The sequence below is a fragment of the Calliphora vicina genome, chromosome 3 (assembly GCF_958450345.1).
Source record: "Calliphora vicina chromosome 3, idCalVici1.1, whole genome shotgun sequence".
Classification (NCBI taxonomy): Eukaryota; Metazoa; Arthropoda; class Insecta; order Diptera; family Calliphoridae; genus Calliphora; species Calliphora vicina.
Genome location: NC_088782.1, coordinates 79303807 through 79802553, shown reverse-complemented (window position 1 = coordinate 79802553; position 498747 = coordinate 79303807). Strand labels below are relative to the sequence as shown.

The window sequence follows — 498747 nt, the reverse complement described above, 5'->3', positions numbered from 1 at the left end:
AGGTTGTCAGATTTATTTCACATGTTTTCCACAATAAAAACAGAGTACTGCTTTTGCGAAATTATTTCGCATATATTTCATTCCAAATATTTTATATGTAGTTTGACAGCATTTCGCACGAAATTTTGAACAGAATACCTAGCTTAACGGTCTGTAACTATTGCTTGCAACATTAATCATGTTTATAAACATATCCATCAGTAGAAAGAAGTTTATATTTATAAACTTATCGGCAATGTTGATAACACGCAGTTATTGGCATTGTTTGTAATAAAGGCCTGCACAAGACAACATTTTGTAGAAAAATGTCTTACTTCAAAATTTGATGCTTTGTTTTGTTGTGTCGACGCGCACATCATGTTGTTCAATGTCATCGCGCCGCAAAAACCATGTTGTACCATGTCTTCGCGCCGCGAAAACCGTGTTGTGCCATGTCATGTCTATAACTATTGATGATGCTGTTGTTATGTGTGGTAGCTTGAATTGAATTGATGTTAACAAGTGTCGCATTGTTAGGCAGAATAAAATTGCATAGCAGAATGAAATTGTACATAACTGCTGAACTGTGAAAATTTGAGAACTATTATTATTTAGCATTATATATTTTTTTTTAAATATTTAGAACAAATAATATAAGGATTTTTAAAAATATAAATAATAAAGTGTAACACAGGAAAAATAAATTCATAATTGGAATGAATTTTTTAATAAATATTATTAATCGAACATGAATTTTTTCCAAACTTTTTTCATTCAGAATAAGAACATGTTCATAAATATTATTAATTTGTACATGAAGGAAATTTTTAATTTTTTTACACAAATTTGTTGCTATTTTATAATAAATTGCATTATGTAGTTCAAATATTTTTGTATAATATCCCAATATTGGCCAATATTTCTAAATGTATAGAAAAGTCTGAAACGTATACATATTTTCTCATTGTATAGCTGAAAATCATAAAAAAATTAAATATTTTCCAAGAAAAATTTCAAACATTTTTGAATAACATAAAAATATACTAGAAAATTTAAATAATTTTGTTCAAGCCTTCTAGATTTTATTTGAAAACAAAAAATAGGGAAAAAAATTCTGTGAAGTTACGCAATAAATGCCCTACACTTTTTCTTCAAATCGTTGGGCAGTTGCTTTTGTTCCATTGGATCATTTTCGTAGATTTATATTTTTGTAGCAATTATGCCGCGAACGATTCAGAGACACTTCATTAAATTTAAACATTAAATATATTATAAACTTCACCGTTAATGATTTATACATTAATTTAATTTTCTTTAATTAAACACCGTCTAATAGGCCAATTGGCTTTGTTCATGAAGTTTTATTTTATTTAGCAATGTAATTATTAAATGTCCCGTTAATAATATTCGAGCGGTTGTACCTAAGTCAGGTAGTATTTAAAATATGTATGTGAAACACATTACATTTTTAATTCCATGAAAATTATTGGCATTTTATGGCTTATATTCCACGTATTCCTTTTAAAGTAATAATATAACAGGTAATATTACTAAATATTGTAAAATTTTCCAAAACAACATTGAAAAACCCATTGGTGTACTTTAGTATTTTTATTTTGACCTACTATATAATATAAATATAAATTTCAGTTGTATTTTTATAGTCAACTAGCTTGACTCGGTGCGCTTCGCTAGCCCTGTCGTAGTAAAAAAATATATAGCCTATTGACGCTTCCCAGTAAGGATCTATCTACGTTCCAAATTTCAATAAAATCGGTTCAGCCGTTTAGGCATGATGCTCAAACAAATAAACAAACCAACAAACTTACAAAGACATTTATATATTAATATAGATTTTTTCTTATTGCACACAATAAATACTACAAGTGAATTGAAATCATATCATACAAAAAAGGCCTCATACATGATTTAAATGACTTGAAATTATTTTCCATGTCATCCATGCATCTGTTAATTTTTTTAATGTTGTGTGTGTTATGATGTTGTTAAAATGATGCTGCGTTTGTTTTTTGTTTTGATATACATTGCCTTTGCGTGTTGCTGTTAAGTAGGTAAAAGAACATAACATGACATGACAAAAGCATCATGTGGCAATTGTCTTCGTGTTAAACAATGCAGCTTGTGCAGGTCTTTAGTTTGTAAGCATGGTAACATTGAATCTGTTAAAGGCTCTAGAAATAGAACATTCTAGTTTTGTCCGTCAACGGCATTACCAGTGTATTCTTGTACATTATAAAGTGAGTGTATTTAAATAAAGTGAATATTTAAATTGTTGGGTAAATTTGAATAAATAAAGAGTTGTTACAATTTTTAAACTACTAAACTGCTTTTATTTGCATTCAATAGCATTAAGTTTAATTACAATAGTTTTTTTAGTTTGTCGAGTTATTTTTTTCAAAATCAATCTGGTATCTCATACTACGTATTGTATTTCTCCTATGCAGAACTGAAATTTTTGTGTCGATTATGGACGTCAACCGAACGTCAGTTAAGTTGCCAGAGGGCAACCACAAATTTATGTTTGCCAACTTGTCGACAAAGGCCAATTATCTTTTTAACCTTAAGCCGTAATTGGTGATGGCGTTATCCTATTTATGAGAAAACTTAAACAAATCAAAGGCGTTAAAATTAATGTAACCTGGATTTGTTTAATGTAAAACCATTAATTGTTCTAGAGTCTATAACATTTAATTGTTCTAGAGTCTATAACATCTAGAGATTTAAATTGTTTGTGTGTATTAGAGGCAGCGTTGCCGCTTTGGTCCAATTGGACCAAAATTGGTAGTTTCAAGTTAACAAATTAACTTTTGGTAGTTTGGTTGGTTTGTTCCGATATTTGTCATATTTTGGTAGGCTACGATATTTCTGAATACATAAGTATTTTTAAGAACAAAATAATTAAAATAATAACGAAAAAACTACTTATATTAAGCCAAAATAATAAAACTACATATTTGCAAAATATGAAGATATCATTTTCTTAACTATTTAGTTTAGTCAGGTAAATGTGTATTTATTTAGTAGTGTTGAGTTCAAAAAATGACAAAGGGCTCTCAAAACTTTTATTTTCTAATAATATGTGTTAAACTCTGCTTCAATATTTCAGTTTCATCTGACACTTTAAATATCCAATTATGGAAATTAGGACGCGTAATTTATTTCTATATGAAACTTATTTGTGTTGAATTTTTTCGGGATACCAACACTTTTAGGAGTTTTATGCTCGTTTAAGTAATTTTCGGAAGAGGACCTTATAAGGGAGCTATGGTCAATTATGAATTGAATTTTTAGGTGTAATTTATTTGTAAAAATGTTATTTAATATCTATATAAATCAAGCATTTATGACGGATAATGTCTTAAATATCGAAAACTGAACGATTTTAACATATATATGATTGTAGTGTTATTAAATAACTTTCTTCCTCTGGGTAATTTTATAGCAGCAATAATATAATTTTTAGTTAACTATTAATTTTGAAACGAATCAATATAGCATTTCTCAAATATTTTAAATTTGGTAGGTTTTTTTTTTTAATTAGAAATTTGGTAGGAAAAATATTTTATGAGTGGCAACGCTGATTAGAGGGCTGCACAAGCACATTCATTTTGTCGTCTTCACTGAATGACCTGCTTCACTTCACTCGACAATACCGTAAAATTCCTACGCTTGTACTCTATACCATACACACATTGAAAAGTGAATAGCGGTATTCACTGTTAAGTGCGAATGGTCTAGCATCATTGCAAATGTAAAATTTTTCCGTAATCCAATAACAATTGCAATGATGCAATACCATTCGCACTTAACAGTGAATAGCGCTAATGAGTATTGTGCGCAACAAAAATAAAACGAATGTGAGTTTGTTATGTATACGATCGTATGCTACAATGCCCTGACGGGTATATGTTTTACATTTCCAATGCTATGATCAAAATTTATTCGAATCATTCAAATTATTTTTATTTTCATGAATGAATTTTTCTATGTATGCATTTCAATGTGTGTGAATGTGTTCGGCCTAACGTGGGTTTTTTCGCTGTTTTTTGGAAGTTGTACGTTTTTTTTATTTTGTAAAACAATAAAATCTTATTCCTAGAATCTAGAAATTCCTATACACAGGAACATTTAATAATAAAAAAACACTCGGTGTGCACTGCTTCATTGTGACCTGAAATCACATACCATTATTTTGTTGTATATTTACTCTTATTGTCGTATACTGTCTCTCATTCTATACTCTGTTGTTTTGTTCTGTCGTTGGTTGTTATTGTTCCTCATTCACACTCATTCGTTTTGTAAATAAATACCCAACGATCTGAAGTAACATATGAATGTGCTTGTGCAGCCCTTTAGTGTGTATACATATATCATATTATATGTCAGCCATTACTAAACTACTTTTAAGTAATGTATTGTCATTATAAAGTAAGTTGGCAAGTTTTTTCTGGGTATATTAAAAAAAATATTAAAATCAGTAAAACAACAATAGTAAAAAATATTGTATAAACAACGAACAATCTTATTATTAACAAATATTCAATAAATGTATTGGATACGGTATTTTCATAACATATTTGCATTGTTTAAGTTTTTTAGTTTCCTTCTTTAAGCAATTGGAACCAGTTCCTCCTTGAATGAGCTTTAGCGTATTTTTCCACATATACTTCACATTTCTTTTCTGTAAAATAAAACAAATATAAAATATTATTTACTCGTTATAGCAAAATGCTTCATTCATTATTATTTGTCGCTTATCAACATTTTTTGTTAATGCGACCACTACCTACACTGAATCAATTAAGTCTCCGTACAGATATACTCATAATATAAACTAGATATTTATGGTCACTTTTCAATTCATATTTAAACCTTTTATTAATTCATTTTATAAAAAATCTTACAAACTAGAAATCAACATAAAAAACTACAAACATTTTCATTAAAAACATAAAAATTTACATAAATTCAATAATTGTACGAAAAGTATCACCAAAAAAGTCTCCGTACAGTTAACCATTTTAAGGCAAGGAATCCCAATATTAATTTTAATTGAATTTAATATGTGGTAGGTCCTCCTTTCTGAGCAATTGCAGCATTATTGGCTGTGCATGGAATGGACCAGCTTTGTTGTTGTCATAGAATCTATTTTATACCACTCTTCCATTATAACGGCTTTTAGCTGAGCTTTTCTCCTTATATTGTGCTGCCGAACCTTTCTTTCCAAGTGATCCCATAGATGCTCAATCGGGTTGAGATCAGGTGACTGAGCTGTGCGATTTAAGTGTTTAAGAACATTATAAATAAGATGTTCCTTTACTAATCTAGAGGTGTGATTAGGATCGTTGTCTTATTGGAAGCAATACAAACGTCCCAAGCGTAATTTTCCAGAACTTTGTTTTAAGTTTACTTTTAATATATTAAAGTATGCATATTTATCCATAGTGTTTTCAACAAAAATAAGATTTCCCACCCCAGATGAAGCCATGCAACCCCAAACAATAACGTTACCTCCTCCATGCTTTACGGTTAGCGTCAAATGCTTCGGATTCATTTCAGTATTTGGCTTTCTCCATAACATTTCTCTTCCATAAGAACCAAAAACATTAAATTTACTTTCATCGCTAAAAATAACTCGATCCCAAAATAAAAAATCTTTATCAATATGCTCGATAGCGTAATCCAATCTCTTTTTCATGTTCACTTTTCGAACAAGGGGCTTCTTACGGGTTACTCGACCATTGTATCCATTTAGTTTAAGAGCGTTTCTTACAGTTTGGGGGTTTACCGTTAATTCATCACTAGTTTTCAAGTTTCCCGCAATTAAACATGCGTTAATTTTTGGATTACCTTCTACAAATCGTACAATTCTTCTCTATAAGTGGTGGTCTATTTTTCTTGGATGGTCAGTTCTTTGTTTATTTGCCATTGTTCCGGTTTTTTTTGAACTGTTGAATAACGTACTGAATGGAAGAGCGTGGTATTTTTACAATATCCTTGATTTCGGTTAGATTTTTTCCTTCATTTTCCAAGTTAATAATAATTTTCTTTCTATCCATTAAAATTTGCTTATTTTTGGATTCCCTGACAACAAAAAAGCTGGTCCATTCCATGCACAGCCATTAAAATGAAGCAATTGCTTAGAAAGGAGGACCTACCACATATTAAATGTAGTTTAATATTGGGATTCCTAGCCTTAAAACGGTTAACTGTATGGAGACTTTTTTGGTGATACTTTTCGTACAATTATTGAATTTATGTAAATTTTTATGTTTTTAAGGAAAACGTTTGTATTTTTTTTATATTGATTTCTAGTTTATAAGATTTTTTATAAAATGAATTAAAAAAAGTTTTAAATATGTATTGAAAAGTGACCATAAATTGCTAGTTTATATTATGAGTATGTCTGTACGGAGACTTAATTGATTCAGTGTATATAAATACATAAAAAATATAACTTTTTCTGTATTTTTTGAAATTATGAAAATATTTAATAAATAAAATTGTCTGTCCAAGGTATACCAGGGGCATATTTCACTAAGCTACAAGTTCACAATTACAAGTGTTTTGCCTGTGAAATTGTGAATAATTGTGTTTCATCAAAATACAATAGCGGTATTCACTGTTAAGTGCGAATGGTCTAGCATCATTGAAATGCAAAATTTTACCGTAATCCAAAAACAAAATACACACAAAAACCTTTACAATTTTGCATTTGCAATGATGCAATACCATTCGCACTTAACAGTGAATACCGCTACTTACAAGTAGCGGTATGCTAAAAGTGCATTTTACAAGACACAAGGCTACAAGTCATACTTCTACAAGTGGTTTTGTTTCACAAAACCACTTGCAAACTTGTAGAATTGTAGAAAAAAGCTTAGGGTCGACGGAGACCCTCAGAAAAATGTTTACAAGTTACAAGTGAATGATAAATTGATATAAAATTTGATTTTTAACTATTTTTTAATAAAAATTAGTTAAAATAAAAAGGGGCCGTAACAATTATGAGATCTATATACTATATAAAAATGAAATGGTCCATGTACGTAATGGCATCACGTGAGAACGGCTGGAGCGATTTGGCTGATTTTTTTTTTATTCGATTCGAAATTTTCAAAAGATGGTTTGTAAAGAAAAATAAAAATCAAAAATTCCGGGTAAAACTCGGATTTTTTTTTTGAGTCCAGTCCACTGTAATAAAATAAATAAGAACAGGCAGGTGAAGAACTAACATTAGGTCAACTAGTTTATAATAAAAGTCACAACATAATTGTTATTTTCTGATTTTTATTTTTTTTTTTGTCAAAAATAATTGTTATTTTTGATTTTTATTTTTTTTGTCAGAAATATTTGTCAGACTTTGATTTTTATTTTTTGTTTGTCAGAAATAATTGTTATTTTTTTGTCAGACTATGATTTTTATTATTTTGGCAGATATAAGAATTAATTTTTTAGTTTTTTTTTACATATATGTATGTAAATAATATGTAAATAAAACTCAAAAATTAATTCTTAAATCTGCCAAAATAATAAAAATCATAGTATGACAAAAAATAACAATTATTTCTGACAAAAAAAATGAAAATAAAAAAATAACAATTATTTTTGACAAAAAAATCAGGAATTTCAATAGCATGTTATTTTATGAAAATATAGTTGAAGACAATCCAAATGGTATGCTTGACATGACTCTCCGATATTTTCTTGTGATTGCTTTGAAATTTCAAGAATAATTAATATTTTCGGTCCCTGAAAATAAACAAAATCAAAAAATGTTAATATTAATTTAAATTAATATATAAAGGACCTAACTCGTTTTTTTTTTGTAAGTCGAGTTTTTTTTGCTAACTATGATATACTAGCTGACCCGGTGCGCTTCGCCACCCCAATTAGAAGAAAGAAATAGTACTATCAAGTCTCACTTTGTGAATCTAATTGTAAATGTCTAATTTCATATTTCTGGGTCCATTATTATAGAAAATGCAAAATGTGTTCCTAATTTTAAATTTTTATGTTTATTATTATAAAATATTCAAAAAGTACCATTGCAATAAGGAAATAGTACCATTGATTATCACTTTTAAATTCGCATTCACTAAACCATAACCCGTCAAGCTTGAATTTTAGATTTGTATATCATTTCCTATATTATCAACTAATTTTTTTCTATAATACTTAAGATTTAATAAATTATCACAAAACCGAAACCGATCGGTTTTTAATTTTTTAAAACCGAAACCGCGGTTTTGAAATTCTTCGATTTTTTGGAAAGTCTAGGTCCATTATTATAGGAAATTTAATAAAAGTACCATTAGAATATATAAAAAGTACCAAAAATCCACCACTTGTGGTTTCCCACTCACTCGGGTCCATATAAGCTTAATTTCATGGCTTTAGGTTCATTGGTGTAGAAATTACAAAAAGTACCATTCGAATAAAGAAAAAGTACCAAAAAGTCTCCCCTAGAATTCTAACTCACTTAGGACCATGTATGCTTAATTTCATGTTTTTAAGTCCATTGCTATAGAAAATTAAAAAAAAGTACCATTCGAATAAACAAAAGGTACCATGAGGTATCCGCTTGAATTTTCAATCACTTAGGACCATATACGCTTAATTTCATATTTCTAGGTCCATTATGTTATAGAAAATTCAAAAAGTACCATTAGAATATAGAAAAAGTACCAAAAAGCACCCACTTGTAGTTGCTCACCCACTCGGGTCCGTATAACCTTTATTTAATGTTTCTAGGTTCATTGGTGAAGAAATTACAAAAAGTACCATTTGAATAAAGAATAAGTACCAAAAAGTCTCCCCCTAGACTTCTCACTCTCTTAGGACCATATATGTTCAATTTCGTGTTTCTAAGTCCATTGTTATAGAAAATTCAAAAAAGTACCATTATAATATAGAAAAAGTACTAAAAAGTATACACTTGTGGTTTTCCAGTCACTCGGGTTCATATAAGCTTTATTTCATGATTCTAGGTTCATTGGTGAAGAAATTACAAAAAGTACCATTCGAATAAAGAAAAAGTACCAAAAAGTCTCCCCTTAGAATTCTCACTCACTTAGGACCATATATGTTTAATTTCATGTTTATAAGTCCATTGTTATAGAAAATTCAAAAAAGTACCATTAGAATATAGAAAAAGTACCAAAAAGCAGCCACGGATTCCCACTCACTCTGGTCCATATAACCTTTATTTTATATTTCAAGGTTCATTGGTGAAGAAATTACAAAAAGTACCATTCGAATAAAGAAAAAGTACCAAAAAGTCTCCCCTAGAATTCTAACTCACTTAGGACCATGTATGCTTAAATCCATGTTTTTAAGTCCATTGCTATAGAAAATTAAAAAAAGTACCATTAGAATAAACAAAAGGTACCATGAGGTATCCGCTTGAATTTTCAATCACTTAGGACCATATTTATATTTAGGTCCATTATATTATAGAAAATTCAAAAAGTACCATTAGAATATAGAAAAAGTACCAAAAAGCACCCACTTGTAGTTTCCCACTCACTCCGTTCCATATAAGCTTTATTTCATGTTTCTAGGTTCATTGGTGAAGAAATTACAAAAAGTACCAATCGAATAAAGAAAAAGTACCACAAAGTCTCCCCATAGAATTCTCACTTACTTAGGACCATATATGCTTAATTTCATGTTTCTAAGTTCATTGTTATAGAAAATTCAAAAAAGTACTATTAGAATAAACAAAAAGTACCAGAAAGTCTCCCCCTAGAATTCTCACTCACTTAGGACCATATATGCTTAACTTCATATTTCTATGTCCATTATTACAGAAAATTCAAAAAGTACCATTCGAATATAGAAAAAGTACCAAAAAGCAGTCACTTGTAGATTCCCACTCACTCCGGTCTTAATTTCATGTTTTTAGGTTCATTGGTGAAGAAATTACAAAAAGTACCATTCGAATAAAGAAAAAGTACCAAAAAGTCTCCCCCTAGAATTCTCACTCACTTAGGACCATATATGCTTAATTTCATGTCTCTAAGTCCATTGTTATAGAAAATTCAAAAAAGTACCATTAGAATATAGAAAAAGCACCAAAAAGCCCACACTTGTGGTTTCCCACTCACTCGGTTCCATATATGCTTTATTTAATGTTTCTAGGTTCATTGGTGAAGAAATTACAAAAAGTACCAATCGAATAAAGAAAAAGTACCAAAAAGTCTCCCCCTAGAATTATCACTTACTTAGGACCATATATGCTTAATTTCATGTTTCTAAGTCCATTATTATAGAAATTTCAAAAAAGTACCATTAGATGAACAAAAAAGTACCTATAGTTCAGTTCACACATTTTGGTACCTAAATATTATCCCCTATTCCTAACACTAACTTCACTCAAATAAATATCAGCTAACTTTAATGTCGATAACTGAAATAATTTAAAATTTTAAAAAAGTACCATTAGGAGAAAAGTACCAATTTCCCTTTTCTTACTTGAACACCCCTCAAGTTTGAAATTTAAAAATATTCCATTTTGCCAAAATTGTTTATGCTATAGGCATGTATCAAAATATTAAAATCTGTGTTAATGTGCCCAAGAATAAATATGTTTTAAAAAAAGTACCAAACTGTTTACCCGGATTTGGCCAATATACACCTTGGTACTCGAGTTCCAAATAACACGCTGTTAGTTAATTTTTGTATGAATCCAGGAACCAACGTTAAAAAAATTATCAAAATTGGCTTAATAATTTCAAATATTTCCCGATTTTATCCCCTTTTTGGTACCTTTTTTATCCCCATTGAGGTGGTACAATTTCATTCAAATAAATTTCTGTAACGTAGTGGGAGCTCATAATAAAATATTCGTATGTCTATGTCAAATTATAGAAAAACATATTTTATGAAAAAGTACCAAAAATTAACACAATTTTTATCCCTTAAAGGTTCGAATTTCCAAAAAGTACCAAACTTATATTTTTTATTTTTTGTTAATTAAAGAATACGATTTAAAATTTGTTTCTATGTTTATTGGTTTAAAAGATACATAGGGTGCAAAAAAAGTACCAAAATACAGTTTTTACCCGTTTTCTCCCCTAAAAGTTTCGAATTTCCAAAAAGTACGAAACACCTGTCAGCTTATTTTTTAAATGGAGTAACATGCTATTTTAAGTTTTTTTGTATCTTTATTAGTTTTGAAGATATAAGGTTACCGAATTTACCCGTTTTTACCCTTTTTTACCCCCTAAACGTTCGAATTTCCAAAAATCCCTTCTTATCGGATCGTTTTGGAGAGGGAGGAACCCACAGTTAAAATTTCGTGATTCTAGCTTCAGCCGTTTGGGCTGTGCGATGATGAATCAGTCAGTCAGTCAGTCAGTAACGTTACTCTTTTATATATATAGATGTTTACATTTATCGAAAATTTCTATGTTAAAGTAACGATTTATTTATTTTGTTTATTTTTAAATAGGTTTCATATATATAGAAGTCATGCCACCTAATTTTAAGGCGATTGATGTATGGTATCATATGGTCGGACTTGACCGACTATACTATCTTACTTTTTATTTTGCTTTTGGGAATAGCCACTTTGGAAATCTAAACATATATAGACAATTCTAAATTAGTACCCATAATTGCAAAAGTATTTATTTTTATCAGTCAAAAACTACATTTTCCGATAGACTGGGTCTAAAAAATAAGAAATATTATTGAAATATGTTATATTGCGTTTTCATAGGATATTTTAGCATTTTGAGTAATAATAAATAAGAATTGTAAAATTAATATCACAATATATATCGCACACCCAGTTCAAAAGTGACACAACTAAAAATTTTAATTTTTCAGAAATCGAAAAAAAATATATTGGACATTTCATGTCAAGTGAACCAACTTTTGAAATCGATGTCTTCCGATCGGGATTTGCAGCAAGGTTAGTTCTATTGGATAGTAATTCAGACAAAATTTTTCAACAAGATCGGTCGAGAACTCTCCGAGTTAGAGGGGGTCAAAGTTTGACATTTTGGTCAAGCAGGTGTTTTTTCTTATCCGAAATCAAAAACTTTTTTGACTTTTTTTTTAAAATGGGCTTTTTTTCTTAAAATAAAGCTTAGATATTTTCCTTGAGCACCTATTTGGTTGCTTAGTGGGATGCGAGTGGGATATATATCAAAATAAATATTTTTTAACTCAAGACTTACAATTTTTGACTTTTTTTTGCAAATACGATTTTTTTTCAAAATGGGCCCTTTTTAAAATTTTTTTTTTTTTCAAAAGAAAGCTCAGGTCCATTCCTTTAAGATATTTTTGGTCGCTTAGTGGGATGCGAGTGGCATATCTATCAAAATAAATATTTTGTAACTCAAGACATACAATTTTTATTGTATGTCTTGTACTCGGTCGAGAACTCTCCGAGTTAGAGGAGGTCAAAGTTTGACATTTTGGTCAAGCAGGTGTTTTTTCTTATCCATGTAACTTATTACCTATTGTTCTTAGCAAAATGTGTCCTAAATAGTTTAGATAGCTCTTTCTTCAATCTTTCGAAAAAAAATATTTAAAAAAAAATATAAAATTTTTAATATTTTTTTTCCGAAATCAAAAACTTTTTTGACTTTTTTTAAAATGGGCTTTTTTTTCTTAAAATAAAGCTTAGATATTTTCCTTGAGCACCTATTTGGTCGCTTAGTGGGATGCGAGTGTTATATCTATCAAAATAAATATTTTGTAACTCAAAACATAAATTTGTTGACTTTTTTTGAAAAATCAAAAACTTTGTTGACTTTTTTTTTCAAAATGGACCCTTTTTAAATTTTTTTTAGCTCAAACAAAAGCTTAGATATTTTCCTTGAAGACCCTTTTGGTCGCTTAGTTGGATGCGAGTGGGATATATATCAAAATAAATATTTTTTAACTCAAGACTTACAATTTTTGACTTTTTTTTGCAAATACGATTTTTTTTCAAAATGGGCCCTTTTTTTTTTTTAGTAAAAGAAAGCTCAGGTCCATTCCTTTAAGATATTTTTGGTCGCTTAGTGGGACGCGAGTGTTATATCTATCAAAATAAATATTTTGTAACTCAAAACATAAAATTTTTGACTTTTTTTGAAAAATCAAAAACTTTGTTGACTTTTTTTTTTCAAAATGGACCCTTTTTTAATTTTTTTTAGCTCAAACAAAAGCTTAGATATTTTCCTTGAAGACCCTTTTGGTCGCTTAGTTGGATGCGAGTGGGATATCTATCAAAATAAATATTTTTTAACTCAAGACTTACAATTTTTGACTTTTTTTTGCAAATTCGATTTTTTTTTTCAAAATGGGCCCTTTTTTAAAATTTTTTTTTTAGTCAAAAGAAAGCTCAAGTCCATTCCTTTAAGATATTTTTGGTCGCTTAGTGCGATGCGAGTGGCATATCTATCAAAATAAATATTTTGTAACTCAAGACATACAATTTTTGACTTTTTTTTTGCAAAATCGAATTTTTTCCAATATGGGCCTTTTTTAAAATTTTTTTTTTTGCTCAAAAGAAAGCCTAGGTCTTTACCTTTAAGACCTATTTGGTAGCATAGTGGGATGCGAGTGGGATATCTATCAAAATAAATTTTTTAACACAAAAATTGTATGTCTTGAGTTACAAAATATTTATTTTGTTAGATATCCCACTCGTATCCCCCTAAGCGACCTAAAATATCTTAAAGGAATGGACCTAAGCTTTCTTTTGAGCAAAAAAAAAATTTTAAAAAGGGCCCGTATTGGAAAAAAAATTCGATTTTGCAAAAAAAAGTAAAAAATGTTATGTTTTGAGTTACAAAATATTTATGTTGATAGATATCCCACTCGCATCCCACTAAGCGACCAAATAGGTGTTCAAGGAAAATATGTAAGCTTTATTTGAAGAAAGAAAAGGGCCCATTTAAAAAAAATCAAAAAAGTTTTTGATTTTGGAAAAAAAATATTGAAAATTTTTTATTTTTTTTAAATATTTTTTTTCGAAAAATTGAAGAAAGAGCTATCTAAACTATTTGGGACACATTTTGCTAAGAACAATAGCTAATAAGTTACACGGTTACCTGCTTTTTTAGTCAAAAGAAAGCTCAGGTCCATTCCTTTAAGATATTTTTGGTCGCTTAGTGGGATGCGAGTGTTATATCTATCAAAATAAATATTTTGTAACTCAAAACAAAATTTTTGACTTTTTTTGAAAAATCAAAAACTTTGTTGACTTTTTTTTTTAAAAATGGACCCTTTTTTAATTTTCTTTAGCTCAAACAAAAGCTTAGATATTTTCCTTGAAGACCCTTTTGGTCGCTTAGTTGGATGCGAGTGGGATATCTATCAAAATAAATATTTTTTAACTCAAGACTTACAATTTTTGACTTTTTTTTGCAAATTCGATTTTTTTTTCAAAATGGGCCCTTTTTTAAAATTTTTTTTTTAGTCAAAAGAAAGCTCAAGTCCATTCCTTTAAGATATTTTTGGTCGCTTAGTGGGATGCGAGTGGCATATCTATCAAAATAAATATTTTGTAACTCAAGACATACAATTTTTGACTTTTTTTTTGCAAAATCGAATTTTTTCCAATATGGGCCTTTTTTAAAATTTTTTTTTTTGCTCAAAAGAAAGCCTAGGTCTTTACCTTTAAGACCTCTTTGGTAGCATAGTGGGATGCGAGTGGGATATCTATCAAAATAAATGTTTTAACACAAAAATTGTATGTCTTGAGTTACAAAATATTTATTTTGTTAGATATCCCACTCGTATCCCCCTAAGCGACCTAAAATATCTTAAAGGAATGGACATAAGCTTTCTTTTGAGCAAAAAAAAAAATTTTAAAAAGGGCCCATATTGGAAAAAAATTCGATTTTGCAAAAAAAAGTAAAAAATTTTATGTTTTGAGTTACAAAATATTTATGTTGATAGATATCCCACTCGCATCCCACTAAGCGACCAAATAGGTGTTCAAGGAAAATATGTAAGCTTTATTTGAAGAAAGAAAAGGGCCCATTTAAAAAAAATCAAAAAAGTTTTTGATTTTGGAAAAAAAAATATTGAAAATTTTTTATTTTTTTTTAAATATTTTTTTTTGAAAGATTGAAGAAAGAGCTATCTAAACTATTTGGGAAACATTTTGCTAAGAACAATAGCTAATAAGTTACATGGTTACCTGCTTGACCAAAATGTCAAACTTTGACCCCCTCTAACTTGGAGAGTTCTCGACCGAATTACTATCCAATAGAACTAACCTTGGTGCAAATTTCATCCCAATCGGAAGACATCGATTTCAAAAGTTGGTTCACTTGACATGAAGTGCCCCATATGTATACCAATTGAAACATAATGAAACCCATTAGTATTTTTTTTAACCACAGTTAACAACAACCGAATACACTGATATCTTTTGTATAGATAAACAAGTATATTGTGCATAGCATAAGCGTAAAATTCATTTTTCGGGTTTATATTACCCGACAAATCAATATTGTTTTGTGTCACTTTTGAACTGGGTGTGCGATAAGTACAGGAACTTGTAATTGTAGAAATTGTAGTGTACAAGTGCAAAAAGCTACAATTGTTGTGAAAATTTTAATGAAACACAATTCATCAGCACTTGAAAGAATTAGACTTGTAATTATAATTTGTAAACTTGTAGAATTGTAGTTTAGTGAAATAGGCCCCTGGGGCTACAAGTTCACTATTACAAGTGTTTTTGCCTGTAAAATTGTGAACTTGTGAATAATTGTGTTTCATCAAAATACAATTACAAGTTTGTAGCTACAAGTGAATTTTACAAGTCACAAGTCTACAAGTAGACTTGCCACCTTTTGAAATTTCCAAAACGGGACACCAATAAAAGATCAGATAAACAAATTCGTTTATAATTATTATCCTATTTTATTTATTAAAACAAAACATTAATTTAAATTATGTAAAATCTAGACTCATGTGAACCAACTTTTGAAATCTATGACACAATTTTTCAGCAAAATTGGTCAAGAACTTTCTGATTTAGAGGCGGAAATAATTTGACATTTTGGTCAAACAGGTGTTTTTTTCATCCATATACCTTATTAATATTGTTCTTAGCTAAATTTGTCCCAAATGGTTCAGTTAGCTATTTCTTCAAACTGTTGAAAAAAAAAATAATTAAAATAAAAAATTTTTGACATTTTTTTTCCAAACAGCTTATTACAACCAGCGCACAATGGGTTCGATGGTACCCAAAGTGGCGATTAATTCATAGAAGCCGTAGTTTTAAAATATTGTATTTTTTTATTCATCAGTTATTATAAGCACATAAAAACATAGCATTTTAAAAAAAATAAGATTAAAAAATTGTTTTTTAACCCTTTAAGCGCATTATTGGTTTTTTGGAAAAACAATACCTTTGTTCACAATTTATGCTGTAACTTCGGAATCGAAAGCGATAAATCTATATATATAAAAATGAAATGGTCCATGTATGTAATATCATAACGTGAGAACGGCTGGAGCGATTTGGCTGATTTTTTTTATTCGATTAGAAATTTTCAGGAGATGGTTTGTAAAGAAAAAAAAAAATTTAAATTACGGCTAAAACCGGTTTTTTTGAGTCCTGTCAACTGTAATAAAAAAGCCCCTAAAGTATGCAGTACAAATTTAGATATTTTATTTGCAAATAAATAAGAACATGCAGGGTTGGAAAAACGAACTAACATTATAAAATGCTACCGGGCGAAGCCGGGGGCGGTCAACTAGTTAATGAATAAAATTGGAAATTAAAGCATACTTAAGTGCTATTAAAAATTCAAATAATAAATTCAAAAAATAAATATTTATTAGTATAAATTTTAAATCCAATTTTTGTTTTACACATAATTGTATAAATTTATAATTTTTTTCAAAAAAGCCACAAAAGAGAATATTATAAATTTTTAGTAATGAATAATCATAAATCCATAAAAACACAGCACTTTGGAAAAAAAATTTAAAACGATTTTTTTTTTTGTTTTTCACAAAATTTTATAAATTTAAAATTTTTTTTTCAAAAAACTTACAAAAGAGAATATTATAAATGTTTGTAATGAATATACATAAATACATAAAAACACAGCTTTAAACAAATGGAAAAAAATGTTTAACCTGTGTGTTTTGTGTTTCGGAAAAATATAATTTTCGCTGTAACTTTGAAATCAAAATAAATTTAAAGAATAAGTTAATATGTATTCCTATTAGTATAGATTTGTATGCAGTTTTTCTTTCACTAAATTCAGTAAATGTAAAAATTTAAAAGTTTTGGGGGAATTTTTGGTTTCGTTTTACCTTCTTAATAAAAAATATATTAAAATATTTGTATTATTCTGCATTCTCAAATTCACCACAAATATCCCAATTATCATAAGCTTCATTATAATCATTATCTTCATCATCATTATTATAATCTTCTTCATCATTATCATCATCACTATCTTCATCGTTGTTATCATTTACTGGTCTTGTTAAATAAATGACAACCAGAGTTTTTACACAAAAATTGAAATATAAGCTGATATCCTATACTATTCTAAAATCTATAAAACTAATTTCAAAAATTACTAACATAATACTTGTGGATCATTAAATGCGGAAATTATCTCAATTTTGGAGCTTTTTTAAAAAAATTATTAAAAGTATATACACATAACTTTTTATAAAAAAAAAATTTTACTAGTTTCATTAAAATCGGCCCAAAATATATAACATTTTGCTATATTTTCATTAGAAATTCCAAATATTGAAAAATTTGACCTTTGACCTTCACGATTTAAAGGTTAACGTTATCCGATTTTAGTAAAACTTTCAGACTATATTTAAAATTACCAGGCCTATAATATTATGAATAGATTTTACTTAAAATGTATGGACAAAAAAATAGTTTTTCTTGAAAATCGCAAAATTTAAATCGCTGGTACGGAAAAAGTGTAACAGGTATTGACATATTTTTTTCATATTTTTATTTTTATAGAAAAATTCTGAAATTTGTTTAACAAAATTTTTAAAAATTTAAAAATGGAGATTCGAAACAGCCGTTAAAAAAATATTTTTTTTGCTATACCTGCGAATATGTTAACGGTATCCTATGAAGACAAAAACTCATACACAAGTAAATACGGATATATTTTAAATAAAAATTAGCTTTTATTTTAATTTTTCTCGAAATATTTTAATTTTTTTCCTAAATTTCTTGTTCAAGTGGCCTGAGACACGTTAATGATCTGGCGAAATTGTAATAACTTTACCATTTTTTAACCAAATTTTGTCAATTATATCTCATTACAACGACAATGACGTACACATTTCGATTCTTTTGCACTCAATTGCAAAAGTATTTATTTAGTAGCAAGATTTTTACAAAAACTTAAAAATTTGCATTTTTTTTTCCGAATTTTGGCGATAATACAGTTTTTGAGTCATTTTGACCCAAAAGATATACAGGGTTAATTTCAAAAAAAATTTGTTTAATGTAATATTCATTAATATAAATAAATCTACATATTTCTAGAAAACAATACAGAAAGTTATCGAGTTTCACCTATTTATTCCATATAAATAGTAAAATTTAGCATATATCTGAAATTTGACCTCCAAAGTGGCTATTCCCAGAAGCAAAAAAAGCAATTAAGAAAGTATAGTCGGTGAAGCCCGACCATATGATACCCTACACCAATCGCCTTAAAATTAGGTGTCATGACTTCTGTATATATGAAACCTATTTAAAAATTAACAAAATAAATAATCGTTACTTTAATACATCTAGAAAGGCCCTAACTCGTGTTTTTTATAAGCCCAGATTTTCGATAAATGGTCCACTCATACATATATCATATTTAGCAAAAAATCTCTACTTTATATATAGGGTATTTCTATATTAAGGTAACCAAATGCTAATAAATATTAAAATTTTCGGATTTTGTGTTTATTTTAACAAATTTGTATTAAAAAATAGTTAAAAATCAAATTTTATATTGAGGGTCTCCGTCGACCCTAAGCATTTTTTCTACAAGTTTACAAGTGTCGACTTGTGACTTGTAAAATTCACTTGTAGCTACAAACATAGAGCGGAAACTAGAAAAAACTTTAAAAAAAATTACTCAAAATAATCACACATACGAGTGTTGTTTTTGTTTTCACATAGTTTTTTCTACTAATACATTCTCACCACTTAGGTTTTTGACAACTGAGTTAGGTCTTTGATAGGAGAGTTTCCGCTCTATGTCTATTCTCTATGTCTACAAACTTGTAATTGTATTTTGATGAAACACAATTATTCACAATTTTACAGGCAAAAACACTTGTAATTGTGAACTTGTAGCTTAGTGAAATAGACCCCAGGATTATAAACATTCATTCAAATTCTTATCGTTTAAAAAAACGCATAAAAAATGTACTTTATAATTTTGTTTTTAACAAAACGTACTTTTTTTACTTTATTTTTTAACAAAAGGTTCTTTTTCCGATATAAAAGTGGTTTTTTATCAAACATCCTTAACATTTAATGTGGTGACTTATGTTACCATTTCCAGTAGCTCGTTTCTGTATTTCTCGCATCGGAATACTCCTCACATGAAGTGTGAATCAAAAAATTCCATCGTTTCTCGATGTGCGAGAAAAAAGTGTTTCTATATTTGAATGCGAAAACAGACAACACAGATTCTGTTCTTACTGGAATATTTCCAGTAATTAAGTGTCAAATGCAAGACAAACGTCAACGAAAGAAAGAAATTATAATAAAACCAAAACAGTGAAAGGCTAAAAATATTTAAAATGCCAAAATATAACAATTGTGTTTAATTGATTGATTGTCATCATTTAAATATAAAACAAAAAGTAAAGTGTGGCGCTTAAAACTGCTGAATTTAAAAAAATTATTTATAAACACATTTTTGTGTACTTACACGTGTATATATAATTATTTTATTCAAACTCTGTGCTACTTACATTATCGGCTGATTTGGGTTCCATATTTATATGTACATACGAAGTTAAAAATATCTACATATATTTTTTAAAATTTAGTTTTTCTCACACCAATTTCAAATGTGACGTGGAAAATTATTTAAATGACAGATAATTTTCGCAAACTCAAGATACAGAAACACTTGTGCGAGAAAAAACCTATTTTGTTTAATTTTACACTGTTTTTGTTGCAATTCAATTGTTTCATGAGGAACGTTTTTCGATTCGAGAAATACAGAAACGGGCTACAGGTTCATGCAGTTTTTTTAATAATACTCAATTTTCCAAAAATTTTAAATGAGCAAAAAAGTACCTTTTGTTCTGCGGCTTCTCAAATGTGAAACCATCAAAGGGGAATTGCTTGTGTACTTAGGAGCATAGAAACATGAAACTGAAGATATATGATCCAGAATAAAATGAGAACCGACAAAAATGGTCTTATTGGTTCATTTATTATGGAGTATTAATCGAAAATTGTCCAAATCGTGCTTTAGCAAAAATGCTAGTTATAAGTATAGTTAATTGAGAATACGTTAGTTTGTATTTACTTACTAATAACAATCCATGTCGTGAGCAATTTCTTCTGTTATAGTTAAAACGAATTGGCTTCTTTCTACTGGAGGCTTTATCTAAGTTTGATCGAATTGTACTGGCATTTGTTGGAGTTTCAAGACGTGCAACCTGCAATAAAAATCATGTTATGTATTATAGAAATAAGGCAAGCTTTCAAGCTTTTAGCTATAAAACTGGTAATAAACCTTTGTTAGGCAAAATTGCATTCATAAACGTTTAAAGCATTTGCTTAATATTTTATCGTCAATATAGGCAATTTTAAGGATAAAATCTAAAACATTTTGAATAATAAACGATATTATTGCAATTGATAAAGGCAATTTGTACTCATATATAATAATTAGGGGACGGACTTTCATGCATTTATTATTGAAAAATAAGCTACAAACAAATTTCAAAATATGACCTGGAAATTAATAAAATATGCATTTATTTTTTTGGTGTAGAAACATAAAGCAATTAGTTATTCGCAGATGTCTCTCTCTTTAAATTTTACTATCAATTAAACAGCTAACATTTAAAATTATAATTGTTCTTTGATCTAGTATCTTGGGATTAATACTCGACTAAGGTCATAATTATGCGATTCTAATTTTAAAATCATCAAAATATTGATCATGCTGTAAAGTTCTCGTAGCATCCAATCATGATTTTCATCTTTTAATAAATGACTGCGGATGTTTTTTGAAGCAACATATGTCGAAAAGTTTTGAAAAATCCCAAAACTATGATTTTTAAGGTTTGTGGTTATTTTTGTCCGACTTAACCCTCTAACCGGCAAGGCTGCCTTTAGTCGGGGTATGTTAAATATATGTAATGCTGCTTTATTTGGTTATTTTTCCCGTTATAACGGTAAATATGTGTAAAGAGACAAAAAATTTACTTATTGTGATAAACATGAACGTGCAGTTGTCTTTTGTTTGACTGTTTTTATTCCAACGTATTTCTTTTTTTTTTCAAACAATAAGCTAGTATATTATTTTACCTCGATATAAAATTGGCCGGTTAGAGGGTTAAGGTAGGGTCACACATGACAAATATTTGAAGAAAAAGACGTAACCACTTTATTTGGCACACATTTGTTCGACGTTGTTTACTCTTACAAGTATTCTGTAAAATCAAACAGCATCAAATAAATTTTTTATTTCCATTTTCATTTATTTATTGTATCTTGATTATTTAATGAACTAACAATAAGTGGTACAAATCTTATATCTAATAATTATTATTTAATAAGTCCAGCCAGTGCCGGACGAAAAATTTTGTATTCATGGTTGTTTTGGTTAAACTGGCATTCTTCCTTCTAGATTAGGTCTGCTGTGTCCCTCCTTCTTAATCGAGTGTGGCCACGGTTTATTAATATGTTGCGGGCCAATGTGTTTGGGTGAATTTCAAGCTTTTTTAAATATATTTCTGCATTCTTCGTGATCTCAGTTTTTACAAGCGGCACGTTTAGATCTTTGTGTATATTCGCATTTTTTATATACCAGGGGCAACTGTGATCATTCTTAGAAACTTGTTTTGGCGTCTTTGGATCTTTTCTACATTTGACGCTGAGGTCGTGCCCCATAACTGTATGCCATAACACCATATCGGTTTTATGATCATGTTATAAAGTAGAAGTTTACAATCTAAACTAAGCGTAGAGTTTCTGCCAATAAGCCAATTAATTTGAATTGATTTCAATTTCATTTGAGTCAACTTTGCATCTAATGACTTTTCCATGTAAGGCGACGATCGAGATGTATTCAGAGGTATTTCACTTCCGATTGTTGAATTATTGTTTGGTTATTGATATGAATAGGGGGCATGATTCTCTACGCAATGTAAATGTTATGTGTAGGGGGCGGATTTATATGCAAATGCATGTTTTTTCTCGAACGTCCAAATACAATGTAGACTAATTATCTATCCGAATAGCACATTTTGCTGCAAAATGGCATCGATTTGTTAGTGCATATTTTTGCATATTTTATTGATAATGCATATTTTGTTATATTCTACTTCAAAATGCATATTTATATGCATATTATGCCAATTTTTAATAAAAATATAATTTTTTATCGTTAATGGGCAATACATTGTTTCGACAAACATTTTTTTGTCGAATTTGTTATAGAAATAGCAGTAAATTTGATCGACTAACTTCGTTCGACATCGAAAAACTACTGAAAAAAGTTTAGTTTAACCGCTCCTGACAGTCATTTCCAAGCCGTTCTACGAGACTGTCGTAAACTAGTGATTTTGGATAACTTAGAGACAAATGCACTACACAATTAACGTTTAAAGTCCCTACACTATAGATTACATAGACACTTAAGTGACAGTTGTCTTTATGCTAGATTACATGCGATGTATAAAGTAACCAATTGACTTCTCTCTGCATTACAAATAGCTCGTCAAATGACCCAAAATATATAAATAGTAGTCAGCCAAGTGATCAGACATTATTAACAATTTCCGTCTATAAGGGATACATTTACTAATTGCTTAATTTCTGGGTTATTACAAGATAAAAATTAAGGTTGGATGCTACTTTACAGCACGATCAAAATATTGATGATTTGGAAAAGGAAAGTCACAATATATAACCTCTATGGCTTTAAACAAGTATTCATACCAAGATATTACATCGTTTTTTCATAAGAAAAGTTATGTTAAAAATAGTTTTAGAACTTTAACTGTTTAATTCCTGGTATAATTTAAAGAGTTCTAACTGCTGGCACAAAAATATAAGTGCATATTTTTTAAAATTTTAGGTCATATTTTGATTTTTTTGAAGCATATTTTAGGCGCATATTTTCCAATAATAAATGCATTAAAATCCGCCCCCTAGTTATGTGTGTACATTTTTGCTCGTTGACTTTAATTTTCCATTTTTCTAATTCAAATATGTGATTTTGTAAGTAACGAGACGCTTCTTGAGGGTTTTCAGGAATGCTTAGAATAGCAGTATCATCAGCAAATGTTGATGTATGAGTGCGATTGTTAGTTGGCATATCAGACGAATATATATAAATCAAATATAAAAAAGGTCCCAGGATATTGCCTTGAGGGACTCCAGCTTCAATGGGTTGTGCAGTACTTAAAAAGTTTCCCTCTTTAACCTTTGCGGGTAAATTTTGACTCAATTTGTATATTAATCCAGCATGCCATACCTTATCAAACGCTTGAGAGATGTCGAGAGTGCGGAACAGTATTTCATTCCTTTAAATGCTTTTCTCACAATATTTACAATCAAATGGGCACTACCAATTACATTTTGTAATTAATTACAGAACCAATTACCAATTACGTGTAATTGGTAATTGGCAATAACCAATTACCAATTACAGTAGTTTTGACTTACCTGCCTTTCACTTAAGAGCATTATGCATATAAGTGCACAAAACTTGTGTTTTGTATATTTATTTATCAAACTCCATACAAATTCGTTAATTTAAGTGCATTGTTTATACCTGCACATTTAAGATAAGTGCATAATACTTTTGGAAGCTATAACTGGTTTTCATGAAAAAAATTTCATTTAGCTGCTTAATTATAAAGTTAAATCAAAACAAAATAAGAAAAATACGATTTTGAATAAAAAATTGTGTTGTAAACTTCTTAATAATTTTAAAACTAGCTAAAATACCAAATTTGTCGTTATTTTGAAAGGGAAACATCACAAAACTTCATGTAAATTATTTGTCCTTAGCTGCTTTTTTGGGCAGTAAACTTAAATGCACTTACCAGCATCAATGAGCAGGTAAGTTAACTGATGTTAACTGCACTTTTAACTTAACTGCACAAAATATCGTGCAAATTTGGTTGTGCAGGTAAGTCAAAAATACTGTATAAGTAATTTGTAATTGGCAAATGCCAAAGTTTTATTACCAACAATGTAATTATTAAAAAATAAAAAAATTAATAGAAACCAAATATGTTATTACTAGGGGGCGGATTAACATGTTGTTCATGTCTGAATGGATGGTATTGGTTTGCCCATCTCTGTCCTGTTGGGGGATGATGTTGCCATCAACAATTTGAATTGACTGCCAACTGTAAAGCGCTGCTATGATATACAGTGGTGGGCACCAATTTAAGACAAATACTTGAATTTTTTTCATCAACTGAATTTTAAGTGCGATAGAGCCAAAATAAAAGAACCTCTAAGTGTATGAAATTTATTATTAATGTTTCTAGTTTCTGAAAAATGTTTGGAAAAATCGGTAAAACATATATGGACAAAGATATGTGGAAATACGTTGACCCACCTCAGCGAACATCCGCTGTTAATAACATGATATGAGCGAAACTAATGGAACTAAAAATACGAAATTTGGTCCGAATATTTTATAATAATAAAAATATAATGATATAAATGTGAGAAAATATGTTTTTTTGGTCAAGTTGTAGAAAAATGTTATGTGTTCGTGGTGAATATGTATGAATTGATACAGTCGAATAAAACACATTTGTGTGTTAAAACAGTCCTCATGCATACATATTTGTGGAAATATTTGAAAAAGTAATTGACAATCACGTGGAATTTAGCAAACAAATTTTGTTTTAAATTCCTGGCCACCACTGTATATTTAGCTTTAAGTTAATTTTTTCTTTAAGTCTTACTTTAACTTTTTATTTAGTTTTTGCGAGCCAATCGTTGCTTGGCCTTTAAAAAAGTAAAGTTGATTTTTGATAATTCTTTTGGTTTTGTATCGAGCCCTTTTTAATTCGCTTTTTAATAAAACAACCATTTTGTACAACCAACAATAGTTGAAAAAAATCAAAGGAAAGAGTTTTCATTTTTCAATAAAACAAAACAAAATTGCTTTGTATAAAACAACCCCCTTTCTTTTTATTTAAATAAACCAAGTTGTTTGGAAACTTGGTGGAGAAATTTGCAGGTCCCACAAAACTTGTACACACTTGGTGGATTAACATTTGGTCCTTCGAACCGGATTTTTGTGTTCCACTCATCAAACCAGAATTACGAATGTCGAACACTGTTTCCAAAGATTGAAATCGGGATGATATAAAAGTGTCCATTTCTCGCCATTTCGGTATCTCTTTCTTATTTGTCACACTCTGTTCCCACAATGACAAAGTGAGGACTGGTAATTTAATGGAACACAGATATACAAAAATAGGGTCCCATGTAGAGATATCTATATCATGTAAATTCAAGACCGAAATGCAATTATTGATGTCCCTTTGAAGCCTTTTTATATCTTTAGCCGATTCAGTTTTAACCGGTGAAAGGTTGAATAAAATCTTAAGTTGGCTGTTGACCAAAATGTTATTTTCATAAGCTTCGCTTAGATTATCCAGGCATTTTGAAATCCTTGATTTGTCAAAGGCGAATCCTTAACAATTTCCAAAGCATCGTTAGATGTGAATTGTCTTAAATAAAACAATTTCTCAACTCCCGACAAGTCAAGGAAAAATCAAATAAGACAGTTTCAAAGACTGAATGGCACGGACATGCAATACATTCTCATGAATTAGGTTTTTGACAACAGACTTAGGTTTTTGGCTCTCAGTTACCTATCTAGTTGTTGTCTATGCTTATAGTGCTGTTTATTTTAGTAAACAATATTCGTCATTCGAACACGTTAAGAAATTTGTGAAAGATTTTTATTTTGGAAAAAACATTTTTTTATTCTTTTTATACAAAATTGCTGCGATCAAAATATTATTTCAATTTTAACATTCTTCAGTTTATCAATTAATTCGTAATTTATGGGAATCGGGGGTTAAAAGTTTTAAACACCATTTTCGTAGAATTGCCGGAGGTTTGAAATACACATTTGAGGAATTTTCTACATTGTTAGCGCGAATAGAACCTTGTTTGAATTCGAGACCTTTATGACCATTATCGGAAATTGTTGACTGTTTAGATTGTTTAACGCCAGGCCATTTTCTTACTGGTGGCCCACTATTAGCACCTCCTGAAGTTGAAGTTTTGGAAGCTCCAATATCTATTCTAAATCGTTGGCAGAGAGTTAAAGCCTTGAATCAACGTTTGTGTGCTAGATGGAAGGATGAATATTTGAAGGATTTGCAAAAACGTAATAAATGGAAATATGTGCGGAAAGACATGCAGATCGGTGATATGGTAGTCATTCGGGAAGATAACTTGCCTACAAACGAATGGCGTTTAGGTCGCGTAGAAAAGCTGAATATTCGTAAGGATGGCCACGTTAGAGTTGTTGAGTTAAGGACAGCACGTGGCTCAATAGTAAGACCAGTTGTGAAGTTAGTGGTACTTCCAACTGACTAGTCGTTTTTAATTTTTTTCCTACAGACATTTTTCAGAAACAATATGTTAAATCCTCGCAATAATGCTGAAGGTCGTCAAACCTCAAAAAAGATAATTTGACGGATTTGCCTCAAAAATCATCCCTTAAAATCCTGCCACAAATTTTTGCAAGTAGACTATGAAGAGAGAATGCGACTGGTCTCCATTTATCGCTATTGCGCGGGCTGTTTGGCTCACGACCATACTTGGCGTACTTGTGAAAGTACGGGCCGATGCGGACGATTTGGTGACATGCACCACACATTGCTTCATAAGGAAGGAAGAGGTCTTTGTCCACGCACAGAAGAAACCAGCGTCATCGTCGAGGAACTAATTCGTCCGATCGCCGAGAGTCAACCGAACCCAGTTCGTCGAGAAGCTCTACCAGGGATCGTCGGTTAACAAATGGTCATGAGAGCGAGAGTCCTAGCACGTCTCAAGCCCTTGTTTTAAGGAAGAACAAGGACCCTAACGCCCGCCGCAGACGTAACCGTAGGACAAAAAATGCGTTTAAAAGGAGCACCGTCGCAGGAACCGTGATGGGACCACCAATAATGAGGTTTATTGAGGTTTATGCCGAAATCGAGCGGAATCTGAACATGATGGCACCACCGAGATCAGTCGATGGTAGTGTTTTAATCGAATTTCCAGGGCTGCAATTGGCAGATCCGCATTTTAATTCATCGAGTGCAGTAAATCTTTTATTGGGTGGTGACGTCTATAGCCGAATTATAAGAAATGCCGTGTATGGAGGGTCCTTCGGCAAACCACTTGCACAATACACAATTTTTGGCTATATCATTTCTGGATTGTGTTCATCTTAGAGTTTGTATGGAATTACATTCTTCGTTATTTTTTAAATTGTTTAAATAATGAACAAGAATTAAATTTTTGTATTTTATTCTTTTTTAGTTTTCTTATTTTTTGGTCTTTGGATAGCTTCACAAACTTGGATTACTATGGGATGGAATCATCACATTTAAATATTTATTACTTTGTTTTGAAATAAATGGAATTTTGAAGTCTTTTGAATTTTTTGAAGTTTTTCGTTTGCTCTTTTTTCTATTTTTATTAGCTTTAGGTTTTCTACAATTGGTTTTTGAGTTGCTGTACAGCAAGGGCGCCGGAATGTTCATGTCTGAATGGATGGTATTGGTTTGCCCATCTATGTCCTGTTGGGGGATGATGTTGCCATCAACAATTTGAATTGACTGCCAACTATAAAGCGCTGCTATGATATATATTTAGCTTTAAGTTAATTTTTTCGTTAAGTCTTACTTTAACTTTATATTTAGTTTTTGCGAGCCAATCGTTGCTTGGCCTTTAAAAAAGTAAAGTTGATTTTTGATAATTCTTTTGGTTTTGTATCGAGCCCTTTTTAATTCGCTTTTTAATAAAACAACCATTTTGTACAACAAACATTAGTTGAAAAAATCAAAGGAAAGAGTTTTCATTTTTCAATAAAACAAAACAAAATTGCCCCCCCAACCCCCTTTCTTTTTATTTAAATAAACCAAGTTGTTTGGAAACTTGGTGGAGAAATTTGCAGGTTCCACAAAACTCGTATACACTTGGTGGATTAACAAATGCATGTTTTTTCTCGAACGTCCAAATAAAATGTAGACTAATTATCTATTAGAATCGCACATTTTGCTGTAAAATTGCATTAATTTGGTAGTGCATATTTTATTAATAATGCATATTTAGTTATATTTAAGTTCAAAATGCATATTTATGTGCATTTTATTCAAGTTTTTAATAAAAATAGAATTTTTTGTCGTCAATGGGCAACATATTTGTCGAATTTGTTATAGAAATAGCTCCAAATGTTGTCGACTAACTTCTTCATTTCTATGAGCAATTAAAAATTATCATTTCAAAAAATTTCGCTTCAAAAAAGTTCAGAGTTATGTTGTTTCATTATAATATGCAATTTCAATTTTTAAGAGATTTCGTTATCGAACGATTTTGTAACTTCATATAGATACAAAGTTTTACCGCAGTCATTTCCCAGCAGTTATATGAGAGTAGTGATTTTACCTATAATAGGGTGACAGCAAGTTACGTAACTAGCTACGTGGCTAGTTATTTTAACACGTGAATGTCCCAAGCAGAGGGTCAATTGATCCTTTGTATTACTTAGAGACGAATGCATTACTTAGATTACTTAGAGGCACTTAAGTGACAATTGTCTTTACGCTAGATTACATGGGATGCATAAAGTAACTAAATGACCCAAAATATATCAATTGGAGTCAGTCAAGTCATCAAACATTAGTCTATAAGGGATAGATTTACTACTTTCTTTACTGCTGGGTTATTACTTTATAGCTCGATCAAAATATTGATGATTTTAAAAGACAATTTTCTGAAAATAAGTGAATTCACTTAATTGAGGCTTTGCGATAAAGCAATAAATCTGAACAATTTCTGCCGTTTTCGATTTTTTTTAAAACAAAAAAATTTGGTCAATTTGTAATTTTAACTTCGAAACTACTGAGCCCATTATAACGCAATAAATAGCGGATTAAAGGTTATGTAACTTTAAACTTTTCTAAGTTTATTTTTGTAATATCGGAATAACCCTTTTTGAGTTATCATAACTTATGTGGAGAAACGTCTAAAAAATTAACGATTTTACAAAAAAAAAATGTTTAAAAAAACTTTTGCATAGAATTTAAAAATTTGGACAATAACTACTGGAACCACAATACATCAAAATTGTGTATTGGTTTAGAAAGCCTCTAAATTTTTTTCGATTTTGTTGCCTGTGCTATTGTTGAATTTGAAAAATTACGCAAATAAAATATACATTTTATGAAAGCTTAATTCTTTGCCTCTAGGTACTAAAGTACTAGGATCTAACCTAAACAGTTTTTTTAAAAATAACTCAAAGTTTTGAGGGGGTTTCAAAATCTTTTAAAACGGTTTTAGTATGTCCTCACCTAGGCCTACAACCCCCATTAGGCCGATTTTCAAGTACTGATAAAAAGTGTTATTTTGTAGCAGAGTGTTATTATTTAATGTTGTTTAGAAATTTAGAAAAAAAATTATCAATTACTTGCAATTACTTTACCAATTACCAATTATATGTAATTGGTAATTACCATATACTAATTACAGTAATTGGTAATTGATAAAAGCCAATTACCAATTACTTATAATTGTAATTGGTATTTGTTGGTTGCCAATTACAAAATGTAATTGGATTTGTAATTGGCAAATTTCAATTACAAATTGCTAGTAATTGGTATTTTTCATGTTGAGCAGCCAGTTTGAGATTTTTATCGAAATTGATAAGAGAGTGATCGATGTTTTCTGGTGTTCTTAGCGGTATGTTTTCCGAGCAATGTGTACTGAGGTATTTTTTATATTTGAGCCAATTTATTCTTGTGCCTGCCATCGCTAAAATACCAGTCGGGGATACAATTTCTAGGAGGCTCAATAAAGTAACAAAAGTGGGTGAGTGATCTGAAGATAGTTCCAGCGAGGATTCAATTTGAATCATTTCTCTAGGAATATTTTTCATCACACTAAAATCAATTAACATCCGGTATTTTTCGTGGGTCAGTAGGCCAGTAAGTAGGTTGGCTGCTCGAAAGCACATTCAAATCCATTTTAGAAATTGTATCGAACAAAACACGACCTTTAGGGGTAATCAGTCATGATCCCCAGAATGTGTGCTTAGCATTATAATCGCCAGCAACCAGGAAACGGGGGTCTAGTGATTTAAAAAATCTATTATATTGACTTTCTGTAATTGAAAATCTAGGGGGTGAGTATATCGATGAAATCACTAAGTTTCGATGAAAATCTTCAAGACAGATTGTAGTAGCTTGAAGATAATCTTCCCAAAAATCACACATTAAGTAGTGTTTGATTCGAGCTTTTATTAAAATTGCCGAGCCTCCGCATGCTTTACCTCTCGGATCTTTGGTGTCATATATTACGTATCCATTTATTCGAAATGAACTTCTGGATCAAATAAAACTAAGGCCCTAATTTTGTAAATCACGTCACCAAAGTGATATTTAAGTGCAAAGCAAAAACAACAATTCACACATTTCAAAAATTTGTTTTTGTTTTATGTACAAATTGTGAACCAAACAAACGCACAAAAATTCAAGCGTTGATTTTCCTTTCATAATTTGAAAATTGTGTACACAAAACAAAAACAAATTTTTAAAATGTGTGAAATGTTGTTTTTGCTTTGCACATAAACATCACTTTGGTGACGTGATTTACAAAATTAGGGCCTAAATTATAAACTCTATTGAGTAGAGTGGCGAGAGGGGTGTTGAGTTAAAATAAAGGCCAATCTACAATAGAGATTATAATTATAATTACTTGCCGTAATTATAATTATAGGGTTGAGATAAATGAAAAGAGTGGGTTAATTGTTCTTTTCAATATTTAAATGGTGTAGCTCGCCAGTTTTATTTATTGTTGATGATTCGGTTTACAATTGTAGGTTTTAAGGAATACGATTTTAGGTAATTTAAGTTTTTAATTTATATAAATTACAAATTTATATTTCACAGGTTTTAAAGGTTTTAAATGCAAGTTATAAAATGAGGGTTTAAGCTTTGAATGCTAAAAATTGAAGTTTGAACTTGAACCGCGGTTTCGGTTCAATCACTTAGTTCAGTCAAACACCGCAGAATAAAAATGAACAACTGAACAAAAAGAACAAACTTGTTCATTTATTTGTAATGAATAAAAATGAACGATCAGTAAAAAGAACGTTATGCTCAACTCTAGTTTATTTCCTTTAAATAAACCGGATATTATTGATTGCAATAAAAGCTGTTTAGTAGTTTAAAATTTGTAACGAATCTTTATTTATTTAAAATGTACAACAACAACAGTTCAAATAGTCACTCAGTGTTTTTAATAAAAACTTTTTATACACGTTTATCAATTCGCAGAAATACACAGTGTGTATACTTATAAAGTGTGTGTGTATTACACACACACTTTATAACAGTGATGTTCAAAAATAAAAATGAAGATATTTGGTGAGAGAGCTACCCAGCAAACATAATGTCAAACACTTAAAATAATAACAAAATGAAAGTTTAAATTTAGAATTTTTGTCAAATAAAACCAATTTATTAAATGAATATAATTTAAATTTTAAGGAAATGAAAGAATATACATTATACGGCCGAAATACTCTCAAATTTTTTATTTATTTTTAACTTTGTTTTTTTTGTGTTCAATTGTAATTGAAACGCGTGTGTTTGCTATGCTCCATCCAAAAACCAACCAACAACAATGCTTATTGAATTTCTGAAAAAATGAGACATTTATTACGCTCTTTATAAGAGCGTAACAAATGTGTTTAAATTTTTTAAACAATTGTTGTATGGGATGAACATCACTGCTTTATAAGTATACACCAGTGATGTTCACGCCATACAACAATTGTTTGAAAAATTTACACACATTTGTTATGCTCTTTTAAAAACTCTTGTTCATTCATCGCTGAGAATGCGAAGAAACCACATGTGACGGACTATCGCAAATTTTTTCAGAAATTTATTAAGCATTGTTGTTGGTTGTTTTTGTTTGAAGCATAGCAAACACAAGCGTTTCAATTGCAATTGAACACAAAATAACAAAGTCAAAATAAATAAAAAATTAAATAGAATTTAGGCCGTATAATGCATATTTTTTCTTTTCCTTAAAATTTAAATTACATTCATTAAATAAATTGGTTATATGTGACAAAAATTCTAAATCTAAACTTTCATTATTTTGTTCTTATTTTAAATGTTTGACATTATGTTTGCTGGGTAGCTCTCTCACCAATACATCTTCATTTTTATTTTTGAACATCACTGGTATACACTCCCTGTAGTTCATTGCACTAGTTCCGCTACGTCGAATTCGTTGGCCACTAAGAACTACTACTAGTGAATTTTCAACCCACTCGCAACATTATTGACTGGTGAATTTAACACGGGGATGTTATTGCAAGTGGCCGATTGGCACACTCTGCATAACACTTCACTATTAAATTCAATAGTGAAAAAAAGAAAAAATAAATTTTTCTGAGAGCGGGGTTGAACACATAACCTCTCATTTTTTAGTCAAATGCTCTAACCACTAAACCACAGAGCACTTATTTGTACTGCTCTCTAATTGTTATTAAGAATAACATGTGAATCTACTCTCTATTTTTGCATTTTCTTCATCATCACTGAGAATGAAAACACAAACGGCCACATTCAGCATTACATGTGGCCATCGAAGTGGTATATTTTCGAAGATTTTATTTTTCTTGAATTTATTTTCAAAAACTTAGGACAAATAGCTGACTATTGCTTATTACTGAATATGCTGGTGAAATTTAGTGCAAGAGACTGCTGGGACTGTAAAGACCTGCACAAGCTGCATTGTTAAACATGAAGACAATTGCCACATGATGCTTTTGTCATGTCATGTTAAGTTTTCCCTAATTAGTTTGCCACGTAAAAAACATAAGGTAAACATGTTATATATCAATGGATAGAGGATTTTGTCTACTTTTTAATAATGTATATAACTTTTGACAATTAAAAAATTCATGGAATACTTTTTTGAAAAATATGACAAAAAATGCTTTTTATTGAGTTTTTGCATAGATACAAATTTTTTAAATTATAATAACATTTTTATTTATGAATATTTTTTAATGAAATTTTACACTTGTATAGATTTTTTTATTGAAAATAAGAACAAAGTTTGAAATTTGTAATCACGAATCCCGCAATTCCCAAAAAAGGATTGAAAAATTCCAAAAATAGTATATTTTCGTTTTTTGGCTATAATATACACACCAGGGGCTGGGTTATCGGAACACTTTACAAAATAATTATGAACATATTGGGCCATCTAAAATGGGTTACTATATTTTGATATCGACTATGCGATTTGAGAATTTTTGCCATAAAGTTGAATTTTACATAAAAAATAGGCGTTTTTTAATGGACTTGGTCCCCTTGGTATCAAAAATTATAATTTTTTTCATTTAAAATATTTGTCGTTAATTTAGCTTTTCAAAGAGTATAAATTCATTATACATCCTCTTAGAAATTTTTTAGATAACTGAAAAAGAATAAAAGTACTTTTTTCGCAAAAAAATAACGAAAATCGCGTTTTTAAATTTTTTTAAATTAAAATGCATGTAACTTTGGACTCAGTCATGATTTTTAAGAAATTCTTCCTTTATTTGATATATACAAATAATTGTTAATATGTTGTTAATCCTATAAAAGAAAAATGGAGAAAATCGGTAAATATTTGGATCCGCGGTCATCAAAAACTGGAGTAGGGTGGGTAAAAATGTTGAAAATTTAATTTTCAAATGCGGATATCTTCTAAGCTATAAGAGATAATTGATAACTACGACAAGGTTTTATGTAGTGCTCAATGAGAAGATTCTATATATGTAATCGGAACACAAATGAAGAAATAGTATCATTTTTAAAATTGACCATACCCGAGGTGTCCTACTTTGGGGACCCTTGGCCCAGCTCCTGGTGGGCTCATGAGGCCAACACTTCCCCTTTGAGCATGTGAAATTTCATTCAAATCGAAGTAAGGGTTTAGAAGTTACAGATTTTTTTCCCTGTTTTTTTTCTCATACCACTGTGCGGTGTTTAATTAAAGCAAATGAAATTAAAGTTTTATACTTTAATTTCATTTGCTTTAATTTCGTTAATCGTTAACTGTGTTTTCACTACAGTGAAGAGGCATTTATGGAGTGAAGTTTTTAACATATTTAATGATATTAAAGACAACGATGAAGTTATTAAAAACTTCGTTTATTATACTCGTTGTAAAAACGTGTTTAAATTTAATGAAGTGTCTCTGAATCTTTCGCGGCATAATTGCTACAAAAATTATAAATCATCGAAAATGTTCCAATGGAACAAATTCAACTGCCTAACGATCTGAAGAAGAAGTGTAGGTCATTTATTAATGCTTTTATTGTGTAGCTTCACAGAAAAAAAGTTTTATAGTTCTTTATGTTATTCAAAAATGTTTATAATTTTTCTTGGAAAATATTTATGTAGGTACATAATTTTTTATATTTTTCAGCTAGACATTGAGAAAATATGACGAAAGATAATGTTATTATGTTGCTCTAATGTTATTGGATTAATTGAATTCTTTACGTTTCGACTTTTCGATACATTTAGAAATATTGGCCAATATTGGGATATTATATAAAAATATTTGAACTACATAAATCATTGGTTCATGTACAATTTTATAATATTTAAGAACATGTTCTTATTCTGAATGAAAAAAGTTTGGAAAAAAAATTCATATTCGATTAATGATTAATAATATTTATTAAAAAGTTCATTTTAATTATGAATTTCTTTTTTCTGTGTTACACTTTATTATTTACATATATTTTTTAAAAATCCTTATATTATTTGTTCTAAATATTACAAAAACAAGTAAGAGTGCTATATTCGGCTATGCCGAATCTTATATACCCTTCACCTTTGTTGTGGATGCATTATTATTTTTTATAATTAGTATATATGTATGTACAATGTACATATGTATGTATGTACAATGTACATACATATATACTAATTATAAAAAATAATAATGCATCCACAACAAAGGTGAAGGGTATATAAGATTCGGCATAGCCGAATATAGCACTCTTACTTGTTTTTTACTAGCCTAATGGCTTAAGTCACCAGAATTGTATTATATTTATTAACCATGGAAATTATTGAATATATTTTTTTATACCCTTCATATATAAGTTTGTCATTCCGTTTGTAATTTCCATTTTCCAATTTTGCAGGGTTTAGATGTCAATGAACAATTTCCAAATGGTGACGATGATTTTAATGAAATTTTTGAAGGCCATTTAAGCTCAAAACATGGATCATTAAAAAATTCCGTTCCGACACGATGGAATTCATTATTAACAAGTAAGAGTGCTATATTCGGCTATGCCGAATCTTATATACCCTTCACCTTTGTTGTGGATGCATCATTATTTTTTATAATTAGTATATAGGTATGTATGTACATTGCCCACTTTCAGCTTACAGCATCCTAAATTTATCAAGAACACAAAAAACAACAACAACGCCAAACGAAACAGAACACCAAAAGAAAAAACAAAAACAAAATACGCAAGGCAATGAAACCAACACACATCCAAACATACGTTTAATTGTATAAAAAACAACAACAACGCCAAAAGAAACAAAACACAAAAGAAAAACAAAATACGCAAAGCATGCACATTCAAACATACGATTTGTTGATTTTTTGTCAAAAAAAACAACACACAACCAAACAAAAGCAAAGTAAATTAATAAAGTAGCGACAGTACTACAACAAATAAAACATTTACAAAAACCACAAGCAATTTTGTTTTTGGTTTAAGGTCTGAGCTGTCAAAGTTGCCTGTTGTTGTTTTTGCTTTTGGGCTTGTTGTATTTTTCGCCACAACAACCACAAGTGAATTGACAGTTCAGACCAAAGTAAAAAAAATAGTCAGCTGTTCTACTGAGTCTACTTTATTAATTTACTTTGAACAAAAGTTTAGTTGTATAAAAAACAACAACAACGCCAAAAGAAACAAAACACAAAAAAAAAACAAAATACGCAAAGCTTGCACATCCAAACATACGTTTTGTTGTTTTTTTGTCAAAAAAACCAACACACAACCAAACAAACGTTTAGTTGTATAAAAAACAACAACAACGCCAAAAGAAACAAAACACAAAAAAAAACAAAATACGCAAATCTTGCACATCCAACCATACGTTTTGTTGCTTTTTTGTCAAAGCATGCAATACATTGTGTTTTTTGATGAAATTTTCAGAGGTTGTCTCGGATTTTTGCTCATATCTCCGTTATTTATGGACGGATTTTGCTGATTTTAAATAGCAAAATTCTCGAAAGTATGTCTGACAGAATTGTTGAAGATTTGGATCCCGGAGATATCTGGGGCCTTCAGAAAATTGAATTCAACAGACAGACAGACGGACAGACAAACAGACGGACATGGCTTAATCGACTCCGCTATCTATAAGGATCCAGAATATATATACTTTATAGGGTCGGAAATGAAAAATGTAGAAATTACAAACGGAATGACAAACTTATATATACCCTTCTCACGAAGCTGAAGGGTATAAAAAAATATAATTCTAAATAATATTTCTCAGATTTTCACTGTTCAGCAGTTGTGTACAATTTCATTCTGCTTTGCAATTTTATTTTGCCTAACAATGCGACACTTGTTAACATCAATTCAACTCAAGCTACCACACATAATAACAGCAACATCAATAGTTATACACGGTACAACACGGTTTTCGTGGCGATGACATGACAACATGGTTTTCGCGGCGCGATGATATTGAACAACATGATGTGCGCGTCGACACAACAAAACAAAGCATCAAATTTTGAAGTAAGACATTTTTCTACAAAATGTTGTCTTGTGCAGGCCTTTAGTATGCTACACATTTGCTCCTTTTCACGATTTTGTTTCCCTAATTTTAACAAATTGACCATGTAAGTGGTGCGAAGCGATGACCATTTCACTTTTGCCTCATTTACATCCACACCATCAATTCCTAGCTCATCTACGACACTTCGCCATCCGTCTACTTTCGTTAGTTTACAATCTGGTGAAGCGAAATCCCAGAGCCCATTATGCTGATTTTCTTTGTCGACGAGACTACAAATTGTTGGAATCAGTGTCGTCGACAATAATAATATCCTCGATCATAATTTTACTAAACAAATTAAACGAATGCCAAACAAATTTATTCAATACAAAACAAACAATAAAAACTCAAATGTCGATAACTACATGCGGTCGCAAATGTTATATACAAAATTCTAGCTTTTACATATTTTGTGACACCTACATGCGCATGTAAAAATATTTTAAATGTAAAAATTCACATATTTGACCATTTATAGTTTAAAATATTCAGCCCCTGAGCCTTCGTAATTTCATTAGCAGTTTAATTTTTCACTATCAATATGACATAATAAGGGTTCTCATGTAAACGCTTATAAGCCTCGCAAACTGTGCAATTTGTGCATTTTTACACTCTCGCAAATGAAATGTCAAAAAATGTATGGAAATTCGTTTGCACAACTCCGATAAGTTTGCGCGACAATTTAGACTCGCAAACTTGAATTTATTGTGCATTTGATGAATCAGCTGCTTTTGTTTACTTTTATTTATAAGAAATAAAAATCAAATAAAATATAAAAATTTTGTGCATGTGAAAATTGTGTAACTTTGGAACAGAATGATTGTATTAAATGACATTGTGTATGAAAACATTAACCAACAGCTAGAACATAAACAAAGTCCTCCAAACTATGTATACCACCGTTTGTTCCAAAGATTTAACTTTCATTCAACATTTTAAAATTAAAATTTATACAATTTGAAAAAAAATTATTAAAGCTTTTGTTGAATTTATGTATTTTTATTTGACAAATATAAATGTTCTGTATAAACTTGCACAAAATTGAAAAGGTGGGTTCATGAAACATGTCGCGCAAATTTGCCCATTTGCACAAATGGGAAACTTAAGCGTTTAAATGAGTACCCTTAATATATTTTTTTGGTTTTTCTATTTAAAATATCGATTTTGCAAAGAATTTTCATTACTTTGTTGCAATTGCTCAATTAGTTTAATTTGCCGTATTATTTTTTCATAACCTTCACTAATTAAACCGTTCTTTATTTTATCTCTCATTCTTCAAACTTGTATGAAAAATGTGGCGAAAACATTAAACAATTTTCAATTGGGGACGATAATGGATCAAATTCCTTGCATTGTATTACAATTTCAAAACAAAAAATATGTAGAAGAAGTTTTAAATCAGAAAACAGCTTTGTTGGATCAGCTGAATTGCTTACAAATGATTTATTTACTTTTTGTACTTTGTGCAATACTGGTTTCAAAAAACGCCAAATTACAATCATTATATTAATTAAACCTCTGCATGAATGGATTTGTAGTTAAGTAGTACATGTGTACTTGTAAAGTATGTGCTCTTACTCGAACTATATTTAAAAATAATGTTCATATTTTTGGGAACAACTAAATTATCGAATATGTATTTGTTGTTACTCGCCTTTATGTTTACTAGTTAATTACAGGTTTGTTTTACACTCGCACTCTCCACATACAAGAAGAGAACATATCGAGTATCAAGCTACAACCAAACTTCTCGAGGTACTTGCAGTACTACGTGAAGTTTGGCAAATACAATTTAAATTTCATATTTTTTTATTTTTACTTTATCAAGAATAAAATATGTATTTATCTGATGATTTTAATGAAATTTGGCTTGTTTTATTTCTAATGCACAATATACAAATGTAAATGCCGTTAATTACATTAATACATTACTATAATCTCTACCAAGGCGAATTTATACAAGGTGGAGTCAGTCAAACAGCTGATAATTTTTTTTTTCGCTTTTTGGTTTTAACAGTTGTCAAAGCTTGTTTTTATATTTAAATATCTACATATTCTAATCGTATTAACAAACTATTTATTTTTTACATAAATAAGTAAAGCTCTCACTATACAATTATCTACACTACATTAAGTTTTAATACATATTTGTTTATTTTTTCATTTTTGTTTTTTTGACATTTGTTAAGACCAATTGTTGTATTTGTAGAACTGATAGCACCTTGTATAAATTCGCCTTGATCTCTACTGTATAATACACAAAAATACTTGCAGTACCACATGAAGAGAACATGAATTTTAAGGTACTTCTTTTTTTGTTGTTCACATATCATTTGTTCTTTTTTTTCGGTACTCTATTAACTTCGGCTACTTACTTATTCGTATTTAATAAGCAAACATTCTCTTCACTTCCCTACTTGTGCTCTGAGTAAGAGTACAAATAAATACTACATTCGACGGCGAGTTTCACACATGAAGAAAAAAACTTACTCGCTGCAGATGTCTAATATTAATCACTTAAATGCTTGGCTTTGTAGCATTGCTGGCAAGGCGAATCTATAGAAGGTGACGACAGAAGAACAGCTGATTATTTTTTTTATTCAGTTGTTTAGACAAGTGAACTGTCAATTCACTTGTGTTTGTTGTGGCGAAAAATACAACAAACCCAAAAGCAAAAACAACCACAGGCAACTTTGACAGTTCACTTATCTTTTTACAAAAACAAAGTACCTGTTGTTTTTGTACATGTTGTATTTGTTGTAGTTCTGTCTTCACCTTCTATAGATTCGCCTTGATTGCTGGTTTGACGAAATTGACAACCATCGAGTATCACAAGCCTTCAAGAGTTGGTGGGGCTCCTTTTTTAATTTCAAAATAGCCATTTTTGAAACCAAAATTTCGAGGCTATAGAGTAAATAAAAAGGCTAAACTGCCAACAATAGTGTACGACTTGGTAAAGTAATTTTTTGCTAGGAGAAAATACAATTTATAGGTATATAACAAATTATATAGAACAAATTAGTACGAAGATAAATGAGTTCTTACCAGACTTTCCACATTTGGAATATACTTCTTAACATCTTCATCATCAATCACTTTTATATTTTGGTGGTCTGTATTAAAATCTTGGGATTTAACTTGTTTTGATTTCAATATTTTACTGCCTTCAGCTTTGCCAAATAATCCTCTTTTTTCAGCAGTTTGTATAAGATATTTCGCATTTAATCGAGTTATGTCTTTTCGCTGCAACAGCGAAAGAAAACAACCGTTATCTTGGGTTCGAAGACAATTATCTTGATTTTTACAAAGATCAGGCAAATCTACACATATAAATTCATCAATATCGGGAAGTTTTACTTCCTCGTCATTATCGATGCCACAATTTTGGTCCACTGTTACCATTATGCACTCAGATTTTGCATTTTGGTGGGGCTTATTTTCAACTGAAGTTTTTTGCTTTCTGGGCGAATTTGCGTTCATTGCAGCCGAAGGTATATTTGCAGCTTCTGCCTCTTCTAATGCTTCCAGTCGCTTTTTTTCTAAAAAAGCATCACGATGTTTCTTCAATGCTGTCTTGTTAATGATGTTCATGGTTTGTTCTACCATTTTTTGGTTTTCACTATTTACGACCGAATGCGTTTGATAGAGCAGAAATTGGATTTGAGGACGAGACATCGCCATACGTAAGGTAAGGAGCTGTTCCTCCAAAATTAGGGAGACTCGTTGCTTTCCATCATCACTTATAGAAGATTCTGTTAATATTTCGAGCATCCCTAAATCTCCTCCTCGGGAGCATATTAAATCAATTGGATCTGATATGGCACTAAATGAATTTGGTGGATTCGCAAAGATGCCGACAACAGTCCGAAATCTGTTCGACTCTAAAGGAAACGATGTAAACGATTCCCCAAATAGTCGAATATTATTAATGCATAGATCTTCCATATATTTCCTGAACCGTTTAAGATTTGATCCTGAGCCGTAAACATAAAAATTATTAACTTGATTCACGGAATAAAACAATGCAGCTAAATAAGCTGTTGATCGAGGTGAATCTATATGTGTTTGTAAGATATCGCCGTTCAAATCAAAAAAGCTAAGTAATCTTGCCATTACTGCTGGTCCTAAAGAGAAAGTTCGATCCTAGAAAAGTAATAAAATAAAATATGATATTATTTTCTGATAAGGTACATAAACAATAACAGTAGTATATTTTAAGAAATTTCCTAAAAATAACGTATAATTTAAATCTATGGTTGAGTGAAAAAAATGATGGATCTATAGTGTATTGTTTCAATGGTACGTTGTAATGCAGTTTAATTATCCAGCTGAGGTATGACTCTATCTGCCTAGGTTCGATTCAGAGGTCTGTTTCCTTTGAAATAAAAACACGTACTATATTTTTAGGTGGTATATAAAAATATTAAAAATTTAAATTTACTACTTATTAAATACTTAAATCTACGAAGTTATTCAGTAATTTAAATGCGTTGAAACGATGAAACGTTGTAGCGGCGGGACGGTAGAAACTTATACGATATTGAAACAGCGGAGTTGGGACACAAGGTGAGTGGTGAAGCGATGATGGAAAAACGGTTGATCCTCGGCTTAGTGAAAAGAAAAAACAAACGAGAGTTTGTAGTGAAATATTACAAAAAGTTCGGGTTGTTTAGCAGACTAATATCTACAGTCGCCTAAACTACAATTATTTCAAGAAGAATTCTTGAATTCGGATACGAATGCAAAAATACGATTGTAAGAAAAATTCGGGAGTTCTTACGATCGGCAAACTACAAGAGCAGGTATTGGGTTAGCTTTGGGCTTACTTCGGAAGTGCAGCACGAAGGCAATAACAGCTCTCCCGTTTATCATAAAACTCTGACTATGTAATCATATTTTTATTATTAGAACATAATCAGACGAAATTTGGCGTTTTTAATTCCACCTGTTTCGGCCATATCTTGTAATTAACAGCGGATGTTCGCTGAGGCGGGTGAACGTATTTCCACATATCTTTGTCCATATATGTTGTACCGATTTTTCCAAAAATTTTTGAGCAACTAAAAATAGCAATACAGTAATTTTGACTTACCTGCACAACCAACTTTGCACGATATTTTGTGCAGGTAAGTTAAAAATGCAGTTAACCTTAATGCACTTACCTGCTCATTGATGCTGGTAAGTGAATTTACAGTTTACTGCCCAAAAAAGCAGCTAACGACAAATAATTTATGTGAAGCTTTGTGATTTGTCCGTCTAAAAATAACGTCAAATTGCTATTTTAGCTACTTTTAAAATTATTAAGAAGTTTACAACATATCTTTTTATTCAAAATCCTTTTTTCTTATTTTGTTTTGATTTAATTTTGTATTAGGCCGCTAAATGACTTTTTTTTCATGAAAATCAGCTATATATTCCAAAAGTATTATGCACTTATCTTAAATGTGCAGGTATGAATAATGCACTTAAATTAACTAATTTATATGGAGTTTGGTAAATAAATATACAAAACACAAGTTTTGTGCACTTATATGCAAAATGCTCTTAAGTGAAAGGCAGGTAAGTCAAAACTACTGTACTAAATTTCTTTTGTTTTGGCACTATAGCACTTAAAAAATGCATATATTTGTTCCTAAATAGCTGGCCGACACTGTATATACATTATACAGTAGTTTTGACTTACCTGCCTTTCACTTAAGTGCACAAAACTTGTGTTTTGTATATTTATTTATAAAACTCCATACAAATTCGTTAATTAAAGTGCATTGTTCATACCTGCACATTTAAGATAAGTGCATAATACTTTTGGAAGCTATAACTGGTTTTCATGAAAAAATTTCATTTAGCTGCTTAATATAAAATTAAATCAAAACAAAATAAGATAAATACGATTTTGAATAAAAAATTGTGTTGTAAACTTCTTAATAATTTTAAAAGTAGCTAAAATACCAAATTTGTCGTTATTTTTAAAGGGAAACATCACAAAACTTCATGTAAATTATTTGCCTTTGGACAGTATACTTAAGCGCACAAAACTTGTGTTTTGTATATTTATTTATAAAACTCCATACAAATTCGTTAATTTAAGTGCATTGTTCATACCTGCACATTTAAGATAAGTGCATAATACTTTTGGAAGCTATAACTGGTAACTTTTGGAAGCTATAAGATAAGTGCATAATACTTTTGGAAGCTATAACTGGTTTTCATGAAAAAATTTCATTTAGCTGCTTAATATAAAATTAAATCAAATCAAAACAAAATAAGAAAAATACGATTTTGAATAAAAAATTGTGTTGTAAACTTCTTAATAATTTTAAAGTAGCTAAAATACCAAATTTGTCGTTATTTTACAAAACTTCATGTAAATTATTTGCCTTTGGGCAGTAAACTTAAATGCACTTACCAGCATCAATGAGCAGGTAAGTTAACTGATGTAACTTAACTGCACTTTTAACTTACCTGCACAAAATATCGTGCAAAGTTGGTTGTGCAGGTAAGTCAAAATTACTGTATAATGTATAATTATATTATAATTTTTAATAATAAATTCATTATTTAAAGATTTATAGACTTTTTGATAATAAATAATATCTTTATCCAGACCCTCTGTAGCAACATTCCTCCACCATGGACATCTTATATAATGTACTTCATACATAGAATTTATTATCTCATCTCTTTTATTCATTATTAAAACGGTTTCTATCACTTTTTAATGATCAGCAAAAATGTCATCAAAATTTTTTTTACATTACGCGTTTGACTCAACATTTTTCCTTATTAACCACAAGTGAAGAAACAGAGTATAAAAAAAGTACACAAATATATTTAGAATTTTCCGGAAATGAGTCTTATATAGGAACTATACATAATTATGAACCCATAAACTGAGGGAAAAACGACGTTGCAAAATTGACAACGGTTGGTGTCATTTTGACGGTGTCACTTTTTTCCGACACCGTACGTTTACAATTTGCAAACAAACGGGTACGAATCGACAACGCAATGTTGTTAAATTATTCGCCCACATCTCAACGTGAGTTGCTCTGCTTTATTTTTATAAGAGATTTCTAATTTTATTTACATTAAAAAAAATTTAATAAATATAATGGATAAAAGTGAAGTAAATAAATGGTTTAAAAACCAAAATATAAAAGAAAGCGTAATTGTGTTTAACAGCGAATTTATGTTGATGCAGATCCAGGCAGTGGGAAGATCACCAAATCCAGCGACGACATCCTCCGAAAATTCCTGGAAACAATAAATATGCCTTCAGGTTTTGTACATTTAAAAGGAAAGAAGTCGCTGTTAATTATATATACATACATATCTGTGGACATTTGACAAGACGGCTTCTTTCTAAAACGTCAACTTTTCAGGAGAGCGAAAAAACTGTAAAAACTACTAACAAAAGTTCTTGTGTAGAAAATTAAAGAAATGTTATATATAAACATTATAGACAAATATCCAATAAACAATTAGCGCTTTTTCTTTTGTTTGAAAGAGCAATAGTTTTCTTTAAAACAGCAACAACAAATTTTAAGCTTTTTTGTCAAATGTATTTTTAGCAAACAAATTAGCTTGTATCATATAAGTCGTTTTGTCAAAATTGTTTTAATTAAATTAGAGTCGCCTTATGTAAAAACAAGTTGTTTTGTGAAATGGAAATATAAAAAAAAGTCGAAAGAAGTTGATTTGACAAACATATTTCGGTATTATTAAAAAAAAATTACTCAACTTTTTCGTTACAATAGCCACATAATTAATCAAATATAAAAATGTTTCTTTAAAAACAGTAAATATTTGATCAGGTTGAATTTTAATATAAAAATTAACTTTTAAATAAAATAATACTATTATCTTATTATAAGAAGAAAACAGTAAAAAATCATATTTTGCGATTTACTGTGTGAAACTTTATTGAGTTTCTTCTTCGTCAAGATCCAGATAGATTTTAAACGATCTTTATGCTTTAAAAAATGTGTAGATGGGTATTTATCAGTGGCAGCATATCCATCAAGACGACGAGAGTTGATGTCTAGCAGCTTAAAAGCCTATCATGGGTCTAGTGATGATTTGTACTGCAAAACTCCAGATTTACTTTACTTGTACTGCATCCATCGAACCTATTTTCATTCAAATTTTTTACCTGAAAAAGATATACAGTGAATGTCACTTAAAATCGTACACCATCGTAGTAAAATTTTATTCATTAGTTTTAGAAAGTTGATGTTTTGGAAATATTTTAAAATGCTATTTTTATATTGTGTGTGATATTACATGAATTTTTCTTTATTTTTTTCAATTTGCTCATGCACTGTATCAAACTCAAGATGAAACACAACTAGAAATGTATGGTCAATCCATTCACATCATCGAAATTTTTAGCAATCAAAGTATTTTCATCACTTGAACCATATATTTAGCCAACGATTTTTCTAGTTTATGGTCTTTGGTCGAAAACAAAGACATATTTATGTTCTTTTTTTCACATTATTGGCCATAGCCTCAAGTTTTTTACTTCATTCATTTATAGGAATTTTAATTTGTTATACCCTTCAACTTCGTGAGAAGGGTATATATAAGTTTGTCATTCCGTTTGTAATTTCCACAATATAATTTTCCGACCCTATAAAGTATATATATTCTGGATCCTTATAGATAGCGGAGTCGATTAAGCCATGTCCGTCTGTCTGTCCGTCTGTCTGTCTGTCTGTTGAAATCAATTTTCTGAAGACCCCAGATATCTCCGTGATCCAAATCTCCAACAATTCTGTCAGACATACTTTCGAGAATTTTGCTATTTAAAATCAGCAAAATCCGTCCATAAATAACGGAGATATGAGCAAAAATCCGAGACAACCTCTGAAAATTTCATCAAAAACACAATGTATTGCATGCTTTGACAAAAAAGCAACAAAACGTATGTTTGGATGTGCATGCTTTGCGTATTTAGTTTTTTGGGTGTTTTGTTTCTTTTGGCGTTGTTGTTGTTTTTTATACAACTAAACGTATGTTTGGTTGTGTGTTGGTTTTTTTGCTTTGCGTATGTGGTTTTGTTTTGACAAAAAAGCAACAAAACGTATGTTTGGATGTGCATGCTTTGCGTATTTTGTTTTCCTTTTGTGTTTTGTTTCTTTTGGCGTTGTTGTTGTTTTTTTATACAATTAAACGTATGTTTGGATGTGTGTTGGTTTCATAGCCTTGCGTATTTTGTTTTTGTTTTTTTTTTTGTGTTGTTTCGTTTGGCGTTGTTGTTGTTTTTGTGTTCTTGATAAATTTAGGATGCTGTACGCTGAAAGTGGGCAATGTACATACATATATACTAATTATAAAAAATAATAATGCATCCACAACAAAGGTGAAGGGATAAGATTCGGCATAGCCGAATATAGCACTCTTGTTTTTATTTATTCTAGTATTAAGTAGCAAAACAGCTTCTTTTCTTCTGTTTTCCATTTTTAAAAGCACTTATGTTAAGATAAGACTTAACTTTTTTAAATTTTCGTTTTTGTAAAAGAACCTCTGTCGATACAAGACGTTTTGTCAAAACGAAAATTCGCGATCAACTGATTTAAAAATCTACTTGTCTCAGACAAGTGGTAGGTTTTTCAATCTTTGCTTTCGACAAAACGACTTCTTTCGAAAGAAGCTGTTTTATCAAAAAATAATTGTTAAAAATGTGCTAAAAATAAATAGAGATAGGCTGTTTTGTCAAAAGGCAGTTACTAGTTTTTTTAAAATGATTTGAATTCTATGAGAGAAGTTGTTTTGTCAAATTGAAATTGGGGAAAACCTGAAAGAGGTCGTTTTTTCGATTGCGTATCTTATGTTTTAAAATTCATAGAAATACGGCGATAAGACCAAAAGAAGCGCATGCAAATTTTATATTTACTACAAAAATCCTGTAAAATTGTCTTATCTCGAGAGAAGTCGTTTTGTCAAATGTCCACAGATATATGTAGTTATGTATATATAACTAACAGCGATATAGAATATAATAAGTATTTGTATTTTTTTTTAGAAAGAGGACATAATGGAAGCAGTACCACCATTAGGGATGCTATTTGAAATTTCACATACAGGAACTCCGACAATGTTTTGCCACATTTAAACATGGAATTTTGGCGAAATTTTTGGCATACCACCACGTGATGGCCAATGTTGTATAAGTAATGAAATTCATTTTTTAGGTCATTTGGAATCAAAAACATCACTCACCAACACCAATTTCTAAAATAAACCAAACTTTTTTTTCTGAAAAATTATATACAGTGCCGGACTTAAATATTCACACAGCATACAGATTTATCTTTAATCGTCCATATTTTTTAAAAGAAGGCCCCAACATTCGTGCGGATTTCAACAAAAATATTTATTTACATATAACTTATTGAAATATATGGAAAAACTAAACATAAGGTGGCACATTTCAGAAAAATAATTATCTAATGTTTCGAAGTTCGATTTTAAGGGGGACAAAAATATTCACACAGTTTCTAATTTTAATAGGAAAATAGTTTTTTTAAATAGTTTAATATTTTGTGGAGTAGTCTATCTTTTTAATGACTTCTTTTAATCGTCTTGGGATTGAATCGACCAATTTTTGGTGACGTCAGCTCCAATATTTTGCCATTTTTGTAACAGGACTTCTTTAAGTTAAGTCTTACTAATAATATGGTACTTTCCTACACGTTCCGCCAATTCATCCCACAAATGTTCTATGGAATTCATGTCAGGTGATTGCGGAGGAGTCGGGAGAATGTGGGGAACATGATGCACTATTCATATTCGGACGTCATGGGCAGTGTGTTTGGGGTCATTTTACTGTTTATAACAGAAATATTCCCAAGCTTTAACTTTAGAGCGCATTGTAGTAGGTTTTCTTTTAAAATATTAAGGTACACTGTTTTGTCCATTGAACCGTCGATGAAAACTAAGTTTCCTACACCAGATGCAGCCATACAACCCCACAACATGACCCCTTATCCACCATGTTTGACAGTGTTTACTACATTGTACTTTTCCAATTCAGTGTTTGGTCTTCTCCAAACTGTTACTCTGCTGTGCGGTATCAAATTAAAAACGGTCTGGTGTCAAATCGTACACGTACGGTGACAAATTGTCTACGGTCTGTTTTAAAATCGTACACCAACGGTGTCAAATCGATAACAGATTGTGTCAATTCTGCAACGGAATGGTGTAATTTTTTCGTTGTCAAATTGACACCGTTCGTACATTTGTACACATAAGGAGTTGATACACTATTGACACCGAATGGTGTCAAATCGTACACGGATGTATTAATTTTTTCGCTGGGTGTAGTCACATAATAAAGCAGTAACATTTCTGTCTACTTGAAACTAATTTTTGTTGAATATTTTATCGTGTGTCTTATATGGGAGCTATGATTTTTTGGTATTTTTATAATATTTGGGTTGAAATCTTCTAAAAAAAATCAATTCATCAATTCCTGATATATGGGAGCTGTGTCCAATTATGGACCGATGTTATACAAATTATTGATCTCTGATGGAAGCTATGACCTATTATTGGACTGTCGCCATATAATATTCTAACGTGATTTCTAAGTATTTGAGGGATACTTTTGTAGAATTTCATTTAAAAACGCTATTAACAAGAGTCGACCTTATGGGAGCTATGGCGAATTAGGGGCCGATATTTAAAAAATCATGTATACAAATTACTGATCGGTGTTAAGTGGTTTTTATATATTGAAATTCGATTAAAAAATTGCAATGAATGAACTTATATACAGTGGCTCTTTGTTGATAAAAGCTAATTTAATCTTGCTTTTAAGTTGCAACTCAAAAATCTACGTGGCTCTGTAAACACGATGGAGGCCATGTCTAGAGCACGAAGTCGATCGGCTAAAAGTCAGTTATTAGCCGCCGCCTACGTATATTGCAATACTAAGCCGCCGCCGAAGTAGGCGGCTAACCAGCTAAGCTGATTTACATCAGCTACGTGGCTCTGTAAACACGAAGTCGATCGGCTAAAAGTCAGTTATTAGCCGCCGCCGACGTATATTGCAATACTAAGCCGCCGCCGAAGTAGGCGGCTAACCAGCTAAGCTGATTTACATCAGCTAAGCTATTTTATTTTACATTTGTATAAAAATAATACGTATTTTTTAAGTAAATAATAAAATTAAATATAATTTATATTCCGTTTATTTCATGATACAATAATTGTAGAAAGTAGAATTACTAGGGAGAGTTTTTAATATTTACTCCTATAACGTCAAACTTTGATTTTCATATTTTCTTTTGTTTGAAGTTACAAGAATTGTATAATTGAGAATTTATTTTCTAATAAGTGTAAATTATATTGTTGTGTCATGGTTTATTTTATTTTTTCGATAAATTGTAATAAAAATTAAAAACTATTTAGGTATGCATATCTATGGTTTTATCTATGATTGTATGTACGACAGGTTGCATTTAAATATTTTAAAAATAAGGCAGCTTAAAAATTGTGAATTCCTCTCTGTGGCATCCTAGAAAAAGTTAGCGTCTACAAAATGTTCCCGTTATATTATATTCTTACAAGAATTTTAAATTGTCGAAATGTCTCAGTCGAATATAACAAGTTTTTTTCCAATAAGCCAAAATAGTGCTTCAAATATTGATTCAGAAGAGTCTGAATCGGAAAATTATAACAGATATATTTTGCCTTCAGCGGATATAAAATATTATTGTTAAATTCCAAAAATTTGTTAAATTCCTGAACCCAAAGACCACATTACCATCAGATAGGACAGTGGCAGGTACTGCTCTAAATGATGTTTGTAATGTATATTTTAATCATGTAAAGACACATTTGCAAAAATGTCCTAAAAATGTTACATTATTAACAGATATGTGGTCTGACAATTATAAACGTCTTTCTTACATAAATATTAAAATACATTATTGTATAGAGTTTGAGATTAAAATAGTTACCTTAAAAACAGAAATTTTTCCAAGACCACATACTGCATTAGCAGTATCAGAAAAAATGTATGATGCTTTGGTGAAATTTAATTTGCAGCAAAAAGATATATGTGCGGTAACAGATGGAGGAAGCAATATCGTGGCGGCTTTAAAATTAAAAAATATCAACCGCTTTGGTTGCACAGCCCACATATTGCACCGATTTTTAAGCCACGACTTGCTTCACCATGAGAGGTTTTCTCATATAAACAAAATTATTTCAAAACTCAAACAAATTTACCGGAGCCTTATGTACAGCTCTGAAGAAATACTTCGGCTTCAGAATTTGGAGGAACATGCTAATTTAGCGAACATTATTTTGGATTTTTTTTCCAGTATCTTTTTTCTTTATTGAATCTTTCTTTTTAGAAATTTACAAATAAGTATTCAAATCTTAACCTAAACTAAAACTAAAGTTGTTATTGCCGCTGCAATATCCAACATGAGTGCTCGTTAAATTATTATCTTGCCAGATCCAGTGTTTCCAATCGCCTCAGTCGTCTATGACCCTCAAATGACAGCAACTCCCTGGCGAGGGGGTTTGGATGATCCATTAGTTTTGAAATGTATTTTAGACTGGAGAGTTTGATCTCCTCGCGTATTATGGGGACATTGAGATCCCTATGGATATTACTATTGCGAATGTACCATGGGGCACCTGTTATTGTCCTTAACAGTGCTGACTGCTTTCATTGCAATTTTTCAACGTTAGATGAGGAGAGGCTGTTCCCCATAGCTGAATGCCGTATAGCCATATCGATTTTATAATTGTTTTGTACAAAAGCACTTTGTCTAGAGCAGACCGTGGGCCAATTAACCAGTACAGTTGGACTGACTTTAATTTTATTTGCGTAACTTTGGCTTCAATATGGTGGGACCATGTTAAACGGCGATCAAGATGGATACCGAGATATCGCACATGGCTCTGTTCTGGGATTTTGATATTATTTATCTGTATGGAAGGGCAACTTTCTCGTCTTAAAGTAAATGTAACGTGAATACATTTTGTTGCATTGACCTTAATTTTCCATTTGTCCAGCCATTTTTCCAAATCGCCGATGTGAGACTGGAGTTGTTCAGAAGCTATTACGGGGTTTTCATGTGTACTTAAAAAAGCGGTATCATCCGCAAATGTAGATGTGTGAGTCAGTGCGCTCGTGGGCATATCTGCAGTATATAAAATATATAGGAACGGCTCTAGAATACTTCCCTGTGGTACACCAGCGGATATTTTTCGACGTGTTGAGATCACATCCTTTGATCTGATTTGGAAAGATCTTTCTTGTATGTAATTTTTAAGCAGTTTATGTACGTTCACAGGTAGTAATCTAGTAATTTTGTGTATTAGTCCATCGTGCCAGACTTTATCGAAGGCTTGAGATATGTCAATAAATAATGCGGAACAATACTGCTTGCTCTCTAAGGTTTTCCGAATAAGTGTAGTTATCCGATGTACCTGTTCGATAGTACTATGTTTCCTTCTGAAACCAAATTGATGGTCAGGAATAATGCAATTTTCGTCAAGGTGCACTATAAGTCTCTCAAGTAACAACTTTTCAAAAAGTTTTGAGAATATTGACAATAGGCTAATGGGACGGTATGATGTCACTTGAGTGACATCTTTTCCCGGTTTCGGTGTCATAACTATATCAGATATTTTCCATGAGGATGGGAAATATCCAATACGTAGTATTGAGTTAAATATGAACAAAATAATTCTCAGTGCTGAGTTGGGCAGATTACTTATCATCGTGGTAGTAATTTTATCTATACCAGGTGATTTTCCAGCCTTAAGACCTTTGACCTTCGTCCTCACGGCAGAGAACCAGAATTTTAGTGGGGCTGGCACCACATTATTTATGACATTATCTCTAATATATGAATTTGTATCATTTGGGATAAATACATTCTCCAAGTGATTGGCAAGTGCTTCGATTTTTTCTGAAGTATTTTTTGCCCATTCTCCGTTCTGAAGGCGTATGGGCGACTCATATACAATAGGGCATTGCATATTTTTCACAGCTTTCCAGAGATTATATTCTGTGTTCTTAGTAGGGTCTAAGTTTCTAAGATAATTTCTCAAGTTAGATTCTTCATTAATCTTTAAGGCGACGTGAAGTCTTCTTTGGCACTGATTAAGTTTAGCCTTTACGTTCGGAGATCGCGATTGTTGCCATTGACGTCTGAGTTTTCTCTTTTCTTTGATAAGAGACTCAATGTTTTTAGGACATTTTGAATGTCTGTAATTCCCAGGGTGACTGGGGGCGTGGACACCTCAACGGCGTTTGTTAAAATGTCTGTAAATATATAGACAGCGGATTGTATCTCATACTCATTTTTCAATGAGATGTTTTGTGGCAAGTGTGAGCTAACATACATTTTATACTTTAACCAGTTCGTTTTCTTGTTAGGGAAACAAGAGTAAGAGTTTTCCAATTTACTTCGAACTGCTAATAACGTTAAAACTGTAGGCGAGTGGTCTGACGAGAGGTCCAGCGAAGGGATCACTGAAATAAATTCTCGTTTTATATTCTTGATTACAGCGAAGTCAATTAGATCGGGAATCTTATTGAGGTCTGTAGGCCAATAAGTAGGTTGGCCACTAGTTATGGCATCTAGTCTGTTAGACGATATTGCTTCTAACAGTTGCCTCCCTCTAGGAGTAATAAGGCGAGAGTCCCAAAATGTATGTTTTGCATTGTAATCACCAGCTGCTATAAATCTTGGACCTAGAGTCCTAAAATATTCGAGAAACTGCTCTCGATTAATATTATACCTAGGAGGACAATATATTGAAGATATTGTAACTCTACCATCAGGTATATTTATAGATGTGGCCTGGATGTGATCCGTTTTATATTCTGGCAATGGGAAATGCCCAATATCCTATAAATCTTGGACCTAGAGTCCTAAAATATTCGAGAAACTGCTCTCGATTAATATTATACCTAGGAGGACAATATATTGAAGATATTGTAACTCTACCATCAGGTATATTTATAGATGTGGCCTGGATGTGATCCGTTTTATATTCTGGCAATGGGAAATGCCCAATATCCTTTCTCACTAATATAGCTGTTCCACCACAAGCTCTACCACTTGGATGTTTTGTATCATAAGTATAGTATCCGTTAATTCTGAAACAGTTCTTTATGGTAAAGTGTGTTTCAGAAACGAGTAGTACATCAATTTCCTGAAGGTGGAGAAATTGTTGTACTTCATTCTTATGTTGGCTAAGGCCGTTAGCATTCCAAAAACAAATTCTTAGAGAATTCATTTTTTATTTAGCAGGATCTGCATGAGCATGCTTTGAAACATATTTTGCATGTTCGTCATGAAACTGTTCATGGTTTGAATTAGATTCTCAATAGAGCTTTGAGAGTTAGTGCATATGAAAATAATGGGGTATTATTTCCATTGCTTCTTTTCATTTGGGTAACTGAACCCTCATTTGTCGTATTGGCATACGATTTGTTTTGATAATTATCATTTATGATGCCTCTATATTGAGCACTAGAAGCACCAGTGTTTGTTTTCATTTGGGTAACTGAACCCTCATTTGTCGTATGGACATACGATTTGTTTTGATTATTGTTTTTTATGATACTTCTATATTGAGCACTAGAAGCATCAGGAAGGCTTGGAAAGTTAGAAGCCGTATATTGAGCATATAAAGGTCTTCTTGCCTTCGTTGATTCCTGTATGCGTAGGAATACTGGGCATCCACGGTAGTTTGCGGTGTGATTTTGACCACAGTTACTACATTTTCTTATATTATCTGTTTTTGAGTGGGGGCATTCTTGACTTTTATGAATATCTCCACATCTTACACATACAGAAGGTAATTTGCAGAATGTTCGGGTGTGACCAAACTCTTGGCAATTAAGGCACTGAGGTGGACCTTTGCGCTTAATTGGTTCTTCTACAATTATTTTACGATTAAGAAGATATCTTAAACCGTATATTGGATGAGTGTCACCCTTTTTCTTTAATTGAGAAGAGTTGAAAGTGATTTCAACTCTAAAAATTGGTTGAGGAATTTTATTCTTATTTATTATGTTGTGAATGGACTTCACTTCAAAGCCTTCAGACTCTAGCGCCTTTTATAGGGGAGGTGGCTTATAGTCTTTTACAGGTTTTTCTTTACTTTCTTGATTGTCAAGAATTGCAAAACGATTTTGACTTACCGGATTTTTCTTCGCCTGTTTTGGATTTGGTTCCAATTTTGATGTCCTAGGACTGGACTTGCGTTTAGTTATAGTGATGTAACGGTCCATTCCTGTTAGAATTTTTGCCGTATTTTTCACTATACTTCGAGTATTTTTTGGTATGGCACCAGTATTTTTTAATGTAAAACTCGATTGATTTTACTTATCATCACCGGTTTTTATAGAGTAAATATTTTCATTACTACTATTTGTGACATTGATCACAGTAGCATTACTATTTTCAGCAACCATTTGAGTTGTTGTTTGTTTTTCTATAATTTCTTTTATGTTGTCTTCAGTGTTGCCAACAATTTAAAACCATATCCCACCAGATTGCACTTAAAATAACGCCAGATACCACTAAATCTTTAAATAAAACCACTGATTAAAACCGCTAAATTTTTATTGAACGAGTTATCAAGCAAAACTGTTTTAAAAACAAAAATAATTAAATTTTAAATTAAAATGTGGGCCAAAAATGTTATATATTAAAATTAGAAATTATCATTTTGAGTATATTTCTGAGGTACCAACCAAATTTAGAAACTTTCATGAGATTTCAATCGTAGCAGCACTTTTCATGGCGACGAAGGCAATTTTTAATAAAAATTAATTTTATTAAATTAAAATACATATACTTTACTGTCAAAATTCCATTAACCATCTCAGATTGCAAACAAGTTCTTAAGTTTGATTTTGCAATATTAAGCTCACTAAAAACTCGCTCCACTTCCACATTTGACCATGGCATACAAATAATTTGCAAAGTAAAATCAGCTAGTTCTTTGAAAATATTATTTTGCTCGGAATTCTGATACTGTAAAAGCTTAAACCAAAAAAAATAATGTAGATGTTACAGAAAATTGTCTGGACAACATCCAAATTGTTCCAAATATGAAATAACATAATTTTTTATTGAAATACATTATTAAAAAACTATCTATTTTTGACAAAATGTCTCGATTTTTAGAAGTAAAAAGTAAAAAATTACCTTGGAATCAATTACTTCAACAGCGATATACAAAAATGTACAACACTTATTTCTGATTATTTTTCAGATATATTTCCATTGCATTTGTATTTTAGTATTTCAGTTTCAAACTGATAACTTAAATAACTATAAACATTCGACTAGGAACTGTCTTTATGTTAAGTCATTATATGGTGCTTAGATTTTTTTTAGATATGTGCAAAACACCATTTATCGATAAACCATAAAAACAACATAAAGAAAAATCGCATAAGTCGGCATACACTTAAATAATGTTTGTAAAATTTTATTATTTAAGTTTGGCTTAAGTAAATACCAGATATAAAAAAAAGCTAAAAACCACCAACTGAAAATATTTTGCAGCTAGAAAAACCACTTAGCGGTTTTTTCCGAAAAATACCCACTAATAACGAAAAAATACCTCCAGATCTAGCTGAAAAACCGCCGTTTTGGCAACACTGGTTGTCTTCTACAAAATTGTTTTGTTTTGGCGCACTAGAGAGTGGAGATCTCTAGTTTGTTGTTGTTCTTACACTCAAGATGTATTAACAAGGTGGTAGCGTAATTACAACAATACAAGAACAATAATCATTTTTGTTTATGTAAAACCGTGTAAACTGTCAAAAAAAAATTCACAAAAACACACTTTTATAAATGAAATAGTTTTTTTTAACACATTTAAATATTTTATGCACTTAAAGCGATGACAAATGCTCACTTTTTTAAATATAAAATAATCGTTTGAATCTTATAACAAATTTAAAAATGTTTGTAAACAAGTTTTTGACATTTCACAAGGCAAATCATGAGTAGAGCAAAAAATAGTCAGCTGGCGTTACGCTGCCATCTGGTTAAATATGCCTTGCTTACACTTAAATAATTTTTGTGATCTTTTGGATCATATGTATTATTATTGTTGTATGGAGAGCTCACAACAATGTATGCATTATTTACATTGCTGCTGAGCCTCCTTTCACTTGTTGGAGTGTAAGAGAAACTCATACACAAACACTACACTCTTTATTTAGGGTTTTATTTATGTTGTTGTTTTTTTTTATTACTTTTGCTTTGTTTTTATACCCTTCACCTTCGTGAGAAGGGTATATATAAGTATGTCATTCCGTTTGTAATTTCTACATTTTTCATTTCCGACCCTATAAAGTATATATATTCTGGATCCTTATAGATAGCGGAGTCGATTAAGCCATGTCCGTCTATCTGTCTGTCTGTCTGTCTGTTGAAATCAGTTTTCTGAAGACCCCAGATATCTTCGGGATCCAAATCTTCAATAATTCTGTCAGACATGCTTTCGAGAATTTTGCTATTTAAAATCAGCAAAATCGGTCCACAAATGGCTGAGATATGAGGAAAAACCAAGACAACCTCGATTTTTGACCTATTTTTTACCTATATCTGGATTACTAAGACATTAATATAGACAATATGGATATCTAATGATAGATATTTCAAAGACATTTGCAACGACGTATATAAGACCATAGTAAGTTGGACCTACAATGGGTCAAAATCGGGAAAAAAATTTTGAACCCGAATTTTTTTAAAAAAAAAAAAAAAATTGAAAAAACAAAAAAAAAAAATTTAAAATTTAAAAAAAAAAAAAATTTTAATTTAAAAAAAATAAAAATTTTAAAATTTTAAATTCGGGTTAAAAATTTTTTCCCGATTTTGACCCATTGTAGGTCAAACTTACTATGGTCTCATATACGTCGTTGCAAATGTCTTTGAAATATCTATCATTAGATATCCATATTGTCTATATTAATGTCTTAATAATCCAGATATAGGTAAAAAATAGGTCAAAAATCGAGGTTGTCTTGGTTTTTTCCTCATATCTCAGCCATTTGTGGACCGATTTTGCTGATTTTAAATAGCAAAATTCTCGAAAGCATATCTGACAGAATTATTGAAGATTTGGATCCCGAAGATATCTGGGGTCTTCAGAAAACTGATTTCAACAGACAGACAGACAGACAGACAGACAGACAGACAGACAGACAGACAGACGGACATGGCTTAATCGACTCCGCTATCTATAAGGATCCAGAATATATATACTTTATAGGGTCGGAAATGAAAAATGTAGAAATTACAAACGGAATGACAAACTTATATATACCCTTCTCACGAAGGTGAAGGGTATAAAAATTTAAAATAACAATCGAAAATTTTTTTTTTCCAAAAAATTCAAAAAACAACTGGAAAAAAAATTAAATTTTGTTTACCTAAAAATATTTAAAATTTTGAAGTATAATTTGGTGAAGGGTATTTAAGATTCGGCACAGCCGAATGTAGCACTCTTACTTGTTTTTGAATCGAATTTTTTTTAGCGATGAAAGTAAATTTAATATTTTTGGTTCTAATGGAAGAAAAATGGTATGGAAAAACCCAAATACTGAAATGGATCCGAAGCATTTAACGCTAACCGCAAAGCATGGAGGAGGTAACGTAATTGGTTGGAGTTGCATGGCTTCATCTGGGGTGGGAAATCTTATTTTTATTGAAAAGACGATGGATAAATATGCATACCTCAATATATTAAAAGAAAACTTAAAACAAAGTGATGCAAAAATTATGGTTGGGACGTTTGTATTGCTTCCAATAAGACAACGATCCCAAACACACCTCTGGATTAGTAAAGGAATGTCTTATTTATAATGTTCCTAAGCAATTAAATCGCCCAGCTGAGTCACCTGATCTCAACCCGATTGAGCATCTATGGAATCACTTGGAAATAAATATTCGGCAGCACAATATATCGAGTAAAGATCAGCTAAAGGCGTTATAATGGAAGAGTGGTATAAAATAGATTTCCTAACAACAACAAAAAGCTGGTCCATTCCATGCACTGCCATTTAAATGCTGCAATTGCTCAGAAAGGAGGACCTACCACATATTAAATGCAATTAATTTTAATATTGGGGTTCCTTGCCTTAAAACGGTCAACTGTACGGAGACCTTTTTGGTGATACTTTTAGTACAATTATTGAATTTATGTAAATTTTTATGTTTTTAATGAAAATGTTTGTATTTTTATACCCTTCACCTTCGTGAGAAGGGTATATATAAGTTTGTCATTCCGTTTGTAATTTCTACATTTTTCATTTCCGACCCTATAAAGTATATATATTCTGGATCCTTATAGATAGCGGAGTCGATTAAGCCATGTCCGTCTGTCTGTTGAAATCAGTTTTCTGAAGACCCTAGATATCTTCGGGATCCAAATCTTCAATAATTCTGTCAGACATGCTTTCGAGAATTTTGCTATTTAAAATCAGCAAAATCGGTCCACAAATGGCTGAGATATGAGGAAAAAACCAAGACAACCTCGATTTTTGACCTATTTTTTTACCTATATCTGGATAACTAAGACATTAAAATAGACAATATGGATATCTAATTATAGATATTTCAAAGACATTTGCAACGACGTATATAAGACCATAGTAAGTTGGACCTACAATGGGTCAAAATCGGGAAAAAAATTTTTTAACCCGAATTTTTTTTTAAAAAATTTTAAAAACAAAAAACAAAAAATTAAAAAAAATTTTAAATTTAAAAAAAAAAATTTAAATTTAAAATAACAATCGCAAAATTTGTGACACCATTTTTAAAGTGCAATGTTTATAAAGAAACGTTTTGTGTTTTTTTAAACAATATTTATTAAGGATATTTTAGGACTAAATAAATAAAATATTTCCTTAATTATACTCCAGTAATCTAAAAAAAATAACTGCAACCCATTTACACACTTTTGGCGCAGATTACTAAAGTAACTTTTTTAGTACTTCGAATAACCTGCTTTCGCGTCAATGACAGCCTGAATTCTGGAGGGCATACTCTTCACCAGTTTGCGACACTCTTCTTGCATTATAGATGCCTAGTTATCATGGGAGCGCACCTAGAGCTGAGTTGTGTTTCTAAATGCATTTTGATAATTATAAACGCGACATTTTAGAATTCGCACCAAATTCTCAATCGGATTTAAATTCTGAGATTGTGGGAGTCAATCTAGCAATGTAATTTTGGCGGTTTTTAAAAAATCTTTTTAGACTTATGTTTGTTGTCGTTATCTTGTAGTATCACAGTGTTTTCAATTTGTCCACGCCAATCATTCAGACTATCCACATCTGTTGTCTTGATAATGTCTATATACATTTCTGCATTCATATTACTACCAATTTTATGAAGTTTTCCTACACCTTTCGCAGAAAAACAACCACAAAATGGCAATATTCCACCACCATATTTCATAGTCGTCATAAAATCACGGTCTTTTAATGGCGCATTTCGTTTTTGGTAGTCATATTTTGGTCCATCAGTTCTAAAATGGTTAATTTTCGATTCATCTGTACAGATAACTTTTTCCCAATCATCAAAGGTCCATTTCTTAAAAAAATTTACAAATGTTAGTCGAAGAGACTTGTGTCTTTCAGTTAAACGAGGTTTTTTAACAATCTTTATTGCATAAAAACTACATTTTTTGATTTCTCTAAGAGATGCACGTTTTGAAATCTTAATTTGGTAGCATGAAGATAGTTTTGGTTGTACCTCACGGGGACTATTTTCTTCTCCTGATGCAACTAGACGTTATACAGTGAGACCATCTTTTAACAATAGAATTGAATTCCGTCCACAAATTGGTGCTGGAAAAGCCAAACCACATATATTCGCTATGTTCTCAACAGATTAAAAGAAATATTGAATTTGGTGGATATTTTTCGATGGGAGATACCATTTTTCAGCTGCTCGGTAACAGAATTTGCAACTTCGGTGATAATCTTCTTCATATTCAATATTCCTTAAAGAATTGTAAATTGTTAACTAGTAACATGTTTTAACTGTCATTAATGAAATTGATTAAAATTGTTCTTTTTCTAAATAATAATAACAAGTTTATTTAACTTTAAAGAAAATGCGACAAAATTGTGTAATTCAGTTTTTAACTTTTTGATATCCTGGTATTTAAATGCCATTACTTGAAATTAATTTTTTTGTATTGCTATACTTCACTAATCATGATCTTCATATTGTGTAAAAAATATTGTCAGATTGGTAAATGTTGAGCATAAAAATTCAAATTATAGATATTTCCAAATTTATTTACACATTTGTGTCTCGTGCTGTATAATTTGGTGAAGGGTATATAAGATTCGGCACAGCCGAATATAGCACTCTTACTTGTTATACCCTTCAGCTTCGTGAGAAGGGTATATATAAGTTTGTCATTCCGTTTGTAATTTCTACATTTTTCATTTCCGACCCTATAAAGTATATATATTCTGGATCCTTATAGATAGCGGAGTCGATTAAGCCATGTCCGTCTGTCTGTCTGTCTGTCTGTCCGTCTGTCCGTCTGTCCGTCTGTCTGTCTGTTGAAATCAATTTTCTGAAGGCCCCAAATATCTCCGGGATCCAAATCTTCAACAATTCTGTCAGACATACTTTCGAGAATTTTGCTATTTAAAATCAGCAAAATCCGTCCATAAATAACGGAGATATGAGCAAAAATCCGAGACAACCTCTGAAAATTTCATCAAAAAACACAATGTATTGCATGCTTTGACAAAAAAACAACAAAACGTATGGTTGGATGTGCAAGCTTTGCGTATTTTTTTTTTTTTTTGTGTTTTGTTTCTTTTGGCGTTGTTGTTGTTTTTTATACAACTAAACTTTTGTTTGGTTGTGTGTTGGTTTTTTTGACAAAAAATCAACAAATCATATGTTTGAATGTGCATGCTTTGCGTATTTTGTTTTTCTTTTGTGTTTTGTTTCTTTTGGCGTTGTTGTTGTTTTTTATACAATTAAACGTATGTTTGGATGTGTGTTGGTTTCATTGACTTGCGTATTTTGTTTTTTCTTTTGGTGTTCAGTTTCGTTTGGCGTTGTTGTTGTTTTTTGTGTTCTTGATAAATTTAGGATGCTGTACGCTGAAAGTGGGCAATGTACATACATACCTATATACTAATTATAAAAAATAATAATGCATCCACAACAAAGGTGAAGGGTATATAAGATTCGGCATAGCCGAATATAGCACTCTTACTTGTTTTTTTTTCTGATTGTTAATATTTGCATTAACAAACAGTTTTTTTATTTTTTTTGGCTGTTTAATCAATATTTAAATTTATTTATAAGTATTTAATAAGCGTCCATTCGCTGTTACTTATCTTTGTATATATTTTTTTTGTATTTATCTTCACAATTATTTTATTTATTTATTTGTGAGAGCGATGTAAAACACGTCTATCCACTGTAAACGGCAGAGAAACGATTGGATGCCGAAAATATTTTGCAGGGTTTAGATGTCAATGAACAATTTCCAAATGGTGACGATGATTTTAATGAAATTTTTGAAGGCCATTTAAGCTCAAAACATGGATCGTTAAAAAATCCCGTTCCGACACGATGGAATTCATTATTAACAAGTAAGAGTGCTATATTCGGCTATGCCGAATCTTATATACCCTTCACCTTTGTTGTGGATGCATCATTATTTTTTATAATTAGTATATAGGTATGAATGTACATTGCCCACTTTCAGCTTACAGCATCCTAAATTTATCAAGAACACAAAAAACAACAACAACGCCAAACGAAACAGAACACCAAAAGAAAAAACAAAAACAAAATACGCAAGGCAATGAAACCAACACACATCCAAACATACGTTTAATTGTATAAAAAACAACAACAACGCCAAAAGAAACAAAACACAAAGGAAAAACAAAATACGCAAAGCATGCACATTCAAACAAACGATTTGTTGATTTTTTGTCAAAAAAACCAACACACAACCAAACAAACGTTTAGTTGTTAAAAAACAACAACAACGCCAAAAGAAACAAAACACAAAAAAAAAACAAAATACGCAAAGCTTGCACATCCAACCATACGTTTTGTTGTTTTTTTGTCAAAGCATGCAATACGTTGAGTTTTTTGATGAAATTTTCAGAGGTTGTCTCGGATTTTTGCTCATATCTCCGTTATTTATGGACGGATTTTGCTGATTTTAAATAGCAAAATTCTCGAAAGTATGTCTGACAGAATTGTTGAAGATTTGGATCCCGGAGATATCTGGGGCCTTCAGAAAATTGATTTCAACAGACAGACAGACGGACAGACAGACAGACAGACAGACGGACATGGCTTAATCGACTCCGCTATCTATAAGGATCCAGAATATATATACTTTATAGGGTCGGAAATGAAAAATGTAGAAATTACAAACTTATATATACCCTTCTCACGAAGCTGAAGGGTATAAAAATGATAGAGAGTTTTGTGAAAAATATTAATATTATTAATATAGCTCTATTAAAAGCAAAACAGAATCCTCTTCTAATTCCAGAAATGGAAAAAGGAGGAATTAATTTTAGATGAAATTAAAAAAATGTTAACTGACGAAAATGACCAATTATTGTCTAGTCACCCATCAACAAGCAAAGCAACAGAACCACGAAATAAGAAATAGGTAAATTTTTTAACATTTGTGGTACACCCAGCGAAAAAATGAACACATCCGTGTACAATTTGACACCATTCGGTGTCAATAGTGTATCAACCCCGTATGTGTACAAATTGTAAACGAACGGTGTCAATTTGACAACGAAAAAATTACACCATTCCGTAGCCGATTTGACACCATCCGTTGTCGATTTGACAACGTTCGTGTACGATTTTATAACAGACCGTTGACAATTTGCCACCGTTTGTGTACGATTTGACACCAGACCGTTGTCAATTTGACACCAAAAATTATCGACTTGATACCGTTTGTGTACGATTTGACACCTGACAATTTTTCCTTTCTATTTTTTTTGGTTATTAATATAAATAACAATTTCTTTATTTTTTACATTTTTTAATACAATACATAAAACATAAATATAAAAACTATAAATTTCCATTTGGAGTTGTATGTCGTCACTGGATTTGGTGGTCTTCTCTGCCTGGATCTCCACTGACTTCACTGCCTGGATCTTCATCTGCATCAACACAAATTCGCAATCAAACATAATTACACTTTCTTTTATATTTTGGTTCTTAAACCATTTATTTGCATCACTATTACCCTTTATAATTTATTAAAATATTTTAAATTTTTTAATGTAAATAAAATTAAAACACACTTATGAAAAGCAACTTACGTTGAAATGCGTCGCAAATAATTTAACAACATTGCGTTGTCGATTCGTACCCGTTTGTTTACAAATTGTAAACGTATGATGTCGAAAAAAGTGACACCGTATGGTGTCAAAATGACACCAACCGTTGTCGATTTTGCAACGTCGTTTTTCCCTCAGTGTATTTACATACATATATACATATATATGACTGTATAATTTGTTAACAGAAAATATCAAGTGGTCGCCAAAAAATACTCGAAGCTCTAGGAAGTACTTCAAATTTAACCAATAGTTTGGAAGAGGAAGTCAAAAAATATTTGGTGAAAGACGCTTTGGAAACAGAATCTCTCGACTGGTGGCAACAACACAAAAATGTGAGAGGAAGTTTCTACATTTTAAACTTAATATTCATACATTTCATTTCAGATTTATCCCAACGTAGCTAAATTAGCGAATTATTGCTTTGGTATACCAGCGACTTCCGCATCCTCAGAACAAGCTTTTTCCGTTGCTGGAAATTGCATAAATGCCAAAAGAAGCCGTCTACACCCAGCAACAATAAAGAAGCAGTTGTTCGTACATGACAACAGGGCTATAGTAGAGCCCTTCTTATCAAATTGAGTTGCATTCATCGATATTTATTGAAATATTGAATTTAATTTTTTATTTTATTAACTTTTTTATTTTTTTTTAAATTTAATAAAAAAATACATTTTATGAAAAATTCGCTAATTTAATTTTTGTTATTGTCAGTTACCGGCTTTTTTATTAGCCGCCGCCGCCGAAAATTGCTCGACTTTAGTCGACTATTAGCCGCCGCCGTATAAATTTGAAATTAGCCGCCGCCGGCGTTAATTACATATCGGCTTCGTTCTCTGGCCATATCATGGTGTGGAGATGCATGTCGTCAACTGGGGTCAGGAATTTAGTATTTATCAATGACACTATGGACAAAAATGTATATTTTAACTTATTGAAAAATAATTTATTGCAAAGTGCTGAGAAATTGGGTATATGAGACGATTTTATTCGAACAGACAAGCAGTACAACACACAGAGGGATTTTGGTGTCAAAAAGTCAATTTTTCAAACACTTAATTTCAAAATTCAAATGATGCAGTTTTGTAGAGAAATGTTTAAAGATGAAATGTACACTGATAGTTTTAAGAAATTTTTTTTTTTTTAAATTGAAGTAAAGTACATGCAAGGGTGTTAAGCAAAAATTTACTTATATTTTCACGCAATTCAGTGGTTTATTAATTTATTTATTGAACCTAATATCAGAAGACTTAACCAATGTAAACATTGACTCAATTTTTGTAAAGGCTATCTCCATTTTAAATAATGCTTATAGAAAAATTCCTGTGGGTAATAATAGAGATTGGAAAAATAATATTTCTGACCTAACGATAAACTTAATTAGACAACGAAAGAAATATCAACGTAAATTACAACGGTGTTCTGATTATGGTAGAAGGCAAACATTAGTAAAAAATTCTAAAAAGGCAAAGCACCGATCCTCGAAAAAGTTCCGTATTTGTATAACCTTATATGTTGTTTAAATACTTAGAAAGTTGTTTTACTATCACACGGTAAATAGCGTCACAGTAGGCACTTTTCTAAAAAAACTCAGTTTTTGGAACACATTTTCCCCTTTTTAGGAATTTCGGTATTTGAAAATAAAAAATGTCAAAAATTATAATGTCATTAATTTAAGGACATTTGGATCTAAATTAGTTCCCATCGTTAAAATTTTACATTAAATCAAATTTTTTATTTTTATTCATGGAAAATCACCATATGAAAGTTTTTTTAGTTTTTAAGGTAAATGAAGTCCCAAAATTTTATAAAATTATTTAATTTTACTAAAATATCAATCCTCAGGTCATAATGTTTTCAACAGTATCAAATACTTATATAAAAAGCCTTTATTTACCTTGCCCGCTTTGACAAATTTGTACATTTTTTCATATGACCTGACATTATGACCTGAGGATTGATATTTTAGTAAAATTAAATAATTTTATAAAATTTCGGAACTTTTTCGAGGATCGGTGCTTTGCCTTTTTAGAATTTTTTACTGAAACCTAAATATTTTTTTTAAAATTGTCCAAGTTTGGATAGGTCTGGGGGATACTGTGTCCGCTTAAGTGAGCCCAATTTTACTTTACATGCGTTTGCATTAAGTTTTCTTTCCGGAACATATACAAATTGTATATAGTCCCAAAGAAAATTTGTTTCTACAAAAGAAAAAATATAGGGACTTTTTTAGGAAAAATCGTAAAAAATTAGGCCCATTTTACATGTTCCAACTTTGGATGCGTGTAACTTTTTACACGGACGAGATAACTGTTACCAAGTTTTTTTTATTTTATTTATAATATTTTGATATTTTGAAAAAAAAATAAACCTAAATATCTCTTCAACTGAAGGAGATAACCTACACGTGTAAGCTATTTTTTGTAGATCTTCTCAAGGACTATTTATATTTTAAATTTCAGCTCATTCGGATCATAAATTTTTGGGGATTTTTTTAAAAATTTTGATACCGGAGGTGACCAACTTTGAGGGGGTACAAACTGGCCCGTATTACCCCTAGGAAGCTGAACAAATGTAATTCAACTCAAAAACACCTCAGCTTTAACCATGTGAAATTTTGTAATAATATCTCCAATAGTTCCCGAGATATCGAATTATTTCCAAAAAAAGTTTCTAAACCACTGTGCAACAATAAACAGTGAGTTTATCTCAGGCTTGCCAGATTTGAAATTGTCAAAAAACGTACATCGAATTTAAAAAAGCAGTACAATTGAGTAAAAAGAAGTACAATTGTTTATTTTCAAAATTTATTTAATTCAATAAAAAAAACTAACAAACAATAGTTCACAACAGTAACAATGAAGAACATAAAAAAGGAGATCATAACTACATATTTCTATTTAATATAAAAAAATTAACTTTAAATTTAATTTAAATCAGTTTTTGTGATTTTAAATCTATTGAATTTATATATATTTCAGACTAGACTAAAAACAATTTATATTATGATAGTATTATTGGTTTCTTAATTTAAATGAATAAAAACTCAAAAACAAATTTTCATTTTTAATACTTCAAAATTAATTTAAAAAGTATAATTTTAATGGTATACTTTGATATAAGTACATACATATATACATTTTTAATTTTTGAAAATTATTGACTTTAAAATTTACTGATTTAAATAAATTATAAATATTTTTCTCTTTTTTGTATTTGTTGTACAAATTCATTTTTACCTTTTTCGGTTTTTAAAAAATTGAAAAACTCAGTACAACTGTATTCAAAGATAGTTTTTATTATTTACTCGCTTTCCAAATTTTCTATTAAAAGTTTATTTCGTCCCTTCCTCCAAAAATTATACATTAAACTAAAAATTCGTTCACTGGCTGCATTAGAATGAGGAATTGAAAAGACGAAGCAACAAATCTTTTCAAAATTAGGAAATGATCTACTATTTAAGAATTCTTTCCATTTTTCTTCTGCAGATTTTTCTTTTTCAATGTTTTTAGCAAATGTTTTTAATGATATATGTAATTTCGTCAAAAATTTCTAAATCAATATTTTTGATTGAAAATAATGTAATTATTTCCACAAATTCATGAAAAGAAATGTTTGAATTAAGATGGAAAATTTAAAGTTTTTCAAACTTATTATTTTTTAAATTGAAACGACCTTTTATATAAGTATTTATATTCGATAAAAACTCTGCTGAACGATTTTTAAAAAGACAAATCTCTTGCTGATTATTGCAACTAAAAACCCATAGCAATTTTCATCCTGTTGTTGTTCAAATTTGTCGTTTAAGTGACATGTTTACCTCTATAAAATTATGGTGAAAGTACAAAAAAGGTAAAAAAAAAGTACAAAAAGAAGTACAGATACTAAAAAGAAGTACATTTGCGTACTTCTTTAGGGGTTATGCCAAGGCGAATTTATACAAGGTGGTGGTAGTTTTACAAAAACAACAAATGGTCTTAACAAATGTCAAAAAACAGAAATTAAAAATTAAACAAATATGTATTAAAACTAAATATAGTGTAGATAATTTAATAGTGAGGGCTTTACTTATTTATGCAAAATGTAAATATTTTGTTAATTAGCTTTGAATATATAGAAGTATAAAAGTATAAAAACAATCTTTGACAGATGTTAGAACCAAACAAGCGAAAAAAGAGTAATCAGCTGATTGACTGACTCCACCTTGTACAAATTCGCCTTGGGTTATGCAGTTAAAAGTACAAAAACTAAAAAAAAGTACGCGTACTGCTGAAAACAGTACGTCTGGCAAGCCTAGTTTATCTTTTCTTACATTCCAAGGCGAATTTATACAAGGTGCTATCAGTTCTACAAATACAACAATTGGTCTTAACAAATGTCAAAAAACAAAAATGAAAAAATAAACAAATATGTATTAAAACTTAATGTGTAGATAATTGTATAGTGAGGGCTAATACGATTAGAATATGTAGATATTTAAATATAAAAACAAGCTTTGACAACTGTTAAAACCAAAAAGCGAAAAAAAAAATTATCAGCTGTTTGACTGACTCCACCTTGTATAAATTCGCCTTGTTACATTCCCTACTACAATTGGTTGGTTTCTTTTCAAACTGTAGTTTGTAAGTGGGTAAAGAAAAAACAAAACAAAAATAAAACAACTTGCTTTAAGTGCCCTGGAGACGATCAAATAAACACATCAATCACATAGTTGTGTGCGTGCAGTCGTTCTTTTTCGGCTACACGTACGAGTTGTCGGCAATGATTGATGAAAATCAAAAAGTTTTGATTTTTTCATTTGATGGCTGATTATTTGATCGTCTCCTGTTCTGATTGACAATCAAATTTCATTTGCTTTGTGTTTGCCGTTCACGTATGAAATAAAATATTCATATTATGTGTTTTTCGTCTCTGATTAACTAAAAAAAACTTCAGTTTCTTCGAGGTTTTTGGTAATAATGGAATAGTGCGTCCAATTACAAATGGTGATTGACGTATTTATTTGTACGTCTCCTTTAAAGCTTCAAGCATACGACACTCAGACATATGCACTGATTGACGGGTTTATTTGATCGTCTCCAGGGCACTTAATTGTTTTCGCAAGAAAATCAAAATAAAGAGAGTTGTCAGTTTTTAGTCTTGATGCACGGGCACCTGCTGCAAATTTATCAAAAAGTTGTTATACGGGAATATAAAATTATTTTTTTTGTTAAGAATTAGTGTGCTGAATTCCCAATAATTGATAAATTCACTGAAATTTATTGTTGGGGGATAAGCTAGTTCCTATGCGCATTTCACTGGTTGCTTAGGTCTAATCATCAAGAAAAACTAAAGATATTATACAAATAAAACACTAGAGTGAATGAGAATTACAGACACTCAAGCTTTATTTGTAAAAATATCAAAGCTTAAACAAAACACCAACAATAAACAGTGAGTTTGCGAATGCATATGTAGTAGGGTGACAATAAGTTGTATGGAAAAAAAATTTTGTTAAAATTTTGAAGAGTGCCGGGTGGAATATTGTGACACTAGGCCTAAATGTTAAGTGCTGAAAATTTGAGCCAAATCGGGCAACGATTTCTGGACGCGCATCGAGGTCAAAGTTCAGATATATGCAAAATTTTACTGTTAATATGGAATAAATAGGTGAAACTCGTTAACTTTCTGCATTGTTTTCTAGAAAAATGTAGATTTATTTATATTAATGAATATTACACTAAAAAAAAAATTTTGGAAATTAACCCTGTATCTCCTTTGGTTCAAAATGACCCAAGAACTGTATTATCGCCAAAATTAGAGAAAAATGCAAATTTTTCAGTTTTTGAAAAAATTTTGCTACTAAATAAATACCTTTGCAATTGAATGCAAAAGAGTCGAAATATGTACGTAATTTTCGTTGTAATGAGATATAAATGACAAAATTCGATTAAAAAATTTTGAAGTTATTACAAATTCGCCAGACCATTAACGTGTTTCAGGCCACTTGAACAAACAATTTAGGAAAAAAATTAAGATATTTCGAGAAAAATTAAATAAAAGCTCATTTTTACTTAAAATATGTCCATATTTACTTGTATATGAGTTTTTGTCTTCGTAGGATACCGTTAACCTATTCGCAGCTATGGCCAAAAAAAATATTTTTTTTATCGGCTGTTTCAAAACTCCAATTTCAAATTTTTAAAAATTTTGTTAAACAAATTTCAGATTTTTTCGATCATCACATTGGGGTTTATTGAGATCAAAATAGGGAATAAAAATATGAAAAAATTATGTCAATACCTCTTAAAGTTTTTCCGTACCTGCGATTTAAATTTTGCGTTTTTCAAGAAAAACTAATTTTTCTGGTTTTTCTTGAAAATCGCAAAATTTAAATCGCAGGTACGGAAAAACTGTAAGAGGTATTGACATAATTTTTTCATATTTTTATTCCATATTTTGATCTCAATAAACCCCAATGTGATGATCGAAAAAATCTGAAATTTAACAAAATTTTTAAAAATTTGAAAATGGAGTTTTGAAACAGCCGTTAAAAAAAATATTTTTTTTTGGCCATACCTGCGAATAGGTTAACGGTATCCTACGAAGGCAAAAACTCATATACAAGTAAATATGGTTATATTTTAAGTAAAAATGAGCTTTTATTTTAATTTTTCTCGAAATATCTTAATTTTTTTCCTAAATTGTTTGTTCAAGTGTCCTGAAACACGTTAATGGTCTGGCGAATTTGTAATAACTTTAAAATTTTTTAATCAAATTTTGTCATTATATCTCATTACAACGAAAATTACGTACATATTTCGATTCTTTTGCATTCAATTGCAAATATATTTATTTAGTAGCAAAATTTTTCAAAAACTGAAAAATTTGCATTTTTCTCTAATTTTGGCGATAATACAGTTTTTGGGTCATTTTGAACCAAAGGAGATACAGGGTTAATTTCCAAAATTTTTTTTTAGTGTAATATTCATTAATATAAATAAATCTACATATTTCTAGAAAACAATGCAGAAAGTTAACGAGTTTCACCTATTTATTTCATATTAACAGTAAAATTTTGCATATATCTGAACTTTGACCTCGATGCGCGTCCAGAAATCGTTGCCCGATTTGGCTCAAATTTTCAGCACTTAACATTTAGGCCTAGTGTCACAATATTCCACCCGGCACTCTTTGAAATCTAAAAAAAAAAATCGGCTGTCACTCTAATATGTACATATACAACGTATGTGACAAACTATAATGTACTTAACCCTTTCAGGGCCAAAAATAATTTAGGCGAGCTAAAAGTATGAATATTTATATTTATACTAATTTGAATACGCTGAATCTGGGAAAAATAAAGTTTTTGTATTTGGTTGCTCCCAAGTCTGTCTGTCTTTTATTTAAAACAAAAAAATTAAAACTAACTGTATTTTATTATACCAAAAAGCGCATAGAAACAGAGTATGTTATAATATATTCGACAAAACCACTGAAAGGGTTAATGGAGTTTCGTCAAATTTTATTTGCTTAAGCAAGGAGCGAATTTGGTACGGAATCAGCTGTTTGTTTATTTGATACAAAGAAAATAAATGAAAAGGATGAAGAAAATTTATTTATTTTGATAAAATAATACGAAATACGCATTTCTTTTAATTGCATGTTGCACATAAATGTGCAAATGTGGCTAAATTGTTTTGAATGCACGTAAGTTTCTTCGGATTTCCTCAAGCATTTGACAGACTTTTCGTTCGGTTTTTACATTACCTTAAGCTAGCTTATGCATATTATAGTTAGGCCTTTAAAGTGAAAACAAATTCAAATGAGAGTATTGAGAAATTCAATGCAAGATTAGCAATTAAAGGCATATACTACGTTTATACATAGCCTATTCGCAAATAAAAATTATTTGCAATTAACTAACTCACTGTTTATATGTCACATTGGTTACGGAAAATTCTTGTTTTTATGAGATGCCGGATGGTAAAATTTAATTATTTGGTAGCTCTTTTATTGAATAGAATGATACATTTTTTATTTTTTTAAATGTAAAAATTATAGAATCAAAAATTCTTGTCCGTCTTGCAATCCAAGTAATTCAAAAACGCAATAAAATATTTAAAAAACGTCTTAATAAACTAAAAGCGTTAAAACATATGGCAATGCTTAAAATCTTTTTTGCAAATAGTGTCGTTAATCTGGAATTGTTTTCGTGAGTTAGCTATTCGCAAATAAAAAATTAATTCACTGTTTATGCGGCATTTTTTTCTAATTGCAATATTTTTATTTGCGAATAAGCCGTGCGAATAAACGTAGTAATAGACTATAATAAAACCTTCAGTCCAGTTTTAACATTAGGAACAATTAGAACAATATTATGTGTTGCTGCAAGTAAAAGTCGAAGTCTTTATAGCCAACTTGAAGAGATTATCTACATGAAAGAGACTTAAGGATTTAATGATGGTATTAAGAGAGTCTGTAAGTATTAAGTTTGACTTATAGTATATGTTTGTGTTGTAATGATTATTTATTTATTAATTCTGTGTCGTGAAGTCCAATTTTTTTTTTAATTATAAGTTAATTAACAAACAATGGAAACAATAGAATTTCAATTCAACAATAAAAGGAAACCCCTGAAGAAGTTTGAAACAAACGAAACGTTGGGTAAAGAATACAAATTACAATATTTAGATTTTTATTTGTGCATTTGGTAACAAATGATTGGCCATAAATAGCCCGTAAGATTGAAATCTTAAAAACTAAAATTGTCAACATCATTGGTCATAAATGAAATCTAGAAAAATTATATAATTTATTTTATTTGATTTTAACAAATTTGGTACGTTTTTGAATATTTTACAGTAATGAAATTACATTTAATTCCGACTTTTCATTACTAAACTAATATTAACAAAAACAAAAATTTTAAATACATTGCATAACATTTAAATTAAAGCACAGTTTTTTAATCAATTTATTTTGCCACATGAATTTGGTATTCTTAGTAACAGATTTAATCAAACTCGTAGCATCTGGTGTAAGTAATACTGCTGAAAATTTCTACAATTTTCATCAAAATTTTGTATAAGGAATTTATACATTTTGAAAAGCTAACTAAAATATTTTAAATGAAAAAATATTTGAAAAATTTGTATGTAAAATTCAAGTTTAGGTCAAATATTCGCATAGTCGGTTCCGATAACCCCGGGTTTTTGACAAAATATCAAAACGCCTAGAAATAAGAATAAAAAAAGTTTTATTTATTAAAATAATAGTTATTTAAACAAAAGCAGTTCATGGGAAAACATAACAAAACAAAAAAGGGATCATATAATTATGATAAAGAAAAATTATAATAACAAAAAATAAGCATTTTTAAAACACTTAAATACTTTTTAATTCTAATTTTGATTACTTCTTATAACCTACACAAGGTCTTCAGATAAAATTTGACACATTTTGAAATTAAAATTTATTTTTTTCTAAAAGTGAGTGGATGATATTTTATGAATTTTATTTAATTTCAAATATCAACACCTACGTTAGGTGTTTAAAAAACAAATTGGAAAAAAATATCTATAAAATTTTGCGCACTTAATGTCTTTGGGTCATATTTGACTTGGAGCAAACATCTTGAATTATTGTTACGTTACGCTTTGGTAGCACTAATATAAATGTATCTGCCTCTTTTCATCATACTTGCTGAACATTATAAAGGGTAGGCCATTTACAATTTTAAATTTGAATCGGCTATGGAAACTGATTATTTTTTAAAATTTCTGGTTTTATTGGAAAGGTTGAAAGGAAAGGTCATTTAAGAATGGAACACAATATCATTCATATGATGTTTTCAAGCTTTCGAGATCGCTTGTGACATTTATCTAAATATAAATGTCTTCTAAAATAGTTGAAGTATTGTTTTAAAAAAGTTGTTCGGATTTTGAATATCTTTTAAAGTTTTTAATACACTAAAACTATTAAAAACACACTTTTAGAAAAAACCGGCTATTCGAGGAGAAAAACCCGGTTTATTCGATATTCGAAATGTGAAAAATGAAACTCACCCAATATATTCAAACCCAAATTTAGCAATTGACAAGAGTTTCGACCTTTTTTCTTAATCACAAGAGAGAAATGACTCAGTAGGAAATATGCAGGGTTTCGATATTCAGCTCTAGCAACATATTTCTTACATTTGACTATGCAGTAAATATGAAATTATCTCATTTCATCACAATCAGCTAATATAAATATTCATACTGTTCGTTCGTATTACTATTAAAATTGCAATGCTAGTCTGCAATTTTTAGTAGCAAACACAATCCATTGCATATCCACCAAAATATATGTTCGTGCTTTAGTACCACACACAGTTTTTCTGTCGTGCTAATATTGCACTCCATTCGTTTTATTTTGTTGTGCTGGCAAACTTTTCTAGCAAAAATACACACTTCTGTAGTTGTGCTATAGCACAATTGACATTTCTGCAATTGATGCTATCAGTTGCTGTTCTTGATAAGTGCATAACAACATATCAGTAAACACACCCAATGTACAGTTGGGCAGAATCAAAATTTTTTTGAAATATATCTGGCATTTCTAAACGGCTGATCTGATCAGGATAAAATTTGACGCGGGCATAGCCAAGGAGTATTCGAGTTTAAATTATTGAAATGGGACCTACAAATGCCTCAGGGGCGGCGCTATGGGGGCTCAGAATAGGGTACCTTCGTCATGCAAAATTTTTAAACACGTGCCATTTTTTTGTTTCCCATTCGATTTCAAAGAGTTTTATATGTTTAGAAAGCGCTCGCCTATGTCTTGAAAAAATATGCTTGTGTGTGCTATTTATCTCTTATACTTTTCGAGTTATAGGCATTTCAAAATTGAAATTTTAAAATTTTGCCATACCTTGGTCCGCTTTTTTAAAAATATAGGTCGTACTTTTGTACCGAACGGGCTCGATTTTTTTTTGTTAGTTAGACAACTAAATTATCAGTAATATACAAAATATTTCAGAGTAATATCGATTATAGATCCAAAAATAAACGATTTTCAATTTAAGAATTCAAAAAATAGTAGATTTTTGCTGTTTTTTGGATGAAAAGGTGACTTAAATCTTTTTTATTAAAAAAAAACTTTCTTTAAGAACATATAACAATTTTATGTTTTTCTGTAAGGTAGCTTTACAGAGAACATTTTGATATAAAAAACATGTCCTATTTTTTGAACATGTTGCCCTTTCGTCCTTCGGAATTTGACCTATTTTTTGATAAAAATTTCAACTTTGGGCCACATGTTCTAAAATCCCAAAGTTGGGATCAAAAAACGGAAAGCAGCTTTAGAAACCTTGATTTGTTCCCTGTTTATCCCCAAAGTATTTTCCCAGCCCCGAAGGAAATGTAGACCATATGGTTAAAATTGTAAAAAATAAAATTTTCGGGATTTTCGCTTAAATTTTTAGGAATTGTGGGATTCCTTTTAACCTTTTGAAAAGTTTTTTTACACTTTGTAATTTGGAATGACAAATTTAAAAAACGTTGAAAATTTCATTGAGTTTTGCTAATAAATAAAGATTTTATTACATATTACATATTTATTGAGTTTCTAAAACTAAAATTTTTATCAAAATTTTAATAGGATTGCAAATACATATTAGGAACAATTTGATCCACATTTATTCCGAACATTTTTTTTCTTGTTTAGATATTTTAATTTTTGGTCTTACAAAAAAAATGCAAGTCAATATCTCAGTTAGATTCAAAAATATTTACACTAATGAATAATCGTTATTTCGTATTACATACTTGACAATAAAATAACTAGCAGCATCCAAATAGCCAAAAAACAAGAAATATCAATGCAACCATAGCAAAGCAACCAAAGAAATGTAAATTGCTGCCAGAGAAAATTGATAGCACAACAAAACAAAAACGAATGCTGACGCGCAATATTAGTTCGGCAAAAAAGTGTGTATGCTGCTATAGCACGAACATATATTTTGGTTGTTGTGCTACAATAACGAGTTGTCAACTGGTTGTATCTGCTACTAGAAATTGCAAACTAACTTTGCAATTTGTATAGTAATATATACAAAATTATAATAGTAACTATATTTTTAGTATGCAGATTGATAAAAATGTATATTTACTGCAATTGACGGCTAATATAGTAGCAATTGTAAACCCTGGAAATATGTCAACTGTGGTGGTTTATAAGCAGTGGTGTTATGAGTGACGATTTTACGTCATTTTGACGATTTTTTAGGGTAAATTTAGTGATTTGACGTGATTTTTTTTGGGAAAATTACTAAAAAGCCGACGATTTCTAAATTTAAATTTTGTTATAGAAATTAAAATAAATATATAAAAAAGTGAGGAAGTTTTTCTTGAAATTAATATTGAAATAATATTGGGTATTTAGAGAATAGTATGAAAATTACTCCTTAATATTGTATTATTTGTATTTATAAATACATACCCGATACATATGAAACTAAAAAGTTTTTGAATTATTTTAAAAAATGTTTGAATACCGATCGTAAACCAAAAAAAATAACTTTTATTATTTGAAATACAATTTTTGTTTATACCATGATACAACAATATAAGGAACACGCAGTAGAAAATAAATTCTCAATTATACAATTCTTGTAACGTCAAACAAAAGAAAATATAATAAAAATATGAAAAAAATCAAAATCAAAATTTGACATTATAGGGCTAAATATTGAAAACTCTCTCTAGTGATTCTACCTTCTACAATTATTGTATCATGGTTTAGACGATGTAATTTTATTATGATACCTACGTTTTGGACAAATATTAATACACATTATTGTCGTCTGTAAATACCTTAATTTGGTTCATAAAAACATATTTTACCCTACACTGATTAACCTTCGCTTTACCAATACCCACCCGGGTGACCACTCGGTTTTTTTTAGCTTAATAGTATTTTTCATTTTGTTTCGATTTAAATAAAATTTAGACTCAATGCACAAATTTTAGAGTTCTATAATATTTAATAAAAACATTTTAAACTTTTTATAAGGCTTTTTCGATTTTTTAAAATTTTGTTCGTCGGATATATGTATAGAAGTGCAGTATCACCCGGGTGGGTATTGGTAAACCACGTACATAAAAAACCTTTGGTAAAGCGAAGGTTAAATGAGCAAAAACATTGTTCTTTTAAAATTTCAATAATTTATTTTCGTGAGAGATTTTCGGAAGTGAGCCTTATATGGGAGCTATGACTAATTATGAACCGATCGTCACAAAATTTGGCGACATGATTTGCGTTGAATTTTATTTGGATACCAACATATTTCAGAGATTTATGCTCATTAATGAAATTTTCGATAGTGGTCCTCATTTGGTAGTGTGAGTTCGGTTTATATAAATCTTATTTATGCTGAATTTAATTTGGATATCTCTATAATTAAGATATTTAAGAGAACTTAACTATTTTCAGATAAGGCAGTTGTATAGGGGCAAGGAGAAATAATCAACTGATTCTAACCAAATTCAGTAGAATACAACATGGGGCAATAGAATAGTCTGTGCCAAATTTTTTCGTATTAGCTTTGAAATTGCGATTAAGGTGGGTGTTGGGATAATATTGGTGCACGTTTCAAACATCAGGTGGTGTAGGGTATCAGATTTATTTAATGTGAATATTATTAAATATTTAGTAACGAAAAAAACTGTAATTAATTGTATTAATGTTCTTCACGAATACTGTTAATTTATCTTTATTAAATTCGATGTTTTAAATGTTTTATTGATTAAAGGCTGCTGAATTGTTTCTTTCCTTTTAAATAAATAATATTTTTATAAATAAAAAATTGAATTGAATGAATGAATACAACATGATTTTAAGCCGTGACGATTTTATGACGATTTTGTAAACTTTTTGTGACGATTTGACGATTTTTTTCTTAATATTGACGATTTTTTCCAAAAAATCCTAACAGCCTAATAAGGAATATAATTCTAATCCAGTCAATTCTATAGGACCGTTTCTGAACGAAAATAAATTTTTTTTTTTATCATCATTTATTTATTGTATCTTCATTATTTAATGAACTAACAATAAGTGGTTCAAATCTTATATCTAATAATTATTATTTAATTAGTCCAGCCAGTGCCGGACGAAAAAATTTTGTATTCATGGTTGTTTTGGTTAAATTGGCATTCTTCCTTATAGATTAGGTCTGCTGTGTCCCTCCTTCTTAATCGAGTGTGGCCACTGTTATCTAATATGTTGCGGGCCAGCGGGTTTGGGTGAACTTCAATTTTTTTTTAAATATTTTTGTACATTTTTCGAGATTTCAGTTTTTACAATGGGCACGTTTAGATCTTTGATATACCAGGGGGCAACTGTGATCATTCTTAGAAACGATCGAGATGTATTCCGAGGTATTTCACGAGGTAAAGATTTATCACAATCAAATTCTAAACGCATTCAAATAAATCAGGCAGCATGGCTAAACCTGGAATTGGTTATTATGGTAATGTTTTGAAAACGGATTACCAACATAGTGTACCCCAAAGTATGTGAGGGTTGGAAGCTCTTACGCAAGCACTACCTCTCTTAATCCAAATATGGCAAATATTATGTCATCCAGCGCAGAATCCAATGATACACATCCTCCTAATGAGATAATGAGTTACTTGAGAACAAGTTTGTGGAAAGCAAACGGTTTATAGTATATAGTTTATATATAGTATAAACTTTATACCAACACCAATCAGAAGTATCGCATAGCAGCATCGACCAATATATAAACTTTAATATTTCAGGATATTAATTTTACTGCACTAATCATCCATATGCACTAGGGTGGCCCTTAATAAACGAAAGTTGGATTTTGGCCATTCTCACCCTCCAGTTTGGTGAACATTAGCAAAAAAATCATCCTGAAAAAATTTTAGGTAAATCGGTTGGGGTTAAGACGTGCCGCAAGCCCTCTGAAGTTTTGAGATGCATTTACAAGGGGAAAAAATTCATTTTTTTCAGTTTTTGTAAAAATTTTGCCATTAAAAAATTACTTTTGTAATTTAATTTAAAAGAATCGAAATGTGTACGTAATTGCCGTTCTAATGAGACATAAAAAACAGAAATCGGTCAAAAAATGTTAAAGTTATTAAAAATTCGCCAGGCCATTAACGTGTCTCAGGCCACTAGAACATGAAATGTAGGAACAAAATTAACATATTTTGAGAAATATTAAAATAAAAGCTCATTTTTACTTAAAATATGTCCATATTTACTTGTATATGAGTTTTTGTCTTCGTAGGATACCGTTAACCTATTCTTAGGTATGAACAAAAAAATTTTATTTTTTTAACGGCAGTTTCAAAACTCCATTTTCAAATTTTTAAAAATTTTGTTAAACAAATTTCAGAATTTTTTGATCATCTCATTGGGATTTATTAAGAGTATAATAGGGAATTAAATCGTGAAAAAATTATGAAAATATCTCTTATAGTTTTTCCGTACCTGCGATTTAAATTTTGAAATTTTCGAGAAAAACCAATTATTTGGCAATTTTTAGGCCAATGAGCTCTATTTCCTTACTCTTATGAATTTTAAGTAAAACCTATTCAGAATATTATAGTCCAGATAATTCAAAATATACTCTGAAACTTCTACTAAAATCGGAAGACGTTAACCCTTAAATCGTGAAGGTCAAAAGTAAAATTTTTCAATATTTGGAATTTCTCTTGGAAAGATTTCGAAATGATCGAAATGTTGTATATTTTTGGGCCGATTTTGATGAAATTTAACAAAAATATAACATAAACTCTAGGGTTTATAATAACAGCACAAGAATGGAAATTAACGCTTAATGACACTTGGGGTTAAAATGACACCAAACTTTTAAAATCATAATTTTTTATGGTTTTAGAAGTTTGGGGTCATTTTAACACCAAGTGCTATATAGGGTTAATTTTAATTTTTCTGCTGCTTTTGTAAATACTAGGCTTTGTGTTATATTTTTGTTAAATTTCATCAAAATCGGCCCAAAAATATACAACATTTCGAACATTTCAAAATCTTTCCAAGAGAAATTCCAAATATTGAAAAATTTGACCTTTGACCTTCACGATTTAAGGGTTAACGTTTTTTGATTTTAGTAAAAGTTTCAGAGTATATTTAGAATTATCTGGACTATAATATTCTAATTAAGTTTTGCTTAAAATTCATAAGAGTAAGAAAATAGAGCTCATTGGCCTAAAAATTGCCAAATAATTGGTTTTTCTCGAAAATTTCAAAATTTAAATCGCAGGTACGGAAAAACTATAAGAGATATTTTCATAATTTTTTCACGATTTAATTCCCTATTATACTCTTAATAAATCCCAATGAGATGATCAAAAAATTCTGAAATTTGTTTAACAAAATTTTTAAAAATTTGAAAATGGAGTTTTGAAACTGCCGTTAAAAAAATAAAATTTTTTTGTTCATACCTAAGAATAGGTTAACGGTATCCTACGAAGACAAAAACTCATATACAAGTAAATATGGACATATTTTAAGTAAAAATGAGCTTTTATTTTAATATTTCTCAAAATATGTTAATTTTGTTCCAACATTTCTTGTTCTAGTGGCCTGAGACACGTTAATGGCCTGGCGAATTTTTAATAACTTTAAAATTTTTTAACCGATTTCTGTTTTTTATGTCTCATTAGAACGACAATTACGTACACATTTCGATTCTTTTAAATTGAATTACAAAAGTAATTTTTTAATAGCAAAATTTTTACAAAAACTGAAAAAAATGAATTTTTTCCCCTTGTAAATGCATCTCAAAACTTCAGAGGGCTTGCGGCACGTCTTAACCCCAACCGATTTACCTAAAATTTTTTCAGGATGATTTTTTTACTAATGTTCACCAAACTGGGGGGTGAGAATGGCCAAAATCCAACTTTCGTTTATTAAGGGCCACCCTAATATGCACAGTAGTTACTTTGACCTACTTATTAGGCCATAATTAATTTCAGCCAAAGTTTTAGGCCGATATGACTGAAATTTGGAATTGAGATGTTTTTCATGAGCACGTATGTACATTTTTGTAATAGTCATAGCTGTAACTTGTGAATAAAATACAAAATATAAATATTTTTTATATTATTTTAGTTTTTGTTCCAATTATAAATATTTATTTTCCAAATTATTTATTAGTTAAATAAAGTATTTGTCTAATTTATTAATAATATTTACAGTTATATTTATGCATATTTATATCTTTTAAAACCAAATAAATTATAAATAAAATCATTTTATATTAGTTTAATTAAATTATATTGATATTTTTTTAGAAAATATTAAAATTTTATATATTCAAATAAAATAAAGTTGAATAAAATTTAGATTTATTTCATTTAGATAAAAACAAAATCAACTAATTTATTTAGAATATTTATCAAACAAAATACAAAAAACTAAAATTATTCAAACAAAAAATTATTGAATAGAAATAATTCTAATAAAACTTTAGAAATATTTTTATTTCTCACAAATTTGAAACAAATAAATTTATTTTTCCAAAAATTACTGAAGAGAAATAATTCTAATAAATATTACGGAATATTTTTATTTTATAATAATACTGATGTAAATTGTCTTCTGATTGCATTCTGAGTTGAAAAAGTTATTTTCGAAACGAATTAAAATTTTTTTCATATTTAACCTGTTTTTTTCTTAGTTTGGGAATGGAAAAATTCCGGGAAATTCGGAAATTCTATTTTTAGAAACTACTACTTAATCATTGATTATCACTAGAATATGAAAACAGATTTATGGTTTCAATTGGAGGTTTATTATTAATTTAAATTGTGAAGAAAATACATGAATTATTTTTAAAAACTGTTTTTAAAGTAACTACTTGTTGTTAAAAATGATCCTCTGACATGTCATTCCTCCTAGGGCTATTTAATAACCCGCAAGTGAATATATACGTTCAAAATATGGTTGAATTATTTTTGAGCATTGTTTTTGTTTTTCCATAGCAAACGAAGGATCTTTTTCATAATCATCGGAAGAAAAATCTTCGTCCGAGCTCATTTTCACACACAAAAATATTTTTCTATAAAATTGTTCAAAAATTTGTTGTTAAATATTTGACTTTATTTTCATAAATAAAATTATTCAAAGAAAATTTCTATGAATAAAAGTATTCAAAAATTTTTTGTTGAATATTTAAATATGTTTGTTTTTGTGGAGAAATAAAATTATTCAAAGAATATTGCTTTGAATAAAATCTATCAACAAATTTTCGAATAAGCGAAATAATATTTTATTCATAACTAGTTGAATAAACTAAATTAATATTTAATTTTTACTATAAAAATAAAATTTGAAAATAATTACATTTTTTCATATTGATTAGAATATTTTAAAATCTATTTATTACATAATAAATAAAATACAACTTATTGTTACTAAAATACAAATACTATTAGTATACTTTTATAAATGTTTATTCAAAACTTTTAAGTATAATTTATTTAATATCGTATTCTATTGAAATCGAATAATATTTAATGCTTTATATTCTAAATAGATATATGTTAATTTGTATCCTATTTTGAAAAATATAGAATGATATCAATATAAATTTATTTTTTCAAATATAACTAAAATTCAAAAATAATTAAGTTTTGAATATTTTTAGGGTTGCCACCATATGAAAAAAAATAAAAAAAATTGAATATCTCGAAAACAAACTCAAATTTTTTTTAAATTCGGCAGGATGAAAATATGCAAACAATGGCGTATAAGCCATTCAGACAAAATCTTTCTTGAAAAAGTCGTTAATTTTCCGTGAGCCTTATGCAACCTTAACGATCAATTTTTACAAAAAGTTTGTATATGTTGCTTTAACGATGCTAAATAAATCTTGTTTTGAAAAATTATTTCAATAAATTTCATTGATAATAAAATTGTAAACAGCATAGATTTTTTTTATTATTTTTTCACATAAGAAAGTTCGCTATATTTTAAGCTGAGGCTGTCTGAAAGAAACTAACAAAATACAGTGGTGGCCACCAATTTACAAATACTTGAATTTTTTTCATCAACTGAATTTTAAGTGCGATAGATCCAAAATAAAAGGACCTCTAGGGTATAAAATTTATTATTAATGTTTCTAGTTTCTGAAAAATGTTTCGAAAAATCGGTAAAACATATATGGACAAAGATATGTGGAAATACGTTGACCCACCTCAGCGAACATCCGCTGTTATAACATGATATGAGCGAAACTAATGGAACTAAAAATACGAAATTTGGTCCGAATATTTTATAATAATATAAATGTGAGAAAATATGTTTATTTAAAAAAATTTTTTTTTGGTCAAGTTGTAGAAAAATTTTATATGTTCGTGGTGAATATGTATGAATTGACACAGTCGAATAAAACACACTTGTGTGTTAAAGCAGTCCTCAGCATACATATTTGTGGAAATATTTTAAAAAATAATTGACAATCACGTGGAATTTAGCAAACAATTTTTGTCTTAAATTCCTGGCCACCACTGTAAAAATTCAGAATTCTTTTATTAACACTTTTCATCAATGAAAAACACGGCTTTCCACGGCCAACATTATCAAGAGCTTATGCGATGTTTATATTTATGGAAAAAGTCATTAAATTGAGGTTAAGTTATAATTATACGTTTTGTGATAACGTCCACCAAAATACTTTTTTTAATTACTTTCAATTAATTACATACTGTATGAAACTGGTATTTTAATTAAAATACATTATACCCTAGATGAATTCTCAAAATACTATTTGCAGGCAATATCCATGTTTTCTAGATGGTAATTCAGTGTTATAAATAGTGGCAGAGGTTGCAGTCGTGAGTGAGTTTATCAGAGACGCTTTTCGAATAAACATCAACTAAGTGCCTTAAAGTGTGTTGTGTTTTTCAAGTAAATTCGTGTACATTATAAATTGTGTCTGTATTTCTGAGAATTTATAAACGTGTATAAAAAACATTGAGTGACTATTTAATTCTGTGGTTGTTGTACATTTTAAATAAATAAAGAGTTGTTACAATTTTCAAACTACTAAACGGCTTTTATTTGCAATCAAAAGTATTCGGTTTATTTAAAGGAAATAAACCAAACGTTTTGAAAAGGTTAAAACGTAACAATATTGCTACGAAATTGTACTTGAATTCAAATATAACGATTTTAACGGCTGATTTAAAAGTAGCATAATGATTTCAATATGCTGTAAAACTGTAACATATCTGTGGGCATTGTTAAATAAAAGCTTTCAGTTGATTTGATTGTAAGTTGGCAACGCTGTATTCGAGTTCGAATAATCAGTTAAAGAACATTGTAGAAAGTACACCACAGATGGCGTATGATCTAGAATATTCGAACTTTGACAGTTAAAGAGCTTTCTAGATGGTAATGCAGTGTTATAAATAGTGGCAGAGGTTGCAGTCGTGAGTGAGTTGATCAGAGACGCTTTTCGAAGAAACATCATCTAATAATAATGCTTTCAAACAGTGATGCCAGGAGATTTTTTCAGAAATCCCTACGCTTATGAAAAAAAATCCCTTTTTTCCCCTACACTGACTTTTGATTTTCCCTACATTTTTCCCTACACTACTTTTTTCTTTTTTGAACAGCTAAGTTGTGTTCAATCAAAAAAAGGCTTAATCGGATTTTGAAATTGACACCATCATTGTTTTTTCCAGGATTTGCTTGCCAAAAAGAGAATACATTGTTCGGGTTTTTGTTTTTGAAAGATTTTTTGGTGCATTTGGGTATTAGCACACAATCCTTGTATCTGCATTTAAAGTCATCTTTGACCGGCTCCAGCCATCCCATTAGCTTCTCGTTTCTCAACCAACTTGAGCAGTATTTCTTTACTTTGTTTCCATCATTATCAGAAGACGAATGGCAAATTTTTTCTAAAATTTGTTGTTTTAATTTATAATGACATTTATTTCTTCAAAACTTACTTATTAAAATCGATGAGACCTGCGAAGATGGAGTACGTATGTATGTAAAAAAATGCACAAAACCAAACATGTGGTTACTTCAAAAGAAAATTTATTTGTAGAATCTACTCTTGTAGCTAGTTCTTTAAGGAAATGTCTAATACCATAAAAAGGAGAATCCAAGGCGTATTAACAAGGTGAGTGCGTGAGTGACTTAATACGCCTTGAGATAATCACTATATATGTATGTAGTTTGAAAGCGGTGATGATATTATGCCAGATTTACGAATTTCTAATGCTTAAACAAATTTTATGTTTTTTTAATTTTATATTTGGAAAATATGTACATAATATGTAGTTTTAAATTGCCATTGCAAAAAATCCCTACAATTCGACAAAAGTAAAAAATCTTTCCCTTTTTCCCTACATGTGAAATTTTGGGGAAAAATCCCTACAAAAAGGGAAAATTCCCTACACTTGGCATCACTGCTTTCAAATAACAGCGCTGTAATAGCAAACTGTAACATAACTGTGGGCATTATTAAATAAAAGCTTTCAGTTGATTTGATCGTAAGTTGGCAACGCTGAATATTCGAATTCGAATATTCAGTTCAGAACATTGTAGATAGTACACCACAGATGGCGTATGTATTAGTAAGATCTAGAATATTCGAACTTTGACAGTTAAAGAGCAATCTAGAGCGCAGATTGTATAAAAAACATTGAGTGGCTATTTAATTCTGTGGTTGTTGTACATTTTGAATAAATAAAGAGTTGTTACAATTTTTAAACTACTAAACGGCTTTTATTTGCAATCAAAAGTATCCGGTTTATTTAAAAGAAATAAACCAACGTTTTGAAAAGGTTAAAATGTAACAATTGGTGTCAGAAGTGGGATTGCAAATTAATAAGCATGAAGTTTGAGGAACTAAAAGTCGAACAACTCAAGAAAGAATTGAGTAAGTTGGAGCTACCAACAGCAGGTAACAAAGCAGAATTGCAGAAGAGGCTCATAGATGAATTCAAGCGGCGTGATATTGCCATCGGTGCTTTCGAATTTGAGTATAAAGAAGAAATGGAAGTTTCTACCCGTGAAACAACAAACAGCATGGATTTAAGCACTATGTTTGCTGCTATGATGGAAAAATTCAAAGAAACAAATGAGAAATTAGCTGAAGTCAAAGAAGAATTTCAAGAAACTTCTAGAGCCAACAACGAGAAACTGTTGACTGAAATGGAAGCGAAATTTAAAGAAAATTCTAAAGCTACAGACGAGAAACTTCAAGAAATTTCGGTGGTTATAAACAGCAGAGTGGATTGCATTGACAAAAAGGTGTCTGACTTAGAGAGCTGCTTAGATATACAAGCCAAAGTGGTTGATAAAGTTGATAAAATGCTGTCCGATTTAGGGAATGAAATAGCCAAGGACGTTGATAACAAACTACACGATCTGGAAACAAAGATTAATAATCTTCAATGCCAAGATGGACCGGTACGAATTATTCCAGAATCCTCTAGTAGAATAAAGGCCCCTAGTTTTGATGGCACCACACCATTTAATGTGTTCAAGTTCCAGTTTGATACGGTTGACATTAGAAACATGTGGAAAGACGAAGGAAAAGCTATGAAATTGATTTTGGCCTTAAAAGGAAATGCAGCGGTAGTTCTTGAAAGCGTGCCAGTGAGCAACAGAAATTGTTATGATGACATAATGGAGGCGCTACAACGTAAGTACGGTGGCGAACATAAAAAAGAATTATACCGAATGGAATTGCGTGGTAGAGTGCAGAAACCCAATGAGACGCTACAAGATTTTGCGTTAGAAATCGAGCGTTTGCTACAGCTCTCTTATCCAGGGGAAAACAATCCATTTTTGGACCATATCAAGATAGAGGCATTCGTCAATGGCATTCGCGATCCTGAAATAAAACATGCGGTTTGTGCTACACCTAAACCATCATTTGCAGAAACAGTCTCATTTGCACTGGCGCAAGAAACGGCGAAAATAATTTCAAAGCCGCAAATATGCAAGATGCGCAATATTGTTGCTGAAGATGAGAGAATTATAGTCGACGAATTAAAAAACGTCTTGGAGGCGTTTAATGATAAGCATAGCAAAGCCAGAGTAAAATTTTATAATTGCGGTAAATCTGGTCATATTTAGCGAAACTGCAAAGCACCGAGAAAACGAACCAGATCTGTTTCGCCTCCAAGAAACAACCAGCCGTCAAATCATCAATCGTCACAAGAATCACCTTTAAACTAAAACGAGGTAGTGCTATGGGGCAAGAGCTAGCTCCCACATCTGAGGGCCCCACAATCTCCATATCAGTAATGCAGCAGAAAAATAGCAATCTTACGGCTAGTGGATACATCAACGGTCAGAAGCACATTTTTACTATAGACACAGGGGCGTCGCAGTCCATCGTCAGGGCCGATTTAGTCAAAAACACAATTGAACCATTACGTGGGGTAAGTCTGCGCACAGCTACTGGGGAGCCAGCCACTGTCTATGGTAAAGTAAATGTGAAAGTAACCATTGCCAATGTTAGCGTCAATCATGTATTTATTGTTGCCGATATTGTGGACAAAGTAATCATTGGTGCTGATTTCATGATTACTCACAGCATTACTTTGGATATGGGACAAAAAGTTATGATTTGGCGAAATGTGGAAATACGCCTTGACGTCGGATATGAAAATAAGACTCAAGTGAGAAGGCTAGTTACCGTCGATCATCAGAAACTGCCACCACAGTCAGAAACTTTAGTGTGGGCTCGTATGGAGGGAGATTGTGAGGACAACAGTTTGTGGGTGGTAGAACCAATGGAAATAAAATGCGATCTTATAACAGCAAAAGCCTTCGTTAAGCCCTGCAACAACAGAATAGTTCCGGTAAGAGTGCTTAACCTGTCTAGCTCTGAAAAAGTCGTTAAGCCAAATTCCGAAATAGGTCGATGCACTTCAGCAGAGGCAGTAATCAATTGCGAGAAAAACCCGGAACCTGCCAATAAATCCATCCATCTTCAAGTCCTTGGAGCTCGCCTGTTGTGTTAGTTAAAAAGAAAGACGGCAGCACTAGGTTTTGCGTCGATTATAGAAAGCTGAACGACGTTACCAAAAAAGACAGCTACCCGCTACCAAGAATTGACGACACCCTGGACACATTAGCTGGAACAAAATGGTTCTCCACATTGGACTTGCAAAGTGGTTATTGGCAGGTAGAGATTGCAGAAAAAGACAAAGAGAAAACTGCGTTTAGTGCTAGTGATGGATTATGGCAGTTTAATGTGATGCCCTTTGGACTCCGCAATGCTCAAGCCACATTCGAGCGTTTAATGGAACATGTATTGAAAGGACTTCACTGGAAGATATGCTTGGTGTACCTCGATGACATAATTGTCATGGGGAAGTCTTTCGATGAACACCTGAAAAACATTGAATAAGTCCTTAAACGAATAGCTGCGGCTGGACTAAAACTTAGCGTAAAGAAATGTGCATTGTTCCAGAAAGAAGTTAAGTATTTAGGGCATCGCGTAACAGCAGACGGCATATCAACAGATGAAGATAAAATACGAGCCGTAAAGGACTGGCCTCGTCCGAAAAATTTTCACGAATTACGCAGTTTTCTAGGCCTTTGCACGTACTACCGTCGATTTGTACCGAATTTTGCCAGAGTTGCAGCAAGCTTACATGAGCTAACGCAGAAGTCGAACAGGCATTCCTTCAGTTAAAGGAATTGTTGTGTACAGCACCAATTTTGGCATATCCCATCCCAGGGGCGAAGTTTGTGCTAGACAGCGATGCGAGTGGATACGGAATAGGCGGTGTGCTTTCGCAGGTGATCAACGAGACGGAAAAGGTCATAGGCTACTACAGCCGAATACTTTCCAAGCCTGAGAGAAATTACTGCGTAACGCGACGTGAACTCCTGGCAGTATTAGAGTGTGTGAAGCATTTTCACAAGTATTTGTATGGTCAGCACTTCCAACTGAGAACCGATCATTCTGCCCTCAGGTGGTTGTTGCATTGAGCGGCTTCAGAGCTATGACCTTAGCATCGAACACCGGAAGGGTATGAAACACGGCAATGCGGACGCGCTCTCAAGACGGCCATGCAACGTGGAATGCAAGCATTGCGCAAAAGCCGAGGAAAAGGAATGTTTCATTGACGTTCGACTAATGCATATAGAGTACAGTGCAGATAGGTCTGTATTGCAGAGAAATGACCCCATACTATCAAAAATAATATCGGCAAAAGAAGAAGGCAGAAGGCCAGCCCGCAGTGAAATATCGGCCGAAAGTCCACTGATGAAATCATATTGGGCCCTATGGAATAGTCTACAATTGTTAAATGGCTGCTTATACCGCATATGGGAAAGCGCCGACGGTAAAACAGTGACAAATTTAATTGTTGTACCATCCTCTAAAATAAACGAAGTAATGAAAGAGTTTCATGACGGTACCAGTGGTGGTCATCTTGGTGTGACAAAAACCTTAGAGAAGCTAAAACAACGTTTTTATTGGGTGGGTTGTCAGCAAGCAGTAGCCGATTGGATAGCCAATTGTCCACAATGCATAGCAGCGAAGGGCCCAGTAAGAAGAAGTCGTGGACAACTTCAGCAGTATAACTCAGGTGCGCCATTCTAGCGGATTGCGATGGATATAGCAGGCCCTTTCCCTATCAGTGATGCTGGAAACCGTTACGTTCTAGTGGTTATGGATTATTTCAGCAAATGGCCAGAGGTATATGCAATACCCAATCAAGTAGCTAAAACGGTTATAAGCGTATTTGTGAACAACTGGGTGTGTCGATATGGTGTTCCACTGGAGTTGCACTCGGATCAGGGTAGAAATTTTGAATCCGCCGTATTCAAGGAAATGTGCGAGTTATACGGAATAAGAAAAACCAGAACAACGCCACTGCATCCTCAATCTGATGGCATGGTCGAAAGATTCAATCGCACCCTGGAGGAATATTTAAGAAAAGTGGTCAGTGCACACCAGAAGGACTGGGATGAACACATACCACAATTTCTATTGGCATACAGTTCAGCTGTTCATGACTCGACCTCTCGAACACCTGCAAAAATTGTTTTCGGGACAGAACTCAAGTTGCCTGGTGATTTAGAATTCGGTATTAAGCCCTCATCAAATAATGAAAACACTTCCCAAGAGCAAGATGACCAGATAAAAATGACCAGCGACAAAATGAAAGCCAGATACGATCGAGCAGCGAATTCTGAGGGATTTAATGAAGGCCAACTTGTACTGCTGTATAACCCACAACGCAAGAAAGGACTGTCTCCCAAACTACAAACCCATTGGGATGGACCATACAAGGTGATTAAGAAATTAAACGACGTGGTGTACAGAATACAGAAAGAAAAGAGCCTGAGATCTAAAATGAAGGTCGTACATCTAGAACGACTAGCTGCATATGGGAGAAGTGAATCTATGCCTATTCGGGACGAACATGCTTAAGCGGGGGGCAGTGTTACGAAATTGTACTTGAATTCAAATATAACGATTTTAACGGCTGATTTAAAAGCAGCATAATGCTTTCATGTAACAGTGCTGTAAAACTGTAACATATCTGTGGGCATTGTTAAATAAAAGCTTTCAGTTGATTTGATTGTAAGTTGGCAACGCTGTATTCGAGTTCGAATAATCAGTTAAAGAACATTGTAGAAAGTACACCACAGATGGCGTATGATCTAGAATATTCGAACTTTGACAGTTAAAGAGCTTTCTAGATGGTAATGCAGTGTTATAAATAGTGGCAGAGGTTGCAGTCGTGAGTGAGTTGATCAGAGACGCTTTTCGAAGAAACATCATCTAAGTGCCTTAAAGTGTGTTGTGTTTTTTTCAAGTAAATTCGTGTACATTATAAATTGTGTCTGTAATTCTGAGAATTTATAAACCTGTATAAAAAACATTGAGTGGCTATTTAATTCTGTGGTTGTTGTACATTTTAAATAAATAAAGAGTTGTTACAATTTTTAAACTACTAAACGGCTTTTATTTGCAATCAAAAGTATCCGGTTTATTTAAAGGAAATTTTGAAAAGGTTAAAACGTAATAATATGTAAGACCAAAGTTGATATAATTTTAAGCATGTATTATAATATCATTGCGTTTTTTTAAATACATAAATATGTAAATATAATACATTAAATATAAATACAAATATAATACATTTATTTCGACATTCTAATTCAATTTGTTCAATATTAATTATTAAGATTACATTCTTAACAATTTAAGAATACAATCTTAAATTAAGATTTTTAACAAGACTATGTTCCTAAAACCCATCTCAAATCAAGAACTTCGTTAAGATTACATTCTTAAATTTTGCAAAATGTATTCTTAATTTAAGATTGTAAATAAGAACACAATCTTAAATACGATCTTAAAATAAGCAATCGTAAAAAAATAAGATTTTATTCTTGAATTAAGAATTTTCACATTTAACAGACTATTAAGATTGAAATGCTTTGATTTTGGACGTAAAATCTTGATTTTAGCACGTTTTTTCCCTTAGTGTAGGAACTCAATATCTACAGAAATATCATTTATCTTCTTCTGACCACTACACTGTAATAATATCTTATTATGGGAGAACTAACTTTCCAAAATTTCATACTGAAACATTTTATTTTAGAACTAATTTGCTAAAATATAAAAAAATATTAGCAATCATATCTAAACAGATCGTTATATTCAGTGTGAGGAAGATATGGATAAATTCGTTAATGTAATCACGTCAAATATCTTCTAAAACTAATACTAATCTTTTCGAAATCGAAAGCTCAGAAGACAGTATCAACAAAATGTTTATATTTTCTGCTGCAAAACAGAGGCTGTCTACTGCTAGTAAAATGCTAAAAAAGACCTTCAGTTCGAAGATGATCGCAGAAATAGAAATTACATTTAAAGTTGCTCAAATACCAAACACAAATATTTTCCCATTGGAGGGTAACGGAATGCCACCGGTAGACACAAAGCCCTTTAAGGAAAGCTGGCGGTATTTGGGCACGCTGCTCACAGTATAAAACCGAAATATATACAGACAACTTAAGTAAAGTATTTCAACCAAACTTCCCACCAAATGATTTTGAATTTAAGGAGCCAATAATTCCTACATTATCTACTGTGGATATAAAAGTTATAAAGAATATAATTTAGAAAAAATATAGAGGAAATGATTCACTGACACCAGTAATGATTAAAAACCTACCGAATGTGGCATGAATTATCTACATTATTTAATGCGATATTTAATCTAGGAGTTTTCCAGACAAATTTTAAAAGCAGATAATAACGATACCAAAGTCTGGTAAACATCTGACAGTGCCAACCTCCAATAGACCTATTAGTAGGATATTCGAATTATTCGATTTTTCTCTTGTTCGAATAAAACGAATAATTCGAATAAGAGATTTTAACTTGTTCGAATAATTCGATCACAAGTTTAAAATTAATCGAATTATTCGAATAATTAAAATTTTTTTGTAAAAAAAGAAAAGAATGAAGTTTTGATTTCAGTTTTTTTTTTATATTTTATTGTTAAAGAAAAACAAAAAATAACGTTACAGTTAACAATTCAAGTATTGATAATGTTAAAAAACATTCGAAAACAAAGTCCATCATTAAATTTTCATCAGAAATATTCTGATCAGATTCCCTCCCGAACAATCAACAAAACAATTGACTAGCAAACCCTTTAGTTTCCCTTTTGTAGCTATGCTTTAACAAATTTGAGCTAGTTGGACATGATCCTGAATTCAAATACAATATACATAGTCGCGTTTATACTGTGAACAAGTGCAGACGTCATTACTGCAGTATACATTGTGCAAAGAAAAAACAATAAATAATTTTGAAAAATAAAAACAACTAACATATCAAAAATATTTTTAATATTTTAAAATAAAAACAAAAACATTAAAGAATTTATAACAACAATTACTGTACACTAGTGCTTGTATGTTAACCAAGCATGAGTGTAGGTAGCGAGAATTGTGAAGAAAGCAGTGTTAGTGATACCAGTGTTATGAACTGGCAAGTTATGAACTCAAGCAAACGTAAAAAGCCCCAATAAATACAAATATTAACAAAAAAAAACAAAAATTATTGATAAAACAACCACGTCAAGCAACAACAAATTTGCATCCCTTAGTACTGATGCTAATGATGACGATAAACAACCAGAAGAATTGGGAGAAGGAACCCCAAGCCACCTAATATTTTCATTCCTTGTGTGACTGAAATTAATAAAATGATTCTTAGTTTTTCGAGTGTTATTCCAAGTTCTGATTTTCATTATAAATCGTTAAGAGATGGACAAGTTAAACTATTTATTAAGACAATTTATTCTTATAGAAAACTTATTAAATACTTAGATACCAAAAACATAAATTTCCATACATATCAAAAACGAGCGTTCATATAGGGTAGTACTCAAAGGTATTCACTATACAACTCCAGTTGAGGATATAAAGGCAGAACTCATTCTACTAGGACACAAAGTTAGGAATGTTGTAAATGTTATAAGTAGGGTTACGAAACAACCATTATCCATGTTTTATATTGATTTGGATCCGACTCCAAATAATAAGGAAATTTATGAGTTACGATACTTGAATAACGCCGTAGTCAAGGTTGAACCGCCACGTAACAATATGGTCATACTAAATCGTATTGTAAAAAACCATTTGTGTGTGTTAAGTGTGGACTAGATCACCCAACAGCCGAATGTTCGAAAAACGCTGAGCAACCTCCTCGATGCATTCATTGTCTACAAAATCACACGGCAAATTATAAAGGTTGCCAAGTCTATCAATCTATTCTTCAAAAAAGAACATCTTTTCATTCAAATCAAGTTCGAACTCAATTTCGAAATAACCCCAATAATCAAAATGGATATCCGAAATTAATTCGTCTCAACAAAATCGTGACTGCAGTTCAAATAATTTATGATCAAAAATATCATACTCTGAAATCCTTAAACAAAATTCAAATAATGAGAGTAATTTTATGAAAAGCTTGGAAATAATGTTAGATAAACATATGGAAAGATTAACATCAACTCTAATGAGTATGATGTCATTACTTATTGACAAACTATGCAAATAAACCTAAGAATTGCTGTATGGAATGCCAATGGTTTGGCTAGTAAGCAAAATGAAATTGAAATATTTATGAAATTAGAGCATATAGATGTATTTTTATTATCAGAAACCCACCTTAACAATCGATAATTTTTTAAAATAATTGGATACAACTTAATCACTGCAAATCATCACGACGAAAGATCACATGCTGGCTCTGCAATACTAATTAAATCAACAATTGATTTTCATGTTTTAGACGCAATACGTAAACCTTTCATTCAAGCTGCAGGTATTAAAGTTAAATGTAATAATAATTATGTATGTATATACTCAATTTATTGCCCCCCAAGACATCATGTAACATGCCAAGAGTATGAAAACTTCTTTTTGAATCTCGGACCTCGTTTTATAGTAGCAGGAGATTACAACGCTAAACACCAATGGTGGGGATCAAGGTTAGCAAATCCAAAAGGTCGTGAATTATATAAATGCATTACCAAGCATAATTATCGCACCTTATCAGGAGGCAGTCCTACATACTGGCCAACCGATGTTAACAAAATACCCGACCTTTAAGATTTTGCAGTATACAGTGGTATAGCAAACAACAAGTTAGATATAATGAATGTTGATGATTTAAGCTCTGATCACTCTCCCAAAAATTTTTACGAATAAAACCGATGTTAATTCATTTGCTTATTGGATTGAGAAAAACATTGACTTAAAACTGTCAATAAAAGATATTGAATTGGGAAATGCTGTGGAAATGTTTACTAACCTAATTCATGAGTCGGCGGTATTGTCTACACCCCCACAACGTAGAACTTTGTCTGGTAATCATGTTCAAATATCTGCAGAAATTAGAGAGCTCATTAGAAATAAAAGAAGGCTACGTAGAATATGGCACCAAAGTAGAAATCCTCTTGATAAAACTAATCTAAATCGGGCTACCTCAATACTCAAACAACGTATTTCTGAATATAAAAATGATCAATTTGGCAATTATTTGCGCAATTTAAGTGCAGATAATACCAAAACCGAACATAGTATTTGGAAAGCAACTAAATATTTGAAAAGACCAGCAAAAAGAAACATTCCCATCAAAAACGCGAATGGATTATGGTGTAAATCAGGCGAACAAAAAGCTTTTGCATTTGCAAATCATTTAGAGCAAAAATTCCAACCGCACACGATTACAACGGATGATTCTGCAATATTACATTTTCTGGACACTGCTTGCCAAATGGATCTACCAATTCGGCATATTTCTCCTACTGAAGTTCGTTCCGAAATTAAAATTCTTAATAATTACAAATCCCCTGGATATGACCAGATAAACTCTGTAATCTTAAAGCATTTGCCTCATAAAGGAATTATATTCTTAACTCTAATTTATAATTCAATGCTAAGACTGCAACAGTTTCCAACACAATGGAAGTGCGCAGAAGTTATAATGGTACCTAAGCCAAACAAACCTGAAAACTGTATTTCATCATATAGGCCTATTAGCTTATTAGTAACATTCTCAAAGGTATTTGAACGGATTTTTCTTCGCAGAATGCTTCCAATACTGGAAAACAATAACATTATTCCAGATTACCAGTTCGGATTTCGACATAATCATGGAACTCCAGAGCAAATACATCGAATTGTCAATGTAATTACTGATACATTTGAACACAAAAAATACTGTTCTGCAGTATTTTTAGATATTCAGCAAGCGTTTGACAAAGTCTGGCACAAAGGCCTTTTGTATAAACTTAAAACTATTCTTCCTGCACCCTACTACCTTTTGCTGAAGTCATACCTAGAAAAGCGCACTTTTTATGTGAAAATTGGTTCAAAATTATCAAATATATGCAATATTAACACTGGAATACCCCAAGGTAGCGTCCTTGGGCCGGTCTTGTACACTATATTTACTTCAGATATGCCAACATCAAATGAAGTCACAATTGCAACGTACGCAGACGATACGTATTTAGCATCGAGCGAATTACCAGCAGAAGCATCTTATTTAATACAACAACAACTTGATATTTTACAAAATTGGCTAAATTCGTGGAACATTACGGTGAATCCTCAAAAGTCATCTCATATAACTTTTACTTTGAGACGTGGGCAATGCCCAGATGTAATCTTAAATAATATAATTATTCCTCATAATGATTCTAAAACTACCTCGGTTTACATCTTGACAAACGATTAACATGGAAAAATCATATAAAAAAAAGGAGAAAACAACTCGAAATAAAATTTAAAAAAATGTACTGGCTAATTGGTCCAAAATCACAACTGTCATTTGAAAACAAAATCATCTTGTATAAAACCATCCTAAAACCAATTTGGACTTATGGTATTCAACTTTGGGGTACAACGAGTAACTCCAATGTTGAAATCCTTCAAAGATTTCAGTCAAAGACGCTTAGGGCTATCACAAACGCTCCTTGATTTGTTACCAACAAATCATTGCATAAAGATTTAAAAATTACTTATATTAAAGAAGAAATTAACCACTTTAGTGAGAGATATGTTCAAAGACTAAGTAATCATATAAATCCTTTGGCAATTAGTTTACTTGATGAAACAGATGAAATTAGAAGACTGAAAAGACATCATGTTTTAGATCTACCGTTTAGGCAATAGTTAAGAAAAAAAAAAATACATAATTGTTATATTAACTTAATTAATGTATTGAATCTTTCGTATATATTATATTTTTAATATCATTTTGTTTAAAAAGTTATGTATTTAGTAATTTATCTGTACTATTTCATATATATAGTTATTTTTCCTATTGTGGATTTATAACTTCTGTTATTTTTAACTTATTATTAAATTTGCTTAATATTTTAAAATAGATTGCAAATAAAAATTGAATTATATAAAAAAAAATAAAAAATACAATATAAACGTATTAAGAACTTTTTTATGTCGTTCATTAATTCGGGGTTTAAATTGAGTAACTAATTCTTTAGTAAATTAATTATTCACTATTTCTAAATTATTTATAACAAATTGTATTACACATCAAGCTCTATCAACGTTGCCGAATCTTTGATCTGATCTGGTTGATACAGGCAAACATTTTTTAATCACCCCAAATTTTAAGCTAGTTTTTGATAAAATAATATTTTTACTGCAATTTTTTTGTATTACTCTTTTAAATACATTGCATTTAATATTGTTTTTATGTTTTCGAAATAAAAAGTGAAGAGATTATTTTCAAACGCGTCTTTTTTATAGATATCAATTTGATACATTGCGACTAGTCTCTGGAAAATGATTGCGACTAAGGGAGGGTTAATAAAGTGGTCTTGGGGAATTACACAATAAAGGGAATCTGTACAAAGTTTGATATCATTGTCAGTGAACGTGGCTAATTTGAAGTCAGGGAGTGCATGATTGACGCATTTACAAATACGCAAAAAGTTTATTACCATGTTAGAAAATGAAGTTCAACGATGATCAAAATCATGTATAAGACGAACTCCATGCTTTTCTTGCAAAAAAAACGTTAGTTTGCAATATTTGTGTTTATCATTCGATTTATTAAATATTTTGCAACACTTACGTACGCGGTTAATAACATCACTTATATACAGTGGGAAGCAAAACTGTCCAGATGTTTTGCATTAAAAATGTAAGGTAATGAAAGTAATACAAATATAGGTGTATTATCAAATATATATATTTTTTACTATTATTGAATATTATTCTAAATTATAAAGAACAAAAACTTATATAAATTTCTTCAAAAATATAAAAAAAATGCAAAAAAAAAAAAATTCACTATTTGGACACTTTTGCACTGTTTGCGGGGTTTGTTGAAAATCATTTATAGTTTCCAATTTAATATTTCGTCCAAAGGCCTTTATTTTTAATTACGCTTTTAATACGTTTTGGCATACTCTCCACCAACTTTTTGATGATATCACGGTCAAGAGCTCGCCATTCATGTTGTATTCTCTCCCAAAGCTCGTCAACATTTTTTGGTGGGTTTTCATATGCTATCAGCTTTCTTTTAACAATAGCCCATAAATTTTCTATTGGATTCAGGTCTGGGCTTTGTGCAGGCCAGTCCATTGTCCCAAAAGTTTGGTTTTGTAGCCAACTTTTAACTATTTTGGCAGTGTGCTTCGGATCCCCGTCTTGCTGAAAAACTACTTGTTCAGCTGGATAAGCACTCTCGTCAACAAAATCTGGTAAATTTGTGTGTAAAATATTCAAATAATCCTCCTTTTTCATTATACCTTGGATTCTCACCAAAGGTCCAATGTTCCACCAAGTAAAACATCCCCACACCATAATACTGCCGCCACCATGTTTCATCGTTTCCTTCACTTGGTGTTTTTGGATGCGATCATGAGGCCTATGCCAAAAATATTATTTTCCATCAGACTGGTATCGGTTGACTTTCGTTTCATCACTCCAAATAACCCGCTTCCAATCATATACTGTCCAATTTTTGTGGGTTTTACAGAAATGAAGGCGCCTTTTCACATTTCTATCGGAAAGTGCTGGCTTTTTCTTTTTCACACTGGCTACTAAACCAATTCTGTTTAATGCGCGCCTGACCGTCCAGGAACTGACATCCTTGCCAATACTTTTTGCAGCATTTTTGGGTGTTTTGGTGGCCTTATGATGTAACAAACGTTCAATCTGCCGGGCATCACCATCAGAAAGCAGTCTTGGTCGACCCCCTTTGTTATTATTGCAAGCTACATTACGTCGGTTTTTTATGTTATTTACCGTGGATTTGCTTAAATTTAATCTTTCAGCAATTTTACGGCATGAGTAATTATTTTGCAACAAATTTATCACGTTGTTTTCAATGTCAGATGGCGTTTTTCTCATTTTGAAAGATCTTTTATTTTTTAATTAAAATTCACAAAATTACACTTCACAGGTCAATCAATAATGCGTAAATTGAGCAACAAAATTTTGACAAAGAGAAATCAACAAACAAAAAAAAACTAACGGGTCAAATACCGTTATCTTTTAAGAAAGCAATACAGTGATAATGTTTATTACTCGTACAGTGCAAAAGTGTCCAAATAGTGAATTTTTTGTTTTTTGCATTTTTTTATTTTTTTTGAAGAAATTTATATAAGTTTTTGTTCTTTATAATTTAGAATAATGTTCAATAAAATAAAAAAAATACATATATTTGATAATACACCTATATTTGTATTACTTTTATTACCTTACATTTTTAATGCAAAACATCTGGACAGTTTTGCTTCCCACTGTACATATATTTTAAGATAATGGCCATCATCTATTTCAATGTAATCATTATAAAAGTCATCCACAATATCACTTTCGGCGACCGTTTCAAAATCACATTCTCCATTACATTCAACTCCATTTTAATCTAAGTAAAAATGTTGGTTATTAATTGCGATTCTTCTAATATTTCGCCAGCTAAATAACAAATATTTTATTCCGTACCTTTTATTTTCATTGGTTCAAGTCCTAAGTTAATTTTGAAAGATTTGTTGTTAGAATTGTAACTTCTTGCAGTATTATTTATATATTTATAGAAGGAGCTATTGGAACACTAATCTACAGTGATCGAACGTCCCTTTGTCTTTAGCTATTTTTCGAATTTCAGAAACAATACAATTTTTGTGAGTCATTATTACTTATTTAAATTTTAAATTATGAAAAATTTTTAACAAATTTAATAATTTTAAATATATATGAGCACTTATTCGTTTTATTCGATTATTCTACATAAAATTGTTCGAATTATTCGTTATTCGAAAATGGTCATTTTTAAATTGTTCGAATAATTATTCGTAAGAAATTATTCGATTAATCGAACGATCATTAGTCGAATGAATACCCTACCTATTAGCTTACTTCCATGTCTGTTGAAACAAAAAAAAATATTCAAACAAAAATCGTACCTACCATTTTTAAATGAGAAAAATATCCCAGTTCATCAATTTGATTTCCGCGAACGCCACGGTACAATTTATAACTGAAGAGATAAGAAAATCTTTTGAATTAAAACAAGTAAGAGAACTATATTCGACTGTGCCGATTATTATTCTTCAAAATATGTTAATTTTGTTTCTACATTTCTTGTTCTAGTTGGCTGAGACACGTTAATGGCCTGGCGAATTTTTAATAACTTTAAATTTTTTGACCAATTTCTGTTTTTTATGGCACATTAGAACAATTACAATGCATTTTTCCCCTTGTGCATCTCAAAACTTCAGAGGGCTTAACCCCAACCGATTTACCTAAAATTTTTCAGTATGATTTTTTTACTAATGTTCAAAATGGCCAAAATCCAACTTTCGTTTATTAAGGGCCACCCTAATGATTCATACATCAATATATCGGGAACCAGGACAACTTCGATTTTTTACCTATTGTTGATATATATCTGGATTACTGAGGCCAGGTATCTTATAAAAATTTTAAACATAGTTTAGGCTTAATCAAAGATACAATTGTTTAATTTGTATGAAAAAATATTTTTAAGCATTGATTAAGCCTTAACTATGTTTAAAATATTTATAAGTTACCCGGCCTTAGTAATCCAGATATATATGTATATCAACAATAGGTAAAAAATCGAAGTTGTCCTGGTTCCCGACATATTGATGTATGAATCATGGATGTAAGTTATTCGGGGGCTACGGAAAGTTGATTTCAACATACAGACGGACATGGCTATATCGACTTCGCTATTTATAACGATCCAGAATATATATACTTTGTGGGCCGCAAATGAAAAATGCAGAAATTTCAAACGGAATGACAAACTTATATACCCTTGCCACTCATGGTGAAGGATATACAAAGATTGTTCGGAAATATTTTTAGAAGTTGCCCAAGTCTTCAAAAGTATGGCACTTATTACTACTATTGTAGATACCCACCATTCGCACGAAAATCCATACATGTTATCTGAACAACTGGATGACTACCCGATATTTGTGCAGAAATGGTTGAAAAGCGGTTGAATATTTAAGTTAAAAAGTAAACATGTTACGTTCGCGCTAAGGTGGGAAAATTGTCCATCTGTCACACTTAACAACGTTAATATACCTAAGTCCGATTATGTTACATATAGTTCTCACACACGCCCATTTGTCCACAATACTCTTGGTAGAGATCAATTAATGTTAAATTTAGTTATAAGGTTTAAATACATATTGTTAGGCCTCATAAAATAAGGCAGATTCAATAAATAAACAAAATAAAAAAAAATATATATTGAAGCTTGGCTTTAACTAAGCGGATCTTTTTTATACTTGAGAGATCAAGAAGGTGTGAATTTAATACTTGCTTTATATGTAGCTGATGAGTTCTCAATTTCCATATAGACAAGCTGTAGGAACCACCATGTATATAATGTAGGGAACAAGGCCAGATTTCTGACGAGAACGTTTGAGATTCCTTCGAATGATGATGTTATCTGTGTCAAAAGAGTTTTTCGCTATATTTCTAGAAAAAAGCTATGTGATGCAGACTTTTGTGATTGCAAAGGAAAACTATGGTAGCTACATCGGTAGCCTGCTGTCTTCAATGTGTTTAATGCATCATGCATTAAACACATTCAAGACAGCAGGCTACCAACTTCAATCTGACAAAAATAAAATACACACATTATTAAGCGTGTTTGCGTACTTTCCAGTAAAAATTATCCAGTAACTTTAATTTAGAGCGTAAAATACATTTACTCTCAATCTAAAAAAATATCCAAAAAGTACGCGAACAACAATTTGTAAAAATAAGTTGTATTTTATTATAAATCAATTTAAAACTTTTGTTTTGTGTTATTTTACTTCTTTTCTTTGCAAGACTTGTAAATTGTGTTAATTTTCAACTTTTTTGTTTTGTTTACATTTGCAACAATTTGTTTTAAACATATTTTTCATGTTGATATTTTTTACTGGACAAAAAATGTCCATTAAAAAATATCATGTTCTCTATCTACGAACTGTCACTTTTAACACTCTCTTGCTCTCTCGTTACAAGTTTTTAAAAGTAAACAAACGGAATCCCGTAACTTCCAGTGATAATTTGTACAAATTATCAAGTACGCGAACACAACTTATATGAAGACGATTATTTTGACGACAGCATATCTACAGGGCCACACGACTACTCATGCCGATGTAGCCGAATTAGGATAATTTCTATTTTTGTCAACTACAAAACAGAAATAGTGTTGCTAATATAATAAAACATGTAAATCAAATTAGTGCTTAAAAAAATACATTTTTTTTACTTACGGCCATTTTCACAATGTACGATTAAAAGTTAACGTGAACTTTAACCGCATGTTAGGCTAATATGAATTTCACAATGTACGATTAATTCTTAACTGACACTATTTAACAACAAAGTTGCTGTTAAATATAACCGAATAAATTTCGCCGGTTAGCATCTTAATTGTGAGAAATATAATAAAAGAACATGGAAAAACATTTATATTTTTGTAATATTTATAATTTTTAAAAGTGTAAAGCGAAGAAAAGTAAATTTTGCACGGGGTGATCCATATACCACCCGGATATTGCACTTACAAACCAAACAACAAACAAAGAGAAGTTTCTGATAACCATATTGAAATAAATTAATAACTTTACAAAAACACAAACAGATAAAAACTATGAACAGCAGTCAGCTGATTGAATTTATCTGTACGATAAATAAATAATTGGCAGATGAGGTCGGGTTAGCTTTGCGACAGAATATAAGCAAATGAGACATTAAGAAACCAAATTTCTTTAATCTGCAGTTTTTCGTTGGGAAAAAGATCACCTAATGAGAAAACGGCCCTCAATTAAGTCTCCGTACAGAAATACTTGTAATATAAACAAGCAATTTATGTGTCACTTTTCAATACATATTTAAACATTTTTTTAATTAATTTTATAAAAAATTTTATAAACTAGAAATCAATATAAAAAAATACAAACATTTTCATTAAAAACATAAAAATTTACATAAATTCAATAATTGTACTAAAAGTATCACCAAAAAAGTCTCCGTACAGTTGACCGTTTTAAGGCAAGGAACCCCAATATTAAAATTAATTGCATTTAATATGTGGTAGGGCCTCCTTTCTGAGCAATTGCAGCATTTAAATGGCAGTGCATGGAATGGACCAGCTTTGTTGTTGTTAGGAAATCTATTTTATACCACTCTTCCATTATAACGCCTTTAGCTGATCTTTACTCGATATATTGTGCTGCCGAATATTTATTTCCAAGTGATTCCATAGATGCTCAGTCGGGTTGAGATCAGGTGACTCAGCTGGGCGATTTAATTGCTTAGGAACATTATAAATAAGACATTCCTTTACTAATCCAGAGGTGTGTTTGGGATCGTTGTCTTATTGGAAGCAATACAAACGTCCCAACCATAATTTTTGCATCACTTTGTTTTAAGTTTTCTTCTAATATATTGAGGTATGCATATTTATCCATCGTCTTTTCAATAAAAATAAGATTTCCCACCCCAGATGAAGCCATGCAACTCCAACCAATTACGTTACCTCCTCCATGATTTACGGTTAGCGTTAAATGCTTCGGATCCATTTCAGTATTTGGGTTTTTCCATACCATTTTTCTTCCATTAGAACCAAAAATATTAAATTTACTTTCATCGCTAAAAAAAAAATTCGATTCAAAAAAAATGTTTTATCGATATGCTCAATAGCGTAATCCAATCTCTTTCTCATGTTCACTTTTCGAACAAGCGGCTTCTTACGGCTTACCCGACCATTGTATACATTTAGTTTAAGAGCGTTTCTTACAGTGTAGGGGGTTTACCGTTAATTCATCACTGGTTTTCAAGTTTCCCGCAATTATACATGCGCTAATTTTTGGATTACCTTCTACAAATCGTACAATTCTTCTCTCTAAGTGGTGGTCTAGTTTTCTTGGACGGTGATTTCTTGGTTTATTTGCCATTGTTCCGGTTTTTTGCACTGTTGAATAACGTACTGAATGGAAGAGCGTGGTCTTTTTACAATATCCTTGATTTCAGTTAGACTTTTTCCTTAATTTTGCAGGTAAATAATAATTTTATTTCTATCCATTGAAATTTGCTAATTTTTGCAACCCTGACAACAACAAAGCTGGTCCATTCCATTTAAATGCTGCAATTGCTCAGCAAGGAGGGCCTACCACATATTAAATGCAATTAATTTTCATATTGGGGTTCCTTGCCTTAAAACGGTCAACTGTACGACGACTTTTTTGGTGATACTTTTAGTACAATTATTGAATTTATATAATTTTTTATGATTTTAATGAAAATGTTTGTATTTTTTTTATGTTGATTTCTGGTTTATAAAATTTTTAATCAAATTAATTAAAAAAATTTTTAAATATGTATTGAAAAGTGACCATAAATTGCTAGTTTATATTAAAAGTGTTTCTGTACGGAGACTTAATTTATTCAGTGTATATTAAAAACACAAATATGTTCAGCATAAATATCTCATAACGTTAATGAGAGAACCCAGCAATAATAAATTATTAGAGTTCACGATTATTATTTTTTTACATCAAAATATTATTAAATTAACTAACCTGCATTATAAAATAATGTTTCACAACCAGATCTGACTTTGTAAAATCGCTGCGGTCAACAGGAATACACGACAAAAAGAGAGGGCATATGTTGTCCCATTTAAATTCTGCAGTCTGTAATCCGCTTTCACTCTCACTCGGCACAAAGCCATATTTTAATAAAAGGCATTCAGCTGCTTCTTTATCTCTGAAAACGTATGAACATTAATATTTCTGATCAAGTTATTTTTGGGTATACAAAATTTATTTTTTAATAAGATTTAGTTTTTATGTGCCAAATTCTCAATATAATTAATGAAAATTTCAATTAAATTTATGGTTGTGGGATAAGCTAGTTCCTATGCGCATTTCACCAAAAGGATTTAGAAAAGCTAAACATATTATACAAATAAAGCTATTGAGTGAATGAGAATAACAGCTACATAAGCTTTATTTGAAAAAATATCAAAGCTTAAACCAAAGACTATAAACATACATATATATATTTATAGTCTTTGCTTAAACAAAACACCAACAATAAAAAGTGATTTTATCTTTTCTTACATTCCGTACCAGTGTTGTCACAACTTCAAAATATTTGTAAAATATAGTTGATAAAACATATATGGGACATTTCAATTTCAAAACTATCTTCAGTTTTAAGATGCTGTCAAAATGCTGTCCAACTACATGTAAAATATTTGGAACGAAATCGATCAATAAATCTCATGTTTTGGTGCATTTTTATACCCTTCAGCTTCGTGAGAAGGGTATATATAAGTTTGTCATTCCGTTTGTAATTTCTACATTTTTCATTTCCGACCCTATAAAGTATATATATTCTGGATCCTTATAGATAGCGGAGTCGATTAAGCCATGTCCGTCTGTCTGTCTGTCTGTCTGTCTGTCTGTTGAAATCAATTTTCTGAAGGCCCCAGATATCTCCGGGATCCAAATCTTCAACAATTCTGTCAGACATACTTTCGAGAATTTTGCTATTTAAAATCAGCAAAATCCGTCCATAAATAACGGAGATATGAGCAAAAATCCGAGACAACCTCTGAAAATTTCATCAAAAAACACAATGTATTGCATGCTTTGACAAAAAAACAACAAAACGTATGCATGGATGTGCAAGCTTTGTGTATTTGGTTTTTTTTTGTGTTTTGTTTCTTTTGGCGTTGTTGTTGTTTTTTATACAACTAAAGTTTAGTTTGGTTGTGTGTTGGTTTTTTTGACAAAAAAACAACAAATCGTATGTTTGGGTGTGCATGCTTTGCGTTTTTTTGTTTTTTTTGTGTTTTGTTTCTTTTGGCGTTGTGGTTGTTTTTTATACAATTAAACGTATGTTTGGATGTGTGTTGGTTTCATTGCCTTGCGTATTTTGTTTTTGTTTTTTCTTTTGGTGTTCTGTTTCGTTTGGCGTTGTTGTTGTTTTTTGTGTTCTTGATAAATTTAGGATGCTGTACGCTGAAAGTGGGCAATGTAGATACATACATATGTATATACTAATTATAAAAAATAAGAATGCATCCACAACAAAGGTGAAGGGTATATAAGATTCGGCATAGCCGAATATAGCACTCTTACTTGTTTATATTCATTTTTATTTTATTAATCATTTCGTTAGCTTAGTGAACAAAGTTCCTTTTCAGAAATAAAAAGTCTAAAATCCATGATTTGAAATATTTTTGAAACCTGATAATGGAGTTTTATTAATTATTAGATAAGATTTATAATGACAAATAATCACAGTTAAGAAGAAGTGCGTTTGCATCTTATATGTCCTATTTTGGGACTTGGAACTTTTTTTCTTTCATATAAGAAGGTCGAGGTGATAATAAATTTTTAAAATTATTAAGTATTTAATTAAAAAAATTGTGATTTACATATTTTGGTTGAAATTTAATGAAGAAACAAGTAATTAATACAAGTATTATATATTATGTATTATATTATATTCATACTCAATTCCATTTGAATGAGATAATAATTTTGAAATTTTTACAAAATAAAATGGACTTAGCACTTTTGCATATTTATAGTTATATAATATTAACATTCCCGACTACTAAAAACCAAAAATTGTAAAGCTGTGTATACTTTATTAGACATTTTATGTTTTCTACACATATATGTCGGTTAACCGGTTTTTTCGAAGTCGGTTAACCGAAAAACCGGGTTTCTAAAAAAGGACAATTTTCAGTTAACCGACAAACCGGATTTTTAAAAATTCGGGTTTTTATAAACACTACATATAATGTAATTTAATGTATTTTAAATGACTGATAAAATAATTAGAATTTTTTTTTTTTTTTATTCAGTTCTTTTTTATTTACAATCTATCCAAAGATATTAAGTAAATTTTATAAAATAAATAATAATATTCATTGCTGAACTCCTCTGAGAACAGCAATATACCATACAAAATATAAATCTATGTAGTTATATTAAGTTGTTAGTTAAATAACACTGCGGAACAGAGATTTTGGTGCCCGAGATTTGAACTACCTTTTGTACACGTTGATGAACCCTCATTACTATGTTATACTTGTTTTTTTCCAGTCAGCTCGCGTTTTCGAAATATCGCGGTTTTTATATTTTCATTGAATACCCTATTTTTTTGTGTTTTTCTTCAAAATTTTGGGTAATGCAATTAAGAATGTGCAATATTTTTTAGCATGAGACTGGTCCACATAAACATATGCTTCTTTTTAGTATAATAATTGTAATGGATATATTTTGGCATATTTGTCTGATCTTTCGGGAAAGTTGAAATTTGACTTTTTTAGCTTTATCCTTAATAAAATTGTGCATTATGAAAATTTTAAATAAAAATTTATCACTGCACATTCAAGGCATTATAGCGAATATAGTTTTTAATTAAAATGAAAAATTAGTAAAAAATTTAATGAAATATTTAGATAATATCCCGAAATTTTACATCCTAAAAAACAATTTTTTTTATAAATAAATTTTTAGGTAGTCTTTAGTCTTATTTTTTAATACACATTTAAATCTAACTACAGCAATGTATATACTTCATGTGACGTTTTTAAAATATTGCGAATTTTGTATTTACGTGATTTACAGCGTTTTTGGTGAAAATATCTTAATTTTTTTTTTTTAAAAACTAGTATTTTACAGAAAAAAATAATTTTTTACAAACGTATAGATTTATTTCTACATTATATATCCAGGAATTGTCTATGTTGCGAATTTAAATACCAAAGTAAACAAAATACAATTGGAGAACAGTATTGTAATTGATTTTCGCTGATCTTTTAACATATTTTCGTCACAAATGTAACAAAACATATTAGGATTTTTAACACAGCATCTCATCTTACTAGCCATAATGAAATAATATAACAAGAGAAATTATATTTATAAAAAAACAGGTGTAAAACATTCAAGTTACGAACATTTATATAGTTTTTTTAATATGAAATACATATGAAAAATACTGTAAAACTTTGAGTTATTTGCCAAATAGTTTAGTATATTTTCAGCGAATTTTCAATATTTGTATATAAATTATACAATATATCCTGCAACTTAGATAAACAAAATTGATGTCAAAGAAAAGATAATTTTGTGTAGAATACCAATACAAAGATGCGTTTTTAATTTTAGTCTCCATTTATGAAATAACCCAACAAAAAGAGAAAAAAATACAGAATAACCAAAAAAATTAAAACCGCGATATCTTAAAAACAAGAGCTCCTCAAAAAAAACTAAATATAGTTTTGACTATGTAATGTCCCATACATGTATTATCAAAAACATTTTCCGCGGCACCAAACCAAAATGTCAATTTTGTTCCTCTGTGTAATATATGTACTTAATTTTATAAATATTTACAGATATTTTATTATAAATACATAGTTAGTTACGAAATGGCAAATCCAATATGTGATTTCTTTTAAGTCTTCGAACTTCGTTGGTGTCATCTAGCAGCATTGTGGCCAATGGATTACAGTGATTACTCAATCTATCTAAATAATGTTCGCTATATTTCCTAATTTCGTCCTTAACCATCTCGATTGATAAATCATGATGAATTGCTTTGTTTGTTATGAACCATGGGGCATTGGCAATAGACCTCAATGTTTTAGATTGAAACCTTTGTAGTATTTCAATGTTGAAATTACTTGCTGTTCCCCAAAGTTGTATACCGTAAGGGTTTAGCATTGCCTTGTATATAATTATTTTGTTTTCAAGACTAAGTTTCGATCTTGGTCCCAGTAACCAAAATAAGGGTTTAATTTTCAAATTTAAATGTTGTCTTTTAGCTTTTATATGATTTTTCCATGTTAGTGTACGATCAATGTGCAGTCCTAAATATTTTACCGTGTCATTTTGAGGAATATGACAATTATTAAGGAATACATGTGCAAATTTTTCAGTGTTGACTTTTATTTTCCATTTAGTTAACCAATATCCTATTTCATCAAGTATATTTTGAAGCTGTATTGAGGCATCGATGGGATCTGCGCTACCGGATAATACTGCAGTATCATCAGCGTATGTTGCAACTAAAATATTATCTATTACAGGCATGTCTGAAGTAAAGATTGTGTATAAGATTGGTTCCAATACACTACCCTGAGGGACACCACAGGTAACATTCTTCTCAGAAATACTTTTTCGAATATTTTGGAGAATGTGACCAGCAAACTTATTGGGCGATATGATGTTACAGCATTTTCAGGCTTTCCTGGCTTAGGTACCATTATTACTTCCGCACATTTCCATTGCGAAGGAAAATGATTTAGTCTTAGAATGGAATTAAAAATAAGGGTAAGAAATACAACAGCTTTCTTTGGCAAGGCTTTAACAACTTTTCCATCAATACAGTCGTATCCTGGAGATTTTTTGCAATTTAATTTTGTTATTTCGATTTCGGCAGTAACATTGTGATTTTCAGAAAATGGTGTTGATAAAAACCCCGCTTCATGAATCAAACTGCTAAAAGATTCAGACACATCATCTAATTCCGTTGCTGATTTTATTGGTACGTTGAGGTTTATGTTTCTTTCTAACCAGGTACTAAATGAAATTAAGTCAGTCCTATTATTAAGAATTTTATATCCTGACAATGTAGAAACGTATTGAAGTAAATTACAAGTGGAGAATGGTCAGAGCTTAGATCATTACAATCAGTTCTTTGAAGGAGGTTACTAGGTATACCAGAATATACAGCAAAATCCAGCAAATCTGGTATTTTCAAAGGATCTCTAGGCCAATATGTTGGACTGCCAGTAGATAAAACTGAAAAGTTATTGCTGCTGATACATTTGTACAGATCTCTGCCTTTTGGATTTATTAATCTCGAACCCCACCAATGATGTTTAGCGTTAAAATCACCTCCGACTATAAATCTTGGTCCAAGAAATCTTGAAATTCTTGACTTTTAACTGAAAATCATGGTGGAAAATAAATAGAGCCTATAGAAATGAAAGTTGAGTCACAAGCTATTTTTACACATGCAGCTTGAAGCCATGGTGTTCTTATTTCATTACTTAATTTGTAATTAATTGACGATTTTATTAATATTGTTTCTCCGCCATGTGCTCTATCATTTGGGTGATTAGCTTTTATTATATCATAATCTTTTATTTTGAAGAATGATCTGCTGGTAAAATGCGTCTCTGAGACTAGAAGAATTTCAATGAAATTAGTTTTAAGAAATATTTCTATCTCTTGGGCATGGTTGGAAAGCCCATTGGCATTCCATACTACAATCCTAAGATTTAGCTGCATAATTTTGTAATTAAAATAGACATCATATTTATGAGCTTATTTGTTTGCTCTATTTGGCTTTGAATTAGCATTTCGATTTTTTTCAAAAGGATTGTTTATTTGGTTTTGTTGTTGTGTATTTTGTAAAACTTCAAAATAAGAAAACGTACTGTTTTGGTTTGTATTAGAATTTATATTTTGGTATTGAAAATATATTGGTTATTTCTATCTGTCCTGTATGTATTATTGTTTTGCAATCTTCTTTTTAACATTTCTTTGTATACAATACAACCTTTATAATTTGCTGGATGGTTTTGCAAACAGTTAACACAACGTGGGGGTGTTTCAATGTTTTTGGTACATTCAATTGTTAGGTGACCTAAACCACATTTTACACAATTTACCTGTTTACGGCAGTAAGTTTTGGTATGCCCAAACTCTTGGCACCTGTGACATTGCACAAGATCATTAGTTTTTCTTGGAGGTTCAATACTGACGATAGCGTTGTTTATGTTTTTGATATTATAGATGCTTTTGTTATTTACATCAGGTTCCAAATCAATATAAAACATTGGTAGTCGTTTTTTGGTAACTTTACTACGAACATTCGTAATGTTTCTAACTTTATGACCATTTTTTTCAATGTCATATTTAATATCGGTTGTGGGCGTTGAATGGTGTAAATTTTTTATGACGACTCTATACGCTTTTTCTTGCTTTAATTGGTAAGTGTGAAATTTAATTTTTTTGTCATTTAAGTGAGTGACAATTATTCTATATGATTTTATATTTTTAATTATTAGTCTAATTTGGCTATCTTTTAGTGACTTATATTGAAATTCAGAGGAAGGAATTATTTTAGAGAAGGAGTTAATCATAGCGCTAATATCAGCAACAAATGGAATAAATATTGGCGGTGGTTTTGGTTCGTTATTATTGTTGTTTTCATTATGCTCATCATCTTCAGAGTCATTTTCAATATCTTCATTATCAAGAGTACTAAAACGATTCATATTTAATAACTTGGGAGCTAGAAGTGTTTGTAATGTTTGTTTTATTTAAAAATGTCTTTGCTTGTTTCGATGTAGAGTCATCGTTGTTGTTTATGTTTGGAATGCAAAAATTGCGACTTGCATTCAGTGATGCACTTGCATTGTTATTGTTGGCATTAGTTAATGCAGTTGTGTTGTTTTTTTTCAAGATTTTGTCTTTTGTTTTTAAATACATATGTTAGGTGATTTAATTTGGCGACGTTTTTTTTGTTGTTGGCGAAGTAACTACTTGTCAGCTTATGTCGTTATCTTCATTACTATTAGCGCTTTTTTTTTTAGAATATTTATTGTTCTTGTAACAAGACAATTTTATTTTTATACAATATGAATATTTTATAATTTTGTTTTTGTATGTTATTTTTAAATTCTTAAATTTTACACTTTTTAAGCAAGAATTTTGTACAACCGTAAGCGATCACAGTCAAAAGAAGACTATAATTAGAAAAATTAAAAAAAAAAATCCATTGTTTTTATTTTTTTATTTCAGTATTTTTCACTTTACACGTTGTGTAAAATTAAATTTTGACCACAGATTTTTCAAACGGAAAAATATTGTTTTTATACCTGATTTTTGCTTTAATAACGTATTTAATATTTTACTAGCTGACCCGGTGCGCTTCGCCACCCCAATTAGAAGAAAGAAATAGTACTATCAAGTCTCACTTTGTGAATCTAATTGTAAATGCCTAATTTCATATTTCTGGGTCCATTATTATAGAATATGCAAAATGTGTTCCTAATTTTAAATTTTTATGTTTATTATTATAAAATATTCAAAAAGTACCATTGCAATAAGGAAATAGTACCATTGATTATCACTTTTTAATTCGCATTCACTAAACCATAACCCATCAAGCTTGAATTTTAGATTTGTATATCATTTCCTATATTATCAACTAATTTTGTTTCTATAATACTTAAGATTTAATAAATTATCACAAAACCGAAACCGATCGGTTTTTAATTTTTTAAAACCGAAACCGCGGTTTTGAAATTCTTCGATTTTTTGGAAAGTCTAGGTCCATTATTATAGGAAATTCAAAAAAAGTACCATTAGAATATATAAAAAGTACCAGAAATCCCCCACTTGTGGTTTCCCACTCACTCACTCACCATATAAGCTTTATTTCATGTTTCTACCATTCGAATAAAGAAAAAGTACCAAAAAGTCTCCCCCTAGAATTATCACTTACTTAGGACCATATATGCTTAATTTCATGTTTCTAAGTCCATAGTTGTAGAAAATTCAAAAAAGTACCATTAGAATATAGAAAAAGTACCAAAAAACCCACACTTGTGTTTTTCCACTCACTCGGTTTATATATAAGCTTTATTTCATGTTTCTAGGTTCATTGGTGAAGAAATTACAAAAAGTACCATTCCAATAAAGAAAAAGTACCAAAAAGTCTCCCGCTAGAATTCTCACTCACTTAGGACCATATATGTTTAATTTCATGTTTCTAAGTCCATTATTATAGAAATTTCAAAAAAGTACCATTAGATGAACAAAAAAGTACCTATAGTACAGTTCACACATTTTGGTACCTAAATATTATCCCCTATTCCTAACACTAACTTCACTCAAATAAATATCAGCTAACTTTAATGTCGATAACTGAAATAATTTAAAATTTTAAAAAAGTACCATTAGGAGAAAAGTACCAATTTCCCTTTTCTTACTTGAACACCCCTCAAGTTTGAAATTTAAAAATATTCCATTTTGCCAAAATTGGATTTGGCCCAATATACACCTTGGTACTCGAGTTCCAAATAACACGCTGTCAGTTAATTTTTGTATGAATCCAGGAACCAACGTTAAAAAAATTATCAAAATTGGCTTAATAATTTCAAATATAATGTATTTTCCCGATTTTATCCCCTTTTTGGTATCTTTTTTATCCCCATTGAGGTGGTACAATTTCATTCAAATAAATTTCTGTAACGTGGTGGGAGCTCATAATAAAATATTCGTGCAAAAAAAGTACCAAAATACAGTTTTTACCCGTTTTCTCCCCTAAAAGTTTCGAATTTCCAAAAAGTACGAAACACCTGTCAGCTTATTTTTTAAATGGAGTATCATGCTATTTTAAGTTTTTTTGTATCTTTATTAGTTTTGAAGATATAAGGTTACCGAATTTACCCGTTTTTACCCCCTAAACGTTCGAATTTCCAAAAATCCCTTCTTATCGGATCGTTTTGGGGAGGGGGGAACCCACAGTTAAAATTTCGTGATTCTAGCTTCAGCCGTTTGGGCTGTGCGATGATGAATCAGTCAGTCAGTCGGTCAGTCAGTCAGTAACGTTAGTCTTTTATATATAGAGTAACTTCGGGTATTGTGGACTATGCGTCTAATGTGGACCAGTGTCTTTTTTCAGAAACTATTGAAGATATGATAAAACTGATTTGTCGTACATTTTACAATTTGTTTGAAACGACAATTGCACATTTGCTTTCATGAGTTATTGATATGTTGACTTTTTATTCTTGTATTGAAATTAATGCGCCTGCTCAACATTTTTTTCGGCTCAAGTAAGAAACAAAATTTGGTACAGTTACTTGGTAGAATTTAATGTTTGGTTGTTTTATATAGTTAAAGTGCACACGTAGTTTTACATATATTTGGTAAGAATTTAAGCACATTTAGATAATTAGGTAAAAATAACTTTTTACCACTGCAACTCAAGTTCGTGTAATGTGGACCACTTAAATTACTTGATTATGTACTACTGGTCCATATTACCCGACAATAACTATGTACTTTGTAAGCAATCTATCTAAGCCAAGAACACGACTTTTTAGTTTGTATTAATAAAAATATATTGAAATTAAATTTTTTAATCATTCATGATTAGCTGGTTCATGAATTTTATGTATTAAATACTAGTCCACATTACCCTCATATAGTGGTCCATATTACCCTCCAATTTTTTTAATGCTGATTTTTGGGTTCCTTACAATATTTTCACATAAATTTTTTATCCTTTAACGGAAAAAATTTTCAACTGCAAAAACCATTAGAGAATACATTAGCTAATTTATTGCTTCACAACTCTTTTAATATCCATATATATTGTGGCCAAAATTTAGAAAAATCAAAACGGTAGTCCACATTACCCGAAGTTACTCTATAGATTGAGGATTTTTGAATAATAAAATTGATTTTAACCCTTTAGTGTACTTTTGATTTATTAGATTTAAAAAATAACTCGAATGATTCAGTTTATTTAATTCTGAAAAACATCAAAGTTAGCACCATCCATATTGAAGGGTGTGAAGTTAAATTCGTGAGTTAAATACGTCCCACATATATGTTAACTACTTAACATAGCACTGTTAAATAAAGTAAATTTGAAAAACTTAGTTTTTTTTTGGCAAAAACACAATAAAATTAATTATTTTTATTCACCAATTAAAGAAAATACTTTAAATTTAAACTTTTAGTTAAAAAATAAAAAAACGTCTTCATATTAAGATTAAAATTACAGTATGAATAAGTAATATTCAAGTTCATTGGCGGGCCACTTAGGACAGACCTGAATGAGGTTTCGACATACTGGGTGAAAGCTTGGAGGGAGTAGATATCAAAACTGTATAGGGTATATCCAGTATCCACTGTATAGGGTATATCCAGACCTGAATGGGGTTTTGAGATACCGGGTGAAAGCAGGGAGAGAGTAGATGTCAAAATTATATAGGGCATATCCAGTTGTTTCTCAGGAAGGGCGCTACGAGGAGTGGAATTTGTTCCCAAATTGTTTTAACATTTATGTTCATAGTGTTATAGGGGCCATTTAGAACAGACCTGAATAGGGTTTGGACATGGCGGGTGAAAGCTGGAAGGGAGTACATGACAAAACTATATAGGGTATATGCAGTTGTTTCTCTGGGAGGGCGCTACGAGGGGTGAAATTTGGTCCAAAATGGTTTTAACATTAATGTTCAAAGTGTTATAGGGGCCAATTTGGACAGACCTGAATGGGGTTTGGACATGGTGGGTGAAAGCTGGGAGGGAGTAGATATCAAAACTATATAGGGTATATGCAGTTGTTTCTCAGGGAGGGCGCTACGAGGGACTGAATTTTCTCAATTACTTTGTTAACATTAATGTTCAAAGAGTTATAGGGGCCATTTAGAACAGACCTGAATGAGGTTTCAATATGGTGGGTGAAGGCCGGGAGGGAGTAGATGTCAAAACTATATAGGGTATATCTACCTGTTTCTCAGGGAGGGCGCTACGAGGGACTGAATTTGCTCAATTACTTTGTTAACATTAATGTTCAAAGCGTTATAGGGGACACTTTAGGACAGACCTGAATGAGGTTTGGACATGGTGGGTGAAAGCTGAGAGGGAGTAGATATCAAAACTATATAGGGTATATCCAGTTGTTTCTCAGGGAGGGCGCTACGGGGGATTGACTTTGCTCCAAAATTGTTTTAACATTAATGTTCAAAGTGTTATAGGGGTATTTAGGACAGACCTTAATGGGGTTTGGACATAGTGGGTGAAAGATGGGAGGGAGTAGATCTCAAAACTATATAGGGTATACCCATTTGTTTCTCAGGGAGGGCGCTACTAGGGGTGGATTTTGTTCAATTACTTTTTTATCATTAATGTTCAAAGTGTTATAGGGGTATTTAGGACAGACCTGAATGGGGTTTGGACATGGTGGGTGAAAGATGGGAGGGAGTAGATGTCTTTGGACATGGTGGGTGAAAGATGGGAGGGAGTAGATCTCAAAACTATATAGGGTAAACCCATTTGTTTCTCAGGGAGGGCGCTACTAGGGGTGGATATTGTTCAATTACTTTTTTAACATTAATGTTCAAAGTGTTATAGGGGCCATTTAGGACAGACCTGAACGGGGTTTGGACATGGTGGGTGAAAGCTGGAAAGGAGTAGATATCAAAGCTATATACGGCATACCCAGTTGTTTCTCAGGGTGAACGCAATATTCCAAAAAAAACCTACCGTTTTAAAAGTTTTACAAAAATACCTGAGAATAATATAAATTTCTTGTATGTTAACGGCAAATACTTTGTAAATTAATACTTTGTAAACTAAAACTGATGGGTACTGCATTCTTGTTTACAACAACATACTAGTTATAAGAATACAAGTAAGAAAAAATATCCAAAGCTAACGGTTGATTAACAAAACAAGTTAAGTGGATACTGAGTGCAGAATTAATAACAAATTACAAAGGTAATAGCGAAACAAAATGAATTCATTTAAAAACTCTTAACCTTTAACTTATGATGTGGTAGTAAATTTTACACTCTATTTTTTATTTTTCTAATAAATTCTCTTTGTTTCATTCTCTTAAGCTGATATTGCAAGTACCCTCATATTTTACCATACTTTTATTGACAGAATCGTTTTGTTTTTAGAATCTTACAGTAACGCTGAGATTTATATGTGTAGGTGTTAAATTTACTACACGTCGTCGTATGCGAAAGTTTTTAACAGATAATATTTTACTACCACGTAGTTGTTTGTGTGATTTTTTTATAGTAAATATTTTACTACACGTCTAAGCTAGCGTTAGAAGTCCATATAAAAAAAAATACTACTTTTCAGAAAAGTTTTTAAATCTTTTGAAACTAACATACATGCTAAGAGTGTAATAAACCAATATGTATGGGCTGTAGCAATCGTCTATGTATTAATTGTACTAAGTCTGAATTTGACGAATGATAATTTTATCTCAAAAAACTGATTGTTATTTTTTTATATATATAATATATTGAAATGTTCCTTTTTATTTTAATAAGTATATAACTTAGGCTGTTGAAAATCCCATTTAATTTTTTAGTTTTTTATTTTCTTAATGAACAAGTAAATGATATACCTATTTTTTTTGTTTGTGTAAAAGAGGCTTGTGAAATAAAGTAATTTTTTTTAATAAATTTGAAGTTGTTTCCTTGTTTTCGTTAATAATTATTTTAGAAGCAATCAAACTTGAATAATAATAAAAATGATATTATTATAATACATACTCATTCAAAATTATATGTAAAATAAATCTGGTGTAAAATTTACACCACATCTTCATATACGTTAAAAAATTTCACGTCATAAGTTAAAGGTTAAAATAAAAACTTGCTACACTGATGGATTCTCTCTCTTATCCTACTGTTTAAATTTTAGTGTGATTATATTTTAAACAGCATTCTGATTTAAGTTAAATTATAAGATCGCACATAATGATGAAGTTTATAAAATAAAATTTTTATAAATATATCTTTTAATTGTGAGTTTAAAGAGGTCCTTATTGTGATTTAAAAGCTCCCATCTTTCACCCAGTATGTCAAAACCTCATTCAGGTTTGTCCTAAATAACCCCTATAACACTTTGAACAATATCCACCCCTCGTAGCGCCCTCTCTGAGAAACAAGTGGGTATACCCTATATAGTTTTGAGATCTACTCCCTCCCAGCTTTCACTCACCATGTCCAAACCCCATTCAGGTCTGTCCTAAATGGCCCATATAACACTTTGAACATTAATGTTAAAAAAGTAATTGAACAAAATCCACCCCTAGTAGCGCCCTCCCTGAGAAACAACTGGGTATACCCTATATAGTTTTGAGATCTACTCCCTCTATGGTCCTAAGTGAGTGAGAATTCTAGTGATAGACTTTTTGGTACTTTTTCTTTATTCGAATGGTACTTTTTGTAATTTCTTCACCAATTAACCTAAAACCATGAAATTAAGCTTATATGGGAGTGAGTGGGAAACCACAAGTGGGGGCATTTTGGTACTTTGTATATATTATAATGGTACTTTTTGAATTTTCTGTAATAATGGACATAGAAATATGAAATTAGGCGTTTATGGGGTAATGTAAGGTGACAGGGTCGTCATGTAATATAAATTGAAATATTAAATCTTGTTTTGTAACCGGCAGTGTTTGCCGTTGGTTACGCTAATGCTTTTGCCGATCTTACCTTGATAAGGGCAAAAGGAGATTTTGAAATAAAATTCAAGTCAATGTAGTTGCCGATTTGAGTCTTAGTCTTAATCTGATTTATTCAAGGCCAAGAGCCTCTTTTTATACATAAATTTTAAATACATTCTAACTTATTCTATTTAAAGTTTTGCTTTACTTACTCCTATTCTATACATGTACTTACTCCAACTTTTCAGTCGCAGCGGGAAGAGCTGACCAATCATATCAGTCTTCAATTGGGGTTGAGTAACTTTTTGTATTTCACTCAAACTCCAATATTGATTATATTGCATAATTATTTTGTGTGTGGCTCGTGCTGTATGTGACATGTATGTGTGTGTATGTGTTTGATCACATTACAGCATTGTGTAATGAAAGAACACACTACAATGGTCCCAAGTGAGTGAAAATTCAAGGCCATACTTCTTGGTACTTTTTCTTTGTTCTCATATGTACTTTTGTGAATTTACTATAATAATGGACCTAGCGTTTCCAAAAATCCGAAGAATTTCAAAACCGCGTTTTCGTTTTTTTTGGGTTTTGTGATAATTTTTAAATATTAATTGTTATAGAAAAAAAATTAGTTGATAATATAGGAAAGGCTATACAAATTTAAAATTCAAACTTGACGGGTTATGGTTTAGTGAATGCGAATTCAAAAGTGATAATCAATGGTACTATTTGTTTATTGCAATGGTACTTTTTGAATATTTTATAATAATAAACCTAAAAATTTAAAATTAGGCACTGTCAGTGCCCAGAATATCAACGCTTCATTTAAAATCGTAAAGGCACTAAAAAATAGCAAATGATACCCTACAAAGTATTAGGATTATTTAATATTAACATTTTTTTTAATTTTTAAAGTTTTAATTATTATTTAATATAAGTGTACGAATTTAATTGAAATATGAATTTTGTGATGTTCTTTAATTTTCATCAATATTTTTTTAAGGAATTAAGGTTTTGTTAACTTTTCTGTTGAAATACATATTTTTTCTTTCAATTAATAAAATGACTTTTAATTTTTTATATAATCTCCTATTATTGCCTGTATAATTTCATAATATTTTAAAAAAAATATGTTGTACGATTTTGAGTGACACTCACTGTATAAATTTCGAAATAATCAAAAAAAACCTTCTCCTGTAAAAATTGTGTTTTGCCGCTTGCGATAATTTGGCGCTAAGGGGTCGATATTATCAACTAATTTTGTTTCTATAATACTTAATATTTAATAAATTATCACAAAACCGAAACCGATCGGTTTTTAATTTTTTTAAACCGAAACCGCGGTTTTGAAATTCTTTGATTTTTTGGAAACTCTAGGTCCATTATTATAGGAAATTCAAAAAAGTACCATTAGAATATATAAAAAGTACCAAAAATCCCCCACTTGTGGTTTTCCACTCACTCGGGTACATATAAGCTTAATTTCATGGCTTTAGGTTCATTGGTGAAGAAATTACAAAAAGTACCATTAGAATAAAGAAAAAGTACCAAAAAGTCTCCCCCTAGAATTCTAACTCACTTAGGACCATGTATGCTTAATTTCATGTTTTTAAGTCCATTGCTATATAAAATTAAAAAAAGTACCATTACAATAAACAAAAAGTACCATGAGGTATCCGCTTGACGATTCAAGCACTTAGGACCATATACGCTTAATTTTATATTTCTAGGTCCATTATATTATAGAAAATTCAAAAAGTACCATTAGAATATAGAAAAAGTACCAAAAAGCACCCACTTGTAGTTGCCCACCCACTCGGGTCCATATAAACTTTATTTCATGTTTCTATGTTCATTGGTGAAGAAATTACAAAAAGTAAAATTTGAATAAAGAAAAAGTACCAAAAAGTCTCCCCCTAGACTTCTCACTCACTTAGGACCATATATGTTTAATTTCGTGTTTCTAAGTCCATTGTTATAGAAAATTCAAAAAAGTACAATTAGAATATAGAAAAAGTACTAAAAAGTATACACTTGTGGTTTTCCAGTCACTCGGGTTCATATAAGCTTTATTTCATGATTATAGGTTCATTGGTGAAGAAATTACAAAAAGTACCATTCGAATAAAGAAAAAGTACCTGTTAATGCCAAAAAGCCTTATCTGGCTATGGCATTAATACTTGTGATGGTCAACGTTTTACCTGTCATTACTTTATATACAGAAGCTGAATGTTGTTAATAATAGGCTAACTCTTTCTCACACAATGCCTAAAATAATCTATCAACTTGGTCAAAATGTGCCAAATGTTGTTTCCGTTGGTTTCCTAATGAATTCTGATCTTTCTTGTCTTTTCTGCATCCACACCAAAAGGTACAATTTTACAAACAATCAAATAAAGGTTCCTAGTAGTCCTAAAATCCTAATAATTGTCTTTTATTTTCTTATTTTTTTCGCTACATTTCCTATTGGGATTTTTCTGAGAAAAACGCAAAATACATAAATGTTTTGGTTTTTCAAAAGTCTCAGAGATTGATTTGTTTCCAAATTCATCCAGAGTTCCATCATCCATTTCTCACCCCAACATTTGGTCCAGTACGAACCGGATTAACATTGGAAGATTCATCTTATTCTCTGAGATTTCACTCAGTTCTTGTGGATTTCCTACCAACAAATAGTTTTTCATCAGTTCTCTTCGACAATAAATACACAGGTTAGTTTGTTTGAACATCGACATTGTTTCACACTACATAAATTTAACGAGAGTTTTTACTTCATTTGTAGTACGGAACAAATATACCGACAATTGTTCCTTTTCTAGTGACCCTTCGTAGGGTATTTCTCTCGTTTTTGTCATGTATATTTGCTCCATTTCATTTCTTTTGGCTCCAATATATTTATTTGATAAATATTCCATTTCAACTCCGAGTAATCTCTTACAGCTCAATTCTCTTTTAAATTGTACGTGGTTCAATTGCATTTCAATTCCTGTATGCTTTTTGGTTAATTTATTTTCCACACACTTCATATTTCTTTACTCCTTTCTCTTAACAATTTGTTTTGTTTCTTTCCAAACAATATTAATATTGTACAGTTATTAATCCTATAATTTACATACGTTTGTTCGTTTGTATATCACACTAACAAGAGTGCGTATGTACATCAACAGAACTCAGTTTCTTTCTATTTTCCTTTTCTCTTTATTCTTGCAATACGCAACTGATCATCATTAACCCTTGTATGACCGGTGGGTGCATACAATTTTTTAAATTCTTTTCAAAATTTTTTAATGATTTTATTTATGTTTGAAATTAATTATTTAAATTAATTGATATAATTCTTGAAAATATTTACTGTTCTTGTACAATAAATTTATTAATTTAATAAATTTGTACATATAATAATTATTTCCATAAATAATTTATTCCACTAATTTTTGTATACAACAAATAAATTTAAATTTATTTGTCGTTCCTTGTTCCATGATCCTATAAATAAGCAATATTCCTGCATATACATAGATAATATCAATTTAAATTTATTTAATTAATTTTTCTGAACTCCAAAGGGTTAAGAATTACAATTGTAAACAAATTCTAGTTGCATTGTTGTTGTTTTAAATTAAATTCTATATTCTGAGCGCTTCAATGAGATAAAACGACAAAGTTTGTGTCTCAATTGTTTCTCGAAAACCCATTCAGCCCGAAACTGTTATAGCCAAAATAGTTGCATCCATTGTAGCAAAAGGCATAACACCTTACTGCATAAAGATTCCGACACATCCATACAACAATCTGCCCCCAGTTCTAGTTCCAATTCAAATCTTAATATTGATTCAGATCCCTTTCAACTAAATTCAAACAATATAGAGTCCACTTGTAGTTCCGGAGCTAAGATGGTCCTATCTCGTTTTTCCATAAATTATAAAGAGGTATTACTGGCGACAGCAAGAGTAGAAATATAATCTTTAATTTCTGAAAGGCTATATTTGAGGACTGCTCAAAGTAATTTAAATATCCGAAATATACTTTCTCATCCCATTAAGGATGTTAATCCCGAGGAATCTCCAAATAGATTGTCAAAATGTCTAGAAAATAAAAGTTTTAAATTCCTTATTCCGGATTTCCTAACCATTTACAAAAGTCTAGTTGTGAAATATATTGATTCTATTCATGTGTTCAAAACGTGTCCGCAGGACATTTTAGCCATATATTCCCAACTACGCGCTACTGGTACTGAGTCATTTATACCTCCTAATGTTTAAGTTCTCATGATATCCTTCATGCTATTCCGATTCTACAAACTGGCTTAAATCTATTAATTCTAAATGACCGTTTCTCTAAGTATGCAGATGTTCAAAAAATGTATCGACAAATCCTAGTCGATCCGAAGCATACACAAATCCAAATAATCCTATTCCATAATAGTCTAAACGTGATTGTCCAAAATTACGAATCAACAGTGACTTTCGTTGCTAATTCCTCGCCTTACCTAGCTATTCGGACTTTACTCCAAGGGGCTACTTATCCAAAAGTTAGTCATATTCTCCATAAATGTATATATGCCGATGCTGTCTCTATCCAAGAAGCAAAATACGAGTTCATTCCTGATGGATTTCCTATTAGAAATTGGATGGAAAATGATAAACAACCTCTTTCAAAAATTCATCCTGAAGTTTATTGGAAGAAATCTTCATCAACAAATCTAACAAAAATCCTGCTGCAGACGATCTGGAATGAAGGCAAGCCGCTTTCACCGAAAAACTACATTCCTATTGAGATTCGAATTCCAACACAAAGACTATTCCTAATGTAAAAATCCACTTTGCATATTTTCCAAAATTAAATATTTCTGATTTGAATTTCTATTTTCTCCGTGAAATTCGTACTATATTTCATATTTTTCGATTCCTTTATCCCATTCACTTAATATTGCGTTTTAATTTTCTATTTAACGAAACTCATAATATTTACCGAAAATCACGACACAAAGCACTCTGATTTAGTTTTTCAATTCCAACGCACTTTAAAATAACAATAAGCAAAATGAAAACAAACTAACTTGAATTTAACCTTAAATAATAACAATTTAATTTTATAATATTGTATTTATTTTGTAATATGAATTGTAATCCTAATTTTCATATCTTGAATTACTAATATTAATTTCTAAGTTTTCCTCATAGCAAAAACAAGTATTTACGACTATGTATTCCATTTTCTTCCTACCTGTATACTGCAAGGCGGGCGGAATGTTTACGCCAAAACCAACACTTAGCGATTTTCCCCACTTCCCTGCAATTCCTATTTTCCTATAAATGCAGAATGTAATATGTTGCAGTATACTTCCATTTGTCATTAAGTACTAAATTAATCGTAGAGTCGTAAATACTTCTTTTTGGGAGAGATACAAATCTAACTCTGAACTGTGTACATCGATATCCTAATCCTATTGTTCCTTATGGTAAGAATGCACCTTCCAAATAATTTAATAAATAATTAGAAAAATTCCTAATCCTTTGGTTTTATTCATTTCTTTCGTTTCATATTGTTTGTTAAATTATTCTGAGTACAAAATCTAAACGATTTTGTTTCGGCTCAGAGAGTTTGAACAACCTTCCAATTCATCCAGCCCTTTCCCCCTTCAACCAACTTTTCAGCTTAACAGTACCAAAAAGTCTCCCCTTAGAATTCTCACTCACTTAGGACCATATATGTTTAATTTCATGTTTCTAAGTCCATTGTTAAAGAAATTTCAAAAAAGTACCATTAGAAGAACAAAACAGTACCTATAGTTCAGTTCACACATTTTGGTACCTACCCAGCGGGAAAAAATTATAGGACTTCAGTTTTTAGGCCTTCTAAAAGGCATACTTATACATTCTAAAAGATGCGATACTAATTCCTAACTGCCTGCTCTTAGAAGGTGTTCAAGAAGGCCTATAAATCCCCTTCTAATAACAAGTGGTTAAATAAAAATAGTCTACATCAAAAAATAAAATACTCTGCATCTCTTTGATTAACTCTCTTTACAAAATTTACAACAATAAATTGCTTGATGTCGCTTCTTATTTATTTTTGTTGCTTTTTAAGTATGTAATCAGAAATTATCATGTTTCAAAAAATTAAACAAACAACTTCATTTTAGTTCTTATTCTTATTATAGATCTTCTAATAAGACTTTAAATAGGTCTTCCATGGTAGACGTTCTATAAAACTTTAAAATGCATGACTTTTCATAGGCCGTCCTTTGATGCCTAATTTCTAATGCTTTTTTTCTCTTTTAGACACTTTATTATGCCTTCTCATGTAGCTCTTCCATAAGACTTTGCAGTAGTCCTACCTTTCTAGGCATTCCATATGTCATTCCTCTACAGGCCTTTCATTAGAGCAGTAATAACAGGTTTTTGTACAGGCATAAGACCATATAGCAGCCCTACAAATAGCCCTTCCAAAGTAGGCCTTCTAATAGCCCTTCCAAAGTAGACCTTCTAATAGCTCTTCCCAATTAGACCTTCTAGAAGCCCTTTCAAAGTAGGCCTTCTAGTAGCCCTTCCTAAGTAGGCCTTCTCTCAGCCCTCTAACAGCAGCGAGTGTGCAAGGCCTTGGCTCGCAATGACACGCCGTGTAAAATTTAAATGATTTTGCAATGCGGCTAGAAGTCCTTGTGTCTGCAAAAGAAGGCCTCTTTACTGCATCTTTTTCCCGCTGGGTAAATATTATCCCCTATTCCTAACACTAACTTCACTCAGATACATATCAGCTAACTTTAATGTCGATAACTGAATTAATTTAAAATGTTAAAAAAGTACCATTAGGAGAAAAGTACCAATTTCCCTTTTCTTCCTTGAAAATTTAAAAATATTCCATTTTGCCAAAATTGTTTATGCTACAGGCATGTCTCAAAATATTAAAATCTGTGTTAATGTGCCCAAGGATAAATATGTTTTAAAAAAAGTACCAAACTGTTTACCCGGATTTGGCCCAATATACACCTTGGTACTCGAGTTCCAAATAACACCCTGTTAGTTAATTTTTGTATGAATCCAGGAACCAACGTTAAAAAAATTATCAAAATTGGCTTAATAATTTCAAATATAATGTATTTTCCCGATTTTATCCCCTTTTTGGTACCTTTTTTATCCCCATTGAGGTGGTACAATTTTATTCAAATAAATTTCTGTAACGTGGTGGGAGCTCATAATAAAATATTCGTATGTCTATGTCAAATTATAGAAAAACATATTTTATGAAAAAGTACCAAAAATAAAAACAATTTTTATCCCTTAAGGTTTCGAATTTCCAAAAAGTACCAAACTTATATTTTTTATTTTTTGATAAGTAAAGAATACGATTTAAAATTTGATTCTATGTTTATTGGTTTAAAAGATACATAGGGTACCAAAAAAGTACCAAAATACAGTTTTTACCCGTTTTCTCCCCTAAAAGTTTCGAATTTCGAAAAAGTACGAAACACCTGTCAGCTTATTTTTTGAATGGAGTAACGTGCTATTTTAAGTTTTTTTTGTATCTTTATTAGTTTTGAAGATATAAGGCTACCGAATTTAACCGTTTTTACCCTTTTTACCCCCTAAACGCTCGAATTTCCAAAAATCCCTTCTTATCGGATGGTTTTGGGGAGGGAGGAACCCACAGTTAAAATTTCATGATTCTAGCTTCAGTCGTTTGGGCTGTGCGATGATGAATCAGTCAGTGAGTCAGTAACGTTACTCTTTTATATATATAGATATCTATGGTCACAAGCAATAACCGCCTAATTCAAAAACACATGTTTTTGAGAAAAAGCTATTTATATTTATAAAAGCGTTTCTGAAAAAAATAAAAGAAAAAGTATAATGCAGAATCAAAGATTCTTACCGCAATGCTAAAATAAAAAATTATAACAAAAGATTTATTTATTAGAGAAATCTATCTATATATATAAAATACAAAAAATGTTTCTACCTATGTCCGTTATAGACTCTGAGACCATCCAACCGATTAGCTCCAAACTGGTATCATTGGAAAGGAAATTTTCTGAATATGGTTTTGGGCACCTAAAATACTACATTAGGTCCATTGAGTTATAGGAGGTCAAAATTTGACATTTTGGCCAAACAGGTGTTTTTTTTATCCATATAACTTATTACCTATTGTTCTTAGCAAAATGTGTCCCAAATAGTTTAGATAGCTATTTATGCAATCTTTCGAAAAAAAAAATTAAAAAAATTTAATAAAATATTTTTGATTTTTTTTTTAAATCAAAAATATTTTTGACTTTTTTTTGCAAAATGGGCCCTTTTTATTTATTTTTTTTATTTTTTTTAAGAAAGCTTAGGTCTTTTCCTAAGCGACCTATATGGTCGCTTAGTGGGATGCGAGTGGGATATCTATCAAAAAAAATATTTTGTAACTCAAGATTTAAAATTTTTGAATTTTTTTGCAAAATCAAAAACTTTGTTGACTTTTTTTAAAAAAATGGACCCATTTTTTAATTTTTTTTTTTGCTCAGAAGAAAGCTTATGTGTTTTCCTTTAACACCCTTTTTGTCGCTTAGTGGGATGCGAGTGGGATATCTATAAAAAAAATGTTTTGTAACTCAAGACATACAATTTTTTACTTTTTTTTGAAAAATCAAAAACCTTTTTGACTTTTTTTTTCCAAAATGGACTCTTTTTTTATTAATTTATTTATTTTTGGTCGCTTAGTGGGATATCTATCAAAATAAATGTTTGTTAATTCAAGACAAATGTTTTTAAATTGATTTTTTTTCATATTTGTGTGTAAGTGTTTCTAAAACCTTAAAAATAAAAACCACAACAACTGACCGATAATAGCCACTGGAGGGGTGCAATATGAGGCCGACCGCTATTAATTTTCCACCCCCAAAATTTGTCTGAGTTTTGTATCTTGCGGCTTTTTTAGTCAATCCTAGAGGTAGTTTTCAGCGCACGTGATTTTCATTGTTAAAATATCAGGTGCCCCAGAAACAAATTTTTGGAATCAAGTGGAAATATTTTATGGCCCTTCTCCGAAGTACCAGTTTATTTATTATTTTATGACATTTGACTTTAAGAAGTGGGTGGAGAGGTAGAAGTTGACAGGAAGGTTATTTATATGGTGGTTTATTTTTATTATTATTTGTAACATTTGGTTAAACTAGGTACTTTAGTATGTAAGCCCTTCTTGACCCTAATAAAAGATTTTAGACTCATTCATTAAAACGTACTACCTATATGATCTTAAAAAACTATTTATTGTCATTCTGAAGACATACGGAAATCAGTTTTTTAGAAACAGCGTTAAAGTTAAGACGTGTGTTATTTACATAAATACTTACAAAATTCAAAATGTCTTCTAAAAAGGCTAAGGTTGAAAATGAAATTTATTCGTCTTTTTGTTTTAATCCCTTTAACAAAATGAAGCACAGATCATCAGATGTGTTTGTATTTACCATGAAAATGTTAAATTGATGTTGAAGGAAATCAACTTAAATTACTTAAAAGATGATTCATCAGATGATTTACACCATTACCGCGATTGCCTTAAATTGACTATGTGCCCTAATGCTACAACTTCTTGCCACTTAGGTGAATGTTCGAATTGCCCGGAAACCACATCCATCAAAGAAAATTTAATCAACTATTTTGATCGAGAATGTATTGAGGAGTTAAAATCTGAATCTTGGCTTCAGACTGAAAGATGCACACTGAAAACCATAATTTTAAATGTGGAAGAACTGTGTAGAGGATTGCTAAATTTGAGAACCCATGACTTTTTAGTCAAAGAGCAGTGGTCATTCTTCAAGGACTTGAAAACACATTTGAAGTCTGGTGAATTTATTATTTCATTTGATTTCGCAGAGAACTATAAATATATACAAGCATTCCACTTCAATAACGACCAAGCAACTATATTCACAGTAGTTATTTACTACACGAAAGAAGAAAACCTGGAACACAAAAGTATGGCAATCATATCCGACGATTTAAAACATGACACCGTTGCAGTTTATGAGTACCAGAAGATAATACTAAATTATCTAAAATCAAAATTTACAGTAGAAAAGGTATACTACGTTTTGGACGGAGCTCGTCAACATTTTCAAAACAAAAGTAGCTTCGCAAATCTTACAGCTCATGAAAAAGATTTTGGAGTCCAAAAATGGGTCCATTTTTTAAAAAAAAAGTCAACAAAGTTTTTGATTTTGCAAAAAAATTCAAAAATTTTAAATCTTGAGTTACAAAATATTTTTTTGATAGATATCCCACTCGCATCCCACTAAGCGACCATATAGGTCGCTTAGGAAAAGACCTAAGCTTTCTTAAAAAAAATAAAAAAAAAATAAAAAGGGCCCATTTTGAAAAAAAAAAGTCAAAAATATTTTTGATTTAAAAAAAAAAAATCAAAAATATTTTATTAAATTTTTTTTTCGAAAGATTGCATAAATAGCTATCTAAACTATTTGGGACACATTTTGCTAAGAACAATAGGTAATAAGTTATATGGATAAAAAAAACACCTGTTTGGCCAAAATGTCAAATTTTGACCTCCTATAACTCAGAGAGTTCTTGACCGATCTTGTTGAAAAATGGTGTCCGAATTACTATCCAATAGAACTAACATTGGTGCAAATTTCATCGCGATCGGAAGACATCGATTTCAAAAGTTGGTTCACTTGACGTGAAATGCCCCATATATAAAAATGGATGTATGTTCCGAATTAACTCAAAAAAGGCTGGACCGATTTTAATGAAATTTTCAGGGAATCTTCAGAATAGCCTAGCGGATAACACTCTAAAGTTAGATTTTTGATTTTCGGTTTGTGGGCGGAGGGGTGTTGCAAAATCTATTTTTTATATTACACCGCAAATGCCATCTATACATATATATAAAAAACCGCTGGATCGATTTTGATGGAATTTTCAGGGAATCTTCAGAATAGCCCAGCGGGTAACACTGTATAGTCAGATATTTAATATTTGGTCTGTGGGCGGAGGGGCGTGTAAAAATCCAATTTTTACATTATACCGCTAGTGCCATATATGTCATAAAAATGAATGTGTGTATGTATGTTCCGTATGGACTCAAAAATGGCTGGACCGATTTTGATAAAATTTTCACGGAATCTTCAGAAAAGCCTTTTGGGTAACAGTGTATAGTCAGATTTTTGATTTTCGGTCTGTGATAAACAATTTTGTTTACTCTTGCATATTAGGTGCATGAATAAGAAATTTCCATATGAAATCTACTTTTAATCAAAAAATTATGATGTTAACAAGCTCGATGACCAAATACAATTGAAAGTGTCTGGCGAAACAATAAAATCGATTGACACAGTAATATCTTTGTCCATATATGTTTTACCGATTTTTCCAAACATTTTTCAGAAATTAGAAACATTAATAATAAATTTTATACCCATAGAGGTCCTATTATTTTGGCTCTATCGCAATTAAAATTCAGTTGATGAAAAAAATTCAAGTATTTGTCTTAAATTGGTGGACACTGTATTATAATTATAAATTACCAATCATATGGGCCTATTCCCAGTCACCGAAACGCTGTGGTGGTCTAATCGTACGACCACTCTTAGTCACATATGGCGTTGCAGTGACTGTTGGCTGAAATGGTTGACTTATACTACTCTCAACAAAATCATTACCCTGCTCAACACCCAAGCCCTCTCGATCAGAATCAAGTTCCACAGGTGGCTGTGTATGGTCCTGTTCTGATCGGTCAGCACCAGAGCAGGATACATGGTCATAACTGCTCAACGGTTCGCCTTTGTGCCCTATAGCACCCGCTTCATCAACACAGGCGCTTGAGAGCTCCTCATATAAAATCTCACTGGTGTCAATCTCACTATTTCTAGTACCAACTATCAAGCGCCTGTTACGACAAAACACGTTACCAAACTGATCCCTAATTAGATATGACCTACTGTTAATTCTACCATAATGTCATTCCCTACCACTTTTCCTAAACATGATCAAATCACCCTCATTCAAGGTCGGTAGTTGCTTTGCATTCCTATCATAATACATCTTTTGCGTTTCACATTTCCTTTCAATTCTCCCCCGTATCACCGATTCATTGATCTCTGTTCTATGTAATAGACTATCAATTGGAAGCTATGTCTTCACCTGTCTTCCGAAAAATAGTTGAGAAGGAGACATTTTCATGGCCACAACAGGCGTTGCGTTATATTCCAAAATGTGGTAATTAAATTCAGACACCGTGTCCTCTTCATAACATCGTTTAAGAATGTTCTTTGCTATCACAACTGCTTTTTCCGCTAGCCCGTTAATCTGCGGATAACGAGGACTTGAAAATTTAAAGACGATGTTAGTATCATTTGCAAACCGCTCAAATTCACGGGAACCAAATGGACTGTTATCCGCACGAATTTCAGTTGGAAAACCATATCTACAAAATATGTCATTTAATACACCTATGATATGACCAGATGTTTTGTTCTCTAAATGTTCTGAACACAAATATCCAGAATATGAATCGATCATTGCAACAGAATCCTGACCCGCGTATTCAAATAGATCGATTGAAACCTTTTGCCACGGGTATTCTGGTTTTGAATCCTGTATTAGTGTTTCCATTTGGTTATTTCGTTTAAATTTTTCACAAATTCGCATGCCTGTACCAGCTGCGAAATATCCTTTGTCATTCCAGGCCAGTAAGATTGCGATCGCGCGCGTGATAACGTTTTTTCCACTCCTAGATGAGGTAGATGAACCCATTTGCATATTGTAGGTTGGAATGACCAATTTGTGATCCTTAAATAACAACTCATTCTCATAGTGAAGTTCATTCCCGATCTTGTGAAATACCTAACCGAAATCATCAAGTTGATGATATACAGGCCAACCATTAGCCATATAATCATAGTTGTCGTTACATAAGCAGGCTCGTCGGGTCAGACATGTATCATACCGGTAAGTTCCTTGTACTCCGAATTCGGTTCATCAATTGCTACCCGTGACAAACAATCAGCGACTAACATGTTTTTGCCAGGCGTGTATATTATCGACATACCTGGATATTTCAATAATTGCATGAACATCATTTGCAATCGTGCGGTAACATCATCAATCTCACGTTTAAACAAGTTTTCGAGTGGTTTGTGATCTGAATGTACGACAAACTCACGACCATACAGAAAATGATGAAACCGAGCGCAGGCGAAAACAATGGCTAGCAATTCCTTCTCAATTTGAGCCCACCTTTGCTCACTGGCTGTACGGCTGCGTGACGCATATGCGACTGGTTGTCCATCCTGTAAAAGAACACTACCCAATTCGTCCTTGGAACTATCCGTTTGAATTACCAAATTCTTCTTCGGGTCAAATGTAGCGAGTATTGGGGTAACACTGATAGACGAAGTTAAGTCACTGAGCTCCTTCTCATTTGACCATCTCCACTCCGCATTGTTCCTAGTTAGTTCTCGAAGGTTAGCTGATCTTTGCGAGAGATTTGGTATAAAACGTGAAAGATATTTGAATAAACCTAGCAATCGCATTACCTCTGACTTGTTAGACGGTTTCCTCATATCAGTAATAGCCTTTATATACTTTTCACCGGGTTTAATTCGACCCTCCGAATTAAACCCGACCCTCCGAATTTTGCCAAATTAAATTCTCTCGCACGTTGTACTACTTTCGAAAGGGTTTCATCGTGTGAAGATTCATCCTTAGCACCAACATATATATCGTCGAAATAAACTTCTACACCCGGAATATCACCAAATATTTGCACCATTTTCTTCTGGAACAACTCCGGAGCATTATTTAACCCGGACGGGACTCGGTTCCACCGATAACAGCCAAATGGAGTCATAGAGGTAGTAAGATCAGCGCTCCTTTCATCTAACTCCATTTACCAAAACAGTCAAGAACAGTAAAAACCTTCTGACCCGACATTCGACTCATGATATCCTCCGCAGTTGGAATCAAATAGTGCTCCCGTTTTATACAGTTATTCAATGGTTTTGGATCCAAGCAGATACGCAAAGCTATATTAGGTTTCTCCACAATCTGAAGGTTATTTACCCAATCAGTTGGATAGTCTACAGGCGACAATATCCCCTGATTCACCATAACATCGATCTCCTCCCTCAGTTTCCCAACAAGACTACCAGGAATACGTTTCCTATATCGTAGTACCGGTATTGAATTCTCCTTCAATGTAATATAACATTTTCCAGGCAGTTTACCTAAACCTGTAAATAAATCCAAGTTCTGTTCCACAAACTGATCGCTATTAATAGAATGTAATGCGATCTCTCATTACATTCACCCTTTTAACCAAACCGAATGAAACGCATTCCGCGAAACCCAATATCGGTTCATATTTGTCATCAACAACATGAAACAGTGCCTCATGTTCAGTATCCCTTTCGAAATCAAAACAACGCAAATTCATTATCCCATAAAGCTTTACTTTATTATGATTAAATTCAGTCAGACATTCGTCCGTGGTTCCAATATTCAGTTCATTTGTAATGGCCCTTATAAAACTAATTGGTACGCAACTCACATCCGCGCCCGTATCTAATTTAAAAGTGATTTCCCTCCCTTGAATGAGGTATGATTTGAACCAACTATTTTTTCCACGTATTTCCTTACTGCTAGTATTGTCTATGCTACAAAGGACAAAATTGTTAATAGAATAAATTGTACGTGTATTATTAACTAATGCTAAATCTATTTCTAAATTATAACCCAAATCAGTCCAATTTACCGCCTGAATAGACTTATTCTGCTTTGGGTTCGGTTTGTACTCCTGTGGATTATCACGTTCAACGGACTTCTTTTTTAAGGAACGGCAGAATTTGGCAAAATGTTCCCGTTTTCCGCATGAATTGCATGATGCGTTTATAGCCGGGCAGTAGCGGCTACGACTTCCGTTATAAGCTTACCCACAGTTCAAACATAACAGTTTCCGTTTAATTATATCAGCTGACAACGGCTTCGACGCTATTTACTTTTAATTCGGGTTTCACAGAGCTAACTTTGTCCAACATACGCTTATGTGCCTCAGCTGCTTCGAAAATTTTGCAGGTATCAATTATCTTTGACACTGGGTTATCACAACCATCCAACAGTTTTTTGTCTTGGACACCGACAATTATTCGATCACGCAGCATTCTGTCCGCATACGACGCCTTGCATGTTACACATTCGAATTCACAGTACTGTAGCTGTGTACGTAATTCGGTTTCGAATTCCCCGAAAAGTTTTTCCTTTTGAACGATGGTGTGAAATTTAAAGGATTCTATTGCCAAATTATTTTTTGGCAAACAATACTCATCAAATGCTTTTAATACATTTTTAAGATCTGTTAAAGCGCCTTGCACTTGATTGGCAACACCAGCAGCCAGAATATTATTATTACCAGCAACTACATTTTCTTGTTGTAATTGAACATTTTGTCCAAACATGGTCTCCATGTCTCCATTATTTGGAAACAACGTGTTGTATATCTCCAATCCTCGGTCACCAATTAGCCAAAGAAATGTTGCTATTTTGGCTTCTTCATCATCATTCATTCGATTATTTGCTCGAAGATAAATTAAAAATTGCTGCTTCCATTTAGGCCACTCTTTGGCAAGATTTGCAAAAACTATCATAATGTTCAACCATTAATTTAATCTTATTTATTAACAGTTATGAATATGCAAAAAACTAGTTAAATATCTTTATTTTGAATAAAAATTCTAGTTTTTGACTTGAGGGTTTTTAATTTCCCGACCTTTTTTGATTCCCGGGAATCGGGAATTTTTTTCTACGTTCCCGGGTACCCGGCTATTCCCGAAATATATAATGATACTGTATATTAGGAATATTATAGCCAAATTTCATATAAAAACTTAGTGTTATAATTACACTATGCAACAAATGAAGACTTTTGGAAAAACACAAGATCATGACAGTATACGTTCGACTCTACTACCAAAGGCTGGTAAAACCCTATCCTCAGTTTGTCCATTTTGGTGACCGATTTTTTTGTATGGGCCCCCAAAGTTTCTGAAAATCAGTGCGGCCTCTAAAAAAGGTGTCATCAGTTTTTGGTTAACAGCCAATTCAGACTTTGTGATACGGCTTAACTTTATATGGCAATAATATAGCTAAGAGTCCGCCAAATAAATTTTGTTAAAATTGTTTTCCAAAAAATAGCTTTTTCGTGCACTTGTGTTGAAAAAATATAGGAAGAAAATTTTTTTTTTACTTTTTTTAGAATAACTTCCAGGGACTCCTAATTTTTACTAACAATATTTAGCAAAGTTGTAGCTACGGTAAAGTATCAATGCATTCTGAACTTGTCTAGTCACTCTAAATGGCACATAAAGATCATTTTGTACCTTAACAATTTTCGTTTTTACTATTTTTTGATGCTAAAACAAAGATTTTTTGTTAAAATAGTATGATCAAGTCCACACTTCTATGTTGTGCTGTATTATTTACTCGGCTGAGGTGTTCGGAATGGGGATCAGTGAGTGGACCCTCAATGTCACACATTTAAAACAAAATCGCCAAAAAGCCATAGAACTATTTTTTTAAAAAAATTAAGTTTTCAAAATGCATTCAGTAAGACATTTGACGATTTCTTTTTTTAGTGGCAAAGTTTCCAGACACCGAGAAAACTCTTTCACTTTAAACAGGTGGTGGTTTTATCGTTAATAAAGCATTATAAAGAAATTTACATAAGTCTGCTGTTATATTGTTTATTAAGTTTACATTTTATTGCAAGAACCATTTTTTGAGAAATCGTAGAATTTTTTGTTCATAAAGAGTGTTCATCATAGCAAAATGTCGGCTTAATGCTTCTACTGTATCCTTAATGGGATTTAAAACATCCACTAATATTTGAAAATATCTTTCCGTACACATTCTGTAAAAGCTGAACAATGCCTTAAGGCGCTTTTCTCACAGAATCTTGACGAGCAACGTTCTCCCAGTTGTCTGTCAATGACAAACTCCTCTCTTAGATGCAGTAGCATATTCTTTACCTTTCTTTCGATTTGTTTTAGTGATATTTTGCTGCCACTCTGATTTGTTTGCTTTATTCTTCCTTTTTGAAGTGCATTCATCAGTCATAATTTCGATGCTAATAAAATTATACTTAGTCGTGCGATGCAATTGTGTAATGAATCTTTTCACAAAAATAAACACTAAATGAGTCACGTAATATAAAACACATATTTTTAAAAATTAAATAAATTCAACGCCTACTATGTATGAGTATGAGCCACTACTTAGCATTGAGCAAGCAGTGAGGGCTTAGGCAGAGTTAGGGCTTTTTTTAAAAAAAAAATTACTAAAATGATTTATGGATTTTTGTAACTGCTTGTATTTTTGTAATTTTCGGTCGGAGTACTCTAATTTTTGTATCAATGGTGTATTAGGGGATTATCTATCGAAGTATGCAAAATAATCAATTTTGGAAAAAAACGAGTTAGGGCCTTTCTATATTAAGGTAACGAAATGATCATTAATGCGTATCGTTTTCATAAAAAATACAAATTTCATAAGTTTTAATAACTAAAATTGTTAACACTAAAGTGCCGTGGAGTCGATCAAATAAACACATCAATCACATATCGATAAAAATAAAACAATATTTACCAGTGAACACACATAAGCTTCTAGAAAGTTATTTAAGTCATCGAAAGTTCGTTCTTAAAGAGGGAGACTTCATAAGTTCACCACAGCCTACCCCAAGGAAGTATACTGGGTCCCTTCCTATATTTGCTATATACTTGTGATATGCCATCTAACAGTCGAACCCACATATCAACATTTGCTGATGACACAGCAATACTAGCCATTTATGAAAACCCCCAAGAAACATATGTACTTTTACAAGACCATATACTCGACATAGAAAGGTGGTTAAAACAATCTATATATGGGGCATTTCACGTCAAGTGAACCAACTTTGAAATCGAAATATTAAAAAAATTTAATAAAATATTTTTGATTTTTTTTTTTAAATCAAAAATATTTTTGACTTTTTTTTTCAAAATGGGCCCCTTTAATTTTTTTTTTTATTTTTTTTAAGAAAGCTTAGGTCTTTTCCTAAGCGACTCTTAGTGGGATGCGAGTGGGATATCTATCAAAAAAAATATTTTGTAACTCAAGATTTTAAATTTTTGAATTTTTTTGCAAAATCAAAAACTTTGTTGACTTTTTTTAAAAAAATGGACCCATTTTTTAATTTTTTTTTTTTTGCTCAGAAGAAAGCTTATGTGTTTTCCTTTAACACCCTTTTTGTCGCTTAGTGGGATGCGAGTGGGATATCTATAAAAAAAATGTTTTGTAACTCAAGACATACAATTTTTTACTTTTTTTTGAAAAATCAAAAACCTTTTTGACTTTTTTTTTTCCAAAATGGACTCTTTTTTTATTAATTTTTTTTTCTCAAAAGAAAGCTTAGGTCTTTTCCTTTAAAACCTTTTTGGTCGCTTAGTGGGATGCGAGTGGGATATCTATCAAAATAAATGTTTTGTAACTCAAGACAAAGGTTTTTAAATTTGCACTATTTTAATTTTTTTCATATTTGTGTGTAAACCTTAAAAATTAAACTTACGCAGAGAAACTAGACACATTAGCCTTTCCGATGGTATGTAACATACCCAACTAAAATTTCATAGCCTCGATACTGTAATACCCATAATATGTTAACCTCAGGAATAAAAATCACTTTTTTTCTATGGAAATGTTGAATAATTTAATTTTGTTATTTATTTGTAATAATAATTAATTTAATATATAAAAATAATAATAATAATAAAAAGATGAATAATTTGTAATAATAATTAATTTAATATATAAAAATAATAATAAAAAGATGAATAATTTAGTAAAATTTAATCTTAATCACAATAGATCAATTTATATAATAACTATTTTTACACTTAATTTATGAAGTTTTTAAATTTTCAAATATCCATACTTTTATCCTCCTTATTTGTCACCTTTATTAGCTGCTTTTTTTGTCAATCCTTTCTTGGCGTTATTAGATTCAGCTACTGATTTCGCTGCTGGCTTCTTTTTTGGCTTTGGAAAGAAATCGCATTGAGTAGATGCAGAAAACTTTTTTAATTTGAGTCTTCCATCGACAAGCGGTATGAAAGCATGGTATTGAGCAGTGCCATCGATTGTTACCGAAGCATCGAATCTGCTCTTTAGTGTTTTCAATGTTTCCTCATGATCCTCTTTGCTACTAAAAACTATTTTAGTTTCTTTACAATAATTCTTTGCCCAATGGAATAAAGCAGTCGCATCTAAGATGCGATCTTGATGAGAGCACTGGAGGCTATACTTCGCTGTATTTCTTTTGAGGTTTGCTCCAATACCATCACATGCTCCTTTACCATGAGCAGTAGGATGAAAATGCCACTCAACTGGCATTCCAAAATCTTTTTCATGAGCTGTAAGATTTGCGAAGCTACTTTTGTTTTTAAAATGTTGACGAGCTCCGTCCGAAACGTAGTATACCTTTTCTACTGTAAATTTTGATTTTAGATAATTTAGTATTATCTTCTGGTACTCATAAACTGCAACGGTGTCATGTTTTAAATCGTCGGATATGATTGCCATACTTTTGTGTTCCAGTTGCTTGGTCGTTATTGAAGTGGAATGCTTGTATGGAATCCTGAAGAACATATTTATAGTTCTCTGCGAAATCAAATGAAATAATGAATTCACCAGACTTCAAATGTGTTTTCAAGTCCTTGAAGAATGACCACTGCTCTTTGACTAAAAAGTCATGGGTTCTCAAATTTAGCAATCCTCTACACAGTTCTTCCACAAAATCATCCACATTTAAAATTATGGTTTTCAGTGTGCATCTTTCAGTCTGAAGCCAAGATTCAAATTTTAACTCCTCAATACATTCTCGATCAAAAGAGTTGATTAAATTTTCTTTGATGGATGTGGTTTCCGGGCAATTCGAACATTCACCTAAGTGGCAAGAAGTTGTAGCATTAGGGCACATAGTCAATTTAAGGCAATCGCGGTAATGGTGTAAATCTTCTGATGAATCATCTTTTAAGTAATTTAAGTTGATTTCCTTCAACATCAATTTAACATTTTCATGGTAAATACAAACACATACTGTGTGAGTTCCGCTGCTTCCTGCCAAAACGCAATGTTTTGGCCTCAGTTGTGTAAATTTTGTGAATCCAATTTTGACATCCTCGTATTCAGATTGAAATGTTGCGAATAATTCATTCAGGTTACAGAGAACCATTCTCTTCTGCATTTGAACTTTCTTGCCATCGATTCGTACAGACATCCAGTCTTTCATCCCTGGCATCAGGCGACTCATATCATCTCGCTGATAAAACTGAGTTATTAGAGATTTAGTATCGCACTCCAGAGTTTTTCCCTTCTTTTTGTTTGGTAGTGTGAGAATCCCATGCTCAGCAACCAATTGTTTAGCAATTCTTGCTTTTCGTTGAGACGTTCCAAACTCAGTCATTGGTTTTGCAGAACTCCATGTTCTTGGAGCAAGCGTGAGAAGTTGAATTCTTTCAGCTTCACTCTGTGACGTTTTGTATTTCTCTTTTATTTGTTCAAGAACTTCTACTGCATCCTTATGGTATTGGTTTCGACACTCATTCGTTGAATTTGAAAAGTTAGAATAACCATCATCATCAACAGTTCTGTCTTCATTCTCGGAATTACTTTTGTCTTCATCTGGAATAACTTCAACGCAAGGCTCATTACTATTCAAATTCGGTAATTCGTTCAACTTTCCGAGCTCTTTCCTGCATGATCCACAAATTTTCAATCGTTTTGAAAGTGTAGGGAATTTTTTTAATAAGCCGTCGGAAATATTCCGCATATCTGATGATCTGTGCTTCATTTTGTTAAAGGGATTAAAACAAAAAGACGAATAAATTTCATTTTCAACCTTAGCCTTTTTAGAAGTCGTAGACATTTTGAATTTTGTAAGTATTTATGTAAATAACACACGTCTTAACTTTAACGCTGTTTCTAAAAAACTGATTTCCGTATGTCTTCAGAATGACAATAAATAGTTTTTTAAGATCATATAGGTAGTACGTTTTAATGAATGAGTCTAAAATCTTTTATTAGGGTCAAGAAGGGCTTACATACTAAAGTACCTAGTTTAACCAAATGTTACAAATAATAATAAAAATAAACCACCATATAAATAACCTTCCTGTCAACTTCTACCTCTCCACCCACTTCTTAAAGTCAAATGTCATAAAATAATAAATAAACTGGTACTTCGGAGAAGGGCCATAAAATATTTCCACTTGATTCCAAAAATTTGTTTCTGGGGCACCTGATATTTTAACAATGAAAATCACTTGCGCTGAAAACTACCTCTAGGATTGACTAAAAAAGCCGCAAGATACAAAACTCAGACAAATTTTGGGGGTGGAAAATTAATAGCGGTCGGCCTAATATTGCACCCCTCCAGTGGCTATTATCGGTCAGTTGTTGTGGTTTTTTTAAGGTTTTAGAAACACTTACACACAAATATGAAAAAAATCAATTTAAAAACATTTGTCTTGAGTTACAAAACATTTATTTTGATAGATATCCCACTCGCATCCCACTAAGCGACCAAAAAGGTTTTAAAGGAAAAGACCTAAGCTTTCTTTTGAGAAAAAAAATTAATAAAAAAAGAGTCCATTTTGGAAAAAAAAAGTCAAAAAGGTTTTTGATTTTTCAAAAAAAAGTAAAAAATTGTATGTCTTGAGTTACAAAACATTTTTTTTATAGATATCCCACTCGCATCCCACTAAGCGACAAAAAGGGTGTTAAAGGAAAACACATAAGCTTTCTTCTGAGCAAAAAAAAAAAAAAATTAAAAAATGGGTCCATTTTTTTAAAAAAAGTCAACAAAGTTTTTGATTTTGCAAAAAAATTCAAAAATTTTAAATCTTGAGTTACAAAATATTTTTTTTGATAGATATCCCACTCGCATCCCACTAAGCGACCATATATGTCGCTTAGGAAAAGACCTAAGCTTTCTTAAAAAATATAAAAAAAAAAATAAAAAGGGCCCATTTTGAAAAAAAAGTCAAAAATATTTTTGATTTAAAAAAAAAAATCAAAAATATTTTATTAAATTTTTTTAATTTTTTTTTTCGAAAGATTGCATAAATAGCTATCTAAACTATTTGGGACACATTTTGCTAAGAACAATAGGTAATAAGTTATATGGATAAAAAAAACACCTGTTTGGCCAAAATGTCAAATTTTGACCTCCTATAACTCAGAGAGTTCTTGACCGATCTTGTTGAAATGGTGTCCGAATTACTATCCAATAGAACTAACATTGGTGCAAATTTCATCGCGATCGGAAGACATCGATTTCAAAAGTTGGTTCACTTGACGTGAAATGCCCCATATATAAAAATGAAATGGTCCATGTATGTAATGTCAATACGTGAGAACGGCTGGAGCGATTTGGCTGATTTTTTTTTATTCGATTCGAAATTTTCAGGAGATGGTTTGTAAAGAAAAAAAAATTCCGGGTAAAACTCGGAAATTCTTTTTTTTGTGAGTCCAGTCAACTGTAATAATAAAGCTCCCTAAAGTATGCAGTACAAATTTAGATATTTTATTTGCAAATAAATAACAACAGGCTGGTATGCGTGGGTTGGAGAAACTTGAAGAACTAACATTAGTAAATGCTACCGGTCGAAGCCGGGGCGATTAACTAGTGGAGAATAAAAGTAAACGAGCAAAAATGTATGCATCTTACATTCACATTGCGTAGAGAATCGTGCCCTCCAATCCTAATAAATAATAATATAATACCTCAACAAACTGAAGTTAAATATCTAGGTCTGCATCTAGACCGACGTCTTACCTGGAAAAAGCATATAGATACGAAATTGACTCAAATGAAGTTAAAATTACTAAAAATTTACTGGCTAATTGGTAAAAACTCGAGATTGAGTTTAGATTGCTTTTGCTGTACAGTTCAATAATAAAACCCATGTGGTGCTATGGAATTCAATTATGGGGCACGGCCTCAGCTTCTAATATTGAAAAAATTCAAAGATTCCAAAATAAAATATTAAGAATGATTACAGCAGCGCCTTGGTATGTGAGAAATATTAATATTCATAAGGACCTAGGTGTCTCCCTGGTGAAAAATGAAATAAAAAAACAAGCGGAGTCATATTTGAAAAAGTTAGAAGTTCACCCTAACCCACTTGCACGAACATTAATGAGAAGTAATGGCTACATCCGACTAAGAAGAAGGAATCCAACAGACCTGCGCTGATGATAGGATCTATAAATTAAACATAATTTTTCGTCCAACTGTGCACAGCTGTGGTGGGACGTAAATAAAAATTAATATTTAGATTTAATATTTGAACAAATTATTGATAGTTCACATTATTTTGTGAAGATACAATAAATAAAATATGAAAAAAAAAATCACATAGTGGTGTGCGTGCAGTCGTTCTTTTTCGGCTACACGTACACGTTGTCGCCAATGATTGATGAAAATCAAAAAGTTTTGAATTTGACGACTGATTATTTGATCGTCCCCTGTTGTGATTGACAATCAAATTTCATTTTCTTTGCGTTTGCCGTGCACGGATGAACAAAAATATTCATATTTGTGCTGTTTTTCTATAGCGAACGAGTACTTTGAGTGGAAATTTAACATGTGTTTTGTTATTGTAACAAAAACAAAATACATGTAAAACGTCCACTCAAAGCACACGTTCGCTATAGAAAAACAGCACAATTATGTATTTTACGTCTCTGATTAACAAAAAAAAAAACTCAGTTACTTCGAGATTTTTGGTAATAATGGAATAGTGCGTCCAAATACAAATGGGGATTGACGTATTTATTTGTACGTCTCCTTTAAAGCTTCAAGCATACGACACTCACACTCACACATATGCACTGATTGACGGGTTTATTTGATTATGGTAACACTTTATTGTAATTAATAAGACTAATAAATTTTGGTTTTAAGACCCAAATGGACTTAAAATAACAAATACTGATATTGATAGGGTAATTTGTAATTTAATAACATTCATAAAGTTCTAAATTTCTAGCTAATAATTAAATTATATTTCATTATATTCCAATATCATGGAATTGAACTTATGGTTTTAAAATTTTAAGAAGTTAAGTTTACATTCTATGATTATTTCAGAATTCTGTTAGGAAGTGGAATAAAACAGTTTGCTAGTTTAATAACTTTAGTTTTTACAACAGCAATTGTTTTTGTTAATATAAAGTAATAGTTCGAATTATAATTTTTATTAAAATATTTGCATTTTTCATGAAATTTTTCAAAAAGTTTACGAAATGTTGTTTATTAGAAAATACTAAAAATCACAGATGATTGATACAAACAATTTTAAAAAGCACGAAAAATAGTGCTAAAAGTGAGTTGACAACACTGAGAATAAAAACCACATTTTAGAACATTGAATTGCAAATTCAATTTATATAAGGTGTAGTCAGTCAAACAGCTGATAACTTTTTTTTGCTTTAGAGTTCTAACAATTGTCAAAGCTTGTTTTTATATTTAAATATAGTAGTTTTGACTTACCTGCCTTTCACTTAAGAGCATTTTGCATATAAGTGCACAAAACTTGTGTTTTGTATATTTATTTATCAAACTCCATACAAATTCGTTAATTTAAGTGCATTCTTCATACCTGCACATTTAAGATAAGTGCATAATACTTTTGGAAGCTATAACTGGTTTTCATGAAAAAAAATTCATTTAGCTGCTTAATATAAAATTAAATCAAAACAAAATAAGAAAAATGCGATTTTGAATAAAAAATTGTGTTGTAAACTTCTTAATAATTATAAAAGTAGCTAAAATACCAAATTTGTCGTTATTTTTAAAGGGAAACATCACAAAATTTCATGTAAATTATTTGCCGTTAGCTGTTTTTTTGGGCAGTAAACTTAAATGCACTTACCAGCATCAATGAGCAGGTAAGTTAACTGATGTTAACTGCACTTTTAACTTACCTGCACAAAATATCGTGCAAAGTTGGTTGTGCAGGTAAGTCAAAATTACTGTATCTACATATTCTAAGATTATTAACAAAATATTTATTGTTTACATAAATATATAAAGCCCTCACTATTCAATTATCTACACTATATTAAGTTTTAATACTTATTTGTTTAATTTTTCATTTTTGACTAATTTAACCGCAATTTTTTCTTATAGCGTTTATGTACAAAAATACCATAAATAGTTCTATTTTTTTTATATACATATAATTAATTCGATTTATTTATTAAGAAAAACCATAAACATTTAAAAATAAAAACCTTCAGTTCTTAGATTAGCCTTTATTTCTATGTCATTTATAGACCACTTGTCTTCTATATCAAGATAAGAACCTGGCTTCTTCTTTGAAAAGCTGACGTTATGAATGTGCCATCTTTCTCAGTTATTTTGCCAACAAATCCCAACATTTTTACATTGTTTTTATTGAAGCACTCCACTAATATATAGTCTCCTGGATTTAATTGGTCGTAGCTAGGGTTTGGGGTCCGTGAATTCCCGCCCGGGATTCTCGTAAAATTATTGTCGGGAATTCCCGGGAAAAACGGGAAATTTAAAATTAATTAAAAATACTTTAATATATATAAATATGACATCTCTGTTTCATGAATGGCTCTTTCCAAATATTAGTGGAGGTTTTAAACACCATTAAAGATACAGTAGATTCTAGATTTCTCAAAAAACGGTTCATTCAATTAAATTAAAACTTCAACATTATTAGATAAATTAAAATATAAAAACACAATGTTAAAAATTTATGGACAGCAAATGTATGAACGTCTAGTTGACCACAATGTTCCCTCATCTGTTCAAAGCGTTGATGATGAGGTTTCCGAAATACAAGTGGAGCAACATTTTAAAAACCAATTAGAATATTCAATCAATATTGAAAAGGAAAGCTCTAAAGAATACATTTTGATTGTCTTTATAATGCTTTAATAACGATAAAGCCAACACATGTTTAAAGCGAAAGATTTTCCTCGTCGAATGACTCATTAGTAATTTTGAAAAATCAATTTTAAAAAAAAAATAGTTCTATGACGGACATATAACATTATTTCTATGATATAATAGCGGTATTCACAATGTAGAGTACTTTCTATAGCGAAGTCAGTGGTGTTAGGTGTGACGATTTTACGTCGTTTTGACGATTTTTTTGAGTAAATTTAGTGATTTGACGTTTGACGATTTCTTTTGTAAATTCGCTAACATGTCGACGATTTTTCCACTTAAATTTTATTTTATAAATTAAAATAAATATATAAAAAAGAGAGGAAGTTTTTCTTGAAATTTATGTAAAACTAAAGATTTCTCGATGTACAATTTTTTTTTTAAATAATATTAAAAAATCTTAAATAATATTAAAATTCCTTGTAAAAACTGTGTTGATACGTCTCAAGTTAAGTTGCATGACTATTGGATCTATTGTGTTTCCCGGGAAATTGAAGTGATCGGTCTTTTACAACTTGTTTTTTGGATAAACATTATTTTAAAATATTTTATTTCAATACAAATTTAGAAAATCTTAAATAAAATCACTCAAATGATGTAAAAGAGACAACTATTAGTAAAAGAAAACAATAACAAAAAACAGTAACCTGAAATTGTAAACAACACCAGCTGTTTCACTTATGCAAATACTGGTTATTTAAAAAAGTGCTGCCTAGTTAAACCACAGTTTAAAAGTCACTGAAGTAAATGTGATCGTATGGTATTGTCTTAAATACAATTCCGTTATTTTTAAAATATATTTTTTCCGAAATAACCAAGCGAACATTTCAAAGACACAATAAAATTCATAAAAAAACTAAATAAATCTTTATAATTGGAATTAAAACGTAAACAAAAACCAATTAAAAAACCAATAAAAAACACAATAATTCACAATGGATATAACCGCTATCAGTACATCATACAGTCAATCACCATCATCGAAAAGGCCCAGAGGCCCAACCACTGACTCCCCCATTGAGCATGGTACAAAAGCACCTCGCTTATCTAGCGGAGATAAAAGCTTTCTTGTTGCTCTAATTCGTGAAAGTGAAACTTTAACAGCCCAAATAATAAAAAATTCTATAAAAGATAGTGAGAAACAACACTTTGACTATATAAAGGATCTTATAACAGAAAGTGAACAAAGAATCCGTTCAATAGTTGAAACTGAGTTTCAAAGTTTCAAGGAAATATTAAACAACGTTACTGAGAGAGTTAATAATCTCCCAAATCGAATATATGAATACTGAAATTTCTAATTTGAGGAAAAAGATACTAACGCATGAAAATTCTGTAGTAGCTAGTAGTATTAGAATTGTTGGTGTACCTCAAATGGAAGATGAAAACCTCATGGATATATTCGGTAATATTTGTCACAAATTAGAAATTCGTTCTCCGAGGGTTGAAAATATATATAGACTTCAGAAAATCTACAAGAACAATAAACCATATACTCCCAGTGATGAAGTAATAGTTGCAAAATTGCACTCTCCTCTTTATAAAAATTTCTTACTGAAGTCAATAGCAAAATATAGACGTGATAATAAAACAACACTGACTTTGAACCATGTGGGCATGCAAAGTGATCATCCTATATATGTAAATGAAAATTTAACACCGCATAATCACAAGATATTTATGGCTGCATTGTCCATGAAAAAGGAACGGAAAATTCAAGCTACATATACGCTCAGAGGACTTGTGTACATTAGAAAATTCAATGCTGATGACCCAATCTTAATAGAGTTTATGGAGGAATTAGACCAGCTTTTTCGAGATTAAGAATCTGACATATCATTTCATATATCTTTTGTTTTTTCTTTTAAAACTTTTTTTAATTTCTATAATTATAATTTTTATATTAGTTAATCTAAAATATTACTTTAAATTTAATTGCGTTGCATTAGTGAACGAAAATGACAAATTTATTAATTGACCATTTTGGTTCCAGAGATGGTAACTATAACATGATTAGAATATTAGCGAAACAACATTCAGCTTTTAACATCTGTCATATAAACGCTCAAAGTTTATATCGCAAAATTGATGAATTTCGCTATCTTTTTGAAGATTCTGACATAGATGCCATATGTGTTTCAGAAACATGGTTTACTGATGCACATAACGATAAACTAGTCGACTTACGTGGGTATCATATTTTCCGATGTGATCGTGATGGTAATGCAGGTGGAGTTGCAATTTACATAAAGTGTAACATATTAAGTAAAATTGTTCGAACATTTAAAGCAGAGAATGATGTTGAATACGTTTTTATAGAACTAAACGCAAATTATGAAAAATTACTACTTGGATGTGTATACAGACCAAATAAAAATATTAAATTGGATTCGCTTATTACTGCTCTAGAATTGCTTTCTGTTTCTTATTCTAATATTATTATATCAGGTGATTTTAATGGCAACTTATTAACACATTCTGGGTCTAATCTTTGTTCTGTCATGACTTCATTCAATTTATTTGCTGTAAATAGCTCTAGACCTACACACTATACCACATCTAATAATACCCTACTGGATCTCTTTTTTGTAGATAAAACATCTAACATAATGCATTATGAGCAATTAGCAGTACCAGTTTTCTCTAACCATGAGAATACATACTAATTTTTATGTCCTACAATTTCAATTAATTTTATAAAAAAATTAATAAAATATAAACATGACATCACTTCAAGAAGACCTTAACAATACCTCGTGGAATTATATTTACTATATACCAACTGTCAGTGATCAAGTTAACTTCCTTAATAATAGTGTTCTCCATATATTTAATAAACATGTTCCTCTTAAAACCAAAAAAGTGAAATGCGGAGTTAGGCCATAATTTTCTACTGAAATAAAAGTACTAATAGAACGTCGTGATAACTTGTATCATAGATGGAAACGCTACAGAACCAGTGCCTTACTCCAAGATTTTCGTATAGATAGAAAGACAGTTGTTGCCAAAATTAGAGATGAAAAACGAATATACTATGGTAATAAATTTAACACGGCAATTGATACTAAGCAAACATGGAAGAAAATTAGGGACATTGGAATTATTGGAAAGCAGATTCGTAGCAATGATGTGGATGTTAATGAATTGAACAAGAAATTTGTTAATATTTTACAACCTCCGGTGCAAACCAACTTTTATGACCAGTATTCTTTTGTTGACTCTTTAAATCCTTCTAATTTATTTTATTTCCAGTGTTTCAGTTTATCTGACATAATTGAGGGTTTCCAAGCTGTTAAATCTAACGCAGTTGGTCTAGATGACATACATCCCCGTTTTATAAAACTAATATTACCATGGATAGTTCGTCACGTTAATCACCTGTTTAATACAATCGTTACCACAATGCACATTCCCAGCTGAATGGAAGTATGCCAAAGTTATCCCAGTACCTAAAGCTGATAAAGAATATCGACCTATTTCTATCCTTCCTTACCTCTCTAAGGTTTTTGAGCGTCTTTTACATAAACAAATCACTAAATACATTTATGAAAATAAACTATTAACTGATAGACAGTCTGGTTTTAGATCACAACATAGTTGAACAACAGCTCTAACTGAAGTAGTTGAGAACATACGCAGAAATTTAGATGATAGTCAAGTAACTTTTCTGGTTTTGTTGGATCATTCAAAGGCTTTTGACACCGTTGAACACCGAACACTGATAATGAAACTAACAAAAATGTTTTTCTTTTCTTTAACGGCATCAAAGTTAATATCATCATACCTGTCCAACAGACTTCAATCGGTTGCAAACAATGGAACTGTTTTCAGTCCTCTGATACTATCAAGAGGTGTCCCGCAAGGCTCAATACTTGGTCCACTTTTATACTCATTATATGCTAATGATTTACCCCAACAAATTCAGAACACTCGTATACAGATGTACGCAGACGATGTTCAACTATATCTTAGTTGCTTAAAAACATCAATTCGGCATAAATTCAATGAACTTAACTATGATTTAGGTAAAATATTTAATTGGGCATCAGCCAATGGTTTACGACTTAATCCTTAGAAGTCTAAATGTTTAATAATTTGCAAAAAAAACTGTTGTGATCAGCGAGGAAACAAATATATATCTTGGAGACTCTAAAATCGAATTGGTTAAATCTGTCAGGAATTTAGGAATTATATTTAATAGCTCGCTCACATGGACTGATCATATTAATCAAGCTTGTGGAAGAACATATAGTATGCTCAGAAGTTTATGGTCTAGTCATCATTCTACGCCACTAAAGATAAGAATGCTGTTAGCTAAAACATATTTAATTCCCACGCTCCTTTATTCATCCGAAATTTTTGCTAGCTGCAGTAGTAATGACAAGAGGAAAATTAACACAACATTTAATAACATAACTCGTTATATATTTGGTTTAACAAGATTTGAAAGTGTATCACTGTACTCTAAAAGTATATTTGGAATCTCTCTTGATGAATATTTGAAGCTAAAGAATCTTGTTTTTCTGCACAAAATTATTACAACTAAAGAACCCAACTACTTATATGAAAAGATAACATTTACTTCATCACCAAGAAATAATTCCATTAGGACCTTTAGGTATCGACTACAGCATCTTCTCATCAATTTTTCATTTTTACTATTTATCTCTGGAACCATCTTCCCACGAATATACAATTCACTAGCAACGCAATAAAATTTAAAAAATTACTAATGAATTATTACCAGTAAAATTTTGTTATTTAAGAGTTCAAAATTCTGTATATTTATATTCCATATAATTTTTTGTTTGTTTATTTCTTTATGTATTTATTAAACTAGCAATGTTAAAATTATAATTATTAATGTTCAATTTGTTTTATCTATTTATTATATTTATGTTTAATTTATATTAAGTGAAAATTTTACTCTAATTTAATAACTTATCGGATTCTAATGCTGTAATTTATAAGATATTGTATCTTGTTGTATTAGAAAGGCACTTAATAAATACAAATACAAATTGAAATTTAAAATCAATTTGTTATAGATACAAATAAGAATGAACTATTTCCTGGTACGTGTTGTCGAATACAATAAAAAAATGTTTTTGCTTGAGAAATACATTAAGATTTCTCAAGGTAACTTAAATAACATATATACCATTCGATAGGCCTCAGTTCATTCTTTCTAAATCCGCTGAGAAACTAAGCTACTGGCTTATAAGCAGGTCACCGCATTCTTGAGCTATCGTATCGAAAAATAATTTCTATATTGAAATTCTTGCTCGATATCGAATGCGGTAATTTGGCCCCTGAGCTTCGAATGAATTCACTGTGAAAGCTCACAGTGAATTAATTCGCTTCTTTCAAAGGCTTTTATTTAAATAGTATTCTTTAATCGTTAAATTAATTCATAATGTAATTAACTTGTAAAAAATAATCATAAAATTTGTGTTAATTCAAATATAATCAAAATCTAATTGAAGAAAAATGTAATCATTCAAAACATGTTTAAAGCTATTTTGTAATGGATTTGAATTAAGGAATATTTTAATGATTCCACAAGGAATTGATTCTCATAGGAATGAATTCAATACATTTGAAGAACAAATGAATTAAGTCTATGAAATAATTCACAATGAATTAATTACCGGAATGGTTAAGATATATATGTAGTTTAATTTGATTTCAAAAATGGAATTAAGAATTAATTCTATGTAGTCTTTTCTTATAAGTGCAAGTTCTTTCGATTTTAATATTTTCTGGAAAAAGGTCAAATCAAACAACAACAAAAACCCTTGAAGAATTTTTATTTTTAAAATAGTATTTCAAAAATAGTTTTATGTGAATATTATATATATAATATTAAAAAGTTAGTAACAAAAACACTGTATTGAATAATATTAATGTACTTAAACAAATACTGTTAATTTATCTTTGTTAAATTCGATGTTTTTAGTGTTTTATTGATGGTTTTTATTTAAAGAAATACAATTTTTATAAAAAAAAATTTAATTGAATGAATACAACATGATTTTAAGTATTGACGATTTGATGACGATTTTTTTTTAATTTTTGTGACGAATTTGACGATTTTTTTTCATAATTTTGAAGATTTTTCCAAAAAAAAACCTAACAGCACTGAGCGAAGTAGCAAAAGAGCAGTTTAGCCGAAAACAAAATACATTAGAACTACTTTTTTACTGCTTTACTCTTTTTAAACTATATGAGGTAATTTTGAATTTCATATTTTTGTTTTGAAATGAATTTTATTTTAAAATATGTATACATATTTTATATAAAAAAAATATAACAGAAAAATCAAAAGAAATAATCTAAAAAGTGCATTAAAAATCCCATTATCATATTAATCGACATCGAATTATAAAGATACGTTCACAATTTATAAAATTTTGTGACACTTAATTGCTCTTTTACTTTACTATATCTTGAATACCGCTAATATTTAATTTTATAGTAACAAGTAATCTCCAAATATTTTAACAAACTTTTTTTGTTTTATGTGGATACAATTGAATTGTAATGTATTGTTTTTCTTTTTTTTTTTAATAAAATGACACAATTTTATAAAATATTTTTTTTTACTTATTTTTCAACTAGAAAAATAAAATTTTTTATTCCCGTTTCCCGGGAAATTAAATTATCCGGGAAACCCCAAACCCTAGTCTTAGCTCAAATCGATGTATTCTTCTTCATGCCACTCTACAGCAATTTGATCTTCAGATGAATCATCAGCAAAGTAGAAATCGAGATCCAGATCATCATTCACCGAAAACAAGCTTTCATTAGAGTCCGAACTTTTGCATTTTTTTTACATTGAGACATTTATTGAAAGAGCTTTTAGCTGGTTTCTTAACATGCCTTGGACGTTAGATGGAGTAATCCTCTGATTGTATATAAAGTTCAAATGCATCTACACACCGTTACAAAAGTATACATACGATCGACTTATTGGGTTTTTTTTAAACAATAAGTCGATCGTATGTATACTTTTCTAACGGTGTGTACATCTACGAAAGGACTTTACTTGCACAAGTAATTATAATGGGTATTTTATGCCAAATAAAAGAAATAAACAAAGGGAGAATTAGTTTGAGTTCTAATGTTTGTTTAATTGGGTTGAGTATAATGCTCACCTTTTAATAATAACTTTCAATTTCAGGTTACAAATATAAAATAACTTTAGGTTGACTTCATAGAAGTATGTATGTATAAAAAAATGTGTTCACGCAAGTAAGTGCACCAAGGTAAGTGTTTTAAAAAGTTAAAATATAATTACATGAAACCTCGGTGTGTTCAACAACCTGAGGCTGAATTTAACCGACAATTCACGAATCTATAGCGAGTACTAAATTCAATAGATTAATCTTTTACAATACAAAAATATTATTGTTATACAAATGCATTAGCAAAATTCAGTTACAATTCAATGGTTAATTATAAGTGCATTTAGAAAATATATAATATAAATTAATAAAAATCAATAAAAATACAACATTTATAAATTATTCTATAATTTATAATAAAGTGTTCAAATGTAGTTTGGACACATATCTATTTTATATCCAAAGAACATGAAATAAAGATCACTTGTTGGCAATTTATTGATAATAATAAAAAAAAACTCAACCTAATTACTTTATCCTCATAAAATATCCAAGATATTTTATAAATCATTCGCAATCAAAATCTCCATATTTGGGGACTAATCCCCAAGACTGGTAAGCATGCTTGCGAACACAATATTTATTCGAAATTAAAGTGGAAATTCTCATATATTAAATTACCTTATCAGAAAGGGATTTATCCAGCCAGTTACAATGGGATTAATGGCAGCTATAGCTACTTTTTCATTCTGTAAATGTAGAGGAAGCAGTTGTGAAAGTTGATGTGCGCCATATTTAATTCTCATCCTTGAAATAGACGCAGCCAGCTTTGTTCGAAATGTCCACAAGAAATCAGCTAAATCTTCAATTAGAACAAAAATTATGAGTTGTATAAATTGGAAAAGAGCAAAAGAAAAAGCTAATTTTTTATTTGCCTTAAATTTCGCTAACCTATTATAGGAGATAAATATTAATAAAGTATGTAAAATTGTGGTTGTAATAGTTTATTATATAGCGATAATAGAAATGTAATTAAAAATGAAACGAAAATACTAAAATTGTTTAAATGTTGTGAAAGTCTGGTTCTCTGGAAGCTGTTATTGTTCCTAACAGTTTACACTCATAGCTGGTAATTTGTTTACAATTAATATATTAATTTACTAGAATTATCAGAATTGTTAGTATAAAGAAAAAACTGCAATTGACAATATTCCTAGTACAAATTGGAGCTTACATGTAAGTAGGTTTGTAGGGGAGAGAAGCTACATTACCCCTTACAAACCTGCTTACAGAAGATATGAACTTAAAGAACTTAAAATATTAAGTTCTTTTTGTAGGTTCTTACTTTATTCAGATCGACTTGTAATCACTTTCCGTCCGTCTGGCTGGCTGTCTGTCCATGTAAACCTTGTGCCCAACGTACAGGTCGCAATTTTGAAGATATTTCGATAAAATTTGGTACATATCGGCCCAAGGACACAGCCTATTGAAACTGGCTGAAATCGGGTCATTATTTCACCTAGCCTCCATACAAATGTCCTCCCGAAATTGGACTTTATCGGTCATAAATGTTTAATTTATATAGGTATCTACACAAATTTCGCTCCAAATAAGTCTTATATATACAGAATTCATTTCACCAAATGTTATTGTGATCGGCCCATAATTAGTTATAGCTCCCGCTATGACCCGCTTTCGAAAATCACCTTAACGTGCATAAATCTCTTAAAAATATTGATATACACACAAATTTTTTTGCACGATCATACTTTGTTACTTGTTACAGAAATTTACTTTTTCACTCAATCAGGACTATATAAGGACGTCCATAATAACACAATAATTTCACTTTCAATAAGTTCATACAATTTTGACTGAATCCAATTCTACACATTTTAAAAACCATAACAAAAATCAATAATTTTATTGAAATTTAATACCAAACTAGCATAACTCGGTGCACTTTGCTACCCCTACCCTAGTAAAATTAAAAAAATATGAATGGAAATACGAAAATAACACAAACAAAATTTGAGAATCTCTCAATTACAGTTCACTTGATATTCGAAAATAACTAACTAATTTTGTATGGGAGATACCACTCCACTGCTCTGATCCCACCCATTTTTAAACCTTTTATGTAATTATCAAGCTTTACTTTAAGTTTCCTTTATAAGGGAGGGGTCATTCCTACTAAGTCGATCATGCTTAGCTAAACTTCGAACAGGGATCAGGAATAAATTCGTTTTTAGCTAACCTCATTAGAATGGTAATAAATTGATTGATACAGAGTTTAAATTCTCTTAGAATTATAGCTCTCCAGATATTCAAAATTAATTATTTACTTTTCGCCATAACCACTAATGCAATCCCGACCATTTTCAGCCAATCTGTGTAAAATGGTAAGAGAGTTATGCGGACAAAGTTTGAAGAACCATGCAATTATTACTTTGTATGGGAGGTGACTTACATCCTTTTCCGACCTCTCCCATTTTGGGTGCTATGCCCTCTAATCTAATTCCGTCTATATTCAACTAAACTCCGCACAGTAATAAGAAATTAATTCGCTAAAAGTTTAAACACTTTTACAATTATAGTTCTACAGATATTCGAAATTAATTATATACTTTGTATATGGTGTGCAACGCCCACTATTCCAATCCCGAACAATTTCAGCGAAACTATGAAAATTTATAAAAGAGCCATTTAGACTAAGTTTGAGGAATCTTGCAATTATAGCTCACAAAATATTTAGAAATAACTACTTATTTAAATTGTATGGGAGGCGACTCACCATTTTTTCCGATCAGTTCCATTTTTCATTAAACCTCATGCAGTGATAAACCGTTGAAAATCGTCACAATTATAAAATAACTATTTACTTATCTACAATTACATATTTACCCCCATATGCATAAGCAGTTTTTTAAATTTGTCAAAGGTTTATAAAACAAATTTTGAATGGAAATTTTGTTTTATAAACCTTTGATAAATTTAAAAATTGTTTATGCATATGGGAGTTAGAAAATAAAAAAACACCTGCAAAATATGTATATTTATTAAAGCGAATTTAAATTACTAAAGTCTTCTTCTTTGTTTTCTATACAACTCTCACTTAAAACAGAGCGAAATCAATACTGTTTAATTGTTTCTCTTATTTACGCATTGCTTTGTTTACTTTTTAGCTTAAGGTTCACATGTACACGTTTTTGCATATGTGTTAGTAACATCTTTAAACGCTTATAACTCCTAAAAAACTGAACCGATTTCAATAAAATATATATTCTGCACTTCTGTGAATAAATCCCTTTAAAATGGTATATTTCTTGCCCAAATTAAATGTATAATGTGATAGTAAAAGGGGTCTAAAGAAATCGACTTGCCTATTAATATTATGATGATGATGATGATGATGATACCAAATAAATTTATTCGATTATCCAAAAAATTATTGAGTTTTGTTTTGGGCCCTCTCCTATATGCTTAACAGTGATGGGATTTATGGCACAATTGTGCCATTTTTGGCACTATTACATTTTGAGTGGCACAATGGCACACTCGATACTATTTTGGCACTTTCTATACTTTTCAAAATAAAAATAGTTTTTTTGAATTAATTTCGGAAATAGCTATTAAACATTTTCAACTTATATTTTTTTATTTTAAAAATAACGAAGCTTTGACCGATACCAGCACTTTTTGCAATACAAAATAGAATTTAAAAAGAACTGTTAGAACCACAGTTCTTTTTAAATTCTATTTTGTATTATTGAAAAAAATTATTCTTCTTCAAATCGAGCCATTAAACTAAACATCTGTACTAAAGTTCGATTATTATTAAATAATTGCCTGAAAAAGTAAAATATATCAGATTTAGTTAGACATGTTATATTTTCAGTAAAAATTTATGAATGTCACAAAATATACAAAAAGGTTGTGTGGTTATTTACTAATTATTTTTAAGACGATTTGAGTGAAATTTATTTAAAATGGAAAATTTTTATAAATAAACAAAATAATGTAGAAATGATTAAGAATATTTCAAATTTTATTTCGTATAGCTATTGGCTCATAATCATTGTCAAACACTAAAAAATGTAAACAATAGAAGTAACCGGAATCTGAAGAAAAAACATTTTTCTTTTTGCCGAACTTTTTTACTAGGCGAAGAACAGCTGATGCTCTTGTTAAACGAGTTAAAAAGCTAGTTTTATATTTAGAGTCGACTTCAATGTCAGAAGTATACTTTAACTTGTCTATGATAGACCTAAAGCCCACTCTTAAGTAAAGTCGAGTTTAATTCTCTTAACATATACTGAATTTTTGCCTCTTTCATTGTCCGAAGACGATGTCTGTGGTGGTATGTATATCGGAATTTGTATTTCTCTTAGGGACTTTTTTCACCACACGTTTCGTAATTTATTTATAATAAAATTTGCTAAAGTTAACTTAAACTAATTGAATGAAAGGCTCGGAAAATTTATCAATCCGACCAGATACATTTTGATCAATACTAACCCCGCCTGAGGCCATCATAATCACATTATGCCATTTGCAAATACGAATTCAAAGAGCCTAATAGCAAATGACGTAGTATGTTTCGATTGAATTACTTCTACTTTTTATCAAATTGTATAAAAATTCGGTTTATTTTGTGAAAAGTAGTTTGGGCACTATTGGACCCATTTTGACACAATTTATACATCAATGTGGCACTAAATATAAATGTTCAAATCCCATCACTGATGCTTAATATATATGAGCAAATTATTTCAGAGAAAATTCAAAAAGTACCGTTAGAACGATAAAAAGAACCACTAAATCGCCGCTTGTGGATTGTCACATATTTAGAAACATTTACTGTATATAATTTATTGTTTCAAGGTTCATTATTAAAAAAAATACAAAAATTAGTATTCGAATAGGAAAAGGTACCATAAAATCTTCACCTTGGATTGTCAATCAGAACCATAAATGCTTCATTTCGTGTTTCTATGTCCATTATTATAGAACATTCAATAAGTAGCATTAGAAGGAAGAAAAGTACAACTAAATCCATCTTTTGCGGATTCTAACTCATTCAGGATAATTTTCGTCTAATTTCATAATTCTATGTTCATTACAATAAATGTATTAAAAAAGTACCATTAGAATAATTAAAAAGTACCATAAAGTACCAACTTGTGGATTCCCATTCGCCCATTTCAAGTTTCTATGTTCATTGTTGAAGATAATAAAGAAAATACCAAGGCGAATTTATACAAGGTGGAGTCAGTCCAAGGCACACTTAGGAAGGTGACTGCGATGAAACAGCTGATTATTTTTTTTATTCAGTTTGAATTGTCAATTCACTTGTGGTTGTTGTGGCGAAAAATACAACAAACCCAAAAGCAAAAACAACAACAGGCAACTTTGACAGTTCACCTACTTTTTAACAAAAACAAGGTACCTGTTGTTTTTGTATTGTTGTAGTGATGCAGTCACCTTTCTAAGTGTGCCCTGGAGTCAGTCAAACAGCTGATAATTTTTTTTTTCGCTTTTTGGTTCTAACAACTGTCAAAGCTTGTTTTTATATTTAAATATCTACATATTCTAAGCTTATTAACAATTAAAAATTATTGTTTACATAAATAATTAAAGCCCACAATATTCAATTATCTACACTATATTTAATATACGTTTAAAAACTTATTTGTTTAATTTTTCATTTTAGTTTTTTTGACATTTGTTAAGACCATTCGTTGTTTTTGTAGAACTGACACCACCTTGTATGAATTCGCCTTGGAAAATACCATTATAATAAAGAAAAAGTACCAGGATCATATACAGTCAAGGAAAAAAGTCTACATACACCCTTTGATTTAGGGTTTTAGAGAAAATTAAAAAAAATGTTTATGTCAATATTTAGGACATTAATAAATAAGTTTATTTATAAAATAAAAAATTAATTAATTTACATATTAGAAACAATAATAACAAAAACATTAAAAATTCATAGGAAAAAAGTCAACATACAGCTATAAATAAATATTATTTCAAAATTTTATATAAAATTAAAAAAACAATTAACTCTTAATATTTGGTTGGTCCACCTTGGGCAAAAAAACAACAAAACGTATGGTTGGATGTGCAAGCTTTGCGTATTTTGTTTTTTTTTGTGTTTTGTTTCTTTTGGCGTTGTTGTTGTTTTTTATACAACTAAACGGTTGTTTGGTTGTGTGTTGGTTTTTTTGACAAAAAAACAACAAAACGTATGGTTGGATGTGCAAGCTTTGCGTATTTTTTTTTTTTTTTTTGTGTTTTGTTTCTTTTGGCGTTGTTGTTGTTTTTTATACAACTAAACTTTTGTTTGGTTGTGTGTTGGTTTTTTTGACAAAAAATCAACAAATCATATGTTTGAATGTGCATGCTTTGCGTATTTTGTTTTTCTTTTGTGTTTTGTTTCTTTTGGCGTTGTTGTTGTTTTTTATACAATTAAACGTATGTTTGGATGTGTGTTGGTTTCATTGACTTGCGTATTTTGTTTTTTCTTTTGGTGTTCAGTTTCGTTTGGCGTTGTTGTTGTTTTTTGTGTTCTTGATAAATTTAGGATGCTGTACGCTGAAAGTGGGCAATGTACATACATACCTATATACTAATTATAAAAAATAATAATGCATCCACAACAAAGGTGAAGGGTATATAAGATTCGGCATAGCCGAATATAGCACTCTTACTTGTTAATATTATATTTGATGTTAGAAGATACTACGTTGTATGTAGACTTTTTTCCTGCTAATTATTATGTTTTTCCCAGTGTAGCACGAAACGATTTTAAAACAGGGAGTAAAATGAATTTAATATTAATATGTTTCAATCCGAAGAGATTTAAAAATGTAAGGTGGGTTAAAGCGGTTTTACCTCCAACGGATTTGACGTAGAATTTAAATTTATTTGGATGGCATAATTTTACTAGAGAATTTTGTATATAATTTTTATTAGATCCTGTATCCACCAAAATTCTAAGAATCTCACCGGAGTTCGTCTTGGTTTGAAAATATGGCAAAGACGAGCTCTCTAATCTAAAACATTAATGTCAACATTTTCAAGAATATCGGCTGAGTTTTCTTCGTGACACTGATTATTCACATCTTCGACATATTCTTGAAAATCTTGGAGGTTATTCTCGATCCTCGTTAGTATGAACTTGACCGTATATTTTTCGGTCATTAGTTTCTATGTGAAAATTTCGTTGGAACTTTTGGGGTTGATATGTTTGTTCTGATGGCATTTTCCTTGCGAAATCATTACCCTGTTTTTGCCTATTCATGTAATGCATACATATATAGAGTTTTTAATGAATTATATAAAAAAAAATGAGTTTTTGATTTACAGTGCACTAGCAATAATATGAACTAATTAAAACCAGGCCAGTTCACTTTTGCAAGATTGTTCGTATTTGCGAATGCATCTAATTCCCATATACAGCTAGGGAAATCCCCAAATTATTATGCAGTTGAATTAGAATTTAGCCACTACCCTGTAGATTTAGATTAGAACTCTGTGTAGATAGATAAAATACTTTAATAAACAAAAATAAGCTGTTCATATTTTAAAGCTTTTGCACACTGAGTTAAAATTTTAGAGTAGCCAATGGGAGTAAAAAGTGTTCATATTTTGGGTGGTTTTGCTGATTTGTCCTGCTTTGCTGGTGGTGGTTTTTTGAGGTAGCTTCTAGATTTTTTAAATTTTCAGCTTGACCTTGTTTTGAAAATTTTTATATTTAATTTGGATTTTCTATGTTTTGTATTTGATGTTTGTTATCTTTGGTCAATTAAGATCTTTGGTCTTCACAAGTTTTTTTATTCATTTTATTTAGTTGTTTTTCTTTTACATAAATTTATGTTAATTCATTTTTCATTAGTTGTTTATTTATTTAAATGTTAAGTTTATTTTTGTGATCAGTATTTAATCTGTTATTTATTTGTTTTTCATATGTTTATTCAAGTTTTAAACTAAAATAAAATTTATTTTGTGCAGACTTTTTTGTTTTGTTGTAAATTATTTAAAATTTTACAAACAATACAATTCTTAAGGATTTGTTAAATTTGCCTTCTTAAGTATTATGGTACTACTCTTGGACCTTTTTTCTGTTTCAACACTTTTTTAATACTATTTAAAAATCTAGGTATTTTATTTTTGATGCTCATTGAGGACCGTCGCACAGTGCTTTGTCCCCATATAGCGAATGGACAAAAGTGGAAGGAGCTTTCGTAAAGATATAACATTTGGTACACAAGTATATTTTTGCATTTTTAAATAAAATACAAACTTTCAGCAAAATCGGATGAAGGACTAAAACAGTTGGGAACCCTGTACGACAAGACGTCAAAATTTCTACATCTACATAGAAAATATTTATTTTTATTAAAAAAATAGAATAATATTCAATTAAAAACACAATTTGTTAAAAACATTGTAAAACGAGTTCAAATATTAAGTGAACATTGAAATATGCCTGGAAAAAATCGTCGCAGCTTAAAAAAAAATTATTATTTGTTGTGGACAATGTAGAATGGAAGTAAAAGAAGATCAAGATAGCATTGAGTGTGACAAGTGCACTAACAACTTTCATGTATCATGTACTAAATTAAACAAACAACAGTTTTCATATTTGGTAAACAATGAGACTGAAGATTATTTTTGTAATAAATGTGAAGAAAGTGGTGGAAACGTAAAAGAAGAATTATGTGAAATAAGAAAACAATTAACTAAACTTGATCAGCTGTCTGAAATGAGAGATGCAATAACATTTATGTCAAAACAATATGATGAAATACTACGGTGGCTGAAAATAAGAAGAAAATTGATGTTGTTCAAAAAGAAAATAATTTATTAAAATGTGAGGTAAAGGAATTAAAGGAAACCGTAAAATACTTAAGTGATGAACATGCCAGCAAAAACTGCATAATTAGAGGTGTCGAATTAGAAGAAAATGCAACTACGTTATTAAAAATTTCCAAAGACGTTGGAGTTGACTTAAAAGAAGATCATGTTGAAAATGCTTTTATTATTAAAAATAAGAATGCGTCAAAAAATAAACATACTTTAATTGTTAAATTTAACTCTAAAAAATCAAAAGAAACTCTGATGGCTGCAAAATCGAAACTTAAAGAGAATGATAATACCAAAGATATATATGTGAATGATTATTTAAGTAGAGAGACCCTTAAAGTTTTTAAATATGCAAATTCGTTGAAAAATGTTGGTTATAGATCTGTTTACACCTACAATGGCAAAGTTTATACAAAGAGAAGCGCAATATCTCGACCAAAATTGATCAAAAATGAGTTCGATGTAGATGATTTGCTATTAGAAGCTACTACAAATCAAAATAAGCGTAGATCGTTTCGAGCATCAGGATTAAGAGAAGTTACTTATGATGATGATGGCAACCGTTCTGCATTTATGTCACCTTCTCAATAACTTAAATAACTTATTTATTTTCTATGTTAATTAAAGTTTTAATATTTCTTTTTTACCATATATGAATAATAAACATTTTGAAAATCTTTATTCTTTTAAAAACTATTATGATTCTATAAATGTTCCCTTGTTTAATATTATTTCTGTAAACGTTCGAAGCATTTCTTCAATTGAAAAGTTTAATAAATTTAAGCTTATAGTTTCTAAATTTCCAAAACTACCCAGCATCATTGCCATTCAAGAGACTTGGTTTTCTTCAAATGTAACTCAAATTTACGATATTTTTGGCTATAATGCTGTACACTGCTGCAGAATAGATGGATATGGTGGAACGTCAATTTACATAAACAAAAGTATAGATTATAAAATAGATAGTTGTGAAAGCAACGATTTTATTGAAGCAATAACAATTTCGTTAGAGAGCCTAAAAATCAATGGAAAACCTTTAAAGTTTACATCATTTTATAGATCCCAAAAATGTAGTTTGAATACTTTTTCGACATTTATGGAAAATTTATTAACGCAACATGGTCACTATCCTGGAATGGTTGTTTGTGATTCAAATATTGATTTTATACAAAATTCGTTACAACTTGAGTTAGTTGATACTCTTTTAAGCTTCAGCTACAAAAACTGTCATCATTTGATAACGCGTCCTGAATCTGGTACATGTATTGATCATGTTTATAGTAACATCACAGACGATATTCTTATAGATACTATTGCATGCAGTTTAACCAACCATAATATATTATCTATTAAATTGAATACTCTCAGTAACAGTTGTGATTATATTGAATCCATTAGAAAAATTTGTGATTATGAACAAGCGAAAAACAACCTTAACAACCTTATGTCATCGTATTATGAGACTGGTAACCCATCTGAAGATATTTCTAAAATAATACAGATTATTTCATCCGCAGCTGCAAATGCTACTATTGAAAAGCGAGAGCGAAAGTTTATTAAAATGAATTGACTCCTTGCGAGGATAAATAGGCTATGTTTAAATGCAGAAAAAACAAAACTTTTAAGATTTAAGCCTTATATGGTTCATGATCAGAATTTCAGTATTTTTGTGGATGGAAAACTTGTGCATGAGGTCTTATCAACAAAATATCTTGGCGTACACCTACAAAGTAACCTATCGTGGGATATACACATAAAAAATTTGAAGTCAAAAATTGCATCCGCCACTGGTTTGATTTATAAATTTAAGAACAAATTTAACGTTAGAACAAAGCTAATAATTTACCAAGCCTTAATTCAGAGTCACTTAAACTATTTGGCTGTTGTGTATGCGTGGAATAAAAGCAGAGAGCTTAAATCGCTTCAGAGATCTCAGAATAAAGCATTGAAAACTGTATTTAATCTTCCATTGTCTTTTTCGACCTTACATTTATATAAAGATATAACTGCAAAAATTCTTCCCGTATATGGTCTATATAAAACTCAACTTTTGCTGTATGTCTACAAATCTATGCATAATATTGGTCATCATACTATTCTATTCTCAAGAAATCAATATGCCTTTAATACAAGAAATGCGAGTAATCTAAGAGTAGTTAATTGCCGATTAGAAAAAACAAAACAAAGAGTGGAACATATGGGTAGTTTGGAATATAATAAATTACCGGAAGCTATAAAAAATATCCAACGAATTTCGATTTTTAAGAAAAACATAAAAGAATATTTATTTAATAATTTAGAAATGCTTCTATTGTAATAATGATCTCATTTAAAATTTAAAATATATATTTTTTTTTCTTCCATTTAATTTTGTAAATATATATGTAAATACTTTTTTTTATTATTATATAAATTCTTAAGTATTTAATTACTTTGCCAACTGTCCTCAATAATGTCCTATGGACGCTGAGGCAATACAACTTTTGTAATAATTACATAATTGAATAAATGAATTTAAAAAAAAAAGACTTGCCAACCTGCCATATATCCTGAATAACAAAAAGTACATTTTAGCTAAAATATTGATTAAAATGTCTAAAACATTTTCAGTTATCTCTAGAATTGAGGTCTTTAATTGTGTGGCATATTTAATTTTATGAACAAGGGCTCCTTTTGCTTTCATATAAGCCTAATTTATACAAAATTCGTTTGACTTTATTTATACAAATAAAACTATTTTTTTAATATTCTTTCGAAAATTCACTTCATTTTCCAATTTTATATTGGAAAATAAATGTAATAATTATAAAACTTCTTATTTATTGGAAATACATATTTTTTTAAAATAATTACATTAAATTAAATTATGTATATGGGTAAACGTATTAGTCTCAAATTTGCTAAAATTTAACTTAGGTAATATAAGTCTAAAAATGGTAAATTAAAAATTCATATTTAGTGATTTCATTTCTTAATTTATAATTAAGGATTGTTTTTTATATTATTAATGACATTTACCAAAATCTCTTATTAAAAAAGTTTACTTTTTCATAGTTTTTTTTTTTTTTTCAAAATGTAAATACATTACCAATTTTTTCTCTTAAAATTTATATATTATTATTGTTCTTTTAATTGAAGATGCGGAAAACCAGCAATCAATCAAGTCTTAATATTTTAAAACAACCATTTTGACAGAAAAAAAATAAATTTTGTAAGAAGTTCAATGAACTTCAATGCACTACTTTTGCTAAAATGTTGTCAAACAACATCATCTTATTAGTTACAAATTAATATTATTATTATCAAGAGCAATTACTTATAACAAAATTCCAAAATTTTAGCGCTATTTTTATTTAAGATACAATTAAAAACCAGTGACGTTATAGTAAATATCATTAAACATTACAAACAATACTTAGCAACTCCAATGAACCAATTAATACAAACAACAAAAAAAAGCTCAAATTTTTTAAGAAAACTTATTCAAAATTTGAAACACATAATTTTTACAATTGATATTATAATTTAAAAGATTTAATTTAATATTCAATTTGGGAAATTATTAACACTTTATACTAAAATGAACAATAATAACCATTTTTTCAAAAAAGCGGCAAAAATTCCGTTAATTTTATTTTTATTTTTAATAAATAAATGAATTGACTATAAAAAATAATAAAAACAAAATACTACATTTTACACACTTTGTTTATATTTTCCGCCAAAGTTTGATATTTTTTAATTTTTTATATGCACTTTTTCAACCCTTGTAAAAACATTCTAAGAATGAAATTTCACCACAAGATTTTATTGTTTATTGACTGTAAACATAGTTATTTAAAATATTAAACCAAAAAACATTTTTTCAAAAACCTAAATTTTTATGATATTTTATGTGAATCTATCTTCAAAAGCACGTTCGTTTCCCTGAAATATGTTCTGACTTTAGAGCCTTCTCTTAATAACAAATATAGTAATTTCAAAATAATTTTTGGATACATATATTAGTTGTCTTCATAGCTTTCAAATTATATACATATTATTAAATTTGGAAGAAAGATTTATTTTCGACTTTTGTCCATGATACAGAGTACTGTGCGTCGTTTTTAATACTTCAATCTATATATATAAAAGAGTAACGTTACTGACTCACTGACTGACTGACTGATTCATCATCGCACAGCCCAAACGACTGAAGCTAGAATCATGAAATTTTAACTGTGGGTTCCTCCCTCCCCAAAACGATCCGATAAGAAGGGATTTTTGGAAATTCGAACGTTTAGGGGGTAAAAAACGGGTAAATTCGGTAACCTTATATCTTCAAAACTAATAAAGATACAAAAAAACTTAAAATAGCACGTTACTCCATTCAAAAAATAAGCTGACAGGTGTTTCGTACTTTTTCGAAATTCGAAACTTTTAGGGGAGAAAACGGGTAAAAACTGTACTTTGGTACTTTTTTGGAACCCTATGTATCTTTTAAACCAATAAACATAGAATCAAATTTTAAATCGTATTCTTTACTTATCAAAAAATAAAAAATATAAGTTTGGTACTTTTTGGAAATTCGAAACCTTAAGGGATAAAAATTGTGTTTATTTTTGGTACTTTTTCATAAAATATGTTTGTCTATAATTTGACATAGACATACGAATATTTTATTATGAGCTCCCAGCACGTTACAGAAATTTATTTGAGTAAAATTGTACCACCTCAATGGGGATAAAAATGGTACCAAAAAGGGGATAAAATCGGGAAAATACATTATATTTGAAATTATTAAGCCAATTTTGATAATTTTTTTAACGTTGGTTCCTGGATTCATACAAAAATTAACTAACAGGGTGTTATTTGGAACTCGAGTACCAAGGTGTATATTGTGCCAAATCCGGGTAAACAGTTTGGTACTTTTTTTAAAACATATTTATTCTTGGGCACATTAACACAGATTTTAATATTTTGAGACATGCATGAAGCATAAACAATTTTGGCAAAATGGAATATTTTTAAATTTCAAACTTGAGGGGTGTTCAAGGAAGAAAAGGGAAATTGTTACTTTTCTCCTAATGGTACTTTTTTAACATTTTAAATTAATTCAGTTATCGACATTAAAGTTAGCTGATATGCATGAAAGTTAGTTAGTGAAGTTAGTGTTAGGAATAGGGGATAATATTTAGGTACCAAAATGTGTGAACTGAACTATAGGTACTGTTTTGTTCTTCTAATGGTACTTTTTTGAAATTTCTATAACAATGGACTTAGAAACCTGAAATTAAACATATATGGTCCTAAGTGAGTGAGAATTCTAGGGGGAGACTTTTTGGTACTTTTTCTTTATTGGAATGGTACTTTTTGTAATTTCTTCACCAATGAACCTAGAAACATGAAATAAAGCTTATATATAAACCGAGTGAGTGGGAAACCACAAGTGCGGGTTTTTTGGTACTTTTTCTATATTCTAATGGTACTTTTTTGAATTTTCTATAACTATGGACTTAGAAACTTGAAATTAAGCATATATGGTCCTAGGTGAGTGAGAATTCTAGGGGGAGACTTTTTGGTACTTTTTGTTTATTCTAATGGTACTTTTTGGAATTTTCTATAACAATGAACTTAGAAACAAGAAATTAAGCATATATGGTCCTAAGTAAGTGAGAATTCTAGGGGGAGACTTTGTGGTACGTTTTCTTTATTCGATTGGTACTTTTTGTAATTTCTTCACCAATGAACCTAGAAACATGAAATAAAGCTTACATGGAACCGAGTGAGTGGGAAACTACAAGTGGGTGGCTCTTTGGTATTTTTTCTATATTCTAATGGTATTTTTTGAATTTTCTATAATATAATGGACCTAGAAATATGAAATTAAGCGTATATGGTCCTAAGTGATTGAAAATTCAAGCGGATACCTCATGGTACTTTTTGTTTATTCTAATGGTACTTTTTTTAATTTTCTATAGCAATGGACTTAAAAACATGAAATTAAGCATACATGGTCCTAAGTGAGTTAGAGTTCTAGGGGGCGACTTTTTGGTACTTTTTCTTTATTCGAATGGTACTTTTTGTAATTTCTTCACCAATGAACCTAGAAACATGAAATAAAGCTTATATGGACCAGAGTGAGTGGGAATCCACAAATGGCTGCTTTTTGGTACTTTTTCTATATTCTAATAGTACTTTTTTGAATTTTCTATAACAATGGACTTATAAACATGAAATTAAACATATATGGTCCTAAGTGAGTGAGAAGTCTAGGTGGAGACTTTTTGGTACTTTTTCTTTATTCAAATGGTACTTTTTGTAATTTCTTCACCAATGAATATAGAAACATGAAATAAAGGTTATATGGACCCGAGTGGGTGGGCAACTACAAGTGGGTGCTTTTTGGTACTTTTGCTATATTCTAATGGTACTTTTTGAATTTTCTATAATATAATGGACCTAGAAATATAAAGTTAAGCGTATATGGTCCAAAGTGATTGAAACTTCAAGCGGATACCTCATGGTACTTTTTGTTTATTCTAATGGTACTTTTTTTAATTTTCTATAGCAATGGACTTAAAAACTTGAAATTAAGCATACATGGTCCTAAGTGAGTTAGAATTCCTGGGGGGAGATTGTTTGTAATTTCTTCACCAATGAACCTAAAGCCATGAAATTAAGCTTATATTGATCCGAGTGAGTGGGAAACCACAAGTGGGGGATTTTTGGTACTTTTTATATATTCTAATGGTACTTTTTTGAATTTCCTATAATAATGGACCTAGAGTTTCCAAAAAATCAAAGAATTTCAAAACCGCGGTTTCGGTTTTGTGATAATTTATTAAATATTAAGTATTATAGAAACAAAATTATTTGATAATATGGGAAATGATATACAAATCTAATGCGAATTTAAAAGTGATGGTCAATGATACTATTTCCTTATTGCAATGGTACTTTTTGAATATTTTATAATAATAAACCTAAAAATTTAAAATTAATATATCATATAAGATGTATATACATATTTTGAAGCACTATTCTGTGGTACCCATAATGATATATGAATATATGAAAAAAAAAAATTATAAAAAAAATTGTATGTTTTGAGTTGCAAAACATTTAATTTTTTATTTTGCAAAATCAAAAGAACTTTTTTACTTTTTTTTCAAATGGACCCTTTTTATTTTTTTTTTGCTCATGTTTTGATTTACAAAACATTTCGCAACTCATTAGGAAGTAGAAGTTTTTGGATGATTGCTCTCTCTCGGATCAAAGGCATCTGATTCTTAATAGAATTAGTAGTTGAAAAGGGAAAGACTTTAGAAATAAAGTTCTTATAATAAATTTTGGTATAGGGTAAAAGTAGATGAAATTCTACATCACTAGCTGTAAAAATCAATCAACTAAGTTGTTTGCATTTTTTTTCAGTGAGCGGTCAAGTTAGCAAATTATTGCTGTTTTTAAAAAAAGTGAAAAAATTGGACATTTTTTTTAATTCAAGCGATTATTGTTAGTATTAAATCTATTAAAAGTAGTGTTTATAAACAGGTTTTTCTTCGAAATCTAGGTTTTTTGCGAACCGGTTAATTTAAAATGTTGATTTTCGGTTAACCGGTTTTTATTACTCGGTGATAAAGACAGCATATGACAATAAGAGTAAATATACAATGAGTTAATGGTATCTGATTTCAGGTCACAATGAAGCAGTGCACACCGAGTTTTTTTTTATTATTAAATGTTCGTGTGTATAGGAATTTCTAAATTCTAGGAATAAGATTTTATTGTTTTACAAAATAAAACAAAACGTAAAAACTGTACCACTTCCAAAAAACAGGAGAAATCGTGGGCCGATTCTTATAATTCACCAGAGTTAAGCTGTAGTACACGGAATGTAAAAAGCCACGTGTGTATGTGACTCTGACGTCACGAGAATGTTCACCATTTTGGTGACATTTTTCAAATGAGTCGTAGTGGCCACATGCGGTAAAATTTTGATAGTTCACGAAATGTATTTTTGTCCCAAAATGCAAATGTGACACATGTAGCCGAAGGAGACACATTTGCAGATGTAGCTATGTAGTATGTTACTAGTACAGGCATGTAGCACATGTACGTATTTCACGTGTGAGCATGTGAGAAAGCCATATGTGTATGTGTCTTTCTAGTACACGGCATGCTACCAGTCACCACAATTTTCAGTCTGTGACATTTGATTTAAAAAATAATAATTATTAAGTATTGATAAAATGTCGAAAATAAAGTGACTGTTATTTTGGCCATGCATATTTTAGACGAAGAAGACGATGGCGAACATCCCAAAGACGAAAGCACGAAGCTGATGCGTGGTGTTAGGATATTTCCGTCTAGTTTCATCAGTTTCTATTCTTGTGAACAGAATACCAAATTTATTCAATACAAACCAAAACAAACAAAAAAAAACTCAAATATCGATAGCTACATGTGGTCCGCAAATGTTGTATCAAAAATTCTGTCTTTTACATATTTTGTGACACCTACATGCGCATGTAAAAATATTTAGAAAGTGAAAATTCACATGTAACTGGTTAGTGCACGGCATGTGAAAAAGGCATAGGAATTGTAAGCTAAATGTGGTACACATGCAAATGTATACTGCATGTGAGTGTCCCAAAAAGTGAAAGTACACGGCATGTAGCAAAATTCATGATGACGTCAAAATTACGTCAGAGCCGCATGCGAATGTGGCTTTTTACAGTCCATGTACTATAGGCTTTAGTCCTTTTATCATAATAAGAACGTGTGTAAAGTTTTGTGAAATTATTTGCAATATATTTACACAAATAACCAAAAACGTGAAAATTATCCATTTTTTTGAGGTTGTCTCATATTTGGGTTCAAAACTCTGGTTATACTGTACCGATTTTGCTGATTATCAATACCAAACTGCTTAGGGCAACAATAAACATTTTTTTCCAAGACTACCAATTTTGTTTGTCTATTTTGGACGTGAGCGTGTTTTACACAGACAGACATACAGACGGACAGAGCTCAATCGACTTAGAATTTCATAAGGATCAATAATTTTTTTTTTTTTTTTTTTAATAACGCCAAACGAGGGCTCAATATTTTATTTCATTTAAAAAAATTTGTTTACATATTTAACTTAGTTCTAATCCCGCGAAGCCATTCGGCTTGTCTGCAGGATACAAAAATAAAAATATGGACTCAAATAATTTTATTAAAAAATATATATACATATTATGTTTAGATATTAAAATGTTTAAATTCATTGCGAGGATATAAAATGTAATTTTAATAATGATTTTCTTTTATAAATATTAGTTATATTAAGTAGATATAACGGTAACTTGTTGAAAATTGTAGGTAATATAACGGCTAAGGTGTTTTTGCCATAGTTGTTTCTGTAGCGCTCAACTTTGTATCTTCCTTCAGTACGAAGTCGTGTGCTGTATGTATGGTCTAGTGGTTTTAGGAATCTGTCGTCTTTATAAAATTCATTAAAAAGTGTGGTGTAATATATACTTTTGACGTTGAGTATTCCTAGCTGGGTACCGATGTTATTATTTGGGCTGATGTTGTTGCTCCTATTAATGCTATTACTTTCTATATTGTTTGCGTTCAAGTTTCTGCGATTCTGAATATTGGAGTTTGAGGTGTTGTTGTTTGGATAGTTGTTATTCGTAGAGTTGTTTGTGTTTATATTATTGGCTGTGATACCGTAAACCAGGTCGTAGTTAATAAATCGTTTGTTGTACTGGAGATTTTTAAATAGTATCTTCAAAATTTGGTTTTGTGTTTGTTGCAGCGATTTGCAGTATGTAGAACTGCCCCATGAAGTAATACCATGTCTCAAGTATGATTCAGCTAGTGCAAAATACGCCAGCTTAAGGACATTAAATGTGGTACAGTTGCTGAGATGATATAGGCTGTATGCTGTTTTCCGTAATTTTTTGCGAAGGTATTGGATGTGAGTTAACCATTTAAAATTTTCATCGACATAAACACCGAGATATTTATATGATTTTACCACTTCTATCATTGTTGTACATTTATCAGTTGAATTGGCTTTGTTGACTGTATCATGTAGACATTGGGTATCGTGAAATTTTATGTTTATGTTAGTGTGGGTGATGTGAGGTGGTTTAATGTGCATTAGTTTAGATTTTGATGAGTTTATTACGATCCCGTTGTCATGACACCATTTATTTATATTATCTAATTGGTTTTGCATCACATTAATTGCAGTATCAACATTTTTGTGAGATACTATTATTGCAGTATCGTCTGCGTATGCGAATGTCGTGCAGTTTTTTAGCATGTTGATCATTTCATTTGCATATATGAGGTAGAGAATAGGACCTAGTTTTGACCCCTGTGGTACACCGTTGTTCGAAGTGGTTTGGCTGCTCGTTGTGTTTAGGATTTTGACACGATATGTTCTAAATGCAAGGTAGTTTTTGAACCAATTCAAAGCGTTGCCTCTAACGCCATTTCTTTCCAAGATATCAATCAGATTTTCATGTGATAAGGTGTCAAAAGCTTTGCTAAAATCGATGAAAAGAACTAGGCAGTGGTTATTTTCGCTCAAACTTCTATTTATAAAATTAGAGAAATTTCCAAGGAGCTTGTTGATGTTTTTCCCTTTTTGAAAACCAAATTGGTTAGGGTTTATAATTTTATATTTCCTCAGAAAACTAGAAAGTTGCTTCACTATTATTTCCTCTAAGACTTTTTCGATAACCGGGAGAATTGATATAGGTCTATAGTTGTTATAATCGTTTTTAGTGCCGTTTTTGTAAATTGGACGGATTATAGATGTTTTTAGTAGGTCTGGTATTGTCGCGCTGTAGATACAAGTATTAATAAATGATGTTACTAATGTGGTTATAATATTAGCATTGTGTTTTAAATCTTTTGGCCTGATCCCATCTGCTCCTGCGCCTTTATTGATATTTAGACTTCTTAAAATACCGTACACTTCAATCTCGTTTGTAGGTGATATATACATTGAATTTTGTACTGATGTTTTGCGGAGTTCTAATGTTTTAATATTACAATTGTGGAGTATTTTTTGAACATTTTCATTAAAGCTTTTGGCAAAATTATTAGTTAAGTTGTACACGTTTTCATTATTAAAATTTGTAATTATAGTCTTATCTATGTTGGTTACATTTTTACCCGTGATTTCATTAATTGATTGCCATGTAACTCGTGTATTGTTTTTATTTTCTATAAATTTTTGTCTGTAATAGCTGTTTTTTGCATAAATTAATTTTTTGTTTAAAGAGTTTCTGAATTTCTTGTACTCAATTTCATATTTTTTGTTATTTTTATTATTAAGATATTTATTATAAAGTTTATCCCGTATTTCGCAACCTTTTATTAAATCTTCGTTAATCCACGGATTTGATTTTCTTTTTTTATTATATTTTTTTATTGTTTTTGAGTTTTCATAAATATAATTGAAAGTTTTATATATTTTATTAAAATATTCATGTGCACTTAAGTTTTGTTCAATAATTTGGTTCCAGTTTGTTTTTTGAATATGTTTGTTTACTTTAAAACTGTTTATTTGCGCACCCTAAAAATTCATGTTTTCCGTACCCTGGTTTTTTTCTTTTTGTTTTGCTACACCTTCATCTACACAACAAAACAAAGAGTAGTGATCAGAGATATTTGTTCTCACTATTGATGCATGTGTTGTTGTTGTTGTTGATTTGTTTATTCTTACATGTGCATGATCTATACATGTAATCTATACATGTAATATATATATTTTGTTGGGTCTCAGGTGAATATTTCTCAATGCTAATACACACGGAATGACAAACTTATACAGTGGTTGACAAAACAATGGAAACTTTTCCAAATATTCCATATGTAGCCCAAAATTTAAAATATTTTTTTAAAATAATTTTTTTTTTTTTAGTATTTTACTTGTATAGTTTTATTTATATAAATTAACTGAAAAACAAACAACGTAATTAATTATATTCTGAAAAAAGGGAACAAAATTAAAAATATTCACTATTTCGCTACTGACAAAACAATGGAAACTTTTAAACGTCTACAAGAAAGAAGTGTAAAACGAAAATAATATTTAAAAGAACGATGTAAAAAGCATCCTGTTTACAGTTATTTTTTTTTTAAATTCTGGTAATTTTTCATAATTTCTCTTTCTAAGTTTTTCGCATAATTGATTTTTTTCAAAGTTAACGAAAATGGCTAATGTTAAGGTTTGTGAAGACTTAAAAAATAAGATAATTAACGATTTTTAAGCTGGTTTAAAACAAAAAAGTAAATAAATCGGCAGTTTCAAAAATTATAAAGAAATTTCGTGAGACCGGTTCTGTAAAAACTCAACATTTATGTGGAAGACCTCGTAAGACTACTGCTAGACAAGATAATTTATTAGCGAGAGAGTTCAAGAAATTCCCAAAAATAACTCCTAGAGAGGTTGTTAATAGCCTAAAATTAGAAATAAGTACCCGAACAGTTAGTCGCAGGGCAAATGAGGCTGGTCTTGGTTGCTATCATCCTGTGAAAAATCCACTCATTTCTAAAAAGAACCGTTCTGCTCGTCTACAATTTGCCAGGGATCATTTAAACTGGTCGATATAGAAATGGAATACTGTCCTCTTTTCCGATGAATCCAAATACAATTTGAGAGGCAGTGATGGGAGAACATTTTTAAGACGACCAACGGGAAAGATTAGATCCAAGTACACAAATAAGACTGTAAAGTTTGGCGGTGGCAATATTATGGTATGAGGATGTTTTTCAGGGCAAGGTATGAGCCCAATTCATATTATAAAAGATACCATGACAGGTATAGGATACAGAACCATATTAAACGATGTTATGTATCCATACAAGGGTATTCGAATTATTAGATTTTTCTGTTGTTCGAATAAAACGAATAATTCGAATAAGAGATTTTAACTTGTTCGAATAATTCGATCACACATTTAAAATTAATCGAATTATTCGAATAATTTAAATTTTTTTAAAAAGTAAAAAATGAAGTTTTTGTCGGGTTTTTAATATTTTATTGTTAAAAACAAAAAATAACGTTAAAGTTAACAATTCAAGTATTGATAATGTTAAAAAACATTCGAAAACAAAGTCCATAATTAAATTTTCAACAAAAATATTCTGATCAGATTAACTCCCGAGCAATCTACAAAACAATTGACTAGCAAACCCTTTAGTTTCCGTTTTGGAGCTATCCTTTAACAAATTTGATATAGTTGGACGTGATCCTGAATTCAAATACAATATAAATGTATAAAGAACTTTTTTATGTCGTTCATTAATTCGGGTTTTAAATAACTAATTATTTAGTAAATTTATGTATAACAAATTGTATTATACATCAAGTTCTATCAACTTTGCCGAATAGGGTGCCCCGATAGACCAGTCGATAGTGTGCTGAACTATTAATCTAAGGGTTGCGGGTTCGATTCCCGCCAGAGACTCTGGGTGTAACTGCAGACAAGCAAAACGCTTCGCAGTTTGTGTTTGTTAAAAAAAAGAGAAAAAAGAGAATTTTTGCTTAATAAAGTGGTCTTGGGGAATTACACAATAAAGGGAATCTGTCCAAAGTTTGATATCATTGTCAGTGAACGTGGCTAATTTGAAGTCAGACAGTGCATGATTGACGCATTTACAAATACGCAAAAAGTTTATTACCATGTTAGACATATATTTTAAGATCGTGGCCTTCATCTATTTCAATGTAATCATTATAAATGTCATCCTCAATATCACTTTCGACGACCGTTTTAAAATCACATTCTCCATCACATTCAACTCCACTTTAACCTAAGTTAAAATTTTGATTATTAATTGCGATTCTTCTAATATTTCGCCAGCTAATTAACAAATATTTTATTCCGAACCTTTTATTTTCATTGGTTCAAGTCCTAAGTTAAAAATTTTGAAAGATTTGTTTTTATAATTGTAACTTCTTGCAGCAATATTTATATATTTATAGAAGGAGCTATCGGAACACTCATCTACTGTGATCGAAAGTCCCTTTGTCTTTAGTTATTTGTCGAATTTCAGAAACAATACAATTTTTTTAGTCATTATTACTTATTTAAATTTGAAAATATGAAAACATTTAAGCATTTTAATAAATTTAAACATTTATTCGATTATCTATATATATAAAAGAGTAACGTTACTGACTGACTGAATGACTGACTGATTCATCATCGCACAGCCCAAACGGCTGAAGCTAGAATCACGAAATTTTAACAGTGGGTTCCTACCTCCCCAAAACGATCCGATAAGAAGGGATTTTTGGAAATTCGAACGTTTAGGGGGTAAAAAAGGGTAAAAACGGCTAAATTCGGTAACCTTATATCTTCAAAACTAATAAAGATACAAAAAAAACTTAAAATAGCATGTTACTCCATTTAAAAAATGTTTCGTACTTTTTGGAAATTCAAATCTTTTAGGGGAGAAAACGGGTAAAAACTGTATTATGGTACTTTTTTTGCACCCTATGTATCTTTTAAACCAATAAACATAGAAACAAATTTTAAATCGTATTCTTTAATTAACAAAAAATAAAAAATATAAGTTTGGTACTTTTTGGAAATTCGAACCCTTAAGGGATAAAAATTGTGTTTATTTTTGGTACTTTTTCATAAAATATGTTTTTCTATAATTTGACATAGACATACGAATATTTTATTATGAGCTCCCACCACGATACAGAAATTTATTTGAATTAAATTTTACCAAAGCAATGGGGATAAATAGGTACCAAAAAGGGGATAAAATCGGGAAAATACATTTTATTGAAATTATTAAGCCAATTTTGATAATTTTTTAACATTGGTTCCTGGATTCGTACAAAAATTAACTAACTGGGTGTTATTTGAAACTTGGGCCAAATCCGGATAAAAGTTTGGTACTTTTATTAAAACATATTTTTTCTTGGGCACATTAACACAGATTTTAATATTTTGAGAGATGTCTGTAGCATAAACAATTTTGGCAATATGGAATATTTTTAAAGTTCGAATTTGATTGTTTCAAGGAAGAAAAGGGAAATTGGTACTTTTCTCCTAATGGTACTTTTTTTTTAATATTTTAAATTATTTCACTTATCGACATTAAAGTTAGCTGATATGTATCTGAGTGAAGTTTGTGTTACGAATAGGGTACAATATTTAGGTACCAAAATTTGAGAACTGAACTATAGGTACTTTTTTATTCATCTAATGGTACTTTTTGAATTTTATATGACAATGGACTTAGAAACATGAAATTAAGCATATATGATCCTAAGTGAGTGTGAATTTTAGGGGTAGACTTTTTGGAACTTTTTCTTTAATCGAATGGTACTTTTTGTAATTTCTTCACCAATGAACATAGAAACATGAAATAAAGCTTACATGGGCCAGAGTGGTTGGGAATCTACAAGTGTCTGCTTTTTGGTACTTTTTCTATATTATAATGGTACTTTTTTAATTTTCTATAATAATGGACCTAGAGACATGAAATTAAGCGTATATGGTCCTATGTGAGTGAAAATTCAAGCATGGTACTTTTTTTATTATAATGGTACTTTTTTTAATTTTCTAGAACAATGGACTTAAGCATACACGGTCCTATGTCAGTGAGAATTTAGGGGGAGACTTTTTGGTACTTTTTCTTTAATCGAATGGTACTTTTTGTAATTTCTTCATCAATGAACCTAGAAACATGAAATAAAGCTTACATGGGCCAGTGTTGGTGGGCATCTACAAGTGACTGCTTTTTGGTACATTTTCTATATTATAATGGTATTTTTTGAATTTTCTATAATAATGGAACTAGAAATATGTAATTAAGCATATATGGTCCTATGTGAGTAAAAATTCAAGCGGATACTTCATGGTACTTTTTCTTTATTATAATGGTACTTTTTTTTAATTTTGTATAACAATGGACTTAGAAACATGAAATTAAGCATACTCGGTCCTAAGTCAGTGAGCATTGTAGGGGAGACTTTTTGGTACTTTTTCTTTATTCGAATGGTACTTTTTGTAATTTCTTCACCAATGAACCTAGAAACATGAAATAAAGCTTATATGGACCGGAGTGAGTGGGAATCCACAAGTGCCTGATTTTTTGTACTTTTTATATATTGTAGCGGCACTTTTTTTAATTTTCTGTAATAATGGACATAAAAATATGAAATTAATCGTATATGTTCTAAAGTGAGTGAGAATTCTAGGAGGAGACCTCTTGGTACTTTTTCCTTATTCTAATGGTACTTTTTTGAATTTTCTATAACAATGAACTTTGAAACATCCCAGCAAAAACTTTACTTACCTAGTAAGCCAGCAAGTATAATTGGAGCAAAGCGATAACTACTTATTATTTGACTGAAACACTACTTACCGTTGTTCGAGATTTTTAAAAAATTCAGGGGTCAAGCTTACAAATGTACTTACAATCAGTTGAGAAATAAGTAGTAAATTCACAACGAGAATATGTAGCTAAAAAAAAACACAAAAAATATTGCCTTGTGTGGGAATCGAACAGTCACATTATTTGCTTGTGTTTGATAGTCAAGCTGCTAACTCACTGCTCCATGTACGAGTTATTTTATTGGAAGTTAACAATAGTTTTAACATCAAAATATAAATGAATATGATATGAACAAAAAAATTAATGTGACAGGTGGCGAACCACTAACCTCCCGTTTTCCAGTCAAACACACTAGATAGCTGTGCTAAATGCAAAAGTTCATTACCAGCCTGTATAAAAATAACTACTTATTCTAGTAAATAAAATAATGTGCTGGGTAACCACCACTCCTTACAAAAGAATGCATGAAATAACTAGTTGTCATTACAAAAATTCACAAAATGTTTGCTGGGATGATATTTAGCATATATGGTCCTAAGTGAGTGAGAATTCTAGAGATAGACTTTTTGGTACTTTTTCTTTATTCGACTTTTTGTAATTTCTTCACCAATTAACCTAAAACCATGAAATTAAGCATATATGGGAGTAAGTGGGAAACCACAAGTGGGGGCTGTTTGGTACTTTTTATACATATATTCAAATGGTACTTTTTGCAATAATGGACATAGAAATATGAAATCAGGTGTCAATGGTACCAAGTGAGTGAAAATTCAAGGCCATACTTCTTGGTACTTTTTCTTTGTTCTCATAGGTACTTTTTTAAATTTACTATAATAACGGACCTAGAGTTTCCAAAAAACCGAAGAATTTCAAAATCGCGGTTTCTTTTTTTTTGTGATAATTTTTAAATATTAATTGTTATAGAAACAAAATTAGTTGATAATATAAGAAAGGCTATACAAATTTAAAATTCAAACTTGACGGGTTATGGTTTAGTGAGTGCGAATTCAAAAGTGATAATCAATGGTACTATTTGTTTATTGCAATGGTACTTTTTGAATATTTTATAATAATAAACCTAAAAATTTAAAATTAGGCACACATGATTCTGAATGAATTTGAATTCACAAAAGGTGACTTTAGTGGTAACTTTCTTTTGCATTTTCTATAATAATGGACCCAGAAATATGAAGTTAGACATTTACAATCAGATTCACAAAGAAAGACTTAATAGTACTATTTCACTCTTCTAATTGGGGTGGCGAAGCGCACCGGGTCAGCTAGTTCTACATAAAATTGTTTGAATTATTCGTTATTCGAAAATGGCCATTTTTAAATTGTTCGAATAATAATTCGTAAGAAATTATTCGATTAATCGAACGATCATTAGTCGAATGAATAGCCTAATCCATACGCTGAGGAAAATATGCCCCTAGTTTGGAGATTCCAACACGATAACGACCCGAAACACACCTCTAGGGTTGTAATGGAGTGGTTACAATCCAACGAGGTACGTGTTTTGAAGTGGCCTGCCCAATCGCCAGATCTCAATCCCATAGAAAATCTATGGGAAATTGTAGATCGTAAAATAAGGATCCAAGATTTATCGGAGGCGGTTATAAGGGAATGGGAAAGGGATATTTCAGAGGAGACCATTTACTCTTTAATTGGTTCAATGCATCGTCGATGTGTAGCAGTTATAAAAAATAAGGGATACCCATTGGGTATTACCCAACAAAATATTGAATTATTGCAAAGTTTAGACCATATTTGTTAAAATAATACCTAAGTTTCCATTGTTTTATCAATGCCGTAATAAAGAAATCTTTTAATTTTGTTTTCTCATTTTTAGAATTTAATTAATTATGTCCTTTGTTTTTTGTTAAATTAAGTTAATAAATGTATACAAATAAAATACTACAAAAATGTTAAAATTTTTTAAAATAAATTATCCACCACCTGGCGGTGGCAGTTAAAAAAGTAGCCTTACCTTTTATGTTGGATTTTTTATACAATATATGTTGTTGTTTTGCGTCCTCGGAACTTCTCTGTTGGAATGCCCTTTCATGAAGTTCGTATAGCATTAGCCAAACTAGATTTTCGTTCTTAGAATACTAAATAATAAAAAATTTAATATATTACTTTCGTAATGTATGTATGTATGTATTACATTTATAGTTATAAAATTACTTAGAATCCAAGAGTTTAGCTTGGATAATAAGTTTTCCATATTTCACAATTTTTAGAAAAAACTTTTTTTTGGTTATACTTTGCATACATGATACATTTTTTAGCACTTCGACTATAATTAATTTAAAGAATAACACTGTCCAACAAATTAATGTGCTGTTTTTCTATGACGAACGAGTACTTTGAGTGGAAATTAAACATGTGTTTTGTTATTGTAACAAAAACAAAATACATGTAAATCGTCCACTCAAAACGCTCATTCGCTGTAGAAAAACAGCAAATAAGACTTTTTGACACAATAGAACGGGCATATTGAGTAGATCATTTTTGTAAAATAAACTTATATATGGTCTGAGTTTTTTTTACAGTGGCTCAAAGTTTTAAGTTGTTGGTCGAATCTGACTAACTAAAAAAAGGTGTAAGTTAATGTGTGAGATAATTCTTATTGTAAGAGTTACATTGTGGAAGTTTATGAGGATAATTTGTATGCAAGATCTTAACCCTGTAGCTCTTCCTCTTAGGTGTCAATCGAAAAAATCAAAAAAAGTCCTTTCAAAAAGGACATTGAAGGATTAAAATATTCTACAAAATTGTTAGTCGGAAAATTTTAGATGGGGTCACCAAAAACACCAAAATTTTAAATGAAGCTCTTTACGCTTAATTAAAATTACATGCCACCTTGAGTCTCAATATTTTTATTAAATCGCTAATAATCCATTTATGATGCATACATATTGTTACGTTTTAACCTTTTCAAAACGTTGGTTTATTTCTTTTAAATAAACCGGATACTTTTGATTGCAAATAAAAGCCGTTTAGTAGTTTAAAAATTGTAACAACTCTTTATTTATTCAAAATGTACAACAACCACAGAATTAAATAGCCACTCAATGTTTTTTATACACGTTTATAAATTCTCAGAAATACAGACACAATTTATAATGTACACGAATTTACTTGAAAAACACAACACACTTTAAGGCACTCAGTTGATGTTTATTCGAAAAGCGTCTCTGATAAACTCACGATTGCAACCTCTGCCACTATTTATAACACTGCCATCTGCACTCTAGATTGCTCTTTAACTGTCAAAGTTCGAATATTCTAGATCTTACTAATACATACGCCATCTGTGGTGTAATTTCTACAATGTTCTTTAACTGAATATTCGAATACGAATATACAGCGTTGCCAACTTACGATCAATGGTCAACTGAATACTTTTATTTAATAATGACCACAGCTATGTTACAGTTTGCTATTACAGCACTGTTATTTGAAAGCATTATGCTACTTTTAAATCAGCCCTTAAAATCGTTATATTTGAATTCAAGTACAATTTCGTAACAGTGCCCCCCGCTTAAGCCTGTTCGTCCCGAATAGGCATAGATTCACTTCTCCCATAGGCGGCTAGTCGTTCTAGATGTACGACCTTCATTTTAGATCTCGGGCTCTTTTCTTTCTGTATTCTGTACATCACGTCGTTTAATTTCTTAATCACCTTGTATGGTCCATCCCAATGGGTTTGTAGTTTGGGAGACAGTCCTTTCTTGCGTTGTGGGTTATACAACAGTACAAGTCGGCCTTCATTAAATCCCTCAGAATTCGCTGCTCGATCGTATCTGGCTTTCATTTTGTTGCTGGTCATTTTTATCTGGTCATCTTGCTCTTGGGAAGTGTTTTCATTATTTGATGAGGGCTTAATATCGAATTCTAAATCACCAGGCAACTTGAGTTCTGTCCCGAAGATAATTTTTGCAGGTGTTCGAGAGGTCGAGTCATGAACAGCTGAACTGTATGCCAATAGAAATTTTAGTATGTGTTCATCCCAGTCCTTCTGGTGTGCACTGACCACTTTTCTTAAATATTCCTCCAGGGTGCGATTGAATCTTTCGACCATGCCATCAGATTGAGGATGCAGTGGCGTTGTTCTGGTTTTTCTTATTCCGTATAACTCGCACATTTCCTTGAATACGGCGGATTCAAAATTTCTACCCTGATCCGAGTGCAACTCCAGTGGAACACCATAGCGACACACCCAGTTGTTCACAAATACGCTTATAACCGTTTTAGCTACCTGATTGGGTATTGCATATACCTCTGGCCATTTGCTGAAATAATCCATAACCACTAGAACGTAACGGTTTCCAGCATCACTGATAGGGAAAGGGCCTGCTACATCCATCGCAATCCGCTAGAATAGCGCACCTGAGTTATACTGCTGAAGTTGTCCACGACTTCTTCCTACTGGGCCCTTCGCTGCTATGCATTGTGGACAATTGGCTATCCAATCGGCTACTGCTTGCTGACAATCCACCCAATAAAAACGTTGTTTTAGCTTCTCTAAGGTTTTTGTCACACCAAGATCACCACCACTGGTACCGTCATGAAACTCTTTCATTACTTCGTTTATTTTAGAGGATGGTACAACAATTAAATTTGTCACTGTTTTACCGTCGGCGCTTTCCCATATGCGGTATAAGCAGCCATTTAACAATTGTAGACTATTCCATAGGGCCCAATATGATTTCATCAGTGGACTTTCGGCCGACATTTCACTGCGGGCTGGCCTTCTGCCTTCTTCTTTTGCCGATATTATTTTTGATAGTATGGGGTCATTTCTCTGCAATACAGACCTATCTGCACTGTACTCTATATGCATTAGTCGAACGTCAATGACACATTCCTTTTCCTCGGCTTTTGCGCAATGCTTGCATTCCACGTTGCAAGGCCGTCTTGAGAGCGCGTCCGCATTGCCGTGTTTCATACCCTTCCGGTGTTCGATGCTAAGGTCATAGCTCTGAAGCCGCTCAATGCAACAACCACCTGAGGGCAGAATGGTCGGTTCTCAGTTGGAAGTGCTGACCATACAAATACTTGTGAAAATGCTTCACACACTCTAATACTGCCAGGTGTTCACGTCGCGTTACGCAGTAATTTCTCTCAGGCTTGGAAAGTATTCGGCTGTAGTAGCATATGACCTTTTCCGTCCCGTTGATCACCTGCGAAAGCACACCGCCTATTCCGTATCCACTCGCATCGCTGTCTAGCACAAACTTCGCCCCTGGGATGGGATATGCCAAAATTGGTGCTGTACACAACAATTCCTTTAACTGAAGGAATGCCTGTTCGACTTCTGCGTTAGCTCATGTAAGCTTGCTGCAACACTGGCAAAATTCGGTACAAATCGACGGTAGCACGTGCAAAGGCCTAGAAAACTGCGTAATTCGTGAAAATTTTTTTTCAAATTACGGCTCGTATTTTAGCTTCATCTGTTGATATGCCGTCTGCTGTTACGCGATGCCCTAAATACTTAACTTCTTTCTGGAACAATGCACATTTCTTTACGCTAAGTTTTAGTCCAGCCGCAGCTATTCGTTTAAGGACTTATTCAATGTTTTTCAGCGGTTCGTCGAAAGACTTCCCCATGACAATTATGTCATCGAGGTACACCAAGCATGTCTTCCAGTGAAGTCCTTTCAATACATGTTCCATTAAACGCTCGAATGTGGCTTGAGCATTGCGGAGTCCAAAGGGCATCACATTAAACTACCATAATCCATCACTAGCACTAAACGCAGTTTTCTCTTTGTCTTTTTCTGCAATCTCTACCTGCCAATAACCACTTTGCAAGTCCAATGTGGAGAACCATTTTGTTCCAGCTAATGTGTCCAGGGTGTCGTCAATTCTTGGTAGGGGGTAGCTGTCTTTTTTGGTAACGTCGTACAGCTTTCTATAATCGACGCAAAACCTAGTGCTGCCGTCTTTCTTTTTAACTAACACAACAGGCGAGCTCCAAGGACTTGAAGATGGATGGATTTATTGGCAGGTTCCGGGTTTTTCTCGCAATTGATTACTGCCTCTGCTGAAGTGCATCGACCTATTTCGGAATTTGGCTTAACGACTTTTTCAGAGCTAGACAGGTTAAGCACTCTTACCGGAACTATTCTGTTGTTGCAGGGCTTAACGAAGGCTTTTGCTGTTATAAGATCGCATTTTATTTCCATTGGTTCTACCACCCACAAACTGTTGTCCTCACAATCTCCCTCCATACAGGCCCATACTAAAGTTTCTGACTGTGGTGGTAGTCTCAGATGCTCGACGGTAACTAGCCTTCTCACTTGAGTCTTATTTTCATATCCGACGTCAAGGGGTATTTCCACATTTCGCCAAATCATAACTTTTTGTCCCATATCCAAAGTAATGCTGTGAGTAATCATGAAATCAGCACCAATGATTACTTTGTCCACAATATCGGCAACAATAAATACATGATTGACGCTAACATTGGCAATGGTTACTTTCACATTTACTTTACCATAGACAGTGGCTGGCTCCCCAGTAGCTGTGCGCAGACTTACCCCACGTAATGGTTCAATTGTGTTTTTGACTAAATCGGCCCTGACGATGGACTGCGACGCCCCTGTGTCTATAGTAAAAATGTGCTTCTGACCGTTGATGTATCCACTAGCTATGTTTCTGCTGCATTACTGATATGGAGATTGTGGGGCCCTCAGATGTGGGAGCTAGCTCTTGCCCCATAGCACTAGCTCGTTTTAATTTAAAGGTGATTCTTGTGACGATTGATGATTTGACGGCTGGTTGTTTCTTGGAGGCGAAACAGATCTGGTTCGTTTTCTCGGTGCTTTGCAGTTTCGCTAAATATGACCAGATTTACCGCAATTATAAAATTTTACTCTGGCTTTGCTATGCTTATCATTAAACGCCTCCAAGACCTTTTTTAATTCGTCGACTATAATTCTCTCATCTTCAGCAACAATATTGCGCATCTTGCATATTTGCGGCTTTGAAATTATTTTCGCCGTTTCTTGCGCCAGTGCAAATGAGACTGTTTCTGCAAATGATGGTTTAGGTGTAGCACAAACCGCATGTTTTATTTCAGGATCGCGAATGCCATTGACGAATGCCTCTATCTTGATATGGTCCAAAAATGGATTGTTTTCCCCTGGATAAGTGAGCTGTAGCAAACGCTCGATTTCCAACGCAAAATCTTGTAGCGTCTCATTGGGTTTCTGCACTCTACCACGCAATTCCATTCGGTATAATTCTTTTTTATGTTCGCCACCGTACTTACGTTGTAGCGCCTCCATTATGTCATCATAACAATTTCTGTTGCTCACTGGCACGCTTTCAATAACTACCGCTGCATTTCCTTTTAAGGCCAAAATCAATTTCATAGCTTTTCCTTCGTCTTTCCACATGTTTCTAATGTCAACCGTATCAAACTGGAACTTGAACACATTAAATGGTGTGGTGCCATCAAAACTAGGGGCCTTTATTCTACTAGAGGATTCTGGAATAATTCGTACCGGTCCATCTTGGCATTGAAGATTATTAATCTTTGTTTCCAGATCGTGTAGTTTGTTATCAACGTCCTTGGCTATTTCATTCCCTAAATCGGACAGCATTTTATCAACTTTATCAACGACTTTGGCTTGTATATCTAAGCAGCTCTCTAAGTCAGACACCTTTTTGTCAATGCAATCCACTCTGCTGTTTATAACCACCGAAATTTCTTGAAGTTTCTCGTCTGTAGCTTTAGAATTTTCTTTAAATTTCGCTTCCATTTCAGTCAACAGTTTCTCGTTGTTGGCTCTAGAAGTTTCTTGAAATTCTTCTTTGACTTCAGCTAATTTCTCATTTGTTTCTTTGAATTTTTCCATCATAGCAGCGAACATAGTGCTTAAATCCATGCAGTTTGTTGTTTCACGGGTAGAAACTTCCATTTCTTCTTTATACTCAAATTCGAAAGCACCGATGGCAATATCACGCCGCTTGAATTCATTTCATTTTTTTTCATTTCATTTATTAATTGTAATCTTAAAGCCAACATAGGCCAAAGTGTGGTTACATATTTAAAACATAATTTTAACACAAAAGTTTTATAAAAAATATACGAATATGGAGTAATAAATTTAGGGAAAAATAAGTTATTTAACAAAATTGATTATCAACAACGAAAAATTAAAAATCAGTTCATGAGATCAATAATAGTTTTTACAAAAACTCCGATAGATTTTGAAAAATTTCTATCACTGTATGGTATTAAGTTATTCCATAAACGTATACGTGTATAACGAAGGAGTTTTGCATAATAATTGTATTAAACCTGGGACTTATTAGGGAGCAAGTTCGCGAAGAATTCGAAAAATTGAATCTAGAGACTAAATATGATGGATTATTATGACTAATTGTTTTATAAAAAACTGTAAGTAACTTAACATTAATAAAATCCTCAAAAGTACAACCCAAGAAGTCAAAAACATATTCCGAAACATGATCTCTAGGACGCAGTCGGTAGACGTATCGAATGATCTTATTAAAACACATTCTTCTCAATCTTAACAAAGTAGTAGCACTAGTTCCAGAAAATATCTCCAACCCATACATCAAAAGTGGCATAAGAAGTAAATGACCAATTTGTTTTCTAATTCTCCCTGGCAAGTTGTAGCATGTGTTATAGATTCTCCTCAATACAAATATAGTTCTCGAAATCACGAAATTAATATGTTGGGAAAACATAAGACCTTCATCAACATGAATTCCTAAAACCTTAATACTTGAAACTATGTTAATATATGCGCCATTCAATGAAATTGCAGGTCTCATCATACCGTTAACGCCAAAAAACATCGCCCTAGATTTAGAAACATTTAAAATTATAAAATTTTCATCACACCAGGAATCAATAGTCTGCATACACCGATTAATCATTAGATTCAGCTTATAAACAGAATTAGAAACTGCCACTAATTGTAAATCATCTGCATACAGAAAACCTCTCAAGGGAAATAAATTATTTAAAATATCGTTGATATACAACAAAAATAATAGTGGACCTAATATAGATCCCTGTGGGACACCCCGAAATAAATTTTTCGTCGATGAAATTGAATCCCTAAACTGAACATACTGTGATCTGCCCCTAATAAACGTATCAATCAAGCGACAAGCTGAGGTCGAAAACCCATATATGGAAAATAATTTATTAAGTAAAACCTCGTGAGAAATAGATTCAAACGCTCTGCTAATGGAAAACCCTAGTGCTTCGCGCACTATGGAAAACCCAGCATCTGACTCCAGTACATATACGAATGTTGCTAGCTAAAACTTATCTGCTTCCAACACTTTTATATGGTTGTGAAATTTTCGCTAGTTCTGATTATCAAAGCAGTAAAAAATTAAATAATGCGTACAACTCTATATTGAGATATATTTTTAATTTGAGAAGATCGTCCCACATAACACCGTATGAACGTAAAATTTTTGGAGTACGTTTTTGTGATCTTCTAAATATAAGAACATTATTACTCATGCAGAAAATCATATTTACTAATGAGCCATCATATTTGTTTAATCGACTATCCTTCACCCGCTGTAGAAGAAACAATAATTTAATTCAAATACGACATTACAAACTAGTGTCTGAATGGCAATTCTTAATTCATTGCATTCGTCTCTGGAACTCGCTACCGTCATTTATTCAATTTGAAAGCAATTTTTAGTTTGTATAATTAAATTGACCTCATGAAATTTATATAAATTTGTCTAAATTCTTAGATTTGAAATAATTGTATTTTTAAAATAATAATAATTCACTATTTACTACTTACAATAAACTCATCCTGTACTTTAATTATAAGATTATTAGTCTTGTTGTATGGGAAAACAAAATAAATAAATAAATAAATAAATAAAGTCGAGGCTGATAATAGAGGCTAGTTTTTTCCGGTCAATAGCAATACGAACCTCCTCAGTGATATTCAATAAAAGACCCGCAGCATTATGACCCTTTCTAAAGCCTGATATAAATCTCTCTTCCTCTACATACTCTGTCATTTGGTTGTTGATCAGAGTTTCAAAAATCTTAGAGAAAATATTCACGACACTAATGGGACGTAAATGAGATAATTCCGATGGATTTTTAACCTTAGGCACTGGCACAACTCTTGCATTCTTCCAACTTTTCGGGTACCTAGAGGTAGTAAGAATAGTATTAAAACAATACGTCAAATGAGTACAAATCAAAGAAAAAATTAATTTCAAAAATTTTAAAGATAGGCCATCTGGACCAGCGCAATTAGATTTAATACTCTTTAAGGCATTCCACACCTCATCCTCATCAATATTCCGAAATGAAAAGCCATTATATGAATTATTCTCATGTTGGGAATATGTAATGGAAGGTGAGTTCGAGATAGGAGGCAGGATAAAAAATTCATTAAATTCTTCAACATCGATATTACATACACTATCATACCCACTATCAGCAACTCCCACCCTTCTTAACTCCTTCCAAATTGCAGAAGAGTCCCCAGATAAAAATAAATTTCGACAATGCTTGTTTCTAGCTCTTCTTATAACAGACTTCAATTTATTCCGGTACTTACAGAAAAAAGGTAATCCATCTCTCATGGCTCCTACACTCTAAATAAGCCCTGTATGCAAAATTTCTATTTTCTTTAGCAACGCTTACGTCTCTGTTCTCCATCCAATCGCGTTTCAGTTTTACTCTCACCATTCTCATTGGAACATGCTTGGCATAAATTCCCAATAATTGCCTAGTGAGAAAGTCAATCTGAAAAGTAGTATCGGATGTATTATATATAGGATAAAATTCAATTCGGTTAAAATCATTGACGCAATCGTCAATATTGAAACTGCTGTAGTCCCTCATGCATATTCTACCAACCCTCTTATCCAATTTAATATCATACGAAACAAAAATAGCAGCGTGGTTAGAATTTAGTGCTGGAAAGCAGTACTGACCCTTTTCAGATATCAAATTGGGGAGAGAGACTAAGAAATAATCTATTAATGAATGACTATTGAATCTCGTGTCCATATGTGTAGGTACACTGTTATGAATTATGCCCAAGCCAAGAGAGGCACAGCTTGTCCTCATCATGTCCCCATTGCTGTATAAATTAATGTTAAAATCTCCTGTCAAAATAATATGGTCATATTCCATGGACAAATCAGCCAATTCTTCCTCACATCCACGAAAGTTTCCATGAGGCAGATACAGTACCCCTAAAAGTATGCGGACAGATCTATTAGACATAATTTCGACAAACAACCCTTCGCAATTTCCTTCATCATCCAATGTATGAACCACTCTAGAGCTAAGCCCATTTCTTATATACATACATACCCCACCACCACGTCTATACCTTCTATCATTTCTGTATACATGATAACCGTCAATTTTCACCGCACTATCCAAAATGTAATGATGCAACCATGTTTCAGAAATTGCTATGACATCGAAAATACCATCCTTGAAAATATATCTTATCTCATCAAGCTTGGTGGAATTACATCCAGGCACTACACTCTGAGCATTGATATGAACAACATTCAAATTAGTATGTTTCAGGTTAAGTCTCTTTAAAGACTCGTTGTTGATAATTTCCCCAAGATTGTTAGCCATTACAAGTAAAAAGTGAAACCTTCCATATTCGTGCAAAGAAATATAATTTATAATATATACTAGAAGTAAGATTAAATTTATAATAAAAAATATAAAATAGTAACATTATGTACATAAACACATGGGAGATAACTGTCCATAAAAAAGTATAATTCATTTAATGATATATTAGTGTTTTTTTTTCTTTTATTTATTTTTTTTTTTTATTAATCTGGAATTCAACTTTAGTTGACAAATTTTATGTGATATTAAAAAATAAAATTCAAGTATTCATATGCTAAATGTGTTAAATCACCTCTAAGATATTTAACCTTTAGAATAAATGAGATATATGCAAATTCCAACGTTTAAATAATTCCAAATAAAAACTGCAACTAAAGTTAAAATAAAATATTTTGTTGCATTAGGACGGAAAAGTATATCTAAGAAAAGATAGTTCAAAAAGAATATGAAGATGTTTTTTTTTTTATTTTCAACTAGAATACAATAACAAAATAAATCGATATATGAAAGAGAAAAAAAGAAAATATCAATTAATTGATAGTAATTCGTAAGAGATGCCTTATTTAAGAATATTCCAAATTAGAAGGCTAATAAAAACTGAAAAAAACATTATTAAATTTGAGAAAAAAAAACAAAAATTTACTTATAATTATTATAATTTTTGTTTAATAATAACTTAAAAAAATGATGAATCAGCTAATATTTATTCCGCATCAACAGACAGCACATCTGTGTCATTCTCCGGAACTATAGACATCACACCAGTGTTTTTGACAGCAGCAACTGATAGCGTACCAGATTTATTACCAACAATCACAGGCAGTGTGTCACAGTTTTTCTCAGCAACAGAAAAAATAGAACTATTGGAGTTAAACATCAATTTAAGCTTATCCAAATTAAGTACTTTCGAATCACCACCCGGCAAGAATATTTTAGCTTCTGGTAAATCTTTATTGAAAAATCGAAACTTATTAATTTTACTCTCCTTGAGTTATTTACGACAAAAGTAATTAAGCTTAGAGGCAAGTGGAGTAAGATTGTCATTTAAGTATATCCTTGAATGTATATCCGTTTCAAACAACTGGCTCATTAACTGTCTTAATTTCATTTTTTTCTGTGTGTCTTCTTAATGTTGAGTTGTTGTTTGTTTAATTTGCTTAATCTTTAATCTCTTTTTTTTTTTTTTTTAATATGCAGTTTTCTCTTAACACAAACTGGTTTAGTTGTTGTTGTTTATTATTATATTTGGTAGTTTTTATGTATCACAATTTCTTAGTTGTTTTGTATTATTTTTGCTATTTTAAATTTTTACAAAATTTAATTTGAATTATGTATTTCTTTTCTTATACATTTAAAATTAATTTTATTTAAAAATGATCGGGCAATGTTAGTTTTATGTCATAAATAATATTATTAAAATTAAAAACACTTTATTTATACCCTTCAGCTTCGTGAGAAGGGTATATATAAGTTTGTCATTCCGTTTGTAATTTCTACATTTTTCATTTCCGACCCTATAAAGTATATATATTCTGGATCCTTATAGATAGCGGAGTCGATTAAGCCATGTCCGTCTGTCTGTCTGTCTGTCTGTCTGTCCGTCTGTCTGTTGAAATCAATTTTCTGAAGGCCCCAGATATCTCCGGGATCCAAATCTTCAACAATTCTGTCAGACATACTTTCGAGAATTTTGCTATTTAAAATCAGCAAAATCCGTCCATAAATAACGGAGATATGAGCAAAAATCCGAGACAACCTCTGAAAATTTCATCAAAAAACACAATGTATTGCATGCTTTGACAAAAAAACAACAAAACGTATGCATGGATGTGCAAGCTTTGTGTATTTGGTTTTTTTTTGTGTTTTGTTTCTTTTGGCGTTGTTGTTGTTTTTTATACAACTAAAGTTTAGTTTGGTTGTGTGTTGGTTTTTTTGACAAAAAAACAATAAATAGTATGTTTGGGTGTGCATGCTTTGCGTTTTTTTGTTTTTTTTTGTGTTTTGTTTCTTTTGGCGTTGTGGTTGTTTTTTATACAATTAAACGTATGTTTGGATGTGTGTTGGTTTCATTGCCTTGCGTATTTTGTTTTTTCTTTTGGTGTTTTGTTTCGTTTGGCGTTGTTGTTGTTTTTTGTGTTCTTGATAAATTTAGGATGCTGTACGCTGAAAGTGGGCAATGTACATACATATGTATATACTAATTATAAAAAATAAGAATGCATCCACAACAAAGGTGAAGGGTATATAAGATTCGGCATAGCCGAATATAGCACTCTTACTTGTTTTAGTCACAATTTCACTTTTTCACGGACAGTAACAAATATACGTCTACTCTTGTGTCATGTTAGAACAGAATTTCATCTATGAGCCTCTTCTGCAATTCTGCTTTGTTACCTGCTGTTGGTAGCTCCAACTTGCTCAATTCTTTCTTGAGTTGTTCTACTTTTAGTTCCTCAAACTTCATGCTTATTAATTTGCAATCCCACTTCTGACACCAATTGTTACGTTTTAACCTTTTCAAAACGTTGGTTTATTTCTTTTAAATAAACCGGATACTTTTGATTGCAAATAAAAGCCGTTTAGTAGTTTAAAAATTGTAACAACTCTTTATTTATTCAAAATGTACAACAACCACATAATTAAATAGCCACTCAATGTTTTTTATACAATCTGCACTCTAGATTGCTCTTTAACTGTCAAAGTTCGAATATTCTAGATCTTACTAATACATACGCCATCTGTGGTGTACAATCTACAATATTCTTTAACTGAATATTCGAATTCGAATATACAGCGTTGCCAACTTACGATCAAATCAACTGAAAGCTTTTATTTAATAATGCCCACAGTTATGTTACAGTTTGCTATTACAGCGCTGTTATTTGAAAGCATTATGCTACTTTTAAATCAGCCCTTAAAATCGTTATATTTGAATTCAAGTACAATTTCGTATGTATATTAGTTATCTGTTTTAATTCAAGAGATATTTAGGTTTATGTTTTTTATTTTTGTTTTATTTTGCTCGATTTTTTTCCGTTGTTTAGATATACCGATCCTAGAAAGTAGAAATTTTCTGTTAGAATATCTATATATATAAAAGTGAATGTGTGTTTATATGTATATTTATTGGTTTGAAGTCTATAGACGGCTAAACGGCTAACCAGATTTGCTTGAAATTTTGACTTTATGTTTTTCTATATCTGGAAGGAACAATAAGATATTGTTTGTTTTGAATTTTCAAGTGGGCATGGTACCTCCCATACAAAGTTAATTTTAAATATAAATATTTTGAAAACTATAATAGCTATAGTCCTCAAATTTTGCATGAGCAATACCACCGTTTGTATAAATATTTGAGGCCAAAATGGGAATAGAAGCCACAGAGGGCGTGGCACCTCCCATATATTTTTTTTTTATTTCATATTTTATTTATTGTAGCTTCACAAAATAATGTGAACTATCAATAATTTGTTCAAATCTTAAATCTAAATATTAATTTTTATTTACGTCCCACCACAGCTGTGCACAGTTGGACGAAAAATTATGTTTAATTTATAGATCCTATCATCAGCGCAGGTCTGTTGGATTCCTTCTTCTTAGTCGGATGTAACCATTACTTCTCATTAATGTTCGTGCAAGTGGGTTTGGGTGAACTTCTAACTTTTTCAAATATGATTCCGCTTGTTTTTTTATTTCATTTTTCACCAGGGAGACACCTAGGTCCTTATGAATGTTAATATTTCTCACATACCAAGGCGCTGCTGTTATCATTCGTAATATTTTATTTTGGAATCTTTGAATTTTTTCAATATTAGAAGCTGAGGCCGTGCCCCATAATTGAATGGCACCTCTCATATGATGATAATTAAAATCTATTATATGGGATACAATAAGAGATAGAGTCGATAAATTTGGCACGGTTATTCTATCATCAATATTAATAGTTAGGACACGAATGGGCGGACTATCAATAGTGGGCGTGGCACATCCCATACAAACTAAATACTAAAAATCATATCTATGTGTATAATTTTGATATGTAATGTATGAATTACATATTTAGGCCAAAAACGGGCAAACTAGCAAAAGTGGGCGTGGCACCTTCCATAGATATAATGACAAATTATATATAGGGAAAGCTATAGCAGCTATCAATATTAATTTTTAGTACAGAAGTGCGCGGACTACCAACAATATTAAGTAAATGTTAAAATTTGTATACATTTGAAACCCTTATATATATGGGGCATTTCAAGTCAAGTGAACCAACTTTTGAAATCGATGTATTCCGATCGCGATGAAATTTGCACCAATGTTAGTTCTATTGGATAGTAATTCAGACACCATTTTTCAACAAGATCGGTCAAGAACTCTCTGAGTTATAGGAGGTCAAAATTTGACATTTTGGACAAACAGGTGTTTTTTTTTATCCATATAACTTATTACCTATTGTTCTTAGCAAAATGTGTCCCAGATAGTTTAGATAGCTATTTATGCAATCTTTCGAAAAAAAAAATTAAAAAAATTTAATAAAATATTTTTGATTTTTTTTTAAATCAAAAATATTTTTGACTTTTTTTTTCAAAATGGGCCCTTTTTATTTTTTTTTAAGAAAGCTTAGGTCTTTTCCTAAGCGACCTATATGGTCGCTTAGTGGGATGCGAGTGGGATATCTATCAAAACAAATATTTTGTAACTCAAGATTTAAAATTTTTGAATTTTTTTGCAAAATCAAAAACTTTGTTGACTTTTTTTTAAAAAAATGGACCCATTTTTTAATTTTTTTTTTTGCTCAGAAGAAAGTTTATGTGTTTTCCTTTAACACCCTTTTTGTCGCTTAGTGGGATGCGAGTGGGATATCTATCAAAATAAATGTTTTGTAACTCAAGACAAAGGTTTTTAAATTTGCACTATTTTAATTTTTTTCATATTTGTGTGTAAACCTTAAAAATTAAACTTACGCAGAGAAACTAGACACATTAGCCTTTCCGATGGTATGTAACATACCCAACTAAAATTTCATAGCCTCGATACTGTAATACCCATAATATGTTAACCTCAGGAATAAAAATCACTTTTTTTCTATGGAAATGTTGAATAATTTAATTTTGTTATTTATTTGTAATAATTAATTTAATATATAAAAATAATAATAATAATAAAAAGATAAATAATTTAGTAAAATTTAATCTTAATCACAATAGATCAATTTATATAATAACTATGTTTACACTTAATTTATGAAGTTTTTAAATTTTCAAATATCCATACTTTTATCCTCCTTATTTGTCACCTTTATTAGCTGCTTTTTTTTGTCAATCCTTTCTTGGCGTTATTAGATTCAGCTACTGATTTCGCTGCTGGCTTCTTTTTTGGCTTTGGAAAGAAATCGCATTGAGTAGATGCAGAAAACTTTTTTAATTTGAGTCTTCCATCGACAAGCGGTATGAAAGCATGGTATTGAGCAGTGCCATCGATTGTTACCGTTTCATTGTTTTCAATGTTTCCTCATGATCCTCTTTGCTACTAAAAACTATTTTAGTTTCTTTACAATAATTCTTTGCCCAATGGAATAAAGCAGTCGCATCTAAGATGCGATCTTGATGAGAGCACTGGAGGCTATACTTCGCTGTATTTCTTTTGAGGTTTGCTCCAATACCATCACATGCTCCTTTACCATGAGCAGTAGGATGAAAATGCCACTCAACTGGTATTCCAAAATCTTTTTCATGAGCTGTAAGATTTGCGAAGCTACTTTTGTTTTTAAAATGTTGACGAGCTCCGTCCGAAACGTAGTATACCTTTTCTACTGTAAATTTTGATTTTATATAATTTAGTATTATCTTCTGGTACTCATAAACTGCAACGGTGTCATGTTTTAAATCGTCGGATATGATTGCCATACTTTTGTGTTCCAGGTTTTCTTCTTTCGTGTAGTAAATAACTACTGTGAATATAGTTGCTTGGTCGTTATTGAAGTGGAATGCTTGTATGGAATCCTGAAGAACATATTTATAGTTCTCTGCGAAATCAAATGAAATAATGAATTCACCAGACTTCAAATGAGTTTTCAAGTCCTTGAAGAATGACCACTGCTCTTTGACTAAAAAGTCATGGGTTCTCAAATTTAGCAATCCTCTACACAGTTCTTCCACAAAATCATCCACATTTAAAATTATGGTTTTCAGTGTGCATCTTTCAGTCTGAAGCCAAGATTCAAATTTTAACTCCTCAATACATTCTCGATCAAAAGAGTTGATTAAATTTTCTTTGATGGATGTGGTTTCCGGGCAATTCGAACATTCACCTAAGTGGCAAGAAGTTGTAGCATTAGGGCACATAGTCAATTTAAGGCAATCGCGGTAATGGTGTAAATCTTCTGATGAATCATCTTTTAAGTAATTTAAGTTGATTTCCTTCAACATCAATTTAACATTTTCATGGTAAATACAATACTGCTTAATGCCAAAACGCAATATTTTGGCTTCAGTTGTGTAAATTTTGTGAATCCAATTTTGACATCCTCGTATTCAGATTGAAATGTTGCGAATAATTCATTCAGGTTACAGAGAACCATTCTCTTCTGCATTTGAACTTTCTTTCTTGAACTTAGTATCGCACTCCAAAGTTTTTCCCTTCTTTTTGTTTGGGAGTGTGAGAATCCCATGCTCAGCAACCAATTGTTTAGCAATTCTTGCTTTTCGTTGAGACGTTCCAAACTCAGTCATTGTTTTTGCAGAACTCCATGTTCTTGGAGCAAGCGTGAGAAGTTGAATTCTTTCAGCTTCACTCTGTGACGTTTTGTATTTCTCTTTTATTTGTTCAAGAACTTCTACTGCATCCTTATGGTATTGGTTTCGACACTCATTCGTTGAATTTGAAAAGTTAGAATAACCATCATCATCAACAGTTCTGTCTTCATTCTCGGAATTACTTTTGTCTTCATCTAGTATAACTTCAACGCAAGGCTCATTACTATTCAAATTCGGTAATTCGTTCAACTTTCCGAGCTCTTTCCTGCATGATCCACAAATTTTCAATCGTTTTGACAGCGTAGGGAATTTTTTTAATAAGCCGTCGGAAATATTTCGCATATCTGATGATCTGTGCTTCATTTGGTTAAAGGGATTAAAACAAAAAGACGAATAAATTTCATTTTCAACCTTAGCCTTTTTAGAAGTCGTAGACATTTTGTAAGTATTTATGTAAATAACACACGTCTTAACTTTAACGCTGTTTCTAAAAAACTGATTTCCGTATGTCTTCAGAATGACAATAAATAGTTTTTTAAGATCATATAGGTAGTACGTTTTAATGAATGACTCTAAAATCTTTTATTAGGGTCAAGAAGGGCTTACATACTAAAGTACCTAGTTTAACCAAATGTTACAAATAATAATAAAAATAAACCACCATATAAATAACCTACCTGTCAACTTCTACCTCTCCACCCACTTCTTAAAGTCAAATGTCATAAAATAATAAATAAACTGGTACTTCGGAGAACGGCCATAAAATATTTCCACTTGATTCCAAAAATTTGTTTCTGGGGCACCTGATATTTTAACAATGAAAATCACGTGCGCTGAAAACTACCTCTAGGATTGACTAAAAAAGCCGCAAGATACAAAACTCAGACAAATTTTGGGGGTGGAAAATTAATAGCGGTCGGCCTCATATTGCACCCCTCCAGTGGCAATATGAGGTCGTCAGTTGTTGTGGTTTTTTTTAAGGTTTTAGAAACACTTACACACAAATATGAAAAAAAATCAATTTAAAAACATTTGTCTTGAGTTACAAAACATTTATTTTGATAGATATCCCACTCGCATCCCACTAAGCGACCAAAAAGGTTTTAAAGGAAAAGACCTAAGCTTTCTTTTGAGAAAAAAAAAAATAATAAAAAAAGAGTCCATTTTGGAAAAAAAAAGTCAAAAAGGTTTTTGATTTTTCAAAAAAAAGTAAAAAATTGTATGTCTTGAGTTACAAAACATTTTTTTTATAGATATCCCACTCGCATCCCACTAAGCGACAAAAAGGGTGTTAAAGGAAAACACATAAGCTTTCTTCTCAGCAAAAAAAAAATTAAAAAATGGGTCCATTTTTTTAAAAAAAGTCAACAAAGTTTTTGATTTTGCAAAAAAACTCAAAAATTTTAAATCTTGAGTTACAAAATATTTTTTTTGATAGATATCCCACTCGCATCCCACTAAGCGACCATATAGGTCGCTTAGGAAAAGACCTAAGCTTTCTTAAAAAAAAAAATAAAAAGGGCCGATTTTGAAAAAAAAAGTCAAAAATATTTTTGATTTAAAAAAAAAAATCAAAAATATTTTATTAAATTTTTTTAATTTTTTTTTGAAAGATTGCATAAATAGCTATCTAAACTATTTGGGACACATTTTGCTAAGAACAATAGGTAATAAGTTATATGGATAGAAAAAAAACACCTGTTTGGCCAAAATGTCAAATTTTGACCTCCTATAACTCAGAGAGTTCTTGACCGATCTTGTTGAAAAATGGTGTCCGAATTACTATCCAATAGAACTAACATTGGTGCAAATTTCATCGCGATCGGAAGACATCGATTTCAAAAGTTGGTTCACTTGACGTGAAATGCCCCATATATAAAAGACAATGTGTGTTTGTTTGTATGTTTGTATGATTGTTTGCGGATTTGTAATGGCACTCGACTTACAGTAAGGCAATTAATGAAGAATCTAATCGGAGCGACCTTTATAACTGGGAATTATAACTTCGGAAATGCCATTTGATTTTATTCGATTGCAGTTTCCTATTTGCTTAGTATTTACAATGATAATTGATAAAGCTCAACGTCAGTCTTTGCAAGTTTGCGGACTAAATCTAGAAAATCCGTGTTTTTCACATGAACAGAAACTAATTTTAGATAGACTAAATATATTGTAAATCTTTACGGTACGGGTAGCGAAGCACACCGGGTTTTATCTATATATATAAAAGTCAATGTGTGTTTGTTTGTATGATTGTTTGCGTATTTGTAATGGCACTCGACTTACAGTAAGGCAATTAATGAACAATATAATACACAATAAAAATAAACAGAAAAAACTATTTCTTAAACCGTTTCAATTCAAATATTTTCCACATATTGAACTGGTTTCAATTATTTCATAATTAAATCAAGTATTCATTTGCTCAAAAATATTTTCTATTGAATTTTGAGTTTTGAATTTGATTATTTTGTCAATTGAATATACAATTTTCGTTATTGGTTTAATTTCAAGTACAAAAATTATTGAATAGATAACACTGCGGAACAGACATTTTGGTGCCCGAGATTTGAACTACGTTTTGTACAGATTGATGAACCCTTATTACTATGTTATACTTGTTTTTTTCCAGTCAGCTCGCGTTTTCGAAATATCGCGGTTTTTATATTTTTACGGAATACCCTATTTTTTGGTAGTTTTTTCAAAATTTTGGGAAATGTACCTTAGAATGTGAAATTTTTTTTCGCATGAACCTGGTCTACGTAATCATATGTTTCTTTTGAGTATAATAATTCTGGTGAATGTTTTGGCATATTTGTCTGATCTTTCAGGAAAGTTGAAATTTGACTCTTTTAGCTTTATCCGCAATAAAATTGTGCATTCTGAAAATTATAAATAAAAATTTAACACTGCACATTCAAAGCATCACAGCGAACATAGTTTTTAATTAAAATGAAAAATTAGTTTAAAATTTAATGAAATATTTAGATAATACTCCGAACTTTTACATCCTAAAAAAATATTTTTTATATAAATAAATTTTTAGGTTGTCATCAGTCATATTTCTTAATACACATTCAAATCTAATTACAGCAATAGAAATACTTCATTTGACGTTTTTAAAAAATCGCTGATTTTGTATTTACGTGATATACAGCGTTTTTGGTGAAAATATATTAAAATTTTTATCAAAAGCACTACTATTTTTTAGAATCATATTTTGTTTATTTTATAAATTAAATTTTTACATACATATCATAGATTGATTTATACATTACATATCAAGGAATGGTCTTTTAAGAGATTTTCTTGATTGAAGCTGTCTTGGACAATCACGCATAATTCCCCAACAATAATCAGCCATCATATGAACATCCCATCTGCCTTATTTTTTTTTTATTTTATTTTTATTTTATTTTAAATCGCCAATGAAATTACAATCTCTTACAGGCTAGCATAATTCTTAAATCTTAATTAAAATGTATTTACTATAGTATAATTTAAAAATACAAAGTTTAAATGTCATCAGTTTAATAAATGAATACTCCGTTTGATGACGTTAGGATCAGTCGAATAGTCAATAAGATGATAGAATTTATTGAATTGAGCACTAACTCTACGCATTGGATCAAAGTTTGCATAATTTGAACGAAAATATTGGATCTTAAGTGGGATATAATTCCTTGTTGGTCGATTTGGAACTATGAATTCGATTTTACGAAGTAGGAATTCCGAATTACTTGTTCCATTCAGTAAATTAACCATGAATGAGATATTCATATATATTCTTCTACTTTTTAGAGTAGGGAGTTTTATGAGTGCTAATCGACTTTCATATGATGGTAAATTAATGTTTGAATTCCATGGGAGTTTGCGAAGGCAAAATAAAAGAAATTGTTTTTGGACGGATTCAATTTTCCTTATATAGGTATCGTACTGCGGATCCCAGACAACACTAGCATATTCTAAAATTGGTCTATATCTAGTCTCCATTGTTTTTATATCCTGATGGAAACGTTCTCCTTGTTCTTCGCTAAAATCACCTAAATTATGTTGAAAGTGCTGTATGTGACTATGAAGGTAGTGAACTTTTATGCTCATATTACAGCCTAAATTTTTATAATTTTGCAGCATTTCCTCTACTAATTGTATATAGTTGTCAGCCTTGTAATTTCCGAGGAAATTTTGTACAACCGTTACAAAAGATTTCCACGCAAGACGTTCTACTTCAGTCATAGAAGCCTCAAAACAATCTTTAATTAATCTTTAATTAATTGACGTATTTGAGGTCCATCAAAAACGCCTGCTTTTAATTTATCCGTAGTTAAGCCAGGGAATTTCTGAGAAATAAATTGAAAACATTGACCATGTATATCCAGAGCTTTAACAAACTGCTTCATAAGTCCTAGTTTTATATGTAACGGTGGAAGAATGATTTTTTCTCTTGGAATTCGTACATCGGAGGAAAGGCAATCGTTTTCTTTTAATCTTGATGCTAACAACTCAGCACTCTTTTTTGAAAGATCCAAGTCTCTGATCAGATCATTAAGCTTATTTTGTGAGAATGTTTTAGGATTTTCTGCCTTGTATGGAAAGTCATCATCTGCATGAAAAACATTACTCACATCAATCTTATCCTCTTGAAGTTGCTGTTGTGCCCGTCCAAAAACTGGTATTGGAACATTTTCTGAATGAGGAATAGGTTTTTTTGCTGAATTAATATTAGGATATTTCCATTTGTAGCGATTGTTTTTGTTGATTCCAATTATGTTAGTTATACAAAAGTAACAGTCGTCATGATGGTTTTTTTGTTCTCTCCAAATCATGGGTACACCAAACTTCATAGATTTACGTGTTCCTTTCTCCCACTGCCGCAAATGTTCAATACATATTTTACATGCACCATCAGGTGACCACACTTTGTTTAAGTTGCGAATTTGAATATCAAAGTAAGAAAAATACAATCGGAGAACAGTGTGTGTAATTGATTTTCGCTGACCTTTTAACATATATTCGAAACAAATGTAGCAAAACATATTAGGATCTTTATTACAGCATCTCGTCTTACTAGCCATAATGAAATAATATAAGATAAACTATATTTATAAAAAACCGAAAATTAAAACAAGTTTTTTGTTTTTGAGGCGTTCGCTGTCAATTATAAAAAAAAAATTGACCTTTACCTAACAGAAATATTGATTGTTTATGAACAAGTTGTTTTGTCTCAGGTGTAAAACATTCAAGTTACAAAAATGTTTATAACTTTTTTAATACGAAAAACATATGAAAAATATTGTAAAACTTCGAGTTATTTGCCAAATATTTTAGTATATTTTCAGCGAATTTTCAATATTTTTATATAAATTAGTTTATTGATATGTTTTTATTGTATATCGTGAAAAAATGTTGATCCCTTTTACCATATGTCAAACTTATAAGGATCAAACTGATAAAAGTCAATTTTCAACATCCTTGCGATATCACCAATATATCCTGGAACTTAGATAAACAAAATTGATATCAACGAAAAGATAATTTTGTGTAGAATAACTGTACAAAAATGTTTTTTTAATTTTAGTCTCCATTTATGAAATAATCAAACAGAAAGAGAAAAAATACAGAATAACCAAAAAAATTAAAACCGCGATATCTTAAAAACAAGAGCTGCTCAAAAAAAACTAAAGATAGATTTGACTATGAAATGTCTCATACATGTTTAATCAAAAACATTTTTCGCGGCACCAAACCAAAATGTTAATTTTGTTCCTCTGTGTAATTTTCGTAATTGAAAACACATTTTTGTTATTTTTTGTTTTTTAATCGGCTCAGGAGTTTCGGAGTTATAATAACAAATTGAAGCAAAAAATATATTTTTTAAGTACATATATCCAATTATTTTTTTTAAAAAATTCATGAAAAATCGAAAACGGCAGAAATTGTTTAGATTTGTTGCTTTATTGCAAAGCCACATGTAATAGGAATAAAATGAGATATCGATCAAAAAAATCGATGGACTTTTTTTGAATTTATTCACAATTAAGTGAATTCGCTTATTTTCAGAAAATGACTTTAGACCATCTAGACTGAGTGGAATCAGTGGGTACTAACTGGGGCATTACGCCGAAGGGTATCAATTGGATCTTCAAAGCAGTTGTTAAACCCATCTTGTTCTATGGAGTGATGGTGTAGTGGCACGCCTTGGATAATGCTACACACCGTTGAACGAGTTCTTATGACTATCGCGATACTGATAAAATAGGTTTTCATAGAAAATACATTTTATGAATAAATTTTATGAAAGCTTTATGCTTTGCCTTTCCATAACCATAACTGTTTTTTTCGTTCTAAAAATGTGTGAGTTAGATGCTAAAGAACTACGACCTATCGTAAAACAGTTTTTTCAAAATAACTTAAAATTTTGATGATGTTTCAAAATCTTTGAAAACGGGGGTCTACAACCCCCATAAATTTAATAAAATATTTTCATTTCATTCCTTAAAATTTATTTAACTATGCTGTTTTAGAAGTTTTTGCGGAAGTTTTTGTAAATCTACCCAAGAAAATATATTTTTTTTAAAAGTCTTCTACTTCAGTCTTAAAGTTTTTGTTCATTAGGCGAAATTTTTTTCAAAATGCTGTTAACTTTGGTGCCAACAAATTTTTAATTTTTTCTACTTTTGAGGCTATTTATAAGTACGGTCATTATATCGAGCAACTCTAAAACTGTACAAGAGTCATTCTCAAGAGCTAAAATAGTTGTATGAAAATTCTGCATTATGTTTTGCATAAAATATAAAAATGCTTCTGATAATCCTTAATTCATCATTCATAAATTCCATATCATAAATTCCATATGGCACGTATTCCCCTAAAACTTTTTGGCATTAATTTTTTCATTTCTTCTTAGTAGTAAGTAAATTTGAAGTAATAAATAATATAGATATAATTGTCGAAAATTTCTATTTAGCTGGACAAATGAAATTTTAGCTTGAAACTTGACAGGCATGAAAAAAGCTGGACAATCCAGCCAGGCTGGCAACCCTAAGTCTACCCCATCTAAGACACATTTTACTATTCTAAACTGGTTACCAGTTGACTTGATGGTGATACAAATGGCTCTCAACTCTGCGGTGAGACTGAATGCTGGCTGTTCGTGGTCTGGTAAAGTCCATGGCACTCTAAGATACTGAACTTCTAGGGACACTTTCATAGTAATGTCGATTACTGTATCGCAAAACCTTTTTTCGATAGGTATTTCCATATTATAATCCCGAATAGTGATTTATGGCAGTGCGGACTCTTCCCCCCTGGCGATGTCATAAGGGGATTAAATCCTACTTCAGGCTACCTAAATTCTGTACGGCCAAAAAGGGTGCGATGATGGATACCATTTCTGGTATTTCCCTTGTTAAATGCAAGATACTGCACAGAGCAGGTGGAGGTAACGAGTTCTACTTGACCCGTATATGATGCCAGCAGAACGAATCTATTTATGGAATTTCGTCGTGAGGAAATAAGGCTAATTGTTTCCTTCATTACAGGACACTTCCCCCTGCTGATGTCATGCGGATATATACTGATGGCTCAAAAATGGGCTGTAGGGTCGCACAGTGGGGTCAAATGCATCTTTTTTACGGATTTATTAATATCTCAACAACAATAATAGCAACGCTCGCAAAATTTTACGTGGGTAGCCCTTACACCAATCCGCATATTGTAACAAAATTTTAGAGATATAGGAGGGGGAAGTCAATTACCCACCATATAAAATAATTATTAACTGTGCTATATCTATAGAACTACAATAGTTATGCACACTAAATTTGCTGCGGGTAACTCTGAAAACAAACTACACGTTCCGCCAAAATCGGAAGATTATACGAGGGTGGAATCGGGTTCCCCCCATACAAATGAATTATTAATTCTCCTATATCTATAGAACTACATCAGTGAGACACACTAAATTTATGCATGTTATTGATAAAAAAAAAACTACCATATTGTTTTAAGAAGATATCATTATATTAACTAGTAATGGGAGGTTGAATAATAGAGATCTTTCCCAACTCCTGCCACTAAAAGACTTGCAAAGTTTAAATGCACTGCTTTGAAATTAATACAACACAATATTTGAAATGAAACAATATAAAAACTACAGATCTGAATGTGAGTGATAACTGGCTCCCGATATAAAACTTTAAAATTCTCACTAAATTGCCTGCTATCGGATGACTTCGTATTAATCACAAGAAAAAACGAATTAATCACAAAAAAAAAAACTTTTAAACAAGCATATACAAGCGTGAGTGCATGAGAGTTAAATTGTTAAAATTCCGCGTGTTATTCATTCACGATTAGAAAATCAACGGATGGAAAACTAAACTGAAATAAAGAAAAGTAATTTGTAAAAGTTTATTATTGTTTATCTCATTATAATACAAGAATATAACCACGTCCAGGCCTGACTCACACGTGACTCTCGTATTATTAATCACAACACTTGCACATCTCTTATAAAAAAAAAAACAATTACAATAACAACAACAACGACAGCAATAAAACGTTTATCAGAATCGAAAAGTGCTTTTTGATGGTAGACTTAAAGGGTGAAGCTTTTACTAATTTACATATAACTTATGAGGCGCAGCGATGCGCAACCTAATTTTTTCTGAAACTACGCCTAACTGTCCAGGCTTTTAAATTATATTAAATTCTCTGCCCAGCTGAGCCCAGCTAATAACTTTATGTCCATTTGAACTGACAAAATCCATTTTTTTTTTGCACTTCCAATATAAAAACTAATATCAAAGCCACTTCCACAAATAATTCAAATTTAAATTTAACCAAAACATATCAATAAATACCTGAACTTGATGGTTGCATAATTAGATTTGTTAATTTTATTAAAGTACCTATCACAAATAGTATTTATTTGCGTAATTTTTTATTTTTTTTTTATCAATTTTTTTGGTTTTTTTCTCACAATATGTAATTTCAACACGTGACTATAAAAATACCTTTTAATATTTTACATTAATTTTTTGCCTGCTGATGTAGAATTTTGTTCTCTTTAAGCTGGCACTTTCAGTTTTCACGATACTTGAAATTTGTATTTTCAATTAATCCGCAAAATTAGTATGTTTGGCCCCTCTGTGGGTCGGTGGTGGTTTCTTTATTGAGAACTATGGGATTAAATCCCATAGTACCTATCTTTTGCACGGCTCTTCAGGCGGATGTTACGGCCATTAAACGTGCATCCAACTGGCTGAGGTTTTATCGAATATCTGGTGATATATGTATATTTACTGACAGCAATGCTACCGTTAGCGGAATAGCGGGTGTCTTCACGACATCTAGGTTAACCGAGGAATGCCGGGTATCCCTTAATGAGATAGCGAGACATTCTAGGATAACGCTGATATGGGTCCCTGGACATGATGGAAATCAGGGTAATTGTATAGCAGATGATCTGGCCAAAAGGGGTGCGATGATGAGTGATGAGGCGATCGACCCCTTTTCTGGTATTTCCCTTGCTAAATGCAAGATGGTTGTTCAGCAGAAACAATATGAGACTGCACAATACAGATGGACTAATGAACCTTCCTGTGTTACAGCGAGGTCGACTTAGCCCGTATATGATGCCAACAGGACGAATCTACTTATCGTGAGCAAATAAGTCTAAGTTTTCCTTTATTGCAGGACACTGTTTAATCGGGACATACTAGAAGATTGGGCTACGGTACAATGACTACTGTAGGCTGTCATAATGAAGAAGAGAAGGAGATGGTGTCCCACCTATTCTGCCAATGCCCGGCTCTGATAAAGCTGTGCGTACGCATCCTCGGAATTCCATTCCTATCATGCTTAGATAAACAATAAAGTATGAGTCCTAGACGAATATACTCCTTCATCAGAGAATCTGGTTGGTCTAGCCTGGAAACAACGGACGTATATTAAATACACTGCTGTTTATCCCTTGGAATAAATGGGATCAGTTTTGAATGGACCCAAGTCAGCTGCTTGAAGAGTGGTTGCCCATGGAACCTAACTTAAAATATTATCAGGCTTCTCATTCTTAGGTATTGATCCCGTTCTATGATTAATTGGGTTTGTACTTACTTTCAGGCGGTACCAAAAGTTAGTTTACTGTTAGTTATCATATTTTTATCAACAGCTGTCAATGACAAATTTTCTTTTGTACAAACACTATTCGTAAACAAAGTGGGAATAGAATTTTCTTCCACAGTCACAAACACTTATGCATTTCTCACTATAATTAGCACTTGAGAAACTCGCAAAGGTTAATCTCTGTTTATTTTTTTGCACTTCTGCTGATTACACAGGGCAACAAAATCGAAAAAAATTTAGAGGCTTTTTAAATCACTACACAATTTTGATGTATTGTGGTTCCAGTAGTACAAATATGGTACACATTCTAAATTCTATTCGCTAATTTTTAGAAAATTGTATGTGCGTACAAGGGTGTACTGAGTGTACATTTTACATGTGTTTTGTTTTTGCTAAAATTTTTATTGCAATAAAAAAACACATGTACAATTATGTAAATTTGAACGTTTTCTGAGTTTACTTCAATAATATCGGTCTAAACCTTTTTCAGTTATCATACATTATGTAGAGAAACATCTAAAAAAATTCTCAATTTTAGAAAAGAAAAATTTTTAAAAAATCTATCCATAGAATTCAAAAATTTTACTATTTTTGTACTTAGGTAACCATGATGCATTAAATCTATATAGTGGTTAGAGAAACATTTTTTTTGCTGTTGACCTGTGTTATTGGTTGAGAAAAAGAAAAACAAATAAAAGAATGAAAAACAAATTTAATTGGACTTCAATATTATTTTATGATTTGTATTTAATCAAAACGTTTGTTTCTAATTATTTTGTACAGTAAAACCTTGATAATCCGAAGGGCGCTAATCCGGATTATTCAGTAATCCGGACATCAGGGGCCTATTTCACTAAACTACAATTCTACAAGTTTACAAGTTACAATTACAAGTCTAATTCTTACAAGTGCTGATGAATTGTGTTTCATTAAAAATTTCACAACACTTGTAGCTTTTTGCACTTGTAAACTACAATTTCTACAATTACACGTTCTTGTACATATATATTGTGATATTAATTTTACAATTCATATTTATTATTACTCAAAATGCTAAAATATCCTATAAAAACGTAATATTTCAATATGTATTTTTTGGCCGATATTAAATAAATAAAAATAAATAAAAAATGTGCGGGGACTGATAAAAATAAATTCTTTTGCAATTATGGGTACTAAAGTGCAAATTTAGTTTAGTGAAACAAAACCACTTGTAGAAGTATGTCTTGTAGACTTGTGACTTGTAAAATTCACTTGTAGCTACAAACTTGTAATTGTATTTTGATGAAACACAATTATTCACAAGTTCACAATTTTACAGGCAAAAACACTTGTCATTGTGAACTTGTAGCTTAGTGAAATAGGACCCAGTTTTCATTACATTTTGTACTCTATAATCCGGATTGATTGCATCTTTATAATCCGGATTTCATACAAACTTTGAAAAAGTTTGAACAATTCTCGACAAACAAGATTGAATGATTATTTTACCAAGCAAAATAAAAGCTTTATTATTTTTTTTTTGTAATTTTCTGGACTTGTAGAATTGAAATATGTTAATACTTTTTTATAAAATGTACATACATACTGTTGAGAAATAAAACAATTTTTGAAATTGGATTCTATTTCAACATAAGATTAATTTTATTTATTAAGTTGTAAAATAATTAGCGACTTAAGCTTACAACGATTAACAAACAAGTGAATATTACAAAATAATATTTGTTACGTATGTACCAAAAATGCTTATGTACATTTAGATTGAGTGATCTATTAAGTATATAGTATCATAGGCAAATAATAAAATAGACAAACAATAAAGAGTATCATAGACAAACAATAAACCGTTATTTGAGTGAGTAATATTGAAAGTACACATTTGAGATCAATAACAAGACAAATTAGAATTAAAACATACCAACAACAACAATATAAGGTTGGTAGGTAAAATTCTTGACAAAACCAATTTTAGTTGAAAACAAATTAAGAGCATAGGTAAACAAAATAGCACTTGCAATGTGTTCATAAACATCCAGCGCCGCTCTGAAACATGGTTTCAGAATATGGGCAACTGGACAATTCCTGTAATGGGTCGGGTTACGTCTCCTCGCTGAGACTTCAATTTCACTACACGTACATTGCCGTCAGGACCCGGATAAGTTTCTATTACCTTGGCCATAAGCCATTTCGAAGGAGGAATATTTTTATCTTTTATCACAACCACATTACCTGCTGATAAATTTGGCATAGTTTGTTTCCATTTAGGTCTCTGTTGCAGGGACGTCAGGTATTATTGATGCCATCGCCGCCAAAATCCTTGGAACATATTTTGAACATGTTGCCAGTAACCGAGTTTATTGGGATTTATTTCTATATATTCTCCTTCAGGCACTGTGGTATAGGGTCGACCGATAAGAAAATGAGCTGGTGATAGATAACCACATTCTGTATCTGGGGCACTACCAAGAGGTCTCGAATTAACAACGGCCTCAATTTGAGTCAATAAGGTGTGCATCTGTTCGAAAGTCAATTCCGTATTCATGATAACCCGCTTGAGGTGCAGTTTCACGGATCGAACCGCAGACTCCCAAATTCCACCCCAATATGGAGCCAGTGGTGGAATATAATTCCATTGTATTCCGTCTTCAGCTAAAGATGCGGAGACAATTTCATTATGGACTTGCGACATAATTACTTTGTGCATCTCGCTTAGTTCTCGAGAGGCACCAATAAAGTTTCTTCCGTTATCGCTATATATCTGTCGACATTTTCCTCTTCTGGCTGTAAATCTTCGTAGGGCAGCAATAAAACATTCCGTGCTCAAATCTGTGGCAAGTTCTAGGTGGATGGCAGTTGTAACAAGGCAGACAAATAGGCAGATGTATCCCTTAGATTTTCGAGCGTTTCTTCCAGCATACTGTTTCAAAAGTATGGGGCCAGCATAGTCACAGCCAGTATTTTCAAATGGAAATGCTTGGCGTACACGAACTCTGTCATCATTAAATTCGTTCTGTGCATGTTTCAGCAGGACACGTTTGGCATGTTGAATATCAGCAAAGGTGAGACCAGAACGTCGAGCAATGCGATGATATTTTGTGGCATTGAAAAATTTAAACATATACGCCACAATTCGAACCAATTTTGTCCATTTTGAAATCCGATTAAGAATATATTCCAGTGGGTTGTAATCCTCACAAGTAGTGACCATAGTAACGAAGTTTGATTTAACTGCGGCCAGTGCTTCAGGGTCTGTAATTATATCAAAATTATTAGAACGGTTTAAAATAAAATTATATTTTAAAATATCGCTTAGCCATTCAGGTCCCTTCCACCAGAGGTTAAAGCTAAGCAATTTTGAGGCTGACATTCCCCGGGAGGCGCAGTCAGCAGGATTTTCCTTAGAGTCGACATGGTCCCAAAATCTTCTAGATAAATTTTCCAGAATTTCTGAAGTTCTATTAGCCTCAAATGTTTTCAATTTTAGTGGTGTCTGCGAGAGCCAGGAGAGTACAATAGTTGAGTCACACCAAGCTCGAATTACAATTGATTTATGGGGCAAGGCATTTCTAATACGTTTAAGTAATTGCGACAACAACAGAGCTCCACATAATTCCAATCGTGGCAAGGATTTTTGCTTTATGGGAGCAACACGAGTTTTTGAGGCAATAAGAGTCACATGACTAGATCCGGAGTCATCCACAAATCTTGAGTAAACTACGGCCGAGTAAGCTTGTATGGACGCATCCGAGAACCCATGTAGTTCCAGTTTTAAATTATCATTGTGAACGAATCTGGGCAATTCAAAGTTTTCCAAGGCCTGTAAATCATCGCGATATTGTGTCCACGTGACAGCTAGGTTTTTTGGCAGTGTTTCATCCCATGTAAGATCTTTGATCCAGAGTTCTCTCATTAAGATTTTGAATCGAACAACAATCGGAGCCAAATATTCTGGATAGATCAGAAAGTACTTGTCTTTTTGAAAACCCAGAATTTGTTGTAAGGCTGATTTTATAACCAAGCATATCATTGGCAGCATTCCAATGGACCCCCAGAACCTTTTTGATATCATCGGGAGATTTTATCAACGAAAAGTCATGTGTACTCACCGATATACGGGAACAATTAGAGACCCACTTCCTTAATTCTAGTTCAGCGTGAGACAATAAGCTTACCAAATTATCACGCTTGAAAACTATTTCTTCCTCAGAAGCTGCTCCTGTGAGTACGTCATCAACATAAAAGCCTTTCAGAAGCACCTTCGAAGCTAATGGATAAATTGATTTGTAATCATGAGCTAACTGCTCCAAAACACGTACAGAGAGGTAAGGTGCACACGCTGTGCCATACGTCACAGTACATAACTGATAATGCTTTACATTTTCTAGGGGTGATTCTCTCCAAACAATTCGCTGGTAGTTTTTGTGTTTCTCGGAAATCCATATCTGGCGAAACATCTTCACTATATCGGCAGAGAAGACATAACGATGAAAACGAAAACGAAGCAAACTGAGAACAAATCAATTTGAATACTGGGTCCAATATGTAAAGTGTTGTTAAGCAAAATACCATTGGAGTCGTGAAAGGACCCATCAAATACGACGCGCAGTTTTTCCCCTAGAACTGGATGGTGGGGCAAGTAGAAGACTCTACCGTCGCTGATCTGTACTTCGCTTTGATTAATTTGACGCATGTGGCCCAATTGTTCATACTCACGCATGAACGATGTATACTGTTCTCGAAGGGTTCCATTTCGTTGAAGCCATCTTTCTACCGCATACAATCGGGATAATGCTCCATTAAGTGTGTTTCCAAAACGTGGGTCATCCATTTTGAATGGCAATTCGACCACATATTTACCATCACAGGCACGAGCGTGAGTTGATTGAAAGTGAGATTCAACATAGGCATCATCTGGATCAATGCACACTTGATGTTCAGTTTCCTCTATCTCCCAAAAACTGCGGAGGCACTTGTCGATATCTACTGTGTGTGATATAAGAAACATAGTTTGATTATTAAACTGAGGTATTTCTACACAAGTAACAACCCATCCAAAAATCGTTGAAATAGCAATTGTGTTTCCTTGAGAGTCGAAATGCCTATTGAAGGTGAAAATATTCCAAATGTGTTCAAGTCCAAATAAGATATCAATTTCGGATGAGATGTTATAATATGGATCGGCAAGAGCGATATTGTTTAAATATTGCGCAGCTTGATTATTAAATGTTTGCGTTGGAAGCGATGCAGTTATATTAGGTAAAACGTGTACCACAGCATCGAGGGGGTGTTCGGAGAACCGAGAGTGTACTCTAATGTGACAGCACCCACGTGTTACTTCAGCTTTAACAGATGAAATGCCGCTGACTAAAACCTTTGAGGGAGACCGAGCGAGTTCTAAGCGTTGAGCGCAACTCTCGGTAATATATGACAGCTTTGATGCGGAATCCAGTAACGCACGACAAGTGATCATCTGACCGGAACGGTTTTTTACATATACTAAGGCGGTAGGCATAATAAATTCTTGTTGTTTTTTCCCTTTGTTGACACATGATTCTAGTGAAAATGATGGTAATGAGACTGGACATGCAACATTAGCGACGGTTGACCAACGACCAGCAGCCGAGACAGTCTGAGGTGTAGAGGTACCAGGTAATTGCACCGACGATGTTCCTGCAATAGAAGGCTCTACCGGAGGGGCAGCTGACGGTGCGGCAGTAGGCACATGCAGCAGGGAATGATGACGTCGCTGACAATCTTTACATTTGTGTTTGGATGGACGGTTCAAAACAGCATGACCAGGTCTGAGGCAATTGTAGCATAAGGACGATTCCTTCACAAGGTTACGGCGCTCATTGAGACTCAATTGGATAAATTGCGGACATTTAAAAATCGAATGATCGGAAGATTTGCATTTGCAACAAGGGTTTGATTTTGCATTAGTACTAACCAGACATTTTGAATAGCTACCATGAGATTTATTTGAATAACCTGGCTTAGACTGGGAGGTCGTCTTAGGTTGGCAAAGTTCCAATTCTTCACACCGGTTGTCCAAAAAATCAAGAAAGTCTGCAATATTGGGACATGGATTATTACGGCTGCTATGAATCCAACGGCTTTTTGATTCAGAGTCAATTTTAGCGAGCAGCAAATAAATGAGCCAGCAATCTCGTTCTATTTTCCCAATAGCATCCAGACCCCGAATTATTTCATTAGCTTCGTCTGATATTTACCTCAGAGTCGCACCATTTCCCGTTGATGTAGAAGGCAATGCCATAAAAGCTTCAATAAAAGAATTAACGATGTATTTGAGTCGACTGTACTTTCAAACAAATCTTTGAAACTGGGCCAATCTTTATATGATCCACAAAATGGAGGAATATTAATTCGTGGCAGTTCGTTTTCTTTTGGTGGGGTAGTTGTAGCAAATTTTTGTAAAAATGCGGCTTGTTGATCAGCAAGCTTGTCAATAGCACCCGCAGTACTGGAATTCTCGACAGGCTTCGGAGCATATTTAGTTTTTAAAGCATAGAGCTTACCTCGTGCAGCTAAATACTTATCTTCGTATATTTCAAAATCATCCTCTGGATCCACAAAATTGACTTCATTTTTAAATTGATGCAACTTGTCTGTGGTTTGTAAAAATCCCAGCCATACATCTTCCAATCGTTCCAAACGGCTTACAATTATATCAAATGTACAGTCATCAGGAGGGGCATCGGCATAAGCAAGCAATCGAGTTAACGAACCCTTCAAACGACCCCTATAGGTCACCAAAGAATTCATTGCATCGGCCATTTGATATCTTATTTTTTAGTTCAACACAATAAACTAACTTCCAATAAAAAAACTTCGGATAGATCTGCTGATCCGGTTCCAAGAAGGACCAAGCTCTTATGTTGAGAAATAAAACAAATTTTTGAAATTGGATTCTATTTCAACATAAGATTAATTTTATTTATTATGTAGTAAAATAATTAGCGACTTAAGCTTACAACGATTAACAAACAAGTGAATATTACAAAATAATATTTGTTACGTATGTACCAAAAATGCTTATGTACATTTAGATTGAGTGATCTATTAAGTATATAGTATCATAAGGAGTGAGATCGAAAAATTCTTAACATACATATATGTTTATAAAAAAGAAACCACTAAACTTACAGCTTTAATTTTTTTTTTATTTGATTGAAATTATTATTACAATTTACAAAAAAAATTATTTTTATAGTTTTAATCACTAGTGATGAAATTTTGAACCTTTTTCGGAAACCCTTCCATTAACGTTTTTATAGTGCTTTCTGTCACTTTGCTCGAACATGTAGTCCATCTCCGTTTAAAATCTACCACACTTTTGGACACCTTTTTTGTACTCTTCAATTCTCTTTTAACAAGAGCCCAATATCTCTCCACTGGCCTTAGCTCCGGGCAGTTTGGAGGATTTGCCTCTCTTGGTACAAATACCACATTATTGTTCTTGTACCACTCAAGGGCTTGTTTGCCATAGTGACAGGATGCCAAGTCAGGCCAAAAATAAGTGGACACATTATGAAGTCTTATGAATGGAAGCAGCCTTTTTTGTAAACATTCCTTGATGTAAATTTCGGTATTTATAGAGCCCGTTGTAACAAATGAGTGGCTTCTTTTGCCGCAACTGCATATTGCTTGCCATACCAAGAACTTTCTGGGAAATTTTGTCTGCTTTTGGGTCCTAAACTTTTCTTCAACATTCCCTCGAGCATCAGCAACATAAAATTTTTGACCTGGAAGTTGCGAAAAATCTGCCAGAACATACGTTTCGTCATCCATTATGCAGCAAGAATATTTTTTTATAAAACTTGACTTCAATTTCCGTGCTCTGTTTTTGGCCTCTAAATTTTTAGTAGCGTTCCTGTCAGGAACTTTTTGAGCCTTGTATGTTTTTAAACCTGCATTAGCTTTAACTTTTCGTACCAAATAGTCCGAGCACTGAGCTAACCGGGCTGCTTTCCTACCGGATGTGTTGGGAGCTCTTTTGAAAATGCGTTCTATTTTTTTGGCTTTAGAAACATCATGTGGACCATTCCTTCTACCTGAACCAGGTTTTCTATCAACTGACAAGTTCTCCCGGTACTGTTTAATAACATTGGAAACAGTTTGACGGCAGACCTTTGTATGCTTGGCCAACTTTTTGTAAGACCAAGTTGGGTTTTGTTGAAAATATTTAATAATTTCAGTACGCACTTTTTTCTGGTCACTCATTTTAATCAGATTAACAAAAAAATTAATATAATTGACATTACACATAATAACTGACATGTTTTTCAAAGGTAACTTGATCAAAAAAAAATTCAAATAATACTTGGGTTAAAAAATGTAATGAAAAACGTGTGTTAAGAATTTTTCGATCTCACTCCTTAGGCAAATAATAAAATAGACAAACAATAAAGAGTATCATAGACAAACAATAAACCGTTATTTGAGTGAGTAATATTGAAAGTACATATTTGAGATCAATAACAAGACAAATTAGAATTAAAATGTACCAACAACAACAATATAAGGTTGGTAGGTAAAATTCTTGACAAAACCAATTTTAGTTGAAAACAAATTAACAGCATAGGTAAACAAAATAGCACTTGCAATGTGTTCATAAACACATACTATAAATGTTCTTTTTAAAAGTAATCATTTATTTAACCCTCCGATAGTCGCAACTGATCTGGTTGATACAGGCAAACATTTTTTATTGTAAATTTTTTTAAACATCCTAAATTTTAAGCTATTTTTTGATAAAAATATATTTTTACTGCAATTTTACTTTTATCGCTCTTTCAAATACTTTGAATTTAATATTGTTTTTGAGTTTTCGAAATAAAAAGTTAAGAGATTTTTTCCAATCGCTCCTTTTTTATTGATATCAATTTGATACATTGCGACTAGTCTCGATTGAAAATGATTGCGACTAACGGAGGGTTAAATGCTACGTAAGTATAATATATCATTAGATACATATGTGATTTAAAAGCATTTTTAATACAAGAACAATGTTTAAAATTTTTATTCGGTAGTCCGGATTAGGGTATATATGAAATTTATTTGTGTTGAATTTTATTTGAATACCAACTTTATTAAGAGATTTACATTCTAGTTAAAACGATTTTAGGAAGTGGGTCTTATATGGGAACTATGACTAATTATCGACCACTCGTCACAAAATTTGGTGGTGCGAGTTCGGCTTATATAAAACTTATTTGTGGTGAATTTGATTTGTATATCTATATATCGCTACCTTAATATAGAAAGGCCCTAACTAACATTTTCATTACTTTAGAGGAGAAGGAAACAACTTAATAAAACTTAAAGTTCTGTAGTTACATTTTTTTAACACAGACTTTTATGAAAGTCTTCAACCAATTTAATGTTGTGACATTTAAATTTATTTTCTTAATGGTGTATTGCGGGATTATCTATCGAAGTATGCAAAAAAACTAAACGAGTTAGGACGTTTCTATATTAAGGTAACGATATATAATTAAGATTTTTATGAGAGCTTAACTATTTTCAGATACGGCAATCGTACGGGGGATAGGAGAAATAATGGAACGATTCTAATCAAATTCAATAGGCTTCATCCTTGCAAAAATAGAGAAGCTGGTAACAACTTTTGTCTAAACATCAGAACTAACCCAATATAGCCTCTGTACTTCGCTTTGATTAATTTGACGCATGTGGCCCAATTGTTCATACTCACGCATGAACGATGTATACTGTTCTCGAAGGGTTCCATTTCGTTGAAGCCATCTTTCTACCGCATACAATCGGGATAATGCTCCATTAAGTGTGTTTCCAAAACGTGGGTCATCCATTTTGAATGGCAATTCGACCACATATTTACCATCACAGGCACGAGCGTGAGTTGATTGAAAGTGAGATTCAACATAGGCATCATCTGGATCAATGCACACTTGATGTTCAGTTTCCTCTATCTCCCAAAAACTGCGGAGGCACTTGTCGATATCTACTGTGTGTGATATAAGAAACATAGTTTGATTATTAAACTGAGGTATTTCTACACAAGTAACAACCCATCCAAAAATCGTTGAAATAGCAATTGTGTTTCCTTGAGAGTCGAAATGCCTATTGAAGGTGAAAATATTCCAAATGTGTTCAAGTCCAAATAAGATATCAATTTCGGATGAGATGTTATAATATGGATCGGCAAGAGCGATATTGTTTAAATATTGCGCAGCTTGATTATTAAATGTTTGCGTTGGAAGCGATGCAGTTATATTAGGTAAAACGTGTACCACAGCATCGAGGGGGTGTTCGGAGAACCGAGAGTGTACTCTAATGTGACAGCACCCACGTGTTACTTCAGCTTTAACAGATGAAATGCCGCTGACTAAAACCTTTGAGGGAGACCGAGCGAGTTCTAAGCGTTGAGCGCAACTCTCGGTAATATATGACAGCTTTGATGCGGAATCCAGTAACGCACGACAAGTGATCATCTGACCGGAACGGTTTTTTACATATACTAAGGCGGTAGGCATAATAAATTCTTGTTGTTTTTTCCCTTTGTTGACACATGATTCTAGTGAAAATGATGGTAATGAGACTGGACATGCAACATTAGCGACGGTTGACCAACGACCAGCAGCCGAGACAGTCTGAGGTGTAGAGGTACCAGGTAATTGCACCGACGATGTTCCTGCAATAGAAGGCTCTACCGGAGGGGCAGCTGACGGTGCGGCAGTAGGCACATGCAGCAGGGAATGATGACGTCGCTGACAATCTTTACATTTGTGTTTGGATGGACGGTTCAAAACAGCATGACCAGGTCTGAGGCAATTGTAGCATAAGGACGATTCCTTCACAAGGTTACGGCGCTCATTGAGACTCAATTGGATAAATTGCGGACATTTAAAAATCGAATGATCGGAAGATTTGCATTTGCAACAAGGGTTTGATTTTGCATTAGTACTAACCAGACATTTTGAATAGCTACCATGAGATTTATTTGAATAACCTGGCTTAGACTGGGAGGTCGTCTTAGGTTGGCAAAGTTCCAATTCTTCACACCGGTTGTCCAAAAAATCAAGAAAGTCTGCAATATTGGGACATGGATTATTACGGCTGCTATGAATCCAACGGCTTTTTGATTCAGAGTCAATTTTAGCGAGCAGCAAATAAATGAGCCAGCAATCTCGTTCTATTTTCCCAATAGCATCCAGACCCCGAATTATTTCATTAGCTTCGTCTGATATTTACCTCAGAGTCGCACCATTTCCCGTTGATGTAGAAGGCAATGCCATAAAAGCTTCAATAAAAGAATTAACGATGTATTTGAGTCGACTGTACTTTCAAACAAATCTTTGAAACTGGGCCAATCTTTATATGATCCACAAAATGGAGGAATATTAATTCGTGGCAGTTCGTTTTCTTTTGGTGGGGTAGTTGTAGCAAATTTTTGTAAAAATGCGGCTTGTTGATCAGCAAGCTTGTCAATAGCACCCGCAGTACTGGAATTCTCGACAGGCTTCGGAGCATATTTAGTTTTTAAAGCATAGAGCTTACCTCGTGCAGCTAAATACTTATCTTCGTATATTTCAAAATCATCCTCTGGATCCACAAAATTGACTTCATTTTTAAATTGATGCAACTTGTCTGTGGTTTGTAAAAATCCCAGCCATACATCTTCCAATCGTTCCAAACGGCTTACAATTATATCAAATGTACAGTCATCAGGAGGGGCATCGGCATAAGCAAGCAATCGAGTTAACGAACCCTTCAAACGACCCCTATAGGTCACCAAAGAATTCATTGCATCGGCCATTTGATATCTTATTTTTTAGTTCAACACAATAAACTAACTTCCAATAAAAAAACTTCGGATAGATCTGCTGATCCGGTTCCAAGAAGGACCAAGCTCTTATGTTGAGAAATAAAACAAATTTTTGAAATTGGATTCTATTTCAACATAAGATTAATTTTATTTATTATGTAGTAAAATAATTAGCGACTTAAGCTTACAACGATTAACAAACAAGTGAATATTACAAAATAATATTTGTTACGTATGTACCAAAAATGCTTATGTACATTTAGATTGAGTGATCTATTAAGTATATAGTATCATAGGCAAATAATAAAATAGACAAACAATAAAGAGTATCATAGACAAACAATAAACCGTTATTTGAGTGAGTAATATTGAAAGTACATATTTGAGATCAATAACAAGACAAATTAGAATTAAAATGTACCAACAACAACAATATAAGGTTGGTAGGTAAAATTCTTGACAAAACCAATTTTAGTTGAAAACAAATTAACAGCATAGGTAAACAAAATAGCACTTGCAATGTGTTCATAAACACATACTATAAATGTTCTTTTTAAAAGTAATCATTTATTTAACCCTCCGATAGTCGCAACTGATCTGGTTGATACAGGCAAACATTTTTTATTGTAAATTTTTTTAAACATCCTAAATTTTAAGCTATTTTTTGATAAAAATATATTTTTACTGCAATTTTACTTTTATCGCTCTTTCAAATACTTTGAATTTAATATTGTTTTTGAGTTTTCGAAATAAAAAGTTAAGAGATTTTTTCCAATCGCTCCTTTTTTATTGATATCAATTTGATACATTGCGACTAGTCTCGATTGAAAATGATTGCGACTAACGGAGGGTTAAATGCTACGTAAGTATAATATATCATTAGATACATATGTGATTTAAAAGCATTTTTAATACAAGAACAATGTTTAAAATTTTTATTCGGTAGTCCGGATTAGGGTCTGCAATCAATTATCCGGATTATCAAGGTTTTACTGTATATTTAAATATACATATTTTTGCGTCCATTCGCGTTAAATATTTGTTTATATTTATTATATTTGTATCCGTTAATATCATTAAAAAGAAAGAAATAAAGTATAGTCGGTCAAGACCGAACATAACTATTATACCCTACACCGAGAAGATGATTACTTTTAAGATGTACAATATATGGGAGCTATGACATGTCTTCTGTATATATGAAATTTATTTGTGTTGAATTTTATTTGAATACCAACTTTATTAAGAGATTTACATTCTAGTTAAAACGATTTTAGGAAGTGGGTCTTATATGGGAACTATGACTAATTATCGACCACTCGTCACAAAATTTGGTGGTGCGAGTTCGGCTTATATAAAACTTATTTGTGGTGAATTTGATTTGTATATCTATATATCGCTACCTTAATATAGAAAGGCCCTAACTAACATTTTCATTACTTTAGAGGAGAAGGAAACAACTTAATAAAACTTAAAGTTCTGTAGTTACATTTTTTTTAACACAGACTTTTATGAAAGTCTTCAACCAATTTAATGTTGTGACATTTAAATTTATTTTCTTAATGGTGTATTGCGGGATTATCTATCGAAGTATGCAAAAAAAACTAAACGAGTTAGGACGTTTCTATATTAAGGTAACGATATATAATTAAGATTTTTATGAGAGCTTAACTATTTTCAGATACGGCAATCGTACGGGGGATAGGAGAAATAATGGAACGATTCTAATCAAATTCAATAGGCTTCATCCTTGCAAAAATAGAGAAGCTGGTAACAACTTTTGTCTAAACATCAGAACTAACCCAATATAGCCTCCCCTCTATAGATGTATACGAACAAATTATTTAATATGAATTTTATTTTGAAATAAAACTTACCTCTGGAAATTGCTCAAAAAATTGTATATCACTCAAGGCGTTTTTCAAAACAAATTTATCTAAAAAAAAATAAAATACATGTGAAAAAATAATATCTTTAACATAACATTTTAATATTTGTTTTTTCATTTATAGAAATATTGGATATCTTGGACGTTGACTAAGATAATTATAATGAAGCGCGGGACGCTTTCGCCCGTAAATCCGACTGGTACTGTAACAATGCTACATTTTAAATAAATAATATTTGCCAAATCATTTTAAATTTAAAAAGTAAGAGTGTTATATTTGGCTGTGTCGAATCTTGTGTAGAAAATTTCAGCCAGCTAATTCCTCTTTTGAACCCTATTGCTATATACATATATACTAATGTGGGTCTGCGATAGTATTGCCAAATGTCCCGATTTTTGGGACATTTATTTCTTATTTCTTAATGATCAATCGACTCTGAATAATTAAAAAACATTATGTCCATCTTTTGGCTGGTTGTCCGTGACTGAAATATCCAAGAATTGGAGGCGTTACTCAATAAAGACAGTTGTCAAACTTGTACTGACCAGGTTTTGAAAAAGAAAATAAACCAACAGAAACATCTGTTGTAATGTTGGTGTTACCAGATGTTGGCGGCGCTGGTATAATGGCGTATGCCAGGCTGAGGCTCGCCGGATGGGGTGGTTCTTGCCAACACTGGTACCCTTGTTCTGGAGATTGAGATGAATTACGAAAAATAATAGGAACCCAAAGTGAGTGAAAAACGCAAAACGACACACAAACACAAACTCAATATAAACAATTTTCTGTCAAAACTAATCATCTTGTTGGCCGATGGACTGCCAACATATTGTTCCCTCCCACGGGACACTACTGTTCTTTCCGTGGCAACTTATGTTCAGTAGTTGCCCCCAACTAACCCTACACACACACCGCTAGATTATTTTACCCCCAAATCACTTACCTTTCACTTATTTATTTTTCCATTTTATACAATTAAAATACTCATTAATATTTTTTTTAATTAACGTTATAAAAAAATTCATTATTTTTATTGAAAAATTCTAATAAAATGTTTTATTATAAGCATTTACAACATGCAATAGTAACTTAATAAAAATTCAGGTAAAAATCAAAATAACGATTTAATAAAAATTATTTAGCATAAGATTAATATTTTTTTTTCAGCAGTTTTTTTTTTATTATTTATTTTCAGGTAAGTCTTATTTATTTTGTTTTGTACTTCCCAGCAAAAACTTTGCTTACCTAGTAAGCCAGCAAGTATAATTGGAGCAAAGCGATAACTACTTATTATTTGACTGAAACACTACTTACCGTTGTTCGAGATTTTTAAAAAATTCAGGGGTCAAGCTTACAAATGTACTTACAATCAGTTGAGAAATAAGTAGTAAATTCACAACAAGAATATGTAGCTAAAAAAAACACAAAAAATATTGCCTTGTGTGGGAATCGAACAGTCACATTATTTGTTTGATAGTCAAGCTGCTAACTCACTGCTCCATGTACGAGTTATTTTATTGTATGTTAACAATAGTTTTAACATCAACATATAAATGAATATGATATGAACAAAAAAATTAATGGCTTTGACAGGTGGCGAACCACTAACCTCCCGTTTTCCAGTCAAACACACTAGATAGCTGTGCTAAATGCAAAAGTTCATTACCAGCCTGCATAAAAATAAGTACTTATTCTTGTAAATAAAATAATGTTCTGGGTAACCACCACTCCTTACAAAAGAATGCATGAAATAACTAGTGGTCATTACAAAAATTCACAAAATTTTTCCTGGGTTATAACATGACGTATTTACTTATACAATTTTTTCTTTCACGTAATTTATTTTTATACCCTCCACCACCATAAGTGGTGAATGAGGGTATATATAAGTTTGTCATTCCGTGTGTAACATTGAGAAATATTCATCTGAGACCCAACAAAGTATATATATTATTGATCCTTATGAAATTCTAAGTCGATTGAGCTATGTCTGTCTGTCTGTCTGTCTGTCTGTCTGTCTGTCTGTCTGTCTGTCTGTCTGTCTGTCTGTCTGTCTGTCTGTCTGTCTGTCTGTCTGTCTGTCTGTCTGTCTGTCTGTCTGTCTGTCTGTCTGTCTGTCTGTCTGTCTGTCTGTCTGTCTGTCTGTCTGTCTGTCTATCTGTGTAAAACACGCTCACGTCCAAAATAGGCAAACAAAATTGGTAGACTTGCAAAACAAATATTTATTGTCCTTCTAAGCAGTTTGGTATTGAAAATCAGCAAAATCGGTTCAGTGGAACCAGAGTTATGAACCAAAATGTGAGACAACCTAAAAAAAAAAATTGATAATTTTAACATAGTTTTCGTTATTTGTGCAAATATATTGGAGATAATACCATAAAATTGTACACACGTTATTTTTATGTTAAATGGACTAACTCTGGTGAAAATTATAAGAATGGGTCCATGATTTCTCCTAGACCCCATACAAATTTCTTCCCGAAATTTGGTTATATGGTCTGTAAATGCCTACAAAATTGCAGTATCCACACAAAATTCAGAAAAAATAAGTTTCGTGCGTAAAAAAATTACAACCCCAAATTTGTTGTGGATCGGCCCATATTTCACCGTAGCCCCCATATAAAGTTCATTTCCGAAAATCAATTAAATAAGCATAAATGTCTTATAAATATCGCTATTAAGTTGAAATTCGTCATAAATAGTCCCCATATATACCAAAATCGCTGCACCTAATTCTATGAGCATCGATCGATAATTGGTATAGCTCCCATATAAGGACCACTTCCAAAAAACACATTAACCTACATAAATATCTAAAAAATATCAATATCAAAACAAAGTTTTACATAGATCCATAATTTATACTTAGAAATCATACTACAGGATTTTGTGAATATCGGTCCATATTTGACCATAGCTCCCATATAAGGTCCACCTCCGAAAATCAGTTAAGTACTCATAAAACTCTTATAAATCATGCTAAAATTCGACAAAAATAATACTCATATACATAGAAATCACTGTACTAAATTGTATGCAGATTGGCCGATGATTGGTCATAGCTCCCCTATAAGGCCCATTTCCGAAAATGATATTAACCTCAAAAAATATTTAAAACATATCGATATCAAAATGAAATAACGCACAGATCAGTAATTTGTATCCAGTAATCATACTTCTGAATTTTTTGAATATCGGTCCATATTTAACCATAGCTCCCATATAAGGTCCACTCCTGAAAATCACTAAAATCCTCATAAATTTGTTAGAAATATAGTTATCAGGTTAAAATTCGAAACAAATTTATTCAATATATAAAAAAATCGATGTACCAAATTTTATGATGATAGGCCCATTATTGGTCATAGCCTCCATATAAGAACTACTTCAGGAAAACACATTAACCTGCACAAATATCCAAAAAATCTGTACTGAACCAAAATTTTACACCGATCAGTAATTTTTATCTATAAAAACCGATCTGTATAATTTGTAAATATTGGTCCATAATTCGGCATAGCTCCCATATAAGGTCCACTTTTGTTAATAGCGTTGTTTATATGAAATTCTATAAAAATAGCCCTCAAATACTTTGGACCATAATAGGTCATAGCTCCCACATATTGAACCAAAATAGTACACCAAAATAGTACAATAGTACAGATCAGTAATTTGTATTTAAAAATCATAATACTGAATTTTGTGAATATCGGTACATAATTGGCCACACCACCCATATAAGTCCATAAAAATCACGTTAAAATATTTTATGACAATCAAGTCATAATAGGTCATAGCTCCCATATAAGTCCCACAACCAAATATTTTGAAATTTAACCGAATATATTTGTATACCCTTTTTTATACTCTGTTTCTTCACTTGAGGTTAACAGGGAAAAATGTTGATCCAAACGTATTAACTAATTATTATGAATATAAATTGTTAAATTTCATACGTTCTAATAGGAATTTAAATTATAAATTGCTGAATTAAATACAATTTTTTGTACATTTCAAATAAAATATCTTCTGCGTAAACTAGTCTGTCTAACAATTGTTATATTATTTCAGTTGTTATAACATCATATTTAGGTGGAGGGTATTTAAGATTCGGCACGGCCGAATATAGTACTCTTACTTGTTTTCCTTCACAATTCTTTAATGAATTAATTACCTAGGTAATTTCAAAAAAAGTTAAATCTAACTTTTACCAAAAAAAAATATATGTATATGATTTAAATACGTATTTATCTTTTTTTTCTTTACAGATACCTGTTGCTGCTTTATGCGGAGGATAGTGCTATGCTGGATGTGGTGGACGATATAGATGACGATGAAGAGGATGGCAGACGGATGATGGTGATGAGGATGACTAAAGATGATGGAGAATAGGATGACCAGTGATGATGGAGGATGACCGATGAAATTGGTGGATGATGGAACTCATAAGTTGAATTCCGAACAGCGACAGAAATTAGATTTGGACATATCGATGTTCCCCTGCTATACAAAAAAGGACTAGGAAAAACACATTTGGAAATGCATTCAATAGATACGCGTGATGCAATTCCAGTGAAAGATCGCTACTACCCTGTATCCACGGCTGTGCAAAAATTTATGTATGATGAGCTGGATAGGATGCTTGACCTCGGGGTGATTGAGCTTAGCGAGAGTCCATGGAGTCATCCGGTTACTCTCGTACGAAGGAGCGAGAAGAATCGGTTATGCCTGAACGTTTCACAGTGGTATGAGAAAAAAAAAAGATGGAAATAAATCTGTAACTTCTAAACCCTTAGTCCGATTTGAATGAAATTTGACATGCGCACAGAAATTTTACAGTAATATAGATTTTTCGATTTAAAATGAAAAACTGAACACCAATTTTTAAATTTGTAATCAGGAATCCCGCAATTCCCAAAAAAGTGTTGAAAAATTCCAAAAATGGGATTTTTTAGTTTTTAGGCTATAATATCCATACCAGGGACGGGGTTATCGGAACCCTTTACAAAATAATTAAGAACATATTGGGCCATGTAAAATGGGTTACTATATTTTGATATCGAGTATGCAATTTGAGAATTTTTACACTAAAGTTGAATTTTACATAAAAAATAGGCGTTCTTTGAATGGACCTGGTCCCCTCGGTATTAAACATTTTTAATTTTTTTTTAATTTAAAAAATTTGATGTAAAGCTAGCTTTTTAAAAAGTACAAATTCTTTATACATCCTTTTAGAAATTTTTTAGATAACTTAAAAAGAATAATAGTACTTTTTTTCCCAAAAAAATCGCTTTTTTAAAATTCAAATGCATGTAACTTTGGACTCAGTCAAATGCATGTAACTTTCATACATAAATTTATTGTTAGTCCAACAAGAGAAAAATGGAGAAATGACAGGTACCACTAGAATTATCTAGTATTCAACAATTCCAGATGTGTCTCGAATTCTGGATCAAAATATCATCTAAGTAGACAAAAACTCTTTCACGAAGCGCCGTGGGGATCACTTTATCCATTAAACGACATAACCTTTGGGCTGCATTACACAATCCAAAAGGCATGACCGTAAATTGATAAAGTGGTCATCCGGGTACCGTGAATGGAGTTTTTTTCCACTAGATAATTCTAGTGGTACCTGCCAGAACGCGTATTTTAAGTCGACACTTGAAATATAAATCGTATCTCCCAATCAACTGAGCAAACCTTCGATATGCGGCAAAGGATAAGCATCCTTGACTGTCAGCGCATTGAGCTTACGAACGTCCAGGCATAACCGATCCTTCTCGCTCCTTCGTACGAGAGTAACCGGATGACTCCATGGACTCTCGCTAAGCTCAATCACCCCGAGGTCAAGCATCCTATCCAGCTCAGCATACATTAATTTTTGCACAGCCGTGGATACAGGGTAGTAGCGATCTTTCACTGGAATTGCATCACGCGTATCTATTGAATGCATTTCCAAATGTGTTTTTCCTAGTCCTTTTTTGTATAGCAGGGGAACATCGATATGTCCAAATCTAATTTCTGTCGCTGTTCGGAATTCAACTTATGAGTTATAACATCTAGTGTCTCATCCTCGTCATCACACAGATTAATACCATTATCTGTTAAACTATCGATATTAGCGAAAAAATTTAAAGCCTTCATAAAATCAACTCCCAAGAATAGCTCGCGACTCAGAGTAGGAACTAAATAAAAGTTGATATCATGTGACATACCACGAAACTCAACTTTGACTTTAACTCGACCGACTATAGGGTGTTCGGTTCCATCCGCCGTTTTTATACTAGTCTTAAAATCGTGGATTGTTAGACCGGTCCTTTGTATGAAGTCCATACAATTACGACCTAAGCACGTAACCGTAGCACCGCTATCTAACAATCCCTCGATTTCCTGACCAATTATAACAATCCTAGTATAAAAACGTGAATCACCCCACTCAAACAACGACGCGGCCGAAATTTCCCGCCTAACGTTTCTCCGTCTTTGATATCGCTCGCCCGCCTTCCTGATTGTATTCGATACGTTACCGAAAATTCTAATTTTTGCTTCATTGTATTCACTAATTCTGATATGCTGAGGTTTTAATTCTCTGAGCCGAGGCTCAGGACTTACATCTAATTTTGCCTCACTATTTCTCAAAATCCTAATTTGCCCTTTCCCTTCTTCAATAGTTGATGTTGTTAACTGTCTAACTGGGCCTATACCTCGGTTGTCGTCGTCTCCCCAGTTCGAGACGGGTTCCATGTCCGGTTTCCCTGACACCTAGGACATTTAGGGGTCACTACGTTGTCCATTCCACATTTAAAACAAAAAATTCTTCGTGTGGACGAAGGACAATCAAAAAAACTGTGGCCAACCTCCTTGCAGTTCCAGCAGGTGTATCTACTCGTGTTCTGCATCGCGTCCACTTCCAGTGTAGGCATTACTTCTTCCTGCTGGACCTCTATTTCGTTGACTCTACCATAATTGGGACGCTGTTGGTAGCTCTGTCTCTGGCTTGCCAACAAATTCTCAGCCCTTTTTACTTCCCGACCAACATCTTGTAAATTGTAAACTTTTATGGGGAACAGCAGGTGCGCTAAGGATGGCTTCAAATTTCCTCTCATTATATCTATAAGGGACTTCTCGTCATATGAGGTCTTTTGTTGATGACGTAGTTTAATGATGGCGTTATAAAAGTCCTCAAAGGACTCGTGAGGCAACTGCCGGCGATTGAGTATTTGCATCTGTACCTGGAACTCATTTTCGAAACGCTGGTACTGACACAAAATGGTATTTTCCAACTCTTGCCAAGAATTTATTTGCGTCAGTTTGCGGTGGTTCCAATACCAGTCTAAATCTGGACCCTCTAACAAATGATGGAAATGCCCCAAATATCTGTGTCTGAGCAGTTATAATCTCTGCGTAGCTCGTTGACACGGAAAATAAATTCCTGAGCATTCAAGGATTTGTTAGTCCCATCAAATTTTATCCTCCACTTGGATAAATTTACATGTTGATGATTTCCAAAGCCATTGGACATCGGCCAAGCATAGTTAGGAGTTGGTACATAATTCTGTTGTGGCTGGTAATTATACCCTTGTTGTTGCTGTTGATGATAGTCTTGTTGTTGTTGTTATTATTATAGCCTTGTTGTAGCTGGTTGTTATAGCCTTGTTGTTGCTGTAAGTAAGCCTGGGGTGAATTAACCGGAGGCTGAGCCATTTGTTGTGGCTGCTCAAAGAATCTGTTTGCCTGGTTTATTTGAGGCTCAGTAAAACCTGGATAAACCCTTCGCTGGTGCAGGAAATAATGGTGGTGGTTGATTTGACCAAGGCTGATTTACAGCTGGCTGCGGTTGTGTATATGTGACTGATGTCACCTCTCTTCCACGTGGATACGTTACTTGTGAGCAAACCGGTGCCACTAAGCTTCTAGTTCTAGTAAAGAATTTGCATGGATCATCGGGCTAGATAAAAGCTGTGGTCTTCTTGCATGAGCATCATGAAATGGCATAGTCGGAGCTGGATTTGTTGGAGTATTTTGTTGTTGTTGATTTGCGTTCAAGGCCATTTTTATTTCGTTTAATGCATTATTTAGTTTGTCGTCAACTTGCCTCATAAATTGAGCCTGAGAAATTCCGATAGAAGCGTTAATAACTTCCTGAATATTACTATTCTGGTTTTATTGAGCCATACTTACGCGCACTTTACGACGAACACTTTGAGCTGCGAGGCTACTGTACTCTGGCGAAATAATGGTGGAGTTAAGTTCGTCTGGACTAAGCGAAACATCGTGAGACAATGCCGGAGCTATGGATGAAGTAGTTGTGGTAAACCCAACTGTAGTGACTGCATCTGCGGTACGAGATACACCTGCTTCAGTGGTTGCCATGTTGCTGCTGGTTGGTAAATTGTTAGAAATTTTGCTACCCTGACGAGTTACTACCATATTCCACCAAAATTAATCAACAAAAATAAAAATTATATGGAAAAATTTGAAAATTGTGTTTTTCTATCTCTGGAGTAGAAAGTACTACATCAAGGATTAAAACCACGATTATAACGAAAATCAAATTTAAAATAATAAAAAAAAATCAAAAATATAAAAAATCAAGAATATAATAAAATAAAAGGTAATATATAAAAATAATAAAATAGAAATTATAAAAAAATTTAACGCAAAAATAATGGATATTTCCAGTATTTACGGATAACGCACTAATACCGAAAATTATTTATAAAAATTATAATATTGTGTAAATAAGTGATTGGGGTTTAAATCAGCGTGAGTGTGTAGGATTAGAAAAACAATTTGATGATTAATTTTGACATAAATTATATTTATACTTGTAGTATAATTCAGGTTTTAAGTATGTTGTGTTTCCCTATTGAAACTAATATTGGAAATTTGAAATAATAGACTGACTTAAGTGATGTGGCTGAAAATTGAAATATCCTTTCATTTTCCTTTTTCAGGACTAGCTACAGAAAAGTCTGTAGAACAAAACTATTTAACTAAAATTTTAATCTTCCTCTCCCAGGAGCAGTTATATTAGCTATTTGAAACTAACTAATTAAGACTCTGAGATTGGAAATGCTAAAAAGTACTTATATTTAAGAATGTATCGCAATTATATTTCATCTAATTAATAAATTTTTAAATATAAGGCTTATACATATTAAATGAAAGTATGAAAAAAAGAAATGAAATTTAGTTGGGATATTGAATCTAATATGACTGTTTATTAACTTTATTTTCTATGCGATTAATCCTGTTCTCATATATACAACATTGATTACGACTCTAGCTATAAAGTTAACAAAAAGAAATATTTTTTTTTTGCCAAGAAGATGTCGCAACGCGTTACGGACTCTTATGTTTACGTGAACGGGACTTAAGGGTGGATTAGCCGACTGTAATGTAATGTAACCTTAACGGAACGGAACAGCTGATCGTTTCTATTGTGTGTAAAGTAGTTAAAGCAGTTATAGTGACAACATGTAACGTAACTGTAACGTCTGAAGGCTCCATTAGTCTTTGCGTTCTGTAACGTTTCTGTTCTGTGCCGTTCTGAATGCTGTTTTATTGCAGTTAGTTTTTTCGTAAGATCGTATCAGCTGTTTTTAAAATAATAACCAAAAAACCATCTTGGTGATTTTTTTACTATTTTTAGTGTTTTTTGTATTTAGACCTTCAACATATTATTGTGGACATTTTTATAAATACATACATATATTTTTTGTTAATTATTTAATTTAAACTATTTTTTTACATAAATAGTACATACATTAAAAGAAATTTATATTTATTTTATTAAATTTCAATGTTTTTTGAAAATATTATATTTTTTATTCTTTTGTTAATAATAAATATTTCCCTTTCAAAAATGTTGGCACCACTGCTTTCATATTGTTGGCATTTTTGTGTATATATGTATCAGCTGTTTTAGCTGTCACTTAACGTTGCGGACAAAATTCTGTTTTCAACAGATTCATCCGCAACAGAACGGCAACGTTACAGAAAAACTAACGACATACACAACTTTCCCTATGCTAAAAACAAAACAGCTGATTCGGAACGGAACGTACAAACTAACTAGGCCTTGAACCTGTTAAAAACAGAATTTCTTTACCCCCTATCTATACCTGATAAATTTTTATCATGATAAATGTCAAAATCGTTGTCAAGATAAAAAATTATCAGGTATAGTCCTAGGGTTGCCAGGTGGGCTGGACTTGGCTGGATTGTCCAGCTTTTTTGATGCCTGTCCAGTTTCAAGCTAAAATTGAATTTGTCCAGCTAGAGTCTTTCGACAATAATATCCATAAATGAATATTTACTTACTACTACTATATAGTACACAGTAATAACTTATGCAAAAACGTGTATGTATTTTTTGAAGAAAGGAACAAAATAAATACCGAAAAGTTTTCTGGGAATACGTGTCATATGGAATTTCTGATAATGATGCCAATGAAGAAGAATGTAAACGTGAATAATTATTAGAAGCATTTTTATATTTTATGCAAAACATAATGCAGGAATTTACTCTTGATAATGACCCTTGTATATTTTTAGAGTTGCACGATATAATGACCACCGTACTTATGAATAGCCTCAAATTTGAATACATAACAAATTTTTTGGCACCAAAGTTAACAGCATTTTGAAAAAAAAAAATGTCGCTTAATGAAGATAAAACTTTTTTTATAAGACTTTTAAAAACAGCAGTTAGCTATTTAGAAAATCGTTACAACTTTGGTGATGACTCCTTTTTTTAAAAAAAATTCCATTTTTAAATTTATAAAATGTCCTATTTTCTTGGGAAGATTTACAAAATGCTTGAAATATCTGAAGAAATAGATAACGATAAACCATGTAAATATTACTGCTCCTTCGTGAATCTTATAAAAAATATCTAGAGATTTGTCAAATGATATGGATATATTTTGTTTATCAAAGGTGAAAGGAATAAATTCGAGAACTTTAGAAAAGTTGTATTTTCAATACAAATCCGTAAGCTCAAAAACGAAATAAAGTGGCAATGTTTTTAGTATTAAAAAATTTGAGTTATTTTGAAACAACTATTTTACGGTAGGTCGTAGTACTTTAGTACCTATAATTCACACATTTTTAGACCGATTTAAATTTTAAACATTTACGGAAAGGCAAAGAATTAAACTTTCATAAAATATATGCATAAAATTCATTTTAAAGCGTAATCATTTTTTTTCTAAACCCATTAAAAAATTATACTGGTCGTTATGTTGATGAATATCACAGAAAACGGTTTTTTGGAATAACTTCAAAATTTGAGGGTGTTTCTAAAATTTTTCACACAATTTGTATGTTCTCAACAAGACCCACGCTATGTCGTTTTCCATGTTCTTTTCACTGTAGCACCGTTTAATATATGGGGCATTTCATGTCAAGTGAACCAACTTTTGAAATCGATGTCTTCCGATCGGGATGAAACAGGGGTTTTTTCTTATCCATGTAACTTATTACCTATTGTTCTTAGCAAAATGTGTCCCAAATAGTATAGATAGCTATTTCTTCGATCTTTCGAAAAAAAATATTTAAAAAAAAAAATAAAAAATTTTTAATATTTTTTTTCCGAAATCAAAAACTTTTTTGACTTTTTTTTAAAATACGTCCTTTTTTTTTTTTTTTTTTTTTTCTTAAAATAAAGTTTAGATATTTTCCTTGAACACCTACTTGGTCGCTTAGTGGGATGCGAGTGGGATATCTATCAAAATAAATATTTTGTAACTCAAAACATAAAATTTTTGACTTTTTTTGCAAAATCAAAAACTTTGTTGACTTTTTTTTTTCAAAATGGACCCTTTTTTAATCTTTTTTTTTAGGTCAAACAAAAGCTTAGATATTATCCTTGAAGACCCTTTTGGTCGCTTAGTGGGATGCGAGTGGGATATCTATCAAAATAAATATTTTTTAACTCAAGACTTACAATTTTTGACTTTTTTTTTTTTTCCAAATACGATTTTTTTTCCAAATGGGCCCTTTTTTTAAAATTTTTTTTGTAGTCAAAAGAAAGCTTAGGTCCATTCCTTTAAGATATTTTTAGTCCCTTAGTGGGATGCGAGTGGGATATCTATCAAAATAAATATTTTGTAACGCAAGACATACAATTTTTTAATTTTTTTTTGCAAAATCAAAATTTTTTTCCAATATGGGCCCTTTTTTAATTTTTTTTTTTGCTCAAAAGAAAGCCTAGGTCCATTCCTTTAAGATATTTTTAGTCCCTTAGTGGGATGCGAGTGGGATATCTATCAAAATAAATATTTTGTAACAATTTTTTAATTTTTTTTTGCAAAATCGAAATTTTTTTCCAATATGGGACTTTTTTTTAAAAATTTTTTTTTTCTCAAAAGAAAGCTTAGGTCTTTTCCTTTAAGACCTATTTTGTCACTTAGGAAGATGTGAGTAGGATATCTATTAAAATAAAAATGTTGTAACTCAAGACATTCAATTATTGACTTTTTTTTTGCAAATTCGAATTTTTTTTCAAAATGGGCCCCTTTTTAAAAATTTCTTTTTAGTCAAAAGAAAGCTTAGGTCCGTTCCTTTAAGATATTTTAGGTCCCTTAGTGGGATACGAGTGGGATATCTATCAAAATAAATATTTTGTAACTCAAGATATACAATTTTTGATTTTTTGGCAAAATCAAAAACTTTTTTGACTTTTTTTTAAAATGGGCCCTTTTCGTAATTTTTTTTTTTGCTATAAAGAAAGCTTAGGCCTATTCCTTTAAGATGGTTTTGATCGCTTAGTGGGATGCGAGTGGGATATATATCAAAATAAATGTTTTGTAACTCAAGACATACAATTTTTGTGTTAAAACATTTATTTTGATAGATATCCCACTCGCATCCCACTAAGGGACTAAAAATATCTTAAAGGAATGGACCTAGGCTTTCTTTTGAGCAAAAAAAAAAATTAAAAAAGGGCCCATATTGGAAAAAAATTTTGATTTTGCAAAAAAAAATTAAAAAATTGTATGTCTTGCGTTACAAAATATTTATTTTGATAGATATCCCACTCGCATCCCACTAAGGGACTAAAAATATCTTAAAGGAATGGACCTAAGCTTTCTTTTGACTACAAAAAAAATTTTAAAAAAAGGGCCCATTTGGAAAAAAAATCGTATTTGCAAAAAAAAAAGTCAAAAATTGTAAGTCTTGAGTTAAAAAATATTTATTTTGATAGATATCCCACTCGCATCCCACTAAGCGACCAAAAGGGTCTTCAAGGATAATATCTAAGCTTTTGTTTGACCTAAAAAAAAAGATTAAAAAAGGGTCCATTTTGAAAAAAAAAGTCAACAAAGTTTTTGATTTTGCAAAAAAAGTCAAAAATTTTATGTTTTGAGTTACAAAATATTTATTTTGATAGATATCCCACTCGCATCCCACTAAGCGACCAAGTAGGTGTTCAAGGAAAATATCTAAACTTTATTTTAAGAAAAAAAAAAAAAAAAAAAAAAAAAAAAAAAAAAGGACGTATTTTAAAAAAAAGTCAAAAAAGTTTTTGATTTCGGAAAAAAAATATTAAAAATTTTTTATTTTTTTTTTAAATATTTTTTTTCGAAAGATCGAAGAAATAGCTATCTATACTAGTTGGGACACATTTTGCTAAGAACAATAGGTAATAAGTTACATGGATAAGAAAAAACCCCTGTTTGACCAAATTGTCAAAATTTTACCCCCTATAACTCAGAGAGTTCTCGACCGATGTTGTTGAAAAATTGTGTCTGAGTTACTATCCAATAGAGCTAACCTTGGTGCAAATTTCATCCCGATCGGAAGACATCGATTTCAAAAGTTGGTTCACTTGACATGAAATGCCCCATATATATTTTTATTACAATGCATAAAAATATATTTAAAAAAAAATTATTTACACAAAACCAAAATTAACATTTTCTCAGTAATTTTTTAATGTCCAGTTTTTTTTTATTTGTCCAGCTTTTTAAATCCCAATGTCCAGCTTTTTGCGAATCTGAATCTGGCATCCCTATATAGTCCCCATTTATTAGTATTATTGCTTCGTTATGACAAAATTGTTAGTGCTTTTGCTTAGACAACTTTGTCTTGACAACAAACGTCATTAATTGTTATGATAAATATTTGTCAAGTATAGACAGGGGTTTACGTTTCAACGTGACATTTACTAACGGTGTTGTCAACTTGTTGATTTTAAAAGTCTTGTATAAAAAATACTTATGCTCAGAACGCTTAACAATATTTTCAATATTCTAAAAATGTTTTAAATATTTCAATAATATAAATACATAAATAAAAAACAAAATGTAAGAAAAGATAAACTCACTATTTATTGTTGATTTTTTGTTTAAGCTTTGATATTTTTACAAATAAAGCTTGAGTGTCTGTAATTCTCATTCACTCTATAGTTTGATTTGTATAATATCTTTAGTTTTTCTAAAGCCTTTTGGGAAAAGGTTTCCTGATGATCTGGCCTAAGCAACCAGTGAAATGCGCATAGTCTACGTTTACAATGCAGAAATTGAAAGGTAGACAGACGAAGTTTGATGGCGAGGTGTTGAAGAGGTACAGTGTGTATTACACAGGTTTAGGTTAGTTCAAAAGAGAATGAGAAAAATGTCTGCCTTTCAATATCTGCATTATGTCAGTGAATTTATCAATAATTGGGAAATTTAGCACAATTCTTACTAAAAACAAAATTTTTTTATTGTTATGGTAATATTTACTTATTATACAAATTAGATCACAAGCATTTATAAAATGTATATTAATAATAGTCGAAAGTAATAAGTTTGAAAATATTAAATTAATATTTTGTATAGACAAATTAAATTAACAAATTAGGGCCATTATTACAACTTGCCTTTATGTTCGAAATAGTGAAAGGTGAAACTTTAAGCAATAGAAAAAGGTACCCTTAAAGTTAACTATTACTATTACGAACATAAAGGCAAGTTGTAATAATGGCCCTTAGTATAAAGTACAATACAATATTAATTAATTTTTAAGTTATCGGACCTTTAATAAATAAAGTCTGTATGACAAGGTAATAAATAATATTTATAATTGTCTCCTAATGGGTTAATATAAACATTAGGGTGTCCCTTAATAAACGAAAGTTGGATTTTGGCCATTCTCACCCTCCAGTTTGGTGAACATTAGTAAATAAATCATCCTGAAAAAATTTTAGGTAAATCGGTTGGGGATAAGACGTGCCGCAAGCCCTCTGAAGTTTTGAGATGCATTTACAAGGGGAAAAAATTAATTTTTTTCAGTTTTTGTAAAAATTTTGCCATTAAAAAATTACTTTTGCTATTTAATTTAAAAGAATCGAAGTTTGTAGGTAATTGTCGTTCTAATGAGACATAAAAACAGAAATTGGTCAAAAAATGTTAAAGTTATTAAAAATTCGCCAGGCCATTAACGTGTCTCAGGCAACTAGAACAAGAAAGGTAGGAACAAAACTAACATATTTTGATAAATATTAAAATAAAAGTTAATTTTTACTTAAAATATGTCCATATTTACTTGTATATGAGTTTTTGTCTTCGTAGGATACCGTTAACCTATTCTTAGGTATGAACAAAAAAATAAAATTTTTTTAACGGCAGTTTCAAAACTCCATTTTCAAATTTTTAAAAATTTTGTTAAACAAATTTCAGAATTTTTTGGTAATCTCATTGGGATTTATTGTCAACACAATAGGGAATAAAAATGTGAAAAAATTATGAAAATATCTTTTATAGTTTTTCCGTACCTGCGATTTAAATTTTTAAATTTTCGAGAAAAACCAATTATTTGGCAATTTTTTGGCGAATGAGCTCTATTTCCTTAATCTTATGAATTTTAAGCAAAACTTATTCAGAATATTATAGCACAGACAATTCTAAATATACTCTGAAACCTTTACTAAAATCGAAAAACGTTAACCCTTAAATCGTGAAGGTCAAAGGTCAAATTTTTCAATATTTGGAATTTCTCTTGGAAAGATAGCGAAATGTTGGAAATATTTTATATTTTTGGGCCGATTTTGATGAAATTTAACAAAAATATAACACAAAGCCTAGTGTTTACAAAAACAGCAGAAAAATTAAAATTAACCCTATATAGCACTTGGGGTTAAAATGACCCCAAACTTCTAAAACCATAAACAAATTATGATTTTAAAAGTTTGGGGTCATTTTAACCCCAAGTGCCATTAAGTGTTAATTTCCAATCTTGTGCTGTTATTATAAACCCTAGAGTTTATGTTGTATTTTTCTTAAGTTTCATCAAAATCGGCCCAAAAATATAAAACATTTCCAACATTTCGCTATCTCTCCATGAAAAATTCCAAATATTGAAAAATTTGAATTTGACCTTCACAATTTCGGAGATATTGATGTATCATTCGTGTATGTAGGTTATTTGGGGGCTTCATGAAGTTGATTTCAACACACAGACGGACAGACGGACATGGCTATAACGATTTAGAATATATATACTTTGTGGGGTCGCAAATGAAAAATGTAGAAATTACAAACGGTATGACAAACTTATATATACCCTTGCCACTCATGGTGAAGGGTATAATAAATTAATAAAACAAATTATCAAACAGTGATGTTTATTTTATCACAGAATATTCGCCATTCGAATACTTTTAATATAATTGAAATAAACTACATACATATATAAAAAAGTTTGTACATTAATACATTTTAGCTTAATATAAATTTACTAGAATCAGATATATATTTTTTATACCCTTCACCATGAGTGGCAAGGGTATATATAAGTTTGTCATACCGTTTGTAATTTCCACAATATAATTTTCCGACCCCATAAATTATATATGTATATCAGCGAAATGCAAACTCACACCACTACAGTTTTTAGATATTGTAGTTGTATGAGTTGAGAATTATTCTCTGGCAAAAACAAAAACAACTAGCTGAAATAATGAAATAAACAAGCATAAAAGCGTAACACAACCTGCTTCTATCAATGCTCATGCGAGACTGACTGTTTTTGTACAATGTGTGTGCTTGCGTACATGTGAAAATAAAAACAAGAGAGCTCATTTGAGAGCTCATTGCATTTCGCTGATGTATATTCTGGATCCTTATAGATAGCGAAGTCGATTAAGCCGGACATGTCTGTCTGCTGAAATCAATTTTCTGAAGGCCCCAGATATCTCCGGGATCCAAATCATCAACAATTCTGTCAGACATGCTTTCGAGAATTTTGCTATTTAAAATCAGCAAAATCCGTCCATAAATAACGGAGATATGAGCAAAAATCCGAGACAACCTCTGAAATTTTTATCAAAAAAACACAATTTATTGCATGCTTTGACAAAAAATCAACAAAACGTATGTTTGGATGTGTATTGGTTTTATTGTTTTGCGTATTTTTTTTTTGTTTTTTCTTTTGGTGTTTTGTTTCGTTTGGCGTTGTTGTTTTTTATACAACAAAATGTATGTTTGGATGTGTATTGGTTTTATTGCTTTGTTTTTTGGTGTTTTGTTTCGTTTGTAACTTCTACAATTTTTAAAAGTGTTCTTGATAAATTTAGGATGCTGTACGCTGTAAGTGGGCAATGTACATACATATATACTAATTATAAAAAATAAAAATGCATCCACAACAAAGGTTAAGGGTATATAAGATTCGGCATAGCCGAATATAGCACTCTTACTTGTTTTTATTTCTTTTCCAACTTAGATCTAACTTTTTTTTATTTTACCAAATGTGCCAAATTGTGACTTAAATTACTAAGGAACCCTATCAAAATGAGCTTACTTTTATATTGTCCCTACGTTTATCCTTCATCATTCATTAAGGAATTTACTACCTAGGTAATTTCAAATAGTTAAATCTAATAACCGTAAAAATTATAGAAAATTTATATATATATATCATATATGTATACTTAAATCTTTTCTTTATATTTACAGAATACCTGATTGATGGATGTGATGCTAATGATGATGTGCTGAATATGTGGTGCTATTAATGATGTTGACGAGGATGACAAAGCGGATAGTGATGATACTGGTGATGGTGGATGATGGAGGAAGAAAACTATGAAGGATGAACAAGATGTCTATTGAGGATGATGACCAGACTATATGATGGAACAATGGTGATGGAGGAGGAAGATCGATGAAATTGATGCGGATGTAAGGATGACTGACTTCTGAATTTGCTGATATATGAATGCTGGTGATGGCTAGCTGATGATGCGTAGGCGTAACGGATGGAAATTGATGACTGATGACGGACGAAATGTAGAATACGATGAAATGCGGATGTAACGGATGCGGATGGAGTGGATTTTTGGCGATAAGTGGCGGTTTTATTTTTTTTAAATATTGTTCTTTTCTTTCTTTATTTTTGTTTATTTTTTGGATTCTTTTTTTTTTCTATTTTCAGTTTCTATTTGGTCTTTCTTTTTAAACTTTTATTTAGCTTTCGTTTTATATTTTGTATTGTCTTTAGATTTATATTTTATTTTAGTTTTAATTTCAGTTCCATTTTTATTTAGTTTTTATATTGATTTAGGTTTTATATTAAAATCATTTTTTAATTTTAGTTTAGATTTATTATTTAAATTTCATTTAGTTTTATTTTTTTTCTTTAAATTTTATTCAGTTTTAGATTTTAGATTTATTTAAATTTTATTTAGTTTTAGGTTTTATATTTAGATATTTATTTAGATTTTACTTTTATATTAAAGTTCCTTTAGTTTTAGGTTGTATATTTATTTATGTAGTTTCAATTTTTATTTATATTTAAATTTTGCTTTAATTCTTGTCTTGTTCTTTTTTTTATTTTAACTTTTCTTTATTTTTAATTTAAGGTAGAAACTTAGTCGTTAGTTTAGGTAGTCTTTAATTTATTAAATAAAATTTTCACAAAAACTTTTTCACAATTTTTTATTTTACTTCGACGGTGCGCCACTTAACCACTTACCAATCCGATCACAGCAAAAGAGATCGATCTCCAGTTAAAACATTAGCTCATCACCTCGGTACCGTCTTTTCAAGCAAAATAGATTGTCAGCAGTCTACTTTGCCAGGAGCCTGTATTTTATTTGTTTTTATTTTGCTCCTTTCTAGTCTGTTTCCTTTTGTTTTTTTTTCTGTCAAACCTCTTTGACATCTGTCATCATTTTTCCGCGTTGCCAACCTCTTTTCTAACATCTATCTTGCGAAATCATTTGGAACTACTTTATAGTTCAAACGTTGCCCGACTTCTATTTGTTTCGATTGAAGCAGAACGTTCTCTCTGCAATAAGCTTCACTTTGGAACAGAGTATCCTATATTTGCTTGATTCGTTCTTGGCCGCAAAAGATGTGCAGTTATTTTGGTTCCCAATATTTTACAATATATTTGTTGTATGGAAAATTTCCAAATCAAGTTAAATTAGCAAACAAACATTCTTTAATTTAATTTAACTCTATTATAAAATTTACACATTTATTGCGTAAATATACAATTTGAGAAAAATACATTAGCGGAGTTCACTATTAAGTGGGAATGGTCTAGCATCATTACAAATGCAAAATTTTACCGTAATCCAATAACAAAATACACAACAAAACCTTTACAATTTTGCATTTGCAATGATGCAAGACCATTCGATAGTTGAGGTATAATTTATTATCTTTTGTCCCGCGAAAGTTTTGAAAATCCCGCCATTTTTCACCTATTTTTAAAATTGTCCCGCTTTTTGCAAAAATAGAACTGGCAACCCTTGTCTGCGACAAATATTTTGATGTGTTACAAACGGGATCTCAAATCGTGTTTATTTTTAAGCCCAGATTTTCGTTTATTTAGTCAAAAAATCTAGACATAAAATAACACGAGTTAGGGCCTTTCGATATTAAGGAAATGATAAGTTTTTGTTATTTAACAATAAATTCGATGTAATTTATTGTTGGGGGATAAGCCAGTTACTATGCGCATTTCACTGGTTGCTTAGGACAGATCATCAGGAAATATTTTCACAAAGGCTAGGAAAGCTTAAGATATTATACAAATAAAACTAATAAGCGATTCTAAATATGTTGCATAAATAATTGGTAAATATGTTACATATTTCACCCTCAATTATATTTGAGGAGCCGCAGAACAAAAGGTACTTTTTTGCACATTTAAAATTTTTGGGAAAATGAGTTTTATTTATTTCGCCCCCTTAAAAAACTGCATGAACCTCGAAATTGTAACAAGTTTCTTACTTATCAATAGATACATCTTACTGCCATAAGTCACCACATTAAATGTTAATGTGTTTGATATAAAACCATTTTAATATCGGCAAAAGAACCTTTTGTTAAAAAATAAAGAAAAAAAAGTACGTTTTTTTAAAAACAAAATTAAAAAGTATGTTTATTATGCGTTTGTTTAACGATTATATTTTAAATGGATGCTTCTAATCCTGATCTATTATATAAACAAATTACACATTGAAATTAAATAATTTTTAATTTTTCGTTGTACGTTTTGTTAAGCACAATTTTTTTAGAACCCGTTTACTTAATAAAAAAATTAAAAAAAATTTGCTGACTTGATTGTTTCTAGAAGATTTCAACAGACATATTATAAAAATACCAAAAAACCAATTTTTGAAAAGTTGCAAAAAGGGTATTACCTCATTTGAGATAATACCCTTTTTTGCAACTGCCTTAAGTACTTTTTTGCAATTGAGTAACAGCTGATTTCTATTATTGCAAATCGATAAATACACAGAAAAAATGACGTAGTAAAAAACAGAACAAACGTTTCGTTTTTCGGAATATTTATTAGATTTTCTGCACCGTCAACGCCTGTCATAGAAAACCGATTAATACGTTCAACATTTTACTATATAGAGTTCAGCTTGTAAAAGTAAACGGGCGTTAGGATTTTAATTATATTCTTTTAATTTTTGCAAAACTGATCGAGATTTTAGGCTCTAATTTTATAAAACGCAACGCCTCCATTTTCTTTGCGTTGCATTTAATTACACTTTGCAAATAACTATGTTCAAGCAAGTTGTAACATCTGATTCTTACGTTATTGTGAATCCAATTGTTTGAAATTGTACATTTTATACTATGTTCACAATAATACACAAAAATACTTTAAACGTAGTGAATGTTCCGTACCTTATTACTAGTGAACGGAACATCATCTCACAATCGTAGTGTACGGTATATTGAATATGTACAAATTCACAATCATTAAAATGTTATACTATGTTCACATTTGCAGAGTTAATCATCTCAAACGTGATTAAGCTCTAATCACTTCAAAATCGAGATGATTAACATTTAAATGATTTGTTAATCACTTCAAATTGACATGATTAAATCTTAATCACTTAATTAATCACGTAGAATCAACTGAACATACCTCAAACTGATGATGATGTAGCATCGGCCACCTTTTAGTGTAGTACCGATAAATAAATTTTGACAGAAGTTTTTTTTTTCCTTAAAAAACCTTAAATAATTAATCAATGTTCACAATTTCATAATTAAAAAGTTTAAAATAATCTGCTGATATCTTTAATAAAGTATTTATTTTCATATTTAATGCCTTAAAGAAATATCAATTTGTTTTGTTGTTTTTTATTTGTCAACTTAATCATTTTAGTGTCAACTTAATCATCTCAAATGTAATGTGAACGGCATTGATTAACTTAATCAAAATTTTGCTTAAACGCGTTTAAAAGCCCAAGTGTGAACATAGAATTATACTACGCAACGCTGGCTTTTTTTGTAACTTTGATTGTCAAATTTAACGCTTCAATTTTCTTGGTGTTAGTTTAAAAAGTGGTCAAATATTCTTCAGTGTTCATCACACTGTGATTGTAATTGGACGTGTTTTATTTTTACTCCGAGTTAATTCGTTTTTAATGATTCTTTCGGAAAATAAATATAAATTACACCTGTTTATTAATTACGCGAAAGGACGCTTTTATTTTAATATTATTAAATAAAAAAATCAAAACAAGAACTAAAAGACAAATAAGTGAAAATTCTTTTATTTTTTCTTCTTTGAACTTTGTGCATTAACTATTAAATATAGATCAAGTGTGTTAACTAAAGTATTTACAACTACTCTTTAATGAGTCTCTTTAACGAAAACAGTGAGCGAAGGTTATGTGTAAACGGCAGAAATGCATACGTTACAGTTAATGCAGTTGAAAAAAATATAAACAAAACAAACAGAAGAATAGATGACAGCTTGTTTTTAACCGTCAAGCCTGTTAACCGTTCTTGTGCCCCCGCATTGTCAACAACTAATGATTGTCAAACGAAAGAAAACCCAACAGCTGTTAATCTGGAGTTACCAGAAAATACAAATATTTTATTTACGCCTGAAAGTATGCTAGCGATATCAGCTTCAGAAACGAAATCCACCACACCGACTACAAATAAAATTAACCCATTAAGCGGCGCTATACCCAAGATTATTTAACCATTAAATAAAGATAATAAATCCCAAATACAGGTTGGAGTGGACCGGTATGTTACAGTATTAAAACGGGCACGAAGTCCCAAGTCTTCGAAAGCGGCACCCTTGGCTAAATTATATAAGGATATTGAACCTGCTAGACTAAACAATGTAAATCGTTTTTCTATTCTGGAATGTGAAACAGATGAACCAGTAAATAAAATTAACTCTACAAAACCACCCCCTATTTACTTGAGAGAAAATCATTTAAATTCTCTGGTTCAGAGCCTGATCTCATTAATAGGAGAGAACTCTTTTTACGTTATCCCAATCAAGAAAGGCACGATTCATGAAACTAAAATACAGGTCAATAGTGAAAACGATTATAGAAAGGTTGTAACAGATTTTGAAACTCAAAAGAAAAGTTTTTACACTTATCAGCTGAAAGGAAGCAAGGGTCTACAAGTTGTAATAAAGGGTATTGACTGTAATTTTGAACCACTCGAAATAAAGCAAAGCTTAGAAGATAAAGGTTTTAAGACAAAAAATGTGATAAACATTAGAAATCGCGAAAAAAAACTCCAACCTCTCTTCCGTGTTGAACTTGAACCCGATGTCATAAATCTAAAAAAAATGAAACACATCCCATATATAACCTGAAGTATTTATTGCATCGTAAAATTATGGTAGAAGAACCACATAAACGATTTGGCCCCGTCCAATGTATGAATTGCCAAGAATATGGACATACCAAGGCATATTGCAAATTGCCACCCGTATGTGTTATTTGTGGAGAGTTGCATAACACATCTCAATGTAACAAATCCAAGGATGATGCTAAAATGCAGCAATTGCGGAGGTAACCACACAGCAAACTACAGGGGTTGTCCTGTCTAATCAATTGTTAAAAAATCACAAAGCCATAAACCGAAGATTTTCCCCGCTCAGCCATTAAATAACATCAATTTTAACTACCACACCTTGCAACAGACATATGACAGCAAAGAAACATATGCAAATGTACTAAGAAACAACCAAACTCAGACGCAAGTCCGTCAACCACAGAACCAAAATATGAACCCAGAGGTAAGAGAGCAAACGCCAATTTTCAATTTTACCCGACTAGAATCTAAATAACTTACAAACTCAATGAATAACATGATGCAAGAAATGCTTAAAATGCAATCAATGTTATTGCAGGCTGTACTTAACAGACCATGAACTGCCTAAGAATATGTTTTTGGAACGCTAACGGCATTCGCCAACATAAAAACGAACTCGAGTATTTTCTTAAAAGTCATGAAGTTGATATAATGTTAGTTTCGGAAACCTATTTGACGTCTAGAAGTTTATTTAAGACAAATATGAACATTTTTACGAATCACTAGGACCCCGATTCCTGGCATCTGGCGCTTATAATGCTAAGCATACTCACTGGGGATCAAGACTTGTAACCCCGAAAGGTCGCGCTTTGTTTAATACAATTTCTAAATTGAATTTGAATGTGCTGTCAAGCGGAGAACCAACATACTGGCCTACTCACCCAAGCAAAATACCCGATGTCATTGATTTTGCAGTTACAAAAAATTTACCAATGAAACTAATGCAGGTTAAATCTTCATTAGAATTATCCTCGGATCAATCACCCACCTTCGTTACTCTATTGAACCCAATATCAAGCACGAAAATAAATTGGTTGAAATATAGAAAATATATTAGCACACATAGTACAGAAAATATATTAGCACACATAGTATAGAAAATATATCGCTAAGAACACCAGAAGATATCGATATATCACTCAAAAATTTTGAACAAAACTTAAAACTTGCTGTTGAACACGCCACTCAAATAACCGAACAAATAAGATACAATAGACTCTATTCTGCAGACATTGAACAGTTATTAGCTGACAAAAGAAGAGTTCGTCGAGAGTGGCAACTCTACAGATCCCGTCAACTTAAAACGGAGCTTAGAAAATGTCGCAATCTCCTCAGTATGCTTCTTCACAAACGCAAAACTGACTCAATTAGTAAATATCTGGAAAACTTAGATGCCACCCAGTACTCAAATTACTCTCTATGGCGAGCTACAAAAAAATTAAAAAGACCTGTTATGAGCAGACCTCCTTTACGTAATTCTAGTGGAGGCTGGGCGAGAAACGATACTGAAAAAGGAAACCTGTTTGTTAGTCATCTACAGAATGTATTTTCCCCAAATGAGTCAAACGACATAATAGAGTTACCACCTACTTTACCCCATATTACTGCAGCTGAACCACTTCGTTTTGAGATTTCAGAGATTGACAAGCTATTGTTGATTTAAACTCCAAAAAATCACCTGGTATTGATAAAATCAGTAGCAAGATGCTCCTCGAGCTACCCCAAATTGCATTAAGAATAATCCTATTTATTTTTAATGCTATATTACGCCTTGAATATTACCCACCAGAATGGAAGGTTTCTTTGGTTACAATGATACCTAAGCCGGGAAAAGATCACAGTAAAGTAGAATCATATAGACCCATTAGCCTATTGTCAAATATATCAAAGCTATTCGAAAAAATGTTAATGCACAAGTTAAAGCCGATAGTGAATCATTTTGATTGTATTCCAACTCATCAATTCGGATTTCGAGAAAAACATAACACCATAGAACAAACTCACAGGTTGGTAGAAATCATATCCAAGACATTTGAAGAAAAAAAATATTGTTCTGCACTCTTCATCGACGTTTCGCAAGCCTTCGACAAAGTATGGCATGAAGGATTATCGATAAAAATAAGTTCACCATACCCCAAGAAAGCATACTGGGTCCCTGCCTATATTTCCTATATACTTGTGATATGCCTACAAACAGTCGAACCCACATATCTACTTTTGCTGATGACACAGCTATACTAGCCATTCATGAAAACCCCCAAGAAGCATCTGTACTTTTACAAGATTATATACTGGACATAGAAAGGTGGTTAAAACAATGGAGAATAAAAGTAAACGAGCAAAAATGTATACATCTTACATTCACATTGCGTAGAGAATCGTGCCCTCCAATCCTAATAAATAATCATAATCAATCAATAATCGTGGAAAAAGCATATAGATACGAAATTGACTCAAATGAAGTTAAAATTACTACAAATTTACTGGCTAATTGGTAAAAACTCGAGATTGAGTTTGGATTGCAAACTTTTGCTGTACAGCTCAATAATAAAACCCATATGGTGCTATGGAGATCAATTATGGGGCACGGCCTCAGCTTCTAATATTGAAAAAATTCAAAGATTCCAAAATAAAATATTACGAATGATAACAGCAGCGCCTTGGTATGTGAGAAATATAAACATTCATAAGGACCTAGGTGTCTCCCTGGTGAAAAATGAAATAAAAAAACAAGCGGAGTCATATTTGAAAAAGTTAGAAGTTCACCCAAACCCACTTGCACGAACATTAATGAGAAGTAATGGCTACATCCGACTAAGAAGGAATCCAACAGACCTGCGCTGATGATAGGATCTATAAACTAAACATAATTTTTCGTCCAACTGTGGTGGGACGTAATTAAAAATTAATATTTAGATTTAAGATTTGAACAAATTATTGATAGTTCACATTATTTTGTGAAGATACAATAAATAAAATATGAAATAAAAAAAAATATTCTTCACGACTTGCTTTGATTCGACTGCCAACATTAAAAAGCCGAAGAATTATGCTTAACTTTCATTTCTTGTAAATCTTTTAACACTCAGTCTGTAAGGATAATATCCGTAGATTAAATTAAATAAATATAAAATTTTAGGCAAATCGGTCAGCGGGAATTGATGCGGCGAAAAATGGGTTAAATAAAAATTAAAATTTCATACATAACATTGAAGATCTACATACATAAATATTAAGTAATAATTAAAATAAAGTACATATTAATTTTTTAATTAATTTCGCATTTAGCGTTTCGTCAGACAATCTGGAACGTATATTGTTTCCTGCGTAGGCCGCTGTAGAAAATCACCTTTCGCACTCTACGCAGGTTGGTAAAATAGTCTGCAAATATTTGTATGTGGTATCTAAAATTTGCCCCCTTATACCTTCAGATACGAATATTTCGATTTCGTTATTTAGCTTTGAATTGAACTCATCCTCATCAGACTTCCTAATTTGTCTTATGGGGCTTCTGCATTGATCAATATCATTTTGCAATTTTTGCGCTATTGACACATTATCATCTTCTAATTCTTCGTCCGATGCAATATTTATTTCATTCCCTGCAGCCGAATCATTAGAATTTTCATTTTGATTTAAACGTAAGTTTCATTTTTTATCATATTTTATTTTGGTGATATCCACATTTTTGTCAAAGATGGACTTCATGTTTGGGTTTTGTAGGAAGTATAGAATTGTGGAATATACAGTAAGAAAACGGTATTATCAAATCCCAAAAATCCTGGGGATTTAAAATTAAAAAGTCCCGGGTTTCGGGATTTTAAAATACCGAAAATACCGGGAATTTCGGGAATTCAAGTTTGGCATCTCTAAGATTTTTGCGTTTTTACCATTTAAAAACGGGGGTTTATTTCCTTTAAAGAAACCGGATACTTATGACTGCAAATAAAATCAGTTTAGTAGTTGAAAATTGTAACAACTCTTTATTTATTCAAAATGTACAACAAATAAATAGTAAATCAGTGTTTTTATACACGTTTATAAATTTGCAGAAATATGTACACTTAAATTACACACTGTACAATAATTCTCTGGTAATACGGCACTATGCTATCCAGACGTACTTTTTCAGCAGTACGCGTACCTTTTTAGTCAATGTATTGTTGTATGTATAACAGGGATGGCAAATTAAATTTAAAAATTGTACCAACAAGCATGAAAAATTGTACTTTTTTTAAACTGATTGTATCAAATAAAATTTTCGCAAATCCTAAGAATATTTTTTTTTTTCATTTAAAATAACATAAAAATTATAAAATATTTTTTTCAAATATCGTACATAAGAGTGGTCAATTTGTATAGATTTTGGAAAGTACTATAGAAGAAAATAATTTCAATATTTGTATAAGTGCGTGGTCAAGAGCCAATTTTTTATTTAAATTTTAAATTTATGCCAAATTTTCTCTAATCGCATAGCTACTTTTGCAAAGGGAATTTATAGCCCGGATCTTGGTACCGCCAACAGAGTCAAAAACATAAAAAATTTCATTTTTGGGATTCTAAAAATTTGTTTATTCCCATATTTCGGCAAAAAGTCTTCTATCAATACACAATACATTATATATATATATATCTTATACATTAATATATAATATGTTTAACTTATCTTTTCCACTAGTCTCATTAATGGCTATGCGATTAGAGAAAATTTGGCATAAATTTAAAATTTAGATAAAAAATAGGTCTACATCGGAAGGCTCTTGACCACGCACTTATACAAATATTGAAATTATTTTCATCTATAGTACTTTCCAAAATCTTACCGTTGAGATAAATATAATCGCATTATTTATTTTGTTTTTATTTTCTGTATAACTAAAGATTAATGTAAGTACTTTTTCTCGAAAAAAAATATTGGGAAAAAAATACTTTTTCAAATTGTTTTAATTTAAGTGCACATAACTTTTGACTTGGTATCGATTTTGAAATAATTTTTTATTTATTTATTTTTATTTATCTGTATTTCCATACAACAAGACATATATCTTTTGATTATAGTGTAGAACTAGGGGAAGTTATAGTAATACAATTTAGTTTAACATAATAATTTATTAATTGTGAAAAATTTAAACATTTTAAAGATCAAAAATTAAAATAGTTAAAAGTCAATTTAAAAATAATGTTTATGCGCACAGTGTATATGGCCAGTTACTGTTCACTGGCCATTCTATGTTTATTTATTGTATTCTCATTTTTTGTAATTATAAAATATTTCAAGGAAACAAATAAAAATATCGATATTTAACAAAAGTGCAAGTTAATATAATATAATATCTAGTTTAAAGTATGAAGTTACGTTATATCATTATTCAAATGTTTCGTTATTTCGTATTTAAGTGTTTACGTTGCTGTATAATACTAATAAATTAGTTGTTAATTAAAAAATATATATTTGACAAAAATCGGGAGAGATTTGGATCCGCTATTTGCAAAAATACAGACCAAGATTGGTAAAAAACATAAAATTTTAAATTTAAATGGTGAATATCTCGTAAACTATAAAAGATAAAATATAGTTATAGTAATATGTTTTGTAGCTCTCTTCTTGTAGATTCCATATATGTACAAATCTTTGGGATAGAGAACAAAAATTTGGCATCATTTTTAATACACCCGAGATACCCCATTTTGGGACCTTAAGACACCTTAGTGTTGAAAGTCCGAATTTAAAACTTAAGCTCAGTAACAACTCCTCTACAGTCGTGAGAAATTTTATTAAAATCGGATTATTGGTTTGGAACTTAAAAATTTATTTGCACCTTTTTATTTTTCATTTCCCCCACTGTGACCCAAAAGATCGGTTTTAGGTTCTCGCACAACCACAATATGAGATTTTGTAACCATCCTCTCGTGAAGTTTATTGTTAATCTTCTCCATTTGCAAAGATTCGTGTTTTTTGCCTTTCTTTCCTTTTGAAAAAGCCCAAACATAGTCCAGTTTCTTAAAAGGCTAAATAAAATGTTAGTATATTTAAACAAAAATATAAAATACGAAAGGAAATTTTTCGCGTTAAAAATGGGAAGCTCCATTTTGAATTTAGATCCATGGTTTCTTCGGCAAAATTTCTTAGAATTCATTGTAGATTACGATTTTGATAACCGCTTTGTCGAGAAAAAATTGACCCACTCTATTGTAGATACTAAAAAATATTTTAATATTTGAAACTAAGTTATCCAGCCCAATTATGAATAAAAAATTCCCCGGGAATTGAATATGAATTGGAAAAATGAGAAAAGGGAAAAAACTCCCGGGGAATTATTCATAATTGGGTCAATTATGTATTTTTTTTAAATATGTAGTAGGAACATTGCTTTAATTTAACTGATATGGATTTATTATAAGATTAATCTTTCTAGGTACATTATTAGAGAAAATTAAAAAAGGTTTCTCTTTTCGGTACTTTTATACCTTTATAGGGTTTTTACACTAGCGCACATCTAACATCTACCATCAATTTGCAAAGTTGTTAACATATTCCCATAAGAATTGCACAGCGCTGAGTGCCAACATCTTTCTACATCTTTAAAAAATGTTCCTATCTCATTTCGTTCCACCTAACATCTTTCGATTATTTTAGTGTCACCACTAATAAAATGGCATTTATATTTTGTTTTGACATTTTTGTTTGGACAGCTGATTTTGATACAAAAATAATCGATAAAAATTAGAGATGACAGTCATTCATGGTATTACCCTCTTGAACAACCGTCAAGAAAAACTGTGCTTTTAAAATGTACCAAATTGTTTACCCAGATTTAGTTAACTGTCGTATGTCTGGAGGACTCAACGTTTAAAATTCTATCGAAATTGTTTTATCGCCTAAGAAAAGGTTTCAATTCAAATTATGGGCCTTTTGATGTTTCTCTGTTGCTTTTTAGAACTCAAGACATTTGCAGTGCTGCCAACTTTTGTATTTTAGAACGTACTGCGCATTAGATGAAGCGCAGTTGTGCATTTCCGAAAAGGCCCTATTTTGAGGTTTTCTTCCCCTTTTTTTACTGTTGTAATCAAATAAATTTCAGTATCGTAGCTCATAATAAAATATTCATATGCCTATGGCAATTTATGAAAAATCATATTTTATTGAAAAAGTAGCAAATATTAATGATTTTTACTCCTTAGGTAAAATTTCAAATTTATATTTGATACATTTTGATATGCAAATAACACGATTTAAAATTTATTTCTGTGTTTATTGACTTAAAAGTTTCATAGGCTGCCCAAAAAAATTACCAGAACACAGTTTTCAACCGTTCTCTCCCCTAAATGGTTCGAATGTCTGCTCTGTATTTTAAATGTTTTTTTGTATCTGTATTGGTTTTTAAGAAATGTTATGACTATAACTTCAGACGTTTCGGCTGTACGACAATGAACTCTTTTATCACATATTAATAATTTCGGGTTGACTGTGAACGATATTTTTTGTCAGCTCCATTAAGTATCGAAAAACTTTAGTCAAATTAAGCTTTTAGTTTTGTTATATTTTTATTTAATTATATTTGGCATTTCTAAGTAATCTTAAGATCCCAGTCAAAAATTTTACTTCTTTTCAAAGCATTTCACACTTATGCGTGTTTTGTTCTTTTTTAATCGCCGCTTATGTTTTCTCCCTTACAAATTTATCATTTTTCCGTACATTGCTGATTCTAAGGCGCCTCTGGATATCCTTTCCAAAAAATGTTTTTTTAGGCTATTCCAAAAATGTCTAACATTAAAAATAATAATCAACTGAAGTAATTCCTTTTCTATTTCAACAACAATGTTTGTAATACAACATTGCATTTCATTAATGAAACTTTTTACTAAATAAATATTTAATACATACAAAAATAAAATGTTGAAATTAATTTTTTAAGCTAAAAATAATTTTAAAATTGTACCAAATTATCATCAGATATGTACCATGGTACGTTTCATCTTCGAATTGCACCAAAAAAAGTACAATTGTACCAACTTTGTCATCCCTGATGTATAACCCCTAAAGAAGTGCGCTAAAATACTTTTTTGGCTTTTGTATTTTAATTTGTACTTTTTTTTTCTCTGTTAAGCCTCTTTAGTAAATTTTTTTTTCAGTGTAGAAAGAATCACATAGTTACTGTTTTTAATCTTAACTCGAACATACCATTTCACGAATTTTCAGATATCATTAAATTATTTTCCATCAAAAACATTGACAGGGCTTAACTGTTTGATGAATTCGTTAATTTAAAAACTTCAACAGGAAAAACTGTTGAAGAAAAATTAAAGGATGCACTACTTAAAGTGCATCATTTTCAAATTTTGAAATAATTTGTGTTGCAACACTGACTGTTGGCTTATCATCAGCTGTTAAGTGTCATCACCAGGGAAACCGGAAATATGCTCTAAAAAAAGCGTTTTAGGCGCTTTAAATATGCAGTAAAAACTTTAAAATATGCTCTTAAAATTTAAAAAATATGCTCTTAAAAAAACAAACTTTTACATAATTTTTAACCCAAAAAAATTGACTTAAATTTTCAAATAAAAATCGTTGTCTATTGGATCTGAAAACATTTTTATACATAGAAAATGTACTTTCGACATCAACTGATGTTACAGGAGCAAATTTAAAAGACAATATTTCTTTAACACTTAGAACGGTTAAGTTTGAATTACAACTAAAATTTGATATTTAGATGGAGCTTTATTAAAATAGTGCTTATTTTATATTAAAACAAGTAAGAGAGCTATATTCGACTGTGCCGAATCTTATATACCCTTCACCTAATTATACTTCAAAATAAAAAATTTAAATATTTTTAGGTGAACAAACATTTTTTTCAGTTTTTTAATTTTTTGGAAAAAAAATTTTTTTTTTTTAGGTGAACATTTTTTTCAGTTTTTTCATTTTTTGGATAAAAAAATTTTTCGAATTGTTATTTTAAATTTAAAAAAAAAAAAAATTCTGTTTTTTAAATTTTTTTTTTTTGGTGAAAAGCCAACTATTTTTCAATTTTGAATTTTAAACAAAGGAAGTAAAAACCTGTAACACAACAGCGAAAAATAAGTAAGACCAAATTTGTTTTTGATAAACTCAAAATATGCTATTAACCAGTAAAATAGCTCTAAAAACGCAAAATATGACATATATATGCACTTAAAACAAATATATGCAAAAATATGTATTTAAGGGTAAAATATGCAAAAATATGCACTAACAAATCGATGCCAAAATTCTTAAATAGTATAATCCATGTGCTCATTAGACTCACCAGAAAAAACATGCATTTGCATATTTTGGTTTCCCTGGTCATCTATATATATAAAAGAGTAACGTTACTGACTGACTGACTGACTGACTGATTCATCATCGCACAGCCCAAACGGCTGAAGCTAGAATCACGAAATTTTAACTGTGGGTTCCTCCCTCCCCAAAACGATCCGATAAGAAGGGATTTTTGGAAATTCGAACGTTTAGGGGGTAAAAAAGGGTAAAAACGGGTAAATTCGGTAACCTTATATCTTCAAAACTAATAAAGATATAAAAAAACTTAAAATAGCATGTTACTCCATTTAAAAAATAAGCTGACAGGTGTTTCGTACTTTTTGGAAATTCGAAACTTTTAGGGGAAAAACGGGTAAAAACTGTATTTTGGTACTTTTTTTGCACCCTATGTATCTTTTAAACCAATAAACATAGAAACAAATTTTAAATCGTATTCTTTAATTAACAAAAAATAAAAAATATAAGTTTGGTACTTTTTGGAAATTCGAACCTTTAAGGGATAAAAATTGTGTTAATTTTTGGTACTTTTTCATAAAATATGTTTTTCTATAATTTGACATAGACATACGAATATTTTATTATGAGCTCCCACCACGTTACAGAAATTTATTTCAATGAAATTGTACCACCTCAATGGGGATAAAAAAGGTACCAAAAAGGGGATAAAATCGGGAAAATACATTATATTTGAAATTATTAAGCCAATTATGATAATTTTTTTTAACGTTGGTTCCTGGATTCATACAAAAATTAACTAACAGGGTGTTATTTGGAACTCGAGTACCAAGGTGTATATTGGGCCAAATCCGGGTAAACAGTTTGGTACTTTTTTTAAAACATATTTATTCTTGGGCACATTAACACAAATTTTAATATTTTGATACATGCCTGTAGCATAAACAATTTTGGCAAAATGGAATATTTTTAAATTTCAAACTTGAGGGGTGTTCAAGTAAGAAAAGGGAAATTGGTACTTTTCTCCTAATGGTACTTTTTTAAAATTTAAATTATTTCAGTTATCGACATTAAAGTTAGCTGATATGTATTTGAGTGAAGTTAGTGTTAGGAATAGGGGATAATATTTAGGTACCAAAATGTGTGAACTGTACTATAGGTACTTTTTTGTTCATCTATGGTACTTTTTGAAATTTCTATAATAATGGACTTAGAAACATGAAATTAAACATATATGGTCCTAAGTGAGTGAGAATTCTAGGGGGAGACTTATTGGTACTTTTTCTTTATTGGAAGGGTACTTTTTGTAATTTCTTCACCAATGAACCTAGAAACATGAAATAAAGCTTATATATAAACCGAGTGAGTGGGAAACCACAAGTGTGGGTTTTTTGGTACTTTTTCTAAATTCTAATGGTACTTTTTTGAATTTTCTATAACTATGGACTTAGAAACATGAAATTAAGCATATATGGTCCTAAGTAAGTGATAATTCTAGGGGGAGACTTTTTGGTACTTTTTCTTTATTCGATTGGTACTTTTTGTAATTTCTTCACCAATGAACCTAGAAACATGAAATAAAGCTTAAATGGAACCGAGTGAGTGGGAAACCACAAGTGTGGGCTTTTTGGTCCTTTTTCTATATTCTAATGGTACTTTTTTGAATTTTCTTTAACAATGGACTTAGAGACATGAAATTAAGCATATATGGTCCTAAGTGAGTGAGAATTCTAGGGGGAGACTTTTTGGTACTTTTTCTTTATTCGAATGGTACTTTTTGTAATTTCTTCACCAATGAACCTAGAATCATGAAATAAAGCTTATATGAACCCGAGTGTCTGGAAAACCACAAGTGTATACTTTTTAGTACTTTTTCTATATTCTAATGGTACTTTTTGAATTTTCTATAATATAATGGACCTAGAAATATGAAATTAAGCGTATTTGGTCCTAAGTGATTGAAAATTCAAGCGGATACCTCATGGTACCTTTTGTTTATTCTAATGGTACTTTTTTTTAATTTTCTATAGCAATGGACTTAAAAACATGAAATTAAGCATACATCCTAAGTGAGTTAGAATTCTAGGGGGAGACTTTTTGGTACTTTTTCTTTATTCGAATGGTACTTTTTGTATTTTCTTCACCAATGAACCTTGAAATATGAAATAAAGGTTATATGGACCAGAGTGAGTGGGAATCCGCAAGTGGCTGCTTTTTGGTACTTTTTCTATATTCTAATGGTACTTTTTTGAATTTTCTATAACAATGGACTTAGAAACACGAAATTAAGTGAGTGAGAAGTCTAGGGGGAGACTTTTTGGTACTTATTCTTTATTCAAATGGTACTTTTTGTAATTTCTTCACCAATGAACCTAGAAACATTAAATAAAGATTATACGGACCCGAGTGGGTGAGTAACTACAAGTGGGTGCTTTTTGGTACTTTTTCTATATTCTAATGTTACTTTTTGAATTTTCTATAACATAATGGACCTAGAAATATGAAATTGAGCGTATATGGTACTAAGTGATTGAAAATTCAAGCGGATACCTCATGGTACCTTTTGTTTATTCTAATGTTACTTTTTTTAATTTTCTATAGCAATGGACTTAAAACATGAAATTAAGCATACTGCATGGTCCTAAGTTAGTTAGAATTCTAGGGGAGACTTTTTGGTACTTTTTCTTTATTCGAATGATACTTTTTGTAATTTCTTCACCAATGAACCTAAAAACATGAAATTAAGCTTATATGGACCGGAGTGAGTGGGAAACCACAAGTGGGGGATTTTTGGTACTTTTTATATATAATAATGGTACTTTTTTGAATTTCCTATAATAATGGACCTAGAGTTTCCAAATAATCGAAGAATTTCAAAACCGCGGTTTCGGTTTTAAAAAATTAAAAACCGATCGGTTTCGGTTTTGTGATAATTTATTAAATCTTAAGTATTATAGAAACAAAATTAGTTGATAATATAGGAAATGATATACAAATCTAAAATTCAAACTTGACGGGTTATGGTTTAGTGAATGCGAATTTAAAAGTGATAATCAATGGTACTATTTCCTTATTGCAATGGTACTTTTTGAATATTTTATAATAATAAACATAAAAATTTTAAATTAGGAACACATTTTGCATTTTCTATAATAATGGACCCAGAAATATGAAATTAGACATTTACAATTAGATTCACAAACGGAGACTTAATAGTACTATTTCTTTCTTCTAATTGGGGTGGCGAAGCGCACCGGGTCTGCTAGTCACTAATATACTTGTAAAAGGAAAACTAAAAGAAGCAATTGAAATAAAAGTTTAAGTTTTTGTATGATATCAATTACATTGTTTTATTATAATTAGCCACAGGTTATTACATTGGCGATGAGTGGTAAATTGTGGAGATTTGATATTAGCATTAAATTGCGTGAAATTGAATTGTTTTTTCTTTAGATTGTTTGAATACCAGACAGCATTCAATTGCGTTTAAGTTTTTTTAGATTTGTTGAACAACACAAATTGCATTAAATTGCAGCTGACATTTGTAAATGTGAATGGGCATTAAATTGCGTGTAATTGGATTGCCTGTACCGCAATTCTGTAATTTTTTATACTTTCCTACCGATGTCGGTAAGTAACGACACATATCGTTTGCTTTAACGAATTTAATATTCACTATTTGAAGTTAACGATTTCTCTCGGTAATACATTTTAACGACGAATATAGTTAAAAATATAAATGTCAATATTTTTAACACTTTTTCGTGTTTGCATATAAATTCGTAGTCGTGTGAATAAATAATCGCATTTATATATAAAAATTAAACACCAGCTCCCCCAAATATGTTCGCGAAACCTACTGAAAACAGTAGAACAAGAGTATTTTTTTTAAAAAATAAAAATTAAACCAGTGTAATCCATATGTCTATGTCACCACAAGTTATTATTGATTCAGAATTTAGATATGTATGTGTTGTTATAAGGACAGTCGACAAATTCCGATGAATTTCCTTCTTAGAATACGGTCTTAAAAATAATTTTTAACCAGCCCAATTATGAATAAAAAATTTAGTGGGAGTTTGTTCCCCGGGAGTTTTTTCCTATTGAATTTGAATAGGAAAAAAGAGAAAAGGGGAAAAACTCCCGGGGAATTTTTATTAATAATTGGTCTGAACATTTATATTAGTTTATACTCGTATCACATCGCCAAATATGGTTTAAATTGCTCACTAGGAAATTTTAAAGTTTTAATATGGACATTATGCCCTATATAAAAGTTGCTCTTAAAATTCGAGTACTTTTTTCTAAAAGCAAAATAATCTATTTCCAAATTTATCTTAAAAAGCATGTTAATTTGTATATTTAAATCTCAAATCAGTCCGTATCTAACAAACACAAAAAGGTTGACCAATCGTACTTTCAAAGAACAGCTTATTTCGTATATTTATGTTACAAAACTAACTCCTAAACAATTATCGTTATGGCTTCACTAGAACATTTTATTTGTCGTTAACCTACCGACACATGTCGTTATTTTTATTATTTAGATATTGTTAACTAACGAATTTTGATTACTTAATGACAAAATTTTGTCGTTAATAAGTTACAGAATTGCGGTACTGAGGAAGATTGAATATTTATATGTTACCGATTAAATTCGGCATATTAAACTGACACCTGTGGTGTAGTTTAGTTTGATTAATTTTTATGGATATTGTTACAGTGCCTTCGAATGGTAAAATGGCGGAAGTTATAAAACCTTTTCTTTGTGATGCCATAGAGAAGTCGCTTCTTCGACACGAATGGGAAAAATGGCTAGATCATTAAGACTTTATTTGGCAGCGGAAGAAATCGTTGATGATGTCAAGAAGAATAAACTTTTACACTTAGGTGACCCCCAGTTGCAGGAAGTAATATTCAATATTCCTGGGGCATTGGTAGAAAGTGACGGAAAGGACGGTATTAAAATGTATGATGTTCTAGTGGAGAAACTAAGTGAATATTTCTCTCCAAAAAGAAACACAACATTTGAGCGGCATTTATTCCGGAATATAACTCCTGTTGAGGGCGAGAATTTTAATAAGTTTTTGCTTCGGCTACGTCAACAAGTAACAAAATGTTCATTTGGCAACACTAGGGAAGAAATTGAAGAAATTTCCATAAAAGACAAGATAATAGATTCTTGGGCCCCTCTCGATTTGAAAAAGAGATTGTTAGAGAAGGAGCAGAATCTCTTTGAAATTATTGACGCATGCCAAGTGTACGAGCATGCTGTTCTACACTGATAAAGAGGAATTAAAAAAATCAATGTTCAATCACAACCGTCAACCGAATGCAGACGATGCGAAAGAAAGGGGCATTTGTCCAATTCTTTTGAATGTCCTGCCAGAAATGCAATAAGTGTTCTTTACAGGGACATTTTGCAATAAGATGCAGAACTAAGAAAAGGAAGTTTGATATTGACAACAGTGTGCCGTACAAAAAAAGGCGGCCTATAGCAAATGTACATTGTATTGTAGAAGAGGATAATTCCAATTCAGAAATTCAATGATTTTTGCTGTTTTAAAATTTGGAAAGATGAACATAAAGAGGAAAACATATGCTGCACTATTGGTGGTAAAGATATTCCAATGATAATTGATTCCGGGTGCCGTTTTAACCTCATAAGCGAAAACGATTGGAATTTATTACAAGTATCAGAAGCGGTAATGTGGAATATACGCTTACATTCGCAGAACAAAATTAAGGCGTATGCTGCCATGGATCCATTGGAAATTATGGTGGTTTTTTGATGCTCCGATATGCATTAGTAACAGAAAAGAAATAATATCTTCATTTTATGTTAAGAATGCCAACCAATCTCTCTTGGGAAGGGAATCAGCTCATCGCCTAAATGTGCTCAAATTGGGATTAGATGTTAATCAAATTCAGGAAAATGAAAAACAACCCTTTCCGAAAATCCAATGAGTTAAGGTATCATTATCTATAGACCCTTCCATAAATCCGGTCCAGCAACCAGTACGCCGTTTTCCTGTTGCGCTTGAGGAGAAGGTGTCTAATAAAATAGATGAGGCATTACGCCTTGATATTATAGAACCTGTTTCGGTCCGAGTAAATGGATTTCTCCTATAGTTATTGCTTTTAAAGGAAATGACGACATTCGTATTTTTGTTGATATGAGATGGGCAAATCGCTCCATTCTTCGTGAAAATTACCCTTTGCCTACTTTTGAGTCATTCATGAGTAGATTGAAAACAGCAAAAATCTTTACTAGACTGGACCTTAATCCGCATACCATCAGATAGAGTTGGATGAATCAAGTCGTGAAATCACAACCTTTGTGACACACAAAGGATTTAGATACAAACGATTGATGTTTGGGATGAACTCAGCTCCCGAAATTTTTCAGAAAATTATGAAAGGGATGCTATCGACATGCCGAAACGCTCTAAATTATATATATTATAGTGTTTGGAAGTTGCGATGAAGATCATGACGAGACATTAAAGACTGTCATGGATATTTTAAGGAAGAACAATGTTACCTTAAATCATGAAAAATGTGTACGGAAGACTAAAAAACTTAGGTTCCTAGGACACGTGCTTTCGGCAGATGGGTTTACTGCGGATCCGGAGAAAGTAAAAATCATACAGCAGTTTCGAGCTCCAAAATCAAAAGATGAGGTACGCAGTTTTTTAGGCTTAATAACATAGGAAAGTTTTTGCCTGATTTAGCAGATATGACTAATCCACTGCGGACTAAGGATGCAAAATTTGTATGGGGTCAGATACAAAACGATGCCTTTAACAAATTGAAGATGATGTTACCCGAAATACCAAATCTTTCATATTTTGACCCAAAATTATGGACTAGAGTCATAGCTGACGCAAGCCCTGTAGCATTAGGTATAGTTTTGCTACAATTCGATAACGAAGGGGAGCCTAGAATCATCTCCTTTGCAAGTAAAAGTTTATCTGCCTTTGAGAGAAGATATTCTCAAACTGAGAAGGAAAGTTCGGTCAGTAGAAATGTTTTACTACTATCTTGCTGGGTTAGATTTTGAGCTCGTAACTGACCACAAACCTTCGGAAGCCATTTTTAAACCGAATTCGAGACCTCTGGCTAGAATTGAAAGATGGTTACTTAGACTACAGGCTTTCAAGTTTAAGGTAATATATTGTAGTGGAATAGATAATATAGCAGACTCAATATCTAGACTCTGCAAAATTTCTGATGAAGAATCTTTTGATGGTACATGCGAGGAATCTATTTTTCACGTACTACAAAACACAGTTCCTAACACTTTAACTATATCTCTAATAAGTAAGGAAAGCAACAAAGACGTGGATATTCAACAGGTGATTTCCTGCATGGAAAATTATTGTTGGGATTCGAATTTATCAAATCCATATTATGTTTTTCGTCATGAATTATCAGCCATTGGATCAATTTTACTACGCGGAAATCGAATTATAATACCAACATTTTTAAGATCAAAGGTATTGGATTTGGCACACCAGGGACAACCTGGTGAGTCGGCAATGAAACGTCGTCTTCGATCTAAGGTCTGGTGGCCATTAATTGATAGGGACGCTGAGAACTTTGTAATATCGTGTCGTGATTGCCTCTTAGTTTCACAACCGTTGAAACCAACTCTAATGCAAAGACACCCATTTCCGAATGGGCCTTGGCAAATAGTGGCAACTGATCTTCTAGGACCACTGCCTAATGGGGTGTATATTTTAGTACTCATTGATTACTATTCCAGATACCAAGAAGTCGTTTTCTTGAAACGTATTTCTTCTGATGCTATAATTAAGGCCATGAGGGAAATTTTATCTAGGCTTGGGTTACCCAGGACGATAAGAACTGATAATGGCAGACAATATGTCAGCGATGAATGTAAATGCTTTTGTGCTGAAAATAGCATATCAATAATCAGAACGCCACCCTATTGGCCTCAGGCGAAGTAGAAAATATGAACAAATCCCTGGGAAAACGATTGAAAATTGCTGCAGCGAATAAATTAGATTACAAGGAAGAAATTCAAAAATTTATACTTATGTACAATGTGACCCCACATAACACAACAGGTTCAGCATCGAGTGAGCTAATGTTTAACAGACGTATTCGTGATAAGATTCCTAGCATTGAGGATATATCAGAAGAGGTAATTGATTCGTCAGCTAGAGATAATGATTAAATAAACAAACAAAAAGGAAAAGAAAGAGCTGACACGAAGAGAGGAGCGAAAGAATCTAATATTCAGATAGGTGACAAGATTTTATTGAAAAATTTAATTTTCCCCAAAAAACTCACTCCGAATTTTGATAAAACTTTTTATGAAGTTGTTGAGAGAAATGGAACTAAAGTTAAATCGTGGGAGGAGGACGAACATATAAAAGAAATATAAGTATGGTGAAAATAATTCCAGAGGGCATGACATGCTCGGAACCATTACCAGCCGCCACAAATCTGCTATTGCCTAATAATGACTTATTTTCATCTTGATCCACCGGAAACGTTACCCAGACCGCGGGACTGCAGTGACGCTGATGCCTATGTCCGTCGTTTTCAGGCCAAGGACCGTTGAAGCTAAAACTGAAAAAGTTGGAGGGGATGTGGCAACACTGACTGTTGGCTTATCATCAGCTGTTCAGTATCATCACTAATATGACATCAAGTACATTGTTTTATTATAATTAGCCACAGGTTATTACAATTTGTATGTTTATTTTTTCTATAGCACATTCAAATGCGGCAACTGAGAGAATATTCAGTTTAATGATTACCTTTTCGAGAAAAGAAAGAAATAAGCATTTAATTGAAAATTTAGGGAGTGAACTGACTATTAAAACCAATTTTCAATTTACATGCTTCGATTTTTTTTAATATTTTAAAAACTGAAAATGGCAAAAATGGAATTGTTAACATCATTTAAAAGAATGATAAATACATATTTGTAAAAGTTTTGAATTATTAAAAAAAATATAATTATTTAATAACACTGTCCAACAAATTTAGACTTCATGATTGGAACAGAATAGCGCAAGTCTCTTGCCCAACAACAAAACAGCATGTACAATTTTCCTTTCCTTAACCCGACATTACCTCTGGCATCTACAATCACAAGAGACTTGCGCAACTAAATTGCCTAGTGTGAAAGGGGTCTTTTGACCGTTAAGAACAATCTAAGCTACTCAGATGCAGATGACAGTGTGTATAAATCAAGGTTGCCAACTCTTCAGCTCAGAAAATGTCTAGATTTTGAATTAAAAATGGCTAAAACCCAAAAATAACTGAATACAAATTCAAAAATATTTCTTGCCCCTCATTGCCACGTAATCTGGTTATGTGTTAACTAATAGTTATACTGACAGTTTTCCAAAAAAATTTTTACCGACTTCGTGTTAATGGGGTTTAGCAGATTTAAAGATTGTAATATCAATATTTTTTTCAATAATCCTTTTTGATAAATTAAACAAATTTCTGGACACTTACAATCAAAATCGGATCAATTGAAGAACTGCAAAATTGATTTTTGAATATGCCTGATGTGTTTGCTTTGGAAACAATTTTGAAAACTGTTTTCATAAAACCAATAATATTCTCATCAAATCATCAACAGACGAATTTGTTTAAAAAGACTTTTTCTTTGTCATTTGATAAAAAATACTGTTTTATTTTTAAAAAATTACAAAAATGTTCAAGAAAAGTATAAAATAAAAAGGCTAGGACAAAATAAAATGGCTAGATCTTCCGGCTAGAATAAATCTAGCCATTTTTTATGGCTAAATGAAATTAAAATCGCTAGTGATTGCGGTTGCAGTAGTGATGAGTCTAATTTGAAGCATCGTTAAGTACAGATATCAACTGATTTACCAGTGTATACTTGTATACTATAAAGTGTGTGTATTTCTGAGAATTTATAAACGCGTATAAAAACACTGAGTGACTATTTAAACTGCTGTTGTTATACACTTTAAACAAACAAATTTTAAACTATTAAACTGTTTTTATTTGCAAACAAAAGTATCCGGTTTATTTAAAGAAAATAAACCACGTATTTAAAAGGTAAAAACGTAAAAATACTTTATATATAAATTTAACAAAATTTGGAAAATATTAAATATTTACAGTAGATTAAATTAAACTATTAAAATTATTCAAAATCTAAAAAAATTCAAAAAACATTCCAATGGTATAATAATTTTATATGCTTAGAAAAATCTAAAAAAGAAACTGAGAAATTTGATATTATTTATCATGCGTTACTTTCGATTTCTTCAACATCTACAATCAGCGTGAGAGTTTTTTCCAAATCAATTAAAACTAAAGAACAAAAATTATTTAAAAGGAAAACATTAAATTATATTCTTGTTTTAAAAGATTATTACAAAATATCTCACTAAAATCCTAAAAAAAATCGCATCTGTTTATAGAAGGCATCTCAAATACCAAATTTTTTCAATAATTTATTTTTTGTTGAATTGTTAAGTTTTGTTTGTGTTTTATGTTTTTATTCGGTTAATCGAATAGTTTAAAATTAACCGATTAAATCTAAACCCCGATTAATTAGTTGATCGATTGAACCAGAATCCCGATTAAGTGAATACCCTAGTTCTTACACTATTACACATAATTTTATGATTATGTTAACACTTTTAGAAAACTTTTATTTCCAATACACTTTTATATTGCACAAATGAAAAAAAAAATATTTTGTTATTCATTTTTGGATAACTAATATTATTTGAGGTAGAATTTATATTATTTTTGATATTGAAAATCAAATAAAGCTCAAACTAATTAAGGCCTTATTCATAAACAATTTTTAAATTTAAACAATGTTTTAAAATCAAATTTTGTATGGAAATTTTGCTTTAAAACATTGTTTTTGAGAATATGGGTGTTAATAAATTTAGAGTTAGGTACAGTTATCAAAGATACATTCTGTAATGTACATTCATTGTACATACTTACATCTAAATACATCGTATACTAAGGAATATACTTTTCTCATATCGTGTTCGTTCGTAAAAATGGGATTTTCTGAAGGTTTTTTTAGAAGTTGAGCCGCTTTGCATATATTATCCAAAGTCCAACAAACATTTACTTTCTTATTGCTTTTTATAAAAATTCGACCACATTTTTTTAATTCACTAGTCATACAATTTGATGGACTGGTTGCTGGTGAAAATTTTTGGATATGCGTGGAATCAAAAATAGGTTTCTCCTTTTGACGTATTACATCTTCATAATTCCTAAAAAAAATATTAAACGAATTTAAATTTGGTTTACAAAATATGTATGTAAGTATTAAACAAATTTTAAACAACATTTTAATTATAAATTTAAGTTGAAATATTGTTACGAAATTATACTTGAATTCAAAAACGGTTGATTTAAAGTTGCAAACAGCAGTGCCTTTCAAACTGTAACATATCTGTAGGTATTATTAACATTGAATAAAAGCTTTGAGTTGATCATTGATCGTAATGTTTGCTGCGACTCGTATATTTTTTTTTTTAACTTTTTATTTATTTATTGAATCTGCCTATATCATTAGGCCTGACAATAAGTGATTAAATCTTATAACTAAAATTAAAACGAATTGCTCTCTAAAGAGAGCATTGCTTGATGCATGGACCTCATCTTAGCGGGGTGGTAGATCTCCTCTACAAAGCCTTGATCTGGTTTGGCTCTGTGCGAGAAGCCGAGCAAGCGGATTTGGGTGGGATTCCTGTTTCAGTATATATTTATCGCGGACTTTCTTGAACTCATCCTTCACTAGTGGCACTTCCAAGTCCCTGTGGATGTTTTCATTTCTTATGTACCATGGTGCACCCGTCATGGTCCAAAGAATTTTCGACTGAGCCCTCTGTATAAGCTCAATACTGGAATTACTGGCCACAATTGGATTCCATATGTCCAAATTGGTTTTAAAATGATTTTATACAGGGTGACTTTATAGTCCAGGCTTAACTTTGATTGGTCACTTATTAACCAGTGAAGGCTAGATGCTTTTAACTTCATGTGAAGTCTCTTGGTTTCTATATGACGGCGCCAAGTAAGTCTTCTATCTAAGTGAATACCAAGGTATGTAACATAATCGGACTGATGTATATTAACATTGTTAAGTGTGACAGGTGGACAGCATCCCCTCCTCAGTGTGAACGTAACATGTTTGCTTTTTAACTCATTTACACGTATTCTCCATTTGTTTAACCATGTTTCCACACATCTTAAGTAGCCATCTAGTATACTAGATGCTATATATGGGTTTTCATGCGAGCTAATAATTGCGGTGTCATCAGCAAATGTAGAAATAGTCAATTCATCGCTCATAGGCAAATCAGAGGTGTAAATCAAATAGAGCGCAGGCCGAAGAACACTTCCTTGTGGTACTCCTGCTCCAATCCTATATTCTCTTGTCACGTAATCGTTGTACTTAACTGTAAACATACGGTCCGATAGATAAGATTCCAATAGTTTTTGAGTAGATGGTGACAGCAAACATTTTATTTTATATACCAGGCCTTTGTGCCATACTTTGTCGAAGGTTTGAGCGACATCCAAAAATATTGCTGAACAATATTTCTTTAATTCAAAGGATTTTCTTATCTCTCCGGTTATACGATTAACTTGTTCGATTGTTCCGTGGCGTTCCCGGAAACCAAATTGATGAACTGGGATTTATTTTTCTCATTTAAAAATGGTATGATTTTCTTTTGGAACACTTTTTCGAACAGTTTCGATAAGCAAGGAAGCAAGCTTATTGGTCTGGTACGGTCAAGTGTTTACCTAGCTTTGGTATCATTATTATCTGAGAAGTTTATCAATTTTGTTGCCATTATCTTTTCTAAAAGCAGCAGACAGCCTCTGCTTTGCAGCAGGTGATCTATTTTGTTGCCATTCTCTTCTGACATTTCTGTAGATATTCAATTTCGATTAATATTTTTTGTTATGGCAAAGTCTATGAGATCAGGAATTTTTTTAGGATCATCAGGCCAGTATGTTGGTTGTCCAGGTGACACAAAATCCAGGCCATTTTTACGATCAACTAATGCTTTATAAAGCTGTCTGTCTCTGGGATTCATTATTCGCGAGCCCCAATAAGTATGTTTGGCATTATAGTCGCCACATGCCAGAAAGCGATCTCCTAGCGTGCTAAAGAATTCTTCAAACTTCTCCTTGGTCATTGAAAAGCGTGGTGGGCAATAGATCGCGCTTATATTTAAATCTCCATCAAAGCTTACCAGATGAATGGATGTTGCCTGCATATAGTCTTTTGAGAATTCATCTAGGGGATAATGTTTTAAACGATTTCTAATTAAAGTACCAGTACCACAAATGTGCCTTACCATCAGGATGATTTGTACAGTAGAATGTATAACCCGAAATATAAAAGTTATACCTATTGGTAAGATGAGTTTCCGAAACCAATAGCACGTCGATGTTTTTATTCTGCGTGAAGTGGGATACCTCTGATTTGTGTTTCAAATAACTCATTTTCTTGTTAAGAGAATTTGTATCATTTGGTTCTGCGCTCTTAAAAGCTCTTGTATTGTGTTTTGCATGGACATAAAGTTTGTCATATTTTGATTAAGAGAGGTAATATTCTGGGTAAGCGCGTGCATAAGTGCTTCCAACCCTCCCGTAGTTTGGGGAACACCAGGTTGCTGGCAACCCGTTCTCAAAAAATTGGCATAAGAACCTGCTACATTCTTAGGCTGATCAATTTGAGTGGATTGTGAATTTAATTGAGTTGAGGCTGCTTGTTTGTTCAATAGCGGAACTTCAGAATTGACTGGTTGATAGGTGTTTTCAAATTTGTAGGCTGGTACTTCAGATGTTTTCCCTCTTATTAGCTTTTGCCTCTCTCTTAATCTGTTCAATAACTTCTTATAAACTGGGCACCCGCGGTAGTTGGCTGAATGATCGCCACCACAGTTACCACATTTTCTTCTGAGACCATTCTTTAGGATATCACATTGTGATGAAGAATGAAGGTCTCCGCATGCAACACACACGTCTGCAAGGTACAATAATTTTTAGTATGTCCAAACTCTTGACAATAGCCACATTGAACAGGACGATTTATTTTAAGAGGCTCCTCAATTTCATTTCCCCTCAATTTATTTTTTTCTAGCTCCAACTCGACTCTAAACATTGGCTGAGGAATTTTATCTTTATTAGATATATTAACTACAGCTCATATTTCCCAATTCTTGCAGGGCCTCCTTGATATCATTAGTCTCAACACTGGACTCTATGCCTTTAATGACAACTGTCAACCCTTTACTACTTTTCAGTTGATAGGAATAATAATTATTTTTATTTTCATTTCGGTATTGAGAGATTTTTCTATAAAAATCCTCAGTGTATACGACTATTTTCGTCTCTTGCACACCGCCTTTTCTTATTGGAACAATATGGAAATTATTTTTTCCAATGAGTTCAACAAATGTTTTGACCAAATTATTCGAGCTGGACTCACGCAGATATATTGGTGGTGGCTTTAATGATTTTTTTTTCGTAAACACCATATTTTATACTCTTATTATTATTATCCTCGCTCAAGAGTGCGAAACGATTGCCTATCAAGGGATTATCAACTATTTTCTGTTTCTTGACAGACGTTCCATTATTTTGGGGACTTAAATTTCTTTTATTATTATTTACATATCTAAGTTGTCACAATTTTTAAACTACTAAACGGTTTTTATTTGCAATCATTTAAAGTAAATAAATCAACGTTTTGAAAAGGTTAAAACGTAACAATATGTTTCAGTACGCAGAAAAAAGTTTCAACTTAAATATCATGTTTTGATTTCATTGGTTTCAATTCATAACATTTATAAATAATTTCTTAAATAGTATGATTTTTTTCATATTTTAAGTTTTAAATATAATCATATTATTATCGTTGGGGACTTCAACTTGAACCAATTAGACATTGCTAAATCTGAAATCGTGCGTTCATTTTGTAGTAGAAGTAACTTATCTATTTGCCACAATTCTAGACCTACACACTATGATGTGAGATACATGTCGACGTCGTTGCTTGACTTTTTTTTAGTCAGTGATCGTTCGATTGTTAGTTTTTCAGGTCAGGTTCAATGCCCTGGTATTTCGCACCATGCACTTATTTTTGCCACTTTTAGAATGCATTTGGAATGTTTTAACATTGTTGTTGAGCATCGTGATTTTAAAGCAATTGATTTTGATGGGATATTGACATATTTATCCGGATTTAATTTCTCCTGCTTTTTACATTCTGCGGATGTGGATGTTAAATGTTCCATTCTTTCCTCTCTTCTTATGTCACTTTTTTCATTTGTACCAATTAAAACGAGGATTCATTCTACTGCTAAAGATTGGATGAAATCAAGAGATATTACCTTGGCCACTTCACTGCGGGACCTCGCTTTCAACACGTTTAAATCTGACCGAAATGTACATAATTGGAGGATTTATTGCAAACTTCGTAATAGAGCTAAGTCTGTTATTAGACGTGAGAAAAGGAAACACTATGCTAGGGTTTTTGGGGTCTGGACATCTGTGGTATGTGGAGAGTACTTAGGGGAGCTGGCTGTGTGTCTACTCCTGATGGCACAATATGTAACGAGGATGTTGGTGCAATTTTGACTACGTCTGTTTTTCCAACGGCTTGGAAGACTGCGAGAGTAGTACCCATTCCCAAATCCGGTACGGTAAGATGTTTAGATGACCTTAGACCTATATCCATTCTTCCAGCTTTGTCGAAAGTGATGGAGCATTTAATTAAAAATAAGATTATGTCTTTTGTCGAGAGAAAAATTTTTGATTCGCAATATGCGTTTCGTCGAGGTTATAGCACCACATCGTTGTTGCTGAACTTGACGGATGATATTAGAACCTGTGAGAATGATAGAAAATTTTCACTTCTTGTCCCCCTTGACTTAACTAAAGCTTTTAATTCTATTTGCTATTCTACTTTAATAGTTAAGTTGAAAGATAAGTTTGCATTCTCTAAATCGGTCTGTAAGTTAGTTATGTCTTTTTTGGGTGGAAGACAACAATTTGTAGAGTTAAGTGGAATTTGCTCTGAAAGTCTAATGCTTAGGTCTGGTGTCCCACAGGGATCAGTATTAGGTCCGTTGTTATTTGTGTTATATATTAATGATCTCCCTGATGTTTTGGACAGTAGTATGTGTAAGCCATTTTTCTTTGCTGATGACATTTTGCTATTATTTAGTACAGATCGAGAATTTGTAGATGTTTTGGAAAGTAATGTTAACTTCTGTCTTGGGAATGTTGCTAACTGGACTTCGGTTAATTCTCTTGCTATTAATCCCTCAAAGACAAAGGCTATGCTTTTAGGATCATCTGATCATTTTGTTTCTGATTTGAATATTCATATTTCTGATTATCGGATTGAGCTTGTAGCCAACATAAATGCTTAGGTGTAATTGTTGATAGTCATCTTAATTTTGAGTCCCACATTGGGTCCATATATCGGAAAGTTAATTATATTCTACGTAGGTTGTATTCGATGAATATTTACTTGCCGTTGTGGGTAAAGATTAGGGTGGCTAAGGCATTATTGATGCCTCAAATTTTATATGGATTGGAGGTTGTATCGGGCACTATTTGTGTTAACCTACGGAAACTTGGTCGTGTTGTGAATTCAATTACAAGATTTGTGAATAATGTTCGTAGACGTGATCATATCTCCGAGTTTGTTACGAAATTTCTGGGTTGCCCATTTATTGACTTTGTTAGGTATCGAAACATTTTTTTCTATTACAGGTTAATGAAGGATGGCATAATCCGACAGTTTTGTGATCGGTTTTGTTTTTCTCGTTCGACTAGGAATAAACAGATTCTGATCCCTAGAGTAAGATGTTCAACATTAGGCAGGTTGTTTGTCGTTAGGATTGCTCGTTGGTGGAACTGCATACCGTATGAATTGAGAATTTTCTCCCAGTCCAATAACGTCTTTCGCCTTAAACTCTTGAGACACTTCTCTGTTACTTATATATGACTTGTTTCTAGATAAGAATACTTTTGCGTTAAATTTTAAATTTTTTAAACTTTGGAGTTGTTCTAATGATAACCGGATACTAAAATTATATTTCATTCGTGTATTTTTGTCATTTCTTAAATTTTTTTTATTAAGGCTGGGGAGCCAAAAATTTATAATTTATAAAAACAAACAAATAAAAATAGTTTTAAGCTTAATGTATAATTATATTAACTATACTCAGGATTGTATTGCTATGTAATATGTTTTTTTGGCCTGGATGGCTTTTGTATTACAATATGGATTAATAAATAAAATAAAATCTAGAAGGCTTGTAAAATATAATTTCAATTTCATTTATGCATATTTTTATGTCGTTCAAAAATGTTTGAAATTTTCCTGAAAAAATTTTATATTTTTTATGATTTGATTCAAATTTTTAAAAAGGATGAGATATTTATTGATGTTTTTTATGTTTAATGATATTTTTAAGTATGTATCAGATATTTTTGATTCATCTTCAAATATTGGCCAATATATGGCTAGTATGAAAACAATTTTGAACTAATTCATTATATAATACAATTATAATGCAATTTATTATAAAATATTATTAAATATACATACATACGTAAAAAATACAAAAATTTCCGTCATGTACAATTTTATAATATTTATGAACATAGACAACAACTAGATAGGTAACTGAGAGCCAAAAACCTAAGTCTGTTGTCAAAAACCTAATGCATGAGTATGTATTGCATGTATTTTGTTTTTGTATCATTTATATTCATTTAATAAAACCAATTTATTAAATGAATATAATTTAAATTTTAAGGAAATGAAAGAATATACATTATACGACCGAAATACTCTCAAATTTTTTATTTATTTTTAAATTTGTTTTTTTGTGTTCTTTATCCAAAAACCAACCAACAACAATGCTTATTGAATTTTTTAAAAAATTAGACATTTATTATGCTCATTAAAAGAGCGTAACAAATGTGTTTAAATTTTTATACCCTTCACCTTCGTGAGAAGGGTATATATAAGTTTGTCATTCCGTTTGTAATTTCTACATTTTTCATTTCCGACCCTATAAAGTATATATATTCTGGATCCTTATAGATAGCGGAGTCGATTAAGCCATGTCCGTCTGTCTGTCTGTCTGTCTGTCTGTCTGTCTGTCTGTCTGTCTGTCTGTCTGTCTGTCTGTCTGTCTGTCTGTCTGTCTGTCTGTCTGTCTGTCTGTCTGTCTGTCTGTCTGTCTGTCTGTCTGTCTGTCTGTCTGTCTGTCTGTCTGTCTGTCTGTCTGTCTGTCTGTCTGTCTGTCTGTCTGTCTGTCTGTCTGTCTGTCTGTCTGTCTGTCCGTCTGTCTGTCTGTCTGTCTGTCTGTTGAAATCAGTTTTCTGAAGACCCCAGATATCTTCGGGATCCAAATCTTCAATAATTCTGTCAGACATGCTTTCGAGAATTTTGCTATTTAAAATCAGCAAAATCGGTCCACAAATGGCTGAGATATGAGGAAAAAACCAAGACAACCTCGATTTTTGACCTATTTTTTTACCTATATCTGGATTACTAAGACATTAATTTAGACAATATGGATATCTAATGATAGATATTTCAAAGACATTTGCAACGATGTATATAAATCCATAGTAAATTGGACCTACAATGGGTCAAAATCGGGGAAAAAATTTTGAACCCGAATTTTTAAAAAAAAAAAAAAAATTGAAAAAACAAAAAAAAAATTTTTAAAATTTAAAAAAAAAAAATTTTTTAAATTTAAAAAAAAAAAAAAAATTGAAAATTTAAAAAAAAAAATTTTTAAATTTAAAATAAATTTTTAAATTTAAAAAAAAAAAATTAAAATAACAATCGAAAAATTTTTTTTTCCAAAAAATTCAAAAAACAACTGGAAAAAAAATTAAATTTTGTTTTCCTAAAAATATTTAAAATTTTGAAGTATAATTTGGTGAAGGGTATATAAGATTCGGCACAGCCGAATATAGCACTCTTACTTGTTTAAACAATTGTTGTATGGGATGAACATCACTGGTTTATGAACATGTTCTTATTCTGAATGAAAAAAGTTTGGGAAAAGAAAGTCATGTTCGATTAATAATAATTATTACAAAATTCATTCCAAACATGAGATTCACTTAGAAGAATTTGGAATTAAATATCACAAACGCAATAAACGTAACGTTTGGTGATGAAATTCCGACTGAAAGGCAATTATTCATTATACATGGATGGATGGATATTCTAACGAATCAGAATCGAAAAGTAGATTTGTTAAAAAATCTTCCGTAAGAAATACAAATTTATATTAAATGATTCGATAATTACTTCACGATGCTAAAATTTAAATCCACAACTCTCTTCTAGTAGGTCAACTTAATGCAAATTGAAATTTTAAGTATTTAACATTACAACTTGTAAGGATATAAATATCTTGAGAAAATAAGGACAATAAAGTCTAATGTTCCCTCTCGAAACTAGATTTGACTTTGTCGGACCCCTTAAATATTTTAATTAAATAGTAGACATTATTGAATTTCCACCGATTAACTACGAGTGTGACAAATCCTGTAAAATGCCACTATTATTTTGTTACGTTTTAACCTTTTTAAAACGTTGGTTTATTTCATTTAAATAAACCGGATTTAGTTTTGATTGCATATAAAAGTCGTTTAGTAGTTTAAAAATTGTAACAACTCTTTATTTATTTAAAAATGTACAACAACAACAATTTAATACAAACACACGTTTATCAGATATCTCAATATTATGATTCCGTAATATTAGGCTGATATATTTATTATTTGTTTGGACAGACACGATCGAAGTTCATATGTATATGTTCGCTTGTTTAAAATGGCATGCAAATTTACTGTATATTCAATCTTTTGGTACAATTACAGTAAACTTATCATTTGACTTTGTTGTATATTTTCGTAAATGACAATTGCCATAGATGAGATTTACATTAAAAAAAAGTTGGAAAAAGTGCCATATAAAAAATTTCGTAGAACAAAATATAAACATCAAAATTTCAATGTTCATCAACTTCAGTGGACTGCATCTTTTTAGCGCTGTTTAACGAAAGATGTCAAATTACAGATGATCAACGTCAAAGCTGGGTAATACTTTTTATTTATTTATTTGTTTAAAGGGACAAATCGGACAATAAAAGTCTTAATCTGTCCTCTTTAGTATTATTTTTTATTATTTAAAAAAACGCCGCTTTATAATTTGGTCAACTTTACCAGTGGACAGTTCATAAGCGAATGAATTTTATTTCAAAAAGTATTTATAGCTAAGCTTCAAAATAAATCAATAAAATAATACAGGATTAACGGTATTTTAAGAAGTAAATGAGAGTTGAGTGATAACATGAGTTATTACGAAAGTAAAAGAATGAGACAAAGAAAAACAAAATATCATTGAGCATCAATTGTATATATGTAAACAATAATAATCAGGTATGCTATCCGAGGAAGCGAGGAATAAAGACTATAGATTACATCATTCGAGAAGATTTTTTTTTTTTCAATTTTATTTTTTATTTATTGTATCTTCATTCATGAACTAACAACAAGTACTTCAAATCTTATATCTAATAATTATAATTTAATTAGTCCAGCCAGTGCCGGACGAAAAATTGTTTATTCATTTAGCTTTTATTAAATTGACATTATTCCTTCTATTATTTGAATTAGGTCTGCTGTGTCCCTCCTTCTTATTTAATATGTTGCGGGCCAGTGGGTTTGGGTGAATTTCAAGTTTTTTTAAATATTTTTCTACATTTTTCGTGATCTCAGTTTTTACAAGGGGCACGTTTAGATCTTTGTGTATATTCGCGTTTTTGATATACCAGGGGGCAACTGTGATCATTCTTAGAAACTTGTTTTGGCGTCTTTGGATCTTTTCAACATTTGACGCTGAGGCCGTGCCCCATAGCTGTATGCCATAACACCATATCGGTTTTATGATCATGTTGTAAAGTAGAAGTTTACAATCTAAACTAAACGTAGAGTTTCTACCAATAAGCCAGTTAATTTGAATTGATTTCAATTTCATTTGAATCAACTTTGCATCTATATGACTTTTCCATGTAAGGCGACGATCGAGATGTATTTCACTTCCGATTGTTGAATTATTGTTTGGTTATTGATATGAATAGGGGGCATGATTCTCTACGCAATGTAAATGTTATGTGTGTACATTTTTGCTCGTTGACTTTAATTTTCCATTGTTTTAACCATTTTTCTAATTCAAATATGTGGTTTTGTAAGTAACAAGACGCTTCTTGAGGGTTTTCATGAATGCTTAGAATAGCAGTATCATCAGCAAATGTTGATGTATGAGTGCGATTGTTAGTTGGCATATCAGACGAATATATCAAATATAAAAAAGGTCCCAGGATACTGCCTTGGGGGACTCCAGCTTCAATGGGTTGGGGACTACTTAAAAAGTCTCCTTCTTTAACCTTAAATGTTCGACCAGTTAAATAGCTTTCCAATAGCTTATGTGTGTTTGCGGGTAAATTTTGACTCAGTTTGTATATTAAACCATCATGCCATACTTTATCAAACGCTTGAGAAATGTCAATAAAGAGAGCGGAACAATATTTCTTTTCCTCAAACGCTTTTCTTACAATATTTACAAGTCTATGGGTTTGTTCGATAGTACTGTGTTTTCTTCTAAATCCAAATTGATGATTCGGAATTGTTTTCAGCTAACATCGGGTACTTGTTCATAAGTATCTTCTCAAATAGCTTTGATATATTAGACAATAGGCTGATGGGTCTGTATGATTCCACCTTTGTGTGATCTTTTCCCGGCTTGGGTATCATGGTAACCAGTGAAACCTTCCATTCTGGAGGATAATATTCAAGTCGTAATATAGCATTAAAAATAAAAAGAATTATTTTTATTGCTATCCGGGGTAGCTCCATAAGCATCTTGTTGCTGATCTTGTCCATACCAGGCGCTTTCTTGGGATTTAAATCAACAATAGCATTTTCGATCTCTCGAATGCTCCAAAATGGGGTGCAACAGGTGGCAACTCAATTGCTTCGTTTGATGTGTTTTTTTAAATGATTAACAAACAGACTCCCTTTTTCAGTATCATTTCTTGCCCAACCGCCACTGGAATTTCGCAAGGGGGACTTACATATAACGGGTCTTTTAAGACTTTTTGTTGCTCGCCATAATGAGTAATCCGATTGCGGGATTACACTTCAATGATTCCATTTTTCGAAATTCCAAGAGCTTTTTAAGTCTTTTTATACAATCTTTAAGCTTTGATTTTAGCTGGGGGGATCTGTGCAAGTGCCACTCTCTTCGAACTCTTCTTTTTTCATTTAAAAGCCGTTCGACATCTGCAGAATTAATTCTATTATATCTGATTTGTCGGGGGGATATTTTTCATCACGCTAAAATCAATAACATCCGGTATTTTTCGTGGGTCAGTAGGCCAGTAGGTAGGTTGGCCGCTCGAAATCACATTCAAACCCATTTTAGAAATTGTATCAAACAAAACACGACCTTTAGGGGTAATCAGTCGTGATCCCCAGAATGTGTGCTTAGCATTATAATCGCCAGCAGCCAGGAAAAGGGGGCCTAGTGATTTAAAAAATCTATTATATTGACTTTCTGTAATTGAAAATCTAGGGGGTGATTATATCGATGAAATCACTAAGTTTCGATGAAAATATTCAAGACAGATTGTAGTAGCTTGAAGATAATCTTCGCAAAGATCACACATTAAGTAGTGTTTGATTCGAGCCTTTACTCCGCATGCTCTACCTCTGGGATCTTTGGTGTCATATATTACGTATCCATTTATTCGAAATGAACTTCTGGACGTCAAATGAGTTTCAGAAACCAGCATTACATCAATTTGTTGGTTTCTTAAAAAATATTCGAGTTCGTTTTTGTGTTAACGTATGCCGTTTGCATTCCAAAAACATATTCTTTTGTGTTTCGCGTTTGCTCTCTTACTTCTGGGTTCACATTTTCGTTTTGGAGTTGACGGACTTGCGTTTGAGTTTGGTTGTTTCTAAGTACATTTGCATATGTTACTTTGTTGTCATATGTCTGTTGAAACGGGGGGTAGTTAAAATTGTTGTTATTTAATGGCTGAGCGGGGAAAATCTTTGGTTTCTGGCTGTGTGATTTTTTAACAATTGAGTAGACAGGACAACCCCTGTAGTTTGCTGTGTGGTTACCTCTGCAATTGCTGCATTTTTTTTATTTTAGGATGATCTTTGGATTTGTTACATTGGGATGTTTTATGCAACTCCCCGCAAATGACACATACTGGTGGCAATTTGCAATATGCCTTGGTGTGTCCATATTCTTGGCAATTCATACATTGGACGGGGCCAAATCGTTTGTGTGGTTCTTCTACCGTAATTTTACGATGCAATAAGTACTTCAGGTTATATATGGGATGTGTTTCATTATACCCTACACCACCATAGTGGGGAGGGTATTATGCGTTTGTGCAGATGTTTGTAACGCCCAAAAATATTAGTCTAACACCCACCTTAAAGTATACCGATCGACTTAGAATCACTTTCTGAGTCGATTAAGCGATGTCCGTCCGTCCGTCTGGTTGGCTGGCTGGCTGGCTGGCTGTCCATGTAAACCTTGTGCGCAGAGTACAGGTCGCAATTTTGAAGATATTTCGATCAAATTTGGTACATATTATTTTTTCGGCTCAAGGACCAAGCCTATTGAAACTGGCTGAAATCGGTCCACTATTTCACCTAGCCCCCATACGAATGTCCTCCCGAAATTGGACTTTATCGGTCATAAATGTTTAATTTATATATGTATCTCCACAAATTCCGCTCCAAATAAGTTTTTATATACATAAAATTCATGTCACCAAATTTTGTTACGATCGGTCCATAATTAGTCATAGCTCCCATATAGAACCGCTTCCGAAAATCACTTTAACGTGCATAAATCGCTTAAAAATGTTGGTAAACACACAAAATTCAACATAGTTAACTTTCATATAGACATAAATCACATGACCTAATTTCATGGTGATCGGTCCATAATTGGTCATAGCCCCCATATAACCCCACTTCCGAAAATCACTCAAAAATATAAATTATTGAAATTTTAAAAGAAAATTTTTTTTGCTCTTTTACTTAGTGTAGGGTATTATATGGTCGGGCTTGACCGACCATACTTTCTTACTTGTTTTTTTTTAGGTTTATGTCACCGGGTTCAAGTTCAACACGGAAGAGTGGTTGGGTTTTTTTTCGCGATTTCTAATATTTATCACATTTTTTGTCTTAAAGCCTTTATCTTCTAAGCTTTGCTTTATTTCGAGTGGTTCAACATTACAGTCAATACCCTTTATTACAACTTGTAGACCCTTGCTTCATTTCAGCTGATAAGTGTAAAAACTTTTCTTTTGAGTTTCAAAATATGTTACAACCTTTCTATAATCGTTTTCACTATTGACCTGTATTTTAGTTTCATGAATCGTGCCTTTCTTGATTGGGATAACGTAAAAAGAGTTCTCTCGTATTAATAAGATCAGGCTCTGAACCAGTGAATTTGAATTATTTTCTCTCAAGTAAATAGGGGGTGGTTTTCTAGAGGTAATTTTATTTACGGGTTCATCTGTTTCACATTCCAGAATAGAAAAACGATTTTCATTGTTTAGTCTAGCAGGTTCACTATCCTTATATAATTTAGCCAAGGGTGCCGCTTTCGAAGACTTGGGACTTCGTGCCCGTTTTAATATTGTAACATACCGGTCCATTCCAACCTGTATTTGGGATTTATTATCTTTATTTAATGGTTGACTAATCTTGGGTATAGCGCAGCTTAATGTGTTAATTTTAATTGTTGTCGGTGTGGTGGATTTCGTTTCTAAAGCTGATATTGCTAGCATACTTTCAGGCGTAAATAAAGTATTTGTATTTTTTGGTAACTCCAGATTAACAGCTGTTGGGTTTTCCTTTGTTTGACAATCATTAGTTGTTGACAATGCGGGGGAACAAGAACGAGCACGGTTAACAGGCTTGGCGGTTAAAAACAAGCTGTCATCTATTCTTCTGTTTGTTTTGTTTATATTTTTTTCATCTGCATTAACTGTTACGTATGCATTTCTGCCGTTTACACTTAAGGGTGGATTAGCCGACTGTAATGTAATGTAACCTTAACGGAACGGAACAGCTGATCGTTTCTATTGTGTGTAAGTAGTTAAAGTAGTTATAGTGACAAAATGTAACGTAACTGTAACGTCTGAACCTGTTAAAAACAGAATTTCTTTACGTTTCAACGTGACATTTACTAACGGTGTTGTCAATTTGTTGATTTTAAAAGTCTTGTATAAAAAATACTTATGCTCAGAACGCTTAACAATATTTTCAATGTTCTAAAAATGTTTTAAATATTTCAATAATATAAATACATAAATAAAAAACAAAATGTAAGAAAAGATAAACTCACTGTTTATTGTTGATTTTTTGTTTAAGCTTTGATATTTTTACAAATAAAGCTTGAGTGTCTGTAATTCTCATTCACTCTGTAGTTTGATTTGTATAAATCTTTAGTTTTTCTAAAGCCTTTTGGGAAAAGGTTTCCTGATGATCTGGCTTAAGCAACCAGTGAAATGCGCATAGTCTACGTTTACAATGCAGAAATTGAAAGGTAGACAGACGAAGTTTGAAGGCGAGGTGTTGAAGAGGTACAGTGTGTATTACACAGGTTTAGGTTATTTCAAAAGAGAATGAGAAAAATGTCTGCCTTTCAAAAGGGGACAAAGGAACTAGCATATCCCACAACTGTAATGCAAATGCATCACCCAGTATTACATAAATCAATTATCACTTACGTACTTACTTATTTGTATTATATTAACTTACCAACTTACTCTTATTACTCTTATTTGTAAACTAGAACTATATAATTAACCTACTTACACTTACTTACTTATATTTATAAACTAGAACTATCTCGCTTACTCTAATTACCATATGTATTAACACAGTGTATGCATCACTGATTTACAGAACTTAAGATAAAGAATAAAAGATCAATAAAGGTCAGTCGATAATGAACTATCAACTCAACGAGTTGTTTTATTTAACTCAACGGCTAGACGTTTTGCCACAATCCACCACATGGCGATCCTGCCTTGGTAAAAGAAAAAAAAGAACATTCGAGAAAAACATTTTTTTGTGCGATTATTGTGTAATTAGTGAAAATTAAAAAAAAAAGTGGAATAAAAATTAAATTACAAAAATTTAACTTTTAAAAAAAAATTAATTACAAATTTTAAGTAAAAATCAACATAAAATGTTCTGAAACTTACATACATAAGAAACACTAAATTTAATTAAAAAAAAAAATAATATCAAATTCGTAATATTAATTAAAATCTTATAAAAATAAAATGAAAAAACTGAAGTGGAAACTATACAAACATTTGACGGACTTTTTAAAATGAATTGGTAACAAAATTGTTAAAAATGTTTGTGCAAAAATAATTTTTGAAAATTATTCTGACGCAGTTTTTCGCATAAAAAAGTTATTAAAGTAAAGTTAAAGTATCAAGAAAATTTATGTGCATAAAAATATTGTTAAAAAAAAGAAATTTATACAAAAGTAAAAGGTACAGTTTAAAAAAAATGTGTAATTGAGAAAAAACATGAAATTCAAAAAAAAATTTAAAAACCAAATACAAAATTTAAAAAAAATAATACAGTTATAAAAAAAAATGAAAAGACAAACAGAAAAAACACTGGTTTTAAAAAATTACCTACCGGGAAAAAGTACAGTCTCTACAAAATCATTTGAAAGAAAACATTAAAAAAAATAGTGCTAAAACATTCAAAGTGAATACAAAAAAATACCGTTATAAAAAATTCTAAATTTAAAAAAACACATCAACAAAATTCATCGTAGCCAAAAAAAAAAAGAAACAAGTAAGAGTGCTATATTCGGCTATGCCGAATCTTATATACCCTTTTGTCAAAAAAACCAACACACAACCAAACAAACGTTTAGTTGTATAAAAAACAACAACAACGCCAAAAGAAACAAAACACAAAAAAAATAAAAAATACGCATAGCTTGCACATCCAACCATACGTTTTGTTGCTTTTTTGTCAAAGCATGCAATACATTGTGTTTTTTGATGAAATTTTCAGAGGTTGTCTCGGATTTTTGCTCATATCTCCGTTATTTATGGACGGATTTTGCTGATTTTAAATAGCAAAATTCTCGAAAGTATGTCTGACAGAATTGTTGAAGATTTGGATCCCGGAGATATCTGGGGCCTTCAGCTTCTCACGATATAGGGTATAAAAAAAAGGTTAAAAATACAAAGTGGAATCAAATCAGCTACTGCAAAATACATATCGTGCCTTAAGAAAGATAATAGAAATCACATACAGAAAATAAGGAAACATGTAATAAAACTATGTACAAGAAATAAATTAAATATGGTTAACAAAAAAAAAACAAAGAAAGTTGAAAAAAGAAAAAAACAACACAGTAAAAAGAAAAGATCACCTTGTAAAACACCGATAAAATAAAACAAAAAGAACAAACAAATCCAAAGAAAATTGAAAAACAAATTAAAAAAAAAATAATAAGGTAAAAATCATTTTAAAGAACAGTGAAAAAAACAATACAAGAAACAGAGAATTTAAAATAGAAAACCGAAACAAATACCAAAAAAAAAACAGGATTAAAACAAAATCCAAGTAAGAAAATTTAAAATAGAAAAAAAAAAACAGAAAAATTTAAGAACAAATTTTAAAGCATAAATATAAAAAAAATTAACAAAAACTATACAAAAATATACATTATAATTCTGAAAAAAATAAAAACAAAAGCATACAAATTTAACATATATAAAAAACTACAATAATGAAGTAAACAAGAAAAACAACTATACATGCAAAAAGGATGAAAGCCAAAACAAAAGTTAAATCAATAAATAGTGATGAAGTTTAAGTGAAAGCAAGTGAAATGAAATTTGCACCAATGTTAGTTCTATCGGATAGTAATTCGGACACCATTTTTCAACAAGATCGGTCAAGAACTCTCTGAGTTATAGGAGGTCAAAATTTGACATTTTGGCCAAACAGGTGTTTTTTTTATCCATATAACTTATTACCTATTGTTCTTAGCAAAATGTGTCCCAAATAGTTTAGATAGCTATTTATGCAATCTTTCGAAAAAAAAAATTAAAAAAATTTAATAAAATATTTTTGATTTTTTTTTAAATCAAAAATATTTTTGACTTTTTTTTCAAAATGGGCCCTTTTTATTTTTTTAAGAAAGCTTAGGTCTTTTCCTAAGCGACCTATATGGTCGCTTAGTGGGATGCGAGTGGGATATCTATCAAAAAAAATATTTTGTAACTCAAGATTTAAAATTTTTGAATTTTTTTGCAAAATCAAAAACTTTGTTGACTTTTTTTAAAAAAATGGACCCATTTTTTAATTTTGTGTTTTTTCGTGTGTTTTCCTTTAACACCCTTTTTGTCGCTTAGTGGGATGCGAGTGGGATATCTATAAAAAAAAATGTTTTGTAACTCAAGACATACAATTTTTTACTTTTTTTTGAAAAATCAAAAACCTTTTTGACTTTTTTTTCCAAAATGGACTCTTTTTTTATTTATTTTTTTTCTCAAAAGAAAGCTTAGGTCTTTTCCTTTAAAACCTTTTTGGTCGCTTAGTGGGATGCGAGTGGGATATCTATCAAAATAAATGTTTTGTAACTCAAGACAAATGTTTTTAAATTGATTTTTTTCATATTTGTGTGTAAGTGTTTCTAAAACCTTAAAAATAAAAACCACAACAACTGACCGATAATAGCCACTGGAGGGGTGCAATATGAGGCCGACCGCTATTAATTTTCCACCCCCAAAATTTGTCTGAGTTTTGTATCTTGCGGCTTTTTTAGTCAATCCTAGAGGTAGTTTTCAGCGCACGTGATTTTCATTGTTAAAATATCAGGTGCCCCAGAAACAAATTTTTGGAATCAAGTGGAAATATTTTATGGCCCTTCTCCGAAGTACCAGTTTATTTATTATTTTATGACATTTGACTTTAAGAAGTGGGTGGAGAGGTAGAAGTTGACAGGTAGGTTATTTATATGGTGGTTTATTTTTATTATTATTTGTAACATTTGGTTAAACTAGGTACTTTAGTATGTAAGCCCTTCTTGACCCTAATAAAAGATTTTAGACTCATCCATTAAAACGTACTACCTATATGATCTTAAAAAACTATTTATTGTCATTCTGAAGACATACGGAAATCAGTTTTTTAGAAACAGCGTTAAAGTTAAGACGTGTGTTATTTACATAAATACTTACAAAATTCAAAATGTCTATGACTTCTAAAAAGGCTAAGGTTGAAAATGAAATTTATTCGTCTTTTTGTTTTAATCCCTTTAACAAAATGAAGCACAGATCATCAGATATGCGAAATATTTCCGACGGCTTATTAAAAAAATTCCTTACGCTGTCAAAACGATTGAAAATTTGTGGATCATGAAGGAAAGAGCTCGGAAAGTTGAACGAATTACCGAATTTGAATAGTGCTTTGAAGTTATTCCAGATGAAGACAAAAGTAATTCCGAGAATGAAGACAGAACTGTTGATGATGATGGTTATTCTAACTTTTCAAATTCAACGAATGAGTGTCGAAACCAATACCATAAGGATGCAGTAGAAGTTCTTGAACAAATAAAAGAGAAATACAAAACGTCACAGAGTGAAGCTGAAAGAATTCAACTTCTCACGCTTGCTCCAAGAACATGGAGTTCTGCAAAAACAATGACTGAGTTTGAAACGTCTCAACGAAAAGCAAGAATTGCTAAACAATTGGTTGCTGAGCATGGGATTCTCACACTCCCAAACAAAAAGAAGGGAAAAACTTTGGAGTGCGATACTAAATCTCTAATAACTCAGTTTTATCAGCGAGATGATATGAGTCGCCTGATGCCAGGGATGAAAGACTGGATGTCTGTACTAATCGATGGCAAGAAAGTTCAAATGCAGAAGAGAATGGTTCTCTGTAACCTGAATGAATTATTCGCAACATTTCAATCTGAATACGAGGATGTCAAAATTGGATTCACAAAATTTACACAACTGAGGCCAAAACATTGCGTTTTGGCAGGAAGCAGCGGATCTCACACAGTATGTGTTTGTATTTACCATGAAAATGTTAAATTGATGTTGAAGGAAATCAACTTAAATTACTTAAAAGATGATTCATCAGAAGATTTACACCATTACCGCGATTGCCTTAAATTGACTATGTGCCCTAATGCTACAACTTCTTGCCACTTAGGTGAATGTTCGAATTGGCCGGAAACCACATCCATCAAAGAAAATTTAATCAACTATTTTGATCGAGAATGTATTGAGGAGTTAAAATCTGAATCTTGGCTTCAGACTGAAAGATGCACACTGAAAACCATAATTTTAAATGTGGATGATTTTGTGGAAGAACTGTGTAGAGGATTGCTAAATTTGAGAACCCATGACTTTTTAGTCAAAGAGCAGTGGTCATTCTTCAAGGACTTGAAAACACATTTGAAGTCTGGTGAATTCATTATTTCATTTGATTTCGCAGAGAACTATAAATATGTTCTTCAGGATTCCATACAAGCATTCCACTTCAATAACGACCAAGCAACTGGAACACAAAAGTATGGCAATCATATCCGACGATTTAAAACATGACACCGTTGCAGTTTATGAGTACCAGAAGATAATACTAAATTATCTAAAATCAAAATTTACAGTAGAAAAGGTATACTACGTTTCGGACGGAGCTCGTCAACATTTTAAAAACAAAAGTAGCTTCGCAAATCTTACAGCTCATGAAAAAGATTTTGGAATGCCAGTTGAGTGGCATTTTCATCCTACTGCTCATGGTAAAGGAGCATGTGATGGTATTGGAGCAAACCTCAAAAGAAATACAGCGAAGTATAGCCTCCAGTGCTCTCATCAAGATCGCATCTTAGATGCGACTGCTTTATTCCATTGGGCAAAGAATTATTGTAAAGAAACTAAAATAGTTTTTAGTAGCAAAGAGGATCATGAGGAAACATTGAAAACACTAAAGAGCAGATTCGATGCTGCGGTAACAATCGATGGCACTGCTCAATACCATGCTTTCATACCACTTGTCGATGGAAGACTCAAATTAAAAAAGTTTTCTGCATCTACTCAATGCGATTTCTTTCCAAAGCCAAAAAAGAAGCCAGCAGCGAAATCAGTAGCTGAATCTAATAACGCCAAGAAAGGATTAACAAAAAAAAAGCAGCTAATAAAGGTGACAAATAAGGAGGATAAAAGTATGGATATTTGAAAATTTAAAAACTTCATAAATTAAGTGTAAAAATAAATAAATTGATCTATTGTGATTAAGATTAAATTTTACTAAATTATTCATCTTTTTATTATTATTATTATTATTATTATTATTATTATTATTATTATTATTATTATTATTATTATTATTATTATTATTATTATTATTATTATTATTATTATTATTATTATTATTATTATTATTATTATTATTATTATTATTATTATTATTATTATTATTATTATTATTATTATTATTATTATTATTATTATTATTATTATTATTATTATTATTATTATTATTATTATTATTATTATTATTATTATTATTATTATTATTATTATTATTATTATTATTATTATTATTATTATTATTATTATTATTATTATTATTATTATTATTATTATTATTATTATTATTATTATTATTATTATTATTATTATTATTATTATTATTATTATTATTATTATTATTATTATTATTATTATTATTATTATTATTATTATTATTATTATTATTATTATTATTATTATTATTATTATTATTATTATTATTATTATTATTATTATTATTATTATTATTATTATTATTATTATTATTATTATTATTATTATTATTATTATTATTATTATTATTATTATTATTATTATTATTATTATTATTATTATTATTATTATTATTATTATTATTATTATTATTATTATTATTATTATTATTATTATTATTATTATTATTATTATTATTATTATTATTATTATTATTATTATTATTATTATTATTATTATTATTATTATTATTATTATTATTATTATTATTATTATTATTATTATTATTATTATTATTATTATTATTATTATTATTATTATTATTATTATTATTATTATTATTATTATTATTATTATTATTATTATTATTATTATTATTATTATTATTATTATTATTATTATTATTATTATTATTATTATTATTATTATTATTATTATTATTATTATTATTATTATTATTATTATTATTATTATTATTATTATTATTATTATTATTATTATTATTATTATTATTATTATTATTATTATTATTATTATTATTATTATTATATATTAAATTAATTATTATTACAAATAAATAACAAAATTATTCAACATTTCCATAGAAAAAAAGGGATTTTTAATCCTGAGGTTAACATATTATGGGTATTACAGTATCGAGGCTATGAAATTTTAGTTGGGTATGTTACATACCATCGGAAAGGCTAATGTGTCTAGTTTCTCTGCGTAAGTTTAATTTTTAAGGTTTACACACAAATATGAAAAAAATTAAAATAGTGCAAATTTAAAAACCTTTGTCTTGAGTTACAAAACATTTATTTTGATAGATATCCCACTCGCATCCCACTAAGCGATGTGGTGGCGATCATGGATTTAACCTTAACTTTAATTTTTTTTTACGAACTATTTTATCTGAGTGTAGGAAAATTTATTTTATAAAAGTTTATTCTACATTGGCCATGATTTTTATTTGAAAATAGTTTGAAAATTTTGAACAAAAATTTCATTCGAAAAATTGAGTTTGTCTCAAAAGGTCGTAATCAAGAATTAGTTTTTTTAATTTGTGAAATTTGAACAAGCAAATTAAATAATTTCAATTTTGGAGGATTTATCCAAAAGAATATTTATGAAATTTGTGAATTGCATATACATAGCATAGATCTTTGGTTACCGTTGTATATTTTGCTCTGCCATCGAATTATTGGTTGGAGAATAGTATCCTGTAGAAGATCTTTTATAAAATTATTATCCTGCAAGCATCATCAAACAATATTGAACCAGCAGAGGACAAACAAATAAAAAGAACATCAGTGAAAACTATTTTTTAAAGAAATAGGAAGATTAATTTCTCCTATTTCACATATTGGGGTGACCAGGTCATCATACATTTTTCTTGTCCGAATTAAAATTTGATTTAAAATTCGAAACTGTTTCCATCTTCTTCAATCAATCCCAACTGATTTAAATCATCTTCATAAATCCAAATTTAAAAAAAAAAAAAAAAACAATTAAACTAAGCTAATTTTCCAAATTCCAAATTAATTTTACCATTTTTTGAATCCATTTCTTTAATATTTATATAATCAATTAACTTTAATTTGCATTTTTAAATAATTTTTTTTCAAATTTCTAATATTTGAAAATTGTATGGTCACCTAAATTTCTATATATTTGTTCAAAAGATACCCTACATACATTCTAAACACATACACATTAACAGAAACAGAAACATACATACTTGAACACATATACAAAAATTACTTAAACCCAACAAACATCTTAACATAAACTCTATTAAAAAAATAATCGCAAGTCATCTGGCGCCGGCTGACATCGATGGATAAAAAACAGTAAGTCAAAACTTCATATTATTTTATCAACCAAATTTATTTAAAAATAATCGAAACATGAATATTTAAAACTTAAAAAATGTATTTATTTAATTACATTGTTGTTAAATAATTGCTTAATATTCATGTTTCCTATGTTCAACAATAAAATACACCCTACACTATAAAATACATCACCTATCAACTTTGAAAATTATTTGAATTTTTTTATTGTTACATAATTTTGTTATTAAATTAATTCTTATTGAATTAAGGTGACCATTTCTTTCTTTAATTTAAACAACATAATCTAAGAAAATTAACTAATTTCGATAATTTACTTCGTTAAAAAACTTTTTCAATAAATAATTTTGTTTTTATAATGTTTTAAAATATGAAATTTTGAGTTTATTTTGTCGCTATTACGAAAGGTGAAGAAACAGGTATGGGGAGATAAATAGGGTATTCCTTATTTAGTTATTTTTTTGGGCTGACAATCGATATCTCATTTCTGTCAGCAAGGAGGGAGGGTTTAGAGCTACACTACCTTTATCAACTACTTTATTTTATTTTCTATAATATTTATGTGTATCTCAGTTTGATTTGACCACCTAAGTAAAATCTTTTGTAATGGTTCGCAATTATATCTTACATTGTTTATTTTGGGAACATAACACACCCACCCATACGACGAGCATAGCCGAAATTAAAGGTAGTCCCGTTCCCAAACAATCCTAACCATTCGGAATCGTTACAGAGATTTTTGGCGCCCAACGTGGGGCCTCAGTTGTCGTAAGTTTTGAGAATTTTATAGTGCAATTACATCTAGTAACTGAGGGCCTTTTGAATCTTTGGTGTGGAATATTGATTCATATAGATACATCTATTCCTTTTCTTTTATTGTCAATTTCTTTAATTATTGTTTCATTATTTGATAATTTGGATATAATTGATTGGTTGTGTATTCGATTTTCAATCCCAAAATTAACATTTTTTTTGAGATAATAATTCAAATAATAATTCGATCTAGAGATGTTGAACTGGTTTAATATCGGTTCAATTGTCGTACGACTCTTGCTCTCCTTTTCTTCCTTCTTGTCTGTTATCATCTTTTTGACAATTTGGATTTTCTTCTCTTCTTCAAAATTATTTTCTTTCATATTGATTTTTCTGGTGTTTTGGATGTAAAGTATATTGATTGTTTTGATTGCTTTCCAACATCAGAACAACAATAGGTTTCTATTTCTATTACTCAATATTCTAGTGGACATTAACTTCTTGATATGTGTCAGAAACTTCCCGGAATTTTGAGTTCATCTTTGTCTATTCTTTCTTACTGTAGTTGGTTGATAACTAATCAAGTTATTCGATTAATTTATTATATTTTTTGTTGATTTTGATTTGATTTTTTTTTTAGTTTTGAAGCCCCTACCTTAATACTTCACCGAGTAGTAGTAATATTTTTTTGAACTGAGAGTAAAAGGAAATACTTTTTTTTAATCTTGTTATTTTCTACCCTGTTTAGATAATTTTCATAACTCAATTTTGTTGTTTCTTTGAAACATTTTTTTTGGAGAAGTTGATTTAGTACTTTTCTTGTGTGATATTGTTTGTAGATTTTTTTTTTTAATTTTGACTTGATATTGTTGTCATGCCTTTGGTTCGTAGTACTGACGATATTCCTGCTCATGTTGAACAGGAGACCGGTAATGTGACAGATCCAGGTGCTGGTGGTGATTCGGAAACTCCGTTACATCGGGTAAGGAGACCGCGAACTAGATTACAAAGTCGCATAGAGGCAGCTGAATTGGTAAATGTTGATACTCGTATACGTCAAATCGTGAACCGTTCTTTAATGGAATTTAGGGAAGAAGTAGGAAATATGATTTCATATGGATTTCGAAATTTATCTTTGACGAATTCAGGATCGAATACTAGGGACAGACCTAACGAGCGGACTGAACACGTGGAAAGGGAAATTAATAATACTTCGGTGAATAGTAGAAATAGTCGTGAAAATCCCGGTTCTCATGTCATTAATAGTGATTTTGAGAGAAATTCTGAAAAGATCCTTAATTTGATACGTAACTGGAGGATAAGATTTACAGGTGATAGTTCAGATGTCACTGTTGATGAATTTATCTACAGGATAAACACTTTAACAAATGCAAATTTAAGAGGTGATTTTCCTCTTCTGTGTGAGCATGCTCACATCCTTTTCGAAGGTAAAGCACTGAAGTGGTTTTGGAGGTTTCATAGAAGTTGTGACAATATAATCTGGAATGATTTGTGCGATGCTTTGAAACGACAGTATAAAGACTACTACACTGATTTCGACATTAAAGACGAAATTTTAAGAAGAAAACAAAAACCAAACGAACCTTTCGATGAGTTTTATGACGCAATCATAGTTCTTTCAGATAGGTTACGAACTCCTTTTTCCGATTTTGAATTATGCGAAACTATTCAACGAAATTTAAGATCCGAAGTAAGGCATAAACTTCTTCACTTGGAAATAACACGAGTAGCTGAGCTACGACGTGCGGTGCGGAGACACGAGAAGTTTGTTAAAGATATGGGTTTCTGTAATTCGAACAAACGCACATATACGAAAGGACAAGTGACAGAAGTTGTGGATGTGGATAAACAAAAAGACCTAGATGTTAATTTAGACGAAGATTTGGAAGTTTATGTAGTTTCACAAACCAGTAAATGCTGGAACTGTGACAAGTCTGGACACAATTTTTTTGACTGCTTAGAGCCTAGGACGGTGTTCTGTTATGGATGCGGAACAAAGAACATGTACAAACCACAATGTTCGAAATGTGCTCAAAAGCGGGGAAACTCCTTACAGGATGTTCGTTTGAGGAAGGACGGGCATCCGAAACAGAACCACTAATTTCGGCTAATATTGCCAACCACCCTGATGAAACTACTATACCTGATTTGACAGATAAACCGGATATGTTAAACAAACCTGATAAGACCCAAATTCATCCTTTACAAAGACCGTACCATATTCGTTTAGAAGAATATAATCGCGTAAGGGATAGAATTTTTAATCGAAACGACTTACAGCGAAAATCTAACAGATCTTCAAAGAGAATTCGCGAATACTATAATCGAAGAAAGCTTTTAGGAAAATTTGTGGTATCTTCTTTAGTAAACAAGGTTAACGACAACAGACCATATATTTTATTAAATTTACGGAATAAAAATGGTTTTGCGTTATTGGATAGTGGCGCAAATATTAGTGTTATCGGAGGGAATTTATGTTCGGAAATTATTGAGTCTAAAAATTATAAGCGTGGAATTGGAAATGTCAAGACTGCAGACGGTCAACGACAACGTGTTTTAGGAACTACATTACTGGATATAAATTATAATGGTGAGACAAAATCTATTGAGTTTTTGCTAATTCCGTCTATAACTCAAGAAGTAATTTGTGGAATGGATTTTTGGGACAAATTCGGTATAAAGATTGCGGCTATAAATACTATTAGTGAAATTGTTTCGGATAATGATTCGGACAAAATTCCAATGAATACTTTACAAAAACAACAACTTCAGAAAATTATTGACTTTTTTCCAAATTCAGAACGTGACGGTCTTGGATGCACATCCTTAATAGAACACAAAATTGACACCGGAATTGCTTTACCAATTAAACAAAGGTATTACCCAATTTCACCTGCGAGGGAAAAACTGTTGAACTTAGGAGTTATAGAAGAGTGCCCAATATCTCCTTGGTCATCTCCTGGAGTTTTGATTGTAAAACCGGGAAAGGTACGATTTTGTTTGGACAGCCGCAAATTGAATTCAGTAACGACGAAAGATGCGTACCCGATACCAAATATAGATGGCCTAATTTCAAGACTTCCTCCGATTTATTTCATTTCCAAAGTGGATCTGAAAGATGCATTTTGGCAGATCAAATTGGACGTTACCTCCAGACAGAAAACTGCATTCACAATCCCAAATCGGCCATTATATCAGTTTACCAGGATGCCATTTGGATTGTGCAATGCACCACAAACCATGTGTAGACTGATGGACATAGTTATCCCATACAATTTAAAGACCAATGTATTTGTATACTTGGATGATTTACTTATTATTTCGAAGGACTTTGACGAACATTTACAACATCTGCAGGAGGTGGCAACCCAACTTCGTAGGGCGAATCTTACTATTAACGTTAAAAAGAGCAGTTTTGCTATTCGCCAGGTCCAATATTTAGGTTATATCGTAGGAGAAGGATGTTTAAAAGTGGACCCTGATAAGGTAAAGGCTATTTCTGAATTTCCGGTTCCAAAATCAGTACGCCAACTCCGTCAATTCCTTGGTATGGCAGGTTGGTACCGTAGATTTATTGACGACTATGCCAACGTAACATTTCACCTTACAGAGTTACTTTCGAAAAAGAAAATATTTTCTTGGTCACCGGATGCACAAAAGTCCTTTGAAACTGTCAAAGAGAAGTTGACTTCTGCTCCCGTTCTGGTTCATGCTAATTTTGACAAACCATTTCTCCTCCAGTGTGATGCAAGTATGCATGGAATAGGCGCGGTATTAGCTCAGTGTGATGAAGAGGGAAATGAGAAACCGATAGCTTTCATGTCCCAGAAATTGAACAAAGCGCAGAGGAACTACTCAATAACCGAATTAGAATGTTTAGCGGTAGTTTTGGCAATTAAAAAGTTCAGAGCATATATAGAAGGTCATGAATTTACTGTAATAACAGACCATGCAAGTCTCAAATGGCTTATGCGGCAAAAAGATCTGAACGGACGTTTAGCCAGGTGGGCTCTAAAACTACAGGGTTTTGACTTCAAAATCGAACATCGCAAAGGTATAGAAAATGTAGTTCCGGACGTTTTATCTCGTGCTTTTGAGGATGATATGACAGTAGCTGAATTAGATTTGCTAGTTTTGCCATCGATTGATCTCAATTCCGACGCATTTGAAAGTATTGACTATCAGCGTTTAAGAAACCAATTTTTGAATTCCGATTTACCTGACTATAAAGTCATCGACAAGTTTATTTACAAAAGAGTTAAATTTTCGTCCGGTAGGGAAGATGAATCCGATTCTTGGAAATTGTATGTTCCTTTGGATTTACGTAAGGGAGTAATATATGCAGCTCACGATATACCGAATGCATCGCATGGGGGTATTGCCAAGACAGTACATCGAATAAGGCAATTTTTCTTTTGGCCAAAAATGGTAGTTGATGTTAGGGATTATATCTTAAATTGTAGCTCATGTAGAACTTCTAAACCTCCAAATATTTCACTCAAACCTCCTATGGGTCAGATGGTTAATACCGAGAGGCCATTCCAAAGACTATATATGGACCTCATTGGACCATTTCCTAGAACGAGGAAAGGGAATATTGGTATATTTATTGTTATGGACCATTTCACGAAATTTACTTTTTTGAAACCTCTTCGGAAATTTGTAACAAAACCAATAATAGATTATTTCGACAATGAAATTTTTACTTGTTTTGGAGTTCCGGAAACTATCGTTTCGGACAATGGTAGTTAATTTAAATCAAAGGAGTTTAAGAAATTGATGGACAAGTTCGGAATTGATCACCAATATACTGCAGTTCACAGCCCACAATCGAATGCCTGTGAACGTGTAAATAGGTCCATAAATGAGGCACTTCGATCATATGTTCGGAATGACCAACGACAGTGGGATGAATACTTACCAAGCATAAATTGTGCTATACGAAGTAGCGTGCATCAAACTACGGGGCAGACTCCATATGAATTGTTATTTGGACAAACGATGATTAACCATGGCCAGGATTACAAAATTTTACGAAATTTAAGACTTTTGGAGGAAGTAGATACGGAAATAAAAAGACAAGATAATTTTACTCTTTTAAGGGACTCGATACGAACAAAAATTAAAGACGCTTATGAACGGAACGTAAAATCGTTTAATTTACGTTCTAGGAAACGGGAATTTAACATCGGTCAAATGGTAATTCATCGTAATTTCGCACAAAGTTCGTTGGTAGATCATTTTAATGCAAAACTTGCTCCGACAGGTGTTAAGGCATTAGTTAGGAGGAAAATCGGTAATGTCAATTATGAACTGGAAGATGTGAACGGAGGACATATAGGCGTGTACCATGTTAAGGACATATGGACGTGACTTTCTGTCAAACTTTCAATATCTCGCCTTTTTCAGATATAATACTGTATCTGGCTTGGTATTATATCTGCTTTGTGGTGGCGATCATGGATTTAACCTTAACTTTAATTTTTTTTTACGAACTATTTTATCTGAGTGTAGGAAAATTTATTTTATAAAAGTTTATTCTACATTGGCCATGATTTTTATTTGAAAATAGTTTGAAAATTTTGAACAAAAATTTCATTCGAAAAATTGAGTTTGTCACAAAAGGTCGTAATCAAGAATTAGTTTTTTTAATTTGTGAAATTTGAACAAGCAAATTAAATAATTTCAATTTTGGAGGATTTATCCAAAAGAATATTTATGAAATTTGTGAATTGCATATACATAGCATAGATCTTTGGTTACCGTTGTATATTTTGCTCTGCCATCGAATTATTGGTTGGAGAATAGTATCCTGTAGAAGATCTTTTATAAAATTATTATCCTGCAAGCATCATCAAACAATATTGAACCAGCAGAGGACAAACAAATAAAAAGAACATCAGTGAAAACTATTTTTTTAAAGAAATAGGAAGATTAATTTCTCCTATTTCACATATTGGGGTGACCAGGTCATCATACATTTTTCTTGTCCGAATTAAAATTTGATTTAAAATTCGAAACTGTTTCCATCTTCTTCAATCAATCCCAACTGATTTAAATCATCTTCATAAACCCAAATTTTAAAAAAAAAAAACCAATTAAACTAAGCTAATTTTCCAAATTCCAAATTAATTTTACCATTTTTTGAATCCATTTCTTTAATATTTATATAATCAATTAACTTTAATTTGCATTTTTAAATAATTTTTTTTTAAATTTCTAATATTTGAAAATTGTATGGTCACCTAAATTTCTATATATTTGTTCAAAAGATACCCTACATACATTCTAAACACATACACATTAACAGAAACATACATACTTGAACACATATACAAAAATTACTTAAACCCAACAAACATCTTAACATAAACTCTATTAAAAAAATAATTTATTGGTTGATCAAAATTAATTAAAACTTCAAGAAATCGCAAGTCATCTGGCGCCGGCTGACATCGATGGATAAAAAACAGTAAGTCAAAACTTCATATTATTTTATCAACCAAATTTATTTAAAAATAATCGAAACATGAATATTTAAAACTTAAAAAATGTATTTATTTAATTACATTGTTGTTAAATAATTGCTTAATATTCATGTTTCCTATGTTCAACAATAAAATACACCCTACACTATAAAATACATCACCTATCAACTTTGAAAATTATTTGAATTTTTTTATTGTTACATAATTTTGTTATTAAATTAATTCTTATTGAATTAAGGTGACCATTTCTTTCTTTAATTTAAACAACATAATCTAAGAAAATTAACTAATTTCGATAATTTACTTCGTTAAAAAACTTTTTCAATAAATAATTTTGTTTTTATAATGTTTTAAAATATGAAATTTTGAGTTTATTTTGTCGCTATTACGAAAGGTGAAGAAACAGGTATGGGGAGATAAATAGGGTATTCCTTATTTAGTTATTTTTTTGGGCTGACAATCGATATCTCATTTCTGTCAGCAAGGAGGGAGGGTTTAGATCAGTGTAGCCAATACCATCTTTAGCTACACTACCTTTATCAACTACTTTATTTTATTTTCTATAATATTTATGTGTATCTCAGTTTGATTTGACTACCTAAGTAAAATCTTTTGTAATGGTTCGCAATTATATCTTACATTGTTTATTTTGGGAACATAACACACCCACCCATACGACGAGCATAGCCGAAATTAAAGGTAGTCCCGTTCCCAAACAATCCTAACCATTCGGAATCGTTACAGCGACCAAAAAGGTTTTAAAGGAAAAGACCTAAGCTTTCTTTTGAGAAAAAAAATTAATAAAAAAAGAGTCCATTTTGGAAAAAAAAAGTCAAAAAGGTTTTTGATTTTTCAAAAAAAAGTAAAAAATTGTATGTCTTGAGTTACAAAACATTTTTTTTATAGATATCCCACTCGCATCCCACTAAGCGACAAAAAGGGTGTTAAAGGAAAACACATAAGCTTTCTTCTGAGCAAAAAAAAAAATTAAAAAATTTTTTTAAAAAAAGTCAACAAAGTTTTTGATTTTGCAAAAAAATTCAAAAATTTTAAATCTTGAGTTACAAAATATTTTTTTTGATAGATATCCCACTCGCATCCCACTAAGCGACCATATAGGTCGCTTAGGAAAAGACCTAAGCTTTCTTAAAAAAAATAAAAAAAAAATAAAAAGGGCCCATTTTGAAAAAAAAGTCAAAAATATTTTTGATTTAAAAAAAAAAAAATCAAAAATATTTTATTAAATTTTTTTAATTTTTTTTTTCGAAAGATTGCATAAATAGCTATCTAAACTATTTGGGACACATTTTGCTAAGAACAATAGGTAATAAGTTATATGGATAAAAAAAACACCTGTTTGGCCAAAATGTCAAATTTTGACCTCCTATAACTCAGAGAGTTCTTGACCGATCTTGTTGAAAAATGGTGTCCGAATTACTATCCAATAGAACTAACATTGGTGCAAATTTCATCGCGATCGGAAGACATCGATTTCAAAAGTTGGTTCACTTGACGTGAAATGCCCCATATATAAGTCGCACAGTGGACACATCTCTGCATTATTAGAAAAAAATTTAAGTATATAAAAAAATAAAATGTAAACAAAATAAAATTATAAATATATTTTTAATTATTTCATAATTGATTCGTATTATTACAAAACCATACATTTATATACATACAAAACACACATATTTACACGATGTTAAAATTATTAAAAAAAAAATGTTTTTGTTAAATATTAAAAATAAAAAAGATTTACATACCTATTGTATTCTAAACAAGAAAATTTTATTGAATTACATTTATATTAATTACATAGCTTAATATATTATATACATCACATTTTTTTTTACATTAATTAAAATATTACTTATTTACATTCATATTAATTACATTTATACACACCTACACAAAATTACACACAGTACACATTATCTACATTATTTACATTCACTAAAACACTTACCTACACACTAAAATGCAAAATACACCATTAAATTAATTTTTTTTGTAAAACGAAAAATAATGAAAATAAAAAAAATACATACATTACTTAGTCTGTAAAATAATAAAAATGAGAAATATATTTTTATTAATTCAATTGGAATCATAATATATGAATGTATATTAAGTGGGTAAATGTCTTCAAGTGAATTTCAAATTACTTTCTTTAATGAATTAGTATCAAATTTTTATAAAATTAAGAAGAGAATTTTGCAGAATCGACCGATTTCTAATAAGGCAAGTAAAATTGAAGAATATATAAACCTTTTAATTACATCATATAATAGTATTTTAACATACACGAAACCAAATATTTGTCAAGTACCTGATACTTTACAAAAAGATGTATATGATAAAATATTACACTGCAGAAAATTATTATTTCAATGTTTTTGTAAACTAGATTGCAAAATACAAATACCATTTGGTGTAGATTTATTTGAGATAGTGAAGAGAGATATTTTGACAGAATCCGTGTCCGATACTGAAATAAGCGAAAGCAATTCCGACTCCGAAACTAATTTTGAACAACAAATTAAAATTGACATACAGGATAAAACTACGGGAAAATTCGAGATGGCTTCGATCGAGGAAAAAACAAAATTTATCACCATGTGTTCCAACATTATACGTGAGAATTATGATGGAAACCCCGACACTAAATTCTTTTTTAGACAAAATTAATTTGATTGAGGAAATTACGGCTCCTAATTTAAACACTTGTTTTATTTCGTTTATAAAATCAAAATTAGATGGGAAAGCAAGGGAAGTTTTGCCTGAGGATATATCGACTGTAGAACAGATAAAAAAATTCACTTAAGTCCAGAATAAGACCAGACAGTTCGAAGGTTGTTGCTGGTAGAATTGCAGCATTGCACGTAAAAAATAACAATTATACAAATTTTGCCAAACATGTGGAAGATTTAGCCGATGCTCTGGAACGTTCGTTAGTTATAGAGGGCATAACCAAAGATAAGGCACATGAAATGGCCATAGAGCAAACGGTAAATGTATGCAGAGGTAATACAAGATCTGAAATGGTAAAGGCAATATTAGCATCAACTGCGTTTAAAGAACCAAAGGATGTCGTGGCAAAATTAATCGTGGAGGAATCAAACAATGAATCACATAATCAGGTTTTGTCGATGCGTTATAGTAGAGGTAGGTCTAATTTTAGTTATCAAAACTCTTCACGAACGGATAGATTTCCTCGACGCAATGACAACAATTATGGAAATATATCATATAATGGCAATAACAGCTATCGTGGGCAGAATAACTACAATGATTCTCGTGGACGTGGTTATAACAATCGTGGTAGATACGGCAATAACTCAAATCATAGACACAAGTCACAGGGCAATTTTCGTAGTCAAGGTACTTCCGTCCGGACTTTAAACGCGGAAGTCCCTCAGCAGGAGATGTTGAGGGAGGAAGACCAGTAAATATTTCAAATGATAGTACAGTTAAGTCAGTACACAGTTTCAATTTAAATTACTCCGATTTTGTAAATATAGACTGTCTTGCATCGTATAAGACTAATTCGTTTTTAGTAGATTCTCAAGCTGATATATCAATTTTAAAAGGTTCGTGTTTGAAAGATAATTTGGGAATAAATGGACAGAATATCGTTAATATTGTTGGTATAACAGCAGATATTACCAAGTCATTAGGAACAATTAACACAAAATTATTAATTTCTGACGTTTCAATACCACAAGTTTTTCATATTGTTTCCGATAATTTTAACATACCTTCAGATGGAATATTAGGAAAAGATTTTTTAAAGGCCAATAAGTGTCAAATTGATTACAATACAATGACAGTTTCTTTTTATGTTCCCTATATACGCAAAAGAGCAATTATTCCAATTTTCCATGGAATTAGTGCAAATTCGTTTTTTGTTCCACCAAGTATTTAGACAATTTCGTTTACAAAATATAAGTGAACCAGTTTTCGTTGATTGTCAAGAAATTTGTAACGGTGTACTTATTAGCAGGGTTTAAAATTAGTTAAACGTTTTTTACATTTGACTACCGACTGCGCAATAAATATGAATCGTTTTCATATTAATGTGCACAAATACTGAAAATATACAAACTATAAACCAATGCCATATATGCACAAGCTTCATGGTAGAAATATTTGTCGCAGTTTTTCCAAAAATATTTTGCCTTACAAAATATTTTACGTTGCAGCTAGAAGACAAAATGAAAATTTTTCATTTTTAAATCTTTTGCTGCCTAAATATATGTATATTTTTGGTTAGCAAAAACAAATGAAATTACTTGTGTAAGTTAACATAGCAACTAACATCAACAGATTTTGTGTGTAATTTGCTGATACTTTCTTAATAAAGTTTCTACCTAAAGCTGTAATGCTGTGCTCATAGTAACAACGAAGAATTTAATTTTGTTACTAAGTTATAATTGTTACTTCTGTTAATTCGCCTTGCTTCTACTATTAACATATTTACTCACATACTTACTCTCATATCTACCGACATGTCGCGACAGATTGTTCAGCTGAATTGGATGCTGAATGAGTATGAAGTATGAGTATGAAGTATGAGTACGAATATATGCTTGGGTATTGTGTTTGGATTTTGGGTTCAGTGAACGACAATAATAAAATAGACGTAGAGCTATTAAGATCGTATCAATAATTATTAATATTGTTAAATAAATAAATTCAATTATTATAAACAATAAGAATATTTAAATATTAATAAAAGAATAAATAAAATTATTGAAATAAACAATAATAATTAACTGGCGCCAAACGTGGGGCTCGAGGACCTACAATTGCTAAAAGGACATGCGAATCCTGAAAGGACAAAGGAACACTGACCGCCTCCATATTTAATTTTATTTAATTTAAAAAAGTGTAATGCCCAGTTTTTGACTTGTTATTTAAATACGTATTTACTTAATTTTTACTTAAAATTAAGTTGTATTTAAATACAGTTTGAGTTTTTCAGTGCTACATAATTTGTCTTATTTAAATAAGATAAAAGTATGGCAGCACTACTAAATATCAAAAAATTATCGATAGTTTTGCTTAAAACAGCTGTTCAACCAAAACAAAAATTGTTACATTTTGCCCAATAAGAAATGAAAGTTTATTAAACAATAAAATTATTGGTAGGAAAATGCACAAAAGAAGCTCCAATTGCCCCGCATCGGAATTGTAGTTTTTGCAAGACGCTTTTTTTTTAGCAAAACGCTGCAGCGCGCTGCTGTTTGTTTTTTTTTCACTACAATAGAGTCGAAAAAAAACTAAACAACAAAAGTCAGCTGTCAAAAACATATGGTAGTTTATGAAACTTAAATAGAATTTAAATGGCCAACGTTGGCCATTTAAGTATCATTTAAAAAAGCACTGAGAAACTCATTTTCGTATTTAAATAGAACTTAAATATAATTCATATTTAAATACGAAGTCAAAAACTGGCTCTAAGTGATTATTTAAGAAATTTTCAAAGTGGATATTATTTCAAAATTAAATTGTTAGAAATAAGTGTTAATTTTAAAACATTACATTAAGAATTTAAAGGTTAAAAGCCGATGTGCAAATGCTATTTTGTTTTTCGATTCGGGTAAAATCGAGAAATATTTTCTAAAAACTAATCTCTCCTAATATTTAATTTTTTTTTATAAAAACTTTCGATATAAATCTGTAAGGAAATATCCTTGATATATTTCCAATAACATAACTCCAAGTTTATTAGGAATATTTTTGTTGAATTAAATAAAGTATTAGAACTATTAAAACACAATATAGTTTATTTCCTAAAACAACGATTGTTTTTGGCATCTGACTGATTAAGTTCGAAGGGTTAAAAATTATATAAAGATTTTGTGTTTCTTATCAAGTTTTCTCTACTAAGCCTTTTAGTAAAAATAAATTATAGTTTGACAAAATGTTTCTTAATAGAGATCAGGTATTGGAAATCATTAATGAAAGGGATCAGCAGACAAGGCAACAGTTAAGCGAACAGCTAAATCACTTGACCTTGGCGATTAATCAATTGCGTGGTGTTGAACAATATTTGCCTGTTTCGATTAATCCATCGGTTGAGGAAAATAATTCAAGTTTAGATTTAATAAAGTCTCTTCCCGAATTCAGTGGTGATTCTGTTTCTTATCCAGCCTGGCGAGGCGCAGCTGAATTTGACATTAACTATTATACCGAGGGTTCGGAGAAATATTACATCGCTATGGGCATATTTCGGAACAAGATTATAGGTTCTGCAAACGCCACACTTGCATCCTTCAATACAGTGCTTAATTTTAGGGCAATCATAGCTAGGTTAGATCAGGAATATGCCGATAAGACACCGTTATATGTACTGGAGAATGAGTTAAGTATTCTTAGGCAGGATAATCTTTCTATTACTGAGTACTACAATAGGGTAGACAGAAAGCTATGTCTTATAATAAATAAACAAATCATAACATATGGCGAAAATAGGGATACCATCGCCACTTTAAATGAACGCGCAAGAGAGAACGCTTTACGTGTTTTTATATCAGGACTTCGTCGCCCATTGTGTGATATACTTTTTTCTGCCCGACCCACGGACCTCCCAACTGCTCTTGCAGTTGCTCAAGAACTCCAAACTAATCATAAGCGATACGATTTTGCAGAGGCATTTGCGGTTGGAAATACTTTTCAGCCCAATGGGCCAATAATGCCTCAATACAGACAAATGGAGGGAAATAACCGACCTCATGCGAGTATTCGCTTCCACCAAAATGCTTCTGATAGAACAACTCCAATGGAAATTGATAACAATACAGGTCATTTCAGGCAGCTTAATAATTTGGCAAACCTACCTACTCCACAACAACAACATATTAAGAATTCAGTCCAACCACATACTATACCTAATTATAATTCTAGACAGCAGCATTTTAATCCCAATTTTCCAGCGGCATATAAGCGGGGTCGCGAGCAGTTACATTCCGACCGTTCACCTTTTCAGAAACTGCAAAGGGTAAATTATATGCCGGAAGAATTAGAAGCTTTTTCAAATGAAGGAAACCTGAGTAGGGATATTGATTTCGGAAATGAATATTATTCCGAGATCCCTCAGAATAACAATCATAACTACAATGATGATATTGTAGCTGAATACGGTGACGAAATTAATTTTTTAAACTAAAATCGCTCCTACCGTTTATTACGAAGAAGTGCAAGAACGGTAAGGAGCTTCGCATTTTAATTGACACTGGGACGTCAAAAAATTATATAAAACATTTTTCATTTCTTCAGGGAATTAAGCCTTTGGAGAAACCTTTCAATTTGAAGTCAATAAATGGTAAAAATTTAATAGACAAAAAATGCCTTATTAATGTGTTAGGCAATACCTCAACGTTCTTTCTGCTTTCAAGCTTAAGCACGTTCGACGGTATTATAGGTTATGATTTTTTAAGACAGATTAACGCAAAAATTGACACTGATAGAGGGTATTTACTTTACCAAAACGGTAAAGAAAAATTACAACATCTTTCATGTGATCAAGTAAATTTAATTACAATAGAGGAGGATACAGTTCCAACCGAATTTCAAGCTCAGTTCCGCCAGATAATAGATAAGAATATTAATGCCTTTGCTGACCCAAACAGAGCTTTGCCATATAACACAACCGTCAAGGGCAGAATTCGTACAAATACAGAAGAGCCGATATATAGCAGAAGTTACCCTTATCCCATTTCCGTGGCTCCATTCATCAATAACGAAATAGCGACACTTCTTAGGGATGGAATAATTAGGGAATCTTGTTCGCCTTATAATTCACCTGTTCACGTGGTGTCTAAAAAGGGGTTTGAAGAAGATGGAAGGCCAAAATTGAGAATGGTGATCGATTTTCGAAAAATTAATGAAAGGACAATTCCGGATCGATATCCCATTCCGGACACATCGGTAATCTTGGCCAACTTAGGTAATTCGAAATTTTTTACAACGTTAGACCTTAAGTCAGGATTTCACCAGATCATTATGTGTGAGGATGATAGGCAGAAAACGGCGTTTAATATAAACAACGGAAAATACGAATTCCGCAGATTACCTTTTGGGTTAAGAAACGCGCCCAGTATTTTTCAAAGGGCCATCGATGATGTTTTACGTGAAGCTATAGGGAAATATTGTCATGTTTATGTCGACGACATAATTATTTACTCTCCAGATGGAGAATCGCATTTAAGACACATCGACTACATACTCCAGAAACTTGAGGATGCAGGAATGAGAGTGTCGCCTGAAAAATCGAAATTTTTAAAACCCAGGTAGAGTTTCTAGGGTTCCTCGTTTCTGAATCAGGTATTAGAACTTGTCCGGATAAGGTTTATGACATTATAAATTACGAGACTCCGCAAACACTTCGAACGTTACGTTCATTTCTTGGCCTATCCGGGTATTACCGGCGTTTTATAAAGGATTATGCTGCCATCGTTAAACCTTTGACATTTATCTTCGCGGAGAAAACGGACAAGTGGGTGCGCGCAATTCGAAAAACGTAAGAATCGATTTTAATTCTGAAGCGCTTCAAGCCTTTGAACGAATAAAACAGATACTAGCTTCAGAGGATGTTTTACTTCAATATCCCGACTATAACCAATCTTTTGAGCTCACAACAGATGCCTCTTCCATAGCGTTAGGTGCGGTTTTGTCGCAAAAGGGTCGTCCAATTACAATGATTTCGCGAACGCTCTCTGCTAGCGAACAAAATTATGCTACTAACGAACGTGAGCTGCTTGCGATTGTATGGGCATTGAGAAAGCTTCGCCATTATTTGTACGGAATCAAAGATATAAAAATATTTACTGATCACCAACCACTTATTTTTGCAATGTCAGAGAAAAACCCGAACACTAAAATGAAAAGATGGCGAGCGTTCATAGAGGAGTTTTCGCCCACTTTTCATTTTAAACCTGGAAAGGATAATATAGTGGCGGATGCACTTTCTAGGCAGTTCTCCCACAATTTGAGTGAAGTTGCATCAGACGAAACTGTGCACAGCGAACAATCCCTAAGTGAAGTGATTAAGACAGTCAATTGCCCTATTAACCAATTTAGAAACCAGTTAATGGTTTCCAAGTCTAATTCTTTTAGCAAAAATACTAAAATTCTTTTTGGAACACTGATTCGTCATACGATCACCTTTGACACTCTCGAGAGTCTTATTCAATGCTTAAAAAGTATTATTAAGTTTGCTATTGTAAGACCTATCATTTCAAGTGCTACAGTCGATATTAAATACGCAATGTTGGAGGTTTTATTAGCATTCAATAACACCAAAGTCATTGTTTCTGACAACGAAAAGGCCTTCCAATCAAATGCAGTTAAAGTTTTACTGAGAGATAGTTTTTCAATAGACCAATTTTTCATACCTACTCTTCACAGCGAAAGCAATGGTCAGGTGGAAAGGTTTCACTCCACCTTGTTGGAGATTGCGCGCTGTATTAAAGAGCAGCAGAAGATAGACGATACTATTAGTTTGGTTATTTTAGCAACGCACAAATACAATTGTAGCTACCATTCCGTCATCAATGCTAGGCCAACGGATATATTTCACAATTGCGCGGCGGAGAAGTTAGATATAATAAGGGAAAAGTTATCTGAGACTCAAGAAAAGACTTTACAAAGAAACAATCAAGGGCTAGCGGCAAAGACTTATAGCGTTGGGGAAAAGGTTTTTATAAGACGAAATAAAAGACTTGGAAATAAATTTGATAAGGTATTTGTTGAGAAGATAATTGTAAAGGACCTTGGAACGACAGTTTTGATTGATGGCAGAAAGGTGCATAAAAGCAATCTTCGTTAAAAATAAATTTTGTAAATCTGTATTTTCTTCTAAAAAAAAACAAAACAGCATAAACAAAGGCAACATCATTAAAATAACAAAAAAAATATATTTAAATAATCCACTTGTTAATTTTTTGAATTATCACGATAGTCTTAAGAAATGTTACAAATTGAATTATAACTATTTTTAAATGAATTTGTTTAATTTATTTTGTGTAATTTAATATTCATATTACTTCTGTTCATAATTGCAATCATTAATAACTAAGCCAAATCCCTTGCAAAACTTAAGCCAAGCAACTAAGAAAATGTATTTTGACTGTTAACAAATTCAAGCATAATATGTTCACCGAAAGAATAAGGTGCGAAGCAGACTATTTTTTCAAAGCGAGGACGTTTCGTGATTTAGAAGGGGGATAGTTAACATAGCAACTAACATCAACAGATTTTGTGTGTAATTTGCTGATACTTTCTTAATAAAGTTTCTACCTAAAACTGTAATGCTGTGCTCATAGTAACAACGAAGAATTTAATTTTGTTACTAAGTTATAATTGTTACTTCTGTTAATTCGCCTTGCTTCCAGTGATGTTAACTTTTTAATTTCGATTACCGTACAGTCCTAAAAAAATTACCGTTTTTTAGGTAAAATTACCGTATCCAAAGTCTTGTACAAAAATGCTAATATTTTCTTATTGAAACAGGTTTATTTTTATAATTCAATATGTCGAGGGCCTATATTCAAAACTATCTATCTTAAAAAACACTACTTTTTAATTAATTAAAATTCGGTATGCTACAATTATTATAGTAAAATTCATGTTCAGCATTAAAAGTTAGTAAGAAAACATGAATTGCAAGAGGAAATTATTCCAAAAAAATATTTGAAAATTAATTATTTGAAAAGGTAGAGGCTTTGCATTCGGAAAAAATTAATTGTATAAGATAGAGAAATAACAAAAATGAAAATAAAGCAGCAAAAAACAATATGTTTGTAAGAAATTCACACCATACACCCAGAGAAAAAATGAACACATCTTCAAGGACTTGAAAACACATTTGAAGTCTGGTGAATTCATTATTTCATTTGATTTCGCAGAGAACTATAAATATGTTCTTCAGGATTCCATACAAGCAGCAAAAAACAATATGTTTGTAAGAAATTCACACCATACACCCAGAGAAAAAATGAACACATCCGTGTACGAATTGACACCATTCGGTGTCAATAGTGTATCAACCCTGTATGTGCACAAATTGTACACGAACGGTGTCAATTTGACAACGAAAATATTGAAATAAATAATAATTCCTTTATGTTTTACATTTATTTTTAAATACAATACGAATAAATACTTAAATATAAAATACATATGGGGCATTCACGTCAAGTGAACCAAATTTTGAAATCGATGTCTTCCGATCGCGATGAAATTTGCACCAATGTTAGTTCTATTGGATAGTAATTCGGACACCATTTTTCAACAAGATCGGTCTAGAACTCTATGAGTTATAGGAGGTCAAAATTTGACATTTTGGCCAAACAGGTGTTTTTTTTTATCCATATAACTTATTACCTATTGTTCTTAGCAAAATGTGTCCCAAATAGTTTAGATAGCTATTTATGCAATCTTTCGAAAAAAAAATTAAAAAAATTTAATAAAATATTTTTGATTTTTTTTTTTAAATCAAAAATATTTTTGACTTTTTTTTTCAAAATGGGCCCTTTTTATTTATTTTTTTTAAGAAAGCTTAGGTCTTTTCCTAAGCGACCTATATGGTCGCTTAGTGGGATGCGAGTGGGATATCTATAAAAAAAAATATTTTGTAACTCAAGATTTAAAATTTTTGAATTTTTTTGCAAAATCAAAAACTTTGTTGACTTTTTTAAAAAAATGGACCCATTTTTTAATTTTTTTTTGCTCAGAAGAAAGTTTATGTGTTTTCCTTTAACACCCTTTTTGTCGCTTAGTGGGATGCGAGTGCGATATCTATAAAAAAAAATGTTTTGTAACTCAAGACATACAATTTTTTACTTTTTTTTGAAAAATCAAAAACCTTTTTGACTTTTTTTTTCCAAAATGGACTCTTTTTTTATTAATTTCTCAAAAGAAAGCTTAGGTCTTTTCCTTTAAAACCCTTTTGGTCGCTTAGTGGGAAGCGAGTGGGATATCTATCAAAATAAATGTTTTGTAACTCAAGACAAATGTTTTTGAATTGTTTTTTTTCATATTTGTGTGTAAGTGTTTCTAAAACCTTAAAAATAAAAACCACAACAACTGACCGATAATAGCCACTGGAGGGGTGCAATATGAGGCCGACCGCTATTAATTTTCCACCCCCAAAATTTGTCTGAGTTTTGTATCTTGCGGCTTTTTTAGTCAATCCTAGAGGTAGTTTTCAGCGCACGTGATTTTCATTGTTAAAATATCAGGTGCCCCAGAAACAAATTTTTGGAATCAAGTGGAAATATTTTATGGCCCTTCTCCGAAGTACCAGTTTATTTATTATTTTATGACATTTGACTTTAAGAAGTGGGTGGAGAGGTAGAAGTTGACAGGTAGGTTATTTATATGGTGGTTTATTTTTATTATTATTTGTAACATTTGGTTAAACTAGGTACTTTAGTATGTAAGCCCTTCTTGACCCTAATAAAAGATTTTAGACTCATTCATTAAAACGTACTACCTATATGATCTTAAAAAACTATTTATTGTCATTCTGAAGACATACGGAAATCAGTTTTTTAGAAACAGCGTTAAAGTTAAGACGTGTGTTATTTACATAAATACTTACAAAATTCAAAATGTCTACGACTTCTAAAAAGGATAAGGTTGAAAATGAAATTTATTCGTCTTTTTGTTTTAATCCCTTTAACAAAATGAAGCACAGATCATCAGATATGCGAAATATTTCCGACGGCTTATTAAAAAAATTCCCTACGCTGTCAAAACGATTGAAAATTTGTGGATCATGCAGGAAAGAGCTCGGAAAGTTGAACGAATTACCGAATTTGAATAGTAATGAGCCTTGCGTTGAAGTTATTCCAGATGAAGACAAAAGTAATTCCGAGAATGAAGACAGAACTGTTGATGATGATGGTTATTCTAACTTTTCAAATTCAACGAATGAGTGTCGAGACCAATACCATAAGGATGCAGTAGAAGTTCTTGAACAAATAAAAGAGAAATACAAAACGTCACAGAGTGAAGCTGAAAGAATTCAACTTCTCACGCTTGCTCCAAGAACATGGAGTTCTGCAAAAACAATGACTGAGTTTGGAACGTCTCAACGAAAAGCAAGAATTGCGAAACAATTGGTTGCTGAGCATGGGATTCTCACACTCCCAAACAAAATGAAGGGAAAAACTTTGGAGTGCGATACTAAATCTCTAATAACTCAGTTTTATCAGCGAGATGATATGAGTCGCCTGATGCCAGGGATGAGACTGGATGTCTGTACGAATCGATGGCAAGAAAGTTCAAATGCAGAAGAGAATGGTTCTCTATAACCTGAATGAATTATTCGCAACATTTCAATCTGAATACGAGGATGTCAAAATTGGATTCACAAAATTTACACAACTGAGGCCAAAACATTGCGTTTTGGCAGGAAGCAGCGGAACTCACACAGTATGTGTTTGTATTTACCATGAAAATGTTAAATTGATGTTGAAGGAAATCAACTTAAATTACTTAAAAGATGATTCATCAGAAGATTTACACCATTACCGCGATTGCCTTAAATTGACTATGTGCCCTAATGCTACAAATTCTTGCCACTTATGTGAATGTTCGAATTGCCCGGAAACCACATCCATCAAAGAAAATTTAATCAAATCTTTTGATCGAGAATGTATTGAGGAGTTAAAATTTGAATCTTGGCTTCAGACTGAAAGATGCACACTGAAAACCATAATTTTAAATGTGGATGATTTTGTGGAAGAACTGTGTAGAGGATTGCTAAATTTGAGAACCCATGACTTTTTAGTCAAAGAGCAGTGGTCATTCTTCAAGGACTTGAAAACACATTTGAAGTCTGGTGAATTCATTATTTCATTTGATTTCGCAGAGAACTATAAATATGTTCTTCAGGATTCCATACAAGCATTCCACTTCAATAACGACCAAGCAACTATATTCACAGTAGTTATTTACTACATGAAAGAAGAAAACCTGGAACACAAAAGTATGGCAATCATATCCGACGATTTAAAACATGACACCGTTGCAGTTTATGAGTACCAGAAGATAATACTAAATTATCTAAAATCAAAATTTACAGTAGAAAAGGTATACTACGTTTCGGACGGAGCTCGTCAACATTTTAAAAACAAAAGTAGCTTCGCAAATCTTACAGCTCATGAAAAAGATTTTGGAATGCCAGCTGAGTGGCATTTTCATCCTACTGCTCATGGTAAAGGAGCATGTGATGGTATTGGAGCAAACCTCAAAAGAAATGCAGCGAAGTATAGCCTCCAGTGCTCTCATCAAGATCGCATCTTAGATGCGACTGCTTTATTCCATTGGGCAAAGAATTATTGTAAAGAAACTAAAATAGTTTTTAGTAGCAAAGAGGATCATGAGGAAACATTGAAAACACTAAAGAGCAGATTCGATGCTGCGGTAACAATCGATGGCACTGCTCAATACCATGCTTTCATACCGCTTGTCGATGGAAGACTCAAATTAAAAAAGTTTTCTGCATCTACTCAATGCGATTTCTTTCCAAAGCCAAAAAAGAAGCCAGCAGCGAAATCAGTAGCTGAATCTAATAACGCCAAGAAAGGATTGACAAAAAAAAAGCAGCTAATAAAGGTGACAAATAAGGAGGATAAAAGTATGGATATTTGAAAATTTAAAAACTTCATAAATTAAGTGTAAAAATAGTTATATAAATTGATCTATTGTGATTAAGATTAAATTTTACTAAATTATTCATCTTTTTATTATTATTATTATTATATATTAAATTAATTATTATTACAAATAAATAACAAAATTAAATTATTCAACATTTCCATAGAAAAAAAGTGATTTTTATTCCTGAGGTTAACATATTATGGGTATTACAGTATCGACTCGATACTATCGAGGCTATGAAATTTTAGTTGGGTATGTTACATACCATCGGAAAGGCTAATGTGTCTAGTTTCTCTGCGTAAGTTTAATTTTTAAGGTTTACACACAAATATGAAAAAAATTAAAATAGTGCAAATTTAAAAACCTTTGTCTTGAGTTACAAAACATTTATTTTGATAGATATCCCACTCGCATCCCACTAAGCGACCAAAAAGGTTTTAAATGAAAAGACCTAAGCTTTCTTTTGAGAAAAAAAATTAATAAAAAAAGAGTCCATTTTGGAAAAAAAAAGTCAAAAAGGTTTTTGATTTTTCAAAAAAAAGTAAAAAATTGTATGTCTTGAGTTACAAAACATTTTTTTTATAGATATCCCACTCGCATCCCACTAAGCGACAAAAAGGGTGTTAAAGGAAAACACATAAGCTTTCTTCTGAGCAAAAAAAAAAAAATTAAAAAATGGGTCCATTTTTTTAAAAAAAGTCAACAAAGTTTTTCATTTTGCAAAAAAATCCAAAAATTTTAAATCTTGAGTTACAAAATATTTTTTTTGATAGATATCCCACTCGCATCCCACTAAGCGACCATATAGGTCGCTTAGGAAAAGACCTAAGCTTTCTTAAAAAAAAATAAAAAGGGCCCATTTTGAAAAAAAAGTCAAAAATATTTTTGATTTAAAAAAAAAAAATCAAAAATATTTTATTAAATTTTTTTAATTTTTTTTTTCGAAAGATTCCATTAATAGCTATCTAAACTATTTGGGACACATTTTGCTAAGAACAATAGGTAATAAGTTATATGGATAAAAAAACACCTGTTTGGCCAAAATGTCAAATTTTGACCTCCTATAACTCAGAGAGTTCTTGACCGATCTTGTTGAAAAATGGTGTCCGAATTACTATCCAATAGAACTAACATTGGTGCAAATTTCATCGCGATCGGAAGACATCGATTTCAAAAGTTGGTTCACTTGACGTGAAATGCCTCATATAAATATTAAAAAATAAAACAAATACTTATGTATTGTATTCTACATTGCTGATAATTACATATATTCATTAGAGTGACAATCAGTTGTATGGAAAAAAATGTTTGTTAAAATTTTAAAGAGTGCCGGGTGGAATATTGTGACACTAAATGTTAAGTGCTGAAAATTTGAGCCAAATCGGGCAACGATTTCTGGACGCGCATCGAGGTCAAAGTTCAGATATATGCAAAATTTTACTGTTAATATGGAATAAATAGGTGAAACTCGTTAACTTTCTGCATTGTTTTCTAGAAATATGTAGATTTATTTATATATTAATGAATATTACATTAATACAGTTTCGCTATCAAACCGTTTATACCGCATAATAAAACTGCTCCTTAATTTGTAATTAATCTTATAAACTATAAACAATTAAATTCAGTGACTGTTATTGAAAAAATCTGTGTTAAATTTGCTACATCTCGATATTTTCATTTACTCAGTTACATTATTAATAACTGTTTAATTTTATAAACTATTTATCTAATTAAAATACATAAATTCTTATAAGAATAAAGCAATAAAGAAAAGAATCAAACATAAACAAATTTTACAAGAACAAATATCATTATCGTTTACTTACTCTCATCAACATAAATACAACAACAACGTGATTAATAAACAAGTGTCATCCTCATTCTCAAATTAAATGTTGCCAGATATATATATATTTTTTTACACTGTGCAAAATAAATAATATAAAATCATTTTTTGAGTATGGCCTGTTTAGTAAAAAATTGCAATATTAAAAGTGAAGAAGAAAGAATGATTGTGTGTTGGCTCTGCCATGAATTTTGCCACTTTAAATGTAGTGGATTATCTGGCCTAGTTGCTGAAGCAATTATGAAAAATAATGGACTACACTGGTGTTGCGAAAGCTGTAGGAAACTTGGTGTGAATTATTACCGTTTTTTCCAAGATACTAAGAAGAAATTTATGGAACTTCAAGACGATGCTAATAAGTTAAATGATCGTATATCAGAATATGGCAATTTGTTTGATGATTATAAATCATTAGATAATCTTAAGTCCCCGCCTCAATCTTCTCCTAAACGCCGCAAATCCGCAAGAAACGCAAATAAGGAAAAACGTGATGAGCAACCTTCTACTTCTGTTTCTGGACCGCCTAGTAATTCTGATCCATCTGTACCTAGTAATTCCGATCCATCTGTACCAACTGATTGCAATTTCCCATCCTCGAATGCTCCCAAATTAAATTGTAATAATTTACAATTAAGTTATGCAGATGCTGTTTTAAATACTGCTAATATAAACAATAATACTTCTTACAATCCTCCACAACTGCTAAATAATGAAAACGTCCGTATTCCTCTACGAGCAATACCTCCTAAAAAAACAATATTTATTTCCCGCTTGGCAAACGATACTACAACTGAATCTGTTGACTACTACGTGAAAAATATAATTGGAAATGAAGCTGATATTTCAATACAAAAGTTTAACTTTCCCCAACCCAGATCTATCTCATCATTTAAAATTACTGTTTCCATTGATATTTTTAAAACCTTAGTTGATCCGAATTTCTGGCCTATAAATACACTTGTTCGTGAATATATTTACAGACCTAGGCCACAAAATATCGCGGTACTTCCACAACGTGAATTTGTTGCTCCAAAAAACTAATTCCAACTTCATGTCTATCGTTTATCAAAATGTTCGTGGTTTGAGAACAAAACTATCATCCCTTTATATAGAAAGCTTTAACATTGATCAACATATTTTAGTATTAACAGAAACATGGCTCAATGAAAATTTTTTAAATACCGAAATACTTTGTAACAAATTTAATATTTTTCGTCGTGATCGTAGCAGCAAGTCCACAGGTGGTGGTGTCCTTATCGCAGTTTCTTCTAATTTTTCATCTGAACTTGTAGATTTCGAATTTCCACAAGACATAGAATTTATATCAGTAAAAGTAAATGGATATAAAATATTTATTACATGTTCCTACATTCCGCCATCTTCTCCACAAATAACATACATCAAACATGCTGAAATTATTAGTTCTATTGGCCGCTCCCTTCATAATAACGACGCTATTTTTGTCTTTGGAGACTTTAATCTGCCATCAGTAGCTTGGAATTATTTGCCAGATGATAAATATTTTGTCCAAACAAGGCAAAATTCGAAGTTTGATGAGTCTTTTCTCACTGTTTATAAATGACCTTCCTCAAGTTATTCGTGGTTCCAATGTCTTAATGTATGCAGACGACGTTAAAATATTTTTAAGCTATCGTCAAGTTCTTGATCAGCAACTTCTTCAAGATGATTTAAATTCGTTTTATTCATGGTGTAAAGAAAATCATATGAAATTAAACCTAAAAAAGTGCAAATATATGCGATTTGTTAGAAAGAATCCAATACCGGCACACTATGTTTTTGAACTACATCAGCTTGAAATGGTCGATAAATTTTTAGATCTGGGAATTTTACTGGATTCCAAGCTAAATTTTATTTCACATATAACAATGACAGCAAATAAAGCCAGAGGTGTACTAGGATTTATGAAACGTTGGGCTAGGGAGTTCAATGACCCTTATGCCACTAAATCTCTATACACATCCCTGGTAAGACCTATCCTGGAATACGGATCCGTAATATGGGACCCTATATATAAAAAGCATTCTGACGCTATTGAATCTGTACAAAAACAGTTCCTACTCTTTTGTCTTCGTGGATTAAATTTCAACCCAATAAATCTTTCTTCATATTCTGCAAGATTGGCTTTAATTAAACTTCCAACCCTGAAGAGCCGAAGATCAATGTTAAACATTTCATTTATTTGCAACATAATCAATGGTAGTGTAAGTTCCGGTTTTTTAATCCAAAATATCTCATTTAATGTGCCTCAACGACCATCACGTCATTTTGTTCCATTATCAGTGAAATTTATTAGAGCGAACTTTGCCAATGCTGATCCAATAAGGAGAATGTGTATGGAATTTAATTAATTTTACATGTTAATTGATTTTTCATTAAGTAACAATATAATTAAAAACAACATTATTGCTTATTTGAATTCATAATTTTTATAATAAGTTTTTTTAATTACATTTATACAAATAATTGTTAATTGCCTGTAAGGATAATTTTCCATAGGCTAATAAATAATAAATAAATAAAATATAAAAAAAAAGTTTTGGAAATTAACCCTGTAGCTCCTTTGGTTCAAAATGACCCAATACTGTATTATCGCCAAAATTAGAGAAAAATGCAAATTTTTCAGTTTTTGAAAAAATGTTGCTACTAAATAAATACTTTTGCAATTGAATGCAAAAGAATCGAAATGTGTACGTAATTATCGTTGTAATGAAATATAAATGACAAAATTTGATTAAAAAATGTTAAAGTTATTACAAATTCGCCAGACCATTACCGTGTTTCAGGCCAATTGAACAAAAAATTTAGAAAATAAATTTAGATATTTCGAGAAAAATTAAAATAAAAGCTCATTTTTACTTAAAATATGTCCATATTTACTTGTATATAAGTTTTTGTCTTCGTAGGATACCGTTAACCTATTCGCAGGTATGGCAGGTACAGTTTTTCCGTACCTGCGATTGAAATTTTGCGTTTTTCAAGAAAAACTAATTTTTTGTCCATATTTAGGCGAATGAGTCCAATTTTCCTCAAGTTTCATGAAAATCGGCCCAAAAATATGTAACATTTCGCTATCTTTTTATTAGAAATTAAAAATATTGAAAAATTTGACCTTTGACCTTCACGATTCAAAGGTAATCGTTTTCCGATTTTAGTAAAACTTTCAGAACATATTTAAAATTATAAGGACTATAATATTATGAATAGGTTTTACTTAAAATTTATAACAGTAAGGAAATTGGACTCATTCGCCTAAATATGGACAAAAAATTAGTTTTTCTTGAAAAACGCAAAATTTCAATCGCAGGTACGGAAAAACTGTAAGAGGTATTGACATAATTTTTTCATATTTTTATTCCCTATTTTGATCTCAATAAACCCCAATGTGATGATCGAAAAAATCTGAAATTTTTTTAACAAAATTTTTAAAAATTTGAAAATGGAGTTTTGAAACAGCCGTTAAAAAAAATTATTTTTTTGGCCATACCTGCGAATAGGTTAACGGTATCCTACGAAGACAAAAACTTATATACAAGTAAATATGGACATATTTTAAGTAAAAATGAGCTTTTATTTTAATTTTTCTCGAAATATATTAATTTTTTTTCCTAAATTTTTTGTTCAAGTGGCCTGAAACACGTTAATGGCCTGGCGAATTTGTAATAACTTTAACATTTTTTAACCAAATTTTGTCACTTATATCTCATTACAACAATAATTACGTACACATTTCGATTCTTTTGCATTCAATTGCAAAAGTATTTATTTAGTAGCAAAATTTTTAAAATATCTGAAAAATTTGCATTTTTTCCGAATTTTGGCGATAATACAGTTTTTGGGTCATTTTGACACAAAGGAGATGCAGGGTTAACTTCCAAAAAAAATGTTTTAATGTAATATTCATTAATATAAATAAATCTATACATTTCTAGAAAACAATGCAGAAATTTAACGAGTTTCACCTATTTATCCCATATAAATAGTATAATTTTGCATATATCTGAACTTTGACCTCGATGCGCGTCCAGAAATCGTTCCCCGATTTGGCTCAAATTTTCAGCACTTAACATTTAGGCCTAGTGTCACAATATTCCACCCGGCACTCTTTGAAATCTAAAAAAAAAAAATCGGCTGTCACTCTAATATACATAGCTCAACTTTCCTTTTATATGTACAAAATCAGGATTCCGTGATCTTCTCATTTCTTACACTGCCTGGATCTTTATCTGCATCAACACAAATTCACTATTAAACAAAATTATACTTTCTTTTATATTTTCGTTTTTAAATATTTTCATTTTTTTAATGTAAATAATAATTTAACAACATTGCGTTGTCGATTCGTACCCGTTTGTTTACAAATTGTAAACGTACGGTGTCAAAAAAAAGTGACACCGTATGGTGACAAAATGAAACCAACAGTTGTCGATTTTGCAACGTAATTTTTCCCTCAGTGTAGATGAGGGCTGTTTTATTGAATATTTTACCATCAAAAAGTAATTTTCGTGAATATCAAAAATAGAGGGTTTTGAATATATGACCAAGTTTGTAAAACAGCAGAATGCCATATTTATCAACATCTTTTATTTGGCTTATAAGCATAAATTCCTTATCAATTTCATTAAATTCATCCATTTGAACAGCTTCTGGGAAATGCAAAAAAAAATATTTTTGCAATCAGTTTTAATACTAATTTTTATATTGAAATATCCATACTTGAAAGATTACTTTATCGCCTAGATATATTTTGCCTAGCGGTAGTTGGTTATCATCATCCTCTAAATTTTATGATTATTTTAATGAGAAATGTGTATATCATATGTTAGGTGAAGCGCCTAAGCTCTTTGTATCCAATTGTAGATTATAAACGAAAAGCACAACAATTTTTAGGAACAAATTCAATTATTTATTTCTTACACTTTTACGTTTAAATTCCTGAAATTCACATAAATTAATAAACTTATTTTATAAAATTAAGCAACTATGATTGAAATGATTACTAACTTTTTCGTATGGAAACCATAGCTGAACTTCTTTATGATATTTCAAACACGATCTACTGTATTTTATAATAAAAATGGCTTTTTATACGATTTAAAAATTAATTCATTAAAATACCGCGTGAAAATATAAAATAATGCAATCCAAATATTTGCGAATGGGAATTAAGCGATAAGTAATAACTAAACAATAATAACGATAATCGATAATTAATAATACATAACGATTAGACTGTGACGCTAACACCCCCTGGTGTTTCCACCCGTGACTGTTGATCCATAGGTCGGTTCAGATCCGATTCGAAGGACCAGAATGTTAGGTGAAGCGCCCAAGCTCTTTGTATCCAATTGTAGATTATAAACGAAAAGTACATTATGGAAATATAACTTTTGGTATATAATTCTTAAAAATTTAAACTTTTTAAAATTACCGTACAAATGAAGAAATTACCTGCCTACCGTACGGAGGTCTAAATTACCGTACAATACGGTAATTACCGTACGGTTAACATCACTGCTTGCTTCTACTATTAACATATTTACTCACATACTTTCTCTCATATCTACCGACATATCGCGACAGATTGTTCAGCTGAATTGGATGCTGAATGAGTATGAAGTATGAGTATGAGTACGAATATATGCTTGGGTATTGTGTTTGGATTTTGGGTTCAGTGAACGACAATAATAAAATAGACGTAGAGCTATTAAGATCGTATCAATTAAATTTAAATTAAGATCGTATCAATAATTATTAATATTGTTAAATAAATAAATTCAATTATTATAAACAATAAGAATATTTAAATATTAATAAAAGAATAAATAAAATTATTGAAATAAACAATAATAATTAACTTGTATAATATACAAAAAAATTACTACAAAAACATCATACATGCAAACAAATTGCAGCGTAAACCCATAAACAGCAAACGATATGCGCAGTGAAAAATTCAAACAATGAAAATATGGAAGCAAGGCGAATCTATAGAAGGTGACGACAGAACTACAACAAATACAACATATACAAAAACAACAGGTACTTTGTTTTTGTAAAAAGATAAGTGAACTGTCAAAGTTGCCTGTGGTTGTTTTTGCTTTTGGGTTTGTTGTATTTTTCGCCACAACAAACACAAGTGAATTGACAGTTCACTTGTCTAAACAACCGAATAAAAAAAATAATCAGCTGTTCTTCTGTCGTCACCTTCTATAGATTCGCCTTGTATGGAAGATGCTAAAAGTAGACTGCCAAACCATACGAAGTTGAAAAATGTAAAATACGAAATTGTGCAAAGTTAAAAATGTTTAAAGCGAAAATGTTTATTTTTAAAATATTTCCGCCGCATATATGGTTTTGTTTTGCCGCATATAGTCATTGAGTAGAAAAATGTGAAAAAAACTATGAAGTTGATTTGGGTGTACAAAATAAAAAATTGTATTGAAATGTGTGTTAATAATGAATTTTAGTGCAATAAAATAGAAGTTTTATTTTTTGAGGTATGTAATTGTGTGTATAGTGAAAGATAAATTAAATAAGATTCTGGACAAAGGATAGCTAGCGGAGGATATTATTATTGAATTTTTTGATTGATTGGCTTTTTTAATACGAATTCAAATGTATTCATGCTGGTGGTAATAGGAGTCCAGAAAAATTAGTAAGAAAAAAAATAATTTTGTATGTAAAGCGGTTAAAAAAGGATATATAATGCAACAACAAAATGTGACAACAACAGCCAAATACCATAAATAACAGGATCATTCATTTTATGAATAAAATCTATCATAATAAAGTGTTGTACATTCAAATGTTTTCTTTCGTAAAATTTGTAACAGGAGTACAAACAAAAATATAAGCAGCATAGAAAATAATTGTGGAAGAACAATTTTATGTGTAAGATATAATGCAAAAAAGGCACAGGTATAATTACAACAGGAGCAAAAGGAAATTAACTGCAACAACATCAACTTATACACACAAGTAGGTAATCGCTTTAAACATTTTTAACTTTGCACAATTTCGTATTTTACATTTTTCAACTTCGTATGGTTTGGCAGTCTACTTTTAGCATCTTCCATATTTTCATTGTTTGAATTTTTCACTGCGCATATCGTTTGCAGTTTATGGTTTTCACGCTGCAATTTGTTTGCATGTATGATGTTTTTGTAGTAATTTTTTTGTATATTATACACAAGCAATTTCATTTGTTTTTGCTAACCAAAAATATACATATATTTAGGCAGCAAAAGATTTAAAAATGAAAAATTTACATTTTGTCTTCTATCTGCAACGTAAAATATTTTGTAAAGCAAAATATTTTTGGAAAAACTGCGACAAATATTTCTACCATGAAGCTTGTGCATATATGGAATTGGAAAATAGTATTTATATTTTTAGTATGTATACAATGAAATATTATCTTGTTAAATATTTGTTGCAGTTTTCATGTAAAATTATGATTTTTTTTTGCAATTTTTTGACTAATATAGTAGTAATTTTAAACTCTGCTTATTAGTAAATGTATAGTAAACTCAGAAAATCCTATTTTACGTATTCTAAATACAACAAGTGAGACCAAAATGGTACAAAACTATGATGTAAAATTCGAAAAACTTTCAAACTTCTATGTTTACTCAATTAATGAGAACATTTCTACCAATGATCGAGTTGAAAACCTCAAAACAATTCTAAATGATAAAATGCCAAATAAATGTCAGTGAATTTATTAATAATTGGGAAATTTAGCACAATTCTTACTAAAAACAATTTTTTTTTATTGTTATGGTAATATTTACATATTATACAAATTAGTTCACACAAGCATTTATAAAATGTATACTAATAATAATCGAAAGTAAAAGATTGAAAATATTAAATTAATATTTTGTATAGACAAATTAAATTAACAAATTAGGGCCATTATTACAACTTGCCTTTATGTTCGAAATAGTGAAGGTGAAACTTTAAGCAATAGAAAAAGGTACACTTAAAGTTAACTATTACTATTACGAACATAAAGGCAAGTTGTAATAATGGCCCTACAATATTAATTAATTTTTAAGTTATCGGACCTTTAATAAATAAAGTCTGTATGACAAGGTAATAAATAATATTTATAATTGTCTCCTAATGGGTTAATATAAACATATATGAAGTCACTTCGAAGCACTTCACAATGATGATGAATACATTTTTTTTTAAATCGCAGAAAAAAATTATAAAATCGCTTGAACAGTTTTTAAAACAATTGTGTTGATAACACTTTCAAACAGCTGTTTAAATTTGTTTGTTTATGTCAAAAACATATGACACGTTTTTAATGTTCTATAATCGCACTAAAGTGTTACGTTAAGTCAACATTACGGTTACATTACATCAACCCAGCCTTTAAGGCCTAGTTAGTTTGTTCGTTCCGTTCCGAATCAGCTGTTTTGTTTTTAGCATTGGGAAAGTTGTGTATGTCGTTAGTTTTTCTGTAACGCTGCCGTTCTGTTGCGGATGAATCTGTTGAAAACAGAATTTTGTCCGCAACGTTAAGTGACAGCTAAAACAGCTGATACATATATACACAAAAATGCCAACAATATGAAAGCAGTGGTGCCAACATTTTTGAAAGGGAAAAATTTATTATTAACAAAAGAATAAAAAATATAATATTTTCAAAAAAACATTGAAATTTAATAAAATAAATATAAATTTCTTTTAATGTATGTACTATTTATGTAAAAAAATTAGTTTAAATTAAATCATTAACAAAAAATATATGTATGTATTTATAAAAATGTTCACAATAATATGTTGAAGGTCTAAATACAAAAAACACTAAAAATAGTAACAAAATCACCAAGATGGTTTTTTGGTTATTATTTTAAAAACAGCTGATACGATCTTACGGAAAAACTAACTGCAATAAAACAGCATTCAGAACGGCACAGAACAGAAACGTTACAGAACGCAAAGACTAATGGAGCCTTTAGCCTTCGCTCACTGTTTTCGTTAAAGGGACTCATTAAAGAGTATTTGTAATTACTTTCGTTAACACTCTTGATCTTTATTTAATAGTCAATGCACAAAAAAGGTTCAAAAAAAATATAAAGAATTTTCTTTACTTATTTGTCTTTTAGTTGTTGTTTTGATTTTTTTATTTAATAATATTATTAAAATAAAATCGTCCTAGTATCACTTGAACTAAATAATTTTGACTATACGTTCTTTTAAATTTTCTAATTTTTGATTTGTTTATATTACGAATAGAGTGGTCAAACCGGTTTTTGAATTATTCGAAAAACCGGGTTTTTTCCAATTTTCCGGATTTTTAAACCGGTTTTTATAAAACGACGGTTTTCGAGTTATTCGACAAACCGGGTTTTTTGTCTGGAATTATTCGACAAAATCGAATAATTTTTTTTATTTATTTTAATATTATGTTACTTTTAAGAATTAACAAGTTATACATCAAGACCTAGGTGGAATCGCAAAGTAGGTCTGGGTTGATTAACAACTCGCGCATCATTGTCATTATTTCTTATGGCTCGTTTTCATCTTATTTCATTCGACAATTTTACGTCTAGTTCTGGCGCGTGTGTGATGTAGCTTCGTATAACGTGTCATGCTCTACGTAGTTTACACCAACCGCGTGTCTTTTAATTTTGATAAACCCTGGTGGAGACCATCAACAACTGAGACAACTGAGTTAGGACTTTGACAGGAGAGTTATCTATGCCTTTATTTTAAAAAATACAACTAACTATTAGTATTATATAAAAGTATGTATGTATTAATATTATATTAATATATGAGGAGCCGCAGAACAAAAGGTACTTTTTTGAAAATTTAAAAATATTAATTTTTTTAATAAGATTTCAAGCCAAATAATATAAAAATACCAAAAAATCAATTTGTAAAAAAATCGAAAAAGTACTTTTTGTTCTGCGGCTCCTCATATATCATTTCTTTGGATTTAACATTCTGTGTAATTTGTATGTCAAAAATTTGGAATAAATTTAAAGTTATGTTAAGAAATTTAAGTTATGTTAAATTAATTTTTAAAAGATTTAATTAGTTTTAATAAAAAAAAATTATTTAAGTATAATTTATACCTCAATTTATAAAGTGACAAAAAAAGCTAAAAACCGGTTATTCGAACCGGTTTTTGGTAGAAAAAACCGAAAACCGGTTTTTAAAAATTACGCTTTTTCGAATCCCGAAATCCGGTTTTTTGTATATGTCGAATATTTAATCACTATAATTACGAAGCCTTGCATAAATATCCCAATTTCTAGCTCATCTATCATCATAAAAAGCTCTCAACGCAATATTAGTTAAAGACCATGGTAGGCCTTCATATTGTTGAGGTTACGATGATTTTCGTCAAACAACCCGAATGTGAACAAAAGAGCGTAATAGAGCGTAAAAATACACACAATTCATTCAGTTTCTTGATGTTGTTGTGGATATTTTTTTTTTTACCAAAAAGAGCACACAAATTAAATGCCTCTTTTTGCGTACCACTGGTTAAAGATCTATAATAATTAATTTCACTTGTAAATCTGGGTATAGAATAATTCAAGAGGTCATTAAAAAGATTATTAAAGAAGGACAGTTCGACTTTAAGCTTATTCCAAAGCAGACGTCTTTCTACAAAATTCTTTCTCGTATACATTGGCCCATAATCATAGTCAGAAATAAAGTATATTTTAAGAGAATTAAAGTCGTCTTTACTTAAGAGTGGACTTTAGGTCTACCAAAGACAAGATAAAATATACTTTTTACGTTAAAGTAAATATAAAACTAGCTGAAGCTGTTTTTAACTCATTTAACAACAGCATCAACTGTTCTTCCTCAAGTAAAAAAGTTCGACAAAAAGTCAAAAATGTTTATGTTACAAGATATTGGCAGAGATTTTGCAATTATTGAACAGTTATCAATAAAATTAGAACCAAAATATCCTAGTTATGATATAATTTTTTCCCATTTTTCCACCACAATTTGCTTTTTTTCTTTAGATTTCGCTGTTACTTTTATTGTTTTTTTTTTTTTAAATTTTCTATATCAGCTGTTCAGCGTTGCCACTTGTCTATATTTTTTGTATATTGTATGAAAACATTTTCTACGTTTGAGGTGGCACCCAGTTGAAGTAGGTTCAATTTAAAACACACTTTAATTTTTACTATAGTTGCAAAATAATTAAAAGCAGGTATTTATTTTAAAGTTGTTTCTAAAAAGAACCGACTTTAGTGTTTGACTATGATTATGGGCCATTGTATATAATACAGTGTTAAATAAAGAGTAAAACAATTAATACAGATTGTAAAATAAACATACTATTAAACTATTATAAGTGAAATTATTTAAACATTTAAATGTAAATTTCCTTTAAATTGTATAAATATATAAACATTTCTTAAAAACAACGTGAATTATAATAGAGTGTGAAAAAGATAAAAAGAAATTACAATGAACAAACCACCAGATCGAGTTACAAATTCACCATCTTCTCTTAAGGGGGAAGAACAAAAACATTGAATTTCTCAGGTCCCATATATTTAAATATAACTAGAATAACTAGCACCGAAAAATTGACTAACGTCTCCCCCTACTTATTAAAAAACAAGTAAGAGTGCTATATTCGGCTATGCCTAATCTTATATACCCTTCACCTTTGTTGTGGATGCATTATTATTTTTTATAATTAGTATATATGTATGTACTGCCCACTTTCAGCGTACAGCATCCTAAATTTATCAAGAACACAAAAAACAACAACAACGCCAAACGAAACAAAACACCAAAAGAAAAAACAAAAACAAAATACGCAAGCCAATGAAACCAACACACATCCAAACATACGTTTAATTGTATAAAAAACAACAACAACGCCAAAAGAAACAAAACACAAAAGAAAAACAAAAAAATGCAAAGCATGCACATCCAAACATACGATTTGTTGTTTTTTTTGTCAAAAAAACCAACACACAACCAAACTAAACTTTAGTTGTATAAAAAACAACAACAACGCCAAAAGAAACAAAACACAAAAAAAAACAAAATACACAAAGCAGCACATCCAATCATACGTTTTGTTGTTTTTTTGTCAAAGCATGCAATACATTGTGTTTTTTGATGAAATTTTTAGAGGTTGTCTCGGATTTTTGCTCATATCTCCGTTATTTATGGACGGATTTTGCTGATTTTAAATAGCAAAATTCTCGAAAGTATGTCTGTCAGAATTGTTGAAGATTTTGATCCCGGAGATATCTGGGGCCTTCAGAAAATTGATTTCAACAGACAGACAGACGGACAGACAGACGGACATGGCTTAATCGACTCCGCTATCTATAAGGATCCAGAATATATATACTTTATAGGGTCGGAAATGAAAAATGTAGAAATTACAAACGGAATGACAAACTTATATATACCCTTCTCACGAAGCTGAAGGGTATAAAAAGCTATCAACTACACGTGTAACGGAGAAGTAGAAGAATGTATGAAACTGATGAGTGGAAGTGTACTAATTTTTTTTTTAACGTTTATATATTTATAGAATCTGCTTACTTAGGCCTGACAATAAGTAATAAAATCTTATAACTAAAATTAAAACTAAATACTCTCTGACGGGAGCGCTGATGTTCATATGGGCCACATCTTAGCGGGGTGGTATATCGGCTCTACGAAGCCTTGATCTTGTTTGGGTCTGTGTGAGATGTCTTGCAAGCGGATTCGGGTGGTTCCGCAATTTCATGATGTATTTCTCACTGACATTCTTGAATTCATCTTTAACTAACGGTCTCTGTGGATGTTCTCATTTCTTATGTACCAAGGTGCACCTGTTATTGTCCTAAGAATTCTCGATTGGGTCCTCTGTATAAGTTCAATACTGGAATTACTGGCCGTTCCCCACAATTGGATTCCATATGTCCAGATTGGTTTTAAAACACATTTATACGGGATGACTTTATAGTCAAGGCTTAATTTTGATTGGTGATTGGGTAACCAGAGGCTCTTAACTTCATGTGAAGTCTCTTGGCTTCTATATGACGACGCCAAGTAAGTCGTCTATCCAAGTGAATATCAAGGTATGTAACTGTATCTGTCTGTGGAATGTTTATGTTATTTAGTGTGATAGGTGGACAGTCACCCCTTCTGAGAGTAAATGTGATGTGTTTACTTTTGAGTTCATTTACTCGTATTCTCCAGTTATTCAACCATATCTCCACGAGTCTCAGATAATTGGCCAATTTCGTAGAAGCTACCTGCGGATCTGCATGTGAGCTAAGTATTACCGTATCATCAGCGAATGTTGATATGGTAAGAATGTTGATACAGGCAAGTCAGAAGTATATATCAAATAAAGTGTTGTTCCGAGAACACTTCCCTGTGGAACACCAGCTTTAATTTCATAATTTCCTGTTACATAATCGCAATATTTTACTCTAAAAACTCGGTCTGATATGTATGACTCCAGCAATCGATGCGTACTTGGTGGCAGTAGACACTTAATTTTGTGAATTAACCCCTTATGCCATACCTTGTCGAAGGCCTGGGCGATGTCCAAAAAGATAGCACAGCAGTATTTTTTATTTTCAAAAGTTTTTCTGATATCTCCAGTCAATCGATTAACTTGTTCAATGGTTCCATGTTGTTCACGAAAACCAAATTGATGAACTGGGATAATATTTTGGTTATTTAAGTATGGCATAATTTTACATTACCAATATTTTCTCAAATAACTTTGATATGCATGGCAGTAGACTTATAGGTCTGTATGAAGACGGCATTGTTAAATCTTTTCCTGGTTTAGGTATCATTATGATCTGAGCAATTTTCCAATTAATTGGGAAAACGCCTAGTCTAATGATCGCAGAAAACAATACAGATAGCACGATTATAGCTACATTCGGTAGGTTTTTAATCATGGATGGCGTAATTTTGTCATATCCTGGAGATTTTTTTATATTTATGTTATTTTTGATAACTTTTCGAACGTCCTCGGGACTTACACTGATATGATCATCCGCTGTCTCATGAACAGGAGGATTTTCCAGTACAAAATTATTGTTGGGTGGATTTGGCTTAATTACATTACGTAGGTGCTCGACAAAAATGAATGCTTTGTCCTTAGCATTTCTTTCCCAATTACCGTCAGATTTTCTCAACGGAGTTTTTCCCTCTACCGGTGGTTTGATGTTACAAAGAGAAAAGTTCGTATATTTAGTATTCGTCAAACTCTCAATGTATCTTCCATTTCTGCGATCCTCTTCTAAACAAAGGGCTCTCTTCAGGCTTCTAGTAGCGATGGACAGCCTCTGCTTTGCAGCAGGTGATCTATTTTGTTGCCACTCTCTTCTAAGCTTTCTCTTTTCGATAAGCAATCGTTCAATATCTGAATTGGAAATATGCATTTTTGGCTTTCTAGAGATCTCGATCCTTGAATGATCCAGAGCCGAAATAATTAATGACATGAAGTCATTGACGCATTCGTTTATCTCTCCCTCACACTGTATATTTGGATTTGTGTGGATATGGCTACTGATGAACTTTTTGTATTTAAGCCAATTTGTTTTGTAAAACGGAATATTTTCAGGAGATTTTGATATATGTTTCCCATAATAGGTGACTATTACGGGTGAATGGTCGTAAGATAAATCAAAGGATATTTCCGTAGATATTGAATTTCGATCTACATTTCTGGATATGGCAAAGTCTATAAGGTCAGGAATCTTCCTAGGATCAGTAGGCCAGTATGTTGGTTGGCCAGGGGATATGACATCCAAGCAATTCTTACTGTCAACTAGGGCTTTGTAGAGCTGTCTTCCTCTAGGGTTAATTAGCCGCGAACCCCAGTATGTGTGTTTCGCATTGTAATCACCACATGCCAGGAAACGATCTCCTAGAGTTTCAAAGAATTCTTCAAATTTGTCCTTAGTCATCGAAAATCGTGGGGGGCAATATATTGAACTCACTGTAAGATTTCCAAATAAACATTCCAGTCGTATGGAAGTTGCTTGCATATATTCTTTTGAAAATTCATCTAGGGCATAATGTTTAAAACGGCTTTTAATCAAGATACCAGTACCACCATGAGCTTTTCCGTCGGCATGATTTGTGTTATGGAATGAAAATCCTGGAATATTAAAGTTGTATCTATTTTTAAGGTGTGTCTCAGAAATCACATCGACGTCTTTATTTATCATAAAATTATAAACCTCAGATTTATGTTGGTTCAAACCGTTTGCATTCCAAAAACAAACTTTCAAGAAACTCATTTTTTTGATAGGAGGATTTGAAGCATTTGGTTCTGCGCTCTCAAAAGCTCTTGTATTGTGTTTTGCATGGTTGACATTATGTTAGTCATGTTTTGATTAATAGAGGTAATATTTTGTGTAAGCGCTTGTAACAGGTTTTCTAACCCTCCCGTATTTTGGGGTATATTAGGCTGCTTATTTTCTGACTTCAAAACACCAGCGTAAGAGCTGGTTCCAGATTTAGCCGTGTTTAATTGTGGGAAAATTGCATTCATTATCATAGAGTTTTTATTTTCATTATTACGGGCTACTGAATTTACTGGTGTAGGAAATATGTTAACCGCAGATGGAACAAAAAAGTCATCTCTCTTTGGTTGACGCCTCTCTCTCAATCTTTTTAATAATTCTTTGTAAACTGGGCATCCCCGATAAAAGTGTACTAATAAAAACAAAAAACTATGTACAATAGGGTGGGTCAATTTGTTCGGGCCCAAAAAACGTGGTAAAGCGTATAGCAAATTCGGAATCTACGGAAAATTCTATGAACTTTTTCAGAAGAAACCATGGTTCTAAAATCAAAATCGAGCTTCCGGTTTTTTACGAGAAGATTTGGAGCTCAAGACCTCTTTTGCTAGGAGACCTCGGGTATGTTCAATTTTAAAAATAATAATATTTCTTCGTTTGTGTTCCGATTTCAAAAAAATTACATATATATAGAATCTTCTCGTCGAGTACTACATATATCGATATGATAAAATCCAAAATTGACAAGAATATCCCTTACTATCAGTTCTGCTTGTTGCGAAAGAAGTTTCTCAGCTATGCGTAGAATAAAACAATGGTTACGTAGTGCAATGCTTCAGGAACGATTTTCAAATTTAGCAGTTTTTTTCAACTCAATTCTTTATTTATAATAATATTTATACAAAGGCGTATATATATATGAGGCATTTCACGTCAAGTGAACCAACTTTTGAAATCGATGTCTTCCGATCGCGATGAAATTTGCACCAATGTTAGTTCTATCGGATAGTACTTCGGACACCATTTTTCAACAAGATCGGTCAAGAACTCTCTGAGTTATAGGAGGTCAAAATTTGACATTTTGGCCAAACAGGTGTTTTTTTTTATCCATATAACTTATTACCTATTGTTCTTAGCAAAATGTGTCCCAAATAGTTTAGATAGCTATTTATGCAATCTTTCGAAAAAAAAAATTAAAAAAATTTAATAAAATATTTTTGATTTTTTTTTTTAAATCAAAAATATTTTTGACTTTTTTTTCAAAATGGGCCCTTTTTATTTTTTTTAAGAAAGCTTAGGTCTTTTCCTAAGCGACCTATATGGTCGCTTAGTGGGATGCGAGTGGGATATCTATCAAAAAAATATTTTGTAACTCAAGATTTAAAATTTTTGAATTTTTTTGCAAAATCAAAAACTTTGTTGACTTTTTTTAAAAAAATGGACCCATTTTTTAATTTTTTTTTTGCTCAGAAGAAAGCTTATGTGTTTTCCTTTAACACCCTTTTTGTCGCTTAGTGGGATGCGAGTGGGATATCTATAAAAAAAAATGTTTTGTAACTCAAGACATACAATTTTTTACTTTTTTTTGAAAAATCAAAAACCTTTTTGACTTTTTTTTTCCAAAATGGACTCTTTTTTTATTAATTTTTTTTCTCAAAAGAAAGCTTAGGTCTTTTCCTTTAAAACCTTTTTGGTCGCTGCGAGTGGGATATCTATCAAAATAAATGTTTTGTAACTCAAGACAAAGGTTTTTAAATTTGCACTATTTTAATTTTTTTCATATTTGTGTGTAAACCTTATAAATTAAACTTACGCAGAGAAACTAGACACATTAGCCTTTCCGATGGTATGTAACATACCCAACTAAAATTTCATAGCCTCGATACTGTAATACCCATAATATGTTAACCTCAGGAATAAAAATCACTTTTTTCTATGGAAATGTTGAATAATTTAATTTTGTTATTTAATATATAATAATAATAATAATAATAATAATAATAATAATAATAATAATAATAATAATAATAATAATAATAATAATAATAATAATAATAATAATAATAATAATAATAATAATAATAATAATAATAATAATAATAATAATAATAATAATAATAATAATAATAATAATAATAATAATAATAATAATAATAATAATAATAATAATAATAATAATAATAATAATAATAATAATAATAATAATAATAATAATAATAATAATAATAATAATAATAATAATAATAATAATAATAATAATAATAATAATAATAATAATAATAATAATAATAATAATAATAATAATAATAATAATAATAATAATAATAATAATAATAATAATAATAATAATAATAATAATAATAATAATAATAATAATAATAATAATAATAATAATAATAATAATAATAATAATAATAATAATAATAATAATAATAATAATAATAATAATAATAATAATAATAATAATAATAATAATAATAATAATAATAATAATAATAATAATAATAATAATAATAATAATAATAATAATAATAATAATAATAATAATAATAATAATAATAATAATAATAATAATAATAATAATAATAATAATAATAATAATAATAATAATAATAATAATAATAATAATAATAATAATAATAATAATAATAATAATAATAATAATAATAATAATAATAATAATAATAATAATAATAATAATAATAATAATAATAATAATAATAATAATAATAATAATAATAATAATAATAATAATAATAATAATAATAATAATAATAATAATAATAATAATAATAATAATAATAATAATAATAATAATAATAATAATAATAATAATAATAATAATAATAATAATAATAATAATAATAATAATAATAATAATAATAATAATAATAATAATAATAATAATAATAATAATAATAATGATAATAATAATAATAATAATAATAATAATAATAATAATAAAAAGATGATAATTTAGTAAAATTTAATCTTAATCACAATAGATCAATTTATATAATAACTATTTTTACACTTAATTTATGAAGTTTTTAAATTTTCAAATATCCATACTTTTATCCTCCTTATTTGTCACCTTTATTAGCTGCTTTTTTTTTGTTAATCCTTTCTTGGCGTTATTAGATTCAGCTACTGATTTCGCTGCTGGCTTCTTTTTTGGCTTTGGAAAGAAATCGCATTGAGTAGATGCAGAAAACTTTTTTAATTTGAGTCTTCCATCGACAAGCGGTATGAAAGCATGGTATTGAGCAGTGCCATCGATTGTTACCGCAGCATCGAATCTGCTCTTTAGTGTTTTCAATGTTTCCTCATGATCCTCTTTGCTACTAAAAACTATTTTAGTTTCTTTACAATAATTCTTTGCCCAATGGAATAAAGCAGTCGCATCTAAGATGCGATCTTGATGAGAGCACTGGAGGCTATACTTCGCTGCATTTCTTTTGAGGTTTGCTCCAATACCATCACATGCTCCTTTACCATGAGCAGTAGGATGAAAATGCCACTCAGCTGGCATTCCAAAATCTTTTTCATGAGCTGTAAGATTTGCGAAGCTACTTTTGTTTTTAAAATGTTGACGAGCTCCGTCCGAAACGTAGTATACCTTTTCTACTGTAAATTTTGATTTTAGATAATTTAGTATTATCTTCTGGTACTCATAAACTGCAACGGTGTCATGTTTTAAATCGTCGGATATGATTGCCATACTTTTGTGTTCCAGGTTTTCTTCTTTCATGTAGTAAATAACTACTGTGAATATAGTTGCTTGGTCGTTATTGAAGTGGAATGCTTGTATGGAATCCTGAAGAACATATTTATAGTTCTCTGCGAAATCAAATGAAATAATGAATTCACCAGACTTCAAATGTGTTTTCAAGTCCTTGAAGAATGACCACTGCTCTTTGACTAAAAAGTCATGGGTTCTCTAATTTAGCAATCCTCTACACAGTTCTTCCACAAAATCATCCACATTTAAAATTATGGTTTTCAGTGTTCATCTTTCAGTCTGAAGCCAAGATTCAGATTTTAACTCCTCAATACATTCTCGATCAAAATAGTTGATTAAATTTTCTTTGATGGATGTGGTTTCCGGGCAATTCGAACATTCACCTAAGTGGCAAGAAGTTGTAGCATTAGGGCACATAGTCAATTTAAGGCAATCGCGGTAATGGTGTAAATCTTCTGATGAATCATCTTTTAAGTAATTTAAGTTGATTTCCTTCAACATCAATTTAACATTTTCATGGTAAATACAAACACATACTGTGTGAGTTCCGCTGCTTCCTGCCAAAACGCAATGTTTTGGCCTCAGTTGTGTAAATTTTGTGAATCCAATTTTGACATCCTCGTATTCAGATTGAAATGTTGCGAATAATTCATTCAGGTTACAGAGAACCATTCTCTTCTGCATTTGAACTTTCTTGCCATCGATTCGTACAGACATCCAGTCTTTCATCCCTGGCATCAGGCGACTCATATCATCTCGCTGATAAAACTGAGTTTTTCCCTTCTTTTTGTTTGGGAGTGTGAGAATCCCATGCTCAGCAACCAATTGTTTAGCAATTCTTGCTTTTCGTTGAGACGTTCCAAACTCAGTCATTGTTTTTGCAGAACTCCATGTTCTTGGAGCAAGCGTGAGAAGTTGAATTCTTTCAGCTTCACTCTGTGACGTTTCGTATTTCTCTTTTATTTGTTCAAGAACTTCTACTGCATCCTTATGGTATTGGTTTCGACACTCATTCGTTGAATTTGAAAAGTTAGAATAACCATCATCATCAACAGTTCTGTCTTCATTCTCGGAATTACTTTTGCTCATTACTATTCAAATTCGGTAATTCGTTCAACTTTCCGAGCTCTTTCCTGCATGATCCACAAATTTTCGATCGTTTTGACAGCGTAGGGAATTTTTTTAATAAGCCGTCGGAAATATTTCGCATATCTGATGATCTGTGCTTCATTTTGTTAAAGGGATTAAAACAAAAAGACGAATAAATTTCATTTTCAACCTTAGCCTTTTTAGAAGTCGTAGACATTTTGAATTTTGTAAGTATTTATGTAAATAACACACGTCTTAACTTTAACGCTGTTTCTAAAAAACTGATTTCCGTATGTCTTCAGAATGACAATAAATAGTTTTTTAAGATCATATAGGTAGTACGTTTTAATGAATGAGTCTAAAATCTTTTATTAGGGTCAAGAAGGGCTTACATACTAAAGTACCTAGTTTAACCAAATGTTACAAATAATAATAAAAATAAACCACCATATAAATAACCTACCTGTCAACTTCTACCTCTCCACCCACTTCTTAAAGTCAAATGTCATAAAATAATAAATAAACTGGTACTTCGGAGAAGGGCCATAAAATATTTCCACTTGATTCCAAAAATTTGTTTCTGGGGCACCTGATATTTTAACAATGAAAATCACGTGCGCTGAAAACTACCTCTAGGATTGACTAAAAAAGCCGCAAGATACAAAACTCAGACAAATTTTGGGGGTGGAAAATTAATAGCGGTCGGCCTCATATTGCACCCCTCCAGTGGCTATTATCGGTCAGTTGTTGTGGTTTTTATTTTTAAGGTTTTAGAAACACTTACACACAAATATGAAAAAAAACAATTTAAAAACATTTGTCTTGAGTTACAAAACATTTATTTTGATAGATATCCCACTCGCTTCCCACTAAGCGACCAAAAAGGTTTTAAAGGAAAAGACCTAAGCTTTCTTTTGAGAAAAAAAATTAATAAAAAAGAGTCCATTTTGGAAAAAAAAGTCAAAAAGGTTTTTGATTTTTCAAAAAAAAGTAAAAAATTGTATGTCTTGAGTTACAAAACATTTTTTTTTATAGATATCCCACTCGCATCCCACTAAGCGACAAAAAGGGTGTTAAAGGAAAACACATAAACTTTCTTCTGAGCAAAAAAAAAATTAAAAAATGGGTCCATTTTTTTAAAAAAAGTCAACAAAGTTTTTGATTTTGCAAAAAAATTCAAAAATTTTAAATCTTGAGTTACAAAATATTTTTTTTTATAGATATCCCACTCGCATCCCACTAAGCGACCATATAGGTCGCTTAGGAAAAGACCTAAGCTTTCTTAAAAAAAATAAATAAAAAGGGCCCATTTTGAAAAAAAAAGTCAAAAATATTTTTGATTTAAAAAAAAAACATCAAAAATATTTTATTAAATTTTTTTAATTTTTTTTTTCGAAAGATTGCATAAATAGCTATCTAAACTATTTGGGACACATTTTGCTAAGAACAATAGGTAATAAGTTATATGGATAAAAAAAACACCTGTTTGGCCAAAATGTAAAATTTTGACCTCCTATAACTCAGAGGCCCATAATCATAGTCAGAAATAAAGAATACTTTAAGAGAATTAAACTCGACTTTACTCAAGAGTGAACTTTAGGTCTATCATAGACAAGTTAAAGTATACTTCTGACGTTGAAGTCGACTTTAAATATAAAACTAGCTGAAGCTGTTATTAACTCGTTTAACAACAGCATCAGCTGTTCTTCACCAAGTAAAAAAGTTCGGCAGAAAGTAAAAAATGTTTAAGTTACAAGATATTGGTAGAGATTTTGCCATTATTGAACAGTTATCAATAAAATTAGTACCAAAATATTCTAATTATGATATTCATTTATGAGCTATTTTTTAAAGAGTAATTTGCACAAATTTTAAGAAATTTTCTATAGAGAATTTCTCTCTCTGCATGAATTGTGAAGCATTTTCTGAAGAATATTTTTTAAAAAAAAATTGCACAATTTGTGAGTAATTTTCAAAAGAAAAATTTGCACAAATGATGAGAAATTTGCTCAATTTGTGAGAAATTTTCACTATTTCTGACGAATTTTATTTAAAGAAATTTGCTCAATTTGTCAGAAATTTTGTAAAGAGAAGCTGTTATTAACTCGTTTAACAACAGCATCAGCTGTTCTTCACCAAATAAAAAAGTTCGGCAGAAAGTAAAAAATGTTTAAGTTACAAGATATTGGTAGAGATTTTGCCATTATTGAACAGTTATCAATAAAATTAGTACCAAAATATTCTAATTATGATATTCATCTTATATATTTCATTTTTCCACAACAAACAATTTTTTTTCTTTAGTTGTCCCGGTTACTTTTATTGTTTACCTTTTTGGTTTTTTTTTTAATTTTGTATGTCAGCTGTTCAGCGTTGCCACTTGTCTGTATTTTGTTGTATATTGTATGAAAACATTTTCTACATTTGCGGTGGCACCCAGTTAAAGTCAGTTCAATTTAAAACATACTTTAATTTTGACTATAGTTGCAAAATAATTAAAAGCAGGTTTTTATTTTAAAGTTGTTTCTAAAAAGAACCGACTTTAGTGTTTGACTATGATTATGGGCCAGAGAGTTCTTGACCGATCTTGTTGAAAAATGGTGTCCGAATTACTATCCGATAGAACTAACATTGGTGCAAATTTCATCGCGATCGGAAGACATCGATTTCAAAAGTTGGTTCACTTGACGTGAAATGCCCCATATATATTAGAGTGACAGCCGATTTTTTTTTTAGATTTCAAAGAGTGCCGGCTGGAATATTGTGACACTAGGCCTATATGTTAAGTGCTGATAATTTGATCCAAATCGGGCAACGATTTCTGGACGCGCATCGAGGTCAAAGTTCAGATATATGCAAAATTATACTATTTATATGGAATAAATAGGTGAAACTCCTTAACTTTCTGCATTGTTTTCTATAAATATGTAGATTTATTTATATTAATGAATATTACATTAAAAACAATTTGGAAATTAACCCTGTATCTCCTTTGGGTCAAAATGACCCAAAAACATACAGTTTTTGGGTCATTTTGACCGATAATACTTTTAATTTTGGCGATAATACATATCGCCAAAATTAAAGAAAAATGCAAATTTTTCAGTTTTTGAAAAAATTTTGCTACTAAATAAATACTTTTGCAATTGAGTGCATAATAGTATAGTCCTTGTGATTTTAAATATGGTCTGAAAGTTTTACTAAAATCGGAAAACGATAACCTTAAATCGTGAAGGTCAAATTTTTCAATATTTGGAATTTCTAAAGAAAAGATAGTGAAATGTTATATATTTTTGGGCCGATTCTAATGAAACTTGAGCAAAATATACATTGGGGTCTAACATTTACTACAACAGTGCAAAAATGGATTTAATCCTTTAAGAGCACTTGGGGTCAAAATGGCTGTGTTTTTCGTGATTTTAAAAGTGTAGGGTAATTTAGACCCCAAGTGCTGCTAGGGGTTAATTTCCATTTTTGTGCTGTTATTTTAAATTCTGGACTTTATGCTATACTTTTCTCAAGTTTCATTACAATCGGCCCAAAAATATATAATATATATAATTACCAGGATTATAATATTATGAATAAGTTTTACTTAAAATTTATAACAGTAAGGAAATTGGGCTCATTCGAAATGGGCAAAAAATTTGTTTTTCTTGAAAATCGCAAAATTTAAATCGCAGGTACGGAAAAACTGTAGAGGTATTGACATAATTTTTTCATATTTTCATTCCCTATTTTGATCTCAATAAATCCCAATGTGATGATCAAAAAATTCTGAAATTTCTTTAAGAAAATTTTTAAAAATTTGAAAATGGAGATTTGAAACAGCCGTTAAAAAAAATATTTTTTTTGGCCATACCTGTGAATAGGTTAACGGTATCCTACGAAGACAAAAACATATACACAAGTAAATACGGATATATTTTAGATAAAAATTAGCTAATATTTTAATTTTTCTCGAAATATGTTAATTTTTTTTCCTAAATTTTTTGTTCAAGTGGCATGAAACACGTTAATGGTCTGCCGAATTTGTAATAACTTTAACATTTTTTAACCAAATTTTGTCATTTATATCTCATTACAGCGGCAATTACGTATACATTTCTATTCTTTTGCATTCAATTGCAAAATTATTTATTTAGTAGCAACATTTTTAAAATATCTGAAAAATTTGGGCGATAATACAGTTTTTGGGTCATTTTGATCCAAAGGAGATGCAGGGTTAACTTCGAAAAAAAATTTTTAATGCAATATTCGTTAATATAAATAAATCTATACATTTCTAGAAAACAATGCAGAAATTTAACGAGAAATTTAACGTCAAAAATCGTAAAGAATGGTGTTCCTAGAAAAATTTCTTATTAATGCAGTTATCAGCTCAAAGTACTGAGTTCAATCCTATTGAGAATTTTTAGTGAATCGTGAATTGGCGGTTGAAACAATACCGATTAACTCCTACCAATTTGTACGAGCTTTAACACCGGACTGAGCACGAGAGAGAGAGTATTCCAAAAAAAAGTTAATGAAAAATTTATAGAAAATATGCCAATGCGTGTAAAATTTTATTTACGTAATAAAGGATTTTGAAAATTTTTTTAAAAAATGCAATTCTTTCCTAAAATTATTGTGGGGTGCAAAATTGAGTACATGCGAGTTATTTTAGTTTTGTCTATTTTTTTATTTAGACCTGGATGTTTTTTGTTTTAATTGTAATTCATTTTGTTACATATTAAACATAAAATAAATGACAGAACAAATTTTTGGATTTGCTTTATTAGTTTTATTTTTATTCCATAAGAAGTGCACAAAATAGAAACATGTACTCATTTGGGCTCCCCACTGTATGTATACAATATTACATTTTTAAATATAGAGAGTATAGATATAAATAAATCTTTTCAACTCAGTATTTTGTCTAACTAATATAATAAGGAACAAATAACAGTTTAGATCAAGAGGAAAACTAAAAAAAACCCCATTTAAATATAAAAAAAATTATAAAAATATTTTGTAAAATAAATTAGCAATTTTAAATATTGAAAATGAAGTAGTTATGTTAGCAAACTCAATTTTTGTGATATTTTAGTCATAGAGAATAGACATAGAGCGAAAACTCTCCTGTCAAAGACCTAATTCAGTTGTCAGAAACCTAAGTGGTGAGAATGTATTAGTAGAAAAAAACTATGTGAAAACAAAAACAATGTGTGATTATTTTGAGTAATTTTTTTGTTTGAGTTTTTTTTCCTAGTTTTCGCTCTATGTTTCTTTATGATTTTAGTTTTATTTTTACTTTTTGGGATGTGCACTTGCCCACCCCATAGTAATAGTCTAGCTACGCTTATGTACCTATCCCAATATCCCTATCCCAATAAACTTTTCGCTCTACCATAAAACTATAGCTAACGACTTTGACGCGTTGCGCCTTGTAGTAACATCTGGAACTAAATTTAGCATAACTAATATTTACATACACCCCAACGACAGCATTGACGATAGTAATTTGTGTAATATGTTGAATAACTCTGGAATTTCCAGTCTAATTCAATAGCTCCCACGTAAACTGGGGCTCGCGCATCAGTAACGCTAGGGGTATATAGCCAATTTTATAGATGACAAAATTTTATTGAATGACGGATCACCAACACATTTAAATACATACAACAATTTCTCACACATAGGCCTTACATTTTGCTCTTCTAACATGGCCAACCTCATAGAATGGAACACAGAGAATACTCTCTGTGGAAGTGATCACTTCCCTATTATCATTTCCCCCGCACAAAAGAGGCAACATTCTGTAGACCTAGATTTCGTATTCGGGAAGCTAATTGGGAAAAATATTCGGAATTATGCATTAACTATGATATTTCAAGACCAGTAAGTACTAATATTAATAAAGAGAGTGTCAATATCTCTAGAATAATTCTCCAATCTGCAAATACAATTATCCCTCAAACTAATCGGAATATTATATATAAAGTTCCTTGGTGGAACAAAAATTTACATAATTTGAAATCTATAAGAAACAGGGCATGGCATTTATTTAAGAGGAATATGTGCATTAGTAATCTGGTAAATTATAAAAAGGCAAATGTTCAAAAGTGAAATCAAAAATTCTAAAAGCAAATCACTTTTTAGCTTTACTTCCTCTATTAACCACTCAACGCCTATTGAGAAGGTATGGAATAATATAAGGTCAATTTCTGGATATAAAGCAAAACAGGGAATTCACTGCGTTACTTCTATCGAAGATCCAACTAGGACTATACTAAATGGCCAACGAATTTGCAAAATACTGGTCCATCAATTCAGCTGACCATAACTTTGGAGCGTCCTTCCGCTTAAATAAAAATCGATACAACAGCAATATCCCGATCTCCATAGTATGCCCTGGTGCTGCAAAAATGGAGGATAATGTATCTTATATCGAAATGGAATCAGTTCTTGGTAAACTAAAAGGAAAAACACCAGGCATTCATAGAATCTCCTATCCAATGATTAAGATGTTTCCATATTGTACTAAACTTAGAATACTGAAACTTTTTAATGCAATACTTACTGATCACATTCCACAAAATTTCAAAACTAGTATCATAATTCCCATTTTCAAACCCGGTTCAGACAAATCCGCAATAAATTCATACAGACCAATTTCTCTTAACTCCTGTATATCAAAGGTTTTAGACCGTATTATCGCTAACAGACTATGATGGTTTGTCAGCACACACAAACTTCTCAATAATTACCAGTTTGGTTTCAAGAAAGGAAAATCTACAATAGACAGTCTGATATACACAGATTATCTTGTCTCTAACTCCCTTTCTCTTAGGAAACACGTAACCATAATATCTCTAGATTTTATGAAGGCATTTAACTGAATTGGCTTACATTCTATTCTGGCCCAAAAATATCAAAATATATTTATAACTTCATGACGAAAAGAAAAATTATTGTGCTTATAGGAAACCAATACTCTTCAACCTTTCCTCTCCACAACGTCATCCCACAGGGCTCGCCGCTGTCAGTAATTTTGTTTCTTCTAGCCTACAACAAGATTTATGGGATCATATCTATTAATAAAGAAATACATCTATCTGCTTATGCTGACGACCTTAATCTAATCGTAAGATCAAACGAAAAGAATCCAGTTCTATCCCTGAATCGCCTCTTTGATAACATAAAAAACTGGTGCGAGGACTCCGGTGCAATATTATCTCCAAATAAATGTAAATACTTACATATATGCCGTAAGATTAATTGTCATTGCACAATTCAATCAGGCGACTACGCTATATCAGAGGTCAATTCTCTTAGACTACTATTGCTATATTTGAACAGTAAATATAACTGGAAGCACCATATCGACTTTCTAACATCCTCATTATCTAACCGACTGAAAATTATAAAATATCTATCTAGCCACAAACATAACTGTAATCCGAAAACTCTAATAGCCATTACTAAAGCCCTTATCATATCAAAGGTGAATTACGGTTTACAGATATATGGCTACGCCCTAAAATCAACATTAATAAAAGTTGAATCTATTATAAACTCTGCCCTTAGACTCGCAATCGGTGCCTTTCACACTACCCCAATTAATAACCTTTTATTTGAATCAAATATTATTCCAATTACTACCCAGAGAAATATATTAACTACGAATTTATTTAAAACAATCCTCTATGATAGTTCTACGCCGCTTAGGCAAGTAGCAAACAAATTAGCAAAGGCCAAAAAAATACCAAGAATCCCCTCTGCGTTATACCGCTCTATACAAAGTTGTCGAAAACTGAATATCCCCCTCAAAATTACACTCCCAAAAACTGAAAAACTTCCTATTTGGGAATTCTATAGAGAATTTATCAACCCCACAATGTCTAGGCTTTCGAAACTAAACACCAGCTCATTTCAATATCAATCAAAGTTTAACGCGTTGAAAGAAACCTTTGGTGACTACAGATTTATTTATACTGATGGGTCTAAATCTAATATCGCAGTCACATATAGCGTAACCACCGAAAATGTTGTCATAAGGACTTCATATTTGCCATTGTACAGTTCAATTTATACAGCAGAATTAATTGCAATATACCAGGCTATACAATATATAGGAACAAAGCGCGGTAAATTTGTCGTTTGTTCTGACTCACTCTCAGCGATTAAATCCATTGCAAATATATGCAATAACAATCTGTATGTATCTCTTATAAGAGAAGTTTTGATAAAAAGATACCCAGACAATGTACTTTCGTAGGTACCCGGGCACTGCAATATTAGTGGTAATGAATACGCCGACCTTATTGCCAGGGAGGCTGCCAAACTTCCTGTTTCTGCATCGGAAAATTTTGGCGTGAAAGACATTTGTAGTTTTGTATATAATTACTACCGAATTATATCTAGAGAACGAATCTTTACAGCAACATCTAACTGGTACAAAACAATAAACAATGATCAAATATACATCGGAAATCATTTAGTCCCTGATCTAAAACGGCAAGAAGTGGACATGGACATTACACCACTATGTAACTGTAATACCAACTATAACAATCCACTTCACATTCTGTCTGAATGTCCTCAATTTAACTCGTCACGTTTACAATTATTTAATAACAACGATCCCAAATTATTCCTTTCCAACCCTACCGTACAAAATATCAGCATAATAACTAAGTTTCTCATATCGAACAACCTATATAACAAGATCTAATTCATTTTAAGATATGTACTCTACATAAATAAATTTTATTTATAATACACATAACATAACACAACATAATATTTGTATACTAACCCAATATTGTAAAACTATTGCGCTGAAGGCCAATGCTACCATTGCTCGCTTAAGATTAACATATAATTTGTAATTATTATGTTAATAAAAATAAATAAATAAAATTAAAGAAGGAAAGTTTATCATCAGAATCACAAGAGGAATATAGCTGATTAAATTCAGTTTGGATAATATGTCTTTCAATAGCAAGAATGTCATCACTATGGTAGTCGCAGGGCAGGGCCAGGGGTCCCCAAAGTAGGACACCTCGGGTATGTTCAATTTTAAAAATGATCCTATTTCTTCGTTTGTGTTCCGATTTCAAAAAAAAATACGTATATGGAATCCTCGAGCTCTACATAAAACCTCGTCGTAGATATCAATTATCTCTTATAGTTTAGGAGATATTCGCATTTGAAAATTAAATTTTCAACATTTTTACCCACCCTACTCCAGTTTTTTGATGACCGCGGTTCCAAAAATTTCCATTTCGATTTTCTCCATTTTTCTTTTATTGGTTTAACAACAAATGTATATATCAAATAAATAAAGAATTGTTTAAAAATCATGACTGGGTCCAAAGTTACATGCATTTGAATTTAAAAAATTTAAAAAAGGCGATTTTTTGCTATTTTTTTGGGAAAAAAGTACTTTTATTCTTTTTAAGTTATCTAAAAAATTTCTAAGAGGATGTATAATTAATTTGTAATTTTTGAAAAACTAACTTTACATCAAATATTTTAAATGAAAAAAATTGATAATTTTTGAAAAAACGCCTATTTTTTATGTAAAATTCAACTTTAGGGCAAAAATTCTCAAATCGCATAGTCGAGACCTATTTTAGATGGCCCAATATGTTCTTAATTATTTTGAAAAGGATTCCGATAACCCCGCCCCTGGTATGGATATTATAGCCAAAAAACGAAAAAAACCCATTTTTGGGATTTTTCAATACTTTTTTGGGAATTTGCCGGATTCCTTATAAATTTCAAAATTTGTTTTTATTTTTCCATTTCCAATAAAAAAATCTATATAAAGGTAAAATTGCATTAAAAAATATTAATAAATAAAAATTTTATTTCAATTTGAAATATTTGTATCGTCGCAAAAATTAAATTAAAAAAAATGTTTGTCATATTTTTCGAAAAAGTATTCCATGATTTTTTAATTGACAAAAGTTATATATATTATTGAAAAATAGACAAAAAAACCCTTACCATTTATATATAACATGTCTACCTTTTGTTTTTTACGTGGCAAATTAATTAGGGAAAAGAGAATTTACCTAACACTGTTATTTTCAGTCATAGAAAGGTTGTTAGGTAGGCAAACATACTTTTTTATGAATTTCTACAGCCACTTTTTTACGATCAATCCTTAAATTTTATACCTATATTTGAAAATTGTCGTAGGTATTATTTAAAATGGTCATGGTTTTTACCTCAATAGGTCACTTTAAAAAATTACCTGTAAGGAAACGTTTGACCTATTAAGTACACGACATAAACCATTGAAAAATATTTTGATTTGAGTACCTAAAATGAATATATAAGCGCAGTTTATATCTGTTTGTCATTATTTGTAATTATCTAAGCATTAAAAAAAATACACTGTGCTCCATTTTATTTGAACACTCGTCAGCTCCTTTTCAAGATAAAGTCAACCTCTTATTGGAATATGTAAAATTGAAAATTTTATAAAATCAGTTGATATAAAACTGAAAAGTGTTCGGTACTCAAATGCAAAATTTCTATCAAAATTTTCTGATTGGCTGGATGAATGTGTAGAAGTTGCTATTTGCGTATCAAGTATTGGTGCTCCCTGTAAGCAATATGATGATTTGTGCTCAAAATCGAAGAAAAGAGGTTATCGAATTTACTAGAAACCCTATCTAAGGAAGAAGTTTAGGACACATTTAAGGCTATGTTAAGAAAAGAAAAACAGCCTTTGGATGCCATTAAAATTGCAACTATTCTTCCAAGCGCATCTCCAAGACGACTGAAAAGAATTGTAAAGAGCATACCCACACCATCATCTGATACAACGTTCACTGAGGAAGAAGCCATTGCGCTTATGTTGCAACTGGGATTAAGTCGTGATAACTACATAACGTTAAGAAAGGCGCTGTCAGAAAAAGGAGTGGATATTTTACCGTCATATGATAAATTAAATGAAAAGAAGACGAGTATTATACCATCTCCTATTGAAATATCGATCGGAAGGCTGTTATTGGACTTGTCCCATTACTAGAAAATACTGCATTAAGGATTGCTTCTTACTATTCTACAGACCAACTAAAATAATTAATTCTTGTGATCTTCAACTCATTTGTAAGTGGGAATCTGATGGATTATCAGCACTCTCGGAATATAAACAAATCAACACGAGCGAAACCTCTTCGGAATATAAAAGTATATTTATGGCATCGTTTGTTCCATTAAGAATTAGAAAGTATGTTGGCAGCGATTCTCCATCAACCAGTTTCGATGACATTTGGAAGAATTCGACTCCAGGATTATATTTGAATATGTAAAGAAATCCATAACAACAACACAAGATTTAATAAATTGTATTGAAGCGAAAATTAAAAACTTGGAACCGATAACAATCGAAACTGAAAATTATTCATTTAACATTTCCTTTGATTTAAAACTAACGATGATTGATGGGAAAGTTGGCAATGCTATTACAGGAACATCATCTACTTGGTACTGCTACATATGTGGTGACAAAAAATCCGGAAAACGCAAACAAAACAGCAAATAACAATAAAGAGCTAGTGCAAATGAGAGCCAGTGAGAAAAGAATAATTCAAAAAGGAAATACCGCTAGGCGATTTTTCAAACATTTTGAAACTACCTCAGAAATAACCGGAATTAATATGGAATTACTGCAAAAAGTCAATATTATTCTAATGGCTATAAATAGTAAGTATAAAGTGAACGCATCAAAATTTTGAGAGTATTCTACAGAAATTTCTAAATTACTTTTGAAATTATATCCCTGGAAAGAAATGATACCTACAGTTCACAAGATATTATGCCATGGAAACATCATCATTCAACATAATATTTTGACCATGGTGTAATGATATACAAGGTGACATTAATCAAACAGCTGATTATTTTTTTGCTCGAGTTTGTTTACAACTTCAATCTTGTCAAAATTTTTTTTTGCTGTAGTTTGTATACATTATGTCAGTTGTTTTTGACACTATAAAAGTTATTTGTTTTTGTATTGTTGTATTTGTTGCCGTAACGCATACACCTTATAATCATTACGCCATGATTTTGCCTTTAGGAGAGCTTACAGAAGAACCCCAAGAATCCAGGAATAGAGACTTTAAGCTATTCATCAGTTTAGCTCAAGGAAGTGTTCTAGAATGTCTCAAAATGAAGATATTTTTAATAATTTAATTCTATCTTCTGATCCTGTATTATCTACAATAAGGAAACGTTGGATTTGTTACAGAACATTAGCATTGGAAAATATTCATGAATTTAAAGACTTATTTTATATTTTAGATATGGACTACTGTGAGTCCGATTATTATTACAAAATTATATTAATTTATTATACATTTTTTAAATAAAGAATATTTTTATATAAAATAATTACTTTTTTTTATTTATATATATGGGGCATTTCACGTCAAGTGAACCAACTTTTGAAATCGATGTCTTCCGATCGCGATGAAATTTGCACCAATGTTAGTTCTATTGGATAGTAATTCGGACACCATTTTTCAACAAGATCGGTCAAGAACTCTCTGAGTTATAGGTGTTTTTTTTTATCCATATAACTTATTACCTATTGTTCTTAGCAAAATGTGTCCCAAATAGTTTAGATAGCTATTTATGCAATCTTTCGAAAAAAAAATTAAAAAAATTTAATAAAATATTTTTGATTTTTTTTTTTTAAATCAAAAATATTTTTGACTTTTTTTTTCAAAATGGGCCCTTTTTATTTTTTTTTTTTATTTTTTTTAAGAAAGCTTAGGTCTTTTCCTAAGCGACCTATATGGTCGCTTAGTGGGATGCGAGTGGGATATCTATCAAAAAAATATTTTGTAACTCAAGATTTAAAATTTTTGAATTTTTTTGCAAAATCAAAAACTTTGTTGACTTTTTTTAAAAAAATGGACCCATTTTTTAATTTTTTTTTTTGCTCAGAAGAAAGCTTATGTGTTTTCCTTTAACACCCTTTTTGTCGCTTAGTGGGATGCGAGTGGGATATCTATAAAAAAAATGTTTTGTAACTCAAGACATACAATTTTTTACTTTTTTTTGAAAAATCAAAAACCTTTTTGACTTTTTTTTTTCAAAATGGACTCTTTTTTTATTAATTTTTTTTCTCAAAAGAAAGCTTAGGTCTTTTCCTTTAAAACCTTTTTGGTCGCTTAGTGGGATGCGAGTGGGATATCTATCAAAATAAATGTTTTGTAACTCAAGACAAAGGTTTTTAAATTTGCACTATTTTAATTTTTTTCATATTTGTGTGTAAACCTTAAAAATTAAACTTACGCAGAGAAACTAGACACATTAGCCTTACCGATGGTATGTAATACCCATAATATGTTAACCTCAGGAATAAAAATCACTTTTTTTCTATGGAAATGTTGAATAATTTAATTTTGTTATTTATTTGTAATAATAATTAATTTAATATATAATAATAATAATAATAAAAAGATGAATAAAAAAATCTATATAAAGGTAAAATTTCATTAAAAAATATTCATAAATAAAAATTTCATTTCAATTTGAAATATTTGTATCGTAGCAACAATTAAATTAAAAATATTTTTTTTCATATTTTTCGTAAAAGTATTCCATGATTTTTTTAATTGACAAAAGTTATATATTATTGAAAATAGACAAAATTCCCTAACGCAAACATACATATATGTATGTTTGCGCCTACCTAACAACCTTTTTATAACTTAAAATAACAGTGTTAGGTAAATTCTCTGCGAGGTGTTAAGTTTTCCCTAATTAATTTGCCATGTAAAAAACATAAGGTAGACATGTTATATATCAATGGTTAGGGAATTTTGTCTATTTTCAATAATATATAACTTTTGTCAATTAAAAAAATCATGGAATACTTTTACGAAAAATATGAAAAAAAATATTTTTAATTTAATTGTTGCGACGATACAAATATTTCAAATTGAAATGAAATTTTTATTTATGAATATTTTTTAATGAAATTTTACCTTTATATAGATTTTTTTATTGCAAATGGAAAAATAAAAACAAATTTTGAAATTTATAATCAGGAATCCGGCAATTCCCAAAAAAGTATTGAAAATCCCAAAAATGAGATTTTTTCGTTTTTTAGCTATAATATCCATATCAGGGACGGGGTTATCGGAACCCTTTACAAAATAATTAAGAACATATTGGGCCATCTAAAATAGGTTTCTATATTTTGATATCGACTATGCGATTTGAGAATTTTTGCCCTAAAGTTGAATTTTACATAAAAAATAGGCGTTTTTTGAATGGACCTGGACCCCTCGTTATCAAAAATTATAAATTTTTTTTATTTAAAATATTTGATGTAAAGTTAGTTTTTCAAAAAGTACAAACTAATTATACATCCTTTTAGAAATTATTTAGATAACTTAAAAAGAAAAAAGTACCTTTTTCCCAAAAAAATAGCAAAAAATCGCCATTTTTAAATTTTTGGAACCGAGGTCATCAAAAAACTGGAGTAGGGTGGGTAAAAATGTTGAAAATTTAATTTTCCAATGCGAATATCTCCTAAGCTATAAGAGATAATTGATATTAATGTAGAGCTCGACGAGAAGATTCCATATACCTAATTTTTTTGAAATCGGAACACCAACGAAGAAATAGGATAATTTTTAAAATTCAACATACCCGAGGTGTCCTACTTTGGGGACCCCTGGCCACGCTCCTGGTGGGCCCATGAGGTCCAAATTCAAAACTTAAACTCGACAACACTTCCTCTTTGCATGTGAAATTCATTCAAATCGGACTAAGCGTTTAGAAGTTACAGATTTATTTCCCTCTTTTTTTTTTCATACCACTGTGCGAGGTCCAATTTGTATTTTATTTATTAATTCCACGTAAGACACGTTTTTAATTGCAAAATTTAATTATTTTGGATGTATTATTTCTTTTATGAATTAATTTATAACAAAAAAGTAAATTTAGTTTAAAGCCGCTGTGAACGACGTTTATTTATATTTGAATTTGTTTTTGATTTGGTACAATATTATTTTATTTGTTGCGCCATACTTTATCTCTCCCATCACTTCCAAATATGTTATACTTCAACTCATCAATGAACAAAACTCGCTTCCAGAATTCCATGTCCTTTTCAAATTGCTTTTGGGAGAATTCCAAACGGAGTTTGCGATCCGTTCGCTAATTTACGAGGATTTCTGCTTTAATTACCATTATTATTTAAGGTTCTTTGAATTGTTCGTGAATAAACAATATCTTCTTGTTGAGAGTTCTTCGGACAATTTTGTGGTATTAACTTTTGGGTTTTTGTTGACTTCTTTTAAAATGAAGATTACATCTCTACGATGTAGTTTCTTTGGGCGACCACTTCGCGGCTTGTTTTTAACTGTACCAGTGTTTTCAAAGTAACTGAATATTTCTTGATCTGTAGACTTAATAAATTGTATTGCATATCTGTTAGTATTAAAAAAAACAGGACATGTTTTGGTCGTATATAGACTTTTGTCAATGTTTTTTTATTGTTTTTTATGAATAATTTTGCAAGTTTACATTGCAACAACATTTTTTTTGGTGCATAGCAATAAAAATTGATTTCAAACAAAACTGCATTATTATTCTATTATTTACCGGGTTTGCTCTCATAAAGTGGCAAAAATTGTGGTCGTACGTAGACTTATGTCGACCACTGTAAATAAACAAATTAAAAAATATACAATATAACAAAAAAATAGAAATTTGTTTAAAAGTGCTTTGTTTATTTTCTTTTTTCAAATTTCGTTAAATTATTGTGAGCATATGAACTCTCATAATGAGAGTAGGATCAGTTTAAACGGCAGAAATGAACGGGGAGGGTGAAAATAGAACTGCTAACAAAAATATAAGAGATCCAGACTTTAACAAAAATTATTTAACCGCCAAACCGATTGAGAGAGCGCGCTCTTGTTCCCCCGTGATACAAATACATGAGAACAGTATTGCACACACATCATCACCTAGTAATGCTTGTTTAGAACAAAGCATAAAAGAAAATAAAAAGTGTTCTGGTACAACAACAACAAATACTGCAGTAGATATAACAGAGTCAACAATGATAAACACACAAGCTTATGATAATCCACTAACAACACCTAGTGAGAGTTTTAATGTATTTAACACTGAAAATACCGTGATGGAAGATAATGGTACATCAAGGGGTGCTATACCTAAGGTTGGAAATAAGATAAGTAAAACTAAATCTCCAGTTCAAACAGGTATGCGTAGATATATAAGAATTAATAAGCGAAATTTAAGTCCCCAGAAAAGTTTTCCTTCTGAGAAAAAGCAAAAAATTACTGATAACCCCTTGAAAAGTAGCCGTTTTGCTCTCTTGAGTGAGGAAGATTCTAATCCATCCGTAAACCGTTAAAACCACCACCAATATTCCTTCGTGAAACTAGCTCTAATAGCTTAGTGAAATCATTTATTGAACTCATTGGAAAATATGATTTTCATATTGTTCCAATAAGAAAAGGAGGTGTGCAAGAGACAATAATAGTTGTATACACTGAGGATTGTTATAGAAAAAATCTGTCAACACCTAAATGACAGTAAGAAAAACTTTTATACATATCAACTTAAGAGTTGCAAGGGCTTGATAGTAGTCATAAAAGGTATAGAGTCCAGTGTAGATACAAACGAAATCAAGGAGGCCCTGGAAGAATTGGGCTATCAGACAAAGAATGTAGTCAATATATTTAATAGAGACAAGGTTCCTCAGCCAATGTTTAGGGTTGAGTTAGAGCCTGATGATGGGAAATTAAAAAAGAATGAAACTCACCCTATATACACTCTAAGATATTTATTGAATCGTAGAGTAAATATAGAGGAACCCCTTAAGCGTAATCGTCCAGTTCAGTGTAGTAATTGTCAGGAATTTGGACATACACGTAATTATTGTACCCTACGCACAGTATGTGTTGCATGCGGAGGCCTGCACTCTTCGTCACAATGTGATATAGTTGAGAATGGTCTCAGTAGGAAATGTGGTATCGCGGATGCCCGGTCTACAAGAAGTTACTAAAAAGAATAAGAGAGAGGCAAAAGCTGTTGAGAGGTGAAATAGTTGAATCAACACCTACAAATTCGATATCTACATCTAGACCACTAAGCTCTGGAGTAGATTTTTCAAATGATAAAATAAATGCGGCTCATCCAATATCACAGGAAAATAGCCAAGGAGCTACAATTAATGCTGGAGCCAGCTCATACGCCAGTATTTTAAAAACGGGTTTTCAAAAGCCAAAAGTCCCCCAAAATATGGGAGGGTTGGAAAACCTTATGTAAACACTTACTGAGAATATTTCCTCTCTTAATCAAAATATGACTAACTTCATGTCATCCATGCAAAACACAATACAAGAGCTTCTGAGAGCACAGAACCAAATGATTCAAATTCTATTAACAAGAAAATGAATTTTTTGAAGATATGTTTCTGGAATGCAAATGGTTTAAACCAGCACAAATCGCAAATTTCCCATTTTATGTTAAGTAAAATCATCGATATGATGTTAATTACGGAGATACATCTTACAAATAGATATAACTTTAATATATCAGGATACTAATTTTATTACACAAACCATCCGGATGGTAAGGCACATGGCGGTACCGGTATCATAATTAGAAACCGATTGAGACACTATGCCCTAGATGCGTTTTCAAAGGATTATATGCAAGCAACATCTATTCGCCTTGAATATCCAGCTGGAGACTTAACTCTGAGCTCTATATATTGCCCACCACGTTTTTCGATGACCAAGGAGAAATTTGAAGAATTCTTTATAACACTATGAGATCGGTTTCTGGCATGTGGAGACTACAATGCCAAACATACATATTGGGGTTCGCGATTGGTAAATCCAAGAGGTAGACAGCTGTATAAAGCTCTAGTTGATCGCAAAAATTGCTTAGATTTCGTGTCTCCTGTAATGCGATTCACTAACTTTTATAACGATAATCGTATCGTTAAAATAAATATAACGAAAATTTATCGAATTTGCTATTCAGTAATATTTTTAACGACATTCGCTGTCGGTTGAAGTCAGCTGTTACTTTAAGCAGTTTTTTTCGTTATGTTAGCGACAATAATTTAAGTTGTGTTTATTTAATCGATAAAGTGTATTTGCAATTTTTTCTTCGTCATCTTCATCTTTTGTAGCTGGAACTATCGTAAAAATAATGGAAATACAATTTTGTTTACTTAACTTATTAATATTTACAATAAAATAATAAAAAAAATAAGCTGGGAAAATAGGGGAATTTTAAGATTATACTACTAATTATTCACCTGGTGGAAGTACTTATGTCCCAAAAGTAATACTTTACATTTTGGCCGGAAATAAGTTGTTTTGTTAGTAGAATTATTTATAAAATTATATATTTACTAAAAAAAAAATAAATAAAAAAAGTAAGTCGCAGCCAAGTGTCGAACCAACAACCTTCCGATTGCTAGTCAACGTTGTATTCACTACACCACTGCACATAGGTCTGGCGAACCACATTTTTTGGCCAAAACTCAAAACTCTTTTTCCTATATTTGTTGTTAGGATGTAGTAGCAAACACTTCAGATAAACAAAAAAATATTTTGTTTTTACAAACTTCAATTAACCGTTATTCTATGAAGGGAGAAAGTTCAATGTTTTAAGTGCAGTGGTAAACTGAAACACGTGGTGTAATTTTTTGTTTTCTTTGAGTCACATATTACACGAAAATAAATAAACTTTTTAAGTCAGTTAGTTATGGATATTAATGACGATGGAAAGTAGTTAAATTTTTAATAGTGAAATATTCAATAAAAATTATGGTAATAAGAAATTACATAAAAAACTTTCATAACCTAAAAATCAGTGATTTTAACTTTTTATAAAAAAAAAACAGTATATAACTTATATAATTTCAACCGATTTCAACCAACCAAAAACGCACAAAATTACAGTGATATTTTGTGCTTACGAATCATCAATAACTTTCTGCTAGTTTTTGCTTATTTTGAAGAAATCAATTTTTGTTTCAGGATACTTTTACTTCAAAAGTTGTGATTTACTCATAATTATATAATGTATATAACTTATATAATTTCAACCGATTTCAACTAACCAAAAACGCACAAAATTACAGTGATATTTTGTGCTTAGGAATCATCCATAACTTTCTGCTAGTTTTTGCTTATTTTTAAGAAATCAATTTTTGTTTCAGGATACTTTTACTTCAAAAATTGTGATTTACTCAGAATTTGGCAGAGTGGAAGTAAAAAACAAAAAAAAAATTAAATTATTAAAAACTTAAAAAAATTTATGTTTTTTGTTATTAATTGTATCATTTGTATGAATTTATGTATATAAGTGAATATTTTAGTTTTGGCCAAAAAAAGTGGGTCGCCAGACCTATGTGCACTGGTTAATTATTTCATTGTGTGTCAAATGATGGTTTTCTGCTTTTCGCTTATTTTGATATTCTGTAGACAGAGATGTCATATCTTAAACAATCGTTAAAAATAAATTACTGAATCACACTATCGTTACTGCAAGCGATTATTTATGTCGATAAACATTACGATTGTCGGTTCGTTAAAAGTTAGTGAATCGCACTACTGGACACCCAACTTATTGGCCAATTGATCCTAGAAAAATTCCTGATCTATCTTCTGACCACTCTCCTGTAATTTTTAATTATTGTGAGAGACCCAACATCCCAAGATTTCCTAAGGACTCTTTGTATTTTAAAACAAATTGGCTAAAATATAGGAAATATATAAGCAGTCATATCCACACAAATCCTAATTTACAGTGTGAGGAAGACATAGATAGGACCGTCAATGACTTCACGTCATTGATTGTTTCGGCTCTGGAACACTCTAGGAGCCAAATCCCTCCAAAAACTAATACGCCTATTTCAAATTCGGATATTGAAAGACTTCTTCTCGAAAAGAGAAGACTCAGAAGAGAATGGCAACATAATAGATCACCTGCTGCAAAGCAGAGGCTATCCGCAGCAGTACGAAAGCTGAAAAGAGCCTTTCATTTAGAAGAGGATCGCATAAACGAAAATTATATTAAATGTTTGACAAGTACAAAATACACAAATTTCTCTCTTTGGAAGGCAACGAGGAACATTAAGCCACCAGTAGAGACACAAAGCGCTTTAAGAAAAGCTGACGGAACCTGGACACGAAGTGCTATAGAGAAAGCCTCAGTATTTGCTGAACATTTAAGTGAAGTATTTCAACCCAATTCCACGGTAAATGAGTTTGAGCTGGAAAAATTGGCAGCTTCCACAATGGTTAATGCAGCCCAATTCGATATTAGTCCTGATGATGTTAATAGAGTAATTACAAATAAATTAAACTTGAAAAAATCACCGGGATGTGGCAATAACTGTGCTTTCTATATTGTTTAATGCGATCTTGAAACTAGGATTTTATCCAAAAAATTGGTAAATTTCTCCAATAAAAATGATACATAAACCGGGTAAAGATTTAACCCTGCTTCTTACAGACCTATTAGCCTACTCCCTTGTTTGTCTAAGCTATTCGAGAAAATTTTCCAGGAAAAGATAATACCTTTTTTGAATGATGGAAACATTATCCCAGTACACCAATTTGGTTTCCGTGAATATCATGGCACATTGAACAGGTTAACTGGAGAGATTCGAAAATCTTTTGAATTAAAGAAATATTGTTCTGCAGTCTTTTTAGACGTTGCTCAGGCTTTTGACATGGCATAATGGCATAAAGGTACTCATAAATTACTGGATTCTTATTTATCGAATAGACTTTTCAGAGTTAAGTACAATGATTATGTGACGAGAGAATACAAGATTAGAGCTGGCGTTCCACAGGGAAGTGTACTAGGACCAGTGATGCCAAGTGTAGGGAATTTTCCCTTTTTGTAGGGATTTTTTCCAAAATTTCACATGTAGGGAAAAAGGAAAAGATTTCTTACTTTTGTCGAATTGTAGGGATTTTTTGCAATGGTAATTTAAAACTATGTATTTTCCAAATATAAAATTAAAAAACATAAAATTTGTTTAAGCATATCATTAGAAATTCGTAAATCTGGTATAATATGAAGTAAGTAATAATGTGACATCTTTAATATCATCCTCGCTTTCAAACTACAGTATGCCTTAAAAGTGAGTAAACACCAAAAATTATTTTATTTTTTTTAAGATGATGAAAATCATAAATTCTATCATCGATTCAAATTTAACAGTTTCGGTTTGTTGGAGATTGAGTTGAATAATAGATTCGGTTCTCAAAAAAAAAAAATTAAGTCGGAACATAATGATTTTTATGATCTTAAAAACATAACTGGTGTATACTCACTTCTGAGGCTGTGTGTATATAGTGATTTTCTCAAGGCGTATTAACTCACTTACGCACTCACCTTGTTAATACGCCTTGGATTCTCGTTTTTACGGTATTTGACATTTCCTTAAAGAACTAGCTACAAGAGTAGATTCTACAATAAATTTTCTTTTAAAGTAAACACTTGTTTTGTGCATTCTTTTACATACATACGTACACCATCTTCACAGGTCTCATCGATTTTAATAAGTAAGTTTTTAAGAAATAAATAGAAAAAATTTCGGATTCGTCTTCTGATAATGATGGAAACAAAGTAAAGAAATACTGCTCAAGTTGGTTGAGAAACGAGAAGCTAATGGGATGGGTGGAGCCGGTCAAATATGACGACTTTAAATGCAGATAATAATAATTAGCACATAATGCAGGCTTATGTGCTAATACCCAAATGCACCAAAAATCTTTCAAAAACAAAAACCCGAACAATGGATTCTCTTTTTGGCAAGCAAGTCCTGGAAAAACCAATGATGTGGCCAATTGCAAAATCCGATTAAGCCTTTTTTTTTGATTGAACACAACTTAGCTGTTCAAAATAGAAAAAACGTAGTGTAGGGAAAATGTAGGGAAAATCAAAAGTGAGTGTAGGGAAAAAAAGGGATTTTTTTTTCATAAGCGTAGGGATTTCTGAAAAAATCTACTGGCATCACTGACTAGGACCTACGCTATATTTGAATTACACATCCGACCTGCCTACGTGCGATAAACTAACAATTTCAACATTTGCTGATGATACCGCCAATATTATCTCACACGAAAACCCAATCATGGCATCTAGTCAACTACAGAATTATCTCGTACGTGTGGAGTCATGGTTGAAACACTGGCGAATAAAGGTAAATGAGCTGAAAAGTAAACATGTTACGTTCGCTCTAAGGAGAGGAAATTGCCCACCTGTCACACGCAACAACGTTAATATACCGCAGTCTGATTTTGTCACCAACCTTGGTATTCATTTAGATAGACGGCTTATTTGGCGCCGACACATAGAAACCAAGAGAATTCACATGAAATTAAAAGCCTCTAGCTTTCATTGGTTAATCAGTGACCAATCAAAATTAAGCCTTGAATATAAAGTCATCCTGTATAAGACCGTTTTAAAACCAATTTGGACATTCAATTATGGGGAATGACTAGCAACACCAGTATTCATCTTATACAGAGGGCCCAATCTAAAATTCTTAGGACCATGACGGAAGCACCATAGTACATAAGAAATGAAAAAATCCACAGAGAATTAGAAGTGACATTGGTAAAGGAAGAGTTCATGAAAGTCCGTGAGAAATATATTGTAAAGCTGCGAAACCATCCCGATACGCTTGCAAAGACAACTTGTGCAGATCCAAACCCGATCCAGGCTCCGTAGAGCAGATCTCCCACCCCGCTTAGATGAGTGCCAGTTAACCATGAAGGCTCTCTTGTTGAAGAGCAAATAGTTTTAATTTTAGTTATAAGATTGAAATACTTATTGTAAGGTCGATAACAGACAGATTCAATAAATCAGTAAAGCGTTAAAAAAAATGTTATGTACTTTGTTGTTACAAACATTAGAGTATAAGACTTTTGTAATGTTGATGGACAAGTAGTTTGACTACTTGTTTTTAAGAATAAATCAGTTTAATAAAAACAACGAAAGAAACTGCAAGTCTTTTATTTTGCGCGTACATTTTGGTGACCCCGACATGATACATATAAACGAACATGTATGTACACGCATTTTGTTGTTTGCCTATAGCTGTAAAAAACACTGTAAAATACTTTGTTGTTACTTAGCTTCAAAAAAAAAACTAAACAACTTTAAAAAGAATATGAATTTGCCTAGCTCTATAACAGTGAAAATAAATAATTTTTATTTGAAGATTTATAAAATGGAAGCTTTAAAAAACAAAAGAGCAAACTTGAAAGGTACAGCAACTAGGCTGGAAAAGTTCCTCGCCAACGTGAATACAGAAACCTCGCTGTATGAACTACGTTCCAGATTGGAAAATTTGGAAAAAATCTACGACAATTTCCAAGTGTTGGATATTGAAATGGAGACTCTTGGCGACAATAGTTCTGAAAGTGAAACTGAAGTGGAGGAATTTGTGAACAGGTATTTTCGCATGAAACCTAAATATGTTGAGTTGATAGAAGCCAGGTTGCATCCATCGATTGGGGATCCTTTCAATTCTATAACCATGCATCATGACGCTATGCAATAGCTTCTAGACAATCAAACGGCATTTATAGAGAAATTTACAGCCATGCAACTACAGTCGCCACATACTATCAATCTGCTGATGTGCGCTTACCAAAGCTAAATATTCCTGTATTTGACGGCAAATATGCAGAATTTATCGACCTATTTCATTGCTCCATTCACAACAATAATAAATTGTCTGCAGCTCAAAAGTTTCAATATTTAAAGGGACTTTTAAAAGATGATCCAGCAAATCTGATTCGCCATTTGCCAGTGTCTGACTTTGCTGGTCGTTGAATCATTAATCGAGATTTTTCTACAAATCCCTAATGCTTATAATGCGAAAGAATTGCGAAACTTATCAAACGTAGCTGATGAGGTTATTCGTGGCCTTCGTGCTCAAGGCCCCGCTGCCGAGAAAAGAGATCCATGGCTGATCCACTTGCTATGCAAGAAGTTGAAGAGTTACCCTACAAGCTTGGGCTGAGTATAGTGGTAAAATATTATTTTCTTCGCTAGATATATTTTTTGCTTTCGTCAACGAACGCTGTGATGCGTTAGAACGTCTGCCATCTTCATACGAGAATGCAAGTAAAGCAGTCCCAAAGGAGGTTCGCTCTGCTCGTGCTTACACTAGCACTATGAAAAAGGCCTGTGCTGCTTGTGGGCAAAATCATCACCTGTCATATTGTCCCACTTTCAATAAATTGGATGTGAATCAACGTGTATCTGTTAAAAGAGAAATATTGTTGTTTTAATTGTGTGAAACCAAATCATGGTGTTCATAATTGCCCTTCAAAACATGTTTGTGAAACATGTAAAGGTAAACACCATTCGCTTATACGTATTGACCGAAAGCCGTCATCAGAATCAAGTAAGTTGCCTACAGTGTCTAAGCCTGAGACAAATCAAGAAGTTGCTCGCTCAGCTCTGAATGATACCTATGTGGTTGCTGCCGATACGAAGGAGAACGTAAGCCAATCTTCAAAGGTAAATTATTTTAATATGCTATTACCAACTGCCAGAGTATTGGTGAAAGATAATATGGGATATTTTCAACCATGTTATATTCTTGTCAAAATACTCTAATTTCAGAAAAATGTGCACAAAGACTAAGGCTGCCATGTAAGTCAACAAGAATTTTTGTTTGTGGATTGGTCAACAACAAAGCTGGCGCAACCCGTGGAAGCGTCCAACTGGAAGTAAAATCTATTTACGATGATGAAACAATAGTTCATATGCTGGCTCATATATTTACAAAATTAACTTTAAAAAAATTACCATGTGTAAAATTAAATATTAATTGCTGGGATGAGATCCAAGACCTGATAATAAGGCTGATAATAAATTTCATAACCCTAAAGATATTGACCCCCACAGGGTGGTTTATTATCTCCACTTCTGTGGAACCTGGCTATGAATACCCTGTTGGTCAGGATGGACAACAGAAGGATTAAAACAGTCGCGTACGCAGACGATGTTGCAGTTTTTATATCTGGTAAATTTCTGGATAAAATATCTAGTTGTATGGAATCGGCATTAAGTATACTGAGTGAGTGGAGTATATCGAGTGGACTTAGTGTGGACCCCCAAAAAACGGAATTGGTTCTCTTCACTAGGAGGTATAAGGTCGATGACTTTAGACCACCTAGACTGAATGGAATCAGTCTTGAGATTAGGGATAATGCAAAGCATCTTGGCATCATTCTAGATAAAAGCTTGTCCTGGAATATGAATATTCAGAACAGGATTAACAAGGCCTACGTGGCCATATACTCCTGCAAAAAGGCAATTGGTACAAACTGGGGCATTATGCCGAAAGGTATCAATTGGATCTTCAAGGCAGTCGTCAAACCCATCTTGTTCTTTGGAGTATTGATGTGGTGGCAGGCATTGGACAATGCTACTCACCGGAAGGCCGTTGAACGAGTTCTAAGGACTATTGCAATACTGATTACATGTGTCTACTTCCTCTAAGGCACTTTTTACCATTCTAAACTGGCTACCAGTGGACTTGATGGTGATACAAATGGCTCTCAACTCTGTTTTGAGACTAAATGCGAGTTGTACGTGGTCTGGTAAGGACGTTGGACACTCTAGGATACTGAATTACTATGGGTTCATACATCGTAATGTCGATTACTGCATCGCAAAACCTTTTTTCGATAAGCATTTCCATATTATAATCCCGAATAGGGATTTATGGCAGCGCGGACTCTAATAGGGGTAACAGGGTCGGTGGAGGTCTCTATATTGAGAACTTTGGGATAAAATCCTACTTTAGGTTATCCTACTTTAGCGTTATCCTAGGGTTAGGTGTCGTAAAGGATACGCTTATATGGGTCTCTGGACACGATGGAAATCAGGGTAATTGTATAGCAGATGATCTGGCCAAAAGGGGTGCGATGATGAGTGAGGAGGCGATCGACATCTTTTCTGGTATTTCCCTTGTTAAATGCAAGATGGCTGTTCAGCAGAAACTGTATGAGACTGCACAAAACAGGTGGACTATTGTTTATAAAAAACCGGTTTTTCGATTAACCAACATCGAAAAAAACCGGTTAACCGTCATATATCGAGCCCTTAGCGCCAAATTATCGTAAGCGACATTTTTAAAATTTTTGTTTTATTGCAGAAATTAAAATTTTATGGACCGACTGATGTTTTAGCGTTCTCAGAATATCAAAATTGTTAATAACATCAATAATATAGGGGGTAATATTTTATCGTAAGTCAATGTTTATATTTTACAGTAAACAAATTTAATCGTAAGCGACACACAGTGGTATAGAAAAAAATGTGAAATAAATCTGTAACTTCTAAATGAAATTTCATGTGCGCAAAGAAAAAGTGTTGTCGAGTTTATGTTTTGAACGTGGACCTCATGTGCCCATCAGGGGCGTGACCAAGGGCCCTCAAAGTAGGACACCTCGGGTATGTTACATTTTTAAAACGATATCATTTCTTGGTTTGAGTTCCGATTTCAAAAAAATTATACATGTAGAATCTTCTCATCGAGCACTACAAAAAACCTCGTCGTAGCTATCAATTATCTATTATAGCTTAGGAGATATTCGCATTTGAAAATTAAATTTTCAACATTTTTACCCACCCTACTCCAGTTTTTTGATAACAGCGTATCCAAATATTTCCCGATTCTCTCCAGTTATCCTTTATTGGACTAACAACGCATGTATGTGTCTAATGGAAGAAGAACTGTTTAAAAATAATGGCTAAGTACAAAGTTATATGCATTTGAATTTAAAAAAATTTTAAAATGCAATTTTTCGCTACTTTTTTGGGAAAAAAGAACTTTTTTTCTTTTTAAGTTATCGCAAAAAATTTCTAAGAGGATGTATAAGAAATTTCTACTTTCTGAAAGCTTAGTCTTCATAAAATATTTTAAAGGAAAACCATTTTCAAAATTGTTGTTACCGAGGGGACCAGGTCCTTTCAAAAAACACCTATTTTTTTATGTAAAATAAAACTTTAGGCCAAAAATTCTCAAATCGCGTATCCGATATCAAAATATAGTAACCGATTATAGGTGGCTCAATATGTTTCTAATTATTTTGTAAAGGGTCCCGATAACCCCGACCTTGGTATGGATATTATAGCCAAAAAAATAAAAATTACCATTTTTGGAATTTTTCAACACTTTTTTGGGAATTGCGGGATTGCTGATAATAAATTTCAAAATTCGTCTTTATTTTTCCATTTTAAATAGAAAAATCTACATAACAGTGAAATTTCATTAAAAACTATTCATAAATAAAAATTTAATTTCAATTCGAATAATTTGTATCTATGCAAAAATTCAATAAAATTTTTTTTTGTCATATTTTTCTACAAAGTATTCCATGAATTTTAAATTGTCAAAAGTTATAAATATTTTTGAAAAATAGACAAATAGCTTGAACGAAATAATATTATATCGCATCATAACATTTTTAATTCTATGTATAAATTTAAAAATAATCAAAAAAACCTTCTCCTGTAAAATTTATGTTTTGTCGCTTACGATAATTTGGCGCTAAGAGCTCGATATGTAGGAAACATAAAATGTCCAATAAAGTATATACAGCTTTAAATTTTGTAATTTTTAGTAGTCAGGAATGGTTAATATTAAATAACTATAAATATACAAAAGTGCTAAGTCCATTTATTTTGTAAAAATTTCAAAATTATTATCTCAGTCAAATGGAATTGAGTATAAATATGTTACTAAATATATAATACATACATACTTCTTTTAATTATTGGTTTATTCATTAAATTTCAACAAAAAAAATGTAAATAAATTTTTTAATTAAATATTTGATAATTTTAAAATTTATTATCACCTCGACTTTCTGATATGGAACAGAAAATGTTACAAGTCCCAAAAAAGGACTAATAAGATGCAAACGCACTTCTTCATAGTTGTGATTTTTTGTCATTATAAATCATACCAAATACATATGTAAGTAATAAAACTCCATTATCAGATTTCAAAAATATTTCGAATCATGGATTTTAGAACGTTTAGAATTTGTCTCTCCTATAATATTTCTAAAAAGGACTTTGTACACTTAGCTAACGAAATGAATAATAAAATTAAATTTTATGAACAAAACACACTAATGAAGTCAAATTTATTGAAAGAAGGTATGTACATCATTTAAAGTTTGGTAAAATAGTTTCATTATGTGTATTCTGAAAAAGTTTTTAAGTTTTTAAATGAAATAAAGTATTGAGACCTTTTTGGCGTTATTAAAAAAAAAGTAAAACTCATCGTTCTCCAGTATTCAGAATCATTGTAATTCTTAAAAATATTAATCTAAAGAGGTTTAATTGTCTCCTTTATTACAGGGCACTGTTTAATCGGGACACATGCTAGAAGATTAGGCCTACGGTACAATGATTACTGTAGAAGCTGTCATAATGAAGAAGAGGAAGATACTGTGTATCACCTTTTCTGCCAATGTCCGGCTCTTACAAAATGAGGGAACTCAACCTCGGATTTCCATTCCTATCATGCTTGGACGAGCTATCGAGGTTGAATCTTAGACGAATCTACTCCTTCATCCGGGAATCTGGCTGGTTTAATTTGGAGGCAACGGAAGTATTGGAAATACCTTGATGTCTACCCCTTGGGTATCACAATGGGATCAGATTTGAGCTGCTTGAGCAGCAGCCCATGGAACCTAACCTAACCTAAAGATATTGACATTTTAATTGGGTTCGACTATTTCTTTTCACTAATTAAAGAGGGTAGGATTATAAAAGACGATCACCTCTTGGCTCAAAATAGCGTCTTGTTGCGATTTGCTAACTTATTTGTACAAAAAGTAAAATGTGTTGGAAATTTTCATAAATATGGGATAAATTTATATGATAATAAGTAGAACCGAAAACCCTAATTTGCATTACTGTATTTCATCTTGTATACAAATGATCTCTCACTAAGTGCGTAGTTATGGTACATAAAAAAATAGAAACTTGAGCAAAAGAGATTTATTACAAAGAAATGTGAGTCCCGTTTGATTTTTTTCTTTTACACCTTTTTTTCTATCATTTACTTAGGTTTCAAATAAGTAAACTACTTTTTAATCATTCATTTACCTACAAAAAGTGAAAGAGATCAGTTAAGCACAATTAAATATTAAAAATTAGTTTTAAAGTGGATTTAATCAAGTGTGGTTTTCTAAATAGTTAACAAAAAATTATATAAAATTTTGTTTTGTGACACAAGGAAACATTTCTGCATTTTTTTTCAATACCTAGAGGTAATTATAAATAAAAATTAATTTAAATTATAAATTGCCAATGGCTAATAGTATGTTAAAAACTTTAGGAAACTGTTGCAGACGGTGTGCATATTTAAACTTTGGCATCACATGCTAATGCTTTCAGTTCGGACGTATTACTCAAAAGTCCACCTGCTATTCTTTGAAACCTACTATCAAAAGAAAAACTCTAAGCCTAGTACAACGTGACCAGGATTGCCTTTGTCTCCTCGAGAATTAACATAGGAACATATACACAATCTGAGGTTACCCACGTGATTCTGGGTCTATGGCCCATTAAAACATTTTGTTATTCCTAACCTAAAACTAAATATCGATTATTTTAGAAAACACTGATTTGTTTTTAAAACACTTATAAAAATATCTATACTAAAAGCTAACAATTTTTCCTACATTTAATATCATTATTATCATAAATAAATAACCTTATATTATAAATAATTAACAAAAATTAAATATCTCTATTAAAATTAAAACATAAATATTATAATAATTTTTCAAAATTTAAATTTAAAATGAATTTAAAAATCTAATTAAGAATTGCTGTATAAAATTAATACATATAAATAACATAAATCTTAAATCTAATAAGCATACATGAATATCATACATATGAATTAATCCATTTTTACTATTTTCTAACATTTAAAATTTAAAAGTAAAATTTTCTTAAACATACTAAATATCTTTATTATAAAAATATTTCAATATAAGAGTCTAAACTAAACCTAAAAATATGATTGGTTAATATTAACTAATTTCATAAACTTTATTTAAAACTTAATTCCTATACTAAAATATATAAATTAATTTTCGTACTGCTAACCCTAACTTTTAATTCCCACGGTTTATTAACTAACACTATACATTGTATCTATAGCAGAGAGTAACAAAGTCAATTATAAATCCAAATTAAACATATTTTTTTCTCAAAATAACTACGTCATCACAATCCTGAGCTGGGCCCAACAAAGGAATACGATGGTAAATAAATAAACAACAACAACAATATTTTTCCCTGTAAGTAATGTAAAATCCATAATAATTAACTATTACTCTCTCTAAGTTTTATACATATATTTCTCATTTGCTATGTTCCGATTCCGTCTGTTTATCAATAATGTAAAAATTGTTGATCTCTTCATAATTTTGTTTTAATTGTTTTCTTTAGTATGAAGTGTAAGCTCAATACTTTCATTATTACTTTTTATGAGATGCTCATTTAGTTTTTTTTTCTATTTACTAAAACAAAATATTGTCTTTTTTATATATTTTTACTTATTTATTTATTTAGTATATTTTTTATATACTTCCATATGTTTAATTACTTTTAGTTCTAATTCAATCATAGCTGTAAATTGTGAATATTTTTATTCAAAATATTTCCAAAAACTTAATTATTTTTGAATTTTAGTTATATTTGAAAAAATAAATTTATGTTGAAATCATTCTATATTATTCAAAATAGGATACTAATTAACATATATCTATTTAGAATATAAATAATTAAATATTATTTGATTTCATTAGAATACGATATTAAATTAATTATACTTAAAAGTTTTGAATAAAAATTTATAAAATTATAATAATATTATTAGTATTTTAGTAACAATAAGTTGTATTTTATTTATTATGTAATGAATAGATTTTAAAATATTCTAATCAATATGATATCATGTAATTATTTTCAAATTGTATTTTTATAGTAAAAATTAAATATTAATTTAGTTTATTCAACTAGATATGAATAAAATATTATTTTACTTATTCGAAAATTTGTTGATAGATTTTATTCAAAGCAATTTTCTTTGAATAATTTTATTTCTCCAAAAAAAGAAAAATATTTAAATAATCAACAAAAAATGTTTGAATACTTTTTTATTCATAGAAATTTTCTTTGAATAATTTTATTTGTGAAAATAAAGTCAAATATTTAACAACAAATTTTTCAACAATTTTATAAGAAAAAAAAATATTTTTGTGTGAAAATGAGCTCGGACGATGAAGATTTTTCTTCCGACGATTATGAAAAAGATCCTTCGTTTGCTATGGAAAAACAAAAGCGATGCTCAAAAATAATTCAACGATATTTTGAAATTAAAGAAGTAAGTACCATATATACTTTAATATAACAACTTTTATATATTTCTGTAAACCATATTTAGCTGAATGAAAAAGACAAAATTTTGGCTTTATGTAAAACGTGTTCCAAATCGTTAAAAGGAAGCTCGAAATCAAATTCAAATATTCTCACTCACCTTAAGAAATGTAGTTCTGAAAAATACAATGAATACCAAAAACTTAATATAAAGAAAAAAAATAAGAAAGACGAATTTGAAAAAAAAATTCTGTTGTTTATTGCCGATACAATGAGTCCAGTATCAATAGTTGAACGCAAATCTTTTCAAAATTTGTTTAAAAATGAAAAACTTCCGTGCAGAGCCACAATTACAAATTTAATGGAAAAAGAGTATCAGCAATATATTTTTACCGTAAAAGAAATGATTAAAAAATCTAAATTTATTTGCACAACGGCTGATATATGGAGTGCTGGCAAAAAGAGTTTCTTTGGATGTACCGCCCATTTAATTAATGAAGAGTCAATGGAGAAGGAATCTTTTATATTGGCATGCAAACGCTTTTGGAGTCCACATACTTTTGATAAAATTGCAGAAATTATGACAACTATAAATTCGACTTTCGGAATTAAACCTCAACAGGTTGTGGCTACTGTTACAGACAACGCTTCGAATTTTGTTAAAGCATTCAAAGAGTTTGGGATTTCGGCATATGGAAGTTATTTAGATGATGTAGAAATAGAAAATAAAAAAATTAAACTCCCTAAACATATAAGATGTGCCTCTCACACCTTAAATTTGATTGGAACATCAGATTATATTAGTATTTTAAAACGCGCAACTTTATTTGATAACCATTTGAAGGTAAGTTAAAAGAAGTCAATGTACAAAAATATTAAATATAAATGCTACATTCGGTTGTGTAGAATTTTGTATATACACGTTCTTACCCACAGTAAGACGAAAATCAAGTTAATTATTGTTAGTAAGTTCTGACTATAATGATCTTAAATAATAATTAATTTATTTACTAATTTTCATTTGACCTTCATAACATTTTTTTTTTTAATTATTGTAGACTATAAGTAAATGTAATGAAATATGGAACAAATGCAGCAGACCAAAAACATCAGAAAAAATTTCAGAAATTTTAGGAAAAGGTTATTTTTTAACGCCAACCGTAACAAGGTGGAATTCTTTATACGACTCCATTAAAAGACTCATAAAATTTGAAGACAAATTGGAAGATGTATGTGAAGCACTTAACATACCTCCCTTCACCAGAATTGATATACAATATTTAAAAGATTATCTTTTAATAATGGAACCTATTTCGTTGGCAATAGACTTTTTACAGTCAGATGGAATATTTTACGGATTTTTGTTACCAACGTTAGTAACTATAAAACTAAGATACAAAAAAATTGTGTTAAATGACTGCTGTGTTATAAAACAAAACATTATAAATGAAATCTTGGCCTCAATTGAGCGACGTTTTATCAACTTTTTTAAATTAAATGAATTGGCTCATGAAGCAATAATTGCATCTGTAAGTCATCCAGAAATAAAACTAAAATGGTACAACATTATTTCAGAGACAACGGAAGTAAACAAATTTGAAATACATGAAATTGTAACTTCAGCAATGAACAATGTAGAAGTGTTGGAAAACATCCGTGAGGATAAATCTGTAAACAAATGCAAGGCAAATTTTTTAGAATATGGATCAGGTAATACGTTCATAGATATTGTAAAAGAAACTAAATAAATGCTTAGTTGCAAGATATCCTACTTGGCGTAGGTTATCATTAGAATTTTAAAACATAATTATTACCAATATTTGTTTAACACATTATTCTTTTAGATGCCATTGATAAAACTGTAACACCATCGGAAAATGAATTACTTTCATATATTTGTGACATTGACACATCGTTAAAAAATTTAAGGAAATATCCTAGAATTTATGAAGTTTTTATTAAATATAATACTCCAATTACTTCATCGGCTCCAGTTGAACGTCTATTTTCACTTGCAGGGTTATTAAATAGCCCTAGGAGGAATGCAATGTCAGACGATCATTTTGAACAACTAATTACTTTAAAAACTGTTTTTAAAAATAATTCATGAATTTTGTTCTTCACGATTTAAATTAATAATAAACATCCAATTAAAACCATAAATCTGTGTTCATATTATAGTGATAGTCAATGATTAAGTAGCATAGATGGGGGTAGTGCACTAATTTTGCAGTTTGCACTAATACTTAGTGATAGTGCAAAATTAGTGCAATCATTTTGTTCATATTTAGTGATGAGTTGAAAATTTGCAGCCTCACTAAACATTAGTGATAGTGAGTTAAAAAATTTTGCACTCAAAATTAAATTAGTTGATTTAAAAAAATGCAATCCTCAGTTTATTCCAACTTTTTTGCACTAATTTGAGTGCAACTTCAAATTTTGCACTAAATTTTTAAGTTCAAAATGTTTTAAGTTTATTTCTGTACACTAATTTAAAACTTAAGACTAATATTTCATTAAAAATAACAAAAAATATTTAAAATTTTTATTTTTCGAATTTGGATTCAACAATTTCATGACTAATCATTTTTGAAAATTTAGTGATAGTATGTTTAATGCAGCCTTTTTTTGATTGCAGGTTAAAATTTTGCACTAATTAATTGTAGTGCAGATTTTTGCACTAAATCTTCGTTTAGTGATAGTTAAAAAATTATCACTATCACTATTTTTTTTAGTGTTAGTTAAGAAATACGCATTATAAGTACTAAAGCTGATAAAAAATAGTGCAAACTAAATTTTTTGCAATTCTATTTAAAAATAGAATAATAGATATCAGCTAATTAGGGTTCCGAATATCCCGGAATTTTTCCATTCCCAAATTAAGAAAAAAATAAGTTAAATCTGAAATAAATTTGTAATTCGTTTCATTATGAAGCATAAATGAACATTGCAAATTGCACACTTAGCACATTGCAGACATCGATTACGCGAAGTTTTTTTTTCATTATCTTTTTTGTTATGGATGTTGAACTGTTGTACTAAAACTTGTCTAAATTCAAGAGAAGTTAATAATTGCGACTACTGTTACAGAAATGTAATTTTTTTCTTAGTTCCTCAAACCGTGAAAGAGGCATAGCAGAAGCTATACATGGCACCCCCATGTCTGGTTCAGTGGACCAGTAGCTTCGGAATATTCTAGTAGTTTTATAGACCTAAATATATAAAAATTTTATATAAACATTTCGACCTTTCATGCATATTGGGACACCTGTGTCCCTTACAAGAAATCTGATATTGCGGATAGTTTAAAATCTTCTTTTTAGAAAAAATCAATTTAATCACAATCTTTACTTACCATTCTAACAAAATCAACCGAAAAACTGCTTTGAAACTGCACTAATCTATTACAAATCACTTTTTAATATAATAAAAAAAACTTCGAAATTACCAAAAATAAAATTGAATTATTTGTTTTACTTTTCCTGATCAGTGGTTCCAAACTTCAAAGAAAATAAAGTTTTGTTTATAAATAGTTGGTTTGTATTGCAATTGATTACAAAAAGAAGTTTAGTTTGAAAATATCCAATGTTAAACATTTGGGACACCATAAGCGTCAAAGCGTTAAAGGCCAAACTTTTCTGTTGCGGCAGAAATAGGTTCGTTGGTTACTTAAAACGTTTTTCTGTTGCATATTTATTTCTATATACATATTCAATAGTTTTGAAAAGAAAAAAAAAACGCCAGTGTTAATTCAAGTAATTTTTGTAAAAATAAAATTATTTGTAAGCAATTACTGTGAAATAAAAATATTCTTTCACATTTATTAGAATTATTTCTATTCAGTATTTTTTGGAAAAATAAATTTATTTGTTTCAAATTTGTGAGAAATAAAAATATTTCTAAAGTTTTATTAGAATTATTTCTATTCAATCATTTTTTGTTTGAATAATTTTAGTTTTTTGTATTTTGTTTGAATAAATATTCTAAATAAAATACTTAGTTGATTTTGTTTGTATCTAAATGAAATAAATTTAAATTTTATTCAACTTTACTTTATTTGAATATGTAAAATTTTACTATTTTCTAAAAAAATATCCATATAATTTAATTAAACTAATATAAAATGATTTTATTTATAATTTATTTGGTTTTAAAAGATATAAATATGCATAAATTTAACTGCAGATATTATAAATAAATTAGACAAATACTTTATTTACTTAATAAATAATTTGGAAAATAAATATTTATAATTGGAAACAAAAACTAAACTAATATAAAAAATATTTATATTTTGTATTTTATTCACAAGTTACAGCTATGAATTCAATAAATATGAATGTTATATTTGAATTTCTGAAAATGAATCATTAAAGTTTTATTATTTTTTGGGAATGACAAGTTTTAGGTGTAGTAATGTAGGGTAGTATCAGTCTTGCTAAATATTAGGGACAATCAGTCAAATTGTAGGGTATTTTGGTTGTCAATGGTGTCTGATTTTACATCAGTAGGGAGGGAAGAAATATACCCTATGTGGCATAACAACTTGCCAAACGTTACATATACAAATTGTGATTTAAAGTTTTCTTTTGTTCTACTTTTGGAATATTTTATGGCATAGAAGTAGAATTATATGTTTATGCGCGAAGAATTCGGGTTGAGAACCACATTACCATAATACCATCTAGCTGGGAAAATAAGATCTTATATGCCTTTTAACTCTTTTCTTTAGGGATCATTGAATTTTTCATTTAATGCTCAACATTTTGTTTTCATGATCAGTCAGCGCGTAACAGTCTTTGGTTGGGTTATTTGCAATGGTTGTACAATGGACAAATCAGTCACGGTGTGTAATATAATGAGGCAAATTAGTGATGCAGAAGATCTTAATAAAGCCTTACGACTATTTTGGGAAGTCTAGAACCTTAATATTACAAAAAACCGGCTTTAGCTGTTGAAGATTTCTACCGTTCTACAACCATCCGAGCTGAAAGATATGCGGTGAGGTTGCCTCTTAAGCTGTCCCCAGAGCTGGGAGAATCCTATACTGGAGCCTTAGAAGATTTTATACTATGGAACGTAAGTTTAAATCTAACATTAATTTAAACAAGTAAGAGTGCTATATTCGGCTCTGCCGAATCTTATATACCCTTCACCTTTGTTGTGGATGCATTATTATTTTTTATAATTAGTATATATGTATGTACATTGCCCACTTTCAGCGTACAGCATCCTAAATTTATCAAGAACATAAAAAACAACAACGCCAAACAAAACAAAACACCAAAATAAAAAACAAAAACAAAATACGCAAGCCAATGAAACCAACACACATCCAAACATACGTTTAATTGTATAAAAAACAACAACGCCAAAAGAAACAAAACACAAAAGAAAAACAAAATACGCAAAGCATGCACATCCAAACATACGATTTGTTGCTGTTTTGTCAAAAAAAACCAACACACAACCAAACAAACGTTTAGTTGTATAAAAAACAACAACAACGCCAAAAGAAACAAAATACGCAAAGCATGCACATCCAAAAACATACGTTTTGTTGCTTTTTTGTCAAAGCATGCAATACATTGTGTTTTTTGATGAAATTTTCAGAGGTTGTCTCGGATTTTTGCTCATATCTCCGTTATTTATGGACGGATTTTGCTGATTTTAAATAGCAAAATTCTCGAAAGTATGTCTGACAGAATTGTTGAAGATTTGGATCCCGGAGATATCTGGGGCCTTCAGAAAATTGATTTCAACAGACAGACCGACAGACAGACAGACAGACAGACAGACAGACAGACAGACAGACAGACAGACAGACAGACATGGCTTAATCGACTCCGCTATCTATAAGGATCCAATATATATACTTTATAGGGTCGGAAATGAAAAATTTAGAAATTACAAACGGAATGACAAACTTATATATACTAGGGTGGCCCTTAATAAACGAAAGTTGGATTTTGGCCATTCTCACCCCCCAGTTTGGTGAACATTAGTAAAAAAATCATCCTGAAAAAAATTTAGGTAAATCGGTTGGGGATAACACGTGCCGCAAGCCCTCTGAAGTTTTGAGATGCATTTACAAGGGGAAAAATGCATTTTTTTTAGTTTTTGTAAAAATTTTGCCATTAAAAAATTACTTTTGTAATTTAATTTAAAAGAATCGAAATGTGTACGTAATGTTCGTTCTAATGAGACATAATAAACAGAAATTGGTCAAAAAATGTTAAAGTTATTAAAAATTCGCCAGGCCATTAACGTGACTCAGGCCACTAGAACAAGAAATGTAGGAACAAAATTAACATATTTTGATAAATATTAAAATAAAAGCCCATTTTTACTTAAAATATGTCCATATTTACTTGTATATGAGTTTTTGTCTTCGTAGGATATCATTAACCTATTCTAAGATATGAACAAAAAAATAAATTTTTTTTAACGGCAGTTTCAAAACTCCATTTTCAAATTTTTAAAAATTTTGTTAAACAAATTTCAGAATTTTTTGATCATCTCATTGGGATTTATTAAGAATATAATAGAGAATAAAAATGTGAAAAAATTATGAAAATATCTCTTATAGTTTTTCCGTACCTGCGATTTAAATTTTGAAATTTTCGAGAAAAACCAATTATTTGCCAATTTTTAGGCCAAAGAGCTCTATTTCCTTACTGTTATGAATTTTAAGTAAAACCTATTTAGAATATTATAGTCCAGATAATTCTAAATATACTCTGCAACTTTTACTAAAATCGGAAAACGTTAACCCTTAAATCGTGAAGGTCAAAGGTCAAATTTTTCAATATTTGGAATTTCTCTTGGAAAGATTTCGAAATGTCCGAAATGTTGTATATTTTTGGGCCGATTTTGATGAAATTTAACAAAAAATATAACACAAAACAAAATATTTACAAAAACAGCAGAAAAATTAAAATTAACCCTATATAGCACTTGGTGTTAAAATGACCCCAAACTTCTAAAACCATAAAAAAAATTATGATTTTAAAAGTTTGGGGTCATTATAACCACAAGTGCCATTAAACGTTAATTTCCATTATTGTGCTGTTATTATAAACCCTAGAGTTTATGTTATATTTTTGTTAAATTTCATCAAATCGGCCCAAAAATATACAACATTTCGAACATTTAGAAATCTTTACAAGAGAAATTACAAATATTGAAAAATTTGACCTTTGACCTTCACGATTTAAGGGTTAACGTCTTTCGATTTCAGTAGAAGTTTCAGAGTATATTTAGAATTATCTGGACTATAATATTCTGAATAAGTTTGGCTTAAAATTCATAAGAGTAAGGAAATAGAGCTGATTGGCCTAAAAATGGCCAAATAATTGGTTTTTCTCGAAAATTTCAAAATTTAAATCACAGGTACGGAAAAACTATAAGAGATATTTTCATAATTTTTTCACATTTTTATTCCCTATTATATTCTTAATAAATCCCAATGAGATGATCAAAACATTCTGAAATTTGTTTAACAAAATTTTTAAAAAATTGAAAATGGAGTTTTGAAACTGCCGTTAAAAAAATTGTATGTTTTTGTTCATACCTTAGAATAGGTTAACGGTATCCTACGAAGACAAAAACTCATATACAAGTAAATATGGACATATTTTAAGTAAAAATGAGCTTTTATTTTAATATTTATCAAAATATGTTAATTTTGTTTATACATTTCTTGTTCTAGTGGCCTGAGACACGTTAATGGCCTGGCGAATTTTTAATAACTTTAATATTTTTTGACCAATTTCTGTTTTTTATGTCTCATTAGAACGACAATTACGTACACATTTCGATTCTTTTAAATTAAATTACAAAAGTAATTTTTTTAATGGCAAAATTTTTACAAAAACTGAAAAAAATGCATTTTTTCCCCTTGTAAATGCATCTCAAAACTTCATTTTTTCAGGATGATTTTTTTACTAATGTTCACCAAACTGGGGGGTGAGAGTGGACAAAATCCAACTTTCGTTTATTAAGGGCCACCCTAATATATACCCTTCTCACGAAGCTGAAGGGTATAAAAATGCATATTCTGATTTTATGACTGAATATATTTCATTGGGCCATATGGAACATGTGCCTAACAATGAAATTAATCGCCCCGCTGCCAAAGTGTACTATTTACCACACCATGCCGTGTTAAAAGATGCAATTTATTTGTCTAGTCACTAAAGCTGTACATCCCGAACTGGTCTCGGATTTAAGCTCTGATGCCTTTCTCTAGATAGATTCGTAGAGGTGCTTGGGACTCCACAGTATAAAATAACACCTTCGGAGAACCATTGGTCAAGCTATCGAACTGGTCTCGGATTTAAGTTCTGATGCCTTTCTCTAGATAGATTCGTAGCCCGAAGGGGACTTTGTGGGCACATACACAGTGATAATGGAACCAACTTTCAAGGCGCTGCTAAGAAACTGGGAGAAATCTACAAAGCGGTAACAAACTTTGAATTTAATAATAATATTTCAAATTTTCTATCCACTAAGGGCATTTAATGGCACTTTATACCACCAGCGGCACCACCCCTTTTAGGTGCTTGGGACTCCACAGTATAAAATACCACCTCCGGAGAACCATTGGTCAAGCTACCCTTAAATATGAAGAACTAACTACACTGTTAACAAGAATCTAAGCTATACTGAATTCCCGGCCGTTAGTCCACGCTGACTCAGTTGACCTACAATATATATGTCCGGGACAATTTTTAATTGGCAGACCCCTAAATGCTCTGCCTGAGGTTGATATGACCCATCTTAAGACATCAGCTATTTCCAAGTGGAGACTTATCCAACAGCTGTCACAATACTTTTGGTCACGATGGTCAAATGATTATTTACTGTCGCTTCAACCTAAATCAAAATGGTTAAATGAAAAACCAAATTTACAAATACCGAGTTAGTGTGGCCACTGTAAAGACTAAAACATCTACGTTTAAACGTCCAGTTACTAAACTGTATCCATTACCCAAAGATGAATGAACTAAAATAGCTCCGTTCAAGGCTGGCGGAATGTTAACGACGCACAGTGGTATGAGAATAAAAAAAGATGGAAATAAATCTGTAACTTCTAAACGCTTAATCCTATTTGAATGAAATTTCACATGCGCAAAGAGGAATTGTTGTCGAGTTTAAGTTTTGAATTTGGACCTCATGAGCCCACCAGGAGCGGGACCAGGGGTTCCCAAAGTAGGACACCTCGGGTATGTTCAATTTTTAAAATGAACAGATTTATTTCCCTCTTTTTTATTCTCATACCACTGTGCGACGTTTATTTATATTTTAATTTGTTTTTGATTTGGTACAATATTATTTTATTTATATTGCCTTAAAACGTACATAAATTCTTGTGTTTCTTATTGTACTTTAATTGTTATTCTTTACAGTAATTACGATACAATCGTATGATGTTGAGTTATTTTATGTACTTTATTGATGTAAACATTAGAGTATAAGACTTTTGTAATGTTGATGCACAAGTAGTTTGACTACTTGTTTTTAAGAATAAATTAGTTTAAGAAAAACAACGAAAGAAACTGCAAGTATTTTATTTTGCTAGTACAGCCGCTGAAAACCACGTTCACTCGCTCATACTGATGCCAGACTTTTTTTTACAATATTACCAAATAGTAGACCGTGTGAATACCCCAATTGTATATAAATTCTTAGATTTTTCTAAGAAGCCGAAACATTTTACCCAAAAACTAGTTATTATTATTATTTTTGCATATGATTTGACGATTTCAAAACAATTTGGCCGATTTTATACCAAAATTATAAGACAACAGTGACTGTAACATTTGAATATCATATCATACAGGACATTTTTATGATATACTTGTAGCTCTTGTAAACAACCTGGTAAAAAGACATCAATATATACATATATACATATATATTTTTTTGTCTTTAAGGTTTGATCTTCGCATAAATACTACTCGTATAGTAAAGTTACTCACTTGCCACTTTCCAGAGCCTCGTTTACATTTTTTTGTACTTCCAACAACATGTAATACATTTTGTCTTGCCACTCAATATCACTTGGCAAATATATTTGGGCGTAATTTTCTTGATCTGCAACTAATTCATGGAATATTTGAGGATATACAGAAAATATATCAGCCAAACTTAAAAAAAATAGATTATTTGCCATGTCTTATAAGTATTTGAAATTGTTTAGTTAAAAGAGAACTGTTTTCTTAAGTAGAGTAGACTTTAAACTGAATAAATTGTATGGAATGCAAATAAAATAATATTACTTTATAAACGTTCATTGAACTACATACCTACCACCATTCGTGCTCAACACCAATTCAATAAAAACAAATAAATAACAAATATTCATTATTTGTCATGCAATCTGACTGATGTATAAGATATACATTTTAAGTTATTGACTATTTATTGAAAATAAATTTATATATACATACACTGAAAATAATCACTGTCTCATTTAGCGAAAAAATCTAAATATGTATTACAGAAACTTCGTTTATATTTAATACGAAACATTATTTAATTTACTCTTGCCTTTTAACATTTTACGAAACTAACGAGTCCTTGTAGTCTCATTTTTCAAAATTCCTGGTACTCTACGAGAGGATATTGCTACGACAAACAATCTTTACGTTCACATGTAAATATTTCAATTAACTTCTTTCACTTACGTAAATTAAAAAAAATGTTTATTTTTAGTGTACAAATATATACACTTACATATCGTCACCTTTAATGCAAACGGACATTTACTACATTTTTATTTTTTTTACAGATGAAGCAAAAACCTTTATGAAATCAATAATAATAAAGTATTCTTGGCAATTTTTTTCGTTTGAATTTCTGTAATAAAGTTGATAAAAAGAACCATATTCAATCAAAAACTCGATTTTGAATTTTTGTGTAGTTAAGTCCGTTTGCATTTTGAGGTGAAGATATATTCGTACACTAATTCTCAATATCTGATTATCGTTTTTCGTAACGATAAACCTCCAATTAAATTTTTTTTTTGTATGAGAACTGTTAGTTTATCGTCACGATAAAAAATAACCAGATATTGAGAAAATGGGGGTAAAAATAAATAATTTTAGTAGTTGTAGGCATAGATTAATAACTAGGGGGCATTTCATGTCAAGTGAACCAACTTTTGAAATCGTTGTCTTCCGATCGGGATGAAATTTGCACCAAGGTTAGTTCTATTGGATAGTAACTCAGACACAAGATCGGTCGAGAACTCTCTGAGTTATAGGGGGTCAAATTTTGACATTTTGGTCGAACAGGTGTTTTTTCTTATCCATGTAACTTATTACCTATTGTTCTTAGCAAAATGTGTCCCAAATAGTTTAGATAGCTCTTTCTTCAATCTTTCGAAAAAAAAATATTTAAAAAAAAAATAAAAAATTTTTAATATTTTTTTCCGAAATCAAAAACTTTTTTGACTTTTTTTAAATGGGCCTTTTTTTTCTTAAAATAAAGCTTAGATATTTTCCTTGAACACCTATTTGGTCGCTTAGTGGGATGCGAGTGGGATATCTATCAAAATAAATATTTTGTAACTGAAAATATCTTAAAGGAATTGACCTAAGCTTTCTTTTGACTAAAAAAAATTTTACAAAAAGGTCCCATTTTGAAAAAAAAATTCGTATTTGCAAAAAAAAAAGTCAAAAATTGTAAGTCTTGAGTTAAAAAAGATTTATTTTGATAGATATCCCACTCGCATCCCACTAAGCGACTAAATAGGTGTTCAAGGAAAATATATAAGCTTTATTTTAAGAAAAAAGGGCCCATTTTAAAAAAAAAGTTTTTGATTTCGGAAAAAAATATTAAAAATTTTTTTATTTTTTTTTAAATATTTTTTTTCGAAAGATTGAAGAAAGAACTATTTAAACTATTTTGGACTATTTTGTGTCTCAGTTACTATCCAATAAAACTAACCTTGGTGCAAATTTCATCCCGATCGGAAGACATCGATTTCAAAAGTTGGTTCACTTGACATGAAATGCCCCCTAGATATTAAATTCCGTTGTCATTAATATAAGTCTGTTGTCAAGAAAACCTAAGTTTAGGAATGTATTAGTAAGAAAAAAGCCTGAAACCAAAAGTAAGATTCAACTCTAAGTATATTCTCTATCAGTGTAGGTACGATTACGAATATTTAACAGTGTACCGAGAATGCTCGAATTGATTTCTTTCGCAGGAGAATTTAACTCGAGCGAATTGAATTAAAGAATTAAATTAGAAAGCAAATTTGATTTTGTTTACGAATTGACTTTAAAATAACTTTTTTTCTACATATCTGACACAATAAATAAATTTTTGTTGTTTTTCACACGCTATTGGAAATTTTATATAATGTGGATACAAACATACATACAGTGGTGGTCAAAACATATTAAACTAGCAACAGAATTTTACAAAAGTTGTTTAAACTAGTTTTAAAGGTTTCTGGTTTAATCGGTTAATCGAGCAAATAATTAATGGTGTTTAGGTTTATTCGGTTAATAATCGGTTAATTCAAAATTATTCGATTAACCGAATTATTTCTATTTTAATTTTAAATTGAAAATACAACAACGAATTTTGTGTACAAAAACATAAAAAACAGCAAATATAGTATTTGAGATCATTTTTGCATACATATCGTTAATTTGGGATAAATACAAATTTGAAAAATATTAACATCTACTATTTATATATCAAAAATAGCATGATTTGTTGAAAATTTATTTAAGAAATATTGAAATGTCATTCAAAGACGTTTTTCTCGAAACGACTTTTTTTGAATTATAACGTTGTTGCAGCAAATGAACGATACACAGTGGTTTAGAAACTTTTTTTAAATAATTCGGTATCTTATGAATTATTGGATTATTTCACATGGTTTGAGCTGAGGTGTTTTCGAGTTGATTTACGTTTGTTCAGCTTCCTAGCGATAATGGGGGCCAGTGCGTAGCCCACCAAAGTTGGTCACCTCGGGTCTCAAATTTTTTAAAAAATCGCCAAAAATCCATTTATGATCCGAATGAGCTGAATTTTTAAATATAAATAGTCCTTGACAAGGTCTACAAAAAATACGTTTACAAGTGTAGGTTATCTCTATAAGTTGAAGAGATATTCAGATTTATTGATTTTTTTTTTTTATTTTGGTCGATCTTTTTATGTTTTTTTAGATATGTGCGGGCCTACGAAGGGTCGAAATTTATTTTTAAAATATCAGGTATATTGACGATAAAATTCTAAATAAAATAAAAAAACTTGCTAACAGTTATCTGTTCCCTATAAAAAGTTATACGCATCCAAAATTTTAACTTGTAAAAAGGGCCGTATTTTTACGTTTTTTCTTTTGTAGAAAAAAAATTTTTTATGATTCGGAAAGACAACTTAATGCAAAAGCGTGTAAAGAAAAAATTGGCTCAGTTAATCGGACATATCACCCCGCAGACCTATCCAAACTTGGCCAATTTTTAAGAACAAAATTCAGTTTGAGTAAAACATTATAAAAAGGCAAAGCACGGATCCACGATAAAGCTCAATATTTGTATAACCCAATATGTTTCTTAAATACTTACTAGTGTTTCGATCACGAGGTAAATAACGTTACAGTATGCACTTTTCTGAAAAAACTCAGTTTTTGGAACACATTTTCCCCGTTTTAGGAATTTCGGTATTTGAAAATAAAAAATTTCAAAAATTCTAATGGTATTGATTTAAGGACATTTTAGTGTATATTTGTTCCAAATTTTGTTATGATACCTTTAACTGTTAAAATTTTACATTAATTAAAATTTTGTATTTTTATTCGTGAAAGAGCTTTTTTATGGATCCGTGCTTTGACTTTTTAGAATTTTTCTTTACACGCTTTTGCATTAAGTTGTCTTTCCGGATCATATACAAATTCTATATAGTCCCGAAGAAAATTTTTTTCTACAAAAAAAAAAATATATGGTCTTTTTTGGGAAAAAATTTAAAAAATACGGCCCTTTTTACAAGTTCCAAATTGGATGCGTATAACTTTTTATAGGGAACAGATCACTGTTAGCTAGTTTTTTTATTTTATTTAGAATTTTATCGTCAATATAGCTGATATTTTAAAAATAAATTTTGACCCTCGGTAGGCCCACCATATCTAAAAAACCATAAAAAGATCGACCAAAATTAAAAAAAAATAAATAATCCTGAATATCTCTTCAACTAATAGAGATAACCTACACTTGTAAGTAGGGTTGCCAGACGGCCTGGATTGTCCAGTTTTTTTGAGTCTTGTCCAGTTTCCAGCTAAAATACAATTTGTCCAGTTAAAAAATAATTTCTTTAATTTTGAAAACTAATTTTTTTATTAATTAATATTTTGTTCAGGAAAAAATTTTATAGTTATGCAATTGTGCTTGCAAATATATAGTCAGTTGCAATAGACCGATTAATATATTCTTGGCCAGCAGTAAAGAGGTATTTTTTCAAAACGCTTGTCGAAAAGTTACATGCCAATTATCTGCTATACCATGAGAAACAAATTGGCATGTAACTTTTCGACAAGCGTTTTGAAAAAATACCTCTTTACTGCTGGCCAAGAATATATTAATCGGTCTAATCAATGATGATGAAGAATATATGGATATATATGAGGCATATTAGTATTTTATGCATAGCGTAATGCATGAGTTTCATTCAGCAATGTTATCGCTAGAAATTGATTTCAGTACTATTATAGAACTGTACAGTACAATGAGTAATATTTTTAATAGCCTTCAAAATCGGTTAAAATGTGAGTTTTATGGAAGAAAAATTGTAACAACATTACAAAAGATTTCATCTCACGAAGCAAAAACGTTCAAATTAGAAGCAAATCACTTTTTAACCCTTAAATGCATGATTTTTACTTTTATTTTTCTATAAAGTATCAAATATTTTGTTGATTTTTATTTTATTTTATATATTTCCTTTAGCTTTAGTTTGATTCAGAATATCTTTAGTTGAAACTTTTCGTACTCCATTTGATTTTTCGGAATTAGAATCTGAATTAGTATCAAGCTTATATTCGTCTAAAATTAAGTGGAACTGGAATGTAGACAATTGGCAACAATATGCATTAAAGGGTTAAGAAATGATAATCCAAATTACCGTTATCATTATCTTTACTCAATTTCAAATCTGTAGCCAACCTTATTAGAGCATCGATATGATTTTAGAGGCGAACTTCTTTACAACAAAATTTATTTTTTAAATTTGAAACTATCTCTTTTATTGTCGGATAACTTATCAGAGCTTCCGAAAGTTTTAGAAATATCAAATATAATTGACGACAAGCCTTTGCCAAAATATATTCTAATTGAAAAGATATGGTCAATATTAATGCGATAAAAATAACTTCAAAAATGTATACAAATTGATACGTTCTTTTTTTCCATACCAATTAGCAAGGATTTTTAGTATTTTAAATAGTCTATAAATAGTATATATAGTTGCATAAAATATGCGCCGCGCGCCGCTCTATAGTTTTTCATATAGTTTTACCAGTTTTCATAAAAGTCAATTATTTTTTGTGTGTTTTTTTGTTGTAAACATCAAAATTAAAATTCATGTTTTCTCGTATATTTGACAAGTAAAAATTTGGGTTAAATATAGATTAGAAAGATATTAATATCTACTATTTAAATCAGGTTTTATTTCTGAAATCGCATGATTTGTTGAAAATTTATTTTAGAAATAGTAAAATGTCATAAAACACTCAAAGACGTTTTCCTCGAAACAATTTTTTTTGAATTATGACGTTGTTGCAGAAAATGAGCGATATCTATGTTTTATATGTAATATTACATACACTGAATTTTACGTTTCTTTGTTTTTATGGTATTCATTTTTTAATTTTTTTTTGTCCAGTTAGTTTTTAAAAATCCAGGTAAACTTTGTATATCGTCCAGCTATTTGACTTTTGTTATCTGGCAACCCTACTTGTAAGCGTATTTTTTGTAGACCTTCTCAAGGACTATTTATATTTAAAATTTCAGCTCATTCGGATCATGAATGGATTTTTGGCGATTTTTTTAAAAAAATTGAGACCCGAGGTGACCAACTTTGGTGGGCTACGCACTGGCCCCCATTATCGCTAGGAAGCTGAACAAACGTAAATCAACTCGAAAACACCTCAGCTCAAACCATGTGAAACAATATATCCAATAATTCACAAGATACCGAATTATTTCCAAAAAAAAGTTTCTAAACCACTGTGAGATATCGCACACCCAGTTCAAAAGTAAAACAACTCATTTTCAGGAATTTTAATTTTTCAGAAATCGAAAATAAATATATAATAATTGAAACGTAATGACAGACATTAGTGTGTTTATATGCACAGTTAACAACAGAATACACTGATATCTTTTGTATAGATAAACAAGTATATTGCGCATAGTTTAAGAGTAAAATTAATTTTTCGGGTTTATATAACCCGACAAATTAATTTTGAGTTGTGTCACTTTTGAACTGGGTGTGCGATATGTGTATTTTTTAGGGGTTTAGTGAGATCTTCTGATAAAATATTTTAAATAAAGAATATAATTTATCGGCTATATGCATAAAAAACCCTATTGTAGATTTAAAACACAATTTTGTTAACAAACACTTTAGCTTTAAAAACCATTTATAAAAGTATTGTATTCATAAACGTTTGTTAAAGACACATTAACTAATGTACTGATTTTTGTCTAAGCTGGCAATGCTTCTCATTTATTTCCCCTTTTTCGTTGTTAGTGTTGCTTTAAATTAGGATAAAATATTCGTTAATTTTCTTTTTTTCATTGATTGATTTTAGTAATAATACATTTTTGAAGATAACAACTAATATTTAGATATAACAAGTAAGAGTGCTATATTCGGCTATGCCCAATCTTATATACCCTTCACCTTTGTTGTGGATGCATTGTTATTTTTTATAATAATTAGTATATGTATGTATATTGCCCACTTTCGGCGTACAGCATCCTAAATATATCAAGAACACTTTTAACAAGTAAGAGTGCTATATTCGGCTGTGCCGAATTTGGGGGCTTCAGAAAGTTGATTTCAACACACAGACGGACATGGCTATATCGACTCCGCTATCTATAACGATTCTGAAAATATATACTTTGTGGGGTCGCAAATGAAAAATGTAGAAATTACAAACGGAATGACAAACTTATATATACCCTTGCCACTCATGGTGAAGGGTAAAAAAATTGTAGAAGTTACAAACGAAACAAAACACCAAAAACAAAATACTCAAAGCAATAAAACCAACACACATCCAAACATACGTTTTGCTGTATAAAAAAAAACAACGCCAAACAAAACAAAACACCAAAAAAAAAAAACAAAATACGCAAAGCAATGAAACCGAGACGCAAAGTAGGTCTGGGTTGATTAACAACTCGCGCGTCATTGTAATTATTTTTTAAGTGCAATCAGGCCCTTTTTTGTTTTTTTTGCCTTCGACAATTTTGCGTTTCACTCTGGCACGTGTGTGATGTAAGGCTTCGTATAACGGTTCCTGTTCGTTTGCACCAACCGCGTGTCTTTTAATTTTACAACAAGGTTTAAGAGTTCCAGCTTCCTATATAAAGATATATGTAGGTCGACTAGGGACCAACTTAAATCGACGTGGGACAACCTGGCAATTTGAGAGTCTTGTGACTCCGCCATTATAATTTAAATTCATAAAAAAGCAATAAAACCCACACACATCCAAACATACGTTTTTTGCTTTTTTGTCAAAGCATGCAATAAATTGTCTTTTTTTGATGAAATTTTCAGAGGTTGTCTCGGATTTTTTATCATATCTCCGTTATTTATGGGCGGATTTAGCTGATTTTAAATAGCAAACTTCTCGAAAGCATGTCTGACAGAATTATTGAAGATTTGGATCCCGAAGATATCTGGGGTCTTCAGAAAATTGATTTCAACAGACAGACATGTCCGGCTTAATCGACTTCGCTATCTATAAGGATCCAGAATATATATAATTTATGGGGTCGGAAAATTATATTGTGGAAATTACAAACGGAATGACAAACTTATATATACCCAGCTCACGAAGGTGAAGGGTATAACAAATATATATCTGATTCTAGTAAATTTATATTAAGCTAAAATGTATTAATGTACAAATTTTTTTATATATGTATGTAGTTTATTTCAATTATATTAAAAGTATTCGAATGACGAATAATCTGTGATAAAATAAACATCACTGTTTGATAATTTGTTTTATTAATTTATTATACCCTTCACCATGAGGATATATATAAGTTTGTCATACCGTTTGTAATTTCTACATTTTTCATTTGCGACCCCACAAAGTATATATATGGGGCTTTCACGTCAAGTGAACCAACTTTTGAAATCGATGTCTTCCGATCGCGATGAAATGTTAGTTCTATTGGATAGTAATTCGGACACCATTTTTCAACAAGATCGGTCAAGAACTCTCTGAGTTATAGGAGGTCAAAATTTGACATTTTGGCCAAACAGGTGTTTTTTTTTATCCATATAACTTATTACCTATTGTTCTTAGCAAAATGTGTCCCAAATAGTTTAGATAGCTATTTATGCAATCTTTCGAAAAAAAAAAAATTAAAAAAATTTAATAAAATATTTTTGATTTTTTTTTTTAAATCAAAAATATTTTTGACTTTTTTTTTCAAAATGGGCCCTTTTTATTTTTTTTAAGAAAGCTTAGGTCTTTTCCTAAGCGACCTATATGGTCGCTTAGTGAGATGCGAGTGGGATATCTATCAAAACAAATATTTTGTAACTCACGATTTAAAATTTTTGAATTTTTTTGCAAAATCAAAAACTTTGTTGACTTTTTTTTAAAAAAATGGACCCATTTTTTAATTTTTTTTTTTGCTCAGAAGAAAGCTTATGTGTTTTCCTTTAACACCCTTTTTGTCGCTTAGTGGGATGCGAGTGGGATATCTATAAAAAAAATGTTTTGTAACTCAAGACATACAATTTTTTACTTTTTTTTGAAAAATCAAAAACCTTTTTGACTTTTTTTTTCCAAAATGGACTCTTTTTTTATTAATTTTTTTTCTCAAAAGAAAGCTTAGGTCTTTTCCTTTAAAACCTTTTTGGTCGCTGCGAGTGGGATATCTATCAAAATAAATGTTTTGTAACTCAAGACAAAGGTTTTTAAATTTGCACTATTTTAATTTTTTTCATATTTGTGTGTAAACCTTAAAAATTAAACTTACGCAGAGAAACTAGACACATTAGCCTTTCCGATGGTATACCCAACTAAAATTTCATAGCCTCGATACTGTAATACCCATAATATGTTAACCTCAGGAATAAAAATCACTTTTTTTCTATGGAAATGTTGAATAATTTTGTTATTTATTTGTAATAATAATTAATTTAATATATAATAATAATAATAATAATAATAATAATAATAATAATAATAATAATAATAATAATAATAATAATAATAATAATAATAATAATAATAATAATAATAATAATAATAATAATAATAATAATAATAATAATAATAATAATAATAATAATAATAATAATAATAATAATAATAATAATAATAATAATAATAATAATAATAATAATAATAATAATAATAATAATAATAATAATAATAATAATAATAATAATAATAATAATAATAATAAAAAGATGAATAATTTAGTAAAATTTAATCTTAATCACAATAGATCAATTTATTTATTTTTACACTTAATTTATGAAGTTTTTAAATTTTCAAATATCCATACTTTTATCCTCCTTATTTGTCACCTTTATTAGCTGCTTTTTTTTGTTAATCCTTTCTTGGCGTTATTAGATTCAGCTACTGATTTCGCTGCTGGCTTCTTTTTTGGCTTTGGAAAGAAATCGCATTGAGTAGATGCAGAAAACTTTTTTAATTTGAGTCTTCCATCGACAAGCGGTATGAAAGCATGGTATTGAGCAGTGCCATCGATTGTTACCGCAGCATCGAATCTGCTCTTTAGTGTTTTCAATGTTTCCTCATGATCCTCTTTGCTACTAAAAACTATTTTAGTTTCTTTACAATAATTCTTTGCCCAATGGAATAAAGCAGTCGCATCTAAGATGCGATCTTGATGAGAGCACTGGAGGCTATACTTCGCTGCATTTCTTTTGAGGTTTGCTCCAATACCATCACATGCTCCTTTACCATGAGCAGTAGGATGAAAATGCCACTCAGCTGGCATTCCAAAATCTTTTTCATGAGCTGTAAGATTTGCGAAGCTACTTTTGTTTTTAAAATGTTGACGAGCTCCGTCCGAAACGTAGTATACCTTTTCTACTGTAAATTTTGATTTTAGATAATTTAGTATTATCTTCTGGTACTCATAAACTGCAACGGTGTCATGTTTTAAATCGTCGGATATGATTGCCATACTTTTGTGTTCCAGGTTTTCTTCTTTCATGTAGTAAATAACTACTGTGAATATAGTTGCTTGGTCGTTATTGAAGTGGAATGCTTGTATGGAATCCTGAAGAACATATTTATAGTTCTCTGCGAAATCAAATGAAATAATGAATTCACCAGACTTCAAATGTGTTTTCAAGTCCTTGAAGAATGACCACTGCTCTTTGACTAAAAAGTCATGGGTTCTCAAATTTAGCAATCCTCTACACAGTTCTTCCACAAAATCATCCACATTTAAAATTATGGTTTTCAGTGTGCATCTTTCAGTCTGAAGCCAAGATTCAGATTTTAACTCCTCAATACATTCTCGATCAAAATAGTTGATTAAATTTTCTTTGATGGATGTGGTTTCCGGGCAATTCGAACATTCACCTAAGTGGCAAGAAGTTGTAGCATTAGGGCACATAGTCAATTTAAGGCAATCGCGGTAATGGTGTAAATCTTCTGATGAATCATCTTTTAAGTAATTTAAGTTGATTTCCTTCAACATCAATTTAACATTTTCATGGTAAATACAAACACATACTGTGTGAGTTCCGCTGCTTCCTGCCAAAACGCAATGTTTTGGCCTCAGTTGTGTAAATTTTGTGAATCCAATTTTGACATCCTCGTATTCAGATTGAAATGTTGCGAATAATTCATTCAGGTTACAGAGAACCATTCTCTTCTGCATTTGAACTTTCTTGCCATCGATTCGTACAGACATCCAGTCTTTCATCCCTGGCATCAGGCGACTCATATCATCTCGCTGATAAAACTGAGTTTTTCCCTTCTTTTTGTTTGGGAGTGTGAGAATCCCATGCTCAGCAACCAATTGTTTAGCAATTCTTGCTTTTCGTTGAGACGTTCCAAACTCAGTCATTGTTTTTTCAGAACTCCATGTTCTTGGAGCAAGCGTGAGAAGTTGAATTCTTTCAGCTTCACTCTGTGACGTTTCGTATTTCTCTTTTATTTGTTCAAGAACTTCTACTGCATCCTTATGGTATTGGTTTCGACACTCATTCGTTGAATTTGAAAAGTTAGAATAACCATCATCATCAACAGTTCTGTCTTCATTCTCGGAATTACTTTTGCTCATTACTATTCAAATTCGGTAATTCGTTCAACTTTCCGAGCTCTTTCCTGCATGATCCACAAATTTTCAATCGTTTTGACAGCGTAGGGAATTTTTTTAATAAGCCGTCGGAAATATTTCGCATATCTGATGATCTGTGCTTCATTTTGTTAAAGGGATTAAAACAAAAAGACGAATAAATTTCATTTTCAACCTTAGCCTTTTTAGAAGTCGTAGACATTTTGAATTTTGTAAGTATTTATGTAAATAACACACGTCTTAACTTTAACGCTGTTTCTAAAAAACTGATTTCCGTATGTCTTCAGAATGACAATAAATAGTTTTTTAAGATCATATAGGTAGTACGTTTTAATCAATGAGTCTAAAATCTTTTATTAGGGTCAAGAAGGGCTTACATACTAAAGTACCTAGTTTAACCAAATATTACAAATAATAATAAAAATAAACCACCATATAAATAACCTACCTGTCAACTTCTACCTCTCCACCCACTTCTTAAAGTCAAATGTCATAAAATAATAAATAAACTGGTACTTCGGAGAAGGGCCATAAAATATTTCCACTTGATTCCAAAAATTTGTTTCTGGGGCACCTGATATTTTAACAATGAAAATCACGTGCGCTGAAAACTACCTCTAGGATTGACTAAAAAAGCCGCAAGATACAAAACTCAGACAAATTTTGGGGGTGGAAAATTAATAGCGGTCGGCCTCATATTGCACCCCTCCAGTGGCTATTATCGGTCAGTTGTTGTGGTTTTTATTTTTAAGGTTTTAGAAACACTTACACACAAATATGAAAAAAATCAATTTAAAAACATTTGTCTTGAGTTACAAAACATTTATTTTGATAGATATCCCACTCGCATCCCACTAAGCGACCATATAGGTCGCTTAGGAAAAGACCTAAGCTTTCTTAAAAAAAATAAAAAGGGCCCATTTTGAAAAAAAAGTCAAAAATATTTTTGATTTAAAAAAAAAAATCAAAGATATTTTATTAAATTTTTTTAATTTTTTTTTCGAAAGATTGCATAAATAGCTATCTAAACTATTTGGGACACATTTTGCTAAGAACAATAGGTAATAAGTTATATATATATATAAGTTATAAAAAAAAACATGTTTGGCCAAAATGTCAAATTTTGACCTCCTATAACTCAGAGAGTTCTTGACTGATCTTGTTGAAAAATGGTGTCCGAATTACTATCCAATAGAACTAACATTGGTGCAAATTTCATCGCGATCGGAAGACATCGATTTCAAAAGTTGGTTCACTTGACGTGAATGATACATCAATATCTCCGAAATTCTTCCGGCTCGGTTGCTATTTAAAATCGAGAAAATCGGTCTACAAATGGCTGAGATATAAGGAAAAAACCAGGACAACCTCGATTTTTGTCCCGTATCTGGATTACTAAATCATTAATATAGACAATATGGATATCTAATGATAGATATTTCAAAGACCTGTGCAACGACGTATATAAGACCATAGTAAGTTGGGTCAAAATCGGGAAAAAATATTTTTTAACCCGAATTTTTTTTTTCACCAACATTTTTTTTTACTACTTTTTTTTACTGGAAAAAAAATTAAATTTTGTTCACCTAAAAATATTTAAAATTTTTATTTTAAAGTATATTTTGGTGAAGGGTATGTAAAATTCGGCACAGCCGAATATAGCTCTCTTATTTATTTTTATTGACATTTTGTTAAATATTAACAAAATTTAATGAATTTCTATGTGGAAACACATAGTAAATGACAAAAATGCAAATCAAACTTGTTACGGATGTATAATAATTCTGTTTGTTCCATTATTATTAGTATTGATTTACTTTTTTCCCCTCCCCTGAATATATCGTTACCACGCCACTCTATTCTTATTTCATTCAACTGCGTGTTACCATACACACAATGTATAGTTATTTCGTGTATGTAATTTTTAACTGTTTATTACCATACACACAATATTACACATTGCATTCTTGTCATCTTCTCTGTTGGCAACAACTCTCCTCTTTATAGAAGTGGAAAAATAAATAAAGTGGCGTGACATTACCGTTAGTTTTGTTTGCTATTCTGTACAGTGCGACCAGGTCTCCAACATTTTTGCAGCTAAATCCTATCCAAAATAATGCTAAAAAAATTCTAAATGGATTTTTAAATGCCAAAAAAATGCTAAATTTTTTTTAATAATATTATGAAGAAATTCTTCACTATTTGTACCGCTGTTTCTACAAATTATGTTGGATTATATAAATAAAACCAGATCGAACTCAAAAACAAAACAAATTATAATTATTTATTCTCTTCAAGAATCGTAAATTAAAACCTATTGAATAGACACAATTTTTCAACAAGATCGGTCAAGAACTCTCCGAGTTAAGGTTCAATTAGACGTACCATAGCCATAACCATATAAAACATCTGTTCGAACCAAGCTTATGGGCAACACTGTATATGATTATTGGTGACATACCATAACGGCATAATCGTAGATATCAACTGAATTTTGGTTTTCTGCCATAACCATAAACAGCTGATTGATAAATTAACGTATTTTTTGTATTTTTATCATTTGACTTTTATTTTTCATAGTTGCTGAATTGTTTGGTGAGTTTTAATTTATATTTTTCATTTGTTTCTTTTCATAATTCAAAATAAACAAATGAAAACATCAAAAACTGCTGTTTATGGTTATGGCACCACAAATCGAGTATTGTAAAAAATGCTTATGTTATGGCTATGTTTACGGCTATGGCGATATGGTATGGCACGACTGATTGAATCTTTAGAGGGGGTGATATTTTGGCCAAACATGTGTTTTTTCTCATCCATGTAACTTATTACCTATTGTCCTTAGCAAGATGTGTCCCAAATAGTTTATATTAAAAAATAGCTATCGAATCGAAATTTAAAACAAAAACGTAAAAGATTTTCTGTTTTGTAATAGAATCAAACCATATGATTTGTACAAATGTAAACAAAACAATTAAAAGTAAGCGGGTAAGTAAAATTAGAGCAACATTTTTAAATTGATTGTAATATAATTTTAATTATTTAGAAAATGGATCCATCCCTTTTATTTTTCTTATCTTCATCTGAAGAGGATGAAGAGCACGATGTTATGCGAGCAAAGAGACAAATGCGAATGAAAAGTGACCCTTTGTTATTATCAAACATAGCGTAAGTAAAAAGCAAGTTTGAACAATAGGAATGTAAATAAATAATGATAAATTTATATTTTAGGTGCCGAAAACGATTTAGATTATCGAAGGAGGCTTTTAACTTTGTACTTTCCCAAATGAATTTTTCCGGGAGCATGTCAACATCGGTGCCAGCGAAATTGCAGTTAGCAGCAACATTATCCCTTTTAGCCGGCGGGAGCTTTCAGTATGTAGTTGGTAATGACTATTTAATTGGTATGAGTCAAAGTACTATCTGTAAGTATGTTGACAACTTTTTTTTTTTCAATTTTATTTTTTATTTATTGTATCTTCATTCATGAACTAACAACAAGTACTTCAAATCTTATATCTAATAATTATAATTTAATTAGTCCAGCCAGTGCACAGTGGGGGATCTGAAAAAAAAGTGGAAATAAATCTGTAACTTCTAAACGAATAGCCCGATTTTAATAAAATTTCCCATGGCTATAGAGGAGGTGTCGATAAAGGGGGGCCGAGCCACAATGCCCCAAAGTGGGGCACCTTGGGTATATCAAAAATTAAAAATGATGCCAAATTTTTGTTTGCGATCCGATTTGAAAGATTTTTATATATATGGAATGTACTAGACGAGATCTACAAAAAACGCATTTGAAAAGTAAAATTTTATTTTTTTTGCCTACCTTGGTCTGCCATTTTGCTAATAACGGATCCAATTCTTTCCCGATTTTCTTGAAGTATTTTTTTTTGAATTAACAACAAATTTATTAATAATCTTAAGAACGAATTGCAGTGCCGGACGAAAAATTGTTTATTCATTTAGCTTTTATTAAATTGGCATTCTTCCTTCTATTCTTTGGATTAGGTCTGCTGTGTCCCTCCTTCTTAACCGAGTGTGGCCACGGTTATTTAATATGTTGCGGGCCAGTGGGTTTGGATGAATTTCAATTTTTTTAAAATATTTTTCAACATTTTTCGTGATTTCAGTTTTTACAAGGGGCACGTTTAGATCTTTGTGTATATTCGCGTTTTTGATATACCAGGGGGCAACTGTGATCATTCTTAAAAACTTGTTTTGGCGTCTTTGGATCTTTTCAACATTTGACTCTGAGGCCGTGCCCCATAGCTGTATGCCATAACACCATATCGGTTTTATGATCATGTTGTAAAGTAGAAGTTTACAATCTAAACTAAGCGTAGAGTTTCTACCAATAAGCCAATTAATTTGAATTGATTTCAATTTCATTTGAATCAACTTTGCATCTATATGACTTTTCCATGTAAGGCGACGATCGAGATGTATTCCGAGGTATTTCACTTCCGATTGTTGAATTATTTTTTGGTTATTGATATGAATGGGGGGCATGATTCTCTACGCAATGTAAATGTTATATGGGTACATTTTTTGCTCATTGACTTTAATTTTCCATTGTTTTAACAATTTTTCTAATTCAAATATGTGATTTTGTTAGTAACGAGACGCTTCTTGAGGGTTTTCATGAATGCTTAGAACAGCAGTATCATAGTTATAATCACCCCTAATAAAATTATAATTTAAGTATATTAATCACCCTAATAATATAATAATTTAAGTATATTAATTCTATTGAAATCGATCAATAAAAACAAATACACATATAAATATTAATACCTAAATTCAACATAAAATCAATAGCTTTCCATTGAAATGAAAACAATGTTGCAACTTAACAAAAACGCTTACCCACAAAAACTAAAACAAACATACGTATAAATATTCATACCAAAATTCAGCATAAATAAAATCAATTGCTTGCATGTTTGTCCACAACATTATGTACTAACATGCATACATACAAACAATATTGTTATCACTAATCGCGGGTGGACAAGCTTTTTGTTTAAAGTGGAACAATAAACTTCAGATCGATTTCAAAACAATGAAACTATCAAATAAGCATATTTTTTACACATCAATTTCAAAACAATGAAATTATCAAATAAGCATACATATTTTTAGATTTAAGATTGAAGAAAAATAAATAAAGTTCAGTTTCATACTTACTCTCATCGAAGTAGTTACTCATTACAAAACTGGCACAGTCGGTGAAAGGATCCAAAAATAAAAAATACGAAAGATCGTATTAAGGATCCAGTGGAATTTTTTTTTTATAATACGAAAGATCGTATTTTAAATACAGGGACAACATAATTTAATAACTAAAACTATATTAAACCATAAAAAATAATTAAATACTTAAAAATACTTATATTGAACTGTGGTGTTTAAATAAAATAATCAAAACTATATTGAACTATGAAAATGCAATTAAATATTTAAAAATACTTATGTATATTGAACTGCGGTGTTTAAAAAAAAATAATCAAAGCTATATTGAACTATGAAATATAATTAAATAATTGAAAATACCTGTATTGAACTGTGGTGTTAAAGAAATAAAACTATATTGAACTGTGAAAAAAAAAATAGTTTAAACTACTAAATTATATGTGTTTGCAAAAATAACAAAACACACACTGAAGGAAAATAGCGAAAATTAGAAGGCCAACTAATAATCAACAGCCAACAATAAGAAAGCAATAAAGAAGGAAGAAAGACAACTTATAATCAACAGCCAAGAAAGCAATAAGAAGGAAGAAAGACAACTACTTAGTAATCAACAATAAGAAAACAGTAAAAGTAAGCCTTAAATTTAATATAAATTTTAAGTAATAAACTCAGAAAATAAGTTGCTATTGAATTTATTGTAAATTTTTTTTTGTGTGGAATAATAGAAAAGACCAAGAATAGAAAATGACGAACCACCAGATAGACCCAATTAAATATTTAAATACCTTGCCACTTTATGACGGAAATAAAGACGATTTGAACACTTTCACTAGATTAATAGATAGAATCTATCCTTTGCTTACAAATTATGACGAGAACTCACAGCTACTATTTTTGGACATAGTTAGAAGCAAAATCATCGGTAGGGCAAAGGAATGCATTGAAATTAATACACAAGTCCAATCCTGGCAGGGCATAAAGACCGTATTAGGAAATAATTTTGAGGAGAAAAAGTCATGTGAAGAACTTTACGATGACTTAAGGGCAGTTACCTTCAATACGACAATCATTGACTTTTATAATGACATAAAATTTCATTTAAGACGTTTAAATAATAAAGCGTCGATGATTATGGGCGAAGGGGAAGGCCTTAATCAAGTAAGTATTAATAACCAGAGATCAGCGTTACATATTTTTAAAAACAAAATGCCGGAACCAATGAGAACGGTATTATCATGTAGGAATCCTGCTTCCTTGGAGGAAGCTATGGACATATTATTCGAAGGGGGCTACGATAAGGTAGGCAGAAATGGACGAAATAATTACCAGTATCATCGACAGAATAATGTCTCTAACCAAACTACACAGAATCGAAGCTATTATAGAAATGGTGGACAAGATCAAACACAATCGCGTAGATTCTATGGTAATAATGCACAGCAACCACAATTGCAGAAATTTCATGGTAATAACGTGCATCAACCACAATCGCAAAGATTCTATGGTAATAATGCACAGCAACCACAATTGCAGAAATTTCATGGCAATAACGTGCATCAACCACAATCGCAAGGGTTTTATAATAATAATGCACAGGGACAAAGATGGTATTGCAATGATAATGGTTGTAATGGTGGTCAAAACCCTCAACAGCGGTTTGAACCAATGGACATAAGTAAAGTGAAAGTGTCTGAAAATTTTCAGGAGCCAGCCTCGGAGGCACGTTACCATTTTTAACAATTAGAACTAGGTTAGGATTTGTAAGATTAATTGTAGACACGGGAGCGACAAATTCAATTTTGAATTTGTCATCTGGAAAGGATTCATTCGACGAAAGGCCATAGTGCCAATTTTTGAGGAATTTGACGTTTATATAGTAAGGTTTCATGATTTTTATGATGGTTTTATAGGTAATGATATATTGAGGCCGTTGAACGCCTGTATAGATTATAAGAATAACCAGATAACTATCGGTAATAAAACTTTGCCGATATTTTTTGAGAACGAAATAGCGGGAGAAGAAAGGACGAAAGCTCCACCCAATTCAAATTTGGTTTATTTCAAGGAGGAAGGTCAAGGTAGAATTTTAAGAGAAGGAATTTTGGAATAAGAAAATGGAAAAATAGAGATCAATTTGTTGTCCGAAGCCAATCGTCTGACTACGCAGAAGGTAGATCACGAAAATTTTGGTATAATTGAGGATAAGGAAATTAAGCCCATCATGGAACAGATTCGGAAAGAACACCTTAACGTCGAAGAGAAATCGGAAATCTTGAAACTGGTAAGGAGATATTCAGATATTTTCTATCAGGAAAACTCGAGATTGACTTTCACATCTGCTATAAAACATGAGATTATAACTACTAATAATGTACCCATACATACTAAATCATACCGTTATCCTTACATACATAAAAATGAAGTTCAGGCACAAATTCAAGAAATGCTTGATAGTAATATAATAAGACATAGTAATTCTCACTATTCGGCACCCATTTGGATCGTGGTGAAGAAGGCCGATGCGAGTAGAAAGAATAAATGGAGACTCGTCATCGATTATAGGAAACTTAATGAGGTAACCATAGATGACAGATATCCAATACCAAATATAGATGAAATCCTAGACAAACTGGGTAGATGCCAGTATTTCAGTACATTGGACTTGGCAAAGGGATTTCACCAGATAGAAATTAGAGAGGAAGATATCCATAAGACCGCCTTCACTGTGGAAGGAGGACATTATGAGTTCTTACGAATGCCGTTTGGGTTGAAGACAGCCCCAGCGACGTTTCAGAGACTTATGAACAATGTTCTTGGGGATTACATAAACAAGATCTGCTTAGTTTATTTGGATGATATTATCATCTTTTCCACCTCTCTTCAAGAGCAAATTAATTCAATCAACCTGATTTTTCGCCGCTTGCAGGAAGCGAACCTTAAGGTACAATTGGACAAATCGGAGTTCCTCAAAAGAGAAACTGAATTCCTTGGCCATATTGTTACGCCCCTTGGAATAAAAGCGAATCCCAAGAAAATAGAATGCGTAAAGAATTTCCCACTTCCGAAGACCCCCAAACAAATAAAACAATTTCTTGGACTAACGGGATATTATAGAAAATTCATCAAGGATTACTCCTTGATCGCAAAACCAATGACCAGGTACTTGAAAAAGGATGCCAAGATTAACATTTCAGACCCACAATAGTTTAAATACTCTCAGGACTCTGCTTACGCATGATCCAATTCTTACATACCCAGATTTTTCAAAAAGGTTTACCCTTTTTACCAATACTCTCACAAGATAATCACCCAATTTGCTATGCAAGTCGTACCCTCAATGAACACGAGTGTAATTACAGCACCATTGAAAAAGAATTATTAGCTATCGTCTGGGCTACTAAATATTTCCGTCCATATCTTTTTGGACGAAAGTTCATAATTGAGACCGACCATAAACCTCTCACATGGCTGTTTTCGGTTAAAGAGCCAGGTTCTAAATTAGTGAGATATTAGTTAGGGATATTAAAGATGAGAACGAATTAACGGAAATTATAGAAAGGGAACATTTGAGTAAAAATCATCGAGGAATACAGGCCGTCTACGAAGAATTGAGAACTGAAATATACAATCCTCACCTTAGATTAAGAATAACACAATTCATCAATAATTGTGAAATATGCACCATTGAAAAATATGATAGGAAACCACCGAAGATACCATTTAAGATAACTGAAACCCCCTTTAAACCTCGGGAAATTGCGCACATAGATGTGTTCTATACTCTAAAAAAAGAACTTTTCATGACTATAATAAACAAATTTACGAAACATGCAGTCGCATATAAGATAAACAGTAGAAGTTGGACAGAGTTTAAAGCTAAACTCTTGCAGTATATTAATACATATGGTAGAATAGAGAAAATTGTTGTGGATAATGAGTTGGGTTTTAAAGCCATTCCGATGCAGGCATTTCTCAAAGAAGAGAAAATAATTATACATTTTACGTCCAATAGTAACCGCACTTCTAATTCGGACATTGAAAGATTACACAACACTATAAACGAACACTTAAGACTTTTAAGACACGACGATAGAAATGAGAATGAAACTACAGAAGAGAAAATTTTGAGAATAATAGGATTTTACAATAACACAATACACAGTACAACTTGGATCAAACCGATAGACTTTTTGAGTGGAAAAGTTAATGAAGAGAAATATGATGAGATTCGCAATTTGATAATTAAAAAGAAAGAAGAGTATATAAATAGATTAAATAAGAATAGAACTGATGTAACATTGGAAGAAGATATAAACTATATTAGGGAAATTAGAGGAGGCAAAAATCATAGGAAGTACAGAAAAATATATAGTAGGAAAATTGACGAAGAACACGTTGAGAACGCTAAGACAGGGCACAAGTATTATAAGACACACGTGAGACAAAATAAAAAATATCAAGACAAAAATAATCCCAGGATAAAGGCTGGACAATAGTTTCTAATGCATGCATCTGATGTCCTTTCTTTTTCAGATGACGTTTTGGATGTTTCTGACAGTCGTTTTTGCGATTACCAATGGACAGTTCCTTGACATTCAGGATTTGTCGGATAATCATGGGTATATACCAATTAAAATAAGGGAAGTAGATATTGTCGACAAATACATAAAGATAATTCACGTTATTAATACAACGCAATACTTAGAAACGGTTAATATACTGCAGGATAATATTCATGGGCTCACTAACACATACACCAACATAGGTCCACTACTAGACAGTGTGAATAAAAGTATGGACATATGTAGGACAAAAATTAAAAATCTCACTCCCAGATTCAGACAAAAGCGTGGACTGATAAATGCGATAGGAAAAGAACTAAAATACGTTGCGGGGACAATGGATGGCGATGACGAAAAGGAAATATTTGACAGGATCCGGGGACTTGAGAAGGATAGGGAGGACACAATGAATACTTTAGATGGGATTTACTATTTGAGCACTGCAGTGTCGGACAGGATTTCGAACATCACCAATCATATTAATAGTCAGCAAAAGGTCGTTGAGACTTACGTAAATAAGTTCAAGACAGAAATTCAAAACAGGATCCTTGACTTGGAAGACGAAACTTTGTTTTTGCAAAACGTTTTTCGGGTTAATAATGACGTGAGCTTGTTAATGGACCATGTGAACGAAATCGGACATGTAATCTTCAATTCTCGATTGGGAATAGTCCCATCAGACATACTGACAAAAGACGAGTTTGAACTCATGGACGGAATGGAATCTTATCTTCAAACTAAGGTTTCTGTGACTTATAAAGAGGACGTTGTAATCTTGACATTGAGTATTCCAAGGTTTCTTAACGAATCATTTTCGGAGGTTGCTTTTGAACCGCTGCCTGATGATGAAAATAGGACCCTAATTCTTAAAGAAAATACTGTTTTGATCCATCGGGATAAGATATACAGATCAAACACTTTGGAGTACAGAAAGTTGGAACAAATAAAAGACGATTGCCTGACGAACATTGTAAAGGGTTTAGAGCCTAGGTGTAATATGAATGTGACAAAAGATCAAGAGGAGAAGGAAATTTACCCTGGTTTACTGATATTTAAACATTATCGGGACGAAATCATAACGAACTGTAAAAGTCCACACAAATTAAAAGATTTTAGAACATATCTTGTAAAATTTGAAAATTGTATTATTGAAACAAAATTAAAAACTTATGAAAACTATAAGATAAATGTAAAAGAAATGTTTGTATTGAAAAAATTTATTTTAAAATCGAGAGGGATAATATGTCATTTCCCGATTTAATTGTTAAGGATATACACTTTAATGAGACAATGAGAATTGTTAAACATAAGTTGTTTAAGAGTACTCTAATTAATACGGGCAGTAGTTTGACTATTTTCACTGTCTTTGTTGCTATTGTAATTGTAATTTACATAAAAACTTTTAAAACAAGAACCTTTATTGTAACTTCGTCGGAGCCTCACTCTAACGATGGGGGAGTTATAATCACCCCTAATAAAATTATAATTTAAGTATATTAATCACCCTAATAATATAATAATTTAAGTATATTAATTCTATTGAAATCGATCAATAAAAACAAATACACATATAAATATTAATACCTAAATTCAACATAAAATCAATTGCTTTCCATTGAAATGAAAACAATGTTGCAACTTAACAAAAACGCTTACCCACAAAAACTAAAACAAACATACGTATAAATATTCATACTAAAATTCAGCATAAAATCATTGCTTGCATGTTTGTCCACAACATTATGTACAAACATGCATACATACAAACAATATTGTTATCACTAATCGCGGGTGGTCTAGCTTTTTGTTTAAAGTGGAACAATAAACTTCAGATCGATTTCAAAACAATGAAACTATCAAATAAGCATATTTTTTAGACATCAATTTCAAAACAATGAAATTATCAAATAAGCATACATATTTTTAGATTTAAGATTGAAGAAAAATAAATAAAGTTCAGTTTCATACTACTTCTCATCGAAGTAGTTACTCATTACAAAACTTATCATCAGCAAATGTTGATGTATGAGTGCGATTGTTAGTTGGCATATCAGACGAATATATCAAATATAAAAAGGATCCCAGGATACTGTCTTGGGGGACTCCTGCGTCAATGGGTTGGGGACTACTTAAAAAGTCTCCTTCTTTAACCTTAAATGTTCGACCAGTTAAATAGCTTTCCAATAGCTTATGTGTGTTTGCGGGTAAATTTTGACTCAGTTTGTATATTAAACCATCATGCCATACTTTATCAAACGCTTGAGAAATGTGAATAAAGAGAGCGGAACAATATTTCTTTTCCTCAAACGCTTTTCTTACAAAATTTACAAGTTTATGGGTTTGTTCGATATTACTGTGTTTTCTTCTAAAACCAAATTGATGATTCGGAATACAATTGTTTTCAATTAACATCGGGTACAACTTGTTCATGAGTATCTTCTCAAATAGCTTTGATATATTAGACAATAGGGTTATTGGTCTGTATGATTCTACTTTTGTGTGATCTTTTCCCGGTTTAGGTATCATGGTAACCAGTGAAACCATTCATTCTGGAGGATAATATTCAAGGCGTAATATAGCATTAAAAATAAAAAGAATTATTTTTATTGCTATCCGGGGTAGCTCCATAAGCATCTTGTTACTGATTTTGTCAATACCAGGTGCTTTCTTGGAGTTTAAATCAACAATAGCCTTTTCGATCTCTCGAATCTCAAAACGTAGGGGTACGACTGCTCCAAAATGGGGTACAACAGGTGGCAACTCAATTGCTTCATTTGATGTGTTCGGTGTAAATACGTTTTTCAAATGATTAACAGATTTCCTTTTTCAGTATCATTTCTTGCCCAACCACCACTTGAATTTCGCAAGGCGGGCTTACATATGATAGGTCTTTTAAGACTTTTTGTTGCTCGCCATAATGAGTAATCCGATTGCGGGGTTGCGTCCAGGCTTTCTAAATATTTATTCAATGATTCCATTTTTCGAAATTCCAAGAGCTTTTTAAGTCTTTTTATACAATCTATAAGCTTCGATTTGAGTTGGGGGGATCTGTGCAATTGCCACTCTCTTCGAACTCTTCTTTTTTCATTTAAGAGCCGTTCGACATCTGCAGAATAAATTCTATTATATCTGATTTGTCGGGGGGTTTGGTTTGATAAGAGAGTGATCGATGTTTTCTGGTGTTCTTAGCGGTATGTTTTCCGAGCAATGTGTACTGAGGTATTTTTTATATTTGAGCCAATCAATTCTTGTGCCTGTCATCGCTAAATTACCAGTCGGGGATACAAGTGATCTGAAGATAGTTCCATCGAGGATTCAACTTGAATCATTTCTCCAGGGATATTTTTCATCACGCTAAAATCAATAACATCCGGTATTTTTCGTGGGTCAGTAGGCCAGTAGGTAGGTTGGCCGCTCGAAATCACATTCAAACCCATTTTAGAAATTGTATCAAACAAAACACGACCTTTAGGGGTAATCTGTCGTGATCCCCAGAATGTGTGCTTAGCATTATAATCGCCAGCAGCCAGGAAAAGGGGGCCTAGTGATTTAAAAAATCTATTATATATACTTTCTGTAATTGAAAATCTAGGGGGTGAGTATATCGATGAAATCACTAAGTTTCGATGAAAATCTTCAAGACAGATTGTAGTAGCTTGAAGATAATCTTCGCAAAGATCACACATTAAGTAGTGTTTGATTCGAGCTTTTATTAAAATTGCCGAGCCTCCGCATGCTCTAACTCTGGTATCTTTGGTATCATATATTACGTATCCATTTATTCGAAATGAACTTCTGGACGTCAAATGAGTTTCAGAAACCAGCATTATATCAATTTGTTGGTTTCTTAAAAAATATTCGAGTTCGTTTTTGTGTTGACGTATGCCGTTTGCATTCCAGAAACATATTTTCAAACAGTTCATGGCTTATTTAGGATAGCTTGTAATAACATTGACTGCATTTTAAGCATTTCCTGCATCATATTACTCATAGAGTTGGTAAAATTGTTAACCGATTTCACTAGGGTCTCTATTGTAGCTTCCAGTCGACTAAAATTAGAAGTGGGATGTTGGTCTGCAAATTCCACATTGATATTAGGGTTATTTTCTTTTCCTATTGGTGGGTTTTGAGCAAAAGTTGGATTCGTTCTTAGAACACTAGCGTATGAACCTTTATTATTCATGGTTTGCGATATTTGGGGGTAATGGGTATCAACTAGGTTCATTGATTGCACAGGATAAATACTAGGTTTATGTGTTAATGTTCTTTTACTATAGAATGTGCTGGGCATCCTCTGTAATTTGCTGTGTGATTTCCGCCACAATTGCTGCATTTTTTTTACTTTTGAGTCGTTTTTGGATTTATCGCATTGGGTAGAACCGTACAATTCTGCACACACCACGCAAACAGGGGGTAGTTTGCAATATGCCCTAGTATGACCATATTCTTGACAGTTTAAACCAGCGAAATGCAAACTCACACCACTACAGTTTTTAGATATTGTAGTTGTGTGAGTATTATTCTCTGGCAAAAATAAATAGCTGAAATAATGAAATAAACAAGCATAAAAGCGTAACACAACCTGCTTCTATCAATGCTCATGCGAGACTGACTGTTTTTATACAATGTGTGTGCTTGCGTACATGTGAAAACAAAAACAATAGAGCTCATTTGAGAGCTCACTGCAGCTCGCTGGTTTAAACACTGGACGGGTCCCGATCTCTTATGTGGCTCTTCTACCGTAATTTTACGATGCAATAAATATTTTAAACTGTAAATTGGGTGTGTTTCATTTTTCCTGAGATTAACTGTTATAATGTCTCCCATTATTCCCCTAACACAAGCCAACATAATATGAATAAATACTTACATTGCAAATTCTTATTTTTAACATTACATACATTTTATTTTTATAAATAAATTTTTTACCAAATTTATTTACAGACATTTTTCTTGATAATTACTCTATTGCTTTTCAACAATTATTAAAATTATTAAAATTGTGAAATTATTGATTTCTTAAAATTTGCAAAAATCAACATAAGTATGTTTTGTACCCAACTTAATAACGGAAACAAAACACACTTATGCTTAGTAAGTAAAAACTGATTTTAGTTAACATGTAAATTAGTATATAAGAAACATTTTTTAATTAATAAAGTGCATTTGATAATTACACCTCATCAAGCCGTGTTTTTTTTTATTGTTTTAAAATTACGTTCTTTTAATTGGCGCAGTCGGTAGGATACGCGATATAAGTACAAAAGATCTTATATACGTTAAACGTTTAATCGCGAAAAGGAAAACAATAAAAAAAGAAAAATATTCTGCGAATCCCACGGGACCCTCCAGAATAAGCGACTAATAAGTCGAAAAAAAGGACTAATCTAAAAAGCTGGATACTTTTAATTACGTCCTATAATTTTAAGAAAAAGGAACAATTTTGTAATCCCAAGGACTTTGTAGAAAAAAAGAAAACTGAATATTTTCTGCTACAACCGGGAGGAATACATTTTTTTGAACTGTAAAAAAAAAGTTTGTGAAAAAAATATTAAATGGAATTAAAATTAAAGAACTTAAAATAATAAAATTATAAAAGAAAAAAAAATCCTCAGGACCTTGTAGAAAGTTTAACACTTTTACTACAACCAGGAATAAATTTTTTTTTGTGACGAATTAAATATAATTGAAATTAATTAAAATTTAAAGAACTTAAAATTTATAAAAGAATATATATATAAATAATTATAAATGTGAGAAAAAAAAAGCTTTTGGAATTGAAAATATAAAAAGCTTAACACTTTTACTACAAAGGAACTGAAAAAGAAATATATATAAACGAAAAAAAAAAACAATTAATTGAACAGTGAAATAAAAGGAAGCTTAATAGTGAAGGAAGGCTCAAATCAACAACATCTTACAATCAGCTTACATTACATTGCATAGACGGAATAAAAGAAGGAACCAACAGACAACCAAGAGGATCAACTTAACACCATTTAAAAGTCAGACTAGTTCTTAAGAATAAATTAAAATATCAAATTAATATAAGAATTTAAATGAATGTAATAGAGGAATTCGAAAAGGAAATCGAATTTATCTTTGAATTGTACATTGTAAATGAAAAAGATAGGGACAGTTTAAGAGGACTTTTAAGACAGATAACACTTATTGAGATAAAATCACGGAATAAATATCTAAAGAATAAGAAAAAATCAGGAAGACCAATAAGAATATAGTAAGGATAAATAGAAGGAGACTCATTTTAGAAAAGTTTGAAAAATTTACTCATAATGACCGAAGAAAATCAAAAACCTTCAGTTAGGATTGACCCATTAAAATACTTAAACCAAATTCCAGAATTTAGCGGTGATTATCGTGATTTACAAACCTTTATTAACTTGATAGATAGGGTCTATCCCATACTTACTGTTTACGACGAACCTTCACAATTACTTTTCTCAGATATAATTAAAAGCAGACTCACTGGAAAGGCAAGAGAAGTTATAGAGATCAATTGCCAAGTACAATCATGGACGGATATAAAGACTGTACTACATAATAATTTCGGAGACAGATGTGGACTTGAAGAACTGTTCGATAAACTAAAAGGTACAACCTTCAAAACTAACAGTGTAGAATTTTATAATGAAATAAAACAAAGACTTAGAAGTCTTAACAATAAAACAATTATGACAATCGGTTCCGGACCAGCGGCAAATGAATGTGCCAAAAATAACATGGAAACTGCCTTAAATGTGTTTAAAGAAAAGATTCCCGAACCTATGCGTACAATTCTAACATGTAGGAACCCACAGACCCTTGAAGTAGCAATGGAAATATTATTCCAAGCTGGATATGCGTACGTCACATCATCAAACGAAATATTTCCCAACTATGGAAAACCATCGAACAAAACAGGACATAAAAATCGACAAATATACCGACAAGTTGGTAACAACAATCCCAATAATACAAAGACTTTTAACCATCGAAACTCGCAACCACACTTTTCATATAACCAACCAAATCCTCGAAATCATTATCAGAATAGACAAAATATACAATGTGACAACTATTTCCCTAGACCTGAACCCATGGACGTAAATAACATTGAGACTCCAACCAATCGCAATCATCCTCAAAGTGAAAATTTTCGATTTTCTGCCTCAAGGAACTACCATACATAAAAGTGGAAACTAAATTGGGACATCTGAAACTAATTATAGATTCAGGTGCAACTAATTCAATTCTGAATCCAAATATATGTCATCCTAAATGGATACAGAAAGTTGACCATATCCCTATAAAAACATTACAACACCAAGTAAATATCAACGAAAAAGCAAAAATCCCTATTTTTAAGGAATTCGGTAAAGGAATTGACACAATGGAATTTTATATAATTAAATTTCATGAATATTATGATGGACTTATAGGAAATGATTTACTCAGACCATTGAAAGCTAAAATTTGTTATGAGACAAATACGATAAATATAGGAGGAAACACATTACCTCTTCTTGTTAAAAGCGAAGATGAACAACAAAATCAATACAATAAGGATGATGAGGAAAATTATATTAGGGAATTAAATGAACATGAAATAATAAAAACGGAAACCTTGGAAATGGAAATTAATTTTACGTCAGATTTTAGACCTATTAGTGATCAGATTCGAGTGGAACACCTAAATGCTGAGGAAAAATTACAATTGTTATCAATGATAAATAAGTACCGCGATCTTTTCTACCAAGAAAATGACGGACTTTCTTTTACATCTGCTATAAAACACAAGATCAGGACGACGAACAACATTCCTATATTTAGCAAATCATACAGGTACCCATATATTCATAAGAATGAAGTTGAAAAGCAAATCAAGGAAATGCTCGACAACAACATAATTAGACACAGTAATTCTCCATACTCTGCACCTATTTGGATTGTACCCAAAAAGTCAGATGCAAGTGGAAAAACAAAATGGCGACTTGTCGTTGATTACCGCAAACTGAATGAGGTAATTATCGATGATAAGTATCCAATACCTAATATAGATGAAATTTTAGAAAAACTGGGAAGATGCCAGTATTTTACAACTTTAGACCTTGCCAAAGGATTTCATCAAATAGAAATTGATGAAGAGGATATTCATAAAACAGCCTTCAATGTAGAAGGAGGACATTATGAATTTTTGGGAATGCCTTTTGGACTGAAGACAGCTCCAGCAACATTCCAAAGATTAATGAATAATGTTCTTAGAGAATACATCAATAAAATCTGTCTAGTTTACTTAGATGACATAATTATATTTTCCACATCACTGCAGGAACATATGAATTCTATTAAACTTATTTTTGACTGTTTAAAGGATGCAAACTTGAAAATCCAATTAGATAAATCTGAATTTCTTAAGAAAGAAACTGATTTCTTAGGTCATATAATAACGCCTGAAGGGATTAAGACAAACCCAAAGAAAGTTGAGTGCGTTAAAAATTTCCCTATTCCAAAAAATACTAAACAAATTAAACAATTTCTTGGCCTTACTGGCTATTACAGGAAATTTATCAAAGATTATTCATTAATCGCAAAACCCATGACGAAATATTTGAAAAAGGATACAAAACTTAACTTGACTGATCCTGAATATGAGAAAAGTTTCAATACCCTTAAAACTTTACTAATTAACGACCCAATATTAGCATATCCTGACTTTACGAAAATATTCACACTTACTACTGATGCCAGTAACTATGCATTAGGAGCTATTCTTTCACAGGACAACCATCCAATATGTTTCGCTAGTCGTACTCTCAATACACATGAAATAAATTATAGCACCATAGAAAAAGAATTATTGGCCATTGTATGGGCTACAAAATATTTTAGGCCATACCTTTTCGGACGCAAGTTTCTTATAGAAACAGATCATAAGCCGTTAACATGGCTTTTTTCAATAAAGGAACCCAACTCCAAACTTGTAAGATGGAGATTAAAATTATCGGAATTTGACTATGAAATAAAATACAAGAAGGGAACTAAAAATGGCAATGCCGATGCCTTATCCAGGATTGAACCAGAATCTGGGAGCATAAATGTATTAGAATCCAACAATGTAACAATAAGCGAAACATCATCACCAATCAATATATTTAAAAACCAAGTTATTATAACAAAGGTAACATCAGGATCACTAAGGATTAGAAACAAAACAATTTTAGGAAATAGAAGAAAAAATATTTATATGAAGGAACTGGATCGCGAGACCGCTATTACATTACTTAAAAATCATTTTAACCCATCAAAGTTAAATGCTATTTTAATTGAAGAAGAGTTTTATCCAATTTTCAAAACAACGTTTGATGAATTATTCTCAAATAATCGAAATTTTAGGATCATAAGATGTTTCATCCTCACAGAGGACGTAGAAAACGAAGAACTACTTACGGAAAAAATAAAAAGGGAACATCTTGATAAAAATCACCGAGGTATTCAAACAGTATATAAGGAATTGATAACTCGAATATACAACCCACATTTGAAAGAAAGAATTACGCAGTTCATAAACAACTGTGAAGTATGTAACCTGGAAAAATATGATAGGAAACCTCCAAAAATACCATATAAAATTACGGAAACTCCATCTAAGCCCCGCGAAATTATACATATAGACGTATTTTACACTTTAGGGAAGACACTTTTTATGAAAGCAATTGACAAATTTTCTAAATTTGCACTAGCATTCCAGATAAATGGAAGGAGTTGGACAGAGTTCAAGTCCAAACTATTACAAATAATTAACACATACGGAAAAATAAATAAAATTATAGTAGACAATGAACTCGGATTCAAGGCTATACCAATGCAACAATTCTTAAAGGACGAAAACATAGAAATCCATTATAATTCTAACAGTAATCACACATCAAACGCAGACATCGAACGACTACACAATACCATTAATGAACACATACGTTTACTAAGACACGACAGCAGAAATAAAGACGAAACTATGGAAGACAAAATGACAAGGATAATAGGGTTCGACAATAATACAATACACAGCACTACAGGAATTAAACCGATTGATTTCCTAAATGGTAAAATTCATGAAGACAAATATAAGGAAATTCACGATCTAATAAACCAGAAAAAGGAGAAATATATACAGAAATTGAATGAATCTAGAAAAGATATAGAATTAGAAGACGGAACAAATTATATTAAAGAGATAAGGGGTGGTAAGAATCACACAAAATATAGGAAAGTTAACGCAAATAAGATAGATAATGACCACTTACAAACTGTAGAAACTGGACACAAATATTACAAAACCCATGTTAAACCTAGAAAAAAATATCAAGACAGAAATAACCCAACTATAATATCTACAAAATAATTTATTTTCAGATGTCGACTTGGATCATAATATTTACATTAATCATGACAACTAATGCACAATACTTAGATATTCAAGACTTGACAAACAATAATGGATATATCCCAATCAAACTCGATGAAATTAGTCCAATAAAAACATATTCTAAGATAATTCACATTATTAACATTACCATGTATGAGGAAACCCTTAGATTAATTACTGATAATGTAGCGATACTTAAAACAACCACGACAGATACAAAAACATTAATGGACACTGTTGACAAAAACTTTGCGATACTTAAAGCCAAAATTGCTAACTTAAACCCACAATTTAGAAGAAAACGAGGACTAGTTAATTTGTTAGGAAAAGGTTTGAAAATTATAACAGGAACAATGGATAACGAAGACGAAGAACATATAAATTATTCATTAAAACAACTTTATGAGAACAATGGACTCTTGACCAATACTATACATAACTTAACTCAGATAAATAACTTCTTTTCGGATCAGATCAAGAATATAACAGATCATATCAACACACAACAATTTCGTGTGGGGAAATACTTGAAGCAATTTAAGAACATTTTTCAAAATAAAATAGCAACATTAGAAGACGAAATATTGTTCATGCAACACATTTACCAGATTAATAATGATATAGCACTTTTACGTAATCATATCGATGACATTGGACAAGTGGTATTTTCAAGTAAATTAGAAATTATTCCAACAGACATTTTGACCCCAAAAGAAATGGACCTTATAACAGACTTTGACAGTTACGTTAATATAAAAACTTCCGTTGCTTTACATGATGGAAATATATTATTAATTTTTAAGATACCATTATATTCAGAGAACAAACTTAGTAAAATTACTTTCGAACCGATTCCAGATCCTAAAAATAAAACAATAGCTTTAGAAACATATACAGTACTTATTGACCATAACAAGAATATTTATCAATCAATTTTTGAAGATAATTTGGAGAAAAATTTGATTAAAATTGAAAATAAATGTATACAGAATATTTTAGAATATAAGGAAGCAAATTGTTTAATGAAGAATTTTGAAATCGAAGATGTAACGGAAATACTTCCAGGATTATTAATATTTAAAAATTATGAACAAATTGTTAACCATAACTGTAACAACAATAATAAACTGCAAATAAAAGGAACCTTTTTGATAAAATTTGAGAATTGTAAAATTATAACTGAAAACAAAAATTTTACTAATGTTAATTTAAGAATTAAAGATAAAATAATCCTTCCAAACATTATAACTAAAATTAAGAGTAATGAAAATGTAACTATTACTGATTTCAAACTAGAAACAATATATCTTAAACAAATAAAGTATGAAGAAAATCTTAACAATATACTGTATCATGATAAGAAAACAAAAACTATAAGTTTTAGTATTGATATTGTAATCATTTTATGTATTATTATCCTAATAATTATATACATATTAAGACCAAAACAAATATTTAATGTTTCGTCGGAGCCTCAAGCTAACGGTGGGGGTGTTATAATGTCTCCCATTATTCCCCTAACACAAGCCAACATAATATGAATAAATACTTACATTGCAAATTCTTATTTTTAACATTACATACATTTTATTTTTATAAATAAATTTTTTACCAAATTTATTTACAGACATTTTTCTTGATAATTACTCTATTGCTTTTCAACAATTATTAAAATTATTAAAATTGTGAAATTATTGATTTCTTAAAATTTGCAAAAATCAACATAAGTATGTTATGTACCCAACTTAATAACGGAAACAAAACACACTTATGCTTAGTAAGTAAAAACTGATTTTAGTTAACATGTAAATTAGTATATAAGAAACATTTTTTAATTAATAAAGTGCATTTGATAATTACACCTCATCAAGCCGTGTTTTTTTTTATTGTTTTAAAATTACGTTCTTTTAATTATTAACATCACCTGGTTCTAGTTCAACTCTAAACATTGGTTGGGGAATTTTCTCGCGATTTCTAATGTTGACTACATTTTTTATTTTAAACTTATGTTCCACAGCAGCCTTTATATCTTCAGGATCTACACAAGAGTCAATACCCTTAATAACAATTTGAAGCCCTTTGCTACTCTTCAATTGGTATGTGTAAAAACTTTGTTTATTGTTTTCAAATTCGGTAACAACCTTACGGAAATCATTTTCATGATTTACCTGTATCTTAGTCTCGCTTATGTTACCTCGCTTAAAAGGTACAACGTAAAAAGAATTTTCTCCGACCAACGAGATTAAATTCTTAATTAGAGCATTCGACTTTTGCTCTCTCAAATAAATAGGAGGGGGTTTGGACGACTTGGGTAATGTTGGGTGGTCAGCTGTTTCATCTTGCAAAATAGAAAATCTGTTTTCGGTAGTTTTCCTATCAATTTCCCTATCTATAGGAACTTTGGCGGTTAATGCAATTTTTGAGGATCGTGGGCTGCGTCCTCGTTTCAGTACGGTAATGTACCTATCAATTCCCACTTGGATTTGGGGTTTTTGTGCACTATATTTGGGCTGCTCCCGTACTATGGTTATTTGGGTTTGTACTTACTGTGCAGGTTTTTGTTTTAGGGGGTGAATAATTTAGCATACCTACCGGCGCTACTAAAAGTTTACTTTTGGTTACCATATTTCCATCAACAGCTGTCAACGGCAAATTTTCTTTTGTTGTACAAACACCTTTCGTAAACAAATCGGGGGATAATGAACGAGCTCTATCACTTTGTTTGGCGGTCAAATACAAGCTGTCATCAACTCTTGTATTTTTGTTTTCTTTCGAATTTTCTTCAACATTCACAAACACATATGTATGCATTTCTGCCATTCATGCTAAGCCTGCGCTCACTATGATTACCACTTGAGAAACTCATAAAGAGTATTCTCTGTTTATTTGTTTGCACTTGTGCTCTTTATTGGTGGAAAAAAGAAAACAAACACCAGAACGAAAATAATAAAAGATAACATTAATTGGCACTTTTAATATTATATTTTATGACTTAATCAAAAAACGATTGTATATTTAAATATAATTTCGCGTCCATTCGCGTTAAAGATATACATATATTCTTTTTTTATATTTAATTTATTTTTAGCCGTCAATATCATCAAAAAAAACGAGATATTTGTGGAGATAGAAAAAAACACGTCCGTTTAGCTTAACTATACGCAGTGTAATGACAACTGCGTGAAAGAATTGGAGGACAAACTGTGTCCATCGTTCATTAATTTTGACCCGGAAAACTCACATGAATGCATGGATGCATTCATGAAGAAATATAAGATTCCCGGATGTTAGTATTTATACATCATTTGATATTTAAATGTTTTTAATACAATATATTTTATTGCGTTGATGGCACACACTTTGGACTTCTAAGGCCAGCATCCAATGAACATACGTTCTTTAATAGGAAAGGTTTTCATAATCTCAACTCAATGGTGGTAAGTGTGATTTTATTTTTTATAAAAATAAAAGATTTATATTAAGTAAAACTTTAAGATTTGTGATCACGAGCATAAAATTTGACCATCAACTCAAAATACGGTGCCGCAGCCCATGACGCATTTGTCTGGAAACACTCGGAGGAAAGGAATTTGTTGTCCGAATTTTACAACAATAATGTTAAAAATGTTTGGCTTTTATGTAACTTGAGACATTTTCTTTTATTTATTTTAATGCAAGGTGACTCGGGGTATCCATTGGAACCATGGTGCATAACACCATACAGAAATACGCCTGAGGGTTCGCTGGAAGCTCATTTTAATGACGTACATTCCAAAGGCAGATGCATAATAGAAAGAACGATTGGAATTCTGAAAGGACGCTGGAAAATTTTAAGTAATAATAAAAGAAGCTGTTACAGCCCGGAAAAAATTGCGGCTTTTGGAAATGTGTGTGCTGCGTTACATAATGTATGCATACAATTTAAAGTTCCTCAATACACAAATGTCGAAGAGAATGGATCAATTCAACATAATATTAATAATGAAAATGAAACCAATTTAACAAAAATTGGTCATAAAATAAGAGACCACATCAAACTTTCTTTTAGAGAGAACTAAATTTATTATTTAATAATTAAAATTAGTATTTAATATAATAAAAATAAATACAAAATTATTGTTGATTTTTAAGCTAATTGCCATATTGGCTGTATGTTCTTCTTCCTTTAATTTTAATGATCTTTCTTTCAATTCTAATAGACGTTCTAGTTTAGAATTTAAGTTTGTATGGAATTCTTCATTTTTATTTATATTGGTCATCAAAAGGTCTATTTTACTTTCAGCTTTTGAATTAGTTTTTTGTTTTTTTGGTTTAGGTGTTTCTTTTTCCACTCTTTCAAGTTCGGAATTTTCATCTAATATGCTTTGTATACTTTTCTCAACTTGGCATGAAAATGTTTCATTTGGTTCTTTCCTTTTTCCAAAAGATTTAATTGTTGAATTACCATCAACGCTGGCTTCAATACCTGCTGCCTGAACTATTTGTTCTTCCGTTTGAGACAAAGGAATTTCTTCATAAGGACCACCGCCGGTTTTCATCTTCGATTCCTTGTTTAATGAAAGTTTCTTTTTAACATTATGTTCTTGGTCAGCATAAACCTTAAAAATTGTTAATAAAATTATAATGTTAAACTTTAAACAAATTATAACTTACCTTTCGCCATACCGACATTTCCTTAGTAGGTGGACCACATGCATTCAGTCGGTTAGCTAATTCTTCCCATAATCTTCTAGACCTTTCTTTTCCCTGTCCACAGTTGGGCAGCAAGGTTTTAGCCAAATTAGGATGGTCAAACATGAATTGTGCCATAACATCATTTTGCTTACCGTTTATTTTGTTTATATTTGTCCTAAACTGAAAATTCAACTTACATTTATTTTACAACGTATAAAAAATTTATTTATTTACATGTTTGCATATTTTTTTAAAATAAGTACAATTTTTGTTTATTTAATTTAAATATTAATAGCACGTAAACGATTTCGATTGCTCATGTAGTGTCGAATGACATTTCGAGAGATGGCATTCGATCGAGCACTCGTAATCGAATGACAAAATCGCAAATTTCGATGCACCTTACTCGTTATGGAGTACGGTGATCTCAAAAACAAAAATTTCGATCAGCTTAATTCGATAACGAGTGCGGCGATTTGGGCCCTGCTTTTTATTAATTTGCAACCATAGTCAAAATTAAAGTATGTTTTAAATTGAACCGACTTTAACTGGGTGCCACCGCAAATGTAGAAAATGTTTTCATTCAGTATACAACAAAGACATGTGGCATCGCATCTAAAAAACGTAAACAATAAAAGTAACCGGGACATCTAAAGAAAGAAAGTTGTTTGTTGTGGAAAAATGGAAAAGATAAGATTAATATAATTACGATATTTTGGTACAAATTTTATTGATAACTGCTCAATAATTGCAAAATCTCTACCAATATCTTGTAAAAAAAATGTTTCTAATTTAAAGAGAGTCAATAATGCAAAAGCCTTCCCAATTTCAACACAATTTGTTTCGAGTTTAATGGCACCTAGTTGATACTCATTACCCCCAAATCTCGCAAACCATGAATAATAAAGGTTCATACGCTAGTGTTCTAAGAACGAATCCAACTTTTGCTCAAAACCCACCAATAGGAAAAGAAAATAACCCTAACATCAATGTGGAATTTGCAGACCAACATCCCACTTCTAATTTTAGTCGACTGGAAGCTACAATAGAGACCCTAGTGAAATCGGTTAACAATTTTACCAACTCTATGAGTAATATGATGCAGAAAATGCTTAAAATGCAATCAATGTTATTACAAGCTATCCTAAATAAGCCATGAACTGTTTGAAAATATGTTTCTGGAATGCAAACAGCATACGTCAACACAAAAACGAACTCGAATATTTTTTAAGAAACCAACAAATTGATATGATGCTGGTTTCTGAAACTCATTTGACGTCCAGAAGTTCATTTCGAATAAATGGATACGTAATATATGATACCAAAGATGCCTGAGGTAGAGCATGCGGAGGCTCGGCAATTTTAATAAAAGCTCGAATCAAATACTACTTAATGTGTGATCTTTGCGAAGATTATCTTCAAGATACTACAATCTGTCTTGAAGATTTTCATCGAAACTTAGTGATTTCATCGATATACTCACCCCCTAGATTTACAATTACAGAAAGTCAATATAATAGATTTTTTAAATCACTAGGCCCCCTTTTCCTGGCTGCTGGCGATTATAATGCTAAGCACACATTCTGGGGATCACGACTGATTACCCCTAAAGGTCGTGTTTTGTTTGATACAATTTCTAAAATGGGTTTGAATGTGATTTCGAGCGGCCAACTTACATACTGGCCTACTGACCCACGAAAAATACCGGATGTTATTGATTTTAGCGTGATGAAAAATATCCCTGGAGAAATGATTCAAGTTGAATCCTCGATGGAACTATCTTCAGATCACTCACCCACTATTGTTACTTTATTGAGCCCCCGAGAAATTGTATCCCCGACTGGTAATTTAGCGATGACAGGCACAAGAATTGATTGGCTCAAATATAAAAAGTACCTCAGTACACATTGCTCGGAAAACATACCGCTAAGAACACCAGAAAACATCGATCACTCTCTTATCAATTTCGATAAAAATCTCAAACTGGCTGCTCAACATGCTACCCAAACCCCCCGACAAATCAGATATAATAGAATTTATTCTGCAGAAGTCGAACGGCTCTTAAATGAAAAAAGAAGAGTTCGAAGAGAGTGGCAATTGCACAGATCCCCCAACTCAAATCGAAGCTTATAGATTGTATAAAAAGACTTAAAAAGCTCTTAATGCTATATTACGCCTTGAATATTATCCTCCAGAATGGAAGGTTTCTCTGGTTACCATGATACCTAAGCCGGGAAAAGATCACACAAAAGTAGAATCATACAGACCAATAAGCCTATTGTCTAATATATCAAAGCTATTTGATAAGATACTCATGAACAAGTTGTACCCGATGTTAATTGAAAACAATTGTATTCCGAATCATCAATTTGTTTTTAGAAGAAAACAGTACTATCGAACAAACCCATAGACTTGTAAATATTCGAGATCGAGCGTTTGAGGAAAAGAAATATTTTTCCGCTCTCTTTATTCACATTTCTCAAGCGTTTGATAAAGTATGGCATGATGGTTTAATATACAAACTGAGTCAAAATTTACCCGCAAACACACATAAGCTATTGGAAAGCTATTTAACTGGTCGAACATTTAAGGTTAAAGAAGGACACTTTTTAAGTAGTCCCCAACCCATTGAAGCTGGAGTCCCCCAAGGCAGTATCCTGGGATCATTTTAATATTTGATATATTCGTCTGATATGCCAACTAACAATCGCACTCATACATCAACATTTGCTGATGATACTGCTATTCTAAGCATTCATGAAAACCCTTAAGAAGCGTCTCGTTACTCACAAAATCACATATTTGAATTAGAAAAATGGTTAAAACAATGGAAAATTAAAGTCAATGAGCAAAAATGTACCCATATAACATTTACATTGCGTAGAGAATCATGCCCCCCCATTCATATCAATAACCAAAAAATAATTCAATTGGAAGTGAAATACCTCGGAATACATCTCGATCGTCGCCTTACATGGAAAAGTCATATAGATGCAAAGTTGATTCAAATGAAATTGAAATCAATTCAAATTAATTGGCTTATTGGTAGAAACTCTACGCTTAGTTTAGATTGTAAACTTCTACTTTACAACATGATAATAAAACCGATATGTTGTTATGGCATACAGCTATGGGGCACGGCCTCAGCGTCAAATGTTGAAAAGATCCAAAGACGCCAAAACAAGTTTTTAAGAATGATCACATTTGCCCCCTGGTATATCAAAAACGCGAATATACACAAAGATCTAAACGTGACTCTTGTAAAAACTGAGATCAAGAAAAATGTAGAAAAATATTTAAAAAAACTTGAAATTCACCCAAACCCACTGGCCCGCAACATATTAAATAACCGTGGCCACACTCGGTTAAGAAGGAGGGACACATCAGACCTAATCCAAAGAATAGAAAGAAGAATGCCAATTTAATAAAAGCTAAATGAATAAACAATTTTTCGTCCGGCACTGGCTGGACTAATTAAATTATAATTATTAGATATAAGATTTGAAGTACTTGTTGTTAGTTCATGAATGAAGATAAAATAAATAAAAATAAAATTGAAAAAACAAATGGCACTACCACATTCGTCGGACAACGTTGAAAGAATTTTTAATACTGTAAATTTAAATAAAACAAAAATCTGAAATGCTTTGGATTCTTCAATATTACAAGAAATATTGTTTTCAAAAGATTATCTTAAGTTAAATAATTCTCAGTGTTTTAATATAGCAATTAAAAATGAATTATTAAAAAAAATGTCACACAGAAATCTACCAGAGTAAAGTCACATAATACCAAAATTAAATTATTTTTTTTTTTATTAAATAATAACTTATTTTTGCATGTAAATAAAAAAAAATATTTAAAAAGTTAATAAAAAAATGTTTTTGGTATTTTTAACGTATTTTTGGCTTGACGATTTCTTGACGATTTTTTCTTTTTAACTTGACGATTTTGACGATTTTTTTTTTGTTAATTGACGATTTCTCCAAAAAAAGTTGGCAGCACTGCGTACGTGTGAAAGAAAATAAAACCAGAGAGCTCTTAAGGTGGCTCTTTGCCGATGTCTGCTTTAACTCATGAATGAAATAAACAAGATTACGACATCGACAATTCCGTTATTTTAGTGTACTCTTTTTTCGTGACGTCAGTAATGATTGTTTTCTTATGTTTTTAATGTAAAATACTTACTTTTTATATGAAATTTCAAAACAAATAGTGAAAAATAAATAAAAAAAAAATTAAAAATTAAAATGTGGTGTGCAGTCAAAAATTATTAATAATAATAACTAGGATCGCCCGGTGGCCGAAATTCGACCACTTTTAAACGCTTTTTACCACTTTTATGGAAAGAATTTAAAAAAATATGATGTTCTGCAAATCTAGAGAAAATAACCTTTTAAACCATATATATTTCATCAATATTGGTGGACAATAACATACATAAAAGTGTACCACAAAAAAACGTGTGGCCTATTTATATATAAGATAATAATAAAAAATCAAAATCGTGAACTAAAATATAGAAAAAATATTGAACATTAATAAAGTAAAATATGTCTAATAACATAAAACCTAAAATACATTTTATTTTATTAAACATAAATAACTTTTAAATATAATTATTGACTTTTCCATTATAAATCACATACAATTTTCATATAATACACTCAGTTTTAGTCAATGTTGACGTCACTGAGCTTAAGATAATTTTTTTAAGGCGCAATCTTGTTTATTTCATTCATGGCTTTAACTTGTCTATGATAGACCTAAAGTCCACTCTTAAGTAAAGTCGAGTTTAATTCTCTTAAAATGTACTTTATTTTTGACTATGATTATGGGCCATTATTTTCAAGTTATTAGTAAGCATAAGTGAATTTATTATACACATTATTTGTGAACAAGATGGAAAAAAAGAATTTGTGTTTATATACAATGTAATAAAAATTATACTGAATTATTAGTAATTAATATATTCTGTGATAAAATAAACATCACTGTGTTATAATTTGTTTTATTAATTTATTTTCATTGACATTTTGTTAAATTTTAACAAAATTTAATGAATTTCTATGTGGAAACACATAGTTTTAATTCCAGAGTGGGTATATTAGATTGTGTGGACCTTCTTCTACAATGTTTACACATTTATTACTATATGGCGTTGCAGGTTAAAATTAAATGACAAAAATGACAAACAAACTCACTTGTGAACACCATGTAGTTCACTGCCGGAGGAATATCAAACAAAATCATATACTATTAAAATGGAACTTATTCGATAGCGGAGTGGAAATTGTGTTTAGCAATTGCAATAGTATCGTCTATTATTCCAAATTTATCTTTAAAATCCTCTTTTTTAAGATAAAAAGTAAAAAGAATTCCTTAAAGTAGGGTCGAACATACTTTATAATTTGTACATTTAAAAATTGTTTATCAAAGGTATTTTAGCTATTAATCGTTTATGAATTTTCCTATAATTAGTTTATAAACCTTTCGTAAATTTTTTTTTGCATATGGCTGTTAAACTTTAAGAAAAAACAAGTAAGAGTGCTATATTCGGCTGTGCCGAATCTTATATACCCTTCACCAAATTATACTTCAAAATTTTAAATATTTTTAGGTAAACAAAATTTAATTTTTTTTTCCAGTTGTTTTTTGAATTTTTTGAAAAAAAAAATTTTTCGATTGTTATTTTAAATTAAAATTAAAATTTTTTTTTTTTTAAATTTAAAATTTTTTTTTTAAATTTTAATTTTTTTTTTTTTTTTAAATTTTAAAATTTTTTTTTTGTTTTTTCAATTTTTTTTAAAAAAAAAAAAAAAATCGGGTTCAAAATTTTTTTCCCGATTTTGACCCATTGTAGGTCCAACTTACTATGGTCTTATATACGTCGTTGCAAATGTCTTTGAAATATCTATCATTATATATCCTCATATCTCAGCCATTTGTGGACCGATTTTGCTGATTTTAAATAGCAAAATTCTCGAAAGCATGTCTGACCGAATAATTGAAGATTTGGATCCCGAAGATATCTGGGGTCTTCAGAAAACTGATTTCAACAGACAGACAGACGGACATGGCTTAATCGACTCCGCTATCTATAAGGATCCAGAATATATATACTTTATAGGGTCGGAAATGAAAAATGTAGAAATTACAAACGGAATGACAAACTTATATATACCCTTCTCACGAAGGTGAAGGGTATAACAACAGAACACGAAAGTGTAAACCAAATATTTGTAGCCACTCATAAATTTTTATGTTTTCTTTTCATAATTGTGTAATAAATAGCCAAAAGCACAGAGAAAAAAAAGAATCTTTCAAATAATTCTAAAACAATTATAAAAAAAGAACCTTGAAAATCATAATTATTGAAACAGAACGCAGAAAAACCTTTATTTTTTTATATTTTATATTTTTCCACACTTGAAACAACAATTTATTGTAATTAATCTCTAAAAGCAAAGAAAAAAAAAACAGAAACATGTTAAGAATGAAAATAAAGTTAAAAATTGTGTCACCCACAATCAACAATTTTGCCAGAAAGAATACATTAATTTATTAAATTAATTTAGAGAAAAACTCAGCTCAAAAGACCAAGAATTAAGCAACAGCAACAAATATTCAATGTATTAATTAAATTAACAAACAAAATATAAACTGATAAAATATAAATCAAGTGACTTGCAGCTGTTTTTAAAGTGAGAAAAAAAGTAAATTAAATATATTTTAAAAAAAATTCCCTTCCAACTTAATCAACATTAGCACCAGTTATTGAATACAAAAGAGCAGAAAATTAAAATAAATACACAACCACACCAAAATCATCAAAATCAACAACAACTTAACAACAACAAAATTTGCCGCCAGCACTACGTCACCTTCTTCAACAATCACCATGGAGGACACCCTAACATCACCAGCGTCATCAGATCCCGAAAAAAATCAAGCTAGCTTATAGTAAGTTCATTCATATTTGTATTTTGCATTTTTTTGTTAATAATTATTACAATTAGTTTATCATCTATATATTAGGGCAGACATCGGCCCCAGCGGGAAAAAATTATAGGACTTCAGTTTGTAGGCCTTCTAAAATGCATACTTACACATTCTAAAAGATCCGATACTCATTCCGCACTGCCTGCTCTAAGAAGGTGTTCAAGAAGGCCTATGAATCCCCTTCTAATAACAAGTGGTTAAATAAAAATAGTCTACATCAAAAAATAAAATACTCTGCATCTCTTTGATTAACTCTCATTACAAAATTTACAACAATAAATTTCTTGATGTGGATTCTTATTTATTTTTGTTGTTTTTTAAGTATGTAATCAGAAATTATCATGTTTCAAAAATTTAAACAAACAAAATTTAATTCTTATTTTTATTTTAGATCTTCTAATAAGACTTTAAATAGGTCTTCCATGGTAGACGTTCTATAAAACTTGAAAATGCATCACTTTTCATAGGCCTTCCTTTGATGCCTTATTCTAATGCTTTTTTCTATTTTAGGTACTTTATTAGGCCTTCTCATGTAGCCCTTCCATATGACATTGCAGGCTTTGCAGTAGTCCTACCTTTCTAGGCATTCCTTTACAGGCCTTTCATTAGATTAGTAATAGCAGCCCTGCAAATAGCCCTTCCAATGTAGACCTTCTAATAGCCCTTCCAAATTAGACCTTCTAATAGCTGTTCCCAATTAGGCCTTCTAGAAGCCCTTGCAAAGTAGGCCTTCTAGTAGCCCTTCCTAAGTAGGCATTCTCTCAGCCCTCTAACAGCAGCGAGTGTGCAAGGCCTTGGCTCGCAATGACACGCCGTGTAAAATTGAAATGATTTTGCAATGCGGCTAGAAGTCCTTGTGCCTGCAAAAGAAGGCCTTTAGGAAGGCCTCTTTACTGCATCTTTTTCCCGCTGGGGCAAAGAGCCACCTTAAGAGCTCTCTGGTTTTATTTTCTTTCACACGTACGTAATTGGCAAAAAAAATAAAAGAAATCATTCTAACAAACCTTTGTATCAGTGCACTGAATGCCAGAGAGCGCTACTCAAAAAACGCAAAGTGGTGTTAGTGTGCAAAGGCAATTTTACTCTCTGCCGATGTCTGTATTAGGGTATTCAATTAATCGGGTTTCTGGTTTAATCGGTTAATCGAGCAAATAATTAATCGGGGTGTAGATTCGGTTAATTTAAATTTATTCGATTAACCGAATAATTTCTATTTTAATTTTAAATTGAAAATACAACCACGAATTTTGTGTACAAAAACATAAAAAACAAACAAATCATTACAATTCACTCAAAAAATAATAGCAAATATGTTATTTGAGATCCTTTTTATATACGCATGTGAGTTTTTATATGATTTTAGTGAGATCTTCTAATATAGTCTTTTAAAAAAGAATATAATTTAAATTTTCCTTTTAAATGATTTTTTCTTTAGATTTAATAAAACTTGACTTGGAAAAAACACTCTCGCTAATTGAAGATGTTGAAGAAATCGAATCGCACGCTAAAGAATATCCAATATATCAGTTCTTTTTTTAGTTTTTTCGAAGCATATAAAATTGTTCATATACCATTGGAGTACTTTTTGGACTGTTTTAGATTTTGAATACTTTCAATAGTTTCGTTAAGTTCTGATCACAGACTCGATTGTTCCAAAAAAAGTTTCGTCTATACATATAAATACAAACAAACTTTCAAATACATGTAAATTAAATATATCAGTTGTTGTACTCACTAAACATGGTTCTTGGATGTTCGAAAAAATATGTAATTTTAATTTGAAATTTGTACCTATTTGAATTGAAACGGAAAAATAAATACAAAAAAATATGTTAAAGTGCAAAAAAAAGGAATTTCGGTTAATCGACACAAATTAATCGGTTTATTTGTTATTTGAAAATCGGCAATTTTAAATTATTCGAACAGTTAACCGTACAAAATTAATCGGTTAACCGATTAACGGTTAGTCGATTGAATACCCTACTATATATATAAAAGAGTAACGTTACTGACTGATTCATCATCGCACAGCCCAAACGACTGAAGCTAGAATCATGAAATTTTAACTGTGGGTTCCTCCCTCCCCAAAACGATCCACTAAGAAGGGATTTTCGGAAATTCGAACGTTTAGGGGGTAAAAACGGGTAAATTCGGTAACCTTATATCTTCATAACTAATAAAGATACAAATAAACTTAAATTTGCATGTTACTCCATTTAAAAAATAAGCCGACAGGTGTCTGGTACTTTTTCGAAATTCGAATCTTTTAGGGAGAAAACGGGTAAAAACTGTATTTTGGTACTTTTTTGGCAACCCATGTATCTTTTAAACCATTAAACATTTAAACAAATCTTAAATCGTATTCTTTACTTACAAAAAATAAAAAATATAAGTTTGGTACTTTTTAGGAAATTCTAACCCTTAAGGGATAAAAATTGTGTTTATTTGTAGTACTTTTTCATAAAATATGTTTTTCTATAATTTGACATAGACATACGAATATTTTATTATGAGCTCCCACCACGTTACAGAAATTTATTTGAATCAAATTTTACAACCTCAATTGGGATAAAAAAGGTACCAAAAAGGGGATAAAATCGGGAAAATACATTATATTTGAAATTATTAAGCCAAACTGGCTTAATAATTTTTTTAACGTTGGTTATTGGATTCACACAAAAATTAACTAACAGGGTGTTATTTGGAAGCCAAATCCGGGTAAACAGTTTTGTACTTTTTTTAAAACATATTTATTCTTGGACACATTAACACATATTTTAATATTTTGAGACATGCCTGTAGCATAAACAATTTTGGCAAAATGGAATATTTTTAAATTTCAAACTTGAGGGGTGTTCAAAGTAGAAAGGGGAAATTGGTACTTTTCTCCGAATGGTACTTTTTTAACATTTTAAATTATTTCAGTTATCGACATTAAAGTTAGATGATATGTATCTGAGTGAAGTTAGTGTTAGGAATACGGTATAATATTTAGGTACCAAAATGTGAGAACTGAACTATAGGTACTTTTTTATTCATCTAATGGTACTTTTTCAATTTTATATGACAATGGACTTAGACACATGAAATTAAGCATATATGGTAATAAGTGAGTGAGAATTCTAAGGGGAGACTTTTTGGTACTTTTTCTTTATTCGAATGGTACTTTTTGAAATTTCTTCACCAATGAACCTAGAAACATGAAATAAATCTTACATGGGCCCGAGTGAGTGGGAATCCACAAGTGGCAGCTTTTTGGTACTTTTTCTATATTCTAATGGTACTTTTTGAATTTTCTATAAGAATGGACCTAGAAATATGAAATTAAGCGTATATGGTCCTATGTGAGTGAAAATTCAAGCGGATACTTCATGGTACTTTTTCTTTATTATAATGGTACTTTTTTTAATTTTCATACAAGGTCCTAAGTCAGTGAGAATTCTAGGGGGAGACTTTTTAATACTTTTTCTTTATTCTAATGGTACTTTTTGTAATTTCTTCACCAATGAACCTAGAAACATGAAGTAAAGCTTATGTGGACCGGAGTGGCCACAAGTGCCTGATATTTGGTACTTTTTGTATATTGTGGCGGTACTTTTTGAATTTTCTGTAATAATGGTCATAGAAATATGAAATTAATCGTATATGTTCTAAAGTGAGTGAGAATTCTAGGGGGAGACTTTTTGGTACTTCTTCTTTATTCGAATGGTACTTTTTGTAATTTCTTAACCAATGAACCTAAAGCCATGAAATTAAGCTTATATGGAACCGAGTGAGTGGAAAACCACAAGTGGGGGATTTTTGGTACTTTTTATATATTCTAATGGTACTTCTTTAATTTTTTGTAATAATGGACATAGATATATGAAATTAGGCGTATATGGTCCCAAGTGAGTGAAAATTCAAGGGCATACTTCGTGGTACTTTTTCTTTATTCTCATGGGTACTTTTTTGAATTTTCTATAATAATGGACCTAGAGTTTCTAAAAAATCGAAGAAATTCAAAAACGCGGTTTCGGTTTTAAAAAATTAAAAACCGATCGGTTTCGGTTTTGTGATAACTTATTAAATATTAAGTATTATAGAAACAAACTTAGTTGATAATATAGGAAATGATATACAAATCTAAAATTCAAACTTGACGGGTTATGGTATAGTGAATGTGAATTTAAAAGAGATAATCAATGATACTATTTCCTTATTGCAATGGTACTTTTTGAATATTTTATAATAATAAACCTAAAAATTTAAAATTAGGAACACATTTTGCATTTTCTATAATAATAGACCCAGAAATATGAAATTAGACATTTACAATTAGATTCACAAAGTGAGACTTGATAGCACTATTTCTTTCTTCTAATTGGGGTGGCGAAGCGCACCGGGTCAGCTAGTAAGATATATAATTATAAATACCGGGTATTACAAAAAAAACCCAAACCAAGGGAAAATATTTTGTACAATTTATAATTTTTTGAACAATTGATTTTGTAACCTAATAAATTAAAAGAAATGTTTTTAAATAAAGAAGCACCAATATGCTATTTTTCATTTGTAATCAAATTAAAATAAATATGGAATTTTTCTTGTAAAGGAGGAATGTTAGGTCAAGCGGTTACCGGTTAAGTAGAGGATTACATATGGGACAGGTTTTTAAAATGTAGGGTACTCCGCCTGTCGTAGGTTGGGGAAGGCAGACATGTACCCCTATATGGCCACCACCAAGCCATATTACCACCCATGGTGATGAATTTTTAATTTCCCACTTTGTTACTTTTGTTATGCGATCTATCTAATTTCCCCCTCTGGCATTTGTCCTTGCATATTTTTTTTGAATTTTCTACATACTTCCAGGGTGTGAAGTATGTATATGTGTTCACGCGTCAATACTCGGGTTAAGAACCACATTTTGTTCACTGAGCTAGCGGGTCAGCCCCTTAACCAAGTTTTGAGTGGTTAATTGATTTTTTTTAAATTGAAATTTACCGGCGCGTAACAAAATTACTTGTGAACCTCATGTACTTCACTGCCGGAGGAATATCAAACAAAATCATATACTATTGAAATGGAACTTATTCGCCAGCGGAGTGGAAATTGTGTTTAGCAATTGCAATAGTAACGTCTATTATTCCAAATTTATCTTTAAAATACTCTTTTTAAAGATAAAAAGTAAAATGAATTCCTTAAAGTAGGTTTAAAGTATGGTCGAACCTACTTTAAAATTTGTACACTTAACAATTGTTTATTAAAGGCATTTTAATCTATTAATGGTTTATGAATACAACTTTATGAAAATTTCCATATAAATATATAAATGTCTTTGTAAGTTTGTTTGTTTGTTTGTTTGTTGGTTTGTTTGAGCATAACGACTAAACGGCTGAACTGATTTCATTGAAATTTTGAACATAGATAGATCCTTATTTGGAAGCGTCAATAGGCTATATCTTTTTTTAATACTTGGACCAGAAAGATATTTAAAGGGGGAAAACCGGTAAAATTGATACCTTTAGTTCTTAAATAATCAAGAGTAAATGGCTACACCGATTTGATTGAAATTTGGAACATGGATATTCCTTTACTTGGAAGCAATAATAGACTATATAGTTTTTCTTAACTTGGAGCACAAAGGGACAAAAGAGGGCAAAATTTGTACCACCCATACAAAGTAAATAGTTATTTTCGAATATCTGCAGAACTAAAATTGTGACTATCTTCAAACTTTATACGAATCGATTTCGTATCACTGTTTGAAGTTTAACTAAAAATGGGACGGATGGGAACAGGGGGTGTGACACCTCCCATACAAAGTAAATACAGTAATTTTGACTTACCTGCACAATCAACTTTGCACGATGTTTTGTGCAGGTAAGTTAAAAATGCAGTTAACCTCAATGCACTTACCTGCTCATTGATGCTGGTAAGTGCATTTACAGTTTACTGCCCAAAAAAGCAGCTAACGACAAATAATTCATGTGAAGTTTTGTGATTTTTCCGTCTAAAAATAACGTCAAATTGATATTTTAGCTACTTTTAAAATTATTAAGAAGTGTACAACATATTTTTTCATTCAAAATCGTATATTTCTTATTTGTTTTGATTTAATTTTGTATTAGGCAGCTAAATTAAATTTTTTCATGAAAACCAGTTATAGCTTCCAAAAGTACTTAAATTAACGAATTTATATGGAGTTTGGTAAATAAATATACAAAACATAAGTTTTGTGCACTTATATGCAAAATGCTCTTAAGTGAAAGGCAGGTAAGTCAAAACTACTGTAGTTATTTTCAAATATATGATGAACTATAATTGTGGAAGTCTTGAAATTTAGTCCGAATAGCACCCTTATCATTCTACATGGTTTGGCATGGGAAGGATCGGAACTCGGGGTGAGTCATCTCCCATACAAAGTAATTAGTTATTTCTAAATATCTTGAGATCTATAATTACTAGATTCTTCCAACTCTGTCCGAATAGCCTAGTCAGTACTCACTCACTCCGTAAATGAGTTAGCAATAAGTCAACTTGATTTTGAGTTAGCTCTCGATACTAATACAAAAGAAGTCAGATGTTATAAAAACAAATGGATCATCTATGCATCTTGTTTCATTTACTTCAGACGTCAGTTGTAAATAAGTTAGCAATAAGTCAACTTGATTTTGAGTTAGCTCATAAAGTCTTTTATGAGCAAGGTTTATCAAGGTTTTGTGACGGACAAATGACTCGCATTTGCCGATCAATTTGCCCCAAATCATTGTCGAACATTTCACAAAGAAAATCCTCACATAAAAAAACAATATAAATCATGTTTCAGCACAATGAGTTTTTGTATCACAGATGTACCATGAGCGACAATACAATATTAGTTTTCAATAACATGTCCTATATATGTATTAAGGTGGAGCGATAATGTATGAAATTTTTTTTTGTTTTTTTTTTCAATAGAATAGCGATATAAAGTTGCCTTTTAATGAGTAAGTTAAACGTACGAAATATTACTGACCTATTTTGATGTTTTGAGGTGCCCCAACACAATTGAAAATCCAAAAATTGCCTACTTTTCATATGGTCATTAAACAACCTTATACTTTATAAACTTTAGTTTTTATTGAATATAACAAAATACATGAAACACTAACACAATACATGGTCTATTTTGTTTTTTCCTTATATCTCGGCCATTTGTGGACCGATTTTCTCGATTTTAAATAGCAACCGAGCCGGAAGAATTCTGGAGATTTTGATGTATCAATCATGTTTGTAAGTTATTTAGGGGATTTGGAAAGTTGATTTCAACATACAGACGGACATGGCTATATCGACTCCGCTATCTATAATGATCCAGAATATATATACTTTATAGGGTCGCAAATGAAAAATGTAGAAATTACAAACGGAATGACAAACTTATATATACCCTCGCCACTCATGGTGAAGGGTATAATAAAAGCTGTTGATATATACATTTTTAAATTGTTTATGTTTTTTTTTTGTTTTAATTTAACTACTTTTTTAAACTAATCTTAAATTTTCATAAAGACTGCAAAAAATATTTAATTGCATCAAATTTATTAAAAACAAGTAAGAGTGCTATATTCGGCTATGCCGAATCTTATATACCCTTCACCTTTGTTGTGGATGCATTATTATTTTTTATAATTAGTATATATGTATGTACATTGCCCACTTTCAGCGTACAGCATCCTAAATTTATCAAGAACACAAAAAACAACAACAACGCCAAACGAAACAAAACACCAAAAGAAAAAACAAAAACAAAATACGCAGGGCAATGAAACCAACACACATCCAAACATACGTTTAATTGTATAAAAAACAACAACAACGCCAAAAGAAACAAAATACGCAAAGCATGCACATTCAAACATACGATTTGTTTATTTTTTGTCAAAAAAACCAACACACAACCAAACAAAAGTTTAGTTGTATAAAAAACAACAACAACGCCAAAAGAAACAAAACACAAAAAAAACAAAATACGCAAAGCATGCACATCCAAACATACGATTTGTTGTTTTTTTGTCAAAAAAACCAACACACAACCAAACTAAACTTTAGTTGTATAAAAAACAACAACAACGCCAAAAGAAACAAAACACAAAAAAAACAAAATACACAAAGCTTGCACATCCAAGCATACGTTTTGTTGTTTTTTTGTCAAAGCATGCAATACATTGTGTTTTTTGATGAAATTTTCAGAGGTTGTCTCGGATTTTTGCTCATATCTCCGTTATTTATGGACGGATTTTGCTGATTTTAAATAGCAAAATTCTCGAAAGTATGTCTGACAGAATTGTTGAAGATTTGGATCCCGGAGATATCTGGGGCCTTCAGAAAATTGATTTCAACAGACAGACAGACAGACGGACATGGCTTAATCGACTCCGCTATCTATAAGGATCCAGAATATATATACTTTATAGGGTCGGAAATGAAAAATGTAGAAATTACAAACGGAATGACAAACTTATATATACCCTTCTCACGAAGCTGAAGGGTATAAAAAATTAGGATACTACCTAAAATAAGGTAAAAACAATTTATTAATTAATTACTCAAAGCGTTTTGTTTAAGAAAATCACGTACTTGATGATAATTTAGTTTCAATTTTGGTATAACTTGCTTATTTTTGATAGTAAAAGTTTAAAATTTTATACACACATGTAATATGATGTAGTGTATCGTGATCTATATACATTAGAGTGACAATCAGTTGTATGGAAAAACATTTTTGTTAAAATTTTAAAGAGTGCCGGGTGGAATATTGTGACACTAAATGTTAAGTGCTGAAAATTTGAGCCAAATCGGGCAACGATTTCTGGACGCGCATCGAGGTCAAAGTTCGGATATATGCAAAATTTTACTGTTAATATGGAATAAATAGGTGAAACTCGTTAACTTTCTGCATTGTTTTCTAGAAATGTGTAGATTTATTTATAATGGCGATAGGTCCATAATTAGTCATAGCTCCCATATAATGCCCATAATAATAAGTAGCTCCCATATAAGGCCCGCTTCCGAAAATCACTTCAAAGAGCATAAATCTCTTTAAAATATTGGTTATATATTTTTGGGCCGATTTTCATGAAACTTGAGGAAAATATGGTGTCTTGTTGACATGTTTGTTGACCACTTTTTTAATTTGAATGAATTGTGTATTCCGAAATTTTTTTTCTATTTTTATTTTACATGTTCATATGACACAAATTTTGCTCCAAATAAGTTTTGTATAAGCTGAATTAATGTCACCTAATTTTATGATTATTGGTCCATAATTAGTCATAGCTCCCATATAATGCCCGCTTCCAAAAAATCTCTTAAAACTACAGGTATAAACATAAAATTCAACATAAATAAACTTCATATGGACATAGATCACACAGCCTAGTTTCATTGCGATCGGTCCATAATAAGTCATAGCTCCCATATAAGGCCCGCTTCCGAAAATCACTTTAACGAGCATAAATCTCTTGAAAATGTTGGTATAAACATAAAATTCAACAGAAATAACATTAATATAGACATAAATCACACGACATAATTTCATGGCGATAGGTCCATAATTAGTCATAGCTCCCATATAATGCCCATAATAATAAGTAGCTCCCATATAAGGCCCGCTTCCGAAAATCACTTCAAAGAGCATAAATCTCTTAAAAATATTGGTATAACATAAAATTCAACAGAAATAACATTCATATAGACATAAATCACACGACCTAATTTCATGGCGATAGGTCCATAATTAGTCATAGCTCCCATATAATGCCCTCTACCGAAAATCATTCAAGAAAATAAATTATAGTGTAGGGTATTATATGGTCGAGCTTGACCGAACATACTTCCTTACTTGTTTTTATCAGCTTACAACTTTTTTATAAGTAAAGCTGATGCAAAAAATAAAAAAATCCCCATTTTCATACGGAATGCTATAAAAAATTAAAAATTCAACTTTAGATTTATATTTCTCAACAACTGCTGAACCAATTTTAATGAAATTAAAACTGGGGAAATATTCAAGAAGATATCCATCAAAAAAAAAATTCAAAAATATCTCTATGGGTTCAAAAGTTACAGAGTTTTGGCCGATGAAAAACGAAAATGAGCCACTGTGCAGCGCCCAACCATTGGGGCATACAAAAAGAAGAAAAAAAGCTATTATACAATGAATAGTTTAAGTTTTAGGAATCGTATGTCCCGGAAGATAATCCATTACCATGCCTGAGTCGCGACGAACCTGGGAAATAAACCATACATTGAGAGATAACCTAATTTAGAGCTTTTCATATAAAATTTTTGTAATACTTGGTCCGAAAGGCTATATAGCTAAGTGTCCAATAGATACTTAAGTTAAATATGATAAGTTGAAATATTTTGAGAACTCGACCATAGTTTGTTTTCTTGTTTTACGAAAATTATTCATCAAGAGCAGTTTATCTGAAAACTTTTACCAATGAAACACGTTTGTGATATGTATAGTATATAATTTATTACGTTCCACAGTGGGTTGAATGGTACCCAAAGTGGCGATTAATTCATAGAAGCCGTAGTTTTAAAATATTATATTTGTTTATTGATGAGTTATTATAAGCACATAAAAACACAGCATTTTAGAAAAAAAAGGTTAAAAAAAAATTTTAACCCTTTAAGCGCATTATTGTTTTTTGGAAAAAAAGACCTTAGCTCACAATTTATGCTATAACTTTGGAATGGAAAGCGATAAATTAATGAATAAAATTGGAAATTAAAGCATACTTCATGTGCTATTAAAAATATTAAATTATAAATTTATTATATGTATTTATATTAGTATAAATTTAAAATCCAATTTTTGTTTTACACACAATTTTATAAATGTACAAATTTTTTTAAAAAAGTCACAAAAGAGAATATTATAATTTTTTCGTAATGAATAATCATAAATACATAAAAACATAGCATTTAAAATAAAAAAAATTAAAAAAAAAAAATTTTAACCCGTTAAGTGCATTATTGTTTTTTTTGGAAAAATAGACCTTAGTTCACAATTTATGCTGTAACTTTGGAATGGAAAGCGATAAATTAATGAATTAATTTGGAAATAAAAGCATACTTAATATGCTATTAAAAAATTCAAAACATAAATTTATTATATGTATTTACATTAGCATAAATTTAATTTAAAATCTAATTTTTGTTTTTCACAAAATTTTATAAATGTACAAATTTTTTAAAAAAAAAGCCACAAAAGACAATATTATAAATTTTTGTAATGAACAATCATAAATACATAAAAACACAACTTTAAAAAAAATGTAAGAAAAAAATGTTTTAACCTATTTTGTATCAGAATATGTTTTTTAGCAAGAGGAGTTCTTTCACTATAACTTAAATAAGTAAAAAACCTCACGATTTTTTTTCTGTATATAGAAGCTGAAAGTTCATATTTTAAGAGCATTTAATGGAATTTACCCGATCTCGCCCTGATTTTTTTAAACTCAATCTATATATCGAAAAAACCCCAATAATGGAGAACTTTAAAAAAAATCTTAATAAATATTTTCAAAACATTTATCTAAACAAAAATTATTTATTTATGTTCTCAAATACCTGAAGTTGATGGTTCCATTTTAATATTTCTACTTTTAACAGATTTAACAAAAAATATAAGCTATCGAAATATCACAATTTTCAATTTTAACCACAGCACGCAAAATTTGTAAAAATTATTTGACTTTGACCGCTCACTGCCAATAAAGTAAGTTACTCACAACTGTAATTTTAGCAGTTTGTGATGTATTATTTAATGCACTTTAACCCAATACCAAACATGACTGAAACAGATAAAGTTCAGCTTTTGAATTGATCGCCACTTTTGGTACATTTCAACCCTCTGTGCGTTCTCTAATGAAAAAAAACGTCTGATAATTTTAATATAACAATTCACTTAAATATCTAATCTAATTATTACATTTCTATGAAAAATTAGAAACAATTAATAGTAGATATAAATAGAATTTTTTTTTCTTCAAGAGATTAAGTCAAGGCGAATTCATATAAGGTGTCCTCATCCCTACAACAAGTACAACAATACAAAAACAACATACATTTAGTTTTTGCTTTTTATCCAATCTGTCAAAAAACAAGTAAGGCGAATTCAATATTGAAGTGGAATTTAGCAAAAAATAAGTGTAATATATATTTTTTTTGCTTCATTTCATGTGGAGGATGTTTAAATATTCGATGATGAGTTCAAACGCGCGTAAGGGAGCTATATTCGGCTGTACCGAATCTTAAATACCCTTCACCAAATTATACTTTAAAATAAAAATTTTAAATATTTTTAGGTAAACACAAATTCAATTTTATTTTTCCAATTTTTTGGAATTTTTTTTCGAAATTGTTTTTTAATTTTTTTTTTTAAATTTAGTGAAAAAAAAAATTTGGGTTAAAAAATATTTTTTCGATTTTGACCCATTGTAGGTCCAACTTACTATGGTCTTATATACGTCGTTGCAAAGGTCTTTGAAATATCTATCATTAGCAGGGCAACCAAAAATATGCTCTAAAAAAAGTGTTTTATGCGCATAAAATATGCACTTAAAAACGAAAAATATGCTCTTAAAATATAAAAAATAGTTGGTTATTGTTTGATTTCAAAATTTCATTAAAAAAATATATGTATATGAAGTAAATAAAATATTGAGCTCATAAATTAAAATTGGTTATTATAGGATTAAATATCGATTTTAGGGAATTTGGCACTACATGAAAATAGTTATATTCAATTCATTTTATTATATTTAGAAATAAATTACTATGTGTTTACTTAAGTTCTAAAATTTTTTAACTAAATCTTTGTTTTAGATTTCCGAGTTTCTTAGACAATCGTAATCAATTGATTTGTCTCATCTTTTAAACTCCTTAATACTTCAAACTTTTTTTAGTAATTAGTGGCATAATATTTTACATTCTCAATCAATGTGTCCCAATGTTTATAGGAACCCTACTGACGATGTACCTAATAAGTTTCTCCAAATGTTTCTATTCTATATGAAGCTTTAAAAGCTTTTTTTATCATTTGAATAATGTTTCAAAACCTCTGTGAATAGCGTGTAATTTTTTGGTAAAAAATTGCAAAGGATTTTGGAGCATTCATCATGTATCTAGATTAATATCTGAATTCGGCTTCTAAAATTTAAATATAATTATAAAAGAGCCTTACAATAGTGGAATGATTAGTTCTATTTAAGACTGCGGCAATTACAAAAACTTTTTGTTCAAGTTTTATCACTGGGACTCAAAATACCGTGACATTTCCTATGTTTCTTCCTTTCTCATCCATTGTATCGTTTATCGATATCCACGTATATTCTTTTTTAACGATTTCTTAATAAATTTTTTTACAAGTTGTGTAAATATATCAACGGGTTTTGAACGCGAGATTTTCGATAGATCATAATATTCTGAACGTCTGTTCAATACTTGTTTAATTTTACATTAGTGGTAAACTATTAATGCCCAAACTGTCTCAATCTCAAGCTGACTAAAATTCCTTCTTTTAAATGTATCCAACAATTTTTTAAGAAGTTGCCCATAATAACATACAATTTTGGAATTTTCTTTTAATTTTTTACGTATTTTTACTATTTGTTAAATTTTAATATTTTTGTGTATATTTTTAATTTAATTGAAATATATGAAAACTAAGCTCCCTTAAAACAACGAAAACTCTGTGAATATAAGCGATTATTGGTACTCTATTTTTTATTTAAGTAACTTAGGCCAATTATCATTGGACCTTAACAAAATAGTAAAATATAGAAATGAAAAATTACAATACAAACAATAAAATTATATAAGGATAATATGCAGTTATGAGTTAAATATGCAGTTATGAGTTAAATATGCAAAAATATGCTATAAAACGCAAAATATGCCAAAATATGCAGTAAAGAGCAAAATATACAAAAATATGCGCTAACAAATCGATGCCAAAATTCTTAAAATTGTCTGAAACGGATAAATACTAACTCATATGTTTATTCGACGCACAGCAAAAAATATGATATTGCATATTTTTGGTTGCCCTGATCATTAGATATCCATAATACAGATATAGGTAAAAAAAAATCTTGTAGAACAACATTTTCTGTAGAACAAACTTTTCTGTAGAAAATCTTGTGTAGAACAAAATTTTCTGTAAAAAATCTTGAGTATAACAATATTTTCTGTAAAAAATCTTGAGTATAACAATATTTTCTGTAAAAAATCTTGAGTATAACAATATTTTCTGTAGAAAATCTTGAGCATAACAATATTTTCTGTAGAAAATCTTGAGCATAACAATATTTTCTGTAGAAAATCTTGAGCATAACAATATTTTCTGTAGAAAATCTTGAGCATAACAATATTTTCTGTAGAAAATCTTGAGCATAACAATATTTTCTGTAGAAAATCTTGTCTATAACAATATTTTCTGTAGAAAATCTTGTCTATAACAATATTTTCTGTAGAAAATCTTGTCTATAACAATATTTTCTGTAGAAAATCTTGTCTATAACAATATTTTCTGTAGAAAATCTTGTCTATAACAATATTTTCTGTAGAAAATCTTGTCTATAACAATATTTTCTGTAGAAAATCTTGTCTATAACAATATTTTCTGTAGAAAATCTTGTCTATAACAATATTTTCTGTAGAAAATCTTGTCTATAACAATATTTTCTGTAGAAAATCTTGTCTATAACAATATTTTCTGTAGAAAATCTTGTCTATAACAATATTTTCTGTAGAAAATCTTGTCTATAACAATATTTTCTGTAGAAAATCTTGTGTAGAACAATATTTTCTGTAGAAAATCTTGAGTATAACAAAATTTTCTGTAAAAAATCTTGAGTATAACAATATTTTCTATAGAAAATCTTGTGTAGAACAACATTTTCTATAGAAAATCTTGTGTAGAACAATATTTTCTATAGAAAATCTTGTGTAGAACAACATTTTCTATAGAAAATCTTGTGTAGAACAACATTTTCTATAGAAAATCTTGTGTAGAACAACATTTTCTATAGAAAATCTTGTGTAGAACAACATTTTCTATAGAAAATCTTGTGTAGAACAACATTTTCTATAGAAAATCTTGTGTAGAACAACATTTTCTATAGAAAATCTTGTGTAGAACAACATTTTCTATAGAAAATCTTGTGTAGAACAACATTTTCTATAGAAAATCTTGTGTAGAACAACATTTTCTATAGAAAATCTTGTGTAGAACAACATTTTCTATAGAAAATCTTGTGTAGAACAACATTTTCTATAGAAAATCTTGTGTAGAACAACATTTTCTATAGAAAATCTTGTGTAGAACAACATTTTCTATAGAAAATCTTGTGTAGAACAACATTTTCTATAGAAAATCTTGTGTAGAACAACATTTTCTATAGAAAATCTTGTGTAGAACAACATTTTCTATAGAAAATCTTGTGTAGAACAACATTTTCTATAGAAAATCTTGTGTAGAACAACATTTTCTATAGAAAATCTTGTGTAGAACAACGTTTTCTATAGAAAATCTTGTGTAGAACAACATTTTCTATAGAAAATCTTGTGTAGAACAACATTTTCTATAGAAAATCTTGTGTAGAACAACATTTTCTATAGAAAATCTTGTGTAGAACAACATTTTCTATAGAAAATCTTGTGTAGAACAACATTTTCTATAGAAAATCTTGTGTAGAACAACATTTTCTATAGAAAATCTTGTGTAGAACAACATATTCTATAGAAAATCTTGTGTAGAACAACATATTCTATAGAAAATCTTGTGTAGAACAACATTTTCTATAGAAAATCTTGTGTAGAACAACATATTCTATAGAAAATCTTGTGTAGAACAACATATTCTATAGAAAATCTTGTGTAGAACAACATTTTCTATAGAAAATCTTGTGTAGAACAACATTTTCTATAGAAAATCTTGTGTAGAACAACATTTTCTATAGAAAATCTTGTGTAGAACAACATTTTCTATAGAAAATCTTGTGTAGAACAACATTTTCTATAGAAAATCTTGTGTAGAACAACATTTTCTATAGAAAATCTTGTGTAGAACAACATTTTCTATAGAAAATCTTGTGTAGAACAACATTTTCTATAGAAAATCTTGTGTAGAACAACATTTTCTATAGAAAATCTTGTGTAGAACAACATTTTCTATAGAAAATCTTGTGTAGAACAACATTTTCTATAGAAAATCTTGTGTAGAACAACATTTTCTATAGAAAATCTTGTGTAGAACAACATTTTCTATAGAAAATCTTGTGTAGAACAACATTTTCTATAGAAAATCTTGTGTAGAACAACATTTTCTATAGAAAATCTTGTGTAGAACAACATTTTCTATAGAAAATCTTGTGTAGAACAACATTTTCTATAGAAAATCTTGTGTAGAACAACATTTTCTATAGAAAATCTTGTGTAGAACAACATTTTCTATAGAAAATCTTGTGTAGAACAACATTTTCTATAGAAAATCTTGTGTAGAACAACATTTTCTATAGAAAATCTTGTGTAGAACAACATTTTCTATAGAAAATCTTGTGTAGAACAACATTTTCTATAGAAAATCTTGTGTAGAACAACATTTTCTATAGAAAATCTTGTGTAGAACAACATTTTCTATAGAAAATCTTGTGTAGAACAACATTTTCTATAGAAAATCTTGTGTAGAACAACATTTTCTATAGAAAATCTTGTGTAGAACAACATTTTCTATAGAAAATCTTGTGTAGAACAACATTTTCTATAGAAAATCTTGTGTAGAACAACATTTTCTATAGAAAATCTTGTGTAGAACAACATTTTCTATAGAAAATCTTGTGTAGAACAACATTTTCTATAGAAAATCTTGTGTAGAACAACATTTTCTATAGAAAATCTTGTGTAGAACAACATTTTCTATAGAAAATCTTGTGTAGAACAACATTTTCTATAGAAAATCTTGTGTAGAACAACATTTTCTATAGAAAATCTTGTGTAGAACAACATTTTCTATAGAAAATCTTGTGTAGAACAACATTTTCTATAGAAAATCTTGTGTAGAACAACATTTTCTATAGAAAATCTTGTGTAGAACAACATTTTCTATAGAAAATCTTGTGTAGAACAACATTTTCTATAGAAAATCTTGTGTAGAACAACATTTTCTATAGAAAATCTTGTGTAGAACAACATTTTCTATAGAAAATCTTGTGTAGAACAACATTTTCTATAGAAAATCTTGTGTAGAACAACATTTTCTATAGAAAATCTTGTGTAGAACAACATTTTCTATAGAAAATCTTGTGTAGAACAACATTTTCTATAGAAAATCTTGTGTAGAACAATATTTTCTATAAACAATCTTGTGTATAACAATATTTTCTGTAGAAAATCTTGTGTATAACAATATTTTCTGTAGAAAATCTTGAGCATAACAATATTTTCTGTAGAAAATCTTGAGCATAACAATATTTTCTGTAGCAAATCTTGTCTATAACAATATTTTCTGTAGAAAATCTTGTCTATAACAATATTTTCTGTAGAAAATCTTGTCTATAACAATATTTTCTGTAGAAAATCTTGTCTATAACAATATTTTCTGTAGAAAATCTTGTCTATAACAATATTTTCTGTAGAAAATCTTGTGTAGAACAATATTTTCTGTAGAAAATCTTGAGTATAACAAAATTTTCTGTAAAAAATCTTGAGTATAACAAAATTTTCTGTAAAAAATCTTGAGTATAACAATATTTTCTATAGAAAATCTTGTGTAGAACAACATTTTCTATAGAAAATCTTGTGTAGAACAACATTTTCTATAGAAAATCTTGTGTAGAACAACATTTTCTATAGAAAATCTTGTGTAGAACAACATTTTCTATAGAAAATCTTGTGTAGAACAACATATTCTATAGAAAATCTTGTGTAGAACAACATATTCTATAGAAAATCTTGTGCAGAACAACATTTTCTATAGAAAATCTTGTGTAGAACAACATTTTCTATAGAAAATCTTGTGTAGAACAACATTTTCTATAGAAAATCTTGTGTAGAACAACATTTTCTATAGAAAATCTTGTGTAGAACAACATTTTCTATAGAAAATCTTGTGTAGAACAACATTTTCTATAGAAAATCTTGTGTAGAACAACATTTTCTATAGAAAATCTTGTGTAGAACAACATTTTCTATAGAAAATCTTGTGTAGAACAACATTTTCTATAGAAAATCTTGTGTAGAACAACATTTTCTATAGAAAATCTTGTGTAGAACAACATTTTCTATAGAAAATCTTGTGTAGAACAACATTTTCTATAGAAAATCTTGTGTAGAACAACATTTTCTATAGAAAATCTTGTGTAGAACAACATTTTCTATAGAAAATCTTGTGTAGAACAACATTTTCTATAGAAAATCTTGTGTAGAACAACATTTTCTATAGAAAATCTTGTGTAGAACAACATTTTCTATAGAAAATCTTGTGTAGAACAACATTTTCTATAGAAAATCTTGTGTAGAACAACATTTTCTATAGAAAATCTTGTGTAGAACAACATTTTCTATAGAAAATCTTGTGTAGAACAACATTTTCTATAGAAAATCTTGTGTAGAACAACATTTTCTATAGAAAATCTTGTGTAGAACAACATTTTCTATAGAAAATCTTGTGTAGAACAACATTTTCTATAGAAAATCTTGTGTAGAACAACATTTTCTATAGAAAATCTTGTGTAGAACAACATTTTCTATAGAAAATCTTGTGTAGAACAACATTTTCTATAGAAAATCTTGTGTAGAACAACATTTTCTATAGAAAATCTTGTGTAGAACAACATTTTCTATAGAAAATCTTGTGTAGAACAACATTTTCTATAGAAAATCTTGTGTAGAACAACATTTTCTATAGAAAATCTTGTGTAGAACAACATTTTCTATAGAAAATCTTGTGTAGAACAACATTTTCTATAGAAAATCTTGTGTAGAACAACATTTTCTATAGAAAATCTTGTGTAGAACAACATTTTCTATAGAAAATCTTGTGTAGAACAACATTTTCTATAGCAAATCTTGTGTAGAACAACATTTTCTATAGAAAATCTTGTGTAGAACAACACTTTCTATAGAAAATCTTGTGTAGAACAACACTTTCTATAGAAAATCTTGTGTAGAACAACACTTTCTATAGAAAATCTTGTGTAGAACAACACTTTCTATAGAAAATCTTGTGTAGAACAACACTTTCTATAGAAAATATTTTATGTAGAAAATCTTGAGTATAACCATATTTTCTATAGAAAATCTTGTGTATGACGATATTTTCTATAGAAAATCTTGTGTATGACTATATTTTCTATAGAAAATCTTGTATAGAACAATACCTTCTATAGAAAATCTTGTGTAGAACAATATTTTCTATAGAAAATCTTGTGTAGAACAACATTTTCTATAGAAAATCTTGTGTAGAACAACATTTTCTATAGAAAATCTTGTGTAGAACAACATTTTCTATAGAAAATCTTGTGTAGAACAACATTTTCTATAGAAAATCTTGTGTAGAACAACATTTTCTATAGAAAATCTTGTGTAGAACAACATTTTCTATAGAAAATCTTGTGTAGAACAACATTTTCTATAGAAAATCTTGTGTAGAACAACATTTTCTATAGAAAATCTTGTGTAGAACAACATTTTCTATAGAAAATCTTGTGTAGAACAACATTTTCTATAGAAAATCTTGTGTAGAACAACATTTTCTATAGCAAATCTTGTGTAGAACAACACTTTCTATAGAAAATCTTGTGTAGAACAACACTTTCTATAGAAAATCTTGTGTAGAACAACACTTTCTATAGAAAATCTTGTGTAGAACAACACTTTCTATAGAAAATCTTGTGTAGAACAACACTTTCTATAGAAAATCTTGTGTAGAACAACACTTTCTATAGAAAATATTTTATGTAGAAAATCTTGAGTATAACCATATTTTCTATAGAAAATCTTGTGTATGACGATATTTTCTATAGAAAATCTTGTGTATGACTATATTTTCTATAGAAAATCTTGTATAGAACAATACCTTCTATAGAAAATCTTGTGTAGAACAATATTTTCTATAGAAAATCTTGTGTAGAACAACATTTTCTATAGAAAATCTTGTGTAGAACAACATTTTCTATAGAAAATCTTGTGTAGAACAACATTTTCTATAGAAAATCTTGTGTAGAACAACATTTTCTATAGAAAATCTTGTGTAGAACAACATTTTCTATAGAAAATCTTGTGTAGAACAACATTTTCTATAGAAAATCTTGTGTAGAACAACATTTTCTATAGAAAATCTTGTGTAGAACAACATTTTCTATAGAAAATCTTGTGTAGAACAACATTTTCTATAGAAAATCTTGTGTAGAACAACATTTTCTATAGAAAATCTTGTGTAGAACAACATTTTCTATAGAAAATCTTGTGTAGAACAACATTTTCTATAGAAAATCTTGTGTAGAACAACATTTTCTATAGAAAATCTTGTGTAGAACAACATTTTCTATAGAAAATCTTGTGTAGAACAACATTTTCTATAGAAAATCTTGTGTAGAACAACATTTTCTAGAAAATCTTGTGTAGAACAACATTTTCTATAGAAAATCTTGTGTAGAACAACATTTTCTATAGAAAATCTTGTGTAGAACAACATTTTCTATAGAAAATCTTGTGTAGAACAACATTTTCTATAGAAAATCTTGTGTAGAACAACATTTTCTATAGAAAATCTTGTGTAGAACAACATTTTCTATAGAAAATCTTGTGTAGAACAACACTTTCTATAGAAAATCTTGTGTAGAACAACACTTTCTATAGAAAATCTTGTGTAGAACAATATTTTCTATAGAAAATCTTGTGTAGAACAATATTTTCTATAAACAATCTTGTGTATAACAATATTTTCTGTAGAAAATCTTGTGTATAACAATATTTTCTGTAGAAAATCTTGAGCATAACAATATTTTCTGTAGAAAATCTTGAGCATAACAATATTTTCTGTAGCAAATCTTGTCTATAACAATATTTTCTGTAGAAAATCTTGTCTATAACAATATTTTCTGTAGAAAATCTTGTCTATAACTATATTTTCTGTAGAAAATCTTGTCTATAACAATATTTTCTGTAGAAAATCTTGTGTAGAACAATGTTTTCTGTAGAAAATCTTGAGTATAACAAAATTTTCTGTAAAAAATCTTGAGTATAACAATATTTTCTATAGAAAATCTTGTGTAGAACAACATTTTCTATAGAAAATCTTGTGTAGAACAACATTTTCTATAGAAAATCTTGTGTAGAACAACATTTTCTATAGAAAATCTTGTGTAGAACAACATTTTCTATAGAAAATCTTGTGTAGAACAACATTTTCTATAGAAAATCTTGTGTAGAACAACATTTTCTATAGAAAATCTTGTGTAGAACAACATTTTCTATAGAAAATCTTGTGTAGAACAACATTTTCTATAGAAAATCTTGTGTAGAACAACATTTTCTATAGAAAATCTTGTGTAGAACAACATTTTCTATAGAAAATCTTGTGTAGAACAACATTTTCTATAGAAAATCTTGTGTAGAACAACATTTTCTATAGAAAATCTTGTGTAGAACAACATTTTCTATAGAAAATCTTGTGTAGAACAACATTTTCTATAGAAAATCTTGTGTAGAACAACATTTTCTATAGAAAATCTTGTGTAGAACAACATTTTCTATAGAAAATCTTGTGTAGAACAACATTTTCTATAGAAAATCTTGTGTAGAACAACATTTTCTATAGAAAATCTTGTGTAGAACAACATTTTCTATAGAAAATCTTGTGTAGAACAACATTTTCTATAGAAAATCTTGTGTAGAACAACATTTTCTATAGAAAATCTTGTGTAGAACAACATTTTCTATAGAAAATCTTGTGTAGAACAACATTTTCTATAGAAAATCTTGTGTAGAACAATATTTTCTATAGAAAATCTTGTGTAGAACAACATTTTCTATAGAAAATCTTGTGTAGAACAACATTTTCTATAGAAAATCTTGTGTAGAACAACATTTTCTATAGAAAATCTTGTGTAGAACAACATTTTCTATAGAAAATCTTGTGTAGAACAACATTTTCTATAGAAAATCTTGTGTAGAACAACATTTTCTATAGAAAATCTTGTGTAGAACAACATTTTCTATAGAAAATCTTGTGTAGAACAACATTTTCTATAGAAAATCTTGTGTAGAACAACATTTTCTATAGAAAATCTTGTGTAGAACAACATTTTCTATAGAAAATCTTGTGTAGAACAACATTTTCTATAGAAAATCTTGTGTAGAACAACATTTTCTATAGAAAATCTTGTGTAGAACAACATTTTCTATAGAAAATCTTGTGTAGAACAACATTTTCTATAGAAAATCTTGTGTAGAACAACATTTTCTATAGAAAATCTTGTGTAGAACAACATTTTCTATAGAAAATCTTGTGTAGAACAACATTTTCTATAGAAAATCTTGTGTAGAACAACATTTTCTATAGAAAATCTTGTGTAGAACAACATTTTCTATAGAAAATCTTGTGTAGAACAACATTTTCTATAGAAAATCTTGTGTAGAACAACATTTTCTATAGAAAATCTTGTGTAGAACAACATTTTCTATAGAAAATCTTGTGTAGAACAACATTTTCTATAGAAAATCTTGTGTAGAACAACATTTTCTATAGAAAATCTTGTGTAGAACAACATTTTCTATAGAAAATCGTGTGTAGAACAACATTTTCTATAGAAAATCTTGTGTAGAACAACATTTTCTATAGAAAATCTTGTGTAGAACAACATTTTCTATAGAAATTCTTGTGTAGAACAACATTTTCTATAGAAAATCTTGTGTAGAACAACATTTTCTATAGCAAATCTTGTGTAGAACAACATTTTCTATAGCAAATCTTGTGTAGAACAACACTTTCTATAGAAAATCTTGTGTAGAACAACACTTTCTATAGAAAATCTTGTGTAGAACAACACTTTCTATAGAAAATATTTTATGTAGAAAATCTTGAGTATAACCATATTTTCTATAGAAAATCTTGTGTATGACGATATTTTCTATAGAAAATCTTGTGTATGACGATATTTTCTATAGAAAATCTTGTATAGAACAATATTTTCTATAGAAAATCTTGTGTAGAACAACATTTTCTATAGAAAATCTTGTGTAGAACAACATTTTCTATAGAAAATCTTGTGTAGAACAACATTTTCTATAGAAAATCTTGTGTAGAACAACATTTTCTATAGAAAATCTTGTGTAGAACAACATTTTCTATAGAAAATCTTGTGTAGAACAACATTTTCTATAGAAAATCTTGTGTAGAACAACATTTTCTATAGAAAATCTTGTGTAGAACAACATTTTCTATAGAAAATCTTGTGTAGAACAACATTTTCTATAGAAAATCTTGTGTAGAACAACATTTTCTATAGAAAATCTTGTGTAGAACAACATTTTCTATAGAAAATCTTGTGTAGAACAACATTTTCTATAGAAAATCTTGTGTAGAACAACATTTTCTATAGAAAATCTTGTGTAGAACAACATTTTCTATAGAAAATCTTGTGTAGAACAACATTTTCTATAGAAAATCTTGTGTAGAACAACATTTTCTATAGAAAATCTTGTGTAGAACAACATTTTCTATAGAAAATCTTGTGTAGAACAACATTTTCTATAGAAAATCTTGTGTAGAACAATATTTTCTATAAACAATCTTGTGTATAACAATATTTGCTGTAGAAAATCTTAAGTATAACTATATTTTCTGTTGAAACTCTTTAGTGTAACATTTTTCTATAGAAAATTATTTTATTTATAAATCTTGTCTATAACTATATTTTTTGGACATGTTGTGTATAACAGTATTTTCTATAGAAAATCGTATTAAAAACAGCATTTTCTTTAAAAAGCTTGTCTATTATAACAGCATTTTCTATAGAAAATCTCGTATTCAACAACACTTTATATAGACAATTTTGTGATAACAGACAACTGTTTACAACATAAAGCTACAGTAATATTAAAATTTTAAGTACTCTGGTGATGAAAAAAGTAATTTTTTAATACAATTTTAATACGGAACAAAAATATAATTTTCCATCCCTGTATATAAGATTAAAAGTAAATCTTAAAATAGGAGAACACATATGGAACCGTAACAGCAAATCCAATATAGAATCGTTTACATAATCTGTTGAAATTTCATAAAATTTTATAGAAATTGCAAACGGAATGACAAACTTACATATATGTATGTATATAGCCTTGCCACTTATGATGAAGGGTATTAAAAGAATTAAACACAACAATTGAACAAAAAGCTTTTTCAGAAATGTATGTTATTTACTTTCATGTTTAAAAACGGCTAAAAAAATAGAATAACAATATGGGAGTCAAGGCGAATTGTTTAGACAAGTGAACTGTCAATTCACTTGTGATTGTTATGGCGAAAAATACAACAAACCCAAAAGCAAAAACAACAACAGGCATCTTTGACAGTTCGACTATCTTTTAACAAAAACAAAGTACCTGTTGTTTTTGTACATGTTGTAGTTCTGTCGTCACCTATAGATTCGCCTTGCTGGGAGTGGTTGCGTTGCTCAATTATTTGTTGACAATAGCAACAAACAACAACAAAAATAAAATAAGCGCAAACGCAACGTGCTCAAACAACGTGGTTGTTTTTTTTGTAGAATATGTGTTCTGTGCAGTGTTACCATATGTCAAGTTTTCCCTTTTTAGAAGGTTTTTGAGACGCAAAAAGTTTTATTTTAAAAAAAAAGTTTTTTTGGAAAATTGATATCAATAAGTTGAACCGATGATTTCAAAATGATAGTCCCCAAATTCATTCACTAAGTGGGGAGATTGATTTGAATATATTGAAAGTGTCTCCAGCACTAAATTCACATAAATTATCTCAGTTTGATTACATATATGTACGAATTGGGTTTTGTAATTTTAGTATGTGGGGCATTTCACGTCAAGTGAACCAACTTTTGAAATCGATGTCTTCCGATCGCGATGAAATTTGCACCAATGTTAGTTCTATTGGATAGTAATTCGGACACAATTTTTCAACAAGATCGGTCAAGAACTCTCTGAGTTGGCCAAAATTTGACATTTTGGCCAAACAGGTGTTTTTTTTTATCCATATAACTTATCACCTATTGTTCTTAGCAAAATGTGTCCCAAATAGTTTAGATAGCTATTTATGCAATCTTTCGAAAAAAAAAATTAAAAAAATTTAATAAAATATTTTTGATTTTTTTTTTTAAATCAAAAATATTTTTGACTTTTTTTTCAAAATGGGCCCTTTTTATTTTTTTTAAGATTTTTTTGCAAAATCAAAAACTTTGTTGACTTTTTTTAAAAAAATGGACCCATTTTTTAATTTTTTTTTTTGCTCAGAAGAAAGCTTATGTGTTTTCCTTTAACACCCTTTTTGTCGCTTAGTGGGATGCGAGTGGGATATCTATAAAAAAAATGTTTTGTAACTCAAGACATACAATTTTTTACTTTTTTTTGAAAAATCAAAAACCTTTTTGACTTTTTTTTCCAAAATGGACTCTTTTTTTATTAAGTTTTTTTTCTCAAAAGAAAGCTTAGGTCTTTTCCTTTAAAACCTTTTTGGTCGCTTAGTGGGATGCGAGTGGGATATCTATCAAAATAAATGTTTTGTAACTCAAGACAAATGTTTTTAAATTGATTTTTTTCATATTTGTGTGTAAGTGTTTCTAAAACCTTAAAAATAAAAACCACAACAACTGACCGATAATAGCCACTGGAGGGGTGCAATATGAGGCCGACCGCTATTAATTTTCCACCCCCAAAATTTGTCTGAGTTTTGTATCTTGCGGCTTTTTTAGTCAATCCTAGAGGTAGTTTTCAGCGCACGTGATTTTCATTGTTAAAATATCAGGTGCCCCAGAAACAAATTTTTGGAATCAAGTGGAAATATTTTATGGCCCTTCTCCGAAGTACCAGTTTATTTATTATTTTATGACATTTGACTTTAAGAAGTGGGTGGAAAGGTAGAAGTTGACAGGTAGGTTATTTATATGGTGGTTTATTTTTATTATTATTTGTAACATTTGGTTAAACTAGGTACTTTAGTATGTAAGCCCTTCTTGACCCTAATAAAAGATTTTAGACTCATTAATTAAAACGTACTACCTATATGATCTTAAAAAACTATTTATTGTCATTCTGAAGACATACGGAAATCAGTTTTTTAGAAACAGCGTTAAAGTTAAGACGTGTGTTATTTACATAAATACTTACAAAATTCAAAATGTCTACGACTTCTAAAAAGGCTAAGGTTGAAAATGAAATTTATTCGTCTTTTTGTTTTAATCCCTTTAACAAAATGAAGCACAGATCATCAGATATGCGAAATATTTCCGACGGCTTATTAAAAAAATTCCCTACGCTGTCAAAACGATTGAAAATTTGTGGATCATGCAGGAAAGAGCTCGGAAAGTTGAACGAATTACCGAATTTGAATAGTAATGAGCCTTGCGTTGAAGCTATTCCAGATGAAGACAAAAGTAATTCCGAGAATGAAGACAGAACTGTTGATGATGATGGTTATTCTAACTTTTCAAATTCAACGAATGAGTGTCGAAACCAATACCATAAGGATGCAGTAGAAGTTCTTGAACAAATAAAAGAGAAATACAAAACGTCACAGAGTGAAGCTGAAAGAATTCAACTTCTCACGCTTGCTCCAAGAACATGGAGTTCTGCAAAAACAATGACTGAGTTTGGAACGTCTCAACGAAAAGCAAGAATTGCTAAACAATTGGTTGCTGAGCATGGGATTCTCACACTCCCAAACAAAAAGAAGGGAAAAACTTTGGAGTGCGATACTAAATCTCTAATAACTCAGTTTTATCAGTGAGATGATATGAGTCGCCTGATGCCAGGGATGAAAGACTGGATGTCTGTACGAATCGATGGCAAGAAAGTTCAAATGCAGAAGAGAATGGTTTTCTGTAACCTGAATGAATTATTCGCAACATTTCAATCTGAATACGAGGATGTCAAAATTGGATTCACAAAATTTACACAACTGAGGCCAAAACATTGCGTTTTGGCAGGAAGCAGCGGAACTCACACAGTATGTGTTTGTATTTACCATGAAAATGTTAAATTGATGTTGAAGGAAATCAACTTAAATTACTTAAAAGATGATTCATCAGAAGATTTACACCATTACCGCGATTGCCTTAAATTGACTATGTGCCCTAATGCTACAACTTCTTGCCACTTAGGTGAATGTTCGAATTGCCCGGAAACCACATCCATCAAAGAAAATTTAATCAACTATTTTGATCGAGAATGTATTGAGGAGTTAAAATCTGAATCTTGGCTTCAGACTGAAAGATGCACACTGAAAACCATAATTTTAAATGTGGATGATTTTGTGGAAGAACTGTGTAGAGGATTGCTAAATTTGAGAACCCATGACTTTTTAGTCAAAGAGCAGTGGTCATTCTTCAAGGACTTGAAAACACATTTGAAGTCTGGTGAATTCATTATTTCATTTGATTTCGCAGAGAACTATAAATATGTTCTTCAGGATTCCATACAAGCATTCCACTTCAATAACGACCAAGCAACTATATTCACAGTAGTTATTTACTACATGAAAGAAGAAAACCTCGAACACAAAAGTATGGCAATCATATCCGACGATTTAAAACATGACACCGTTGCAGTTTATGAGTACCAGAAGATAATACTAAATTATCTAAAATCAAAATTTACAGTAGAAAAGGTATACTACGTTTCGGACGGAGCTCGTCAACATTTTAAAAACAAAAGAAGCTTCGCAAATCTTACAGCTCATGAAAAATATTTTGGAATGCCAGCTGAGTGGCATTTTCATCCTACTGCTCATGGTAAAGGAGCATGTGATGGTATTGGAGCAAACCTCAAAAGAAATGCAGCGAAGTATAGCCTCCAGTGCTCTCATCAAGATCGCATCTTAGATGCGACTGCTTTATTCCATTGGGCAAAGAATTATTGTAAAGAAACTAAAATAGTTTTTAGTAGCAAAGAGGATCATGAGGAAACATTGAAAACACTAAAGAGCAGATTCGATGCTGCGGTAACAATCGATGGCACTGCTCAATACCATGCTTTCATACCGCTTGTCGATGGAAGACTCAAATTAAAAAAGTTTTCTGCATCTACTCAATGCGATTTCTTTCCAAAGCCAAAAAAGAAGCCAGCAGCGAAATCAGCAGCTGAATCTAATAACGCCAAGAAAGGATTGACAAAAAAAAAAGCAGCTAATAAAGGTGACAAATAAGGAGGATAAAAGTATGGATATTTGAAAATTTAAAAACTTCATAAATTAAGTGTAAAAATAATTATTATATAAATTGATCTATTGTGATTAAGATTAAATTTTACTAAATTATTCATCTTTTTATTTTTATTATTATATATTAAATTAATTATTATTACAAATAAATAACAAAATTAAATTATTCAACATTTCCATAGAAAAAAAGTGATTTTTATTCCTGAGGTTAACATATTATGGGTATTACAGTATCGAGGCTATGAAATTTTAGTTGGGTATGTTACATACCATCGGAAAGGCTAATGTGTCTAGTTTCTCTGCGTAAGTTTAATTTTTAAGGTTTACACACAAATATGAAAAAAATTAAAATAGTGCAAATTTAAAAACCTTTGTCTTGAGTTACAAAACATTTATTTTGATAGATATCCCACTCGCATCCCACTAAGCTACCAAAAAGGTTTTAAAGGAAAAGACCTAAGCTTTCTTTTGAGAAAAAAAAATTAATAAAAAAAGAGTCCATTTTGGAAAAAAAAAGTCAAAAAGGTTTTTGATTTTTCAAAAAAAAGTAGAAAATTGTATGTCTTGAGTTACAAAACATTTTTTTTATAGATATCCCACTCGCATCCCACTAAGCGACAAAAAGGGTGTTAAAGGAAAACACATAAGCTTTCTTCTGAGCAAAAAAAAAAAATTAAAAAATGGGTCCATTTTTTTTAAAAAAAGTCAACAAAGTTTTTGATTTTGCAAAAAAATTCAAAAATTTTAAATCTTGAGTTACAAAATATTTTTTTTGATAGATATCCCACTCGCATCCCACTAAGCGACCATATAGGTCGCTTAGGAAAAGACCAAAGCTTTCTTAAAAAAAATAAAAAGGGCCCATTTTGAAAAAAAAAGTCAAAAATATTTTTGATTTTAAAAAAAAAAATCAAAAATATTTTATTAAATTTTTTTAATTTTTTTTTTCGAAAGATTGCATAAATAGCTATCTAAACTATTTGGGACACATTTTGCTAAGAACAATAGGTAATAAGTTATATGGATAAAAAAAAACACCTGTTTGGCCAAAATGTCAAATTTTGACCTCCTATAACTCAGAGAGTTCTTGACCGATCTTGTTGAAAAATGGTGTCCGAATTACTATCCAATAGAACTAACATTGGTGCAAATTTCATCGCGATGAAATGCCCCATTTTTAAAACTCAAATCAGTCTGTATCTAACAAACACAAAAGGTTGACCAATCGTACTTTCAAAGAACGGCTTATTTCAAATATTTATGTTACAAAACTAACTTCTTAACAATTATCGTTATGGCTTAACTAGAACATTTTATTTCTTGTTAACCTGACAAATGTCGTTATTTACCGACTATTTTTAACGAAAATAATCCGTATAATTCAATTCGGAGTATCTCTTAACGATAAGTATTGTTAACTTATGAATTTTGATAACTTAACGACAAAATTTTGTCGTTAAAAAGTTACAGAATTCCGGTACTGAGCTTCTACAGCAGAAAACTTCACTTTTATGTTTTTAATATTTATTTTGTTATATTTTTGTGTCTTCTTTGAACAAATATTTTATGGATTCAAAAATAAATAAACGCCATACAGCTGTTTGGCTTACAGCATTGCCAACACGATATAAGTACATCATTTTGTATGTTTTTATTTTAAATTTTAGTATCAACTTATATAATGGCAACCACGGCTACGTAGAGATTTGACAATAGAAGTGACATCGTAATATTTCGGCGTTGACTAAACGCAATGCCGTAGTGATTTATAAAATTTTATATTTTTTGTTACGCGTTCACAACAGCGTTGGTGAAGCGTTTAACGCAAGTGATTTACACAATAAGGGCCTTAGTATTGGCAACAAAGCTCTGATCGTTTTAAGAGATTTTTTGCAAATTTCTTCGATGTGTTTTGCAAAATTAAGTTTCTTGTCGAGACACATGCCAAGATATTTAACATCATTTGAATAACAAGGCTCTCATTTTGAAATCGTAACTGACGATTTGGTAGTCTTTGGGAGAGTTGTTGTAGGGAAATATAATTGCCTGTGTTTTATTAGGATTTATTTTTATTTTCCACTTGTAAAAATATTTTCTACAAGCATCAAATACTTTTTCCATTTTAGTTAGTAGTGCCTTCGTGAGTTTGCTAGACGTTATGAGGGCGGTATCATCTGCATAGTATGCAACATTCAACGAGGGTTTTTATATATTAATCCATTGTACCAAACAGTATCAAATGCTTTTTCTATGTCTAAAAGTATCAGACCTGTAGATTGTTTATTTCGTTTATTAGACTTTATTATGTTTGTAATGCGATTAACTTGGTGTACTGTAATGTGTTGTTTTTTGAACCCAAATTGCTGTTTAGCTATTATTGATGTATTTCCAATAAAACTCCAGATACGATTTTGAATAACCTTTTCATATAATTTTCCTAAGTTACTTAATAAACTTATAGGTCTATAACTACTAGGATTGTGCTTAGGTTTACTCGGCTTACAAATCGCAATAATTTTAGCTTTTTTGAAATGTTTTGGAAAGTAGTTAATATTTAAGCTGCTATTATAGGTAAATTTTTAATTAAATTATTTGAAACATCATCTAGTACAGGAGATTTTGAAGCTTTAAGCTTTAAATCCTCCGAAAATACTGTTGACTTAAATCTATTGACCTTGTAGTTAACAATTGTATCAACTGAGTGTTTATATGCAGATGTAAGATTATTTGAGGCAGCAAATGTTTCGGACAGCATTTGTGCTTTACCAGTATCTGTATTAATTTTTGAATTTCCTTCAGTAAAATGTGGGATTTTTCTATTTTGTTTACCTCTTAAGCATCGGCTTATTTTCCAAAAGGATTTATCACCCGGCCTTAATTTTATCAGCATATTTTTCCATTTTTCATTACGATAAATATTTATTTCCTTGTTTATCACAGAGGTTAGGAACTTCACACATTGTTCGTAGAAATTAACTTCAGATAATATTGATGTCCGCTGACTTCTCCTTTTAAAAGTTCTACGTGTTTTTATTAGATTAACGATATCTACAGGTAAGCTTGTTTTACCAAAGAAACTCAATGTAGGGGTACAGTGATTTCGTGCTTCTAATATTATTCGAACGAATTTCTCAATTTCTAGGTCTATAGAGGTTTTTGAGCTGTAATTGTCCGTATTTATGTTGATTCTATTGTTAATAATATTTCGGAATGCCATCCAATCCGTATTTTTGTAATCGTAATAACTTACATATATCTAATTCACACGTAGTTGCATTTTGGATTTTACACACAATAGGTCTGTGATCTGACGGAATGTCATATTCAATAACATCCAATTTATTATTTAACGTACTATTGCTTAAAACCAAGTCAATAACTGAACTATTTCGATTTCTTTGATATGGGAAGAACGTTGGACTGTTAGGATAATATATAAAAAAGTGGTTTGTTTGTTCAAGATTAAATAGAATATTGCCTGCGGTGTTGTCGTTTATGCAGTGCAATGAAGAATGTTTGGCATTAAAATCTCCTAATATTATAAAATCTTCATTTGATGATGTTAATTTTATATCGTTGGCAAAGCTCCTTTTATATTTTGGCGAGTATGCTGTAAAAATGATAACCTTTCTTCTGTTTAATTCAGTATCTATTGAAAGGATTTCTATTCCCAGTGTGTTTACTATAGGTAGTACTTTATGTTTGACAGATCTGCGGACAACTAGATCTACCCCACTCCCTCTTGAATCTTGTCTATCATTTCTGTATATTAAATAATTTCTGAAATAGGTTTTATGGTTTTCATTCATGAATGAAATAAACAAGATTACGCCTTCGCTCTCTTAAAAAACTTCTCTTAAGCTCAGTGACGTCAACATTGACTAAAACTGATTGTATTATATGAAAATTGTATGTGATTTATAATGGAAAAGTCAATAATTATATTTAAAAGTTATTTATGTTTAATAAAATAAAATGTATTATAGGTTTTATGTTATTAGACATATTTTACTTTATTAATTTTCAATATTTTTGCTATATTTTAGTTCACGATTTTGATTTTTTATTATTATCTTATATAAAAATAGGCCACACGTTTTTTTGTGGTACACTTTTAAGTATGTTATTGTCCACCAATATTGATGAAACATATATGGTTTAAAAGGTTATTTTCTCTAGATTTGCAGAACATCATGCAAGTGGTCGAATCCTAGTTATTATTATTATTGCAATTTTTGACTGCACACCACATTTTAATTTTTAATTAATTTTTTTATTTATTTTTCACTATTTGTTTTGAAATTTCATATAAAAAGTAAGTATTTTACATTCAAAACATAAAAAAACAATCATTGCTGACGCGTCAGCAATGATTGTCATGACGTCACGAAAAAAGAGTACACTAAAATAACGGAATTGTCGATGTCGTAATCTTGTTTATTTCATTCATGGTTTTCATTAAGATGTGTTTCGTTTAGAGAGGCTATGTGAATATCTTCTCTTTCAAGTAAGTTTTCATATTGAAGTAAGTGTGAATATGTAGTAATGCCATTAGCATTCCAATGAAGAATTTTTATGCCATTGTAATTACCGTAAACCATATGCGTACTTTACCATTGACATTACAACTTGAATTTGTTGTATTTTTGTTGTACATTTTTGGAGATCACTCAACGCTGTTGTAAAAATGCTAAAGAGTTCAAAATAAGAAAAGTGAAAAATTTATACTCTGATATGCACAACAACACAGGCATGGAAATTTTAATTTTGAAATGGTGGTATTTTAATTAAAAGTAATATTTTTAAATTTTTGTTAGACTACTTTACTTATATTGATTTAAGAAAGCATATTAGATTAAAATTAGTTAAAAATAAGTTTATTTAGCAAAAGTTTATAATTCTAGAAACGTACACCATATGTTGATGTTAAAAAATATTAAGTTTTCCATCCCTGCATTAGTAATATTCATGTACAAAAGCAAGAAACATGCGACAACACAACCTTCTTCAATGAACGCTCAAACGAGACTGTATGAGTTTTAATACGCGTGAGTACGTTGTTGTAAATTTAGTAATGGCCGAAAAGCACGCGAGTTACATATAACCAAATATACAGACTGTCTGGTTGTATATATACAACCATACACTTTGTTATTTGTTTGTATGTCAGAGCAACCTGATAGTTTTGTTATTGTGGATAGTCGCAATATCAGTACTGTGGGAATGCTCTACATACACATAAATATACATATAATAATGTAGACATAAGTTTATGCTGAATTGCAGATTAGCTGCAATTCTTAGCTTTAAGTTATTTTTAAGATTTTAAATAAAGTTTTCTCAGTTTTTAAAAACCAACCAAACAACTCAGTTGTTTAATCAACATTACTGGCGCAGTCACTGGACAATATATCTAAAGATATATTGTGAACCGAGCCTAAATAAAAATATGAATCCAGAGCAAATTCAGTACAGGATCGAGCAGCTGGAATGCCTCGTCCTGAAGCAGGAGGCCATTATTAAGGACCAACAACAACAACAGTTGCTGCTCCAAACCGAAATGGCACAAATCCAAGAAAGATCCCAACAAGCGGAAGCTGTTGTACATCAACAACAGCATTAATATCAACAACAACAGCATCAATATCAACAACAACAGCAAATTCAGCAACTGGTTCAACAAGAGCAAAACCAGCAATATGCTTTAGGACTAAGCCCACATCAAGTCCTCAACCAGTTCCATCAATTAAGACCCTTTGGAAAAGGTCATTACCTCTCTTCCTTTCTCAAATCAGTGGAAAATGCATTAAGCCTATGCGGCCAAAATCAAGACCTCATTAAATATGGAATAACAATAGTTAAAAATGAGAAGTTAATCGAAAAGGCAGCAAAATCAATCTCTATGATAGTAGCTGGGCGGAGATAAAACAACAACTCAAGAAGGACTTCTCTCCAAGAAAATTCTACCCCGAGGTATTTAATAATTGCAGAAATGTAAAAATAAGTAATCTTAGAGAACTTTTTAATGTATTTATTGAATCTAAATTTGAAATTAATGAGATATATATACATGACGAACAAAAACCCGAATTATACTCACCAAACAATGTTGATAGGGATCTAACTGAAATACTAATTACAAAAATCGACGGACAATTTAGAACTTGTATCACGGAACAAACTCCTAATATTGAATCATTGTTTAATAAATTTTTACAATTGAAACTACTAGACGACACCAGAGCAATAGACTTTAGACACAGAAAGAAGACCAACAAAATACAAACTAATAAAAAATTTAATGGGAAACGAAACGAAAGTGTCGAAAGCCAAAATAATTTTACCAATAAACCGAATTCAAGCAATTTTAACAACAAACAAAATTTTAATAAATTTTCCACAAATAGTGCTCAAACTAAATATGTTCCAAGAACACAGTCTAAAGATACAACCGTTCCTATGGATATTGGAAATTTGGAGAACGAATCGGAACATGAGGAAGTAAATTTTCTCAGGGCTCCTTCAAGTCGCGATTACCCCTAATAGCGATAACTATAGGGAGCAAAGTAGTAAAATGTCTCATTGATACCGGGGCGGAAACTAGTATAATAAGGCCTAACCTTTTTGAGGGCGAATTTTTTGAAACGGTATTAAATAAACCTTTTAGATTCCGTACCTTAAATGGTACAAATACAACAAAAACGGGCCTAATTACACCAATACCCAAGGAATTTAATATACAGGGCACACTTTTCTGGAAAGTTATTGGTATCGGGGGACGTAACTACGACGCTATTATTGGCCAAAACTTTTTGGTTCCGCTTAAAGCAAAGATAGATTTAGGAAATAGGTTTTTGGACATATTCGGAAGAAAAATTATTTTCGAAGAAGAGTCCCCTTATCATATTAATACAATTCAAACTATTCAGGATACTGAATTCGAAGAAATAAATCAATTTGACTTAAATCACTTAAACCGCGATGAGGATTTAAGATTGAGAAAAATTCTAAACAAATTTCAAGACTTGTTTTATAAGGACGGCGATGAACTAACATCCACAAGGGAAGTACAGCATGAAATTCCAACATCTATCAATAGACCATTATATTCGAAAATATATCGGTATCCACGAGTTCACGAAAAAGAAATACAAAGACAAATAAGCGAAATGCTTGAACAGAATATAATTCAGGAGAGTAACTCTCCATATAATAGTCCCCTCTGGATTGTACCGAAAAAAATAGATAATTCTGGTATTAAAAAATGGAGGTTAGTTGTGGATTATAGGAAGCTTAATGAATTCACTAGAGCTGATAAATTTCCAATTCCTAATATGGAAGGAATTTTGGATAAACTGGGAAAAGCCCAATATTTTTCAACCCTTGACCTCGCAAAGGGATTCCATCAAATTTTGGTAAAAGAAGAGGACAGGGAGAAAACGGCCTTTTCAACCCCATTTGGGCATTACGAATTCATTCGAATGCCCTTTGGCTTAAAAAATGCCCCCTCTACCTTCCAAAGACTTATGAATTCCATATTAAAGGAATACATAAATAAGATTTGTATCGTTTATCTGGACGATATCTTAATTTTTAGCACATCTTTAGATGAGCATTTGGTAAATTTGGAGAAAATCTTGAAACGACTTCGAGAAACAAAATTGAAAATCCAAATTAATAAATGTAACTTTTTACAGAGACAAACCGACTTTTTAGGTCACATTCTTACACCTGAGGGTGTCAAACCCAATCCAAAAAAGGTGGAAATTATCCAAAACCTCAAACTTCCCAATACACAGAAGAAGATCAAATCATTTATAGGAATGACTGGTTTCTATAGGAAGTTTATAAAGGACTATGCAAAGATTGCATACCCAATGTCAAAATATTTGAAGAAGAATACAAAGGTCAACACGAATGACCCAAATTTTATAGCGGCCTTTGAAAAATTAAAGGATATTCTGATAAATCCTCCTATTTTAAAATTCCCAAATTTTAATAAAAGGTTTAAACTAATAACAGATGCCAGTAACTTTGCACTTGGTGCTGTCTTGACACAGGATGGACATCCCATATGCTACGCCTCAAGGACACTCAACGTTCATGAGAAAAATTATTCGACTATAGAAAAGGAACTATTAGCTATAGTCTGGGGTGTAAAATACTTTAGACCCTACCTTTATGGTATAGAATTTGATCTTAATACAGATCACCAACCACTTAAGTGGTTACAAGCTAAGAATAATGGAAAGGATATTAGCCCAAGATTACAGCGTTGGTTAGTCCATTTAATGGATTATGACGCTAAAATCGAATACATTAAGGGCAAGGAAAATCATATCGCAGATTTTTTGAGTCGTATCGATGTTAATGGAAAAGAAAACAATTTTGGGGACGCCGAAAGCGTTAATGCAGGGGAAGATCTGTCACATGATGACGACTCTTCTTCATTGGCGGTAGAGACAAGACACTCTCAGGAGGAGGATTTGGGTGATGACTTCTCTATTTTGAACACAGTTGTTAATAGATTTAAAACACAGATAATAATAACAGACAATAAGACTCAGGAAGTGGTACAATTGTTCGGTAAAAACAGAATATATATAGATAGGGCAGATTTGAATTCTCGAAATATCGGTAATATACTGTATAATCACTCAATAAGGGGTCGAGTAGCAATCTTCTCGGAGGTTGACGAAAGAACTTATTATCAGTTCCAGAATGCAATCATGGAAACTTTTCAAAACAGGCCTGATTTGAAGTTTGTAAAATGCTCTCATTTTGCGAAGGATATAGTGGATCAGGAGGAATTGAATAGACAAATAGCTTTATATCATAAAAACGAAACAGGTCATTCGGGAATTGTTCCGGCTTATGAAGGAATCAAATACAAAATTTACAATCCTGAGTTAAAAACGGCAATTCATAGGATTGTAAATAATTGTGATTTTTGTTCATCTGCAAAATATGACAGAAATCCGATTAAACCCAAATTTCATCATACTGAAACTCCATCTTCCACAAATAAGATAATTCATGTAGATACATATGTTAATAGTCGACAATCGTTCATAATCTTTATAGATAAATTCACCTTCCTGATAGAAATAATCAAACTGTTATTCAGAAATTAAGAGAATTTTTAGCAATAAAAGGAAAAATAGATAAGTTTGTTTTTGATAATGAATTTAATACTGTAAATGTTCGCAGATTTTTAAATGAAGAAAACATAGAGTTTCATGCCACAAAGCCCAATAGCCATACGGGCAACTCGGATATTGAAAGATTGAACAATACAATTTCCGAAAAAATTAGAGTCTTAAACCTCGAAGAAAACGTGCCAATAATTACCCAAATGGCTAAAGCCATTAAATTTTACAACAATACTTTCCATTCTACAATTAAATTACTCCTTTCGAAGTTGAACAACATCATGTTGATCACAATACTAAAAAAGCGCATTGAAGCTATGAAATGTAGGTCATTGGAAAAGCAAAATAAGAACCGCGAAAATTATATAGAACATAGACAAGAGGGATACATTAAAAATTATAGAAGTGTACGACATAAAGAACCACCAAAATTCAGAAAACAAAAATTGGAAAATGTCCATGTGTCTAATATTAAAAGACCTTTTAAATTTTTAGGGCTTCATACCAATACCGACAACACTAAGACGAATCCTATTAATGATGAGGATGATATTGATTTTGAATATTTGTCCAAACGCTTAGAAAATCTAAAAGGACACTTTAGAAATTGAAACGGCCCAAATTTGAAAAATACTAATAACATCAAACGTCCTTTTAAATTTGCAGATTCTCATAACAATATTGATGATCATATCACAAATATCCCCAGCCCAGAGCCTGCTATTATCGAACCCAATAACTAGTGAAACCGGGTTCATTAATATGAAAATAAGACCTGTTAGAATTGCGAACCAAACTATAACCGTACTTCATATGATAAACCCTAACGATTTCACCAATATTATAACGGATATAGAGTCAAATATGAGAACAATGCAAATTCCCCCGAACGGTTTAATAGAAAAACAAATCCAAATACTAAAATCACGAATTAAATCAATAATTCCTTCTAATAAAAATTTTAGAAAGAAAAGAGGTTTACTAAATATTGTGGGTTCTGCACAAAAATGGCTATTTGGGACAATGGACAGTGAAGATAGAGTTGACATTCTTAATCATCTAGAAACAATAACGGCAATTGGTCACAATGCTATCGAAGGTTTAAACAAACAAATTGTAGTAAACGAACATTTTCAGGACAGCATTAATTTACTAAAAGCTACTATTCGATCGGACAGAAATGTGACTAAAATTGCTTTTCAGGAGTTGAAATCGCAAAACAGTAAAATTGCAAGACAACTATTTTATTCTGACATACTATTCAAATTGAAATTTGTTGAAGACAGAGTGAATCAGATTCAAGATAGTATTGCCTCCGCAAAAAATCACATACTACACCCCAGTATATTGACATCAGACGAAATTATCGATTATGATATCGATTTCCATAAACTTCAATTAACAAAATTAGACGTTTTATACTACAAGAATGATCTACTAGTTATTGCAATTAAAATACCATTCAATTTTATTACAACTGATTTGAGACTAACGCTACCTATGCCTAACTCAAAATTTTTAGAAATAGATTCAAATAGAGAATATTTTGTAATTATTGATAATGTCTCATATAAATTCGAGGAAAATAAATCATTAAAATATCTAGAGAGGAGCTCAAGCTGTACTCTACATTTAAATTGCAAACTGAGACATAATGATGTGTTTGGCATTGTAGTCGTTGATGAAGAAACCGTTGTTGTGAAAAACGCGGTAAATAAAAAAATTATTCAAAATTGTGATGACAGGGAAATCGTGTTGAATGGTAATTATTTACTGTCTTTTTATGATTGCCAAATTGAAATAAATTATAATTTATTTATAAACAAAAATGAAATTCTAGTTGATAAGTTTATATACGATAATAATGATACATACAATTTTACTGAAGACACATTTTTAAACTTTAAGAGATTAAAAAATAATAGTTTTCACAACTTAAATGAAATAAAAGAATTGAAAATGCACAAAAATATTTCCTATGGTATAAGTGTATCGATGATGGTTCTAATTGTGATTACATTATCATTTCTTATATTTGTAAAAAGGAAAAATAGAATTTTAATTAAAATTAATGAAGCCCCTCCCCAGATAATGGAGGTGATGCAGAGGTATGGGGAAAATGAGTAATGTTTTTTCATACTTCTGTTAAGCCTCCAAATTCAGGAGAATTTTTTTTTTTTTTTTTAAACAAAGGTTGGAGGAGTTACATATAACCAAATATACAGACTGTCTGGTTGTATATATACTACCATACACTTTGTTATTTGTTTGTATGTCAGAGCAACCTGATAGTTTTGTTATTGTGGATAGTCGCAATATCAGTACTGTGGGAATGCTCTACATACACATAAATATACATATAATAATGTAGACATAAGTTTATGCTGAATTGCAGATTAGCTGCAATTCTTAGCTTTAAGTTATTTTTAAGATTTTAAATAAAGTTTTCTCAGTTTTTAAAAACCAACCAAACAACTCAGTTGTTTAATCAACATTACTCGCGTGCATAGGAAACGCCTAGCTCTGATCTATATTAAGAGATCGTTGTCTGCTCTTATGCACTCACCATATGACATGGTGTTTGGATAAGTGTTGTGAATTTTAGCTAGTTGCTTTTGCTCTGGTTTCCAAATAAAGAAATCGAAAAGGGCAATTGATATCATTTGCAGAGTGGTCCGTGCGCTCTTTGCCATGCAGTTGAAACAAGAAAATACAGCTGGTATTTTATTTTGATTCCGTAGTGGGCAATCATTGGTGTGGTGTTGATTGGCGCATAACATACATGCTGAAAGGCGACTACAATGTTCACCTCCGTGACCATACATCAGACAATTCCAACATTGTGTTGGATTATCCTTTCTTTTGGGTTTGTACTTTTTTCAAGAAACAATTACATTACATATTGCAGTTACGTTATTTAATGATTTTGGGTTAAAATTTTTCCTTGCAAATTGAACTTTATATACTGCATTGTTGACAGAACTGAATTTTGTATTTATTTCAGTAATGGATGAAGGTGTTAACTTATAACCTAGGATATCATTCTTAATATCTTCAGTACTTTTTTTATTTTTGGGAGTCCATATAAAAATTTAAGGCCCTATGCTCCTTATAGGAACGATGGGAACGTATATATATTAGGGTGGCCCTTAATAAACGAAAGTTGGATTTTGGCCATTCTCACCCTCCAGTTTGGGGAACATTAGTAAAAAAATCATCCTGAAAAAATTTTAGGTAAATCGGTTGGGGATAAGACGTGCCGCAAGCCCTCTGAAGTTTTGAGATGCATTTACAAGGAAAAAATGCATTTTTTTCAGTTTTTGTTAAAATTTTGCCATTAAAAAATTACTTTTGCAATTTAATTTAAAAGAATCGAAATGTGTACGTAATTGTCGCTCTAATGAGACATAAAAAACAGAAATTGGTCAAAAATTGTTAAAGTTATTAAAAATTCGCCAGGCCACTAGAACATGAAATGTAGGGACAAAATTAACATATTTTGATAAATATTAAAATAAAAGCTCATTTTTACTTAAAATATGTCCATATTTACTTGTATATGAGTTTTTGTCTTCGTAGGATACCGTTAACCTATTCTTAGGTATGAACAAAAAAATAAAAATTTTTTAACGGCAGTTTCAAAACTCCATTTTCAAATTTTTAAAAATTTTGTTAAACAAATTTCAGAATTTTTTTTATCATCTCATTGGGATTTATTAAGAATATAATAGGGAATAAAAATGTGAAAAAGTTATGAAAATATCTCTTATAGTTTTTCCGTACCTGCGATTTAAATTTTGAAATTTTCGAGAAAAATCAATTGTTTGTAAATTTTTTGGCGAATGAGCTCTATTTCCTTACTCTTATGAATTTTAAGCAAAACTTATTCAGAATATTATAGTCCAGATAATTCTAAATATACTCAGAAACTTTTACTAAAATCGGAAAATGTTAACCCTTAAATCGTGAAGGTCAAAGGTCAAATTTTTCAATATTTGGAATTTTTCATGGAGAGATAGCGAAATATTATATACTTTTGGTCCGATTTTGATGAAACTTAAGAAAAATATAACATAAACTCTAGGGTTTATAATAACAGCACAAGAATAGAAATTAACGCTTAATGGCACTTGTGGTTAATATTACTCCAAACTTTTAAAATCATAATTTGTTTATGGTTCTAGAAGTTTGGGGTCATTTTAACCCCAAGTGCTATATAGGGTTAATTTTAATTTTTCTGATGTTTTTGTAAATACTAGGCTTTGTGTCATATGTTTGTTAAATTTCATCAAAATCGGCCCAAAAATATACAACATTTCGAACATTTCGAAATTTTTCCAAGAGAAATTCCAAATATTGAAAAATTTGAATTTTGACCTTCACGATTTTACGGTTAACGTTTTCCGATTTTAGTAAAAGTTTCAGAGTATATTTAGAATTATCTGGACTATAATATTCTGAATAAGTTTTGCTTAAAATTCATAAGAGTAAGGAAATAGAGCTCATTCGAGTGAAAATTGGCAAATAATTGGTTTTTCTCGAAATATTCAAAATTTAAATCGCAGGTATGGAAAAACTATAAGAGATATTTTCATAATTTTTTCACATTTTCATTCCCTATTATATTCTTAATAAATCCCAATAAGATGATCAAAAAATTCTGAAATTTGTTTAACAAAATGTTTAAAAATTTGAAAATGGAGTTTTGAAACTGCCGTTAAAAAAATTAAATTTTTTTGTTCATACCTAAGAATAGGTTAACGGTATCCTCCAAAAAATATGGACATATTTTAAGTAAAAATTAGCTTTTATTTTAATATTTAGCAAAATATGTTAATTTTGTTCCTACCTTTCTTGATCTAGTTGCCTGAGACACGTTAATGGCCTGGCGATTTTTTAATAACTTTAACATTTTTTTACCAATTTCTGTTTTTTATGTCTCATTAGAACGACAATTACGTACACATTTCGATTCTTTTAAATTAAATTGCAAAAGTAATTTTTTAATGACAAAATTTTTACATAAACTGAAAAAAATGTATTTTTTCCCCTTGTAAATGCATCTCAAAACTTCAGAGGGCTTGCGGCACGTCTTAACCCCAACCGATTTACCTAAAATTTTTTCAGGATAATTTTTTTACTAATGTTCACCAAACCGGGGGGTGAGAATGGCCAAAATCCAATTTTCGTTTATTAAGGGCCACCCTAATATATATATATTGTTACGAAATTGTACTTGAATTCAAATATAACGATTTTAACGGCTGATTTAAAAGTAGCATAATGCTTTCAAATAACAGTGCTGTAAAACTATAACATATCTGTGGGCAATATTAAATAAAAGCTTTCAGTTGATTTGATCGTAACCCAGTATGCAACATTTCGAGTCAGTTCTTTTTATCGAACTTATTTCGAATTAAAATCGAAAATATGAATTTATTATGATGCTCTATCCAATCTACATTTTTTAGAATATCGTATTTTAATATTTTATAGAAATGGCGAATAATGTTCGAGTTTTTTTTTTAATGTCAAGTTTTATTTTTAAACAAATTAACAAATTCATATACATACATATTATTCTTTTGTCAATTTGTGAGAAAATAAAATTTTATTTCTAATCCTATCAATAACATATTCATAAAAATATAGTTTAACACGAAAAATGGATCAAAGACGTCTTTAAAGAAAAGCGCAGCCAATTATTGATGTTGTTTTTGACAATTCGAATCTTCATAATCAGCAAACATCAGAAATATGTGCAGAGTTTATTGCATTTGAAAATGAAAACACACCCAACGCTACATTATTGGATAATAATAAAGGTATTGAATATGCATTATTTCAAGAAGAAATTGCTCGATGGTATAAAGTATACGAAATTGTTCATATATTTAATCGAAATCGAATCAATTTAGAACATTTTTAACATCGAAAAAGGTATAGTATATCGATAAAAATTAGAATCAGAATAATAAATAATTTTCGACTCTTTATCGCTCTGCACTCTACTTAGGAAAACACGCACATTCTCGACATTATATCGAAGTCGATATCGATCAAATTTTACGAAAAAATGATTCATTTTCGACATAACTTCGAATCATTTTGCATACTGGGAAGTTGGCAACGCTGTATTCGATTTCGAATATTCAGTTAAAGAACATTGTAGAAAGTACACCACAGTTGGCGTATGTATTAGAAACCTCTAGATAGTTAAAGAGAAATCTAGAGTGCAGATGGCAGTGTTATAAATAGTAACAGAGGTTGCAGTCGTTAGTGTGTTTATCAGAGACGCTTTTCGAATAAACATCAACTGTGCCTTAAAGTGTGTTGTGTTTTTCAAGTAAATTCGTGTACATTATAAATTGTGTCTGTATTTCTGAGAATTTATAAACGTGTATAAAAAACATTGAGTGGCTATTTAATTCTGTTGTTGTACATTTTAAAGAAATAAAGAGTTGTTACAATTTTCAAACTACTAAACGGCTTTTATTTGCAATCAAAAGTATCCGGTTTATTTAAAGACGAATTCAAGCGGAGTGATACTGACATCGATGCTTACGAATTCGAGTATAAGGAAGAAATGGAAGTTTCTACACGTTCAGCAACAAGCAGCATGGATTTAAGTACAATGTTTGCGGCTATGATTGAAAAAATGGAAACAGCCAACGAGAAACTTCTGTCTGAAGTTAAAGAAGTTCGAGACATTTTTAAAGTAAATAACGAGAAGCGTCTAGCTGAACTTCGAGTAAACAACGAGAAGCTGTTAGCTGAAGTTAAAGAAACTTTCAGAGTAAACAACGTTAAACTTCTAACAAAACTTCAAGAATCTTCTAGAGCCACAGATAAGAAAATTCAGAAAGTGTCTGATGTTATTAACAACAGTGTGGATGGCATTGATAAAAAGGTGTCGGACTTGAATAATGTTCAATGTCAAGAAGAGGCAGTTGTAGAGGCTTTATATGAGAAACAATGTAATACCAAAATTAAATGTTATAACTGTGGTAAAATTGGTCATATTCAGCGAAACTGTAGAGCACCAAGAAAGCGAACCAGATATGTTTCACCATCAAGAAATAACCAGCTGGCGAATCATCAATCATTACAGGAGCCACCTTTAAAAAGAGCTAGCACTGAGGCAGAGAATTTGGTATGGTCCCGTGAGGAAGTGGAGGATTGTATAGACAATGGTTTCTTGGTGTTGGAACCAGCGGATGTGAGAAATGACCATGTAACAATGGAGGCCCTCGTTGAACAGTGCAACGACAGAATGGTACCTGTTGGAGTGCTAGGTCTGTCCCGCAGAGAAAAGATCATCAGGCCGGGTTCCAAGATGGGTGAGGTGCTTCAGCAGAAAAAGAAATGCATGAACTCGTTCGGAGACGAATTAAAATGACAAATGAAAACCAGATATAGCTCACAACGTAATAAGGGTTTGTCATCCAAATTAAGGAATCACTGCAAAGGACTACATAGGGTAGTTAAGAAATTGGACGACATGGTTTATAGAATACGGAAATGCGGAAGATCGATATCGGGAATTAAAGTTGAACATCTGAAACGACTAGCTGCCTATGGGAGAAGTGAATCTATGCCTATTCGGGACGAACAGGCTTAAGCGGGGGGCAGTGTTACGAAATTCTACTTGAATTCAAATATAACGATTTTAACGGCTGATTTAAAAGTAGCATAATGCTTTCAAATAACAGTGCTGTAAAACTGTATCATATCTGTGGGCATTATTAAGTAAAAGCTTTCAGTTGATTTGATCGTAAGTTGGCAACGCTGTATTCGATTTCGAATATTCAGTTACAGAACATTGTAGAAAGTACACCACAGATGGCGTATGTATTAGAAACCTCTAGACAGTTAAAGATAAATCTAGAGTGCAGATGGCAGTGTTATAAATAGTAGCAGAGGTTGCAGTCGTTAGTGAGTTTATCAGAGACGCTTTTCGAATAAACATCAACTAAGTGCCTTGTATTTTTCAAGTAAATTCGTGTACATTATAAATTGTGTCTGTATTTCTGAGAATTTATAAACGTGTATAAAAAACATTGAGTGGCTATTTAATTCTGTTACAAGAGAATTTGCTTGTAAGTAAATTTTTGTCACTTGTCGCAAGCAAAATGACAAATGAAGGAACAGTGTTACCAAGAAGGAGTTTTATATCAATTTACTAGAACCAAGGCGAATTCATATAAGGTGACCTCATCCCTACAACAAGTACAACAATACAAAAACAACATACATTTTGTTTTTGCCTTTTGCCCAATCTGTCAAAAAAACAGCTGTGTATAAAGCAAGGCGAATTTAATAATAAACTGGAATTTAACAACAAACCAGTGAAAGATTTATATTAATTTTTATTTATTGTTTTATTTCTTGTGGAGAATGGTAATATTATCGATGAAGAGTTCAAACGCGTGGTGAACAAAAGAAATTTAATATTAAACAGCGGAAACAAAGTGTTTGGAACAAATACGGGAGTGTGGCGAGAGATTTACTCGGCAAATTTCACTCCACTTCTTCCGACTTAGTTCATCTTTAGGTACGCGGAACAAAGTTCCACTTCCCTTTGGATATTTAAATTTACAATAAGTGCACACACGCATATTTTAAAATTGATTTTATTATTATTAATATCACTTTTTAAACTTTATGCTTTTTCTCACTTTTTAATTTTTTTGGCGCGCACTAGAAAGTAAACAACAAGCCAACAATTTTGACAGTTTGGGCAAAACAGCTGATGATCAGCTGGGCTAATGAGGTCACCTTATATGAATTCGCCTTGACTAGAACTTAGTAAAAGAAATTAGCAGATTTTCTATGTATTTAAAAAAAATAAAATAAAACACAAATATACAACAACAGAATTAATGATATTTTTAAAAATAAATTTAATTAATTTAAAAAAAATTAACGAAAATATTTTTTTCAGTAATTTCATAATATTGACAACACGGCAATACTGGCTTTCCCTTAATATTTTCTTTTAATTCGTTCAACATATCAATTTTTGCAAGAACATTCGTTGTTGGCGACATTTTTAAAATGAACTTGCAACGCATAGTGTAGACACACAAAAAAATTTGTGGTTTTTCGATGATAATACGTATTCATAACTTACAAGTAATTACTTGCATGTGGCAACTGGGGGTAAAGGTATCCTGTATCCCTTTTCTGTATTTATCGAATCGAAAAACTTTCCGCATGAAATGATTGAATTGCTACAAAAACAGTGTAAAAGGAAACAAAATATTTTTTTTCGCACAAGTGTTTCTGTATCTTGAGTTTGCGAGAATTATCTGTAATTTAAATAATATTCCAGCAATTATTGGAAGGATGTGAGAAAAAGTGTTTTTGTAACAATATTTTGCGAAAAGTTTCTCAAAACAAGTCACATTTGAAATTGGTGTGAGAAAAACTAAATTTTAAAAAATATAGATATTTTTAACTTCGTATAAATTGGAACCCAAATTAGCCGAAAATGTAAGTAGCACAGAGTTTGAATAAAATAATTATATATACACATGTAAGTACACAAAAATGTGTTTCTAAATTATTTTTTTAAATTCAGCAGTTATAGGCGCCACACTTTACTTTTTGTTTTATATTTAAATGATGACAATCAATAAAACACAATTGTTATATTTTGGCATTTTAAATTTTTTTAGCCTTTCACTGTTTTGGTTTTATTATAGTTTCTGTCTTTCGTTGACGTTTGTCTTGCATTCGACACTTAATTACTGGAAATATTCTAGTAAGAACAGAATCTGTGTTGTCTGTTTTCGCATTGATTTTTGTTTTGCGATTTGAAATCAAAAATTTTATAAAAAACTAAATATTAAAGTTTAAAAAATTGGTTTCTTGCTTATATGTTTTTCCTTTTGTATGTATGTTACTACGTTTATACGCAAGGCTTATTCGCAAATAAAAATATTGTAATTAGAAAAATTTGCCGTGAATTAATTTTTTATTTGCAAATAGCTAACTCACGAAAACAATTCCTGATTAACGACACTATTTGCAAATAAGATTTTAAACATTGCCATATTTTTTAACGTTTTAAGTTTTTCTTTCGTTTTTTAAATATTTCATTGCGTTTTTGCATTAATTGAATTGTAAGATAAACAAGAATTTTTAATTCATTCATTTTTGCATTTAAAAAAATAAGAATTTTCCGTAACCAAAGTGACATATAAACAGAGAGTTAGTTAATTGCAGAGTTTAAAATTACTACTATATTAGTCAAAAAATTGCAAAAAAAATCATAATTTTACATGAAAACTGCAACAAATATTTAACAAGATAATATTTCATTGTATACATACTAAAAATATAAATACTATTTTCCAATTCCATATATGCACAAGCTTCATGGTAGAAATATTTGTCGCAGTTTTTCCAAAAATATTTTGCCTTACAAAATATTTTACGTTGCAGCTAGAAGACAAAATGAAAATTTTGCATTTTTAAATCTTTTGCTGCCTAAATATATGTATATTTTTGGTTAGCAAAAACAAATGAAATTGCTTGTGTATAATATACAAAAAATTACTACAAAAACATCATACATGCAAACAAATTGCAGCGTGAAAACCATAAACTGCAAACGATATGCGCAGTGAAAAATTCAAACAATGAAAATATGGAAGATGCTAAAAGTAGACTGCCAAACCATACGAAGTTGAAAAATGTAAAATACGAAATTGTGCAAAGTTAAAAATGTTTAAAGCGAAAATGTTTATTTTTAAAATATTTCCGCCGCATATATGGTTTTGTTTTGCCGCATATAGTCATTGAGTAGAAAAATGTGAAAAAAACTATGAAGTTGATTTGGGTGTACAAAATAAAAAATTGTATTGAAATGTGTGTTAATAAAGAATTTTAGTGCAATAAAATAGAAGTTTTATTTTTTGAGGTATGTAATTGTATGTATTGTGAAAGATAGCAATGCAGTGAAAATTAAATTAAATAAGATTCTGGACAAAGGATAGCTAGCGGAGGATATTATTATTGAATTTTTTGATCGATTGGCTTTTTTAATACGAATTGAAATGTATTTATGCTGGTGGTAATAGGAGTCCAGAAAAATTAGTAAGAAAAAAAATAATTTTGTATGTAAAGCGGTTAAAAAAGGATATATAATGCAACAACAAAATGTGACAAAAACAAAATACCATAAATAACAGGATTTTATGAATAAAATCTATCATAATAAAGTGTTGTACATTCAAATGTTTCCTTTCGTAAAATTTGTAACAGGAGAACAAACAAAAAAATAAGCAGCATAGAAAATAATTGTGGAAGAACAATTTTATGTGTAAGATATAATGCAAAAAAGGCACAGGTATAATTACAACAGTAGCAAAAGGAAATTAACTGCAACAACATCAACTTATACACACAAGTAGGTAATTATGATATAAAATTGCTGTATGTGTGTACATACAACAACAATTTATGCAAAAATCATAAACAAATACATAAATAGGTTCAGTCGTGATCGTGAGTGATTTTGTAGCAGGAGAAAAAAGGATAAAGAGGAATGATAGAAAATGTAAGCATCAACAAAAGAAAGGAAAAGAGTTAAAAAGGGATAGAAAATGCAACAACCAGATTATGGAAGGACACATGCATGAAAGCAAGAATAATTTATCACTACAAATGAATACAAAGAGGTTATAAATAACAGGAGATACGAAATTTAAGAAAGTTCCTGAAAATATAATTCTGCAATCAATATTACAACTATTCGCGAAAAAAAATAACGGACACAACGACAAGTGTACAAATAATAAAAAACAAATACGCACAAAAATCCTTTACAAAAAACAACAACTCAGTGCACATGACAAAAATTCCTCGATCTAAAAATAAACCAAAATGCGTAATAAAAAATGATCTGTAACGGTATTCAACAAAAATCAGTTCTACACAAACAATGCAATAATAATATCATCCGCTATCCTTTGCTCATAACCTTCTTGAATGTACTTTCACTGCATTCCTATCCTTCACAATACATATATTTTTTTTAGCATTCTATACTTTTTTTATTTTACTCCTGTTACAAACGCTCTGCCAATCATACTCATTTGCATTTCAGATTGCACAAGTTGTTGTTGACTTTTTAATTTTCTACATTAACAGTAAAGAAACAACAAAATGCAATTAATTGCAACGGTACTCCACCACATGTCTAGAAATTCCTTTGCTTTGTATTTGTTCCTATTTTTTGAATGTGTTGTTGTTGCTTTATGCAGCTAGAGGACACACAACCAACAGTTGCATTTCAAAATTACTTGAGGTAGTAGTTAAGTAGTTGTTGTTGTATTTCCTTTTTCTCCTGCTGCACTCGTAATGTAAAAAATTTGTTGAGCCTTCGTTGCATAATTTGTTCTCTGTTGCTTATTTGTTTTTTTGTTCTCCTGTTAGAAATACTACGAATGGATACATATGAATAAATATTTAAAAACACAAACAAAGTCGATCATTTACGCTCTCACTTGATATTTGTATACAGTAAAATTTTCTTCATTGCAGAATTATATTTTCAGGAACTTTCTTAAATTTCTTATCTCCTGTTATTTATAACCTATTTGTATTCATATGTAGTGATAAATTATTCTTGCTTTCATTCATGTGTCCTTCCATAATCTGGTTGTTGCATTTTCTATCCCTTTTTAACTCTTTTCATTTCTTTTGTTGATGCTTACATTTTCTATCATTCCTCTTTATCCTTTTTTCTCCTGCTACAAAATCACTCACGATCACGATTGAACCTATTTATGTATTTGTTTATGATTTTTGCATAAATTGTTGTTGTATGTACACACAAACAGCAATTTTATATCATAATTACCTACTTGTGTGTATAAGTTGATGTTGTTGCAGTTAATTTCGTTTTGCTCCCGTTGTACTTATACCTGTGCCTTTTTTGCATTATATCTTACACATAAAATTGTTCTTCCACAATTATTTTCTATGCTGCTTATTTTTTTGTTTGTTCTCCTGTTACAAATTTTACGAAAGGAAACATTTGAATGTACAACACTTTATTATGATAGATTTTATTCATAAAATCCTGTTATTTATGGTATTTTGTTTTTGTCACATTTTGTTGTTGCATTATATATCCTTTTTTAACCGCTTTACATACAAAATTATTTTTTTTCTTACTAATTTTTCTGGACTCCTATTACCACCAGCATAAATACATTTCAATTCGTATTAAAAAAGCCAATCGATCAAAAAATTCAATAATAATATCCTCCGCTAGCTATCCTTTGTCCAGAATCTTATTTAATTTAATTTTCACTGCATTGCTATCTTTCACAATACATACAATTACATACCTCAAAAAATAAAACTTCTATTTTATTGCACTAAAATTCTTTATTAACACACATTTCAATACAATTTTTTATTTTGTACACCCAAATCAACTTCATAGTTTTTTTCACATTTTTCTACTCAATGACTATATGCGGCAAAACAAAACCATATATGCGGCGGAAATATTTTAAAAATAAACATTTTCGCTTTAAACATTTTTAACTTTGCACAATTTCGTATTTTACATTTTTCAACTTCGTATGGTTTGGCAGTCTACTTTTAGCATCTTCCATATTTTCATTGTTTGAATTTTTCACTGTGCATATCGTTTGCAGTTTATGGTTTTCACGCTGCAATTTGTTTGCATGTATGATGTTTTTGTAGTAATTTTTTTTGTATATTATACACAAGCAATTTCATTTGTTTTTGCTAACCAAAAATATACATATATTTAGGCAGCAAATGTTTTAAAAATGAAAAATTTTCATTTTGTCTTCTAGCTGCAACGTAAAATATTTTGTAAGGCAAAATATTTTTGGAAAAACTGCGACAAATATTTCTACCATGAAGCTTGTGCATATATGGCATTGGTTTATAGTTTGTATATTTTCAGTATTTGTGCACATTAATATGAAAACGATTCATATTTATTGCGCAGTCGGTAGTCAAATGTAAAAAACGTTTAACTAATTTTAAACCCTGGTTAATTGCAAATTATTTTTATTTGCGAATAGGCTACGTATAAATGTAGTATGAGTTTACATTTATTGTGTTTTGCAACTAACTTCACTATTAAACGCGCTGTCAAAATTGGATTTTCCAATTGCAAAGCGTTGCCGCCGCGTTATTTCGGTATGCTGCATACAAATTTTATGGGCATGAGATATAATGACAACTAGAAAACGCTTGCCGCTTTTGTTTAGGTATGCGTGTAAGGTACGTTTTTGTTATGGCAGTGAAGCAACTTAATAGTGATTAATTTGCTTTAAAATTTTTGTATGAAAATTCTGGTCTATACGCCAAACAGTGGCGTATGGAGCAAAACAATATTTATTTAGTCTTAACATTGTGGATATAGACCAAAGTTAACACCCGATATCTAGGAAATCGTACCAGGTCGTCTCTAAATAAGTACGGATTAGTTGTTATTAAGAATCAAATCATAGTTAAAACAAATAACGCAAAAAGTATTGATATTGTAATTGTCATCTGTTTTTTATTGAACTCGAGCGTGTGACTTGCTGTGATTGCAGTCCTGCTATGGCCCCGGGGGCCAAATTAAACAATATAAACTTAAAAAAACAAAAATGAAGAGACAGAAATTGTCTCGACCACTTCCTATTGGCTTGATTTCCGATCTGCCTTCAACTTCAAGTAATCGGTTCAGTGTTTTAGCTGAACGAAATGACATGGAATTAGATATATATATATATATATATATATATATATATATATATATATATATTCCCAGCGCATAGTTTGGGGACAGCAAAAATGTCCACATTTTACACTTGAATTCTGATATTATCCCATATCTTCTTAATTTGATCCCGAAATTTTATCATATAAACTTCAAAATCGGTCATTGTATAACTTCTTATGTGTTGCGCATATTTTGAAGTCTTTCATATACGTAGGGCATATTTTAAAGACATGTCCTCAAAATATGCGCAACATATAACATATTTTGTGTTGCCATATTAATTTATACTTTTCAATATATTTTGACGGCGTTGTATTTTTTACATGTCGCCTAAGAACAACTCGCAAAAGGCAGTTATTTTAAATAAACAGTCAACTTTAAGTTTTTTTTGAAAGTCCCCTTTTCAACAATTTAATTTTATTAAAAGTTAAAAGTCGACTTTTCAAATATATCTAAGGGGATTTTTTGGTACTTTTTCATTCTTTAATTGGTACTTTTTGCGTTTTTAATAATATTGGCCCTAAGAATATGAAATTTGGGATACAGGGTCCTTAGTAAACGCCAAAATATTTAAGGGAATTTTTTGGTACTTTTTCGCCCATCCAATGGTACTTTTTGCCTTTTTTATAATATTTATCCTAAGAATATGAAATTTGGGAAACAGGGTCCTAAGTAAACTCGAAAATATTTAATGGAATTTTTTGGCAGTTTTTCGTCCTTCCAGTGGTACTTTTTGGGTTTTTAATAATATTGATGCTAAAAATATGAAATTTAGGATACAGGGTCCTTAGTAAACGCGAACATATTTAAACGGATTTTTTGGTAGCTTTTCGTCCTTCCAATGGTACTTTTTGCAATTTTTATAATATTGAACTTAAAAGTATGAAATTTGGGATACAATGGCCCCGGGGGCCAAATTAAACAATATAAACTTAAAAAAACAAAAATGAAGAGACAGAAATTGTCTCGACCACTTCCTATTGGCTTGATTTCCGATCTGCCTTCAACTTCAAGTAATCGGTTCAGTGTTTTAGCTGAACGAAATGACATGGAATTAGATATATATATATATATATATATATATATATATATATATATATGTATATATATATATATATATATTCAATTTTCTTATCCAGTAAAATCTGTTTGCATTTTTCGTAGCTTTCAGTATTTTTCGGAAACACTTTCGTTCCGATAGATGTGCGTTTATAAATTGAATCTTTTCCCAGTAAATCTTGAAGTTCCTTGAGAGGAATTTTTTCATCGGCTACCAATGTAGGAGGTTTAACACTTTTCTCTGCATTTATATTAGATACTGGATCTAATTCAATGATGTTCATTTCATTGTGCTTTCGCGCTGAGTAAGAACACACATATTCTTATTCTCTTTAAAAGAGCATAACAAATGTCTCATTTTTTTAAGAAATTCATTAGGCATTGTTGTTGGTTGGTTTTTGGACGAAGCATAGCAAACACACGCGTTTCAATTACAATTGAACACAAAACAACAAAGTCAGAAATAAATAAAAAATTTGAGAGAATTTCGGCCGTATAATGTATATTCTTTTATTTCCTTAAAATTTAAATTACATTCATTTAATAAATTGGTTGTATCTGGCAAAAATTCTAAATCTAAACATTATTTATTTTGTTCTTATTTTAAGTGTTTGACATTATGTTTGCTGGGTAGCTCTCTCACCCATACATCTTCATTTTTGAACATCACTGATCTAATTCCATGTCATTTCGTTCAGCTAAAACACTGAACCGATTACTTGAAGTTGAAGGCAGATCGGAAATCAAGCCAATAGGAAGTGGTCGAGACAATTTCTGTCTCTTCATTTTTGTTTTTTTAAGTTTATATTGTTTAATTTGGCCCCCGGGGCCATAGCAGGACTGCAATCACAGCAAGTCACACGCTCGAGTTCAATAAAAAACAGATGACAATTACAATATCAATACTTTTTGCGTTATTTGTTTTAACTATGATTTGATTCTTAATAACAACTAATCCGTACTTATTTAGAGACGACCTGGTACGATTTCCTAGATATCGGGTGTTAACTTTGGTCTATATCCACAATGTTAAGACTAAATAAATATTGTTTTGCTCCATACGCCACTGTTTGGCGTATAGACCAGAATTTTCATACAAAAATTTTAAAGCAAATTAATCACTATTAAGTTGCTTCACTGCCATAACAAAAACGTACCTTACACGCATACCTAAACAAAAGCGGCAAGCGTTTTCTAGTTGTCATTATATCTCATGCCCATAAAATTTGTATGCAGCATACCGAAATAACGCGGCGGCAACGCTTTGCAATTGGAAAATCCAATTTTGACAGCGCGTTTAATAGTGAAGTTAGTTGCAAAACACAATAAATGTAAACTCATACTACATTTATACGTAGCCTATTCGCAAATAAAAATAATTTGCAATTAACTAACTCTCTGTTTATATGTCACTTTGGTTACGGAAAATTCTTATTTTTTTAAATGCAAAAATGAATGAATTAAAAATTCTTGTTTATCTTACAATTCAATTAAAAAACGAAAGAAAAACTTAAAACGTTAAAAAATATGGCAATGTTTAAAATCTTATTTGCAAATAGTGTCGTTAATCAGGAATTGTTTTCGTGAGTTAGCTATTTGCAAATAAAAAATTAATTCACGGCAAATTTTTCTAATTACAATATTTTTATTTGCGAATAAGCCTTGCGTATAAACGTAGTAACATACATACAAAAGGAAAAACATATAAGCAAGAAACCAATTTTTTAAACTTTAATATTTAGTTTTTTATAAAATTTTTGATTTCAAATCGCAAAACAAAAATCAATGCGAAAACAGACAACACAGATTCTGTTCTTACTAGAATATTTCCAGTAATTAAGTGTCGAATGCAAGACAAACGTCAACGAAAGACAGAAACTATAATAAAACCAAAACAGTGAAAGGCTAAAAAAATTTAAAATGCCAAAATATAACAATTGTGTTTTATTGATTGTCATCATTTAAATATAAAACAAAAAGTAAAGTGTGGCGCCTATAACTGCTGAATTTAAAAAAATAATTTAGAAACACATTTTTGTGTACTTACATGTGTATATATAATTATTTTATTCAAACTCTGTGCTACTTACATTTTCGGCTAATTTGGGTTCCAATTTATACGAAGTTAAAAATATCTATATTTTTTAAAATTTAGTTTTTCTCACACCAATTTCAAATGTGACTTGTTTTGAGAAACTTTTCGCAAAATATTGTTACAAAAACACTTTTTCTCACATCCTTCCAATAATTGCTGGAATATTATTTAAATTACAGATAATTCTCGCAAACTCAAGATACAGAAACACTTGTGCGAAAAAAAATATTTTGTTTCCTTTTACACTGTTTTTGTAGCAATTCAATCATTTCATGCGGAAAGTTTTTCGATTCGATAAATACAGAAAAGGGATACAGGATACCTTTACCCCCAGTTGCCACATGCAAGTAATTACTTGTAAGTTATGAATACGTATTATCATCGAAAAACCACAAATTTTTTTGTGTGTCTACACTATGCGTTGCAAGTTCATTTTAAAAATGTCGCCAACAACGAATGTTCTTGCAAAAATTGATATGTTGAACGAATTAAAAGAAAATATTAAGGGAAAGCCAGTATTGCCGTGTTGTCAATATTATGAAATTACTGAAAAAAATATTTTCGTTAATTTTTTTTAAATTAATTAAATTTATTTTTAAAAATATCATTAATTCTGTTGTTGTATATTTGTGTTTTATTTTATTTTTTTTAAATACATAGAAAATCTGCTAATTTCTTTTACTAAGTTCTAGTCAAGGCGAATTCATATAAGGTGACCTCATTAGCCCAGCTGATCATCAGCTGTTTTGCCCAAACTGTCAAAATTGTTGGCTTGTTGTTTACTTTCTAGTGCGCGCCAAAAAAATTAAAAAGTGAGAAAAAGCATAAAGTTTAAAAAGTGATATTAATAATAATAAAATCAATTTTAAAATATGCGTGTGTGCACTTATTGTAAATTTAAATATCCAAAGGGAAGTGGAACTTTGTTCCGCGTACCTAAAGATGAACTAAGTCGGAAGAAGTGGAGTGAAATTTGCCGAGTAAATCTCTCGCCACACTCCCGTATTTGTTCCAAACACTTTGTTTCCGCTGTTTAATATTAAATTTCTTTTGTTCACCACGCGTTTGAACTCTTCATCGATAATATTACCATTCTCCACAAGAAATAAAACAATAAATAAAAATTAATATAAATCTTTCACTGGTTTGTTGTTAAATTCCAGTTTATTATTAAATTCGCCTTGCTTTATACACAGCTGTTTTTTTGACAGATTGGGCAAAAGGCAAAAACAAAATGTATGTTGTTTTTGTATTGTTGTACTTGTTGTAGGGATGAGGTCACCTTATATGAATTCGCCTTGGTTCTAGTAAATTGATATAAAACTCCTTCTTGGTAACACTGTTCCTTCATTTGTCATTTTGCTTGCGACAAGTGACAAAAATTTACTTACAAGCAAATTCTCTTGTAACAGAATTAAATAGCCACTCAATGTTTTTTATACACGTTTATAAATTCTCAGAAATACAGACACAATTTATAATGTACACGAATTTACTTGAAAAATACAAGGCACTTAGTTGATGTTTATTCGAAAAGCGTCTCTGATAAACTCACTAACGACTGCAACCTCTGCTACTATTTATAACACTGCCATCTGCACTCTAGATTTATCTTTAACTGTCTAGAGGTTTCTAATACATACGCCATCTGTGGTGTACTTTCTACAATGTTCTGTAACTGAATATTCGAAATCGAATACAGCGTTGCCAACTTACGATCAAATCAACTGAAAGCTTTTATTTAATAATGCCCACAGATATGATACAGTTTTACAGCACTGTTATTTGAAAGCATTATGCTACTTTTAAATCAGCCGTTAAAATCGTTATATTTGAATTCAAGTAGAATTTCGTAACACTGCCCCCCGCTTAAGCCTGTTCGTCCCGAATAGGCATAGATTCACTTCTCCCATAGGCAGCTAGTCGTTTCAGATGTTCAACTTTAATTCCCGATATCGATCTTCCGCATTTCCGTATTCTATAAACCATGTCGTCCAATTTCTTAACTACCCTATGTAGTCCTTTGCAGTGATTCCTTAATTTGGATGACAAACCCTTATTACGTTGTGAGCTATATCTGGTTTTCATTTGTCATTTTAATTCGTCTCCGAACGAGTTCATGCATTTCTTTTTCTGCTGAAGCACCTCACCCATCTTGGAACCCGGCCTGATGATCTTTTCTCTGCGGGACAGACCTAGCACTCCAACAGGTACCATTCTGTCGTTGCACTGTTCAACGAGGGCCTCCATTGTTACATGGTCATTTCTCACATCCGCTGGTTCCAACACCAAGAAACCATTGTCTATACAATCCTCCACTTCCTCACGGGACCATACCAAATTCTCTGCCTCAGTGCTAGCTCTTTTTAAAGGTGGCTCCTGTAATGATTGATGATTCGCCAGCTGGTTATTTCTTGATGGTGAAACATATCTGGTTCGCTTTCTTGGTGCTCTACAGTATATATATATATACATATATATATATATACATATATATATATATATATATATATATATATATATATATATATATATATATATATATATATATATATATATATATATATATATATATATATATATATATATATATTAGTAAATCGTGCTTTAGTTATGGCCATATATATATATACATATATATATTAGTAAATCGTTAACTGTGTCTGTACTTTTAATGTATTCAGTTTAAACATTACCTAAGTCATCCTGTGAAAAACAGAATGACTACAAGAATTTTTAAATTTTTTTCGATGCGAAAACTTCTCTCAAGTTACAGAAACGGGGTACAGATCACTTCATTTGATTTGCGGGTATCATAATTTTTCTGAAGGTTTTTGTGTAAATAAAAATAATGGCGTCCTTTTATTTGGAAAATTTTCACTCCTTGTGGTGGTTCAACGCACCTAAAGACGCGGATTTTGAACACATTTTTCTTTAGAGCAAAAATGGTTGAATTTATTTATTTTTATTTATTTTTATTTATTCAATTGTAATATATGTAGCCATTTGGCCAATAACAAATTATATTACAAGTATTCTTATTATCTATGAGAACTTTCATACATCCTGACGACTCCTACAAATATATGTTCAATTAAAAAAAATGAGATAAGATTTTAATAACCCTAATTATCAGTATAAAGTCAAAAAAAAAATGAATTTATAACTCTGATTTCACCAGTCGATTCTGCATCAAAAATTAATACAATTGATGTTATTTGAATCCTTAAAAATAGTTCCAAAAACCCACAACAGGGAGAGCAAATATCATAAAAAAATAAAAAAAAATTTTTAGATTTTTTAAATATGCTCGATGAAAAGCTATTGTAAGCTTATCAAAACGTTACCAATATTTCCTTTCTATCACAACCCGTTAAAAAGTTATGTGGCTTTAAAAATGTTTTGTTAAGGCAAACAACAAACAAATTTCTAAACTTTTTTATACCCTACACCACCATAGTGGGGAGGGTATTATGCGTTTGTGCAGATGTTTGTAACGCCCAAAAATATTAGTCTAACACCCACCTTAAAGTATACCGATCGACTTAGAATCACTTTCTGAGTCGATTAAGCGATGTCCGTCCGTCCGTCTGGTTGGCTGGATGGCTGTCCATGTAAACCTTGTGCGCAGAGTACAGGTCGCAATTTTGAAGATATTTCGATGAAATTTGATACATATTATTTTTTCGGCTCAAGGACCAAGCCTATTGAAACTGGCTGAAATCGGTCCATTATTTCACCTAGCCCTCATACAAATGTCCTCCCGAAATTGGACTTTATCGGTCATAAATGTTTAATTTATATATGTATCTCCACAAATTCCGCTCCAAATAAGTTTTATATACACAGAATTTATGTCACCAAATTTTGTTACGATCGGTCCATATTTAGTCATAGCTCCCATATAGACCCGCTTCCGAAAATCACTTTAACGTGCATTAATCGCTTAAAAATGTTGGTAAACACACAAAATTCAACATAGTTAACTTTAATATACACATAAATCACACGACCTAATTTCATGGTGATCGGTCCATAATTGGTCATAGCCCCCATATAAGGCCCACTTCCGAAAATCACTCAAAAATATAAATTATTTAAATTTTAAAAGAAAAACTTTTTTTGCTCTTTTACTTAGTGTAGGGTATTATATGGTCGGGCTTGACCGACCATACTTTCTTACTTGTTTTAAAATTACACTGTGCTAGTTGAAAAAACTGTCAAGCGGAGCACCCAGCGGCTTAAACTAATTCGGGTACGCTGAATTCAGTGATGGTAACCGTTTTTTTAGGTTAGCTCGTATTTTCGAGATATACCCTTATTTTGAAAATGGAGGAGGTTGCGCAACATATATTCGCGTAACTCAAAAACGGTTTATTTTATTGAACAAACTGAAAAAAACCGAAATTTCGCAATAAAATTACCTTTAAGCTAATCTTGACATGTTTTTAATCTTCGCAGTTATTTTACAAATATGCATTTTTTTTTAGAAAATTTTCGAAATTTTTGGTTTTTAAAACGGCATTAAAAATTGGAAAATGCGTATACGCTCTTAATTTTTAAATTCAAATGCATATAACTTTGGAGTCAGTCACGATTTGTAAACAATTATTTTTTTGTATACATTTGTAGTTAGTCCAATAAAAGAAAAAAGGAGCAAATCGGGAAATATTTGGACCCGCTGTTATCAAAAAACTGGAGTATGGTGGGTAAAAATGTTGATAATTTAATTTTCAAATGCGAATATCTCCTAAGCTGTAAGAGATAGTTGATATCCACGACGAGGAGATACTATATGTGTAAGCATTTTGAAATCGGAACACAAACGAAGAAATAGGATCGTTTTAAAATTTCATCATACCCGAGCCCTACTTTGGCCGCACCTCTGGTGGACTCATGCGGTCTAAATTCAAACATAAAACTCGATGACACTTCTTCTTTGCGCGTGTCAAATTTCTTTCAAATCTGACTAAGGGTTTAGATTTATTTCCTCTTTTTTTCTCTACCACTGTGCACTGCATGATGTAGCTACTTACTACGAGTTATGTATTTTGATAAAATATTAGGGGATATTTGTATAATTTTTATACCCTTCACCAAAGTATAACAAGTAGTCCGACTCTTTGACAACAGTACCTAACTCTAAACATGTGTTAGTGAAAAAGTACCTAAGTCTAAATATGTGTTAGTAACAAAATTACACATGTGTTGGTACCTTTTAAATTTTCTCCAGGCAACAGAGTTTTATAAAAATGTTTTAAATTTTATTTTGTATCAGTTTTCAATACCAAAAATTGAAACTCTGTCCTATAGTTTGAATTCTACAATAACAAAAAATTACATGTCAGAAATTCCAGAATTATATTTTTCCTGATTTGTGCAAATTAAAAACTTCTGAACAATGAAGTGTGCTAAAAGTGTTTTTAAAAAATATAAAATAATATGAGTTAATATAATAATATGCAAAAATAAGTTATTTTATCAAAAATTACAAGTTCAAATTTCAAGACTTTTGTTTACATTTCTCTGAACTCACACGGTACCCGTATATGTGAGAGAGTAATTTTAAAAAATTGAGAGTTGGACTACTTGGTATACTTTGCCCTTCACCATGAGTGGCAAGGGTATATATAAGTTTGTCATTCCGTTTGTAATTTCTACATTTTTCATTTGCGACCCCACAAAGTATATATATTCTGAATCGTTATAGATAGCGGAGTCGATATAGCCATGTCCGTCTGTGTGTTGAAACTTTCTGAAGCCCCCAAATAACTTACATACACGAATGATACATCAATATCTCCGAAATTCTTCCGGCTCGGTTGCTATTTAAAATCGAGAAAATCGGTCCACAAATGGCTGAGATATAAGGAAAAAACCAGGACAACCTCGATTTTTGACCTATTATTGACCCATATCTGGATTACTAAATCATTAATATAGACAATATGGATATCTAGTGATAGATATTTCAAAGACCTGTATATTTATAGATATTTATAAGACCATAATAAGTTGGACCTACAATGGGTCAAAATCGAAAAAAATATTTTTTAACCCGAATTTTTTTTTTCACCAACATTTTTTTTCACAAAATATTAAAAAAAAAAATTTAAAAACTAAAAAAAAATTTTTTTAAAATTAAAAAAAAAAATTTAAAAAAAAAATTAAAAAAAAATTTTAAAAAACAACTGGAAAAAAAATTTAAATTTTGTTACTTAAAAATATTTAAAAATTTTTTTTTAAAGTATAATTTGGTGAAGGGTATATAAGATTCGGCACAGCCGAATATAGCTCTCTTACTTGTTTTTTAATAATATAATATTTATTTAGAGCTTGTTTTATTTGGAACTTCGTTTTCTAAATGTGTAAAAAAAAATTATGAGCGTATATGCATTTTTCAATTTTTAATGCCGTTTTAAAAACCAAAAACTTCTAAATTTTTCTAAAAAATAATTTTTTTTGCCAAAAAAAAAAAAAAAAATTTCTATAAAATATAAATATAAAACGACTGCGAATATTATAAACATGTTAAGATTACCTTGAAGGTAATTTCGTTGGGAAATTTCGAAATAACGGTATATCTCGAAAATACGAGCTAACCTAAAAAAACGGTTAGCACCACTGAATTCAGCGTACCCGAATTAGTTTAAGACGCTGGGTGCCCCTCTTGACAGAAAAAAAAGTGTCAATTTCGTGCATAGTGTTATTATTTTCTTGTTAAATAAATAACTTTTTCTTGTTAAATAATAGCCTCATAACTTTTTAATGGTTAGCGATAGAAAGAAAATATTGGTGCCGTTTTCCTAAGCATAAAATGCCTTTTCATCGTGCATGTTTAAAAAAACTAAAATTCTGTTTTTTATTTTTCTATGAGATTTGCGACATCTGTTGTGGGTTTTTGGAACAATTTTTAAGGATTCAAAAAACATCAATTGTATTAATTTTTGATACAGAATGGACTGGTGAAATCAGATTTGCAATATATATAACCGTTTTTTCTCTACAAAAAAATGTGCTCAAAATGCGCGTCTTTAGGTGCGTTGAACCAAAAAAATTTAAAAAAAAAGAACGTCATTATTTTTATTTACACAAAAACCTTCAGAAAAATGATGATACCCGCAAATCAAATTTTTGAAAGTAACTCTAATATATATAATATATATATATATTAGAGTGACAGCCGATTTTTTTTTTTAGATTTCAAAGAGTGCCGGGTGGAATATTGTGACGCTAGGCCTAAATGTTAAGTGCTGAAAATTGGAGCCAAATCGGGCAACGATTTCTGGACGCGCATCGAGGTCAAAGTTCAGATATATGCAAAATTATACTATTTATATGGAATAAATAGGTGAAACTCGTTAACTTTATGCATTGTTACTAGAAATATGTAGATTTATTTATATTAATGAATATTACATTAAAAAAAAATTTTGGAAATTAAATTAATTAATCTCCTTTGGGTCAAAATGACCCAAAAACTGTATTATCGCTAAAATAAGAGAAAATGCTAAATTTTCAGTTTTTGAAAAAATTTTGCTACTAAATAAATATTTTTGCAATTGAATGCAAAATAATCGAAATGTGTACGTAATTATCGTTGTAATGAGATATAAATGTCAAAATTTGGTTAAAAAATGTTAAAGTTCTTATAAATTCGCCAGACCATTAACGTGTTTCAGGCCACTTAAACAAAAAATTTAGGAAAAAAAAATTAACATATTTCGAGAAAATTTAAAATAAAAGATAATTTTTATTTAAAATATATCCGTATTTACTTGTGTATGAGTTTTTGTCTTCTTAGGATACCGTTAACCAATTCGAAGGTATGGCCAAAAAAAATATTTTTTTTTAACGGCCGTTTCGAATCTCCATTTTCAAATTTTTGAAAATTTTGTTTAACAAATTTCAGAATTTTTTGATCATCACATTGGAATTTATTGACAACATAATATGGAATAAAAATGTGAAAAAAGTATGACAATACCTCCCATGATATAAAAAAATTACAAGGTAGTTTCATTTATAATTTTTTGACAAGAAAGGGGATTTTTGAAGTCTATTTTAATTGTAAATATTCAGAGAAGCGTTGCCACATTTAGAGAAAGATTACAATATTCCGAGAAATTTTCAATGAAATATGTGTAGTATGTAACAATTCTCAATACTGTGTAATTTATCTTTAAAATAAATAAAAAACTGATTAATCTAAGAAGTTTGGCTTTATATCACATAGCCATTAAAATGAAGAGCTGCCCGAAGATAATGAAAGCTTTTTCCATCAGACTTTAAAAAAATGGATGGTTTTAAATTTATCCGAGGAATACTCATTGTAACGTTGCCCCAATTGTTGCATGAAAAGGATTACGTGGTCGACTTACTTTTATAAAACTAGCCTGTGCTACAAACTTGTCACTGCAGTCTTTGCTGAAACTACGTTATGTGTTGGCTAGAGATTTACGAGAAGATTTTTATCTATAATGTGTCCCGGATAGATTAATATGTTTGCTCAATACCCACGATGCTGACCAATTAGAGTGGACTTTTTGTGTGTTTGGCTTATCTATTTAAGGTTCTAAACTTGGAATCTAAAGCCTTATTTGAAACGCAATATAGGCACTGTCTTCAATTGTATACTACCCTTGCAGGGCGAAAGACGTTATATAATTGCTAGTAATTCCATTACCGGAGACTTTTTGCAGTTTATTTTCGAATCTTTGGTGGAGGATAAGAAAAAATCACAACAGATCCAGTTGATGAATGATATAGGTTTGTGTCCGCAAATAGCTGTGATATTTAGTTGCCGATATAACCATAATCAAGCATAAACAAAATCCTTCTGCTAACGATACTCAGCAATTTAAAACCTTGGCCAGAATTGTGTCGATGCTCAATATTTTTTTTAATACAATTGTATTATTTTATTTATGTTTGAAGTTTTTATTTACTTCAATAAAGGCAAAAATGGGATTAATTATTATGAATATGGTAGCTTTATTTTATACATAAACTTCAAATCTCCTTTATTGTCAAATGCTTAATAAGGCTGACATAAAGAGAAAATTAAACTACCTTGTATTTTTTTATATCATGATACCTCCTATAGTTTTTCCGTACCTGCGATATAAATTTTGAGATTTTATAGAAAAACTAATTTTTTGGCCATATTTTGGCGAATGAGCCCAATTTCCTTACTGTTATTAATTTTAAGTAAAATCTGTTCAGAATATAATAGTCCAGGTAATTTTAAATATAGTCTGAAAGTGTTCCTAAAATCGGAAAACGTTAACCCTTAAATCGTGAAGGTCAAAAGTCAAAATTTTCAATATTTGGAATTTCTAATGGAAAGATAACGAAATGTTATATATTTTTGGGCCGATTTTGATGAAACCTAAGAAAAACATCGGAAAATCGGAAAACGTTAACCGTTAAATCGGTTAACGTTTTCCGATTTTATAAAAACTTTCAGACTGTATTTAGAATTACCTAGACTATTATATTCTGAACAGATTTTACTTAAAATTAATAACAGTAAGGAAATTGGGCTCATTCACCAAAATATGGCCAAAAAATTAGTTTTTCTCGAAAATCGCAAAATTTAAATCTCAGGTACGGAAAAACTATAGGAGGTATTGTCATACTTTTTTCATATTTTTATTCCCTATTATGTTCTCAATAAATCCTAATGTGACGATCAGCTAATTCTTAAATTTGTTTAACAAAATTTATAAAAAATTTAAATTAGAGTTTTGAAAATGAGGTTAAAAAAATTTAATTTTTTTGGTCATACCTGCGAATAGGTTAACGGTATCCTATGAGGACAAAAACTCATATACAAGTAAATATGGATATATTTTAAGTAAAAATAAGATTTTATTTTAATATTTCTCCAAATATGTTAATTTTGTTCATAAATGTCTTGTTCTAGAGGCCTGAGACACGTTAATGGCCTGGCGATTTTTTAATAACTTTAACATTTTTTAACCAATTTTTGTACTTTGCATATGTTTATTTGTTGTCATATGTCTGTTGCAACGGGGGGTAGTTCAAATTGATGTTATTTAATGACTTAGCGGGGAAAATCTTCGGTTTTTGGCTATGTAATTTTTTAACAATTGATTAGACAGGGCAACCCCTGTAGTTTGCTGTGTGGTTACCTCCGCAATTGCTGCATTTTTTAATTTTAGGATCATCTTTGGATTTGTTACATTGGGATGTGTTATGCAACTCCCCGCAAATAACACATACGGGTGGCAATTTGCAATATACCTTGGTATGTCCATATTCTTGGCAATTCATACATTGGACGGGGCCAAATCGTTTATGTGGTTCTTCTACTGTAATTTTACGATGCAATAAATACTTCAGGTTATATATGGGATGTGTTTCATTTTTTTTCAGTTTTATGACATCGGGTTTAAGTTCAATACGGAAGAGTGGTTGGGGTTTTTTCAAGATTTCTAATATTTATCACATTTTTTGTCTTAAAACCTTTATCTTCTAAGCTTTGCTTTATTTCGAGTGGTTCAACATTACAGTCAATACCCTTTATTACAACTTGTAGACCCTTGCTTCCTTTCATCTGATAAGTGTAACAACTTTTTTGAGTTTCAAAATCTGTTACAACCTTTCTATAATCGTTTTCACTATTGACCTGTATTTTAGTTTCACGAATCGTGCCTTTCTTGATTGGGATAACGTAAAAAGAGTTCTCTCCTATGATAACGTAAAAAGAGTTCTCTCCAGTGAATTTGAATTATTTTCTCTCAAGTTAATAGGGGGTGGTTTTGTAGAGTTAATTTTATTTACTGTAACATACCGGTCCATTCCAAAAATGTATCGTGAGAGTTTTCACGTAATTGACCGATATTAAATTTTAATAAAACTTTTTTTTTAAAAAAAAACCGAAAGCGAAAAAAATATAAAATTGGTGTTGTTTATTTAAGGTTTAATAAACAAGTGAAGTTTATTTACAAACTGAAAGATAGTTTGTTTTGTAGTATAACACTTTTATATAAAATTACCCAAGCCTTGTTAAGGTCAAGGGTGTAAAAAACTAAAATTTTTTTTATAAAATCTATAACATTAATTTATTATTAAATTCAATTTTTTAATTTCATTTAATTTTATTCATTGCACTATACAACCCTCTAAATCCTCAAGGCATGGGTCTTTTTTGTCCTTCTTTTAAAAAAGAGCAACAAACTCCATTAAAACAGGGATTTAAAGGGTTAAAATGTTCCGCAAAAATATTATCCGTGAAATTTTACTATAAGTCTTTGAATATACCAAAACGGATAATTCAACCAGAAAGTCAGAAATAAGACACAACAAAAGAGAGTTTAGGGTTAATTTCGTATTCATTAAGAAAAAATGTTCATCGTAACATTTTACATAAATTTGCTGAATACATTTTATACCTAAAATGTTCTTTAAAATAAAAATCTTAATAAATGCGAAATTAACCCTATGCTCTCTTTTGTTATGTCTTATTTCTGACTTTCTGGTTGAATTTTCCGTTTTTATGTATTCAGGGACTTATAGCAAAATTTCACGTATAATTTTTTTGCAGAACATTTTAACCCCTTAAATCCCTGTTTTAATGGTGGTTTTTGCACTTTTTTAAAGAAGGACAAAAAAGACCCATGTCTTGAGGATTTAGAGGGTTAATATATTCTACAAAAATATTCTCCGTAACATTTTACATAACTTTGCTGAACACATTTTATACCTAAAATGTAAGGATCATATGGTTTCTTATGAAGATTAACAATAAGAATGTGCCAGAGTTTAGAATCTTTAACCCCCCCTCAAATGAAATTCATATGTAACCTTCCAAAACGCCGATACACGTGTCTTTTTTTTGTCTCCTCTATCAAAATTTATTGGTCGGACCTTGTGATTTTGGAAAAAATTTGATTTTGTTGTACAGTGTTATTTAATGTAATGACCAAACATGCCGGGCCCATTGAAGGACTTCAGTCTTCAATAAATCGGAAGAATAGCTAGCTTGTGGATTGGACGTTTGATTACTCCATTCCTAGTCCTCACTTCCGCTACCCGTATCTTGCCGTCTTGGCCTGGAAAAGGGCTACAATTTTCAAAGTCACAAATCTACGCCACATATTTTAAATGGTCGTAAAGCTCTCACCCTGTCAGCGGGCAAATTCCCCATTATTTGATTCAACAGTTTCGGTTTATAAATGAAACAATGAATACATCTGCGAACAACTCGGCTGCATTTTCTTTGGCATTTATTAGCCAGATTTAACTCGAAGAGGAGCAACTAATGCTTTTGCTCCAGCGTGGCAGTTTTCGAAATGTAAGTGTCGCAAGTAAATCGCCACAAAATGACATTTTTTAGGCATCAATAAGGGAAATTTCGCATACGAAATTGCTGCATTCAGCAATCGCCCGCCTACCCTGATAAGTGAAAATTTTAGATTCCCTTCTTGAAATTCATGAATAAATGGATTTAATCTCTGCAAGTTTGATTGCAGGACTTTTGAATTGAGAAGATTTTTAATTTCATTGGAATACTCGTTTTTACTCGACATTTGTTCCGCATTCAACATAAAATGTTGATTTTCTGGCCACTGGTCACTTTCATTAAGTAAAAACGGCGGGCCCTTGAACCAAATGGAGTCATTGAGATCATCAACATTACAACCCCTAGAAACGATAGCAGCAGGATTGTCTCGTGAAGGAACATGTCGCCATATAATTTGGTCTGACAATTCCTGAATCTCTGCAACACGATTCGATACGAAAGTTGCTAGGGTTGATGGATGTGTCTTAATCCAATGAAGTGTTATTTCGGAATCTGTCCAGAACGTAACAGTTTCAGTTCTACTGTTTTTACTTTAGCCCATAGTTTGGGTAATAAATGTGCTGCACATAACTCAAGTCGAGGTAGCGACTTACTTTTCAAATGAGCGACTTTAGATTTTGCCGTTAGTAGACGACATGAAATATTATAAGCCACTCTACTTCGAACGTAAATGCAGCAGCCGTATGCTTTTATTGAAGCATCTGCAAATCCATGAATTTCGCAATTAGAATTCGAAGCAGTTAACACATGACGGGGAACTTCAATAATATTAATTCTGGATAAATTTGTTTTAAAATTCTCCCAGGATGTATGAAGATTCAACGGAATCGATTCATCCCAATCCAATTTTGGTTACCAAAGTTCCTGAATTAGGATCGAATAATCTGGCAGAAACAGATAATAGTTGTGTTCGCGTACTTGATAATTTGTAATAATTTGTACAAATTATCACTGGAAGTTACGGGATTCCTTTCGTTTACTTTTAAAAACTTGTAACGAGAGAGCAAGAGAGTAGTTCGTAGATAGAGAACATGATATTTTTTACTGTACATTTTTTTGTCCAGTAAAAAATATCAACATAAAAAACGTTTAAAACATATGGTTGCAAATGCAAACAAAACTAAAAAGTTGAAAATTAATACAATTTACAAGTTTTGCAAAGAAAAGAAGTAAAATAGCCCAACACAAACGTTTTAAATTAATTTATAATAAAATACAACTTATTTTTACAAATTGTTGTTCGCGTACTTTTTTTGTTACTTTTCAGATTGAGAGTAATTTATTTTTACTCTCTAAAATAAAGTTACTGAATATTTTTTACTGGAAAGTACGCGAACGCCTTGAGTGAATGAAATGAATCATCCAACTGATATTTAAAGATATCGCTTTTCGGAAGCCAATAAGTGCCCAACGCTTTTGTAATATTTTCGGTATCATGTAAAGTTTTCTGAATTAGAATGGAATCAGCTTTCGATTCGTAGTTTGAAACCTATTTGGTTAAATTAAATCCAGCTGATTTTAATATTTCATTAACTTGATTACGTATTGTGTCAAGTTCTTCAATTGAATCTGCCACAGTTAGCAAATCATCGACGTAGAAGTCTCTACGGACAATTTTAGATCAAATCGGTAGCGAGTTTTTAAATTGATTGCTTAAATGTATCAGACACCGTATTGCCAAAAATGGTGCCGATGACGTGCCATAAGTAACCGTATTCAGTTCATAAATCTCAAGATTATGTGACTCACTTTCACGCCAAAGAATCAATTGGAATTTTATATCTGCCTCATCAATCAAAACTTGGCGATACATTTTTTCAATGTCCGCAGTGACTGCATATTTATGCAAACGAAACCGAATTAATGTAGAATACAACTCTTCTTGAACTGTGGGCCCAATCATTAAAAGATCGTTAAGGGAGAGATGTGTAGTAGTTCTACATGAAGCGTCGAAAACAACTCGAAGTTTCGTTGATATGCTCTGTGGTCGCAATACACACTGATGTGGTATAAAATAATGTGGCGACTTTGGTATTTTATTATCTGTAATAGTCATGTGTCCTAGCTCAATGTACTCTTTCATAAAATTATTGTACATCTCTTTCATTTTAACATCTTTTGATAGTCGACGTTCGAGCGACAGAAAACGTCTTTTCACTACGTCGAACGAGCAACCCAAATTTCTTGGTTCATCTTTGAAAGGGAGCGACACTTCAAATTTAACGGATGGCAATTGTCTAACAAACTCAATAAATTTTTCTTCGCACTGTTGATGTTCTATAGGAAGAATATTTCTTTCCTTATAAATTTCTTCTAATTCCCAAAATCTCTGGACAATTCTATCAAGAGATGTCTCAGTTTCATCAATGTCATATGTACTTATGTGGCACGATTCATTGGTGAAAGTCTTACAATTTTTGTATTTACCGGACACAACCCAACCCAGAAGCGTTTTCTGAACAGTTGAGATGCCGGGACTTCTTCTTATTTGACCAATGCATAACAATTCAAAGAAAATCTCAGCGCCGATCAACATACCAATTTTCTGAGGTTTGAAAAGTATGGATCAGCTAGTTCAATATTATCAGGAATATTCCAGCCAGAAGTAGAAATTACTTTATCTGGCTGATAACCGGAATTCGATCGAAGAACCCAAAAGTCCGAAGAAAATTCATGAGAATTTACTGGAGATTTCACAGTTGCCTGAATCTTAAATTTGGCTGCAGAATTAGTTTTCCCTACGCCTACAAGACTGAGATTGTTTTCTTCCTTATTTAATTGCAATCGCTGCGAAAGTTCTTCAGTTACAAAATTAATCTGTGAACCAGAGTCCAATAATGCCCTAGCAAATACATATTGCCCGGATTTGTCCTTTATTTTTTAGCCAAGACAACATTATCTCTATTAGACGATGAGATATTGACAGATGCACTAGGAGGCTGCCGTATCTAAACTCTGCACATTTGTGGCACATATTGATGCAAAAGAGTGTGATGCGAGCGATTGCAAACTCGCACCTTGTTACTGAGTGGCCTTTTCTAAAGCAATTTACGCAGGCCGGAACACCTTCCACAAAGTCAAAACGTTGTTGAACTGGGATGGCAGAAAAGGAAGGACAATTTGAAACATAATGTTCAACTGACCTGCAGAAAATACATTTAATGTTGTCCTGCTGTGCAGTAGCTTGGCACGAAAATGATTTTCCTTTTCTTCCCGAATTATTTTCATTCTTCTTTTGTGTATTTTTATTACTTTGAGGCCGCGAACCGGAATCTTCTTCAGCCGAAATGTTGATATCTCCTATTCAGGGCCTCTTCGCAATCACTCCAAAGGGGCAACTTCTCATAATTAAGTTGTTCTTCCCATTTAGTTCGAGTGATTTCTTGTAAGTGAAACAACTGTCTAATATTATCATAAAAAATAAGACAAGGATTGTCGTAAACCCGTTTCAAATTTGCCAGAGCTTTGGGATAGTTCTGTTCAGTAACTTGGAAAGCCTTCACAGTACCTAGAGCCTCATCAGAGAGACATGAAATCAAATGATTGAATTTTTCTATTTCTGTAAGCGACATATCATGATCAATTAAGCTCTCAAACAAACTAATGAAATTTTTGTACTCTGAGTACTTGCCGCTAAATTTCGTTAATTTCATTTTTGGAAGGCTGCTATGGTGTGTGGAACAACCAATAGTGATATCAAGAATACTTAGTTTTCTACTTGGAGTTAAATATCCAAGAAGTAGACATTTAGTCGACACGCATAAATCTTCTACGGCAGATCTATCTTCATTTTCTGGATCCAATATATAAATCTCCGATTGATAAATCATTGCCTGTTCAATATATGAATTTAATATATCCAGACGACATTCTAATTCTATTGGATTGAAAGAAATGCTTTTTCTCTTATAGATCGCCGAACCCGATCAATGTTGTTTAAAACTGTATTTTTCTTGCCTTTCTCTTACTAGATTGCATTTTTGTACTTTTAATTTAACTTTATTAGCAAATAAGTTTTACAAGTATGTATATGGAAGGATCTGAAGAAAATTTAATTGTTTATTTTAAATTAAATAACAATTTTCGAGATCTAAAACGATTAAACGACTTCCAACTATAATTTCGATAAAATTCTAATTTCAGTAAAATATTGTATAAAATCAATTATTTTTCTGAGTGAATAAAATTATTTTTAAATTCAATTATATTACAATTTAACTTTCGATCAAATTGTTTGCTGGGTTGTACGTACAAACAAATTAATATTCAAAATCAATATTTCCTCAAGTGTAAAGTTTTTTACTAAAATTATTTTTCGATCTTATTTTTAAACAGTAATCACTTTGAACTCAATCCTCAAGCTGTTTTATAGATAATCATAATTATTACGATTCTATAATTAAGAGGGATACATTTATTTATCTAATTATATATTATTTAATTTTCATAAAAGTTTTTTACTTTAATTTAATCAATTAAAAAATTTTCGCTGGGATGTATGTTTGTTTTTCTATGTTGTCTTCTCTACTATTTACATGTGTTGATCTACGTCACGAACAAGGCGAATTCATACAAGGTGGTGTCAGTTCTACAAAAACAACGATTGGTCTTAACAAATGTCAAAAAACCAAAATAAAAAATTAAACAAATAAGTATTTAAACTTAATATAGTGTACTGCCCAGGAATAAAAATGAAAATTAACAAACAGAAACATCTGTTGTGATGTTGGGGGTTACCAGATGTTGGCGGCGCTGGTATAATCGCGTATGCCGGGCTGTGGCTCGCCGGATGGGGTGGTTCTTGCCAACACCGGTAACATTGTTCTGGCGTACAAAAAAATATATACCAGCTTGAGGGGAGTTGATAAAAACGAAACTTTAGGAACCCGAAGTGAGTGATGAACGCAAAACATAGAAACACAAACTCAAATAAACAAATTTTCTGTCAAAACTAATCATCTTGTCGGCTGATGGACTGCCGACATATTGTTCCCACCCACAGGACCCTACTGTCCTTTCCATGGCAACTTAATGGGTTCAGTAGTTGCCCCTAACTAACCCTACACACACACCACTAGATTATATTACCCCAATCACTTACCTTTTATTATTTATTTTTCCATTTTTTATAATTTAAAAACTTTCATTTAGATTTTATGTTCGTTATAAAAATTCATTTTTATTTAAAATTTTAATAAAAATATTGTAATTTTAATTTAAACATATTACAAAATGAGGATAGTAAGAAAAAAAATTAATGTAACATTCAATAAAAAGTGCATTTAGGTGAGTTTAAAAATTATTAACATTTTAATATTTACAATTTTCTTTAACAGCTTTTAAACAGATAAGTACTTTATTACAGGTAAGTTTTATTTATTTTATTCTGTACGTATAAAATAACATATTTACTTATACAAATTTTCTTTCTTTTCTTTCAGGTAATTTATATTTGTTTTATTTTTAGATCTAACTAATTTTATTTTTACCTTTATTGCCCAATTTGTGGCTTAAATTAATTAAAGGACCCTACTAAAATGAGCTCATCTTTTTATTGTCCCTACGTTTTTCCTTCACCCTCATTTAAGGAATTAACTACCTAGGTAATTTCAAAAAAGTTAAATCTAACTTTTACCCAAAAAAATATAGAAATTTATATGTATGATATTAATATATGTATATTTTTGTTTTACAGATACCTGATGCTATGCTGATGATGTGCTGAATTTGGTGTGTGCCGTGCCCCTGGCGGATGAAGATGGCGAAGCTGACAACACTAATAATGATAGCGGACGACGGATGAAAGGATGACAAACTGATGATGATGAGGATGACCAGTGAAGGATGGCTGATGACTAGCGGATGAAACTAGCTGACGGACAAAATGTCGAAGACGGTGAAATGTGGATGGTGGATGATGGAACTGGAACTGGAGGTGCGGATGTTGCGGATGAGAAATATTGACGGATGAAGAAATTGATGATGGATCGGATTGATTTGGATGGAGCGGATTTTAACGTTGGTGGTTGGCGATAAATGGCGGTTTATATTTTTGTATTGTTTATTTTATTTCTTTCAGGTATTTTCTTTTTCTATTTTCAGTTCTTTTTTTTTTTCTATTAGCTATTCAATTTTTATTTAGCTTTAGATTTTAGATTTGTTTAATTTCATAAATATATTTTATTTAATTTTAGGTTTTAGTTTTATTTCAATTCAGTTTTTATTTTTCTAGATTTATTTTAATTTAGTTTTTAGATTTATTTAGGTTTTTTATTTTTAAATTTTTATTTTAGCTTTATTTTATATTTTGTTTTAACTTTTATTTTTAAGTTCTTTTCTTTATTTTTTTTAAGTTCTAAATTTCTTTTATATTTAAGTTCATTCTTTATTTAATTTATTTTAAGTTTTATTAAATAGTTTGTTTTATATTTTATTTTAGCTTTAGTTCTATATTTAACTTTTATTAAGTTTTTAGATTTTTTTTATTTAAATTTTATTTAGTTTTAGGTTTCTATTTAACTTACATCTTTTTCATATTTTTTTTTTATTTAAGTTTTATCTTTAAATTTAGTTTTCTTTCTAAAATTCTTTTCTTTTTGTCTTAAATAAAATTTTTCACAAAAAACTTTTATTCACAATTTGTTTTGATTTCACAGTGCGCCACTTACCACTTACCCATCCTATTCACAGCAAAAGAGATCGATCCACCGGTCAAACCTCCGCTCATCACCTCGGTGTTCATATATTTGTTCCAGGCAAAATAGCTTGTCAGCAATCTCTTTTGCCTGGCACCTGTATTTTGTTTGTTTTTTATTTCACTCCTTTCTAGTCTGTTTCCTTTTTGTCGCTGTCAAAACCTCTTTGACATCTGTCATCATTTTCCGCGTTGCCAACCTCTTATCCAACATCTACAGGGTGCACACGACAATAGTGTAGATAATTCAATAGTGAGGGCTTTATTTATTTATTTATTTATGTAAACAATAAATATTTTGTTAATAAGCTTAGAATATGTAGATATTTAAATATAAAAACAAGCTATGACAGTTGTCATATTATCAGCTGTTTGCCTGACTCCACCTTGTATAAATTCGCCTTGGTCAGGAACATGTGTAACCAAGGCATATTTAACCAGGTGGCAGTGTAACGCCAGCTGACTATTTTTTGCTCTACTCGTGTTTTGCCTTGTGAAATGTCAAAAGCTTGTTTACAAACATTTTTAAATTTGTTATAAGATTAAAAAGATTATTTTATATTTAAAAAAGTGAGTATTTGTCACCGCTTTATGTGCATAAAATATTTAAAAGTGTTAAAAAAAAACTATTTCATTTATAAAAGTTAGTTTTTGTGAATTATTTTTTGACAGTTTACAAGGTTTTATACAAACAAAAATGACTATTGTTCTTGTATTGTTGTAATTATTGTAGTTACGCTGCCACCTTGTTAATACATCTTGTGTGTAACAGTGGAGTCTCAATATCACAACAGCTGTGTACAATAATAGCAAGTTATGATCAATCACAATAATTGTAATTAGTAGTTTACAAAAAGAAACAACTCTGTTATTTTGGCGAATGTCGGTAATAAACAAACAGCACAATAATAATTAAAGTGAAAGTAAAATTTGGAAAATACAGTACAAGTATTAGTTACTAATTATTATTAAATTCTATTTTCCAGGAAAATTAAACAAATTTAAAGCAAGGAGAGCAGAGTGTAAATATAAGAGAAACCCGATCGAGACCAAGTTAATTATAAATTTAATAATGAAGTTTTGTGTAATTTTCTTTGCGACAATAAGTTTATCAAAAATATTTAAATGTGTTTTATTTAATGTTTCACTTCTCAGGGCGAATAATATAATAAATTGGTAAGAAAAAATAATCGTTGTGTGGAATAAATTTGCGGAACGTGAATTTATTTTGTATTAAAAGAAAAAAGTATTTTATATACTTCGTATTTATACGCGAGTCTCACACAAATTATTTATTTTTGAATACCTGGTTGTTGTTGGTTTGAACTTGCATTTGAAGACTCCTTTAGATTTAGGTGATGAAAGGCGAAGGTGTTTATGTTTGTTTTGGTAAAATGTTTTTTTATTATTTTATTAACCGTGTGTTTTACTAACGATCGCGGTTAATTAACAATAATTATCGATATGATTTATTCTTTTCAATACTTCAAAATATTTGACAAAATCACGAGCACTTTGTTCGTTTAAATTGTTCACAACCGAAAATGTTTGGTTTTTATTTGCGAAAATTGTACAATTTTAGTTTTTATGAATTTTTTAAAAAATGTTTATTTTAAATCAGTCCCTGCTCGGGCGGCAAAATGTATCGTGAGAGTTTTCACGGAATTGACCGATATTAAATTTTAATAAAACTTTTTTTAAAAAAAAATCCGAAAGCGAAACAAGGCTTGGTAATTTTATGTAAAAGTGTTATACTACAAAACAAACTATCTTTCATTTTGTAAATAAACTTCACTTGTTTTTTAAACCTAAAATAAACAACACCAATTTTATATATGTATATATTTTTTTGTGTTGTTTAAGGTTTAAAAAACAAGTGAAGTTTATTTACAAAGTGAAAGATATTTTGTTTTGTAGTATAACACTTTCATATAAAATTACCCAAGCCTTGTTAAGGTCAAGGGTATAATAAATTAATTTAATTCATTATTTAATGTAATGGCCAAACACTGTATTTGGGATTTATTATCTTTATTTAATGGTTGACTAATCTTGGGTATAGCGCCGCTTAATGGGTTAATTTTATTTGTAGTCGGTGTGGTAGATTTCGTTTCTGAAGCTGATATAGCTAGCATACTTTCAGGCATAAATAAAATATTTATATTTTCTGGTAACTCCAGATTAACAGCTGTTGAATTTTCTTTCGTTTGACAATCAGTAGTTGTTGTCAATGCGGAGGAACAAGAACGAGCACGGTTAACAGGCCTGGCGGTTAAAAACAAGCTGTCATATATTCTTCTGTTTGTTTTGTTTATATTTTTTTGATCTGCATTAACTGTAACGTATGCATTTCTGCCGTTTACACTCTTGGTCTATATTTAATAGTTAATGCACAAAGTTAAAAAAATAAACAATTTTTATACCCTTCACCTTCGTGAGAAGGGTATATATAAGTTTGTAATTTCTACATTTTTCATTTCCGACCCTATTAAGTATATATATTCTGGATCCTTATAGATAGCGGAGTCGATTATGCCATGTCCGTCTGTCTGTCTGTCTGTTGAAATCAGTTTTCTGAAGACCCCAGATATTTTCGGGATCCAAATCTTCAATAATTCTGTCAGACATGCTTTCGAGAATTTTGCTATTTAAAATCAGCAAAATCAATCCACAAATGGCTGAGATATGAGGAAAAAACCAAGACAACCTCGATTTTTGACCTATTTTTGACCTATATCTGGATTACTAAGACATTAATATAGACAATATGGATATCTAATGATAGATATTTCGAAGACATTTGCAACGACGTATAAAAGACCATAGTAAGTTGGACCTACAATGGGTCAAAATCGGGAAAAAAAATTTTAAACCGAATTTTTTTTTCAAAAAAAAAAATTTAAAAAACCCAAAAAAAAATTTTTAAAATTTAAAAAAAAAATTTTAAATTTAAAAAAAAAAATTAAATTTAAAAAAAAAACATTTAAATTAACAATCGAAAAATTTTTTTTCCAAAAAAGGAAAAAAAAATTAAATTTTGTTTCCCTAAAAATATTTAAAATTTTGAAGTATAATTTGGTGAAGGGTATATAAGATTCGGCACAGCCGAATGTAGCACTCTTACTTATTTTCACTTATTTTTCTTTTAGTTCTTGTTTTGATTTTTTTATTTAATAATATTATTAAAATAAAAGCGTCCTTTCGCGTAATTAATAAACAGGTGTAATTTATATTTATTTTCCGAAAGAATCATTAAAATAACGAATTAACTCAGAGTAAAAATAAAACACGTCCAATTTCAATCACAGTGTGATGAACAGTTTATAATTGCAATGAAATGAAATAATTTGATTTAGAAAACAGCAAGTATGATGTGTGCTAACCTCATGGCCACCACTGTATATAATAGTTTACGTCCACAATTTTTGCCACTTTATTAGAGAAACCCGGTAAATAAAAAAATAATGCAGTTTTGTTTGAAATCTATTTTTATTGGTATGCACCAAAAAAAAAATGTTGTTGCAATGCAAACTTGCAAAATTATTCATAAAAAACAATAAAAAAAACATTGACGAAAGTCTACATACGACCACAGCATGTCCTGGTTTTTTTTAAATACTAACAGATAAGCATGCAATTTTTTAAGTCTACAGTTCAAACAATATTCAGTAACTTTGAAAACACTGGTAGAGTTAAAAACAAGCTACGAAGTGGTCGCCCAAAGAAACTACATCGTAGAAATGTAATCTTCATTTTAAAAGAAGTCAACAAAAACTCAAAAGTAAATACCACAAAATTGGCCAAAGAACTCGCAACAAGATCAGAAGTTATTGTTCATCCACGAACAATTCAAAGAACCTTAAATAATAATGGTAATTAAAGCAGAACTCCTCGTAAATTAGCGAACGGATCGCAAACTTCGTTTGGAATTCGCCCAAAAGCACTTTGAAAAGAACATGGAATTCTGGAAGCGAGTTTTGTTCACTGATGAGTTGAAGTATAACATATTTGGAAGTGATGGGAGAGATAAAGTATGGCGCAAAACAAATACAGCAATGGATCCGAAAAACTTACTCGCTACAGTTAAGCATGGGTTGGCAGTGTGATGGTTTGGGGTACTGTCGCTGCTTCTGGAGTGGGAAAGTTAGTGTTTATTGAGGGTAATGTGGATCGTTATCAGTACAAATCCATTTTGGAACAAAATTTGAGAACATCGGTTGATATTTTAACTCTTGGTTAAAGTTGGATTTTTCAGCAAGATAACGATCCGAAACATACGTCTCAAATTGCCAAAGATTGGCTACTCTACCATGCCCCACGACAATTGTACACACCACCTCAAAGCCCGGACTTAAATGTTATTGAGAACGTGTGGGAAATTCAACAACGGAAGATCCGAAAACATCTTATTACTTCTGCACCAATGTTAAAGGAGAAGCTTCCAGAAGAATGGCAAAATATAACGTCCGCCGAACTGGAAAATTTAGTTGCTTCGATGCCCAGACGCTTGTAGGTGCCCGTGGTAGCCCAACGAAATATTGAATTTAATGAAAATTTGTATTCGCTGAAAAATGTTTATTTAGTGTAAAGATCGTATGTAGACTTTTGTCAACATATTTTTTTTTGAATAAAAGTTAAATTAATTATAAATTTAGCGATATTTTTTTGTTATATTACTAAAAATTAATTTAAATTAACTTTTACTAATTATGGTTTAGAAGTCCGCGAGTTACGAAAATAATGGTTGTATGTAGACTTTTGTCGGTCACTGTATATTTGTATTTCAACATTTTTAACATATTGATGCTCGTTAAACTGATATTAAGAAGGGGCCGTATATGGGAGTTATGACCAAATATAGACCGTTCGCCACAAAATTGGGTCGAGTGATTTATGTTTATATTAAACAAATTTCTGTTGAATTCTATGTGGATACCAAATTATTTAAGAGTTTTAAGCTCATTAAAGTGATTTTCGGAAGTGGGCCTTAAATGGAAGCTATAATTAATTATGGACCTATCATCATGAAATTGTGTGACATGACTTCACTATAAATAAGACTTATTTGGAGCAAAATTTGTTTAGTCCTATTTCGGGGGAACATTCCCAAGTTTTGTTTGCATATGTAGGGCTAATTGCTCTACATATGCCTTTTACGGTTTTTTCTTTTAGTTTCTCTATGTTACGGTTTAGTTCATTTACTTTCAAAACTTTTTTCTATATCTCGAAGCCCTTTCATGGCTTATTTTACGCCTTTGCGGATCTGATTTTAATTGCTGCCTATAGTGCTTTGAGAAATTTTTACTTTCTATTGAAATTTCCAAAACCATCATTGAAGGCAAATTTAAATAAACATAGCATTCATGGAAATTACTCATAATATGGCGTGACGTTACACACTTTTGAAAATGAATATAAAATTAAGTATCTGTTTAATAACCGATTTTTTTGTAATTAGGTTTATTTATAACCAAAATTGGTTATTTTTTTCCGGATGTGTAGGTGTGTATTTATTTTTCATTTTGGTTACTTTTTTCAAAACATTTTGTTATAGACAGATTTTTCAATATTTAATATACGATCCTAACGAGATCGTATAATTAAGACTTTATGGTGGTGTACTCTAAAAAAAAATGTTTCGACATCGGTTTGTGTTACGCTGCGTTTACACATGCAAGTAGATTGATGAAAGTTGATAATACGTATTATTATCGAAAATGTCGAAAATACATCGAAATGTCTACAAGTTGCTTGAGCGTTTACACATGCAAGTAAAAGTTCATTTTGTAAATGTTAGCGAAGGAGAATGATGTCTTCAAAATGCCACAAATATAAGAATATTACAGCTAATTCGATAAATAAACCTTTTATATATCAGCATTTGTTATTTTTAAGTCCATTTGCGGCTTGAAACCAAATTTTATTATTTTTATTCATAACAATAAAGTGTTACCATGATATTCAAATATAAAAATTTCTGGGGAAAATGTTAGGTTAACAATTTTTATAGATATTAGTAACAATTTTATTTATTAAAACTAATGAAATTGCTATTTTTACGAAAACGATAAGCATTAGTGGTCATTTGTACTATTTTCTTTTACAAAAATACATAAAATAAGTTAAAAATATAATTATTATTTTACCACCTTCTGATAAATTTTTTAAAAGCTATTTATTGGCAACTCTATTTGTCATCACTTGTATGAAAGTGTCGAAAATCACTGTCCACCTAAATTCAGTAGGCAGTGAGCTGCAAGTGGCTGCATGTGTGATTGTGTTAGTGCAAAAGTATGTATGTATTGTGTTTTTCGAACTGTTACTTGCATGTGTAAACGCTAGGTTAATCCTTGTTGTAGGTGTATAATTTTACATGTGAGTTTTCATAAACAAATTATATCTATCGCGATTGGCAATTTAAGCCAAAAGATTTGAGTAAGAGTAATTGTTTTAAAGATATTTACGATTTTTGTGATTTAGGGATGTAAGTAAATGAGTTCCCAATATTGGTTTAATTACACCAGCGGAACAGACATTTTGGTGCCGGAAATTTCATCTACATTTTGTACGAGTTGATGAACTCACAGTACTATGTTACACTTGTTTTTTCAGTCAGCTCGCGTTTTCGAAATATCGATTTCTTTTATTTTATATTCACGTTATATACCCTATTTTTTGGAGTTTTTCCTCTAAATTTTCGGTAATACAGCATATAATATGAAATTTTTTACCATTAAACTGGTCTTTTTAGTATAATAATTCTGATGGATGTTTCTTTTTATCTTTACTGAGGATAAATAAAATGTTGTATTCCGAAAATTCTAAACAAGAATGTTTATTTGTCGCCGAATGGCTCATAAGCGAGCTGAAATTTTATTATTTGTCTTTATTATTTTATTATTTGTCATTGTATAATTTTGTATTTCATTTAAAATATTTATTTGAATTTATATAGCGTTCTGTGAGCCGCCTTAATGTTTTGTTTATTTGTCTTATTTACCTATTTGTTAGTGAAGATTATGTATTAGTTGATGTTCCTTTTTACATTGATCTCACTGCCCACAGTGGTTTAGAATTTTTTTTTTGGAAATAATTCGGTATCTCGGGAACTATTGGAGATATTATTACAAAATTTCACATGGTTAGAGCTGAGGTGTTTTGAGTTGAATTACATTTGTTCAGCTTCCTAGGGGTAATACGGGCCAGTTTGTGCCCCCTCAAAGTTGGTCACCTCGGGTCTCAAAATTTTTAAAAAAAATCCCCAAAAATTCATTTATGATCCGAATGAGCTGAAATTTAAAATTGAGAAGATCTACAAAAAATACGCTTACATGTGTAGGTTATCTCCTTCAGTTGAAGAGATATTTAGGTTTATTTATTATTTTTTTAATTTTGCTCGATTTTTTTTGGTTTTTTAGATATGGCGGCCCTACGGAGGGTCGAATTTTTTTTTCAAAATATCAGCTATATTGGCAATAAAATTCTAAATAAAATAAAGAAAAACTTGGTAACGGTTATCTCGTCCGTGTAAAAAGTTACACGCATCCAAAGTTGGAACATGTAAAATGGGCCTAATTTTTTACGATTTTTCCTAAAAAAGTCCCTATATTTTTTCTTTTGTAGAAACAAATTTTCTTTGGGACTATATACAATTTTTATATGTTCCGGAAAGAAAACTTAATGCAAAAGCATAAAAAGTAAAATTGGGCTCACTTAAGCGGACAAAGTATCCCCCAGACCTATCCAAACTTGGACAATTTTAAAAAAAATATTTAGGTTTCAGTAAAAAATTCTAAAAAGGCAAAGCACCGATCCTCGAAAAAGTTCCGTATTTGTATAACCCTATATGTTGTTTAAATACTTAGAAAGTTGTTTTACTATCACAAGGTAAATAGCGTCACAGTAGGCACTTTTCTAAAAAAAACTCAGTTTTTGGAACACATTTTCCCCGTTTTAGGAATTTCGGTATTTGAAAATAAAAAATGTCAAAAATTATAATGTCATTAATTTAAGGACATTTGGATCTAAATTAGTTCCCAATTTTGTTATGATATCTTTAACCGTTAAAATTTTACATTAAATCAAATTTTATATTTTTCTTCATGGAAAATCACCATATTATAATTTTTTAGTTTTTAAGGTAAATAACGTTCAAAAAATTAATTAAATTCTTTAATTTTATTAAAATATGAATCTACAAGTCCTAAGGTTTTTACCAATATCAAATACTTATATAAAAAGCATATATCTACTACTCAGAAGCTCCATAAACCTTGCCGCATTTGACAAATTTGAACGTTTTTTCATATATTGCATGCAAAATGTGTATACTTACTAGGGTATTCAATCGGTTAACCGATTAATTTTGTTCGGTTAACTGTTCGAATAATTCAAAATTGCCGATTTTCAAATAACGAATAAACCGATTAATTTGTGTCGGTTAACCGATTAACCGAAATTTCTTTTTTTTGCACTTTAACATATTTTTTTTATTTTTAATTTTCCATTTTAATTCAAATGCAAATGTCAAAGTAAAATTACATATTTTTTCGAGCATTCAAGAAATATGTTTAGTGAGTATAATAACTTTACATGTACTGTCGGATGAGAACATGATAATAGGCGAAACTGGAGACTCTACTGAAACGAATTTTTATCAGAACTTATCGAAATTATTAAAAGTATTTAAAATCTAAAAAATCCAAAAGCATTCCAATGGTAAATGGAGGATTTTATATGCTTCGAAAAAACTAAATAAATAACTAACTGACAAATTGGATATTCTTTATCACGTCTTATTTTCGATTTCTCCAACATCTCCAACGAGAGAGTTTTTTCCAAGTCGAGTTTTATTAAAACTAAAGAAAATTATTTACTTTTTGGTTGAATTGATATGTTTGTTTATTTTTTATGTTTTTGTTCTTTTTATTAATAAAATACTTCAATAAGTACACAAAATTCGTGATTTAGTTTCAGTTTAACATTTAAATATAAATTATTCGGTTAATCGAATAATTTAAAATTAACCGATTATTAACCGAATAAATCTAAACCCCGATTAATTATTTGCTCGATTAACCGATTAAACCAGAAACCCGATTAATTGAATACCCTAATACTTACATATTAAATGTTACTAATGAATTCAAACGTATACTGACCTTAAAGAAAAGTTGGTATAATGCATTTTTCGCAGTAAAAACAAATAATATTTATTTTCGTGTAGGTTAATCTTCATTTAGATATATATTATTTGAACATTTTTATCCTTATATTGTAGGCCATAATATGGGTCCTACCATAAATTAGCAGTAATTGGGCCGGTTTGTATTCTATGTAATGGTTTGTATACGATATTAATTAGAGACACAATTTTTTTATTTTTAAATATGTTTTTTTTATTTTATTTCAACAATATATTCATTTACATCGAATAGATCTAGTACTTCTTTGAGCTCTTCGTTTTCATATGATAAATTTCTGTCCCTGCTCCATTTCTTTCTAATTGAAGATAGTACAGGATCAGAAGACAGCATAAGATAATTTATGAGATCTTCGTTTTGCGACTGCCTGGAACACTTTCTTGTATTAAAAAACAGTATGTGTTTAAAATCGGAATTTCACGCTTCCTGTGCCTCTTCAGTTAGTTCACCTAGTGGGAGAATATTCGATTCTATAATCTCACGACCATGTCGAAGAACTTTGTGCACAGTAGGAGTAAGTTCTCTCCATTCATACAAGGAACGTAAAAGGTTAAAGGTTTCTTTGGCATAGGATTCAAATTTATCTCCATTTATATTATTTTTATTGCTTATTGCCGACAGTATAACATGACATCTTCGAAGAAGTTCCTCATTAATTCCAGTTATTGTCGATGTTATTTCGTAATTTTGGAAAAACCTTCTTGCCGTATTTCCATCATTTGTACTGACGTATCCAATAAGTGGTTTGTCTATATTTAAGCCAGTTATCTCTTTAAACTCTTCTTGAATTCTCCGTTTTTCGTTTGCTCTCATTTCCATGAGTTCTTTGTTATTTCTAACCATCTTCGTTTGGTTTCCAGGTATGCTTCTGTATTTTAGATTATATGCAATGTGAAGCATGTGTTCTAAAAAGCGTATCCGTGCATGTAGGGGAGATATTCCGAATTGAAGTACATCTTTGTTAATTGATGTCGTACTTGGGGTATCGTCAGAAATTTTAGAAAATTCAGATTTTTTCATTCCGCATAAAAAGCATTTCCACGCGGAATCTGTTTCCGTTATTGCATTACATACTTTTCCATCAATCATCGTTAGTTGAAGCTCGAACTGTATGTTCATATAGTAACCATGGATTTCAATACAAAGGGGATGCAAATTTTCTATTGAGCGATTAATGCTATCAACCCAGTCTTTTGTAACTGACTTATTTTCTTTGAGATATTGAAATCTGATTGGTCTACAGAAAGCTTTAGATCCAGGGGTTTTGTTTCTCCATACATAGTTGATACTATTGGCTGATGTCGAGGCAACAATTGAATCATTCCTTAGGCGCAGTGGAACCAGTGATGCCATAAAGACACTTTTGTAGTCAGAAGTAGTATGTGTTCCAGATACTTGTTTGTATTCCGGCAATGTTGATAAGCCATCACATCCCCA

At 30.8% G+C, this 498747-nt stretch overlaps 6 protein-coding genes and 1 pseudogene across 6 annotated transcripts; 5 read left to right on the top strand and 2 right to left on the bottom strand.

The window, feature by feature from the left end:
- Positions 1-20446: 20446 nt before the first annotated feature.
- LOC135955560 (uncharacterized) lies at positions 20447-266285 on the bottom strand. Its single transcript, XM_065505911.1, has 9 exons — positions 266119-266285; positions 261961-262241; positions 218605-218663; positions 178367-178490; positions 151828-152008; positions 104320-104506; positions 40345-41442; positions 20509-20637; positions 20447-20458 (listed from the first exon to the last, which is right to left on the bottom strand). Exons 1-9 carry the CDS (start codon positions 266283-266285, stop codon positions 20447-20449), a joined length of 2238 nt encoding a protein of 745 aa, XP_065361983.1.
- Positions 50020-50700, top strand: LOC135953781 (uncharacterized; the record flags this gene model as incomplete). Its single annotated transcript, XM_065503789.1, has 2 exons — positions 50020-50549; positions 50667-50700. Coding segments are annotated over 2 exons (564 nt in total), but the record flags the coding sequence as incomplete, so codon positions are not given.
- A 42512-nt stretch (positions 266286-308797) lies between the features above and the next one.
- On the top strand, positions 308798-309598 carry LOC135955559 (uncharacterized). Its single transcript, XM_065505910.1, has one exon. The coding sequence runs from the start codon at positions 308798-308800 to the stop codon at positions 309596-309598; it is 801 nt and encodes a 266-aa protein (XP_065361982.1).
- Positions 309599-385003: 75405 nt separating this feature from the next.
- On the top strand, positions 385004-405941 carry LOC135955558 (putative nuclease HARBI1; annotated as a pseudogene).
- Gagr (Gag-related) lies at positions 397374-398650 on the top strand. The gene has a single exon (XM_065503786.1). The coding sequence runs from the start codon at positions 397754-397756 to the stop codon at positions 398648-398650; it is 897 nt and encodes a 298-aa protein (XP_065359858.1). The 5' UTR covers positions 397374-397753.
- On the top strand, positions 401268-403424 carry LOC135955815 (uncharacterized). The gene has a single exon (XM_065506177.1). The coding sequence runs from the start codon at positions 401871-401873 to the stop codon at positions 403422-403424; it is 1554 nt and encodes a 517-aa protein (XP_065362249.1). The 5' UTR covers positions 401268-401870.
- A 9-nt stretch (positions 405942-405950) lies between the features above and the next one.
- On the bottom strand, positions 405951-406692 carry LOC135955557 (uncharacterized). Its single transcript, XM_065505909.1, has 2 exons — positions 406537-406692; positions 405951-406481 (listed from the first exon to the last, which is right to left on the bottom strand). Exons 1-2 carry the CDS (start codon positions 406690-406692, stop codon positions 405951-405953), a joined length of 687 nt encoding a protein of 228 aa, XP_065361981.1.
- Positions 406693-498747: the final 92055 nt, after the last annotated feature.

Bases quoted from the DNA above. Each gene is read 5' to 3' on its own strand.
- Gagr (XM_065503786.1), top strand. From the start codon at position 397,754: ATGACCGAAGAAAATCAAAAACCTTCAGTTAGGATTGACCCATTAAAA.
- LOC135955559 (XM_065505910.1), top strand. From the start codon at position 308,798: ATGAAAAATAATGGACTACACTGGTGTTGCGAAAGCTGTAGGAAACTT.
- LOC135955557 (XM_065505909.1), bottom strand. From the start codon at position 406,692: ATGGCACAATTCATGTTTGACCATCCTAATTTGGCTAAAACCTTGCTG. The intron at 406,482-406,536 runs GTAAGTTATAAT...ACAATTTTTAAG, and splicing joins AAATGTCGGTATGGCGAAAG to GTTTATGCTGACCAAGAACA.
- LOC135955815 (XM_065506177.1), top strand. From the start codon at position 401,871: ATGTCGACTTGGATCATAATATTTACATTAATCATGACAACTAATGCA.
- LOC135955560 (XM_065505911.1), bottom strand. From the start codon at position 266,285: ATGGAACATTTAACATCCACATCCGCAGAATGTAAAAAGCAGGAGAAA. The intron at 262,242-266,118 runs GTGCGAAATACC...TATTTTTTTTAG, and splicing joins GTGGCAAAAATAAGTGCATG to GAATTATGAAGATGTAATAC. The intron at 218,664-261,960 runs GTAAGTATGTAC...ATTTTTTTTTAG, and splicing joins AGTATACGATGTATTTAGAT to ATAAATTTGTTTTGAAAAAC.